This window comes from Zosterops lateralis, assembly GCF_965231275.1.
Source record: "Zosterops lateralis genome assembly, chromosome: 8".
NCBI lineage: Eukaryota > Metazoa > Chordata > Aves > Passeriformes > Zosteropidae > Zosterops > Zosterops lateralis.
Genome location: NC_139768.1, coordinates 20,834,758 through 21,343,121, shown reverse-complemented (window position 1 = coordinate 21,343,121; position 508,364 = coordinate 20,834,758). Strand labels below are relative to the sequence as shown.

General features: G+C 37.0%; 1 protein-coding gene across 3 annotated transcripts; it reads right to left on the bottom strand.

Moving 5' to 3' along the window:
* Positions 1 to 54,232: 54,232 nt before the first annotated feature.
* Positions 54,233 to 496,531, bottom strand: ATRNL1 (attractin like 1). 3 transcript variants are annotated; one of them, XM_083866025.1, is made up of 29 exons: positions 495,893 to 496,531; positions 457,486 to 457,569; positions 455,425 to 455,538; positions 454,795 to 454,923; positions 451,560 to 451,768; positions 442,122 to 442,296; positions 440,915 to 441,002; positions 421,170 to 421,425; positions 415,028 to 415,211; positions 410,946 to 411,100; positions 401,923 to 402,007; positions 400,099 to 400,307; positions 397,773 to 397,891; positions 392,126 to 392,258; positions 390,664 to 390,845; positions 381,696 to 381,909; positions 380,819 to 381,007; positions 376,003 to 376,221; positions 371,362 to 371,499; positions 354,929 to 355,022; positions 328,831 to 328,883; positions 308,549 to 308,643; positions 307,836 to 307,914; positions 306,492 to 306,649; positions 269,998 to 270,059; positions 255,151 to 255,229; positions 169,675 to 169,782; positions 105,996 to 106,110; positions 54,233 to 58,124 (listed from the first exon to the last, which is right to left on the bottom strand). In XM_083866025.1, exons 1-29 carry the CDS (start codon positions 496,174 to 496,176, stop codon positions 58,000 to 58,002), a joined length of 4,134 nt encoding a protein of 1,377 aa, XP_083722151.1. In that variant the 5' UTR covers positions 496,177 to 496,531; the 3' UTR covers positions 54,233 to 57,999. The 3 variants fall into 3 exon arrangements, with proteins under 3 accessions (XP_083722151.1, XP_083722152.1, XP_083722153.1); XM_083866026.1 differs by lacking the exon at positions 371,362 to 371,499; XM_083866027.1 differs by lacking the exons at positions 54,233 to 58,124; positions 105,996 to 106,110 and adding an exon at positions 141,265 to 141,979.
* Positions 496,532 to 508,364: the final 11,833 nt, after the last annotated feature.

Sequence of the window (508,364 nt, the reverse complement as noted above, 5' to 3'; positions counted from 1 at the left end):
CACATGATTTAATCACTTGGTTCTCACTCAGTGACATTGGCAGCCCGTGCTGGCTCATGATGATTTCCTGCAGTATCCAGAAGGAATTCTTTAAAGCTTTAAATGTCATCAGATAGGCAGCATTTCTCCTAAGGGCTGTCTTTATACCTTACTGTGATGGCTTGTTGACTGTTACAAGCAGTTATGTCTAAGTGATCAACAGTAATCAGTTTTTGTTCCAATTGGAAGTAGAAGATAACTTCTGCAAGCAAGGAGTTCATCATGTTGGATGTATGGATTTACTCTGAGACTTACACAATTGTGCCCTGTCCTGCTCTGAAATGTCCAGATCAGTTATTTGCAATACAACTATAAAGTACAAAATACTATTTTATAAACTGCACTGAGGTTTGAGTGTGCAAAATACACATCTTGCTAAGAGACTATTAAACCTATTGACGACTTCATCCTTTGAGATTATTTTCTTGGCTAATAATAAACACTTTCATAAATTTTGAAATTCATTTATGTACTCTTGATTATGGTCACATAATACAGGTTTCAAAGCTGTTTGTATGTGGTAGAATTCTACAGTACTCTGTGCCACTGAACATAACAAATTAGACAATATTACTTTTTAATTCTGTGTTGATAAGAAACTGCAAATTACTTTCAAAGGCAGCAGAGCTGCTTTCAGAGATGAGATATATAGACCATCATTACCAGCAAAGCCCATGTGGTTCCTGTTGCTCTTCTTGTAGAAGATAATCAAATTATTGAAAACTAGTGGCAGCAGAAAAAAGATTATGAGATTCATGATTTTAAAAATGAATCAAATTCTTTTATGTCAAAAGCAGCTGATAGCATAACCTATTGAAATGCTAATGAACATAGCATTGTAATTCAGAAGTCTGACATTATCCAATTAAAAATATTTTCAAAACAAATTCCTAAACATTATGATTATTAAATCCATCTTTGATCCACAAATCTTTCTTTAAAATACCATTTGTATTCAGCACATTAAACATCTTAGCCAGTATCAGGAATTCTAATCTCCCAGTATAGTATATACTTTTTGAAGATTTTTTAATGTTTGCTTTGGTTACCGTATCTCTCTTATATTTAATACCAATCATTAGAGCTTTGACACTGTCTGATCCAGAATAAAAAAGATTTACTTATATTGTAAATAACAACCTAATAAGCTTCCAATTACAAAAGTAACTACTGGTTATCTGAGTCAACGAGAGTTACCTTTGAAAATAAAATCTTTATGTGGTAGAGGAAAAAATGGCATTTTTCACAGGTGTCCAAAAAAGCTCAACAGAGCTTAAGCTTTTTGTCCTGTAAATTAAAGTATACTAAAGTCATAATTTAAAAAAAATAAATTGCTTATTAAACAAGCAGAAAGGAAAAAACACCCTTAGGAGTCTGACAACATTACAGGCATCACCATGCAAATAATGGAGGATTTTTCGAAGTTGGGCATGGTGTGGATGATGTCAGTTTAGCATGGTGACCTTGTCAATGCAGTCATTCATTACAGTATTCCTCGAATTGTTTAATTGTTTTTCCCCTTTCAGTCACTAAAATATCTCGTATAGTGCTTAATGAACAATTTAGGCTGGGCTTTGTATAGTTCTTTAAAAGATTAATTTCATCCATACAACAATAATATAGGGACTGTCCAAATAAAGATGTACATAGAGATGATCCAGTTGTAAATCTCACCAGTTCAGTTGTGTGTAAATTAAATCATGGGCCACCGTAAACATATCCAAATCATCTTGTACTGCAACAGACACTGTCATTAGGATTATTAATAGCATGTTTATGCTTCTTTTTAGAAGTAGTGCACACAAAGGCAAAATTGAGACTGAACTGAAATATATGACTGAGGTTTTGCAGTAGTCAGCGTAACTCTTTATTCCACAAGCTATTCCAGTGAAAGAGGCACTGAAGGTGAACCTTTCAGATATTTGCAAAAACAGCAGCAGCTGGGGGTTTCCCTTGTCCCAGTGTGAGTGGTGACACCACCAGCAGGCAGAAGCCCCAAGGGGTGACCATGCAGGGGCTTGGTCAGTGGTGAAGGGTGCAGCCCTTGCTTCACTGACAGGGCTCCCTGAGATCCAGCTCCTTCAAGAGGATAGGAATGAGGTGCTGAGCCCTGAGCAGGAGCTGTCCATCTGTCTCCACCAGGGTAATGGCCACTTTCCACTGAGCAGCTTCATTCCCACCGTGTCAGTAGGAAGAATTAGGAGGAATTGGAATTCTTAATCATTTCAAAGCATGCACAGATCAGACTCTTGTCTGGAGACTTATTCCCAGGTTTTTTTTGTTGGTTTTTTTTTTTTTTTTTTTTTTTTTTTTTTTTTTTTTTTTTCCTTTTCAATGAAATTACGTCCCGCTAAGACCCAGCCTTTTGAATATGAGTGCTCATAATTTGTTTCAGTTCAAATCAGTAGACTGAAAACATGGAAGTATCTGCTTTTGCTAAGCTTGTACAACTAGGCTGGAGATCAAGAAAACAAAGCAGGAATCACCTTGAAATCTCAGTGTAATTAAAATTTGCAATTGTTGGCTAATCACTGTGGTATTTCCATGGAGTAAAGATGGTGAGAAACCAGTGAAGTGGAAGAGCAAAACACAGAACAGCTCCCTGAAGGGACATAAATCTTACGTATGTCAAGTGACAGGAGTATCTCATATTTAGCTTCTAATAAAAGAGCTGGATTCTGCTGCAACAGCAGCTCCTTCAGAGCAAGCAGTAACAGACGGAAGCACAAGCAGTTATTCATACAATTATAACTTTCTTTCATGAAATGCAATTCTTTGTCTTCAATACCAAGGTGGATCTACCTCACTGAAAATACGTGTTCACTGACATTCTTTCTTTCTGCATTAAACTGTTCTGCATTCTGCATGTTCTGCATTAAAACTGTTCTGGGCTAAAGAGGCTTTCCAGGGTTGTTTTATGCCTATAAGGTTAGTCAGATTGTACCTGATGTCCCTGACATCAAATAGAAATATGTTTAGTTCTGATGAACTTGGCAGAGAAATTAATCCAGTGACTTGTTAAATATTTCTCATCTTTAAATATTTGCTTTTTCTTAGCAGCCAGTTCCTCCTGTGACATTTCAATTATTGGCTATTTCAGCTTCCCTTTAACTTGGGAAGGTCATTTTGTCCAACTCCACAGCATTCAACTTTAAAGATTTGCTTCAGTGCTGGTTTTCTGGTTTTCTTTTTTAATTACAGCCTTCACTTTTGAGAGAAAAAAGATGTGATCAGGAATATGTCTCCACTGAACTAAGAACACCTTTAATGGGGAGGAAATTGAAAGTTCCCATTTTATCTCTTTAGCACTGCTTTGACTTGAATAATCTAAAACATTATGTTGTTATTCCCCAGATGGAATTTAAAATTTAGTTTGGTACTGAATAGGATTGAAAACTTTCAAACTCTTTACAAGCCATTAGAAATATTTAAATACTTTTAATATATATTTTCCAGTTGGAATTTCAGTCAGATAAAATCTCACTAAGTAGTAAATTCTTACAAGAGTAAGAATTCTTTTGGGAAATTTTGATGGCTCTGTTCTTAAGGTAAAATCAGGTAGGATGATGAATTCCCATTTTTAACTCAAAATTATCTTGACTTTTACACGTTTACTTCATGTTCTCTTCTGAGTTATTTTGCCCCCGGGCAATGTTTATATTTAATAGATGCATATTGGATGTGGACAACTCAATAGTCAGAAGCCAACTCCTGCAACTCCTTCAAGATGTTCCATCTCTTTTTTTATCATACACAAAAGCACGAGCAACAAATTCAAGATGTAGCCTAAATGTTACCTGGATTTTAAAGGAGTACCAAGTCAACAAATTTCCCAGTAGCTTTTCTTACCAATATAGACTGTGATATTCTAAATTGATACTAAACTACTACTGTCTAGACTATTCACAAGAGCTCTCTGAGCACATTTAACCAGAGTTAAAGCAGTTTCTGTTGTTTTATCTTACTCAGGTAAGATAAAACTCAGCTGTTTCTGTGCATAGAATTAGAGCTAATTGTCTGGATTAAAAAAACCCCAAACCTTAGCCCCTTTTCACCTGCTTACGGTGATTCCAACATTTATAATTCTTTTTCCCTGGTTTTTAATCTGTCAGAGGAGAATTTCCTAGAATCCAGAAGAAAATGAGTCATAGATTTAAGGGCAATTTTCCTCAAATTCATCCTTCCAAAGTACCAAAATATTTGACGTCTCGCCAACCTCTGTCCTCCAAAGCCTTTGTGTCTGCTGCATCACTCAGGCCTGTCCAGCTGGGGTGAAGCTTATCCCACACTAACAAACCTGTCAGAGCTACAGGCTGACAAATAAGTCATGGCAGTCTCACCAGCTGCAGCTCTTCAGCTGAGTAAGGAGTTGATTTTGGCCACTGCACTTGTCCTTAGGTCAAAGCTTAAATGCTACAAAAGCTAAACCCCACGGATGTAGTGAACCACAGGGAGATGTAAACTGCTACAAGCACAGAAGCCAGCAAATCTACTGAAACTCTGGAGTAATTTTCAAAATAAGATTAAAACAATATGGTCCTCTCATGGTAATGGTTATGGAATAGGATGTATATGACAGAAGGAAGCTGGAGAAACCCTGAAGATGCAAAAATTACAGTTCAGGGAACCACCATTTATTTTAGCAGGAGACGCTGCAGAAAGCACACTGCTGAGAGAGAAATGTGTGTCCCACTGAGGATAAAACAGAGAAATCATGGGGTTTTTCTTTGACTTTGTGGATTAGCCCATGGAAACTGTTACCCCTTCTGAGAAGTGAAGCAATTCTTTTGGGATCATGCTAACCTCAATGCTGGGAGCACAGGATCTCCCTCTCACATCCCCAGACCGGGTTATTAGCAATGACATCCTCTGCCTGCTTTGGGGTGAGACAAAGGCTTTAACCTTTAAGTGAAAGTTAGGACAGAAGGAATGTTTGTGAGGGTTATGAGGGGTGGAACAAAGCCTCACAGGGGATTGCATCTGGCAGTCGGGAGTGCACAACCCAGACTGAGCTGAGTCACACGTTGCTTAAAAAGAAAACCAAGTGGAGGTAAAAATTGAAAGAAAAATACGCTCTTGATTTTTATATTGCTGCTTTTCTGTGAAGTGGTGCATAAAATCAACCTCTTACCTCTTCTCAGTACCCTACATTGTTTCTGGATGAGAACAAAAAATAAATCCCAAATGCAGTCAGTGGGAGAAACTGCTTCAAAGCACTCCAACATGTGGGAGACTTAACTGGTGGCAGTTATTAATGTCCATGTTCTCTCCTCCCCCAGAATTATTGCTACTGAGTTTGCTCTGGCAGGGTTTGTGTGATGTTTTGTGCAGCATTACCTAGTACTGAAATGATTAGCTGTGATTAGTACTACTCAGGCTGGGAAGGTGCATGGGTATGTTGAATTTTGCACTTCTTGTGTGAACTAGAAGTTGGCAAGAGCTGCAGCAAAAAGCAAGTAGCAGGAGAAGGCTCACAGAAAGGTAATTTTTCTTACATCATGATGATAAAGCGATTAATTGATGGTAAGCAGAAGTGGTGAAGATAAAGGTAACAGGTAGCATTTGGACCCAGGAAGACTGGCATTCACTGTGATCTGAGGATATCCAATGTTAGTATTTTCCTGCACTTCTTTTCACCTTTTTTTTTTTCCTCTTTGTCTTTTTCTAAAACTGTCTAGAACATTTTTCTGGAGGAAATTCTTACACAAACAGTTACCTTCTTGTGTAAATTCTGTGTCGTCTTACAGATTTCTGTGCATCTCACTGCAGATTACTACGTGTCAGGTCTTCAGTCATAATGGCTGGTAATTTGTTGTAAAAAAAAAACAACCCAAACCCACTGTTCACTTGTTCCTGTTGACTTACTTGCTCTGAGGACATTGCTCTTTGGACTGTCCACACTTTGGAAGTCAATCCATGATGTTTGGCATTTTCTGTTAGCATAATCCTCCTGCATTAGTATTGTACATATCCAGAAAACAATCCCTCTCAATAAACATTATTCTCTTTTTTTATTAAAAAGCATGTTTTTGTGAGAACAATTTCCTGGTTGTTTTTCTTCTGTTTTGCTTTATTATTTAAAAAAAAAAAAAAAAAAAAAAAAAAAAAAAAAAAAAAAAAAGGAGGCTTGACTGGCAAAAAAGAAAAGGACAGCAAGGTTGATCTCATTTTTCCCTGTTGTTTTGCAGTCTACCATGATCTAAGAAAACAAGAAATAAAGCTTTTCCCCTTTAAATATTTGTTCATTTGCCTGCTCCCTAGTCTTTTTGTGTTAGTGAATGTGGCCTGCAAAATTACAATGAGCAGGCAGCATCAGATGGAAATGATGGGAAGCCGGGCACAGGAGTGGCCAGCTGGCCCCATTCATGCTTGTTCACTCTCTGGCACGCACAGGCGCCTCCACACCCATCCCACCCCCTCCTCCTGCCAGGCCAGAGAGAAAGGGCTCGCTCCTATTTCCACACAATGGCAGCAGAAGAGCTGCAAAGGATTTGAAGACAAAAGCGCTTGCGGGAGGATATTTTAGGAAATGCAGAGTGTGCCGGGAGAGGAGAGGGAAGGTGGATAAACAAGCTTTCAGGATGCCTTCCCTCATGCTGGTGACTGAAAACCAGGAAAATTGCTTCAGCATTTACTCATATCCAAACTGAGATTTAACAAATGAATATATTATGAGCAAAGAGCAATGTATTCACACACTAACCCGTGAAGAAGCTCCTGCTCAGCAGAGGGCCAGAGCCTCCCACCATTTTAAGGCCAGCCAGTTTCAATTGCTGTTGCTCAGAGAGAGAAGCAAGGTTTGGAGGCAGGGTGTGAGAAGGAGAGATGGGAGTGGTAGAGATGCACAAAATCCAAGGTTAAAGGTCTGCTCTACTAGGGCTGAAAACACTTTTCCAGCTAAATCATCATCATGCTTTGGCAGCTCCAGGAGGGTCTAGAGTTGCAGGGGTGATGCAAACAGGAGATGTTTGGCTGTCCTGGCATCGTTTGCTGCCCAGATGATCTGTGTTTCAGGAGGTGGGAGGGGAAGGCAGCACATTCTGTTTGGCAGTATCCAACACTCAGCCTGGGTTCCTGGGCCAACAATTGAGGTTGCTTGGATTTAGGAGTCACTCTGCTGCTATTAAGTCCAGTGCATAAAGTGCTCCAGGTCCTTCAGCTCCTGCTGTGCCATCTTCCAAAGGTTTAACCATTTCAAAGACGTGTTTGGAGAATGTGGTGCACAAAAGCAATCAAAATGTTTGCCAGTATGAGTTAGCATTGAGCTTTCCATCTACCTTTCCCTCATTCTCTGTACTGCCACTGCTCCAGCACTGTGAAATAAGAGGATGAGGATGCAGGAAGAGCAGTGAAGCCTCTACTCAAGGGGTACAGCTCCATGACAGACTTGCTGAGCAGTCTCTCCTGGGACAGAGGACACCAAGCTGTGTTTGACATCACTAGGCAGCCAACTGTGCATGACCAGATAGATTCTTCAGTGTGCCTCATCTGTGGGTTTGATTTTAGCTTGCATTTTGTTGATTTAGGGCTGGCTGGGGTTTTGCTTTTAATGGTTACTGTTCACACGTAGGCTGCCTTTGGCAATTTCCCTGTGGAGTGAGAGATCATGGCAGTTAGGGCAACTTTTCCTGGATGAAGTTAGTAGTACCAAGTGATTGCCTAGATGATGCACAGACATGAGCCATTGTATCACATTGCCCTTGTTCCATGTGTAGAGGTTATGCTGTTAATAAACAATGATTCCTCACAGCATCCATCTCTTGTCATGACGGAGGGCACCAGCATCCTCAGGAAGAAACTGAGTTCTCTCTCCACTCTCCTGGTTTCCATGTGCAAAACAGTGCTCATCATACTTTGGCTGACTTGCTTTAGGAATGTTGGTAATGCTCAGTGATGCCTGGATAGGTGGGGTTTCTACCTTACATAGAATAGTTTCAGTTAAATGGGTTGGGTTGTGCAGAGACATTTTAAATGACACTCTGGTAAGCAGATGGCTGGCTTGGCATCTTCAAAGCAGGCACGGACAAAGATGCACAGGTTAGAGAGGGAAAATATGGCACCTTCCCACTTGGAGTTTTCTTGGAGATGCATTTCCAATGTGCCATTAAATCACAGCAGGAAGCTGCACAGGAAAAGGCTTTTGAAAGGTGATCCTAACCATTTTCCAGGCATGCTCTTAGAGCCCTCCAAAACACTCTGCCCAAGCAATCAGCTTGCCCTGACACTTGCACTGCTTCTGCCTGTTGGCAAAAAACCCTGTCTCTGTTACTGTCTGCTTCATGCTGAGCTCTGGTTTGTGTTCAGAGACAGAAGTATGATTTCCTGAAACAATTTTTTTGGTAACAATAAACTCAGTTGTTTTGGTGAGATGCATGTCTTTTTTGGCTCTGAATACAAGTGACATCCCTTAATTCTGCATCACCAAATTTTTTTATCTGTATTAATTGGAGAAAACTGCAGAGCAACAGTGAGGAAAAAGCCAAAATAGGGTCTGGGAAATGTTGCTCCATGGTAATAGTGCAGAAGGCTTTTTGGATTGGTTGTTGTTGGCTTTTTTTCCCCCCAAACAGGATGCTAGGAGATCTTTTGCTCTGAGGTAGAAAGCATAGTTTACAGAGTCTTTAATAAAAAATACATTTATGTTTTGTAGCATTATAAAATAAAGTCTTGTACTCAATTGCTTTGGAAGGACCTGCAATTCAAGTCTCTGAATTGCTCTTGTATATATGTTTTTAAAAAAGAACAACATTGCACCAATATTCTCAGTGAGGTTAACGAAACAGATGGTATTTATCTCCAGGTTTGTAAGCGTGCCACATCCCTCCTGCTTTCAAAAGAGATGTTAACACAAAAATCTTCAAGAGAAGCAGTTGGAAAGTCTCCCATGAAGTGCACACACAGATACAAATTATAAAAACAAAAATATAAAAATAAATCTGCATTTACCAATCCACTGCTGGCTTCATTCTGGTTTGGAGAGGCTCAAAGGTAGCATTTCTGGCTGTGCAGCTCCATTTGCTTGTTTGTCAGAGGTCAGAATCTGGTGGATATAAATACAGTTTAGCTTTTATTTGTCTCCAAAACAGTGTTTGTCAATACTTCAGTGCTGTTTTGAGCAGATCAATGGCTGCACATAACTCACTGCCTGAGGGCTTTATTATTAATACAAATGTAGGTAGGCTAAATATTGACTGACATTATTAGAAAGGGATTGTCCTTCCCTCTGTGACTTTGACTGATGTCAAATGAACATAAAGTCACTGACACACAGCCAGGTTTCTGCTCATACTTGGAAGAAACTGTTGCTCCCTCTCTGCCCATCATGGGATCTGTTGAATAATCTAGAGAAGGTTATTCAAACTGAGTTTTAGAGTGCTCACAACCTGAGTTAAGAACAGAACATCTAGAAAGAAGTTTGCCGTCTCAGGTGAAGGGCTGAGGCATCTCCATTCAAGCTTTTCAGTGAGACAGGATTAGGACAATATGTGAGAGGCTCCATCCCCTTCATCTTGAAATGTTACATGCATAATTAAGAACAAATATGTCCTGGGGATCCTGCCTTCAAGTAATGTCTCATTAAAAAAAAAAAAAAATGAAAAAAGAGCACACATAGAAAAATATTTATAGCTGAAGTAGAAGTCATTGCCATTTACAACCCAGTACCTGAGATACCTCAGGGATTGGGATCCTTTCACAGATGTTCCACTGCCACATTAATCTGCCCTGAGGTTGGCCACAAGACCTCCTGGTGCAGTCCAGTGCCTGCTGCACCCCAAATGCCACCCCTTGCAGCAGCCCCAGTGGGCATCAGAAGCAGGCAGGTGCAAAGCTGAGGCTGATGCTTTCCAGGCACACAGCTGGCTGCAAGGACAGTCCTCCTGTCAGCTCCAGTGGTGCCCAAGCATCTGATGTGTGATGAGGCAACTGACTGGTCAGCTGGGTTGTTATTCTCTTCAAAAATATTTAACCTGGGCTCATAAAAGGAACCTTGTTGACCGAAAAAAGAGAAATGAATAGCTGCATATAATGCTGCTTGTTTATGGCCAGCATGTTAAGTATTTTTGTAAGATGTCCTCCTGAAGTGACTAAATATATATATATATATATATATATATATATATGCAACTTCCTTTTTTTAACTGACTTTTGAAATAAATGGGTCAATCTTGTTACTTGAAATGTGGCAGTGAGATTTTTAAATGCCATGGAGTATATAGAAATGCAATAGTTTTCTCATGAAGAACAGAAAAATTTTGAAGTTGTGGGGTTTCTCTTTTGATTAGAGGCTATCTACTCTTGACAATAACTTAACTTTCAACACCCAATGACATTAATTTCACTTGACTTCCTGTCTAAAGGTCAAAAACATTAATCAGCACTTCTATCATTAGCTGAGCTTCCTTTTCTATTAAGCGATTATGATCACTTACTATTAATGAGTCGTGAAGTTTTAATAAATTTTTGCTAGTGTGAAATTGCTAAACAGTAATTATGGCATATACTGTATGGATGGTTTGTTCCACAATGTACATTTTACTTAATGTTGGTTAGAAACATCTACAAAAAACAACAGAAAGTAATTAACTAGTTACGGCTGAGGATGCAGAATGGCCTTTTTCACCACAGTTATAGTCAATAAAAAGACAAAGCAGGTCATTTTTTTTGTCATTCCTGGAATTATTGTATTTCTGGACCTTGTGACTTTGCAGTTCTTTATATGAAATGACACTGCCAAGGCTGCTTACTAAACAGGGGATGAAAGAAAGTATCACATCTTTTAAGAGCTATTGTTTTAACTTGGGTTATATTTCTACTGTTCTGGCATTGAAACAACAAGGTTAAAAAACAAAAGCCAGGCCCTCTCTGTTAATACAGAAGATAAATAACACAACAAATCCCATTTCCAAAAACTGATGTCTGAATACTGGCTTGGCTTTCCTGTAGCTTGGCATTACTCACAGACACATCCAAACAACCACAGCCAGATGCTCGTTGGGATCTTGGCTCAGGTTTTTATTGGTTAACTGACTTTTTTTAACACCCAACAACCAGGAGCTGGACTAGTGGTGACTGATAAACGGGAGGGTAGCTCTGAACAGAGAACAGGTCAGGAGGGTGTATTAAAGAAAACAAAGGAGGTTGCAGAGATAACAGTTTCTCAACTAACTTCCCCCTGTTCCCAATTTTTTTGTTTACTGATATCTGAGAAAGCTGTATCTGGTGCAGTCACTGCAGATGTACTCCCTTTTGTACTGAACCATATTTTCTGGACTAACCAAATGGAAGAACAGGGTCAACTCAGGCACACTGGCTTTTCTGAGCACTACTTCTGTGGCATTGCATCCATCTCACAGCAGTCAGGTACTTAAAAATATAAGATTAAATAACTTTAAATGTTCGTTGCTGTATTTATAGTAACACACACGGAAGTGTTGCCATTTCAGAATGCACTGGCTGGGAAGCCATCTGGGTCTGTGCTGTCCTTTTTCAGGAAATCTTATCAAACTGGTGCTGAAAAATTGGAGATGGTTCCAAGAAGAGCCAAAAGGGTGATGCTAAGTGTCTGTGAAAAGCATGGCTAATAGTACATCCCTAACAGTGCAATCTCATCACAAACCCACTGTGTACTGTCATGGACACTGACTGTGGGAACCTAACAAGGAGCAGAAAATTAGGAAATAAATAGAAAGTTTTCCATCCATAGACAAAGCTTTAACAAGGCTGGCTGGCTGTTAAATCTAGACCAGTCCAGCATAGAAAAGTGTCGTATTTTTACCAGAGAATGTAAGTAAACATAGGAACAAGTAAACAAGATTTGTACTGTGTTCTCCACCATTGAACAAAATCTTTAAAACCAGACAAGGTGTTTTTCCCAGAGAAAAGCTGTGTTCAAGGAATGATTCAGGCAAGTCCAACACTTTGCCCAGTGCCAGAAGACAGACTCTTTATCTATTAAACCTTCTTCTCTAGGATATAGTTCAGTAGTGTTTGGGGTATCTGCTTTGAGATGTTAAAATACAGTCTTTGCACTGTTGTTGGAGATTCTTTGTATTCTAAAATGAAAGAACAAGACACTGCCCTGGTTATTCCACCACGAGAGAATCCCAGCAGATCTGGACTGGCAGCACACAGGGATGTGTGGGAAGGCTGGCACTGTGCAGGTCTGCAAAATGTCTCATATTGCTTGGCTCCTCTACTGGAGAAGGAACACCAGCACAGTGCAGGGAGAGATGCTGCTTCCACAGGTTTTCTGTCCTGGCTCTGTAGAACCAAGTGGCATGATTCACAGCTGTATTTCAATTCAAATCTTGTGTTATGTGAAATGGAGCAGGCCTTTGCTTTCCATTATAAAAATGGTGGATGCCCTGGATCAGTACAAAAGGATGTCTTGCATAGCCTAGGATAAAACAGAAGTAAAAATAAATTAATGAGCTTCCTATGCCTCCAGCAAAAGCTGTGGCACTGTAAAGAGCAATTCTGTCCAAAGTACACAGTAGCACCATCATGCTGAGACAAGGTCAAAGCTCTATTGGTGGCTGAGTGACCATCTGTCTCTGCAGACACTGAGCACCATCTCCCTGGAGAATTACACAGCAATATCAGACCACATTGGAGCAGCTGCACTGCTCACCAGCAGCTACTGGGATCCTTGCCTGTATGACTTGTACTGATCTGAGGAAGATTATTAAAACATTAATTCATACCTCTTGTCTTCATCTTCCTGGCCTGACTCTCACAACGTTCATTACTAGGTAATGTGCAGTTATAACATCTTAGTTTTACAACTCTCTGAGGATACTTTGGGTCAAAAATGAGCTTGAGATTCCAGGGCACAAGAGAAATATAATTTTTGTCTGAAGAAACAACATAGTGTAGAGAGAATTATGACCAGCAAAAGTCATCATAGCCAAGTACCTACTGAAAGCAATTTCACTTTAATTGCACCTGAAACTGACAATTCCTGAATATGGAGGAAGGACAGTAATTGCTTCGCAGGGATTTGCAAGAAACCACTGAATGGTGCCTCAGATACTGCATAGGATTACTGGGAAAGCCCAGCCATGCACAAAAGTTAGCTTAAAACACATAGTAACTCCTATAATCAAATTTGCTGGACAATCATTACACAATACTCAAGGATGAGCAGCTGATTGGATCGTTAACACCTGTCCCTCGTTTGTGAAGGGTGCCAGGACTCCTTGGTAGGAGTGACTGGTGCTGTCACAGAGCAGTGGGTTCCTTGCTCCGTGGTTGAGATGCATGACACAACATCCACATTTGTGTGGCCATGCTCTGAAAATGACCCTTGCAGAAGTGGGCAGCCAAAGCAGCCGTGAGGCTCAAATCTACTGCACAGTGACATTTTCAGCACTGTTAAGAGCTGAGCCCTAAGCTTCTCCAAAACCCACCCTCAGTACTCAGGGACTGCTGGAGATGCAGGCTCCATCCCGTTTTCAGAGCTGGCAGTGGCTGAACAAAGTTTCAGAACACTAAAACTGGGTTTGGAAACTTGCAGCACCAAGGATGGGAGTGAGTCTTGGCACACACATCTTCTAAAGAAGGAGCACAAACCTCTTGGGTGCAATGAGGAGGTCACAAGACTCCTTTTTATCCATATGTAAAAGGGGATGATAAACACCATGGGCCTTTAATTGAAAGTTGTCACCGGCCATATGGTGACATCTGGCTGGGGGGTGAGATTATTCGACCAAGCAAGTGGTGCTGAGGCAAAGTCAGAGCTTGTTTCAAAGCTCATTCCTCACATTTGACAAGGGTTTGTGTTGCCAGCTTCATTGTTTCCTCACTGTACCTTCATTTCTTTCTACTATTTTCATGGCTTTGTACTCAATTACTGGATGGCACAGTATCTCTAGCTTTAAAATAACAGTATATAAATGCTGTAAAATCACATTTTATAACAGATTTCAAGTTATAATATTCCCTACACTTACCCAGAGAAAAAGCTCTATATTTTAATCCCCTTCAGTTTTGAAACACTTTCAGTCCATTAGAGCCACATAAATACAAGGCGCAAAACAATAACAGACTACAAATCAATACATTTGCACAGCCAGCTCTAAATAAATATGATCCAATTGCTGACTTAGAAAACTGAGAATAGTCCAAAGTTTTCAGAGTGAAATGCTGGAGGTGAAATAACATTCAACTGCATGCAGGAAACCCTCACCCTCTTGTCAGCTGGTGCACTCAGCCCAAGGTATAGGAAGGTATTTACCAACAAGGAGGACCAGTCTTCTGATAAAGTAATGGAACAGTTAAAATATACCCTATTGGGAAGTGTGTTCAGCATTACTGTGGACAATGTGCTGATAAAGTGGGTTGTTAAGTGGAATGAGACAAGTTCAGCTCAAATATTCAACAGTGATCTCTCCTGAAGCAAGCATTAGACATAGCAGGATCTTTATAAATAATACACAATAAAATCATAGTCTTCAGCTTGGAAATTGGTGCTAAGCATCCAGACATAATCATACTCACGGTAATCACACAGGACTGGTGTCCCTGCAAGGGAACCTCAGGAATCCTACAGGAAGAGACAAACCAGAAAGGATGACAATCTATTCATTTTGCCTTGTACATCTCATGTTTCAGCTCTGCAGCTGGTTTTGTGATAAATAACAGAGGATGCTCCAAAAAATCTTATTTCAAACACCTGAGGAAAAAAACAAGCAAAACCCAAAAACAACAGCCACAAAACCCAAAACAAAACAAAAAGAAACCAAACCAAAAACCAACCCAAGAAAAGAGAGTACTATGTTCATTTTCTAATTTCAAGCAATGAAATCCATTGGATTTAAGCCCAAGTAACAATTTAAAATTCAAGTCATTTTACACCATGATACTACTCTCTTTCAGGGAGTTAGGGCTTTCTGATCCTGCTACAAATGAGAAATTTATTCCTTTAACCAGCACAAGTACCAGGCACAAGGGATACACACAAGTAAAGGGTAAAAACCAAAGCAGGTGTGAGAGGAATGTCTCCTCTGAACCTCTGCTCTTACCTCAAACTGATGCTTGCCCCTTCTTCTGTACAACAAATATATTTGTCCAAAAAGCAGATGTGGCCGTATTTTGTACCAGTCAAAGTCTACAAGCACATATCATAGTGTAATAATTGATAGGTTTGGGTTAAACAATTTGTGTATGAAACACAGATTTTTTTTTTTTTTTCTTCTCTCATTCAACCTTCTCTTTCTGTGGAATTATTCCATGACTTTTGGAACCCAAAGCACAAGTACAGCAATCTGAGGTATCAGGTCTCTCCCTAGTGCAGCTGACTCTACTAGACACTTCTTCTCTGTGAAAAAAATAAAGTTTTTAAAATATATATATATATAATAAAATATTTTATACAGTAGTTCCCCAGGGTGAAAATGTTGGACTGCTCTATGCATATTTATATATGCACCTTTACATTTGAAGGATTCTGGCCTCATTTCTTTCCTACACAAAATATTAAGATTTCCACTGAAAAAAACCTCTCATAAGTGACCTCAGAGATTGAGTTGTTTTCAGCAAAATAAAGAAGAGCCCCTGTATCATTTTAATCTAGATGATTCTCATTTACAGTACTCATAAGAGCTCATTAGTGCTAAGGCACATATCTTTGTGTGCTTACCCAGCTGCCTTGAAAGGCAGGAAAATGCTGTTAAATCCATTTTATGGATGAGAACATAAAGATTCAAGCAGCCTAAATAGGGATTAAATTGAAGTTAGGAGCCAGCCTCTCAGATGGCGATGTACAGTATTTACTCTCAACACTGCGTAGTCCCAAAGATGATTTAATTCAGTGAGCACCTTCATCCTGGGCTCCAGAGCTCGTTAAGCACTTTTGCATGCTGGAAAATCTCCCCGGGTGGAGCAGAATGGCGCCTGTCTCCAACCTAAAGTGTATCACACTCCAGGGTTAGACCGGAAAACATCTCAGCTCTACCTGAGTTCTTGGTGGAAAACAGTGCTGGGCTGGGGTGCTGAGCTGGTGCTGCCTCCATTGACTCATTTCCATTTTTGAAGACATTTGCAAAATGTGAGATCAGGCCCTGCTTGGTCACAAAGGGTTTGAAGTCATACTGTGCCCTTCAGAGGAATACAAACCCCAGGGCTGTAGCCAAAGCCAGCCTGGGCCCGTTGTGTCTCCGTGCTGAAGCAATGCTGCCTGAGCTGGTTCCCTTTTCCTTGTCGTGGGTAACCTTCTACCAATTCTTCATCTGAGGCTTTCAGAATTCCCAGAAGCCCCATGGAATTTCCACTGAAATCAGGCAGAACATGAACAAGTGGTAATCAGTGCTGTAAGTGTTGTACAAGCCACAGCAAGATGAGAGTCACTGCCTTTTTGCCTTCTCCTGGGAGAAAGAATTCGGATACATTTAAAGTCGACCGACGCCTTCAGTCTTACCTTGTTTTATTTCACTTTGCATGACTACACATAAGAGATGGTTTGTCTGCTGTGAATTGTATCTCTAAAAAATTCCCAGAGTGGCTATATTCTACAGAGGATGTAGTTAAAGTGTATTCTAAAATGATAGTCCAGACAAAGCACAACTATCTTTGGTGCGCACTGCAACCACTTTAGGAAAATTATCTGGTGGCACATAACTCATGTTACATGACAGCATTTTGAAAAGGACAGGATAAAAGGTTAACTCATGAAAATCCATTATTAACAGCCCTGTGAGATCGGGTCTCTCCTTTCTCCTAAGCTTTATACACCCCAGGCTCCCCCAGTTTAGTCTTATCTTCTTGATACATTAGAATTAATCTGACCCTATCTAAATAATAATTTGAAAATCTTCACAAGAGTTCATGTCTTTCTTCAAGGAAGTGGCTGATGGCATCACAGGCTGAGGAATCATCAGCCACATCACTGTGTTTATTGATTGTTGTGCAGCTACAATTCCCCAGTGATCTTGAAAGAAACTTTACTGGATGCTCAACAACTAAAATGCATGAAAACATTGCATTTTCTTGTAAAAATCATCTCTTAATGAATCTCTTAGGCTTGAGGTGCACTAAAATTCTGGCTCTATGTCTATGACCTTTGTGGAGAAATTGTCCCATTTGTAGTGAACTGTTGTTACTACACTGGAAAATCACCACTGCAAACAGGGAAGGACACTGTGTTTAGTAGTGGAGCTCGTCTTAATTTCAGCAAAAAAGAGGTGTAGCAGCCTGTCCAAACCATCCACTTAATTCTAAAGAAAACAATGCAAGTTCTGGGAAGTTTTCAATGTTGTTTGAGGCTGTACTTTATTTCACTATCCCTCCCCTTTTCAACAGAGAAAGTTTGTAGAACAATTTCCCTTCTGTTCTTTTAATGAAACCATTCATCAGGAATAATTTGCTACAAATCCATACTTTGAACTCTCAAATTAGCAAAAAAAGAAAGGAATTCCGAGTAGTTTAGCACTCTCAGGAAATGAGGCGAGATGAAAGGACCACAGGCACGACAGGGAAATGCTTTGTTAAAGGACCTGTGGGACCAATGAAGTCACCAGCCCAAAGAGAAGAGAACAGTCAATGACCAACCTTCAGACTGCAGGTAATTTTGGCTCAGGTTTGAGACATTTTAAATGTTTCTAAATCTTCAGAGGTTAGACATTCAAAGCTAGCAGAAAGCCAGATCTTTTTCTAGGCCCCTCTTATCATTAGCCAGTTCAGAGAATCCAGCCTTGTTCTGCTCTTTCCTCCTGGGCTTTGATTCTGCCACTTTAAGTCCCCATGTTCCACCTGTGAGATTGAAGCTGGATGTTACTCACACCATTTGTCAGAAAGCTGAGCAATTTTTCTGCTCAAAAAAAGCAAGGATATGAACATTTTCTAATAGGTTCTGGAAGTTACTCTATTCACAGTAGTCAAATCAAGCCTAGAAGCCCAGGATTAATGACGTAACAGACAAAAAGTTCTTTCTACCCCTGCAAATGAAAGAAACTAGACAAATTGGCATAAAATTCTACATAATTGGTAAGAGATTAAATGTTCTCCTAAATTTTCAACTAAGAAAGAGAAAATTAATATGAAGAAAAGCAGAAATAGAAGGTTGTTAGTGGGCTTATCTCCACAATTTTTGTTGGGAAGAGTAAATTTATCAGTATTCCCCTTGTGAAGTTACTTCCTTCCTCCCTCTGATGGTAATTTTCATAGCATGTATCCCTAGATATGCCTTTCTTTTCCCGATTAAAAAAGTGCTTACTGGCATTGGGCAATCTGTTGATCAATAGGTGTATCCTTAGTAGCTCACAGACTACTTTTCCTGTGTGGACACTGAGGTTCCATTATTCATTACCCATTCATTCTGATTCCAAGCAGCCCCAAATCTCAACTAGTTTGTCTATGGATACAAAACAAATGGATCTAAAATGATGTGACCTTCATACATCAAAACAGCTGCCATCTGGAGACCATAAATGCCCTGCTTCTACCTAGCATAAGCTTCTGCACAAGCATGCAAATTGAAGTCAATTTTGATAACTCGGGCAAAATGAGGGCACAATGTTTTAGTAAGATCACTTTTAAAATTATATCTTACAAGCCAGAAACTGAGCCATCATCCCCATTCATTCACCCCATAAAGAAGAACAAAAGGAAAATAAAAACTCATGAAAAGTCACCTCATATAGTTTCTCTTGTTTGATTCCCCTGACTATGATTTCTCAATGGTCTGTGTTAAATGCCCCCATTATCACAGTGTGTCACAGGTTTTATATTTCTCAGCATTGACTCCAGCTCCTACATACTGTGAGAGGAACATTTGAATTAGCACATTCTCCCAAGGAATGCTGTGCCACGAATAACCTTGGGAATTCACTATGCACCTTTGGAAAGCACTCACAGTCATTCCCAGGCAGTGAACAGGACACCAGGCTGCAGGCAGTGAGACCTGGGTCATTGCACTGCACTCTGGCACAGCAGCAAGCCCATCCCCATGAGTCCCTGCTCCCAGCTGCACGTCCCATCCCAACTCTGCATCCAACATGCCTCACTTGTGCCACCAGGACTGTGAGCCCCAGCCTGGATTCCTGCAGTGAACCGTCTGAAAATAATGCTAATGATAAACTGTTGTATCAACACAGCTGAGGGGTGATGAACTGCAAGAAGGAGGTGGGATTTGGCCAGGGGAAGACCTGTCTTTGGCCAGCTGTGCTGTGGAAATCTGCATCTGTCTGACTGCTCCTCTCAGTTACAGCAGGGGTGTGAGAGAAGTGGCATTGACTGGATAATAAGAAGCTGGTTCGTGGGGACATTTAAATATTTTACTGCTGTTACTGCTGTGAGTTTAAATAGCATACCCTTTTCTGTTACGTTTTCTTACAGTGCCTTTGAGGATGACAGGGAATACAATGCCAGATCAGCCTGTGATCCCTGTAGTTCAGTGCCTTGTTTTAAATACACAGAATTCACACAGAATGACTTGGTTGGAAGAAACCTTCAAGATCATTGAGTCCAACCCAGCCCTAACACCTCAACCAGACTATGGCACTGAGTGCCACATCCAGTCTTTTTTTAAACACATCCAGGGATGGTGGCAAGCACTGGCCAGCAAAACTTTCCTAAAGAAACTCCTTACCCAAAGTTGTAGTTGCGAGTGAATCTGCTCTTGGGAAATGTCTTCCCATCTTCAGCCGTCTGAAAGTGGTTTAAGATCATCACAAATTCCTGCTCTGTACTACTGGGTTTATAGCTATTCTGCTGTTTTAAAATCACAGTTTTTAATGGATGAAAAAGGATACAAATAGGAAAAAAGATCAGTAACAGAGAACAGATATACTGTGCTGATTTTGAAGCTCAGGTACAGTCTTACATATTTGCATTCCTGTCATTATGCTTTGAGAGCCCTAAGTGTGGGTGTGTTTGCATCCACACCTAAAGCCAAGGCTTAAAGAGCTGACAAATAGACTAGGAAAAGGAAAAGAAATACACTTACCCTTATTTTACAGATAGAGATCTAAGACAGAGAGAAATGAGGGGCCTACCTCAGGTCATAGAGGGAGTCAATAGCAGAAATTGAAAAAAGGTTGTCTGAATCTTGCCCAGTGCACTAATACCTTGACCTTTATACCAAGGCATTTCCACTTCCAAAAGAAAGACCTGTACAGCTGGCTGAGGGAAAGCAGTGCATGGACAATTAATTACGTTTTACCTGCCATTTCTTTCCTTCCCCCCACTTGCCTCCTGGCCCTACAGCCTGAATCATGAATTCTTGAAGAATTTTGTTCATTCAGGGAATCTATACATAGATGATAAATAGGAGCTGGAGGAAAAATACCGAGATGATAGAGTAGGTGAAGGAGGTTTTGGGTGTTACTAATGTATTTCAATATACTTCTCCCTGAGCTCTCTGCAGCTACTCTGAAGAAAGAGAGAAAAGGTCTGAATATTTGGCTTTTTACTCTAGTGACAACTGCAGACAGTAGGTGTGAGCGAGTATCTCAGCTCTTTAAAGAATGACTGATAAAGAGTTTTGTTGAAAATAACAGGAGAAGAAAGACCCTCTGCTTTATTTCTTGCCCTGAGAACTTCTAGGCATTCCCTGTAGGTGTAAAATATTCCAGGTGAAATTGGCAGTGGTAACTGCAATGGTTGAGGGGGACAATGAGGATTTTTTTTTAAAGCACTGATGAGATTTAAGAGCATAAGTCCCACTGACAGGTATTACATTCCTTAGCTTTGCCTGAAATGCCACACCACCAAATAACACCTGGAACAGTAGATTTTCTGCATTATCCTTTACAACTGCAAGTGATGTTGGATTAGATTTAACATTTTTATTACACTAAGAGTCTTTTTACTTCTGTTGGGAATGAAGTTCTGCTCGGTCACCTCTTCAGAGTCCTGGCCTCTTGTTTCTGAGGGCTCTTAGGCTCTGAAAAAAGTTGCTGTGACTTGAACTGTTCTGTCACAAGAAAGTCACCCTTCCAGCCTTCTTCTGTATTTTCTCTCCATGATGTCACCATCCCTCTAATGTCTCCTCCAAAGACATTGAAATGAATAACAATGTATGTCACCCTCAGTACTCAGTGTGCTGAATTTTGTTGGATGCCACCTTTTAATTTACAACTTTGTGTAAATAAATTCAGCACAGGTTTCAGCCTGCACAGCCTCTTTGTGTGCTCTCACTTGTGTGGATGGAAAGCAGGAGACACACAAAGGCAATCACCAGTGGCACTGGCTTGAATAGCTCGTTAGAAAGTTTACATCTGGCACAAAGGCACACGTGCAAACTGTTCTCTGTGCTCCTCATACAAAGCACATTTGGGAGCAGAGAATGACTGAAACAGAATGAGTGCTTAGTCAGTGTCTTGCCCTTCCCATAGGGAGCCACTGTCTCTTTCCTACTAGCAGTTGTCTGTACACTGGAGAAAGCTTTGAATAGCTACAACTCAGACACTGATCCTGCTAATCCTGCTAATCCCATGCCCTGTTGTGCTCCATTAGCGTGTGAAAGACAGAATTGGACTTCCAGAACTACTGGCACTCTACACTTCAGAAAGGTGGCTCACACATCTCCTCAGGCCCAGCCAAAAGGGGAGCAGTAAACACAGCAGCCAAAGGACCTGCACAGCCATTGTGCCAAGAGAAAAACAAGCTCCTCCGAGACCCTTGAAAGATGCTCTGGTTTGTATCCACACACCAAAAGTCACTGTTGGTCTCTGCACATCAGGTCTGGCCTACACTTAATCCCACTGGCCTCAGCAACAGCTTTTACACACAGCCAGAGTATCAGGTATAGCAGCCACAGTAATAGAGTGAGAAAAACATTTTCATTTCTCTTTTGACCCTCAATCAGCACTGCCAAGCACAAGTATGTATTACCTTAGCCCACAAATGCTACGAGCTTTCAATTAAAGATGGCAAAATCCATGTGGGAATAGTAACTGAAAGAATTCTCTAATCCTACAGAAACTTGTAGGTAGCTAAAAAAGTGGAAAGATGCTGTGTGTGGATGCACATGTGTATGTCTGAGGAAAGGCACCCTTTGTACCAATAAACTTTAAAATATGATTTACGCTGTGCAGGCAGCAGCCTCAGACATCAAAGCTTCAGACTTAGTGCAGTGTCAAAAAACCATGAAGCTTTAAGGCTCGACCAAGCATCAACCCCAAGCTGAGGCAGAAGCTTTTACTCTTGAGACTGCTGACTGAATGGATTAGGTTTAAAAAAAAAAAAATCACAAACCCCACAGCTCTCCAAAATTGCTGGTAGAAAAATAAATTACTAAATGTATGTTTGGTCAAGTATGTCTTTATTTATCCTGCTGTATTCTACACGTAATGCTCAAACTCCCTGAATTTTAAATGGAGGCTGAAACCAGCTGTATATGCACTAGCCAATGAGCTAGTGACAACAAATGCAACCAGTAGGGACAAAGCTTTGCTTTTAATCAGAAAACAAAAAAACAAAAAAACAAAAAAAAAAAACAAAAAAAAAAAAAAAAAAAAAAAAAAAAAAAAAAAAAAAAAACTGAGGTAATACTGTATTAGGCATTTTGTCTGGTGCTGCAGAGTGGGTTGGCCTAGAGCCACACAGCAAGGTGCAGCTCTGTCCTTCCAGCATGCATTTTTACAGAGCCATGGGAGATCCACCCAGGGCCTTTGGACCAGATGTGTGATCAGGAATGGATCCAGCAGCTGGGCAGACAGAAAGTGTTCTGCTGCCAGTGCTCTGGGAGATCCTGCTGACTCAAGGACTACAGACTGCTTTGGCCTTTCTGTCCAGAGCTGTGCCTAAAACTACTGTGGTGCCAAAAGATGGGATCTCCTTGTGCTGGAAAAGGCTCATTCAGTAAGGAACATATAGATCTAAACAGGGAAAAAACTCTGGAAGTTCTATAATTTCTCTTTTATATATCAAAAATACATAATGACAGAGTTCCTAAATGGTTATTTGAGGCCTCTCTGCTAATTTCAGTGGGAGCTCCATACCTCAGTGGCTCACAGAAACTACCAGATACCCACCCAAGCCTTTCACATGGTCTGTGAGAGAGGAGAAATTACTACAAAGCCCTCTAGTGGGATTAAAGTCATATATTCCCCTTAAAGCCTTGTGGTTTCATCCTTAGATTTTGCCATGCTTTAGTTGCCAACACAACTAAACTGTTCAGGTTTTGAACTTGTGGCAGCCACTGCTCCTGCTGTTTCTGTCAAAAAAAGCTTGAAGTCAGTCATCTGGATTCCGTACTCCTGTATGAGAAGGTGACTGAACTGCTGATGGGGGGACACTGCCTCGCTTTCCACAGTGCACTCAGATTTACAAATAGCCTGCACCAGCTGGTAGGCTGCAGCTGAAATGATAGTTGGCATTAACACTGCTTGCACAGCTTATCTACAGGTCTATTTTGAGAGGATTTCATTATTTGGACTAGCATCAGGCTCCTAGTGTTCTTCACAGAAAAGGATTTCCTTCTTTCCATCAAGATTTCACAGGCTGATTTCATGTTAAGGGATGCTGGTTACTGCTTCCCACAGTTTCATTCCCCTCTCCATGTCCTCACAGACACCCACCTCTTTCTGTGTCTTTCTGTGGCAGATTTGCACACTTCAGAGCTCCTCACCTCCAGCCTGCCTAGGGCAAATTGGCAAAAAAGAATAAAAGGCAAACAACAACAGTTGCTTTGCTAGAATACAAAAGAAAACTGAATCTCTTCCTGTTGGTAGCTAAGCCCTGCTGCTGACAAACAAGATGGAAGGGAAAACAAAGAGAAAGATGAAGGATAGAATGAAGATCCCAGGTGGGAAGCTGAGGGTCTGCAGAACACCCTCTCCTCTGCCACTTATAAACACTAAGGCCATTTAAGAAGCACTGCATTGTAATTTCTGTAACAGGGCAGCAAACCAAGTTTAGCGACATGGAACAAGTTGTCAATAGGCCTACAGATCTGCAGGAGGACTTTAATTGGGTAAGAACATATCTCAGGAGGGGGGGGAGGCTGAATTCTTTTTCTTAGCAAAAGATGTTACCAGGCATGGTAGCTTTTGAGAAGGAAAAAACTTTTATTCTTTTTGTCTCTTTTATCATAAAAATCTACTAAACCACAAACTGTTCAGCTTTGCAATGAGAGTGCCTTTTGTGTCATTTATATTACCCTACTGTGCTCTTATTATTAAGTCCTATGCCTAAGAACAGCACTCGGAAAAACATGTTCTTAAGAGCTTGAAAACACTCCCTGCAATGCTTTCTTCCTTTACTCCCACCCCAGAATCCCAATCAACAAGTGAATTTTGTATTCAGGCTCCCCCCTCCACCCACCCAGTCACTTTTGTGAAATATTAATTCCTTCTCAGGACAAAGAAACCAACCTATTGAAAAACAGCTTGAGACACTTTACTCCCACCAGGAAATGCCATCCAAGACCCTTTGGGCGTCTGAAGAGCAGGAAAGTTACAGGGTGAGAGGTAGGAAAAGCTATTGCCCTTTATAAAGGAATGATGAATCTGAAGGACAGTCAAGAAAAATCTGTCAGGACATGCAAATCTGCCTCAGTACACTGAGGTCTCTGAGACTTGTGGGGACTAAGGCAATCCTGGCTGTCTTTTAGGAGGAGTTTCCTGAGCCTGTGTGCAGTTTGAGTTCACAGACTCCACACAGCTGGGCAGTGTAAGTTGTCACAAGCTCCAGACTAGAGCAGTCATCAAAGCACTGTCCTGCTACATGCAACAATGAGCATCTCTTATCTTCTCTCTTTTTTTATTTTTTTTTTTTTAACCCTTTTTTAAATTATTGTCATCAGTAAAAAGTGCTGGACTCTCTGAGCATCGTGGGACAGACCAAATCTGGGAGATCTCCCCTAGCCCAAGAAAGATGAGGAAGAAGGGCCAGAACTGCCAAGTAATGATCTCTACTCATTTAAGATAGGAGTAATAACAGTAAAAAGTTTTCCAACAGCAGCCTACAAAGTACTCCTTAACAGAACTGCTTCGTTCAGTACAGCAGGGCAGTTCTGTGCTGCTTCAGTCTGTGGAGAAGTTTTGGTGCATGAAAGGTCCAGAGCTTTTGGAGGCAGCTGAACCTGAGGCTCTGATCCAGTCACAGACCAGACGTGGCCACCACTGAGGATGTGACCATGGTCTGCACCAACAACATGGCCTGTGGACATTCTTGGTGGGAATTCCAACCCAGGAGACACAGAAAATATCCAAAGCAAAGCCCTCAAGCAGCTCACTGTGTACAGCTCTTGGGTCACCTAAATCTGATTCTGCCTGATAAATCCTCTGACTGATCTGCCCTAAGGATGCCAAATTCTCATTGTACCCCAGGCCACAGCAGCTCCCCTGTGGCAGAAAGGAAGCCTGAAAAAGAGGCTATATAGAGGACTATGTAGTCTCCATGGGTTTTTCAGACTACGAGAGGGAAGTCAGATGCCTCCTGGGGAACAGTGAGTCTTGCCATGGTCTCCTCAGAGCACTGACAGAATTTCTCATCTGCCAGAAATGAACACAAGCATATGAAAGGATGAGCTAACACAGCTGCAATTAAAAGAGAATGGGCAAAGGATTGATGTCTTGAGGATCTCTCTTTGATTCTGTCCATCTCTCATGGAGAGTTTCATAGCAAATGATTTTTAATTTCCCAGATGTACATTCATTTCCCCTGAGAGTGTCTTTTCAGACACTAAGATAATACAAGCTCCTGTGTATCTCTGGGTAATATTTTGCCCTTTTTAGAAAGGACTTTGGACATGCAGATCTGAAGTCAAAATTGCACGCAACTGATCAATGTTCACAGTCAAATATAATCAAATAAGACATTTCTCCTCTGATTAATTTCAAGTGCATTGTCAAAGGTGGTACAGATAATATCAAACTCACATTGCAAGTCGAAGGAGGCAGCACAATGTCTCTGTACTTTTCAACTGTCTGGTTTGATGAGAGGGTAAGGATTGCTCCACTCTTGGCAGGGAGGAGCACATCTCAAACCCAGGAAAAAAGGAGGTGGTTTTCTTCATGGTTCACCAATAGGGGACAGCCTTTTGCATATTCGTCAGATTAACATATTCTCGGATGGCATTTCCCAGGGGGAATAAAGTGTCTCAAGCTGTTTTTCAAGCTCCTGTGCACTGTCTGAACAGATAGTTATGAAATTGCTTTGCTAATGCTCGCAGTGGAGAGGATGCTTCCTATTCTCTGCTGCAATGAAAACATCCGAGACGTTGCTACATGTACTCGCTGTCTCTAAAGGTAGAGAACAGCTTTCTGTGTCCTAAGTACAATGCCATGCAGTTAAATGATGGGGCAGCAACCAGAGAATATTTCATGTGATGGAGGAGCCAGATTTCATTGTGAAAGCACATGCCAGCTCACCTCAACCAAACTGGTTATGGTGCACTTTACTTACAGCACATCAGCAATATATCTGCTCTGTCTCTTCTAGAAATTTTCAAATCATCATCTCTGTCCCCCTCTCAGCTCATCTTTGCTGTTTCCTTCCTCCCCCTTTCCCTCAAATGCTGCTTCCCAGCCTTTTCCCAAGTACTGTAGTTCTGTACCAAGAAAAGCAGAAACATTTTAGTCTCTCCAAAACCATCTCCTCTCCCCCTGCTGCTTTCCCCTTTCCCTCCATCCTATTGGGATTTATGAATGGGGGGGAAAGACACTAAGATGGTGATATTAAAACATGTATACTTGGGCAGATAGGTTTTACACCTTTAATCTGTCCCAAACTCAGAAGCTAATAGGGTGACAAAGATATCCTTACCAGACCAAGCTACTCAGAGAAAAAATTCTCCTTCCCCGTTCCTCCAGCAGTGTAGATCTGTCCAAATTTCCTGTTTGTCATTCCTTGGTAACATGGCTCTTTCATTACAGCCATCAGTTTCCATGTCTAAGTCAGTTTGTTCTGAGATCTATTTACAGGCTCAACATGAATATAAAAGGACAAGGCTTAGTGCTTTAGTTTAGTATATATTTTTATGAGCCCTATATGTCAGTAGTAGTTGTTGCTTTGACTGATTAGACAATGTCTAAGTAAAATGATTAAATATGAATAACACAGGATATTTATTCAGACTTAATCTCCCTCTCTCAATCCTCAAGACATTATCTGTTCAGAGTTGCTAATGCAGAAAATGTTGCTCCTATCATCCAGATAGCAATATGAGCTATCCCATGTAAAATTTGATGGATATACTTCCTCACAGTGAGGTGGGAGGTGGGCAGAAGGCACGGTTTCCAAAGAGCAGGTTTGAAACCCCATGCATCACAGTTGTCAGCTAACTGCATATCAGATTTACTAACAAGCCTTACCAGGGCAGAGATTTCTAATTTATCACTGTCTCACACTGGAAGGAATGCTTAAAATACATGACTATTTTAGGTAAGACCTGCAAATTAGTCTCCATCTACTTGCATCCCCCAGATCTTTACAGTGAAGACACCTGCAGCGTCTGAGGGTGACAAAAAGCTGCCTGCTTCAGATCTACAAATAGCAAATAGCAACATCCCACTCCATTAGTTCAAACCTACTTTAATTTCATAATAAAAAATGGCCTGTGTTTTGGACAATAAGTATCCACATCCATGACAGGTGTCCATTACACTTTTCAGTGTAGTTCAGTTCAGCATCCACCATTCTGTTTCTCAGACAAAAGTGTTTACTCTTTTTGCCTAAAGGCTTCTTACAGCAGAGTGGAAACTGTTGCCCAGAAATCTCCTGGCCAGAAGTTTTGTCCTGTCTGTAAAAAGCTGATTTCACAGCTCCTCACTGACTCTCTTTCCTCAGAAACCTGGGGCTGGCTGATGTGCATTTAAGGGTTTTGCAGACACTTCTGTCCAGCCCCCAGACACATCCATCAGAATATGCACTGATAGGAACACAGGAGAGATGGCCCCCAAACACCAAAAATGCCTTTGAGTTATGTTCAAATTCTTCCCCCAAGGGTATTAGCTGAGACTTGAGCTCTAAGTGCAGCATGAGTGCCAGGTCTCCTGTTCCTTCTCACTGTGTTTCAGCAGCAGATCTTGATGTTTGATCTCTTGTTGAGTGATTGAAGGCAGAAACAGTGTGGTCACCCTCATGTTATTTAATGCTGTTTTTCCTCAGTTAAGCAATTAGCAGAGTCGCTGAGCTGTTTTACAGCAGGTGTTACTACTCTGAATTGTTCTACAGCTGTGCAGGATCAAAGAGCCACAAAGGGAGCCCAGTGTGAAGATCTGCCACATGTTCCTCTAACTCAGCGTTGTTTGGTATTAATAGTTCTGACTGTGGTCATTAACTCTCTTTCTCTGTATGATTTTTTTTTATTTCTTGCACTGTATCTGAGAGCTTTGTTCCAGACTAGCAAGCCATGACAGTGAGCCAGGGAAGATGAGACTGGTGGAATATAGCCAAGGCTGTGGCACTGTCCTGCAGAAATATTTTAGCCAAGAAAGGAAAGATCTCTTGCTGCTTCAGTTAACATTATCACTAGTGTACTTAAGAGCCCTTGAGGATGTGTTTCTTGTTTTCAAAAGTCTAAATATGACTAATAGCTAGGGAGCCTTAAAAGTTCTAGTTTATCCTAAGGAAGCACTAACAGAATTGGCCCAATAAGGAGAAAACAAATCAAAACTGAAACTGTCAGCAGAGAAAAATAATAAAAGCTTCCTCCTCCCTCCCAAAAACATTATAGCCATAGTTGTTCCCATGTTCCTCAAGTTTAAAATTTCCTCCTGTAATAAAGGTTTTGCATCAATACCTCTATCTCAAATTGCTGTGAACTTTCAAAGCCACCAATGATAGATATGGCATCCCAAAATCTTTGGCAAAGGGCTTTCCAGAGCTTTATGAGCCGGTGTTGCTGCTTGTCTCTCAGAACTAGGACTCCAAAACATAACACACTCCACAGTCTATGGTGAGAGACATGGAGGAGCAGAAGGGAGAGAGAGGGGAAGAAGAGGAAAATGGTGTTTCCAGTTACAAAAGGACCAGAAAAGTGGGAGAGGTGTGGTTTGACAGCACCAACACACAGGGAGGATAAAGAAAACACACTAAAGTTTAGTAAGATAATATGCAGCAGATAGTGTATGAGTACAGCCATGAGCTACTGCTTTAATTGTTTTGTCAACATAAAATTAATACATATTTTACTGACTTAAGTGGCTCTATTAAGACTTCATAGAATTCAGGCCTTCCTCAATTAGCCTCATCAGGCAGTATGCATTCCAACAGCATCTTCAAAGGTATGGATTTCCACTCTATTAAACTCTATTAAGCTTGTACAGATCATAAAACTGTAAACCTGACAACCTGATGATAGTTCATTTTATTTTTCTCCTTCCCTAAGCCACTATTCCTTTGCTCCTGTGTTTTGCCACTTGACATGATAGGCTTGTTCTGTCACTTCAAGGCCTGACTTACCTTATAGAGACAATCTATTGTCCTGAACATTTTGATAAGATTGGGAAGTCCAAGGTCTGTGCCTGGGACTCAAATTCAGAAAGTGTCTCCTTGCAGTCTGTCTTCTCATGCAGCTTGTGAGGCACCTTTCATTGAGAAACAATTTCTTTAAACCTGAACAGTAATGAGCACAAAAAAAGGGTTGAGGGTTTTCTGGAGGTGGTGTAAGATTCTCCCAGCAGTAAGACAGAGTGTAAATTAGAGATTGTAGGGATAAATATTCTTTGGTTTAAGAAGGTTGATTCTTGTTTCTGTTGCACACCACTATTTCTCCCACAGAACATGCTAACAGTGAGACTCATGCCTTCCTTGGGGATAACTTGTCAAAGAGGATATGGATATGGATTCTATCTTTTCCTCACTGTAAGGACAGATGTTTGCTCTGACTGGCAGATCTAAAGAACGAATTATTTTTCTCTCTGCTGAGATAGATATACTCCCTAGATAAATTTGAGCATGATCAACAGATATCTTCTTTAGAAGACTGACACAAAACTTGAAAAATGATGAACATGTCCCCTGGCAGGAACATCCTTTCTGCAAAGCAATGACATAAAACTGGAAAAAAAATGATCTATGTTCCTTTCCCATTCCATCATTTTATTCTGTGCTCTACACCTCTATCAAGGCAATCATAAGATGAAGGCTTGAGACAAAGTAAAAATATGGTATATTGCCAAATAGTTTTTAATCGTATTTTTGGCTTCTCTGATGTCCATTATTCCTTAGGAAGAACTTTGTTCCCTGGCAACTGGATGTTGAATGTTACTGCCATGCTGTACAGGGAATTAAGACTTTTGTTTGTAACCTCTTCTTAACTCCACAGATTCAGGGCAGCTCAGAGAATCAAGTTTTTTACGTAGAAACCCCAGAGGAAGATAAAAAGTGGGTGAAATCCTGCTGAGCTACCTATGAGCCAGGAGATCTTGCCAGAGCTCCACAGCCTGCCCAGGCTCTGCTCCTGAAGAGAAGAAATCAGCTGTGATGGGATCTAACCCAGGGGCTCCTTCATGGTCATCATCCTCCACTCAGGAGGAAATGGCCAAAAATTACATGGGGAATTCAACCTCCAGCTATTCAACCTCCAGCACTTGCTTCCTAAATAGGACAGAACTTCCCCCTCCCATCACTAAAGGGAGGAAGGAGAGGTATTGAATGAAACCCGAAAAACCAAAACCAAGCAAATACTCCGCCAAATCCCCTCAAGGCTATGACAGTGGACAAAATTATAAACCCTAAAAACAAGGAGGGAGGGAGAGAGGAAAACCCAGTCAGATAATGGTCTGATAATTCTCCTACTCTAAAAAATGTGTACATCTTGTTATTCAGTTTCCATTTTTCTCCCAACTTTTAATGACTTGCCAGATGGAGCATCCACTGTGCAAGTGACTACATCAGCAGCTAGAGTTCCTTTGAAATGCCATTTGAATATTTTTCAATATTGACTTAATTTCTTGTCTGTATTGTGCTAGCCTCACTTCTACCCTAAATGGCCTTGGAAAAAGCTGCCTAACATTTAGACACAGAACCCTCTTAAAACTGAGTTTGGTACTGGATGCTGAATATTGTTTAACCACTTCTTGTGTTCCTCTGCTGCTTGAAGCAGGAGTCTTCTTGGGCTTTAAACAGGTTTAAAATGAGCCTGTAATTGTGACAAATCACAGATGAGGCACAGGATGCAGTACTTACACTGTCTGGATGTAGCTGTGATCAAACACTGTTTAGCACCAAAAACTTCCCCAGGATCTCATCTAGCTGTTGAAATCCTCCATCCCAAATGTTAAACCCAATGAATCACTCACTGGGGGAGCCCTCAGTTCAGTTAATCAGGATATCCTCCTCCTCCTCTTGAGCCAGCAGGGAACTCTGCAGAGCCACATCCACCACCGTGGCTCCCAAGAGGAGCTGGAGCACTGTCGTGGCCAGTTCTGGTGCTGCCTGACAGGCATTCCTACTGGGAAGATTTCAGCCATCTGGAGTGCCCTGAAGGACCTGCTTATCTGCAGCCCTCTGAACGTGGTGGGTGATGAGAGGGAAATCAGGCACTCAAGAGACATGAAAAGATGAGGAGGGTGCATTGGACTGGGTGGGTAAGGAGAGTTATTGATGGGAATCAGCCATACAAGACTTTTGAAGGAACTTGTTCTCTGGCAGGGTGTGTATACCCTGAATTCATTGTGGCCTAAGAGATTAAATTAGATCAGCCAGTTTGAAGATTTGAGGTCATGGTGTTATTGTGGTTTATGGGACTTTTCCTGCATTTCATACCCTTGAAATTTTATGAGGAGAAATCTGCCTCTTACAAAACTGCCTTTTGGAGAAGGGATTAAATCACAGAATTACAAAGTCATACAACGATTGAAGTTGGAAAAGACCTCTAAGATCATGGAGTCCAACCTTTGGCTGAACACTACCATGTCAATAAAATTGTAGCACTAAGTCTCATGTCCTAAGTTATTTCTTTTGAAATGTCCATGGATGGTGACTGCACCACCTACCTGGACAGCCCTTTCCAATGCCTAACTCTACTTTCATCAAAGAAATTCTTCCTGATGTCCCAAGTGAACCTCCCCCAGTGCAGCTGGAGACTGTCCTCTCGTCCTGTTGCTGGTTGCCTGAGAGGAGACCAACCTCCACATTTCTACAACCTCCTTTCAGGCAGTTGTAGAGAGTGATCAGCTCAGCCCTGAGCATCATTTTCTCCAGCGTGAACAACTCAGTTCTTTCAGCCACCCTCATGTGACTGACTCATTAGATCCTTACCCAGTTTTGTTGCCTTTCCCTGGACTCTCTCCAGCACCCAAATGAGTTGAGGGGCCCAAACTGGACACAGAATTCTAGGTGTAGCCTCAGCAGTGCCAAGTACAGGGGAAGAATCATTTCCCTGGTCCAGCTGCCACACTATTCCTGATGCAGGCCAGGAGCCATTGGCCTCCTTGGCGACCTGAGCACACACCTGAGCTCATGTTCAGCTGCTGTTGACCAGCATCTCCAAGTCCTTTTCTGCTGGGGCCACTTTTCAGCCACTGAAGAAGTGATGCAGCAATACCACAGCAACCTGCACACTTACAGTAGCCTCACTGAAGCACTGGAGCACCACCAAAACCCTGAATTAACAATGTCTCTTTTGTGTTTTATTTGGCCATCATTCCCACTCTGCTCTATTTCAATTAATATTGTAAATAGTTCTGAACATAAAACGTCTTTATTTGTTTCTAACACTTGCTGGGTGCCCTCCACTAATGATCATCACTGCCATTAATGACTCAGAGGGTTCGGAGTTCTGGCTGTACTTAAAAGAACTTCAAATATCTCAAAGCATGGAAATTGATAGTTGGGGCTTTCAAAATTTTAATTAATATCTATCCCACTGCTAACCCCTGTCTTTGTCCATTCCCCCTTACTTTTTAAGGTGTGTTTGTTCTCCCCAGTCAGTTATTTTGCTCTGGTTGTGTTGGAAGGCTGCAGCAATACACCAAGGCTGTATTCCACACAGAAAAGCCACTGTACTTGTACCAATTATTTGTGCACCACAGAGCTTCCCTTTTATAATTGACTTCATACATTCATGTCTTCAATGCTAAGTGTGTAGCTTCATCACTGCACACTAAGCTTTGTTCTGCTCAGAAAGCCAGGGCGATAATTTCCTGATCTGGGCCTGGGAGGTTTATTTGTGCAGACATGCTGAGTCCTAAAGCTAATGACATTTGTGTGACTGGGGGCCCTTGCAGAGGGAGCCTGAGAGCTGCTGGAGCCCTGCACGGTGGCTGAGGCACCAGCCCCTCTCTGCCTCACTCACATGCATGTTCATTCCAATCCTCCCTCCTCCATGACCAGAAAGCCTCAGGAATCACCCCAATATCTCCCTCTCATCCCTCTCCCCAATATCTCAGACAGGTACAGAGCCTGGCAGGGATCTTGTTGAGCCCACTGCTTCACTGAGAGTGAGTGTGGAGTATACAGCACCTATTTTTCTTCGTTCTACATCTGCCCATAAAGAAAATTAAGGTTGTCAGAACTCAACTACAAGATTTAAAGTAAAGTCGCTGGTAAAACAAACCTGTTTGTAATGGAAATATGAGATTTAAAGTACATTACTGATAGATAAAATAAGTCTGTTTGTAATGGAGATAAAAGCTATTTATATTGCTGTGGTAGAGGGTAAACATATTTTTTTCAGTCAACAATAACCTAACTAAGAAATGCATTTTCTCTTGTCCAGAAGCTATTCCTGAATTCAGGTCAAATTTCCTGATGGTTCCATCTGAGAAAAAAAATAAACTGAGCCAGGACTCTCAGAAGAGCTGTAGATGGTTTTGTTACCTTTGACCCAACAGTTTCATGCAGACTCAAATTTTACTGAGGTCCACTTCCTCTGTGCAGAAAGCACAGAACTAAATAGATTACTGCATTTTGTAAATTTTGATGATTTCTCAAATAGTTTGGTTCAATATTTCAATTTTGATTTCTTCTGCCTGAAACAGCACTAAATTGCACTCATCTTGACTTATTTCTTCAATTTATACAGGGCTAGATGAATTACAGAGATGCTTTTAATAGCAGTTTTCACACTTCCAGTATCTAAATTTTGGAACTATTCCAAATAATTAGCCTTACCTTTGAATTTTCTCATCTTACTGTTAGCTGGAAGCTTCAAAAAAACTCAAACCATATAAAATCTGAAAAAGGTTTTTAAGACAAGCTTTTCAGAAGGAACATCATATTCTAGAGAGAATGCCAGGACAAGCTGCAGGGTTACGGCTTCTCAGTCTCTGTGAGTTATCTGGGATTCCTCTCACCCGCTCTCCAGTTCCATAACCAGCTGTTGCAAATGTAACAGTTCAAGAAGAGGTGGAAATATTACTCATAAGAAAAAAAAAGTCTGCCAACAAAACCCACTCACCTGCGCTGACCAAACTCATACCAAGTTTTGGTCTCCCTTTTCAGTGAATTTTTCCTGAGTCTGTTTACTTGAAACTTTTCTCCCAACTTTTATAAAATGCCTAAAAAAGGGAAAGGCTGAGAACTGAGACAGGCAGGGAGAGCTCAAGAATGCCTTAACTTTGGTTTTGCAGGTTTAAGTAATATTAATATGAAGAATGCATCCAACAAAACACTGAGCTCAGTGAAACGGGAGGGAAAAGTCCCTTTTTCCTCTGGAGGGGAATGGGCAGGTGGCAGGACGTCACTGGGATATTGTATTGCCTCTGGTTTTGAGATGGGAGGCCCCTTTCTTTTTTTAGAGACCAATGTGCAATAGTTGAAATTGAGCTGGCAGAACCTGCCTGGGGAACAAACTCACCTTTTATTAAAACAAAAGAAAACTTGCCAGAGCTGCTAGGCACAACACAGCTTGATTAAAGACATTGGGGAATTTACCAATCAAGGAAAGGGCAGAGCGTGGGAAAAATAAGGAGTTCTAGATCAGTTAAAAGGAGCTAGAGAAAACCCTGAGGCTCTGCAGCTGGTCATTACTGATGCAAGAGATAGGCTGGCTCGTGGAGAAGGGATATAATGAGAGAAGAGGAGCACATTAATCTGCAGAGCTCAGCATTAGGGCTGGCTAATCACAGGCAGCACTGGCAGCTGTGGAGCACAGAGCCCCTTGTCAGAGCAGGGCTTTGCTGCAGATCCCTGTCTGCCACAGGAACACATGTTACCATGTCTGCAAGCCTGGAGCACTGCAGCTCACCCCCAGCCTGCCATGCCAATGGAGATTGGTGTGAAAGGAGCTCCAAAACATGCCCACACCAACTGCAGACTGCAGGTACTTCAGTGAGCTGCCCTAATGGAACCTTCATCCTTCAGGTTATCACCAGCCCTGCTGGGAGTCAGCCCTGCTGGAAACCATTATCACTGCAGAGGCTTCAGCGAAAAACCCGTTCTGAAGGCACTTTAGTGCAACAATGTTAATTGCTGATTATGATTCCCTGCCTCTTAGGAGACAGCAGGAGACTGAAGGTAAAGGGAGGATGTATAAAGTGCTCCCTGAGGCAGGTGAGCATCAGGTGTGTGTATTTACCTAGACATAGATAAAGGCATAAAACATATCCAAGCTCTTTTCACACTCTCATCAGTAGCACTGGGATAAGGAATCTGAGGTTTCAGCACACAGAATCCATTTCTGCCTTGTTGAAGAACTGCCTGACTCACTTTTGGCCTATGAAGAAACAGATTTATAACAGGACTTTAGGGCATGTGGCTGCACACCAGGTCACACCAGAGTTTCACCAGGCTCCTGTACTTGCTGTATGAGAGAGAAAGGATTGAGGTTCACCAGGGTCTCCTATAACTAACTCAGTCACTGTCCAAGTCTCTCAGGAAGACAGCTGTACAATCTGTGTTTTCAGGCCTGATCTCTGCTGCCAGAAAGAACATGCACCTACCTCAGTGTAACCTGCCTCCCACTCACAGCCAAGAAACCCTATGCCTGTGTTAGAAAGCAATTAATTGATATTTTCCAGTGTATAACAATCCAGAAGAAGGGCAACAAATCTTTTGTGCCCTGCTGCATTTCAGAGCTTTGTACAAAAGTTTCTCCCCTTCCACCTCTCCTCCTGTCTGCCATGAGAAGTGGCAGAAAAGTCAGATTCCAATGCCCAAATTAAATGTAGTAATCTGATCAGAATGAAATGCCAAATGAGTCACCTCCTGCAGCAGTCTCTGTGCCACCTGTCCTTTGCTCTGCCTCTTAGCTTTCATAGTCTGCTGCTCAATAAAGTGTCCAAGATAATATAAAATGGCCCTGATAAAGAAGGAGCTAATGGATAAAAATACCATGAGAACTTTCAGGTGGAAGACTGGACTATAGGCAGATATAAGTGGTGACATTTATGGGGAACCTGCCCTATACTCTTCTTTTCCAATGGAAAAAGTGATATTAATAGAATAATCCTCAATTTTTCACCTCTCTTCTAAAAGGCACATCAGTGAGACAGTGACAGTGTTCTCACCATTAAACCTGACAGAGAAATGTGTGTTCCCTGATTCCAGAAGGCTGCAATAATGTAAGAAGTGGTATGAATCTGAACCAGATGACCAGATAGAGATCTGGACACAGAATAATGTGGCACAAATAGTTTTTAGTACACTTGCTGGATTTGATACCAGTTCTTGTTCCTGAAAATCAAAGAAGAAACTAATTTAAAGGAGTTATCTGCTGCTTTTTTTTTTCCTTATACTTTTGGTTTTGCTTCTTAAAAAAAGGTAACATATGCATGAACTCTGAGCTTGTGTCCTAACTGGGAAACAGAAGGAAAACTTCAGTAAAGGCCATCTATAATTCCTTCTCATTCTCATTCCATCAGCAAGCCAAAATAAAGAGTTCTGCCTTAAAATTTAAGAAAACTCAGGAATAGGCTCCACCCCACCCCCCTATACAATTACTTCTTGTTTAAGTTCAGTGTAACTCACTGCTTAGGCTTCCTAAAGTATGACACTTCAGTAAGACACCACCATGTCATCCAAAAAATAAGATCTTTGTTGAGAGGTTCTTCTTCTAAAGCAAGATATATCCAAAATAAAACCAACCAAAACAAGCTCCCAATTCCTCCCCTCTTAAACACTGGGGCTTTTCTGCTTAACATAGCTGTTCCTCCTGACTGAGCGTCAAGTCAACACCTTCCATGCCAGTCAGATTTTATCAGCAGTAACTCTGCTGCTACCAAGGCTAAGGAAAAAGGCAAAACAAGAAGAGGACTAAATGGTGGGAAAGCCTGTTGAAAGAAAAGATGGATCCAGTAGAAAAATGGGCTGTGTTAGGGGAAGATGAGCTGTTCACACTGCATACAGCAGTTTACTTTCTCTGTATTTTTTGTCCTTTTCCTGTATCTGGCCGGCTTCCTAAAGCTTGAAACATCTGATAGCAGGAAGGTAAAACTGTCCTAAATGTCTCCAGAAATCTGCCTGCCTATTAGTGATTCCCTAGAGAAAATGTAAAGAAAATCAAACACCAGACTTCACGTCCTGAGCAAGTCTGGTTATGCATATTTAATAAAAGGAAACGTACATTAAGATAGAAATGGGTGTCCATGGAAACTGCATATCAATCTTAAACAAAACCCAAAAAAGCAACAACAACAACAAAAAAATCCCAAACAAACAGCACCCCACATTAAATTTTACATATGATTTTCTTTCATGTACAGTCTCTCTCTACTACTTTTGGTGCTATGTATTGGCTGTCAGAGCTCCTCACTGCCTGCCTGTTGCTTTGGCATCTCCAGGATGATCTCAGCCCTGTGCAGCTCTGAGATCTGTCATGTACCACACACAGCTGAGGCTGCATGCAGAGGCTTTCCTGCACCAGGCTAACATGGGCTGCAGCAAAACACTGAGCAGGATGCCTTGTCCCCAGGGTTAACAGCTCTTCAGTAACTTCTTTTCTAGGGGGTTAGAGGAAGGGGAAAAACCCAAAATAAAACAAAATGGCAGGGGGAAGCCAGAAGCAGCCTGTGCTCAGCAAAGAGAGAAAGAGGAGCTGTGCTCTGAGCTCTCACTGGTCACTGTCCTCACACCCTGCAGGTACAGGGGATAGACAAAGAATATGGATATATGTCATGGGAACATGAGGATCATTGACAGGTTATTTAGAGCAATACCCTGAACTCATGGTTCTATAGCAGCTCAAAGCTACAACCAGCAGATTTCCTGGTGCTTTATTTGGGGTCTCTGGGCTGCAGCCCTGAGAGCTGGGGTTCATGCTCAGGACAGAGCTTTGAGCACTTGCGTGTGGGGGATCAACAAACACTGAATCATCTCGTAGTTCTCTCAGCTCCAGCTCTCAGAGCAGTGCTTAGCACTAAGCAGTGCTCAATGAGCCTCTTTGTTCCCAGCACCAGCTGCTGGGCAATGTGCTGAGAGCTGCAGCAAGCAGAGGTTTGCAAGAGATGCATGTGTGGAGACAGACAGCAAAAGAACAGTGTTACGATTAGCAGAGGGTGTGCACTCAAACTTCTATCAAAATAAAAGAAAAGTTGGCTTCTTCAACACTTTAACAAACAGGCAAATATGCCAAATCTATCTGCTGGCACTGCTGCAGCTCTAGGAAAACAGTGACTTGTACACACTGGGGCATAAGTGATACTCAAAGGCACCACCTAATTTGTGGTTGTGGACAGCAAAGCTCACCATGGAATACTTGACCTCTTCCTGTCTGTTTCCATATGGATCCCACTGTATAAATTGCCACAGCACTCAGCAGCTTTGAGGATCAAGACCTTACCATAGAAAAGCAGTATCCTGAGCTATCACCTTATTACCATTGTTTCCAATAGAGCTGTGATTTTCTCCTCTTCAGTAACTAGGAAATTAAATCCAGTCCCTACTGCATTTTTAATGGCAGTAAGAATTTCCACAGTGGGATGAGACATTTAAACAAAGAGCAGCATTTTCTCACTTCGCTCCACAGAACACTGGCAAACCCAGTCTCTACCCTCCTCATCCTCCTCTTCAATCTCTGCACACACTCTTTCTGTGGCTGCTGCCTTTCATTTTACCTGCTCTTAAGGAAAGACATCCCAATTACCCAATTACTAGACAAACATAACTACACACAAATAAACAATGCAAACCCACTCTCTTCTTCATCCAGTGCACTTACTTCAGGCTTTACTATGCATTCATGAGCACTTTTAGTTTCCTTCCTCCTTCTCTCCTGTGTTCATCTTGAACAAGAGAGAAATTTTATCCTGTTCCCATTATCATGCCAAGCATCCATAAATTCACTCCATGGCTCGATTCTCCTCACATTCCTGAAACTAGGCACCTGCAAATCTGCATGTTGAAGCTCCACTGCTGCAGGTGGAGCCATTCAGGAGCAGACCTGCAAGCTCAAGCAGCAAGCAGAGGCTACCTGGCATTGCCCATATCACTCTCTGTAGCACTTCCACTTGTGCTGCTCAGAATCTCTGCATTTCCATACTCTTTTTCAACACTACTCTTAAACTTTTCTGGAAAGTACTCTGGCATGTATGTCTCTGGTAGAGAAGATGACCTGGCTGAGATGATTTCATGGGAAATCTGCATGTTCCACACTCCAGCGATTTCATGTCTGGCATGAGGCATCATACATGGACAAGGCTGATTGATAAGGGCTGCACAGGCAAAGCACAAACTTGTAGGTGGTCCCATGCATCAGGTGTGGGATCATTCACAGAGCAGACACACTGGCCTGTTCCAGGAGTTGTTCCAGGGGTCCTGGCAGCCTATGGAAAATAGGATCAAAATGCTTCAGTCCAGCAGTACCAGATATGCTTGAGTGAACGTGGTAGCTGAGGAGGACGGGTGGCAGGAGGAAGGGGACAGTGTGGACGTGGCAGCAGCAAGGATACAATGACACACAGGAAGCTGCTGGGAACCAAGAATATCAAACTATGGGCTGGCAGGCATCTCATCCCACTTATTATTCCATTTGCAATTTTTTTTGTCATCTGTTTTGTTCCCAGCACTGAGTTCTTTCTATGTGACCTGCCAAGGATACATTATAAATATATTTCTTCCTGTCGGGGTAAGAAATGGGTTAAGTGAGCTTAGAAGTAGGTTTATTCTCCAACTAGCATCTGTATGCCATAATAAAGTCAGATAACTGTATTACTGGGGTAGCTTGAGAACAGACAAAATCTGCTTTCTGTTTTTGCTAAATCCACAGCTAAATGATTTTTGAGGGGGATGTTTTCATGGGAGATAAAAGACTAAAATCAATGATAGGACTGTCTGAAGACTGAAGTTTCATTTTATCTCCACAAAAAATCAGGAGTCAGCTATTCCAGTCACTCTCTATTAAGTTTTGGTTCAAAAATGTCACTTGTGCTCACAGCAGTGCTGAAAAGACTATTTATCTGAATCCAACTGTAGCATAAAGATTCTCTTGGAGTCTTTTGTTTATTGAATGAGATAAGCATACGTAAGTAATGCCATTTATTGCAGAAAAAAAAAACTTGTAGGTGATGTGAAACTGAAACTGTGATATGTGACAAAAATTAATAACAGTAATCATAAATGGTTATGAGAATGGCGTGAGGTCTAAAGATAACACAGGCATGCACTTAGATATCAATCTGTGATTTAGGGAATTTAGGAGAAAAGTGCCTGACAGTTCAAAAAAGGAAAATTATCATCTCTTCCAAACACTTTTCAAGAATGGCAACCAGAGTTTAATGCTCTAAATTATGAACTTTGCTGTCATAGCATGATGATGGATCTGTAGCACATCTAAATCTGAGTAAGAACCCTGAGAAGTGAGAGAGCCATACAAGATGAAAGTCAGTTAAAGGTTTCACAACCTAAATGGATGCATATTACATAGTTTCACCTCTCTGATTTCACAATACTGTGACATTTTTTCCCAGAAATATAAGTTCCTATAAAATGCCCCCAAGGGCTTCTTTTCGGCCCATGTAGCCAGTGAGTGGTTCCTCAGTTCTGTATACCTGTGGCCCCTGTACCCCAAGAAGAGCTAACAAGGGTTAGGCAACATTCCTGTCTACAGAAATTGGGTGACTGGAATAAACTGTCCTTGATGTGCTAGTCCTAAAATCCTGATTTTCCAATCACTCTTCCTTTGCAGCTGGCTTTGTCTAGAGACTCCTGAGAGAGGAATTAGGATTAAATTTTTCTTTCTAGACACCCTTCTCTTTAAACACAGATCTAGCTGTAAAGCGCAACTAAGTAGAAATGAACCCTTTCTCATTTTCTCTTTGCAACTAACTTCTTTTATAAAGAGCTTAGTCTCCAGTTCAGCTAAGCCTTTAATTGTGTGCTTAACTTTAAGTATGTGCTTAATGTCAATGGGACATATGGGTAAGTATGAAACTGTGTGTTTCATTGAATAGACTAACTTACCTCAAACACTTTAATGTTTTTGTTGAACTGAGGCCCTGGTAAACAGAACAAGAAAAAGCATTTAATGGGATATTGAAAAGTTTCCTAGTATCAGTTGGTAAGACTGGTATTTAAAGTTTTTTTCTCTTGAGTGGTATAATTACATCAATAACTCATTTCAGTTCAGCCTAGAAGGAAAGATTTCTTTGAACGTTAATTGAAATGTAGGAGCTTAAACTAAGTCACTGAACTCTTTGCTTTTGGATGTCTTTGATCAGAATGTCAAAGATGTTTGGATAGTTATTGCTATTACATCAGTGCTCACAACCTTGCCATTAAAACATAAATACATATCCTCTCTCATTCACTGCCTTTCTAGGATTACTCCATTCCTGTAGGTATTCAGCCAGGAAAGTGATTGAGTGAGTATCACACATGAGAATGCCATAAAGCCAAGGCATGCACTCACCAGGATCCCAGGGATGCTGTGATGGCACCCTGCTGAGATCCTTGCCCCTGATTTATGTACCCTCCTGTTACTGAGCAGCGTTAATCGTGGCTCTAAAGCAAAGGAGAGCTATGAAGTGATGAACACCCTCTCATTCTGTTCTTGAGTTTGGGAAATTTATCTTTCACGAGTTTCTGTGCTTAAGTACTTTCTTTCTTTCATGAGGAGTTCAGTCGTTGCGTTTAGCATCGTTTGTTCTGAAACTGACGCTACCCTGAATTAACTGAGGTGAGCAGTTTTTGAAAAGCTATACCTGGCAGACAAAAGCATTCTGCCTTTTGGCAGCTCTCTTTCCTTTCTTGTCCCTGAGCTCACCCTGAAGCAGAATGAGGTGTTACCCTGTAAAAAAGAATAAATGCCATATGCAGGAAGAGTGTTTCTCTTCCCTCTCACCTTACCCAAATGTGTCCTACTCTTGTCTGTCCTATAGCTATTGCATCATACTCAGCCTCTACTTGTCCTCTAAATCTTGCCAGAATCTACATTTTGCTCTTCAACTAAAATTAATGACCACACCTATTCATCCCTCTGACATGTCTGTTCTCATTACTCCTTCATCCTTTGACCCTTCCTGGTGTCATTACCATACTAATATCTTTTACCTTGTGTGTCTTCAGTGACGGGAGCTGTTCTTTTGCATGACTTAGTACAGAGCAGTACTATAGAGTCAAACATCTTCTAATGGCTCACTAATATTTTTCTTCATTTCTTTCCCATGACAGGCCACAGAAATATAGAGCAGTTATACCAATATTTCAAAAAAGTCTCAGCAAGGCTCTTTTATCTAATGGCTATGGTTTTATTTCACAATCTAGGCTACATTTCAGTGAAAAGAGAAAGTCAGTTGCAAGTTAAAAGGGATAATAAACAAGACTTATTATAAGCAATATGCCAATAATTATGCTATTACTGCATTCAGTTTTTAGTGCCATGCCTTCCCTGTTTGTTTCCTTCAGCATTTTGGGACAGCTTAGACAGTTAGCAGAAACTCATGTCACTGCTCCTCTGTTTTCCCTTTTAAATTCTGATACATAATATTTGTGCTGCAGCTCTCACTAGAGGTTTCTTGGTTCTTTTAAACACTTCTCTTGGAGATTTAAAATTGAATGAAGCACATATTCCTATAGGTCTTTCATTTTGTAAACATTTTCTTCTTCAAACAAAAATCTGCATTCTGGGTCATATTTGGAGATTTGTAATGTCTCTTTAATGGATTGTAAAACCAAAGGGATCATTACGATAATCTATTTTAAATTAACTTCTGTTTAAACAATAGTGCATTTTTCAAAAAGATATTCAGAGGGGAAAAATACATTCTGATACTAGATAAATTGTTCTGGTAATCAATTACCCTGACTTCTAAAACACTGTGGTTTTTTTAAAGTCTGCATTTGTTTAGCTCCAGCTTCCATCCACAAGATACTGTTAATACTTTTAAATGGTGTGTTCATACCTGTGAAACAGGTATTTTATGTAGATATTGAAGACTGGTATCAATTCACCTATTAACCCACTCTTAGATAAATTGGATGGATTAATTTTCTTAAATCACAGGTTATTGGAATTTCTTTTCCACAGGCTTAGAATCATTCCTTTGTTCTTCTCTGAACCTTTTTTTTTTTTTTTTTTTTTTTTTTTTTTTTTTTTTTTTTTTTTTTTTTTTTCTCTCCAGGTTTTTTCTTCATGTGAGCAAACAAGATCTGGACGGAGAATGCTAGCAATTATCTCAGTCATGCCATGAACTCATCTCTCTCCTGCTTGACATTCACTGCTTACCCATTCAAAGCTAATGTTTTTCTCTCAGCCATTATATTGCACAGGGAGCTCACATTCAGACACCACCTATCACAAACTCTAAATCTTCATCACTATCACTGTATTTCAAGGGTACTTTTCTGCTATTCTGTGCATGTGACTGGAATTTTTTGTTCCCAGGCATATGACTTTGAATTTTTCTGAATTAAAATGCATATTGTTCAGATGAGCTCACCTTATGAAATGATGCAAATCCAGAAAACAGAAATTATGTCTTCTGTCATTATTTACCACTCCACTAATTTTTATGTCACCTGCAATATTTACTAGCAGAGATTTTGTATTTTCTTCCAGATTAGTGCTAAAGAATAACTAGCATTAGGCCAAGAACAGATTACTGCAATAGGATGCAAATTTTCAACCAGAGTACTTTTGAAATCCATCTACTAAATACATCTTTCAGCCAAAGCATAAAATGGTTTGGAATGAGCTCTATGTACTCCATAAAATGGTAGGGAAAGGTTAAGCTGTTTTAAACAATAAAAATCCAGCTGACCAGGCAATAGATTGCAAGCTATTGTTGCCATCTAATAACATTTTAGACTATCCAGTCATAAAGTTTGAATATCATCATGGGAATAAAGACAAAACCACATTGTGCAGCTAGAAGAAACCCAGCCCCTTAGAAATAATAAAAGACAGCTTTCTCCTTCAAATGCACTAATCTGAGTAGCTCTGGGATAACTGTGACGTGGTAAGATTCAGTTAAAAAACTTTTAAAATCCTATTTATTGGATAGAGAGAGGCATCTGCCTACTTTGACCCAGAATTACAAACAAAACTTGGAGAGTGTTTTCAGTGTGGAAGGGATGCACAGAGGCAGCACCACACATGCATCTCTCATCTCAGCAATGGCCCAACATATATGGTAGCATCACAATAACCTAATTCTGTCCTTTCTTTTTCTTAGTCAGCACAGCACACAGTAATCTCACATGAGCCTGCATCTTGCAAGTTATGCAGGGTTTTGGCAGAACTGTCACTTCCCTTACAATACAATGCATTTGGGGCTTGCCTTCATTATCAAAGAAATAGCATTTGTCCAGGATTAGTCAGTCCAAATGCAACACTTTAGGTTTAATTTTTAGTGATGTATCTGGGCCATATATCATTATGTGATATACAACAGAACTGTATATTTATCCAATCTTGTAGTAGGAGGGATACAATTATTGTGATATCAGAACAACTCTTAGAAACTGTGTTTCCTCTGGCTTGGACACAACTATTTAGGAAGAATAATCAATTTAAAAAAATAATTGCCAGAGGTTTTGTATGGATTTCAGAACTGCTTGCCAAGAAACTCCTCTGTTTCCACTCCTCCAGCCTTTCAGGCCCAGTCTTATCTTATTATCCAAGAAAGTCAAATACCCTGGATTCTTATTGCCTTCTATTTTCATCACTTTAAATGGACAAATAAATATTATTTCCCTTTTTGGCTTTGCAGCAATTTATTCAAATAGCTGTGGTCTGTCTTGCTTGTTACTGTGATCCACATGCCACAATCCAGACAAATCAATCTGCTCCCATGGTACTGTTACAAGAGAGGTCACAACTTGCTCTTTGTTTTACTCATCTGCATTGACGTAGGACCTGCCATAATGCATTTTAAATGGGGACTGAAAATCTAAGCATCTGTACCTTACCACCATAGTTTTGTTCACAGACTCCTGAAGTCTTAACAGGTTAGATATAGGCAGTATTTCTTCTCTCTTCTATTTTTACTTGGTGTTTCAGGTTTCTGACAGTCATCTATATGCTAAAAGGGGAAATACAGCACTTGTAACAGCTCTTTCCTCCCCATATAATGTACATCTAAAGAAAATTAGTATCATGGATAAAAACATTTGAAATATGACTTGAGAATCTCCAGCTCCTACATATTACAGACCTTCTTATTGCCAATAACACGACATAGGTATTTAAGTATTCTTCAACTTTACAAGCTTTTACTACATTAAATATTTTTGCTTAAGGCATAATATATGTTTTAGAAACTCCAGCATGTGCAAACCATTTTATAGCCCAGAGCTTCACGGAAGCAATAGAGGTTTAAAGGTAATAAGTCTCATCTATTTTATGAAAGGGGAGAACTACCTCGACACAATCACATTTTGCAGGTACTAGGGTTTCCAGGTGCAAACAGAATTAGACAGATGGGGTGGAACTGTTAAGAAAACCGACTGAGTTTAGTCACATGAATTGGATTTTCTAAAAGGGGAACCATAAAATCACTTTTTCATTATCCTTGCATCTGACAAAATGCATTATCATATGCTTTTGCTTGAACAGTGTAAAGACCGTTCAAAACAGATACAATTGCAAATCAGGAAAGATCACACTTATGTGGAGCCCTGACAACGTGATCTCATCAAGCTAGAACTTGAAATTGCAAGTGTCACTTCAGATAACATCAGAGAACATTTCCTGTCCCAATGATGTGACATTATCAGGTTTGAGACTGTAGCAAAGGCACATGCACAATTTTGTGAACTAACAAGGCAGATTGAGAACACACTGGTTGGCAGGATATTTTAGATCCTGAGATTGCCTTGAGCTGGGCATAATTACAGCTCATTTTTTGCACATGGGAGAGCCATCTCGAAGACGAAAAGAGCAGGGTATTCACTGAGGAAAGAAAAATGTTGATCTTTCAATTAGCATAAGTTCAAACATCTGAACTGTGTTTCACAGTGTACAGACAGCTTTTGGTGAAAAAAGCCATCTTCTGTAAAGCAACTCTTTGGTGCCCGTGCTTCCATTTTCATGGGAATCATTTAACATACAGAATTCTGCTTTTAACTGTTACATATTTAAGCTTGCTTGCAAGAAAAAGCCCAAACAAACAAGCAAACAAACCCCTGCTGCTATCAAACAACCTAAAGCTCATCCTTAAGATAGTAATTAGGAATTTCTTAGAAGGATTTTCTGTTCATTTCAACTTCTCAGCTACAAAATAAACACACTGTTCACAGCCATAAAGAAAGGAGGGCAGGGAAGCCAGTTAGATTTCTTGTCTCTCTGCCTATTTTTGGCACTGTTTAGAGCTTAGTAGACAGTACTAAGAAGGTAGGTACCAGTCCAAAACAGGTTTCATGTATTAAAAGCAGTGATAGGGAAGATGCTGGAGGTTGCATAAGAATCAGCAATCTGAAAATGTTTCCCAGCACTAAAAAACCTCAAAGCCATTAAACGCCTCTCCTGATCTGGAAATTTCTTAGCACATACAATTTATTTTTAATTGAACTGTTGCTAAAATACTGCTTGTTCAGGAAGATTCATGTTTTGGATATAAGTGTCCTTCATGGCTTTAACTCCTTCTCACGGCTAAAGATCCCTGGAAGTCAAGGCGTGGGAGCACCTCCACTCTGTTGAAGCCATAGGAGTGGAATATACATATTGGTATTTCCATGATGGAAGACACAAAGTCTATCGTGGTAATGCAGCTGGAGGAGACAGAACTGTGAAGTGCTTTCGCCTCAAAGCTATAAATAAATGTACTTAGGAATAAAACATTATTTTATCGAGCAAATGCATGGTCTCCTCAGAAACCACGTGATTTCATGTAGCATGGGCTACAGCATTTGAAATACTAATTCCGTGGGCAGAAGTCTACAGTAGGTCATTTTACCCAATGTATGCATTTAGTGTGATACCAAAAGAATTTAAAAATTAACATTTAAATGGAGAGCATCCAATCCTCCACACCACCAGTATTTTTTTTCCAAGGACTCCCCAGCATATTAAGACCACAATGATTGACAACTTCCTATATAATGTTTGACAAAACAGGAAACTGTACTTCAGTGCATAACTAAAAAACCATGGTGATGTTTCAGCTCCTCATATTTGCACAAATGTTCACGTCAGATGAAGAAAAAAACACCATGCATTCTTCATATTCACAAACTTTCTTGCATTGATTAACGCAACATTTTATGAGACCTGAAAGAACAAAGTTAAATGAACAAGAAGCGAAAACTTATGATGGATGTGTCCCTCATAGCATTTAGATCTTTTCCACTTGATTAAAAATTCCTAGTTCCTCTTCACTGAATTGTTTAGTTTTTTAGCAGTCTCTGTCCTGATTAAAACAAATTAGCATCAAAAATCCCCAGCTGAATGAGGAATCATTAATTGAGAAACATGCAATGCTCCTTAATTACCTTAGAACAGTCGGAGAACAAATAATCTTGGGTTTCAAAGGGGTTTGCACACACTGTGCACCGTGGGCTTATTCTCTGTGTCTGCTGGAATAAAAGTAGACTTGCCTATACCATTGAGGGATATCAGTACAAGCCTCAGTAAACACATTGTAGATTGTTTATCTAAAGTGGAGAAAAAACATAGTGAGGCAATGGCTGACTGGAAGAGATAGATGTTTCTGTTTATTATGTTGACCATAGCTTTTGATTTGCTTTGCATATTCCAGCATTGACTGGGAAAAAATGAAATCTGCTTGTTATTGATACAAATTGAAGTAATGTGAGAGCTGGAGCAGGAGTTCTTTACTCAGAACCACCTAACAAAATGTCAAGACATGGAAGTGCAGAGGGTAACCATGCACTTTGAAACAGCAGGGGAAAAAAAGGCAAAAAAAAATCATAAAAGATGGCTCAAAAGGAATCTAAAGATTATTTGCTATGCCTTGGTCACTTGTTCCTTGTTACACAGTTCTTGTGATTGTTATTTTTTTAAGCTATGACTCAGGACAGTTAGTGCCAGCCTTCATAGGAGGAGTAGTAACTGACTTTTTTTAAGGACACAATATACTTACTAATATGAATATCTTAACATTTGTTTTGCTTCACCAGCTCATAGAAGAAATCCTGCAGCAAAATGTCATTCAATGGCACTGAGTGTACTCCTGGAGTGGGGCTCTTATTTACACTGCTCTGTCACCACAGCTAATCCAGCAAGTGTTACTAACCTCAAAAATGGACAGGAAAATTAAATGCTGTGCAGAGCTACCTGAGCTTGCTGGGAACAAGCTGGCTTGTCCCAGTGCCAGGCTCCTGTGCTCTCTCATGGAGCTAATTAGCCCTGCAGAGCAGGGGTGCAGGACAGTGCTGATGCAGCTATGCCTTTCTGGTACCCAGACTAACTCACACAGAATTAGCTGGAGATATTTTCACCGTACTACTGATGCCATGTAAGGGTATCCTCATAGTCAAAGGGAAAACAAAAAGCAAAGGGAAACAAAACCCTGATGCAATGGAATATATTTGCACTGACACAACTAGATGATCCCAGTAAATATAAACACCACAGTAATAAATTTTAAAAACGAGTCCCTACACTACAGGAAAGGTTTGGGCTTGCTCCCAGTTTCTATAAATCAGTGCCATTACTCTGGATTTTACAATGGCTTTCTGCTGATGGGGATACCTCAGACAGGCAATTTTAAGATTGAGTGAAGAACTTGATCTAAATATCACATCTTGCCTTTAGTAGTCTAGAACCAGAAGGACAGGGGTGGCACATCCAGCCACTTACGCTAAAACCACTTTGCTGGATCTCTTTTCTGTCCATAGCCATAAAATTTCTGTTTAACTGGAAGCCTGAAGGTCTCAGAGATTTCACTGGGGCTCATTCTTCTCCCTGATAAGGAGAGTATCCACTCATAAAGCACTCATTTATGAGTATAGATACTCATAAATAGATAAAGAGATATATAAATATAAAGATATATATTTATGAGTATCCACTCAGAAAGCACAACCCCCTTTTAACTATGCAATGTAAAACTAGAAAGGAAAGGAAAGTTGGAAAACTCCTGAAGCCTCTAGAAGACACCACAGTCTTTATGAGAGACATTTTACATATTTGCAAGCAAGATCACTGACCTTGAGCCAAACTAATACTTCTATAGGTGAGATACATATATATATTTGTATGTGTTTGTTTGTGTGTAAGCACAAATGTCTAACTCACATTTGGAATAAATATGAGTTAGATAAGCACTTTATTTTGCCTCTTCTGTGAAATAGACCTTCAGCTTTATATCACACTCCTAACAGCCAAGGGAGAAATAAGAAAGCTGAATATCCTGTTGTTCCCTGGTTTAACTTTTACTTATTTAGAATTTAATGATGCTGGTTTTGTTGTTGAAGTTATAAGCTTAATGGGTACATCTACTGATGCCCTTCCTGTTGGCCTTCATTTTTAGAGACTATAAACCGAATAAAACTACTGCTTGCACATTGCACTGTCACAGGAACACAAATAAAGAAACCCTTGCAATCATATGTTGTTTGCCATCAAAGCAAGGCTTTGCAAAGCAGGAGAAAGCCACCCAGGCCTCAAACCACTCCTTTTGGGTTGGTAATTCAAGAGGCAGTTTGTTGTAACAGAAGGTTGAACAATGACAAGGTAAATGGCAAGTTCTAAGTGCTTCAATTTTGAGCTACCACTAAGCCGCACAATTTTAAAGGCCTTTTTTGAAAAATGGATTAGTTTATTAAATAAACTAAATGATAACATAGTTTACCATTAGCAATTTCAGTGTCATAGTCATGAACAGAACATAAAGTTGTATGTTGTCCTTTTTATGGGTCTGGAAGAGGCACAATGAGAGGCAAACCCTATGAAATGGCAATCTAGTTAAGTAATAAAAGAACACCTTTACAGTAATATTAATCATTGGCTCAAAATATTTAGATTTCTCAAACATTCCCCTCTAACCCTCCACATATTGCAGAAAACAACCCCCAGATCTATTGCACCACAGAAATTAGGCAATGACCTAGCACACCAGCTCTAGCTAGAGTTGCTTGGACCTTGGCATAAAACAATACATTGAAAACACATTTGACTCTTAAAGCTCTGCTGAATGTAAAAACCTGGGCAGGCTAAAGGAGTGGGGTCATGTTAAAGCAATATTACCTGGAATTCAAGGTCTGTTCTTCATAGAGAAGAACAAATTCTTAGAAAACGCTTGACTAAATCTTAGGAAGGTAGGTAATAGAGATGTCTAAGGAAAGGGTGGACCCTGAGGTCATGGAACATTTTGAGTTCATATGGTACAAGAAAAGGCCCAAAAATAGGAGCAGCTGGCTGGATATTAAAACTGTAAATGTCTCTACAGGAGACAGCATTGTCCCAGCAGAGACAAACATAGATGTTACAAGTAAAACTCACACATTCTGAGCAATTAGAGAAACTCCGAGTACCACCTAAGGACAGGTTTGAAGCTTTGGAGGATTTCTATTTGAAGTGTGCAGATGATGCTAAGTGCAAGATGATTGGAGATGCTTTAGGAGAACTGCTGAAGAAACCAACAGTCCACTCCCAAGAGAAAAGATCAAAGATTCTGGAAAGGAATCAGGATCAGAATGTGGCAAAGACTGCATGCCTTCAGAACCTGGATCAGGGTCATCATTAGATTGAAACAAAAAATATGCCAAGAGACAAAGCCGCTTCAGAACATTTGAAGGGAATGGTGGAGAGGATGGGGGAGAAAAGGAACATTAATGCCTGAGAAGAAAGCGGAATCTTCACCTGGAAGAAAGAGCATCACTCTTTTGCCAATCTGATGAACATAGAAAATCCTTTATTTTCAAAGAAGAAAGTTACAAAGGGATGGACCTGAGCTGTTTGTGGAGCTCAGCTCTGAAGGGATCCAAGACACAATTACAAGCCTTTGGGAAGAACTTGGCACTGTGTGTTGACAGAGTTGCCATTAAATTATTAAAAGCAGAAGGAGGTAAACAAAGCCAAAGGTTGTATAGAATAATTCTGATTTCAGATAGCTGAAAAAATTTCAGAGCCATGGAAGCCAGAGCCATGGTTTTCAGAAATGCAGTGTAAAAGCCTGCAGTGAGAGAGAGACTGCCTGTGCTTTTTTGAAAGCCTAAAAACCTTTCTCAGAAGGGTTTACATTTTTAGGAGGCTGTTTTTTATGGGGTTTTTGTTTGTTTGTTTTTTAATAAAGCAGGAACATTTCAGTAACACCAATTTGGATTCTGGAAAAAGAATTGTCCCAAATATTAAATAATCATAAATAATAACAAATAATCATAAATATGTTTGAAGATATGCAACACTATAGTCAGAATGAACACACATATCTAGATTTTAAGGAATCTTACAAAGCTGTATTGTGGCCTTTGAGCCACATTGGAGGAATTTATAACTCCATAAGATATTTTTTAACAGGCATAGTCACAATTTGCAATGAAGAAGATGGAGCATGAAGAAGGTGTAAAATCTCTGGCTCATTTAATATAAATGAGGGATTAAGGCATGGAAATGCATTATCCCTGATATTCCTTGACATGGTTAAAATGTTACATTCACTGACATTTTCAGACTACAGTGGACAGAAGAATGGAGCACCTTTGGGATCCTATGGTCTGGGCAACTGAGAATGAAGCAAAAGGTGCTGAATGAAAAATGGCTACTTGAAGAAGAAAAAAAGAGAAGAAAATAATATAATATCAAACTTCTACTAAGCCCCAAAAATAAAAAAAAATACTAGTAAATTGAATATACTAGTAAAATATTTACCAAGAAAAGGAAAATGACATTGGTAAGCAGAGCCAGGAACAAATTTTGTGACCATTGTTATATAAAAAGTCACAGAGTTTGGATACCTGCCAGCAAATAATTTGGTTTGGTTGTTGTTTTTATAAATTGTGTCTCCACTTGTGGTATAAAAAATGAACACCGAGCACTATGAAATGAACCTGATACTAAATAACTTAGTAACTAAAATATGCTCAGCACCCTAACAGTGACTGATATTTTTAGATCAGTAAAGAGCTCTGAGTACTCTCTATACATTAATTAATTAATCTTATATATTCCCATGTTATTAGTAAGGTTAATTTTATCATGCCTAAGTATTCACTTAGGAAACTTTTTTTGGCCATGTTTCCACCATCTATTTGGAAGCAGAAACAAAATTACCTCTATTAATATATTGAAAAGATTTTTATACCTGACAATTTGGCTCTTAGTGTTTAGGGAAGGGAAGGGAAGGGAAGGGAAGGGAAGGGAAGGGAAGGGAAGGGAAGGGAAGGGAAGGGAAGGAGAAGAAGAGATTTGACAAATTTCATGTCTGAGAAGAAGCTTTAGGAAACTGATAATTCGTGTAGAGTTCCTTCATGAAAACATCTGTGCTGGTTATCCTAAACCTTATGTTCTAAAACTATGTTTATTTTTTCTCAATTATATTTTATAACTGAATGTCTTAAGAGATGATCAGGAGTTCACATGAAAAAAGAAATTTTGCTTCATGTTAATCCCTAAAAATCATATTAAAAAATTATTTTTTATAAATACTGACCTCAGAATAATTGTTAAAAAGACACAGACCCTCAGCAGAATAAGATGTTTCTGGTATCTTTTAGGTCCTAAGTGTATTTGAAGAGCTCCATCTTACTTTTTTCTTGCTTCTTTTCTAATGAAAGGTCTTTTAGAAAAAGGCATTTGCATTGGAAAATAGCATAGCTAAGCATTGTTTTGATAATATCATAGAAAGAGAAACACATTGTTAAGTGAGTAGCAATTCTGTCAAAATTCATATTCTTTCCATATTATTAACCCTGATCTTAGCATGCAAGAACACTTACAGGAAAATATACTAGAAAAGGAAGGATACAAAAGGACAGGAGATGCCTCACCTTCTGTCTTGGACACGCTGAAAATACTGATACCCAATTGATAATAATTGATAACAAATGATAGTTGATAACATTTTCTATACAGTGTTTCATTTCAGGCACACTTCTACATCCTCACTCAGAAGCTCAAACACATCTAAGATTTTATTTCTGTAGAAATGGCTGTTACTATGTACATAAATAGTCACTGCGTCTTCATATTATTCAATATAATATGTGAGAATATGTGAGGAAACTGAGGGGATGTTCTGATTTAGATTAGCCGTGAAACCAATTACATAAACCATTTTATATATATATAGATATAGATATAGATATATAGGCATACACATATGCTTTAAAAATAATTGTTTGGTTTGCCCATCAGTTCTACTCTGGCATTCTCATTTTAGAAAAAAGCCATTTTTAACATATCAGCAAGGGCACAGAAATGTTGTTTCAAGACACAAAAAAGTTTCAGCATACATGACCAAGTCTGGGGTAATATTAGTTCCTTTTCAGCCTCACAAACTTCACAGAGCCACTAGAATTCCAACTATATGTACAAGATGATGATTTTCCAAATCAGAAATACCTGCAGCCACAGAAATGGCCACATGTGGCCATAGAGGCAGCCATATAAAAATATAAACAATCTTTATGATAGTAAAGTTGCATTAAGTAAGTAAAAGCTGAAACAACATACGTATGGCCCTGAGTTAAACAAGCTCAGATTCCACAAGGACCTTTTTTTTTTTTTTTTTTTTTTTTTTTTTTTTTTTTTTTTTTTTTGCCATCTTTGTCCTTTGTTGTTAGTATTTAATGAGGAAGTACAACTGGAGACAGCATGGGAAGTTCTGGCCACCTGCAGATACCACTGGGCTTGTTATTATTTGTTACCAGCACCTAAGATAGACTTGGATGTTCCATACTTTATTCTGAAGTAAGTATCAGCAAACTACAGTTTTTCAGGTAATGCTGCACCTTAGAGAGTGGAAAAAATACAGTTAATTTATTTCATTTTCCCCAGTAACGTCAAACATTCTAAACAGGACAACTTTGTTTATAAAAAAGAGGGATTGTAAATTACCTTTAACAGAGAATTTTTCTTTATTGTCAAGAAACCTTTCAGATGCTTTTTAAAAAATTGGTAATGAAATTAGGTACATTATCATTTTATAATTTATATGAATACTAGGAAAGTTATTCTGCATGAAGATTGAACATCTGTTAAAGTGATCCCAAACTAAAATTCTCACCATCAGGATTCCAGCCTCTACATTAAATTATTTAGAAAATAATTAAATTATTTAGAAAATAATTATTGCTGCAGATTTTACACATAACAAATTCCAAGCCCCAATCTGAAATTGTCAAAATGTCTTTGATTTGGGAAGATGAGACAAAACTCTATGTATAAAAAGAGCAGTCAGCTATGAAAATTCTCAAATCAGATGAATTTGAATGTTCCTTAATGGCAATTCATACTTTAACATGCCAAAAAATTGACCTTTTTAATTAAATAATTTTAATAGTGGCAACATACTGATAACCTTTTTTTTTTTTTTTTTTTTTTTGGTATAGGTGAGCGAACATTTCATTACATTTCATAGGAATGTAATGAATAGAAACGAATATTCCAAAGTGTGCAAATTCGATTTAAGTAGTTTCAGGATTTTATATAAATACAGAAATAGAAAGAGGAACTGAAGTACTAAACCCATGTTACCATGGACAGGCTATCTCATATTTGGAACAGTAATTTGTAGCTGCTGGATTTTCCCTCAGCAGAATCCACAGCCTGAGGAGGGGGAGGTTGAATCCTGACAATCAGAACTTCACTGGGGCTTACTTACCAGAACAGCACTTACTCATTTATTTTTCATCCAATATAAATCACATTAAAACAGGCCATTCAACATTTTCTGACTCTAAGAAAAGGTTCCAAAGTTTAATTTGAGAACATAGTTTAAAAAAAATATGGCCTTTACTTGACACAACCATAATGGGACTGTTCATAAAACTTCTCATCTGCTGTACAGTGGTCGTTACCAAAAGGTTTGCACTTGTCAACAACTAACAAATGTAGTTATCAGACATTCATGCCATTTATACCTTCCAAAAAGAAAGCTTTGGTATAAAACGTGTTTTCAAACTTCTTGTTTTCACGTGTGGCCATCATATAAGTATTTTTATTTACTTCATGATTATAAGAATTTACTAATTTGCATGCAATCAGGGATCCTGGGAGAAGAAAGATACTTCAGAAAAAAAATTCTCAGAGTGAAGGGAAATGCTGAATGATCCCATGACAAACATGCTTTCCTTGTACAGCAAAGTAACATTTTTAGCTGAAAACACAGTAAAATGGCTGATCGCTATTTGCCTATCTTCGGTGTCACAATAAAATATTTTAATCCCTTTAAAACTTACACCTGATTTTCAAGTATTTTTCAAACTCTGGTTGAGATACAGAGGAATGTAATCCTGTATGGGTGAGCACAGTCAAAACTCTCCTACAGGACTGGATGGTCTCTCTGTGGATGGGGTTCCCAGTACATTCACAAAGCACACACTGAACATTTCTGATGTGAAATGCTTAGGTTGAGGGTAATAGAGAGTTTGGAATATATTCCAGTCAAGTGGCTCTTTCCTTTTCCTACGTGTATGCATCATGTAAACCAGTCCCATCGGTTTATATTCACCTGAACAGATTAACTTTAAAAACTGGCAGAAAGGGTTGTTTTCAAAGGACAATTTTTTCACCAGGCTAAGTAGCACTGGTTTAAAGTCCCCAACAGAACCTTTAAAAATGAATTTTTAAAGTTTTAGGTTATATGAGGTCAGAATAGGCAATAAAAGTCACAAGATTGTGATGGCATCATTTTAAGATAATAATCTTATTTTAAGATATGAAAATACTGAAACAATCATGCCAGTATAAGAAATAATTATACCATAATTCATAAGTGCATAATTTATCAAAACAATAGAGCAGTCATGGTTAGATGCAACCTAATACTCCTGCATAAGATATAACTACATACTGTACAATTGTTCCTTTTTAATAATTATTTTTACATTTAGTCCTCATCCAAATTAAGCTGAGTACTTCTATGAATGAATGGCTTTAGGAAATAAACACAACTCACAACAGGGCTTTATTACTGCTACTGCACCACCATGGCATGCAAGTAACTATGTAGTCAACTATAAACAGTAAAATGTCATCATCTTTCTGAAATAAAAAGAACATAAAAAATACAGATATAGTAGTAAACATCAATTATCTTTTTTTATATCTTTCATATTTACCAAAAGTCTATCATTACATGAGACATTTATACCTCTGTATCACTGTCCTGTACTAGGATGGTGGCAAATTTGGAGTTGAGAAACTATACTTTCAACAAGCTTGTACAAAACTACTGGTTTCATATTACACTCTGTCAGTGTGTAATGCATAAATGAGAATATGACACATCTGCTGCCTGCCCCTTAGCATTCTCTTGCTCTTTTCTATGCTCATGAATTTTGAGTAAATAAAAATACCGAGGGCCATTAAAGCTGGTCGCCAGGATAACTATTGTGGTTACTGAGCCCCCAAAAGACTTAAATCCTTTACAGAGGAAATTCTTTCATCTGCTTTTTGTCGGTGAGTTCTGATTGCGTGAGGTTCCACACTGGTTGTGGGATTTGACAACTAATGTTGGAAGCAAGTTGGATTTTTAAACAGTTATTTGTTTATTTATATAGAGTAGTTCCTTAACAGGTGCTAAAGTGACAATGAGATGGAATTCTGCAGTTGTGAGGAAAAAAAATATCCATACTTTATTATAAAAACAAGAGCCCAAGTGCTCACTGGGATTAATTTCTTCTGCTTACAGGTCAGGACAATATATAGAAACTAGCAAATTTCAATATTGAAAAGGGAGCAAGTTGAATAACAGCATGTTCAACTCTCCTTAGATTTACAGTTTTGGAGACCTTCTTGGGAAAAAAATACTGTAAAGCAGCTTTTCCATGCTCAATAAATTTTGCTGATCTTTTAGCTGGCATGAAGGACCCTCTTTGTAAAATACCCCTAATTCAGGACAAACTCTGAGGTACAGAAAAGAAGGCCCACCCATTGCTCTTCTTCCAAATTATGTTTGTGAGGTTTTTTTCAATGTAAAGAAAAATAATCATTAAATGCTCAAGTCATAGTATTTAGCAGAATTATCTTTCAGATATTACATGTGGTGTTATTGGGATATATCTTTGCTAAATCAAAAGCTGCCTAACTCTTCTGGGCAATGATAAAAAAACACCTAAATCCAAATGATTCTCTTTAGTTCCTGCTTGCTGGAAAAAAACCTTAATGCCAATTACAAGGAAAGAACTGTACAATTCCCATTGTTACATTAAGCTATACAAAATTTTCCTTTAGTTTCTTGGAATTTGCTCAGTTTTCAATTATACAATTTGCTTCTACATTACAAAAAAAAAAAAAAAAAATAAAAAAAAAAGTAAAATTTTCCTTGTTCTGTCCAAGGATTTACTCTGCTCTGATACGTTCAGGATTAAGAATACTCGGTATTTTATTTTGTATTTTGTTGATACCAGGATCCACGCATTTTATTAAAGCTCATCAAACATATTCATACCTACCACAAGTTTGTTCTGCTTTGGGGGATAGCAGGCTGTGTGACTATAACAGAGCACAGTACCTCATGTGTTCATTCATAGATTTGCCTCCATAAAAACTGAGGCTGTAGTAGAGCTTTCAATGGAAGCCATTTAAAAAGAAAACATTACAGAATATACAATTGCAGTTTTTGACTCTCAGACACAGGTTCCTTGACGTGTTGAAAGGTGATGTTTTCGATTTCTGACTCCTGAACTCTTATCTTTACAGTCCGCAGGCTTCTGTTGTGAAATGTCTATCAGAGCACTTGCAATTGCAAGACCTGCAAGATAAATAAAGAGAAAAACAAAATTTAATGCTCAGCTTTCCTGAGAAGAATTCCAGAGCAGCGTGATGGTTTCTTTCAAGCCAAGTTTATGTACTTTCCCAGAAGTGATCAGTTTTATTTCAAAGTCAGACAACAGGTTCTCATTTTCTTAAATGCTACTTGGTAACAGTGAAAAAACAGTGGAAGGCAAAAAATGCAGGTAAGACACCAGACTGGAAATAAGGAGAACTGACTTCCATGTGTGTCTCTCATTGATTTGCTGTGTGATCTAAGCATGATCTCTCTTTATGACCATTTTCCTGGTTATGTGGACTAGAAGCTTTCTGACATGAATTTTCTCATATTAAATGTACATGCATTGCATTTAGAAATTGATAAAACCATCAAATCAGAAAATAAGAGAGAAACAGAAACTGCAGTTAGGATAACATTGTACCCCTGAACATTTGCCTTTGCTTGATATATATATATATATACCTCTTTAATTGGTGAATATTCAGAGGTTAAAATTTACCACAAAAACATATGAAAATATCTTTCTAGAAAGCACAGATCTGTAAACAAGTAGTGAACCATGGTGGCCTGGGTAAATTCTAAATGTTTTCAACTCACCAAAATTCTTCTGTTTTGGATTCTGGTTAATTTGTTGGTATTTCATGACCTCTTGTAATCTTAACAGGGTATTGCCAAGGGCACAGACTGGCATGCTCAAGAATCACAGAAACAGAGAATATTCTGAGGTGGAAAGGACCATAAGGATCATCAAGTCCTGCTGTTGGCTGTGAACAGGACAATACTAAGAATGTCACCATGTGCATTGTCCACATCCTTCTTGAGCTCTGTCAGTGCTGTGACCACTGCCCTGGGGAGCCTGTACCAGTGCCAACCACCCTCTAGAGGAAGAATTCTTTTTTAATATCCAACTTAACCTCTCCTGACACAACTGCAGGCTGTTCCCTTGGGTCATGTCACTGATCACCACAGAGCAGAGATCAGTGTCTGACCCTGCTCTTCCCCTCATGAGGAACTTGTAACTGCACTGAGGTCTCCCCTCAGTCTCCTCCAGGCTGAACAGACCAAGTGACCTCAGCCACTCCTCATTCAGCTTCCCTTCTAGACCTAAGAAGCAAATATTTTAAGAATTTACTCTTCCATTTGGTTGCTACTGCATCCTTTCTATAAATTAGTGACTTCTAAAATGCTGCAATTAACACACTTAATACATGGTAGTTCTAGGCTTTTAAATTCATACAGGTGATACTGCAATCAAATGGATTAGGAGTATTTGCATCATTTATATGTCTTACTGCAAACAAACCACAAAAAACACATCTACATATACCCAAAATGTAGGTAAGGACGGTGCTGGTTCTCCACGCTGCCCAAAACATTTCATTCTCCAACCAATAACACCACCACTCTCCAAGGAAACCTTTGAAAATACTTTCCACCATCTTTAACAGGCAGTCTCTCTTTCTTATCTCAAGCCAATATCAAACTCAATTTATCTATTACATAGAATCCAATTTTGCAATACTTTTCATGCAATCCTTCATTACAGCACTGATCTACTAAGAAATTGTGCAAAAATTGTTTTTCACTAACAAGTGTTGCAACAGTCTTCTTTCATAATAAAAGGTATATGGTCACATTTCGTTCAGGTTTCCAGTATCCTGAAAAATCTATAGTATTGCACACTGGTAACATTACCTTTCTTAAGTCACAAAAAAATTGCAAGAATTGATTAATGTATATCCAGCTTTTTAAAAATGCACAATACTGTAAAACACTAAGTACAATTATCATTGATACATTTTGGGATATGTAAGAGCCAAGATTAATCAAGTTGTTTTTTTCTCACATACACAAATATTTCCTGGCATGAACCAGTGATGCTTAAAATTGGACTTTGACAAATTAAATTGTTGAAACCTTTCAGGCACCTTTCAAGTTTAAGCAGTATCTGGTATTAGCAAATTCAGGGATAAAACCTAAATAACATTTTGATGATTGCTTAATGTCATCCCATCTTCAACAGCTAGGCTTAGGGACTATGCTAAACAGAGAGAGCATTAGCAAACAGATTTTTTAATAAGCTATTGTAAAATATATTTGGATGTATTAAGCTAACCTCACTTAATAGAACAATGAACAAAAAGGAATCCTCTAGCACTGCATACTGGGATGTACTGGAATGTTGATAGAATACCATTAAAATCAGGTCACTACAAGAAGATCATTTGTCAAAACGCCATACAAATCATCTGATGAAATTCATTTATTATGTTCTTTACACCCGGCATAGTTCCTTGTTATCAAAGCAATACAATTAACTGGGGGAACAATTCATTATTTCAGACTGGCAGTCTAAAGGAATTTCATTTACCAAGTCAAGCTTGTACACAGACACTTTGAGCAAGGAGAATTTACATCAAAATAAAACAGACGGAAGTGCTGTGGCTTAAATATTCATTAAAAAAAAAAAAAAAAACAAACAAAACAAAACAAAACAAAAAACCCCCCCAAAAACCCAAAACATTCCCTTGATTTTACAGGTTTTTGTCTCTAAATAACAAATGTGAATACATTTACAGTCACTGAAGTTGGAACTGTAAATTGTACAGTGCTCTAGATGTATTACCTCAACTCCTAAGTTATTACATTTACCTGGCTTCTGTGAATGCTGCTGTTTAAATATCCTACCTAACATCCAAACTGCTATTTTCCAAATCAGTACATGGTTGCTTCTGACTCTTGAGCAGCATGGCAGAAAAGAACAGTGGAATCGGTAAAGATCCCACATAGAGACTCAACAGGTCACCTCTAAATTCTGGAAATTCAATCTTAGTTGTGAAACTAGCCCTACTTTTAAATTTAGTTGGTTTTTTTGCTAAATGTTCTAGAAATCATCAGACCTAGTTCTATGCAGCTCAAACAACCTCTAGCTTGTTTTAAGGACATGTATGTATGAGGTATTAAGAAATGGACCCAGTCAAATTATAAGTGGAAAGTATTTTTTTGTAAGAGATAATTGCATTCACAACGAGGAAAACACCAGAGGAAGCAATATGAACTTGGTTATCTTTAGCAGAACTATTGTCTTTCCTAATGGAAGTTAAATGGTAACAGTTTATTTTCAGGAAGTCTCTAATCATGAAATTGCTGGGGTGTGAATTTTTTTCCTTTTCTGTTTTTTTTACAATAGTGCAAAGCTATTAATAAGTAGAGGGATAAAATACAGCAAATCAAATGAGATTACCTTGAAAAGTGCATTCACGGTTTACATACATACAGCCCCTTAATCCTGCATTCAAACAAGAGCATCTGAAAAAGTCATTCATTCTGAGATGCTCTCCTCCCAGTCTCTGTAAAAACAGGCAGTACTATATATTTTAATTTTGCAGGAAAACAGCTTCATTAGGCGTGAAAGGTTAATTGCAGGTTTAAGTGCAGTTCAGGGAACAGTGCATGGGTCTGTAGTGAATAGCACAGTCTGCTACAGGAAGGCTGAGTGCTATAAACTGTTTGCCCTGCTGAAATGTTTTACTACCTCATTTACTAACTGTCTTCTTTTACTGCTTGTATTTGTAGTTCTTCTAAACCTTTAATAGCTACAGTTTTATTTCACTGTAATCAGATTTAAATGGAAATACCCATGCTGGGATGTTTAAACATTTTTCCTCTGATTGTATACAACTACATTTGAACTGATGTAAGGCTACACTATCTCTAAAAGTAGAAAAAAAAATCCCTACATTGAAAAAATTGGTCTTACATGATAGCGTGCATATTTAAAACCTTTTTTTTCCTCATCTATTGTTCATTTTAATGAGAAATGCATGGAATTGTTACTATCTCTTTTGTTAAAAGTAAGGGAACAAAGAATGACCTCAGGTTTGTGCTTAGGCAGGTAACTGGAAATGCTGCCTTTCAATTTAAATATGCATTATTCAGACATAACATTTGGATAGATGTCTTCATTTGATTAAATTTCTACACGTCATTGTTATGCAGATTCAGAACATTCAGAAACCTGAAGACAATAAAATAACTACAAGTCAGGTGGATCAATTAGATTTGTTTGACATTTTAACCAAAATTATAGTCATTGTTTAAGGTGACTTTAAGCAATGAAAATAAAATGCCAGCTGCCATACAGAGACTTAAACAGAAAAGACTGGGTAAACACTACATTATTAAAGTCATGGCTTCACCCTCCAGTGCCCACAAGTTTTTGTGTTCCTTCCATTTGTGGATCCTTTAAAGACTGGCATGACTGTACATGTTCACCTCATAGTGGACAGACTCCTTTTATTATAAAGAATCTTACTCAAAATATTGCCATTGTGGAAGACTTACCACCCATGGAAATCTATAGAAATGGATCTGAGCTGTTTGAAGATACACCAAGTGATGAGAATCACAGAGTGTGGTGCCTCATGAAAGTCATCCAACACATGGTAAAGCCAGTGAAGGCAATTTCATGTTCATCAATAAAACTATCAGTTTTAATGTAGGGAATTTGAATGAATTCTGCCATTTATAAATATTTCAAGTCTATAAAATTTTGTTTGATAAGAATATCGTGTGAATTAATGGTATATGCATATGTACACAAAACTTATGAAGTATATATAATAAATATGTCATTATGTAACAATTATATATATAATACACACACACATGAATTATATACAACCCCCTCAGTTAATAATGAAGTTTTGTATCACCTACTTCTTAATTTGAAGAAACAGATCCCCTTCACCATAATGTTTATGGAATGCACACATTTATTCTTCATAGAAAAAGATATGTTCATTATCATGTCTATAATGGTGGGGGAACATAATATTCTAGAAGAACATAACATTCTAGAAGATTGTTACTAGGCACTGTTTCTGAGTACTCATGGAAAAAAATTCTCTCACTTTCCATGAGATACAGTGCTAGAAATAGTCATATCCAATTTAGTTGTTTAGCAATAGTTTAATGATATCCTGGTTGTTCCTGTGTGCTCAACCAAACTCTCTTCAAGCAGACCAACTCAGGCTTAATTTCTATGGCTGAAAAGGCCAGCCTGTTCTTTGTGCTGCATACTCCTCTGCTATGGATCAAGTCTTGTTGGGAGATATCCAAAAGGCATGTAAAACAGAACCAGAACAAAATCTGATATTTAAAAATCTGATACACAGAGCCCTCTCCTAAGCAAGTACAAACCTGATACTCTAGCACTTTCCAGGAGGAAAATTAAGAGTCATCTGAAGTTCAAGACTGTATATGGCTAGAAGAACACAACAGATCTAAGTTCATTTCCAAGTCAGAAAATAGTCAAATCCTTCATGTGTATCCGAGTTTCCTGGTCTGGCAGGTGTGCCTAGACAGTATCCAGAGATCGCAGACTTAGTCACAGAGAAAAATAATCATAAGCGTCTGCCAAGAACAATAAGTGTCTTCAGAGCCTGTCATATTGAATGGGTTGGGGATTTTTTGAATTAGATTATTTTTAAAAGGACAAGCTGACAGCACCTCAAATTCACAGTCTTTTTATGGGCTTCTCTTCCTGTTCGGTGTATGAATGTGTATTTTAAGTTGACACTGCTCTTACTTTTGGAAAGATATATTAAACAAACTAAACGAACTAGGAAATTACTTTGGGCAAGTAACCCCATCATTTTTTTTTCAGTGATAACTTTTGCAAGATGGGAAGTCAGCCAAGAGGCCAGGAGGTATGTTTTCCTTTTCTTTTGCATATAACTTAATTAAATAAGTAAAATACGAGACAGAGCTTAAACCATAACAATAATAAACTAAATAATGATAGTGTGGAATTAAATAGCCACACACTAGTAGAGAGAAGATGTCATGCTCCTTTTTATTACACCTTTGCTATTTAGCAATAAGGGCTATCTATAAGGGACTAAGAAATTCTTATTCCCAGAATAGACTTATAAATTACCTGCTGTCAGTTTGTGGGAAATCCAGACTATACAATAAAGGCTCTTTGAAGAAATGTTCAGCCTTTCTCAAATTTTCTCACTGTGGAAAGGAAATGGCTCTACATATTTGTGTGAAATATTTGTATTCCACAGGACCAGTAGTGATTTTTTTTTTTTTCTTTTTTTTTTTTTTTTCTTTTTAAATGCAGTCAGACCACTCTCCTTCCCCTTCAGAGTGAGATATCTGTAGTTTGGTCTGAAATCCAGGTCTGCGCAACATCTGCTGCCTTTCAACCATCCAGCCTGCCAGTGACTAAGAGACAGCACAGCGCATTTGGCCTCTCTGGATATGGACAAGGAGAAGTTGACAATGCACTCCAGGAGGCCTCAAACAGTGCCTTGGTGAAGTGGACCCATCCCACTCCAGTAATGGAATGGAGCAATCTCGCATTGATTATAGGAAACCTTTTTCTCCCACTCTCTTTTCTCAACTCAAGCCCTACTGGAACACAAGAACAATAGAACCATTAAACTGTTCAGGTTGGAACAGACCCTTAAGATCATGGGGGTTCAACCATTAAGTTAAGACTGCAAAGTCCACCAATAAAACCTGTCCCTGAGTGGCACATACATAGGTCTTTTGAACACCTCCAGCAATGGTGGTTTCATCACTTCCCTGGGCAGCCTCTTCCACGGCTTGACAACCATTTTGGTGAAGAAGATTTTCCTAATAGCCAATCTAAACCTCCCCTGGTGCAATCTGAGGCCAAATCTTCTTGTCATATTGTTTTTAATGGAATGATAATAAAAACGCCTAAAAAGGAATAGTCTACTTAGAATATGTGCAAATCTCATGCAGATTAATTCCTTGCTGCTCTGCCACTGTATATTACACATCATGCATTAAAATGCAAGTAATTACACATTTTTCTACAATGGACAGTAATATTTGAAACATTTGGATTACATTTTCGGTTTGATTACATCTCACTTCCATTGAATCATTTATCCATATGTTATGGAAAACATCTCTATTCTTATGATGTTGTGCAGCCGTTTAATTTGTTTTCAAGAAAATCACTATAAACTAATTTGCTCCTCTGCAAGAATTGGGTGAGATGCATTAATCATGCCAGAATCTAATTTGGTCTTGTAAACCGATTTCTGTAGAAGAGAAAAAAGTCTACTTGGAGTACTGAAGAAGCTCTATTTTCACTTACTTTTAGCAATACCTGGTTTAATACAAACAAAATCATAATTGTTTTTTTTAGAAGTCAGTATCACAGTTGTAGCCCAGGTGGGGTTAGTTTATGAACCCCTCTACAGTAATTAGACATGTCTGGATTGCAAAAGTCTCCTCCAGCCTGGCATACTCGAGGTTGCCTGTACAGCATTATTTCACTCATTGTCTCTATCTTCAGCAAACTCTTTTTACTTGGACCATGGATGCAAATCAGAGCAAAATGAAGATATGAAAGCTGTAAAAAATTGTGAGCTTGAGTTATAACATTTTAAAAGCTTTTTACCCAAACCCATTCATGCAATTGGATGCTTTAACCACTGTGATGAAAGTTAAAGCCTCACTATACATCATGAGAGGGATGAACACCTGTGGGACAGAGATTTATCATCCATATAAACAGAGCGTGATTGGCCATTATTACAAGGCTGAATTATATTTCATGCAATCCAGTAATCAGAATATCTCTCTGTATGTGTGAATATCTGTGTATGAGAATCTGGGAAACAGAGCAGGCTGGAACACAACTGAGCAATCAGGAGAACACTCAGGAGAAAAGGCAGCAGTAGTCTGGGGTTTGCTTCCCTCCAGAGGGGCCTTTCTGGCAGGGGCTGATTTAAAGCAGATCTCTTTCTGTCTGTAGAGGAAATCTGGGGTGATAAACCTCGCCAGGTGAAATTCAGTTTTTTATGAATACCTCCCTAATGTTCCATCTGGGTGATAACACATACTGTCAGATCTGCAGCTTTACTACCCTCCTCCTCAAGACAAAACACACCACCTTAAAGACAATAGTTTTAAGGGCCCAAAAGGGGCCAATTCTGCCCACGCTGGAGATAAAACAATACTACTTACATTACCATTTACTTTTAAGGAAGAAGATTAGAACAATAATCCTCTAAGATCCTTCTTCTGTTTCTTGCATCCTTTATGTTGCAGGTGTCAGGTTTTTTTTTTTTCCCTTGTCAAAAATTTTAGGCTTCTGTTGAGCCTTCTATTTGCTATTTATTAAAAAATTGAGGCTTCCATTTGCTATTTAACTGCTGACCTTTTCCCCCTCTATTTTTTCCCATATGCTTTTTGATCACATGTGAAAAACTTAGCTTTGGTTCTCTTATTTCCTGATTTTCTATATTTCTATATTAAACCAGAAAGTATTGAATAGGTTCATGCAAAGAAATTATTGTAGTTCACCAGAAATTCAATAGGATTACAGTTTAATCAGCAGTAGGCATGATATCTGCACTGCTTTTCCATATAGAATTCTCATTTTAAAGTTTTGCTTTCGAAGGTTTACCAAGTACTGGACTTGTTTTCCATTTCCAACATACTGGTGCAATATATCATCACTCTAACCACTGTTTTGACACTAATTTGGTTCTAGCCAAATAGCAATGCCAGTTTTTCAGTATTCTGCTGATGTCCAATTAGACATTTAGATCATCCCCAGCTACATAGCCAGGAGTCACTGTGACAAAACAATCGATCTTGGAAGGGTAACGCAGAATTAAGTCAATGGGACAGAAAGTGTGCTGAGAATTTTGAACCATATTTTGAATATCCCTAAAGTGACAACTTCAGGCTCCTCATGATCTCTAACTAGGATATTTGTAGTTTCAGTACTATTAATGCTTGAGGACAATGAAAAAGAAAATAAAGAAAAATAAAGTCACAAATGCCCTGCTGTTGGTATTTGAGTGGTTCCATCAGCAAATCTAGCATCAGCTTACATAGAAAATTGATTTTTAGTAATCTCAGTAGAAAAGCTTGGTAACAGGCTGAAAATCTCACACCATAAAAAGCCATTTTAACCTCCAGAGATTTTGTACAAATATCTCTACCACAATTACGGTCTGCACTGAAAGAGAGTAATTCTTTGGGAGTAAGTCTATGGGACTCCAGTATAGACAAGTAAGCTACACAGCTACTCATTAATTCTTCACTGAATCTTCTATTTTACATTGAAAACACCATGTTCTGACTATAACAGGCAAAATTACACACCTAGACTTGTCAAATTGTATGGAAATAGGTTTCCATTTTAAACACTTCATTATGTACAGTTACTTGGTCCTGAGCAGTCAATACAGATAAATATCAGTAAAATGATAGTGGAAGAGCATTGTTTCTACTTGTGTGACACATTCAACAAATGCCTGAGATTGATAGTAAAATAGTGGCTGCATATCACTGTAAATATATTATATTATATGTCCTAGGCATGTGTCCTAGTTTGGAGAGGAAGAACTGGAAAACTGATAGCCCACAGTCACAGCTTGCCACCTACCTCTGTGTGTACTCACAAGCCAACAAGCAGCACTCATTGTCTCTCATTCACCCATCAAATCAATAAAATTTTTTGAAAAAAACCCAACCAGCAACACTAAAACCCCAACAATTCTTGTAAAAAAAGATTACCAAGCTATAACTTTAGCCATTTAAAACGTTTCTCTAAATGCCCGTGGAAAAAAATGAGAAAGATCCTCCTGGCACACCAAATTCAGATTCCATATTTCTCCTTTTAGGATCAACATCCTTCAGAGATACAGGAGCTATGAAATATTCCTCTTGGGATCTGCCATAAATCTCAGCCTGATTTGCACACTTCCTTTAATACAACAAAATAAGATCTCTAACTCATGGCCTCTTGAACAGGACTCATGCTACTAAATGGATGTCGAAAAAAAAAGGCAGAAACCAAGTGAAAGATACAGTCAAGAAAAATTCACAAAGTCCATTTCCCAACAATGTCAGCTCCCTGAAGATGCACTCAGGGAATGTGTCAATGAAAAGACACATTCTGACACCAAAGAGTTACTGCAGCAGCCCATTCTCATCAATATTCATGTGACTAAGAAATGGCTGAAGTGAAACCATGGACAAGAAGATGTGGTAAGAGATACATGGAGCTTGGAGTTTTCCAATGTCAGGATGGTTCTTTCAGAGAGCAAGCAAAATTCAGAGCAATTCTGTGCATTGTTCCTGATATTTTCATCAAAAATGGCTGTGCTGTACAAAGCATCATGCTGTCTTTGTATTTCCAGGATGTGATTAGGAGCTAGTTTTCATTTAAGCATTTTCAAAAGAGCTTTTACTATGTGATGAAGGAGAAACGAACCTTCAGCAGGACATTAGAACTCCCTCATTGCAATTGTGCTAAATCTCCCATCTGTTTTTGAAAAGCAGAAATTGCATTGAGGCTTCTGTTTGCTATTTAACTGCTGACCTTTTCCCCCCCTCTATTTTTTCCCATATGCTTTTTGATCACATGTGAAAAACTTAGCTTTGGCTCTCTTATTTCCTGATTTTCTATATTTCAATTAGACTTTAATGGCTATATATACACAGTGATAATGATCCAAGAGTGCTCTGAATGAAACCTGTTTTGTACTTCTCAGCTTCTGAGAACAGCCACAATTTGAGAAACTTTCTTCTGTAGCCCCTTAAGTGCCATCTATAACATAATAATATAATAAACCATGAATCTGCTCTCCCTTTGCTGTGCAACACACCATTCTGCTTCCTACAGTCTGCTCCAGTATGATTTGCAACTATAAATAATTATCCTAAGTCATAAAGGTGTAATATAAAATTATAAAGCAATACCATTAGACACCATACACTCGAGACTCTGAAGAAGCCATAAGAAAACATTGATTTTCATAAAGAATAAGAAAAAAAGGTGACAATGAAAATCATGGTTCATGCTTAGGATTAGTTCATTAAAAGTTTGCTGCAGTTTTGGGTGGAAAGAATGAAAATAGCAGGCAATCAGTGGCAAACCACCTTTTTTCTAAAAGGTGGGATACCATATTTTATGACATCTATCTTAAAAGGTGAGAGGAAAACAAAAGCTGTGGTGGGAACAGAACTTGACAATGTGTGAAGTTCAGAATTACAAGGTATTACTCCCCAAAAGGGGAAGAGCCAGACTCAAGAGGGATTCATATAAATCTATGTAAGGTTTGTGTCCAGATGTGTGACCCTGTGAGGTGATTTTTGCTTGTTCTGTCTGGCCTGGACAATACAACAAGAGGAATAGATAGGATTTCTGGCTTTTTCCTATACTACTTTCCAATGCCTTCCTTCCAAATAGCTCTTCATTTTCCATTCTTACTTTTGCTGCTTTTTTTTCTGTTGAGTTTCAGTCAGCACACCATTTAACTGCCTTTATGAAGTATTTAGTATATAGACTTCCAATAATCAGAAATTTTCTTTGTGAATCTGATGTTAGCTACTAAGACTACTCTAATTCCTTTCTACTTTCTTTCATCTCTTTGCATTGTACTAGTGCAAGAAGGTGGTATAGTAGTTTAAAAGGTTGCAAACTTACTAAAAATAATTTATATTATTTGTCCTTCCCATGACTTCTCATTTTTGTGGGAAATTCTTTTCTAAGAAAGATACGGACATCTATTATGTGCTAAGAGACATAAAAATAGATGTTCACATTTGAATATGACCTAAACATCTCTTTAAAGGCAATGAAGTAGATTGTGAACAATCTAAATGCAGCCAGCCTTATTTCATTATTTGAGTCACACTTGTGTTTTAATATTTACATTTGAGATTTTAAAAACTGTGTGCTACCAAGTGCACATTTCTCCTGCAACTTTTCATTTTTTTCATGTACTTAATGGTGCTTTCTCTACTCACACTGCAAAAGTGACAAAAGTGTGTTTTCCTCACTGGGGTGGCCTCAAGGATACAGCTATCCTTTGTGCCAGTGTAAGCTGTGCATGGAGCTGCTAAATATCCACAGAGGCTGAGGCAGTGGAGTTTAAATCTTCTCCAGGTCCACTGGGATCGGTTTCAAGGGGAGGAAGTAGGGCCAGGAGCCTCTCGCAGGAACAAACAGCCTCCAGAGTGAGGTATGGAATTTCTGAGATTGTTAAGAGATCTAAAGCTTGGTAGGAAAAATCTGAGCCCCAAAATCCATGGTCTGACTTAAACAAGTTGAATTTTCACACTTTTTTTCCTCCCCCCAAGCATTAGCTCTTTCAAGTCCTATTTTAGAGCTTTCATTTACAAAATCAATGTTTAGTGACCTTTTCATAGTGGTTTAGAAATGAAGACAAGAGATGTGTCCAGGGAAGAGAAACGGTATTAAAATATTGAGCTTGTTATCTCCAAAGTGCTACACACAAATTAACTAATACATGCTAATACAGTAATTAGATAGTTAGCCTAGGTTTAGTGCAATGACTGCGTTTCCTAAAGCCACCACTGAATGAGAGTTAGGGTGACATCACACCATAGCCAACAGCTCTCCTCTAAAACATAATGTGCTTAACCTTTGTGCATTTCTGTCTGAAAACAATGTCAGTCTATTTAGAGCCCTGACATGATTTGCAAAAAACACATTTTGAAACCAAGGTATGCTTTGGGTTATTGAGATACTGCAACACTAGACGAAACCAGAATGAGATGCTGTTGGCTGGCTGGGATGAGGATGAGGCTACAGACATTTCACCTGGAATGACTCCTGTGCTCTGCACAAACGACACAGTTTCTTCTCAAGAGCAAATAGCACAGAAAATACTTGAAAGTGTTCAAAGGAAGGGCCATCCCCTCCACGGGGCTGTCCACAGGCTCCATCCTCCTTTGTGCAAAACCATAAGAGACCAAACGGACTTTGCCTGTGGCTTCCCAGAGGATCACACCCCATGGAGACCTGACTTACATGCCCAGGCAAGATTAGGCGCATATTTGTACACCTCTCAGTGTAGTGCAGTCCCAGACACAGTGAGGACTCTAAAACCTTGAGAACAGGAATGATAAAAAGCCCAGTCATAAACAAAAATCAAACTGGTAGCATCACAGGTACCCGTGGAGCTTTGGAATAACCACAAGAAAGCTGGCACAGTATCACTGGCATGATGTATTCTGAACCAGATTGGAAAAAGCAACCTGGAAAAAACCCAGTATGATTATAATGAATGAGCCTTTATTCCACATATGAAAGTGCTTCTGATGCTGACAAAAGGAGGAACAATATTTATCATTCTAGGATCTAAGGGGACAAAACAACAATATTAAATCATGGATGGTTTTGTTTGTGAATTGGCATTGTTTTCTGTCCCTTGTGTTACCAGAATGATAAATGCTTTCCTTTGTGTAGGAAAGAAAAGATACTGCATGTTTATTATACATATATTTATGCCACAATTTTTGAGATGGTTGGTTAGACTCTGATTAATACAAATATTTATATTAAAGGTGCTAATAAACATTTGGGGGGGGGTGGGGTGGGGTGGTTTCCTCCTCTACAGTTTTATTTGAGATTCTCCTTCATGATATTTTAGTTTCTAGGACAGATGAAACAAGATTCAGTTATCACAGTTCTTAGGATAACTGGTGGGAATATTCCAGAAGCACAATGTGATCAAAGTGGATGGAAAAGCAATACCCAAATGACTAAAGGCAAAACTGTGCCAGTCCCAGAATTATAGAAAGAGCTGATATGTATGAGACATACTAAACACTTGCATTTGAATTTTTAATATAGAAAATAAATGTCACAGCATTTTCATGAAGAATCTATTAGTCTTGAATGCAGCTCATCTGCTACTCATTGCTATGGTTTATACCTTGTACTTTTTATCCATCTTAACTCCTGCTGAACACTCAAGCAATTGCAATGTCTGACAGGAGGTTATGGATTTTTTCATATTATCATATTTTTCTTACATTTTATGTTTTCAAAGGCTAGCACAGAGCATTCCAGTGAGCACACGACAGTTAATGCACTTTGTTGCCAATATTTTCAAATGCAAGCAATATCTCCTGGTTTGCACAGTTCAGGATGAATATGGTGCATCATTGTGCCATCTGAAGTGACTCAGCTCGGAAGCTTCAGGGCTTGGCTCTGCCTTCAATGCCCTGAGAACACAGGGCTGAATTTTTTAGACAGTAAATACAGAACACGGAAATAAATATATAACTAGTAATCTGGTACCCAAAGATATGTACGAGCATGACTCCCAGGAGGATTACATTTAAATGGTATAATTCTGTGCATGCTCTGAGTGCTAGGCAGAAGTTCCTAGAGCACAGCCAACTTTCCTGCACAGATTTCAATTGCTAGGTTAGATGCACTTCAGAATAATATTTAAAATCACAGAGGAATGTGTTTTATGTCTGTTAGATATTACAGCATGCATGGACAGAATGGTTCTTCAGAAAAGCACGATGGTTTTAATTTTCTTTTTGGGTGTAATTGCTATTCCTGTTACTCAGCCACCTCCTTGAAACCTCCACAGGGCCACATCTTCACTGCCGTGTGTGTAACGTGTGAGCACTGCACCAGAGAGCTTGCAGCACAAACACCTCTGCACTGCACTGAAATGTTCATGGGAATAGAAACATACCCTCAGACCTCCTTAACCTACAGACTTCTAAATTCAGGCTGAACATGCAAATTTAGCTGGACTTTTCTTTTATGCAATAATGGGCTAAGCAATGAAAGTTCTGCAAATCACTGCCAACTCTCAGCTACGCTGAGTAGTTCAGAGGCTCCAGGTGATATTTGTGACACCCTCTTCCTATCTATCACCAAGCGGCCCTTTTTGAATAGCTGCATTAATGGTGTGTAAGAAAGAACATCATCTACTTTACTCCTGTCTACATTGGCCTCACAGTTCTAACACAAGTAAAAAAGATACTATTTGTATTAAAAACTGTCAATGTAAACTCTTCATAGACCCATGGAGCAATAAGACTGCATTAATCAATTGGTTTGGATTGTTTAGGGGCTTTTTTTGACAAAGACAACTGGGGTAAATTATTTTGAAAACTAATACATGAGTAAGCTGTAAAATTGAATTACGTGAATTAGTAGAAAATTTTCAGGGAACTTTTAGCATATGGGCAAAGTTTTGTGTAGAAAGTGACATGTACAGACGTTACAATGAAAAGTCAGGGAGTTGCCAGATTTTGATAGATTTCAGGCTGGATGTGTCAAAAGATAAGCCCTGATGCTGGCAGGCAGTATCCTTTGAAAATTTAGATTCCATATACAGAGATCTTCAGGTAAACCAATTTTTACTTTCACCTCTGCCTCCAAGTGCTGGTCTCAAAGGACTTCATTTCAGCCAAGACCTGTCAAACCCCCAAATGCTTTTCATTACTGAATTCCTTCTGTATGTTCTGTCAGCTGTGTTAAAATAATAAATTCACAAGCAATTGATTTTTGAAAAGGGAGAGAACCACTTGAATTCATCTCCTGATTTTGTTATTTCGGCATGTAAATTTTTTCTTTACATATTTAAAATTGTAGTTTGAAGTCTTTCTTTTTTATGCCCTTTATGGGATTTGAAGTAGCAACAGGTTCAGAGAACTTGTAAGAAGAAAACCTTCTTGGTACAACGACTCTGAGACATCAGGGGTGTACTCCAGTCACTGCATACCCTCTCAAATCATTAATATTAATGATAATTCACTCACAACATCCAGCACATACTAGGTGCCCTGGTGATCTTAATTGGTGCTATGAAATAATAAAATGATTTCTTACATTCTAATGTATGTGGGGAGAAATTCAGGACGTTTCTAAAATTCCTTGCAGAGGTGATTTTGTACAGATTTTGTCGTTATCAAGGGAGGATAATACACAAAAGCCATAATGATGGATTAAGAAAGCAACAATGGTTATTTTACCTAAAAAGTTGAAGAGAGTCTTTTCAAATTGTATGTGTGTGGAAAGGGAGCTTAGTTTGGATGAAGCAGTTGCAAGAACACCTTAATGGGGGACAAGAAAGCAATTAACAATGAAAAGTCACTGATGCAAAAGATAGTCCTAGAGATTAAAATCTTATTGAAACAAATGCTCCTCCATTTGATCGTAATGAATTGAGCTGAAAGATCTGCAAAACCAGTTCACTGAACATGAGAAGAAAATAATAATTTGTTACCCAATTATAATACAAAGCTTTCTGCCCAACATACTGCTCTACAGCATTATTTGAATAGAGATAAACTCAACAACACCATAGTAGAACTAGACATAATATAATTTGAAACAGCAATGTGATAATTAAGAAAAAAAAAATGTGCAGATATATCAATTTTTACAGGAATCTAAAAACCCCAAGAATATGCTTTATCCCAATGGAAAAACAAAACATTCAAGGGAACAAGAGATGAAATGGGCATAGCAGGGATAGAGGAAGCAAAAAGTGCAGGGAAGAAAGGGGCAGTGGTGGAGCTAAGCTGTGCATGGGGCAACAGGGGAATAGACTGAGATGAGATAGATTGCAGAGATGGAAGTGGGAAAGGTAGGGAGAGAACATTAAGAAGTGAAGATTGAGAGAAGTACATTACAGATTGCTTAAATTAGAGAAATCCATCAGATCAAGGTAGACTGGGTTTTTGTGATGGGGATGAAGATCTTAAATTCATCCCACCTGACTTTAGGCACTTAGCTGAGACATCCAAATGTGGAAGAGTTCGTGTCAAAATCTGAAAAATCAGTAGAGAGGCCCGTCCAAAGAGGAATCAAAGATCCTGGTGGGCTCAACTGACCTTTGACAGAAGTGTCAAGAAAGGACAGAAGTGATCACATTAGTAACACATTTAAAATAATATGCACAGATTACATGGAATGTTTGGATTTGATGGGACTACTACAAAAGAGATTAATGAAGGACAAAATAAACATAAAGCTGTCACAGGAATTGTTATTGAACAGGTCTTTTAGATGTCCCATATTTCAATCTTGCCATTTATGGGAATATGTGGCAGTGACAGGGGAAGGCACAACAGAACAGTCAGCAGTGGTGACGATGGCACCCATAGGAAAAAAAAGCTCTCAAATCTTCACTTTCTTACCAGCTGCTTTGCCACTGGAACAAAATACAAAGTCACATGTCTGGGACAACAATGTGGTCTATACCAAAATCAAAGGAATGGCTTCAGAAAGGCTCTCCACTTAATACTCAGGGAAGAGGAAAGGATTTGATTACATTTTAGAAGGTCTGAGGAAGGAAAGATCATGAGCTAAAAAGTCTTTTTCACCCTTTCAGCAAGACAGTTTTAACACACATGTCTAAAGCCTGAACTCAGAAAACCTAAAGGACAGGAGCCTAAAGGAACTGTGATAGATCATCAAAGTAGGCAAATTAGCAATTCACATCCTAAACTCTGTGAAAATAAGGAATCAAGCAGACAAAATGGAAAGACAATGAAGCTGGAGTCAGTTTGCCAGAAAAACCAACATGACAGAAAGTAACTGGAAGAAGCACACATAGGTGTGAGCAATTACAAAAACAAATTATCTGAAAATATAGATTTCTTTGCTGTCTAGTAAATAAAGTAATTTTAGCAAATGAAACAAGCTTCCAAATGAGAAAAACATAACTGAAATCAAACTGTCTGTGTATTTTGGGTTTGTCAGTCTGTAAAGAACCAACACAAACCCCATCTGAAATTAAGCTGTAAATATCGTATTTTTTCAGATCATCCTCTACTTGAATTTCAGTAACAAAAACTTTGAAGAAATTCAGCTGAATGTTCCCACTGCAATAATGTTTTGTAATACTCTTTGTGTTGTGATGAAAGCTATGTGTAATTAGGCCTGGTGAACCTCGTCCCTTAATGGGGACAAACCCAATGTTTGAAACTTAAGTATGAACAAAAGACAGAGAATGTATTGCCTACAATAGGTCTTCCTAGATTTAAAATTATGGAGAAAAGCTTAAATACATCAAAAGATGTAAAAAACCACCCCAGTTGTAATTCTTGTTTAAAAGAAAAAACCCACAGGACTGCAGCCCTTCTGAGATCCCTTACCTTACTGAGTGTTCTGCTGTGAAAAAAGCAGTGTTCTGCTGTTCTCATGCCAGGAGTGCACAAACCCTGCACAGGAACCAGACAGTGAACACACAGTCGGACACTGTGGTTCTCACTGCCATAATGAAATTATGCCTTAGATGTTTGCTGCATGACTAATCTCTCTTGATTACATTTTGAAGCTTTGCAGTGAATTGTGAATTATGGACGTACAAGGCCTCCTCTTTGTGGTTCTGCCATCTCTGGTACAGAAGGATCACTGGACTTTGGTGCACAGCTTGTGCTGTCTCCACTCATTCCTGTTAGATCGTTCCTAGTCTTCCCTGTGAGGGATATGACAGATCCAGAGAAGCTCCACATCAGGCTCAGTGCTCTGTGGAGCCCTCCCCAGGTGAGCTCCATTTCCACCCTTGAACAGAGGGCTTTGAGGAGAAGTGGTGCTGTCCCAGGGTAGCACCACCCCCAACCTGCCAGACCAAACATGGAAGAGAATTGGGTTTTCAGCACTGAAGGAAAGGACAGGTCTCTGTAGATTTTCTCTCTCTCAGACTTTTCCCTCTTGATTTCCAAAATATTCCTCATATTGCTAAGCTTTTCCTAAGGTATCCACACACACCTACCTCACATCAATGCACCCACTGCACACTTCAATTTCTACTCAGGTGTCCAGACTAGAACTTTACAGAGACTCATCCTGACAACATGGAGGGTCTATCCCTTAATAGATGCATCTAGTAACACTCTTAGGAGCTTCATGTGATTTTTGTCTTTCCCCATAGTCACCTTCCACAAAAATATTTGCAGAAAGAAAAGATGTGCCCACAGGTTTCAGGACACTCAACACCAGAGAGCAGAAAGGCTCTCCAACAGAGCAGGCATTGCTTCTAACCAATTTTCCATCAGCCTTAATGCAACCGTGCACACGAAACATTCTCTTTGCAAATCTCTTTCACAATCTGAGGCTAATACCTGTAGCATCTAGACCTGGGATGTGCAACAAGGATGTGAAGCTTTTTATAAAATCTGACTGACGGGAAATCAATATTACAAACAAACCCATAACCAGGGATCCATTACTGCTACAATTTATAAACCAGCTCAGTGCTACTCAGCAAACATTTGCAAAGTATGTGTCAGCAGTGGGAAATCCTTTTTTCAACTCTCTGGGAATATACAGTGACACAATATCCTTGAAACTAGCAAATAGTGTAAACAAACCACAGGCTCATAACCTTAAACAGATATATCCACCACAGTATATTCTCCTGTGCTTTGGTCCCATTATGGTAAGGTTTACTTTAGTCTTTTAATCTGATCATGGATACTCCAAATTGTTTAAACTATAATTATAGATGTAAAGCTGTTTTGCTTTCTACAAAAAAATGTGCTTTGGAAAGACCAAAACAGAAATTAAATGCATGGAAAATAATAGAACTATTTCAATAGCACCAATTGCAAAGCAGTTCAAGAAAGCATCTTTTAATTAAATAATTGTTTTAATTATACAGTATACTTAGGTTTACAAACTATAAACACTTCAGTTTTTAGCATTAGGATAATTTCACCTATACAGTTTTTTTGCCACACTTTATTTTAGAGCATGAATAAACTAGAAGCAGAAATCAGTGTAAAAGTACATCCAAACAGAAGGAAAAAGGGTGATTTCTCTACAAATAACAGGCATCTATCATAGTACATTTTTAAAGGATAGAGCTAAATGCAAATAGTCAATTCATGGATTGCCCAGGAGAAAGTTTTGCACTGGGGCAGTAGTAGGGGAGACCAAACCTTCGGTCATTCAGAAATGGTCTCTGCCCAGAGAGGGCTCTGCCCAGAGCTCAGCAATGTCCCTCTCATGGCAGGACTGCACCAAGGCAGCTCCTCTGCCAGGGCATTTTCCAAGTGGAAGTCTTTGCAAAGGACAAAGTTCCCATGGCTGCCTGTCTTAAACTCACAGATTCATAGAGGGTTCCTTTCATGACCAAAATGAGATGCTTCTTGACTGCACACTGTGGCAGACCATAAATTCACCATGGTACGTTATCCACCATCTCAAGAAAAAATAAATTCAGTAATTCTTATCTATATGGCAGCAATTTTCCACTGGGTTGATATTAAAGCTTTCTTTGAGAGCAAGATGCCTAGAAAAGGTGTTAAAAATCAGATACTGTTGTAGGAAAAATTTATTCAAAAAATTACTATTAAAGGTAATTAAATTATATCCTCAGACAAAACCTTCAACTTTGCTATTGTTTTTATTGTCAAGAGGATAGAAACAGAGTAAATGAAATCTGGCATTTGGTAGGAAGGGGAGGAGAGATATTTGTGATATAGAATGGATGAGGAAAGGAGATGTTAGTGAGGCACTGCACATGTAGACATGCTCTGACAGAACTGTAAAGATTTTTACAGCTATAAAACAGCCAAATCTCTCCTCAGTTTAAAAATATGCTTGTAAACAAGTACTTTATATCATTCTGTGAAACAATGACAGTAAAAACTGCTTGTACAAGTGAAGGGGTTCCTGCCTCAGTAAAAATCACAGTATTACCCTTATGAAATTTCAGAATTATTGGTCCTTCGCAAGACAAAGAGAAATCCTTGCGTGTGCTGACTGCGGGATCAGTGTAAATAGAACAAAACCAGCAGAACTGCTTGGCAGGAGTTTAAGTAGTCTCTTATCTCTACACTGCAGTTCTGCTTGTACTGCACCTCAGTACATGCACAAGATTTTTGTGTTGGGCTTGCTCTCACCTTGTAATCCACCAATCAAACTGGTTGAAGGCTGCCAGAAACTTAATATATCTGTTTAAACTTTTCCACCGGGTAAGTGCAAGTCAATTTTTCTCTAGCTTAAAAGTCCATTCACTGATACTATTTTAAATAGCATTACTGATTAATTCGTATTTTCAACTCAGTGAATTTCCACACTGCTCTCCAAATTTTATTTTGATTATGAAGAAACATATTTTATTTTGAAATATAATGTTGAAGTCTTCAGAAGAGCTGTGTGTCATATCTTCAGCTGGTGCTAATGAATAGTCTCTTCCACATGCAATGAGTCAATCCAAAATTTGGCTATCTGGGGTTCTGGTTCTCTCTCTGCCTGGCTAGCAAATTATGCCAGTTCAAGTGGCATTACTTACAGTATGTTGGTATTAGAATTATATATACACATATGTATGGACTAAACTTTGATATGAAAATGTATCATTGTTGTCTTTAAGGATTATAATCCCAGAGAATCTGTGCCCCAAAGCTTTTTGACCTTCCTTCCACTGTTTGCCAAATATTCCTTTTCTGGAATTATGTAACTGGTCAAAAACACAAAACAAAAAATTTTGAAAAAGAAAAATTTCACGAGGCTGATACAATGTCTTTGCATAGACAAAGGCATCTGATCATTATGGGGCACATTTTCCCCACTAACGAAAGTTTATTGGCCCTATCTTTAAAATTGTCAGTGTCTTTCAGGATCTATCAAATGTATCATAACATAAGCTATCAAAATAAATAAAATATAAAGTGCATACTTCTTAGGGACATAATTTCCAAGTACATAAACTTTTATCTTACTTTTGAAAAAATGTCAAATCACTCAGAACAGCACTTTTAAAAATATGATTTATGGAAAAGGCTTCTTTTACAGGCTCTGAGAACTCTATAAAAAGTCTTTCAAACAGCAGGGCGACCAGAACTTTTAACAGAGAAAGTTATAAAGCAGCTTATGGCTGAGAACAGGTGAAACAGAATCATGGTCGCTGCACTCAATCAAATGTATCTGCATCTGGCAAGTAGCTCTAAGAATTAAGTGTGTTACAGCTGAAGAAAGGCTTCTGCAAGTTCTCAGTCTGCCATTCCCAGATCTGATCTTTGCAGCACAATAGATGCTGCCAGGCTGCAGAGTCAGCAGCAACCTCCAGCACAGAAGATTCTTTGGGTACTCAGGTGAGGACCTCATGGATGAAGCAAAGAGGTTCATATGAGAACAGTCATTAAAAAAAAAAAAAAACAAAAAAAAAACAAAAAAAAAAAAAAAAAAAACAAAAAAAAAAAAAAAAAAAAAAAAAAAAACACCAAAAAAAACCACCCCACCACCAACAACTGGATTTTTAAATAAAGCCTCTTCTTTATGTCAGAATCACAGCTTGTAAGACTATTAACTATTTACACAGCACTCAATGCACAACATTGGGGTTATCTCAAACCAAACATTAGAGCTTCTAATGTGATTTCCTGTTACAGCTTGTGGTCACTGCTATCCTGGACAGTCTTGGAGCTGTGAACCTGCCAGGTTAACTGATGCAGCTATTCTGTCCTGGCTCTGCACAGACTCTCATTCTCCCCTGGCTTGCTGAGCAGAGATATGTCTGAACTGCAGCACCCTGCTACATTTGACAGCCTGAAATAAAAGGCAGTTCAGCTCAGTCTCAAAGGTTGTTTTTAATCTCCTCCAACTCCAGCTGCCTAGAGTGAGGTGAGGAGACTAAGCTAATCATCTAGGCTCCCTCTGTAGAAGAGGAACAGATATACCTCAAGAGTGAGATTTAAAAGATAATTTTATTTCAAACTCATGTAATAGAACAGGACAAGATGTCCTGTCCAAGTGCTTCATTCTTTCTGTTGACACACAAGGAAATTTAGATTAATTCGGGTTAGAATCCTAACTTCTGGATGAATGTGAGACAGCTCCTGGTTATTTTGATATAGAATTGCTTAAGAGCAGCTGTGGGAGCAGTCTTATACAGACAGCATTAAGGATAATTCTTGCTTCTGGCAATTCACAAATTAAGCTAAACTAAAATCCCATTTCAGCTTTAAAACTATTTTAAAAGATGCTTTTTGGGTTCATATTATACATCTTAATGGGAGAAGGGTGCCATATGGAGGGATTTCATTCCGTTAAGAGATACTCCGTGCTCTTATCTTCTTTATGTACTGCACGGAAATTGAAAGCAAACAATGCTTATATATTTTTTGCAAGCAATTTTCATTTTAAATACAGAAAACTTTATTAATAAAGCAATGGGATACTGAAATACTAAAATGAGAAAACTGAGAGTAAAGGCTCTTTTAACGCAGTTAACACCATCTAGCTGTACGTATTTGTTTTGCATTTATTCATTTGCATATATGGACCACGGCAATTTAAAATGCCATGTATTATTTTCCAAGGATCATTTTCAAAGGGAAATTGTAATTTGCCAAATACAACTGCCATATAGAATAATAGCTAATGCAACCATAAGATGAAACTGCTGTCAAGTTGTTTACCAACTGTCCAGTATAATCAAACATGGTCTTATGATTATTTTGTTTCTGTTTGAGAAAAAAAATTTATTTGACTTCCAAATCCAGGCTTTTGTTTCAGTGGTCTTTGAAATCTAGGAGTTCGGAAGTGTTTTGCAGCCTTTATGCTCAAAGTATTTTATGTGCTCAAAAGTGAATCTCATCAAACTCTCCATGGCCAAGAAGTGTCTGCTGATACAATGGGGGAGAAATCCTTCAGTGAGGATGAGAGGAAGGAGCATTCTTCCCATTCTTCCTCACTTAAAAAGTGGACCAAAGGCACTCAGCTTTAGCTCACTCCTACCTATACAGAATGCTGCTGCAAAAAATATCCCTGTACTTATCTAATATTTTTGGTGATATCACCACTATCGGAGTGTTTCCTGCTTTATTTCCCACTTTCTATGCCCTAAAGCACAAAAATATTTGTCTTTACTTCCAAAGCCCTTCCCCACCAAACTGCCTCATTCTTAGGAGTTCCCTACAGCCATCTGCAAAGCTGTCTTAATTATCTCATTTCAGATCCTGTCTTTGATATGCTGCTTATAGAAAACTCATAGCTGGCCTGCTGCTCTCCCTTGAACACTGACTTTTTGGCTGCCCAGTGCTGTCACATTGTTTCCTTATGCTCCCCCGTCTGTCTAGATCCATCTGTTGTCTCTTGTTTTCTACTTAGATTATAAACTCTATGGCAGCAGAACTGCCTCTTTGTTCTGAGTTCATTTGGTGCCTAAAACAATGCAGGCTTGACCCATGATTAAGGCTTCCCAGCATTAGAAAAAACCTCCACAAAACAGCAAACATTCTAACAAATAACCCAGCTGGAGTGCCGGAAACAGGCACTGCCTTGCAGACATCACAACACAGAGGAATCAAATTCCACCAAAACTGAATTACTCAGCAATACTGGTCCATTTGATCATCATTGAAAAATAGCCTTCGTGTTCCTCTTGGTTTTCAATCTAGCTCACAGCTGTGGCTTTCAGCTAAATAATGTCTTCTCTGAATAAAACTTGTCAAAATATTGCATTGTGTGCTTTAGGTACTAGGGCTCTGCTTACTCTGTCTTGGCCCCTCTAAAGTAAACAGACTCAGAACCTCTTTTTCTCTCTTTCATCAGAAAAACTTGGAGTTTGAAACCAGTCTCCTTGAAGCCAACTTGGGTGCAAGGAAACGCTCACTCACAGCTTCCCTGGTTTAAGGCATCACAGGCTTCTGGTGTGTTATCTGTGCTGGGATCCATAGCCCATTCAAGAGCCACAGAATAAGCTGAGTTCGAAGGGACTCACAAGGATCATTAAGTCCAGGTCTTGGCCCTGCACACCCCCAGGAGTCACACCATGTGCCCATGAGCATTATCCAAATGCTCTTTGAGCTCTGTCAGGCTTGGTGCTGTGACCCCCCCTCCCTTGGGAGACTGTCCCAGTGCCCAACCACCCTCTGGGGTAAGAACCTCCTTAGGAAGGAACAGCCTCAGCCTTGCCTGGGGTCCTGCTCTCTCTGCTCCAGCTCAGGCACTCATTTCTGTCCACCTCTGGCCAGATTCCAAGCCCAACTTCTCACATTCCTCTGCCAAAATCCCCACACCAGTGCAAAGAATGCTCATGATCAGCCAGCCAGCTCTCTGCTATGTGAGAGGGGACATAAGGACTAAGAAACCAGTGTGGGCAGATCCCAGAGGAAAACAAATCACCACACATGTCTCTGGATACAGCAAATGATGAATCCTACAACAACTCCAAGGCTCCATGGATGCAGAATCTGAGTCCACTGGGACTGACCAACACAACAGGGGAAGGTCACAACGCACACAGCACCCTCACAGGTCCCTGCAGGTTCTAGCAAGGGACACAAGGGTGGTTACGTCCTCATTCCCATTTCAAGGCTGCCTGTATACAGAATTTGGGACAGGATTTCTCTTGTGGTTCTTGAAGTGCTGATTTGTTTAATTAACTTTTTCATGAAAGTAAAATAGGGCATAAATTTTAGATGTATTCCTATGAGATTACTAACAGACTTCTTCAAGCACCTCTTGTTCATATTGTCAGGATTTTTGCTGATTTGATTACATAGAAGAGGTGGCAGCATGATGACTGCTAATTAGAATTCTCAACTCATTATCAGTCCACATTTTTATAGGTTTCATATTAGCAGATCAATACAAAAACATAACGTGCGTGCAGCTGCATTTACCTCTAAACTGAAACCACTGTAGTTCATACGTGTCACCTTTAAAATCTTTTAGCCTGAAGAATTGCTATGAAGAAAGGAAAAAGGAATATAAAAAAATCAAAAACTTCAGCTCAAAAGGGAGGTTTTACTACAAATAAAGTTTTATATCTCTAATGATCAGGAATGTCCTTGAGCTGGGAATTTTTGATGATATCATTAACAAGCAGTGGCATTACTTCTATGCAGGCATCAGCTATAAACTATGTTTTACATACAGTCACTGTATACTTCCCAGGGATTCAGGACCTCATCTAGGAGGTTCTGGAGATACTCTGCACCAGTGGACTCCAGAATGAGCTGAGAATACTCAGCACTCTGCACTACCATGACCACAAACCACAACTGTGCAAGCATGCTGAAATAATCACGAGGTAAGTACCTGGTAATTTCTCTTTTCTAGCCAAAGTGCACATTACACGTTAATTACAGTTAAGCCACCTAAGCATAATTGTCAAGTATTCTACAGAAACATGCAATTTCTATGCAGATTGCATTTGGCTGAAAACTCCAAGAATCTACTGTGTTATTCTATCTTCCCATGTATATGTGGACAATGCAAACCAAGCTATTAACAAACCAAGTAACCCTGACTGAACATTTAATTTTTATTGCTGCCACAGACTCACCTTTTAAGAATGCCAGAGTAGCTTAAAGTATGGAAAAGAGTAGATTATGAAGGATGTAAGAGTACATTTCTTTATCTGACAAGCACAATGCTTAAAGAAGCCAACTCCAATACTCTGGTTTCCCATCAGTTATTTCTGAATTTTACAATAAAATGGTAATGATATATCCAGGTGGCAAAAATTCTGTTTTAACAGCTGCATCAACTGTACAAAACTCAAAAGCAGCATCTTAACAGATTAACAGCTCTCCATAATATTATCTTTGTAGCATGCAATTTGTTCCCAGTGATAATTAGGTATTTAGAGACACAACTAATTAGACAGAAATGACTGGATGATTTTTCATTTGCTCAGAAATGTACTGTCAGAAATGAAGATCCACTATGGGGACTAATGCAATTCTGGTGCTAGAATTGGTGTCACAAAGATAAGAGGAAATGTGGTTTAAACTATGTAGATGGTAAAATAATGTACCTACACGGACCTCCACCTGTTAATATGCATTGATACACCCTTCTCCAAATGGAATGATTCTATTCCTAATATGCATTTCAAAAGTGTGGGTGCTGAGGAGGGAAATACACAAGAGTTAGTAAAAGATGGAGCAGAATAGTTTTTTTTCCATTAAATAGATCTTTCCTAGTCTAATTTGGGATAACAGATAAAAGATTCAAGGGATCATTAGTTCTTGAAGGCATTTGTTCCCTCTTATTTTCACATACTAACTGCAGGACTCTATCTCTGTTTGCCTTTGCTGCTGCATTGCCTGTCACTAAAATACATCTTTAACTGCATATCATTTTTCCCCTGGATTTTATTTACCATGTCACTCAGCAGCTAGATTCATATAAGTATACCTCAAGCTACTGGAAAAGAGCATTCTCCACATTCACTACTAATATCATTCCACAGATTGAATGGAGTGCTTTATGAGAGATGCTGCTATCATCCAAAGACAAATCATGTCTATGACATATTCAGCCAGCTTTTACCCAGGGCTTGAAGTCATACATCTACAGCACTAAAATGTTTAAACTGGCCCTACAGCATTCTTCTTCTGGGAAATAGATAGTTCTTTTTGTGCAGCAACAGAAAGCTCCTCATTTCCTCAATTCCAGGTGTACATGCATGTCTTTGCACACACACATCCCCCACCCCTAAATGTGCATCCAACAGCATCCACATTCAGAAGAAAACCTTATGATATATGTGAGTGGCAAGAGCAAACATTCAAACATTGCAGCTGTTTGTTCAAACGTAATTTTGTCCTTTCTTATGGTCCAGCCTGTGCAAAAAACATTGCAGGGGCTCTGCACAAACACACAACAATATCACACTACTGAAGGCTCTATCACAATGCACTCACCCAGGGAAAGGGATTAAGTCAAATCTGGCAAACCATTACTTGCAAAAACTTGGCTTTCTAGTTTCATTTATATCCTCTCAAAATAACCCTCGAAGCAATTATCCTCCCCTCCACTTTTCTGTTTGTTTGCTTTAATGAATAGACTTCAAAGGTTTGCTAGCTCAACTGCAATGTTCTCCCCAATGCCCTACTGCTTGACATTGGACAAATCAGCTGCATCATACAACACTTCAACTTTACGTTCAGAACCAAATATATGGATTAGCAATAATCCCATGGGTGAAAATTATCTTTTCTACGGCCTCCCAGATGTGGCAAAGAGATAATGCTCTGTAACAGGTCTGAAGGGTGTGGCTGAGGAGCAGAACCTTGACTGTTCCTCCTCTTTCCCCACTGCTCCAGCAGCACCAACCCTTCACAGTGCAGCTGCCCTGGTGAGCAACCTGGATCTGAATCCTTAAAACCATTTGAGTTCAGATATTATTTTGGCCTGCCACCAATTTTCCTAGGAAATGCAACCAAAATAAAGAAAATAGTAATGTTTATGTTTCAGTTTATGAGTTTTCAGTTTATGAGTTCACCAAACTGGACTGAATTCAGGGAACAAAGAAATGGCACTTCTTCAGTTTGTCTGAATATATGCTTCGTATCTAACAAGAGAAACACTTAAAAACAAGCTTATAAATAGGACAAAATGGCCACCCATATGACAGCAGTTATATGTCAACATTTAAATTTGTTAATTGCTTGAAATAGCTGCAAACACAGACAGCCTTATGTATAGGTACTAATGCCTGATACCCAGCCTGACTGATTCATTAACAGTATTAGAAAATAAATGTCTGCTCGGTATCTAAGCAATCAGAATTCAGGTATAATTAAACTAGATCTTTAAATAACAAGGACAATTCCCACAGCAGGTTCAGATCAGCAAAGTTCACAGCCAAAGTGTTTCTGACCCCTTATTCTGAGCATTTCTCTCAAGTCTGCAAATCAAGAGAATATCTTCAATTGCATATCTTCAATTTCTTCATTTCCACCTAACTCCTGTGTAAAAGACCAGCATCACAAAGCATTTCTATCCTTTCTACACACTGTGGGAACTTATTGGCCAAGTTTCACAAGCCTTTATGAACAGTGAACTAAACTAAATCCTGCAGCACTTACATAATCAATGTTCAATATTTAATGATGCATCACAGTGATACATCATTGAATGACATTGGGGTAGGATTTGTACAGAGAGATAGTACTGTCCAGTTGGTAAACTTGAAAAAAGACATATTTTCTTACATAGCACCATTTCTACAGATCTGAGTATTCTAAAGAGGGGGTTCCCAAGCATGTTATATTCAGCTGAAAAAAAATCATGAAATTTTATGCTCACACATGCACATAGAAACATTTAAAATACATTCAAATGTCTCAACATTTCTAAAACATAACAATTTATTTTGGGGGTAGCAAAAAAGGATAGAAGGAATGGCACAATGATGTGGAAATAATTTCTAAAGCATCTGCTTAAGAGCTCTTAAAACTTCCTAACTTATTTTTTAGAGCTGCATTTTCTATTCTGTTCTCAAAAAATGCATATGCAGTTATATGCAAAAGAAGGCTGAATATGTGGGAAGAACAGCTAACTCACTAATACCAAGTAACACTATAAGAATCTTTTCTTTCCATTTAAATAATAAAAATAACTGCTTCCACAAGAAAAATGTAGTAAATTACATTTTCCCATATGTTTACATGCAGCAGCATCTACCTCCTCAGAGGAGCAGTCATTTTCTTGTCATTTTCAAGTAACATGTCACACCGAACTTGCACAATCTCTTGAATGTTACTTTCCATAATCACACCTTGAAGTGTCCTAAAAGTCTGGGAGAAGTCAGAATATTCTGTGCTGTCATATCAGCACACCACTCTATATGCAGACAATGAACAATCAAATCTGCTCATAAAGGAATGGTACATATTGTTAAGCTTGACTTCATTTTCCATTTATGCTTCTGGTTTTGTTGTCAAGAAATAGGAGAGGCATTAGCTTGAAAAATATTTGTGAGTGCAGGACAGTATGAGAAGTTTCTCTCCAATTAAATATTTCTCTATACAACCATCACATTGAATTTGAAAACAAACATAATGACCCACTACTTTTGATTGCATTGTTACACTTATGGGCAATCTCACAGTTAAAAAGCTGTCTGGTCAAACAATTTGATCCCGTTTCAGCATCTCAGCTTTTAAATGGGGTATTTGTCTTTCCAGCCTCATCTAACGACCCCCTCTCACTGAATCAAGGAGAGATCCAGGAAATCAAACTGTAGCATATCTGTCTTTCTTTGTGGAGTCGGTGTATGTGAGACTGGAGGCTTTTTTTTAATCTTGACTAATGGGAAATAAAATTGGCTCCAACTGTATCTAGAACGAAACAAGCTACAGGCAGACCTGCAACTTCAATCAGGTTCGTTTCTTTCCATTTCAACCTCACCAGTCTGGAACAAGAAAACGTTATTACAGCATGCCCAGTCAGAGTTTACAAGAAAGGCATATAAAACTATGGAGACAAAATCAGCCAGCTCTTTCATTCATGGCTGGTCAGGTCATAAAATGAATACAATTCACAATTCACAAAGCCTTGCTTCCGAAACAAACAACATGCTAAAGTAAGATTCCAGATAATGAATAGTCTGCTCTTATTTCTTTAAATAGAGATCTATTCCTCTACACAAATTGTTTGGCTTGAAATGCTGAAAATGTTTTGAACAGGAAAAAATGCTTCCTTTTCAAGCTCTGGCAAAGCAGCTTTCCAGTTTGTAGGAAGATGGTATAAGTGGCATCCAAGAGCCAATATCAGAATGCACTTCATGAAGCACTGCCAATAAAGTAACACCCCTACCTTTTTAAAGTTGTTTCATTTCCTAATAGTTGATTTCTTGAGAAATCAATATTCCCTTCTCTTCCCTATACTTTGGAGAGTGCTTAAAACTACTGATTTGAAGTTGAGGCTTTTATTCAGTACTGATTTTCCAATGAGCCCTTTGTATTGCAATCCAAAAGATATAAACAATACCAAAAGGAAAACAAAGCCAACCAACATAAGAGCTCATGACTTGAAGTCATGCTCATCTCAATCTCACAAGTACAAAGCAGGTTACGTGCTTGGACACAGATCTCCTCCTCATCTACAGATCATTACCATCTGATTATGAGCTTGGTGCTCTCTGATACAAATGTGCCAATTTTTAAAATTTCATTCTAATAGAAGATGCATTGCAAGAACCACATCAGCTTCCATATTTGCTAGTATTTTCTCTAGGAGCACTAAGGAACAAGTGGGAACAAAGTGAGTTCAGAGTGAGGGAGCAGGCACTTGAGTGAGCCCTGCTGGGAAAACTGCACCAGTCCTGCCTGTGCTCAGCTGAGTAAACAAATTTCAGCTCCCAGAGCAAGAAATGCAGCATTAAAATTCAAGCATGCAATTTGATATCAAATAGAAAATAATTTGGGGAAGCAAAATGTCTCAACTTTTGCTTTTCAAAATGCAAAAGAAAATGCATACAGTGGCTACTGAGTAGGTAGGGAAATTTGAGGAGAAGAGGAGAAGGCAAAAAGTACTTTTATTAAAATTACCCAAGCAACATGCCACAAGACAACCGAGCCAGGTACTGGGATAAAAAGGATGTATTGAAAACATGGAACAAACACCAGGAGGAACAGACAAATAATTTGTTTTATGAAGTTTCTTGAGACGTTTCTAAGACCTTCCTGTCTTAATGGCACTGGTATCACTGGTGCAATTCCTCACATGGAATAGGATTTAGAGCTGTATCCATAAATTTAAGTGTGGCCATAGCACAATATTTTACTTCTGAAAAAGAAAGCTAATATTTTTTCTCAGTATATGGTGCATTTGCACACTTGATCTGTTCACATAGGCTGCACTGCATCTGGCAAGCAAAGACCTTTTGATTCAATTAATATTTTCAATCATAATTGCTTTGGTAATTTATTGACAGTATCCATGCTCAGCCTTCACTGATTTTTTTTTTTTTTTTGTACCACTGGTGAGTGTGGAAATGAACAACAATTTTCTTATAACTATGTTCCATCTCTTAGTCAACTACAAGAGTTATAACTGAAAGGACATCAGCTTTCACTAGAACACTTGGAATAGGCGGAACAACCACTCACAAGTACACCCATAATGTGTGTTTGGAAGATGAGCTTGAGAAGTAATTCCATAATTTTCAGGCGTCTAGACATCTTTCATCTACTGAAAGCACTGATTTGATCTGAGACCTACCCTTTTCATTTGGATAAACTCACATTAACTTATTCCAGGACTGAGAACTAGAATTTGTAATGTATTTTTTTTATGGGTAGCTGGGAATTTCTGTCCTTGGTGGATTATAAGTTCACTCTGCTGCACTGAAGTGCTCAAGTTGCACCTTTATGTATCTATACAAATAAATGCACTTGGAACATTTGAAGATATAAAACTATAGAATACATGGAATGAAATGACACAGAGCAGGGCACTTGTTGAAGTGAAATACTTTATGTTGACTGTACTTCCTAGAAATTTACTGTCTTTGTATCAGTGTCCAGCTCAATGGCTAAGTGACTGGCAAAGCCACAGGCTTTGTGCAGCAATCAGACACTCCAGATCAGCATTTCCATCCTTCCCAACTAACATTTCCTCGTTTGGACGTTTTGGGTAGGATCTAACAAGGGAATTGCTGCCCAGCACCCCTCAGAGCTGTTGAGTGGGATTTGACAGTGTAATTGCTCTGGTACAAAGGATGGAGCTGCCTCTTCCTTGAGCTGTGTGTCAGGATGTCCTGTGCTATCAGCTGATACAAACTCTCCCTGGGAGCTGGGCTGCACATTCTGAGTGGGACAGGCTGATCAGGGTCGTGGTTGTTGACTGTTACGATCTTCACACTCTAATCCTGCTGTGGCAATTTGTCTCATTTGGGATATAAAATCCCGCCTGTCTTGAATTTTTCACAGCATATGCCACAGGCCAGAAGCGCAAAGTGACCTCCCGTAAGTGTAGAAAAATTACCTTCACTGAAGATGGTAGAACAAAATTCTGTATCCAGTGAAAAAACCTGAATCTTAAATGCTTGACATGGTTTCTGATTGTTTATTTGACTATCTGGAACATTTTCATGTACCTACCATGAAATAAAAACCCAATAATTTATGATGAGAAGATGCAGGAGAATGATGTTTTCTAAAAATCTTTTTTCATATCACTTTTGATCGATGGAGAAGAATCAGAAAAAGCATTGCTAAAGCATAATATCAGAGAAACAGCATTTGAGTAAAGCTCTAGTTGCCCAATAACAAGTAGTGAAAGTTTATTACAGAATTTCTCAGTATTATCCTGACAGAATAAATTATCAGATTATAAAGTTATACGAGCTTCTTAGGGGACAATATTTATCCCACAGGTAAGGATTACTGGAATAATTTACAGATTCTCTCGTGAATGAATTATGCATCCTTGTAAGCAAAACGTACATCACAGACCCCAAACTGCCATGCACCACTGCTGCTGGGATGCAAGCCACACTTGCTTCCTAAGACTAATTTCTCTTCATTAAAAGGAATTTTCATTGCACCTTGCTACAAAGTGCCACAAGCCTACAGGAAGAAATCACTGATCCCTGCTGGCTGAGCGTACCAGACGTGAATCATTGACTCCACTGTGGATGGAAAGACATGGGCATGTGTGTGGGAAGAAGGAATTAGAGCTCAGGGCCAAGATCTCTGCAGGAAATCCTAAAAATAACCAAACTTAGAAGAAACGTGGAGTAAGCTTTCTGGTTTCAGTGTCAAGTCACTTAGTAAAATTAAGGTTTGGGAAGGAGAAAAATCTGAATTTAGCACAGCTTTGATTTTCCTGTTACTCTACAGATCCTGCACATTGCCCAAGTTCAGAGTTACAGTGTCCCATTTCGCACACCTCTCATTTTAGGCACGGCAGCCTTTGACTGTAGCAGACAGCAGTAATTAACAGTGTAGGAAGGATGGATATTGTGCATATATAAAGGGCAAACTGAAGAACAGGCTGAAAGATAAGGTGGTACCCTAAAAAAAAAAAAAAAGGCAGCTGAATGATTGGTATAATTTCAGTAACATTTTCTTGCAAAATACTCAGTTTCCCCCTCCATCCCTCAGTATTCTGCCCTCCTGCTGTACTTGTCTTTGCACAGGTATAATATAGGGGACTAATACAAAGCAACCAAAACATGTCTAGAAATCATGACCTTAACCAGTTTGGATGAACTAGGATTATTTTGATATAGAGAAAGGTGATAGAGTGCAAACAGAAAAATATAAATGTCTGCAGAGAAAAGGAAGGAAGGAAATAATCTTTTTTCCGTGCTCATTTTGGGCATGATAAAAAGTAATGGACTTAAATCATAGCAGAGGAAATTTAGGTTAACCATTAGGAAAGATTTTCTAACAGGAATGCATGGGGGTAAAAAAATTTCCTAGGTAAGAAGCAGAAAGTCCATTTTTGTATGCTTTTATGAACAGGTCAGACAAACATCTGCCAGAAATAGTTTACATGCAGCTGATACTGCCATGAACAGGGGAGACGGGAGTAAATGATCTCTAAAAGTCCTTTCCAGCCTTATTTTTTTTATGATTCTGTAATCAACTTTGAAAGGAGCTTGGCATCACTCCTGTTGAAAATAATGGGAGCTTGCAGAGTGTCCTGTAATGGCATTCCAGATTTCCTCCAGTACAAACCAAGGTGGAACTGTGTGCACTTCAGTGGAGGCAAGTGGGACCTCGAGCTCCAGTAGCTGCAAGAAAGGTGGTAATTTATACCTAACTGCATTTGTCACACTCAGTATCTTGCATTGCCAAGGTCTTTAAAAAGCAGAATAAATTTGATGCCTCTTTCAGGCCATTCTTCAGATTCTGTTCTGAATTGAAGCTGATGAGTAGCTGATAATGTTTCTTAGGTGGATGAGTAACTGCTTTTAATGCACTGTTTCACATAAATTAGAGCTTTCTCTACTCTAAATATTATTCTGAGCATATATTCTTAAATCATCAGAAAACAGTAAATGAAATGATAGATTTTAATTTTAATGTAAGACACCATTTACAGTTACACATAATTTTTCCCCCATATCAGTCAGAACAATGCTCTGACACAGCTCAGGATGTGCTGCCAGCCATGGTTTGCTGTTTTCTGAAAAACAACCCCTATTATTTTCATCCTCTACCTATACAGATGCAAATAGAATTTATTCAAAGGTTATTTCTTCAGCACTCAAATTTGAAATTTAGTAATTACAATCTCCATAAATTGTGAAGAAAGTTTCATCTCAAGTTCTCATTTATACTTAGATAATTTTTTGCCTTATGACCAGCATTCTTTTGTTGCTTCCCCAGGAAAAGATGAAGCTTATTTTTGAATTTAATGTGTTATGCTGTAATAGTTTGTAGTGTAACTTGTTGTGCCTTTTGCATATGAATACATTTTCAGGTAACCAAAATATCTCTACAAAAACTTCATTGTGAGAAGTGCAACGTGCTCTCAAAGATTCTTTATCTATTCCATCATGATGACTAATCAGTTTTTCTCTATTGTGGACAAAGATTCCTGCATGAGTATATTTGACAGGAATCATTTATCTGCAGAAAGAAAGCAGATTAATCTGCTCTTCCCTGAGAAAAAAAAAAAAAAAAAAAAAAAAAAAAAAAAACCAGAACAACAGAGTATCTTATATATTTAGATACTGATATGAAATTTCATCAACAAATAGTGAAGAAGAGTCCTTATTCTTAACTCAAACATTTCTGCTGAGGCAATGCAGGGATCTGGAAATTAATGAACAATATTATGCACTAAACCATGCTATGAACTTATTGCTTGGATTCTTTTCTATTACACTTACAACAATGAATCTGAGAACAACTCAAACATTGTTCATTTATTCCCACAGCATCCTCACAAAGTAGCATTCCCATTTTACAAAGAGCATAGAGAAAGACCACATATCCACAAACACACAGGTATCTGGTTAGCAGAGCAAGGGCTAAAATCTACTCTGGGTGCAAATTCCAGTAGATGCAAGTTCCCACAAGAATTTTCTCACTTTTTGATATGATTTAACTACAAGCAGCCACCTAAAACTTCCACCTCCAGTCAGTGAAACTGTTTCACTGTGGAGCAAGTTCTGCTGAACCCACTGTTGAACGAGAGGCAGATACAGCTGCAAACACTCAGGAAGGGGAAGGGTTGTGGGGAAATGGACAACACAAGCCTGAAGCACTTTTGTATCTGGAAAAGTGCCCTGAATGATGCTCCCAGGGACAAGTCTGAAAGCCTGGAATTGCAGTTATGGGTTTCATGCTGCTACATCACTGTCAGAGGGCGAGGGCAAGGAAGGTTACCCTTTGATCACTGCAATCCAACTGTTCTGCCTTCCAGGGTTTGCCCTGTGGCAAGGCACCAGATATTTTACATCCCACTTATAGTCAGATACACTCAAAAGAAGCTGAGGACACTGAGTACTTGACAGAAGACACTTCAGACTGTGTATCACAGAATCGTGAATTAAAAGTAATAAATATATGTATAAATAGTACAAATTAAGATAGATAGATACATTGTCATTCTAAACCTTCCTTGATCATTTCATGTTGAGTCACTCTCAAACCCTAAATATAGTTTGCCGTTGTCATTTTCTTTTTAATTTTTCCCTTACACCCTAGCATGTTTTGAGCACTCAAGACAACTTTCTTGAAATGAAAGACTTAAAGTGACAAGAGTCTTTCTCAGCCACCGTTTAGATCCATACTTCCTGCTTAGGAATTTGGAGGATTCACTTAATACTAATGTTTTTCAGACCCAAACATTTTTGAAAGAGTAGGTTTATAAAGAGGGATTCTTTAGAAGTGATACAGATACAAGTACGAGTTTAAAATGTTCCTTTTTTGGATGGATTATTTTGTCTGCCATTTTCCCATATTAACTAGCTATCAGTCATTTTCAAGCTCATTTTCTCCAGTATGAAAAACATATGCAGTTTAGTGTGTGACTCACTTGCCAGATCCAATAACATTCACAGAAGCCTCCTTTCATCGTATGTTTTAATAGATTTGACTGGTACTTGGATTTTTAGCTTGGAATTATTTTTAAATAATTATTTTCAAAAGCCTGGTTTTATTTTATGGACCTGCTAATTTTGTATGCTCAAACTTTTTCCTTTTCATTGTTTCTGCAGCACTTAATATTACTGTGTTTTGTAAGAAAAATCAACTTCCAACCTTTGTTTTGTTTTGTTTTGTTTTGTTGGTTGTTATTATTCTTATTTTTTAACCTAAGGAATTGCAGATGTGATATAAGAGAAACCTACCCATCTAGTGCTAGTACAGAGTAGTGCATCCTGCAGGAATTTTTGAAGTGGCTCTGCAGTCAGGCATGATTCACCAGGCTGCACAAGTTCTGACAGCCTTGCTAGGCTCCAAATCATTCGCAAAACAGCATTTGGTGGTTTCCACACTGTTCCCTATTCCATGTCCCACAAAAACTTAGTCATCTGGAGGCACCATTTAGCTGGTGCTGTGTGTAGGCACAGTGCCATACTCAGATGCCAAAGGATGGTGCAGGGAGATGCAGAACTCAGCCCTGGGCTTGTACAGGCAGCACTGACCTGGATCTGCTGCATCCCTATAGGACAGGAGCTGACATGTGGATCTCTCTGGAATATATTCCCTATACCTCTCAGTTCCAAAATTACGAAGCAGAGCTATGCAAGGCATACAAATAAAAGAAGTGGAGAATTTATTACAGTAAGAGATTTGTCACAAAGGGAACAACCCTTCTCTAACAGTTGTGACCTAATTGACACAAAGCCAGGGCTCTCAGCTACCTGTGGGTGCTCTGAGTTAATCTTTGCTGGGTTCAGACTAGTTCCTTCAAAAGGACATTTCCAGTGATTTCATTGTTACAGAGCAGCTCATCCACAAACAGAAAGGATGTGGGCAATAATTGAGTTCACTGCTGCAAACTTATGCTTGCTACAGGAACTAAAGAATCCCTTTAAGATATATTTCCTCATTTTGCTATTTTATTAATGGAAAGCTTTGAACTTTAAATTTTATTTCTTTTTGTTTGTACTTACAACAGTAATTGAATACATAGAGCACGAGAGGAGTTCATTCTCCATCCCTCATCTTAAAAGTGTTTTATACTTACTAATAATATTAGTTTATTTGTGCCCATAAGCTTTAAAGCCTTCCACAATAGTTGTGCAATATTGATTGAAAGGGGTGAGATCAAATTATTCCAGAAACTGAGCAGCTCCAAACTTTTAAGAGCTACTTTTAAGTAAGAACCATCCCTATCATGCTTTTAAACTGCTAACAACAGAAAGCCCTGACATTCTTCTGTCAACATTTTCCTGAACCACAAATTGCTCATGCATTAGAAATTCACTTGAAATGGCATAAAAAGGCTGTGAAGTAAATGTATTCCTGAAGCCTGGGTCTGCAAGCCAGTGTAATTTCAGAAAACACCATACAGGCTGTAAAGACAGCAGATGCAAGGACTGAATTTAACTACATATGATAACTCAATTTATTTTCTCTGTAGTCTAGTAACTCAATAAGTCTTTAGCAGTTTTGTAAATAAACAGATGGATGCCATCAAACGCCAAAGAATGATAAATCTGATTGGTCTCTGTATAATTTTGGACAGCTTTATCCCATAAATAGGCAGTAGAAGCATCTTGCTCCAAGAGTGTGATAAAATAAACATGGGAAGGTAGATTATGGACAATTGTATTGTCCCAGTAATGAATGAAACTTTCCATGATGCCAGGACTAAGAATCAGGACAGATCTCAATGTAATTCCATTTAGCTGAAGATTGACTTCTGTTGATTAAAGAAAAAAAATCTGCTTTTTGAGAGATTCAATGTTAGAGTAAGGAGAAATAGGTGATGGGACCCCTGCTGAAAGATTTAATTCATATATAACTTTAACTTTGAAAGGTTTATGGTTCTAATTTAGCTGTAAGCCATCTGCTCCACATAGTATGTGTTGACTGAATATAAAACCAGACCACCAATTTCACATAGGAAGGACACTTATCATCCAGAGTGTCACTTGCATGGGGATTTGTTCACTTTACCTAATTTTGCACCTCTAACTAGACATCTGTTGAATCCTCAAAGTTCAAACCCACAAAATTTAAAAAGGCGTTCTCTTAGGTTGAGGTGTACATTCACACGAACACCACGGCTGTCTATTTTCCATGTAAAATACCGTGTCTTTGTGCTAGGAGAAGGAGAACAATATGCTGCTTTCCAGCATTATCTGATCATCAATGTTTACACTTGTGTAAAAAATTTAACACTATTAAAAGACTTTTTTTCCCCTTGAGACTGCCATTAGAAACTACATAAGTGTTGTATAACCCCTCTCAGCAAAATTCTGAAGTGAGAACTTCCCGTGTTTGTTAGTTGCCTTTATCATTTTCTTTTTTCTTTTCTGTTCCTTTGTTGAGGTCTGTATCATTCATGTCAAAAGAAGAAAGGCACACTATGATTTCTTTCAACCAGGGAAAGCTCAGCCTTGCAAAGGGCCTAAGGCTCTGCCTGGGAGACAACCAAATTTGTAGACCTAAGTTTACAGCTTTTTAAATTCAGAAAGCCTATGAAAATGGCTAAAAAGCATCAAGCAACAAAGTAGGCTGTCGTTTGCAGGCAAAGACCTGTAACAGCCAAATAAGAATCGTCAAAAGTCAAGATGAGTTAGGCCTTGCAAAGGGTTAGTAAAACAAACATCCAAGGATTTTCACTGTATATAACTAAGTGACCAAAACAGAACAGAGTCATTACATAGAATGTAATGAAGCAGAGATCAGGTATTTTCTAGATATTGTCCCAGGAGTGAATTTGAAGGTTTTCAAGGAGGGAGATAATGTTTATCAAAGACGGTGCCATCAATATGGATAATGGAATGAGGATATGGAAACAGGAGAAACAGAAGTTTTATGAAATGACATTAGGGTAATCAGAACACTAATTCTGTAAGAATACCAGAAAACAAAGGCTGGTAACAGGGAAATTTAATAATCTGTCATGTCAGATGCATGCAAATTGAGAACAGTAACTGCTGTTTCTTTCAAACTAAATACTGTCTAGATTCAAGGAAAAATATATTCACTTATTTACCAATCTATTAATCAGACTCTGCTATGAGGTATTTTGCTAGAAGGAATAATTAAAGGCAGGTAAATGGAAAACAGGTCAAATGCAACAACATTTCATCAAAGATCGTGCCAGAATCCCCTGATAGTTTTATACAAGAAATTAGATGATTTTCTGGGGAAGACCGTGCAGAATATTTTCTAGATTTCTGGAATTTTATAATGTGAGAATTATCAACAGATAAATTATCAAAAGAGAAGACAGAGAAGTTATAGACAATGAATAATGGCATGAAGGAGAGAAAACAAAGAATGGTTTTCAAGAGAAAGAAGGCTGATGAAGGTATAACATGGAAACAGGAGTCATACTTTTTACTGTTCATTTTTGTTTTCATTAAAGAACTTGGCATTAACGTAATTAAATTCAATCATGGCAAACATCACTATGTATTATCAGTAAGAGAAAGCTTAGAATATAATCCAGAAATAGATGCATGACCCCAAGGACTTGAGGAATATACATGTACTCAGATTGAACAGCAAAATTCAAAGCCATGTGTTTCGGAAATAAACAGAAACTTATACTCCAAAAGTTTACAGTTCAAGGAAGAAAATATATTTGCTGTAGAAATATCAAATTGAAAAGGGGGAAAAAGGTTTTTTAAAAGTAAATTGTAAAATGTTAATGCCATTGGGCAATGCCAGATGGGCCTTCACATGGCACTTTGAGTACAAACCTGGTCATGCAAGGTAAAAAGAGATGAACTGAGGCTAAAACTGGGACAAAGGACTACAGAGGTGTTCAGAACACTGAAAAACAGGTTTAGAGCAGACCTCATTTGCCTTGGCAAAATGAAGGTGAAGACAAGATCTGATTGTTGAAACACTGTGGGTGATGGATGAAAATAGCAGAGCCCCCAGTACTGCAGCTGATGGTGAGCAAGCAGGTATGGCTGAGGGATGGTGTTTCCAGGTTAGAGCCTTTGATCTGAAGGATTGGATTCTAGTGCATCTGTTTGTGGCCAGAAGATTTGAGCATTCATCATTGCTTCTCCATCGCCATGACAACAGGAGAGAGGAAACCACCAAACTGTCACCTGGATGCAACCTGGGAAGAGCTCAGACAACCTCCCCACAGAGGGGAAGAGATGGACATGGCTGCACTTACACTTCACAATGTTCACAATTTTATACCCTCTTCAGACATTCCTTCAGTTCCCTTTATGCAACTAAAGCTGCAAAAACCCCAAAAGAAAAAAGTATTTCTAATACTCTGGAGAAACAGTGACAGTTTTAGATTGAAAAATGAATAACTAGTTGTCAAAGAAATGTTCACAGTACTTAACAGTTTTTATTAATATGTCTTATTTTATTGAGTCCCTCTAGGGCAGCAAACCCAGTGATAAAGTTGTAAAACAACCATCTCCACCTCCTCTATTCTCCCGCTCCCTCTTTTTTTTTTTTTTTCCTTCTCTTTTTACCTTTTTTTTTGGCTGATGGCTCCACAGCATGCAGATTTTACTGTCCAATCAATAAGTTACTTTTGCCAAGATGTGTAGAAGACACATTGCTAACATTATACTGCATGTTCTTCATATTAAAATGTTTATGTCCTTTCCAAGTATATTCCTCAGAATTTAAAGGAATCAAGTTTCTATGGCTAGAATGACGTAGAAGCTAATTCATTATAGAACCACCTAAAATTCTGTAAAAGTGCTGACAAAATCAATACCTCATTCTTCATCACTTACAAAGCTTTCTGTCCTAAGAACTTCTGTACTTTTCAAGTAGACTTTATCCTGCATATTGCAGAAGTAACTGCTCTGGGTTTGGGCTGGAGTAGGGGTGGTGGTGGCTAGCAGGTCTTATTATCTACTTTGTTTTTGCTATTGCCATAAATATTTTTTTAAGTAATCATCGGCACCATCTGCCACTTACCACTGTGTTCTTTTCACAGTGTCAATACTATAAACACAGTCTGCTCCCTCATTTGATGCAGTGCAGAAGGATGGCATTAGGCAGAAAATAGTCACTCCAAAAATAGGCCTTACTGCTCAAAAGGAAGAAACTCCTTCAGTGAAATGATCTTGGGAATAGATGATTTTAGTTTACACCAAGTCTTAGAGCTATTTTGTTAAGCATCTCCAGCTAACTTAAAAGAACCCTGAATTTTACAGTCTCTCAGTGTCAGTAAGTTGAAGTTACTGCTTTATATACTAATTAGGAGTTTAGCTTTAGTCATTAAAACTCTTACAAGGACCATCTTTATTTTCTCCCACAATGCTAATGCTTTTTTGGAGCATTGAACTACCATCATGTTGGTAACTAATATGGAGTATCCCTCAACACAATTACCAAAATTACACTTCCATACAAAATGCTCTAGTCATGCCTTAGGTTAGGGAGAAAGATTAAACTCGGTCTTCACAGAGTCTGAATAGTAAAAGTAAACTCAAATATTTCTGTTGCCCACAGAGTCTTTTATGATATTCCAGCTTATCTGTAGAGCTTCTGGTCAAATGAACATGACTGTGCAACTTTGCATAATAAATAAAATGTCTGACTCACCCCTCTATTTGAACGCAAGTTCTACACATCCACATTGTTTTTGTGCAATACACAGTTTCACTTATTTCCAGTAGCATGTTGGCATTTCAGAGGAAATAACAGGACTGAGATGTTTTTGTTTTGATATTTCATTATTTGAAAAAATCTTGCTAATCATAATGGGAGGTGTTGTCTCTTCTAGGGGTGTTGTATAGTTAGTTTTGCTCAGTTTTTTATAAACTTTTCTCTGATTACATGCCATTTTATCCTACCTAAACAGCACTGTTAGATTACAAATATAAAATATACTTTGGTGAATCAATGTCAATATAGCAGCAAATAATGAAAACAAGCCAATATTCTGTCTCCAAAATTACAAAGGAGAGACAACATTCAATCTAGACAAGGGGATTGCTACAGAACAAAGAACAGGATGATGCACAGAAATACATTTGCTTAAATAAAAAGTAGGACATTACTTTGTAGGGCCTGATAAACCAGCTGAGAAAAACAGAATGCAGAACTATGTTTGTTCCTATCTAGACATCTATCATTTTTCAGAGCTCCTTTTTCCTTTTGCAATATCAATTTTAGGTTTCTTTTTTAGATGTGTGAGCATCTAAATAATCAGTTGGGAATATCTTCCCGTTTCTATGTCTACCTTCACTTTTCCTCTCCCCACTTCCAGTATTCATAGTTTTTCTTCACTAAAGCAGAGATTCAACCCTCCTCTGTGTGTTTTAACAACAGTGTATTTTCTGCTACATCTTTTACTTATATTATTCTAGAGGAAAATCTGTACTCATCCTTGTACCACTACGGGCTTTATTGGGTTGTTTTGCAAGTATGAAAGTACTGTGCAAAGGAATGTGTTCGTAGCAAGTAGAAATTCATGAGATTTACATGTCCCAGTGTATGTCTGCAACCAGTTCTGCATATTGAGATAGGTACATATATGAAGCCACTCTAAAAATGAAAAGCCATAAGCTATGGTTTTGTTTCCAAGGGTCAGAAAAATTGAGCAATATAATTAAATATAATACTCTATAAAATCTATTAGTTAATTCATACTTATGTTAATGTGCCTCTTATGATATGCATTAGGTTTTTTGTGTTTTAATCAGAGAAAATTATAAATACAATCAAGAAAGCCTTGTTACTGTTTTCAACCAGAGCTAATTGTCTTGTAGAACATTTAATGAGTCATTATTCATTATGATGGTGAGGACAGGGAAGGCAGATGGCATGGTAGTTTTATTGATTCTGTGATCCTACTGGAACTTGCTGATTAAGTAGGATTGAACACCACAGTTAGCACAACCAGAATGACACAAAATTCTGTTTTGAGTCAAGGATATCAGGAACTTTCAGACAGCACTGCTCAGAGGCCTGCCATCCTAATTTGTACTCATAACAACGGAATATTGCAGGCAGTCTTCCATTTCAACTCCCATTTAATTCCGAAGTGGTTTTTTATGGGTTAAGTTAGATTCATCTCATCCAGTCATAGCCATGGAGGTGTTAAAGATCTACGAAGGTTTAACAGAGACACTCATTTGTGCACCTCTGCAGAGACAATTCAGCTTACTGCCTCAATCGGGAATTTCCTCTGCTGGGTGCTCTATCACTTTTACCCTCTTGGTAGATAGGCAAGTGCTGCTGTGTGAAAGTAAAAGAACCTGTAAATAATTCAAAAATTACACCCTTTGATTCTGTATTATTTTGGAATGGTTTAATATTCTCATTTCTCTTTGTGCTTTACAGCACAGTGGCCTTATCCCAGAATGATGTAAACATTGTTTTATAAACTTATTGTACAATAACTCAATACCTCAAAGCATGGGATTTAGTTCACTTTAGTAGTAATGATAACATGGTCACAGTTCTTTTAACAGAATTTATCACATTACCAAGCTGTTCTTTCTGTATTGCCCAATATATCACCAGAGCTGTATGAAGACCTTGAAGGAGTTATTCTTGGGCCTTCCACTGCTGATAATTCATAGCCACCTTTTTCTGCGTTAAGTTATATACTATTCTCTTTTTTCTGGTCTAACTTGTTTTGTTCAATCCTCTTTGCAATATTTAGCTCTTTCTAGAGAGCTAGATGCAGTTGCTGTCATTATTAGATCTGCTTTGATATTAAGAAGAGTTTAAGCTATTTAAATCATGGGGTCAGACACTACAGCAATATAAAATCATTTCTAGCTTCCAGTGTATCATAAAACTTGTAAGTCACATACGCACTACACTGATGCATTTGTATTGATAAGACAGAAGATTGCTACTTTTTTGGACCCCTAATTTTGTTCTGATTACACAGGTACAACACAGTGAACAAGATAATTGGAGAATGAAGAAAGCACACAGTCAATCCAACCTGAGAAATTTAACTTTATGTTTTGCATTGATCATTCTAATTTATACTTTGTCTCTAATTTCTTTCACTTGAAAACAGTTACTTTAGTTACTTCAGAGAAGTATAATTAAATATTTAGCTTATAACCAAAGAAAATGCAAGGATTGCTGTGAAACACCTAACCCACCATGATGGCAATATTTTGTGACTTTCCAGATTTTCAGGATATTTAATTCTACAAATAGCTGCTTCATTGAAAAAAAAAAAATCCCTTTAGAAAACACAAATTACAATGACTACTGTTCCTCCTTTTTTGCAATAAATTAATTTTTATCAATGTTTTGACTGAATCTACATGATCAATCTGTATAAAATGTATCTTAAATCACAGATTAATTTTAAGCGGTTTAACTGTTTAACTCACAGAATTAGGACTGAGTGCTAAACAGTTTTGTTGAAAGTCTGTAAAGTTGTGAGCATTTTCTGCAGGAAGCAGAGAACACACAGATCTGCACTGGGACATATGGTCTCTCCTAGAGAAGTTTTTTGCCGTGCATAGCCTTTGGCCAAAGCCCACCATCTGTAGCTTCAGCTTCTCTTCCAGCTGCCAGTAAAGGTGAAGTATAGAACATATGCTGCATAAAGAGTAACCTTTACATTAGGGTTTAGTTTATTCATTGGTTTGTTGGTTCGTTTGGGTTTGGGTTTTTTTTTAATATTCAGAGACATTATTCAACAAAATATTTGTTAATGTAAAACTCAGGAAAGTAAAACTCAAATTCAGAGCTTAAAGAATTAGGTATACAACTAAGAAGTCCAGTGGAGCATAGGTTAGTTATTTATGTAAAGAATTTTCTTCTTTAGTTTTGGAGAAAATGCAGGACAATAAAAATACAGGCATCCCCTTCTTATGTTTGGGACTTATGTATAGAAGGAATAAATCCCACACTCTCCCAATGTGAACTAGGAACGAGTATCATTGATGTATCATTTAAACAAAGATGCTTGACACGCTGTCAGTTTTATCCTAGAACGATCCCAACGAGCTGGAAAATGGCTGTGTGCGAGTAATAGAGGATTCTAATATTACTTGGCAAGACATAATTACTGAACACACGACTTCTACCTCAATATCATTGGTTTTGTCTAACTTAGGTCATAAGGGAAACTAACTGCATAGAGAAAGTGTGTGCTGCTCGAAGTTTCCACATCATTTCCAAAAACTTGGCAGTGTACACAGCATCTGCTCCCAGGCAGCCCAGGGAAAAAGCAGCAGGTAGTGCTGCAGGACAGGAATGGAGTGAATTAGTAAAGCTACAGGTGTGCCAACAAACTTGCATAACAGCTCCTGCCTGGCCTAGGCACGCTTACATCCGTGAGCGCCAAAACTCATCGTGCACAAGAAAAAATTATTATAGACACATAATCTAATACACTCTAATGGTTGAACCAGCATGGCTGAACACCTCAGGCATTTCTATTCATTTTTGACCCTGAACAAAGTGAAAATTATAGGACTAAATCATTTATATATTTTGAATCACTAAGTAGCTGACTGGTACCATAATATCAAATGGAAGAATAGCATTCCAAAGCTGGTGGAAGGTAAAGCAATGAGATGACAGAACATAACAGGAGGACAAAACATGTTTAAAAAAGAGGTGTATTCTTTCACAGGTTGAGAAACATGCAGAATGACACATCTGATGTGTGGCTGAACCCAAGTCCTGTTTCAAAACACGTATACTGTCTGTGCTTTACACACAGCAAAGATCAGCAATTACTTTTCAAAGACTCCTTTATATGGTAAATAGAAGCTGATTATGAAGAAACTAAATGAATACATTTTTACTGTCAAGATGCACATCATAGGTAAATTTGAAAGCAATAAAAAAACTCCCACCAAAAACATTTTAAGCTTCAATTTCAACCATTACTTTTAATTTCCTTTCATAATGTTTTTTCTTGTTGCAAGACTATAAACACCTTCATTTCTTTTTCATTTCCTTAAAACATGAACGGGGAATAAGCTAAACATCCTTCCTTTCTCATTGCTCTCTTCAGAGCACTTACATTTATATATTTCTTCCAGGAAATGTATTTGACAAAGCATCAGTAACACTTTTATTTTCATAGCACTTCCAAAAATGATATTCCAAGCTATAAACAGCATTTTAAGAACTAAGCCCTCATCTCAGAACTCAGAGGGAAAAAAATATAACACCCCTCACCCTCAAAAAATGAACTAAAACTCCCGAATAAATAACAGATAGTGATCAGGCCAAAAGAAGAACACCCAGCTGAGCTTATTTCCAACATAAGTCAACTGAGTTTGCCCTCATCATTACTCAATACTTTTTAATCTCTTAAATGGATTTTTGAAGGTTAAAAGGATATATTTTTTGGCTCTTAATGATAAAAGTTAGCCTGAAAGCATATTTTCTGGTTTATTCCTGCATTTTGGGCACATACCATGCAGTCTGCTACTTCTTACAAAGATGTTCTATTGGCTCCAGCTCCAGTGAATTCTGAATGAGTAAACTGGTCACATATGCAGTGTCACATTACTGTCCACACTTCCTTGTCATGGCTCTTTCATATCACACCACTGTAGGCAGTTATTTAAAGGGTTTAAAAGTTGAAGGTAGGTAGTTCCTGTTTAGGAAGTGTTTTATGAGAATGCTTTTGTACAGTGATCTAGAAGAGGAGGTAGGTCATCACAAGAAGTGCTTCCAGATAATGCAAGTGCTACTTTAAAATGAGCTGGGATCACTTCCAAAGTGAACACCTCCCTACAGAAGCAGTCACTCACACAATTCCAGGTTTTAGCTGACAGGCATTCTGGGAAATACTAGTATTTTAATTGAGTCCCAGCCAGCAAAGTCTTGGGATTTATGGTGCAAACTAGACTGCACTAAATTTTAGCCTGAAGTGAAAATACTCACTGGTATTCCCTGTACAGCCTCATTTACAGCAGCTTGAACTGAAACCATGGAAGTGGCTGCATATGATTTTTTTTTTTCCCCTGAGAGACAGTGTTGGAGCATATTGACATGCAGGCTTCAGGAAGTCCTAATGAAATGCGGCTGGCTTAATCACTGGGCTTTTTATTGGACACGACACCAAATTCCCAAGAAAAATGAAACATTGGGGCTAAACTTAACATCAGCTTGACTGAACAGCTCCTCGTATCCATCTGCTGTGCCATTATTTTGGATCTGAGAGGGTGATTTTGCCCTGGCAGAGGGTGCAGAAGGAGACAGACATGACACCCCCCACAGCAGCCTTACCTGACTGCCCGGGTGGTGGAACCCCTGACGCTCCCCTGGGCAGACACAAAAACACCGTCAGGACGGCAGCTCTGTTTCCTGAGCACGGCTCGATGGCGATGGGCTTAGGAGCACCCTGGAAAAGGAACACACCCACGTTAACCTTTGAGATTTCCATCCCATTTTCACTTGTGCACCTTTAGTTTATTTTAAGGCACAGTGCAAAGATATTTTTTCCTAATTATTTCTTTGCCTTCAGATTGTCCAAACCATGTTAATCAACTTAAAAATGGGCTCTGACAGCCCAGACTGCAGATCTAACCAAGCAAGAAAATAAATTATCATAAAGACAATCGAATTTTACTGAATTTATCTGCTTGCTGTATGTAGTAGTATCAATTTAAAGCCTAGAAAACAGCAAAACCTTTTGATAAACACATTGGTATCTGAGAGCAGCCAACTTCCCCATCTCCATTAAGAAGTATCCATGTGAAAGAATTCTGCTTCAACAGCATCCATTACCCAGCCTGCCTAATGCCAAAATGATAAAATGAGAGCAAGTCTATATTATATACCAATAGGTAAAGACAGTTAATCCCTCCTGAGATCCCCAGACCAGGAATTCTGCCTTGTCTCTGTCTGTCCTGCTAAGGGAATGATTTCTTCAAGGCAGGACATTCCTGATTCTTTTGGCATATGCAAAAAATAGATGCAACGTTACTATATTCATTATAAATATATGCTTAGAAACTCTCTGAAAATGTTGCCTCTGTGTGATAATCACCTTGCTTTATCTTATATAAAACTATGATAGCAGTGGTGTTGATGGCAGGAGGTTTGTGCTGTTACCAAACTCTCACTAACTATACTGATAATTTAATTTTCAATTAGTTTTCAACTCAATGGTTGCTACCATATTGTTCTGGATTTACCAAGTACAATAGGAGCTGGAGAAAAAAAAGCAAAGCAGTCTACAAAGACATAGAATAATAAGCTTTTAAGATGAAAATTTGCAATGCATCCACATTTCCATGTTCCCAAGTTTTGTGTTCACTCAGAGATAGGCATTTCACTTTTCAGAGCTTGAACATTCAGTCAAGCACTAAAGATATTTCTAAAAACATTAGGTCAAAATCAGCATAAGCATTTCTTTCTTTTTCTGTCTGTAAATTTTCTAAATGTCTGTCATGTTCCAAGGCAAAATGGGAGTTCAACATTTTGATTCAAAATTCAAAGCCAGAAAACTTTCTATTTACATAAATATTGCAATGTATACATAAATGTCAACTTATTCCAGTATTCTATGAAAAATTATAGTTTAGCCAAGTTAAATACACTGCAAAATACTTGATACAAGGAAAACAAAGACACTTCCATCATGTAAAGCAAATAATTTTCTATTTTTCTACCTCCAAGTAACCAACATTTATTACTGCTCAGTGAAAAATAGATAAATATACTTTCTTCTTTTTTTTTTTTTTTCCTTTTTTTTTTTTTTTTTAACTTCATGGCCGTATTTAAAAGGCATTTCTGTAGATTCTTTTAAAGTGACAGCATTAAAGAACTTGGGTAAACAATGACATCTAATTTAAAATTACCATGACATAGGAAATGACAACTTACATTCACCAAAACCTTTACCAAATGTTGAAATAGAAAAATAAAACCCCAAAAGCTCCAGCTGGTGCTACTAATGCAAGCAATAGAGCATTTAAGTCAATATTCCTGACTTGTCACAACAGCAAATCAAACAACTGTTTGAAAACACGGAGAAAATAAAATCTTCATTTTAAAAAGTAATTCAGAACACTTTATGCAGACACACAACTGAAAGGAACAAATTTACCACTATGACTTTTAATTTGATTACTTTCTTCTAAATCCAAATGATAATATTTTCTTTTGCTGGGTAATATAAACCCTTTGATCAACAGGCCCCATCCTTCTCTGTTTGAAGTTTATACTAATGCTCTTCAAAACACAATTGGAGGAAATGATTTCTGATAAATACTCTTTCAAAGAACTTTATCCAAAAATAAAATATACTAAGAATTGTGTGCTTATTTATTCTTTATAAAAACTATGACAGCAAAAGCAAGATGTCTTATCTTACCTCACATCATTCAGGTTCCCTAGCAAAATAACACAGTAGCATAGAGCAAATGATAATAATTTAGATAGCCTAAGGTTTGTCAGTTGTTTAAAGATAAATACATAACCATGAATCAAAGTTATTTCACAGGGACATAACATGTTCTCTGAAATGTGCCATTTATCACGCATTTTCCACAGGTTTTTTGGAAGAGATAAGGCACAAGTTTGTTTGCCCAAAGCAGTAAGCTACCATGATTTACTTGCTAGAATTATCTTTTTTTCTTTTCCCCGTGTACAGAAAGTGACTTACATATTTTGCCAAAACCTCAAATGACAATCACAGATTAATAAAACTTTATCAGTGGAAGACATAATAAACAAACACTTCTTTGATAAACTTTTACTCCTATATTCCCTTTTTTACACCCACTATGACAGAAAGAGGTATGTCAGCTGGGAAGGTGAGAAAGAAAGTGGCAGAAAACTATGAAGGAATAAAGGGATCAAAGCACATACATTGTAATTGATGGGGAAAAAAGAAGTGTAACCCAGAGGATGCAGAAAGAAGAAATAAGTGGAGAGGGTAGGGATTAAATCAGCCAAAAAAAAAAAAAAAAAAAAAAAAAAAAAAAAAAAAAAAAAAAAAAAAAGATAAAGTTTTATCCACAATTTAAGTGTATATTCATGCATTTATTCACAGAAAATAAGTATCAGGGGTCATCTTCACAGGTTCCTAGATTTTTATTAGAGAAAAGGTTCTACATTCTCCCAGTCTTTCCTGAAAGTCCTAAAAAGCCAAAGTTCAGCTGCCTGGTGAGTCTATGAGGAAATACCAAGCTATGGGAAGATTCTTTTGGATTTGCTTCTGTAAGAAATAAATTTGGGCTGACTTATTTTTTTTTCCTCCACAGGCCAGATGACAATATTACCATTGCTGGCAGAAAAACACAAGGCAGTGTATGCTATGTTCATGCCTTATAAAAGAAAGCAGCAAAAGAGTATTTTTAAGTATTGAAAACCCCTGCAAATCCTGCATTATTATATTTGTCTGTTTGGGAATAAAAGAGTTGATCAGCTTCAAGAGTGCATAGCAAGGAGAAGCTGGGAAGTGGATTGTGTCCCCCTTGGTGGGTGGGATGGGCAGCAGACAGCAGTGGCCTGAAGAGGTGAGAAGAGCTGGAGAACAATGGCTCAGGGAATGTTCATGAAGCTGCTCTAAGTGTTCAGCATCTCCTTGGGCAAAATGCATTGAAGCTTCAGCATCAATTTGTATCTATGAAAATATTTAATAGTGTGAATATGGGAAGATGGAAAGTTTAAAGTGTTTTGGTTCCATCTGTATTCCAAGAAGTGGTGTCTCTCAGAAGTGCTATAAAACTTTCGATTTTCAGTACTAAGTAATATCCCTCTATATATTTTCTTCCACATTCTACGTTAGGTGCATCCAATTTTTAAAAGTGCATTATTATACCATAAGACAAATACTTCACGTAAGACTAAATGGCTCCAAACTCATGCCAAAAAAGCAATTAGAAAATTGAATCAAGGAATTAAGGATTAATGTGAGCATGTTACACCTGTCAGAAGCAATAAGTATTTTGACAAGAACGGAATAAAGTTTGACAGTGTGCACAAAAACAGATCTGATATATAAATCAAGTATTAAAATGCAAACAGCTATGCATTAATCACTGTAATGTTTCCTAACTAAAATGGTCTTAGTAGTACTTACAAGAATTCATTATAAATAAAACTTCAGCTCTTCTTACAAAACAGCTTGAATTACACTTTTTATTTTATTAAGTAATTATGTCAATTTAAACTTAGTTTTTAATTATATTATTAAAACAGCATTAATCTGGTGAATTTCACATCAACTAAGCTGGGTACCTTGGCAAATAAACAATCAAATCTGTTGTTGCAACAGGATTAGAGCCAGACTCAGAACGTAAACAACCACTTTTCTGGATTTTTAATGTGCAAGAGTTCAGAGGAGGGGAAAAAATGAAAAAAAGAAAAAGACTGTGTCCTCTGAAGAGGTAAGACATGCAGAAAAGGAGGAAACATAAAAATCAGGCTGTTATATTACAAGTACTCACATCTTCACTTTCTCTCAGTCTCTGGTACTTTTCCTAAAGTCTGGTAATTTTCTGAGTTGATTTATTTGGTATACACAAGTCTCAGATTCCAAAATGCACTTCAGTACTCTGGTTGGATTTTGGTCAAATTAAGATGCCTACATGCAAATTCAAAAGCCCCAAAAAAACCTGTTAGTCTGACTGTTAGTATTAAAAATTTCCCAAGATTTGAAAGTCGTCTGTACCTGCCAGGCACATTTTGGTCTCTTCAATGGCTGCTCAGGATTCACTGGCATTCCTGCAGCTGCCCTGGATGTAGAGCTTGACCAAGGCAGCTGTTCCCAAAACATCCTAATCAAATTAGTTTTTTACATTGCAGTTGTGGCCACTTTCTTTTAAAACACAGTTGAAAGCAGAGATTAACTCTGTTTTTCATGGTAAGAGGATGAGCCCTGGTTACCCTGTTCTGCTTTTACTAAATGCATGTTTGAGGTGAAATTCTCTGACCTAAAATTAAAGATAAGTGTCAAATGCTGTGATTGTTCTGACCATTTTCAGTGCAGTAAAGGCAGACTTCTCAGTTAGTTAGCTAGGAAAGAAAATTCACCCTCTCAAAATCACAGAATTCCACTGATGTCATTTGGCTGGGGCTTTTTTTGGCCATTGTCCTGCAAAAACTCCACCTGTTCCTTGTGCAGCTATCCTTCCAGGAGAAGGAGATGGCAGACTCCCACATGTAGACAACCTCCATCCCACCTCCACCTGATTCTTTCCATGGTCATTCACCAAGAGAATCCAACCCAGCAGTAATGCCAGAGGAAAGAAGCAGCACTGTCTGCTCCTCCCAGCAAAATCCCACCACTTTCACAGCACCTGCTGCTGCCCCAAGGAGAACCTGGCACTTCCAGATTGCTGGAGCTAAGGCAGGACCTTAGCCAGAAACAAAGCCTGCCATCAGCACTGCTGGTTCTGCAGACTGTCAGTGCTACACCACTTACTATTCTAAGTGTTGGGTGAACTAATGAACTAATGCTCATTAACATACTTTTGAGTATGAGCTTCCCACCCACCCGCAAGTTCTGACAATTTTCTGCACTGACTTATTCAAAGAGTAATGAGCTTTAATGATAGTGCAACACAAGGAAAAAAAGAAGAAGAAGAAAAAAAAAGCTTTCACAAAACATGATTTGTGTGAGGGAGAAATATACTTCAGGAAACACAGACACAGAATAAATAAACAAGGCTGGGATACTGAACATTGCTTGTGGCTGATAGAGGAAACACCATTTCTTCATATGACTCCAGGGCTTTACAGAAATTCTGAACATCTACAGAAGACTTTCATTTAATACATCACATAAAGTTCCTCTCTTGCAATTAGCAAGTGGAAAGCTTCACCTCATTTAAACCTGCAAGAATGGCCCAGAGCCCAAGTGTCCTCAGCACTTGGAGTTTCTGCACTGCACCTTCTTTTGCCTGAGGATTTCTAAGTGATTTGTAGTTTTGGCTAATGAGGTCCCACTAACTTTTGGGAGGTACATAACCACATTACCAACAGCAGCAAAAGCTGGTGAACTTTTTTGTTGTATCCCATAATTCTTCTATCTATACTGGCAGAGACTCAAGGCAACTGCCTTGCTTCGGTGATCAAGGCATCCAGCTGTACTAATTTACTGGGAGGACTCTACCAACCCTACCAGCCCTTCAAAATGTACAAGTTTTCCCTGAAAACTTCTATCATGTCTAATAAAGCTGAGATCAATGGGTTTATTGATAATTAAATGCAACCCAACCAAAATTACACTAACATTTCTCATTACTTTTTTTAACAGCAAATTATCTTTCCATTGTAATTCCGCCCCACTGTTTTTGCAGAACACAAATCATTAATTTCCTTGTTTCAAAATAGAAATGGAAATCTCAGACTCTACTGGAACATTATTTTCATAAGAAAAAACAGTGGAAATGAACAATAAATAGAATACATTATGATTACCAAGCTGTTATTATGGCCCCAGTGCACAAACTGCATTGTTATCCTTCGATTTATTGTCTTGCTTCTCTATCTCAGCTCTAACAATGATAGACTGCATTCTTTCATGCAGCCTCTTCTGGTAGAATATGGTTGTTAGTTCTGTACTGATCTGAAATTTATATATTAATCTTAAAATGTTTATGCTCAGAAAAGTAATATTTTTATTATAAGAACTATGTTTATTTGCAACAAAGTTGCTCTCAGTTAATCTAGTAAGGGACTTAATTTCAAAACCTAATACTATGTCATGTAGCATTTCATTAGCAAGAGAATTGTGAATTGACATTCTGATTAAAACTGATTTATTAAGACCAAGCTAGGAGAAACACCTGCAGATGCATTTATTTTCAATGGGGATTCCAGAAAGAACTGCTTATCAAGTTTGCTATTCAACTTTTTTCCTAGTGCCTAGAGGTTGCTTTTCCTGAACTGTGACATCATTGTGCACCATCCTGGAATTTTCTTGATTTTCATGAGTGGTTGAACAGAGCACAAGTCATTGAAGCTAACTTAAAACATCAGGTGGCTGCAAGGAACACTGACTGCATTTCTTTATCTGTGTGCCCATGTACGCAGTTCCCTGTGTCTTCACACTGTTAAATAAACTTGGTTTTACTTTACTATTACATCTTGCCCATTAATGAGGGTAATTCCAGGTTAATATGGAAAATATTGAACATAACTTAGAGCGGATGGTGTGTGTAGTAGTTGTACTGGATTACTGCCAGAGATATCCCCTGGAGCTTCCAGAATATTCCCCTATTAAGCTTCGTGAGTCTGATTAAAGGCTGGCAGTGACAGCGTCCAGTTTGTGAGAAGAAATTTCTCTTGGCAGCATCCTGGTAGATCCTGTTGGGAAAAGCACCTGAGACTCTGTGTCTGTGGCATATACCAGGAATCATGCATCCCCAGGTACCTTCCTGTAATTCTTCTGACTGCCATCCTGTAAGGCAAAGTGGTGCTGTGCAGTGAAGTGATGCTAATGGGCATTTGTTTCCCAGATGGGCACACCTGCTGGATCTCCAAGGATTAGAAAATGAGAAGTAGAGAATTCTATTATTCCTTTACAATTCAGCCTTAAAGACTCATCTATGAAATCTCATTTCCCTGGGGATGAATGACTGACAGTCCATCACTGCTTGAGCTTGAGCTGATCACTTAAGAGTAGAAAGTCCCTCCATATGTCACAATGGGTTAATTTTACCCTAGACTGCCTGTAGAAGAGAACATGGTCACCTCAGAGCCACTGCTAACTGTGCAGGGTTGGGAAAGATAAATTACAAGGCATAATTTAAATTCTGCCTTACTTGCAGGCTGACAGCGTGGCTGTGGTAATAGGCAAGGCTAAGTGTGAGCACAGTACAGGTCGCTTTCATGGGGAACAAACAAACTGAACCAGCTGAAGGGTTTTGAAATGTCCATGAGGAGCCCAGAAGGACTGTCCTGTGCCCAGGGAGGGATCATAAAGTTTCAGTCTGTCATTGTGACAATGAAACTCACACAGAAGGCAGAAGTTCTGACTAACAGTTACCTTTTGTGACTGCAGAGACCTTATTCCTGTAGCTCTGCAGTGCCCTAGAGTCATAAAAGACAAGGTTTGATCATCATTTAGGAGATCTATGCCAGACGTGAGGGTTAGGAAAGGCAAGTGTCCTGGAAGGATTAGGCTGTATTTTGCATTTCTTGCAAAATTGGAAAGAAAATATAGTACCCTGTATGTCACCCAAAATATCGTGTTGGTGAACTTTTCCTCAGCAATGCCTTTTCTAGTTCTTTTTTAACCTCCTGGCCACATGCAGAATGCCTAGTGAATGATAAATTAAAACATTTCTACCTGGAATTGTAATAATAAAAAAGAGAACTAAATCAAGACATTGTGAAAACTAGCTGTCAGCAAAAGAGATTAAAGTGCAAACTTGGCAATATTCTTAATGCAGGAAAAAAATGTTAATGGCACCAGAATAACAAATTACTTTCTATCATGACAACTTACACAGATCACAGACTAGGGAATGGAGGGAGGACACAAACGAACGTCTGAAAGCATGACATAGCTTTTATTTTCATTGTCCTTGCCATGGCCCAAGGACAGCTGTAAAGTGTGTACACCACAGCCAAAGCATTCTGAAACAAATGATCCCTGTTTAAGACTTGAAATCCTATAGAAGTTTTCATCCCAGTGACTGCATGTGGACATTGTGGATCCAATCGTAGCTGCTCGGGCAGCAGGAAGAGCAACAATAAATAAAAGATTTCTGGGATCCAGGGAAAAGGTATGAGATGGCAGCAGAAAAGAGCCTGGTTTTGCTGAGTAATATGGTGGCAGCAGCAGCATGTGTTAAACTGCTTTGGCAGTGGTTGCTGCCAGCAAGGGGAAAAGGGAGAGGGCAGGAGTGTGAAAGCACAAACCAGACCTTGTTAAGGTGTTACAAGATGTGCCTCACTTTCCTCTCTTGAGGACCTCCATCACCTGTTCTGACCATTCACCAATGTGAAAACATAATTAAGTAGTTTTTTGGCTCTAATCTTATGAATTAATTCAAATCCTAAGTATCAGCTGCCTAAATCAGCACAGCACTCGAGTAGCAGCAGAACTATTTTGATTTACGCTGGCTGCAAATCTGACACTATGGTATTCATTTATTAATAGTGTCCTTGAAAAATCCTGCAAATAAACTCAAGTATTATCACTTAATGTTGCTTTCTAAGATGCTCCCCATCAAGATTGTTAGTACTTACTGTGCTCATATTCAGAATATCACTAAAAACGCACCAAAAAATGGAAGCTACAGGATCTAATCTGACAAATAATTAGACACATGAGAATTAGTGCTTGGAGAAACTTTGCATTAAAGCAAACATGATTACTTGCATGAATGAAACTATTTAATCTTGTTACTCATGTTAGCTCAACATATCTGATGGAATACTTTTTTTTAAAAGAGACAGATTTTTTTACTATAAAAAAGGAGAAAAAAACCTGCTCCTTTAAAATACTATAACACCTGTATAATTTTTACTAAGCCACTATAGATCTACAGTACAAAACTTTTGCTGAACCCCACTTATATGGAAAGTAAGTGGGTTTTGGAGGGGGGGGGGGTTGTGGGGATTTTTTTTTTTTCTGGTTCTGCTTTGTTGGTTTTTGGGTTTTCTTGTGTGGCTTTTCTTGGTTGTTTTGTTGTTGTTGTTGTTGTTGTTGTTGTTGTGGTTTTTTGTTTGGTTTTTTGTTTGTTTTTTTGGGGGTCTTTTGCTAACATATTCCAAGCTTGCTTACCCTCTGGGGCATTGCTAACTAAAAATGAGTGCTATGGAAATATAGCTCAGCTCAACTCACCCTTCTGTTCCAGTCATATTTCCTATGGCACAGCAGAACTTCTAATTATGTCAATATATTTATTATTCTCTTCATTAAGGTGGTACTCAGTCACCAGCAACAAAAATTATGGTTCACATTAAATTCTATAGTCCCAATCCTTATTGCATGAAAGTATTTATCTTGCTTTAGAAAATGTTCTGACTTTAAATTTCACATTTAGCAGCAGTAATGATTTTAGAATCTTACATTCAAAAGAAATACCATTTTCACAGCAGACTGACCACCTTTGTGAAAGAGTTTCCTTGCAAATTCACAAATTTGTCAACTTTTCATTGGAGTTTCCTTCAGAGCCTTACATTCCATTAAGATTTGTACTCTGTCCATACATTTTTCATATCTAACCAAATGATTTTTCTTCCCCTAAGTTTATGCATAAAGTTTAAATCACTGACAAGACTAAAGCAGAGTAATGTTTGTCCTGCACATCAGTCAACAGAACAGTATAACACATTTACTTTTGGTCTCTATGTAAACTCTGATTTATTTTAGCAGTGACTAAAGGATAAAGCAGCAGATAACACATTTTACCATAATTTTCTGATTCCTCTTCCCTTTTCCCACCCCTTCCCAACACCTTTCCCAGTGCTATGGAAATAAATGCTCTGCATCAAATGCCACTGGCTAACAATAAGCAGAAGGAGCAGGAACTTATTTACTTCAGCAAGGGTTGAGATTTGAGATCAGTCACTAAGCAGATGTTATTTCTGAAGCTGAAAGTATTCGTGATGATTGTTACTATAGAAACCAAGGTTTGTAAAATATTCCAAACAAACCCTTCTTTATTACCCTGGGCTGTAACTACAGTGCTCTGCATTAAGGCTGCACCCCACAGTAAGTTTTCAACTGCACACAGTTTCTTTCTGGTTATTTGCTTTCAACAGTGACCACAGACAGGGTTTCTGTAGGTCAGAAGAGACCGTATCACAGTACCAGCCATCCATAAAATGACACACACTGTACCCATTCAGCACTAAACTCCTGTCTCTTTCATTTCCCCCCTCCTGTGGGCAGCCACTCAAACCAGTGTTTCCCTGTTCAGCGACAGTGAAAAACAGGAACCCACTGCTAATTCCTGTGGTTAGATCAGCAGCACAAAACCAGCAGTGGTTACTAAATGCCAGCCCCAGCCTCTTTAGCAATTAAACCATTCTTCATTCTTAGTAGACTTTGTGAAGCCCGTGCGTCACCCCGAAGGCATCTCTCGGTGGCCTGTCGTGTCACAGCCACGAGTTTCAGACTCGCTGCTCTCTTTGTTAATCATACTGGAAGAGTGAAAGTTTGGATCCCAGCTCCAGTGAGGACAGTGGAGCTCCAGCCCTGCAGGATCCCTGGCTCTGAGGATCCCCAGGGAGAGGGCACAGATGTCCCTGCTGGGTGAGCTGGAAGCACCATGGCCTGTGCCAGTGGGAAGGGGCAGGTGGAATCCCATGCCTGTGCTTGGTATTTTAACCACTTCTCCTCCTTGTTACAATTCAGTTTCCATAGATGGGAACAGGGCAAACTGCAAACAGAGATTAAGTGGCAGCTGGTTTCTTATAACACAGGGAAAGGAAAACTGTACTTAAGCAAGGAAATTAGAAGGAATTTTATTACAGAATGAATGTACCATGTGGACACTGTGAATAATCTTTGTCTGAGGCCTTTCTGTCTTCTTTTATAGATAATTCCTTACAAAGAATAAAATGATACTAATATTTTGAAATATAGGTATGTTCAAGACAGGTATGGTCACAACTTCTGATTAATACTATTAAAATTACAAAGCCATTTTCATCCTCAACTTACTGCCATTTTCTCATAGTCCCCTTTAACTTTTTACAGTGTTTTTAGTTCAAATAGGACAATTTTACCCAAATATTTCAGAAATTTCTCAGTTACCTTTGAGACGTGTGACAATTACATTTTTCCTCTAATACCAGTTCCATCCAGGACTTACAATTTAATTTAAAACTTGGCCTTGACTCAGGTAACATTAAGGATTCCTGCTTTTCATTATTGTTAAACAAATCTGTTTTAAAATACAGCGATGCAATCAGAGCACAATTAGATTTCCATAAGAATATACAGAAGTATGGAACTGTGTGTGCCACTGGCACCTATTATTTCCTGCACACCAGAGCAGGAAAGCACTAAGCAAAAGAGCACAGCTAAAGAGTTTTAGTTGTGGTGATTTCTTCTCTTCCAATGGTGTGCTGAAGATAATAATAAAATTAAAAATATTTATAAAATATTTTAAGTGTGAGAAGTGTGTGATAAAAGACATTCTGGGAAAAGGTCACAGACAAAGCAGGAATGCTTTATGAAGATAGAGCTACAATTTGGATGTGACTGTGTGGGACAGGATACAGAAAATGCAATAAAGTCATGGCACATGTCCTGGTGGAGCAATGCCCAGAGATGGAAGAGCTGCAGTTAAATACTGTGGTTACAGGGAGATTAAGGGTCCAGAGAACACACAAGCTGTCTTTTCACTGGCAGCTATCTATGGATACCCAGAACATCTTGAAAGCTTTTGTCTCTGTGAAGTAGGTTGTGCTTTCTTCATGGAGGAGGAATTATGGATGGCTGGGGCTAATGTGGTCAAATCCTCTGGATAGGGGCACTCAAGGGATCACAGCAGCCATGTGAGAAATCCAACTGCCTCCTATTCCCAGCTTGAGTAAGCTCCATTTAAGGCCACCTTAACTTCAGGTTACTTTCCCCTAACAGATGGAATTGTACATATGTGCAGGTAGGCTACCTACACAAAAAATTTTGTCATTGTTTCTTACTAAGCTATCAGAAATCTCTGGAATATGACGTTGGAGGAAAAATTTAAGCAGAATAAAAGCTACATCAAAGACCTTGAATGAAAAATCTTCATGAAAAAAACCTCCTCAGTCCCAGACAGAGCAATTTCTCACAATTCCCCAAATGTCTATTGAAATGAGTTGCACTAAAAGGTTCTAGAGCCATCAATACATTTAAGAATTTAATAGATGTCTTTTAGTTCTTTTTGATCATAAATTGCCAGAATGGTTTCTACTCTTTCCAGTTCCCTTGTCCCTGATTTTCTGCTGTGACATTTCTGGATGACTTCCAGTTCTGATTGTTGTAAAGTCCTTGTTTTTGCAGAATCACCTAGTGTAGAAATTTGCAATTCCAAACACTATCTTTTTTGGTCTGTTTATCAGCTAACACTCTTTGCTCAAGCAATCTTTGCCCTTCACATTCCAATTGGTTTTGTCCTTATTCAAACTTCTATGAATTTACCATAAGTAATGTAATTTAAAACATAGATTAATATTTTTCTTTATTTAAGAAAAAAATTATCTTTTGGCAATCTTCAATGACAAGAAGTATTTGAACATATTAATAATGACAGACTTAATTTGGATCATTAACATTTCACCCATTCAATTGTTATAATATTGAGGTTTATTTTTATATTTTCTTTATACATTTAAAACTTTTTTTTTATGTTCACATGAAAGGCCTCTTTGTATAGTTATAATTTTCCTCCAGCTTGCCTGCTTTTGTTCATTAGAGTTTCCTAATTTTCTGTGAACTGCTGAGCAAGCTGAAGATTTTAATTGGATATATCACTTTATTTTTTCTTGTAAGAGCCTTCTTATTAAAGGCTACTCATGTAGATGATATAGATGTTAATCAACTTGCATCTGTCCTTCTAAAAGATTCAGTTAGGTCCCTAATTAACCATCTGTAAACAAACCCTTGCTCAATAACAGGGCTCAGGCATTTCTTGTGAGGTAGCAAAGGCTGGTAAGGGCCTCCTGCTACCTCTCAGCTCCGCTGTAAATATTTGACTTCTCTCAGTATACAGAAAGTAATTGGAAAAAGACAAGTGACTCACAGTCTAGATTGCAGATCACTGGATTCTCTCTAATTGAATCATTGTTATTATGAGAAAGCTTTAAAAATTGCAGGTGTCTGTTGCTCCCAGGAGGTGTCAGGTGCTTTAGCGGCACTAAGAGTTGTGTATTCCAGAGCTGTAGGAAGCCAGGATAGAGAAGACCGTACATTTCCTATGATGAAAGTCATGAGAGCCAGTCTTTAAAAATGAAATTACTTCTGCAGATAAAAAATAGGGGATTCTCTCCCCTCTCAGAGAAAAACACATTATTCTGTGCATTTCCCATGATCCTGGTCTTCCAGAACACCAATGGTCACTAGAAAATTCTTTCGCATTTTTGATTTTTTTAATCAAGATTAGTCTTCTTTAAGACTGTTTTCAAAGCTCACATCTCCCTGACTTTATACTGTAGCACTTTGTACACTCTGCAGAGATCACAGGAGTTTCTCACCAGCTTCAAAAAGGGTAACAAAGCTCCCTAATAAATCTGTATCTCTCATGGACACCTCATGTGCCAGGGCAATAAGGGTATCCTTTTTTCTTCTAACATATTTGGCATTATATACTAAAAGCACTCTATATTTATACCTCTCCCATTCCCAGCATGCTGTTATGGACCACATCTGCTCACAGAGACTTGATGCACACCCTGTAGCTGTTTCCTTATGGGCTGCTCAGGGCCGTGACAGAGACAGACACTGTTATTGTCCATGCTTAGGAGCAATTCCTAGCACAAAAGGAAACCATCTCCTCTGTTCTTACAAGCAGATAACTCACCAGCGTGTGGCAGGAGGCATTCTTCATTTTTACCACACAGAAGCCCATCAAGGGTGCCACTCAATCACATGGAAGGGATTACAGCTACTCTGAGGCACTTCCAGTCCCGCCATCATATCTATTTCTCATCCTCCCCTCTTCTGTTCAGTACCTTATTATAAATTACAGGTATTACCAACTTTCTGCTAATCCACAACTAAAAAGATTTTGTTTGATGACCACAAACACTGGACCATTTGCACAAAACACATGGAAGTGACTGCTTTTCCACAGCATGTCCTGTGAGCAGCAAGCATGACAGAATCCACATAACTTGGCATATATGACTTTAGAGACATACTCATTTTGATTTAGTACTAATATTTCAGTGGTACTGTTTTATGCTTTCCACCAACATTTCAGCAAGGGATGATTGTGACTCTCATGTTCAAAGAACTTTATTTTGTCTTTAATTCTCCAATTGATAGAGCTGTTTTCTGAACAGCACTTGTATGTAATTAGGTCCCTATTATATAGTTTCTAAGAGCTGAGAAGGATCATTAGGAATTGAAAAGAAAATAAAGACATAAAATGAACTTGCTAATCACCAAAAGTTGGAAACAAAAATTTATGAAGGGAGGAAGCAGAGGCACAAATCAGAGATCTAACCTTTTTCTGCAGTTCTATGTTTCTCTGACTCAGTGATCTCCCCCAAGATCCAGATTTGTTATAGCACATCCATTTCATATTGATTGCAACAGATTGTGTAACGTGAGACATCTTGTCTTTGCAATTTTCCAGATTCTTCTGAAACTAAACTCATCAAATCATCTAAAAACATATTACCAGAGCTCTTCAATATTGCATCTATCACGTCTTTCCTTCCCATTACCACGTACATGCAGATGATTAAATTAACACTCTCCTGTATCCCACACAGACCATCACCACAGCTGTTGTGTCAGATATAATCCATTGCACCTCTGTTCACCTGTTCCACACTTGTAGGACAAAAAAACCCTCCTCTTTGGGAGACATAGACTGATTTTAGAAATAGCTAAATGTGTTTTGTAACAGTTTTCCCCAGCTCTAAATGTCAAGGCGCTTCTCAGTTTTAAAGATCTGGAACCTATCTAAAAGCTCATTGTATATACACTTGATATTTCACTCAGCACACTGAGCACTTCTGGGCCTTTTTTGGGCCTCCTACCTAATGGCCCTAGGAGCTGGAAATTAAAAGGTTGGATAACCCAAACTGGGAGTTTCACAGCATTCCACTAAGATACACAACACCTGCTTTGATTTTTTTATATTTAGGCTGACACAAATTAAAGAATTAGCTTCATAATCTAAGAATATGAGAAGTCAACCCATATCACAGTCTCTAAATTCCATTTTTTTCTGCAGTGAAATATATACCATATGCATAATCTGCATATGTGATCTACAGAGCTTTTATTGATGATTGTTTGGTGTGATCTATAACTCATATATTGCTCATTTGTGAGTAATCAAGTCCTCCCAAACTCTATCTCACACACATAGAAAAGATGAAAAAATTCAGTGAATATCACTTTAGGAAGGCCACATTATTCCTGAATGTCACAGCTTATGCAAGTCCTGCTGAAGAAAGCACAGAACTAACTGACATCACAAAATTACCCACTCTAAATGCATTATACATTTAAGAAAAATAAGTAATTTAGGAATCTGAAATTTTTCTCTTAGAGAAGTTTTCTTCAAAAAATCTTTGACTATAAAGCCACTTTTGCATAATCACAGAATGGGCCAAGTTGGAAGGGACCACAGTGAGGTCCTGATCAAGCAAGGTCATCGCAGAGCACATGGCACAGGATTAGGCTGAAAAATAGAAAACTGTAAAATTCTCAGATTTAATAATTTCCATTATAATTTTCATCAAAAATTCACCATTTGTCCTGTCTGGGTTGGATTTGATAAATAAAAGGGTGATGTATTTCTAGTTCCTTGGGTTTTGGTACCAAGGTTCTATAACTTCCAGTGTACACAGGCATCCAATGCCTTTACCACCACCATCTCTGCAGCACATAATAATTTGGGAAAGACTTTTACATGCTTAAATTTTAAATTTTTTTTTAAGAATGAAGGCTAAAAGATTATATTATTTTTGTCTATATTTGGTTACAATGATTTCTCTAAAAATTCCAAATAGCCAAAAATTTTAAGAAGCTGCATCACACAGCCCAAAAATCTGGAAGTAAGGGATGCTCTTCCACTAGTCCATAATAAAAGCAGAACACAGAAATACGATGTAAAATAAAATATATATAATTACCTATTACAAGAAGAACAGATATAAAAAAAATGAAGTTAGCTCTTTAGAACTAAGGAAAATTAAATTTAAACCAACACTATTATACTGTATTCTTGACAAAGACCAAAATGATGAAATGTCACTTTTCTTTCAATGTCTATGCTCAGCTTGAAATAAAGACAGCACTTTAATATAATTTACAAATACATGTTAGCTATTACAACATCGTTTGTTTCAGTCACTCATTACTAATACCTAAACAGAAACAAAAGTTCAACAGCTCCGTTGACAGCATGATAAATTACAAGCAACCAAATGAGTAAAACATACTACACTTGCCATCACACAACTAGGGAGACTGTAAAAATAACAGAAATCTTTAATTAACTCAGGAAATTAAAAGGTGAGTTTAATAAAGAAGCTTAATAACAAGACACACTCAGATGAACTCACGAGCACATGTTAATCAAGAACAAGGAATAATTTCAGGTACATGACTAGATACTCATACAGAACTTAAATATAACAAAAGATAAATGTGTTAAAGTGGTATCCACATACTGATGTTATAAATACAGGCACTGACCATAAGGGTCTATTAACAAAAAATGGGGGGCAGGGATGGTTCCTCAAAGAGGACAAGTTAAATGAGAAACTACACTGGGACTCACACTGTGGTTTACACCACAGAAGATTCTTACTGCCCTGTGCTTACATACAGATAATGAAAAAAATATTTTTATTAGGTGGGGGTTTTCAGAACAGAACTGCACTAGCATTCAATTAACTGCTGCAGCAAATGTGAGGTTGGTATAGTCATAAGTCTTCTTTCTGATAGCTGCCTAATTCCTTTGGCTTCAACAATGATATTTACTGAATGTGCACTATAAATACAGACAATAACTAGTACATGTGGAAAACTCACAGTACACATTCAATAGGTGTTTATACAGGAACAGAAGTATGGTTCTTTTCTATTCAAATACTGAAAATTATCAACATTATGAAGAAATGTATGTCCTGAAAAATTTAATTTGAAAAAGACCCAGAAAATTTTAATGTGTTTGGAGTGTTAAAATACATAACATTGCTGCTTCAGTGATATTCTTAATGGATAACAATTGACAACAAAATATTTCAATTAAGAGTCCCTACAATCAATTGAACGACTTAACTACAAAACCTCCCTATAAATAAGTTATAGCCTCCTGAAATTAGAACATTTAAAACACAGAATAAAAACATCATTATCCTGAATTTAATAGGTAAAACTATGACTAAGTTATTTGTTAAATAGCACCAAGTATTAGTATTGTCCTTCTTCAGCCATGTGGAAAATGCTTGGAAAGGTTCAGTCCCCTCCAGATCTAACACAACTTTCAGGAAATAGCCACAGGCTTCAGTAGTTTTACACTTCCCTGGTAGATTTTCCAAACAAAGGTAACTCTTGTCTAGCCCAAGCCTTACAAAATTGTTATCAGCTGGAGCATTCCAGATGCTGCTTTCAGTGACAAAATACAAATTCAATGAAAACAATAGGTTTACATTGAAAAAAAGTGAATTATATCTGAAACGTCTCAGCATTGGATGTACATGTGGCTTTGATAGTGATAAACACTTGGTAAAATGAATTTTAATATGGGAGTACTCTTTCAATGAACATTTACAAATGATCTCTTGGCTTTTCTAATCTCAGTCCTTATTCATCTTGGAAATTCTGCTTTTGTTCTTCCTACAAAACGTGTTCCACGAGCTGCAGAATTGAACTTACTCAATTTATAACCCATGGTTTTTAACTCGTTCAGATGAATTTGGTGATGCACGGTGGTGCCACATTTATTCTCAGCAGCCATGCCTCCCCCCTCCCCCACAGCCCCCAGTTTATTCATTTCCTAGAGGAAATTGCAAGTTAATAGAAAAAGCAGCACTGGAACTGCCTCACATCCTATAGTTATTAATTAAGTAAAGTCTGGTTCAGTAACTCTGGATACTAAAAATACAGAGTTAAACAAACCCTAGTGCTTTTTGAAATGAAGTTTCGACTTTGTCAGTCATTCTGCAAAATTTATGCATTAAGATATACCTTTCCTTTAAGAATTTTTTCACAAAATCTCAGAGTAAAAAAAAAAAAAAAAAAAACCCAACCAGCTCTTGACCATTTCTTTTGAACTCCTTCAAAACAAACCCAAGTAATGTTACTGTTGTGAAAGAGCCACTAGCTGGGTAATTATCCTTTACTCCTATATGCAGATGATTTCCCTGCAATTAATAAAACAAGAAGGTACACTACTGATTTTGTTGACAACGTACAGTAGTTACTAAAGCTTAAAATTCACTAGTGTAAGAAACTTTTAAGTGCTCCTGATATCTGAAGATCTTACAGGATAATTATAGTTGCAGTTGGTATTGAATGTTAAATCAGTAGGTAGCATGCTGGGAAAAATGCACATAAACTTAGGTTATAACAAGCCTATTCCTTTAAAGTGAACCTTTTCTTAAAAGTGAACAGGCTATTATTAAAGTGATTTTTTTGGGAAATGAAGACAATAATGGGTTCAACAGCTATGTCAAATATTTTTAAAATTCTGAATAGAATTAAATATATAAAAAACTTACGGCAAGTTAAAAGGTTGGGAAATGGTGTTATAAATGCAAGAGGAAGTAGGAAATATTGATGAATTTCATCTGTGAATATGTACATTACACAGAATACTTGCAAACATATCAGTTTGTACCCTATGAAGGAATTGAGTCCCCTCTTCCCTCAGGCAAATTAATGCATGGGAACCTCTAACTGAAAAGCAATGCCAAGGAAAGAGAAATGCCATAAAAGATAGGATTTTATGACAGATTAAATTAAATTATTTATTATGGATGGACTAGAATTCACCTTTGATTAAACAGTAAATGTTTAGGTTGCTTTGCTCTCATATCTGCTTCTTCTACTCCAAACAAGATACTTGTGTCACCAGGGGAGTTTGCTGTGTGTTTGTTTGTGATGCTTGCTGTGCTCTGCCTGCAGAGCCTGAGCCGTGCCCTCAGGGTCACACCTTACACCTTGGGAAGGGGAAAGCTGAGGTGCTGCAGGGAAAGCATTCCCCATTTCCTCACAGGAGCATTTTGCTCCTCATTTCCTCACAGGAGCAAAACTACTGGCAAGGGACTGTGGGGCAGGGGCGAGGCAAAGCCCCTGCACTTCCCACCGAAGCTGCACTGCTTTGGAGCATTTCTCCAGCTCAGAAAGAGCTGCTGCTTGTGCTCCTCTTCTGCAGCTACAGGGACTGGGGTTTTTTTGTCCCACGGAAGCAGGAGCCTGTCCCCAACCCTGTCTCTGGCTATTAGGATGTCCATCTGCTGATTCCTGCAACAACAAAGGGTCTGTGGTGAGCTCCTGTGGAAGCACAGCCCAGGTGGCTGCCACCCTTCCAGGCAGCCACACAAACCACACTGCAAAAAATTACACCAGAGCAGAGTTCATAGCAACAAGAGAAAAAAGGGGGGAATTAAAGATCACTTATAACAATATAGAACAAAGGTTAGGGCTAGCCAGCATCCAAGTGTTGTTAACTACTACCTTAAAACGAAAATAACCACAAAACCTACAAATGCCAACAAGCTCTAAATCACTAGAATAGAAACCCAAAGCAACAAATAAAATTATAAAATGAACAATTTTTCTTGTAGAGGTTTAGAATCTACTCCATCAACTTGCCTACACATAATATGAATGATTATGAAAAGGGTTGAGTGTTGAAGGACTGTTTTCCAGATTTGCTGTTGCTTTCCGTGTATTAGGACAGTTACCCCCTTTTTCTTTTCTTCCTCTCAAGTGGATACAAACAATCATGTTGTGCATCAGTAAATCTTCTCATAAGATATAGTGCCTTTTAGCTTATTGTCTTCAATGAAAAAGCTCTTATACTGAGTAGTAGATACACTGAATACTTCAAATAGTATGGAAGAAAGGCCATTAACTCAAATTAATTCAATTTTTTCTAACAGACACTTTTGTTCTATTGCACCTGAGCTCCAGTTCCCTTCTTCCCTGCCAAACATATTCAGGCCCTAAGGGCCTTTGGATACTTTTGAAAATCTATTTTAATGACAGTGTTGATTTCTAGTTTGGAGGTTAAAGGATATATCCCTCTCTGCAGCATGTGCTATGGCACCCCATTTCTGCTGGTGGTACTTTAGTGTAAAATCACTGTAAATTATTTCATATGGAAGAAAAGGTGGTGTTAAGATATCAGCTTTAGAGCACAGCATCTCATTTAAAATTCCCTGTGCACTGATTTGCTCATCTCTTGGGCTGGGGATTGGTGCTTCCTTTGTCATCTCTGCATCACAGCACATTGCCCTGCTAGATTTCCCAGCACAACCATTCACCCTGAAAGCTGCACTGCTGCAATGATCTACCTTAAAAAAAAAAAAAAAAAAAAAAAAAAAAAAAAAAAAAAAGCAAATTGAGGTATTTTTTAGAGTACAATACTTCCTCAATTCATTTCACAGAGTTATTGCTCAAGCAGTTGGGGGGCACCAGTAAAATGCACAGGTAAAAGGTCTAAATGATAGAGCCTGATGCAGAGGACTGAAAATATTGAGAGCCAGTGATCCTGCTAACCAGCCAGGAACATCAAACTGCTCATTCCTTATCTAGTCTGCATTTTGTTCATAGGAGCTAATTTCACCCAAACTAACCATTTATGTTATACTAATCAAACTTGTTTAAGACCTGTATTTAACCGGAAGACTGTAATTTCTTTTCTCAGACTTTGAGAGGTCTTGTTTCCCTGAAAGCTGGCCTGGTTTTTTTATTTCAGAAATACATTAGTTAGTTTAATAAAATATATGGCTTTTCTGGGAAATCTTTCTTTTCCTACAGAGTATGTGATTAACAGGCTGGCAAGTTAAATTTTATGTAAGCAGGATATATATCTCCAACCTCTTAAGCACCTTGTCTCAGTTTTCTCTGGAAGACTGGGTCTGTTGCAGGAAAAATGACCACTACTTCCCTACCAGGGAGAGGCTTTTCAGTATATCAGCTCTTTATCTGCCTTGATCTAAAAAACCCCTCAACTTCAGCAATGAGGAAAACCAGAAGGCCAAAGTAACTCCTCTCACTACTTGCTCACAGCCAGGGAAAAGCACCACATGCCTCCAGAGCTCTGTGGCATTGTCCAGTTTTCTGCAGTTACAACCAGGTCCTCAGGTCCTGCTGTTTTGGCAGAGATTGCATAATGCTGACACATTTAAGAAGGGAAATTAATTAGGCACAGTTGTGAGTGATACTAGAACTGGAAGGTTTCATTGGCCTGGGACTTTCTAGAACAGAAAGTGGATAAATGAAGAGAACTCTTTCTGAAATCATAAAATCTTCCTCACAGTAAGTGTGCTAAAGAGAAAGGAAGTTGTAACAATAAATTAATTCACCTGGATATGATACACAATTACTTGAAACAGCTGCTTATGTACTTGAGTTACTGGCTTGCTGTGCTAAAACACTAATTAAAAGTAGATTGAGAGAAGATAGCACTGACATTTGCATTTCCTGCAAGGTCACTTCTGAAAATTATTACTGTGATCCAGGTAAGATGTGCTTCTTAATGCTTTTTTGGACAGTTTGTTCATGTTTTCTTATTTAATGAAAATGCTCAGCCCAGTACTATTTAACTCTTTCCTTCAGACATAATATAATCTGCCATCGAAAAATATTACCATAAATTTCACTTGCAAGAGGATTAAAACCGAAGTAGTTCTATCCAAATTAATTTAGGTAAGTACACTAGATAAATAAATCAGCACCCTTCAGCTCTGAGAAAGCACTTCAAGCAATTTCAAGTCATTAAAAATACTTTTAGTTCCAACATTTTGGCTCTTAGAACAGTCTTAATGGTTATATGACAGTATGTTCTACTACTGGCAGTATGGCTTTTATTGCATCCCCTGATCTATTTGATGATCATGGCAGCTTTTTAGAGAACTACAAAGAAAAGTTGAAATAATGAATTATTTTTCAGACAAGACTAATAAAAGTGTTAATCAAAAGTACCATAAATGTCAGAAGCTCTCATAAATTCTACATTTTATATATTCCCCCTTCTAAACATTCAACCAGTAGAAGAAAAATCCTAAAAAAGGGATAAAAAAAGAGAGGGTGTAAGCCAAGAAAGAGAACAGTACACTCCATGTGCCCCTACAAAAATCTCAGCACTTTATTTAACTGCTATCATTTACTGATTTATGAAGTAGTATTATTCTCCTATGACTTAATTTCTGACAGTTTATAAACATCTCATATAGATTAATATGATTAAGTTTGATTTCTGGTTAGATAATAAGGTAGTCCCATATGACAAGATACAATCTATTATTCTCCCCTTATGCCACTATTATGAATTATTAGTGGGTTTTCATACACTTCTATCAGTATAAGAATCACTCCCCAACACATTTTCCAGTGACTTGCACACCACTGATCTTGAGACAAGTAAGAATTTCAAAGTACAGCATGAAATGTATCTATCCAATTTATAATAACAATTTTCCTTTTTTTTTGGTGACATTTATCAAGATTAAATGATATTTGACCCTCTTTCTATCTACTTTTAAATTGGCCTTGAAAGGAAATTCTCACTGGCAATTGAGGAGAATGTAACTACATATAGCATTGTGGATTTGTTAGCAAGAACTCATTTTGAATTTTTACGAGGTTCCAAGAACATTATGTTGGAAAGTAAAATTATAGAGCTGTCAGTTATGTCTGTTGGATGGCGCACTTATGTTAGTGCAATGCTAGGAAGTTTCAGTAATTTTGTTGAGGGGTTTCCATAGAGCTGTGCAGATGCTTTGTTCTACCTATATTGCAAATACCTGCTAATTTGCTGCACTTTCTAACTGAAAGAAATGAATTTTTAAAAAAAGAAAGGATAAGTAACATTTAGAGACAATGAACAGGCAAAAAGATGGGGCTTTGTAAGAGAAATCAGAGAGGCTTTCAGATGCCTTGATAACAGTGGTGCAGTAGATGGCCATTTCCAGTCACAATATATATTTTCCTTTACCATCCACACACACACACACATAAACACCTCTGGCAGCAGCTATAAAAATAAGTTGCCATTGATGTGAGCATGCATTAGCTACTGTTTCTCTCACAGCAGTGTCTCATGCAAACACAGAATATATATATATATTAATCTTACAGCAACTCGACAGAATTGTTCCATAACCCCCATGCCCAGAGGAGAGTCCACTTATTTAAAATGCATGATTCTTGGTGTGAGAAGTGAAATCTATATATATAAAAAAAAAAAAGTTTTATGGAGCACTTTTGGGAGTATCAGCGTGACCCTTCTGAGAGTGATGTTCTAATGCAGGATACATCAAAAGATATTCACAGTTCCTCTGTTTGAAAACTGTGGTAACAGATGCTTCTCTGCAGTTCCCTGTTTTATAAAATAACCAGTGGCAGAAATTGTCACCATATGTTGGATGTTTCATCAAACATCCAACTTGACTCATTTTTATCATACCTGTACATTTTTTCAAAATGTATACATTTCTTAATTTTATTCCTCCCCCCATATATTTCATACCATTAATATTATCAACCACATAAATTTTACTGGTAAATCTTGTAAGAACACTGAAAAAATAAAATAGTTCCCCCCCCAAGTCTTTTTCATCAGTATAGGCTTAATCTTTGAACAAGTGAGTCTGATAAGGACAATTTTTAGTCTTTGGAAAGAAACACTACACCTATTGAGCTTTTCCCTTTTTTTTTTTTTTTTTTTTTTTTTTTTTTTTTTTTTAAACATCATTTTGGGAGAATAGGGTGTGAGAATTCAGGGAACAGTGCATTTCAATATTGCACTACTTTCTTAAGTGGGAGAAATCTGTACTCATCACCTGACAACTTGCATCCATACTTTATTAAGGTTTGATGGATTTAGAGCAATCAGATCAATATGTTTGGAGAAATCACTACATGAAGGGGAAATTCTAAACAAAACTTTCTGGATTGAGTCACTGCAATCTTAAGCATGGTTTTCTTCCCAGTGTACGAAGAGCTATGACTAACCAGAAAAGCAGCTTGGTTTTGTAGATGGAAGGCTGGGCTGCTGTCAGCTGGGAGATGAAATGCTGTGCTTTAGGTCGGCACAACCCACGTTGCAGGGACTTTTCAACCCAAGCTTCACCCGCTGTATCTGCCACAACAGCAGCTCCAGTGGAATACGATGCCTTCAAGCTGAGATTTATTTCACCTCATTCTAATTAACCTGATTACTATCTAGCCATCCACATCTGTTAACAGGAGACACCCAAAAACCCACACGTTTCTATCGTCATCTGCAGAAAATGCCATGACACTGTCTAAACATAGCACGCTGCCAGGGATTTGAAATGTCAGAGGAGGAGGGTGAATCAGAGTATCTGATTAAAAGAGAGTGACATGAGTTAGGAAAAGGAGATTACTGAACAGTGCAGGGTTAGAGTTCTGTTTAGATTATCGGAGAGAACCTGGCATTTAAGTTTGAATAATACAGTGCAAATAGATAATGGACAAGTTCACACATATTGATTGCAGCATTAGCCCGAGGAACAAAACACACATTTGAACACAGAGATCATTAGCAAGATGCAATATTGACCAAAGTACTTGCTATCAAAATTCAGGTTCAACTTCCAGTGAAATACAGAAATTAAGTGGGTTTTTGGTTTGGTGTTTTTGTTTTTTTTTTTTTTTTTTTTTTTTGTGATTCAAACTTGGAGGAGGACCACACACAAAAGTGTATTATAATATTATTTGTAATTTGGTATAACCTTTGTTAAAAGCCTGAGAGGAAAGAACAGGGGAGGCTTTCATACCAACTTCAGTGATCTTAGAAGAAAACTAAGGTGGCAGTTGGTATCATCAGGCTATTATTAATTACTTCAAATCTCAAGAGGTGGCAGTCACGAATTTGAAGTAACTGATCATAATCACTTCGGAACTTAAAATATGATTGGAGCAATTTTATATCTGGAAGCAATATGTGACTCTTACAAAGAAAAAGAAAACTGGAGGAACAGAGAAACCAAGAGAGGGATTTCACACTTATTTACCTAATCTGAGTCAGTGTTTTGCCCTGACCAAACTTGTTTTCTTTTATCAGATCTCTACCTAAAGCAAAGGGAGAGATCCCAGACTGCTGAGTTCAGCCTCACATGATTGGATCATCTCAGGAAATCTTGCTGGGAAAATCTCCGCTCTGTCACTTACTTGTTCTGTGACCCTTTTTAAAGTAACATCACCTCTGTGCTTTCCATTTCCTTGCCCACTTCTGATTAAGTACAAAATAAACATGTCAGGGTAAGGACTCTTCTTACCATAAGCTTGCACTTGTGGTTGGGAATTCTGATTTCACTTGGAATTGCAATTGTATAACAATCCAAATTGAGCATAACAGTTCATCAAATTATACAAAGACCAAGATACGAAGACCAAGAAGAGAAAAAATTAATGAATTTATCTGATTTTTTAAAAATCCTATGAGAAGATTTAGATAGTGCCGTTCAGTATTTACATGAATAAATGTACTTAGCTGAAAACCTTATTTATTATTCGATTCTTATAAGCAGACATGCCACTTCTTAATGAATGGCTTCTTCCAAGATGACACAGGAAAAACTAGATTTTTTTTTTTCCTTTTGTTTTTATCCTAGTGACATTAGCCTCACCAGTATCTGTCCCAGACGGAGGTCTGGTAGCAGATGTCTGCCTGTATGCAGAGATCATTGACCTCTGAAATCTGAGCACCATACTAAAGACTTTAAGAATTAATCTTTCTTCTAAAGGAGAAAATAACCTCTTTTTTTTTTTTTTTTTTTCTGAAAAAGGAAAGAAAAAAACACAACAACACAAACTTTATTTTATTATGATCATAAATCCTTACAAGAATTAACTTCCACTGCCTTCCTTTGATAATAAAGTTTCACTGTTATTCTACAGAGAATCCAGACTAATGAGTGCAAATTTGTACTTGAAAATTTAGGGAAGTTTTATTTAAAATTTCTATTTTCACAACTCCAGGTCCCCAGCAAGATCAGAAATCCAGCATTCCGCCTCAGATCTCTTTGATTTAGAAAATCTAAAAGGTCTACTGTTTTAACCAGCAACATTTCTAACTCATCATCCCTTGTTTGGCTCATCCTGTCTTTAAATCTGACAGTGATCAGGCAGCTGTGAAGGGGCTGCCATGAGATCATGCAAAATGTACCAGTGAAGCTTAATGTGTGCAATGACAGAGGTACAGGAAATAACTAATTTCTCATTTTCTGCCTCTTCCTCTCTTTCCTGTCAAAATTCTAATTACATTAAAAAAATGCATTTTGCTGACATTGTGTCAAGTAGTCATAACTATTACCCAATATAAGTGTTTGACTCTGGCTCCCAAATAATAATGTTAATAAGATAACACAGAGCAGAGTGAGTGTGGGCTGCCAAGCTTGTGCAGCAAGCTACAGAACACTTCTGATGCAAACTGTTTCCTCCTGGACACAACTGCATTTGATTTGAAGATTTCTTGGTGTATTCATTTTCAGGCTATATCATCCAACATGCTGCTTATATCATCAGCACTTTTCACAATCTTGCTTTCTCCCAAAAAGAAGTTTCAAAAATAACATGAAATCATGGCGGAAATCAGACTATATTAACAGGCCACCTTAATGTTCTTCCAGCACTGCCTTGCTTCAGATTGCATATTCTCAACCATTATTTTCAACCTACATTATTCACCTCTCTCCAACAGCAGTACTTACATTAATTGTCTTTGGAAGTTATTCTACTGTATTGCACCATCATATCCAATATGCATTTTCCTCCTTAAAAAAAGTCGGATTTGCCCTTTTAATGTCTTTGGATTTAATTGTAGCACCATCCTCTGCTCTTTCACTAAAGAAAGGAATGAAAGTAGATCTTGCTAGACAAAAGTAATCTCTCATCAGAACTCTCTTTCTAAAACCAAAAGAAAATAATTGTGTTGCCTCCCATTCTACTTTAATTATATCCACACCAAATGTCTTCAAGTTAACCAGTTTAAGAAAAAAGGCTTTGTAGTAATTGCACACTCAGCTGGGCTCTTTGTAATTTGGTCTCTAATGGCCCTTGGAGGTCCCTTGACTCCTAGAATTCTGTACAGGCATCAGACACCGGATAAAAGGGATGCAATCCTGCTGGTGAAAATGCAAAACTGAACAGAATCAGTTCCTTGCCATCCTTTTTCAGAGCCTTTATATGTGCAGGGTCAAAAGAACAAACTACAAGTTGCACACTATTTGCATTCCTTAATGAACAGCTGGAGGCAATTGAGACATTGTAATAATGAAAACAACCTGAACAGAACATAATTAAAAAAAAAAAACCAAACCACTTTTTTGTGTGTGTTTTTAATACTGCAGTTAACACCAGAGACACAGAAACCATGCCCTTCTGTTTTGAAAGTGCTTTTACAAAGACCTTTTCATCCTCAAAGATGCATTCTGTATGCCAGGCAACATAGGTAAGGATCTATGTTTTCTCTCCTGATTTACAATTAATTTGTCTTATTTTCATAGGATAATATTTATACCATCATTTTATGATGTTCTGTACTCTCTCTTCCCTCTTGCTACCTGCTCCATTTCAACATTCAGTAACCACAGGGATTTTGAAACCACCCTTCCCAGAGATTCTTCTATCTAACTTTTCATTACAGAGGCAGGAACTGTACACCTGCAGTTAGGGTAAAAGTCAGCACTAACAGCAGAAATTACATTTCTTTCTTCTATATGAATAATAAATGGAAAAAATACAGGATTAATATCACAGTGCTTTCTCTACTACTATGTCTGAATTTCCCTAGAAGTAAAATGAAGTGCTTTTTTTCCTTTAACAAGACAAGCCAAACAACACATCCCCCCTGAAAAAAAATCCAAAACACCAAAACTCCACCAAAAATACCCTAAAAAAACCCCCAAAACCTAACCACAAACACCATGTAAAAAACCACCAAACATCCACCAAAATAAGTTGTTTGTTTCTTTGTTTGTTTGTTTAATTAGTTAAATCCCAGAGCAGTGATCACAGCACCTGACAGAGTTCAAGAAAAAAAAATAATCTCCTCCCACTACCCCCCTATATAATTTACAATCTTCCTGTGTTGTGCTTATTTCTCTTTTGAATAGTGTTCTCTGGAAATAACAGTGGTTTCCCCACACAAATCTTTACAACTATTTTTTTGTTCCCCTTCGGTATTGCCAAATAGAACTGTTCCATTCCAGAATATACAGGAGGAACCACTCTGGATACTCATCTCTCACTGCTCTCCCTGCAACTGAAACCAGGTGCTGGCTGCAAGGGGCCACTTAGAGAAAAGCTTTCATCTCCTCCAGTTCTCCCTGCAGCTGCTCCTGCCCCTGCTCAAAGCACAGGAGACCCCCAGCTCGGGGCAATGCAAGAAAAATCAAAGGTGATGGCCTTGCTAAAGGAGGACAATTCCTCATAAGCTTTTCAGACAGGCAAGATTTTTATATTTTAGCCTTCCTTGACATATTTCTGACTCCTCTGTTTAGGACTGACATGGCTGCTGAGCACAGGAATCATTCCTGATGTGCCTATCAGGAACCTGACAATAGAAGGAATTAAAATACAGGGTTAGGTAGGACATAACTGAACTGATAAAAAAAGGCATATCAAAAATATTCAGCAAGATTCCAAGGAAATAAATCAAAATTTTAAATGTAGATATAACTTTTGTTTTAAAATAAGAATGCAATACAAAAAAAAAATGCAACTATCCTCCCTCTGATTGAAGTTATTAACAATAATTCTTTATCAGCTTTCATTTTTAGCAAAGATGACCTCATAAAATCTTTGTAATTTTTCTGCAGCTCTAGAGTGTAAGCCAAGACAATTGAACCATTTTAGTAGCAAGGCTGGGTGCTCAGAGAGGAACTCTCAAGTACTATTATCCCTGATAGCATCAAACACTATAGTTTGTGCTGTGTGTAGCAGTTTTGAAATGTGTCACAGAGATGGAGTGATTCATACTTTGTATTTTTCCTGACAATAGATGTTAATATTTTCTGGTATTTAGAGTGTCAGCTTTTTGACAACTTATATTGCATTTTGGGCTTGTTTGGGATTTTTCTTGTGTTATCTGAAAACTAAATTGTGTATGACTTGGTACAAAATGAAGCCCATCACTTGACTACCACTTCTAGCCTCTCTTCTTGTGGATACTTTCACAAAGTAAATATTCTTGTGAGTAGGCAATGAAATCTTGGGGGTGAGGTTGGGGGTGAGAGGATGAAGGAGAAAAATGGAAAAAAATAAGGATAACAAAAATGTTTGCATTTCAGTCTGAACAATGAATTTTGAAGACGGATTTCTTGAGGATAGAAAAGAAACATCTGCTAAGTCATGGTCATTAAAGCACTTCACATCCTGTTTTCATACTCACATCTATAAAAATCCTGCTATGTAAGAACTGAGACATAAGTTAAGACATAAAATAACACAAGGTTTTTCTCTGGCATCTCACCTCAGAATATTCAAAAGTAATGCCTTAATTGCTAGAACAATTCCTGAAAATTGTGTTAAAACTTCCATGGAAATCTTGCGATAGAATTTATGTGCACACATGCTTTCCCCAAATTTGCATGTTAACTTCAAAGTGCCCTCCAAGACCCCAGGCAAAGCTTCCAGGTAACACTACCTGTACCTGGGGGGAAAAAAGAAATCACAATATTCAAGTCTGACTTGCACACTTTTAAAAGCTACATTTTACCCTTCTTGCTTGAAAGGAGCAATAGGAAGTAAGTCAGCTATAAGGCTCTGAAGCAGGTATCTATTTTACCATAGCTAAGAATTCACAGAATGTTAAGGGGCTGGAAGGAACCTAAAGATTTCTGAAGCACTGTTGAAGAGAAAGAGAATACAAAACTTCATACAAAGGAGAGATGTCAAAATGTGACATTTCAATAACGAGGAGGGAGCATGGCTCGTTATGAAGCTCAACACACAAAGGAGAATTACAGACCAATTCTAGAACTGCAGCCTGGTCTCAAATACCCCAAAAGGCTTTGCCTTCAAAGCTGGTTGTGACACGCCAGGACCAGGTGGGACAATGGAGGGAAGGGACAATGAGACCAGCAGAGCTGCTGTGTTTGGTCCTGGTGCCAAGAGCCTTTCACAGTTCATGCTTTGCCTGCAGAAACTCTCCAGGAGCAAATTGCCTCTCTCAGGCTCTTAAAACACCACATCTTAAATGTGATGAAGGAAAATCTTCCCCTAACTCCCAAAGGAAAACTATCCCCTGGAGATCCTCTTGCACTTGCCCTCCTCCCCTTCCTCCCCCATCATGTACCAACAGCAGCTCATGAAAGCACAGTGGCTGTTCCTATCATGAGGAGGAGTATTGGGCATTTATCAATGAAAGTTCATAATATGACCACATTTACAGTAACAGACTTCTACAATAAAAATACACACAGTGAAAGCAAGTTCTAACTTCCTCAGGAAGAAGAGATCTAACAGGACAAGACATTCTTAAAACAAAGTTAGAACCTGGTAATTTCTCTGATACCTCTTCTCTAAAAACTAAGGTAGTAAAAGTGAAGCTAAAGAGATCTGGGGTAAGTAGCAGCACTGCTTAAAAGATCAGCCCAATTATATTAATTAAATGAGAGCAAAATCATGGGAGAGGGCTAAGGGAAAGGCCTATAACATACTAACTTCATCTCTGAAGCCTTAAAAGGCTTTCTGTTTCAGAAAGAGAAGAGAGGCTTGATTATTGCAAAACTTTTCCAGCTTCAGTTGTCTCTGCACAGGTCAGATACACAAACACACAGAAGACAAAAAAAAAAAAAAAAAAAAAAAGGCAAGTAAGATCTGGGAGATCAGTGACCATCACATACCTCCAGGAATGAAAAAGAATTACTACCCAGAGCAGAAAAACACCTCTAGATATCTCTGAAATTGTGAAAAACAACTGGAAATTATATGAAGATACTGGTAAAAAAACACAATTTGAAAATAGCCTAATTTATGAGGCAGGCTCTGTACTACAAAAAGATTCTCATTAACTATATCCAGTAACAAGAACTATGAAGAATAAAATGCTACAATGGGAAGACTATGATTGCACATAAAAATTCATAAAACATCTCAGTTTGCAAAATGGATTCTGTAATTTGAGTCATTTAAAACCACAATTTCTAAAGGGAGTTGTTCTGTCCAGCATTAAGGTCATGCAGGGTCCAGGGCTGTAACATGTTTGTAATCCAGATGACGATGCTGTGACTAAATCCTGCAACAGGCACCATGTGATAGCAGAGCTCTACTTAGTGGGAATCCAGTGAACACACCCAGCAGAAATCCAGGCAATTTAGCCTTTTCTTGGCGCATGGGTGCCAAAGGTGCAGGCTTCAGCTGTCACTTCAGAAAAAGCATGGCCCAAGCATGGAGAGCAATTTCCTCCACACCAAATACTGAAACAAAAGAAAAAGAAACAAAACCTCCCAAATAAACCTCCCCTTTAAAAATAGCTCTAGAAGCAAAATCTCTCACTCTCTGCTTGCCAGCAGAGGTTGGTGCCCTAATTTCCAGTCTGCCAGGATTTTTTCTCCTGCTGCACTTCTGGCCACTGGCAAGTACAGTGCCTCAGCACTGAATAAGGGACTGTGTCATACTCACGCCATAGATATTGTCATGACAACTGTGTCCCTCTCCTGACACAGTTCAACCCTTCATCCTGAAAAGGACCTAGAGCCCCCAAGTCTTTCTGGGTAACTGTTTCACCCACCAAAGAAGAAATTCCACAGTAACATCACCCTGTGAACACAGTTCTGACCTGTGAAGACAAAAGCTGTTGCAAATTTTTTCCAAGTCTTCTGCCTACATGAAGGCATCTGTCTGCTTCATCTGACATTACTGGTTACCCTTAAAATTAACACAAGGTTACACAAGGTTACCCTTAAAATTAACTTTACTATTTTTCATACACATCCTCTGATGCCAGTAGCAGGAGGCTTTATTTTAATAAAATAGAGCACTTTAGGCTCTATTTTAATAATTTTTTCCGAGTGCCATCTCTGTAGAAAAAGTTTAATCTTACTTTTATACAATAACTACTACTACTTGTGGTATTATGGTGCCCACATCTGACTCATCCTGCATAAAGAAAAGGGCAAATCTCCTTCATTCAATAATTTCTGCATCAGCTCAGCTGCTTGCTCTTGAGGCAGTTCCTCTTTTAGAAAGATATGCAGTTTTGATCAAAGACTTCCACTAATGGAAAATCTATCATATTCCCTGAATGATGCATTCCAATAATAAAATACTTTGGCTTCTGAAAATGTGCATCATCTTTCCTGATCAAATTCTCTGACTTTCAGGCTCAGCCTCGGGATTTTGTTATGTTTTGTCTTCATGATAAATGAATCCCCAATGCCCAGCATCTACTCTGTGTGGAGTAGATATGTCACCCCTTACGCTTTTCTTTGAGAAACAAAAGCAAACAGAAGAAAATAGGAGCAAAAAGAAAGCCCCCATATAAATTCATTTAAGGTTGACTCAATGTTTTTAGACAAAAGATGAGTAAGTCACATCTTGCATCATCTCCTAACCAAGAGTCAAGAACAGAAGTTCAGATTTAAAGGAAGTCAAAAGAGAGATTCTTTAGGTACCTGATTAAAAAAAATACCAAAAACAACAAAAGACCAAAAAGAGGATCTAACAGAAGACCTTTCTGCCATGCCCTTTTTATGTGAAGACAGACCTCTCAGAGCTGATTAAAGAACTTCTAAGCACTTCCATCAAATGAGAAGTACAAGAGGAAATCCTCACATGCAGGATTTTATAGGAATTCTCTTTCTAATGTTCCTTCAAAATTATATCATGGATTTACAGTACTCTTAATTATGTAGAGTAGTAGTAAATAAACATGGGAATTTCCATCCAAGTGAGATGAAGCTACATGAAGTGACCAAAGAGATGATCACACAACACCATTTTGCTAACACAACAGTAGTACTGATACATAAAACAAGGTGAAAATAGATGGATATGTGGAATATCTGGAAAACATGTGAAAAAGGAAACATCTTGTGGTCTAATTCTGACTGTTATTCACCTCTGGGGAGCAGCAACACATCTTTAACAGAGCATGGTAGCTCCAGCATCTGAGGAACAAAACACTAAACTGGACTGAAAGCCACATACCTGACCAGCTAACTTCTCTGCTTCAGGATCTTCAGCAAAGTGCTCACTACAACCACACAGAAAATAGCTCTATAAAAGGAGCAAATACTCCCCTGCTGGCCCAGAAACAGAGGAAGCTCCAATCTTAGGAAAAGCTGCAGAGCCAGACAAACACATCATCTGACATGGAAGAAATTTTCAAAATCAGAAATACTGCTCAATATTTATGGTGCCAATGGAGAGAAGTTAAGTTCATATAGATATTTCAAATTAGTCCATGACTGACTTGGTTTTGGGCAGGATCACAGTGAAAACACATTGTTTTGGTCAAGCCAAACTAATCTTCTGGTATTTTGTCTTCTGTTTGAGAAATACTCTGGTCCTCTTTGCCACACACACTACTCAGTAGCAAAGCGTTGGTAAGGGTTTCTTTTATTTGATCAGTAACAAAACATCATCAGTACATGAATAACCAATGATAAACAATGGAGTTTAACCCCAGCACCTAGATATCTCACATTCTAGCTTTCTTTATGTACACACACATTCCAGTAGTCTCAATGCATTTTTACAAGTTGGTAGCAGCTTAGGTTAACAATCTGTACACACAAACACACATATATAAACCTCAGCAGGATTTATTTTGTCTTAATCAGCCCAGCAAAGAGAACCTGCAGTAACTGACATTTCCAGTAGCCATGCACAATCTGTATGAACAGTTAAGGCCAAATAAGAGGGGGAGAGGAAGAGACACAGGGAGACACAATGAGAAAAGCAAGCAGAGCCGCCAGTTGAAGCCAGGCACTGTTGTGTTCCAGTTCTTGGGGCAAAAAGCTAAGGGTTGTTAAGGGGCAGTTGTCCATATCATCATATGGAAAAGTCTCCTTGGCTAAAAACAGCTTCTAGAACTGCATTTGTAAAGCTAGACCAGCTGGGAGGGAAAGGAAAAAATAGCTGATGAAGAAAACCTCTGTGTGGCAGAGCATATTTAGGAGAACTAATGTGTCCTTATCTGGGAAATCTAGGCTTACCTAAGCTACCCTGGAGGAGGATGCACTTTTTGATGGAAGAGTTTCTGTTCAGGTCTGTCTTTTGAGAATTGTGGTGACTACATGGGCTTGGGGTCACATTTAGAACAGAGATACTGAAAATTCTTGCAGACTAAGCAAGCCCAGATGGTACAAAGGGTACTGTGATGTGGGGTTTGGTATGACAACAGGAGAATTACGTAACTACCCAGGACAGTGAAAATCACTAAACCTCTCCCCATGTGGATTGATTCAAGGAGAGACAAAGGCAAAATGAGCCCTTCAACTTTGGTAGAATATTTCTCTGTATGCAATAATTGTTTTTTTACAGTTCAGCAGAATTACTAAGGTAACCAATGTGGTTAGGCAATGTATCTTTATACAGACACTGTTTGAAGGTCAACCTTAGCAAACACTGTGGTTCAAGTCATTCTAAGATATTAAACATAACTGGTCTAACAGAGCTGCAATTTATTATAAAGTGAAAATAAGGACACTTCAAGAAGTGAAATAATTAAATGTATAATCAAGTTTCAAGTATTGAATATTTAGTTAGGAAATGTACAAAGATATCCTTCTATTGACTTAACACAGAAGTTCAAGGAAGAAATCTGTTTGAATGCCCAGGCAGCCGTGGCTGACCACATTGTGAATGTCAGCTCATTGACTCAAGTACTGAACTCTTGCCATTTTAAACCTAGGCAAGTCATTAGCCATGAAGAAAAACTAAGATTATCAGCTAACTGCTTGTTTAGTTGCAGGTACAATCATGGTATAATCTAATGAACCAAGCATAAATAAGTATTTTCTGAATTTTAGAGCTACACATGACATACAGAAACCCCAGAGCTGCTAACATCATTGCAGAAATTATGTAATTAAAATTTGCTAATACAAATTCCAAACAGAAAGCAGAAAAATATAAAAAATGTGTGTGAGGCTTTTGGGGAGTCCCAGGAGACTGGTATGGGGTATAAGCACATGACATTCCACAGTACTGAGGCAGGCTGGCTGCAGGCCAGTGTCAGCCACTTAACTGCACCCTGCAATTCAGCTGCGAATCTTTGCTTCCTTTCTGTCTTTCATATCTTTGCAAGGCATAAGGCAAAGACAAAGTCTTTCAGCTGGAGTTCTTTCATCCAAGAACATTCTTCATCCAAGGCCAAAGGTTCACCACATCCTAAAAGGCCTTTGGATCTGCATGTTCAGTCATCTTCATCCAAACGTATTTCTTTGGGAGCATTATTCAGTCCTTGTGGCCGACCCTAAAAGAACACCAATAAAAACTATCTTCATTCCTTCAAATACAATCTTCAATGGCTTTATCTCTAGGACCACTGTATGAGAGCATTGTGTCGAAGGTGAAAAATGGATGCAGAGATATTTCAATTAAAACCATAGCACATTGAAACATTTTTCTCTGGCTTTTGGAGGTTTAGTTCTGGTCAACTCTCTAGCTAGACATTCCCAACGTGAAATAGGCTTTCTGGAAAACCATACATATAAACACAATATTTTTCCCCTGTGCTGACAGCTCTTTAAAAAGCCTACCTGTTAGCTTTCCTGGGACAATATTTCTAAGGGGATAAGAATTGTGAAATAAGATCCTATCAGTATATTACACAAGTACAAAGTACTTTGAATATAAAACTCTAGAATATGAGGAGGTTCTGTATCCACTTAAATTGCTTTACTGGAATAGGGAGAAGCAAAGTTTCCTCTGGGAGGTAACAAGACAGTTATTTAATGGGGCATGATAATGCCACAGAACACAAAGCAAAAACCTTTGCAATTGTAACTTGTGATTGTCTAAAATGAAAAAGGTGTCAGCTAACCTTGGTTTCAAATACCATTCTTTAACCTGTCCATTGTTATTCTGCATCATATAGCTCACTTACATTTCCTCCAAATTCTTTTTTATATATATATATATATACATATATATGTATATATATATCTGTATGAAGTTTTCCAATCCTTTCTGTCCTCTTTTTAATATTTTCCCAGAGTCACCTCTTGTATTCTTCCTTCTGCCCAAATATCTTCTGTTGTTTTTCTCTTCAGGTAGCCTCTCCCTGCTACTCTTCTTTTCAATTCCATGAGCCCCTTTAAGATTTTAGTCTTGGCCTTCCTCTCTGCATCACTCACAACTTTGTTCTGGTCTCCAGAGTCTCTCTGCCCATTTGGGATCTCCTGACCCTTTTCAGCCTAATTCCCCAGTCACCTCCAGTTCTTTGCTTTATTATTTTTTATTCTTCACTTCCCTTCCTATCCCTCTTTCACCTAAAGCCACTGTAACTTCAGTTTTATTTCTTCTTTTTTAGATGTCACCAATTTTCTGCTACTGCACTATCCTGCCAGATTCAGTCACAAACTGTTTCTAGAATAAAGGGTCAATTGTGCCTTGGTCAAACAGTATGAAAAGACCTAACCAGAAAAGAGTCAATCTTCAACATACTAAAAAAAAACAAAAACAAACCAACAAAACAAAACATCACAAAACCTTCTCCTTAAAAGCAGTGCTGCAGTTTTCACAATCTCTTTACAAAACTGGAAATAATTAATTTTATTACTACTGTACCTATAACTTCTGAAGGACTTCCATAAAAAAACCCCCTCATTCCAAAGCAAATTTCAAGTTTTGATGGTTACAAGGAAAGCATGAAACATGCTATTATCTTAGCTAAGTGAATCACAAGTGATAAAAAGTATAATTGAACCCTAATATTTTAAAGTCTTCAGTTTTCAAGGCAGCTGTGTAACTATTGGCATTCTGACTCACAGGGACAGACACAAGCCTGATCTGAATAGTGGAGCAGACTTTGTAAAAGCTTAAATTTATACCTGATTGTGAATTATTCTGAGTTAACACTGTTTGTGAGAATATTAAAGGAAGAGAAGAAAAAAGAGGAAAGCTGATCTCAAGCAGTGACCACTTGAATGCCATTAAAATGCCGCTCATTACACTAAAGATGTAAAAGTAGGCAGGAAGGTTATCTCAGTAACTTCTAGACAATTTTGGATGGGAATGACCAGCAGTGACAAGTGTTTGGTACTTTGCAGATTTCAAGCCAGTAGGAAATTGAGAAAAACCACAAAATTCTACATCAGTTTGTGATGTTTGTTCCTATCAAAAGTCATTTCGTGATCTCAAATGAGACGCCATTTCCCCTGCAACAGGAAATAGGTCAGATAAAGGATATTTATGATGATTACTTTTTCTTTGGATGGAATGTAATCAATACCCCTCATTATGTTAAAGCAAGATGATGGGGAGGGAAAAGATGCTGAGGTGAATTTAAAGACACTGAAGGGTTTAGAAATCAAATATTTTACAATACTAACTTTTTGAAAGATGTTAACAAGTCATATTAGCTCAAACAGAAGCTTCCTATTGACTCTGTATTCTGCCTTCAAGGCTCAACCAAAACAGGTATCAGATTTTGAATCTGATAAAACTCAAATGGGATCTGGTTTGCAAAAACAACTCCCTTCGTTTAAAGATTATTAATTCTTTGGTGTCCTTTGTTCTTTAGCTTTTAATGTGTAAACTAGATTTCTATGCATCAGATTCAATAAAACTTTAAGCTGAAAGGGGATAGTGATATAAGGTACCCTGTATCTTCTTGTAAAACCAAAAATCACAAGCTTGTTTTAACATCAAAATAAAGGTAAAAAGAGGAATTAAAGTAGACTGTGTTAGCAACAGGCTGAAGGAAGACTGAAGGCAAAATGAGAGAGCATGCTCTTAAGTAATTTTTTCACAACAAATTTTAGACATATTACATCTTGGACTTAGTATAACATACAAGTAAGGATCATTTTTTGGATGTTGAGGCCTTCCTAAATTTATTCATAACCAGACCTAAGATGTTGGTTTCTGTCCTGGCACTGACATTAAATCGTCCTTAGTTTTCCCCAGCCAACTCCTGAAAAACAATAAAATCAAAAGGTGCCAACAACAAGCTTGGTGCTGGGTCAGTGTTCTCCCTGCAGTGTACAAACAAACTGTGAAATACCACAAACTACCTGGAAGCACTAACAAACAATTTTCTCAGTGTTCCCCTCTCAGCACTGGAGGTGGCTGTGGGTCAAGCCAGTGCTAAGACAAATCTGAGCTTTACAGCTGTTGAAATGCTCAAACCACCCCAGATTTTAAAGTTATGTCATAGCAGTGCAGTTATTGCTTGCCTGCCTGCCACAGGATCTGCTGATGGCAATTGAAGTTCTTATTCATCAAGGGGCCCAAATAATTGAAGCAATCCATCTGCTCCATGCACTCCCCCTCTGCCCATCCTGTAATTACTTATTGCTGTGTGATATTTGCCAGTGATGTCATACTTGAAGGTGGATCTCCTGAGAACTGTGCTGTGATGGAGCAGAGGTAACTAAAATACTCCACCTGTTCCAAGCCTTCCTTTTGCAAAACCTGATGGGACATGATACTTGGCAGCAACTGTCATAACTGATCAAGCAGTTGCCAGACTCTTGCATGTTTCCTGAAGGCTGTTGCTGTTTTTCATCATGAAGTCCAGATAATTGAAATAATTGACCTGCTCTAAGGCCCTGCTTTGACTCCAGCATTTTCAGCATTGGAACATTTGCCTATTGTCATATTTGGTTAAGAGCAGCAGAGGCTTTGATAACTCTTTCACAAGATGTCACAGCACTACAGAGCAACCTTTTTTGCACAGTTTGTGCTACTGAACTGCCAGACACCCTTCTGTCCTCTGCATTCACCCCATGGCTCAAAAGTGCACATACAACATCCACCCAAGTGTTGAAAGGTGTAGGAAGAGGAAATGAAGGAAAGCATACAAGAAGTTTTGCAAGCAGGCTGATAATGGGAGTCCTCTTACTGCTCCCATGTGATGAGTAATTTAAACACTCCAGTGCTCTGTTGCTTAAATGAATTTCCATTAAGATTTTTTTTCAGTAGTTAAGGAGCCTACAAATGTTTTACAGAGGATCAGATACCCAAACTTACACTTTCCACCACTTATTATGTTGCTAAAGGACAAAACTTGCCTGTTGATTGATACACAGATTTTTAGAATAGTCCAATTAACTGTACTAGCCATAAAAAGCTTTGATGTGTTCTTCTGCTGAGGGGTATAGATCTTCCTTGCAGTCTGATGATATTGCTCACTTTTATTTGAGAGAAACAAAAGTACCACATTCCCTCACTAGATCACATCCCACGCCTGAATTTACTGTATTCATTTCAAGGACAGATGATCAATTGTGATCATTGCTCTGCTTAGAACCTGAGCAGGTCACAGACTGACCGACAGTGACTGTAGAAGTCTTTCCAACACTTTCATTAAGATCTAACATTTCTGCAGCTGTACTTTAAGGCTTTCTATATTTTGCCCTGCACAAAAACCAGATACAGACTTATTTTTAAAAGACCACTTCTAACATATCATCCACTTCTAACAATGCTCAACTTTTCTAAAGTCCAAGTTTTTCCTTATCTGTAGGCTTTTCTTTTCAGCTCTTTATCTTTAAACAGATAACACGGAAATGAATAAAGAGAAATGCTGTTTTTAAAGCGAAAAAGCTGCCAAATCTTACACAGATGTGCAGCTAGTAATGATCTCAACAATATTACAGTTACAATTATCTACCCACTTAAATAAAATTCTGGGGTTTTAAAAAATTTGAATGTAAATGAAACCAATTCAGTAAGTCAAAATAACAGTTTACAAGTAATCTATGTGATAGAAGAAATACTTTTTCCTTATCTTGCATCAAGCTTTTTAGACTAGAAAGTGCTCATTGTTTCTTAAGTAAACAAGCTTGATGTGTATTAGTTTACAGATAAAGCCAAATCCTGACATCCAGATGAAATTTATGTTTTCATCAAAAACAAGAGTTGATATATGCAGAGGGACAAAAAGCCACAGCAGTTCTGTGGCCCAGAGAGAAGCTGGCACTTCATCAGGGGGTCCCTTCTAAACTTCAGGTTCTCGTAGCAACACAACACATTTTTTCCCAGTGAGAAATACCTTAATTCAAAGAAGACACTCACCTAGTGGCAGTTTCAAATTTCGAGAGAACATTTTCGCTAGGAAGACCCAATACCCTACTCCACTGAATCTTTGTCAATCATCACCTACTTGAGGTAAAAAAAAGATGACAGAAAGGACATTGCTGGATTTATGTACACAAGTGTGGGGTGAGAGAAATCCACCTTTTGATGAAATAGCTTTTTTATTTTTTTTTTGCGTACACTGGTGATGATTGATTGTAGAAAATTCAAAAGGGTGACTTTACAGATAATTGGCCCTGACTAACAAAAGCAAACAACATTGAAGCTTTTTGTCAGCAGTGGGATGTAATTATGCACCATTAATTAAACTGGCATGCCAATGAAAGGTCAAATAACACAACATAAAGGAAGAAGAAAGTAGTTCTATACTTTGAGGATGTTATTGTTTGAAAATTTTTGTGCATATATAGCACTCTTGGAGTGGGAGGGAACCATTCTTCATTTAAATCAGGTGAAAATTTGGAGTCAGATTCTCGTCTGGCTTAAATATAAGAACATAAAATAAAACAAGGTGGTGGAACTAAGGAAGGTGTTGTAAACTTTAAGGTACTCACCTGTCCTTTCATCCTGAAGTGGCACACCTGCTCAGGAATGGGGACATCACACAGAAGGCAGAACATTTTCACTCAGTAGGGGGTCAGCAACCTTGCAAGCACTAATTTAATTCAAAGCAGAAGACCTAACTTTCCTTATGACTGCATATGTTTTTATTAAGATAATCTACTGCTCTCAATGTTATTTTTATCCCATGCCTTCTCCCAGTCACCAGTCTGATTGCGCCCAGTGCCAACATTTCAGGAGGTAGATTTGTCATTTGTGATGCTGTGCATTACAAAACTTGAGCCGCAATAAAGAAAAATAACCTAAAAACCTATTTTTGATAGCAGTAAATATTTTCCCCCCAAGAGAAGTCACTTTTAGCTGGATTCTTCCCTGTCCATCAAATTGCTTTCCCCCAGTTGCTTTATTTGCAGACTAATTTTGCAGTGAATGATAAATGGCAGCAAGCTTTGTGTCTTTTTACATGTACTCCAAGTACCCTAGTAAATAAAAGACACAATAACTTATGATATCATCCCTGCATGCAATATATATGGCTTTTCCTGATTCTTTCCATTTTTCTTAATTGATTAGAAATAAATCTGCAACCTTGAAGGCCAAAAGCTTCTGAAGTAAAAGGCACACAGTGTTCTAATGTTCATCACTAATGGAGTCAACTGTGTCTCTTTGCCAGGATGAGAGAGACTTGCAAAGATATTCCAATACTGCTGTTTCCTCTTCCAAAGCAGAATTGAGACTTGGCATCAGGTAAAGATGGGCAAAATTGTGCCAAAGAACATCTCAGGGACGTGCCTGCTCCTTGGCAGGCTGGAGTTGGGTTAGGTGATCTGCTGGAGGAACAGAAGGGCAAGGGGTGGTGTTCTTCAAAAACAACAACAAAAAGCAAAACCAAGCAAAAACCCAACAAAACCCCAGCCAGTTAACCTCTATCTATCCATACTCAGATGCATTCCCCTGCCTTCCAAAAATAACAGCAGATTCAATTCTTGAAGTGATTAGGTTGTTGACAAAGAATAGAAATGGACTGAATTAAAAATATTTTTGTTTTTCTTTCTGGTTTAGTAGAGAAATCTTATTTTCAGCACTTCCATTTCCCTTGATATACTAAAAAGCCTCAATCTGTCTCCTTTCCTCATGTTATTTTAACTTTCTACATAATTACAAAGAAATTGCTAATGGTCACGGTCAGCACTTAAATCTTATTTGTCAATAAGGCAAGTCAAACTTCCAAGTTAAATTATGCAGGATATTTCAATACAGCGCTATACTATCACACTTGGTAACTTAAAGGCAAGCATTTATTTGCATAAAAATTTTGAGAGAGGGTGAGGGAATCAGTGTAATGAGATTGTCTTTGAACAAACTAAGTGGAATAAGCATTGATAAAAATATCAAAGAATTGATGCTGAAACTGAAATTAAGTCAGAATAAGGTAAGTCCCAATTCCTGGAGTTTAACTTGATGCAAAATCTAAGCAGAAGGGAACTTGAAAACTAGGTTAACCTCTCTTTCACTTTGCATTTCTTTCTGCATCGAAGTTGTGGGTTATTTTAAACCTGTGGTTTTGTCTAACTGCACATCTCCTCAAACGGTATATATCTCTTTCTTTTCAAGTCTCTCAAAGTTGCTAGAGAACACCTTTGATGCTATTCACTGTATCCAGCCCTGTGCTTAGGCAGCAAATGCTACTCTTAGGTAATGGTTATCCTGAGCAGCTATAGCACCATTAACTTGTCTCAAATGCCCCATTTTTAGAGATTGTCCTTGTTAGGAGCAATTTGGAAAGAGTATAGCAGAGCTGAAAAGGACTGAGTATTTTAGATTAGGCTATTATAGTAAAATTGAGTATCCCAATCAAGTTCTTTGGTATCTAAACTGATTTATCACATCCTCGCCCTCCTGTGTTAAAAGAGGTCTGAAAAAAGTATGCACCAGAAATTTTGTAGCATTTCATGTTAGGCTTCCTTCATCCCCACAGGTCAGATTCTGATTTAGAGTAAATTACCTACTAGAAAAATAAAAAAATCCTCTACCTTGATATTATATTAGTATATCAAAGACTTGTGTCTGACATCTCTAAGGCTCCATCTAGTAGACAGTAATTAGGAGACAACTGGAGTGATTTTCAGAGAGTCCCTGATTGTTTCTAAGGTAAGGAAGCAACACAGAAAAAGACATTTGGGGTATTCCTTCTGAGGCAGCTCAACTGCCATAGCACCTCTTGCTCAGATACAAAGGCCAGGTTTCCTTCCAGCTTCTCCAGCCAGTTCCACGAGAAGCAAGCAGGCATTTGGATGACTTGTGTGTGCCTTCCACCTCCCTGAAACCATGACTCATAAGATGAAAATGACCTTATTTCACTGTTAAAATTCTTGTACTGTATTCAGTTATTCAGTGACCAAGTAAAGAGGTACCTACCACACACCACACATCATCAGAATATTTGAAAATGCTTTCAAAACCAGGACACTCAGTACAAACTGCTGAAGAAAACCAGAGGTAAATAGAACCATACACAAACGTTCCTAATGGACCTAAATAAAACATATAGCCCTCCTGATTGCCACCTAGACAAGACTAGTATTAGTTTTTAAACCTAGAGCTCTCTCAGAAACAGCATGTTCTACTTCTTTCCATGAAAGAAAGGCTTTTATTCATATAAAGGTGGTTGGGGCGATTCTCCTAATTTGCAAGAGGAATGCTGTGTTTACATGGGCAAAGTAGGGCTCAGCCAGGACTCATGCTTTATAAGACAAGAGCTCATCTAATAAAATTGAAGGGTTTAATATTATGTAATTAACTTCTTGTCAGCACAAATCAAAATAGTTAATGTTGGTTCCGTTGCTGCAGCCAGAGGCAGATGAGCAGATGCTCACTCTCCAGGGAAGCCCCTTTGACTCCAAGGGTGCTCCAAGCTGAAGAATCCTGGCATCCTCTGCACAGTCACTGCAGTCCCATTCTTAGAGCATCTGTCCATAATGATCTGGCAGTGGGATGGATTTGCTCCTTTGCAATACTGAATTCCAAGAAAGCCTTATTTAAATGTGAAGGAAGATGCAAATAGTTATTAGATAGCCTTAGAAGAATATGATTTGATGGTGCTTTTCATCATAATATTACTGATGATTATTCCCTCAAGTCTCGTCAGAAGAGGCTAGGACTTTTCACATGCAGCCAAGCAGCCTCCAAGAGGAAATGCAAGACTAAACATTCTGTTTTAAAATCCTGCATAATGATATGTATTATAGAATCAGTTTTTGTTGTGTGTTTTTCAATTTAGCATGCATAATTTTCAGTTTTGCTAGTAATTCAGAAAGCTTTAATGCTTACTTAATTAGTCTAAGCTTGGTAATTCAGCCAATGAAAACTAAAGTGTTTAAGTTATATTAATTGTAAACAATGTTAACAGTTAATTTCCTGAATGATGGAGCAACATAAAAACAAACTTGAGTAACACTAGGATTAATTAATTGATTAGCTAGTTTCTGTTGAGAATTATATTCAATAAGAGTCTGTCAATACAAATTGCTATCAATTGCAACTTTATGAAGTGCCACGAATAATGGGTTCAGGTGCATACTAGAACTAGCTGTCATGAATGCCAATTTACCACAGAGAAATGGATTGTTTATCACCTAATTTAATTTCAGACAGCTAACTCACTTGTAATAACTCATTTTAGCATTGAATTTTCAAGAACTTGAGTGTTGTTAAAAGCAGCAGCTTGCTGTAATAAGTTTGCAAATTTAAATTCTTCTGTAAATAATTTAAAGCAGACTGTAACTCAATTTTACCATTGACTACTTGGAAAATATTTAGCAATTTTATTTACCATCCAGACACCCCTATTCTTCCCACCAGCAGCATGTTTCATTACAAATGCCTGCCTACTGCTGCAGTATTAGACTTGAGTCTGTGCTTTTAATAACACTGGGCTGGATGCTGCGTTCTCTGTTGCTTCTGGCTGACTCAGCCAAAACACTCTGTGGAAGTGCTTAGTACACTTCAGCACACCTGGACAGTTTGATGTCCAGATGCTGAAGAAGAAAATACAGGGAAGGTTTACAGCAGACTAAAAGGACACAAAAGTCCTCTGGTTTGGGCCACAGGATGGGTTTAGCTCATCCTGTGCTTTCTCCATCCTCTCTCTGAAGTCTCCCAAGGTATTTGATGGCAACTGGGAACAAGGAAAGCAAAAAGGAGCCTATTTGGACCCTTTGAAAAATTACACAAAACATCCATTTCTTAAAGGCTCTGAGCAAGCTGTCAGCCAGAAACAATTTAATACTCGTATGAAAAGACCTTCCCCTTCCAGATTTTCAACAATCACTGAACTTCAGTTACAATGGCTGAATAAAAACACGCACTTACACTAAAATGAAAAAGTGACATGACATAATAACATAAGAGTTTATTAATCTGCATAAAGCTTTACATCCAGGAACCAAGTCAGTCCATGCCTACCACTGTAAATATACATTCCTGCAAATTAATATACAATCAGCCTTTCTTCTTTACTTTGCAAACAAAGCATTGAAGCAAGTCAATGTTCCAGCACACCTGCAATAGGTATCTGACAGAGCCCAGAACCTTGTACTCACAGCTGTCACTACTGAGTGTAAAGGTTCCCCCCGATTTCATGCACTTACTGCAGGTACCTCCCATGAGTGTGCATCATGCTTGTTAGTCAAGGCAGATCACTTTACATTTCAAAATAATTATTGTATTAACACTCTCCTGGAATCTGTGACTTCAAGGAGGATCAAGCACACTTGCAAACAAGCAGCAATAAACTAAAATATTTAGAAAGCCTTTTCAACTTTCCTTTAGCAACATAAATTATTTTAATAAAATAAAAAGTCCAACAGCAAAAGCTTTGAAATGCCATCTCAAAACTAGGTCAGACTCTTCCTTCCTATCTTCTCTCTTACAGCATGAAAAGCTGTCTGTGCTTTGCCGCATGACTTTTCTCCTTATGGGAGCTTCCATAAATCATTTCTGTTAGCAAAAAAGTAATCCATGGACTAAGCCTGTCCTAGAGCTACAGACTGAGCTTCCACTGGGAAGATGCTGCAGGCTGAACACAGATGTTGACCAACCGAGTTAAAAAACTGAACAGCACATAACCAGCACTACAGCAGCACCACTGTTTATTAGATATCACTCAAAACCCCTTCAGAAGTGAGGAAGTATTTTAACTCTAGCTTCAAGTCAGATATTTTACACATTTTACTTCAACTCAGAACTCTTCTTTTCTAGAAGTCTGATATTTCCCTCCCCAAGAACATTAAACGGATTTTCTGGATTCACAGCTACAGTGACTCAAATGAGGAGGCAATCAGAGATTTAATTTAGTATCATTACCCAAGCTAACACCTCACAAATCTGTGCTGACATGAATCAAATGGTTATTCCCACCTGTCAGCAAGAGTTTGATAGCTGAAAGGCAGGGGGAAATATGGTATTTGACATTTTCCTTTGAGCAGGAGGTTCAGTTAAGAGTTTATAAATTTATTATAAACACACAAAAGAGGTTAAAAGAAAATTATCTATATTCAGTAAATCAAGATAATAGTTTATTAGATTTAAAATGTACTCTCCACCCCCTCAGTATGCTGGAAACTTAGTAAAAACTACTCAAAGCTTCAATTTTGAAATTATTTTGAAGAAATTTTCTGTAAAGAAATATGTTCATACTTCATTAGTTAAACTGCTACAGACTTAGAACTACAAAATATGCAATTACAACTGAACAAAAAAGGTTGTATTCAAGGTTGCAAGGCATTATAAGCACATGACTGAAAATCTATGAGTGGATCTTACTTTCGATTCAGCACCAGAACTGTCTGATCCAAGCAGGAGTATACATCAAAATACAGGCAGGTTATAACAAATTGTATTTGTGATGAAGTACCAGCTACTATTTCTATTGCCATCCTATAACAGCTGATACTTGAGCACATGCAACCCATTACTTTAATCATTACATGGGAGTAAAGTCTTTTTTATAAAGCTTTCAGATTATAAATAACATTGATCTGTATGAAATTGTTATTTACCATTGATGGACACTATGTACAAGACAACGTTCAGGAAGATGTATGCATCACAATGCAGCTGCAAGCACACAGAATGCATTCATTCTTAAGGGGGAACTGGGAAACAGTAGCAGACTTGTGCAGGGATGCTTTTACACAGCACTTGTAAAATTATGATCATTTTTGACCAAAACATTACCAAGAATGAAGCATTAACAAAACCACACCAGTTTATGAACAACTCTCAGATTTCATCCTTTGGTACCAGCACTGGTCCACACAAAGGAGACAGAAAATGGAGAACTCCGGAAATGAAGTACATTCAGAGAAGAGCTCCAGAACAAACTGTGTTCTGGAAATGTGCTTTGAAGTGTCAAGAACTCTATTTGCTTTCATGAGCAACTTTTAAAAGACTATTAAATCAAAATCTACAAGTACCAATAAAAGCTGAAGACTCTGAGACTCTTAATGGATCGAGGCAAGACAACTTTAAGTGGCTCTTAAATTTATCACAGTCCAAGTTAAGGCATGATTTTAAACAGACCATAAAAAACAGGTGAAAAGTATTAACCACTAGAAGAATAGATCCACATCCACATCACAAAGGGTCAATTTGACTGAAGATGTGTAGAACTGAGATAACTCTGGTGCCTGCTCCTCTATCCTTCTTCCCCTCCACCCAAAAAAACCCCCCACAAAACACACAAACAAAAAAGCTGCAACAACAACAAAAACTAAAAAGCAAACAACTGTTACTTTACTGATACCTAAGTCCAAAACCAAATAAATTCCTGTTGGTACACAAAGAAACTTTCACACATTCAGAATTTACTGCAGTCTAAACAGAGTTAATGACTTCAGTGTTTATCTCTTACAGAAGCACATGCAGGAAAATAAAAGTAAACATTCTTCTGCTGAAGTTTCCTATGGTACAATGAAAAATTCAGGATTAATTAAATCTGGTCAAAGTACAGTTTTGTAACCTATTTTTGTTATACTTTCGGAGAGAGACAAAGTTTTTGATTCTGAGTTGAAGGGCAATTCATGAACTACACATTACTTCAGTATAACTGGATTAAAGGCTTGGACATCACTCAGTGCAGAGATTATAAAAGCCATCCCCATCTTCTGTCTCCCAGGACAGCAGCTGAGGTCACAGGTCATTCTTCCACCAAATTTGTTGAGTTCAAGAACCCATTTCTCTACAATAGCAGAGTCACAGTCATGGCAGAAAATGACAAGAGCACCCTACAGCCTCACACTCAGGTCACAGAAATGATTCTCTCACTGCTGCCTGATGACGATTTGGAACACCCATCTCTTCTTTTCAGTGACTGTCTGAGGCACTGGACTACTGCACAAAGTAGAAATGCAGCAGCCCTCTCCCTGGTTTTTGAGAGCAGAAGTGCGAGCACAACTCCAGGAGATCATTTTTAGATGTAAATCCTGATTTGACAGAATCATCTTTCTGCTGTGTTTAAGGTACGTTTGAAGAGGCAAAACAGAACTACCTTTTCAGTATTCCCTGTTGGCTCTGCTCCACACATGGCTCTGGATTCAGTTCTGAGTCAGACACCTAAAAATGGATTACTACAGCAATGGGCATTACAATAGCAAAATCTTCTGGGAGAAATTTATCCCAACACTTTTTTTTTGTGTTTTTAAATTGACAACATATTTCTGAATGAGTTCTAGTTAAGCCTTGTATTTTTAGGAAAAGCTGCGGTAATTACTGGGTTATATTTTATTGCCTCTCGTATGCTGAAAGCCTTATCTAGATGGAAAGGACCAATATAAATACTGTCACTTACAAGTAGGTCACTGAATAAGAGCAAAAAAACCCCAAACAACTGGGCTGTCTTCCAATTTTTCTCTGTCAGTTTTTCTGTGTGTAAAGTGGGATGGATATCTACTAATACATAAGAAGCATTTCTAAACCTAAACATGAAATAAACATCATTTACTATGGAACATTTTAAATAGCTACAAGGCTACTGAAATACTGTAATATTTGCTTTCCCTCAAAGTTCTCATCTGCATTGTACAGATTTTACTACTTAAATTATGCAAAGCTATCAATCAGCAAAAGCACATTCACACTTCAGGGAGCCTGACTCCATACCCCAGAAACAGTTCTCACTTTATAAAAATTACTCTTAGATAATACTGGAATAACCTCACTTTGTTAATTATGACACTTTAGACAATCTGGAGTGTTGCAAGCATTTCAAACACTTTTGAAACCACACCCTTAGAACAGGAATAACTCAGCTTCACATTATAAGGAAGGAAACATGAATTGTAACAGTGTTAATTTTCTCTGAACATGCAAACACATCAATGGGATGCTTCAGATAGTGTTCATACAACAGGAATATTTATTCCATTCCACAGATTATCGTTTATTCCTTCCAAATTGCTACTCTGAATCTGAATCTGTCACCTGGAGAAATATCTATGACTCCATTTCAAGTACTGCTGAAGAAAAGTTACATGTCTTTTCAAATACAATGTCTGTTTAAAGAGCATTGCAATTTATGAGGAAACTAAGTTTCATTATTATTTTTATAAGAAACCTTTATTTCTACAGAAGACTCTACAGATCATTTTTATGCAAACAGATTAAAAAAGCTTTTTAAAAAAGTTGAGTTTTCTCCTCAGAGTCAGTTACAAAGTCTTACAAACTTCAAGAGATTTCAGAATGCTAGAAGTATTGATATTCTTCCCTCTTTATTCCACTTAAGTGTGAGATTCCTACCAAACAATTTTTAAAGCACCACATGAAGAAATCATCATTGACTGACTGTTTCCAGTAAGATGCTCTTAAACATAGCTAGGTATGCACCAATTCTGCTTTTTAATCTAGAGCTTGAACACAAAATCATAAACTGAGAGTTACATTTTCACATGAGAAATTAAAGAAGGTTGCAGTATGGTTCTGCCTATGAATAAGCCTTTATTGTGTACTTTAAAATGAGAGAGAGAATGCCTCACTTCTGCACAAAGCAGTACAACCTGGTTTGTGTCCACTTTGTTCAAGCTGACAGCCCTCTGTAGCCACAGATTTCCTCCATATCACACATCACCTGTGTGCAGGCTCCCAGCACTGGAACAAAAGCTGCTCCACAGTCTTCTTGGGATCCATCCCCTCCAACATGCACCACTTTTCTCACCCTCCTATCTTATGCACATTTTGTGGCAACATGGGAACACTTTGCATAAAGGGCAGGTACACTGAGGTTTCCCTTTCTGCTGCTTTCCAATTGTTGCCTCTGTTACTGCAGCTCCTGCAATGAGCAGGATTTGGATTAAGTCACAGCTTTTATGCACTCCATTGATCACCACTTCACAACTTTCCACCCTTTTACTTACAGTGAGTTAATTGAAACACTTCTATTTACCTGATACTGCCAGTTTTAAGATTAGGATGATTTAAATTCTGGTATCAATCAGCTACATCCTATTGAACCTCAGACCACTGTAACATGAAAGAGAAAGATCTAGATCTCCATTCAATGTGGGAAGCCTCATTCCTTTTCCACGGATCATTTCCAAGGCCCCCATATCACAAGGCTTTGTAAGCAGCAAATGACTTTTAGATACTTGAAAACAATTGTTTTATTTTTAGCCTTCTTAAAAAGACAAAGCTGGCACTGTTTGAGTCACTGCAGAAATGACCAGAGGTGAACCAAACTGCCTTTCTTTCAATCCCACGAGTATTCCATTAGTCCTTATAAAAAAAAATACTACTGTTGACTGTTCACCAAAGCCATATATTTTCAAAAGTTTTCTCTATCTTAAAACTTACTTTAGAATGATAATTTTAATTTTATATTCTGTGACAGAAGAGCTTATATAGGAGTGTAACATAAGAGTTCATTTGGCCCTACATCTCTGATAATGGGCACTTTATGAAATATGAACTTTCTTATCTGTGATATATTATCTTTTCCTTGAAATATGGCTAATTACTGTCATTCATTAGAGATGAGACATTTGAGTATCATTTCTTGTGTCACATTGACTTCAAGTTGCTTATGATTGCATTAAATTAGTGACAGGGAATTTCTGAATACAAATTTTAAAAGATTCACCATGTACTTCATAATTATTAATGTGCTGTCTTAAGTGACATTTCCAGCTCTGGAACAGAGTACCAATCCCAACACTTAATAACTCCATTGTCACATTCATTGTGGATTAAAATATCTATAGAAGTAGATCAGTATCTGCATTAGGAACATCAGGTCATAGACAGAGGACACTTTCTCAGTTTGTATGTTCAAGTATTTGTATACAACACCGTGGATTCACTTTCCAAGACAGCCACTCCTCCAATTTCAAAAGGTGTTTTGTATCACATCCTCAAGGGTTTCCTCCCAAAAAACAGATACAACAATCACATGAATAGTTCTGTTTGTAAATTCTGTCATAGTGCAACCAACTATAAAATTGTTTTTTCTGATTTTTACTCCAAAGGACAGGACTGCATGTGAACATGCTTGAAAGATTAGGACATGCATTTCATTATTTACAACTACGAGTTCACATATCGCAAAGATTGTCATTGAATATGGTTTATCTGTTGGAGGAGTTGAAATTAAGAGATGTTGATTAGAAGGATACTGCTAAACTAGAGCTCAGACTTAACTCTGCTCAAGGGTTTGGCTCATCCCCATTCTCTTTGATTGATGTGTGACTACAGAAGGTTCATTCCAACCTAAATTATCTATGATTCTATTATGCATGATGAATGCTATTTTTTAAAGATTAGATTTACTGCCTAATTCAAATTCAGTAAGTGAAAATATTGAATTTCAGCCTAACATGAGCTCTCCTAACAAGGATCAGTTCCATGGTCCTATTAATGTGAAGTCTCTAAAACAGCTGATGGGAAGATGATCTCTAGTGCTGTAAATACTCAGCTAACAAATAGCTACATTTGTCTGTCAGAAGTGCTCACCTCCTAACAAACTTAATGATCATAATGTTAGAACAGAAGGGTGCTTGGAGAAGATCTGCTCACTAGAGAAAAGCTGGTTAGTTAAAGATGGACAAAGACAGGTGAGCAAGGGGAAGCACGTACAATTACACAGATGTACCAACCAATGATCAATTATAACCTATTGTAGAGAAGAGCTTTTGAATTTCTCCTTCAGTCCCAGCTCTCATTAACCACTTCTGAATAATGCCTTCTCTTTAAGCACTTCTGAATAATGCTTTCCAACTTTCCCAGCTGATTTAAAATTGTTGCCCCACATAATGAGTTGATTGCACTACTTTCACCTCTTAATGGCGGCTTCAGTTCTATGATACACTTGGACATTTTAAGTCCTTTGAAAAACTGTCTGAAACAGAATAATAGAGCACACCTCAGCAGCAAGGGCTATTACAGAGATTGCTGCAAAAACATGGGCTCTACCCTTTGCTTTCTGTGCTGGCTTTCTAAAGAATATAAATTCAAGGTTTTAGACCTTATCCTCAAGATACTCAGTGGCTAAGATGGCATATCTAAAACACCACCCTAAAGTCTGTAATCAAACATTTACTTTTTTTTTTTTTTTTTCTTCTCATCTCACACAGTAGAACTTTTTGGAACAAAGCCAATTCCAAGTATTACAAGATATATAAGTTTTTTGGATTAGGTCCACAATGTTACGAAATATTAGCTGGTCGGCTGACTTTCACAAACCCCCCTCTCCTTTATACCAAGTCCTAGACAAGTTGCTCTGACTTTGCCCTCTCATATAAATTCAAGCCCAAATGTATGTGTAAAAAACCCCCAAATCCAAAGCATGACATCACACACTAAATGCACTGGATTTCTGCCATTTCCAGTTGTGGATGTATGTAGTGCATGTGTCTGAGTACTCCTTTCAGTTCTCATACTTCCTTTTCACCTTGAGCTGTTACATCTTCACAGAATTAAAAGTCACTAGTGAGACAGACATTTAGCTATTTATTTTGCAAAGTAGTTGCAAACACGTTATAAAACTGTTGCTAGATCAAAATATGCTGCACATTGCAGTCATTTCAGTGAATATTGTCCATGAAAGTGTCCTACTAGAATAAAAAGAGATGCTCCAACTATTCTGGAGAAAAAGAAAATTAAATATTCAGATTCTTCTACCATTTAATTATAGCAGGAAATGAGAAAACTAAAGCTTTTTTTTCAATTTAAAAAAAGTGTATTTCTGCAATTATTTTGTATTTAACCAGACATACAAATCCACTATTCCTCAAGAAACCATCAGAGTAAGTAGAGTATTTCATTACTTTCCTTTTAATGGCACACTGGCAGATCTATATTGTGCTGCATTAGGATCTGGTGCAACTCTACCTCGAGTTCAACGAGTGAGTGATGGGAGGCTGTAATTCAAATAACATTCATGAGCAATGACTGAAGGTACAGAGAAGTACATGACAGTTGGCTTTGGAGATTTATTTTTTATGTTTGTCTGACTTAATTTATAAGGAAATGGTAATATTTTCTCTCTCTCTCTCTCTCTCTATATATATATATATATGTATATATATATAAAAATATATATAATTTCAAAATTTCCTTCATGAAAAATAAATGACCAAGAAAGACACCTTTTACAGCATTCATACACCCAGAGGGAAATGATCTCACTGGATCTCATTGCCAAAGTCATGTCAGTGACTCTTGGTATATTTAGTGGTGATCTTAAAGATTGTCCTGCACTTGTGTGCTTGCTGCTACAAAACATAAATTATGTTTGTGAGTCATTGGATAATGCACTTTTCTGCACATAAAACGACATTTAAACATGTTCAGAAGGGTATATTTTATTCCTTCTGATTTCTACAACTTGAAATTTTTCTCAATATAAAATAAATTGCTTGCCTACTTTCCAACAGGCCAATGACTTTTCTTTCAATAACAAATAAGTTGTTTGTAGAAAAGAATAACTATTTATTAACTCCAGCTGGTTCAATATTTGTACATCATTTTTAAAGTCCTAAACAGCTGAGACAAGAGGCTGACAGCAAGTACCTCTATCAACTTTCCAGTCTCTTACTGAAAGCCGGATAATAAAGATAAGAAAAAGGTCACTTTGCCAAGGATATAATACAAAGAATGGCACATAGAAAGAAAAAATTCTACTTTAAATAAAATTCTAATAAGATTAATATATACCAAAGATGGAAAAAGGGAAAATTTAATTTCTTACGTATCTGTTAAAAACTTTACTGCTTCACACTAATGAACAATAATGTTTTACAATCTCTGTTATAGGAAGATCTAACAGATTTGTAAAGTACATCACATTTATATCTGGAAGTGGTCACATATCACAAATACTGCTGATTTTTAAAGGAGATAGTCCTGATACAAACTCACTGTTCTTCCCAATTTCACTGCAGTCTAACTACCTTTTTAACTTCTACTTTACTGCAGAATTTAGTTTATTGCAGCACACCATTCATAATATTTTGATTTTCAGAAGAATTTGTCCAAGGAGAGGGTTCCTTCAGTACCATTAAAGAATCATACCATTGGGCTGTAAATACTGATTGAGCTCACTCATTTTTCAAGTTCCAATATTTTGTTGGTTTTCCTGTTATGAAAAGATAATACTTCAGATTATTGCCAAAATTAAGACCTTATACAATGTTTCTACCTCTGCTTTGCTAAAGCCGGTGAACGGAATCCACAATAACTCACACAATCAGTCTCATGGTTTATTTGAAAATTTGAGTCACTCACACTGAAGTGATCCAGTCTGCCTGTAAGCACTCACACCTTCCTGAACAATTAGAGGAAAACCAGAAACTGCCTCTCACAATAAGCAGGGAAAGAAATGAGATGACTTTTCTTCAGCACAGGAAGAACATGACCTGTTAGAGTGGTTCCAAAGGAGGATCATCAAAATTATCAGAGAAAAGGAGCACCCCTCCTGTGAGGAAAGGCTGTGAGAGTTGGGGTTGTTCAGTCTGGAGAAGAGAAGGCTCTGGGGACAAGAGTTGATAAGAAACATGGGGGCAAACTTTTTAATAGGACACATAGTGACAGACAGCAGAACAGTGAGGGCTCAAAGACTACATAAAAGGAAACAAGTTTCATCCTTTTTCTTGAAATTGAGCCACCATGCAACCAGAAATTGCAGAGTTATGATATCCAACACACAGCAGACAGAACCAAGTGGGAAGGTGGCTGCTGGGTTGAATAGTCATGGAAAACACATTGGATGTGTTGAATGGCACATTGGATGGCTCTCTGAAGTTTGGGTGAGGTTTGAGTCATCCAGAGCAGGGGCATCATCTTCTACACAAATAATTCATATTCATTTCAGGCACAAATCCAGTTTGAGGGATGGTATAGAATGATAAAACTTCAGTGAAAACTGGCATAATTTACACGACTGCCTAACATGCAGGTTGCCAAGTTTTGTGAAGAAAAGGCCAGGCAGTGCAGTTGTGTCTGCTGCAGTTTCAATGGAATTGTTGGAAGGTAGAACAGAATCTTGAGCACAGAGCTAGAAACAAGCATGAAGGTAAAGTCTCTGAAGCAGAGCTAAGGACTACAAGTTGCTAAATATCAAACAGAACCTTCCATTACCCAGTTCTACTAGGAAACATGGGAAATGGCTGATGAAAGGCTATAGTTTCTGTATTTATTTCTTCTCCTCTTTCCTTTTAAAGACAAAAATGTCCTACTTTAAAGTTAAAAAATAACTTCTGATCTAAAACCAAAAGAGGTACTAAGAAAATACTCGTAACTACAAAGAGCAGCCAGCAAAGAGCAGCCTGTAAATCAGGTGTACAGAAAGGTCCAGTACACAGAGACATATTCCCATCTATGTGCTTTTTAGTTATTCTGATAGCATAACTATTTCCATGCTTTGGTATGTTCACTTTAAATAATTCTGGACCTATTTCATTGTCATAGGTTTCATATGTAAAAGCAAGATTTCCAGGACCAAGCCCTGCTCAAGGAGAATCCTATGGGTACTTGTAAATATAAGTATATAAATATTGCTTTGTATTTGCTGAATTTTGTACCTGTCTACTTTATGAAATAAGATGTTGCAAAAATTGAATTTATTAAAAGGTACAGTGTCATTATTAATAACATTTACAGACACATATAAACACTTCAGCTTGAAAACAATCAGAATAATTACTTTGATACTCTGGATATGCAATTATGCATAATACATTGATTTAAGAGTTCTATTTCACAGCATGCAAATACCACTGAAACACCTACACTTTGCTGGTAAGCCAAAATTCCCCAAATTGAGCATGAAATTTCTCTGCAATTTTGTTCAACACAAATCATATATCTCTATCCAAACGATTTCTGTTGTCATCTGATTATGCAGTACATGTGCCAAATGCATTTTGTGAAGCAGAAAGATAAATTTTTATCAAAAACCCCACACAAAATCAGGTTCTCAGCACTAATTGTGAATTTACAGATCCTACAGCTCACACAGTAATAAGCAAAGGTTTACTCTCTTGTTAGGGTGAAATATTAGGACATCAACCTCCATCTAGACAAACCTCCTATACATCATGCCATACATCACACATTCACACAACACCTGTTTGCCCATGAGGACAGAAATAAAGAAGCAGAGAAAAGAACATAGGGATTTAAAAATATTTCTTTGCACATTTAGAGACTTGGTACACTTTAGAAGGGATATAGAATTTTTAAAAACTAAGTTAAGGACTCAAGCAAAACATCAACAGGTTTTGAGGTGCTCGTGTATATTTTAAGAACAAACACGCACACACAAATATGGTCTGTATGAAAAAAAAAATGTGGCTTACTCCAGGCAGCATTTCTCAGATTATTTTTAGCTTTCCCATATGCCAAAGAAAAATACTACTCAGAAATCTCAAAATATTGCAAATGTAATTCTGTGCAACAAATTGAACATCTATACATTTTACATTGATTTAGTACACACAAAAATCAGAGCTGTGACCAGTATGCATGAGCAGCTAGGTGAGGTATTTGTTCTGAATTATTGGCTCAGAACACTCACACGTTTCTAGACATACGTTTTAAGTGAAGCAACAAAAACTTTATCCAAGTCTAAAGACATGTAACTGGGCAGAGCAATTGTTGTGTATAACCACTGAATGAGGAGCAAAATAGTGTGAAATCTAAACATCTTATTCCATATAACGAAGGAGGTGGTGCAAACCAAACAACTCTGCTTTGGGGTAAATGCTTTTCTCTAGTGGAAAAACCACCAGATGTGAATTTTGGTGATATAACATCCCTTGTACATACTATCACAAAAACACACACACATAATATGAAGCGATCATTTACAAAGAATAAAAAATACTGGAAAGTAGGGTTTAACATAAAGTGACTCAATAGCTCAGGAGAAAGTTTTCTGGATGAACACTACTGAGGGAGTGGGCAGAGAAGGCAGTGAGCCATCAAAGCCAAAGTGTAGCACAAGATAATGGAGTTCTTGAGGCAGTGGACAGCAAATTTAACACAATCTTTGAGCAATACAGAAATGCAGAAAATGTGATCCAATACAGATTCTCCTCTTGAGATCTAGTATTCTAGGATGCATGGATTTTGAAAGACATAAAAATGGCAATGCACTTGTTAAGACAAAAAAATAATTTCTTCAAAGAGAATACTGAAGCTAATCCAAAAAGGATGGAGATCATGTTTGGCAGACCCACAGTCAGGGAGAGGCTGGGGTCAGAGGTGACTTAACAGTCTCTGATCTTAGGAGAAAACTGAGGATGTAAGTCAATGAATAAAACAGCAAAAGCGAAAAGAAGGGTCATAAATATTCAGTAACAGAAAACTAACATTGCAGTGAAGGTAATTAGGGTGTTCAAACAACAGAAATGGAACATTTTCAGAGAAGTTGAAGAAGGAAGAGCTAGGGAGCAATCAGAATAATAATAAAGACAGAGCTGAAAGGAGGTATCTAATGCAGCTATGGTACATGGTACCTGAGAAATGTTTGTCCATCCTGCTCTAAAAAGCTTCCAATAAAAGAAATTCCATCACCTCCCCAGGCAATTGCTTTCAGTGATTCAGTTTTATTATGAGAAGCTTTTTCTGATACCTTCCTAAACTTCCCCTACTACAATTTGAGTCCATTACACTTTTGCCACCTGCAGCGCATGCAAGGAATTTTGCCCTCCTGACTGCTGTTCATCTTTTGCATATCTACAAGTTATTATTTGGACTCCTTTAAAGAGCTTACTCCAATTTCCTTAACTTTTCATTGTAGTTATATTTTCTAAGTCTCTGATTGCTCACATTGTTCTCATCTAGATTCTCTCTCCTCCGGTCCCCCAGTGAGCAGCTCCAGACTATGACATGACTTTCCAATAAGCACGAAGTGCAAATACAATGGCCTTTGATAGTTCCTGTTGCCAAATACATACTGACTTTATGGTAACTGGAAACAAGGTGACCATTCAAGGGAAAAAATCACCATTATCTAAGATAAATCATTGCTTTTTTTGCAAGGGCAGTGAAACTATCCTCTGATACTGAGACTATTATTAGGAACTGAGCATAGCAAGAGCAAAGCTGATGATCTGTACCAAGGAGTTGGGAAGAACCTGTTCCTTTGTATTAGACATTATGTCATCAACACAACACAGGTGCAATGCTGATGAAACATACAAGTAGGTTATTTTGTTCAAAATAAGGTAGGCTGCATTTTCAAAAACTACTCACTGACTTAGTCAAATTATATAGGAAAATGAACCCACCTTAACAAGATTTATTTGTAAACCAAGCTAAAAAGTCTCTTTATTGGCAAGAGAAGCCAGCAGCACAACATATTAATATATACTACAATTACTTTAACTCCACAAATCTCTACTATGGGATTTTAATGTGTTTTGATAAGTTACTCTCATTTCCAGCAGTCATTCTTTGTATAAATGATAGCTGCTTGTGTCAGTGCACACCTTCCAATTATTTACTCAAATAAATGACAAATAATGGTCAATATTTGTTTAATACTTATCAAAAGTGCCTGAAATTCAAAACTTATTTAATGCATCACAATTACTCACTAGGGAACACTATTTGCTAGAGAAACAAACATAGATTTTATTTGAAATTCAAAATTTTCGACATCATCACACCCTGTCAGAAGCAGAGGATGGTCTAATCTCTACGACAACTCTAGGGGAAATGCAGTAATTTAATGGGAAAATGACTGAAAGATCTACTGTGTGCTTTTCTGCAGAAATAATTATGAAATAACATCGATTTGAAAAAAAAATAAATCCAAGTAGTACCATAAATATATCAAATGGATGATCATCACAGCAGTAAATCTGCATTTGGTTCTTCTGCAGGCAATACACGCCTGTCTTTACTCCAGTAGATGCTGCTGTTCAGAGTCTTAGCATGACTAGACACGAAGCATTTACAGCAGTGTCTACCTTAGTTTACCTAAAGAAATAACCTGTCCCCATTCCCAAAAAAAAAAACTCAAAAACTAAACCCAGAAATTAGGCAAAAAGGAAAAGAAATTGTTTTACTTCTCAATTAATATACAGATGAATGGAAATGACTGTCAGCAGCACAGTAGAAGAAACTCTTCAAGAAAGTGATTCACATTTTAGGGAAAAAAGAATTTGCCTAAAGCAGGTTTAGAATATGAAGAGAGCCTAAATGATTTAGCTTTTGGTATATACTGAGAAGTAAAAAGCAACCAAGTCTGGAAATGGCTCAGATGTCTGGAAAAAAGAAATGAAAGGAATAAAAAACATTTTAACACTGAGGGCACTGAGTGCCAAGAAGCTCAGCAATGAGTATCTATTGATCTATGATGCTACTTTGACTTTTTTTATGATTCTTGTACTGAAAAAAATTATGGTGGTATCACAAAATAGCTAATGTTCTCAAACTCTCTGGACAGGGTTCTTCTGCTGTTTTCTGGCTCTGTCCTTGACAGCCTGTGCTGTGTGCTACTGCTGACAAGGGGAATTCTCTCTCTCCCTTTACCTTCCCCTGGGTCACCAGTGACTTCACCAGAGCTGCACTGGATCCAGGGTCACTGCCCTCCAGACTGCCTTCCTCTCCACCAGAGTAACTTTAGACTGTTCTTGTTCTCCCCACGAGGGAGTGAGGGATGTCCTGCCTCCAGCCTCATCTTCCTTGTAAGGGCTCATCCAGACTTCATCACTTCCCAGTAGTGCAATGGAAATTATTACAGAAGCAGATGAAGATGCAGATTAGGACTAGCATGGGTTGAATATCATGGCACAACAGGAGTGAGTTTTGCTTGGTCCATTTAGAATTGAGACACTAACATCAGTATCATGGGCAAGGCAGTGGTTGGTGTGGTACAGGTGAGGAGCAGGGCAAGGGAAAAATAAAGTCTGCTTTCTTTTGTGTTAAGTTTAAACCAAAAATAGAAGATTTAAAAGTTGTTACAAGGCCAACATGACAGAATGGATAATAAGATGAGACTTGTTCATGTAAAAGGTGGCCTGAGGAGGTAAAAACTGATAAATAATGTTGTTTAAATGGGTAAGAACAAAGGCTATTGCCAATGCCTAAAAACCCACTCAGACAGCAAGGAAGGGGAGGAATATGATGCAGATTAAAGTTTTTTGAAGGAGTTAATATCGAGATACTGTCACTTTGTTGGGAAAACATTAAGAGAGACTGATTGATAGAAATTCCAAAATAACTGAGATTCAACTCTCCTCTGTAGTGTTTTCAGATTTTATTTTAATCTGTTGCAAATTGCTGCTAACTGAAAATAGACTCAAATATTATCAGTTGTATTGTAAGTATCTAAACTAGGCAACCATTTTAAGAACAGTATTTATACTCTTGGGGTTTTCTGAACACTGAGTAATAAGTGCCTTACAACTGCAAACTAAACCTCTACAGTGAAACAGCTGCTATGGGTATTTACAAATAAATGTAAAATATAGCTGTTAAACCAAACAGCATCCTGGCATTACCACATGCAGTCTCATGAATACTGCCACGTACCAGAGCATCAGCATTAATGCAGAACACCAGTTGTACAAAACCGCCACCACATGAGGCAGGTGACATTAATGAACAGCAGCTTTACTGTGCAGCCTGAACAGGAGACTTCCAGCAATGTCTGGAAGAGTTCAGTGACATTACACAGTGCCCAAAGGGCCCAGGGATCAATGTGGTGTCACTGCAAGTGTCGGAGTTATTACAACGTCAATAAAAGTATAACAACAATGTCCAAAGTATCAGCGAGTAACACACGATGTCAATAAAAGTGTGAGGAGAGGGAATGCAATGCACCGTCATCAAAATTGGAACCCCTGGTATATCAGGGCAAGATCTCTGCAATGCCAGCAGAACATTTTGAAGTTACCGTATATCCTCATCTTTTCACACAAAAGATCTCCAGCTTTAAACCTCTCAATGGGAATCAGATATGAAAAAATTATTAAAGTTGTTTCATGAGTTTAAATTAATACAAAAAAAAAGAAGTTTATTTCATACTATTCTGTTCTTAAGCATTGCATCCTGGAAATGTGTGACCTGGATTCCCCTCAGTCCAAAAGAGCAGAATATGAACAGAACAGCAACTAAAACTTTTAGTGTCCATTCACGAAGAAGCTTAATATAGCTCCTTTAATTTTACAGAATATATACCAAAGGACAATCAATACTTGAACCACATTCATTTATTCCTCAGCACAACACTTTTTTTTGATATAGATCAGTATATTATAATTCTGAGGGAATCTTGAATGGACTTCATTCTGTGTATAACTATGTATTAATTAGGAAAAAAACCACCATGGATGCTGAATTCTAAACAATTGCTAGAAAATGCTTGGCTAGGAAAAAAAGAAGGTAATAAAACTTGTAAAATATAATTAAAATATTTTAGGATCTACCTCTTTTAGTGCTAAACAAAAGGCATGATAAAGAAAATGTAGCAATTAACTTGTGATGTTTACTTCTAAAGTTTAATTAAATAATCAGTATGTACAAAATTAGAGTTTGGATGCCTCATCTTCCATTCACCACCACAATTTGAAAAGAAAACAGACAAAGATCTTCTCAGATAGCAGTGCAGACACAACAAAATCATGTTGAAAAAAAAATTAACTTTTAACTGCAGTGTAACATGTCCTCAGCTGGGGGAACTAGAGAGGTGTTCTGCTCCAAGATGAGAGGAGACAGAAGTGGTTTTGTTCAAGAATGCAAGGGGTCTAATATTAGGTCAGAAAAAGCCACAGCTTCTTAAAAGAGATTTTAAGAAGTCATTTTTACTCACTATCTATTCCAAATATTTAAATTGTGACAGTGAGAAAAATTGGGATGACTTCCTGTGCAGCAGCAGGACAGAGACCCTCACTTTGATAAGTACTCAAGAGTTAAATCTTTTTCTTTCTGCTACATTTTTGTTTTTCACATTGCTCATTCTCTATGAACCTTGGAGGTTTGATAGACTGTATTTAATCTTCCATTGAGATTGGTAATTGAGAAAAGTAAGAGAAGCTTTGAATTTAAGAATTGGCAGCAATGAAGAGTACAATCTTGAAAGATTTCAGAGCTAGCACACCTCACTCCCAGGTCCCACCATAAAGAGGGTGAAGTAATAACTGTAAACACAATATTGTAAATAAAGTTAAAGGAGTAGAGGATCATCTCCCAAAAGCTGAATCTAGATTAGATATTCATTATTATCCACATATTGTAATTTTCCCTCTATTTTCAGGTGAAACTTCTAGAATCCATTTCATGCATTATTACACCATTCCAATATCATATTGCTTTGCAAATTACTATTTTTTTCAATGTACTGCACTTGCAATAAAAGAATGCAGTAACGTAGCCATCTCCTGCAAACAAAACCATGCAGTACAGTCTGTATGCTTTAAACCTGTGTATAAAACACCACTGAATTTTTACTCCAAGGTGCTCTAGTTAGTTTGTTTGTTGTAATCTCTGTTAATTAAGAGAGATGTTAACTAGATGGCACTGCGTACTTGAAGGACTGAGCATGACATTTGCTGCCACCTTAATGCCCGAGTCTTGCATTCCTTCAGCTCACATCCATCACAAGAGGACTGCCAGGTGAGCTAACTGTCACCCAGAGCCCAGGCTAATAGATTCTCCAGTGGCTTTTGGTACAGCTTGTGTCATGAGATTAAAAATCTGTGCCTTGGAAATGACAAAACACATGTAGCTGGGACTTGTCAGCTCTGGGTAATCAGATGCTGCTTGGTTTCAGAAGCAGATGCAGGTGAGACTGGCAATATAAATATGCAAATCACAACAGTCCCTTGTCAGCACCACTGTTCCTACCTCTAATGGCCCTCGTAGAAAGTCTGTTTGCTCAGCTCCTACTTCCAGTGCTACATCGACAGAAGCAAAGGGGCGGCTGGCCATCTGCTGTCGCTCCCGCATAAGTTGCTGATGAGGAAAAAATGATGTTTTAACAAAACATTAAAAAATGCACCAGATATCAGTCTGCCCTACCATACTTCCCAATAAAGCATAAGAATGCAAACAGCATGCACACAGTCATATTTGTGATATCGAAGTGAGAAAGTTATACTAAATCATAATCATCACCATCTATATTTACTCGAGGAATGAGCACAGAAGGTTATGATGCCTACAAATGGCCTTTAAGCTTGAACTCTGACAAACTTTCCAAATGAAAGCTTCCCTAACTGACTGTTCTCTCTAAATAACTTTGCTATTTGTGTACGTTGCAAGCAAATATAGGAAATGGTTGGTAAAAATAGTTGAAGTCTAATTCCACTGATAATGACTGCATTAGAACACCTGCCAAAAACAAGTCCACTTGGCCTTCAAATTTTCATATTTCACAACTAAGCCAGATGGAGCTAATAGTGTCAGGACTCACTTTTATGCAGGATCTTTTCTGCAGTTACTTTCATATGAAGAATAATGTGTCAGGATTGGGACCTCTTCACCAGTATATTATAGAATGCACTCAGCTACACTCACAGAGCTTGTATAATCCCCTCCAATCATACCAGTGTGCACAGAATTCCCAAGCAAAACCACAAAGTTAACTCATATTTCTTCCTCAGTCTGTAATTATAATGCTTATTAAACCACGATGAATAAAAATGATGACCAGCAGTAGATATTACAGATCTTACTCCACTGGTTCAGTGCAACTAATGAAAGCATTATTAAATACTTAAGGTGAATGAGTCGTGCAATTCAAGTGGTGTGTTCCTCCAGCTGAACAGGATGTCACAGCATCTCGAAGAGACAAAACGCTTGCAAAAATGATTTATTAGAAAAGATTTGTTTCATTTTCTTAACGTTTTTCTCCCTGTTATCTCTGGAAAGCTTAAAACATTAGAAAGTGTTGTCTGAATGTAAATGACACTAGCACTGTGACATACTGTTCATAAAATCCTTTGAAATAATAAAAGGTATGCAAGCAAATATTTGCTGGCAGTACTAATAAACACTGTTGATTTAAGATCTGTTACAAAGCTCGTTTTGTAGTGCTTCTTATGCATTTTGCCTCAACTTGCATTTTAAGATTGTCTATAGAAATTTAGAGACACACATGTAACATTAAAAGCAGAGCAGAACAGTTGCCTCTCAGTGCACTGCCAGTACATTCCCAAGGCCTGGATTTTATAGCCATGCAGTGTGTTTGTCAGCAGGCACCTGCACAAATGGCCTCCCAGTATATCACACCAAGAGGGCAATCAATATGGCTGTGGGCAAAACTGCGTGTTTTATATGGAGAATAAATAAAAGCCAAGTATGAATATCTAGATGGTTAAGAATTATGGTTTTAACCCTCTACTTCAACTTGAAGCTGGTGGTCTCTGTTGAGGGTTTACATCAGCGTTGATTTGCATCAATACAATTTACTCAAAGATTTTACAGCTGGAAAGAACGACCATGGCCCTCCAGTCCTACCAACAACTTACCAAGGACCACAAAAACTTAAAGTATAAAATACTGAGTCACTACATCCTAAAATTAGTATATGTACCTCTTTTTTCCTCTTAAAATAACAAAAAATTAAAGAAAACTGTGTTATTAGAACAGTCTTGCCACATGGAACTCATTACAGTATTCTAAGTCTGCAGAGCTATTGGCAAGTGCTTACTTTTTAATGGGAAACCAAACACTGTTTTAAACAAACAGAATTGCTTGAGGAAAATACTTAAACAAGCAGAACAACCTATGCTCCAAATGCACATACTACTATTTAAAAGATTTATTTAATGTAGATAAAAACAAATGTATATTCGATATGTTCTGTGGTTTTTAAGGACAGGGTTTAAGGACAGGTTTCTCCCTCTCCTCTCCTGGCTTTCAGCAAAACCTTTTCATTCACAAGACAGTCCCTGTAATTTTGATAGTCTGCCATTTGAAAAGAGTACTACAAAGATTCTTAATTAGCTCTGTAAACAAGAATGAGAACTTTAAAATGTTTGGTTGCCCATAAAGCGCTGCTGATTTTGGCAGCTGAGCACTTGCACATCAAAGTGCTTTACTCAAAACTGCTGCTTTCCCTTCATCATCTTAAAGCTCTCCGTAAGGTGCAGGATAGGAAAAACAAGATGCAGTGAGGAGAAGTACAGGAAGATATTATGATGTTTAAAATCAGTTTTGTGGCTGGAAAAGGTCACTGACTTCCACACTATCTGTAGCTGCCCATGTACCAATATTGGGAGAAAGTTCTAGAGCTTCCAGTTATGGAGAATTCCTGTACCTCACCCACAGGGCAGGAACAGGGAAACTTTCTGAACATGTGTTTCATGAGAAGAGTGAAAAAGCTCTTCCTTACCCTCCCAGCCAAGACAGACCCAACAAAAAACCCCAACAAAATTCCCCCACAGATTTCATCACAACTGAGGCAGAATAAACATGGAATAGTGGAAAGTGAAACTACAATGCTGTTACTTTTATATACTCAAGTCCAAAAACTTTACTGAATTGAAAAAATCACAGAAACACACACCCGCCCCCCCTCAACCCCACACTTCTCCAGTAACACTTGGAGACATCAGGTAAACAGATAGTATTAACATGAAATATTTGAATATTTTATCACAAATTTAATCTACAGCATTTGGAATGCGGGCACATCTCTAAATATTCACTTTTAAGTATGGGAAATTAAAAATATCATTTTATCAGCATAGGGCTGAGAAATTCAATGAGCATTTATTTGACTGAGCAGACAACCAATTTCAAGTTCTACCATAATTTTAAATCTCATTAAGTACAAGATTATTGACAAGATTAATTTTTTAGGCATCTCTATTATTTTGCAGCAATTCTGAGGTATTAATTTATATCCTACTGAGAGTATTTCATATAAAGTACAGAATTACAGCTGTCTTCAGTGAAGAACAGTAAGATGCTAGGACACTACAAATTAGGTCAATTTCTCATTCAACACCCATATAATTTTAAAACATTTCTTCAAAATCCAACCATTTTAGCATCATTATTTCCCTGTCATGGAAATATACATTTCAGATGATTCTGCATGAACATCTTAGCCCATAGATTATGATAATTTTGAGTTTTGGCGTCCTAGTAAAAAATGAATTTCAAAACGGGACCTGGTTTCCCATCTAGAAGTTTATCTCAAGAAAGCAGTTGCCTGGGAATGAAATTCAATTTTACCATTGATCAAAAAAAATCTCATGGGGGATACTACTCCTCTGATCAATGCAGTTCAGAGTAAATGAAAACGTTCCATGGCATCTTGTATGCACTACAATAAAGAAATGTATTCATTGCAAAGTTCTTATTTAAGTAGAAATGTTTTGATATTTTTTCTCTTGGTTGATAACATCACTTTCAAAATATTTTTAATGCCTGTATTGTATTTATGTACAATAAAACACTCAATGCAAAATACATATAACAGTGAGTTAACATTAATAGAATACAATATTTCAGCAAACTCAGGCTGACATGTTTCAAGTCTTTTGTATTTCTGAAAATGTTACCATTTTGCTTGTTTTTCACTTCCCTTTTTTTTTTCTTTTTTTTCTTTATGACTTGCTCTCTCATGTGGAATTGGATACTGTTCTGACTAGCACTGCTTTTCTATACTGTTCACCTTTCAGCATAACTGCCCTGGAAAAGCCTTAATTGGAAAAAAAATCTAATAAAGTACATGAGTTGTTAGGAGCTAGGACAGGTGTGCTTTCTCTTTGTTATACAGTAGCAGACATTCTTGAGAGACTGATAGATTAGGAGAGCTGAAAAGGATGAGGCCATTTTAGTGCCATAATAGGACGAAGAGAGCAATACTATCAAAGATCTTTCTGTTGCTGCTTGGCACCTCTAATGAGTTCCTGTGGCCCATGGGCAACCAAAGGAGCCTGGAGTGTGCTGGAAAGGGTGCACTGACCAGTGTGCACACCCAGGGTCACAATGGGCAGCTGGACACTGGGGTAGGAGTAAGAGGTGGTAAACACCAGAAAAAATGTTCAGGAGACTTCTGAATGCCAATCAGAGCCAGGAAGTCTCACTACACTGTTCCAGAAATAAGGGTATGGCAGGTGGGAAAGTGTCTATTATTTTAACAGCAACAACTGCCTAGGTTTTCTAGTTTTTCTTCCTTCACATCTTAGATGGGTTTGGATTTTTTCCTAGATCACATCACTACCAGTGTGGTACTAGGACATGTATGACTTTGTCAAGGTGAGTATTGAAAACCAGGAAAATGGTAATTCTGCAGCTCTCTGAAAACTGCTGTCTAGTTCGGTGCTGCACAACCCTCCTAGTGACAAGGATTTTCCAAATGTCTAATTTGAAATTCCTGTTCTGCTTATTCATCCTGCAGCTCTGACTTGTCTGCAGTTACAACTTGGTCACCTCCTTTGCTGCTTCTGTACTGTCAACTGCTGATGTGAGTAACATCCAAAGGCTACAACAGAAGCTTTAACAATGCCATGCATTAAAACTGAGTTTTATACGAAAAGTATTTGCAAGGAGAAAAAATGTCAAAACCTCACGGAGAGTTGCACTGACGAATTTCTGATCACACTGCATTTGACAAGCTCCAAGGCTTAGAAAAGTTAAGACTGTGTGTAAATGGACAGCCCTGAAAAACCAGAGCCTCTCTAAACAACGCAATTCACCCATTCATTGAATATTCTTGAAGGTTCTTACTGCCACATCCAATCAACAGAAGTAACGTACATGGGCTTACACACATCTGCGTGGATCACAGATATTTTAGTTAGAAACACAATTTAATTCTCTTCCCAAATCTTAAGTTCTCATTTTCAAACTGAATTATACACAGTGATATTTTAATGAAGCTCTGATTATTCACTTTAATTTGCACAAGACAAAGCTTGCCTTCTCTGTAAATTTTCTCATTGTAACTCTTGGTGTTGAAAATCTCTTCAGATTAAATTGGCAATTTATATGGCTGTAAAGGAGAGCAAATTTCTCATTTACATGTTGAATAAACTATTTGACTTGGTTAATTTCCAAACCAGCTGCTTTTACTGGAAAGGCAGATCACAGTCATTACACAGTTTAGTTGGGTTTTTGGTGAAACAAGCTCACCATTCCATGACTGCATGAGGTACAGTGATTTTAAGAGATGGATAAAAGCTGGCATAGGAAACCAAGCAGCAGGAATAGCCATAGTTCTGACAGCAGTCTGACAAGCTGAATTTGGTCATTCCCTCCATCATGAACTTCCTAAACAATCATTTCCCTCTGCCTCATTTCCCACCATTCTAAGTGGAAAGTGCCCTGACACAAGAGTGCATTCAGGTAGGCAATGGGATATTACAATGATGGACGTGGTATAACGTGCTATTTGCACTGCAAAATAGAGTCTGTGGAAACTTCCTGAGATACCAGGGCCTATTCCATGTCACTTTCTTTTAAAATTGCCTGAAGAAAAGGTGCTGTCAGGCGTGTGCAAAGGTCTGTCATGGGAAAAAAATGAGAGGAGTTATACTTTTTGTCCTAGCTTTATAGTGAATAAAATGAAGGGTTATTTAAACTAGACATAGTCCAGCAAACAACAGCTAAGACATACTTAAAATACAGTGTACACATCCCCAAAAAATAACAGTTCCAAAAGGTCAAGTTTTTATGTATCCCTTTTGGAAACCAAATACCAGTCGTCTGCAATTTCCCTTGAACAAATCAAAATTGAGAAAAAAAGATGAGCCCTGAAAAGGTCATTTTGTTGCTAGATCCAAGGAACAGATATTTAATGTATTGCACATTAGCAAGCAAAGAGCAAAATGTGAATCTGCTGTGACTTCAGTTTTTGGAACTTTTTGATACTGGAATAGAATTCCCATCTCTAGAACACTGGAAGTGGCACCCTGGATAATGCCAGTAATTTATGGGAGATCATGTTACAACAAAGTTGTGTTTGGTCCTTCATATCTTTTCCCTAAAGAGTATTTTGGGATGGGGAGATTTTTTGGGTGCTAAGAATCAATAATAAACTCAAAATTAAATTTTCTGCTTTAAAATGTAAGAAGTGCTAAACAAGACCTAATCCTATTATCTCTTTCACTTGGATCATGACGAATCCATGTCGCGCATTTGCACAGATCTGTAACCACAAACATTTCAAAGGTTCCTAAAGATGTACTCAAGCCTTTCAATAGGCCTTGCTAATCCCAGAATATTGCTCTTATCCCTAATCGAGTGGGTTGAAAAAATCCTTTCGGCAAACTGTTGAATGTTTTGCTGTTAGCTAACACAGCCATTTTCAGCTGACAGAAAATTTCTAAAAATGCTCGTTCTGCAAAGTAATTCTGTGTACAGAGAAAAGAACCAGATCAACTAATTATAGATGTTGAAATGTTTCCACAGAAGACATTTTGTATTTGCCTAAGGACAATTGTTTATAAATGAATATATTAAAATATGTCTTAAAATTAGTTCAGAATATGAAAGAGAGAGTCAAGTATTGTATGGTGCAAACTACCCCTTGGAACTCTCATCTACAATGGTGCCACATAAATAATGCTTTCAAAACGTCTTCTAAAGAACAACTGAAAAACCAACACACTGCCATTTCTATGAGTGAAATAGTCACAGTGTGAAACTTCCTTCAAATAACAAAATCACAGCCCTTCCTATCAACGTTGTTAAGCTATGGCCTTTTGACATGAGACACCGTGAATATTATCCATCATTATCGTAACTATTAAAAAACAGCTTTAGCTATTTATCTTAAACAACAGATGTCACCTTGGTAATTCCCAGCTTCTCCTAAAGTAATTCAAATTGGTTTAAAGATAGTAAACATGTTCTATAAAGGAAACTGGGTTTAAGTGGTACCCCATGAGATCACTTGGTCCACCTCTGTGCCTTGGTCCTACACACAGGCAGTGTGATCGTGGTTCTTCTGGCAGATGTATGTTTTTTAAAAAGGCCACAGTGGTGGAGGTTCCACAGTCCCTCCAAAGAACCTAAATTAAACCTCCATGCTGAAATTTAAGCCAATTGTTTCTTGTACTGTCTGCAGTGGAGACCATTCTCTCTACAAGTGAGGAGAAATCTCCCCCAAAACTGTCATGTGCTTTACAGGAGTTCTTTATAAATCTAAAGTTTCCCTTCAACCTTCTCAACTGTAAACAAAGATGGGAATGTAAATGTTATCTCACCACTCCTGCTCCCATCTTCAGTGCTCCCTTCTGTCTCTCAAATCAACACCAAAATCAGATCCCAGTAGAAATCCACTCGATGCACCTTCCCTTATTACAATGAGCAACTTATATGCAAGAACTTCAAGAATACACTTTGACATTCACTTCCTATTTGTCTAAAAGGTCTGTTAACCTGTTGTATCAAGAAATTGGGTTTGGCTTGACACAACTTGTGCTTGAAAAAAAAACCACATTAAACGTCTTTGGTTTTTTCTACATTCCTATAGATGATGTAAAAATTGTTTATCCCAACACTTTCCTAAGAATTAATGATAAATTGGCTAGTGCCTAATTGCCCAGCCCATCCTTTGCCCTCTTCTTTTCTTAGATAGGAATTATCTCTTGTCATACTTGAAATCTTGGAACCCTGACAGGCCCTGGAATCATGTATGTGCTTAGCCAATCCTCTACATATTCTAAAATAAATTTAACCAGGTTTTAAAATCTCAAAATATATAGCAAGTATTCTCCTACCCATTTTTCTACTTTACTGCTTGATATTGTACCCCACTTTCACTGCAGGTACTTCAGAACTTTTTTAAAGAGGCCCTAACTAAAGCATTTTTTTAAAGAGACTATTTCCTAACACAGAGAAAGTCAGAAAAAAAAAGCAGTGCACATAGTATTACTTTAAAGAGAGGCTAAAGTGTAGGACATGTGTATCTTAATTTGCAAACAATGTCTTTTAACCTACATGACAAAAAAGGGGTAGACACTGGATTTGTTTCTTCTGTGAACCGATGTGAAAAGTTGCAGTCCAAATTATAATGACTGAATTGGAGCTAAGCCAATTTATAAAAAGCTGAAGTGTCTGAAATGTACCTGGATCCCAGTCACTTCAGGTGATAAAAATATTCAAATTTTCTTTCCAGATGACATTGAATTCAAGGCTTATATTTATTTTTCTTCATTCTTTAATGAAATCATAACACGTTAAAAAATTGTAAAAGAAGAGAAATAATAATACTGAGTAGGAAAACTGGGCTATACTCCAACAAAGGTGAAGTTTGCCTTTATTATTACCCCTAATTCTTTAAAACCATCTATTATTTGGGATTACTTGTACACTTATAAAGTGACAATGTAAATTAAACTTTTTAAGTGCAGCACCATTGACAATCATAGAACTATCCTAAAGTGATCCTTTAGAAGCTCCTTAAAGCACAAATGATATTACCATTAGGAAAGTTTAAATGGTGCTATATCATGACTGACTGATGCCTTTAAATGCTTTCAAGATTTAATCTAGAGTATTTAGCCGAATAACCATCATCGTCACTGCCTTGCAAAGGGGACCAAGAAGAGGCACCTTGACCATTGTTCCCTGCTTGTTTCAGGATGGAAATGCCCTGACCCACATGAATCCCCAGTGTAAGGAGCTGAATGGCCATGCTACAGTACCTGGTGCTACTGTCTTGGATGAGTAAAGGCCTTCTACAAAATCCTTACAAATTTTGACCCTTTGTCACAAGGTTATTAACTCCCTTTTCATTAAAAATGAGCCTCATTTTTAGCTCAAACACAGCATCCAGTAGAAGTTTTAATACCCAGTATTTCTCACATCAGCCATTCAATTACAAAAGACATAGTTTTAGGTTATAGCCAAGATCAGAAAAAAGTCTGGTCACTCCAAATGTATAGAAATTTCTTATAGCAAATCCCATCCACTTGGCATTTTCAGCGAGAAGGGGTTTGGCTAATCAACATAAAACTAGGATACCCATCTGAAATCTGGGTGCTAGCCAAAGAAATATTCCAAACTTCACAGATTTGCTCACCATACGTGGTACATTCAGGTCAGCAAAAATTTGGCACACGCTGCGGGGGGAATGGCCTGTGGGCACAGCCAGCTCAAGGGAGCAAGAGGCTCTGAAACTGATGCAGTTCTGCTGTTTGATCAGAGTAATAATGGAAATTAAAGCAGCTCTCTGTTCAAGTTGCTTCTGTTTGAAACTGATTTAGCAGATGCGAGATGCTACACTTTTAATGGGGGTTGCTCAAGAATACTTGAACAGTAAAAGTTGATGGAAAAGCTTTCCACTCCTGTTAGAAAACTAAGAAATCAAGGCCATTGAGCATCCCCTTATCTTTGAAAAGAATCAAGGAACCAAGACAGTTTGCTCTGAGTTCAAATATCGTGAACAGAAAAGTACAAAAACCAAGAAACTGCTGACAGAAGAAAGTAAAAAACTTGTAAGATTTCTATGGAAAAATTATTGGAATTCTTATAGAAGAATTTATATGGAGAATTATTTTAAGAGTTGCTACCTAGCAAGCTAAAGGGACAAGAACCTGTCTAATCTCCTAAAATATTTCAGCTATATCAGATTTTCTGAAATAAAGGCTTTTGAGGTATTAACTATACCAAAACCTTTAAAATTCAGTTCTGAAATAAGAAGCACAACAATAATTCTAAGAGACTACCTTGCAATATCTGTACCAGTAGAAGTCAGGTTGCTATTCTATTAATCTTAATAATTTTGTGCACAAACCAGCTGCAAACAAGGAAACCTGACTTTCCCAGTACTGTTCCTACAAGGGATTGCACCAGTCTGTGTGTGTGCATACTCTATAGATTAGAAAGAAATACTGTGAAGAAGTTAATCCCTCACTGCTGCCACACTGAGACTTTGAATATAAAAGTGACAGAGTGTAAATCAAAGCACCCTGGCATTTTGAGCTCCAGTCAGACTGTTTCAAGAGAGAGAAGTGGGACGATTTAGAGTTCATCAATTATATCACATCAAATTAGCCTCTATCACAGGCTTGGCTCGACAGCTTTCATCTATTTTAATTTACAACAGAGAGGACAGCCAAGTACAGGATTGTGGCAATGACACAGTCAGAGGGAAAGCACGGCACTTTTGTGTCACAGGAATGGAAGGTTTGTCTGAACAGCCACTTCAGCTGGGTCAAACACTACAGCCACATTTAGTTTCTTTCATTTGCTTTGATCCAACAACCCTCATCCTCATTTATGGAAGCAATGTACTCAACATATTTTTCACAGTTCTGCAGTCACTGTCTTTCTACAGACTCTGTTCTGTATACATCCACCTTACACAGTGATTTACCTTTGCAGTTAAATCCTTAAAATAGATGAGTAGACTAGTGGAATGCTATTGTAACTGTATGTGGTTAGGACATAGGCTAGCTACCTTAAAGTAAAATCACTATCAGTAAATTGTTAGAATTTGCCTTCCAACTGACAGACATTAAATTTGAATTTGCCATGGTTATTTGGAGACACTGACAGTGCAATAACTTAAATCACAGTAAAGCACAGGAAAGCACTGAAGGACCTCACACAGATGTAACCTCACAAAACATTTTATATTAAGAATTCATCCCTTTGCTATGGTTGTGATCCCAAGCACTGTGCATCATTTAAATTGCTGTTTAGAGGCTTAGACAGATTCAAACAGAAAATGGGCCTCGTGTTAGCACTGCATAGTGGAGAATTTGCACAAGGATGAAAAGCCAGCTTTACTCTTTCTACCTACAGTAAATCCTAAGAAACAAAAAGACACATTTCCACACAGCATTCGGTTTCCCTCTTCTCCTAAAACCCATCCCTTCCTTTCCTTAACACAGGAAAATGAAAGCAGGAATTTTAAAATGCTACTGTTGCAATGATTACTTCACCAGGATGAGCAGAGACTTCCAAAAGTATATTTCCACACAGTCCCTGTGCACATTGGAATTACATGAGTAGCACTTTTACCTGCTTTCCTCTAATGTGGCCCATTTCCAAATTAAATACTGCAAGCTTTAGGCAAGTCAAGGTCGTCTTTCCCATTCCTTTACTTCCTCCCCAAGCCTGACTTTGCTGGTAGGATTTTAAGTAGTGAACTACTAATAGGATTTTTATGGCAGTCTTACAGGGTTTTATTAAATAATTGTATCAGATTAAAATGCTTAGGGACAAATAAATTATCAGAATTTCTGACTGCTACTTTTTAGATACTCTCACATGATATTAGGAGTGAATAGCTGGAGTGAAAACTTAAGAGACAGTATTATCTTTTACCTGGAATCTTAATTGGCTCCTCTTTATACGCAGTCTTACACAGTTTGTATAAAGAGCAAATGAATACAACACAATATATTCATGACATTCCTTTTACAAAACTGAAAACATCAGACATTCTTGTATTCTGCAACAGTATGTCTCTTTCTGGATAGGAATCTTTTACCTGCATTAGACAGAGCTCTAAATTTTTCAACAATGTGGACTTATTTTCTGTTATTGTTTCCAGCTGGATTGGTTTAAAATGTCAGGGAACCTGCTATGTGTTAACAGTTTTTTTATATGGGCATCTGCTAAATGGTTTCAAATTGACACCACTATAATATGTGAGACAGCTAGAATTTCATTAATTGAAATTTATTTACCAAGAAAAAAAGGCAGTAACATCCTTAATTGGGAGACAAAAGAAAACAAAGATATTATCTATGAGTTAAAGGTGCCACACATCTCAATGATTTTCCTCAGCAGACCTATATTTATCACAGTGCACGCAAAGCAAGGACGTGCCCTCAGGAACTCCTTAAAAAGAGCATGACAACAATGATTTGGCTAATTAATTTTCCCTACTTATTATGAATTGAGGGAAGTATTCTAAAATGTAATGCTCAAACCCTTCAACATGAGTCTTGATTTTCTTACTTGGGGCTGTGGTGGTTGGTTGACCATTAACATGGAAAAAGATATTTCTTGATTATGTGAACTTTGTCATTTAAATAGATGTGTTTTAACAAACTCACATGAATTCAAGATGATATTCACCTTCGCAGGAAAACATTTATATTCTCTCTCCCATCTAACTGAGGACCAGCAAGCCTTCTCTATTTTCATCTGGGTAAGGATCCCATTCAATATTAGCTCTAGCAAAGGTTCAAAATGCCAAATGACAGCAGGGAAGCCTGGGACACTGGAAAGGAGGCAGCTCCTTCCTGTGAAGCAAAGATCAGGCTCCTCTCAGTGAAGGTGAGCTGGAAGACCACAAAGGTGTGAAGTACAAGAGCAGTGGTGGGATGTGATGACCTGAAAGGATTCTGTGATCCTTCCCTGCCACACATAAATGAGGTGCACCACAGAAGCCATTAAAGGTACTACAGGAAAAATTTCTGGATAATGCCTCCACTGCAGTTTCCCTGTACTTGTGGAGAACTTTCTCTACCAGTGTTCAATGCCTAAGGCAAACTACTCAGATTTGGCACTGGGGTTGTTTTACTCTGCTAATAGGTCCCAAACCCTCAGCTAAGGCCATCAGGAGAGGAGAAGGCACCAGGTTAGGAGGGGTTTGGAGCTTCTCATGCAATAGGAAATCTTGTTTTGATTGCTCAATATAACCAGTTCTTATTCACACACTTCATAGCAGTGTGGAAAATCCAGTTTATTTAAAAACAGGCAGCTTGGCAGTGCTGGGACACAGGTCTGAAAGACCAGCATCAGCTGTGATTCTTCTTATGTGCAACTCTAACATTTGTATTAAGAGAAGGCAATGTGAAAATCCAGTGAATTATTAAACTGAGTGTTACCAAATTAAAAATATACACAGACACAGATAGATTACTTTAACCACATCTTGTCCTTCATGTCCTGTATGGCCATTTTTGAAGGTCAGTAGACAGGAGCTACTTTTACCTGGGTAAGTAGCCCCAAACAGATCCCTACAAACAATTTGGATATTTTTGGTGGTTAACTATATTAATTTTTTTCAAATTTCTATCCAGTTCAAAAATGCAAAGAATCATACTATCCCCATAGGTAATTTCTTCAACATTTTATGAATATTCAGAGGATTTAGAAAAAGTTCTAATATTTTTGTTTTCTGAAAATTTATATTTTAGCATGAAGTTACAATTGCCAACATCCATGATTTGAATACAAAAATCCACTCTATATAAGAACACCTTAGTGGCTGTTTGACATTTATTGCTTTGTCCATGCTCAAACAAAAAATGTGGGCAAATAGAAGGAATAAATTTGGTTTCATACAGGGATACCCTTGCACCTATAAATTATTGATTGTAATAATACAGCCTTATTAGAAAATGAGTACTTTTCAAAGAGGATTTGAATATTTGCCTTATTTTCTAATTTATCAGCATTTTGATTCCTGGTGAATGAGTCTTATGATTTCAACAGTAAAAGTTTGCTTGCAGTTATATTTCACTGGCCTTTAAAATAACGTGCTTTCATTCCTGTCCTACAGGCAAAAGTCATTTCTGAGTTTCTCAGTTTTTGATGGAGGGAAATTTTGACCTAATTTTCTGAAACTTTAAAGGCAAAAGATGTCAACAGTTCTTAAACATGGTTTTTTAAACACAAGTGCAATAAAAGGTGCTTCAATAAAAATCAATATAGAAAAATTGTAGGTTTTCAAATTAATTTCTTTCCAATTGGCACCGGTCACATCCAAAAATCCTCCCTTAGGCTGTACCAGCATTTTAGATATATAGTGAATATATCAATTAAAACAATTTGGGACTATTTATGCTTTTTTCTATTATATCAGTTGGTATCAGTGTGCAAATTTCTAAAATATACACTCTAAATTATCATGTCTGTCATAGCTCTTCCAATGCTGAAAATAAAATAGGTGTCTTTTCAAAAACCCACTATTTCTGACAATCTGTTTACACATACTCCACCATGGATTTAAAATTACGGTTTCATTTTAAAAATCCTGGCTTGATTACAAAAGTATAGGTTATACAGTTTAGTACTCAGAAATGAATGGTTTGTACCTGAATTAGTCCAGAGAAAAGAGAAAAAAAGTAATTGGAATTCACAGATGCTGAAACACAGTTTGAGCTACTTATTCCTCTTTTCTTCATTTATATTCAATGAATCAAGGCTTACTGCAGCTGAGTATCTCAATTATTATTATTATTATTAAGTCCCTGCATTCTAAACCACTTACACACACAGCAGAGATCAGGTCCTTCCCTAATCAGGTCCTTCATAGTTTTCAGAAAACAGGAAACACAGTGTGAACCACACTGAGAAGAAGAGCTGACACCACTCAGACTGACAAAGTCCAAGTTAGGCTAAACCAGAGTGGCATTCTACAGCTTGTCAATGAAAATTCCCCCTTGTTTAGTTCTCATTTAATGAGAAATTCTGCTTTGTTTTTCTGAGACACTTAAAGTTCTGTGCCTAAAAAAATATTTTTGCCTTCAGTCATGCATAGACAACATGGAGACAAGTGGATTTTATTCTACAGTTTGATTCTCTCTCTCTCTTGAGCATTAACACAACAGAATATTTAACTCCTTGGAGGGATTTGCATAAAGGAGTGGATAAAACGCAGTTAAGTCTCTTAGAATAAAAATGCTTCCTTTATATTTTCATGCACTACCTATACTGAGTATCTAAATAGCTTGATTTTGAGTAACTAAAACTTTAAAAATTCCCTGTATTCCATCCAATGTAAAATGTATATTTATATATACAGTTATTTAAGCAGCCACAACAGCACATGTAATAATTATACCAGCATTTACTGCAACTAGAAGTAGGAAAGGATGGCAGGATATTGGCATTATTTTTTCCCACGGTGTACAGTGGGTTGTTTCAGATACTGAGCTAATTCAAACATAAGAAACATGACTTTTTTAAGCAAGTCAAAGTAAGGCTTACACAGAATGATTGCAAATAATTTACATACATATAGGTGTCCCAAATTTCATGTATTTTATTTAATTCCAATGCATATTAGGCTTCCACAGCTGAATGAAGAGGACTTTTTAATACAGCTGGAAAGTGAACTGAAGAATCATGTTGGCTACAGACTGCTGGACAATCCAAGGGACTCTAGGCCAGTTTCCTCCTCTGAAGAAAGTGTCAAAATACACAACAGAGAGCTACCTGGAACTGTAGCACCTTCTGAACATCTCAGAGATCAACATTCACCTGGCCCAAACCAAAATGATTCCATTTTTCACCCACTCATTGTAAAGTTTCCCTAAAATACCTTATTTCTCATACAAAGCGGACATTTAGATAAAGTAGTATTTTTGAAAAGAATAATATTGCTATTTAGCTTTAGTAGCAAATAATGAGAAACATTTAGTGTAGGGATCATTGCCATAATTTCAAGGATTTTACTAAATCTATACTTAGCTTCAAGTAATTTAGAAACATTCCTCATCCTACTGTACATCAAAGAGTTACAGGAATTGTTATGCAGACAATAAACAAAACTGAATGGTGTGAAGAAACAGCCATGATGAGAGATGACACAAAGTTTACTGAATTTACTCTGGGATTTTTTTGCTAATCTTGTATTTCCAGGCAATATTTTGGCCCTTTAACATACAAACTGCAGATTGGTAGTTGTGACTCAGCTGCACAAAGCAGCTCTTTTTATTTTCCTCTCCTGGAGCACTCCTTGTCCAGAAGCAAACTCATTTCACATCACCTCAGCTGCCACTGGCAAACTCACCAGCAGTGCAGAAGAATCAGGCTGTGATATGTCATGAAGCAAAAATAGAGGCTGGACTGCAGTGTACTATACGCAAAAAGGACTTCTAACACCACTTCACCCGGACATAAATTATGTTTACTCTTCAAAGAGTAAACCTCTATCTACCACCCTAATGTGGGCCATCCATTTCAGCTGCATTTCTCAAATTTATTTTAGAGAAATGTCACCAGTGATAGTACTATATATATATATATATATATACACATACACACGTGGCTCAATACAGCACACTTTTTTAACAGTTTCATACAATTTCTAATAAAAGGTCCAATTTTTAGCCACATTAACAAACCAACCTGAACATCAAGCTGCCACAAACTCCTCAAACAACTGGGCATTACTTGTGGGCATATTGCTATTTCTGCTAAAAAATCCCAAGGTTATATGATGTGAAAACTTTGCAGACATAAACCAGACTTAGGATATGTGAAAATCTCCTTAAATATCTGGTGGTTTTGGAGGGCTGTGCTTTAGCTTGGTGCTGCAGACAATTGTATCAGTGCACGGAGCTTGGCTGCTGTGTTTCCTAATGCAAAATGACATGGTACATTATTTGCCACATCAGGAAAAGCAGAAACTATGCCCCAAGGCAGAACATCCTGAGTCATAATTATTCAATTACCATGTTTAAGATCATCCACTGTTTGTGAGCGCTGTGAAAACGAGGCATAATGAAGTGGGTTACACCAGGTCTGACATTTCACCCTTCTGTCTGATCATGCTCACTTTGGGGATTTAATTCAGTTCTGTTGTGTGGTTCTGTGAGGCTTATTTTTATCTCCATTTTAATATTAAACTAGGAAACATTCATGCTTACATGTTATGAAGTATCTCACGCTATGTTAAAAAATATTTACAATCTATCCAAAGAGCACACTTAGAATATTTAAAAATATTTCCAATCTAGGGAGCTAGAGAAATAGAAGAATTATTAATTCATTATTATTATCAATGAAAACTGCACATACTGATCTGTACAATATTGCACATTTTTATTACAACCCACTACTGTGAATACAACCATTGGGGAATGCTATGAAGAAGAGAAATTATAGAAAAATTAATAAAAAAACCCCAACACAACAAGAAAGATTATAACCACAAGAATATTTCTGCAAAACAAAAGCAATAACAAATAAAAAACGAATGGAAAATGTTTACAAGGTTATTTCTCAGCTGCCCAGCACTATAACAGACGATTTAAAACATATTTAATATTGTATGTAAGAGGATACGTAGGTAGCAAGACCTCAGCCAACACCCCTGATGGAACAGACTGCAGGAAGGAACCCAAGGAACTCTGCAGCCACAGAGAACTCGAGGGGCAGGAGCCCTTCCCTCTGTCCTGGAGCTGTCCCTCCTGCCCTCCCTTCCATGCAGATAATAGAGGAACTTGGATTTCTATCATGATGGCTCCTCTCCTCCCTCACAAGGGGTAGATGTGAGTGGTCTTGCTCTTTCCTTCAGAAATGGTGTAGGAACACCTCCTCCTGCACTCCTTCACATCTCCACCTCCTGACAGTGCCCTCACAGCCACAATGCAGAGGCAGACTGCAGGGGTAGAATCACAGAATCACAGAATATCCCAACTTGGAAGAGACCAACAAAGATCATTGAGTTTAATTCCTGACCCTGCACAGGACAGCCCCAAGAATCCTTCCATGCCCCTGTTTCCCAAACTGTCTTTGAACTCTGGCAGCCCTGGGGTTGTGACCACTTCTCTGGGGAGGTGTTCCAGTGCACAGCCGCACTTGGGGTGAAGACACTTTTCCTAATATCCAACCTAAAACTTTCCCTGGCACAGCTTCAGGCCATTAGGGATGGTACAAGGAGTCCAAGCTGTGCATTCAGTGGTGGTACACTATTTGGGTTGGTTCAGCAAATATTCCCTCTGTTTAGGGATAGAGACAACAAGAGAGGATCCTCTGTTGGATGCCACTTGGGAGCTACCTGTTGGGCCATGCTGGTGGTGTATTCAGAATGAAAACATAGGAGATTTACTTGCCTTCATAAGAACGGACTAATAGCAAAAACAGAAAAGCTAAAATTTCCCATTCTTTTCCTGCAACAACTGTGATAAAATAAATAAATATTATAAAAAAGCCATAATATTTTCTTCTCCATGGATAATCGGCGAATAGAAAATAAAAACACTGAAAATAGATGATTTCTGGAATGACAAGCGTTTTCCATATGGATGCCATACCACATCAGTAAATACTCCTCAATGCATACAGATACACACACGCAGCACTAAGTCTCCAAAGAAAACAGGATTTTAGGAAATTTAATCTGGTTTCTTCCTAGGTGAAAAACCTATGTGGATTTTAATGGAATGCTAAGATAAATTAAGACTAAACATACGTGTACAGGTAGACGTCTCTACATTAAAGTAGTGTGAAGTGTAAAGCCAAAAAGGGGGCTAAAAAAGCAATTTAGTTGAAGAACAAGGATCTCAGGTATTAATTTACTGCCACAGATATGAACCTACAGCTAGCACAAGCACAGAAGAATTCCTATGCAAATAGGGAAGACAAGCTAGACCTGCTTTCCCTGCATACATTCAATAAAAGGCAAATATAATATCATGGGATGAGTAAAATCCTCCTCACCAATTTTTACAGTGAATGCTTTAAAAAACGACAAGCATTTAAAATCCAGCCCTCACGGTACAGAGGAGCCAACTGGGACATGTTCTTAAACGTGACACGATCCTTGCCTCTGACATTATCCTGTGAAACATTTACTCAGGGTCCGTGGCTTTTGATAACAGCTCAGCATACTGCTGCTCTCCTCCAATTTATTCTGCAAGTTTTTGATCTGCCTGCTGATTATCTCTGAGCCAGTGGTTCAGAATCTGAGTTTTTCCATCCTGTGTATTACCACCAGCGAATTCCTGATGGAGAGAGGTCTCAGTGGATGATCCCACCTTCTAACAGCATCCTACGTGTTTCTAGCAAGACTGAGACTGCTACAGCAGAACAAATAAAGGCTTATGTGTCAGAATTCACTGCTTGCAGGGATGGAAAAATGACAGTTTTTATATGCAACCAAGAAATAAGAATCTTCTGATACCCCACACTGCTTTTAGACACTGAATTAAGCACAGTGCACACGTGCTTGTCAAGGGACAGTACTACATCAAGCATTATGAGGCAAAAGAGATGCAATCAAATTGAAGGCTTCCTTATTTTAGGGCATGTTGCACAAAAGCACGGGACTGGTTCAAAACCTAACTCTAAGAAAAACATTGATTTGCATCTGCCTCAACTTTGGGAATGGGTATGAATTCTACCATGAAGAAATTGCAGATGCCCCCAAGTTGTTGAGGAACAAGTTGAAAAGGGAGGAATACTGGAATTGCATTCACATTATGGTGTTGTGTGAAGAACTTTAGTAACAGTAATATGGATGGTGTGCCCTTGCACCATCTATTTTGTGGTACAATTTTTTTAGACAGGCTCTGGAGTAATTTGTGTGAAATGTAGTAATGCAAAAGAAATCAGACCAGTAAAGGACAATTAACAACCCACAGAGGCATTCCTCACTCACATATTTGCAAATTGAAAAAAAAAAAAAGTGAATATTTGTAAAAGTAGCATAAAAATCAGCATCCTCCTACTTTTCAAAAACTGGAGTACTAATACAAAGGCAGGCATTAGAAACAGAGTAAGGCTCCAATAATGGGTCAGTATTTTCTATTTTGGCAAAGCCTAATTATTACAATTTCTGATGATCTCCACTGCATATTATCGTTTGTTCTTTTTCATTAGCTTGCCTCAACAGCAGTAGCAAAATGGGAAGCAAAGTGTGAAGGCAAGAGAAACACAGTTCTAATAAAATGAAAGTAACTTCCATTTCCCCTAACATATATGTTAACAAAGCCCCTCCTCCTCCCCTGACTGCACATCATCTATTTGCTGTAAAGTTGAATTTAATTGTATTATTATTTTTATACACAGTTTATTGCCTAAAAGCCATGAGCCAGGACTTCTCTGCATTAGCTGCTGTGCAAACAGAGGAAAGAGGGGTTTATGGTCCAGATAGTTTATATTATAATTTTTAATTTTTGATGAAGAGTAAAAGATAATCTGAATGGGGCATTCAGGCATTCATAAGGAGAAAAAAAAAAGAAAAAGAAGAAAAAAAAAAAAAAAAAAAAGAGCATTTAGCTATATAATGCAGCTCCTATTACAATTCTCAGTCTGCCTTCAGAAAACACCATTACCAGATACACTGAACATTGCTATAAAGTAACAGTAAAGAGGATGAAAACCTCTTTAGGTATAAATGCCTGAACTACTATCCTCAATGGAATAATGTCTATTTGAAACAGAATTCCAATTTGCTACCAAAAAAAAGTGGTATCAGGATGAAAAAAATGCGGCCAAACAAAACCCCCACACACAGACAACAGACTGTAAATTACTAATATCCATTAAAAGAAATGTTTTTTTTTCCTATAACTGCAAAACTAATTTTACTCCAAACTAAAACAGAAGTAGTAATTATCATTACTGCTTAACTGCTAATTTTCAGACCCAGCGTCTCCCTGAATGTTCTGTGTTGGTAAAAAAGAAATCTGGTGTTGTCTCTGTGCTTTTCCAAGAGTAGAAATATTGATTCATGTCCTTTTGCCTTCCAAAGATCTTCATTTGTTGCCTTTAAAGGACAACTTTGAATTCAAAAGCCAATGAACTACCCCTGTATCAGCAATTTTTTAAGTTACTAAGAACCTCCTCAGGTAAAATACATCATCACAACTTCCACATACTGACACACTATGTTGATATAATTTCTTGAAAATACTGAAAACATAAGGTAGATGTTATTTTATAATAAAGTATGATGGTAGCCATTACCCAAATGTATTTATTATACTGATAGAGCTAAAAAAAGTATTCATCAATACTGAATTTTAAATATAACACTGAATTTGAGCTGTGTTTTAAGCCAAGAACCAGATTCCCAAATGAATAACTATTGCAGAAAGGAAAATGCAACTACAGAAACCTTGCAACTCATGAGGTTAAATTTTAAAAGTATTTAATCAGAATTTGAAATTTTGACAGATTCGGTTTCAAAAATAACTCTGCTCTTACATGAAAACTTTAATGGTCTGCTTCTGCTCCCTCATGATGGATTTCTTTACATTCCACACATTTCTTTAAACTCATTAAAATATATCCTCAAGATTAATTTTAAGAGGGAGCAAATTGCTTACATGGTCACTATTCCCATTAAGTAATCTTTTGAATGAAAGAGGCAAAACAGAAATTCAGGAATTAAAAAAGCAACAGCAACTTTTAAAACTATGGAAGGTAGAATTTGACCTAGTACAAAAACCCATTATTGAAATAACCAACCATTTCTTCAGCATGAGCATACACTGGTTTTGAGATTCATCTTTAAAATTACTTTAAGATTTAATAATTATATGTAAGTGAAAATGAACATGCAGAGTGCTAACACCACCACTGGGTGATATCATCTGAGCCTATTATTCAGCAGAGCAGAAAAATACCAAGAAATAATTGTCCTGAAAACTCCCATTTTAATTGCTCTGCACAGCCCTGGAAACTGAGTTTGATGCCTCTAACATTAAGAAATGTATTCAATTCTGAAAATGAAGCAAAATGGACCAGGCTGATCATAAAGAAGTTATAAGCACTAAACTAGACTATGCTAAACCAGCTTCAAAAGAAATGGGAACAATTTTACTCTATCCAACAACAATGAAACAAACACATCACGTTTAACAGTAAAAGAATATTTATGCTCAGGAGCAAGGTATGGGGAAGTTGTTCAAGGTTGGAATTCAAGGCTGGAGTAGATCAGGACAGCCATGAGACCTGGGGGAGGCATCAGGCAGTGAGGATACCAGAACACACCAACAGCTTTTAGTTTATATGGAAAAGGATCTGAATTCTGCTGCTTTCCAAACCACAGGCATGATTACAAGTAACACTGGGCTGCCACACAGACATTTTTCTAGTATCCCCTTCTCTGGCACATTTTTCTCCATCTCCCATCAACTTTCCACCTTATAGAACCAGCTACAGTCTAAAGATATAAAGCAAATTTACATACACACAGGCTTTATGTTTTTAAAAACATCAGTTATGTTTTTAAAAACATGAACTTTCCAAGATATCATTTTAAGTGTCCTCTTATTCCAAATTATGGATAAAAAAATATTTTATAGACACCATTCCCCCCCACCTCCCCATGACCAGACTGATTTAAAACCACACCACAATCCCCCTTCAGAATGCTCAGGCTTTAAACTTGTTTGTATTGGTTCTATCAAACTTCTCATGACACGTCTAATCTGTGGTTGAAAAAAATTTTGACCAATTTTCACAAACTTAGCATCTCTGTGGTAATAAAGCATTGTTTAAGTCAATCAGTGCTGTAATGGAGGATGAGCATCAATGAGAACTCCAGGAGTGACTCTTGTCTGCATTATAATTACATGTTTATTTCATTATATGTTGTTTGTCATGTCAGAATACAAGTACTGGCTGCAGACTGGTCAATCTGGGCCTGAGTGATTAACAAATGTGCTTGAAGTTTCACTGTGTGAAAAATATTGTTGCATTTATTTTTTTCACCTGAGTGCCTGTTGTATAAAAGCTGGTTTTGTAAGTCTATAAACCCTTGTACAAAAAGCAGTTTTAACTTTTTAATAGTTTCATAAAGGGGGAGAGGGAGAAATAAAAAGATACATTATGCAAAAAAACTTGAGATGTCTTTTTTTTTTTTTTTTTTAATAGAGAAGACACCACCCTTTTTTAAGCCCACTGGATAAAATGTACAGGGTTTGGTGCCTTGAAAAAATAACAGGAAAAGTGGATCCTGCCAGGATGAACATATTTCACTGGCATGAGAAAAAGACAGAACAATGCAGTTGACACCAGTTTAGCATCTGGGGTTAACTGCCAAAAACAATGCATTGTTTATTAGGATCTGACTGAAAAGCTGATCCTCTGTCCTGGGCCACATTATTCATTTGCTTAAGCCAAACAGGCTCTTCATCAGCTGTCTTGCCTTATGTTCTGATTTCCCTGGAAATGTATGGTAATGAAAGTCCTTCTAACAGATGTTTCTTTAGACTCATTAACTTCTGAATCTTGTTGTACATTTTTTACACCAAAAGTTAGTTTATTAGAACAAACAATTAAGGGAAAATGGAAAAACACAAAGAGCTTTTGTCACAATACTTAACTCCAGATACGGATGCAGAGTGAATAGATGCAGACGCTAATAAAGTATGAGACACAGAAATTGTCTTAAGCAATGAGGGAGTTCCCTATGTCTCAAGAGACAAAGATATCCTGTGTAGCTTCCAGCAAAACATCATAAATCATCCTTTACCAAAGACTCCGGTAGCAACTGTCCTGGTTACTGACAATAACTAAAGGCACAAAGCACTTTGATCAAACTTGCCTGAAGGGAAGTTATTTAGTGAGCTAAAATTACACTACAGGACTATATAAATACTGCTACCACAACCAGCTCCGAGGAAAACATTAAAGTCTTGATGAATTCATGAACAATGACTGAAATAAAACCATCACAAGAATGAAACACACCTATACACAGGATTTACTTCATGATATACAGAACGTCATAAGTGGCAGACATAATATATATACATATATATGTATGGCAAATGGTGATTCTTGGAAATAGTGCTGTGCAGGGCCAGGAGTTGGACTCAATGATCCTTGTGGGTCCCTGCCAACTCAACTTATTTAGACTCATCTGCTGAATTACTTACTACCTGAAATTCTGATACTAAGGGATGGTACAATTTATTAAAAAATAAAAAACAAACAAAAACAGCTTTGCAGAGATGTTTTGGTTATGTCATGACTAGTCATTACCATTGTACATACTCTGAACAGTTCCACATTAATAAAAGTATTTTATATTAATAAAATTTTATATTAATAAAAGTATCTAGTATTTTAATATAACAAGTGAGATTAAATGAAATGTGAAATATCTTCCCTAGTATGAAGATTTTTAAAATCACATTTGTACTCCTATAAACCCCCCGATCAAAAAAAAATTATATGATCTTATTTGAAGACTGATGGTAACATGAAGCCACATTAGCTACACAAACAAAAGGAAAAGGTATCTTTTCCAACTAAGCTATGCAGTAGATTTTAAAAACAAATTATTAAAAAAGAACCCCAGCTTTAAAATGTAAGATACCAACAGGTGAAAGGCAGCTACAAAAGCAACATTTGTCACTTGATCCAGATCTTCTAATGGAAACTAACATGAGACACGGTTTAAAAGTTCTAGTTCTAAAATAATGTACTGTCAACCAGTAATTCATGCCATTCTGCTAAGAAAGAGATATTTATGAGCTGAGAATGACAGTGTAAGGATATATCAGCAGAGGTAACTTATGACCTCTGGGGAAAATATTCCATGGGCTTCTGAATTCATTGTCATTCAGGTCTTACCTGGAAATAAAGTGAAAGAAAAGAGTCTTTTCAACAAATACTAACTTCCTTTTCTATCTTGTGTTTTGGTTTTGTTTGTCATCTGGAATATCATACAATTGTATGTACCTGACAGTTTTCTACTATTTTATTATAATAAGCTACTTTTAAGGAAATCCATCCTCAGGCTCAGAAGCAGCTACAGGACGCATTTCCACCCACCAGCAGGACAGCAGCCTATTACCTTTCTTTACAAAGCCTATTACATTTCTTTACAAAGCCTATTGAAGTATTGTGAGAGCAAGAAACAGTTTTTATATATTTGACAATCATGAGTAAAGGTGACAAAATACCATGTGAGTGAATGCCTGTGATGCATTTTGGAGTCATATAACGATTTCTGCGTGTTTAAGTCTTGCTAAACAATCAGCAGGGTTTGTTCTACACATTTACACGGGGTGTGTGTTCCCGCCCTGGAAAAAGCAGCATTGTGTTGTCCTCAGTTACTAAGAATCACATGCAGTAGCATTTCTCACTTGAATGAGCTAGCAGGAGATGGTGGGCCACATGTTTTCCTTTGAAATGCACACACTGATCACACAAAAATCCCAAACCTTTTGCTGTCTTAGCTGATCATCAGCTCACTGGTCAGATCATTGGGTAAATGTAAGACAAGGAAAACAAATGAGTGCTGTGTCCTGGGGCTTACTCACACACTCAAGACATCGAGTTCATGGAATTACAAAAATGTTATGCCTGCCAATGACACTGCTGCATGTGAGTAGTGCTAAAAAGAAAGGCTGAAAAAGCCCATTCTTTCATCACTCCTGCAGAACAGCTGACTGCTGCACTCTTTACACAAATCTGTATCTGGTTATATACAGCTGTCAAACATCTTTGCAAGGAGAGATGACACATTTCAAGTAGTTTGTCCCACCTTCTTTTCAGCTAAAATAGAAAAAGGCACTCACATTTCATAGTCGAGAACAAAATTTAAATCTTTTTTTTTTATTTTTTTAAATAAAGTAGATCTCATTTTAAGGGCAATTATTAGAAAATTATGTCTGTCTGATTAGCAATGCAAGCTTTTATGAGTGAAAATAATGGAAACACTAGTTGAAGTGCAACTCTGAATATCAAATGTCCACAAACTGAAACATCCCTAGTGAGGCACAGCATTGTAATGGCAGCACCTTTAAGTACCACGTAAAGGCCCAATATCATTCCCTCAGCACCAAGTGTCTTACAGACACACAAGTAAAAAACAAGTCCAGCTGAAAGAGCTCCCAATATCGGTATAAATCATAGAAAACAAGTGAGTAGCACAGGATCAAGCATCACTGTTGGTAAATGGACAATAGGTAGGCAGAGATACCAGAACTGAGCCATGAAATCATCAAAGTACACTGTAGCTAAAAAAAGGTATATTTAACATACATTGTGCCTGAGGACTGTTCAGAAGAAACTTTCTGCTTTTTCTTACAGTAAAATAATTGCAAAGACTATGAAAACATAATAAATGTACATATATGGGAATTCTTACTCCACTCAAAATTTCCTCTCTTTGCCTGTATGTAAGTGCCCCTAATCAGTCCCCAGACTTACACGTCCTCAGAATAACAATACAAACCAGGAAGCCTCACTACCACTAAGCACGTGCATGGCTGTACCCAACAGAGAAGAAAAACATCTGTCTGCATTTTTTCCTCTTTTAATGCCATGTTACATATTAGTGTGTTAAATTCCATTTTCGCAGATAAATGTATAATATTAGGCTCTTAGCTTCACTGCCTTACCAAAAAGTCCCTCACTGAAGGGCAAAACAATAAATGTAGGATTTTGTTTAAAATCACGCTGTGAAAACTGACAGAAAGTTCCCTTTCAGTACACTTTGTATCAGTAGGTACTGTGCTTGCAAATATTCCAGAAACTTATCTTCTCTGGATAATTTCTTTTCCTAGTTACAGAGGGATTAAATGAAAATGTACATTCCAGCTTCCAAAGTAAACAGACAGATATTTTCTCAGCTATTTCTCTAAGCTAGAAACCTTGTGGAGGCATTTCTCAAAGGCATGGTTTAAATGAAAGTCATTTTAATGACAATAGAAACTTTTTAGATCAGATATTTTAAAGAACTAATTTTAAACTATTCCTGATATTTGTATAAAAGCACAAAGACTTGCATAATTAATGATTGCTATGCCAAGAGAGGAATTATTTCAGATTATAGTGATCCTGTTTATTAAACAAATTATTTGTATAGTATTTAAAAAATACTTTTACTGCAGCTTGCACTTTCTAACTCTTATAAAATTATCTGGAAAACAGGTGTGGCAGTAATAGGATTAAACTCTGCACAACACTTCCTCTTGGCTATCTCTAATCACAGTTAAACCTTACTTCTCACTCATCTACTCGTTATGGAGGCACACATTCATCTCTCAGATCAGCTGCATGAGGAGTTTTGGTGCCTGACTTCAGAAAATCAGGATCATGTAGAGGTTGGTATATTATCTGTGATGCCTGATTTAGTCAGAAGCTAAGCTACTACAGGGCTGGCTTTGAGCTAATTGCAATCAAAACTAAAAATTCTAGGAATCAAACAGGAAAGAAAATGATTGTAATTAACATAAATATGATTAAAAAACTTATTTCTAGAGGTCTGTTATCTCACAGAATGCCAGATCCAGTAGTAGCACAAACAGTGATGTGGTGTACTGAAATTGGGTGCTACCAGGTATTTTTATCAAATAGTATTGTTACATGCTTACAAATTAATTACAAAACTAAGCATTAAAACAAACATTCAAATCCTATGTGTTTATTTGAAAATAAAGTTTAGTAATTTTAAAAAGTAAATACTTTGTAAATATTTACTTTGATAAAATTAATTGTTGACTTATTCCAAAGAAAATGTCAATATCTTGCAAACCAGGTGGCAGAACAGCAAGGCCAGCACAGAAATGCAGGTTATTCAAAATTAAATATTTTAATACAAAAGTATACACGAAGAAAACTCCATTCGTTTCAAAGACATAATCTGTGATGTACTTTTCTGCCTCACCTGATAAATCTATGCTGTGTCAGTTTGCATTCAACAGTTAATATTTGACTACACTAAATTAAATTACAGGATGATAGCTCACTGACACATCTTCTTGCCCTTATTTCTGTCTATCTTAAAGCTGTCTCTTTCATTGTAGTAAAAGAAGACAATTATTTGTCTACAGATCAATCTCTATTTTGTATACATTCCTGAGCTTGCCTACCCTTTCCAAAATACATGGACAGGAACAAAACAGATCTCCTCCTTTTCTGATAAATTCCAGCAGCTTACAATAAAAAACAGTACACTTATACTTCCAATATTTCTTCAAATATCTAAATACTATAAAAAGCAGGTAGGAATTGGGTGGTATCTGCCAAAAAAAGTGGGTCATCTATTTTCTTCTTTCTTCCTATTTGCTCCATATCTGCATGATGCAACCACAGGTTTGCAAGAACAGGGAATGCAAACTGTTATCCTCATAGTAACTCCTTTCCATGCTGCAGAGCCCATCCTCAGTGCAGTAAAGAATTTGTATTGATGTCTTTAAGTCCATGCAAGTTTAAATTATATGCACTGTAAAGCCTGAAACTTAATCTTCTCTGCTTGATAATATCTTCATCTTGAGCTGGGATCTGTACTTTAAAAGTAAAATTAAAAAAAATCTAAAGGAAAGTCTATTCTTAATAGAAGCAACAGCCACTTGCAGCACAGGGAGATTACAGAAAAGGAGAGCTTAAGACACTATATGGAAGAAAAAAATTATATAATATGACCCAGTAATTTGTTCTCATGGCTGACTTGGTTAAGACCAAATTACTCATCTCATTTTACAGTAAGAGGAGATTTGGGCCTGGTGCTACTGCAACTGAAGTGTATATTTGGAGATACTCTGCTCATTGAAATAGAGTTGGTTCTAGAGAAAATAAAAGGTTGCGATGTCCAGTTACGAAATGTTGATATCATGTCACTTCAGAACATCACTAAAAATCTGTATAGCTTTGGATGCTTTTTACTTTCTGTGAGGTTAGAACCACAGGATATAAATCTGGATGCCTCCCAGCTATTCTGCTGACAGAGCAAAGCAAGTAAAATGTATCTTAAAACTTTATTAAAAATTGTTGTAGTAAAATATGAGACAAAGACCATTTAGAAAACAAAACAAAAAGCCTACAACATCCAAGACTACAAACTGTTTTCCTGAGGGAAATAACACAAAAAATATTAAAGAAAAAACAGCCTTTTATGTAGGAGTTAACGGGAAAGAGCAGCATTGTCTTAAAAAGGAGACAGATGATGATTTATGTCTTCAAAGATCATCATTCCTTCACTGAGAACACTGCCTTGCCACAACAAAGACATTTAAAGTAGAGCCAGGAGAGGGAACAGGCTGCGAAAAGATCTGTGTAGGTAACAGGACCAAAATCATGTAAGACTTAAGGATCCACTGCAGACCCTGTACTTCTACAACGCAGAAGAAAACCTAAAAAGCTCAGAGGCTGCAGGAAGAGTCAGTGTCAAACACCACCTTAACCTGTGTGACAGCCACATGGTCACACTCTGCCTGTGCAGCAATAACTGAGTGACTTCTCTGGCCTCAGGGAAAACAAGAAGTAAGGTCCCTGTAATCAAGGAGCAGCTACACAAACTTGTATTGGTGTGGCAAAGTACAATTTCCAGTGTAAAAGCTTTAGATAAGTACTCAAAGGATGTCAAAACTCCATTCTTGTCCACCAAGCCTATTAGATCTCTAATCAGAGAACAAACTGAATCCTTCATGAAGATCCTTACAGATAAGGATGGATCTCAAGTTCCCAAACAAGCAATGCCTGCCTTTCCTAGGCAGAGCACTAACCAGCTCATTGCCATCCAAATCCAATTTCACAGACACTCTATGAAGGCAGAGACAAAGGCGACTTTTTACTGATAAAGTTTAATGAAAATAAATCCCAGAGCCCCAGGTCATCAGCACACTGATGACAGCAGAGTCTATACTGTGTGCTCTCTTTCCTGGTGACATCATATTTTGTATATGATAGACCCTTGAGGGTGGAGGAATGAAAATCCTTTCAAAATTACCCCTAAAATCTCAAAGAGCAACTAAGGATGTTTGAAATTAACCTTAAAATTTTAAAGAGACACTAAGCACGTTCATTTAAAGAAAAGAGTGTAACCCAGTCTGGACCATGGCTAGATAATACAAATACAAATATTATGGTTATGTCTCCTGAATAGGTCACTGCTTCAGAACAGCAAGGTCTGGATACATGACCCTATTTTTCCTAAGGACATCTGATACACAGTCGTGGATTACAAAAAAAAAAACAACCACTGTGGAAGAACAGTTAAAAAAAATCTGTAATATTGTTCTCTGGATTCCCTAAAACCAGATTGCATTTGGAATTGCAGAGCTCAGAAGTTAACATAGGAGTCTCATGAAACATGGCTTAATTCAGAGTAGAAGAAGTACTTCAAGCCTTCTACAGGTCTTATTTGTCAATACAGATCTTGCTTTCTGCATCCCCCCATCTTAACTTTTGAATCACAATTTAATATTCAGTGCACTTTGGCATCAATACATATTTCTCCAATTTTCCAAGACTGTGATCCTCTGTTGCAATGTAGCTGCTGCCTCCTCCAGCTTTCCTTGACAGTTTCCTGAAGAGAACACATTCTATATCTACTTGTTCCATATCCACAATATCTCTTGACTTGTTATGGAAGACGAAAATAACCTGATCACTGGTGCGGTGGGAGATACTTCTCTCCTCTAGAAGGAGGTGAGTAGCTGAACAATTTTATGGACCTCAATCTTTCCAGATGTCAGAAAATTCATGATAAAGCTGGCTCACAACACAATGGTATAAACATTAGTGCTTTAGGAAGAGAATGTTTGGGGTATTTAGCACCTAAGGCTACAACTTAAAGAGCTTCAGATAAGGATCATATGACTCAATTATCAACTTCCTTATTCATTAATTACTCTATTCATGTGACATGCAAAAGATTGAGCAAGAACGTGTGTGCCTTTAAATGTTTAATTACAATACTTTAAGGAATTTTATGTGTGTTTATATAAAGTGGTTATTCATTATTATACTCATCATCATAAATATCTTCGTAAGTCTTAAAACAAATACGAGTAACATTGAAATGCACATAATTCATTTTCAAATTGAGAAGCAAAACTCTTATTATTCATTGCAAATATAATTGTATCATTTCTCATTTTGGTTTAAGTGGAGAATTTATACTATTCTCTTACAATGGAAATTATTTTTACAAGCATACTTAATGCATGCTGCCAAACCTTTGAAATAATCATGCAGAAGTATTTTATACATGATATGAAAATACTTTAAGCAAAGGACAGCACTTCCATTGGTATTTAAGAATAATCAGGAACCCCTGATAACTGAAGACTAACAATGATCTGGAAACTGAATTTACACTGCTTTAATACTTCTTATTTTCTCCATCAGATCTCAGGGTAAATATAACAGCTAAATGTAACATTAGATCAGGGTAATGTTCAAAGTTAATTTCAATATTACAGATATTAACATAAACCAGTTTGATTTTCATTATACACTATTTAGAAAAAACACCCCACAGGTCAACTCATCAAGCTTTCCCAAAGAAAACGTGAAGTCCTTATTCAATTTGATTAATCCTTACCCTTATACATCTTGGAACCCATTGCAGTCTCAGGGGTTTGATTTCTTTTTGAACACAAGCAGATACTATAAAAAAATTTTTGGTTTTTTATAAACCACATTATCTCCCCCTAAAGGAGGAGAGAAGATAGAATAACTGTTAGGAAAGGTATTGACTAAGCAACCAAAAACTGAGGGTTTGGGGATTTTTGATATCTCACTTTACTATGTGAATTGAATATTAGTCATTTTTCCCAAATCATCACTATTCAGTCCTGATAGCACTTACATCATCAAATTTCCTGTAGATACTTGGAAATATTTGAACTTCCCGAGTAGCTGAGACAGAAAAACGTGCAGAGTCTGCAGCAGGAGGACAGGGAAAGACTGTGCTGTTCCATACATTCTTCACTTAAAGTAAATAAAGTCAAAGCACCATACTCATATGACAGAAATGATACAGGCCAGAGGGAACAAGGCTGTCTGCAAAAAATCACCTTTATGGGACAACTGGAAACTAGACATTGAGCCAAAATGTCACATGATATACTGCCATGTTCAAAAGTAACCTAAGTTCTTCAATTTATGTTTAACTCAATTTTCCTCATATATGGAAACTAACTGCATCAGGCTTCATGTTCATGAACTTGGCCATAGAACCTTCCATAAAAACCACATGTATTTCCTTTGTATTTTTCACAAAAAGGAAAATTTCTCTACAGGGCAAGTCAAAACACCTGAATCCAGCTCCTGTTCTACATGAACTTCTAGAGGAGCCTCTAAGCCATCACCAACTGTAGGTTTAAAACCACAACAAAGCACAAAGAAACCTGCTCATACCATCACCTCAAAATTTTCCCAGTTACTTTTTGTATTTTTTTTTTCTTTATATTTGGACTAGCTTGAGATTTGACTCTCTCTCTTCTTTAAGCCACTCCAATTCATATCTATAATTAAATTATTCTTTGACACACAAAAAAGGAACTTTGCATGACTGTCTGCTGCTAAGGGCAGTAGTCATAATTTGCTGCTATTTGATCCAGATAATGTTTACCCCCAGTGAGAACCATTAACTAGATAGGCTCAGAGGGTGTGATGTTCCAGAAAGTACTAACTTAGTAATCAGGGCATGCTGCTCCAGATAAGACAGAGGAATAATTCTAATTGCGGTTTTCTATCTATCTTACTCATGCATCAGTCTTAAAAATTAAAAAAGGCACATGACTTAATAAAAGATCCTCTTCTAGACAGTGAATTGCACTGAAGTGTAAGATTCTAATTTTTCATTTTCAAGGTTTTTTTGCTTTTATTAAAAATACATGTTATGTTAAACTTGGCATTTAATTTCCCCTGATAGCTTATAAAAGTGAGAATCGAAGAGGAAAAAAAAAATCACTTGGGCTGACCCAAATAAATTTCTTCTCCATTTCTAGGAGTGTCAATTAACAACAACAAAATTGACAATTTCAGTATTTCACAGAACAGTAATTAAAAAGGACTGGAATGATTAGTCGAGCTGAGTTCTAGTGTTGCAAATACCAACAACACAGATTAAGACACAACCACAAAACTGTGTGAGCATATTTAATAACTCTCACAATTCTGTTTCTCACTAATGTGGTCAGCAGCTTTTAACTTGGCCACTGCAGCTCTCTCACGTGCCTTAACAAATGCAATCCTGGCCCACTTACACCTATTCAAGGCATTTCTAGAGAGATCATTATCTTGTCATCACTTTGATCATATCACCTTTTACTTCACACCTGGTTCCTCAGTTTCCTTACCATTTAAAATACCTTTTACTTGCCTTCAATTTCAAAACCGCTTGAAATTTCTTCTCTCCTATCTAGCACTTTTCATATGTTATCATTATGAGTACTGAATCATTAATGCTGCTTTCTGAACTTAGAAGACCATTTGCACCTTTCCCTACACTAATCCTTAGGCTACCCAAAAAACTTCACCCATTGAAATCTTCCCATCAGTCCTTAAAATACATCTCTGACACTACTTTTCCAGAAAACTGGGCTAACAAGGTCACTGGTGTGCTGAGCTGAATGAGCAGTATTGATTCCCACACCATCATAATCTTATCACAGAATCATCAAGGTTGGAGGAGACCTTCAAGATCATGTCATCCAAATGTGAACCCAGCACTGCCATAATTATCCCTAAGCCACACCCCCAAGTGCCACATCCAGACACCTCCTGAACACTTCAAGACAGTGACTCCACCACTACCCTAGGCAACTTATCTAATGTCTGACTTCTCATTCAGTGAGGAAAAAAAATCATAATATCAAATATGAACCTTCCCTGCTGCGACTTAAGGCCATTTCCTCTCATCCCTTTGCTTGAGACATGGCAGAAGAGACCAATACCCATCTCACTCCACCCTCCTGTCTGGGAGTGCAGAGAGCAATGAGGATGCTCCTCCCTGAGCATCCAGTTCTCTGGGCTAAACACCTCCAGCTCCCTCAGCCACTCCTCAGATTTGAGCTCCAGACCTTCCCCAGCTCCCCTGCCCTTCTCTGGACACGTTCCAGCGCCTCAATGTATTTTTAGAAATGTGGGGCCCAAAACTGAACTCAAGGTGGGGCTTTACCCAACAGAACACCTTCCCTCTCAGCTCTTCAGAAACTATTCCATTTAAATGCTCTGTCAGATGCAAACCCTATTGAAGCTACAGATTAATATTTAAAAACCAAAAATGCTGCTGAATACTGACCACTTGAGAATCCCAGATTTGAGACTTTATTATCTGAAGAAATCCCCAGCCTTTAAACTCCTTTAGCACTTCATATTTGTTGCCACAATTCAAGAATTGGCACAAAATACATGAAAGTACAGCAAATCAAAAAATTCAAAACCACAGCAGGTTGTTCACACATTGCTTTGAATTTTATGTGATGTCTGTACCTTAGCTCTAATGAATTTACTGCATAAAACCATGAAGAATACATTATATTATGCAACAACAGCAGAGGAGAACACAGACAGACTGACACACTTGTCAAATGAAAGCACCTTTTACCCCAGTATCTGCAGTAGTACAGGGCAGGACTTCCAGTCCACTATGAGACATTCATTTAAACACCTTCCAGCCTCAAGTTCCCATGACAGATCCTGCCCTTTAATAAAATCAAGTTATTCCTTTTAAATGTTATTGGCATTTTACAGGCTGTTAAAAGAACAGAGATCAGAATGTTTATATTGCTCTGAGTCTCCCTGATTGTGTCCCATCCTGATAACCACCTGCCTGATGAAGCTTTGATCAGGGATGCATTTTCTGCAAATAATTCAATAGGAAACAAACATGTTACTGCTGTATTAAAAACAGAATGTGTACTGGGACCTAAGATTATTGGTCAGTGCAGGAATTTCCAGGCATCTGGTCTGTAGCTCACATTGCATGCAGTGAATTATACCCCAGTAATTGAGAATGATGAATGATTTGACCCTCTTAAATATATAATGAGGGAAAAAACAGCACAGTGAGAGCCAAGATTTAGGCAATTTTAGCCTCCAGGAAAAAAAAAAAACAGTTGTAACCCAACACCACCTACAAATCTCAGCGGGTACTTTGGTGAGGTAGTATGTCATGTACCTTGAGTAATACATCTTGCATTGTGGGCACAAAGAAACACTAATATTGATCTTCTACACCATGGAAAACCATACATAACATCAAAGAATTTAGAGGTTTACACAATAAGGTTAAAAAACCCACTTAATCTATTGCTTGGAGACTTTTTTTCTGCACAGCATTTTTATAAATCCCTATAAAAGGCAGAGGTATTAAAATAAGTGTTACAAAAGACTGCTGAATTGGTCTGATACAATTTAATGTCACAATGGCAAGATAATACCTCTTCCTGCAAGTATCTCTGTAGTACTACGGTGACTTTATGAAAATACGCAGTCAGCAGCACATCCTGAAGTGAAAAAGCAGGATAATTAGTAATTTCATGCTGGCATTTCACACTGGGATACCCTGCTGTGGTAAGAGACCTTCCGGGACCAACCTCCCATTCACACAGAACCTGGAGCCAGAGGTCAGCTCGCTTCTGTTATGGTTTGTCTCTCTTCCCAGCTGGCCACCCTCCTTCCTGCTGTACTGAGTGGAAACAGCAAAATGCAGAACCTCTTGGGAGACTTTGGAAAAGTCTGTCTGTAAAGCCACTGAGTTCAGTGCATGGATGACAAGGCAGCTTATGGAACTTCGGGGCATCAGCCTCAATTTATTATTTCGCAACACCAGATAAAAAGAGGAAAAGAGAGTGAAAGCTTATATACAGTCCTAAAAGTTTTGTTTAAAAATACTATGCAATATTGTTTAGGTCATTTGGTTTGTATAGTAAGGGAGTGGAGTGGTAAGCAGAGAAATGGTGAACAGATAAGAAGAAGAAAGCTAAAACTGAAAAGAGTTTTAAAATTAGTAAGGTGGAATCGCCCTGACACTCCTCCTTTTACCTATTTTGTTTATTTGGGTAACTGGTGTCTCAAAGCAGTTTCTGGTGAGTTTAACTGGTCTTTACAAAAATTCCCGTGTCTCTTTTGTCGGTGGCTCAGAGACGTGCATGCCCAGCGCTGGAGAAGATGAGCTTGTGAACAGTCTGCCGTTCTGTTCTGGCACAGGGACTGGATTTAAATATGAATGGGCAGATCTCCCGCAGCTGACAGAAGTGCCCACTCACTCCACCACTGCCGCAGAGATACCACCACCAGCTCCAGGGTCCCGTTTTTCAGAGCAGCAATTCAGAAAATGCATATTTATAACATTTAAACAACCGAACCAGTTAAAGCACAAAACGCCTGAATTACAGAGGAAGCAGCAGACACCAGTGGGCAGAGCCTTAATTCGATGCATCTGTATTGTGTTGTGGGCTCCATTGTCGGGCTCCATCCTGCTCTGTTGCAGACTCTGAAAGCCCAACATTTGCGCTCTGAAAGGCAGCAGCTGTTTCCCATCTCCCCCAGCACCCGAGCAGAGTTTTACGTTCAGAGCGCTCAGAAGCCAAGAACACACATCTCTGACACCGGCTGAGGGGGAGAGGATTTCTCTGCTGCTCAGCTAAACTACTTCTCAAATGAGGGAGGATTTGCTAAGGAGATAGGCTGTGCTGCTAAACACATACTCCAGCAAGCATAAAAATTTACCAATATTTCTAAATGCTGCACTAGACTGGTGAAACTTGGTATAGCACATCCACATTTTTAACACTGGGAGCTAATTTTCACAACCAGAACCATAGTTCTTTTCCAGATCATTTTCTAATAAGCTAGTAAATACAAAACAAAAGAATACAATTGAGGAAAGTCATCTCCAACCTATTCTTATTCAACGTACTCTTATCCATTGCTGTGGTAAGCTTTTTCTTGCAATTTCTGAATTGTAGTTGATTTATTTTTTTTTTTAACAGAACATTTACCCAAGTGTCTTGAAGGACACAGCCATGAATGAAACAAAGATACATCTCACTTTTCACTTCCCGCATGAGCCAATTTTTCCTTCTGGTCTTGAACCTTTGTGTCAATACCTTTCTTATTCATCCATTAATCAATTTCCCACACAAATACCTCAGCTCTTTCTTCCCAGCTACCCCAACACACATATCTGTAAAACATATTCGATATCTTCTGTAAACTCATCTCCATTTCCCAAAACTACTCTGTGCAATGATTATAGAAAAATGGTGTAAACAATGGCTTGAAAAGAGAAAGAAGAGATTAAACAAGTATTTGGAACGAAATTGTGCATTTGTGTACCATCATGCACCATTTTTCCTCTCGTTGCCTCTGCTATTTTAGAACATGCATGCTTATTTGTTGCTATACAGAACCTGGCACCATGGGACTTTCAAAGAACAAGTGTAATAGTTATTTACTAACACAATGCAAACAATGTTGATGACTGATTAAAACAAAACAGTTTCCTGTAAATGCGGTATTTACATTGCTGGTCCCAAATCTGGCATCTGTCACTGTTGTACAGTTTCCCTCTTAGAAATGAGCACTCTCAAGATGTTATTTACAAAGATCAATCTAACATCCAAAATTTATTACTATTACTATGCTTTCATCACATTATTTTGTCTTTTGTTATTTACCTTTTTGTTATAAACACAAAACTAATATTGTCGAGATGTGAGAAAAGGAAGTCAGAGGCTTCACAAACACCACCAAACAAAAGCCCAAACAAAACCAACCACCTGGTAATTTACCCATTTGTGCATTTTACCCAGAAGATTTTGTAGTTCATAAATGAATGAGAAGCTACCAGAGTTCTGTTTCTACAGGCTTTTACACTAATTGAGCTTGCTCAAAACATTTTCATATATCACATCAAGTATTCAATGAGGTGCCAAAGCACTTTGTTAACAAACTTATTTCCCAGATGTGGCTAAAGCAGGGACAGAAGGCTTGAATGTTCTAACATACCTAACAATTCAATTACAGTTATCTTATGGTGCCATCACATATTTTTCTTCAACAATCAAACAACCTCAGCTGGAAACTCTAAGCAATAACACAAATAAAGGACCATCTGGCAAGAATAATTAAGGAAGGCTGGAAATAAAACATTAATTAGTTGCGTAGTCCAAATGACCTTCAAAGGCCTTATGATAAAATTATATCCAAAACAGATAATCATTTATTTCATGTTACAGTTATATTTAACTAAGCATGAATAAATAATAATATCATTTTAGGATGCTATTACTCTGTTATTGACTAAAACTGATTTTGTAATGGTCTTATTTTTCTATAACAATGAAATTAGAATGGAAAGCAACCTATATCAGTTTAGGAGGGCAGCCTTGGTTTTCCCCTGTTTCATATCAAAAAAACAGATAAATCACGCTTGCCTCAAACTTTAAAAAGTAAAGGGTTTGCCAGGACAATATTCATGCAGCTAATTGCTTTAAAATAATTTACTTTTTTCCCCCTCAATTTTGGAAGAAAAAGAATGGAAGTCTACTCACTTTCTGATCTGTGAAATTAAATGAAATGTCAAAACGGCTTCTTAAAAATCTCTTCTGGACAGAAAGATACATGGCTATCACAAACTTAGGGAAGATATCTGCCCACACCCTTCAAAATCTTTGCTATTTTTACTGATGACAAGTTAGTTGCAATTAAAAGAATTAGCATTTTCCAGTGCAATCTGCAGATAGGTAAGGGTGGTCTTCAGGATCCTCAAAGCAATACAGTGTGAAAAAGGATCTTTGAAAAAAATATAACCAAGCCATTGAAAAAGAAAAGCAAGTGCTCTGTTTTTGTACCTTATCCAAACTCCACTCAAAATGTGTGCATAAATTATTAACAAAGTTGCATCTGTATATTTTCTGGGTTTGTTCTTTTAGCTGCACATTATTGGAAAAATATGCTAAGGCAATGGATTTTTAAAGAGGACTATAATTAAGATACATTAATTACTTTATTTTATTATTGTATAGAATTGCCATCCAGCCAATAAGAATAGAGAATCTTCATTATTTGGTGGAGTCACTTTCTCCTCATCCCCAGGCTACAGGACATCAAGCAACTGAATGGATTATTTTGGAGCACAGCCAAGAGCACATCCTTTAGTTACAAGCCAGACAATGACAGAGCTCCTGAAAGTTTCAGACATCATCTGGATAAGCAGGCACAGGGGACAAAATCATCCTTTGGGAATCTGAAGAGCAGATCCACTTTTGAAGACCCATTATGGACAAAAGAACCATGAAAGTCCCCAGTGCCATCCAAGGCCAAGGAAAGCCAGATGACTTTTCTGTCAATATGTTGTTTTTAATACAGAGCTGTGCCTGTAGTGCATGTTGATCACTTGCTACGAAGAATAGCAAGATCAGAAGGAGCTATCACATTTTAAAGTAGCCTAGAAGTATATTCATTTACTCTGAAATGTCTTTCTCTGCTGTCATTACTACATAAGGAAGGCAAAAGCAATGTAGTGGTCAAACATGATACTGATAAAATTAAAACATACTTAATTTTTTTCATACAAAAGATGATGGTTCAGGAAAATGCTAAATATTTCACAACAGTCACTCAGTTCTCTCAGAAGAATATGAACTAGCAAGCCAAATCTAAAATGTGACATGGCTAAGGATGCTTTAGTATGGGGCAGTAACTCCACTGAGTTCAAGGGTACTCAATTTTAAGATTTTCTACATACTATTTTCTTACTAACCAGTGGTCAAATTAATTCACTGTTCCAGGATGATTTCTAGGAGCTCTAAATGACTGAGCTTAACTTCTAGGACAGTGGAAGCCAATCTAAATCCAAACACATGTATTGCTAAGCCTTTGAACCATCCAGTTAATAGGTCGCTGCTTAATATGGTGGATTGAACATAAGCACTGCTAGAGGAGCTAAAATCTGCTTTTGTGCTGCATGAAATGGAAAAATCTGTCTAGGTGAAGTCCTCTGAGCACAGCAATGATCATTTGCCAAAAATAATAAAAATTGATGGTAATTACGGCATACCACGCATCAAAAAATTGGAATTGTTAAATATGCTTTAATAGCTGAATTGTTCCAATAAAAAGTACAAAGTGGTTTTATGTATAACTTTTCCCTGACAAAACAGCTATTAAGCATTTTTCACACCTTCACTTCACATCTACATTTCAGGTGTCATTAGCAGTGACCTAGTAACAGGAAAACACTAAGTGGCATTTGTCAGAGCTGACAGTGCAGTGGAAATAAGAGAAGCAGAGTTTTAACCTCCTCTCTCTGCCCAGACTGAGCCTGTGAGCTGCACAGTGGTATTAACACCCCAGACCTTATTTTCCCCAGCTCTAACTGCAATGGTACCACTCATTTTTGTGTAGAAGTTTTGAGATTGAAAAGTGACACATAAAAAATTCTTACTTTTCTTAATCTCTATAGGATCTTGTAACTCTCTTGGGGACAAAAAAAATCCTCTTTTGTACAACAAATATATACAACAGATGTAGATATAGGCACACACTATAGTGATATTACAGTTATACATGGTACAAGATCAAGTATCCTATGTCAATTTTCTGTCAGTTCCTCAACTGACATCACCAATGCTCTATTCTTTAAAGAGTTTTCTCTTTTCCTTCTTGCCCATAAAGAATGAGAGGAAATCTAAAATAAAACAAAAAAGTACTGGAAGTTTTCCCTCTATTTATTAATTAGTATTAAAAGTGTTGATTGTTTTCAACTTCTGGCATTAAAATTCTGTAAATATTTCCATATTACTTTGGTTTTTGAGAGACTGATATCCAGAAAAGTTCCACAGGTGACAGATATCTCAATGTTCCTAAATATTTAAATATTTCTAACTAGAATTTCTGAATCTCTTCCTCAGTATGAACACAAATGGAGGTACCAGTAAAATAATTCACAAAATAATATTAGGCAAATATATCAAACTAGTCACATCACATGCCTTTAAAATACTGTAACTGAACTAGAATGGTTGTACTTTAAAATAACAAAATTAATATATTTCCTACAACCCTAGCATAATACCTATTGCTTATACTGTCACAGAATTTCCAGCTTTTCTAATGCATTTTTTTTACCTTAGAAAGTCACTGAGGTGAAAATGGGACTCTTTCACCCACATCCTGAAGGTTTTAAATTTTTTTAGAAATACAAATTTTGCAAAAATAATTTTAAAAAATTGAAATCTTTTCTCATAATGGAAAATACTATAGTTCTATATTCTATCCACACAGAAAATATCAAGTTTTTTTAGTCTGAAACCATCACGCATCCATAATGGTATCAAAATATCCAAGAGGAATTAGATATGCAGACCACAGCTAGAACATACTGAGAAATTTAAAAAAATTAACTCAAGGGCAGATGCTTAAACAGAACACAGTCCAAAACCAAATAGTTTGGGCCAGGTCCCTGTTAACTGTAAGTATTCTAATTACTGAGACAGATGATGTTTCAAATGAATGTAAGCCACTTTGGCTGAGGTACAATTTCTAAATGTTGCATAATTTTAGTTTGTCTTTCTACATTTACAACAAACAGAAACCACTAAAGAAAATTCTACCAAGATGTGAAGTGTTAAGTAAAGGATTCCTGTTGCAGGAAGAATAGTATATGCTTTGTGGTACTGCACCTGGAGCACTGGTGTCCAGTTTGGGACCAAAAGGCAAGGTTATTCTGTATCCCACCACTTTATCCCTCTCTCACTTTCTCTTTTTTTTTTTTTTTTTTTTTTTTTTTTTTTTTTTTTTTTTTTTTTTTTTTTGGTTTGGTTTTTGTTTTCTGGCCAAGTAATTTACCATAGCAAGGAACCACATGAGCTACATTGCTCTCAACAGACAAATAGCATGGACTAATCCAGAAGATCAGCTGGGATTCCAGCTGGTCCCTGATACAGCCCCAAAGTCCAGAACAACAGGGTTTGATTCCACAGGGAAGAACCTGCTCCTACTCATGGCCTTGTGTTTCCACAAGCACTGCAGAGTTCTTCCTCATCAGAAACGCACTGGTTCTCTATTCCAGTAAAGCAGTAAAATGTTCCTCACCCAGAGACACTAAATTAATTCAGCTGCTTAGACAATCAACCGGAACAGACCTTCAGGGCACCAGGGGAAATGTACCACTCTGCTACAGGTGGGCAGTCAATACAGACTTCACTTAAAAATGAATATGTTATGTGGAAATATTGTCCACAACACTGGCATAACTACACATTCTTACAAATGGTCACTAATTTTGTCTTTTCCCACTGAGACCAAACTGCAGATATCCAGAGGTGTCAACAGGAGTAGGAGAAACAGAGAAATAAACCACTTCCATGGCTATAATGAGAAGATGTCAATCTCCCTCTGGAATGTTATCTATCAGTCCACTAATAATTAAATCCTCCTTGATGAAGTTACAGTTTCCTGAGATCTTGGATATCAGGTTTAGCCCTCTTTAACTTCTGAGTCCTAAAAGAATACTTGTGTTCAAACAAAACTTCTTAAAATGCTCTATAAACCTTTAAGAATAAGCTTTAATAACAGTATTTTATTTGGTGTTGAGAATTATAGAAAGAAAATTACTATTCAGCAAGAAAAATTAATATCTGGCACACTACCAGAAAGCCCACTGCAGGATCTGTGCAAGGTAATTTGGCAAGATTATTCCTTCTGGCTGGAAGAGTTGATGGGCTCTCATTAATGAAGGCACACGGATGGTGTGACACTTTTCAAAGAACTCTGTACTGACAGAAACCTGCAAGCCAAAAAACCACCCCAAAATTTCACTCTTCAGCCTTCACATTGTCCCCTTTGTGGAACTTTACAGAGCAGAGCAGCAGCCAAATTCTTGTCTACCTCATCTCTTTTCCTATTAGGATTTAATAATTTACTCTAGTGCTTTATTTTGATTTTCAAGTGTCAGCCTGAAATGCGTTCAGCCCTCTTAAAAGTGGATGAATCCACAAGCATTAAAATGGATCAATCACATCACAGCTTGCAAATTTGATTCAGCTTTCTTACATTATTGATCTGCATCAGAATTCAATATTGTCTATTCTCATAACACATAAGAAGCAATGACTTCATAAACTGTAAATACAAGATATTTTGCTAATTTTGCAGAAAAAATTACGAAAACTGATAAGTGTACTTGATTAAAGTGACAGAGAGTCACTGTATGCAAAGGTAACTGCAGCTAAAAAAATTAGTTAATTGTGGCATTTTTAGTAAGTTATTTTCACAAATGAAAGTAAAGTTTAAAAAAAATTTAAAAAATAAGCACTCAGCCATCTTTCTGTACAAGGTAAAAAGTCTTGATCTCATATGCTCTGAGTGGTCAGTTACAGTCTCTAACTGCTTTTCCCAATGTAAAATGATGGATTATCACTTGATTTTTCTTATTGTGAGGAAATAAAATTTTTATTCTCCATAATTTCATGAAATTTTAATTAAGGTAGTTTTTTTCCACATTTAATATTTCAGAGTGGATTTTTTTAAGAGTGCATGCACTTGAGATAAAATGTATTCTGTTTTTAAAAAAATATACATTTTACCTGCACATTAGAAACAACCTGACTATTTTTTATAGTCAAAGAGGATCCTGTACTTTAATACCTTAAACTAGAAATTTGGCAAGGGGGAAATTAATATTATGACCTTTTTTTTCCTGAGGAAAAAAGTTAAAACCTGTGATCAGGTTATAAACGACTGTCTTAACAACAATATAAAGGACATGAATTATGTAGGAGCTTGAGCAACCTACATTCAGGAGTTCTTAGCTTTGGAGCAAGGTTCCTTAAGTCTTTTGAGGTCTTAGAACATATGGGTCTGCATTAAACTCTCTCTTTTAGCACCTGTGCTCAGCAGTACACCAGTGGCAGAGTGCCACGAGTCTTTCATGTCATGATGACTCCTCTCTAATCGTAGATTATTTTGCAAAACAAAATGGTCACTTACTTCACTTGTCTGTTACAAATTCCACTTTCTTCTCTCTTTCACACAACTTTCTTTGCAGACAGGTGTGCCAAGAGACTCTCAAATCTCTATCCAGGAGATAATATATAATCTTACAGAAATCTTAATACATATCCCTCTTGACTTTGTTACTATATTGCTGCAATATTCCTTTACTAAGAGATTCTGATTTTCTTTGCTTCTGTTAAAACTACATGTCACTAGGCAGAGCAAAATTTGCACTTTTGGAGTGCACAATACTTGAAGATCAAGACCAAGGTAGCAGACGTTTCCCCCAGATAAGATCGATATCAAGGATCCTCGGGAGCCCTGGCAGCATTTTAAAGTGTGGCTGTTAATGGTTGCCAAGAGAAGTATGAGGGGAGCATTCTCTTGGAAAGTAAATTCAGTGCAGCTTATAACTCACTCTCCTGATATATGAGAATATTTTGCCCTCTCTCAGCCAGAGCCAGAATTAACACCAACAAACAGGTAGAAAAAACTGAAAATGTGTGATAGTGTCTAAGAGTGGAAAGCAGGGAAAAAAATCTGCCCCATAAAATGCCTTCCTGAATACCACATTTTATTATGAATGTAATTACTTATACGCTATAATAATTTTCTGTCAGAAAAATTTTATTAACATTTTTGAATTCACAGTTTTGCCTGATTTATGCAAAATACATATGCCTGATTTTGATAACTTAATGAACTCATTCTAACAGCTGAAGAGCTGCTGTCATTTCATCTGAATTTACTGAATTTTAAATAATTATTTTAATGCGTTGAATTATATTTTATAGCTTTGCAATATAATTCAATTCGAATGTGTCCTGAGGTTTCAGAGTGATTACAGCACAACCCATCACATCCAACAGTCCCAAAGAGGGCACAGAGAACAAACTCCTCATAGAAAATTTTTTCCCCAGCATCTCATATTTTGTCAAAGTAAACTCACATGATTAATCTGACTAGTGCACCACAGATATTTAAATCCAACTCATTCTGACTTTTCATTCCCACAAACATCACTGCCAACACATCCAGTGATCTCTGTTAGCTCTAAGAACCTATTTATCTTTTACAGTGCATTGGAAAAATGCTAATGATAATGAGTCAGATCCTCCTTGGTGTAAACCATAGATGTCTTTCTGTTAACTTAGAAGCCTGCAGAGTTTCTACTTGAAAAGCATTTTCATTGCTTGTAAATGCTGGCAGAATTCAAAATATGGTGATTTGATGAAACAGCTGTTTTCATGATTAACAAATTAAATTACTTATAGTGTATGTTAGCCTACAAAGGAACACTTGTGAAGAAATTTCTGAGTGTTAATTTACATGAAGTAAGTCACTCTTACAGCAGACATCCCACATCAATTATCATAAATCCAAAAACCTGTGTAGCTCCTCAAAGTATCATACCCAGCTCACCACGGAACAGTGAAGTAGAGAACATTTCATCAGATCAGCTATTTAGAAATCTGTTTCTAAAACTTAGTCAACACTGGTCCCAGGGGAACACATTTTTAATGCTCAGGTGATATTCAGCTGAAGTTCATTATCTTTTAAGCTTGTTTCCCATTCAGTGAAGGACCAACCATGACAAAAATGCTTCCTAGCAAACTACTTCTTAGGCATTTTTCTCACAACCATCCAACAGCTTGCCCCTAATATAGCCTAAATTACAAAATACAAAATTCACAAAGTCACATAGACTTCCTAGGAAAAAAGGGCCTTTAAGAAAATGCTGAGTCCAGAAAGCACAAAAGCCACCTTGGAAGGAATATAAATGAAATTTCTTCATTTCCTTCTCCCCAACTCATGTGATTTACATATAAACAGACAGAAGCAAATCAAGAAGGATTTCTTTTTGCCCACTTACTGTCCAATCTTGCAGATGAACAACAACCACCATTCTCCCCACTGCTTTCCCAGACCACACATACACTATTGCACAAACACTTTGTGGAACACCCTCGTAGCTATCCAACTTCTCATGAGGACACATGAGGTTAGTCAGTGTCAACACAGTTCAAACAAGTCTCCCCTCAGCACAACCCAGGGTCATCTTGAGGAGCCACTAAGTTGGGTGGAATAAACAAGAAACAACAAGTTAAAGGTAGCAGCCACTTGCTTTTTCCAGACATGGTGAAAGCCAGCTCTGTCTGCTGACACCTCTTAGCCAAAAATAATTAGCCCCACCTTAGCCTCAGCTTTGCAAGCCTAGGTGATTCTGACTGAAACGGGCTAAGTGAGCCTGGGCAACCCACTCAGTACAGCTGGGAGCAGGGTAACCCCCAGCAGATGGCAATGAGGAGCAGTTGGACCTAGAAACAGGATTACAACCTTTCCACTGGCACAGCTGGACCAGAAAGAACAGATACATTTACATCAGAAAGAAAGACCATCATTCTTAAATGAAGAATCGATGCTGTGTGCATTCCTGATGTGGTCATCTAATTCTCAGTCAGACACTCACTCTGTATTTGTAAAATAAGATCAAAACTTCAACCTAAACTTTTCTCTACTACAAGTGTCAACCAAGTAATATTTTAATTGTTCCATGCCTTAAAATTCAAGCACATATTGTATGTACCTGAGTGAAATTTCAGGTATTGACAAGTAACATTTATTTTGCTTCCTTCAACACAGATGTGAACTGTAAGCTTTCAAGCATACAGCGCTGAGTGTAGAACACTATAATTAAGAACTATATATTAGAAACAAAATTATTTTTGTGATCTCATATTAGTTCTGTTTCTTGTGTTAGTCAGTTTGTATTAGTCTGCTTATTTAACAACTCAATCTCATGGACAATTAAACAATACTCACAGAGGTATACGAATGTCCAACCCAATCAGTTCCACCTTATTAAACTCTTCTTTCATTGTTTTGTTGCATCCTGAATTACACAGTCAATACAGCTTCCTCAACAGGGCTACACTTCTGAACACATTTTTGAAATAAAATCTCAAACTTGATAGATTTCACTGTCAGAATAAACTGCAGCTGCTCTTTTAAGTGTAAAGCAAGAATTTTAGTTGTTTGGGGTTTTTTTTCCCAAGAACTTCCACAGTCCTTCCTTATTCTATTTCTGCTTTAAAATTTAAAAATTGTGATTTTAAGTGCTTTAAAAATTGCAAAAATAGAATTCTTGAAATCATTGCTGTCACCTCAGAGGTATCAGTTTACAGTAAAATAAAAAATAAAAAAACTCACAATCTTCTTCCCAGCAGCAGCTGCTGTAGCAAAGTTATTTACTGTACTATATGGAGGCACTAATCTTGTTTTCCATATTCCTATTGAAAGCTGGTGACATTCACTGTCTTCCCAATCACCATGGCATGACATGCAAGTCAGTTTGAAAACCGTGTCACAACACCTCGACAGCAACATAAACATTGATTCTCTCCAAAGGTAACAGCAGGCAGACACTACAGAAGACAACTTTTACTTTCCTTCAGAAAAGCCATAATTTCTTTTAGTTTCTGTCATTTCCATGGCAGAGACAGACACTCTCTTGTTACAGAATTATTTTGGCATGCAACATTTCTGAATTATGAATCTTAGAATGAACTACACATACAGCTGGGAATGTTATTTCAAATGAAATATCTTCAGCCATCACAAAAGAATAGGTTAAAACCCAAGGAACTTGAAAGCTACTTTCTCTTTTCATTATGGGTATAGGGTTGTTTTTCTAAATTATGGTGAGAACAATACCTAATCTCCTGATGTTCTTTATTTTGGGGAAAATCACCTAAATTTCTAAAATAAGAAACACACAGCACAAAGCCAAATTAAATTCTTAATAACTTATCCCACATTCCTCTCATTTTGTGCAGTAGATGAGTGATCTGAAATTTGTCAAAGAAAGGTATAACTCTCATATTTTGTTATAGCAGCATACATCAGTGACAGGTCATGCCTCTTTGCAATAGAGACCTTTAAGTGATACTAAATGAAACTATTATATACATACCATATTTCAAGTGACTGCCAACATTAATGCATTGTTTCAGTAATAACCATGAATCTGCTGTGACATATTTGGGCTATTTCTCTGTGCGCTTATAATAAACTTTTGTCCAAGAGCATTTAAGTCTGTAGTTCTCATTATCCTTGTTGTGTGACCTAGAGGGGTCCTTGGCAATCAAAATTCTGACACAGAAGTTCACAGTTCAAATCTGCCTTTCAAGTTGTCCCTTGAGACTACTTGTACTGAACCCCAGTCTTTTCTGACAGCTGTGTTGAGGTTCCCTGATTATAAATTCCTATCTTCTAATCTTTTCACTGGAAAGGGCAGCTGCAAGTAATGGCAAGTTAATTGCAGCATATGACACACATTCAAATAAATGCTTTAAAAGATTTGCAATCTATGCTTAAAAAAAACCAATTTGGTGGCAATAATTTCAGTGTAAATCTCCAAGTGCTGAAGGGGTCTAAGTTGTTCCTAAACACTGCAGAAGGAGAAAAAAATTGAAGTACATTTTATGGGATTTAGGTCTCAGTAATTGTCATTGCATGACAGGGTTTATGCTACACCAGTGAAAATGAAATTGTTCCACACACAACCTGGCAGCCAATACATAGCTCACTAATGGAAGGAGACCAACTCAAACTAATGACAACCTACTGTTAATATATTTCAATATTTTCCTTAGCTTTGGGACTGCAAAGGTGTGTGATGTTTGAAGCAAAACAGGTTATAATGTGGTACAATAAGGCAGAAAAACAGAAAAATACCTGCCTGTACTGATTAGGAACATGATGGAAGATATACAAACTGAGTGTAGTTATTTGCACTTGCAATTATTTTCAAGTAAGCTATGACAACTGTAATAGAGACCTGTCAGCTGCTGTCCTACCTCATGATCAGACACATCAGATCTCATAAACTAAGAAAATGTAAGAAGAGATTGGTATGTGCATAAAGGAAGAATGATGCCCACTTTTGGAGCAGGTGACATTTACATGCCTATGGAAGGACCGAACCAATGGCCCACCACGGAGCCATTAGGATGATCCAGTCTGACTTGATCCGTAACATACTTTTAAAAATTGCCCCCAGTACTTTATGCATCAACCATACAACATTTATTTAGTGCTAGAGAACCCCTGAAACCTTTGAGAAATTCCATTTCTCTTTATAGGATCTTGCTATACTGTTTCCTGCTACATTAAAGAATTCAACTTAGAGCTAGCAATTTTCTCTCTAAAGATGAGATAAACTTTAACCAGCTCGCCTTAACCTTCATTCTGTCAGCTGCATTGAGATCTTCAGCCTCTGTATAAGCACTTTCTCAAACCTCAGACAAATTCTTGTCTCTCTTCTGTTGATCTCTTTACAATTATCCAGCCAAAGATATTTCAGATCAATATTTAAGGAAAGCAGCAAACATGATAAATTCATTTACAGTTTTGGAGAGATGTTACCCAGGAGCTTGGTGGAAGAGCTTGTCCAAGGTGTGTGCTCTTCCAAAAATGCACAAAATATTTTCACTCTTATTGTCATTTATAGCTTTTTTTTGTTGTAACAACTTTCAGATTTTCAGAACTCCTTTCTACTTGAAACTGCTCTGTGTGAAGGAGTTTTTCTATTGTGTGATTTGAACAGCATTTTTTAAAAAAATGTTGCTTATGTTTGCTGAGTTGTAGATCTTTAGCAGAAAATTGAGATATTTTTATGTATTTGTTTGGATGAAAGAAATAACTAAAAAGAAGCCTTTTGAAGGATCTAAACATCTCAATATGCCATCAGTAATGCAATTAGTCATGCCTCCTTTATGACCCTATGATTTCAAGGGAACAGTGTAGGAGAAAGAAAGGTTCAGGACAACAGTGCAGCAACAAAACATCTGTAAATTAGCAAGTATTTTTTATTAGATAATTAGCAACTGGAAAAGTAGCACATGCAAATATTCTAATGGAATAACTCCCACTAGCATGCATTTAAATGGCATTCACAAAATAAGCCAAAAACACCTGAGGTGTTAAAGCCTTAAAATTGCATATTTTAGCAAAACAGAAGAATAAAGCTAATGAGTTAGGTGTGTATTATTCTTATATGCTTATAATAATCCCTTAGCTAGCAAGTTTTAATTTTTTTTCAAGGTGTTATAAAAATTACCAGAATAAGTATTAGTCAGAGGTACCTTTTCAGTTATATCTTCAAATACCAGCAGGACTAATCCTCAGGTAAAATAGCAAACGCTTATTGCTATCATATTTCATTTCAAAGGATTTGAGCAAAGAAATCATTTCAGATGATTAAATCAGTTCATTTTGAAAGAATTTGCATGGAAAAAACTGCACTTGTTAGAAAAGTTTGTTGCATTTCTCATAAACATCTGTGAATCTTTCCATCAAATTATGGGCATATTAAAGAAATTGGCCCTGAGTTCTAGAACTCAGCAATTAATGAGTGAGTTGTTGAGCACCACAGATGAGTTTCTTTGTCCTGACCTTGAGCAAGGAGCCATTGTGAAGTATCATCACTGCATTAATACTGTGAGTAGTGTAGGAAGACTGTGTCCCTCACACTTCATCATGCATCACTGAACTGTAACAAACTCTGACAGGTATAGAGTGTATCTCTAAATATTATGACACTCTGCTAGTGACAGCTGGAAAAGAAAAGCTGGACACAATCACAGTTCTCACATTTACTGGAAAAGATGAGCTGCCATCCACAGCAAACATATTTCAGGAAATGCTAACGAATAAATTTCTTTAAAAATTTTAAATGTCTCATTTCCTGATATTTTAAAATGCAGAAAAGCACCAGTTACAATTGCAGATGCTTTTACTGTCAGCAATTAGTCTTCATGACTTATGTGTAACATTGTCATAGAAACCACTAAAAAAACCAACAAACCCCTAAAACTCTAGAAAATTCAATAACCTTGCTCAATTAAAAAACAAACCATGGTAAAGGTCACTTGCCAAAGCAATAATGTTTGCATGATACTTGCATATGAGGATTCAAGCTTGGAATGTCACAAAACTATTCCAAGAGTACACTTTTGGCAAATTGAGTTTCCTCATTAACCATGAGTATTTCTAAAGTAATTTAATTAAATATTCATTTCAAAATGAGAAAATTACATTCAAGTACTGCATCTCATATAGATGACAAGTACACAAAGGAGAACTGCATCTTCCTACCAGTGCTCACTTCAGCTTACAATTCCTTTAATTATTTTGATGAGTGTGCATTTAATTTAAAGTATACAGTGCTGTAAGTTCAATCATTCTGTTCAAATATAAATGCTCTGAGATGTACAGACATCTATTCTTTCGTAGTTCAACAGAAGGACATTTCATCCAAAGAAATATTCTGATATTTTCCAAAATAACTTTAAAATCTTAGACATTACAACTTCTCTCATAGCCAACCAGGTACATGCTACACACATCTGTTGAACTCAATGCCCTCTTAAAAGCTGCTAGTTTACTTGCATAATGAAATAGAGAGATTTTCCTGCATAAAAAAGAATATTTATTTCCAAAAAGGATTACTAAACCATAGTTTAATTCCAGAAACATAAGTTTTTAATGCAGCTATGCAATAAACCAGCATGCTGGAACAACCCAAATTTTTAATCATTACCAAGTGAGAAATGAGCATTCAAAAGGCTTCTATTTATGCTTTTTAATTATTTCTTTCTAAATACATTTTTGTTTGTATGGAGATACAGTTACAAACAAATTATTCAGAAGTTATAGCAATTTTTGCAGAATCAGAAACAGCTTGGTTTAATAGTATCAGCTAATTCTATTATATTATAAGATTTATTGCTTTTTTTAGATTTTGATTTTTAAAAAGTTTAATCTCTGGGAGTACGTATATGACCACAAATACTTCTTTTCTGTCTTATCTCAAATGTTTTCCTGTAATTTATATTATACTAAACATTCTGCCAAATCATTACATTTGATGCTTCATTGAGTTGATTTTCCTCAGAACTTTCTCAAAAAAGTTCTCCTGGGATGTCTTTTTTTGTATTTTATGAACATGGGGGCAGGGGGGAGGAAGAAAAATAATTTACTGCTTAGGTTGTTCCTTTGACTATTCGATACTTAAAAGGAGATTAATTTCCTGAAAGCTCCAATTCTGCTTTTTGGCTCTCTACTCCAAGAAGCTGAAGTTAAACACTTGAAGATCCAATCTGACTTACTGACCTTGCCAAGAATGTCAAAACATCTCACCTTTGAAGAAAATCAGTTCAATTTTATTAACTTCCAGCCAGCAGACCAGAATACATTGACAGCGCATTTCATACTATTTGGGGCATGAGGTATTTTTACTTACAGCTATTTATAATTCTGATCTGGATGCAGGGAAAACAAATGGGATGGTTCATTTAATGTCTTGAGGAAAAGCAATGTCTAAAGGGATATTTATTAGGAATGCTTCATCTTAAGTTCCCTGCACATCCATAGAATTTCATCGGTTTTCCTTCCTTTTCCCATTTTTCACAAAACTTTCCTTACTCCTTAGCAAATTGAGTCAGGAGAGAATTAATAATAAAGTAACAGAGAGACAAATAAATCAAGTGTACATTAGAGGTAGCTGACAAAGTCAGTCCTGAATCTTTCCTAAGATCTTTCCTTTTCTTTAAGTTCTTAATGCTAAACTTAAAATTCCTAACACAGGCTTTTCAGAAGTGTTCAGGATCCAACAAGTTGAACAAACAGGGGTAGATTAAAGTGGAAAGAAGTGAAGAGCAGAAGAGTAAAAGAATGGAGGATGATAAGAGGTAAAAATGTGTGTACAGAGATATGGAACCAGTGAGTAGATAACACTCAGATCTTTACTGCAACTTACTGTATATGGTGACATATTACTGTCACATCTCTGCCTTCATCTGGTAAAAAATATGATGCCTACTAAAGCTTAAAGGGCTTTGAGTCTTATGGTTTAAAAGTTCCTAAAGAAAAGTTCATCCCTGAGCCAACAAGAGCCAAAGAACTACATACCAGAGTGTTAAACTCTCTGATTTTCCATTGCTTATTAATTTTTTCCATATGAATTAAACCCTAAATGAGGAACATACAATTCACTTGTTGAGTGAATTCACACAAATTCAACAAACAGCAGCAGAACATCAAGAGACCTGGTTTTTTCAGACTCTGTATGATAAATCTACATGTTTGACTGCTTTGTGTGTAACAACATTCTTAGCAATTAGATGGCCACATTCTCCTTAAGTAGATGGAACAGAGGTTAATGACGCTTGAAACTGCCATATTAAAGGCATTTTTATGATGACCACTTGTTTCACTCACTTCAGTGCAGTGGAAAATGGAGTTTGACAGAGATGACAGGTGACCCAAGAAATCTTTCACTGGAAAGCTGCAGGTATTATTGTATGTTCTTGGTTCTCATTTCTGAGTGCTTCTTCCACTCAAGAGGTCTTCAGAGATGATTATGGATCCAAAATGAATTTAGCTCTCTTTTATGGCAGAAATAAGGTGGTTTTTTTCTTCTGAGATTTCTCAAAAATTCAACATGTTAATTTCAATACTTAACAGCAGCTTTCTGATAATTTCATTTCAGTTTTTAGCCTTTACATTGAATAAAGATGTAATGCTGATTTTCAAGGTCATTTCTTGCATTTTTGGGTTGTATTTCACTCAAAGCAGGGGTGAAAAAAAAACCGTAAGATTTTCTTTCATTTAAGTCTGACCATATATGTGTTATAAACACTTGACTACCACACTTAAAACTCATATCACTGTGCACTGAAACTTTCTAAAAGGCAGGATGTCTGTGACATTAAAGCCATGCTTGATAGTACCCCTGTACTTAATGATCTGTTAGATATCCTTTTATTTCCCTCTTTCAGAGGGTTCATAACTTCAGGACACATTCCTTGCAATCTGAAGCTGAGCATATAGGATAGCAATCCAGGAAGAATTTTATTAGGCATATGCTGAAACCTCCTATAAAACAGATTTTAAATAAAGACCTCTTTTTATGCTTTTATCTAAAAGAGAAGATTAACAAGAATTTTGTTGGCACCTATCTATAACAATTTTTTCACAGTAAAATGATTCTGAATATCAAAAATTACGCTGTAGAATACAAAAACCCAATATTTTGCTACAAAGAACTTGATACGTATTGATCTTTCTTATTACTATTTAATTAAATGTTACAGCAGTGGTGAAAACCACAAAACCAAAATGAAGTTTATCTCATAAATAATTTCTGGGTCAAAAGAGGCACAGATATCAAACCCAGGACTTTTCACTGCAGGTACAATCGTGAATAAATACTTGGAATTGTTGCACAGATTTCTATAGGAGCTGAGCAGAAGGGAATTGGCACAGCAGAAAGAGGACACATAAAATCCCATTTGCATTAGTAGCCTGGTTTTGAAGTTCATCCCCTATAGTCCCCTCCTGTCTTTGGCTACAGAAAAGTTTTGGGGCACTAAATTATCTTTGGAGGAAACCACAGTAGAAACTCTGATTCCTCTGTGCACCTACAATCCCAGTGGGTGTGCAAGTGTCCTGAGCTGTCTGAGACTGGTCTTTTGGAAAAATTGTCCAGCAAAAGTCCACAGTAGGACTGCACAGCAAAGAAAAGTGAAATAATATATCTGCCTTTCTAGTCCTAGCTAAAAAAAAAAAAAAAAAAAAAAAAAAAAAAAAAAAAAAAAAGTTAATCTTCCCAAAGAAATATTTTAAAATCCCTTCATTTTATCACCACCATTGAAATAATAGATAAACTATTACTGGGAATGCCAATTTTACACCATAGATGTAAATTTCTCAAAAGCATTCTAACTTCCTGCAAAATGCATTGTTATATTATAGGTAATTTGACTGAAGTTACTGTAAACCTATCATTATGGAAAGAGTAATATTTTTAATGTGTCTGAATAAGAAATACTTGTGAAACATCCTGATTTTTTGAGTCACATGATTCAAGTGTGCACATTAATGAAATTTATGGAATTCAACTTATATAATCAGCTAACTAGTGTATCCATAATTATCACTGTTATTGCAAAGAATGTTTGTTTTAATCAGATAGAATTCATTTCTCCCTAAGGTGGTAGAGTGGCTGCTCTTCTGAACACGTGTTCCAATGCAACAGGGGGACTGCTTTGTTGTGCTTTGTTGCAGAATGATGAGTCTAAAATATATTTGTCAATATTTTGTTGAATTGAAGCCTGAAAACGCTCCAAGCCCCTGCTAAATAGTTTTCACCAGAGACACAACAACATCATCTCTGGAAACAGTAACAGCAGCTATTACTGTCATCCCTGTGGCTGGGAAGACAGGAGTCCTCCGGTGGGAGGACAGGAGCTCTCCTCTCAGCATTGCCACTGACTGCTATTGATTGCCCTGTCCATATCCAGCCCTTCACGTTGAAGAGATCTCATTTCTCTTGCCCTACAAAGCACAAAGTTTGGATTGGACATTGTTCACTTCTGGCAACACTCGCATTACAAACTCGATTTCCAGCACAGCGGTTCCAAGTTTTATTCACTTAGCCACTCAGAACAAACTTTCCTCATTTATGAAATTGTACTTAAGGCACTTAGATAGCAGTACAGAGAGTTCTCTTTTGTACCAGTCAAAGTCTTCCCACAAGATGCAAGGAAAAACATATTAATGTATATGGAAAAGGAAAAAAAAAAAATCAGGTTCTTCACTTGAATGTGAATTCAGGAAGCCCCAGAGATGCTGAGTTAGCAACTGCTTTTGTGAGTGTTGCTAATTTTCAGCTGACAAGCAGCATTGAAAACTGGAGTGGCAAACATTTGCAAAGCAGTATTTCTTTATGTAGGTTTAATGGGTATCAAAGCTCTGCTTTGACATCTTTTGAAGACCTGAGGCCCACTTCAGGAAAATGAAATTAATCATGGATCCATTTAGAACTGAGCAGAATCTGTTAATGGTTTAATTTTGTTACTATATAAGGCTTTGCTTCATTCCCTGTCACTTCAGGGCATCCTTCTAGCTTGTCCTTTTTCACACAACCGCCCCCCCCCCCCCCAAACAACTAACCTATGGTTCTTTTTAAATACTTCCTTCTTAATAAACACATTGTTATGCTCAAGTGAACATTGCTTTCAAGTGTTTTCAAGGAAATGGAAAGCATATTTGGAAACTATGAATCTATCCATTTCTGTAGGTACAATATAAATCTGAATGCTTTTGGGAACAAGACAAATGTTAAGGGTTTAAATCTCTTTATTCCTGTATCATAAAGTCCCACCATTCTTAGTCACAGGTACAGAAACATCTCTCACTTGCTGCTCACAGAGAAAAAAAAGTGGAAGCAGAAGAGGAAAAATAAGCTAGTAGATTTCTTTCTCAATTCTTCCCTAACCCTACAGCTTCATCACTCATAAGCCTTCCTCAAATCCACAGGTCTTCCAAAATCTCTACATGCTCACCCTTTAAGGCCCCTCACATAACCCTCAGCTTCACTCTATATCCCTAATAAGTCCCTGGATAATCCCTTCTCCTCCCTCCTGTGTTCCCTGCCCCTTCAGCTGGACAAAGAGCACGCACTGCAGCCAGGTTTGGGTGACATATCCCTTGACTAGGGACCTGCTTAGGGGCCAGAACAGCTAAATATTCAGCTCTGCTGGCTTTTCTCTCACAAATCTGAGCTTCCTTCCCCTATGACAAGAAAGTTACAACCTCTCGGTAGAAATAGTGAACTTCTGGACATTGTACTTAAGTAATTCAGTTGCAGTAGGCAGCCGGGCCCAGAAACAATTATTGACACTCAGTAGACAGAGTATTTGCATAAATGTATTTTTCAGGACACTAAGCAAAACTGTGATATTGGAAGCTGTGGAACTGTTTTAAAGGAAGGGAAATGAGCACAGTTATGAATTGTGGTGATTTTCAATATTGTGACAATAGAACTAAGTGCCAGCTTTCTCTCTTTGTATTGCATTCAAAACTGCTCAGCTGAGAAGTGAACTTTGCAGTGGATGGCAAGCTGCTGCAATAGAAGCTTCTCACTGTGCAAAAACTGTTGTTTCTGTTTTGATGTTTCAGTTGTCTATCCAAATAAAATCACCCGGTGCAAATGTGCATTAGGAAGCATATGGTATGTAAATAAATAGCAGGAGGCTTATGCTAAGCAAACTTCCATTTTCTCTCTCCCAGCCTTTCTTCCTTTCCAAGTTGACCTTAGCCATACTTGGAATGAAGAACTGTTTGTCAATTATGTGTTTATATATGATAAGGGACACTCAGGCCTAGTCCAGTGAGGTCAAGTTAGACATTTTTTTAATGCATGACAGTTAACAGAAATAATACTTCAGCCTCCTTAGCTCTATATATCTTTCCCTAGGATGCAGGTGACAGGAATGTGCATAATTACTTGAGGTGAGACAAAAGAAGTCATGCAGCACTGTGGGATTAGATCTCTCAGAAGGTCCCTTTTCCAATGTCTCCTCCTGACTGCAGGCAGTCACAGAGAAGTTTAGTCTCAGTGAATCCTTTCTCCTTTACCCGCCTGAGTGGCAGCCAGGAAACTGTACAGGATTGCAAGGCTCTCTTTACTCATTTCAATCAGCTGAAGGAGGGCACAGAGTGAGCTAAAACAGCTTCTCCTCCTCTTCTGTGTTCCCAGTTCAGCAAGGCATATCCATATCTTCATTTGCATGCCTAAATTTCAATAAAGGCTGTGTGTAGTCCAGAGTAATTGAGAAAAATTCTCCCTGTCCTTCACATGCCACAAAGCATTAGTGCTGAAGCAAGTTCAGCAGTGATATCCCTGAGAGCCCAATGATTGTGAGAGAGCCAAGATGTGTGTTCGACTGCCTAATATACTGTACCTTTGAGGGAATTTACCCCATCACCATTTGCATTATGCAGTATGACTGTTGGAATACATGTCAGCTGGAGGTACCTTAAAAATGATGCCTTGCATTTCATATAAAGTATTGCTGCATGTTCTGAAGTTTTACAAGCTTCAGTTTAAGTAAAACATCATCATCTGCATTATCTCAATGCCATACATTTTGTCACTCTAAGGATGTGGTCAACATCAAATTAGTCTATTGCTGTCCTGTGTTTAAAAAAAGAGGAAATAGCCTCTGTGCTGGGATGGAGAGCTGGAAGTGTCCTCAGAGTATCAAGATGTCATAAGACATAGATTAGAAATAAAGATGTGTACAACCACTACAAAAGAGCTTGAAATAATCAAGTAATCATCCAAGTAATACAGACATGCCTCTGTTAGCTTTGAAATCAATAGCCAAGATTTTTACAAAACTATAGGTCAGCAGTATGGAAATCAGGTGAGCTGGAACAGCTGGCTGGTATTTAGGTAAATATTTTGGTAGCTCTCCTTAATGAACATCACAAAGCAGCAACTCTGTGGTTTGAAGACATGGATTAACTCATCTAATACAGCATACCAAAAACACCCTGCACAGGATTTGAGGAGGAAAAAGACAGAAAAGGGTATAACAACATCCTGCACAAAGGAGGATTTCACTCCCATTTTCTAACTTACTACTAACTTGGAGTGTCAGGACTAAAAATAATGGTAGGTCATATCTAATGACATAACCTCAGGACAGAAGAGTAATAATATAAAGTCCAACGGTTTAATGAACTACTGACTAACTCATGGTAACAGACTCTTTTTTACATGTAACAATAGGAAAATGTGGCCTTAGCTGGCCACAGAGGACAGTGCTTAATCACATCATTGCTTTTCCTCATCTGAGCCTCCTGTGAGTGCACACACTCCAGCTTCCAGCTTCCAAAACTGAGACACTTCTTCATCCACTCAAGCATGTCTCAATACAAGCAGGACACTTCAAGGAACTGTGTTCTACATTAATTATAAGAATTAGAAACCCATCACTAAATTGTTGATATAATTGAATGTATGAGAAACAACATGAATCAGCTCACAAAAATTGTGAATCAGAAATGTCACCCCTGGAAAAAACACTGGGTAATCTAAGGTTTCTAGTCCAGCCAGAAAAGATCCTGCTTAGGTTTACATCCCGGTGATTCATTTTGTGGACGAAGAAATAATTGTTTCTGCTCTTTCACAAAAAATGCAGTTTGTGCAGTGTCATCAGTACGTCAACAATTTATATTTGTTCTACTGCACAAAGGAGTTTCAAATCAATTTCAAAGGCTGTACTCTTGAAAAGCAGCCAGCTGGCTATTCAGAATTTTCAATGTGGTTGCCTTTATGTTACCAAGCAAATAAATAGACAGCCAAACATAAAGGGAATTTACAGCAGTTAATTAGCAAATGCCATTGTCCTACTAAACAAAAATTATTTCCACACAGTTGGATACCACTCTTCTTAACAGACCCTCTTCATGATACTTCTTTCATAAAATGCCTGCATATTTCTGTACCCTTTTAGCATATTTGTTTGTTGAAAATCTGGCTTTCAGATGGCTATCTAAATGTGTCACAATGGGCAACATAAGGGAACAAAATGCTTAATTTCTTTCAAATGCTGTAATAAGGCGTTTGCTAAAGTCTGGAAAAAAGATTCAGAGACGTGTTTTATTCTGCAAGATGTGTTAATAGCAGAGTGCAGCTCCATGAAAAGAAAATAAATCAGTCTTAAATCTGTAGACCCATGTCTATAGCTGTAGCAAAACTAATAAGATACGTCACTTATTATTGCCCCATCCAGGCTGCCTTCCAAGCCTTGGAGGTTCTATCTTCATTCACTTATGTGCCCATACATTTTTACACAAGACAAACAATATAAAGGAACTTAATCACTGTAATATAGAGAAATTTGAAGAAAGTAGGGTTTTCAACCTCCCCTTGCACTTATTTTCCTTTATATGCTCAGCATTTGGCTTGCACTGCCTCCTATTCTACAATTTCCAATCTTCCTCCCACAGCTGAAGGACAAACAGCACTTTCATTCTAGTCAAGATAAGAACAGATTTTTTGTCCCTGAAGCCGTATCTGAAACCCCATTCTCCTGTGCAGAAAATGCCTTCCCTTTCTGAAGGCAAGAGTACAACAGGATTCTTCCCCAGACTAAAATTGGAATACCTGAGTTCAAAGCAAACATCAGCAGCCCTGGCATGCGGCTGTGAGATCCTGAGACCGGAGTGCTGCTATGGCTAACAGGGATTTGGAACTGCTCATAGTCTGTTTTACCAGCTGTCTCTTCTTAAGAGACAAGTTTTGCTGCTTGGATATGCTGATCCTTGTACATAAAAACCTCAGTGTTAAAGTCAATAAAAATTTTGCTTCACTGATTTCATGGATTTAAAAAAACAAACAGAAAACAATCCACCAAGATGTGAACTTCATCTCACCTGTTGTTACCTACTGTGGAGACAGCACCTCATCTCAAAATCAAGGGGTTTTGCTGAGGTGGATCTACACTGACTGTTGGGTGATGTTCAGTGGTGGATTTGGAAGTGCCAGGTTAACAAGAGGTTTTTTCCAACCTAAATGATTCCATGGGTCAATCTTCTTGTGCTCCTTTTTCATGACTATTTTTAATGCTGTTTCCAATACCCTTGTATATTTTTTTACCTTACTTATTTCCCCCCATATGTTTTCCTGCACTACACCCTGCCAGCTTGTGTCTTCCTTTACGTTTCTTTAAAGGTACAAGATCTAGTTTTCAATTTTTTTGAAGTCTGGCCAAGTAACAAAGGAGGAACTGTGTCAACAATAATAATAAAAATAGGGCAAAAGATCAGGAAGTTTCCAATGTGTTCAAGATTTCAACTTGTATTCAGAGGAATGCAATTAAATGCAAACAAATGAGCCTAATGCAAAAATAATATCATATTATGCATTATAAATATTATTTGTAACTGTTATCAACATGTAACATAGAAATCTTCTCTCCTATGAACTTTTTTATTAAAATTGGGGTAAGCTTTATTATTGTTTCCTTTGTATCTGAAGTCTATGAAGTTTCAAATAATATAAGCAAATTATTTGTAATTTTTCCAAAAGAATGTGGAAAGGAAATGAGAAATCATTTAGCACTCAGACAATTTCATAACAATAGGAAAAAAGCTCATGTGGGCACACATTTATCCATTTACATAGATTTACACAAGTAAAGGTTTACATGCCCTCTGTAAAGCAACTGTTAAAGAAAAGCCTTTTTGAGTTTCTGGAAATGAAAATCCACATTCATGACTGATATTGCTACTGCTAAAAGTAAGTGCAAATTGGTAAGACTACAAAGTGACAAGGAAAGAGTGTTAAAAACACTAGTTACCCATATACTTACTGACCTAGGGGTGTTGTTTTTTTTTGTTTGTTTGTTTGTTTTTTTTTGTTTTTTTTTTTTTTTTTGTGGGGGGTTTTTTTGTTTGTTTTGGTTTTTTTTTTTTTTTTTTAAATTGATTTATTAAATGAACGGGTGTTTTCCAAATACATAAAAAACCCATGAACTTTGAGATGTGAGATGATGTATAATATATACTAGTCCTGAATTCAAAGGTGTGTTACAAATGGAAAAAGTTAAAATTAAGGAAGAAGAAAAATCAGATTTGTTCAAAACAACGTTCTTTTTGGCCCCTTAAAAAATTGATCCATAATATTACAGAATTTTTAATCCACCTAAAATTACAAAGGTACGACTGCTTTTAATGTGCTTTTTTTCAGTCAGACTGCTTCATAAAACATAAATAAGCACACTGTGTTTGCTCTTAGAAGCTAAAGAAATTTCAGAAGGATTGATTTTTTAAATATATACTCACAGTATTCTAGTCATTTTTAATGTTTCACCATCAATAGATCAGCCAATGTGTAAAATCAATCTTTAATTCCATGACAGGAAAAGAATTCTTGGTTGCTTGCATAATTGCTGCAGAAACAGTGGCTACCCTAATGGCACCACTGAAGTTGTAGGACTGTAGCACGTGCTGCAACACAGAAAATGCTGTTAAAAATGGATCATTTCCATTCCTCCATCAGCACAGTGTTTCTAAACTATGACATCATTCTGCATTACACACAGAGTTGTTAGGAGAATAATGTGTTAAAAATAAAGAAAAATAAGCATAGAAAATGAGGAATTCAAGCTGAGGACTAAGAGCAAAGGTCAGTATGAAAACAGGGAAAACCTCAGGGATCTAAGGTTGGAATAGTGAAACAGAAGGAAAACATGAAGTGAAAGTAAAGGCCTGCTTGAGACCTTGATAAAGCTCCAAGTGGCTCTGATGATACAAGCTTGTTTAACATGAGGAACAGAAGTGCAATTCATACTCCTGAATAAGCCAGCTAATCTTGTTAGGCTATGCATTCATGTAAAATTAGTCTCTGCATCTCTGTCTGAAAGAAACACTTAGATCTTTTTAATTTTGATGGCCTACGGCGGTAAATGATTGTAACCATTTAACAATCGGTCTCTTTGCAATTCAGAGCTGTTCTTGAGGGTGCTGCAGCCCACACTTCCAACCCAACAGTGGTCAAGCTGAACTCATCTGGTCTGACTCCCTGTGTGCTGTGTTTCACATTCTTGGAGCTCATTTCTCTGCTAAGGCTTCCTGACAGGAATCTAACACACAGGCTGTGCCAGCTGCAATTCCGCCCATCGCAGGAAAAACCCTGATAAACTGTGGCAAGAGAGAAAGCCTGCTGCCCCAAGTCCCAGCATGATCACATAATTATTGACCACGTTCTCCTGACCTTTCGATTGCTAGTTCAGGCCCTTGTCTTCTGATTATTCAGTGATTCAGTTATAAAACACTTCAGTACAAATTACACATTTTAAATAAAAACATTTATTCAAGAGCAGAGTGTGTCACAGTAACTTAAAATAAAGTCTGACTAGGGAATCTATGTGTTTATTATCGCAGTAGCTATGCTGCTGGGCTTTTGTAGATTATCTGGCCCATGAGATTTCAGCAATGGGATGTCAAAAAACCCTAAGTAGCAGAGTAAGCAAAATCTACCCAAAACTTTCAGAAAATTTAAAATTAAACATAGTGAAACAAACTAAAACCTTGCAATTTTTTATTAAATGAGACTACTTTGTATGCTTGCAAGATATGAAGTAAATTATACCCGCCATTAGAAGAGGGAATATTTCTAACAGAAATAAACCAAACTATAAATAGAAAACTGTATTATTCCAAGTGTTATAAGCATTCTTTTGTATACTCACTGTGGATACTAAGATACAGATAATTAGGATATGGAGGCTAATGCTGCTACTAATTTAAAGGAGCGAGTGAATACAATGTAAATTTTCACTGATGTACCAAAGGGCTAAAATTTTCTAATCTGCTATACAATCTCCTTAGTAAAAAATTAACAGTGCCAGATGGGTGTCTCTCATAACATCATCTTCAAAGGAAACCCAAGACAATCTAAATCCACAGAAGTCAATGAAAGGATTCCTCAGTGAAAGAGGTCAATATTCCAACAACACAGAAAGACAGGAATTGTTCTTTGAATAGTAACACTTCCTTTTTCTACCCCCACTGGACTGAAATACGTTTGTTTATCCTCTACACCACTTGTCTAGGCAGATATGAGGCATCTCTGTCAACCTGTGCCAATATTGCTCAACTGTTATCTTGAAGATCTGGTAAGAGAGAAGCAGCACAGACTTAATCTCCCTTAAATCCATAGTAACCATGACAGAGACACTTCCCACGTGCAACAGTTCCATTTGGTACTTGTTGTCTTTGGTGTGTTCTTGAACTTTTGACTCTTCCACTGTTTGTTGAGGAAAATTTTAACAAATGTAAAATAGCTTCAGTGAGAGAGGAAGAGAATAAAACTGAGGCTCCAAACATTTAGGAAAATCTGACTGCATGGCAAATGGATGCATGATCAATAACAGAGAGACAAACACATTACAGAAACACATTGAGAAATATTCCAGATGTCAGCAACACTAAGCCTCAGACGTCAGATAACTGTAGGAATATGCTCACACTTGATGTTCAGCTCTACTTTGGGCTGAAGGTTGTTACTGTTCTCTTTTTAGCAAATATTATTTGCTAACACAAATTTGGATACTGTGGCTTTTTCCTATGGTTCTTTGCTAGTGATATGGAAAGTTAGCTAAGTTAAAATTGGATGTTTTCTCACAAGTTCTTATTCCTGAAGGTAAAATTGAGTTGAAGGTGGGATAATTTTCTGTTTGCATACTTCCTATTACAAAATTATATATTATTTACAAGGCTTATATATAATTTTAGATATCTTGTTCAAATATTTTCTTGTGTAGGTTATGTGTTTCAGCTAGAAAAGAAAATTAATCTATTGAATTATTGTTAAAAGGTTATATGGAAGCAAAATTCAACGGAATATTTAGTCCAAAAGTTTTATAGAGACAAATCTGTCAAATCACACGAGTATTAACAAAGAACAGGTGAAATTATTGACAAGTTCTATACAATATTTTAATAATAAATCCTGAGGAATTTACATGGAAATTTAAAAGTCTCCAAAATATATTATGCCAGTTTACTCAGTAGTTTGATTTAATTCCAGATTCCTTCTGATCTTTCAGAGAAATAAGGGATGTCCCAGATGAATAAGCAAGAGGATGTCCTAAAACCTTGATGTATGCAAGGAAATCACAGCAGCAAGACAAACTCTCTGCGATGGCTTTGATGCTGACAATGCCTTTCAGCAAAGGACTACCCAGACCACCAAGGAGATGCAGGCTAGGATCAACCCACAGCATCTGAAGCCCCAGAGGAAACTAGATTATGATGTCTCTATTGTGAAAAAAATTAAATTATTAGCATGCATTTCCATTAAAAACAGATTAAGAATTTCTATTCATACAAATGGAAAGTACCTCTGGTAAAAAACCCTGAAAGAATCTGTCTCATTCCAAGTCCTACTTCTTGGAAGTGAAAAACCTATGAACACTTTAGTCTTTGCCATGCATGCTGTAAGACACACTTCAAAAACATGAAAAAAGAAGGCCTGTTTTGCCACTTTCAGGAATATCTATTCTATCAAAAGTCACGATACCCACATGATTAAGATCCTGCTACTCAGACAGAATAAAATGTGTAACACATAAATTACATTCGAGCAGATTTAATGAAGTTTTGATCTGTGGGTTTGGTCCCCTGACACTTCATTTTCCTTCACTCATAAGGATATCAGATTCCCCTGGGTTCTCTTTGTGAATCCTGATGTGTCAGGGATGGGTTATTGCATCTCTGCACAGAGTGGTTTGTTGGTTTCTGGCAAACACAACACACGTTGCTGTGTTCTGGTCCCTCCTTCAATGAGAGAAACAGGATGGGCCCCAGTTCTCTAAATAGGCACTTATTTTCTTCACATGTGTTGAAGCCCATTCTCTTTGTTACTTCTCCTTTCCCCCCCCTCCCCCCCCGCCCCAGTAATTGTGACATTTATCAACAGCTTTAAAATTTTAGAAGGATACAGAGGACAGAGAAAGATCACTCTGCTTCCCTAGTCAAATATTTGTGAGAAAGTTCTCTGCAGACACACATCAGCTGATATTCCTTGAAGCGCTCATAGCTCCTCTCTCAGCTCAGCAGTGATACTCCAGAGCTGGTCACTCAGAGTGACAGGAAGCCCCCTGAAGTTGGAGAGTGGCACTGACAGGCTGTGCAGTGACACCAGCTCACATCTGCACAGCAGCCAAGGTCCGAGCTGGCAGAGCCTGACCCCTGTCACCGCTGTGCTGCAGGAGGCTACAGGACAGCTGCAACAGTCTGCTGCCATAGGAAAAGCCTTCCAATGCAAATCAGATGTTTCCTAATAAAATACCACTTTTTGACCCTAATTATGAATGGAAATCTCTCTGCTTCTCTCTCTGCTACATCTGTATACTACGGAAAAATCCATGGAAATCACAGAACAGAAACCTTTAATTTATTGCCAAGTATATTTGGCATTAATATTTGATATTTAGCACATTCATCCAATAATTTGTGTTCTAATCTTGCTAACAGTGGTTCCTCAAAAGGGCTAGAATCTGCAGATTTTGTTTTAACCATAAGAAACACCCTTATACTACACTTTCTGCCACCAGCATTCTTCTGCCTGTCTGGATTTATCAAAGAATGCAAGCTGGTAGCAGTAGTCCACATATGTTCATTTTGTATAATCCTCAAAAAACAAAGGAGCTCAGAACTGCAAACAAAGTGAATTTAATTCCTGCATAGACCATTTTCAGTATTTCCTCTTTGTGGGTAGTAGGAGGAAACAGTGGCTTTGCTTACAGAATTTTGATAATCTTTGGTAAAATTTTCATCATAATCTTGTACTTTTAGCATGTTTAAAGCGTGGTTTTGATTACCACAACTATAGAAAACAGTAAAAGCAATATATACACAAGCACAAGATATACAGGTTTACAGTGAAAAATCCTTGTTTTTTCCTGCTCTGAAACAGTATTAAAGAATAAATTGACATACTGTGTCTCTATCCTGTATATGTCTCTAAAAACAAGGTGTACTGCAAGCTGTTCAGTCTCAAAACATGTGAAATGTGCTATGCATAAATGAAAGGCAATTATTCATGTTTATGACAATACTAATTAAAAATTAAACGAATTGCAGAGTCATTCTGATGCAAGTAAGGTTACCTGAGTATCTGCTATGGCCACTGAAAGAACAACAGCAGCACAGGCACAGCCACATTAGCATATGGCAGGTGGAGAGGGACAGAGGAAAGGTGAGAGAGCACCTGAGAGAATTGGCTGCCTGTGAACACAATCTGATCCATGAAAAAAACAACTGTGTGGGTTTGCTTGACATAAAACTGAGCAAAAAAATGGTAGCTGCCTCTATGAGGATTCAACAATATATGAAATAGATCTGCCACCCTCTGTGAGCAAACAGGTTAAGTGGGTATTTAGCCAAAAGCACACAAATTTCAGCAAGTTTTCACCTGTAGTACACTGGAAAAAATGCCCCCTTGTACAATGCCTGAAGAGCAAATCACAAGTTGTGGTGAGGAAAGTATCAATGTAGCATCATTGAAAATAACCACCATTTTATCCCAACAGATGGCCAGGTGGCAATATAATGCTTTGTTAACTTTGTACCAAGGGCACCAAGCATTTGTGCCTTTCTACCCACCTGAAAGGAAAAAAAAAAATCTACCACCACACCCCAAACCCCTAAATCTCTGAGATATTTTTACATCAGGAAGAACTGTTGCTATTCCCACCCCTCTTACTAAGGTATGTTTTATGAAACCCAGATAATGACATTTCATTCCACTTCAATGAAGGCATGCAGAGCTCTGCAGCAGGTTTCATCCTGCCTAACAATGAATAACACAATCATTTGCAATTATGTCAGTGTGCTGCTCTTACAGTGGTGCCATCTAAAGTATGTGTGGTATGGATGTGAAAGGTGATGAGGACATCACTCCAGATAAAAGGGCGGATTCAAGTCTCCCTGAAATTACCAGGACTTCATAAATTAAATGTAATTAGTTTGGGACCAAATTACTATACATAAATCCTCAAAGAAACTTGCTACAATTGTAGACAGTTTAAAAAAAAAACCTGAATAAAGGGACATGAACACTGTGTGCAAAGCAAATTCACTGGGAACTGTGGCTAAATATCTTAGCTGCCTTTGATATATCCCATTTTAAGGGTAAACAACTGTTCAGTTACCAGTGATGTCCATTTCTGAAGGTTTTAAGATTGTGTATCCAAAACTATTAATTTTTAAGAGACACGATCCAAATTATTATGTGACGCTGGCTAAGTCTATTTCTCTGTTCTGAAAGAAAAATACCAATTAATATTGAACATAAAGTCTTAAGAACTTCAAAACATCTAAAAGTTTCAAAATATCTGATAAATATGCATAATTTCATTTTAATGTTTTAAAATCAGAACAAATGCCTGCCAAAAGCAATTCAGAACAGCACAAAATATTGCTTCAGGTATTAAAATGCCTGCTGCACTAGAAATTTTCATTTGCACTTTTTTAAAAAAGCTATGCTATGAAAAAACAAAAATAGATTTTCAAGGTGCAGTGTAGAAATGTTCTGAACCTCTGAATCACCAGATAAAAGTTCTCAAAGATATGAAATAAAATCCTCACTTAAAACAGCATCAGTGCTCATTTCTTCATGGAATCTACAATGAAATTTAACATATAAATTATACTAATTACATAAAACATGGAGAGTGTGTATGATTACAGATGTAAAATGAAACTATATACCTATGCAGACTATTCAGATATTTTTAGTTCTACTGTTAAATAAAATTATTCTGCAGTGGCAGAATTTGCCACAGAGCTTACTCCCCTGACATAAAGTTGAGTTTCAGACTTGCACTCCCAAAATTCATTTTAAAAGGATAAGAAAACATACAAAAGATGAAAAAATATTAATAGAGTTAAAGTAGCAAATGGCAAGTTTAAAATCTAATTTGAAAGGGGACCTGACTCTCTCCTAAGCTATTGAACATTTATTGGATACAATATGCAGTGAAATGGAATCAAACTCAATATTAAATTCAGGATGCAGCCTAGGTTGGGATATTAATAATCTCTACCAAGAAAAGCAAATGAACCTATGGAACAGGGAAAGTTCTGTGGGTGAGGATGTAAAAGAGTGAACATTGCAGTTCATCTACCATGTCAACTAACAGAGCCAAGGAATCTCCCCAGGAACCAAATTTCAGGGGCTTCTCCCACAAGGACACAAGCTGAAGGTCACGAGTGTTTATTGGTATTTTTTTCAGTCCTTCAAAGGTATCTTTTAGCTTATGGTACAGCCATAAATGCATATACAGAGATACAAGGGTAAGCAGTTACAGTGAGAAATTTGCATCACATATTGCTCTCATTTTATGCTACTTTCCATATTACAGGGGAATCCCTATGGGAATTTAGATATCTAAATCAAATTTCAGACCTCAGCGCAAAGACCTGCTACTCCAGAGGGCAATGCAAGCCTCCTGCCAGCCCCAGCTGCCCTTTCCTTTGCTCACAGACACTTTCTGTGTGTAGGACAGACACTGAGACACAGCAATGGCAGATACATTTATACATTCAAGTGGCTTAAGCTGCAGAAGCACGTAATAGTGTGTAGGGAACAAACTGCAAATTCACCCCAAACATCAAACAAAATGATGGGATGAGAGTTTCCAGCATTTTCCCATTCACCTGTATTCCTCCAGAAAATGCACTGACTTGAAAGAAACAATCTTGCTAGCTATTACTGAAATTCATTTTAATAAGCTGCAACTTGGTGTTTTGTTATTTAAGCCATCTATTACAGTTTTCTTCTTCAATTTCTGCTTTGCTTCACATTCCACTGTATGTGTACCTCTAATGAGGAGACAACTTTTAAAATTAAAATCATTAATAAAATGCAGCTTGTAGATATTTTTAAATTAAAAAAAAATAAAAAAATAAAAAAGTCAGATGTGAATAAGCATCTGGGGATCTGAATAGTTATTTCTTTTATTCCAAAAGCTTCCAGCAAAAGAGCTGTTTCTGGAGAATTACAGGTATAATCCTCTACCAATGCACTGACAGGTACTTTATGGCTGGTGCCTTTTTTGATAGTATATGCTTTTAAGCCATTCATACCAGTAATAAAATAAGTTTCAAACCCACATGATGTAAATCTCTTTCTATTGGAACTTCCCTCCCTTTGAGTGGATAATAAACAATGGCTTGCCCAACTGCGTAGCATGAAGGAAACATGGAAATACCATTCAACCCTTATTTTGATCCCTGTCAATAAGGAGAGCCCAAAGTACCCAAGTCCAAATTTAAGGAGGTCAAGAGTCCTCAGTTTCCCACTGCCCTTCCTGCACTGATCCTGGGTAGTAAAGCAAGTGCTCTCCTGGCAGAAACCAACAATATTGTGCTGCTGCATCCTCCCTTCTTCATTACACCAAGTTGCACTGTCCCTTTTGTCCTCTTAAACCTTTTGTATGGTGATTTTGACAGTCAAGAAGCAGTTTAATCCTTCATGATTATTGTGTACCAGCAATGCACTCAGGCAAACGCAGTGCTTTCTCTAAAGAGTCATCAATCTGGAGAAATCATTTTGACAATTGAGTTCAAGCATAACAGCCAAAAGGCAGAGGCCTTTTAGAAGTGCCAATTTTAACAAAAACACAACACAGTTGAGATGTGTTTCATAAGAGCATATTCAAGTAGTAGCAAAATAGAAAAGATAACTAATGATGAATAACAGAAAGGAGAAACAGATGTATCTGATGGGAGAGGGAATGAGAACAGGGGAAAAATCAAAGATAACAGCTATACAATCAAAATCAGGAGGACAAGGAAAGACAGATATAAGATTAATGAAATATGCTTATTAGAACTTCTTCCCATATTTCTGAGACCAACAGTATAAGAAAATGAATACAGCTGTACAAGTTTGTCATTTACTTGGAGAGGCTCCTTGTGGAAAAGCTTTGTCATAGCTAATCTTTTTTTCTAGAAGCTTTCTGGAGAAGTGGTAGATACACAATGCATTTGAATACTTGTGTAACAAAACAGTAAGAAGAACTGAATTACAGCTAAACATGAAAGTAGCATTCTTACAGTATGATGATACAAATAAAGCAGTATTTTATAGAGAAATATTTCTTCTGGGACAATGACATTTCATACCAATTTGATGGAAAGACATATGCCATTCTTTAAAAAACCTGGGGTTTTAGCATTATGTTCTTTCTGTTAAAAGATAAAAACCAATTCCATAAAGGATGAGTTTCCATTTTGAATAGAATTATGATTACAAACTCCCTAAGACATCAGGAAGATGTATTTTCTCCCTTATCTAACCATTGGGTCCCAGTGTAAAAAGCCACAGAATCTCCTCAGAGACCAGCACTAAGTATGCTGGCCTCACACACACAGAACAATGACCTGCTGCAAGACACGATTGGACTCCAATTTGCACGAGTTACTCCCTTGTTATCACACCCAAGCAGCCATTCAACATCAAAGGCACCTTCACTTAGGATTCAACAAACATTTATCTTGAAGACGAAACTGTAAAGTACGTTAATGAGAGGTATTAAATATGCTCGGCAGCTCAAATGGGAATGAAACTCTCCAGAAGTTCAGAACTTGGTTCGTTATTATCAAAAGCACATAAGCACCACTTGACAAACTTTAATGTGAGCATGGAGGGGAGGAGGGGAGGTGTCACTGTAATTTTGTTGAGCTAAAACATTACTCTAATTTAATCAGACAAAAAAGCCCTACTTCAAATTTGATTCACTATCTTTCATAAACAATTTTACTTTCCTACCTTTTCCCTTTGTTCACTTAATTGCTAGATTGTTTTAAGAATGTATGAAGATCAAAAGCTGATTTTATGGCACTTTGAGGTGTGAAAATCAAAGACAATCATAAACAAAAGATGATTTAAAAAATAGCTTTTTGCCCTCCAAAAATAAAAATTTTATTTTTAGATTGTGGTGGTTTGGGTTTTTTTTCCTGCTCAAATATTTGTGAATGGTGTGAACTACAAATTGTGTTGGATTCTTCAAAGCAATCACACCCACCTGATGCAAAGCACAGCAGAGGCACATACAGAACAGCTGCAATATGAAGTCACAGTGCACACTGAACTGTATTGCAACACTTGTATATCTCAATGTTTTTCAAATGCTGGAAGTCTTTTATACAATTTACTGATGGGGCATAACACTATCTAGATCAGAGCATCTCAAATAATTGTAAAGGGCAAAGTTTTAACCCCACTAAATCAATGAGAAATCCAGAAACAGCTGCCTTAGGATTCTCCTTCTTGCAATTTTATCTATTTAAAATTTTAGTCTGCCTCCTAGAACATGTATAAAAAGCATTAAATGTAGGCAGTTATGCCTGCATGTTCCTCATTTCCTTGTTATCCATTTGGGCCATGGTATTACAGTGACCTAGAGAAAGGCAACATGCTTTCTGTTTGTGATGATACAGACTCATCTCACAAGGCAGAACTCACTGACAATAACTGTTTGTTCACTGACTGTTTACCTATATTCTGAAAATATTTACTGCATCTTATTTTTTTTTTAACAGTAATGTGAGGGCACTGATGAGTAGCCAAAACTAACTTTTAACATCAGCTCTTGGGAAAATACTGCCCTGAGTAAATTGGGCAAAAGTTTTATAGAGAAACAAATGTGTGAACAAATCAATGTTTTTCACACAAAATGGAAAAAAAACCCAATTGATTTCCTAGAAACACCAATAACGTGTCTTTGACAGACTTCATTGTCAAGTACCCATTTCAACTGGGGCAGAGCTGTACAGTGAATGCTGCTTTTGAAATTCAGTGCTTCCAAAACTGGTAACAGAGGGCCAAGTCCCACTGGGGGAGTAAGCCTACAAGAAGCTGAATCTCTGATCAGAGAAACATTTTGTAAACACTTACACTACTTTCCCACCTGGAGGACACTGAGCAAGCAGTATGTAAGTGCTGGATGACAGCTGCTTGCCTGAGGCCTCCCTCCATTATGGGGAGAAAAAACAAAGCCAGGAGTTTTAGACATATATATATCCTGCAGCTTATATTGGTAAGAATCAAACAGGAAAAGAAAGGAATTTAAAAATCCCCCACAAACAAACAATATTTCCCTTCTCTTGTAGTAAGGAGATCCATAAACTATGAATCTGTGTACTGGGATGCTGTAGGATTGAGCAGTAAATGGGCACTTACAGAGTGTAAGAATTGGGATGCAATGAAAAAGTGAATACAATGCTCAGCTCAGTAGCAGAAATAGCATCTGCAAAATATATGGATTAGAGGAAGATCTCTCAAAGATAGCAGAAACTTTTCAAAGTAATGTCAGTCTGACCTGAGCAGGATGCTAGCAAAATAGAGGTATATAAACTCTCCTAAGCAAGTCCTAGCTATGAATGTGAATTTTATGTGGGTTGACAGGGACTTTTTAACTGTATCAACTACTAGAAAAACCTATTTACTACTGAGATGATAGACTATATTTCTTCATATCCTGTTTTGCTTGCAATCCAGCTAAATCACCTTATTTCTTTATGTTAGAAATAGATATTTACTTGCTTCTTCCATTAAAAAAAAAAAATCTAAATGAAGCTCCTTACCTTCCACTAAAAGTGAGATTTCTTCAGCCTGAAGAGAAATACCTTTGTCAAAAAAATGTTTGGTAATAGCTTCTACACCATAGTATTGTTTCCAGTTAATGGCAGCCTTGTAAGTATATATGCAAATAAAAAGGGAGGGAAAAAAGCCAGTTGTAGGTGTTTTACTCTTTTGCATGTATTCCAATTGATAAAAAAATTTAAAGCACTTAAATAAAGTTAGGATTTAGCTTTTGCATCACACTGTGCTCGATTCAAATATTTTACCCTAAACCATTTTTTAGGAACAAATAGAAAAACTAATAGCATATTCAAATACTGGTGATATCCCAAGCATTGTATTTCAGGAACCCAAATGTCCTAAGTTAACACAGTATTAATTTTAATTAGAATTTGCATTTGAGAGGTTTTCTGCTCAAATTGTTTGATTTTACGCATTTTTCTATCAATGATTCAAGACAAAAGGAAAGCCAAAGGTTATATATAAATTGGTCATTATATAAGGGAAAAAAGCATGTTTAAAGTATGGCAGCTTCATGTCAGAACAAGCCATTCTGAAACAAGTGAAAATATAATGTATTTTCATCTGTAGGACAGATATCATCTGTCATAGCATACAGGCAAGCAAGAAGAATGACTCACAAACATGCAGCAGCTACCTTTTATAAGAATTCTGTGCTAAATATGTGCTAAACAGTACCGTGGCAAAAATGCATATCTTAAAATCCTGGTGAGACTGGTTCAGTTAAAGGAAAATCGGAATAATTGGAAAATTATGTATGACAAGAAAACAAACAAACAATAACCCAAGCAAAGCAACACAAAACTTGCTCAATTTCTCATCTATGTGTAGTTTTCAATTTTAAACTCAAATAAGCTGTCTTGCCTTGCCTGCCACTCATACAAGGAAAATCACAATGAAAGAGATGTCAGCTGCAGAACAAATAGTCGAGCCCAAATCATGAAATGAAAAGTCAAAAATGAAAAAAAATCAATCCACAGGGTGACTCAGTCACTTGGATGGACATCATGATATGAACTTAAATGGCATGAAAGGTAATGGGACTATTTTTAACCCTAATCTCCTAGTATCTGAAATTTTGTAAATTTTAACCACAGTACGACATCAATAACTTCAAAGGCTGCATTTATGCATATGAGACTTGTAAAGAAGAAAGCTGCTCCTTAAAAGCCTTTTTAATGCAAAAAAACCTATGGAATATCTGGATAATTACTTGCCTTTATCGCCATTTGGGACACAGTTTTGCAATGAAAGTATAAATATCAAATTAATGTCGATTTTAAAATAGCCTTTAATGAGGAAGCACAGGTGCCATTAGTACACGACTACGTTTTTGGTGCTGCAGTATCATATCAAGTAGCCTTAGTCTAAGAGAAGTTCTGGATGCCTCATCCCTGGAAGTGCTCAAGTGGACAGGGCTTGGAGCACCCTGCTCTAGTGGAAGTTGTCCCTGCCCGTGGCAGCAGGAGCTGAACTAGATGACTTTAGACATCCCTCCCAAACCCATTCTGTGATTCTATAGCAAATAAAATGCTCATGGTATGTACAAAATCTCTGACTTCAAGTGGGTTTTTTAAAACATAAGATCAAAAGGTTAAAAGAGATCTACAGACGCTGCCAAGGGACTCCCCATCACCCTACAAAGGCATATCCAGGTCTTCTAATTTCTGTCCTGTATTTGCCCACCCCACTCCCAAATGCTTCCACTGACAAAGTATCTGGAATGCCAGATATTATCTATTGCAGAACTGCACTACTAATATCATTATAATTTAAAATTTTTCATTGTATCACCTGAATGTTCCTTGCTGAAACATGGGCACTTCGCTTCTCATCCTTTCTACAACAGATTCAGAGAAATGCCTTGTTCCATTCCTCATCTTCAAGGCTGTTCTCACATATCTCCATGATCTTTTATGCTGTGCAACTCTAAACAGACACTTCCCTCCTCTGAACATTTCCAAATGTTCCACAGCCTTCTTGAACTGTTGTGTCTGAACTGTCCATGATGTTCAGCTAAAACCTTACTCAGTAAAGGTCAAGAATTAGATGTTTTAGAGTTACACATGCAAGCCAGAAATATACAGAAATATATTCCTTTTTTTTTTTTTTTTTTTTTTTTTTTTTTTTTTTTTTTGGTAACTAGATTGCTGTTGACTTCTATTCAGCATGTGAATCTTTCTAAGCCATTGATCAGCTCTGAGGAATTGTAGCACAGTCAGCTTTTCCTTCCTGCTGCTTCTAATTGTTTCTACCAGGCAAAAACTTGCTGTTATCAGTATGGATATTGCCTCCAATTTCTAAAGGTTGTTTTGAAGCCTGATCCTGCTTGCAACACACTCCTGACCCAGCTCCTCGCATGCAAATGTAATAGATGTAATCTCCAATTGCATGACTTAGGTCATTAAAAAACACTGATGAGTTCTGGAGCTAGGACAAAGCTTTGAGGGGGCTAATGCAGATAACTACAGTCCACACGTAGTTAATCCCTCAGTTCACTGATAATGAACATCTGATTATGGGGTTTTGACCAGTTTTGCACTTACTCCACAGCTACGTAATCATGACAATGCTGCCTTGCCTTCCCTATTAAAGTATCCTGTGATAGACTTTTTATAGTCTCTATAATGGCCAACTGTACAAGCACCATGTGTTTTCTCTTCCATTCAAAAGGACTTTTATCCTACCTTGGAAGAAAAGCACATTCTTCTTGTGTGATTTGGTTAATAAAGAAAACAACTAGGCTTTTAATCTTTTTTTTTTTTTATAGACGCTTACAAACATGCTTAGATTTTGTTGACGGATGTTTCTGGGAACCCACTGACTAATTCTCTGGCTCCTCTTTTCCTCCCCTTCCACTGAGATGATTTATGTTCATTGTTTTCTGCAAGCTGACAGCACACTGGAAGCTCTAATCAGAGGTGGACATTTTGTGCATGGGTGATTTGGCCATTAACATCAACAACATAGTCTTGCTTGCCATGTGAATGTGGAAAGGGACAAATTCATTGTATTATACTGGAATAATTAATATATATAATTTATATAATCTATTATATAATACTGAAGATTATTACTGGACACTGTTAAGGTATTAAGTTGCCTGATACTTGCACGTGGGTCACACATGCAGGATACAGTATTTTTGTAACATGCATGTTCCCACTGTTTTGGAAATATTATTCTTTAACTTTGTGAAGCCAAAAAATTATTATGGTAGACAAAAAGCAGTTTAGAATCAGTATTGTGCGTCATTAACATATTCAGAAAGCATAAAACCCTAAGAAATGGGTGATTGATTTTAATTAAGATGAAAATTAAATACATACTTTCATTATGTATTTTAGCAAATAATATGGAAATATATATGAAAATATAACACATTAAAGTAACAGACTACTTCACATGTTTGTATCTCTTCACCCTGGAAATATTAGGAGAAAGGTTTAGTGTCCATTTCCCTCCTTTTCCTGCCTAAATGAACAGAAACCTAAATAAATTGCCTAGGGACAAAGGGTTATTGCAGAATAAAGCAAAACAGTCATCAAAGTAGACTCTCCCAATTAATACCAACAGAATCTTTAATGAACACTGTTGCACCACAACCTGTACAAATGTTTGTGTGCTACAGGTGGGGAACTGATGGCCCAGGCAGTGAAGCAATTTGCAAAAAGGCACCTACAACACCAGAGAGGAAAGGACTGACTTCCAACCCCAACCTTTTTCCCAACTGGGATATTGTATTTCCCTGCCTCCCTTAGTACTCCTGACCATGGCTGCACAAATATAAAAGGCTAAGAAGCTACAGCTATTTAAGTCTTTGATAAGTCTAATTAACTAGGATTTTCAAAATGTATGTGAAGCAAAAAAAAAGAAACAACAACATAACAAGCTCAAGCTACAGGATTCATTGTGGTTTAGTTTTGCTAATTGTATGTGGGTCAATTGACTGCCAAAGCAGTCTGGGCTAATTTACTGATATCACAATTTAACTGCCACAATGCACTCAACCCAATGAATCCCAAACAAAATATCAAATGATATTCCGTTTTCCAAAATTTAGTTGTGTAAAAATTGAATGGCATGGATAAAAATAATCATCTGTTCAAACATTCATATTCCCTATAGTACTTTTGGTACTATACAACTCTACTAAAATAACATTACATTAATTTTAATTAAGTTTTGCATTTCAAAGCATTTTTTCCACACATAGTATGTTTTTATGCAACTTCTGTCAATACTTGAAGATAAAAGGAAAGCCAAAGGTTATATGTTAATTATTAATTATCTGTTGAAAATAATGTAATGAGCTTGGTTTATATTAGGTCACACTAACTCTCACACTACTGTTTGTGAACTGCTGGAGCAATAAAAGATATAGCTCCAGGAAGGATAAACATTGCATTGTTAGATGCTTGAAAAAGAATAACTACTCTACTTTTTTTGTAGGCTGTGTTATATACCTGTGGGGGTTTTTTTAAGTTCTATTTGATTGTGTGTTTTTTGAGTTTAGTTTTTTGAGGGTTTTTTTGGGGGAGGCAAGGGCAGTGGTTGCTGGCTTTTTTTTTTTCCAACCATCCTTTCACAGGTGTTGGCAGGTCCCTCCAGAAAGAAGTACACTATGGAAATTCTGTCACCATGATCCTGCTGTTATTTCCTTCTATCCAGAGAAGGGGAAGAAGCCTTGAAGGTGCCCAGATGAACTGCACAGTCAGTGCTTGCTCAAGAGGGATGACCCCTAGAAATGTTTCTGTGTACAAGTATCTATAGAGAGCAGAGAAGTCCCCCCACGGAATTTGTTGATAGCAACAACACTGACACTCACAGCAGTGAACACATTCTGCTGACAGAGTAAACCAATTAATAGTGTAGGCACTGAAAAAATAGGTTGGTGAAGTTATTTAATTTCCAGCTGCATTGATCTTTGCATCTGCTTTGCATTGATTATTAAAGCTCTAACTTCAGCAGGGGGTCATCCACATAGGAGAAACTTCAGTGCCTTCAAAACTTTTTCAAAGAAAGAAACAATTATTCTGTATATTATCAACACTAAGAGATAAAAAAGGTCGATGTGCATATTTTAGAAGGCAGGTATTATCCTCCATACTGGGTAAAGTGAAATGCAAATACTTTGGAAGAGATTCAGGAATTATATGAATCCCACCTTACTGCTACTCAATTGCACACATACATAAATCTACCTGAAAATCAGCTCTGGAAAAAAAAATCTCATATTTCCTAGGAAATGGATGTTTTTTGGAAGCAGCAGCAAATGTTCCATAAACTACAAGCAATAAAAATTATTGTTTGCATGATTTAATGTAATTTTGAGAATACATGATTAGCATTCAACTGTAAATAAACAAAACTTTAGGTAGAAAGGAAGAGCAGAGTAATAGAGAGGAACTCTGTCTTCCAGGCTTGGACTTGGAGTTATTTCCCTGCTCTTTGGAGGAAGGACAGTTCAGACTTAGAGTCTTTTATGCTTCTCCCATTGAGGGTGACTTATCCAGGCCAAAGGGACCCACCCAGTGAAACTAAAATTTCTGGAATCTCTGAGAAAAGCTATGGAGTACCTACAGAGGAGTATTTGCATTTCTCTCTTGAAGACCTCTTACTGTAAATTGTCAAACCTTTTCATTCTTTCTTCATATCAGAGTTCTTGCAACACTTCTGTTGTTTGCACCTAAATCCACTCTTTTGTTACAGGGCTTTGAGAAACAGAAGGTTTGTTTGTGTTTGAATAGGGGACGAAAATGACACTGCTGCAAAGACAGAGGAAATACAAACATAAAGAAGAGTTTCACCATTTTGGGCCAATATTCAACACCTGCTCTTTTGTTTCTGTGTTAGGAGACAGAAATTAATCATCCATTTTGTTGCAATCCTCTTTATTTACAAAGAACACATCCACCATCCTCATTCCTTTAGCACTGTGGAAACCAATTCAAATTACTTTTCTTGTCATAAATTCTAAAGAAGTTATCTGGCTTCTTCCAAAGGTGCCACTAAGGACTGCCCTTCTCACTATCTGCTGCTTTTTGCTGACAGGTAGTTTGCTAAAAATTCTGCTAATGCTCTTATATTTACAACCAGTCCCATGGAAAACTTTCCGACCATGTAGCTCAAAGCACCCTCAGGCTCTGCCAAGTGGCCACTTGCCTCAGGCAGTCTTTTTCATTTGGGCCAGTTCCCACTTTCTCTAAAATAACCTTAATTTTACCTTCCTGTTAGCTTGGAAGAGTTAACCAGAGAGTAGGACTTAATATCACCATTAAAAATTAGCATTATCTCGAGAAGCGTTTTATATTCATATTTAGAAAGCCCAACTTGGATAATAATTCTACTGAACAAAATATCACAACTATTAATTTAAAAGTACTGTTATCAGCAGTAAAAACTACATCCATGCTTCCTTTCTATGCATATCCCAGGAATCACATATAATGAAACTAATTTATTTTGATTATTGCCTTATGGGAATCTTCAGGCTAACGCCACTATGCAAATGTAAGATGGAACTTTGGTTATTAAGTTAAGAAAAGCGAACAATTCTCTTCTGCTGGTCATAAGTACATATAATTAAAACACCTACTTAGTTTCTTTTCTTTAATTTATTTTTTTAATAAAGAGCTCAAAATTTTAATTTTATATCTATTGTTGTCTGTTATCTTCTTTAACTTCTGAATTTTTGTGGAATGAAAAAAACCAGATCTGTCAGTAAGCTTTCACAAATACTTTGTATCAGCTTTGCTTAATTCACCCCCCAAGAAAAATTCTTCAATATAATATTGAATGTGTCACTGGCACCATTTAATACTTCTCTGTACAGAGAACAAACATGTTGGGAGCATTACTAATGTAAGAATTAATCAGATGCTTACTTTTATGAAATGACAGTATTATAAATACAACATCAATTTTACAAAACTAAAGCAAAGAAAGTGAAGAATTACTCTCACTATGGGAGATTCGACTCCATGGGTTATTTGTATTGTTAACAGGAAGTCAGGTCCCCACAAGTATCAGAGTATAAAAAGTGAACACTCTGAAAATTGGGCAGGATAAATTGTCATTTGGAAGTGCCTTTTATACTGACTGCAGAGGGAGTCCTGAGACAAGATCTAGTGTCAGCTAACCAGGCATATTGCTTGAAAGGTTCATTCAGAGAGGAACCTAAATTTTAAGTTGGAGAGAATGCAGAAAACGTCAGCCTAAAATAAATGCCCCAGTTATCCTCAGTAAAACTAGATCCACAGTTGAAATAAGCAGTCATAGTTCTATTGATTTCAGAAGAGCCTGAGCAATATAACAAGTTGAGATTCTGGTCCTATGAATAGCTCCTTTGACTTCAGTAGGATTACTCACACAGCCTATGAGTAACTACATACAGATGTGTAAGATGTTTGCTAAGCAACAGACAAGAAGATAGCAAAAAAGAAAAATTATCCATGAGCTTAACAACTTTTAAACATAAACTATAAAATCCTGTAGACACCTACAGACATGAATACCATTACACATTGGGGTATTTTAATTATGAATGTTAATATTTCTTGTTTTCCTTACATCTGCTATTGTTGGTTCTTTGCTCACCCTGAAACACACAGCATTGCTTTTGTTCCTTCAAAAGCTGCTGCTCCAGAATACACCATATTCTCTGTGTTTTAGTACTGCTAAAGTAAATGTGTTGCATTCCATAAGCAATACCATATACACCAAAAGCCATTACTGTCTTTTCTAAGAGGAATACTTTAAAGTATTGTCATTTGAATAGAAAGCAAAAAAGCTCAAGCTGAAATGCTCATATTCTCTACATTCATTAGTGCTATCAACATAACTGAACTTTCTTGCTCTTATTAGAGTTACCATAGAAATGAGCCTAAAGCTATTACATGAATTGTTACTGCTATTAAGAAGTAGTCTACTTCAGTTTCATTTGTCTATTTGTAAGAATTTTTGAATATTTGAGAATAAAACTACCTTGATAATAAAATCAAGGCTAGGAAGGTGGAAGGTTTTTTGAACAAACGTAAGTTTATTTAATAAAAAGGAGCAATAAGTTGAGTGGCACCCACACACTGTGTAAAGCAAGCATTTTCTATAATTCCATGTTTTTATGTTTGTATGTGCTATTCATTCAGACAGGCAAATGGTGCACAGCTTAGTGTATAATGAGATGCTCTATATAAATGATATTAACCTTTAAAGTTAGGCAACTTTACACACACAATCCATGCTTTCAAGCATTTTTACCTAAAAATGCAATCATGCATTACTTCCTCATTGCTCAAGAGCTTTATAGTGTATTACATGAGGAAATAAGAATCTAAGTAATCTTTAAAGATATGCATTTTCTACTGTGTAATTAAAATAATGTATAAAAAAGCAATTTACATAAAAAAAAAATAAGTACACACATATTTTACTAATTGACTGATCCAATATATGCAAATGTATATTTCAGAGTATATACAGGGAAAAATATTTTTACAATCAGGATGGTGAAACGTCCATGCCTGGGAACATCCAGGTTCAAGCTGGATGAGGCTCTGAGCAGCCTGTTCTGGTTGAAGTTGCTCATTGCAGGAGGGTGGGACTGAATGACCTTCAAAGGTCCTTCCCAACTCAAACAATTCTGTTTCTGTGATTCTAGACAACAACATATGACACATTGGCACATGTATTTTGTGTGTCTGAGTGGAAGGAAGAAGATAATTCATGTACATCAGCGATTACAGACTTTTGGATTAAAGGTAACAATTTTTAAAAACATCAGGTGGGACCACCTGAGTACAAAACAGTACAAAAGGTATCTGAGCAGCAACTGGTTTACCTTAGGAAGGGCAAATACTTGGCTAAAATAACTCAGCCAGAAGCTCTGTAGTTTATAATCCCATCTATGTGAATTTGTTAGTGACCTCAGTGTAATCTTGTCAGCAAAAATAAAAGTTCAATGCACTATTAAAAAGAAATCATTTGGATGCAGATTCTATCTGCAGTGTGATGCCTTTCAATCAGAAGTTCCTGAGACAAAACCTTTGAGCCACTACAAATCTGGCAGGTAGCCTATCAAGTTTTCAGTAAAATGATCTATGAACAGATTATCTTGTACCTATTCTGAGCAGAAGACTGATTGAATACTTTAGATATGAAACATGCAGAGAAAACAAATAATACTCTCTTCATATTTCTTATTTGGCAAATCTGGGTGATATATCTTTTCTTGTATAAAGGAGGAAAACAGTCAGATTGGAGCTCCATGGATGGGCTCTTGTGTGAATTCAGGGTATAAAATGCGAGGGGCCTAACAAATCACTTGGGAGAAAATGACAATTTTTCAGCCAGTGAACTAAAAAGTCAGATTTTACTGAGAAGGGTGCTAGTAAAAAGATTTGTGAGTTTTTTGGAGTAAAAAAGAGGGATGAGAGATTAAAACCTGTAATATATATCTGATCTTTTAACATAGGGTAAGACTCTTCTAAAAATTGCTTTGCTTTTCCTAAATCTTGCAATATTTGCAAACTCCTTCATTTGATAATTAAATATATATTTCCCTTTTTTTATTCCTGCATAAATTTCTATGCTTACCTGTAAATGTTATTTTGCTCTGTCATGAATGCTCCAAATTCCTTCTGTTTTGTTTTTGTTTTCTTGGGACTCTGGGTTTTTTTTTTGTTAATCAAGACTTTGGGTTTTTTTAATCAAGACACTGCTATAAGAATTATGCTTTGGAAATCATCTCATCTTATTCTGTATTATTCTTCTCAAGGAACAAGCTGCCTGAGATGAGCAATATTCCACTATCTTACTTCAGCCTTTCCTAAAAACCATTTTTAAAATGTCACAAATCCATGGGAGGGATGGGTGGGGGAATGTGTCAAGGGATGCCAGGCAGGAGGCTGTTCATGTTCCCTGTTCAAAGTTTCATTGATCTTTTTGGAACTATAAAATAAAAGAATGATACTTTCCATTTTCCCTCAATGTAGAAGGTGAATAATTTTGATGGTATAAGGTAAGACAGTCTGTCTGCTGTCCCTTGCCCTTTCAGAAGGCAGGAGAGAAGAAGAGAAGCTCTTCCAGGAGTTAAAGTATAAATATACAGTTCAAAAACCTGAGATAAAATATATCTTAAGAGACAGAAATGTAGGTAAGAAAAAAAAAAAAAAGAACCAAAATTTTGTTATGAGCAAAATAAAATTACCAAAGCTCAAGGTCTTAACTTAGGGAAAAATTATTTCAACTAAATAAATTGAAATACCAATACATACGGGCAAAAGAAGTTAAATTCAGTGTAGACAAACATAATTTAAGGTATTTTGGAAGACACTTCCTTATCCATTTTCATATATACACAAGTGTAACAGTCTTACATGTACATATGATAGAGCCTAAATTCAAACTGCTCAGCAAGATTTGGGCAGTGCTCTGAGCAGTGGAAAGTAAGGATTTGCTGAATGGGCAATGAATCAGGAAAGAAACTGGAGGGAAAATTTCTAAATTAGTGGGAAAACTGAGACATTCCCTCTTCACAATGCAAACAACTTGCTCCTGCTTTGTACTGGATTGAGGCCATGCTATGTTCAATTTGGAATCAATAACATTCCAATTTAGCCAAGCACTGAAGTCAGAAGGCAAAACAGGACAAGGTTCTGAATTTTCAGGTACACATAGGGCTCTACAAAGCTTAAAATAATTATTATCAGGCTTACCTCAAGAGCCTGATAAAATTCATTACTAAAAGATGACAAGAAGTGAATGATAATGTTCCTCCTCCTTCAGGGGAAAAAATAACAGGAGGAACAATAAAAGGATGCCCAGCTTTTAACAGCATGTTTTTCTGTATTTGTTTGTGCTCTTGTTTTATTGCTATTACTATACTTTGGGTCCATATTGAAGGTAACATCTAAAGAGTCAAACATTCTTGTCTTTAAAGAATGATCAAAGAGATGAAAAGCTCATCTGCCAAATGGGCTCTAAAGTAGATACTTCAGAAATCTTTTCAACAATAGATTGTCTCTGTGCGTTATTCGTACAATTTATTTGCAACACTTAATTGTGAGATCTTATAAAATATGTTACATATAAAAAGAAGATTTCCAGGTAGATTAAAGGAAAATATTGCATGGAATGTTATCAAAAACTTGCAGTTAATATGAACTGCAGCTTGTGGTCAAGAGCAGATTGCAAATAAAGGAGATTTCTGTCTGAATTTATAATTTATAATTCATAATTCTACCAAACTCCGGTTATGAGAGAAAACCAAGTTTCTCTAATTACACTCAAGGAAAGCCAAGATTCAGAACCAACCATGAAGCTCTGACTTCCAATCCAGTTGCCAAGAATGCCTTTCTCTTTTGTTCTTCTGAAGTAGCTGATTGATGTATGTTGCATTTGAGCTTTCATACGGTCTTAGAAGTACTTTTGATGACAACAGGAAAAAAAATCTTAGAAAACTCCAGAAATTTTTTGTATGAGAATGTTTTCTTTATCAAATGATGTCTAAAGACCACATAAAATATTACATTTCAAAAATCTAGGAGAACAATTACAGAAAACAGAGCAGACTCTCTAGGTCTGGAAATGGATACATTCATATTTGTTCTTAAAAACATCAATAAACCAACCTCATTAACATGAGGAATTAAATCAATGAACTGACATTCCATCACAACACAGTTTCGCACAGAACCATCAAAGTATTAAGATGAATTTAAATGAATTATTATTAGGTGGAATATTGCGGCTTAAAGTAACTTTTCTCTGTATTTTGCAAGTAATAAAAAATAGATGAGAACTTGGTCTTAGAAGATTCCTAACAATGTTCATATGAATTAAAAAAAAAATACCAAAAGGAAACAAGTACCAATCATATACATTTTCTTTTGTAGCACCAGCTGAAGCTAAACCTTGGCACTAGTACATTACAATTTCAGAGAGGGAAAATTATAAGTGCTAGTTACCTGGCACTTTTAAAGCATATATAAATTCACTGTAGATCTACAGCAAAAAGAAAAAGTTACTTAAACATCAGTAGTGCCAGTATACTAAGGAAAAAAGGATTAAATATACCAAAGCTTGTTTAAAAAAAACAATCAAGATTACAATACATTAAGCAAGTGTTTTCTCCCAAAAATCATCATGATTAGAAGCTTCAAGGAAGGAAAACATCACTGTCTACAAATTTTAGATCTCATTTATGGAAGCAAAATGAAATATCACAATTAACAGTATACAATCATACACATGTATGTATATACACATGTATATACATCATACATATGTAGTAGCATAACCTCATTTAAGTGTAATGAATTGTTAGGCAGGTAAGAACAAAGATTTGTGCCAGATTTTTCACGATAGCTGTAAGAATTTAAACCACAGAAGAATAAGGCAATTTTATGTATGAGTATTTACTCAAGATTTTAATTGTGCCACAGATTTAATGATGAAGCTACAGATTCTAAGAGAAAGAGAATTTTTCTCCCTTGAGGGGATGTTCAGGTTGGATATTAAGAAATATTTGTTTACAGAGAAGGTTGTCAAACACTGGAACAGATTTCTGAGCAAGGGATCAGCACCCTAAGCTTGTCAGTGTATAAAAAAAGTTATTATTTATTTGGACAATACTCTCAATAATATGACTTAACCTTTGGTCAGCCCTGAAGGAGACAGGCTGAATAATTCTTTGTAGGACCCTTTCAACTGAAATATTCTATTCTATTCTAAATATTCTAAATATGCTACCATAAGGAAAACTTATGTTTCTTCATTACAACATTCTAGTGTTGTAATTCCTTTAATTTTTGACAGGAGAAAGAAATAAAGCTTTATTCTTCTTGACTTCTAAAAAAGTCAAGGGTATAAAGCAGGTATTTAAATTGCATATACAGGAGAAAATGGAGGAGTGATTGTTCATCAAAGTTCTCAACTTATTCTGAAAGATAAGGTTACTACAATAATCTTAAAGTTATTGATACCTCTCTCCGTCGAGAAGCCCAACAGGTTTGTTTGATTTTCCAAACGACAGCAGCTACCAGCAGTAGGGATAAGAAACAACTGCAATTACAAAAGAAAAGAAAATAACTGTAACTTGTGAAAAGCTTATGTTTTTAGTGTATCAAAGGTAACAAAAGGGCATTTTAGTATGGAAAAATAAATCCCAAAAATTGGGGAAAACTAAACTCTACCAGAATTACAAAGAGTCAACCATCCACATTCAAAGTCAAAAAAAATTGCACATCATATGCTCTGGTTTTCTCCTGGCATGGGATAAGCTCCAGTGCAACCATCCACCTACCCACAACAGTCTCAACAAATACGCACCGCATGTTCCACATTTAGAGATGGAAAAAGAGGGTCAAGTATTGCCAAAAAAAAAATTATACCAATTTATATTTCATTTATTTGTAAATTTTGAATAATTTCATGGGATGCAGGAAGGGTAACTACACAGAGAGAATAATTAGTTTGAGGAACTGGGTTTGCATATGACAATAGGCCTGTGTTATCCTATTGAGTATTTCTGTGGTCAATTGCCCAGGGCAAACATCTCCAAAGACATCAGCACATTTCTGTTCCAAAGACACAACAGAAAAAGACAAAAAAAAAAAAAAAAAAAAAAAAAAAAAAGGAAATTAAACACCTGCAGTGCACAATCAGAGCATATACCTCCTCTCTTTCTTTAATATCTTTGTATTGTAACATTTAATCCATAAAGTATTTTGGTCCAAAGATCATTGAACTCAACCTTTTTTTAGTGAGTTTCTGGATAGTAAAAAAAGGCTTCTAAAGCTGGCACCTAGTGTAATCACTCAGAAGATCTTTCAAATTTTTAGACAGTATTTTTAATATAAGTATCTGGATTTACTAACTGTATAAAGAACTTTCACACGTTAGCTCTTCTGCTGTAAAAAGCGGTTTCAATTAATATAACACAAACTACTCAATTATACTGGGCATCCACAATTTTTTCTGCCAAAAAGCTTCAAAATATATTCTTTAATACAGGGAATACCAAGATTTCTGGAAGCAGTATAGTTCAGAGGAGTAACTGTGCATAAGAGCAAAGCAACACCAATGTCTCCCTTTAAAAGCAAGCACAAGTGACTGTAAATTTCTATTTGGTTGTCTAGGGAAGAGCAGAACTAAAAAAGCCCCACTGACCATCAGAATAAATTCAGTTTTGCAGCAACATCTTTTAAGGTTTTTAAGCCAAGAAGTACTTATAAACAGTATTTTGCAGTAATGTTTCCCCTCCTCTACACTGCAGTGTCCAGCTGGTACCTGCAACAGAGGCTTTAGTGCAAATTCAGTGTACTGACGTGCTGCTATAGATTGGGATGCTGTGCATGAAATAAAGGAAAGCCATCTCACTCTTCTCCTCCTCTACAGTCCTTCCAAAACCCACCAAATTAGGGAAACAACAGCAACTCTGTCTGCAATTATTAACTCAGTGCTCCTGGAATTTAGAAAAGGTTAATACATGCAAGGGAGCTGGACACAAGAAACTGTGAGAGCCTTGCACTGTGTGACTGCTTTATTATGACCAGGAACAGAATCTCTACCCTTAGAAAATTCTGTCCTTCACATTTATTAATTTCTTGAACAGTTCTCTTAAGTTAGCAGAATAGAAAATATTCAGAGTTCTGGCTGAAAGACTTCAGATAAATGGATTCTGTGCTCTGTACATCAGTGTGGTGGGTCACACACTGATTTTTTTTTTTGTCATCAGTCAAAATATCAATTAGTTGTAAAGCTAAAATCAGAAATTAGTGTCTCAAAGACACACCCACAAAATACTATTAAACCATTGGAAGTTACAGCATTGATAATGTGACTTTTGTGTAATCTTTTCTTGACAAGTGAATATTATATTTTCTTCTTTTTTTTCTTTTGTAGGGAGGTTAAATATAAATAGAAGAGGAAAAAAATCAAAATTCATGCTAAAGAAAAGAGAGACATGGAAAATAGATTTTCTGAAATTAACCTAGTTCCAGGCTGTGGTGAGATAACATCCTTGGTTTATGTAGGGCAATTAAAATTAAAGCTGACTGCAAAGGATCGCACAATACAGAGGGACTTGGCAATAAAATAAGAGAATGAAATTCAGCGACAATGAACTGAAGGCAATGTGCACAAGGAAAAAACCCCACCACAACTAGCTACAAATACACAATGATAGGTTCTAAATTAGCAATTACCACTCAAGAAAATGATCTTGAAGTCATTGCAGATAGTTCTTCGAACATATCAACTGAATGTTTAGTAGCAGTCAAAACAGAAAATAGGATGTTAAAAGAGATTAGAAAAGGAATGAAGAACCAACCAGAAAGCATTGGGATGTCAGTGCATAAATCTTTAGTGTGGCTTGAAGTGCAGGCACACTACAGTACCACAACCATCACCTTATCTCATAAAGGAAAGCACTCAGCTTGGCCAGGGGAATGAAATGGTCAGAGAAATAAGTTTGCTTTGGCTTTGAAACAATAGGGAATTGAAGGGAGCCATGATAAAAACATTAATATCACAGGCAAAAATGTAAAAAAACTCATCAAGACGGGTATAGGTGGATGCTCTCCAGTCCCCCATTATACTTCTTATCTCCTCCTTGTGACAGATATAAAAAAAAAGAAAGTGCAGTGTAAATTAAATGATTGAAAAATTGGCCATCAGGCAGATAAAAAATAAACCATCAGAAGGGTACCAAAGTCAGAAAACGGAACTTTTAGATTGGCTGCAAAGCTCTCAAAGTATTAGATACTCTCATTTTCAATAGGAAAAATATATTATAGCTATTTTACATATATATATATATATATATATGTATGTATGAGGTCTATGCATGACACAAAGACAAAAGTGGTCAATAATGGCTAATGGCACAGAGGTTAAAGAGATGTAAGAGATTGTACAACGGTCAATTTTTAGTTTGGTTGGGATTTTTTGGTTGAGTTTTTTTTGTGCTTTTTTTTTTTAAATACCCAATCACTGCTAAGTTGTATTCATGAAAACAAGGAAGTCAGGCCACATTTACATTGCAAAGGATTTATTTTCCCATTGGAATGAAGTAATTCCCAAACCAGTTTAGACACCAGTGTGAATGACAATTCAGTATGAAATAGTGCTGGGATGCTGAAACAAAAAGGGTTAAAACAACCTTAAACACTCAGGTGCACAGTAGTATACGGGATTTGAGAGATTAATTTATCACTCTACAAGGTACTGCCAAAACAGATAATATCAGACTTGTTCTTAAAGCTCTGCCATTGGCATTTTCTGAAAGGACATTGGAAAACCTGGAGAGAATACCAAGAAAAATCACAAAAAGTATTCAAAATTTGGACAAAATCCTTTGCTGACAGTGGCTTTACAAATTAATCATTTCACTTTTGGAAAAGATCAAGTGGCAACTTGCCTACAGTTAATCCACATGATCATAGATCATGTCCACCATCTCTGACCCTCCAGTTGAGATCCTGAGTGACATCCAAATAAACAGATACATGAATAAATGCCTTTGCAAACCACATGGGTTATGAAATGCTAACCCAGAGTACAGACTGAATTACTTTCTTCACTTATCAATGCAAATCTTCCTAATAAGACAACTGCCCCACCAAGTCACTCTTAAGACCACAGCAGCCCAAGCATTTATCAAGATTTTGTGCTCTCCAGAACAAACAAATAAAGTACCAGAAGATAAGGATATAGCTTTGCACAGTTTCCCCTTCAAACCACATGGAACAAAACAGGAGGAAATACTAAAAAAGCATGCTTGAAAATGAGCAATCCATCACCAGTTGCCTGGATTACATGTTGATTGGAAGTTATTTTCCTAGCATGATTTTGAGGACAATAAACAATTGATGAACTGCAGAGGAAGAAGTCTTGAGCACAGTTTGTGTCCAACACAGCAGAGGAAAGTGGCCAAGGAAAGGCTGCAAGGAACAGCAGGGCCTAGCAGGGAGCTCTGGGCTTTGCAGAAGTTCTTCCCAGAAGGGCTCTGGGTATTAGGAAACAGAAATAGTGATTTAAAAGAACAAAGAGAAGGGAAATTGCAAGGAATAATTGTTGCTTGCATAACTATTTTTGCTAGGTACAGGGCAAGTTTTTGACTTCCAGAGGTCACTATTAGGCATATTTAGCGTAGACCTGGCTGAGGAAATGAAAGTGTTTTCCATAACTCAGAAATTAGTTCCTCTGTGTTTCTTTAGGCAGCAAATTAAAAAGTGTTAGAAGAATTAGTCTACGTGTTGCTGCTTGGTATGGGCAAACTGAAATAAAATCTATAGATATCCTTAAAGAAACTTAAATTGCACAGATAAATAGAGGGGAAAAATCTGTGAAATTTAATGATCAGCATGTTTGGACTAGATGAATTAATGACATGTTTGTGCCTTAAGCCCTATGAATGCATTATAAGTACACTACAGAATTCCTTTTTTTCATTATATATTAATGCCTATAAATTACATATTGTATCAAAGTAATACTTTTGTAGAAGTGAAATAATTTACTTATTTTCACAGGGATGTAAAAGGAAGTGTTTCTTCAACTAAGCATAAATATTTTAAGAATCAATACTGTAAATGGAAGGTAAACAAAAGAAAACAAAATGTGCAATCCTTTGTTATTTCTTTTCTCATTCTCTGATTATTTAACATACAAAGAGAATAATTGTTGTTTCTATGGTTTTACTTAAGACAGTAATTTGCACAATACTTCAAAATAGATTTCCACAAGCAGATGAAAGCAAATGCTTTTTCAAAACTTTAAATTGCATCTAGTATACTCTTAAATCAACTAAAATGAAAAATGATGCAAGATTCTACTTTGAGCACCTATCCCATTTACTCTACTCACAGGACAAGGTACAGCATTAACCCACAGCTGAGCATGGGGCAGCCTCCCTGCTTTGGGCCCACCCTGGGAGCAGCACAGGGTGTCAAGACTGTTCTACTAAACTGGCATCACCTTGTCCCCATGCTCCAATACGTGACAGACTCATCCTGGTGTTCCAAGGGGAATTCCTGCATTGCTGGTTTTTGTGGCTCTGGAATGGGCTTTTGAACCAACCCTCGAGTGACCCTGTGGACCATCCCTGGAGCTCAGTTAGAAGACATTCAATGTTCACTCCAGACCCAAAGAAGGGGATGTCAGTCCATGGAGCTAAACTACAGCTAGTTCAAAGGCAAAAAATGCATTCAGTGAGGATGTCAGGTCCTCAGCATCACCTTGGCCAAGTGATGATCTGTTCGTTCCCACTGCTCACCAACACAGACAGAAGCCCCCAAAATTCCTTTCACCAATTTTGTTAGGGGCATAGCAGACTCATTTGGTGCCCACATATATATACTCGCACATATTTTAAAGGCTCCTCTCAAGTCTTTTTTTGAACATAGGAGTTGGGATATCAAGGAAATTACTGCTCAACCACTTGAGCCTTGCTGTGCTGAGACAGTAATTAAATATCCTTCTGCACCCACAAACCTCCTGCCTGTTGATCTTTCTTTGACAAGGGCACAAAAATGTACAGTTCTCTGATTAGCAATCTAGTAAGTGACCCCACAGTCTATTGTTTCTCTTCTAGTACTAACATGAACAATTTAACATATTTAGTAAAACAAACTGATGACAAAAAACTTTTTAATGCAGATATATGCAAAGAACACAAGTTAATACCTAAGTTAATATTTTCAAGGTAGTATTGCAAAAGTTTCCTAACAGATCACATTAACTGTTTCTCTAAGAACTGCTTTCCCAACACATTATTTACTATCTTTTTATTGGCAAATAGAGCCCATTTTAATTGATATTTTATAAAGCAAGCACCATTCTAAAATAAAAATAATTGAACAATTATTTTTCTAACACCATGACTTCAAATAGCAATTATTGTCACAGCAATTGATTTCTCTCATTGTACTTGACAAGAACATTGTGTTTATGATTATGATGTGCTGGGTTCAGCCATCCTTGTGTTAACTGGTATAACCATGACAAGCAGCTCCACAGATTTCAACAGGATTATCTGAAGCACAAAGCATTGTAAACATAATATTAGAAGTCTGATATGTATGACAGCAGTATAATTTTTTTAGATTTTTTTAATGATTAATTAAATTGCTATGAATCACAAAGTTTTATAAACATCATTATAAGTAGGACTATTTCAGTGATTAGCAATTCAGAACAATTTTGGGAATGAAGTGTTTCAATTCCAAATTAAAATGTGTAAAGACTTAGGGAAAAGTAGTCTTGGCTAGCAAGGAAGTAGGATATGCAAATTCCAGTCCATGGTTACACAGTGTGTGGGGTCAGGGAAATAAATCCTGGCTATGGAGACAACACATTTCAGCCAGGAGTGCTGAATTCCTGCTCAGGGAGAGCTCTGGCTGGCACAGCCAGTGAAAGGCATTGCCAACAAATCCAGCATCACCATCCAGGTGATCCAGGAATGTCTTTTCCTACTCCCGCCCGTCAGGACAACAGCACCAGCAACTCCATGCACTGGCTCCCACACTCCATTTTCTGGAACTGGTTAGCCAAGAGCTGCAATCTTTCCCTTTCCAGCCAGAAAATGTCATTGTTGCACAACCTTAAATATGACAGGGCTTTTTCCATCCACCTAGATCTGTATTCCATTCTTTTCCCCTACAGTTTCTTTCTGAATTTAAGGAATCCAAGGAAAATGTGAACCCTGTAATCCAAAAGTCACATAGAGGGTTCAGGCACTCCATTCTTGCTTTCCAAACTGCAAAGTTAAAGAAATGCCTGAATATGAGGTAAAGTATCTACAATGGTATTTAAAACTCAAAGTATTATCAAAAATCATTTAAATGCAAATTTGTATTTATTTGTGTCTCAAATGGAATTCACACAAGTTAAGCAACAAGTTTCAAGTTCATTTGAAACTAATTACACGGATAATTCTTCTTATCCAGATGACTGATTAAAATGTTATTTTTTGATGCAGTCCTGAAAATCCATATATCCCCATAAATAACTCTTGCATAAAGTGTCTCATGAAAGTCACATAACTGCTCTTAAAATTCTGTTCTCACATGTCCTTCTAATCTGCTCCTTCCAGGCTCAACACTGTATTTGGTAAGAATGCATGGAAAAGAATATCCACATTAGATTTGTTTTACTTTGTCATGGTTAAAACCATGATGCTACCAAAAGAATGCTGGAAGTCTCCAGAGCAGCACATTAAAAATTATTATTAGAAACATGATGAAAATAATTTTGTTGAGTCAGAAGTGCAAAATTAAGAAACATGATAAACTAAGACTTCAATAATGGTATTAATAAAGCTTCACAATATAAGTTCTGAATGCATAATGGGAAGCAGGGAGTTGAAGTATCAATGGTGTCAACTGCATTTTATATTAACAATATTCTAAAGTAAGCAGTAGCAATGAAATGTAAGTATAATATGTATTAATTTATTAGTCTGAATAGCTACTATTTTTGTGCTAAATAATTTATTAATATATATTAAATACAAAAAACCAACTTAATCCTTCCTCTCCCAAGGCATAAACTCCTATAACAGTTTAAAATAATCTCTGACAGCTGCTTCTGCAAAGCCTGGGTTTATTGGTCTTTCCTATGCAATGAAACATCAAAAATCTTCTTGAAAGTAAAGAAGAAAGAAATGTTTGAACAGAAAAAGTGTAATTAGCAGAAACATTATTATGAAAAAAGTATTGACATTTTTTTCATTATGTAAATGTGCCACAATGTTATAAAGGATGGAGGGGAGCATTAAATGGCTTTATTCAATAAAATAATTATTAAAAAGTAACTATTAAAAAAGTCACACATACATTATTTAGATTTCTATTTTCCTACATATGCAATTCATGCATACAATCCACAAAGCTGTGGTTTTATGTTCAATACACCACAAGCTGCTATAGCAAGGTCTGAATGAATGATCAGTTATACAAACAGCTTTATATTCAACTAGAAAGGGAAAATGGATGCAGTGTACACCAAGATGGTATTGAGAGACCAACATCTCCATTTCATCTGCCAATGATGTATCAGGCTAAAGCGAACCATGCAAAAGGATTCTGAAATTTATTACACAATAAAACTCTAGATGTGAACTTTAACCCACCATAGTTCTTCCTTTCACCTCTTTGAGGCAACAAATAAAAAAGATTTACAATCAAAGCAATTTAATCTCATGTAAAATGAAATTAATCTCCACAGAATAAATAGAACATCACATCCATGAAGTTCGATTATATTTCTTTTAGTCATGGAAAAAACTTTCATTTTTCATATAATTTTATGGGTTTGCCCTTCATGGGTGAGATTTTCTATATATCTCTCAATAAGTGATGTTACCTGTAAAAAAAATATACATATAAAATTTATATATATTTGTCCACTGAAATTTTGGACAAATTACGAGATACAGAATTTAATTTTTTTTACAGTAACTTTCCAGAATAATTAGAAGTTGAACATATTCTTTCTATGAAAAAATAGTTGTGCTTTAACTTTTACTTTTTTGCAATTGTATTCTTGATTTATGCTAATTTAGGATCTAAAATTAAGGGGGGCAGGGGGGAGAGAGGAAGACTCATTTATTGTAATTACTGTCAGCAAGTGAATTTAGCGGAGAAGAATTGTCACCAACGCCAAATTTCAGCAGACTGCCAAACCAAGAGACTCAGGTTATTTCAAGGAATTTTTTTTCAATATTTTTTCAATATTTTCACCCATTCTTACATTTTACTGCTCTCTCTAGTGTAGGTATTATTTTTTAATAATACATCACAGAAATATAAAGTATGTTTAGAAAGCCACCGTACCATTGTCAGCGTTGTTTAGGATGATAGACTGAAATATAATGAAGAAATTTAACATATTCCAAAAAACTTCTCCCTTCAACCTGTAACATTTCCAGTTTTTCCAAAGAGGCAAATTCTCTCAAAGAATTAGGTGTAAAAAGGTCATAACTTTCCTTATTGAGTCCTGTTAAAATTAAATTTTCCTGAGGACAGAGCAAAGATTTTTAGATTTCCAGGCTGAAGAAGTGTCATTCAAGAACGCTAAAAGTTCTGTAATTGTACTGGATAAAGAATACAAAGCCCCTGGTTCCCCTCAACCTGATATTAGAATTTCAACTGAAAAAGATTAAAAACATATTAGAAAAGAAATATAACTTCTCAAGTGGTGTTTTTCCTAAAATATCACCAAAAAAATTATTGAAAACATATAAAACCAACTATGATATAGAACATGATTGGGCCACATATGAAGATTAAATTCAGATTAAAAAAAATTAAATAGATTATATAACTACTTTTGTACTGTGTAATCCTTAGTGTGGCTAAGGAATTCCACAGTAGAATTTCCATAATTTTGCTTTTTATTGGCAAAACACACCCATCCCTACCTTGGATTCCAACAGAAAAATTAGAAAGATCACAGAACCTCCCACACAAAATGCTTCCTTTGATACCAGGAAATTTTACAGGAATATTTGCATTAATATTCCAATACAGAGGATGAATTCCTTTGAATTAAATGTCTCTTCCAAAAAAGAATAATCAGATTTAATATTTTCAGACGTATGAAATTCACAGCATAGCAGGCCGTCTAGCACTGTCTTTTCTCTCTTTCTGTGATTCATTGCAGCTGAGCACAGGGACCTGGAATATTTCTGCCCTGCCATGAGGAGATTGCTCATTTCTGGGCTGTCACTCAGAGCCCAGCCCGTCACACCGACCGCGCCTGCAGAGACAAGCGGGCAGGGGCTTGACAAAGCTGCTTGTCACCCGCTGTAATGGACAATGACACTACTGCCTGAAGGAAAACACTAACATTTTTTACTTCCTTTATTTTCTGTTATTGTTTTCCTTCATCAGCTTTCACCCCACTTCCCTCTATTCCTTACATCTGGGAGCAAACTCCTGAAGTTAACTTCGCAACTGGTACATGTCATAAGAAGACTGAATGCCTTCTATTTGGAATTAAAATGACAAAGGCAAAATTTCAAGTCCATTTATCACAGATGAAAACCTGTTCTAGTACTTTTGTTTAAAGTACAGCAGACTGGAGTTTCATAAGAAAGAAGATTAAGCAGAAAGAAGAAAAATTGCCGTGAGCACTGATGCTGGTAAAGTCTAAGAAAACAACTGACTAACTGGATTTAGGAATATACAATACAAAATGTAGGGAATCAAAACAAACATTGTATGAATTATCTGTGATGCTTCTTAGGATACAAAATCCAATGCAGCTGTAGAAGGACACACCCCTGAAAGAAGAAAATGCCAGAGCTTCAGGAGGCACAATGAACACCTCTCACTGTGACACATAAAGGAAGTGGGACTTCCAAACTTTAAATGCACTGACTTTAAGGAAGGAAAAAGCCCACACCTGTTTTATACCAAGCAAGCACATAGGCTATCTTCAAATATCTGAGTGACTATTTTGTGTTTTGAGGAACAGTGTCTGTTGAAATCAAAATATGGTGAGCACTAGTGAGCTCACACACACTTCTAAATAACTCAAAGGACAAACAGAAAGATGAAAAACAAGAAGAAAATAATGGCAAACAGTTCTGTTCACTGATGGATTAAGTGACTCATCCCTTGTTTTGAAGAGCAACTGATCCAGCAGTACTGGGGAATCTTTTGCCTGCAGGCCAGTAACAAGTGGCTGCCTTCTCTGGAAATACGAACACACCAATTAACTCCACAGTGATGACAAAGTTTCTGTGTGATTCAGAGAGCAGAAGACACAAAACTACATTCAACAATTCAAAACAAATATTTAGAGAAAGAAACCCAACTCAAATTGCCCACCACAGTACAGACAAATTACGTGCACATAAAGAGGTGAATTTCCCAGTGGAAGTCAAACAGCTCTGTGCTTCTAAGTGAGGTGAGAACTTTTTCACTACGTAAAAATCCATTTTATTCTAGCCCCTAAAATAAATTCCATTTTGCTACGATAACTTGATTTTCATATTACTATTAAATATTGTAATTTAGACTACTCTAATTATAAGAGTTCTGGATTTTCTGAGATCCCAGCCATAGTAGACGTGATCTGATCCCAACATGCTGGGTTTTGTTGTTCTCATGGAGATCAATATTCAATCTCATAAAGATAAGCACACGAAAATCCAGCCCTGATTTACCATCCTTCCATTTTAACAGAAACAAAACATGAAGGCAGGGATACAGACCAAAGGATGCTGGTAAAGACCAGTTCTCCCATTGCAAATTCACCCCCAGGGCAGTGGGTTCAAGCACTGCAGCCTTCAGGAGCTCTGACACTGCTGAAACGCAGCCACCCTCTCCCACTGCAGGGAACACAACTGAAGGGACTGCTCAGAGATTCTAGCACACAGTCCTACATATGGAAATAATAAATCTGTTCTTCAGCATCTGCTGCAATTCCTGTTGTAGCTCATGCTCATCTTTACCAAAATACCCACCCCTTCGTTCTGCTAAAAGCACTGGCTATATTTGAAATATTGTTTTCTCTCACTTATAGTGCTCACAGAAGCATTTAACAGAAAGAATGTACCCCTGATCCTAAATGACCACAATTTTTCATGGAATTTCTTAAAGCACACACAAAAGGAAGATTTTCAAAACTTTCAAAGTTCATATTGTTTAACAGTGCTCTACTCACTAAAACCTGGAGATTCCATAATTGATGACAGTGTGGAGATATGTTACAAAAGTGACTAAAATATTCAATTAAGTCAGTGAGCTTCACCAAAAGTACCAGAGGCAAGGGAAGTAATAGTTCTGTGATCTTAGAGAACATTCCTGATAAGTTAGTAGTGGGTACCATGCATTTGAAAAAGGCTTTAAAAACATATTTCTGTCAGTAGAACTTGCCTATCATTTCCTATCACGATTATATTAACAGCTAACCTTTGTCATCTGCACTAATTTCATGCTTGCCTGGTTTTTGATTATGAGATTTAACCACATTTCTTACTAGAACTTATGCTTCATATTCTTAATACGAATAATTATCTGGGAATTGCTTGAGTACTGTTATAAATTCTGTTATACTGTCATAATTTTATTTAAAAGCAGATATAGAAATCAAGTGTTTTGTAGCTCTCCATTTAGGATATATTTAAATCATAGATAATAAAAACTAACAATTATTGAACAATCAATTTTCATGGATGTTAGATATGATCTAAAGATGTAAATAATGTTTTCAGAAAATAAAGCTACTTCATATACCCTTATGAAATGTCTAAAATGTCCTGTCATCTATTTAGCTAAATCCATATATTCATATAAGACTTGAAAACACTGAAAATTTCTTTATCTCTTAGAGTCTGAAACAAACAAAAAAAAAAAAAAAAAAAAGTGCCAAACTGCGGGATTTTTTGGGTTTTAGTGGTCAAGGTAATACAAAAATATACTTTCGTTAACTGTGCATACTGCATTTCTTTAGTGTAAGAAAGATCATTCACATTTGCTGCCTGTGAAATCTTCCAATGAGATCAGTACTTCTTAAAAGAAGGTGGAAAGAAAAAAAGTCAGACTCTTCAATTTGTGTGATGGCTAAAAGTCTTCAAGGCACTGAGCACAGCAACACAGATGCCACACTCTCTATAAGACAGTTTGGACTCTGTTACTACTCTTACATTGCAGTTTTACTCTTAGAGAAAAAGTCACTGAACCAGTAGCTGCAACAAAACCTTCCAGTAGAAAAATGAAATTAAATAGGGTGGAGGTTTTTAACAATGCATATAATGGTCAGAAGCACTACAGTTTCAGTAATATTCTGCTTATATTTCTCAGTATAACTTCTATTTATCTTTATCCTATCTTAGAACATTTTTGTTCTAGGATATACAATATCAGTATCTTGGTAGATCAAGCATTAATTGCAGAGCTAATCACAGATTTTGCGCTCTATTATGTATAGTTTTAAATAAAGTCCTTACAGAACAATACTTTTAAACCAGTTCATCTTGATACATCAGGACAGTTCTAAAAATGCCTGTTTTGATGTTTCTGATTCAAGCAGTAAAATGTCCATTTCATCTTTCAGTCTGGAACACAAAACCTATAAAGGAACAGTTTTAAACTGTACTTCTGTCTGGTTGTTGAATAACTGTTATTGTCAAACGGGTCTATTTGCTGCTTTGGCCAGGCAGGGTGAACAGCAGTTAGCCACATCCTCAGAAATAGAAATATAATACTGGATGGGAGAAATGCAAATGCATGTTTATCAAAGCATGTTAAAATATGTTTTATTATCAAGTACATTCAAATTGTCCTTAAACACAATTATTTTCTCAATCAATAATCTTAGTAAATATGGCCTGAGTTATTACAGTTACCACCGTGATTTGCCACAGTCACAATATACTTCATTCCCTGAGGTATAAACAAAACCCCACAAATAAACAAACCTAAACCCACACAAAACAAGAAAAAAACAAACCCTTATTAAAATTATTCTTTTAGGCTACAAGCTGTTGACATCCCAGTTGTGCATTTACCCAGAACAAACTGCATGAGATAGACCATCACACTGGGAGAGACAATGCCACAGAGATGGCTGCACCACCAAAGAGCTTATAGTTCAACCTTTTCTGAGGCTGCACCAGGGCACAGAGCACCGATGCTCTTGGTTTATCTCTTCTATTTGTCACAGGATCCCGCTGGTCTATTGTACTTCATTTTCTTCTATATGGGTTTGTAATCTAAACCTTTGCGTAATCATCATAAGTTTTAGAGTGCGGAGTCTCCCCATGAAAAAAAGAGAAAAAAACCCAAAACACACACACAAAAAAACAAAACCCAAAAACCAAACACCCAACACACCACTAGACTGACCTTTAGGCAATCACCATTTTGGTGCTCTGTTTGTGGTGAATGAGGAGAAATGGGATGTTTTATATCACCTACTAAACTCCTCTCCATTAGCCAATGCCTTGAGTACAGAAAACTTCAGGCTCTGTTCATTTCTGTGCCCATTTTGGCAACAGCAATAAACAGAATTTGGACCATTTACAGTATTTAAGAGTCTGATTCTTTGGGTACAGTTCCCCTGAGCACAGTGATTAAAGTCAACAAAGAAGCCATACTGTGAACTTGAGAAATAAAGTCATGGTCATTCTAGAAATACAGAAATGGACATACCTGCCTGTCACTATTCACATTTTGTGTACACATCATGCTTATTGGGAAGTATCTTCACAGCAAGATTTCAAAGCACTGTAACTAATCCATGTATATTCAAATTTGTGACATTTTATAAGATAGCTGAACTTTTAAGAAGTCTTTCAGTGGAGTTTTGTTCACATTCTAGAATAGTTGTTCACTTGCAGTTGAAGCCCATCCCTGCATTGCTGCCAGAACCAAATCTCAGGCACCAGCTACTGCCTTTCACGATTAATCTCTAACACATAAAAGCATTAGAGGTGCTGTGCTTTATTAAAAAAAACCAAGCTGTTGAACAGAGCAATCATTTTTAATAATTCCATAGAAGTGTTTATAGAAAAATCACACACAATAATTAGTTGAGTTTAGCTGGCTTTTCTTAATCACTGCAATAGATGGCACAAATCCAGCTAAACTTTAGGAGGTGTGAAGAGTGTACCACTGAATATGATACACACAATTATACAATGCAAAATTCCAGCAGCTGCCTTTAACTGGCCTGGACCCTCCACTGGTGCAAATTAGGGAACACAGTTTGAAGGCCTCCTTTCATGAATTTCTCAAGACTCAACAGCTGGTTAAGATACGGTTTGATGGTAAAGAATCATCAGGATTTCAGACAGAAGACAAAGAAAAGGAATTTACCTGAAGAAGGTGACAAAGAACTGCACCAGATCCATGATAGTATTGTGCTGTGAGAAGGCAATCTGCAAATAAAATAGAAGTAAATTATAACATTTTCAGACTCAATAGCTCTTTTTAGGCAAGGGCTTTATGGCTCCATGGATGATTACTTTCAGTAATTTCAGTCTATATTGCACACACCTGCATTTATGATAAAGTGAGATGAGCAACTAATTCCCACATTCTTGCTGATCTCAAAATTCAAACAATGGAAGATAATACTTTTAGTGAAGTAAAGTTAATAGAAATACCCACTTAATATGAACAATAAAAACAATATGAAAAATATTAAGAAATCATATTGTTACAAATTGTCTTGTTTATAGTCAACAGTTTTGACCAACAGCATCTTCCATTTTAATAACACTGAAACAAGTTTTAGAGAAGACAAACAACATACAGCACTTAAAATTAATGCATTTAAAATATTTTAATTGTATAATATTAAAATTAATGCATATGTTAATTTAATTTTTAAAAAATATAAATCTGGTGCATAATAAAACAGTTTCAAAGCAAATTACTTTAAAGACAAAGTAATAAATTTTCTTTTGGGCTACATTTTTACAGCCTCACCAGAACATGCATTAGTTCAGCTCCTCACTGTAATTTTTGTGAATATTTAAGAATTATCTCTAAGACAGCATATACATAGAGACATTCACACTTGCATGCAATATAGCCTATAATTATTTTTGTAAGTACTTTTTGCTAATGTTAAGAACCGCATTTAATATTTATGTTATATCTACAAATATCCATAAGTCCCTGTCTTGCTCTGGTTTTCAGTCTATAATTATCAAACTAAAGATATAGAGAATCTTCTACTTTGAATTGTATCAAGTGTTTAGTTAACTGTATTTGCACTCTTTTCAAATAATTGTTGGGTTTAAAAATCTTCATGCATTTAAGATCTGATCTGGACTAGTAATTACCCCAAAAAACTCTGAATCCCTTTCATAGCTCACTTGTGACTTTTTGAAATGATAACTCATGATACTCAAAAGTTTACTTTTTTTTTTTCTTTTTTTTCTTCTTCTTATTTTCCCCCTCCCAAGCTATGCTGCGTCTTGTGCCAGCTAAACACAGTTAAACATAGATCAATTACCTAAAAGATAACATCTGAGAAAAGACCAGAAGACTTCTTTGGCCCAGTATAAAGTGCATCCCAAGCACAAACGATTGATCAAGTATATCTTGAACAAAAATGAAAGCTTCCAAATTCATTTTTTTATGTATTTTAAATGCTGTCTGGATTTACTTCAAATACTATTTAGTGCTCAAATTCACTCCTGGTGTTTCCAGAATGTTTTTTACAATTACCATACTTTAGGTGATGAACTAGCACAAGGAGAAAAAAACACGCCAGTTTTGATAGAGTTCACCTTTTGTGACCTGTTCAAATGCTTTTTGTTGAAGGAGCATTTAGATTTTGCATTACTACAATTATTTTCATTCAAGGTCTCAGAATTCCTTAACAGCCTCTGCGAGTCCAGAAACAATTCCAGTCTGCAATCAAACCCTGCAATCTAATCACAATCATATCAGGAAAGTTTCACCTCAATTTTTTTTAAGAAACTACAGAAACTACTCTATTTCTCTTTTCCAATACACAACAAAAATGAAGCAGATTTACAGCAGTTCAATGATTTTATATAATTATCAATAATTAAATTATTTGCATAGTCCAAAGCTCAGGGATATAAAGTTTTTGCACAAAAATGGACACAAAAGGAATGATTCCACATTTTCTAACTTCTATTAACCTAATCATCTACTCAAGATAAGTGCAATGTTCTCCTGCTGGAGTCCATGTTTGTAAATTTGTAGAAGAACATTTGTCTATGAGACTTGCTAGATTGGTTGTATGGGATTTTCCTGATAGTCCTCATACTTTAAATCAGAAACATAGTTAGATAGAAAGTTTCATCCCAAAGGTAATTTCCAATTTTAATCAAACATCTTCTAATAATTACATGAGAGTTCATGTTTAAAAGATGAACTACAGTATTTTCTGAACAGTATCATGTATCTTTAACTAATTTCAACACAGAATATTAACAAAAAGAATACATATTTTAATTATAAGTAGATGACAAAGAAGCAAGTAAATGTCATGAACCTAGGAATGATACAAAGAACCATAATACAATTAATAAGGTTTATTTCCATTGGGGTTTCATAAAGATATGAATGTAATTGTCTTTTTGCTTGTGCCTATATAGATAAGGAACAGGAAAAGAAAAGTTTTTCAACCCAAGGTTTTCACTTTGGACTTAAAAATATTGGAGACAAATATCTGCTTCGTTAATTTGTATCATACGTTTGTTGCTTTCAGTTTCCCTAAAATATCAAAAAAGTTTTGTGGATCCCACAAACATTACCCCTGTCTTCTCTTACAAAGAAGGAAGAAGATAAATATCCTTTCCATCATTTCCTACGGAACAGAACCAAGTGCTGTATGGAACATAATATTTTATAGTAAAGGATAATCTCTATGAGTTATTATTATCATTACTGTTATTGTTGTGGGCTGCAATTGTATTCCATCAGCTCAAAGTAGCACCAATATACTACAGATTAAATGCAGAAAACCTAGACAGAATGAAAAGATTCCAAAGCCAAGCCAAATGTGGGGTTTACATATATATATACACAAACACATATATAGATGTGTTCCAGCTCAACGTCTTAAGAAATAGAAAAGCCTATGAAGAAAAGGCTGATGGATGAGTGATAAATGAACTGTGGGGATTCTTCCAACAAGCAAAAGATGTCTATCTTTTTTCTCTGCCACATTAAAGTTTTTGAACAATATGGTTTTAAAAAAGCAAGCAAACAAACTGTTGTAACAATATGTGGCCAAATTGGAAGACAAGGCATTGTGACTGCTGGCGAACCCTTTACACAAATTAAGGATTCAAAAGTCAGATAAGCAGCAGAATATGCCAGAGAGCACCAACACAAGGATGCACTGCAATCAACATTTCAATGCATGGAACTTCTTAACTTTCATGTTTTGTTTATGATGTAGGAAATACACTTTACACTGAATAATGATGGGTCGAATAGGTCTGTTGAAAGAGGAACAACTTCTCAACACAGATTTTTCCAGCCTTCAGAAGTTAATGTCTGCAGGAATGGATTCATTTTTTCCCATTGCTCCAGTTCATCATTACCTTGACTATCCCATGCAGCAGTAATAGAGTCCTACAGAACAATAGGTCAAGATCTGTTCCCCAACAAAAATGAGACAATCTTGAAAGTCTAACTCAGAGACAACTTTCATATGGGAATAGCAAGCCTGCCCTTAGAACTTCCTGCTTTATTTTAGAAATACAGGTGTCAAGAAGTCATCTCCACAATTCTAATGACACCAATAGTGCAAAAGGAAAAGGAACACTAGGCACTAAATCAAAATTGCACGTTTGCAGAAAACAGGAATCTAATCCATGAAAATATTTCATATATTCAAATAATGTACACGAAAAGCAATTATAATCTGTGCTCCATTTCATGACATTACCCGCTAAAGCAAACTCCTATCTGCTCAGGCTCTCAAATCATGAACAAATATTTCCATTAATACAATTTTTCCATCTTCCACTGTTAACAAATTAAAAATGAACAAATAAGAGAAACTAAAATAAATACATGGCAAAACTCTGATAGAAGGTCTAATTATTAAACCTGGAAACATAATGCAATAAGGTCAGACATAACCCAAACTAAACTGCCTGGACTGTGTTGATTATACAGACTTAAACCTGCAGAATTATTACTTCCTTCAGTATCATCAAAACCATAATTTAATTTCTTCTTGGATAAAACTATTATACACTCCCACATTGGTGCTAGGTATGTATTGAATCAGAAGAAATGGATACTGACTGAACATAAAGGGTGACATATTTTGGTGTCCATCATCTTTCATATTTTCTTCAGGGACACTTTCTGACTGAGGCAACTTTAGATAAAAAATATGAAAGTCAGCTGAGGAAAATAGTTGTGTAGATGGCTACATTTTTGTGTATAATTTTTTTTTTATAAGAAAAATGTAAAAGATCAAACACTGCGATAATACGGAATAAGGATACTAGAAAATTTAAACGCAAATTTTTGAATTTACGTTTCGTTGTACAAAGTGAAGTTTAGATATCTACTCTGCAGAAATATGACTGCAGAGACCCAGGTATAAACTGTTTTTAAGCCATCACTATGTATTACAAATAATTTTGTGGTGGGGAATAGTATCTGTGGATATCTTCAAACTCAGTGAATACATGACTACTGAATAATCAGTAGTTACAAAGGAAAAGATACTCTGATTTTTTTTGTGCAAATATAAATACAAATATAAGTACAATTATATATTGGGATATCTTTAGAGAGAGTAAAAATGGTTCTGACTCTTCTTTCACAATGAACTTCAACTATGAAGAGCGGCATGCAAAAGTGAGAGATGGATAGTAAGAAACTGTCAGTTTCCCAATAGAAATATTTAACAGGCAAAGCACAAAATATATTTTCCTTTCCATAGGAAAAGAGAAATTCCAAGAGAACATGGTAAGGAAAGGATAAGATTACCAATAAATTACATCTGTCTAAATAAGAGAAATATTAAACTCTTGGAGGCTAAAAGTGCCTCACATTTATTTCATATATTGTGTTTTCTAGAAGTTGAAAATTTGAATTTTGCCATGGGGAATATATCTAATCTTGTCCCATGTGTGAATCTAGTCCAAATTAGTCGGCTAGCTTATAATAATCAGCAGAGATAGGAAGGTGCTTCAGAGGTGAGTGACTCTAAAATAGATGTGGAACTCTCATAGATTGGAAGGAATTACCCTATGGAGCTGCCATTTCTATCCACTAACAACACTGGGATTCTGTGATTAGTTTAGACTATAGACCTAATGTCAAACTTAGAATATAAATAATGTTAGGTGAGATAAATTTCTCCCATGGTTTGTAAGTACTCACTGGGTATTTCTGTAAAACAGTGTAATGATAAAATAGGCAAAAGAAATATTTGTTGTTGGGATTAAAAGATTTGAGAAGCAAAAGCTAAGTGGCTACTAGCAGAATCCTACTTCCTTCTGCTGTGTTAATGCCTGTAAAGAATTCAGTCTGATGTTGACAAACAGTCCTCCCAGATGATAAGATTCAGTGATAACAAAACTTTCATACTGATAACATAAATAGAAATGAAAGATAACAAAAAAATTCAGACTTCACATCAAGATTTGATAAACAGCTTCCACAGATTATCTCTGCATGCTGCAACCCTGTCTCTCATGCTGGCACACATTACATTATCCAAATACTCACCCCTTCATTTCTCAAAAAATGTAATAATTACAGTTCATTATTTCCACTATTCAGAGTCATAAAAGGCTGAAAGACAATCTGGTTTTGTATTCACGTAAGATGAAAGACATCCCTAAACAAGGTTATCACAGTTGAACTTTTTCCCTACCTAGTAGGCACTTTATCTATTAAATTCAATATACATATTCTACTTTATTCAATTTTGTGCTTGTGAACACATATGAACAAACATATAACACACAGAAAAGTACAACATTAATAAGCTCCAGGAAGTGAGGAGAGAATCTGGGGGAGGGAACAATTATTTAACTTACAGTTTTCTTTCGGGTGCAAAGCATTTTCACAATGATTCATATGGACATTATTAAGAAATTGAAATATTGAATATTAAAATCAATGAAAGAATGGAAGAAAATTAAAAGACATAGACAAGAGACAAATGACATGCTTCAAAATTAAATTTAAAAATAAGATTAAATGTAATTGGCACAAAGACCTATAGTGCTGAAAAGTTATTTTAGACATAAATCTTTGTAGGATTGAGTTCTCCTACAAACTGTGTGAAACAGCAGATTTCTAGACAACATCTTTCAGAACTCTGGTTTTTAAAAGCCTGCCTAGATTAAATGGACAGGATGAAAAATTAGAAACAGAAGTGAAGGGAATGAAGTGAGAAAATTTGTCAGGCAGAGCTGAATGATTAAATTCTACTACAAAGAGAAGCATTGCATGACGATATGGTTTTGTTTGTCAAGCTACATTAAGGAAAAGCCATTTTTGTCACTTGCTAGAATTGAATTTTCCTTTCAACCCCAGGTTTCAGCTTTCTTGGTATGACTTCTTCTGACATCTTATTATGACTTGATAAATTAAAGAGTTTCCCATTAGGAAAGCTGCACCTGTTACGGAATGTGCTCTTATCATCAGAGAGTCACAAAAACAGGGATGGGGATGAACATGACGAACAGGTTCAGCTTCCCTCTCAAAGCCAGGCTACTGCCAGCATCAGGTCAGGCCAACGTGCCTCTTCCCAGTAAGTTCTGTAAATCTCCAAGAGTGGACCCAGAAAATTTGTTTCAATACACCAATGCTAACACAATGAATTTTTTCTAACGTTCAATTGGAATCTCCCAAGGTACAGATTCCACTTCTCCTTGTATTCTGAAGTTTATAAACAGAAAAATGTCCTGCATGTAAGATATTTTTCACCTTCTCTAAATAAATTAATAACTTTATACTGAGCTGTTTGAATGACTGCAGAACTTAATATGATGGTCACGGCATCTAACATCCATGCCTATGTGTATGTGTAGAAACATCTATAACAGAGATGGAAAACATGCTGCTAAAATGATAAGGTTTTTTTCAAATTTCTCTAAGTGTTTTATTTTTTACATCTACAGTAGAGCTGGTTCTGCTAGACAATCTACCAGTTAACAAACTGGCTGGTCTCCAGCCTAATAAAAATGATAATAAAACTTTTATAAGGCTACAAAAGCTGAATTTTTAAAATTTATGCAATGTTTTGTTCATTTTAGAAATCAAATACATGGTTAGAGAAGGCAAAACATGCCCTGAATTTTGCATAAAGATCATGCCATTCAAAATAATGTATGTAAAACCCATTGTGAGATGACAAGAAAAGGGCAAAGCATTTTCTTAAACATGAAGAGAGTAATTTCCCAAAGTTTATTGTTATAAATGTAGAGCATGCTATAAAGCTGTTGGAGCTGTGGAATAAAAATTTTGTATTTGCAATGGCACTTTTCTTGATTACTGTGGATTAGCATATTTATGAGGTTACTCAGCCTCAGGTTTAAACCCACAAATCAAAGGTTTATATCGGCATGGGTAATGGATTACACAGGAGTCTATGGTCTACGATATCCCAGAGGTATCTGTCTTTCAGAAGATTTATGTATATAACACCACTTTGTAGAAATTACACTTCTGATCTTTTGCGTGGTACTTGGTGATTCCCCTCTCTAATGTCTAAAACAACCAAAAAGCAGCGTTCTCAGTCAGCAGAGAAATTCATTGATGTATTTTCTTGTTCTCCTCCTCACCTTTTGATAACACCATGAAAGACAGAGGCTCTAATTCCTTGATGTACATAGCACTGCTACAATGAGAGTAGAAGTCATTGGGAGCATATTTGATGCAATTACTTCTGAAAACTGCATTCCAGCAGCTATCCTCAACACAAATACTCAAATTTTGTTCATCCTATGAACAGCATTGTGATAGAACACACATAAAATTTTTTAAAGTTTCACTTTTTCTCCACAGGTGAGTGCTGATTACATTACTATCAGTGGTAAATACCTACTGACTTCCTTTTGACTTCAGAGAAACCAGGATTTCAGAGCAGAATGCTAAGACAAGAAATTGAAATTCTTAATCCAGCCTCTCATGAAAGACTAACCAAAAGAGAACTCAGGTAGGCATTTTCAAGATGTGTGTACCCAAGTGAATCTTTTCGATCATCATTGTAAATGACAATGGAAAACACCAAAATCTCATTAAACTCTACAGAGGAAATGTTCTTCAGCTTTATTATTATTTCAATCTTCTACTGAAGATCCACATCTTGTAGAAAAGAAAACCGAATTATGCAAAGAAGAGTAAGGGAGTGGTTTGTATGTGGATGAGAATGAAGAGAACCCACAATAACCAATATAATTTAGAAGAGCCAACGTAAAATGTATGAGGAAAAATCTCAGATTAAGCTCTCTGTATGAAATATTTATTCCACTGAAGGAGAAGTGTGAGGGTTTGGATGTCAGGGATGATGTTCACTTATCTATACAAGGGGCAAGAATATTGTAACAGATTTTCTGCTGAAAGAACAGGAGGCCACACTAATGAGAAAATATTAATTCCTTCAAATAAAGCGGAAGTGGTTGACTAACCTAAAAAACACCCAGCATATGAAGTAAGACACTATATAACATATAAGCAAGAAAATTACTACTATGTTTATCCATGAAGAGGTGATCAAAATGCAGGAAGTGAGAACTGAGACTTTTACAAAATAAATTAAAATTAAATTGTGAGGATTAACAGAATAAATTGTGATTCAATTTTGTTATGTTAATTTTACTCTTTCATTTAACTTTTATCATTCACTTGAAACTGCTATTATAGTGCAAGCTATAATAATTTTGAAAAAAAAAGTAGATTCAACTGTCAGCTTGAGACTTCACTCACCCTCATAGTACATTCTATAGAGCCAGGCTGATGGATCACTGACATATCACTGAGGATACGCTGTCACAGTCAGAAGAGTATTTGTACAGAAGTGCAGAGAAACGTGTAATGAGAATGGCAGAAACCTTTTAACAACTTGCAGGAATTATGTTGGGAAAGGTGCATGAGTACCTGGGTTTCAGGAAGACTCAGAATGATGTAAAACTGAAGAGCAGGGCCATCTCAGCTGAAACCGTTTTCCAATAAACAAGACCACACTGCCTTTTTGGCAATGACATGCTGCTCTACACTGATAGGAACTGGCAACAGTCAGCCCCATGAAACTGCAGCGTTTGTACCCGAAGTTTTATAACTGAAATGTAGAAATGAGAGCGTAATGTATGAATGTATCACCTAGAACTGGGACCTGGAGGATACCTGCAAAGCTCAAAACGATCTCATGGACAAGCAGCAAGGAACTTCAGCCAGATTTATTTTAATTCATAAAGGCCCTACTGTTGAAAAGAAAACAAATATTTCAAGTTGTCAGCACTGAGTGTACTTTTTATTCTCACTTTTTAAAAACTGGATTTCCCGGTATATTTTCCAGAAGCTGTAATTGTTTAATCAGGCTTGTGCAAATACACAATAACCATTTGTCTGTTGAACAGCTTTAACAAAATCAAAATCCAAAGAAAAGAAACATGTTTGCAGCTAGAGCACGTCATGCCTTCAGAGAGAAAAATGAAAACAGTTTTCAAGAGCCCTACATAATTATGATGCTGGCCTGTACTCTGTCGAGACATGGGTTGTGCCTTTTCCTTCCTCATGTTGAATACTCCATACCAACTTAGGGCAGAAATGTTAAGGTCTGCTTTTGGGGGTGATCGTTCTGCTATTGAGATTTTTTTCACTTGAGTAGGAAGAGAGAGGGTGCCTGCATAGATGAATTTGATCTCAAAAGAGTGAATATCATCCTCTGACAGAACAAGTATATATGAGTCAGGGCAAAGATCCTACATGCAAAAAACCCACATCAGAAAGATAAATTCAGCTTCTGTTACATAGACGTTTACTTTGGAATTCTGAAATGCCTCATTTGCTGTTCTCAATCTAAATGGCAGGGGAGCAGGCAATAAGTAAGAAACTTATTTAGAAGAGTAAGTCTAATAAAAATCAGGTATCTTCCAGCCTTCCTCTATACCTCAGAAAAATAGGAAAGGAAACATTTTCCAAGTGCAATCTGGTAAATTTGAGGAAATCCTCTAACAAAACTTCACTAAAAAATCAAAGCTACAGAACATAGCTCTGTATGTCCTATGAGCTGTGAGCTCAAAGATTTATTTTAAAAACAACATCCACAAAATTTTTAATAAGAGAACAAGAGAGATGATCCCAAAATATGCCAGCTGAGGGAAAAACACATTAAAAAGTGTCCCTGTTATCAGACATCACCAAAGGAAACAGAAGAAATTAGTGGATCAATTATTCACAGAAATTACAAAAATTTTTAGACAAAATTTTAGAACAAATTATGGGGGGTTCTACAGAGAGCTAAGAAATTTGAGGTCACTATTTTCTCCCATAACTACCAGTTTTAAAAAATTGGCTGAGCTGGCCCAAAAAAACATTAAAGAGTTTGGATGAGCCTTTAAAGGAAAAATTACTTTCCTAAAATTTGAAAAATGGGAAAAGGTCCTGGTTAAAAAAACAAAACAAAAATGTGAAAACTTGGTTTAACCCTGAATTATTTTTTTTTCTGCAAAGGTTTAGAAACTAAAACAATGCATCTTTCTCCAAAAATTTTCCCACAAAATTATCTAATTTGACAAACTCCAATTATCCTACTCCATAAGTCTTACCAGGCTTTTTTAAGAGAGGTATGAGCAGGGCACAAAGGAACAAATACTTTAAAAGACAATTCAGTCTCTCTGGCTCTAAGTGCAGGCAGGTATTGAAAAAGTGAAGTTAAGAAATTAAAATCATACTCTTTACTCCCTGTAGGGTGAACTTCTCACATAAAGATGTTAAAGGTATCTATCTTGCCAACAGTCATTTGTAAGAAATATCCTCAGAGTATTCCAGGAAAGATTTTCACTATGTTTTCTGGGACAAAAATACAGCAGAAAGATGTCTTCAACTAAATGCAGTGACTACTCTCAAAAAGAAGGGGGTTTTTTCTCCTTAATGATTACAGAAATTCCCCAGATATTTACAAAACCCCTTTTTCCAAATGAGAACACACTCATGGTTTTCACTGAGACAAGAACATACATATAAAAAAATAGAGATTTGTATATTTATTATTTCTGAGAATGAACGTTTAATTTGTTTCTAGCTGCAAGTAAGGGTTTTTGCAATTATTTTATGCATCTGTAGAGGGCTTAATGCTGATTTATGTTGTTTACTGAAATCTTGACTTAGTCTGGTGGAAAACCACGTGATCATATTCAAGGGTTACAAGTGATTTCCACAAATGAGATGTTCTATACTGCAAAACTCTTTCAATACAAATCATTCCCAATAATAATTTAAAAAACTCCACTAAGTTAAAAGTGCTTTATATACCAATTGTCTTTTTAAGCTTCAACCTAAATCCATTCAAATTGAAAGGCAGTAAATTCCATTTAAACATAAGAATGTTTTTTACTGCAAGGAGGATCGAAGACTGGAGCAGGCTGCTCAGACAGGTTGGGTATTGATCCTCAATCCTTGGAGATATTCAAAAACTGACTCAACAAAGCCCTGGACAACTTGCTCTAGCTGACCCTGCTTTGAGGGGTCAGACAATCTCCAGATGGTCCTTTCCAACTCCAGAGGTTCTGTGATTCCATGAATAAGCATGATTATTTCCCTTCCACGGTTGTTAGTACAGGTTATTAGGTCTCTGTGTCAGTAACAGAAGAAAAGACAGAAAATGGATTTCTGAAAGATTTAATTTCCTCTCCATTTTTCCAAGGCTGGCAAGTGCAGAGACATCCACGCTGAAAGTGCTCACTTGAAACAACAAATGCTATCTACTTCAAGTGAAACTTAACCTTCTCCATGTCTTGTACCAGAAAGTATAAAGCTTTTTCTTCATTTTAAAGCATAAAATACATCTTGCATATGTCTGTTTATATCACAAGAAAAGAAAAAAAGGCACCCACTGATATTTTGGCAGAAACTGACAGACACTTAGGAGCTTGCTACACTGAAAGTTCCTGAGAGATATGCCCTGATTCTGGTAATGATGACAAATACTTTGATCTAATATAATCTATACATTTACTGCAACACACTATTACAGGAGCACCACTTCAATGTTTATAGTTTGTGAAGAACGCTTCTCTGCCTTTTATTATTGGCCTGAAGAATTGCACTGGGAAGTGTTATCTGCTCAGTGACTCCAGCTTTGGACAATGCCATTCATTTCATCTTCCAGAGGTTCCTCCAAGCCTCAGCCACCGTGTGATATGATACCATAATAAGCCACAGTTATTACAGTTTTAAAATGATCTTTCAAAAAAAAAGTTTATTCATTCTTAATTGCTGTATTTCCAATCTTGGTCTTAAAAACCAAAACCAATTGTTCAAATCTGCTTAATATCCTTCCAAAATTAGCCAACTGAGAGATTTTAAGTGTTCTGAAATTGAAGCTTAATTAATGTACAACCAAAATATCATTGCATACCTTTTCATAAGAACTATATAAAATACAAACTGCTGTCTGCTATGGTATTTATGTTATTAACTTGTTTAATTTTGACTGTTTATTAACTTTTTATTTATTGTGATGAAAAATCTTAATGCCAAGGATGAAAACATCTCAATATTCAATCATAAACATTCCTGATGCCTTTTTCCTATGAAATGAAGACACTCTCCTTATTTTCCTTTACATCTTATCTACTAAAATTCTATCTATAGATTTTAGTGACTTTTCAAGGTCACCAAATATTTGTTGTGCTATGATTTGAAAGCCTGATAGGAATCAAAGGTACCAGAACTCAACTGGAATTTCAGGTCAACTTCTTTATTGAAGGTTGATAGGTTTTGGTCTGTTTCCTGGGCGAAGTCATTATACCAATATTTCATCTGAACACCTCTTAAAGATGCTGGATATAAAATGTAACAATTCTAATTGAAGTCATAGGCAATCGAAGCTCTCAAATCAAGGGAAAAAATCTTAATAATTTTCCATAATTCTTTCAACATAATTTAGCACAAATGTATTTCCTACTTAAAATTCAAACTGCCTGACAAATTTCAAGATCAAGTATTTAAACAACAATTCATCTATTGTTTGGGATCCAAACTTTGAGCAGATAAGAAGAATATTTGAAGAATTGTAATAAAATTGCACAACACACTTCTAAAAAAACCTCAAAACCTAACGTTTTCCATAGTGATATCTGATATTCCTAGTTTCAGATTCTTATCCCACACCAAAGTACTTGTAGTTCATCCATAGGCAAAAGTGATCTACTAAAGAACAGAAAATCTCTTAGAAATCATTACTGCTGTCGATTGGACTGTCATAAAAAGCTGATTGAGAGAGTAAGTCTTGCACATTTTAATTGTCGTTAGAGATGTGCTTTGAGGAACAAAGCCTGAGTTCAAAGATGAGGCTGCAGTCTGTAAGTAGATAACAATTAAAACTAGAGTAGAGAGACTAGAGTTAAAAATCTGAGTTCTGGAACACTCAAAATTAACTTTTTGAACCTGCACTTTGTATAATGTCCAAAGCACCAGCAGCTCCATCAGACTGGAAGAATGAGAACCTGCATCAATTTGGCCAAGAGCTCTCATCCATCTGTTTGGGAGTAAGTCTCACTTGATGGGTCAAGAAACACCTTACACCTGAGTACCTATTTCAGATGCAAAATTGCTGGGATTATATGTATTTTTCTATTAGACATCCAAAGGAGAAGCTCTCTGCTTTATAAAGAATAAAGATAATAGCTACATAAATGCTACAATATTTAACTTGTTGAAAGAAAAATTGCACCTTTATTTTTTGAAGTCTGTTCCAATGCTGCACTTATGTCATATAACAGAGCTTGGTTTAAAGTATAAGTATCCATAAAAAGGTGATATGATAATATCTTGTGCTAATGGTGCCATTATCAAGCTATAAAATGATGCCATTATTTTGCCCAACCGTGTGGCTTCATGCCCAAGGCCGTTGTTCCAGCTGGGAAGAACAACTCACAGTAATATGGCATATTATGAAATTTCCCTAAATATGTAAAAGGTTTCAGAAATGGAGTGCATTTATGCAAGCCACACTATTATGTAATAAAACAGTCTCCTGATTTATATCTGAGAGTAGGAAATCATGTCAAACCATCCCTTTCTAGGACTCAAAAAATGAAATATGCATTTGAAAGCTAACTAAAACGGAAAAGAAGTTGATATGGACCTCATCCTCAACCACCTTCTATAAAAATTATTTCCCACACATTCTGGAAGTAAGCCAGTTGTCAGAATTTAGGGTGATAAATGATAAACAGGTCAGTGGTCAAAAACTAAAATTTCCTTCAAGTTCTCAAAGCAGCATTTAACGCATAAAACCCAGTGACTATAAATACAGCCAAGTATGACATCTGCAGCATTTCTCCTTCATCCTGAATCCTGTCTAGTTTATGTACACAAACCGTAAGACACCTCTTACTCTGAGCATCCTTGAGAGTCAGAGAGTCCCAGCTTTGTCTCTCAAATTCAAGAAAAGACGAGCTGACAGACCTGCAATGGCATCTTTACAAATTCATTATTAACATCTGGCCAGTTACTAGTTTTGTACTTCAAGCATGATCATTATTCTTCACGCTCACAAATTGAAACTGCAAAGGGAAGAATAATTCTTGGCATCATTCTCACATAAGAGGCAAATCTAAATTATGACATCAGTTGCAGATTGACTCAGTAGTAAATTACCAAATCCAATTTACTCAGGACCTTGTAATTTAGTTTCAATCTAATTTAATTTAATTTTAGCTGTGATATATAAATGTTGATTAGTAGACTATTGCATAAGAATATGAAGTATTTAAGTTTCTTAAGTTACTAATATTTAAGCTACAGTAGTTTGGGGGGGGGTTGGTTTCCTTTTTTTTTCCCCAAAGGCAGAACTGAACAATATTAGGAACCATACAAGCAAATGTTAATAAAATTAAATCCGCTATCCATGCCAATTAACTCTACATCATAATTTCTGGAATTCAAAATAATTCTGCCTTTGCAAACAAACTAAGTTAGAAATGCACTACATAATTTATACACCAGGCCATACTGATAAGGGCTTATTCTTGTGAAAGGTATGACTACAACTCCTGCTCTTCAGAAGTCAAAGATACTTAAGTTTGAAAATTAGATTTTTTTTTTATCATCTGATTATCTCTCAGAGAGCTTACAGAGTTCTCTGATCTTTTTGATTTTGAGATGTTCCAGTAGTGAATGAAAGTACAATGAAAGGACACTGTAAAGAACGATGCAAACACACACCAAAATGTCACCTGGTTTTTCCCTGCTTTTGCCATGTTGTACTTACTGGTCTTTACTTCAAGGCAGGTGAACAGTAAAAAATAAGCTATGAGAAGCTGAACTTAACACATTTTCACAAATACAAGCATGACAAAAATCAGGATAAACCTAACAGTGACGGTCATTGGCTAATTACATGGCTGTTCTTAAACTTAAGCTATAAAGGTCGATTAAAATAATTAATTTGGCAATTTATTTAGAATTTTATGCTGCAATATTCACTAAAAAATTAAAAACTACCATGAAAATAGCCAAGCTACATTGTGAGTTCTGCCCCGGTGCCACCTCCCTTGACATGCTGGCAACACCCTGCTTAAGTCAGCCCAGGTTACCTTTCTCCTTCCCAGGACACAGTGCTGCCTCATGGCTTTTTCTCCCCAGGTGCAGGACAGTGCACTTCCCTTTGCTGAACTCCATGAGGTTCCTGTTCCATTTCTTCAGCCCCTCCAGGTCCTCCTGGATGGCAGCACAGCCCCTTGGCACAGCTCAGCCTCCTCCTGGTTTTTTGTCAACAGAATACTTGCTGTCCCATCATCCAGATGAGACCATTAAACTCCATACTGCTTTTCCACAAATGATGAATTCACTAACAGAGTGCTCCATAGGAACAACTCAAATGGACAGATTTAATTTAACCTTTGGATAAATAGAACCGTTACAATCTACTGCCCTGATACTGAAGTAATTCTGACTTGTATAGGGAAATTAATATGGAAATGTATAGAAATAATTATGTAAAGGAATATACATTATATATATACTCTTTATATATTTATATATACATCTATATATTCTTACATATATAAATGAAAAGTAAATGGCATCAGGAAAATGTACCCACCAGGCCATATCAGGTTGAGGTATCTGTATATGCCACTCAGTTTATCTCTTCTCAATTTATTATCTTCCTGTGCCTACCACCAATTTCCTGACATATTTTATTTCTAGTACAATAGAATAGGAATGGGGAAGGTATTAAATAAAATAGATTTAATATTGTTGAACAAGTTTATTTGAATACTGATGCAGTCCTTGTGAAAAACTAGCTCAGGCTTCCAGTTAAATCTGCTTTGTAACTACATGAAATCTGGTTATGGTGACAGAAGGATTAGTAAATTCCTATTGCGGAAAACTGATGCTGCTTTGCAGCCAATTTTTATGGTCATGTGATAAGGAAAAATAGTTTCAAATCTATAACTTCTAGTGTCATATGAATCTAATTTTTCTGGCAGACATGTCTCATACAAGGTCAGTAGATAAGCATTTTCTGAAAATACCTCAAATTGTCCTATCAGCTTCATAAATTCATATAGTTTAGTTTTTCCTAACTGAACAAACATCACCTATCTTTTTTTTGAGAGAGAATAAAAAGAACAATAATTCCATATACCATTTTTCTCTATTAACTGCACTCAACCCTTTAGAAAAGATAATATACCTTCTGTAGCATCACAAAGCAAAAGTAAGGATTTCACATATAAAGTGATTTGTGAGCAACCAATACGCGATATTCAGGCTACTCATCAGAGACCCCAACCACAGCAAGAATTCGTTTTCATTGAGACATGAATACTAAGTCAATGATATGCGTTTGAAAACAAAATACATATGAGACAGGAAGAAACTACCCTAAATTAACAGAAGATCTCCAATGCTAAAGCTAGATTTTCTACAAAAACCCATACAATAATTCTTTTAAAAGCTGAGCTAAAAAGTTTGCATTACGCATTTCCTAAACGAAAGAATTTCTACTCAAATTTAAAGAATACGATTTTAAAAGCCCTTTAAAAGTGAAGGGGGAGAAAGAGGAAGAAACCAGCATTCCAATGGTGCTCCAGCAGAAGCCAAAGCAGCAGATGCTGTGGATGCTGCACCTGGCACCACCCTGCAGAGCAGCACTCTGACGTGATGGGCACCACCCAGGACAGCAGCTGCTGAAAGGCAGCTTGGATTCCTGACAGAGAAAAGAGCTGAGAAACAGGAAATCATTTCCTTTTATTGACTGTTTACAGTTTTGATTCAGGACAGGGAGGACATCACGATTATTCTTATCAATGGAATAACATTTTTTAAATGTTCATGTTTAATGCCTTTTGCTTGTTTGAAAGGCAAACTCTAAACATAATGGCTGGAAGTGAAATTATTGATGGGATGGGAAGAGAAAAAGGCTTATTTGACAGCAGGAAAATAATAGGAAGTCTACTTTTTTCCTTGAAAAGATTTTAGCATGTAACTTCAGATTAGAAAAAGTAGATATGTAACTACACACAGTATAATGATGCTTAAACCAGAGCTATTACAAATACTCTGTTTGTACAGACAAGGGATTATTCAAAGGGAAACAAAATAATCAAAAAAGATTTTTTTTTACACTAAACTTCTACAACTGCTGCCCAGAAGATTAAAGACACTTTTGTTTTGAAAGGCAAGATGACTGATGGGACAGAAAATTCCTTTGTTCTTCCTGTTTCTGAATATTGGACTGTTTCACTGAGGGAATAAATGTGTACATAAATATGGAACCACATTATTACAGAAATCTGGAATTAGAACACAGAATTTTAAGTGGTTAAGCTTTGCTTTGAAAATTTCCTTGATGACTATGAGGTGCCAACAGATCACTCTGACTGCTTTGCAAGTTGGAGCCTAATGATACAAATGTCTTACATTTGGAACCTCTGAAACTGAAACAAAAATATAAATTACAGCACAAATTAGGATTTAAAATCCTAAATAAAATTTTTAATATACTACACTCAATTACATAAAAATAATACTATCTCTGATTTTGATCTCAATAAATTTTGCATCATTTCACAGCTTTTTGTAAGATATTTTATATGCATTTCATATCAGCTATCTTTGCAAGAAAAGGATGAAACAGAGCAACAGTCTACACTGTAAGGCAGCAAAACTGTCAGCATACATGAAAACCAAAATAGACAAGGACATAAGAAAAAATGTTCTGTTTGATAGTCACGTTTGGTAGAAACACAGCACTTTTTTGCTTATCACATTTTCCTCACAGCTGCATTTTTACTAATCCCAAAACTGAATTTCACCAATATATAAGTTGAATAGTTGAAATTAATTTGACTTCTAAGATATTTCAGCTATAAAAACTGCAATCAATGAAATGATAATACTTCTTATCAAGTCTCATAATATTTTTTCTACATATTTCCATGTCTTCCCTTTTCTTCTGTTAGTTTTTCCAGGACAAGAGCAACCTCAGGGTATGACCTGAAGGAGTCTCCACTCTCCTTGTCCTCTTGAAACCTCTTAGCTTCAACCTCAGAGAGCTTTTGTTTCTCTTTTGAGTTCTAGTGTGCAATTCTGAATCTCCTTCAACAACATCCTTATCTTCTCAGAGCACAGTAAAAGCCCAATGAAGCAAAGATTTTCAAGGCATGATAAAACAGTTCAAGAGTGCTTTTGTATATCCTGATGGACAGTTATTTCTGGTCAGAGGTTAATCAAATATTACCCCTTGCAGCAGCTGGATATTTGCCAGTTCACACCCCAAAATGTCTGGTGCCTTAGAAAAGCACAAGGGCAATTTTCTCAAATTAAATACCCATTTTTAAATTTGCTGAAAAACATGCTTATTTCATGCAAAAACAGATGAAAGCTTACTTACACAGTCATCATAGTAGGGGGGGAAAAAACCATAAGAAACTGAGAAAAATAATTGAAGCTATTCCTTCATTTTTCAGCAGCATACCTTAGTTTCTCTACTTTAAGAATAGGTTTCTCTCCATCACATACTAAATCATGTTTTTATGCCGACTTGTATAAGCTTTTGACTAATAACTAAAAACTTATTTACATATTGAGATTAAAATAGAGAAAAAAATCATAAAGGTAGGTTTGTATGTAAATTTTCATACATTTAGTGTAGTGTGGCACTAAATCCCCCAGTACAACCTGCCATGAATTCAGTGCCAGAGGACACACAAACCCGTGAGCTCCCCAAAATTCATGTGATGACTCTATGAAGCAAATGAAGGTGTCAAATGAAGCAAATTCTATGAAGCAAATGAGTCCCTTTGCACTTCCCCAGTGTGTGTCTTCAGGCAAGGCAACCCCTTGAATTTTCCCTACAGTTTATAACAGCTGTAAAGGATCCATTCATAACCGGATATTAAATACAATCAAAGATAAATAGTGGCTGATACCACAAAAGTCATTCAGAGTGCCCAGATGCTCCAACATCTTCCAAAAAACAGGACCCAAACATGCAGACGACTTAAAAATTCTACACAGTTATGATCTGTGACTTACAGAACCTGTAAGTGGGAAACATATTAGTGAAGAAGAAGGGGACAGAGCATTAGCAATTATCAACAAAAATATTGATTTGGTTGGACAAGAATATGACTCTTGTCATAATTTCTTGATTAAATAACAACTTTGGGAATTTCCTTTAATCTGTTTGATAACAAAATGTCATTTCATTTTGTGTCTGCAGGTCAACCACCTATTACAGAAACATTAGTTCCCATTAGTAGAAACATAATGTTCCCATTAAGCAGTCAAGAAAAAGATTCTCCTAAGCAATATTTTCAGATCAAAGAAATAACTTTGCTACTGAAAGTTCTAAACACTCAGTTATATTCTACCGCAAGTGGCACATTGAATATGAAAGTTTATTTTATCTGCATGATTAAACAAAAAAAAGAAATTACAGTAACCACTGATTAATTTCTAAAATAGTTCACAGAACTAAGACTGCAATAATATAATTAGTCAAAACAAATTCAGTGATATCTCTAACCACTTCTGAATGCTATTCTTTCGTACTTTCTTTCTATTTCTAAAACAAAAGACAAAAACCCCCCACTAACTTTCAGAACAGAAGGTTGTAGCAATTTATCAATTCCCTGAGCAGCAGGGCAAAATAGTCAATTCAATTAAAGACCATGTACTAGACCAATTGTATTCTCGTTCCTTGTGGAGCAAAGGGCTCTAAGTGTCAACAAACTGGCAGTGAAAGAAGAGTCAATCGGTAAAAGACCAATTTCATTTGTTTTTAAACTGTTCACAGGAAACTTACAAAGCTGAAAATGGACCGGTTTATTCCTCCTTTTCTGAAGCCCATTAACTGCTTTGTAGTAATCACTGCTTCTATGAAACTTTTTATTTTAAATTGGCAATTATTGCTCCTTCATAACAATGTCAGAAATAATTGTAAACACTCTTCACCCCCACTATTGTTTTCCCTCCATAATTCTTCATGATAGCTTGTAGCATACCTATGTGTCATATCATAAAAAGGATGATTTCAATTATTTAGTAAGATGTCACCAGTGGATTCACTTCACTTTTGTTGTTAGAAATTGTTCACATCTAAAAATGTTCACATCAAAAAGGAAAGGAAAAAATCATAGAGTATTGAAAAAAGAAAATTCTATCACAGAAAACATAACAAAAGCACATCAAGTACAGCAGGTGGGACATATCTGCTTCCCCAAAGGAGAATCAATCCTGTCCAAAGAGGTGGTTATATAATTCCTTTCTTAAAACGTCTGGTTTCAGAGACTTTAGAAATTGCCTGTGCCACCTTTCCTTTTAGCTTATCTAAACTAAGTCTATCCCTCTGATATTTAGTTCCATTTGTTCTTCTTGCTCCCTTTCTCCATCTCCTTCTCCCATCATCATTCAAACAACGTGAGCTGCAGTATCAGTCTTTTAAGTCTTCTTAACAAGTGAAGTCACTTCAGTGCTGTCTCAAGTCATTTTTTCTAAACCTCTTTGCAAAAGTAAACCTTTTTACTATCCTCTGAACTCTCAAGTTGAAACCAGCAAGAGCTGAGTAAAGCAAAAGGACTGCTTTAAAAATTTCATTTAAAACACTGCTCTTCATGACAACTAATCCTGGTTTATGCCTTTGAATGTCTTATCATTTCATTCTCTTTGTATCCTGAGTTCCTGTTTGAATGCTATTAATACAAGAGGTGTCAGCTTAGCAGTAGACTTTTTAAAGTATAATATTACTTGGTACGATCATTTAAATGACTTGCAATCGCTATGTTGTAGGCTTAAAAAGCCTTTAAAAACCATAGCATTAGCATTGTATATAATTAATAACAACTGAATCCTTCCCTTTAGAAACTCTGGCAATGTTATTGCAATGATGCAGCATTTCCCATTAAGTCTTTTCTGATAAAAACACAATTAACCTTAGCACACCTAATATCATATTGTTAGTAAATTGTCACTACTGTATCTTCCATAATTATTAGTTTAAACTAAAACTACAAAAATGAAATATCCCTTCTACCACAATTTGCTTCATTACACCACACTGACTGGGGTTAAACAAAGGTAATGTTTAAATATTTAAAAAAACCCCCAACAATACAGTTTAAAAAATATGAGCAAGAATTTAAGCAAAGTTTATTTCAGAAAAATGAAAACTCACACACAAAGTATTTTGCACATAGTGAATGCAACTGCAGTAACTCAGTATTTGTGCTAATGGAGACAACATGTGAGTGGACCTGAGCAGAAATCGTTGGTTTAGCACCAGGATATCATGCAATTTATCACTGTGAATGATAAACCATGCAAAAACATCCCACAAATGAAATGCCACTTAATGATCTTATAGAGTATTTGCAAACTCAGAAGTATAAATTGACATTGGTACTCCTATGATGAACCATCTACACATTGCAATTAGGCACTCAGATTTTACTCATTTCCTTAATAGATTAAATTCTATGATACTAGAATATAATTCGAATTTTTCACCTCAAACAAAATCAGTTTATTATTTCAAGTGAAATTGTTATGAGAATGTAGTATTACTATTGTTATTGTTATTATTAGTATTATTATTACTAAAACAGTAATTATTTTAAAATTATGACTACTGCTCCTTTTCCATCTGGCTACAACAGGTGTAGAATAAACAGTGACTTCCTCAAACCGCACCAGCCAAGCATAAAGAAAAATAAAAATGGAATGTGAGGCCTCTTAGTGGAGTAACCAAAATTGTAACAATAACAATGGCACTGTGCAATTTAATCTAACTGCAAAAGGATGTTTTGACAGACTAACAACTGTACCCTGCACTGTCATTCTACTGAAAGACACAAGCGGAAGGTGAAGAGCCATTAGGGTGGCCAGGAGGGGAAAAATGAATCTTAGACACAAAGAACAGAGCTTGCTCAGTCCGCTAAAAGGCTGACAAGGAGTAGGATTGCCATAAATATAATTTTGTATAAAGAAAAAAGGGGATTTTACACCAAGAAGAATGAAGAGCTACTGATGTCATAGACAACGGTTGCACAATAAGAAACGTGTCTAAACAGAATGATTACATATGGAAATAAAGGAACTGTGAAACTATTTTAAATTCAAATCATGAGGAAATCTGGTTTGTTTTGTTTGGTTTTTTTTTTTTTTTAACAGATAGATGAGTTTATGAAAACACTTGTTTAAACATTTTCAGGTTTAACATATCCTGGTAATGGAAAAGATAACTGTCAGCTCTAAGCCTATATAGATACTATGTCAGAAAAACACTTAATTGTTCTATGTGTATTTGCAAGACTTGAAGCTCAGCACATAAAGCTTATAGCCATTCACTTTCTGTAAATTAGTAATTACATCAGCAGTTAGTAAAAAGAAGTAAAAATTATTTTAATGAAAATACTAATAATGGAATCAAGTCTTGGATAGAATAATATTTAATATGCATGAAAACCAAGGACTGAGAAGTTACTGTTTCCTCCCCTTTCATAAATTATTTTAAACACATAATTGCAGACATTGTTCAGGTCCAAATAATGACTACAGAAAATAAATCAAAAAGAAGCCAAAACAACCAAAAAAGACGAAGTACTGTCAAAGGAACAGGGTGATTATATCCACATTCAAGATGTGTTTAAGTGTCCCTTATCTATGTGAACTCTAAATAAAATTCAAAGGAAGTGGATGTAAGAGATGAGTATCAGTCTTTACAATGAAACGAAGATCCAAACATATCAGATTAGTGTAATTTTCCCAGCTCCTCAGGATGCCTCTTCTAGTTAGAATGGAGAAGCGAATTGATTACTTTGCAAATAATACAGCTGCAATTGATTTTTCTTTCCCACCACTTGCCTTACCACAGATGAATACAGCTAAAAAAGATTTTCAAAACAAATCAAGTTTTGTGGTTAATACCCACAGAATATAAATGAAGTGTGATTAGTTTAAAAAAAACCCAACAAACCAACTACGTAATCACTTTACCAAAAAAAGCATTATCAGCTTACAGTGGTTAATACAAGTATGATGTGAATTAAATAGCTTTTTGCCTTTTCTAAAGCCTAAAGAGAGGGCAAGAGAAAAGGAAAAATCTATTCTTGCTGGTGCACGTGGGTCTTACCCACAAGAATGCTGATACATCTGTGACTTAGGCACGTCTGATGTTGAATCCTCATCCAAGAGCTGACAAAAGCACTTCGGAATGTCACTGAATGCCTTCATTCTGGCATGGAGGCAGTGACACATTTACACCAGACTCATGCTCAGGAGTGGAAGAATAATGCATCCCCAGTGAGAAAGCAGAGTCAAAAAGTTTCTTTTAAACCTCTGAATAAACATTTTATGAATCCTTTCTCCACTGACATATCACCTCCTATGCTGCAAAATCTAACAGTAACAATAAAAAATTGTACATTTTTACCCTTATATTTCAGTTTAAATGCAGTTTTACACTCTTCCCCCCTTTTTATCCTTGCTTCTATTGAATAATATTCATAGAGTCTTTTAAGTTGGAAAACACCTCCAAGATAATTGAGTTGAACCCTTAAGAGATGTAGTCCATCCCTGCTCTTTCCAATCTCTGGTCTGGACACAAAGGCATGGTCAAATTTTCAATGCAGGAATGTACATTTAAGAAATCATGCCAAAAAGCAGGAATAAAAGGAGACTATCCAGCTGTCACTTAAGTAATTTTTTTTTAATGAAGGCAGATATAAGTATTTGGCTCAAAATGCCCAACTGCTGAATAAATACCAAAAGAAACTGTCTTGCATTTATATTACACAACTTATTTAAAACAATTACCTCAAATTTATAACTATTTTCATTATTTTTAAAGCCGGTGGGTTGGAGGGAGTCTCAGGAAGAATGTAGTGAATTGTACTGAATTCCTGGTATTAATCTTAACATCTTCTGCAAATTCATTGAACTCACATTTTACTATACAGAGAAGTCATTAACTTTAAATGTTTTAAAGAAAGGGCAAACAAAGGATGGTAAGTTGCAGAGAAAATAGACTCAGAGTCTTGTCAGAGGTGCACAGAAAGAGGATTAGATACAATGGACAGAACTTCCAACAGATGCAGGAAAGAAAATTACTAGACAAGGCTGTGGGCAATCACACCTTACTTTGAAGTTTCCCCTGATCTGAGCAGAGAGCTGGACCTGAGACCCTGAGAGGTTCATCTATAAACTGTTCTGTTTCCCAGAGTCAGAAATGCTGACATTTCGACTAGAGAGAACTTAAACAAAACTTTTATCCCTGAAAATCAGTCATTTCTGCAAACCTCTCTTCTGTACGCAGCAGAGAATTTCTCAGACCTTACCACTGAGAACAGAACAAAACCAAAATTACCTTAAATGAAAACAATTCAAAGCCTGCACTAAGATGGTATTAGGAGACAAAGGAGTAATGATGATTCTACACACATACAAACAGCTTTTATTTCACTCATTTGAGAATATCTGACAGCTTGAATGGGTTTTCACTACCTGGCCTCATAGTTAATATGGCAATTTTAACAAGACTGCAATCTGTAATAATGTCAGTCTTGTGTATTTTTCTTGTCACTGTAAGGGATTATAATAAAAAAAAAAAGACAAGAAAGTAAAATGAGGACATCATGAAGCAAAAACAAAAAAGGAAGGAAAGAAAGACACAAGATTCATCTTCCCCCGTTTTTATGAAGGATGTTAATGAAAAGCTAGCAGTGAAAGATGAGAGCAATGAATAAAAATCATGTAAAAATCCTTCTGATAAAACCCCCACTTTGAGGAACTAGAATAAAAATTTAGCATGGCACTTACTAAACTTTTAACTAATGTAAAATGTAACTGCAAATAAAGATTCACATTTCTACAAATGTGTTGCTAATGCAAGGCACAGGAAGATTTTTAGATCTTAGTTTTCTAGTGCTATTTAAAGCTTCTGTCAATAACTTGCAATAAAACAAATAAAATATCATCATTAATATGTTTTTATTTGGCATCTGAGGAAAGTAAAAATAATAGGTCACTTCCAAAACCACGTGTATAGGAGGGTAACAGAAAGGTAAGAGTAGTAAAATTGGATTTAATAGTATAAATGTAGAATCAAAGAATGAAGGTAATTTTCAAGGATGCTATTCTGGACTTAGTGACATTAAAAAATATTTGGGGTTGTGGAAGACATTCATTAAATTCCCAATGCTGTGATGAAGGAGCTGTGGTACTCCCGGGTGTATAGAGGAAAATATTGAACGCAGCAAAAAGGATGGACTGGAGTCACAAGAAGAAAGAGTAGGAACAACGGAGCTAAGGCTGCTCTGCTTCCCTCAGCAGCACAGCATCCATAGGGGAGCTGCTGAAAACTCCCTTTTTCTGTCCCCCCAAGTACATCATTAACTCTGCATCCAAACAAATCCAATCACAGCTGGAAAAGCACACCCAGTTCTGGCTCCCACAGCCCCCAAGGGATACCGAAACATTGGAAAGTTCAGAGAAAAGCCAAAAAAAGGTGATAGAGTATATGGTATTTGTAACAACATCACTTCCTTTATAGAAGGAAGCTCTCCTTTCTAGCACAAAATTATATTTCAAGAGCAGCTCTTGGAAAGCTACACTTACCATGAATCAAATATTTTTGGACAGTGTCAATAATTGACAACCAGAACTATGTAGTAGAAGTCAAGTGCACAGCCCCTTTCTAGAAATATTTAGGCCAAGAGTAATTTTTTGTCTTTTAGTATATGGTCTAGTTTAAATTGCAATTAATTTATGAAGGCCTATGCTTTAGTTTATGTCTCATTTCAAATTATATGACCAAAGCAGCCTCTTCTGGATTTATCATCTATGAGATGTAACACCTAGGTAGCAATGAAATCAAGTACTTACATGAAAAAGTAATGACAAGTAACTAATGTACTTAAAGTCAGATTTTAAAAGAAGCAGATGACCTGCAAGCTCTCTACCCTCTTGCTCAATGTGCTTATCTGGCTATCTATGTCTGATAATTGTTTGTCCTGTCTCCCCGAAGGCACAAAAGGAAGATTGTCTAACGTAGAACAAGCAGTTTATGGGTTTTCTTTTGGTTTTCTTCAAAATACATTAAATTAGCTTCTTTATTATCAAATAAAGAATTCAAGAGATTTTTTTAAATCGCATCATTATCACAATTTAAAGGTCCTTAAAGCATTTTAAAATAAAACAATCAGCATTTCATAATAAAACCAAACAGAATCACGACCCTATCATCCTTTTCCACTGTTGAAGAAGTGAGCATTCACACTAAAATCTAACAGAGAGCACAGCACCTCCCTAGAATTTGCCCAATTAAGTTTGGAGGTCTGAGCTTGTCTTCTTGATAAACAAAGGGCTTGTGAGTCTACTTAAATTTGTGCTGCTCCTTCTGCATTTCTCAGGAAAAGCATTTGTCAACTGTGACTTCTGTATATGTTCACAATGGTTATCTCAGCTCAACCCATCTCTGCATTAGTTAGTCCACAAGGAACCACAGAATGGCTTTGGTTTTTTAAATTCTGGAGTCTCACTGAGTAATATTTTCATTTTGTTATTTCATCACAGAAATTATTACACTGGCCAAATGGTTCAGAGATTAATATCAAGCTTTAAAAAAAAAAATCACCACAAGAAAAATATTTTAAAGAACTCCTAAAGATCAATATATGGCAACTATTTTCTGTTCTCAAGGATTGTTTCTAGCAGCAGATATGAAGTTCAACTCTTTGCATCTGTGACTGCAATAACTCTTACACATTAGAGTACTACCAAAAATACTGGTTCACTAAAATAACCATTCTTAAGTGTGAATGTTTGCTTAATCTTAGGTAACAGTCCTTGCACTAAGGATGCTGATGACTCCTGAGAAATGCTTCTGCATGTAAAACAGTCTCAACTGTTGAAGTTTCAGTGCGTTCTGAAAGCTGGGATTTAGAGAGCCCTGCAAACTCAGCTGTAAGCATTCCTACAGTTTTTAGCTATTTTGCCACAGCCTGAGGAATTAAGCTTTGAAGCTTTAAGCAAAATCCCAGAACTGTATTTGCAGCCAGTGTTGTCAAGGCTACCTGGCACTGGAAAGTTCTTTCTCCAGGTTCACTGGCTCAGAGTGAGTTCACCATTACCTTGTTGGTTCAGTGCTCAGAGGTCAGATTCAGCCCCCAGTTCATGGCAAAAGTGCCCACATGCTGCTGTTGCAGGAGAATCCCATGATGTACATGAACACCTGGAGCCAGAGGAGCTTGGGAGACACAAGAGCTGCTCCTCCTAACCCCAAAACTCTTGTCTGTCACAATAAGACACAAAATAAAGATGCCTGACTCCAGTCAGAAGGCAGTGGAAATCAGAAGGCTTTATTTACAATTCACTCAGCCCTTTTATAACATCCTGCACTAAAAAGGCACGTTATTGGTCCATAGGACTGACACCTCTCCCATTAGCTAACAGAAATAGCAAACAACACCTGTTGTTATGGGAAAGGAATATTGTTAACACAAGATTGTTTTAGGAAAAAGAAAACGGTCAAAAAGTTTCCCTTGAGAAGAGCTAGCTCTTCTCAAGCTCAGAAAACATCGAGCCCACACCTGTCCACATCAGGACCACCATGATGTTGGTGAGGCTCATCATCACTGCTCAGCAGATGTGGGACTCTCAAGAAGTCTTCCTCGCAAATCTCCTACATTAAAGTTTTTAAACTGATTTCAGGCCACTGACATTTTGTTTACTAAGAAATGTTGAAAAACATGGATTTGGTAGAAATCCAAATTTAAACAAAGATACAAGAAACAGAAATCCTGTACATCACCCACATTTTTCTATAAAATGTGATGACAGAGGGCAACTAAGTTTGTATTAATCCTTCTGACAGTCATGATAAATAGCTTGAAAATATCTATTCTCTCCCACCAGCTTCCTATTTCCATTCTGATCCCCTATGAGCAAAACATTTACTTTCAAATAATTCTGAAGCCACTGCGTATGACCTTTATAGGCTTCTGCAGTTCAACAAGGCATAGATGTTTTCTTCAGGGAGAATCTTAATATTTCAAAGTTTTTTCCTTGTTATTGAACAAAAGGTTTCTATACTCCACCATATGTTCCCACCTCAAATCCCAAGATGAATAATTGATTTATTTTTCTATAGCTAATCAAAAGTCCTGAAAAAATATAAGGTATCTGGAAGCAAAATTTTTTTATTGAGTTCAGAATTTTCTAACTAAAATTTACTTCAGAAAGTATATAAGAGAAATTGAGATTACAGAGAGAAACATCAATATCTACTTGCTAATCATCATAGGGAGATAATTTTTATTAGCAAATACCATATCTATGCATCTCTATTGTGTTATACAACCACCAGTAGATGATGCCTTGGTCTGCCTGGAAAAGCAAGCCCCGCAAAAGCGGCACATCAGTTACACAAGTTCTTATCTCAGACATTCAAATTATACACCAATTAAAACTATGCATCACTGAGGACTAATTATCTCTTAATTACGTATTTTGGTTCCTTTAAATCATCAGCTGAACTATTAACAGGGCTTCTGCTTTCTCAGAAATATATCAACAATGTTAAATATTTACAGATATTCTGGTGGCTCACATTAGGCCTTTTCTAAGGTGATTGGAAAAAGAAAGGTACCTGGAAGAATAATGAATAGAATATTTACATTTATTGCAGTGATATGGAGTTTGGCATGATATGGTTGGCCACCTTGTTCTAGTATATTTTAAGACAAATGTTAACGTTTTCAGCATTATTAAAACTAAAAAAGCATAACCTAATAATCAGGAAATACCTCCTCAGTTTAGCAATACTTTAAGATTCATGGCAAGGATTTTGGAAAAGGCTGTATTGGATTTAGGCATCAAGCCTTTGGGGAATATTATAGAGCCTTGGGATTTATTCTCCATACAATTGACTTTACAATTCCAAGAAAATAATTTATAGATATTATAGATAGCCCATTTTCCAAAGCAAGAACCTGTAGGTTTCTGGTATTTGATTGCCTAAGAAAGAAAAAATTAACCATAATTACTGTGGCAGTCCCCATTTGGGTAGTAATTTTCCAGTACTTTCTAAAATGTACTAATTGTACATGTAACAGATATACCTGTAATAATGTAACTATGACCGAGAATTTTAACAATGGTATTCAGTGTGTTGAAAAACAGTTGAGTTCAGCTTCAGATACCAGCAATGAAGCAAATTAAACTTTACCTTCTTGCTGCTGTCCTGAATTCAATTTTAAAATAATTTTTAATTTCTCCACTTAGAGGAGTTGGGTTTTTTCCTAAAAATAACTATAGAGCAAAAAGTCTATTTAATACATTTTATTAAAAATAAAAAACAATACTATGGAAAGTACAAACTTTTTGCTGTCTAACAACCTAAATGCCATGAGCAGAAAGGTGATTAGATGAGCCATTTTGACAGAATATTGAAGGACAAATGCATCATGAGCAGCCTTGTGATCTGTTATGGAGATCCCTGCTTCTTTAAATATACATTCTTTCTGTCTTATTCCTTGTATAACTTAATGCTTATATTCAATGCATAAAAGCTGACAAAATACTAAACGCTATAACATAACCTGCCTTCAAAATCTCTTCCAAAGCACTGTAGTTTACTAAATATCTTGTTATTTGGATTGCTTTCTTCTTACATTCAGATGGGAACTTGCATTTGTACTTCCTCAGTCTCATATTCCCACCCCTCCTGCCTTTGGCACTGCAATTTCTCTTCCTTCAGAGTCCAGGATTGATATGACCTGATGCATAATGTGAGCACATTCAACACAACTTTTACATCTGACTTTGCTGAGGATAATTTTCACAGCAAAGTGGAGGATGAGAGAAAATGGCCTCAAGCTGAAAATGGGAATGTTCAGATTGGATATTAGAAGAAATGTCTTCACAGAAAGGGTTGTCAAGCATTGGCACAGGCTGTCCAGGGCAATGGTGGAGTCATCATCCCTGGAGGCATTTAAAAGATGTGTAGATGTGGCAGTTGGGGACATGGTTCAGTGTTGAACTTTGCAGTGTAAGGTTAAAGGCTGGACCAAATGATCTTAGAGGTCTATTCCAAACAGAATGATTCTATGTTTCTCTGTTAATTATTATTATTATTATTATTATTATTATTATTATTATTATTACTATCATTCATGACTTTTCAGAATGATCAAAGTCGTCATCCCTAGTGAAAACTGAAACTACACATGCATGTTCATTTTAGGCTACACCTCAGTCATCTACAAACAAATCCACCCTGTACTGCAGGTTGTCTTCTATTCCTGTTATTTTTTCTGTTCTGACAGAATTTCCTGCTCCTTGCAGAATTGTCACTAAATGATAGTTCAATTAATTTCCCAGGTTTTTGTTCTTGGTGTACTTTCAAGCCTATTTTAAACAGGGATTTTACATTTACTGTAAGAAAACATTGAAGTTGTTTTGGAAGTTAATGCATCCACTTCATCATCAATACCAGTTTAGTGTTTCAGGAATTATAGTGTCTCCATACATTGCTATATGCAGTTACTCAGCAGCCTCTATGAAAACCATTAAGGCACTTAGAAATTGAATTGTTCACCATAAATCACAGGGATTAAATTTAGCCATGCAATCACTGGTGGCACAGCTACAAACAAGGTACATGTGGATAAATACACATTTTCCAAGCAAAGGGTCCACAATCACGATCTTAGCAAAATTCAGAAAGGCTTTAAAACCCAAAAAGATGTGATCTTTATTTGTTAATTTAGTTATTAGGGTTGTGATACTGTGTTAACTTCTAATGGCAGTGACTGACAAGTTTTACTTGGAGCTTTTACAACATGTAAGTCACTCATGAATGTTAAAAATTCAAATGAAGTCCAAAACAAAAGCAGAAAAGCTGAAATAAATTATACTACACAGTAAATTTTATTGCAAGGGTAGATATGCTTCTTGATTTACATTACACTCCTCCTTCAGTTGCTACATGCAGGCTATTAACAGAGGAAAAAATCAATTCTGAAACAGGAGCCAGTAAACTGAAAGAACACTAGTTTCAGCTTTTAAAAAAATCACTTTAAGATTTATATATGAAATATTTTGATTATTTGTTGTGCTACATACAAACAAAATGTAAATCTTCACCATAATTCATTATTCTGTCCTGGTATACAAACCAATACAGGGTGTCAAAGACAGTTTTAGTCAGAAACCACGGTGCAGAAAAAAACAGAGCTCCAAGTAGGCTTCCTTAAAAATATTAAACTTTTTCAATCACATCAGGGTATTCTAGATGTACACCAACACCCTGTCTAACTTCACTGCAATAGTAATTATTTTATACTGTGGAAACATGTTAGTTTAACTATGCTATGTTCAAAAATGTATAACAAGATTTTTTTTTTTTTTCATTAAACACAAACTTCATTTTGCCAGACAGTGCTTTGTTGCTGAGGCTGAACCTTACAATTTAAACTGACCCTCCCAATTAAAACTCAGACACTTGTGAATTTTTCATTTACACTTCAGGGAAGAAAGGAAATAACTAGTAGAACAGTTACTATTATCTCCAGATTCAGCTTTAAAATTGGTAGAAAATTTTGCTGCTCGGGCACAAGCTGAGATCAGATTTACAAGCTGGACTGTTATAAAGAGATCCAAGTGCAGGAATGCAGCTGATCCTGAAGCAGGAATGTTACTGCTGTCCTTAGGAACAGAGATCAGATAAATAGCCAGGACAGCATTTTAAGGGTATTTGCTTTTTCATATGCTGCCACTGCTTTCCAGAATACAGGAGCAAATGATGGAAAAAAAGAAAATACATCTGTTACCAGATTATATGACAAAAATCCCTTGCCATAAAATTAGTTTCCTGAGACTGAAGAACATGTTGTGACTGCTGTTATTAATATTTGCATAGCTGTCAGAAGCCCAAGCTTTATGACTGCTTACTGCTTCAGGGACCATTGACCACTATTTGAGGTGCTGGCTACAGTCTGAGTTACTGCTTTTCAATAAATGTTACAGCCTTCGAATTCCATTACCAGTGGAGTCTGAATTACACTGACTCTCAAAATAATGAAATAAAAATGATCAGAAACAAGTTATGAGGCTTTGCCACATATTCTTTTCAGAAATCTAGCCTATTTTAAGGCAAGAGTATTTTTTCATGGAGTCCTGTTTAACTGATATATAAGACACAATACACCTAAAGGTTTGGGTCTGTCAAAGACAGTCAAATATAAGTGTGGATGATAAATCACATCCTCTTACTTGAGACACTTAACACCTGTAACAAAGATAATTTATACAGATTCCCTCTGAAAAGATGCATAAACTACTGTTTGCTTATGAAAGTTTGGCAAGTTAAGCTAAAGGGCCGTAATCCACCCTTACTCATCAGCAACTCTGAATTACAAGAAATGAAGAAAAAATGTGCTCTAAGCTGTTAGAGTAATTCAGCAGGGAAATACCCAACATTTGTGTGCCAGGGTATAACCAGTACATACTTCTGAGGGAAAATTGGCACCTGCTCGTTTTACAGCCAGGCCAATAGACAATAGATTTATTTGTGGAAACAGCTCTAAACTGAATATGTCCCACAACAGCACCTTTCTAATGACCCCTTATGCAACTTTGTCACATTTCTGCTTCTTTCCTCAAGGAAAGAGATTTTACAGCTAAATAAGATGCCTTTAGCATCAGGAAATTTAAAGTGCTTTCCCCTGAGGGCTGCAGAGATCACCTGGCTCTGGGCCCATGGACAGAAGGGTGCTGCTGATGGGAACCTGCAGTACATTTCAATAAAGAGAGCAGCAGTACAGCTGAAAGAAACTGAACATTTCCTACATGGTTTCTATGTTTGGCAAGTAATTCACTGCTATCCAGTGTTGAAGAATTTGTATTCTGAGGTGATTAGGATCCCCAGTGACAACAATGAAATGGGTCACTGCCTATCACAGACCAGTACACCTTAAAGAACTGGTTTTATTGACACCAATCATCACATATTCCTTTTTTCAAGCCAAGCAATCATAGTTCTTAAGAAGATATTTTGTTTTAGAGCCAGCAGGGATTTATTAACATTTTGGGGAAAAAATGCAAGCTTGCTGAATAGGTAACATGAATAATAAAACTATCTGAGGAAGCAGCTGTGAGCCATTGATCCCAATAAACAATCACCTGCTGGGATGGACAGTTTTTCCTTATAGTCATGAAAATCTTGGAGATAAATGAATGCAAAACCAGAGATAATAGAGGTGACTTTAACAGAAAGCGAACCTAAATGTCTTTTAAAATGAGAGGGCTGTTTCTTTTCCTATAGAAATAGAAAAAGACAGTAACTCTAACACCCAAATCCTCCCAATGATACCTTAGCTTCAGTGCCAGCATAACAGGAGGCACAAGAGCAGAGTGCTGAAATGCATACCAATAACCATTGGTAATAACATCAATAACACAACTTCAAATACCAGTTTAAAAGGAAGTAAGGTCACTAGTTCTGCCTCCTTAGGAACTCATGTTTTATATAATGTATTCTTGACAAGTTGTGATGAATAATGGAAATACAGGAGAACTGGTACTCAGACTGTACTTGAAAAGGGCTCAGCGTGCTGGAGTACTTAGCCCTCTGCAAACGCATTGTGTAAAAGGCATGTGCCAAATTTCATGTTGCTACCTTACTTATTAAATGAACAGAATATCTCTAAAGGAAGCCACAATAATTTCCTTAGGTCTAACAGGATTAAATACAGCCTTCAGTACTGAGTTAACACAAAATACCAGGTTTTTCCCAGCAGGGCATGACCAGCGCAGTGTGGCCATTTCAGTGAAAAGGCCTGCAATGCCTTTACAGACACACATCAACCACTTTTGCCTGTTATGAAGGTGAAATCTGGTATGATAAGTGATGAAGATGTAGAAAATCATAACTATTAGACCTGATTTAGTACTGGCCTTGGACACTTCAGCCTCTGGATTGGAGTGAGCCACGATTTCCTTCTCTTAACCCTAAGTAATAGGAGGTTCCATATACTTTTAAAAGTACATGCAGAATACCACATGCAGAATTATAAAGTTAGCATATAAAACAAAACTTGTTTTCTCTGAAAAGCTCCCTGCTCCATTTATCATTTGAAGATGTTATCTAATGCTAGAGGACCAAAACCAAGAAACATACAGGGGTAACATTAACTTCAGGTATTTTCTTGGAAAATAAGAAATTACAGCATTAAATGGCTGAGAGCTAAATAATAATCTTGTTCATTTAGGAAGGCAAAAAAAGAGGAGAAAATTAAAATCTTAAAGCAATTTACCCAATTGGACCTTAACTTTCCTTTTTTGGTGCATAAAATTGAGTAACTTAATTTCTAGATGGAATAAGACTTTTATGAAAAGTTAGCAGGACAGGAAAGGAATGCAATAGTCAAGCACCATCATTTCTGAGGCAGAACTGTCTAGACTGATAAATTTCAATGTGCCTCAAAAAGAAATATTAAAAAAATCGCATAATCATGACAGACAATGAAAATCCTGATTTAAAAAAAATAGAAAGGATGTAACCAATAATCAGGGATTCCCTTCATCAGGGTGCTAAGCTGCAGTGGAAACAGCACAAGAAGGAGCAGAGATCTGCCAACATCTGCCACAGAGCTGCACGTCTCAGGAATGCATCACCTTAATAATGTTTGTCTTACAACGGTGATACAGCCACCTTGCAGTCACATAGGTGAGAGTGTAATGCATTTACAGCTGAAATTGCTCCACGGATTTGTTTAAGAAGCCTGTTAGGCAGCTGAAGCTGTTCTATCCTTAGGAAGTGGGAGAGAATTTAAAAACACCCCTAATATGAAGAGTAAAAGCAAGCAGTTAGTTTTCAGGGTTTGTTTGGATTTTTAAATAAACTAGTGCATTCATTAATATTAGCAAGCTGCATAAATTCATCCTTTGACACCATTCACACATATTTACAGTCACTGGTCAGGTATGATGAAGACAACTCTAGCTTTACTTAACACAACAAAACCATTACTCTGACAGTTTAATCAGAAGGTGACTGCTTTAAACCAGGACACTTTATCATATATATATATATATAGTGTAATATACTTTTGTAGATATGTTTCATATTTTATTTATATTTATATATATATATGTATATTTTATATATTGATATATAAGGTTAGGTTCTGTATTTTAGAAAAATATGGAAGGTTTTTTCCCATTAAAATGGAAATTTTGTATGATATTTGTAACTATGGGTAACTGCAAAGTATTTTGAGCTTGTACTTGTTTCTGGAGTAAATCACCTGGAATTATGAAATTTGATTATCATTTTAACAATTTAAGACAATTTAATACTTAATTGTATTTGATTAATACAATAATTGAGTAATTAATAATTAATTGAGTTATACTCAAAAGCTGTTTATCCACATAAGAATCTCCTTCATTGATGCAGGGGACGCTGTGTTCACAAGTGCAGCCATAGTAATTATGAGTAAAAATATTGCTGGAACTTCACAGGCCAGAGAGGAATCATGATTGCATTGATTTTTTTGAGTGTGCTACTGCACAGTATCTCAGTACTCCAGAAAATACTGAATGAAATTGATTCTAATGAAGTCAAAGAAGAACATAAATTCCAATAAACTCTACTTAGTCTTAACTGAAGTCTGAGATACAGTCAACTCAACATTTAAAAAAACCAGAGGCTCCGAAAGCCAATCATTAACAAAGGATTACATTCAAATATCCAGGTACATACAGATTTGTATACCATTTTCTGTGTTCAGATCTAAATGCTAAAATTATATTATAGATAAATAAGTATGTTCAACAATTTAAATTCAGATTTTAAAATCAACGGCCTGAAGTCTGACTCACAACTAAAAGATAAAACACAGAATCATGGGATGACTTGGGCTGGCAGGGACCTTGAGGACCACCTCAGTTTAACTCCCCTGCCATGGGCAGCATCACCTCCCACCCTTCCAGCCCAGCCTTAAAATCATACTATGATTGCCATCATAATATAATTATTATACACAGAAATCACAGCATGCAAGTAACTCTATTTGTATACTTCCTGTATGAGTTGAATCATAAAATTCAATGCAAAGGTGAAATAAAAACTTCTCCTTAATCACAAAGCAGTCACTAACCTGTATTTTGATTGGCCAGGAGAAATTGCTGACATAGACATAGAAAGTGATGTTTGGGTTGCTTCGAAAGTTAAATTTTTCACAGGAAAAGCTGTCTCTGTATTCCTTAATATTAACCTTGGAAACAACAGGAATCTCTTCTCCAGATATCGTTCCAGCTAAAAAAATTTAAAGGCTCAGGTGTAAATATACATATTTGAGAAAAATATTAATCATTATTAGAGATGCCAAGTAAATTTGCATACAAAACATAAATCCTTAATTGCTTTTGGTGTCTTCCCTCTAAAACAGCCCTTTATTATAGTGTACATGGAATATCAGGTTATTTAATATACATACAGAGAATTCACAGAAATTTTTACTTTGGTTTCAAAAAATTATATACAAAGTGGAAACATGACAGAAGTAACATGAATTTTACAAGATATTTATTATGGTCAGCTTAACAGGTAATATGCTTTCTTCCATAATTTATATTTCATTTCAATAAACATCTCAATAAAACCAGAAAGGGAATTTGTCTACATCTTACGTTTTTGCTGTCAAGTTTTAATTGTTCATGAAAGCGTTAATAACATAACTAGTAATAAACATTTATTAGTCTTTGCAAATAAATGAATGACTGAGCTAAGTTAAAATAAAGGAATAAATAGAGTTTACTAACTATGGTATGGGAAAGTACTTCATAAATGCATTTATGAAGAAATTCATAAGTTTAAGAGAAATTCTGAACCTTCTTTAAAATTATCTCTTTTTTTAATAATTTCATTTTAAGCATCATGCCTCTCCTTGGATGTGTTTTCAGAAAGTCAATAGAACCAATTCAGAAAAACTCTCTAAATTAAAACAAAGAATAGTAATGGGGTTCAAAGTTAGAGAAAAAATAGATAAGCAGCTCCTTTTATCAGCATACACAGAAGAACTTTATTGTTTGATATCAATGTAAAGGTTAATAATTAAATTTTTAGCTTGAACACTGAAACAAAGAAATAAAATCTCAGTCTCTGCAGTAGTTAAGGAAGCAATTTATCTTAATTAAAATCACAGCATTTCATAACACTGTCATTTCAAAAACTTAAATACGCTACAAGCTTTTCCTACCAAAGTAATTTTAATTGAATAGGAGAGAAAGTCAACATATTAATGAAGCTTTATTCAGATTGCAAATTATCATCTGAGGTTTAAATAATATAATTAATAATGGCATAATGATAATGGCAAAAGAACACATTTGGCAAAGTTTTATTATCAAAATTAGCAACAGAGAGACAATCAGGTTAAAATAGCTCAAAGGATCATGAAATCGTTTGGGGAAAAACTCATCATAACAAAATTCACTCTCACCTGTAGAACCAATAGACCACGTAATATTGAGGTTGAAGTTGTTTGATGCATTAATTGATATATCCAAATTTTTATTTGACTAGGGAAAAAAAAAAAGGTAAGTTAACAAAATGTATCAGAATGTTTTGCATGTAACTATTGCACGTAACTGAATGCAGCCTTTTAATCATCTTCCAGTTTACATTTTAAATACAAGTAGAAATGGAAATTATTCACTGCCAAAGGCAATTCTCCCTTTTGTTTCGGTAAGAACAGGGTGCAATTTAACATGTAACTACACCAGTAACACTTGTAGATTGTCCTAAGTATAACAAACTAATTTTCTTTATAAAATTAAAGGAAAAAACATATGGTAAATGCCTACATTCCAAGCACAAGCTAAAAATTACTTTCCTCACCTAAAAATGTTTTCTCAGCAGTGGGGTACACCCCTTCAATTCATCTCAGGAAGATACTAAAACTTGTTCTTCATGGGAGCAGCAATAAAATAAACCAACTGATAATTATTCAGGGCATTGATTAAGCTGAAGTACATCTACCATTTAGAAAGGGTTCTCAAAGAAGGCACTGGACTAGTTTTGCAGCTCTCAAAAAAATGTGAACTATCTCTAAAACCTTATAGACACTTTGAAAACCTTTAATCAATGTCAAATATATGGAAATCTTAATTCTGAGTCTCTAAAACTTAACTAAAATTATTAACATTTTCTTACCTGTTCTGGATTTGCTATGAAGTTTATGGCAGTGTGATGACGATCATCCTCTTGTAATAAGCTGAAGGTAAACTGATAATCAATCAAAAGGCTGTCTGTGGGCAAAAAAGAAATAAAGTGTATACATATTAGTTCTACATTATGTAAATACTTAAAAGTTTACCATCTACATTGATTTTAGAAGTCATGGAGAAACCTACAAGTCAGAATTGCTCACATGCATTTCACTGTTTAAGTGTTTGCATTATAAAATCTTGAAACAATTAAAAACTAAAAATAATAAAAAATAAAATTAAGAAAAACTAAGTTAAGAAATAAATTATATCATGCAGTAAGAGCAGTGATTAGATATAATCTAAAATAGTCATGCTTTGTGAAATAATTATTCCAAAATATAGTATTAAGAATTGTTAGACCATTATCAGTTTCCTAATTTCACTCTGAAATAATTATTCAATTACTAGGTTTAAAAAATCTGGGAAAAATTGCATCTACACTAAAATTATATAGTTTGAAGGCTTATTTATTGTAGTAAATAAGATTGCTAATAACTACAGGGCACAATGGAACTTGGAAGAGAAGTTATGTGACCATCAAGTGTTTCCTTTCTAAACAGAGAGAATTTTAAGGCATTTTGTAAAGTGGCAAGTGATATAAATTTTTCATACAAGGGAAACAAGGGGTTGTTTAGTACTGCTCAAAAAATAAAATTACATTTTACTCCCCATTGGCTTTTGTTCTACACATTTTTCTTTCACTCTCTGAATGGAACAGAGCCTGCCAGGTAGCTCCCATCACTGCTCACTAACAATCTGTTGGGCTGGCAGAGGTGCAGAAGAGAGAAACAGCCACCTCCAGATGATCCAACCCATGCCCAGCCCTTCCTGGAAGGAGCAGAAAATGATTGGGACAAGTCAAAGGACACAAGTCCTGAGCTATCCTGGTGTATCTCCAAAGCCAGAGGAATGAGATTAACCCTTACTTGGGTCATAGCTCGAGGAATGACTGAAAAGGAACTTTTCTGCAGGGGAAGAACCAGACTCATCAGGATGAAGGAGGTTTCCAGCACCTCCAAAATGCAACAAAAAAAGGTGACCAGGAATCACTGTTGTTGCAATTTACAGAAGGAGCCATCCAGAATCCTAGCAGAAAATGTTTAGCGCAGAAAGTTAAGAATTAGCAGAGCCCTTAGAGGTGTAAATTGCGATAGCAGATAAATAATCCCTGTGCAACACAGTCGTGATCCAGAGCTGGCTGTATCTTGAGTGCTCTGTTACATGGGCAGATACCCTCAGGTCCAACAGAATAAATCTTCTAAATCTTTTACCATTACAGTCCTACAAGTCTCAAAAGCTTCTATTTTTACCCCTCTCACATGAAATAAGGAGGTGACTTATAAGAGTACATGATTCTGATTATTATTTTATGTATGTTAAAATATGGCAAGTCATCTCTGGTGCTACAACCTGGTGAATAATTGTAAGGCATTATTTTGATCCCCAGCCTGCTGACATTCTGCTAGTCACCAACACCACACAAACCGTGTTACAAATAAAAAATATGTGATCATAAAAAACACAATCAGTAAATACAAAGAGAGTGAAAGATTAAGTCAAAGCAGAAGAAAAGCTGTGTCAGCCTTTTGTTGGATTCAATAGTTTGCTTACTGCTGACAATCACCTTTTCTGCAGCAACATATCATCTGAAAAAATACACTCTGTTGTATCCTATGGGAAGGCTGACATAGAAAGATAAAAAAGCCTACTATATTGTGTGTGTGTATATATATATATAATATATATATATATACACACATATATATAACAGTTAAAGAAAATTGTTTTGGTTTGGTTTTGTTCAGGGTTTTTTGGTTTGGTTTTTTTTTAATAGTGAGTGTGAAAGGAAAAGTAGAAAATAAAGTTCATAAAACCATAGAATATCCTGAGTATGAAGGAACCCATATAAAAGGAATTACCATGACATTCAAAGGTGAGAAGTTCACTTTCTCTATTATTAGCCACCACAGTTCCGTTATTCAAATAAGAATAAGCTGATCTACATGTCCTGGTTAACAAGTTTTGACCAGGTTTCTGCAGGTTTATGAAGGCAAAAGATGAATAAATATGAACTTTAAATGTCCCATTTGTTTATTAATACTACTCTACATTTCTGTAGTTATGCAAATTTAATTAATAAATCTCATTGACTCTATTGTGCTCTATCTCTGTGTTTATCAATCAGATGACCATAGTACCAGAACATATTTAAAGATAACAGGACAGGAAAAAATGGCAAATAAAGATTGACCCCTATTAAATGGATTAATGAACCCTTTAATAATCGAGTACAAAGGTGAAATGGTAAGGAATAAAGTTTAGATATGCTCAACCTCCTGATCTGGTCAACTTCGAGCTCCTCAAAATACAGATGACTGCTTCAGTATGAATCTGCAAACAGATTTATTGTAAAGGTGTGGTAGACCAGCATCACAGAAAGCACTCCTACAGAAATTCTGGCTACAGCAAGGGATACAAGATGCAATAAGCAGCATTGACAAGCCTGGACAAGATATAATTGATTTGTTCATAAGATATGGAAAATTACCACCTAAATATGTCCCAGTCTTCTTCTAAGGCCAGACTGTGTCGTCTCAGAGATGCAGAGTATCAGCCAAAAAACCAGCCATGGTATATAGATAATATTCCATCATAAAATAACACTGGGAATACACACAGGACTCTTGTCTCCCAGTCATGAATGAACAGCTCTTTTGCACACAAGTTAAAAAAAAAAAATCAAAGTAATTTACTTTTAAAACAATATGACTTTTTTTTCCCCTGGGGTTTGGTGGTGGTGGTGGTACTGTTGTTCAATTGCTTGTTCTCAGGTTTTTAAATTTATGTTTTACTTGATAAAAGGCAACAAAGTATGAACTGATTTTTTAAGGAATGCATGAAAAGTCCTTACACTTATAAAAGAAGTTAAACTACACAATTCCTCATAAATTTACCATCTGTAACAAATCAGAAAATTAATTCCACTTTTTTCTTATTGTATTCTTACACACAATACAGTTGACAGTAAATTGTGAAAAACAAAAAGAGTGACTTATGTGTAGAGCCTTTTGTACTCAAGATATCCTGAAGGTTTAGTTGTATTATTAATTACTCTATTATTTAATGTTGATCAATTTGATGCTTCATTAATAGCACCAAAGTTGAGTAGGAAATCCCACACATTATCTCCGCTGTAGCACTCAAAAGCCTGGAACAACACAGTTTCAAGAGCAGCTCTGAGAGCCAACACAAGAACTCGCCTTGGGATTCTTCAGAGCTGCCAAAGGATTTCTAAATTACACCAAGACAGTCCTACAAACTGAGGAGTAAGGATCTACCCTAACTGTTCAGAAGCAGCACATTTCTTAGCACTAACACAAATTACAGTCTTTAATTCCACAGAGACCTGCCACGGGACAAATCATTAGATTTCTACCATGGACACAGCCTGGGTGCTGTAACGCACAAACACTTATCTCTTCAGAGACAATTCTAATTCAGGGAATGCACCCAAGATGTGCATGACCTGAATGAAGCAGACAGCAGTGCCTAAGTGCAGTTAGGTGATTCAACAGCACAAATTAACTCAGGTGCAAATGAAAGAACTGAGGAAATATTCCTTCCCATCTTTCTGAGGGCTGCAGAAGTTTGCTGAAAAAATTCCATAGGTTGGAGGAAGATTCACAGAACTTCGAAGAAGATTCGTCTGGTGAAATCTCTGAAAGTCTCTAAAGTAAGATTTTATTAGAATATAAATTAGTAGAACTAATTTAAGAAGAAATTCAGAGTAGAAATTAAAAGGGATCATAAAGAAGACTCTGCCCATTGCACCCTGCTGCTGTTACACTATCCTTCCTTACTTTCTCCATCTGCCTCATTCTGTAACTTAGGTGACTCTTCCCCCACATATATTCAGCAGCTCTCAGGGAAAATATCAGCTCCATCTCCTCCAGAAAGCTCCACCTTCCAAATCTGAAGCAGGCAAAACAGCTTTCCTTCCTACTGCCAAACCTCTTCCTGAACATAATATATGCCAATGCATCATAAGTGCACATAAACTAAGCAGTTACACAGTACTTCACACCATATTTCCCAATTCATACTGACATTCAAACTAGAGAGCTTAGCCTCAAAAGCAGTACAAAATTGAAATTAAAAGTCAGTTCGAAGACTACAAAATGTTCTGAATAGCTAAATGGATAAGTAGCCAAATATATAACTAAATGTAGAAACAGCTATTTAAAGTACACTCAGTATATCCTGTTGATATATACTGTTGTGTATATTTACAATCAGGAATTTGGAGAAGCCTATGATTCTACTCCAAGTAGGTTTGTTTCTACTTTAAACCTTTATGAAGCCACCATAAGTAATTTTACCCTTTACATAAACAAATGAGACTTCCTGTTTCTGTTTACCAAGACAGAGACAACAAATCTACTCAAGCAGGTGCCTCAAGCAGCAGCCAGACAGAATTTCTAGAGCCACATTCTAGTCTTTAATCTATAAACTCCTTGAGCTTTTATGTCTAAATTTCCATGGGAAAAGAGAATATAGCAACCTCCCCACAAACTCAGAGCCAACAGCTCACATCTGAATTCCCCAACACACAACACAGTATTTGGAATACACAAGCTGGGTATTTTTGAGCCAGGAGTCAGCCCAGAAAAGTCTAATATCTGTTTCCAGGAATTTTGTTTCACTTTATCTTAGAAATCATCGATTAAAGTAGAAAAAAGTGTTGGAAGATAGGACCACAATACCATCCTGACATTGTCAATGGTCAAGTATTACAAAGACTTACAGTTACTGAGTTTTTTCACATCTCTATTTTGATTTTTTCAAAACCCTTGATGGCTTTCACAGTCAAAAGGAGTCATTAAAATCAATTCAAAATGCCAGTAATGAGCACGTGTGAGACATAACAATAATTAGGTGAAGAAAGATGTTTAATGAAATGAGGAAAATAAATTTCAAAGCAATTCTTTAACCCTAGTATTGCTGTTAATTTTCAAGAAACCCCTCTGTTTCATTAATAAAGGTCAGTGACTTCTGCTAAGCAGAATATGGTTTAATATGAAAGTTTGTACTCATATGCAAAAAGGAACAGACCAATTCCCACACTCAAACTTTTGTATTGGAAGAAAACTCTGATTTTTAAAATGACAGAATATTCCCAAAAGAATAAAGGCCAGACAGAAGTTCTTCAGTATTTCTAGAGCACCACTAAAACTCTGTGAGAATATATAATTACAATGGTAATTACTTTTAAAAAAGGAAATTAAATTGAATATGTTTAGTATAAATTAGTGATAAATTTATATTTAAAAAGGGATGTTACAGGGGAGTATTAAGACTGTAAAATGAACCACTACAAATCAAGGGTGCTTGTAAATGATTTTTGGGTGAGCGCTCCCCTAATGGGCAGCTATTCAACACTTTGTTCCATGTTCAGTACTCAGTGTTGGGCCCATGCCTCATTTACTATGTGCTACACAAGTCCTTTTCTAAAGATGGAATTAATTTCTAATGTGGCTTCCTATAGTATTCATCACTATAATTTTCTAAGTTCTTCACAAAAGTTAATGAATTTGTTACATTACTGAAGGTGAGAAGGCACTATGAGTGCCATTTTATAGGACAGGAAATAAAACAAAGAGACCAAGGACAAAACCATCTATTAAAAATGAGCAGCTAATTTGAAATACCTGGACTTTGATTTTTCATAATACTTTTAATTATATAACACTATATATGAACATTGCTATTTGGCAGCTCCTTCCTTCATTCATTGCAATTCTTTCCACTTTTACAAAAAAACAGGAAAGGAACACACATTCAACTCTCCATTACATTATCACTGATTTGTTCCCTACAAATTCATTCAGTGCATTGTGGAGTGAAAGTTCCTTGGGAACTGGTATATAGCAATAGTATTAAAAACTGTGCAATCGTGCTTCAATAAAGCAGCAAATAAAAAATTATTGTGACAGCAACCTTCATTCTTCCACCTTCCTGCACCCACTGCCTATGCAGCATATTTCAATAAAGGGGGTTTATTATGTAATTTAAGAATCAGGCTGGAGTAAATTCTAGAGAACCACTTTACTTCTGAGCTATCTTTTACCTTTGAACAAATCATTCCAAGAGAGCATCCCAGCTCACTGCATCTCTCAGCAAAACAATGAACCTGGGTTCCCAAGAAGGAAGCAAGAACATTCATAACATTCATAGCTTTTCCAACTTTGGTCACTGGCCATTCTCCCATGGTTCCTCTCACGCAGTTTCTTAACACACATTTTTAAAACTGAAAAAAATGGCAAAACAGTTTCTTGTATATACAGAATTTCTGAGAAATGTCTATTCAGTTTAGCTCCAGAAGTTCAAGTTTAGTAAAAGATCTAAGCCAAAAATACTGCAATGTATATCAGCCAGATTTACAAAGAGAGTATGGAACTAGACCCACCGATGCAACATCGTCTCATTCTCAGCTATAACCTAATTATTCCATTTTATAAATATTAGGAGAGGGTTGCATGAGCTTTACTCAATCAATGACTAAAGTGGGACTTCTTTACTTTTTTTTTCTGATAACTAATAACTTCTATTTTGTGAATAAATCCCTTAAAAATCTGGTTCTGTTCTATTTTTACTTCTTGAAATTAAAGTTGTAAGAACCTCCATCATGATTGCAACTTCAGACTCGTCACAGTCTTCCCACACTTTTCTATGTAAGGATCTGTCTATTCATGCTGATTCTAAAATTCATACTCTCACCTCTTCATTGCACAGTCAGTTTGTCTATCTCCTCCTCTTTCTAGTGATTGGTCTCTATTTCCAGCAAGATTTTGCTGAGGACAGAACTATTCATATTCCCCTGGATCAGTACAAATGCTGCTTTTGAACCCAAATATCACTATCAAATGCTATAAATCATATTCATTTGTGACCACATGAAATTCTCCTTGTATTACATCAAAGTTGGGGGTTACCACCAGACCTATTTTCAGTCAGGATAATTATTTTGAACTTTCAGAGCAGCTGCCTGATTCATTCCTCTGTCATCTGTATCTAGCAGTCATCCACTGCCTCATTGTCATTGTTATATTGAATATGTTGGTGTCTGACATTACTTGTCCATTGTGATAAAACAAAAAGTCATTTACTGTGAAGTCTTTACTAAAAACTTGCATTTTATTATATGTAATCAGAGCACAATGAGCTTCAAAATACCCCAGCACTTACTATTTATATGTTCAAAGTCTTTAGAAACCTACAGCAATAGCAAGTCATTGCTTCTTTTACTGCATTTTAGAAAAATGTACTGGGCTAAAAAGCCCACAAAAAGACAAGAGGGATTAGTGTACTAATCAGCAAATTGGGTAACTAAGTTTTATTTTAAATAGAAATCTTTTCTCTTATGAAATTCTTAGCTGCTATTTGGAAAGGTCTAATAAGTTGTCAGTTTTGATCCTAAGGGAGGGCCAGAAAAATCTGACCTGTATTAGAATTTTATCCAGCTAAATTTTTCTGATTGTCTCAGCCCACTCTGTATTGACTAAAACTTTCAGTAGATGACAGAAATGCATGGTTTTCAGAAGGGTACTTTGATCTTCTTTACTGAAAATAGACCTAGAAAGTTAATTAAGTCTAGACAAATAAGTTTTACAAGGCAAGTTAGGTGAGATGTATCTCACCATAACTGTCACAGAAGTAAAAGTGTAGGTATGAAAATACCATGGCAAACAAGGCTGGACTTGTGGCTGAGATCGAAAAACTGAGGTACAGATTGAGTTACCTGGGACCTTTTAGGCATGAAATCTCAAGATGATGCTCTTAAAGCTTTTAAACCCCAGACCACAGCCAAATATCATTATTTTTCCTAGATATTTCATTAAACTCTTTACTGAAAATGCTGTAACAACTGATGCGTTTACTGTCAACAGCTGCAGACCCTTTTCCAGCTCTGCTCAAGAACATAAAGTGTGGAAAGCAGTGGTTAGAGGCGGCAACAAAGAAAAGTGAGTGCACCAATCACTGGGTATCTAAACATCAGTTGTAGGAAAAGGTCTAGATGTCTCCAATGATGGAACATTTCAGAACTCACAGCACAGTCTTGTCAAAAGTGTGTTATTACTTGATAGCAAGGAGTATTCAATAAATGTACTTTTGTTTTGTCACACTGGACAGTCTCTGTAATCCCTTAACTCTTGTAGTATTCATAAAGTGTTAGAAGGGTAGGAAAAAACACAAATAAAAAGCCAAGAAAAAAAAAATCATCAAAATTATTATGGAAGAAATTCAAATTTCCCTCTCCATGATTTTTTTTTTCATAGTGATGTAAATGCATCACCATGTTTGTAACACTCATATTAATATTATAAGTCTAACAGTATTGCAGTATTTTTCAATATACCAGCATCAATACTCACTAACCTGATTCTAATTTATTGCTTTTGTTATATAATCTCTACAGACTGAAGAGATCTCTGATCTGCTTGTTCTGACACCAGAAGTGGCACATCTAAGAAGCAACAATGTTAAATTATTGTTTGACTTCATGCATTATTGCCAAAGAGGGATGTTTCTTGTCTAGGAAAGTAGTAAATGAAAGCAGTCAGATTTTCATGTTATTTTAAATCTTGCTTTCATAACTTTCAGTTTATTGTATAGTCCCTAAAAATCTACATTTCCTTTTAGAAATAGTTTTTCGAAAAGCTTTGATTTATACATGGATCAATGCCAAAAATACGGACATGCAGAAGTACAAATACGATTTTTAAATTGTTTATGCTTTTATACATGTACATGCTGAAGCTTTGCTATAAACTGGGAACAGTCAGAAGTTAAACAGGCAATAACCTCTACATCTTTATTAGCAGAACTTTTATCCTGCTTCTCAAATAAGAAGAAACATATCTTAACAATTAAAGAAGCAACCTCTTGTTACTCAGGCCTTCCAAGGAGACAGAACACGCACTTTATAGATAGTCTATAAGTATACACAGATAAATAGGTGCTCCTGCAATATCCCAACATTTTCAAAATTCTCTTCCTTCCTTTTTCGCATTATTTAGTTGAACTTTTCTTAAGAAACCCTAAACCCACAACCCAAATGTCAGAACACACCCCATGTTGCTTGACTCAACATGACTTGTAAAAACTGCACAATGTAACTTGAAGTTGAGATGTTTCCACTTCCCTGTATTCTATCTTGTTTCTCAAACCATGTTAAATTGTTAGTTCTGAGAAGTAAAATCTCTCATAGCAAATAAATCCAGAGCAGGAAAATTGCACTTCATACTGGACACGAATTACGTCATATACCTCACTGAGCAATGTCCTCTGTTTTAAAGTCACAATTTGCAACAGGTACTTGCACTGTAATAAATACAATATGGTACAGCTCCCTGCAGTAGATACACTGTTGCTTTACAACTTTGAAAATAAGAACAACAAAAGCACTTTTTCCTTTAAAATACCATTAGGTATTTATGGAGTAAAATCTGTTGATTTCAATAATAACATTCTCACTCAATAATAACATTGCCCACGCTAAGAACTGAGTGCAAATTCAGCAAAAAATATTGATGGAATATTAAAATTCCAAACACTCACAAATGAAATTACATATCTTTAATATTACCTAATCCATTTTACACAGCCTTTAAAACAAATAGGAGCAAATATCTCAACCCTAGCACAGAATAAAAAACAGAGTGAAAAACTCCAGAAAAAATAAACATTCCCCCACTTGCTACAAATTTGATTTGTAGGCCTTGCACTCAGGTACATAAAATAATAAACAGTTTGGTTAAAATAAGCAAATTGAAATAATAGAAGAAGGAAAAATGGAACCCCATAGGCTGTTTTCTTCAACCCCAGGGCAGTCACTCATCCTTCAGAGGAAATTTATTCTTTGCCTCAGAGAGGAAACTTTGGCCACCATGGCAGGGCTCACTGACTCTGACTTGGAAAACTCAATTTCCACCTGAAACAGCTGCCAGACATTAAAAGAAATATTATAATTTTCCTAGTGTAATTTTTTTCTATAAACCAGGAACTAAATACAGCTGTGCTTTCATTATTCATGACTTTTTTTTTTTCCCTAATTTGGCCTTGGAAAGAAATTACTGGAAACCAAAATGTGCAAATAGAATAAATCTCTTCTTTTACTGTTTTGGTTGTTTTATTTTTTCAAATTATTAGCTTAATACAGACCAATGGAGACATACCATTACTCAATGATAGATATCAAGCACAAACTTTTTGACACAGATACTCTCATAACTGAATTAGCATGTAAAAAGGAACAGCAAACTGTAGCAAATACTGACAGTCTGTTAGTTCTTGGTATTTGAAAAGCAGTGATTGTTCATATCATCTACAACTGACCTTCACAGACCAGAGACTGTGGTAGGCTATCCTTGCCAACAGACATGAAGTGACACATTTGCATGATGGAGTCATACACTGCCTTCCTTAGAATGTTTCCATTTTTCTCTTTCTACAATTTATTCTGTTGTTCATTCTAGCAATGACCTCTCCATGTTCTCTTTCATTAGCCATTCCCAGCATCAGGAAAGGCTCTAACACTTTAAAATCTGTCTGGCCACATTTTCAAAAACACATACAGAAGCAGTATGTATGAAAAAAAAGTGATATTGTTGCCCTTTTAAGACTTTTCTTCCCACATTTTGCATAGCTTGTCATTTTCATAGAATTATTCTGATGGCCCTGGCATTTCCTTAAGGGGCTAACACAGTAAAACACATTTATTTCCCCATAATGTAAAAAGACAAATCAAATACATATATATTACTTCTTTACTAGTGTATCTTCATACTCTTTGACAGATACATTTTTCAACTCTCCCTTAATGTCTAGTTTGCTATTTTATCTATTTTGTAGTGTACACTGCTGCTTTTTGACCTCACACAGTTTGCTCTTCCATTTCATGTCAGCATTGCCCTTTATATCAAGTGACTTCCAAATTACACTTCGCTGTCAATGAGTTATATTTCTGGAACATATTTTAAAACAATATTCACAATTCAAGCTAAGAAAAAGTGACAATAAATTAATATCAAGGATTCACAGGCTACTTTGAAATATGCTGAAATGGAGCTGAGTTATTGAGTCAGAAAGTTGAATTTGACAATGTCCACATTTAACCTAGTTTACATTTTCCTTAGATTTATATAACCCAAGGTTTTATCATTGTCTTGAGATAAAAATGAACCCAAATTTACTTAAATGATTCTCAAAGAGTCCCTCAAATACTCTGTAAGGGCTTCACAGCACTAATCCTAAAGCTGAAAACATCCCTGGCTACTGTCTGGACTTCAGAGGCACGTGTGCCAGGATTAGGTGGTTCAGGACCCACACCTGAACAGTGGAACTCACACTACAGGACATTTGCACTAATGGAGGAGGCCTAGCTATCCTCCAGTGCTTCATGTTTGCCAGCAGGAAAAAACACCCCAGCTGACATGGAATGATGCATTGGTTTGGCCAAGAACTCCCAAAGGAAGCAACACAAATTCTCCCACGTACCACAAGCCACTCATTGAAGTCAGGGTGTGTTTTTTTCCTTTTTCAACTGGTTCAAGATTTCACTAGAGATCTTCCCTTGAAGTCCTACTGATCAAGAATTCTCTTTTCCCTGGGAAGTCAGCATGGGAAGCAATGCAACTGCAAAAGCACCACAGGTGTTTTCCCTTGACTGTCAGCAGGTAAAGCCAAGGGACTCTGAGGAATCCTTTTCTGTGGCATTTATTTCTTACAGCTCCAGTCTCAGGGAGCTCCAAGGCCTCCCAGGTGTCTGAGGAGTGACAGCTCCTGTCCCCTGAGAAATGTTCAGGAATCACATACACACAGCAATTGAATACGCAGAACAAGGATTCAGAAAGTATCCATCCCTATGAACCCAAGCTCAATATATCAACAAAATCAAATATTGTGTATTTGTAGATACTTGTATTGGTTTCCTCGTCATTTAAAATACTGCTTCATACATGGGCTAAAGTCCCCAACGAAGCAAAGGATGTCTTCTGAATGAGGTCTCACCCACTCTTGCTTCCTCGAGGTCTATAAATACTCATATTTTATACTAATAGCTCTTTTACTGTAATGCTGTATGTTACATTGCAAGAAAAATATTATAAACATAATACAAAAAATAATTATGGCACCTGTGGAATAGTCCTCTAGTTCAGACTTTTATCTGCATGCACTATAAGGTATGTTTTTTCTTCTTCTTAGCAGATAGAAAGTTCATTCTGCCAGTGTAAGTTTGTCCTATTTCTTTGAGATAGGGTAGCATACCTAAATGAAAAATTACTAAATTGACTTTGTCTGCTTTGACAAAAGGTATTAATTAGTAACTGTAAGAGGATGCCAGTTGGTAAATTCACGAATATATAAGCAGAAGCTACCAGAGACAGCAAATAATCTTCATTTCAAAAATAATGTATGGCATTTTTAGCAAAGAAAATCCACAATATATATAAAAAAAATCAACAATGAAAAATAAATACATACATGGAAGAATTCTCTAACTCAAAGTAAAAACTGAAACTGATTGGCAGCAAATCCATTTCTTTAGCCTGCCCAACAAAGCTGCAAGCCAACCTAGCATTTGGCAAATGAGTACACAGAGCCTGGGGTGAGATCATAATACTTTATTAGGAGCTTCAGATTCTTGGTGTGGTTATTGTTTTAATTCTCTGGAAGGCGACAGTTGGTTTGTGCAGTTATTTTAGCTCAGGGCAAAGACTGTGTTTGTCTGTTGCTCTTTATAGATTCTGAGTTGGTAGGTTTGCTGAGGCTAATCTTTTCTCAAACCATCCTAGAATTGTCTGATTTAAACTATAATCTGTTCCACTAGACTCTTTAAACACTAAGAAGATTCCATTTTAAATATAATTTTTTTGTATTAGCCCATATATTCAAAAGACAATGTCAGTTGTTACTGTATTTATAAATAATACAGATTTTTTTCAATCTCTATCAAAGTCAATCAGTGTTAGATATAATTGGCGGAACTCATTATTTTAAGTCAAGCATGACAGTTTTACAATTACAATATGTATTTAGTTTAAATTAATGTTGTCCCAAAAGGAAACATGAATTGTTCACATCAGTAGCAAAGCTGGTAGCTGCTGGTATACATCTCCCAACACGGCTAAAGCAAACACATTTTCAAGAACTAAAATTTATTGTTTATGCCCTTTAAGTTTCAACATAATTTTTAAATATCTGGAAAATCCCTGCTAACAGTTTTACTTATAGTGCTACTTGCTATTTATCTTCTGAAACACTCTCCTTGGAATGTTCTTGAGTTTAATTTTTCTCTAAGTATAGCAAGTCTGCCACCTAGTGTTTTATGGTACCTCCAGTACACGTTTTACTTGACAATTATTTTTTTTCAATTTTATTGATAAAGGAAGTCATGTTCTGAGTCCCTGAATGCATCAATGTGCATGTTTGTAGTATTTAAAGAGATGTATTTTTAACAATTTTAGTTCTCCTTTTTATTAAATTATAACACTGATAACATAATAAAAGTTCCTAAAAAATTGGCTTATGTTAGAACTTTGACTATGAATAAGCCCAGAAAAGAAAGAAAAAAACACATTCCAATCATAAGGAAAAGAGGCAGGATGAACTATCAGACCATGTCAATAGGTCTAATAAGCCTAAGCTGCATTTTGACAATAAAATAAGAGTGCATAGACTTATCCTTTTGCTCTGAGACAATAGTGAGCTGATATTTCTAAAAATTCATTGGAAGTTGTCATAAATTATCTACATTTGATAATTAAACCATCTTTCTAGTTACTACTACTGAAAAAAAGAAAAAAAAAGACAGGACTAAAAAAGAGTCTTTAGTCCAAAGACCAGATATGAAAAAGTAATTAGAATTTTTAATTTTTAGCAAGTAAGACAAATTTTAAATAAAGTAGATAAAAGAAGTGCTTGAGGATTTTTTTCAGGCACCACACACACTGCATAAAAATATGGTTAAGAAGTGTTAAATTAAAATACAAATTTACTATAAGAAAATGCATGGAGAATAGGTAAGGACTAGCACTTTTCTTTACTTTTCCCTTTTTGAAATCCTGGTGTGTCAGCAGTAGTGGGGCTAATACAGCTTCACAACTGGAGTAGAATTCTTACAAGGCTCCTCAGCCAGAAGCAAAATCTGCTTTTTTGTCCCCCAGCTCCCTTCACAGACACCAGATACGATATTAAGGGTTTTTACTGAATGTACATTTCATAGTTTCTCACCAATTTTGCACATGAAAGTATCATTCTTCATCTTTGTGAGCTGCTGACATACTGAGGGAATTGCTTATTGCTATCCTGTCTTCATTTATACCAAGGAAAGAAGCAATAGTCTTATAAGCTGTAATGATTTTATGGCTCAGAGTTTAGAATGGTAGAGCAAAGCCATAAACCAATTATTCAGGTCAATCCCAAAAAAGTCGTTGCAAAATGTTTAGTAGATCACATATTTTTTCCCGTGGTTTACTTTAAGTAGAAAAAGAGTAGCTAATAAAACTTAGCCATTAAGAATTTAAAAATAAATAAACGAACAAATCAGCAAAAAAAAAACTACTACTGTTTTCCTGCTAGTAATAAAGTTGGGATTTTTATATATATAAACTAAACTTTGCAATGTGCTCTCTGGCTTTGTATTTGCTCCCTCTATGTCCAGGAGACTGAGTAGAAAACCCAGAGGTGCCAGTGGAATGTGTAGACCTGACCCCTAAGGCATCTGCAGATGGGCCCACCACCTTCCTTCCTTGCATGTTTCATCCCAGAACAGCTGAGAGTGGCTGGTCACTCACTGTATGAGAAGCCATTCACAAACAATGTTTCATACAACACTAAGATAAGAGAAATATTAGGAAGAGCACTAGAAGGAAACATCTAGAAAATGGTTAAAATAAAATCTGTACATTCTTTCAACCTTTTTATATACTGATATTAAGGTCTTGTCTTTTTTAAAGGCTATAAATCCAACAAATATCTGGATCAGGGGCATATGATCAATAAATAGGTTTTAATTCCACAGAAAGCTGCAAGTCATTCAGTCCCTACCCAATTTAATGGTCTTTGCAAATGACCCATCCCTTGTGACCTCATAAGTTTTGGGTTCTCTAATCCTTCTCAAAGGTCAGGTTCTAATCTCTAAAAGCAGGCCCGCCCTACGACATGGGAAGCTCTACAGTGTTACACTGGATCTATAATGCATATACATATCTATATATAATGCCAAAGGCAAGCTTTACCTGGTTTTTATTTGTGTTCACAGATAGTCACAGGCCCAAAAAACTGTCTGTCCAGCCAAAAGATGAGCAGTAGATTAATTAAAATTGTTCATTTATTGCAGTTTTATTATATTGTGACTACATTCTGACTGTGCATTGCTGAGGAAATCTTCAGGAATGCCTGAGAGTTTCCTACTCCAAAGTGTGCTGCCCTGTAACTCACTATTGCTGCCTGTTTTAAAACAGCAACCAGTCTGCAGGAGCAAATGGAAAAGGTATTTGTTCCCTCTCTTCACTGTCAATGGTGGTACCCAGAAATCATCCAAAAATGCTTCTAAGCAATTTTTTAAAAGATATAACAGAATAAAAAACTAAGGTATGTAAATCCATGTGCATTTTTTCAGCTTCACTGTCTTAGCTAGGGATTTTCTTAGTGGACGAATGGGCAAATCTTGAGTGTTCAGCTCATGAAAATTCTAACTATATGCAGGCAAACAATGTGATTTACATTTGCAGGACTGATTTGTTGTAAGCTTTTATGCTTCTGCATGTAGCAGTATTAGAATCAGTTGTACTTCTTGTTTGATATGTTGCATTGGAACTCAAAATAATGTACATAAGCCAGACATTTTGGAAAGTTTTTGACCTTAGAAATATGGCTATCTAAGAGAGGTTTATTGTGGAAAGTATCACATCCTCTCAAAACAAGTGATTGTTAGCAAGCCTATAATTCAAACCTTGTATTGTAACACATCATGAATTGTAAATTTAAACTTTCATTTTCTCTGGAACACTGGATTAACCACTTCTCCGTTTATGATTTAAAGCTCTCTGTCTGTATACAACCCAAGTGAAGATCACAGACGTGGCATGTGTCCCAGTGATTCCTCCCAATCTGTCTAAAACCATCTGGTTTTCCTGCGTGTTCCCTTGCACCCAGGAGCTCTGACTCCGACAGCAATGTATTCCTAATGCTGATGTGTGAAGAACTAATGCAGCCATTTGGATGCACACTTTGCTATCGAGGTGTCACTGCCATCCATCACGCTGGCCCAGACACCACGGAGCAAAAACAACAGCCAATACAAATGCATCATGACAAAATGTTATATTTATGGTTTGTGTACATGCATAAGTCAGCTGCACAACCATCTCTGGCCTCCACTCACAATTCATTTATATGGATTGAATCAGCTTCCGATCATCCATGGCAAGATTGGCTCCCAACAGAAAGGCCTAGGGATACAGAGCCTCCCTACCAGAAATATGGACAATCCAAAAGCAGACCTGTCCAGCTAACAAGGATATTTACATGGGCAAACAAAACTGTGGCTTCTAAAATCACAAAGCTTTCTTTTGCATTAATATTGGTTTTACTTTGTTTAAGAAATCTTTCACGAAGTCTTCTCTGATATTCCTAAGCAATGGCAGATTGTACACTTTTAGTTCGAGAAATCCTTCCTCTCATGAAGTTCTAAGCTGAAAATTGTTGATGTACAGAGAGAATTACCACTGTATGTTTGTGCATTTGCTATACTCTTCCCCTGGCATTCATGTTCAGCCACTCCTGACAACAGGGTGCTAGAATAGATAGATCATCATGCAGCTGCTCACATATTCTTACACATTCAGTGTGTTTCTAATTTTCTGTATCTTGTTCTCATTCTCTTGCTCTCAAAGAAGTTGTGCTTTTTCAATAACACAATTCAGTCACACAGAATGATATTAAAATTATTTTTAAAAAGCCATGTACAATGATTTTCACACAATCTGGATAATACACCACTGCATGCCCCATTACACATTTCTTAATCTATTTCTATTAGGTTTTCACAATTTAAAGCAGAAAAACTATTCTTGTCCAGTGCTGCCATGTTTGGAAATGCCATATGAGAATGAAATCTGATGTTTAACACACTGTTCCTCTGATCTCTGGGATTTGATGGCTCTGCTGCTCTCTCTTGTTTATCCTTTTGGCATAGTATCTGTATTTAGATTAAGTCCCTGCAATGTTTCAGCCTGTTACCTCCCATACAAATCTCATTCTTTTCAATCATGCCAGATTCATCCATAATCTTCCTGTGTTTTTATCTGTTCAGATCACTTCTTCAATCACACCACCATCCATGTACAGCATTAAAATTCTGTTTACTCTCCTACATCACCATGAAAGGAAACAAATAATGAAGAGACTAAAACAACCCACGCTCTCCCAGTGGCAAACTGTTTTTCATTTACCCTCTTTAAAAGCCCATTGATGTCAATACCAGTGCCTGCACCAACACCAGACTGTTCCCCTTCCTAGGCTTGAGAATGGCAGTGACAGGCAAGAGAGAGCAGAGGACCAGGCAAGAACTACGTAAGATGGGCTGGAGGAGATGAAACCAGCTGAGCTTTTACAGGGCAGTGAATATTCACAGTATCCCAAGCTGCAGAAAGTTCCTGGAAGGCAACAAGCATTCCTCAATCCACATCCTGCTGCTGAAGAGAAATCAAGGTCATCCAGTCGAGGTCAGCCAGCTGGGGTGGAACCCTAAAGCTTTGCTTAGAAGAGCATTCCAATTTCAGGCATTATTTACACAAGTGAAAAAAAGGGCAAAATTTAAATACTTAAAACTGGTCATTTTGAAGACGGCTAAACTCAAGCATGTGACAAAGTTTTCCTGAGGAAGATCCTAACCATACAGCAAATTATTATCTGCATTCATTGATTTTGTTTCTTAGTAATAGAAACAGATGAGCCTAGAATTTTTATTTCTCACAATCTTGTGCTGCTCATAAATAAATACAAATTTATTTTCCTCCCTCTTGAGAAATAATATTCATGTGTTGTAAAAGAAACATTTCAAGGAAAAGTAAAGTGACATTTTAAGTGTCTAAAGAGAAAGTTTCTTAATGAGGAGTAAAATGAAGCACAGAAAAAATACCATTCAAACGCCTGTCTTGTATAAAACTGAAACATGATAATGCCATATTATATTCTATATTTAGAATATAGATAACAGATTGTAGCATCTCTTCATGATATGTGTATATATATATTTAATACATGATTTAGCAGGGGATGGACTGTGCTGATAAGAAACTGTCACTGAAGTCTTAGGTCAGTCAGTTATCCACAAATTAACTGATTATTTCCTATTATGATGCATCATCCACCAAATACAAGAAATAGAGAATTCCATAATCATTTATAATAATGAAGTCTCCCTATTACTACAATAAAATAACTCTGAGAATTGTTTATACGGGATGCTTTAAATGGCTGGAAGTATTAAAAGAAAATTTATCATTTCAAAACAACAAGATCTTTAAAATATTTTGAAATCTGACAGAAGACAAATAACAGTAGTGAGTTAAAGGTGAAAGGGCATCTTGAATATAGTACAATTTGTCTCCAACATGATTTATAGACCCAGCCTGGAACACGATCGCAAAAAAATAAGGTTTTTCATGGAGGTGCCTGAGGTCTACAAATCTCATTACTGTCATTTCTTTTCAATCTCTTAAATTTAATAACATTTATTTTTAAAGGACAAAACAAACGTCAACACACATATCCAAAATAGCCAATATTATTGTCTTCAAAGTATGAACTTCTCATGTACTCACTCTAAACATAAAAAATTATTAATTTAATTATTATATAGATACAAAAGTGATTCTTCTAAATACTGATATTTATGCTTTAAAGTAAAACGCTTTTCTTATGCAAAAAAAAAACAACAAATGAAATTGAATTTATTCATCAAGAGTATCTTTAAGACACAGTCTTAGGGAATATTTTCAACTTGGTCTACAAGATTTAAAATTTATGTTCCAGCTTAAAGCATTACATCTGAACTTATGTTGTATGAGAGGGAAAAAAAAATCAACAAAACCCACAGCAATGTTCTTTAATGGCTGGCAAGATGAATAAATGTTTTAGGCCTAAAGATATATCAACATCTGTAATACAGTATGTAATTTACTATTTTGTTCTGTAAAACATACCTTGCAGAGGCAAACCATTTAAGGTAAGAAAGACAGATTAGCAAAGAAAAGAAACATTCCTTTATTAGGTAAATGATGCCTTAAAGAGACTCTAAAATAAACCTTTTGTATATGTTGTAAAATGAAATGCTAAGAAACAAGACCAAAAATCAGAAGAGAGGTTATAAGTATGTTCAGACATCTGTCTTTATGTATAAATTCAAGTTTGAAGTAGGGATGATGTTAGAAACAACAGACAAATGGATCCAATTGTCTGGCACGGAGCAGGTACGTGCAGAAGTCACAAAAGTTAAAACAGTGTTCTCCAACATCCCATCTGTTTTTATGATGATTAAAATTACTATTGAACTTGATATTGGAATAGCAAAATTGGCACAGCTCACTCAGGGATTTATGCACATGGGTAATAAGCATGCTCATCCCTTCAGGTCATTCACTAAGACTATCAAAACTGCAATGTTTCAGAGTAAATTTGCCAGAGGCACCCTTTCTACAACATTAAGAACATGGAGACAACACACAGCCTCTTTTTACGATACTGTGGAGAGCAGCTGTGTTTTATGTCCCTGGGAGGCAGACTGGCTGAACCACTCAGAATGTCCCAGGGAATAGTGATGTTTATACTATTTGCATTTCTCCACCACAAATTCTCTCTTTAAAGCATTGACACAATTACTATTCCTTTCATTCACATATGATGAAATTCAGAGCATCACCCCGTGGCTTGGTGAGTCCCTCTAAGCCAGATGTAAGGAATCAACTCTTAGTAGACTTTGTGTTCTTGTGGACAAAGTAAGAGAAGACCAGTGGGGCATTTTATTTTTCAGTCAAAATATCAATGTGCTCAATTTTGGAAAATCCCCAGGAACTTACTTTGTTTTTTCAAGGAAATGAAATTATCATATAATATGTAATCAACATTTCAGTAGGTAGCATTAAAAATACAAGTACTCACAATAGCATGTTCCCCTAAGTGGATTTCCAAGATACCTATTTTCAGAGTCACAGCTGCAGGGGGAAAAAAAAGACAAAACCAAACATTCCCATTAAACACAGTACAGCTTCAATAAAAACACAGCTAGAATAATTATTCAAATAGAATGAATTTAAGTACTAGCAACACAAATACATGCAAATAAGAAGTATTTAATATAGTTCTTATTGAGGGTGTGCTGCTTTCTGGAGGCACCTCTCTGTCATGTAAGAAACCCAGAGTGACCAGGCTCTTGAATAAAGAACTTCAGTGGTGTGCCTGAAGTCGGTGCCTGCTGTAGGATCAGGGCAGGAATTCTGGTCTCTCTGCACTCTAAGGAGCAAAGGAGAGCCAGGCAGGCACCCCAAGCACTGGATCTCCTTATCCCTTATCAGTCACAGCTGATTCCCTCCCTGGTTTTGATCTGGCACAGCAGCATCTCAGCTACTTAACTCCCATGAACTTCAGAGGCAATTGCTGCTCTTCACTGACCACCCAGGGCACCAGGTGAAATTCAAACTGAATATGATGTACTGATGCTGCTGACAAGATGCGTACATGATAAGGGCTGGAGAAACAGCTTTCTTGTTGATAAGATATATAGCTATTTTCAGAGACTTGAAATAGCCTACAGAAACTCGGTTCAAATTCAGTTATATAACATTACTCTAAAAATGCCAAATATCTTAATAGAAAATGATTAATCTGCTTTAGGTTTCCTTGGCTATTTCATGGAAATCTCCAGCAATATTACAATTTTCTCTTAAATATACAGAAAGATTCACAAAACAAAGAGAAAGCTAATCACTGCCTATTAAATTTCATATAAATATTTTCCCAGAGGTAATCTGAATCATTTAATATCTTGGACTATCTTTTCATTACTTTATTCTAACAAATTTAATTTGGAAGGAGAATTTTTTGCTGTTATTTTATTTGTGATTGGTATTAAAAATACATTCTAATTTGGATGTCATATCATTTAACAAGTTTCAGACTTTAAAATATTTTGATGTTTGTATTTCTGCTGGTTTCCTCAGTAGTTTCTAATTGGTGATTCCTAAAATACTAATTTTTATTAAAAAATAAGCAGAGAATTTCCTTGACCTTTTGTTACAATACCATAAAGAAAATAATCAGCAGTAGCAATAAAATGAAAAAGTAGTAAAAAGATGTTCCAGACTCTACCCTTGTGCACTGCTGATCCCACATTAGCATGAGAACTCTTTGCAGGGTCAACTATACAGAAATTCAACACTTCTTTAATATACTAATTTTAATAATTGATCTCCAAGAAAACAAACCCCTCTATGCTTTAAGTCTAACTGCAGAATAATATTTGTGATCTTGTTTACAAAGACACTCTGGCCCTATAGTCCTTTCCTGTAGAAAGAAAAGTGCAGTCCTGAAGTAACTCTCTTGCATGTACTTGGACAAGAGGAAATCTCTCAGGTAATAACATTGGTGTGCCTGACATGGGTTTTTCTAAACATCACAAAACACTAACAACATTCTATAAAGATCAGCTTGCTACTGAAACCATAAAAAATATATCCATGTCTGAAAGGGCCTTTAGGTTTGGAATTCTGAAAGAAAGCTAAGGGAAAAGGACCATTTTTAAATCAAGACCTTAAAAGAATTCCCTTTCTTGTATGTAAGATTTCCACATAAATGAGACAGTGTATCATGTAGCAAATGATAATACACAATTGAGGTTATTGTAAGAGGACTATTTTTCTCTATTGAATTGTTTCAAATGCAAGGCAGATTAAATGCTGGGGTTTTACACTAAAAAGAAAAAAATATAAAATGTAACTCTGTATTTAGAGTCTAAGGATGAAGGCAAGAAACTTCCCCTGCTGCTCACTGCTAATGGCACTGATCTGCGTATGACATGGAAGGGCAATATCCAACTCCCAACAACAGTAATCTTTCCATGGGGAGAAAAATAAACAAATTCCTCTCTGAACTCTTGCCCAGTCACTGCACTCACCTGTGGTGCCTTGACCCTGAGAATAAAGTTTTGTGGGGTTTGTTTTTCTTTTTTTAATCTTGAAAATCTTAATGAAAAAAGACAGCTGTTTCCATACAGCTTCCCTTCTCCATTCAGCTGCCCTTCTAATCAGATGCAACCATCTCCTGTGGATCAATAAGTACCAGAACCCAGGGATTTCCAGCATCACATCTACCTTCCTTGCATTTTTATTTCTATTTGTATCACAGAAAAACCCCAAACACAAATACATGAAATAAAAATATCTATAAACTCCATCAAATATAACACAGGCTTCACAACTTACAAGAATACACAAAAGAATGGTTAATGCAAAAATTACTAGGTTCTACATATTTTGCAACATACAATATTCATAAGTATTCATTCAAATCCAAATAATTACCAATTCCCTGACAATTACAGAAGTGACCTTCAAATATCTTGAAAAGAAAACAGCAATGCAATTTTACAGCCATTTCAGTAGTTTCAGCATCATGTGTGATGGAATGATAAAATATGCACAATAAAGAGAAAACAGTGAATTACACCACAGTGAAGTATTTTGATGTATTAACATAGATATTATACTCTCTGTGTTGGGAGCCTCGTGGAAGCACTGAAGGAGGGAGTGATTTTGGGCAGGACAGAGCCCCATGCCAGCCCTGGTGGGTGTTATCCCACAGAAGCTCCCAGCCTGTCAGGAGCAGACACACAGCTTTGCCTGGGCACAGGAGAAAAGGATGTGAGAGAGGAGAAACCTCTCCATGAACAGCACCTGTACAGCACAGAGGGGAAAATCCAGGGTAACCCAGTGCTGCAGGACACAGGAATCCCAGTAACTGAAGGGGCACAAGATCTACCTGTTATCTGTGTTCTTTTTATGCCCTCTCATTAAAACAGCTGGTTTATCACACCATGTGCTGCCAGGCCTTTCATGCAGAACACTTACTTCCATAATGTATATCAGGAATAACATGAGGTGGAGTTTTTACTAGTTAGGGAAGCCTGTTTTAATTTAAACAGAAGATTATACTTAAACACTTGGTTTTCAGTGGAGGGAAAAAATGAAACTAATAGGATTAAGAATATATCTGAAATTATTCACACAAGCATGTATGCTGGGTTTCGATTAAATTTAGTTTTGTCTTTTAATCCTCTCCTATTTTATTAGCATACATATTGCTCTGCATTAGTCACTGATTATGGTTCCAATTACGAAATTTCCTATTCGCTGAATTGTTTCCTTATGAGCTTTACTCATTGTAGTAATTTTTGTACCTTTTCCAAAAGCCAGCACACATTGGACCATATGTGAAGCATAATATATGTCTCATATCTGAGAAATGGGAGCTACACTCATTATTTTATGTGCCATAGGGCCATGATCATTTGCTTTAAGTGGTCATAATGAATGAGCAGTTCCACTCTGGCAGGACTCCAAAGACACAGCTCCCATTTACAAGGACAAATGGAGGAAGGCTCCTATTAGGTTACATACAAGTTCTATGGTTTGTTCCAATACAAAAGTATTCAATTCATCAAGCTAACTGACCTCTGGATGGCCTGCTATTAGCACTTATTTCCCAACTTCTCCCTCAATTATCCTTTCAAAACTGAACCATTTTCTTTCACTTTCTTTTTATCTCCCTGGATTTTCTGGAAGTTTAAAATAGAAGGTATTGACAAATGCATTTAAAAAATAATTGTTCTCATGTTTCTGACAAAGATAATTTCTTGCTCTCTCTTTAAATACAATAAATGTATGTAAATGACTACATGGTTACAGTAAGACTGCCAGATTTAGGGGTTTTTTTAACAAATGAAAGGCTTCTTTGTAAGACAGTTTACAAATAACCTTTTGTTGAAGCTTAGCAATGTGTATGTTCTTGCTCTCTGTACCTTGCAGGCTTAAGAAAGCAAAGGAACTGACAGCAGGGGGAATATATATATTTACATGCCTAATTTTATTGTTCTTACTGGTATGTCCCTTAAGGAAGGGCACACCTTCAAGCTTCTCACCTGAAGAAAACTGTCAATAGAACACCAACCTATATCAACAGCTTCCTAGATAAGTGATTTGATCACTTGGAAACCTTCCTATAACAGGTTCATTTAACTTTTCATGGTGAAGGTGGAAGTTTCTGCAGTTCAGCTGCTGCCACTAATCGTTAAATCTTTCCTTTCAATTAAAAGCAAAGCAAAAAAGAGGAACAGGGGAAAACAAACCTAAGTACAGCTGGACTTTCCCTTAGCTGAGTTTGTTTTTAATACCAAATTGTCAGGGAAGGCCACTTTAACAAACAACATTATTTTATTCTACTGGTGCCTTATTGACACGATTTTATCCAGTTCTGGCCCAGACCAAGGCTTTTCAACTATACAGTTGTAGCATATTATATAATATAGATGTTTATGACCCTTACCTCATATTTTGTCCTTGCAACTTAACAGGCCACTTCCACAGTGTCTGGGGTAGAGCTGTCACCTGGCTGATCTATAGCTGGTCATAAACAAGTTTGGGATTTTGCCCAGGTTCCCAGCATTGTGCCTACAAGAGGCTCAGGATAAATTAAGACTAATGGTCTGCTTTAGGATCCCAGACTGATTACTTGAGCCAGCTTCTGGATGAGTCAGAATAGCTTCCAGGACTACGGCTCACCTCTGTTCCAGCCTACTCCTCATGCTGTTCCCCATCTACCCAGTGGTCTTGCTGCTGCTGCTGCTCTCCATCACAGATTGCTGCTTCTGATCCCTTTGCTCACAGTTCCTGATCTTGCACAACCGGCTCTTGGTTTTATTCTGCTTTCCTGGTTGCACAGTGGTATGATGCTGGGGGTTTTGAACAGTGAAATACTACTTACATAACAAAAATCTGATTATTTGGGACACCTTGCAACTGAAATTCAAAGTGTTTGTAAGGCTAAACCTAAGACTTCTCCAGTCCCATGATAAGCCTTGGGGCATCGTAAGTGGATATGAAGGATTACTCCATACTACTTCATACTACTAGAGCCTCAGCATTGAAAATATATCTATGCTGTTGACTGCAGCTTTTGCAGATAATTATGAGCTTATGAACATTTAGTTCCGATTCACACACAGTTTTTTACGCTGTCTGTTTGGTTTTCTCTTCTTGAAAGTCATCTTATTCTTACAGTACATTTCTAGCAATGAGAAAATAAGATGAGGTATGTGTTTAACTACAGTCAATAGATGTAACCGGCTGTAATTCATAACCTTTTGGAAGTGATGCCACAGAAACTGTTGATATTCAGCTCGGGAGTGGTGACTTGTGGGTGAAAGCAATAACCCAAGAACAGCTGAGGTGATAACTGGTCCAGAGCAGAGAGTGACTGATACCTGAAAGCCCAATTCTCACTTAGATGTGGTCAAGACTTAGATCTTGATTTAGGCCTGCCTGGCATCCACACCTTTGACACAGAAATGCCCAAGAACAACCACATCTTCTGACCATCCACAACAGACATGGTCAGGAGCAAGGAAAGTGAGTGACCTCACAACCAGCACCTACAATGCACCAGTCAGTGTCATGTTTTGGGAGTTCAAGCATGTTTAAAAGATTCAGAAACAGACCATCCTTCCACGGAAGTGCTAAGATTTAGATGCAGTAGTTGAGCTCAGACAACATATTTAATGAAAAAGAGGTATTGTAAGCAATGTTAATGACTGCTTTGTGATTTTCAGAGAATAGGCTCAATTGTTAATTATTATTGCATTTTTTATCCCGCGATATAATCTTTATTTTGCTGAAGTGAAATATGTGAAATACACAAACTTCTAATCCATAAATGCAAATTTATCCCTCTTAGAGATAAAGGTCTGCTTCTTGACTGCATTGACATTGTACTCTGTACTACATTGTCCCAAAGCTATCCATTAATACTATATATATTTAGACAGACAGACCTCTCAGATCTTTGGTTCTAATGCAAAAATTGGACACTTTCACTTCTCACACTGCCAAGATCCTTCCACTCATGAATAACTTCAGATATGAAGAATTATCAGCCTACCTCTCAAGATAATGATAACCTAAAAGGGTAAAAGGTACTGGGATTTATGTTTCCAGTTAGAAGTTTTTAATAATGTGGGGAAATGATTTATTTGGTGGTTTTTTTCTTGTAAGTGCATATAACGATGTCTTGAGACAATGTTTTTTCTGTAGATCAATTTGTCTCCTCCTCACATAATTCATGAAAAAGGACTAGGCCAGCAATACTTTTTTTTTTTTTTTTTTTTTTTTTTAAATCTAGGCTGATCTCACCAAAAGAAGAAAGTAAAACATCCTAACATTATAAGCAAGTTTTTCATTTCCAGATCCCTCATGCTATTCAAGTCCTTCTTCCCTGCAAGAGCAAGAATATTTAATATTATAGAGTTCTTATATACTCTTTGAAGTAATATTTCAAATCACAAAAACCTTTGCACTCCAGGACAAAATAAGCTTTCAATGAGGTGTCACTTACCATATAATTATATAATTAAGAGGGGAAAAAAAAGGTTAACATATAAAATAAGAGTTTTCTAATAAAGTCTGGATTCTATTTAGTTGCTCTATACAAGAATAAAGTGACCTACAAGCCATCATTTGGAATAGCTGGATAAGCCTCTGTTAATCTTAATGAATAAGGCACCAAATGGATTTTATATGCAAATGATTTGATACTGCTTAGTCCGAACAAGAAAAAATCTCATGCCCATGGCCTTACCCTTTACCTCTGGCACTCCTTTCTCTACAAATGGCCATGGTTTTGGCAGTGGTTCACAAACTTGAATATATGCAAAAAGGTGAACTTGGAAAAGCAGACTTCCCTCTTATCAGTCACTGTTCTTTCAAAGTCAGGGAAGAGAAATACCCACATTTCAACCTATATCAGCCACTTCAGACATTACTCCAGCCCTTAGAAAGTAAATGTTAGAATATCCCATAACTCAAAAGAGGCTATGTTTATACTGAACTGAACCACAACTCTGAGAAATATTAGTATGGATATCTCTAGAATTAGATAAGAAGCAAAGGTAAAATAACCATTAAAATTTATTACTGCTTAAACTGAAATGCAGCTCCTCCTAAATGTTTACTTTTCAAAAACCAGTGAACAAGATTCACATAGGTTTAATCCTTTTAGAAGGCAAATATTGATGAAGTGTGTTAAATGTTAACTTAATATCAACAATAGACTATTCATAGAATCATAGAATGGTTTGGAAGGGATCTTAAAGACCATATGAAATAAATATATGCAAGTCACTGTGCACTGGAACAGGTTGTATAGAGAGGTTGTGGAGTTTCCCTCACTGGAGATATTCCAGAACCATCTGGACACAATCCTGTCCACGTGCTCTGGGATGGCGCTGACCCATTCTGTGATTCTGTGATCAGCTATTCACTCCAGTTCTGGCACTTTCTAGGAGTGTTTGTATATTGCTGTTGTTTAGAAACCATTTTTCAAAAAGAGCAGGAGAGGCTGCACATCAAAACATTAAATATTTTAGCAGGCCCTGACAGTCAGAGCAAATGCATCGTAATAGGCTTCATCAAGTAGACCACATGAAAAAGAAATATATATACACACATTAATATATATACACACACTAAATCCCAAGTGGTTTACTGCACTTTCATTAGTCATTATTGAATTGTAAAATTTTACTATTACTAAGTGTGTATGTAGTAAGTATATTTAACTATTAAACATTTTATGGCTTGTTTTTAAAAAATGTGCATTATAACACGACTCCAAATTCATTGTTGAATTTAATCTATGGTTTATAATACAACTACTTTATTACTGTTGAATTTAATCTATGGTCAGTCTCTGAGGGAAATTATTGCAAAGAACTACACAGTTACAATCTCAGTGCAGAAAGTTCAATGCTGTGGTATTACAGAGTGCTATCAAGTTCTCATCTGTTTGCATTTGATCTTTCTTGCATTCATTTTGCTTTGTTTTCAAGATTCTGGGATGGGTTCTGTCTGTTTATTTTTGTTGTGTTGGGGATTTTTAACAAAATCACTATTTATATAAGACTATAATTTCGAGGCAATTTAAGGAAAAGGCAATTTCAGAAATATGCATTTCAGGATGCCATACAGACACTATAATTTCCAGAAAATGGTACAAATACAGGCAAGTTACTTTTTGTCTTTCTACTTCAAATTACGTATGGTAACTTCGGTCATTTTCTTGTCATTTACGACTACAATTTAGCACAATATGGCAATTAATATTTCCAAAACTATGGGAAATTCTGCCTAAGCCAAGACAAAAATGACAATTCAGAAGCAAAGCACATCACACCTTTTGGAGTGGACATTGCATCTCACTGATGGCCAAATGATGCTTATATGTGGAGGTTCAAGAATACTAAATGCAAAATGAAGACAAAGTTATGAATAAATCAGTGCGTCATGGCCTTCTCTAGGCTGTCAGCTATACAGTCTTAGAGAATTTTAGAAAACAGTCACATTATCTGAATTACTGCTGTACTTGCAACAACTTCTACAGTGCTAATGACAAGTTATAATATAAACATGAAGTACAAATACCACAGATGTTTAAGTATAATGCAGACTGCAATTGGCAAGTTATCATTCTTACCCTTAGGAAGCTAAACTCTAGCCATTACATGACATTCTCAGGTAACTTTCATTATTCCTGGATGACTTAGGTACCTGTTTCTGATGAGATATTCAGAACTTTTACTTCCCATACTTTTTTCCTATGGCATCGACAGAAATTCCCAGAGAATCATTAAAAAGCAAACATGGAAGCATCACAGTTTCCAGACTTGTAGCTTCCTTCTTTGACTTGCAGGTTTTTAATACCATATTTTTGTCAAACAGATCATTCCAATACCTATACATCTACCAGTATATTCTTCTGATAAATTCTCCTCCTGCCTAAAAGAACTTTCTTTATCCCGCCCCTGCATACCAGTCTATCAAATTCATGTGTTATTGCCTATCATCATTCCATTATGGGCATATCTGGCCTTTTTTAAAGTCCTTTTTAATATCTAGGATATCAATCCCATCTAACCTGCACCATCTTTTATTAGACTTTAATAAAGAAAGATATCAATCCAAGAGATGGAGAAATATCTATTAAGAATAGAACATAGAAAAATGTCTGGGTGGCTGGAGAAAGGATCTAGTCAGATACACACATCTGGCTTTCCCTGGCCTCTTGCCTATGAAGAGCCCAAATCCCCATTAGCCCAATATAGCACATAACCTCATGAATTTCCTGGAGCAGAGATAATACTGATACTTCTTTATGAAGTGCCAAAGTGTAAATATAAGTGTTTCTGTCTGTGTTGCAGCAACAACACTGTAACTGTCAACACTTCCAGTCTTGGCCAGCTCTCCTTGAAAAGTTATTGGACCCTTAAGAAGAAAATTTAAAAGGAATAGCTGTAAAAGGAAAAAAAGTTGACCAAAATGAGACTATAGCCTCATGGCAGGGGACTGTGAAGTATTTCACAGCAGGAGTTTTGCTGCCAGCCCTAATCCATGATGTTCATATGGGGTTTGATGGGCAGGCTGCAGAGGACTGCTGTGGAAAGCAGAGCTTGCTCCTGTGTGAGGACAGCACTGAACAGGAACTTTAAGTAATCCCAAAGTCTTCCCAAAGGGCAATTCACAGAATACAGCATTTTTCAAACGCACAAAATCTTATCCTAAACAATGTCAGAAGGAGAAAAGAAAACAAGTTTTTTTAGCTACTGTAAGACCTCTGGTGATACAACTCGCAATGGATGAGAGAAATCCTGCATTCCAGCTGGGAGTGACTGGGAAATCAAACTCCTACACTCCTCCAAGAGCTATTTTATCATTCTATCCCATGTACCTCAAAGACTCAATCCCTCAGCAAAGAGGCCATAAGACAGCAGCTTTAGTGGGACTTCTGATCAGTAATTGATCTCTGGTATTTTGTAAGCATCACACTTGATGCTTGAACTAGTTATTGCTAGAATTACCTCAGACAAGTGACTTACAAAGGTTTGATCAGTTACTTTAGAGGGAAAAATGTACTTTCTTTGCTTCCTGGGCTATGCCAAGGGTGACAAACCTATTGAAATACTTTTGTAATTAACATGCTTTGAAGTACAACTCAGCACCTTTCTGTATGTATTCTCAGGAAACCAAAATATGTCTTTTTGATTTTTAAAAGATTGCAGCTCAAAATATGCAGGTATTAAAAAAATTTCTGTTACTGAAAAATTAAATGGACTAATAAAAACTAGGTAATCTGCCAGAACGCAGTCCTAAAAAACCCCATCTGATCACCTAAGAGATGAAAATCTATATCCAAAGGGCGATGCAAAAAAACCAGACTCGTACAATCGAAAAAACTGAGAGTCGACTATTTACTACTTTTTAACTAAATACAGTAATTTTAAAAAAACAGTTTTTGCTAGTCCCTTAGATGGGCATAGGATCAAAGACTAACCAGTTATGTGGCCAATCCCTTTCCTATCACTTTGTGTGATAACAAGGAAAGAAGTGCTTAGAAAGAAAAGAAAACTGAATGCTTTACAGCACGCCCAGGACTGATGAAGATGGTAGATAAAGGGGGAAAAAAATCCTGATTGTAAAGTCATGAAATTTACTAAACTAGGACCTTTTTTGACATCAGAGAGAAAAAGAGAATGCAGGAGGCATACAAAAATCCTGTTTATTAATCCAAACATACAGTAGAGGTGGGATATTACTGATGCAGAGATTGTGTGGGAACAGTTATGGCATAATCCCTTCACAAGTCTCTATTTCACCAGCCTTGAGCGTTTCTATTTTCTATCCATCATTTTCTGACTGTCTGTTGGTTTGCTTCTTAACTCAAGCCTGCATAGGATAATAGGCTACAATTACATTAACCGCCTTTCATCTCAGTTTGAATTAAATTTGTTCTGCATGCCAGCATGAAAATCTGTCCCCAGTCATTTTGCTTAAGTCAAAGAATAATAAACTCCCTCGGTCCAATAATTTAGCCAATGGTTTCATATTATGAAGTATTTTTTAGCTGAGAGATAATATCAAAATTAGTATTTATGAGGAAAGATTGTTAGAATATTTGTCAGTTATATGTACATATATATTCTGCATTGTAGAGAGTGATCTTTAAAATATTTAAAATACAATCCTACCCTTGGTTGCTTTCACATTCCTAAGGTTTTGGGGTTTTTTCCTCACTTGCTTTCTGACTGGGGTTATGCAGAAGTTATGCTATAATCTGCAACATTAACCATAACTTAGAAATGCAAAATATTTTACTGTCAATTGAAAAATAATTCTGGCGACTGAAATGGTCCATTACATCAGAAAAACAAAGTACCTGTTAGATTTTCCATAAATAAAAGAAAGAAATCAACTGAGAGCACAGTGGAGAGATGAACCATGAGGTGAATTCTCTTTTGAAACTATAAGAGTAGAAAAGAAATCCAACTGATTCACCCTCTCTGATCATTCTAAGTTTCTCTTCTGGATTTTTATTTTTAATGAAAAATAACTGGAATGGCTCTCTGATTTCAAAGTTCTACTTCAGGAGTGACTTTAGAGAATTGTCCTGAGCCCCACATCAATTTTGAAATGGCAGAATGTTTTATGAGCAATCTTGAATTCGTTGATTCATAATATTCACATTATTTGTAAGAATGAGCACACACTCAAAAGGCAAAATACTACATTGAGAAACACCTTGTAAGAAACAGGCAAGAACTACAGTGAAATGCTCTGTTTTAAGAACAACGTGCACCTATGACTTAATGCCATACAGAAGAAAGTTTTGATAATCAGATTTGGATTCTGGAATCAGGAAGCAGAAATTTTTGTAAGGAATATTTACAAATTTTAGCTATGATTGCTAAATTTTTAGAAAACAATGTTCATACAAAATGTTACCTGGTCGTTTTTATTACAGTGTGCTAATAGAATGCATGACAATTTACTGTATTATGAGCATGCAGAGTATCAGATATGATACACTATTTAGAAATATGGAAAGCTGGATAGATCTGGAATAAAGGTCAATACACCCACTCTGAAGGAAGAGATATATTAGAATAATCTTTGGGTTGTACTATTGAATGGTTCTTTTCCATTTTGAGGCCTGTATATAACTGGAATAATTCAATTAGAACTTCTACCACATCCATAAAGAAGCTTTCATTCTTTCTATTCCCTATGAAAGAAGTACTGTTTGCTGAATATTCATTGGAGTTTATCTTAAGGCCAGTACTTAAATGACACCTGTTGCAGAAAATTTCATTTGATACAAACATAATAAAAATAAGACACAAGAGATTCTTAGGTTGAGGAAATTGTCAAAGGCTGAGGACACATGCAGAGTATGCATGGGTTCAAATATTTCAATTAAAGGAATCAACCTCCTCTGGCATAACAACTAAGTTGAAAAACAGCCTGTAATGACATCAGAACTTTAACCACATAGAAATATTCTAAGAACATTGAGAAGGCAACGAAAAACAGGCCAATGCAAATCTAAAAAAATGAGCACAGAGAAAGCTCTAATCAAAGCTTCTGAAGGGCAAGTGTCAAACCACTTACTAAATCACGTATATAGCTATTTTCCAAAAATGTAAGAGCAAAAGCAACAAAGTAATAGTACAGGAAAGGTTGCATGAAAGTCAATGACAAAAAGACAAGAGAATTAAGAAAACAAAAACCTCCCAGAGTTTTTTTTTTCTTTTTCTACTCTAAAAACAGGGTGGAAAATGCATTTAATTTTATACATATCAGGGTGGTATAAATAAAACAGAAAATAACATGGGAAAAAAGCTCTACAGTACAATTCAACAAAAAATGCATTTTCTTAGGAAAAACAAAACAAAAAACATCTTTCACAAAAAATGGATTTAGATTATTTCCACTTTTGAATCTCAGAGTTATTTAACTTACATGTGGTCGGCACTGAACAGCAGTGGAGCTGTTCATCTGTTTAGAAGTGCTACTACCTCTTCTTTTATTCATAAATACAGAGGAGACAATCCTTCTGTTCAACATGAAGGATTGATTTATACATTTTTCATTTCTTACAATCACCATTTGTCACCTTCAACTTTACCTTTCCTCACCAAAAAAACCCTTTTTTACCAAGTACAGAAAACATAAAAAACCGTAATAAAGATGAGGAAAATATATGAACAAAGAGAAGCATCAGGAGTGAAAAAAAAAAACTTTGTGGATTTGTTTTGTGAAAATCTTGCTGCTATCCCATATGTGACATTTTACAATCAGCCTCCCAAGAGCAGGGTAAACAAAAGTAAACCATATGTTCCAGATTCTCACCAAACCAAGGGAATATCCCCTCTTCAACCTAAGGAACGAGGTGTTATCATGTATTAAAATATTTATCTGAATCACGGCCCAAATCTGTGATTAAATCAAGATTCTACGTAAGAGAGGATAAAATGACCTAAAGGAGAACACGATTAGATTTTGTAGCAGCTGTTAGAAAGTAATTGCTGCCCTTATCTCCTTGCAGATCCTGTAAGAACTCATTTCCAGGACAATTTTTTTTTTCTAAGTCTTCTTTATGAAATCTGATTTATTAAATCTCTTTCAGCCTGACTGTTCCTTTACCCTTTAATTCTTATCACTTCTCTGTGAGCAGCCCAAAATGTTTTCCAGGACAATGAGCCCTTTTTGACACATTCCATATGTTGGTTTGCCAGTCTTGCTGCTCTCACTTTGGCCTCCTGCTGTAATCCAGTATTCCTAAATTTATCTTTGCTCTATGCAACACTGAGAAAAGAAGTGTTGTGGCAGATCAAGTTTTCAAATGTGATTATAAGTTTGCTTTGATTCTAAATCAGACTCCTGACACTATTTAAAACAGCTTTCCTAGGCCTTCTAGTACTTTGTTCTTTTCTTGAATTGCTGAAAACCTCCTTTTTTGTAATATAAAAATAATAGATAGAGATGGAGAAGTAAATCTTTAAGTCAATCCTTCTGAAGTGATAATCTAAGCTACTTAGGCTCCACTGCTGAAATTTAGCACATCATCAGGTTCTTGGATTGATTTATGGCCTTGTAATCAAGCTCCCCAGCCCTGCTATCTAGTCACCTGATAAATACCACTTATTTTTCAATACCTCCACAAGAAAAAGAAATAGAAAGCTCAAAGCATGCAAAGGTTGTGCAGTTTAATTTATATTTTATATTTTCTAGTGGTGATTATTCAGTACAAAAGAAGAAAAGAATAAGAAAGCATTTCTAATATCTTAATAATATCTTAATATTATTATCTTTCAGTTGGTGAGTACAGATAGAATTGGTCCTATGTTATTTCTTCTTGCCTTATCAGTTATCATTCCCTGAAAATACCTTACATGTCATGGAGAAATTACTTTTTGTATCAAACGCTGTGAGTTTACCTTTAAGAGGTAAAATACTACATATACATTTCAGTTATGTTTATTGTAAGTTACTGTCTTTTCAAGTTTTCATTATTTCATGTCATTCACATGATAATGCAGGCCAAGAATGAAGGCAAAGAAAAAAGGATGCTTATGTAGACACATGTGCTTATATATGTTCTGCCTGCAGAATTCATTATCCCAGGTAGTCCATCTCCTGATTTTTAAACAGGAGTGAAAGTATTCCTCTTAAATAGACAAAGCTGCAGCAATGAAGATTATCAGTCCATGGAATCACAATAGATTTCAGTGACCAAAAAAAAGATAAGACTTCAACCACATTTCTGAGGCAGCATAATTTTCCAGCCTCCTATTTTTCCTTATGTTAATTGTTAAAGTACAACTCAGATACCTACAGTTTTCTAAGCAATTCTAAAATATTGCATGGAGTCCTCTCATCTACCCAACCACTCCAAGAATGGAATTATTATTCCATTTCAGTTATCCATCATTAGTGCAGGAGTGGCACAGAAAACTTCTCTAGCACTGCCTGTCCTTGGGGAAGCACGAGAACTTGGGCTCTCCTGCAAGAAGTGCACAGGTAGAGTTGGGATGGAAAGAAGATCCAATATATAAGAAAACCTGCTTGACTGCCAAGCAGCATTCAGCTGCAGCAGAATGCAAGTTTGTTGGCAGACTCCTCAGGACTATGACTCCTTAAGCACAATTTAGCACTGTGTAATTGACACGTACAGCCTACGTAATTATCAGAAACTTCATGGAAAAAGAAATGAGGAGTAATGCATTCCTCACTCCAATGTCTTAATACCAAAACACATTTCTTAGCTCTGTCTGTGCATAGCTTTAAGCTCTTGTGTGCATTCTTCTAATACTTTTGGCCACTACTGAAGCAATTTAGAACTAATAAGTGGCAACAATGTGAAACAAAATGTCTTAACTTTGAAATATAACTATTCCAGCTGAACTTTCATCTATATGTAAAGGTATGCAATTGACTGAAAGAGGAAACAGAAAATGAAAATGGCAGTAGGAAGATGCATATTTCATCTATTAGAGACCATAAGAGGAAAAGAAAAGCAATCTTTCCATCATCAGGAGATTTCTATCAAAGAGTATCTTTAGTACTCACCTCACCTAGCCTTTCCTTATTGCTCTATAAAAAATTCTTTTCTCCCCTTTCTCAGTAAATAAAACATATGAATATCACAAACTGAAGTTGATGGATATATCTATCAGTGGGTTTTCATTCACAATGTAGCTTCATTTCTTTTAGTTATTTGTAAGGTTTTGAAAATAGATTTTTAAATAAGACAGGGTGTGGTATCTTGAGCAAGTTGTGCACTGAGCAATTCATATCAAGCAAGATAAAGAGGCACTATTCCAATTTCAAACTTAGCTTTGTGTCGATAGCTCAGAGAGAGCTCTGAGCTTTCACACTGGTATTTTCTTTTCTCATTGCTACCTCTACACTTGCACTTCCTTAATGACAAATTGATTAAACCAGATGTCTATTTCAACTTTAACAACTCTTGTACCAGTTACTAATTACCATACTAATGGCCTATCAGATGTGAATTATAAGCCCAGATCTATGCTGCACAATGGGTATTATTTTATTTAAGGGTTAAGAACTGAGAATAATGAAGGGATTTTCAGGACCTTTGAAAAAAATTACAAGAATTGTAGATCTACTGAGAAGAATTTGAGATTCAAAAAACCTGCTTTTTTAAATTCACTATTTGAAAAGAATCAAATGTTTGGATTACTACATACATTGAACTCATGCACTGCTAATAAGGAAAACATGGGTATTTTGGATGGATCTACCTTAGAAAACTGCTTTCCCTTCAAATAAAAAACTATGTCCTCCCCAATTTATTGACTTGGATAGCACAAGCCCTGACAGCAGACACAGAGAGTCCCCTTCAACCTTTACTCAGTTCTCACCAAAATTATGTCATCAACTGGCTGCAATAGGCAGCAGCAGAAACACAACCATTTTAAAGCCCCTCAACACTCACTGTAGTATTGCAAACCTGGTTTTCAACAGAAAACAATTCTATAATAGCAAATACTTTCAGTTAACTGTTAATAACGTCAGTATCACCTTCAAATCACTCAACCTGATTTTTTTAAATGCCAAACTTAATACAGATTATACTGAAAAACTATTTTCATTGTAAGTTCTCCTTGAACACTTTCTCTGCTCAACTAAAAATGGAAAGCCTGGAGTGCAAGAGGACTGTGTTATATCTGTTCAATTCAGGAAAGAAATACAGTGTTGGTTAAATTCCAAATTACTTCCCATTTCATATATATTTTGAATTTTCCACAAAGTGAAATAGTAAGGGAAATAGTTATTTTGACAGGCAATATCCTAATGCTTTATTTTATTTGTATAGTGTCCTGATAATTCAGGACAAAACTATTCTGAAGTAATTCCTATATATACTTCCCACTGGATTTAATTACCAAGATATTTTGTAGCTCTCCAAAAAATCCATTTTAATAAACTTCAGACTACATTCCATCAAGTATCTCAAAAAATGATGGATATTAATAATATTCAAACATATAAAGTATAGATCAGGTCAAATAATCACTCATTTCTATCTAAAAGGATTTTTCCTTAAATTAAAACAGAAAAAAATATTTTCAGTCATTTAAAAGGCATAAGTTCTAATAAATCATCATTTACTAAGAATCGATGCTTTCTGCCTCACTAGTTGGTGTCATTTCAGGAAGATAGAGCTTTATTTTAAAAAATAATTTTTAAAAAATGGAAAAGGTGAGTCTTGAGGGACAACCAATACTATTTAATAAGCTCACCATAGAATCTTCCCCATCACAAATCTTAAAAAAGGTCAGAATTTACATGAACATGCAAAATATGCTATTTTCAGAAACAGCTGTGGTTCCTTTGAAATCATCTCAATTTTACAAATCACTTTCAAATGAGAAGAAACCACATTATCTGTCTCAAAACTCAATATATCTGTGACCCACAACAATTTTTACTTGTTTTTCTCACAAGCGGAGTTTCCATTACTGAGCATTTAAAGACTAGCAGCACATAATGAAATACCAATTTTGTGTATTGAAATCAATGTTTGTAACTAAATCATAATTCTCTTTACAATATAACTCCATTTTCTCTAAGCTTCAGCCAGCCAAACCTCATTTGTTCTGATAATCAGTTAAGGAAAATGAACCAATTCTCCTTTCTCTCTAATAAAATACTGTAGAAAAATCTTACTCAATACAGTGGTACCATGAATGACTCAGGGAAAGAATTTCATGAAGTTTTTTTTTACTAGAATATATTTAAGTGCTTCTACCAGAGAAGGCTGAGCATCTATTTTATCCTTGGTGGAAACCACAGGAGAAAAGGGAAGCTGTACAAAGAAGTTCAGAAACAATTAATACATCTCCAGATGTGGCAATTCAATGGCCTATCAGTACAGATTGATTGATCTTACCCTAAATTGAAAACTAATAAAAAGTTGTTTCATATTTGTTTATGAAACAACTGAAAACTGATGGCTTTACGTAGCAAAACCTTTTTTTTTGAAGTGAAAGGTTTTGATGAATGATTTACAGCAATGCTGCTGTACTTTTGATGACTTACAGCAATGCTGCTGTAAGTCCTTCTTTTCATTTATTTCCCTTCTTCCTTTCCAGAGAATTGACAAACTGCCTCTAGGATGCTAAAATGACCAGCATGGATGGGGGGCATTGTCAGAAACCCTCTGGCTTTCCTCCTGAGCTCTTTCCAGCACAAAGGATCAATAATGATACATAACATTTTGATAAGCCATTTTTAAAGATGATCTTTAATCTCCTATACAGACGTATATCCTATATAATAGCCAGGATCCCCTAAGAAACACCAAAAAATTAAAACTACTCTGAGACCATTGTTTTCTCAAATGTTTATATATACTAAAACTGACCAGTGTTTGTGTGTCATGAAGGCAAAAATAATAAAAGATGTCAAATTCTTTTTTCTAGATACCAAGTCCATAAAAAACAGTACTAGCAACATTTGTTTTCTGGAAGATGATCACCTTGAAAAGGCTTTGTCCTCCATAAAGTTTTGTAGGACTGTTTACTCTCATATATTTTTTTAATCTCCTTAAATATTTGCCATCCACAAAGGAAAATCACTTCCCTCTCTTCTACTCCATAGTTAATTGTCCAAAGCTGACTGCAGTAGCAGTAGCCAGCAACAATAATAATAATGATAATAATTTAGAGGTAGTGGGTTGTTACTGTAACACAGCATACATTGAATTTAATCAGTTACAACAGAGCACTGTATAGTAGAATTTTTAAAAAGAACTCCCTGAAATATCTGGTTTTGTCAGTGACAACTCAGCTGAAAGGCTTTTTTCTGATGACAGCAGGATGAGTAGACAGAAAAGTCATCAGTCATTTTCTTTTTCTTCTATAAAGTGAACGACTTATCTTTAACCAAAGCGGTAGGAAGGGTCAACCAACTCCATACTCTACTGGAAATCTGTGCTATTTCTTCCCCCTGCCTGCAGAGTAATTCACAGATCCTATCCTACACATGGCAATTTCTGATTTTTGAGATTAATTACGGCTCCCATGAGCAATGACAGTTTATAATCCAACCCCAGCAACATGAAAGAACAGATTATATTATGATTAACAAAGGTAATGACAACGATTGCAAGCTGCATGTGTCTATGTTTTGTGGAGACCTCAGCATTGTATCTGAACAGAAAGAACACACTGTAGTGTTGGGGGTATTTGGTTCATGCAGGTGAGGAAAGACAGATGGCTGGTAGAACCATATGCTGAAAAGAAGTTTGTCTCCACACTCCTGCAAGTGTCTTCTGGAATCTGAACATTCTATTGCCTGTCTTACAATAAATTCTCCAGTCTCCTTTTTCATTTTCTCAAAGTAGCAATGCCAGGAGATGGTGTAACTGCAAACACCTCTCCCACTGGGCTGGTACTTTACAAGAAGAGTTGTTCACACTGAGTTCTGGCTCATGTGACTTATGTCACTCAGCATCCCCAACTCTTAACTGCGTTCCAGTCCTGGCCACAAAGAAGCATTCCCAGGTGCCTCCACTGCACACCCTGACAGGTGCAATGCAGCAGAGCCCTGTCATTTTCAACAGCTTGAACGGGGGTTAAAAAAGACAACATCAAATTGTAAGTCATTGCAACCTATTCTGACCCTGTCTAAAACTAAGACAAAGTATTGGCTATGCAGATATGTGCAATTCTGCTTTAAAGCTAGCCCTAGGCAAGATGTAAAGCCAGCCTAATCCACCAAAGCCCTTTGAGCTCCTTTCTAAAAACAAACACAGAAACTAAAGCTACAACTTTGCTGGGTAAGAAAAAACCAGACTCAATAATAAAGCAATTTTATGGCAGTCATAACCTCCCTTGCTCTCTTCCTCCCAGTAACTTTTCCATGGGGCACAGTCTATGCTTGTTTCTCTTTTTCCTGTATGAGTAAACAGCACTCCCACTCCTAATTTCATCTCAGTCCAAAGTCAGTACCTAAGTAATTAAAGGCAGAATAAGTGTCTTCATCCTATATTAAGTTTTAAATCTTTATGAGTCTATTTCAGACATAAAGAACATGCAAACTTATCTATTCTTTTCATCTGTGCTATTCTAGTTTAATAAAAATCGCACATAGAAACATTACCTTAACTGTACATCCCTGGACAATTGACACTTTGCACCAGAAATTTCTAGCATTTTATATAAAGAGGTTTGCCTTACAACAAATGCATCCTAAACACTGGAATTCAAAACGGGTCAGACTAACACAGGATCTGTGCAAGGCTTGGGCAACCTGCCCTCTTCCACTGCTTCACTGATATAACCTGCACTGAGCAAAACAGAGTATTCAAATGCCAGTTACTGAATGACATGGCCATGGTACTGGAGGAACAATTTTTAAGAACAAGAGATTCACTTTTTTTGAAAGAAAACCCAGTACCACATATTTTTCAAATAGGAAACCAAAAAGATATTCATTAAATCTCTATCCAGCATGCATGCAAACGTAAACCAACTGGGCACAAGAGACAAGGACATTGCTTGCATCTCTTCTTTAGCCAGGAGAGTTTGAACAGTTGTTAAAAAATACCTGTTTTGCTCTGCACTTGGCATTTTTGGAGGTAGTCTGAAGAGGAAGTAATGACTATAAAAAACCTTAGAAAACAACTGAAGCCCAATGAAGAGAGGATTCTCCTCTGTTGAAACTGCCAAACCGAAAGACATTTTTATGTATGTGCATACAGTCAGTTATGGCATGTCCTAACTTAGAGGCCAAAGCAAAATTACTTTATTCTTAAGAAAGATAAACTCTCATGCCCAAACTGCTCCCCATTTTCCAGACAATTAGTACTAAACTCAGAAAGATAAAAGGCATATTTTATAGGGACAGAACACAATAAATTCCCACAGTACAATGCTCTCTGCAAGGTGCTTGCAGCTTCTCCCTCAGCCACTACCTCATCCGCACTTCTGCTCTGAGAGCACTGTCTTCTAGGAATGACACATGACATTCCAACTCTGGTCCTTTATCTCTGCAAAACTGGACAACTTCCTGAATAAAATGTCACGTTTGGAAGTAACAATGCTTACAAAAAGTGTAGTTTCACTTCCAGAGAGCCTGCAACTCTAAAAGATCCCAGAGTGCCTCATGAACTTTACATATAATATACTGAATATACTGAAGCAGACAAAGGAGCCCACTGCAGAACAAAAATATCAACAGAAAGGGCAAGAGTGACATACAATACTGCCAAAACCCCATATTTTCCTTTTCTTCAAATTTTAGATCTCAAATGTTTCAAGTGCCTTCTGAGGGTTTGAGCCATTAGAGTGCATTTGGGTCATGTTCTGAAGCTTTGATATTAGACATATTGCTTAAATGAAAGCTGCAATTTAAGAAAAAATGATTGATGCTAGCAACATGGATTAAAAGAAAAAATATCTGAAGTCCTTGAAACATCTGACAATAATTACTACATGTAGAGCAGTAAATGAGTACATTTAAAACATAAATGTATTCATAAATGTTGAAGTAGGAGTTTTATTTTATTGTTCTCCTTAGAAACCTAATGATCCAGCTCTTTGAGAGCCAGCTGAGGCCATGAACCTGTCCTTACAGAGGCAAGCTGAAATTTTCAGGCAGTTAAATAGGGAGAGAGGCAGTTGCTAAACCCACCAACATTGCTAAACCCACCAACAGCTACCTGACAGATTTTGCTGTAATTCTCCTCCAGACATCACAGGTAATGGGGTAACATGCATTAGCATGTCAAAGTTTTCTCTTAAACTGAAAACTTAAGGACTGGACTCAGCATGAACAGGTAGAAAACACCTTCTATCAAATACAACCAAATATGTAAAACTAATAGTGGAATATGATCAAATGACAGAAATAGGGGGGAAAAGTGTTGAAATAAAGGAAAAAAAAAAAACAAAATGCTGGTCCTGTAGTAATTTATACCACTAAATATTATACTTTTTATCTTTAGAAAACTACTAACCACCATGGTAACCAGTATTAAATAGATCATACCCTCAATCAGGAAAAGGCAGTTTCTCAATAGAATAAGAGGGGTTTTATTTAATTCCCAGCAACAAGAATTCCTTTTTGTATATTTGGTTTAGGATTTGTGTGCGTCTCTGATAAAGGAAGTTCAAATCAAGTGAATGTATTATATGATTGCTGCCAATTCTTCCCCTACTGGAAAGGGGCAAGAGAAGCTCTGTGTGGAAATAATTGGGAAAAGATTTACTCTGCTATCTGCAAATAAAGCTGCAGTAATATCAATAGGATGGTGAATTTGACTCAAAACCCAGCGTATTGTTACCTGCCTTTCCATCTGGTAAGAGGAATTGTTCCATTCTGTGGAGGGAAATTATACAGAAGAGTACAGATGGCTACTTTAAAATCTTATTCTTATGTACAGCAGACTATCAATAAGGGCTTATTTTTTATGCACAGATCCTTACATTATTAAATAACTATTTAAAGCTTACACACAGGAAAGATTTTTACCAAATAAATACTGTATATTTTTATAAATAAAATAGCATTTCTTCCACTTTTACAGAAGAAGTATGTCTTAGAAATTAATGGTGTGGACATTTATTAGAACTAAAATGAGCAATACATTTTATAATCTTGAATTTATTTTCTTACAACTATATAAAATATAGTTTGACTATAAATGACTTAAAATCATACTTTTCCCCCAGTGTTTTCCTTCCAACTTCCTAGTAATTCTTCATTACAGAGGTTTGGAATCCCAATTTTAGCCCAGTTCTCACATGGTGAAGACAAAAGCTACAGACACATCACCAAGTGAAGGCTTCCACTTGCAAGAGCCCAGATGTAATGAAACTTCTCCAAGAATTATTTAATTACTCAACTTGATCCCATCATTTTCATATTTTTCATTCCTGCATCCAGCAAAATTTCTCTCATTTACTATCAAAATTTGAACTTTGAAACATTCCTTTAGCACATTCTGCACATTCCAACTTGCCTATTCCCTGAGAAGTTCCCTGTGTATAATCCTGCATACAGACACACCAAAACATATGGAACTTTGAAAACCTCTGTTGACAGATTTCAATGAGAAAATAAAATCAGCAGCTAGTAAATCAAATGTTAGAGAAAATTAAATTTAAAAACTGCCTTGAAGCAACAGTTTTCCCATAAAAATATGTTTTTTAGTCACCATGATTTTCCTGTTATTACCAATAGCATGTTTCATTAAAAAAAAATTAAGGGGAAAAACAAGAATATAAGTATTTTTATTTGAATCTGTTTTTAATGTTTACAGTCTAGCTACTTAGACTAATCAAACCATTCCAATAATTTAGTGAGTTAGTAAAAACTAAAGGTTTTTACCAACTGAAACTACCAACTCAACAGAAACAAAAATATTAACATTTGAAAAATATATGACCATTAAAGAAACATTGTAAAACAGAATGCAAATGTGTGCTTCACGCTGCTTTACAACACTAATTTTGATTTCAAATGGCATTGTGCTTCATGCCATCCCACAGCACAATTAAGAAATGAATACAACTGAGAGATGGCTATATTAAAAAATACTTAAATAAATAAAAAATAAAATAAGTAAGATCTTCCATAAAACCACAGAGCTGATAAGGCAGGGAGGGGAAAAAAAATTAAGTGTTGTAAACTTTCCCTGATTTCATAAAACTTCTGCCCACAAGGCATGGTGTGTACATAACATAGAGCCCTGCAGCTAAGACTTCTTAATCAATAACATTCTTGACAGAAATATAAATCTAAATTTCTCACTGAACAGCCAGAGTTTGGAATTTTCATTGAAATCCTTAGTTTAGCAAACCACAAGGTTGTAGGTTTTCTGATGAGACTGCTCAACAGCCTAACTAGTCAGTAGCAAAAAAACCCCAAAACATTCATCCACAGCACTGGGGAACAGTACTCCCACTTGGAATCAAGTGTCATATGACTTATAAAGAATATAATAAAGTAATAAATAGAAGGAAAGCATTGAGCTGATTTAAATTTCTCCTTATCTTCTAGATAATGACTGCATATATCTTATGATACGTGCATGAGAGGCTGTGAGTGTATAAATGATTTTTAAAGAGGAAATAGTTTTCTATTTTTTAAAGCATAATGCAAAATAAATCAAGTTCATATTCTTCATATGAAATTTAGAATGAGTATGGGACTGCATTCAGTGACTCATTAGTGATTGTTTTTTAATTTTTTTTATGTTCTTCATCTCCTGATGTTCTAAGGGAAATAGTTAAAAAACATTTGATTGGAACTTCTATACATGAATGGATCACTTTCTCAAACCAACCATCAGAGTAAAATGGCAAATTCTAAACGTATCACTTGATGACGTCCTCCAAATCAAAATCTATGATTATTTGTTGAGTGCCTAAAAACCGAACAGATGTGAATCTCACAATCTGAAATGTCATCACAGCCAAAAAAAAAAAAAAGGCTGCAGATTTTATTTCGTCCAAAAAACCTCACCAACACTAAAAATATCAAATGTTTTAACACCACAGCTTGCCCTGGACATGGTTTGTGCATGAATCTAGAAGGAGAATGTATTACATGTGACTAAAAAAGGGATTTTTCAGTCTGAAATTGCAAATTTCAGTTTACTCTTGAAAAGTCAAAATTCAAATTTCTGTTTCATCTATGTTGTGGAATTACTGTAACTTCTGACCAGGGAAGTCCACAAGTAGGAAAACCTTTTCTCTTCTAGTTCAGTAAGAAAGTTAATTAAAGGCAGAATAAGTCTGCTTCTGTGGTTCAAGTGTTACAAAGGACAGAGGAGAAATTGTTGGGGTTTTTTCTTCCTGTATTTTGTATAGTTAGAAAGATATCAATACAAGCTAGTAATCAGATCACTCATTAACTCCTAGAAATGATTAATTGTACGGGCACAAAGGAGGGAAAAAGCTTTCTCATTGAAGACTTAATTCAGAGCTTAAAGATATTATCATTCCAGGTTTTGTCATGATAAAATTTCATCACTTAGTCCTAATCTTGATTTCCCATCTCATCCTGAGAGTCTTCAATTAGCTGGACACAAAGTCCTAGAGGTAGCAGGGGAACAGCAGAGCTGCCAGCACAGCTCTTTCTCACGGATATACACAGATCCTCTGCATCAGAAATTTTTGTTTCTTTACAATTTATCAAGTGAAGTGTTAAGGGTAGGATCCAAGCCAGTTCCCTGAGTGTATCAAAGACAAATTCACAAATCCAGTGTATGTCCTGTGCCAGAAGTACCTGGCACCTCTCCCTGCTGGGGAGGAGTCAGCTGGATTCACCTGCTTTTTCCCCAGTTCCAAACAAAGCTGCTAAGTTAAGTTTGTTGCCAGATACTATTGAAATAATTATAACTGCAAAAGGAAGAAGGTTCCTGTTAATTAATGCAGTGTACCTGATAGAGCAGACTGAAAGACACATCTTTAAATATAAGGCTATTCACAATTAACTTCAATGTGTTATTTCTCCTACTTGTTAAGTTACTTCACATCAGTATTTGATTGCTCTTAGTACTTCATTTGTTATGAAGGTGCAAACTCTTCCTCTAAACAGAAGAAGCTATTCCAGTGCAAAAAAAAAAGTATTTTCCATGGCAGGCCTACACATTCCTATGGTCTCGATTTTATGATGTTGGAAAATGTCTAAAACACCTCAGTAAGGTTCCAAAACCCTAAAAATTGAATTACTGTAATTACCATCAAGACAACTGACAAATGCAATGAATGTAATTACCAACTCATACGTATTTTTTCCTTACATTAATATTTTAAAAACCTAAGAGAATGGAAGACAAATAGAGGTAATTCTCCAGTTTGTTCTTGGAAACAAAATGGATTTTTTTAAAAGTCCTTAGTGTCTTCAAAACATTACTAATATTTGTGATGTAATTCTTTAACAAAAGTCTAGCTAATAGTGAAATTTCCTGAGAAATGTAGGGAACACTGTATCCACCACGAAAACATTATCAGGTCAAACACAAAACCCTGTACCGAAGCAAGGATGTGAAATGGGAAAAAAAGTGCTTATTTACTAATCAAGGATTGCAATAACTTCAGGCTACATTTAATTGTACTTACAGCTGACACTGGTCTCCTTTGATTCCCTTGGTTGTACAGAAACATTTTCCTGTTTGCATGTGACAGATATTTGCATGTCCACTGCATGTGCAAGCTGTAAAATTAAAAAGGAAAAATGAGATTTCCTCACTCATACTTTACTTGATAATTAAATGAATATTCACATATTTTAATACTTCACTCCAAACACATTTCCTACAAGCTGTATTGACATATATATATTACTACTTAGATTATAATCTTTTTCAGAAAAATTCACTAGTATACCACTTACTTTATTTTCTGCAGAGTTAAAAACTATTTGTTTGCCATTAGAGGCTCTCCTCCACAGGTCAAGTAACAGCAGTTTGAGAAAAGCCATTGAAATCTACCATCTCAATGTGCAATATAGAAAAATATTCATAATTCATCTTTTCTATACAGGGTGAAATGACAAAAGCAATAACAAAATCCATTTAGTTTGAAATTTCTAATTAAAGTATTATTGGAGATCTGTGGTAAAAGATTTAATAAAATTGGAATTTTTGCTTTTGACAAAAGCCAACAGAAAGAAATCTCTGAAACCATTTGAACAAAGGCAGAGTAAACACTACAGGTATAGTCCACAAGAAGAATTTTCTAAAAGCAGGAAACAGGCAACTTTAAAAGCTCCTGAAATCACAGCTGAAAGAGAATCGCAGGAACATCATCACTCCACTTCAAGGCCAAAGTAACTCTCTCCACAGTGGTCTGCTCACTGCCACTCTTGCTGTCTGATAGATTCTCACCTCAAAAACATCTTTCTATTCCCAGTTCTTGAGCTCTCTTCTGCCTTTTCCTGTCCATGTTTATTTGAATTACTATCTTGTTTAGGCAGCCATTTTTTATTCCTAACCAAGTGTACAAAACTTACCATTCTCTCCCTGGTAAATGTGTCAATACATCCCCACATCAATGGAATGACTCCCTGCTAATATTCACACCACTCTCAAAGTCTTTCTTTAATCCAAAGTAACTTCCAACCTACCATGATGTTCATATTATGCTTTCACTGAAGTTTTAATTATGACTAAGATAAAGGATTTAATATATGAGGTCCTGCTTGGGAACAGATATGGTACCAAGTGGTGACCTGAATAAGATAAAAGTTTATTCTCCACTTTATAATCTCATATTGAATTCCTATCACAGACTGAGTTTTAAACTTCCCTTATACTGATAAGGAATAACACACAATAAATCCTTCTTTGACAGTGTCCCATCCCATACACACTCTCACCTCTCTGCCACAGCCTAAGACAAATAGAGAAAAAGGTACTAGAGAATGTAAAAACCTAATTAAATGTAAGATACTGTTGAAATAATATGTCCATTTCAGGACTTCAATGGTTTGTTCAGCCTTCAGAGCTCATTAAATAGCCAGCTGAACTCAAGGAAGAATTCTTACTATGGAGGTGCCAGGCATTCAATCTGTCAGCAAGAAATACCAGAAATTTCTATGCAGCACATAGTGATGCGTGATGTTTTCTCTTTTTCACAACACAACACTTCTGAAAAATACCTACAGTTACCACAAAATCCTACATTTTGTAATTCTGCTATCCTCTTGACGCTCTACAATAAATGTCCATTGAAGTGCTGCCACTACACTATCAGTTATGTTTTCCCAAATCCATTCATGTTTTCCACTCTACATTTATGGAATCATTATTTAGGCACTTTAAAAGCCTCTTTGCAAAAGTTAATTTCAATTGTGTAAATCTTTGCAGTGTTTTTAGTGAAAAATACAGCAATATATTCCTAGCAGCTTATTCTGCTTATAGTTAAGTGCTCTTAACAGTGATGCTCCATTACAAGACAGCACAAAAGTTATAAAGCAGCTAAAAGGGTGAATTCTGAAGCACATTCCAAAAACTGTCAGTGTTTTGACAAATATAAAAGCTATTGCCAACTAACCTTAATTGATTGCTCCCACAATTACTCCTCACTTAATAGGAAGTAGATCACAAATGTGAAAGTGGAAAACATAAATGATTATATAGTAGCAGCACTTCAATGAACATTTATTACTCTGATTCAGTAAGTTCCTATTAATCTCACTGTTCCTGGACAATGCCATGGGAAAAGACAACACTTTTGCATTTACACTTTTTAAATCTCATCTAGAAAAAATCTGTTTCACAGCAATGAAAGCATATTGTAATGTGCTTTTTCTATGCAGTTAAATATCTCAGGCTTGCAAGTGTGTGATGAAAAATTGATTCCTACCAATCTGTGGATCTCTATGTGGGGTGTAACCCCAAAAAATTCATTTAAGCCATCACTGCTGATACTGAAGCAAATGTGAGTGTATGTGATCAAAGAAATGCAATAGCAGAAGCAGGACAATATTGTAGGACATTTAGAAGAAGACTGACATTCTTCCATTACCCCAATATTTCCATACTCTTCTATACATATTTTCTTTAATGTTTTCTATTTGTTTTTCTCTGCTTAATCACTCTCAGTGAATGGTTTCTCTTGGGATAATAATGTAGTCAACAGTTAAAACAGTAGCTAAAGTAGGATTTTTCCCAGCCTAATGCTACTAGAAGTAGACTAAGTCCTGGAATCAGTTTTAAAATCGTATTTTGTACCAATCATTGTCAGCTGGAGAAATCAGGAAAAGAAATTCAATTTATATTTTCCATATATTTTTGAGGCCAACTCTTCAGTTCATTCACTGAAAGGGTTGTTAAGAACTGGAAGAGGCTGCCCAGGGAAGTGGTGAATTCACTGTTTCTGGAGGGATTGAAAACATGTGTGGATGTGACACGTGGGGATTGGGAGTCAATGATGGGCTTGGCAGTGTTGGGGTAATGGTTGGACAGGGTGAGCTTAGAGGTTTTTCCCAAACTAAATGTCCATGATTCTGTGTATTCTGTGCTGCACCCTTGGAAAGAAACAGTGAGTTTAGCCCAACATCAAGTCTCCCCATACTACTTTGTTCATTCATCTTCAGCTTGGGTTTATCTCACGGACACCTGCTTTTGTTTAAACAGTAATTTTAAATACTTAATTACCATGCTTCTTACCAATATTGAAATGAAATAATCTATGGCTCGCAATAAAAACCTGCTTAAGAGATAGAATTTAAACATTTGTTTTGTTATCTTTTATATATGAAGTGAAATGATGACATTAGAGCTTTAAAAACAAGTAAAAAACTCACCCTTGCAATATCTACTCTATTTTTAGGGAAATAGCAGCTCAAAATACTCTTTTGTACAACATGCAGATTCTAAGTGGAACAGAAAGATTATATGAAAACAATACAATCCAGTAGAGCAAATCCATGCTGCAAAATCACAACCCTATAGAATTTATTAAATAACAAATCCACAGTATGATTGATTCCAAGTTGCCAGCTCAGCATATAAATGTTCTTGCTGATGCTGACAACAAAAGACTACCCATCACTATTTCCACGCAGTGTGCATTTTAAACAACTGAATTTAAAAACACTTATTGGTTAGTCCCCATCTCCAACATACAGCTGCACGAGCATTTTTCTCTCAAATGGAGCTCACTACAGATGGTGATTTAAGTGAATATGTTTGATTACATGAAAGGTTGCTAAACCACAGCTGCACATGGATAATTACTATAAGACACCTTGCTGATGTTTTTTAAAAAGGAAGCTATGACAATGCCATTAAATATTGAGGTGTGCTACTTTGTTAATTTTGCTAACATTCAAGGCATAAGTTAAGTCAAAAGAAAAGGAGATAGAGCATTTCTCTTAGACTAGGCTAAATAAGAAATAGCAAATATAAACTTCTATTAGACCCAACATTTTAATTCTCAGTTTCCCCGTAAATGTTCACCTATGTAATCCATTAGTCTACTCATGACAACTGCCCTACAGAGACTATTTCCTACATTAGTAATATTGCAAAACTGTCTAGTCACTTAATTCTCTAGATGTGTGTATTTAGTTAGAATCCCCAACACCCTTTTCACATTCGACAATTGCTTCTATAGGAAATACATCCACTCAGCCTTTGAGACAGGCAATGTAAAAGCAAAAAGATGTGCCCAGTAACACATTTGCATTAAAATTAAGCTAAAGAACTTCTGTGAAGCAATAACCAATAAAAACAGGAGTACAAATAAAAAAAAAGGAAAAAGATTATATTAGAACATACTGCTGTACATGCAGAAATGGAACTGTCATTTTACAGTCACATGATTATCCTCCAAAATAAATCAGTCTTAACAGAATGATTAACACATGTATAGCTAATTTTATTTTCCTCTTTCTTGTTTTACCACGTGATATATCTTTCTTTGGTGTCAAATTAATTTATTTTTGATAGTAGCCTACTAGTACAGAAAAAAAACATAGGTGTACTAACACAGTGCTAAGGACTGTGAGACACAGAGAAAAGGTAAACAGAATAGACAAATATTTTGGATTTCTGTTACTCAGATATGGAACTTAAAGTCACAGTAAAACACAGACAATTTTACTCAACCTTGAACTAACACTACTGAAACCATGTGACCACTGGCAAGGCAATTACTTTTTCCTGAAAAACAACAGTCAAGGAATCTGGAAATCACAGGTGTCATCTCCTCAGTTTTTGGGACTAAACATACATTCCAGAAGTGGGATATTTATCTTAATAAACCCAGAAACAACAAGTGACAAAAATCATAATTTAGTTTGGTTGAACTTAAAGACAACCTTCATCAGTTAAAGGCTTGTATTTGTTCTTTCGCCATTTTTGCTCTGGCAAAATAGATCCACTGTGTTTGTATTTCATTATTCCTTCTGTTCAAAGCATTCAATCCTGAAAAGTGAACAGATTTCCTTTGTTTATTTGTAATAAATACCTCTCAAGCAATCACAGTAACGCTGTCTTTAATCATCAGCAACTAACAGTATAAAGACAGTCTGGAAAACCATAATTTTGTTTTATACAAGTAGATCATGAAAATGCAACACACAAGATTAACACTGAAAGACAGGATCTTTCTCCTTGATAGGACCTGAGCAGAATCCAAAACAATTAACAAGAGTAATGCCGTATCTGAATCTCTCATGCCAATACTGAGCCACTGTACAGAATTTTTATTGCTCACTGATGGAATAATATACATTTTCTACCAAAAAACATGCTGAACCAAAACACTGCCACATGAACTCATGAAATACAGTAGCAGCAATTTCATGTTTTCCATGTTAATGTTTGAAAAACTGAAACTTTTACACTCCCTTTGAACACATAAAACTGAAAAATTCCAAGAGAAATTATTACAAATACTTTATTTGGAGATAAGTTTAACATGTCATACTTATCAGTTTCCTTTTCATTTCTTCAATTTCATTTCATTTGTAAACATAATATTAATATTAGTTACCAAAACCTAAATAGCCTACAAATTTTAAACTGGGCTAACCTTCAGATTTTAGGAGTTCAACTCAAAACTGAACTCTGTATCTGATGTATGGGACAGTTTTTACCTATCCAAGCATTTTAAGAGACCCTTTCACAAGATTCAAAATATTATTCCTTAAATTACTTTTAGTTTTCCCAGCTGTGAGGAGATTTCACACATGAAAACACAAGAGAAAACTAGAATTACTTTAAAAAGAAGTAGTTTCAGATCTGACTGACAAACTTATCAGCTTTAGTAAAAACTAAAACAGTGAGTCTTGGTAGTTATTTTCCAAACAAAAAACAAAAGTGAAGATACTGGATGCCTTCATGGTCTAATATCCATACTGAGATGTGTTTAAGACTTTTTCAGGTAATAAAAGGCCTATTACCTGTTGTCATTATTATTGGTTTTGTTATTGTTATGTCTTTTGAAATTTTCTTAAGACAGTAGCTTCTCTATTTTGGAAATTTTGGTCAAAAACTTCCTTTCATCAAAAGGCTGTTATTTTCCCCTCATTCTCTCTAAAGAGAATACATCATAAATTATAACAAAAAATACAGAAAAAAGATTATTACAAGGCAGTATGAAATGCAAAACTATTCAAAAGCATTCAAAAGTTATTCATAGCAGCCTTAAAGGGTAAGAAAAAAATTCCAATCTAAGGTGAAAAGCATCTGAAGTCAACAACTGGTGATTGCAACTATTTGTGTGTATTTGGTCATTCAGAATAAAAGCCCAAAGAAAAGAAATTACTTACATAATTTATCAGGCAAAAAATGCCACGAAATTTCAAGAAGTCAGCAAATCATTTCCCTCCATTAGCCATTAGGAGGTACAAAATACGACTGATTTTTAATGTATTCCACTGCAAAGGAGGTGCTTTTTTCCCTTAAATAACTAATGTGGTCTAGCATTATAATGTATTTCATTTAGCACTCAGAAAATGAAGACAGAATCAACTGCAATCAAACTGAAATGCCATAACATGTTTTTTGAGGATCTTGATCAGTTGATCAGTTGAGGAATGAGCTGCACGATGCCTCAAAATCTATTTTCTCACCAGCTGGAGGGGTGTCTCCATGTCCCCTTAGGGAAAGGGGTGACCATTTCAATCCAAAACACACATAGAAGGGGAGATGCAGAAATTAGAAACAAGCCAAATTCCTACTCTTTCCATTGCATTTGGGATAAGAAGATTGGCTTTAAGAAAGGCTTATTTGAGGATCAAGTAACAGTGATTTTAGAAAATGTCATCTTCAGCTTGCAGCTGCCTGCCCTCAGCGCCTCCTGAGGCAGACACGACATCCACGTGAGCTCTTGACATCTCCTTCAATACAGGGTAAAATATGTTTGTTTATCAGAGGCTGACAACATCAGTACATTTCTAGACAGCTGAGAGTTTCTAAATCATGCCCGGCCTACCTCCTCTAGGAACATCATTTGGAAACCAATGGATTTACACATTTCATTCGAAAGGTGAACATGCTGATATAAAGCTCAGACACTAGAAATACATTTTATAAGTATTCCTTACCACATAAAATAAATTTATAGCATGTAAACCTGAAAAAAAAAACAAAAAAACCCCACAAAAATAAGAATGCAGAGCGACTCGTTCATTGTTGTTGGAAGCTATGTTCCACAAGAGCATGCAGGAGGACTTGATCACCAACATCAGTGACAGCAAGAGAATTGTCCTTAATCATTGTGAGTAGATTAAATAAGCACAGAGATAAAGGAATATAATATAAATCAAACTGCTGTATCACTTCAATATCTGTAAAAGCTATAAGTGGTGATTAATTAAAGGATGCCTGAATTCTAAGTTCTCAGGATAAGATGCTGAACAAGCACAAAATGCCTGCTACTTACACAGATTAAGATAGCACATGTTGTTCCTATTCTTTTTACTATTTCAGATATTTTTGTTGCATAGTAAACCTCAGAAACAGTTTACACTAACTTTTTTTCCTTTTTCTTTTTAAAAAATTGGAAGAAATTGGAAAAAAAGTGGTGTTCCCATTTGAGTACTCCATTTGAATAAATTAGAATTATCTTCACTGGATGGAGAAGTTACACTTATGAAAACCAGCCCACTGTAGCCATCAGGCTTACAGAACAAAACTGTACTTGATAAAATCAGTTACTAGTGATTTAAATACACAATTACATTGTCATAATTCTGCCTCTTTCTTAGGCAAGAAAAAAAGTCAGTGGCTCTCCACAATCAACCATTCCAACAGCAATCCTAAGGTGATGCTTGAACCAGTGGTCTGCCATGCTGACTGTTCCTAAAATCAGACCACACATCCTGGTTAAGGAAGCAAAGAGAGAATCAAGAGGTAACTTATTATCAGTTGTACTTGACAGGAAGTTTATAAAAATCTGTGTGCAGTCAAGGAAAAAAATCAAAAATGTTAAACATGTTGAACAGGAATCCTGTCAAAATCTTATGAAAGCCCACAGCCAAGCAAATAATCTCTCTCTGGGGGTTAATCGTGTTACATTCAACAGTTTCTTTTTTTTCTCTCATAAAATTATGAACATCTAAATGTCTATTGATACTTTCCATGCAGTGTAACTCCAGGTCCTTCACTTAAGATTATTCTAAGTATGTATCTATAAAACGTTTCCTAATTCTAGTTTGAGTTTTTTGTTTAAACTTAAAATTAATTGTGCTAGAAATCATACTTTATAATAAAGTTCTAATCTACAAAAAAAATCGAAAAGAAAACTATATGTGTACACAAGAATTAACAGCAAATTGAGATATTTGCTTAGCACATTTTTCTTGGCAGTCAAAAAAACCTGGAACAGTAATTTTTAAAGATGACTTTTTTCAAGTTCCTCGACTAAGTTTTTCTGTGGCAATCCACTTCTGGTTTAATAGCACAGGACTAATTTTGAATACATTCTGATTGAAGTGAACCTAATTTAAATTCTTAACTAAGCCCAAGCACAGGCTTCACTCAGTGGTCAGACTATTTTGGACACTGTTCAATAAACAACATTCATTATAGGAAGGAAAATAAATTTTCAAATCACCTTTGGGGAAAAAAGTCTTCTTAAAAGAGTGTTTATTCTGACTACTCTAAGAAGCTCTGTAAAAAAGAAATATGATGCTCTTCTTGAATAGCTTATTGTGCTAGAATCCCTTTTCTTTGTGTTTCCTATGAACCAAGAAGCCCTTTTCGTTCTACTAAAACCAAATTCCAGCATTTTAGTTAATAGTAAGTGCTTTTATTCTATGATAAGGTATTTTATTTAAAAAACCCAAGGAATTGGTTTCATCTCTATTCAATACTGAAAGGGAAAAAATAAATTAAGGAAAACAAAACACCTTTACCAGTGCAAAACAGAATTTCTTGACAGTCCCCTCATTTGTCAAAACCCTCAGACATTTTGTTTGTACAGCATAAACAAAACCATGTTATTTGCTGGAATTTAGTAAGATTTTCTTCTTCTTAAATTACAGCTTCTTATCACAAAGTTTTGCTGTGAACTTGTGACACACTGTTTCTTCTAAACCAAGGTACAAGCAAACAGGGTTTTTAAATTTATTTCCATATTGTAGTAACTGAAGACAGAGGTACAGAGCACGCCATACTTTCTTCCAATGATTTCCAGCATTTACCTATTTTTATATAAAATGTCTTTATTCACATAGGCTCCTGTGGTCTTTTGTCATAAGCATCCAATCCATTGAAAATCCTTTTTTTTTTCTGTGACTAACCTCAAAGTGCCTGGACTTAAAGATACTTTCGATTTTTTAAATTCATACGTAGTCACTGTGAAAAGAGGGCTTCTAAAATACAAAATTTCCTGTAAATTTTAGGCAGCTAATGATGGAATGTCAAATGTGTGATCTTGCACCAGTGAAATCCACAAATACAATTCCCTACATGCTAGACATTAAAACAGCTAAGCAGAAAAACAATATAAGACCTTTGTATCCCAAGCTGCCCTTTCATACTCTAAGAGAGTCAAAACTCCCCTCTGAACATTCATTCTACTTTAGGAAGATGCAGAAGTAAATGTTTTTGCTGATGCTCATGCTGCTAATTGAGGATATTTATGCTTCCTACATTTCTGTTTTTTCCAGCAGCTGTCAGTTAAAAGCTCTTTGCCCTCACCCTTAAAAAGAATTCATGGCCCTAGAATATAAGATTTTGGACCCAAAAACTTTCTGAAACAGAACTGTGTGTTTTAGAAGAAAAACAGTCAAAGTTTACAGCTGTCTCTTGATGTAGTTTTAAATGCAAGATTCTCTCTCTTGTTTTTGGACTTCAAAAATCTATTTCTCAGGCCAACAGCACCCGCCTAACTTTACCTGTTGAAATAGCATCATACATCAGTTCCTAAAGCTGCTAGTCTCTAGGTGTTTTGAGACCAATTCTCACAGTATAATGGCAGAATATTTGATATTTACTAAATAAAATTATTCTTAAGGAAACAATTCCATTTTGAAGTTTAATATCTTAAATAAAGTAAAAAAAAATTACATTCAGATGCTTAATATTTGATGCTTCCCTACCTGCCCTATGCAGTCACAAACTACTAGTAATTTTAAAGCTACATAGTGATAGTGTTAAAGTCAAAAATAAAGACTGCTGCTTTCTGTTCACTCTGCTTACATAACTTCTGAAAACCTTGAAAAATAAGTCTAAATGTAAGTTAGCAGGTACCTTTCTATCAACTACATACACAACAGTTTTAGTCAAAAAAAAAAAGTGAACAAAAAATTGTTTTCCTTGTCACGTTATCAATTTTTTCCTTTCAGAAAGACAGGTCGCTTTCTGTAATGCATGAAATGATGTAATCTGCTAGCCATAAAATTTCATATATAAATGCTGTGTACATATTCATATATACACGTGTAACTATATTCTAAGAATATGGCTGGGGAGCAAACAAAGGCATCCTGTTTACATTCCCCTGCGTTCTATGGGCCAATTCTCCTGGGATCTATTTCCAGTTGGCTTTCTTTACTACATTTCTCCTATTTTTGCATAGATAACCTAATTCAAATTGATGTTTTTGTTGCTAAAAAATCAGAATGCATATTACTTAAAGTATGTGCATTAGAGTGGGTTTTGGTGTAGGCAGCTCTACATCTAAGGAACCCCACAATTACTTTTAGGTAATCAAACTGGATTTTTTTTTAAATATCTAACACACTAATTGCCCTTTGTGCTCTACAGGAGCAGAGCTCTTGAGGGTGCCTATGGCAGCTTTTAACAGTATATTGTTTGGAGAAGAAAGGAATGAAATCAGAATCAGTTCCTCTGCAGAGGGTCATGGTGAAAACACACGATGAAGGTTGCCACTGCCGAATAGGTAAAAATGACAGAAATAGTTCCAGAGAAAACAATCTGTAAAATCACCCATCAGGCACCTTTGAAAGTTAGATAGAACCTAGAATCCAAGGAGACCACTGTCAATCTGCTGCCAGGATGAGTTTAACATCTTTCTCATGTCTCTCTTTCACAGACACTTGAAGTAATGGCTTGTGGCACCCTTGGCCTCTTCTCTCAAAACCCCGCATCTCAGCTGTCAGTAACTCAGCAGAATAATCACGTTTTCTGAACAGCAAGTCTTGAACACCATGGAAGATCATCCTTCAGATATAACTTTGGTGTCAACACATCACTAATAAATTTTAGGTTTTATTCTTTTAACCAGCACAAATAATCACAAATATGTATCTATACAACTAATCTACTGTTGGGTTAAATTTCACCAAAGTTCACCACCTCAGGTAGTTTAAAGTAACTCTGACAACTTAGTCTTTTATTGATACCTGTCTGATTTACTTTTTTAATGTCTTTTTAATGGCCTATAGTTACACACCAGTTGCGTGGCTCACGTCTATGTGAAATGCATTCAGGCAGCAGCATGTGTAGATGTATGCACATATGTGTACAAATACAGGTGCTGCACACACAGTGTATTTGCTAAAAACACACTGAGTTTTGATAATGGTTTGAAGATGCAGTTGAAAAATTAGATGTTTCCAGTAAAAGATTAACTACACCTTCCCAAACAGAATGATTACAAACCAAACATGGGGGAAAGCTGCTGCCTTTGGTATTGCAAATGTCCAATGTGTGATAACAGAGAAAGGAAAATATGAAGGCAACAGAAATGCTGCAGACTTGCTTAAGAAATGTCACCCCAACAGCCTGTGTGGTTGGAAGCTTTTACAGGATGGTCATCAGTGTCTTGGGTGCCTTTTAGGGCTGCTTAGAGAACAATCAGTGCACTTTGAGTCGCAATGTTCCTGCTGTGCTGGGACTCAGTCTCCTCCTACTGCAAAAGCAACAATGGCAGCACAATTCTGGGAAAACTGAATGCTGCTTGGATTGTTATCCTGTTATTAAAGAAAATGACAATACAGCAAAATGCTTACATTATCTTATTATTATTAAATGTATTATACATTCATTGCGTGTGTCATTAGTTACTGTAAAGAATTTTTTTCCTGGCATCTCATAAATTGTAAGGATATTTTTTTAAAATACCATGCATAAAGAAAATGACAAGATGATAAGCAGCTAGAGCAATTTTTTTTAACACTGACACACTGACAACTAAGTAGATGATTAATAAGTTTGAAAATAATACTAAAAACCATCACTAAGATGAAACAAAATTGTTCCAAGCAATCTCCCATAGTGTTTTCCTTTGGTACTTTATGTGCAGTCTGTGGTACACATACAACTCTAACTTTTTCTAGAATTTCTATTTAAAAATTGTGTATTTCCCAGACATGAAGCACATAACAGAGAAAGACCCAGAAGAAAACAAAACACCAAGAGAAACCACCAAGACAGCAAGCCAGGACCTGTTCACACCTACAGTCAAAGCTACTTTATTTCCAAAATCCAGTAATATACAATTATGAATTTTCTAGTACTGAATTTCAATTATCATGACTTCAAAATCATCCCTCAAATGGGACTTGAGCAAAACTTAGGAAAAAATTAATCAAAGTGATTTGGAATATCTGCTTTCGAGCTCTTCAGCATCTCAGACTGAAAGGCTTCCCTGTTTTCCCAGGAACAGACAAGGCTGAGCTGTGATTCTCTCATCTCATCTTTACAGAATGTGCCTTATTCTGTTCAAGACAATGTTTGATTACTTAAATATTTCTGGCACAGGCTGACAGAACTGAATTAGCACTCCAACGACTGCCCATAGATTTGCTTGGCCTGGAAACCCAATCCTGTCTCTTCCCAGAGCACCCTATTCCCTCATGCTCAGAATCCCTCTGTCTTCCCTCTTATTTTCTTGCACATTGAGATAATGCTTAAAAAAGACGCTGTAACTTTACCTGCTGTGTTGGGTGGTACTCTCTCTTCATGCTTTCTTCGTTAGACAGGGGGTTTACGTGACTAATCTTAAGCATGTGCACAAGGTCTGGACTTACTAATTTGTGCACTACCATTTATTTCCAAGAAGGAATGCAAATCTTTTTGTACAACTTAAAATGTTTCATAATTTAAGGGAAGAAATTTGTTTCATTTTCTATTATGGCTACCTATTTGACAGCACAGACTACCTGAAACTATTTTAACTAGTGTAAGAACAGATAAGTAATAGATTACAGTCACAGATCTTCCCTTATCATAAAAGACCTCTGCAATTTATTACTGATTTTTCTACAGAATGCAGCAATGAATCAAATACAAAATAATTCAAACTATATATTTGTACAATGAAATGTCAGAAAGAACTGAAGGAGCACATATATCTTTAATGCAAGCCACATCTTAGAACAACTGAATATAAAGCTCATTTTTACACCAAGAATACAAACTCTAACTCTCATTCTCTGTATTGAAAAGAGACTTCAAGTGACAGAATTTAAATGAGCAATTGGTATTAGGTATGGTTCTTTCAAGAAAAAGGACAGTAATTATTTCTTTAAAATATGATCATTGCCAAACTATTGCCCATCAGCAAGCAAAATACCACACTTCTGACACCAATAAACCAGTGTCTCAGCTACAGGGGAAACCTGCATAGGATGGAAAGCTTTTTAACTCCACACTAACTAAAATGCTACAGATTGAAAAAGAAGTGGTATACAACTTAGTAACATCTTAGTAACATAAAGGACAAAAATATGGTAAATATCCACAGCCATATGGCCGTACACTGCTCATTTTCCTGTATAATCAGAATACTTTATCTTTATTTAATACCTCCCTGCTTTCTAGATCTCAGACTCCAAGACTCTACAAAATATTAGAACTGGAAAAAAAAAAGTGTGGAATCAGCCAGTTCCCTAACCATTTCCAAAGCCTGAGATGTTTGAAAATTTAAAAAGGATAGTGTAAGCGATAATGCCGATTTCATAGCATATTTAGGTAATCTTTCACAGTTTAACCAGTAGAAATTTTTCCTTGTATTCCACCTTAATCTTTCTTGTTGCAAGCTAATCCCATTACTTCCTCCTCAACCAAAATGGGGGCGTGGGGGAAGGTACTTTATCATCTCCCTCTCTTTTCAGCTTCCCTTCATGCATTTGAAGCCTGTTATTATGCTTCCATCTTTTCTTTGTCCTTCTGCAAGGTTTGTCACATTTACTAAGCCTGCATCATATCATGATGCAAAGCAAGTCCTTAGATCTGTTTTAAAGCTATTGAAATGTCAGCAATTATAGTGAGTCAAAATCCAGGAAAGTCAATTTTTTTTACCCATTCTTTAATCACAACTATTCAAAACCTTTTGAAGTCTGAATTATATCTTTTTTCTATAACAACTGTTACTCATTCCATAGTAATTTGATAGCATAACACTATGCAATACCACTACAAATGTATCAGTTATCTGATGACAGTTGTAAAGCCACCATTAGTACCAGTGTGGAAAAAAAATATATATTTTAACAGAATTTGCCATCCCTGGACGAAGGTGAAAACAGAATTTATCACTCAGGTGGACAGGCATTTCTTTCAGAGCTTTCTGAATTACCTCCTTGGAGTATAAACAGAAAGGATTTAGGAAATAATTGGCATAGTTAAGGAAAACATATAAAAGTTTTCCAAGGACTGCAAGACTTGCTATGCACATCTTCCTCCTTCCTTTCAAGATCAGGGATCTAAGGAACAACATGGGCTAATGCAACTTATATAAAAAAGGAAAGTTTTCTTGCAAATCATTTTCGTCCATATCAACAACAGTCAAACTAAGAGCTCAAATTTCACCTATAAGTACACATATCATGACAGCAGAAAATGCAATACGTGTACTGAATGCATAAGTACTTTCATCAGGACACTGGGAAGTTCTTTTATGTCATGAGTGTGCCAGGGAAATGACCGGCAGCTTCTGTCCCAGAGCACACGACATCATCTCTCCACTGCAGAGATCAAGTACAGCCTCTGTCCCCAGCTTGGACTGCTTTCCAATTCAAAACCAAGCTATGCCCTTGTAACTATAGCAATTTGATCCATGAATAATATCACAGCATTACAGAGGTACTTTCAGAGTTACAGTCATCATCTTGTCATGCCTTTAAAGAGTTTTTCACCTGCATCCTCAGAGTAATTACACAGGAGCTGCAAGGGACAAATGCACCATATGCTCAGGCAGACTTGGTGGAAAAGGAAAGTTGGTGGGGTCCAGCCACAAACTCAGCTGGCAGCAGCAAAATGACACAAGATGCAACTATAAAGATTACTTTGGTCATTTTGGTTTGGTTATTTTTTAGTTCCTTGTGATTCTTTTGTCCATTGATTGACTTTTTTGTATAATTTCCTGTCTTATTTTCTCTTTATTTCAGTCACACTTAAGCTCAGCTTCTAACTGGGTTACCCTTTCTTCAACTCATATTTTTCTCTGTATGTTTCTATTTTAACTATGGTTTTAATTTCCAGCCATTTTTAATTTTTTTTCTGCACTATCAATTAACATTAACAGAATGAAGGAGAAAGGAAAGAGAACCATTACTTTCTTTATGTTTGCACAGTGCCTGATCCCAGCTATGGTTCCAAAATCCTCTTAAATCCCAGTAACATTGATTTGACTTATCTATGAATCTATCTATTTTTTCTTGCAGAAATCCCTGGCCCACAATTTGGGCACCTCTATCACAGTACTGTAGAAAATCTAACAGTCTATGATACAGTAGAAAATCTAACAGTTCACAATGACTACATCCTACAAAATATCCTAAGGATATAAACATATTTATTATGGCCTCTATACTAAAAATACAACATACCATAGCAGATAAAGCATTGAAATAACTATAATTTTTATTTTTTAAAGCATTCTCTAGTCAAAATAGCTCCTGTTAAAATCATGTCTACCAATAAAAATTTGCATTCTTACCGACTAGGTCTGAAAAAACAAGTTGTAAAATTTATAATTTTACTAGTCTTATAAATTGATTTCAGCCATTATTGCAGCATGCATATTTCACTAAAGGTGATGGAATGCTTATTTGGTTGATAGCTAATGTATCCCTGAAGAATAAAAGCTGTATGAATACATCATTTTGCCATAAAGGTGATACAGACAGCAAAAGAACATTTTGTCAACTTCAGGAGAAAAACTGAACTATTAAGAATTATTTAAAGCATCATAAAGCCTCAGCAAAATGTTCAATTGTCAATAAGGGTAGACATTAATCTTTCTATCCCCTTGAACACGATTTTTACATATTGTGCTTGAGTTTACCAGATGTGAATCTTTATGCATTGCCTACTGCACATTGGAATGCTGAGGAACCACCAAACCCTTTAAATGAATTCCTTGAGAAGCAAAGGTCTGGTTAAAGAAACATCAGTAATGGAGAAGAAAAGGTCATGGGACAAAAATTTCCAGCACCCTTCTAAGATTCAAAGCCAACTTTGAGTTTTCATATTGAATACGTTCCTCCTTTTCATTTAGTTTTAAGGGAAGGAGTTTTTGTTGACTTTAAAACCACCCGCACAAGTCAAAAAGCAGCCCTGCAGCAATCAACAAAAATCATCTGGAGTATTGGACTTCTTTTTCCTTCCAGTAGAAGAACTTACCTGTACACTGTCCTCCATTTGTGGGATCCCCATAATATCCTGGCATGCAGGTCTCACACTGCTTTCCTGTTGTTAGGTTTTTACACTGATCACAGACATTGCTGTTAATGCAGGTGCTGTGGCCATTACACTGGCAAGCTGGAATATAACATTTTTAAAGTTTCATTACTAAATTGCTTTTTGGAATAAAATCATCTCTATGTGATTACAAACTTGTAGTAAAATGTGATTCTGAGGAGTTTAGTCGTGACTAATAACCAGCATAAACATATTTGCACTTTGACACAGAACCTTTTCAAAACAGCATTGCAATACAACATGAATTCGCATAAAAACTGATTGTGTTGTGACATGTGAGTTTTAAGGCAGGTTTTATGAGAATGGTAGTATTTTTGCCATTGGAGTGATTGAATTAGTCCTTACAGCTTTAAAATGCTGTCTAGGCACTTCAGAAGTATTTGGAGGTAGTAAGTCACTAACTGAGACTCCATGAAAACTCCAGTATCTACATGCAAATGTGAAGCATTTGAAAGCCTACTGGGATGGAGAACAGGAACTCACAGCTAAAAAAAAATCAACTGGGGAGAGATAATTTCCAAAATAAATTAAATAAATATTATCTTATTTTTAATTGTCCTGATAATTGGCATACAAAGCAATTTTAAAGACATCAGGACCACATCAAACAGCTCCAGTCCCTCCTCACTACCATCGATTTTGGTGAAAGTAAAAGAAACTGGATTCCTATCGACATAATTTTTTCACACCTGACCCTGAAAGCATAAAATTGCTTTTTGTCAAAAAACATCACTATAAACCAACAGAGCTCCACTCCAGAGCCTCACATTTTGGGGAAACTCAAAAGCACTGATCACTCTTGCAGCAAAATCACAATGTGAATCCTGCCAGAATCATTGATCCTGCTGCCAGGTTTTGAAGGATGACCTCTCTATAGAGTGGAGCTTCAGAGTCCATGGTGCCCAGCAGATTAGTAATCTGTCAATTATAGCAGCTTGTCAAATGTCAAACCATGTCAGCCATGTCGATTCCTCAGTGCAAAAGTGGGTGGAAGACTTGGAAGAGGACAGCTATCACAATAAGACTTTTTTAAAAAAAATTGGATGTTTAATTTAAATGTCAGAGTGATTGGGGTCTTGGCTAGGCAAAAAAAAAAAAAAAAAAACCAACAAGGGATTCTCACTGCATGATTTAAAAGTTTTTAAAGCTATTTCATAATTTAGTAACTTAATATATTTACAGCCATTGAAAGACTTGGCTCATAAACCATTAAAACCTCCCAAGGTGACAATCTCTTCTTTCTTCTGTAACTATGCCTAGAGAATCTTCCAAACACGTATTAAACATTTCTGTACCATTAGGTTTTCTCACTATCTTGACTAAATTTCTAGAAATCACAAGCCTTATTCTTCCCAAGAATACTTGATTTTTAGCCACCTTTGTGGTGTCTCCCTCTTCTGCAGTTTGTTGCCATTCCCAGGAAAAGTTACACAAAAGTACCTTGAGTTGCAGCTCCATTCTGTGTGTATGTTTTACACAATAAATTACTTAAAGCAAATGTAAAAAAAAAAAAAAAAAAATACAGCCCAATTAGCCAAAAGTAAAAACAGAGACTACATTAAAGAGATGATCTATTAAGGTAAGATTGCCTAATTATGATTACCATAGTGTAGTACAAATCCTTAATATTAATTTTCTCTAACTAGTGGGCCATTGATTTATAAATTTTCTATTTTTGCTAATACTTAGTTTTGTGTCTCTTAATTTTTGTGCTATATAGGGTGATGAAAGCAACCTTAATTGTAAATTTAGTTTTCTGCAAGTCATAATATTATCTGGTCATATATGACAGCTCTGAATCCTTGTAAATTTTTTGATTCAAAGTAGACAAAAGAGATTTAAAAATATATATATAATATATAAAAATATTATTTTAAAAATATTTTTAAAAATCTAAAAAATTTAAAAAATCCAAAAAATATATACACAGTAAGAAGTAAAGCAATCCACAACTGACATGACACACCATAGAAAAATTACATTATCTAATTGCTGATTTCCTTAAAACTATGCATCTCATCAAAAAACATTAGAAGTGCAAGTTCAGTAAATTTCAAAGCTGGTTCAGTGCAATCAAACTGGAGACATCAGTACTAAATAATTAAAATAGTCATTAAAATAATGAGACACACTAATGACCATTAAATAAGAATTAGGAGGTAAATTTGTAAAAGTTCTTTTTCCCTTAAGTCCTTTTAATGTACATCACTGGCAACAAAGTCATTTTCCTCACACACAAAAACGTTCTTCAGCTGAATCCTCGGTGAGGTTGCCCTGGAGAGAAGCAATTTTATGTCTAATTTGCTTTTGACCTCTGTGTTGAAATAGCTGATAAAGCTGACAATTGTTGGTAATTATAGTTTTAAGAAAATAGTTAAAACTAGGAAAATTTATGAAAAGGGTGCCTTCATTACAGTCTGGATCTACTGCAAAAATACTTCATCTAGTTTTAAACAAACTAGTTAGAATCTCATACTACTTTTCAGAGGAGAAATTTAGACTTCAAAGAAAAACTTGGGCTTGCATTCTACCTAACCTTTCTTCTCACGAAATGAATGTCAAAGCTATTTTTCTTTATATATATATATATGTTATTTGCAATTTTATTTATAACAATAGTTCAGCTAAACTAAGAACCTGATGAAAATAAAATTGTATTCCTATCAAAAGAAATACTACAACAGCTTATTTCAAGCCTATTGATTTCAAAGTGACCATTCACAAAAATAAACATTTTCTATACGGCCTGATAAATACTAATCTTACAGTTTTGAACAGACAGAAAATGAGAAGAAATTTAAAATTTTTATCAGCAGCACAATTCCTCAGAGGCACTATAAGGAGGATGAATATGGACTACAAGGAAAAATTCATGCATGCCTGAATGAACATGAATGGTTCAGGCAACTATTCATCAAGGTGTCAGAATAATCCCCAAACTGCATGGTATAAACTATCTATTTATATTTTCATCCTAACTGCAAACTGTTCAGTAGGCTTACATAGACTTGTGCTAATTCTATCTTGTTTCAAGTACATCAAATGATGGTTGTGTTAAAAAGAAACTGTGTTAATATGATCTATTTCAGAAAATATTCTATAAAAATGAAAACAAAATCTTAGGAGCAAAACTTCTAGCCTAAACAGATGAAAAACAAATTCACATAAATTAAAATTTTAATTCTATGACTTCTCTAGTATTTGTTCTTTAAACTCATAGAGCTGGGGAATGTTAAATTGAAGTGGAAATTCTTGGTGAGAACATACAATGAATATGGAATTTTATCCATCAAGAATAAATATTAAACACAGCAGTTTAGACAAGCAATATATTTATCTATTACAATTTCACTAGTGGCAGAAATTATGCATTGCACTGAAGGGTTAACAATCCACTTATCAATCTATAGATTAAGTAATGAAGCTTCTATACAACAACAACAGAATGTCATTCTATTGTTTCCTGAATTGTCCTAGAAGCTTCTTTGTTCAGGAGGTAGCATTAGATGATGTGGAAAGCTTCTTCAGTTTTAACTGAAAATATGCAACAGCGCTCACTGGAGTTTATATTTCATTTCATTATTTCAAAACTTTTAAAAAAACTCACTCATTTATATATGCATACACAACAGAGAGAATAAACTGAATAAAAAAGCAGATGAGAAAGCAAACACAGCTGCATGTACCCATAAAAGTATTGATCCTACAGAAGCTCCAGCTTCCAAAATTATCAGTAGTAGAACATTTCCTGGAAAAGTAACTCTAGCACAGTTACACTATTTAAAAAAAGAAAAATAAAACCACCAAAGTTTTCAAGCTGTGTTTTAAACTGTATTATTTATTGTAAATGACTTCTGGAGGGTTGTCAAAGTCCCCAGTGTGCTTTTCATTTGCCTGCAGTCCTCCACTGCTGCTCCCACATGCTGCTGTCAGGGTTGGAGGATTTCCACACGGGAGGCTGCACCAGCACAGCTTTCACTGTCTTATAGCACCTGGTATCTTCCTTGCTTTTCCAATGAACTCAAAAAATTAAAATTCAATAATCAGACTGGTGTGAGACTTCAGAGATTCTGTTTAAGGCTACACAAGCACATATTCTATTCACTCTGAGTGTCTAAAAGGTCATCTGGAAGCACAGCTCAGGTTTTGGCAGCCCCACATTCTGACAGTCAGCTGGACTTGGTAAGAACAGGAGGGAATTTTGTGTCCATCAGTCTTCTCTGGATAATCTCTCCCCAGTTCCACTCCTTGATGGATACAGAAGCCAGAAGAAAGCAAGAGCTGAAGAAAATTCATTTACTTTGATTTCTAAATGTGGAGGGATATGGTGGATGAAAACTTACCTACAAATAACTGGTAACTTTGACTAAACTACTTGCATTGCATTTCATGTGTCAACCTACACTTGTGTTCAGTAGACAAACAAACTCTATATTTAGGAAATATTTTGTAAAGAACAAGTCTTTCATGAAAATGCTATTTGCATTAATTAGAACAATTACGCTATTTTGGTGTGCTTAAACTCTTATTTCATATACAAGAAAGAACAGAAGCAAACCTTACCTGGACACTGGATGAAAGACCACTCATAACTTTTTTCTTTTGGGCAAAGAGTAGCATCAAGCACCATTTCATTGGAGTGGACACTGACAGGCTTCATTGGGCCTCTTGAGGAGCCTTCCAAGCACTGTCCTTTGCCAGTGTTACTGGGATCGTTGCACCATCCACACCCCGGCTGTTCCAAACACTGTCCACAGGTCCTCAGTCCAGAGCAGTTTTGAGCTTTAGTACATTAAATAAAATATTAGTGCATTGTTTTTTAAATGAGATGCTTGGATTTTACAACAGGACATGGAGAATTTCTTTTTCCATGTGCAATTTTTTTTAAAAAATCTATCAGTAATACTAGTAAGAATATCTCAGTTTCCATTAAAACTTTTACTTCCCCAGATCACAAAACACGCAGCAGGTGTTTGTTACTTCACAATGCAACAATAAAAACTTCAAATCAACAAAGATAATGAAGCAGAACAAGAATATTGCACATCTTCATTAGACATACAAGAAAATATATATTCTTTACTTATAATTAGTATATAATGCATTTATTACTAATTTTACTGAGATAAACAGCCCTTCCAAAAGGAAAACTCTGAAGTTCAGTACAAGATCAATAAACCAAGTAAGAGCAATATTTATAAATATAAAAATCCACAGGACCATTAAAATTCAAACTAAAAAGTATTTTGGGCAAAAAGTACCCCTGGATGTCATCTGAGTATTTGCCTACAAATATGTCATACAGCTTTTGAAACAAGCTAGCAAATCACAAATAATAATTCAGACCCATTTAAATTAGCTGTATCTTAAGGTTCTCATCAATTAATCAGGTTTCATTTTTTAAATTGAGTTCTAACATCCAAATCTCCCTTGAGATCTTCTATACTCTATTCTTTAAAATAATTAAACTGTCTTCCTCATATTTCAAATCTCCTTAGAACCAAATAAAACTCCTGTTCTAAAGTTACTGTCATTTTTTATTAGTAAGAAATCAACATTTTAGTAACTTCAAGAACACTATTAAAGTTCTCAAGCTTCTTTAAGCTTTTTCTGATACAACTTAGTTTTTTAATTACTGTTGTAACACTGGACCAAATTAACACCAGGTTCATTCAAACATTGATCACTATGGGTCTCTGTCTCTCCTCACTTTAACTGTATAGGCTTTCAAAATTAAATCTTAAAAGTACACATGAATCTGAGCTCCTGCTGTGAAGCTAGTATTATCTAAATTTATTTTTGAGAAGAAGAAAGTAATTTAAAGATTCCCAGAGTTATTCTGAAGGACACTCAAATGGCTTCTACGTGAGGGCAAGCTCTCAATTTGGCTCATCTGCAGCCAGGACACTGCATCCAAATAATGTTCACAGTTACCTGGGCTCCTCTGGTCCACAAAAGGAATACTAAGCAGAATGAGTTTATTGCTAACTAAACTAGCTGAGAGCAGAATAAAGCTAACTCCTCTGACTTCAGCACCTATTAAAATTGTTTAAAAGTAATGAAAGCTGTAAAAAGGAAAAAATACTGCACAGTCTAAAGATACCTGCAGATATCAGGAAAACAGGCAGTGAAGAGAAAATCTCAAAAGAATCTTAACAGCACATAAAGCTGAAGCAAGAGCTCTTCAATGGACTTGGAAGAATCCAAGCAGGAGAATATGTTTCAAGTTTCCCAAACGTGGAAAATAGCAGGGACAGGAAAAGGCCAACTGTTGTTGCAAATAGTCAAATGTGAAAAATAAGTTTTAAACCATCAGAGCTGAAGCTGAATGATACAAATTCAGGCTTTTGAATACATTGGAAAATCAGCAGAAAAATAAAGATCATCATTCTGCACAGGCTGGCTTGCCCTTTCAGAAAACGCACTCTAAACAATCCAAACAAATCTCATGCTGCTATTTATACTCATGCTGCTATTTATAAAGCCCTGAAGTATCAGCTGCACTATCTCTACAGAGGCTAAAACAGAACCAAAAGTGAAAATCCTCAGCTGTTATCTGTAGTGGCATTCAGCTGAAAAACTGAAGAGAGCTGAGAAGCAATTGTTGATGGAAGAAGGGGATATTCAAGCAGCAATTTTGTTTTCTTTGAGATTCTAGAGGTGGTCCAAGATTGTTCAACTGTCAGCTATTCAATCAAAAGTCATAATGGATGGAAGATGTAGGAAAGAGTGGAAATGCAAGTTTCTGGCAAGTAGGTATTAAAATGACAATATGTCACCAATAAAACAGCATTCCTCATTTTTAATTCCAAGTTCTGAAAATAAATGTGAAGTTCTCAGTTGGGGCTTTTTTTGTGTTTTAAATCATACATGCTTGTCTGAATTTTTTTTCCATTCAGAGAAAAACATCGAAAAGCTCAGAAATTTATCATTCAAAATAAAAAAATATTTTTTTAAAAACAAGGATTTTTAAAGGTACAGTTCCAGTCTGTTCTTCAAGTAGAAACACTATCCCATGATAAGGGAATTCACTTAATAATTCATTATTTCAGCAGTAATAATGATATATCTACCTAATAAAATTTTCAAGTCATTTAGACTAAAATAATATCTGAACCATGCTTCATTTGGACATGCATTTTCTTGTTTAAATGGAAAATATTTGATGCTATAAAACTCTGGAAAAACCGCTTACAGCCACAGAATCTTGTTTTTTTTCTAATTTGTTGAATAAAAAGTACATTTTCATACAAAATTGCCTTTACATAATGTTGAACTGCTATATAGCAAATCCCTTTTGCCTTATTTAATAGAAACTTTTACAGATCTGACAAAAATGACAATCAAATTAAAAACAATTTCTTATGTTCCCCAAACAAATTGAATCAGCGTGATGTGCAAACATTACACGAAGAGAAAACTGAATTGAAAGTTCAGGCTGACATAATATCTGCTAGTTCAAAAACATAAGCATCATTTATGTGGTATTCTGTCAATTTTATCTCCAGATTTTCAATCTATTTATGTTCTGCCACAACTCACTATCAATATTTTATAAGTTACAAAATTGATTCCTATACAGGAGAGGAAAGAAAAAGTTCTGTGAATGGTTATGAGAGAAAAACCTTTATATAGCTACAGAATTATTATTCCAAACATACTGACAAGAGATTAAGTGTTCCTATTACTTATTACACTGAACCTCGGCACTAGAACTTGGATTAATACCTGAAATTTACTAACTTAGCTGAAAAGTTTACCAGAACAGCTCGACATAGTCCTGGTTCATCACATTCTACGATTATTAAGGATGAAGAAGGAACCTCACTTAGAGGAATACGGGCTCTTGGCCAGTTTAGCCTGAAGGAAAAGCTTTCCTATGTATGGTCTGGTACATACAGGTCTTTTTCTCTCCTAGATTAGAATATATCAATAGCTCCTTTTACAGACACATCCAGAACTTGTTTTATTTAGTATTTTCCTGAGGCTTAGGTGAAAGCAAAGTGTTTCACCTAACTGCCTTTTGTGTTCTTCGGGTTTTTTTTAAATTTGTATCCATAACATATCAAATGAAATCATGATTGAATTATGATCCTGAAAGCAAGTTGCTTGTTGTTGTCAAGATCATTAATCCTGTCACAAGATATCCATAAATAAAAGATTCCAGGTGCTTTGATATCAAAAAACCCTCATGGAGAGAGAAGGGAAGTAACAAGAACTAACAAGAAAAGCTCTCTCAGAACACAGCAATAAGGAGAGTCCAAAGCAACACTTCAGAAATCCTGAAAAATTTAAAGAACCAGCCTTCTAAGAAATGGTGATTGAGAAATTGTTCTAAATAAACCTCAACTGAGACAAGAATCTAAGGCACCATGCAGCTCACGCCAGCATCTACATCACTTATGGCACCAATAAACCCAGAACTGCATGGGGCTGACTCTGGTCGCTCCCAGCTTGGGAAGGAGGACTGTGCCTGACACATTGAGAGGTACTTGGAAGAGATTGCTCATTCTCCTCAAGACACACTGCATCAAGCTTTGATGAAATGTGCTTCCAAAGGGGGCATCCAGGGAGCAACTTTGTTCCTTGACAAAGTAAGAAATCATTTGCCTCTTGTCCCCAAAGGATGAAATGGGCAACCTTGAACATTAATGCAGCCTGACTCAGTCTGATCACACAGGACAGAAGTTTTCTGTACCACCTTTACCTGCCTGATGGCCTAGTAGAATTCCTTCTACTTCCATAGAGAGGATGAAGAATCTGCAAGAGTTAATTATCAGGGATCAAGGGTTAATAATCCCCATCTGCAAGGGAGAAGAATCTAAGGAAGATCAAGATTGTTTGTTTTGCATTTGTGTTACAATATTCTCAAGACTACTACTATCATTATTAAAACTTTGTTTTTATCTTTGCAGGAAAATGCCATAGCCTGAATCTGAAAAAAAAATTAATCAGAACATTTAAACCTTTAAAAATTCAGCACACTTCCTTTTCTTAATAACTTGATATTGTGTAAGTCTAAGTTCTATAGATTGGTTATATAATTTTAACAGTATCTTGTTCCAGCTCACAGCAATTGTTTGTCACACTAACATTGGTCATATAAACAATCATGGTAATTTTTCTTCATCTGAAAGGAATAAATACTTTTCAGTTTCAAAAGACTAAATATATTTCATCATCAAAGAATTGCCAGCATTTTATCTGTATCTAAGAAATGCATACTCAGCACAGACTTCTCACATCAGTAGCTACATAGGTCATTCGCTTGAAAATCTTTTTATCTCTAGCGAATGTGCTGAATCCTTCCAGCTCTTTTAAACAAAAAAATAAATCTAACAAGACATTTAGTAAGATGAACGTTCACTAAGATACTCACGGGAGCAGGTGGCAGTTTGCCACTCCAGACACTGTCCATATGGGAAGGAGATGATGTAGGCATTGGAGTCCACACACCGTTTGGTGCTGCTGCACCACATACATTCCATACCGTTGCTCGTGCAGTTGGAACAGGTTGTCCTCAGGGAACAAGGCTTTTTGCAGGGCCTGGCATTCTGGTTGGGACTGACTGGAAAAGGATCACAAATATTTTATCATTTTGAACACATGTTCAATCTCATTTTTCTTTCACCGTTTCTTCCATCAGAAAAACCCTTGCTGAAGAGGTTGCTTCCTTAACTAGCTATTAATATTTTGATCCAAATTTATGTTTCTGTATATAAATATAATAATATTTTTAAAAATTTAATATGCAAAACTGAGCATGACTCATACGACAGCTCAGAGTCCATTTTAGTGTATGTTAACTTGAACAGTCAAGTGACTGTTTGCCACGGTAAACTTTATAAACAAACAAACCTAAAAGACAGAAACCATAATTTTGGATTTGTCAGTCTTTTATGACATTAAGATATTCACTAATGTTCAGCAAGATTCAGGAAGAACACATCAGCATTGCTGAACATCCCCATACGTGGTTACAGCTAATGGTACCATTGACTAACATTGGATTTAGGCAAACTGTGAAATTTCTGGTGCAATGCAAAATAAGCCCTGTGAACTAATTCTCAAACAAATATGTGCTTCTTTAGGAATATTAATAGATTACAGCTATTTCAAAAAAATGAAAAAAAAATATTTTTTCATTATTTAATCCAAATTATTCCCAAATCCCTCTTAGGTAAATGAAACCCCAAAGAGCTTGTCAGCTTGTCATTCATCACAGCACCAGTTCCTGGGAGTAAGGGGCTCCTTACCAACGGGTTTTTCACACACAAGGCCATCTGCCATGGCAGTGCAGGGATTTGCCTTCAGCCCTGCCACCTCTGCTCTCTCCAGGTAGGCACAGAAGCCAGAGTCATTGGGCTCTCCTGGGAGCCACTGCAGGGTGGTGTTGGTGAAAGGGGACATGTCATCCCAGCCCCAGTAGGAGATGTTGATCTTGCGCAAACCCACCCAGGGTGAAATCTTCTGTGGATGAAAACAAAACAAATGGGAATAATTTAAAATGCTTTTTGTCTTGATGAAACGTGTCAAAAAATAGCTCGACAGCAACAACTCCACATTTTCAGAATTCACCATGTTCTTATCTCACTTTATCATTTCATCAGTCATTGTCCACAGAGTTTTTATCTTAATTGTTCTATCTTGCTGACTATCTCCAAAAACCCCAACAAAACTACACTCCCTATATGCTTCCCTTCTACCAGAAATCTGTCCTGGTCAAAGACAGTTCTGATTTCTATTACTGGATACAGGACATAATGAAATTGTTTGGTTTTTTCCCAGTGGCTACTGTACAACTACTAACTGCTAGGCCACTGTGGATAATGAAATACACATAAGTTAACAGCCATTCAGAGAAATCAAAGATTAGTAAAAAGTAGGATAAATATTCCATCCTCTAAAGTCCATAGTGCTAATACTGATCAACTTTAGGCAATTAAGAGACAAAGATAAAAGTGGCAATTTACATTTAAATGCTGTTAAATACACATTGAATATACTTTCATTATTGATAAGTTATAAAACATAATCTAGAAAAAACAAAACACAACTTTTTAAAATATATGTAGGATGTATCAGTAAAACAGCACAAATTCTACTGATTTTTATCATTTCATCTTTACACATTTACCAAGTGAAAAAAAAGATTTTAAGGGAAAAAGGCATTTGCTTGTTCCAGGATAAATGTACATGCATTACTTGCCACCACTGGTGTGAAAATCAAGACGCCCAAACCAAACATTTCCTCATGTAATCTCTGTGCAGGTAGTTTTCATTAAGCCCAGTTTAAACACGCAGAAGAGAGATACAGAGAGACAACAGGGCTGTGACAGGTACACGATGGCAGGTGGATGCCAGAACACCAAACCCAGCTGCCTGCCCAGGCAGAGGATACACGTTGTCAGCTCCAAAGCAGAGATATTGATCTGATTGTGAGTTAGGTTCACAACAGATTTAACTTACAAGGTAAGTTAAAGGCAATTTACAAGGTTAGTAAAACACTATAACACACCTAAAGGGAGCCTGCCACAGTTAAATATCTATGTATTCCACAAGTGACCCAAGAGTTACTGCCATTCTCTATCACAATCTTTTACCTTTGATCTCACATTTTCTCTGGCCACTCAGGCTTAACCCATGGCTGAAAAGAAAATCAGTGCTTTTAATTCTACACACAGTCAGAGCATTCCTTCTTTTTTTTTCCTCTGCATTGTTAGAGCAAATAGAAATACAAAGGATTGCTAATTTTGTTTCAAAAATACCAGTGGTAAATACCTTTTAAAAGAATCCATAGGTAGATAATCAGTATCCCTGACCTCCATAATATGTACTCCCTACGCTCTCTTCTTCTCTTCTCTCTAAGAGTTTCTGTACTCTTAGTTAAGATCACGATTAAACAAAAATTGCTTTACCTACTAACACTTAGGGACACAAGAACAATCTTAAACAAAGCAGAAAATTACTAAGAAATGTTCCATTCCATAAGCAGTGATGTGTTCTGGGAGACTCAAGAACATTCAGCAGAATTACCACTGCCCACTTTGTGTCTTACTTCTGTATTTACTTCCTAACTTCATTGCTACCCCAGGTGACCAACTTTCCAGGTGTCTGTGAGGACTCACATGCTCTGGATAGCATAAAGAACATGATGCAAGCAGTAGAAGTGGAAGTTGGGCATCTGGAAAATGGCAGATAATACATCTGTTGTCTTATTTGTTGTTTAGTTGCCTGGATTCCTGTTTTTGTACATGGTCCACATGGACCAGAAAACCTTAGATACCTAAACATATCTACACAGTTCCCTGTAGAAGCTGAGTGCACACACCAAGCACATATAAAACAATGTCAGGGGCTTAGGCAGGATAAATTGCTGACAAACACACACATAAACCAACCCTACATGCCTACTTTGGGATTGAGAGATTCCAGCCAAGAGAATCTTTAACATATTACTGACTGTTTCAATTGCAATGCCAAATAATTTGGCCTCAGCATCAGCATATAAAAAACAACTGTCCTATTCCAGCTATGGTGAAAAAGTATGGGAGCCAATAATGAAAACTGACAGTGCAGCACTGATATTTGCAAATAAATGCTTCCATTTGAGTAGGAGACTGTCTTGGAACCCCTTTAATGATGACAAAGTCCCAGGGAGAATCATGAAAGCCAAAGCAGCCACAGGAGATAAAAGTAGCATCCCTGAAATAAAAGACTTCCAGCAAAAGCAACACATATCCCAGCCATAATCATTCGTAGTAGCTGTACTATTTGGACAGCTTATAGTCATCCTGTCAAGCATCTCAAATTCCATATGTGCAATCTCTGGCTCTTTGCTAGGGTAAAACATCAAAATACAGACCCAAATGCTGATGAGCACATTATCAAATACACGCCATCGAAGCTGTGACCTTGCAGGCCCATTCAGGCTTCTCTGGCCATGCTGTTAGGAGGCCAAGCACAGATTATCCAAGTAAGGCCTCCCCAATGCTCCAATGATATGCTTAACATGCATATTCAATTATGTGGCATCAATTCCATCCTGTGGTGAGCCACAGGTGAACATTGCTGGCAACAGCAGAGAGTGTGCTGGATATCATCAAAGTTTATCACCAAAAATGATTACTCCTGCACTGCACAGATGCCCACAGGAAAAATCAAATCACAAGTGCATTCAGGAAGTTCCACATGAGACAGCTGCAGCCACCAGGGCTCTGTGGCTATCAAACTAATTCCTAAAGGTGTAAATCTAGTATAAATTATCTCTCAAACTGATGAAAGGTTTAATCAGCATAGCTGGGAATCTCAAAGTACTTGAATAACCGAGCGACTTCAAATATGTCAACTGAAAATGGCAATTCAGTTTCTTCTTCAGGCTTAAGAAATAATGAGAGTTGAACATCCTTCACTTGAACTGTATGGCTGTTTCATTTAATGCAAAATGAACGTAGAAAACTGATCTCTTTACTTTGAATATCTTGTCAAAGATGCTTCTGAAGAGGATCAGACAGGAAGGAAATGAGACTGCCAGTTCTCTGGAACCAGAACTTGCTGATTCAAGATTCCAGCTCCCAGGCCTCTCTAAAAATGTTTTTAAACAAACCAGATAAGGGAAAAATACAATGCCAATCAACTCATTTATTGGAAGTTAGGTATCTTTCCTTAACATATAAGTGGGTAGAACATTACTCCTCAGAGAGTTCTAAAGCCTGGTTCTTTCTTTCATTCTATATATGCATATCTATAAAAACTCCCTTGATACATCATATACAATTCATTTTAAAACTACATCAACAACAACTCAACAAACTCACACAAGAGCATTCTAGGCAAGTTTAAAAATCAGTTTAAAAACAAAACAAAACGAAAAAAAAAAAAAAAAAAAACCAAAAAAAAAAAAAAAAAAAACCACCAAAGCAATGCAATACACAACAGGCGCTCAAATCCATCTTGGGAAAATTTGTAATAAGCCTTACTAATGTTGCAATAGATAACATAATAAAATATATATTGAGAAATATTGCGTAGCTTTATCCCACTGCACTATCTAAAATTTGGAATAATTTTTAGAATATGTTTGTCTCCCATCCATACTATTCTAGGCTATTTTTTAAAATCCACAGCCCATCTTAGAAACTTTGTATTTGTGCTTGAAATACAGCTACTCACAGTTTACCTGTTTGCATAGAATCTTTTGTAACATTGAAAACAAGTTGCGAAAAAACTTTTTTAAATGCAAGATAAACCTTTAAGTTAGGAAGTACTTCAGAATTACTAAATTCTGAGAAAAATTGCTGGGCAAGGTTTTATTTTCATCTGACAGAGAAACAAAATTGCAATCATAGAACACATATTAACAGAACATCATTCTGTAATCTCATCTACAGTCCTATTAAGCTGAACGTAAGACCAACTTTCAGCCATAACAGGAATCTATAAAACACTGATCACTAATAACTTAAAAAATATGCTCTTCTCTTAATCTAAATCAGGCAATTTTAATTTTTTTTTTTTAATAGTAATTATAGAACTGTGTTTAGAAAGTAAAATTGTGTAACCTTAACTGGAAAATTTTAAAATTAATGCAGTTCATGTTAAATCCATTGTTTACTCAGGGAATTTAAATCAGATTAAGCTGCTTTGAGATCTAAAGTGAAAGGGATCATTTCTACTCATGACACATTTTTTTCAGGTATTACTGCTGAATCAGCACTAAACTAATGAGGGCCGAATAATTTGCAGATGAGTGAAGTGAGCAGGACTACCTTTACTGAATAGCCAATTACCACTGAGGCTCAAAAATCCCCCTGTTTCTTAATTATGCAAATTGCTGAGGAAGTATATATGTCTTTCAAAAATTTATCCCCACTTTTATTTAAATTCCTTTTATTTTGGATCTCAAATTGTCCTGAAAGTGTATAATACACCAATGTCTTATTTTCTATTGCGTGCATCACAACACCTTATAAACAAAATTCAACGAACTTCTCAGGAATTGTTTGAACTCCTTGATTTGTTGCTCTGGGATGAAACATTCAATTAAACTTTGAAAATACTGTGGCCTCTCAGTGCTCATATGTCCACAACATTCACAGTTTGGAGAAAGGCTTGCAGTTAATTTGACTCTTTTCTGCAGCATTCTGAACAAAAATCCAACTTCCTGAAAAAAGCAGTTCTGTGAAGAGAAACAATGTGTTCTATGCAGACACACTGCTGGGTTTTCCATTCCTTAACTGCATCAATTTTGACTATGCCACATACCAGCACATTCCATATTTTGTAAATATTTACCCAGTGACTGACACGTTTTAAGCAGTGGAAGCAAGATTTATGAGTTTTAAGTGTCTCTGGATCTATTAGACTCATATGATGCAGTCTGGATGCAATTAATGGTAGGAGTCATGCATTAGGTCATGAGAACACCTTCTCCTAACACTTTTTAAACTTTTCTGTGGTCCAATTGGTAAAAAAAAAAAATGTACAATCTGGCAAACTGAAAAAACTAGAACTTCTCTAATTTCCACCTACAGGGATAATAACTAGTATTCCAGTGAGACTTTGGTTTCTTCTTGGAAAACTTCTTTATAGGGGACAATTTTAGGGGGAAATTTGCATTCTCAGGCATCCAAAGTGAGCTGAGCTCCCCTAATCCCGAATGTAGGAAGACAGTTAAAGTAGAGGTGAGCCAATGGACAGTCAAGGCAACAACTGTAAAATGAAGACAAAGTGCTGAAATAATTTATTAGACTTCTAAAACCACAATAGGAAAGTGGGACTGGTAGGAACTGTTCTATAGGGAATAATTCAGAAACCAGGAGTAGATGTCAACTTCACCACAATCACACACATTATAAAACCACAGAAACACAGAGCCCTCAGAGAATACTTTGAGCTAACAAGGAATAACATTGCTATGCAAAGCTCACTAATTAACTGCAACCTACACTCAAGTGTAATTTATAAAAAGATGCTTAGCCTTGTGAGCAGTGAGTCAAAGGAAAAGTTGCAAACAGTTTATATAATGAAAAGCATTGTGTAAAACTGTTCTCTTCTTTGTGCTTACTACACCAAAACTAAATCTTCTCAGAATTTATTGCATGCTAATAAGAAAATTATTATTTTTAGTTAAATCCCACAGTTGCAAGCAACTCCCAAGAGAGCTAATTGCACTTTTAAATGAATATACAACATTTGAATATTAGCAGGAACAGTAAATTAACCTCATTTTGCTGTTTAATCTATTTTTCAGAGAAATTCAAATCTTCCCTTTCATAATATTTTGCTTACTAGGTCAAGAAAAGCATGTAAGAAAAAAATATGAAGTGTCATTTTACTTTAGTGTGGGGATCTGCAGCCTATCCATTGTGTTGACTTTGGCATTCTCTGACAGAATTTAATTTATTTTTCGTGAACAATACAAACTAGACTTGAAACTGCTGGGGATAATTTCAAAATAGGTCTGCAAATTCAACAGTGTTTGGAGTTCATACCGCACAGATCTTTGTTTCGCCCCTTTCTTTAATACCAAATCAACCTTCCTCTTATCCTTTAAAAGGAGGCAACCTATCGATTTAGTTTAGTATTGGGATTAGGAGAAATTATTTATACACAATGAGATCTGGATAGGATATGGAGACAATGGCAGCCCCACCCTCTGAATCTTTCCAACACATCAATATATTATTATAAACATGATAAAGAAATTGTCCTAAATTTGTCCCAGAAGTAGGACTTTGTGTATTAGGAAACAATTTACAAAATCACATGATGTCTCTATTAACAATAAAGAATGCTGAAGTTCCTCCAGGTTGTAGATTTACTGATACTATTTGACAGTTTGTAAAATACACAACAGCTACCTAAGTTGCTTTTCTTCTCTCAGCATAAGAATACCAAATAACAGGGAGATAAAGTCAGAATCATATTCTTATTTCCAAATGCTGATCTGACACATTCCTTAATCCTGAAAAGTTTTTTATTTTCAGGTGAAACTGAAATATTTTTTTCTTTCCCAGGCTAAAGATTTTAAAGCCTTCAACATTAACCACCCAAATCAAGCTCTACTGCAGATGATAGAGATTAAAACCCCAGTGTTCACCTCACAGCAGCTCTGACTCCATTTGTGAACTCCCCACCAGCACCTGTTACAGAAAGCCATCTAAAATGAAATCTCACTCTTTAAATCATTATGATTGCAGTCTGAGAGGGAAAGGCAGGCAAAAGAAGATCAAGAAGTTTCAGAGAGCTTCTGTCACACCTGATAACACATTTAGGATGTATCGCACTGAGTAAATGTAGCTGGACAGATAGATATGTATGAAAAAAATCTCTTCTTTTTAGTAAGTGCCACTGGAAACACCAGGATAATTCATGGCAGAATTCCATTAGAGATTCTGACAGCTAAATGATTGTTTAATCCAAGATAGATTTTTTTAAAGTGTATACATTTGTCTACAATTGCTTAAACTGTATTTGAGGTATCTCAAATTTGCATCACCACACTGGCTCAGGATGTACTTCATTTAAATAAATATATGCTCAGCAGGATGTCACCTTGCAGAAGTTCTAAGCTCTGAAATGTAAGAAAAATCTTGTTTCCAAACACTAAAAAAAGCTATTTCTCATCTACACCTCAAACCAGTCACGCAAAATCTGCCATATCAATAGTCTATCACACATTATTAAATTTGAAGGCATCCTGTGCAGTATTTTAATAGGAATCAGGGGCAAGGAAAGCAAAAGGAAAACAGGTGATAAAATAAATAACCATAGCAATCTTGTTGCCAACATCATTTTGTTGTTGTTTTTGTTTCAATTACATTTTCGATATTAACTCAAAGACTGGACAGACAATGGCTTTCAAGGCTGCAATAAATAAAATATCAAGGAAGAACTTCTGACATGGAATGATTTCACTCCTTCATTAGCAAAAACAGAAAAAAAAGTGTCTTTTTAGTAAAAAAATATTTTCTCTGTCCAGTTCCTATATTTACTTGGGAAAAAAACACAAAATCCTCAAGTACATAACCTATGTTTGAATCTGCATTTTGCAGTGGAATGCAGAAAAGGATAATAGAATATTTTTGTCCACAATACATGTCCCTAACCTATTGCTCTCAGATTCAGTAATAACATAAGGCAATCCTTAACTACTTTTTCCTTTGAATGATCTCAATTCATCTGCAGCATAACAACTTTTTAAATCACATTTGAGTTTGATATAAGCTTTAATTATTATCCACAATTATTTTCTTGTAACTGTAAAATCCTAAACTACTTTAAAAATCGAGGATTTTATACAGACAAAGTGCTGAATGTTCTACAAAACTAAATACACATTCCCGAAAATGTCCCTTGCTAAGAACAACTGATTTGCTCATAAAAATCAGAATCATTTTCTGTTAAGACATCCCATCTGAGTGTATGTTGCTGCGTTTCATATTTCTGAGCATTCTTTCATTTCATATACTTTAACCAGTGATGTTTAAACACAGCAGTAAGCATTTGAATATTTAACTGCTGAAAAATTGAACCTGACCATGCAGGGACAGGTAATTTCTCTTCCCTTCTCTTGTCCCACAGTCAACAAAAGTAATTTGGATCACTTTCCTAAGGAATATTCTGGTGGTAGTTTTGCTGCATTTGCCAGAGGCATGGAAGAGTTTTCTGCTCCCTCTCTCTTTCTCTCTCCCCGCCATTATTAGAGAAAGCTAATTAGCTCCAGCTAATTCCAGTGCTGCTGTGCAGGGAATTGCTACATGTTTGACATACTAGTGCAGCTTCTCTGTGACTCTTTGATCCCACAAACCAGCTACAGAGGAAACTGGCTTTTCTGGAGAAGTTACACTTGTACTGGTGCATGGGGTTATGCATCCCTATTGCTGGACCCTACCTTTGCCTTTGTTGTATTTCACAGCTGAAACCAGGACACAAAATCAGTTTTCCAGACATTCTCTTGAGCAAATGCTCCTTTCCAAGTAAATAGTAACTTTTAGCATTTAAATCTGGTAAGGGGAAACTTGGGAGCTGCTGTGTGATTTGTTTTAAATATGAGATTTTCTTAATATCCTACACGTGATTTATGTCTTAAGTCACTCTTAAGCAACATTTAGAATATCACTTTGAAGGCATAAACTCTCCTCTCTTTGGACAAAACCCTAGAATAGATTTCTCAAAGCAAATTTGTTTCACACAAGCATCTGTTACAGTTCCTCAAGTTACCTGAAGTGTATACTTCTGTATTTCATCCAGAACAAATTCCACTTCTTTTGAGGTTGTTAATGAGGCGAGATTTCCACTCAAATTGTAGCAATACAGTTTGGCATTGTCGTAGCTTTCCCGACTGGAATTTATGTGGAGGCAGGCATCTCCAATGTGATTCCATCTCTCTCCACACAGATGAGCTGGTGCAAAAAGCATACGAGTAAAGCTGATTCGAAAAAAACTTTTAAAAGAACCCAAGGGAGTCTGAATTTTATCTTCCTGAGATCATAAATCAAAATGCATCCCACACTCAATTTCCCTTTTCACATCACATAAATTCTGAAATACCAAGTATCGTTGTACAGAATAGTGTATTGTTATGGAAAGAAACTTCTAAGAATTTAGAAAATAATTATAAGATATATGCTAAGTTTCAGCATAGTATTTCTATGCCACTATTTCTTCCTTGTATTGAGAATTGAGCACGAGTAAATATTAAGATTACATTATGTATTTAAATAATAGTTTTACCAACTCCTTTTACTTAAATGTTATGTAAATTTCAAAATCTAATAACAATTGTCCTAGAATTAAGAAATCACAACTTTACACTATCCTTGTTTTATCATATATTTGCATGTATATTTGCCTAAATACTAATGCAATCCAAATGATTGAAAATTCAGGTAACATCTCAAAAAACATTTCTCTTCAACATTTTACACAATTACACAGACTCAGATAACTATTAAAAGATAGGTAAGAACAACTGTTATAGTCAATCTACAAAGATTACATAAATACAGTTTGAACTGCAGAGAATAAATTAAGCTATTTAATGAGTTATCTCAAAAAAAAAGTGTTCGTTAACTTCATCTGGACATAAAGATCAAATGGAAAAGGTTCTGACATTTAACTGCATATATGTAGTTATGAATATAAATTACAAAATATATACTATTTCAGAATGTTAACAGTCACCTTCTGAGAATATTTCATATTAGCATTTTAATATTCACTGCTTTCACGGTAGTACCAGCATTAGACAATCAAGAAACTAGATCTTGGGCCCTATCTGCACAGGAAAATTGAAGTATAATTGAATTATAACTTTTAAGGTAAAAGCCCAGCTAGCAAAAGTAACAATGTCAGTGTAGATGTAACAGTAAAACCTCCAATAGGGCCATTCAGCCCTGCACTCAGTGTTCCCCACAGGCCAGAGCTCATCACTGGCTTGTGCAGAGGCACACGTCACTGTGCCTTCACTAATGTCATTATCTCACTAACACAATTAAAGGTAGCACTGATACCCCAATTAGGGCTGGAATCACATCTGGGTTCACCTGGACAGGCACAGCCAGGCAAGAGGAGCGAGCACGAACAAAACAAATCCATGTCTGCTCATGAACACACATTTTCTGGCAAGAACAGAGGAGATTTACTCAGTTTTGAACAGCTGTGGGCAGCAGTGTCCCCTTACCAGGTAGGGCCTGGCACTCCTGCTGCCTCTGGTCCCACTGGCAGTTCAGGTGCAGGGAGCAGCTCTTGCAGCTTGTCAGTTTATTGCAGATCTGCTCATTCCTCACATGACATTTCGTGTAGTTTTTAACTGACTGTAAAAACAAACAGACAGAGCAGCATCTTAAACATACATCTATTAAAAAAAACAGAAGTCAAAACTGAAATACAGAGTAGGTGGATGGCTCCCAGAAAGTCATGGCCACCTAAAAGCTAGGCTGAATTTAAGCTGCTTATCTAGAATCCTCTACCAGATGCAGAATGCATCCCTGGAGCACAAATCACCCCACTTGTTCTACACAACCATTAGTGTCAATTCCCTGTAGAGAAAGCAGGAAGAGCTTAAAATACTAAACGAAATATTTATTTCTTAGATAGTTTAGGGTTATATTTTCACTAAATTATTTCATCCTATGCAGGTAAAAGCAAGAAAAATAGTCAAACAACATTAAAAATGGCACAAGGTGCAAAATAATTACTTATAACTGACCGAAGGTACAAGAATATGCTCCACACATGGCATAAAACTGGGGATAACTTTATTCCTTTGGTACCTTAATATACAAGAAAAGCAGTAAACACTGAAAGAATTAGTATCTGGGGTCTTCTATTTGGTTTGGTTTCTTTCCTGAAAGCTAAAGTCTTCCAAGTTAGGCATTATGAATACAAATCTTTCTTCCCTCTGCATAGTACTTTTAATTAAGACATTGTATTGATACCTTATTTAACGAACAGCCCTAAATCCTCAGCCAATTCATCAGCTCACCTATAAGGCTTTCTCTACCAACTTAATTTCAAGGCAATAATTAAAAGTCAGACCTAATGCAAGACAGCTTTACACTCACAGAACAGCTGAGATTGGAAGGGACCCCTGAGAGTCTCTCTTGTCAAATCCTAACAAGTCTTGTCTCTCTTAAACAACAGAAGATTAAATTAATACATGGCAGCAAAAATGGACTGCACTTAGATAGCAAGTGTATCATTTATTGACAAAGTTGGTTGCTTTCCTTTCTAATAGTCTCCTGGAGTATGATTAAACAACTTATAAAGGGATTGCATGACAGTAAGTCACACAGTGGTTGGTACTGGAATATGGCAGTGATAGAGCAGGTGGAAGAAAAGCTGTCTCCTTCCATTTCTGTTTTTTTAAAGTTCTGAAATAATGCATTTGTGAAAATGAATTCTCAATCTTATACAGAACCAGCTTCATTTCTGCTGCACAACACTGCTGTTGAGGCATTTTATTTTATTTTATTTTATTTTATTGCCTTTATTGGATCAGATGCCCACCAGTAAGTTTATTTTAAGAGGTCCTGACTTCTTTCTGTTCTGTAGGAAAGGCTACTGTGAAGCAAAAATGACCAGAGAATCAGGTCTAGGTGCAGGCATCTACACCACAACATGAAACAGCCAAAGGCAATGCCAGCAAGTAACAGACTGTCTATCTAGGCCAAAAATGCATACAACAGTAAAGCACAAAAAAAATATCTTTGATGCAAACCCATGTTTATTTTCACTCAGTCATGAAACATATTCACAAAACTGCCTGAGAGATACTTTAAAGTGAATTTTAGAGCACAAGTAACCACCATCTGCTCATTTACAAGACCTCAACTAATACTCACTTTTAACACTTCATTTTGACATACCCTTAAGCATTCAGATTTCTTTTTTAAAGTATCTGCTCTTCAGTGGTATTATACAGATTACAATTTTCCACCTAAGCTGAGATATTTGCTCTATTACTTTCTAATCATGAAGCTTGTTGTGTGGTGGTTATTTAATGTTTAAAATAAAATTCAAAGTACTAGTGACTGTTCTATAATAATGTTCTTTGTTGTATTCCCTTATTCCCAGCATTTATTTCCCTTAAATCCAATTTAAACACTGCTTGCCTGAAAATCTCATTAGTTCAATGTAGATGTGAATCCAATAGGTAATTCATATTAACACAATATTAAGGTTATAACTTAAACTACCAAACCCAATGAAATTCAGAAAGATGACAGTCCATCTGTTACAGAACTTCTATATTGCTGTAGGATATTTATAATGTTTACACACCAAAGCATGAGTAAATCATGTTACGTATAAAGCCTCCCTCATGTCTGATTTACTTAGATTTTTTTTAAGCACTGATCCTGATATAGTAGTATATAGACAGACTTATGAACTACACTGATTTTCTGAATATTTACTGGAGAATGAAAATACTACAGTAGTTTATCTTAGAATTTCAGAAATTGCTATTAAATTATGTACCTTTCTCCTCCTCCTGGATTTTTCAGGTTAACAGTATAACCTTGTCTAGTTTGCTGAGTGTAAATGTAAATTATTAATTTATAGATTTGCTATTATTTTCCTGAAGCTACTCCCAAAACTTGCTAGTGGTTACTTCTTACTCATAAATTTTCTTTATTTCCTCCAAGATAAATTTGATTCTATTGATTCTATTCATATTTCCTTCTACTACTTTATAGGTTTCCTCTTGACTATTCTTTGCATTCCTTAAATGTAGGCAGATTGCCATGAGTACTATTATTGGTATTAGTGTATCATCCAAGGACTACCATTGTGAAAGGAGATTTCTGGAAGCAACGCAAACATTACAAAAAAAAAAAAAAAAAAAAAAGGATTCTTGTCTTTAAGCCACTGCGTAAAAATATTTACTAATGTAGGACTATAGGTCTCTTTGAAGCCTCCTCTAGTATCCCATTTCCTCAGATGTTCTTTATCATCCCCTTCATTGATTTGACAATGTTTGTTTTATGTTGCCACACTCAGATAAAGAACACTTTTAAATCACACTGCAATCTGTATTTAGGTAACTGTCATCGACTGGGGCTTTATTGTATTGCACGTGTGGAGACCAACACACAAGAAATTCAGAGCCTGCTCCTGGCAGTAAGGGCATGTTCCTCTCAGTCAGAGAGGAAACATTTTCCTGTTGTAGGAATGTGCCCCCCTTGGAGCTTTTGAAGGCAACAGCTTTTTCAAAAACGCAATACAAGGTGGAGGCAGAAATAAAACAATTTGTCTGTGCCTCAACATACATAAGGCTCTCTTTAAGGCTACTTCATCAATTCTTTTTTGCTCTTCAGAAATTGAATAAAATTGACAAAGTAAATTTTTTCCTCTGAAATTCAATCTCTCTCTGGTCTTCCTCAGTAAAGAAAACTGTATTCTGTTGCAATCAGTCAGCCCCCTCCAGCTATTTACCATTTTATTTGGTATTTTATTTGGTAAAGTACAAGAAGATTTTGCCTTCATGAAGGAGCTTACTCTTCCATTGTACTATATGAAAAATGACACCTTGTAAAGGTGGATCAATCCAAAATTAAATTAATCTCTCCCACAAAGCCTTTTCTTTTTTCTTTTTCTTTTCCTTTTTTTGGTAAAGACTTGTTTCTGTTACAAAATACAGTCAGTTTTCTGCACAATGTGATCAGCAGCAAGAGAGTATCATTTTCATAGGATGTTAGATAAAGCATTTTATGTGCAGACATAGAGAGTGAATACAGTTTCATAAACATATTAAGCAGATACAGATCAACCAGGCAATGACATGAGATATGAGTATGATATAAATTATCTATATGGCCTATACCTTGATGATGCACAAGTCTGCAGAGTAGGGGAATACAGTGTCCTGTAATGGGCTGGCTCATATCAGAGGGTGAGCACAGGCAGATCTAGGTGCATCATCAATGTATTAGCACTACTCATGAAGTCCATCTGTCCAGCTAGAGTTATTTCAGGGAAATGTTCATAGTTTATAGGCCTTCCAATCAGCAGAGTAGCCACTGCTTTGCAGATATCTGTGACCATGAGGGCAATGCCAAACTGGCTGACAGCATATCTTTAGTAAACTGGCCAGTTTCCATGAGGCAACAGCAGCAGATTCTAAAATATTACTTGTGTTTCACCTGCAGTTCTACAATCTAAGTTATAAATCAAAGCATTTGTACAGCTCCCTCTGATGTTCCTAAGTCTACAGCTTGTTATCCCATATTACCATCACAGTGCTGTCACAACATTTTCATTTGTGGGCCTAGTCAAGAAGTAGCAGTCTATGAAAATGGATAATCAGCCTGATCCATTCTGGTTTTCCACATGGTGCCATTCTGCTGATGCTATTTTGGTGGGTTTATATCGAAGCTGCAAAAGTCTGCCTGCATCATCTCACAGCCAACAGACTAATTTTGCAACAGCCACCTTCCATTTCTGATAGCATCTCTTTCCAGAAATCATTTTGATAATTTTTGCTACCCCATTCTTCAGTAACTACACTAACAGCCTTTGCCATCCACTTCAAACCCTGAATAAAAGACAGGAAATGATACAGAGCAGACCAGTGCGTCATTTACTAATTAAGCTGACAATCTTAGTCATGAAAGGTTGTCAAAGAAGGACACTGAACCAAGAAGCTTGTGCTAAAATACCTAGTGCTCCACATTTATTAGGGATCATTTATTAGAAATGAAGATGGTCTGCTCCTTAGCAACTATTCCTTGTTCAAGGGCTGAAAATCAGGGTTAGAAAATTAGCACCTAATAGAGAACAAAGTGTCAGGAAAAGAAGGGCCCTTGAAGATCACAAAGGAAACCAACCATTAGTGCCTGGAATGTGAAATCCTCTGACAGACTTATAACACGGCTACTGATGAATTTGTGTCTGCATTGCTTTTATTAGTAGTGACTTGCTACAAATGCCAGTGATTAGAGCTGGCTGTGCTCACTCTGAACGGGCGAGATTTGAGTCACAGTCAATCCAATTCACACCTTAATTTGTCTGGAGAATAAGATTGATTTGCATCAGGTTCAAGCCAGAAAGCCAGATACTTTTACTAATGAAAGTGTATAAAGAAAGGATTTTGAACTCGAGTACAGCCAGGTGTCTGTGGATGGCTGAAAAGCATTAGGAGGCAAAATTTATAAAGCTGAAATACTATTATAAGCTTGACAAAAATCAAATGAACAAGCAAGAGATGCAGCAGCTGGTGAACAACAACATAAAGTATAAAACATGGCACTAGGCAATATTAGAAAGGAAAAACTATAAACCTGCATGAATCTATGTGATCTGATTGCTTGTACTTTAAAAGATCAGAAACAAATCATCACAAGGCGGTGGACCTCATGGTTACAGAAGCTGATATTCCTTTAATGAGATGACAAGTGACTCCATTACAAAGAAAACCATTTCTCTGGTGATCAATGATCAGAAGACCATGACTAATGAGACTGGCCTGGTCCTGTTTGAAAGGGAAAAAACCAAACGGCAACCTTGATGGGATTCCATGGTTTCTGCCTGCCTACTGTATACCACATATGCACAAAATCTCAGTTAATAATGACTGTGACTTTTTGAATGTCATTAATTAGAGGATAGTAGTATTTGTCTTAAGAAATATATAGTAGGCAACACAATCCTCAAGAATACTTGTTTTACCTTTATTTATTTTTTTTTCTGCAGTCCAACTCTGCCTTCTGCAACATTTTTAGTTCAAAAGCCTGGCAAACAAGTTTGCTTGTGTTGAAAACCAGCAACTACTAGTCTACTAAACCTGGAAAAGTACTGGTAACATGCTCAGATCTATGAGGACTCACCATGCTGCAGTTACTGTTGGCTGAGATGCACTTCTTGTCGTCGCACCACTGGCAGCCGTTGGTGTTGGCGGTGCAGCTGGCGCAATCGGCGTAGCGGTAACATCTGTCGTCTGCAGCAGCTGCCACACACACCCAGCAGAAACGGCCCCCACGAGGAGAAAAACGCCACATTTTAAACACTTCCTCGGAGCCCTTTCTGTTACATCCTTCATTTGAACTCTAGCCATTCATAAGGGTTTAAGCTACTGTAGGAAATTAATTCTATTCGGTTAATAGGATTTGCTGCTTTAAAAATTCCTTTAGTAGCGACTGTATTTGAAGGTTCGTAAGTCTCGTATCAACTAAAGGAATATTCACTGATTTACAGTATGCAAGCTCTTCTAGCACAATGCAAAAGTTAGGAGTATGAAAAACTTCTTTCAATTATTTCTCCTTCACTCTTTTAACATGGAAGAAAGATCTCTTCAAATGTCGGATTCTATAAAAATATTAGATGGCTATGCATGAAGACACTATAACAGTAGTAAATAAAACTATCTAAGACAGATATGAGCAACACATGGACCTTTTAAATCTTTTTAAATTAATTTATAAACCTAATAATAACTGGTAAGTTAAAGCTCTGTTCTTTATCTATGAAAAGTATTTGAAAAAGAGTCAATGTTATATTCTTAATAATGCGACTTGGACTAAAATTTATGTTATGTAAAATCATTTAGGATGCAAATTATTACTTCTGTTTAAAGGAAGCAAAGGTTTTAAAAATCACCATGATGCAAAATAGGAGAATTTGTACCATCTCCTACAGTGATTACCATGTTTAATTCCTGTTTGGTTTGGCTCCTTTAGTTTCAGGTTCATGCAAGCTTAAAAGATTCTCTTGCCAGGGAAGTCCTGTCATCCCAGAATCGGTCTTTTGAAAACCACTAAAATTTCTGCTTGTCCTTTAATATTGACCATGAGCAGTGTCTCAGATGATAGTCTCAAGCAGGTAACAACTGAGCCAAAAATATAAAAGAATTTATGAAAAATTGGCTTTTGGCAAAAAATTACCACCTGGAACAGGAAGAATTTGACAGCATGAAAAAGTGCTGTTCACACAACTTCTTCAGAACTGGAATTATACAGACCTCATCTCTTCCAAGTTGAGCTGTACTTTATTTCCGCTGCACCACTTGTACTTTAGAAACTGCTCCAATTTTTTTATTTTCCTTCAAAGCTTGTCTATGCTTTGTTTTGTTTGGCTTTTATAAACACCTGTTGCTATGATCAGCTTTTTATAAGATCCACTTTTATCTGTATTACTTTTGAATTTAATGCCACAAGATTTTTTCTTTTTCTATATAGATGAAACGTTCTAGACTGTAGATCTCAAAGTTCTGAAATGGTACAAAAGCCATTTTCCAGAAAACTGTACCTGGATAATGTCTTTGTTATATTATGTACCTTCTTTTTTTCCTGAGTTTGTGATGTTATAGCCAGTCTAGAAACAAGTAAAAGCTATCAGAAAAATAAAATGTCTGGAAGTGCTGATTAATAGCAGTGCTAGTAACTTTTCAACAAACATTAAACACAGACTGGCAGTTTAATTGTATGGCACTTTGTACACACAGCACACAGCCAAAGTTTGGGAAGCAATTTTACACACTGTGCTGAAAGGAAAGATGCACAGAAAAAAATAGCAGGTGTAGCATGGATAAATATTCTGTTCATGTGACATAAAAGAACAACACTTTCACAAGCAATTTATTTGTGACAAGCCAAAATGCTTAGGAATAGGTTGGAACAGTTATTCATAACAGTAAATTGCTGTTTCATACAATACAGCCATCACAATGCCACAGAGAAATTCATATGACAAACTTGAACCCATCTGACACACTGCAAAGGGCTTGTTTTCCTCAGGTTCTTTTCCAGCTGTGCCTGTACTATATTCTTCTGTAAAAATGCTCCTGTTTCATAGGTAATGAAACTGCTTGAAGCAGTGATGCTTTCCTCTCTTACTGGTACATACAGGTATGGGAGTGCCGTATGCCCACAACACCAGGCATCACTTGCAGTGCCCGTTTGTACTCTCACTGCTGTTCTGCTCTCCCTTAGCACCTTAAACCTGTTCTCTTTTGCATCTACTTCCCTGCATGTAAAATACAAAAGATTCCACAACTGAATGATTCTTTTAAAAAATACTCCATCTGTCTCTTGTTCTGGGTATTCTCACAGGGGAACACTTAACATTCCAGTCACCACTTCCACATGGTTACTTCTTTGTGGGTTGCCCATCCCCATCTCCTACACTGCATTACAAACCTGGCTAGAATTCACTTACCTGTTTTCTTGGGACATTTTGCTCTAAGGATATTGTTAGCATGTCCAGATTCCCAAGATTCACAATGTTTCTTGTTCCACAGACACCTGATTCCTGGACGGGCATTTTTGCACAGCTCTTCATCTCTGAATGCTTCACAGTTGGGAGGCTTGTACACGAGGATGTCATTCAGCAGAACACTTGAAAAACCCCCAAATATATACATGGACCTATTGGGAAAAAGCAAGGAAATTTAACTGTTACTGGAGACACATTTTCTTGATTTCTATCTGTCTTGATATACAATTTAAAACTCACATAGTATTATTATTTTTAAAAAAATCTTATTCTTTCTCTAATAAAGACTCTATCAGTGGCACCTTTATTGATTACTTTTTCAATTTATTTCTCCATAGAAGTTGAGACTAGCAAAAAAATTGTTGAAAGCTCCCTGTGCTGTATGTATTATGGAGTGGCATATTCTAAATGTCTGGGGGAAAAAAATGAAGAGCTTTGCACTCATTTTTGCAGTTAGATATTGAGAACAGAGCATGAAATATGGGCCTGCAGAAAACAAGAACATTCTTTTCAAGACAGGCAGCAACAATTGGCAAGATGGATATTCCTTTTTGGTAACATTTCTGGTGCTGTAGCTGCTGACATGGAAACAAAAGACTAAACCTGAGTCCTCACCCTTCTCATTAAAACTAAGAACAGTCTCAGGTAAAATACAGTAACAGAAAACCTCTGTATCTGTTGTATTATATACTCCTTAAACAGAATTAATCACAGAGTTACCAATACGAGAAATCTGGAGAGTGTCTTGTATTGCACTGTTTTGGTACCAAAAACCGTAGCAAAAATACCAAGTTCTTTTAAAAAAAAAAAAAAAAAAAAAAAAAAAAGGCATTTTGAATGTAATTCATACTAAGTGACAGTTCTCAAAGTATCAGACATGGCTTGGACGGCATAAAACACACAAATCATAATGAAAAACTCTCAGTTGCTGAATTCATTAATTCCAAGCAATTTTGTCTTAATAAATAAACCTGTTCATTGATTAATGTCAAGTGCTCTGTGTACATACTTACAATTTAGTGCTATTTTTGTTAAAAGGTATCACACTTATTTGCAGCGTTACTCATTACCTCATTTCTGACTTATACAGGATCCTTATACAGAGAATCCGTAAGTTGCCCACAAATACTTAAGTAGTGATTTTATTAGTGTAATGAATAATGTAGAAGAAGTAGAATGATCTATAGCACTGCAACTTCAGATACTAGGCCTGTTGGCAACCAGCAAAACAAAAGCTGAGACAAGTAAACAAGACATGTTTCTTTAAACCTGACAAGTTGTTTCCTACAACTTTTTCAACTTAATACCATCTAGCTGCTGGCAGGCTTTTTATCCTTCAGGTGGTAAAGATGATAACTGTATCAGTATCATCAAAATCTTCCCTTTTCCCCAGCAAATTTGAGTTACATGGTTATTTTACGATTGTAGAAGAATGAAGAATTATAGCATACTGCAAAGAGAAAAAGATTTCTCCCATCACACCTAAGTGAGGGTTATAGCTGGTACCAAGTACCAAATTCAGTGTAGCCCTCAATACTGAGAAAACACCTCAGTACGCTGCAACATTCACCTAAAATATCACTGAACACATCCCACAGCCTGGCAGATTGGGGATTAGCTGTACTGATTACCTGATGAGCACTACTTTTCCTTTTAATAAGTTACATCAGTTCTGTTATTGAACCATATTTCATTTAAGTGTGATTTCTGCTATGTTTTATTCCTACAGAAAAATGGCAAGGAAAATTTAAGAGACACTTCATTTACCCATTACTGACAACAGCAGTGTGACCAAATCTGTTGACATCTCGATGCAGATTAGGTTTTGGTAAAATCTTCCATTCATCACAAGCTGAAAGGCAAAACACCAAGCATATATCAAATAATTTGAAAAGTTTTCAGCAAAATACATGTGAAGTATATTTTAACTACTCAAGGATAAATCAACAGGTTACTCCTTTTAGATGCATTTTGGAGTGGATGCTCCAAGAACCTTTCAGCAACACTGATCTATGTTAACATTTATCAAGACCACAGGACATTCATAGAAGAGTCACTTTATTACATGTACAGTTGTCTGCATTCACAGCCAGTTTCAACACGCACAGCAACAAGCCCTGCCATCATTGTTATCAAGGGATCAGTAACATTGCCTTCATGTTTACACACTCTCAAATTAGCTAAAGAGTTTCAATTTATAATTACTTCATGGACTATCTGTGGCAGTGAACTTGGTTCTTTTCTTAAGTGTTTTAAGATAAAATATCACTCCTCCAGCTGTGCAACCCATCTCATTGCCTTTTGTTATCTTGATTTAAGTATGCTACTAATTACTTTCCACATACTTGAGAGGAATGTTGTATCAGGATCACCACAACAAATTAATTATTCAAGCACATTCCTTTTAGAACTGCTGTACACAAATGTAGTTTTGGTGTGGTTTAATTTTTATTTCCTAACTAGGGTTTTAGTTCTTTAGAACAATTACTCCTTTCTTCATTATTTCCTACTTAAACTTTACTGACTTCATATATTCAAATCCCACAGTAATAGAAATAGAGAGCACCTACAGGTTGAAACTTCAAGGAAAACCCTATAAAGTAGAGTACGGAAAGTACTTTTCTACAGAGCAAGCAGAACTTTCGTAGAATTTATCATCATTACACATTTTGGAGACAGATAGGGCAAGGTTTCAGGAAAACTATAACCCTAATATGAAAGTTTTCTCATTAAAAAAAAAATCTGCCATACACACAAAGATAAGGATTACATCCCAGTCAAAAAGGAGTTGAAGGGAAAGAGGCCTCTCCAATTTATTCCAAATAAAAGCATGGCTTTATTTATACATACAAACACTTCATTTTAAGTCAGAGGTAAAGCTCTCAACTTGGACACTAAGAAAAAAAAAGAAGTATCTGTTTGCTCACCACACTCTCCATATTACAGACAAGTGGATAGAGTACTGCCTGAAGAAGCTGCAGAGTCAGAGTTAGTTAGTAACACAAGGAAGCATAAGTGTCCTAAAAAGATCAACAATTAGAAAAGGTTGCTGGCAGACAGCAGGACTGTTGGGAAAACACCTGAAAGCTGTTTCCGAAGTCCTAATGCAAGAGAGGTTTTACATAATAGTACTGAGTTCATTCACCTGTAAGATTCCAATGATAGGCACATCTAAAGAAGGTATATGTACTTAATATCAGACCACATATTTCAAAATTTAAAATAAAAAAAAATAAAAAAAAAAAAAAGAAGAAAACAAAAAAACAAAACCACCACCAAATCCCAAAAAAGTGATCTTCCCTCCTGTAAGAGACTTAGAAATCAGAATTGCCTCAAACACTACTAAGATCACAGAAAGACTTGGCCCTGAAGATAAGCAAAGAATGGGACTGACTATGGTCTTGGCAAAGTCTGGATAGCACATCCTGGGAAATGCATCCAGACAAAAATTCCCACTGTGGCAAATAAGATCTGTCTCTCTTGCTCAGTCTTGTTAATCTCCTTGTCCCTCCCCTGCTTCTTTCCATCTCTCACTCTCTCTCACATTTGCTGTTAAATAAAATCTGTGCTATTGGCTTGGGCATATGGTCTTTCTGCACCTTAATTTGAGTATCTCTCAATATTCAGATCATAACCCCTCAATCCTCAGCTTAAAAAAATCAGAAATGGATGTTAGGAAATCCAGGAGGAACAAACTGTCTTCCAGGCTGATCTTGTTCCCACTGTCAGAACAGTTCAACTATGCCAGTGCTGCTGTTCTGGCACTTCTAACGCAGAAAATTATTCACAGCAGAAAATTATTGACAGCAGCACCTTGTGCAGTCAGCATCCTGTTAGCAAAGCACGCTGGAGCATCTCGGTGCAAGCTCACACAAGGAAGGACTGGGCACACAGGAGGGGCTGGGACGGCACAGCTATGGCAGCAACACTGCTAAATCAGCTCAGGATTCCACCAAATCATAGCCCATCAAGAGAGCCAGTGTGAGATTGGCTGTGATAAATAAATCAATTACACTGCTTCATAAATTGGAAACAGAAACTAAAAGCACATTATTACTGGAGTAACGCAGATGGTTCAAAGAGCAATCATTTTGAAATCAGGTGGCGGTCTCAGAATGGAATTAGCAGTGTGAAAAAAGTATAGCAAGTTTAATTTACTGTCTTACAGGAGCAACACAGCCCAAAATTCTTACTTCTTTCTCAATTCTACCTTCTGCCACTATCACTGTTAAGATTATATTATCATAACACTATGGAATTATTAATACACTTCATCTTTCACAATTGTTCTTTTCTTACCTTCTCTATTTATGTAAGTATGTCCAAGCCAGAGAGAGGTTGCTGAAATACTTTCAACCAAAAAGACTGCAGCACTAGAACACCAACTATCTGCTTATGATTGTAGTTTCTGATGAAGTTGGGAGTAGCATTAAATATAAAAGTTGTGTATGACCCATATCCATCCATAACACTGGCATTTGATGCCTCCAGGGTGTTTGACTTATGAAAGAAGCTCAGACCAAGAGCAATATTATTTATTAGCATAAAGGGATCAACAGTCTGACCATTAATTAAAAATCTAATTCAAGAAAATACTTCCATTTTAAAAGCTACCAAAAGCAAGTATTTTAACAAAATCTTATTGTTATACTTGAAAATCAACTTCTTGCTGCTGTTAAGTCACTGCACATTAACAGACACAGCACACACAAGCTCGTGTGCCTTTGATGGTAAAGGAAACAATTTAGGAAATCCACACTAAATTTCCATCTGATCTTGGGAATTGTTGACATTAATTTTCTTATTTTTTCAAACATATACATTATGAACATAAATATATAGTCTTTCTTGTACTTAGAAATTTATTTTAGAAAAAGTGGGATTTAACACCAAGGGTAGACCATAAAACCATAATAAAGGCTGGTTTTCAGATGAGGAACCCCTGAGGGCTGCAGATATAATAATTCCTTTCTTACTGACGGTATTTTTCAAACTGGCAGATCTTTTCAATAGAGTACAAGAAAAAAGAGGGAGGGAAGCTTATTACAAATAGCCTCCCCTCTTATCTCCTCCTAGTCTTCTCAGTGACTACTGAACACTGCACAGAGCACTGTGCAAGAATAATACTTTTGCTCAGCTTTCAATTCCTGATGAGAGTTTCTCTGCACAGTTGATTAATGCAAAATACAGATAGCTAGACAACTGATTACTGGTGTTTTCCAATAAAGAATCAAATAGAATTCATCCCTGCCCATCATCTTCAACCTTCTTTTGAACACCTCTGTGCACCCAAATTTCCAGACTTCACTGTACCGTTCCAAGAAAAAAATGACAAATGGCAAATGTAATACGATTTACAACATGATTTATCAATATTACAGCATTCTGTGTGTTGTGTGTATTATATTAAGTCTAATAATGGTGGCAAACTCTGTGAAGAATAAAATATTTTCTCCATAAAATGTTACGCCTTCAAGGCATTGTACTGATAGTAAGTGGAAGATACAGTATTAGTTTTATCTGTTCTATCTGTAACCAGGTACAGCACATAGCACATGGAAGCACGTTCTGCTTTTGATAGAACCAGTTACTACAGCAGATGAAGAAACAATACTATTAATTCCAAACTGATTAGCAGAATTTTTAGCCACTGAAAAGTACAAGGAGAAATAAAAGGTTTTTTCTTTCTGTTACTAAGGCTTCTGCTGTAAGAACAAGCTGTACCACATTATAACATTAAAAGAAAAAGTTTCATCCTTCTCCCTGGTGTAGATTAAATAGTTACCAGATGATACAGAAGTGGCTGTGACAGTGACTTGCCAGTCACACACACTTCTGTGATGAAACACCACAGAAATGCACTGGATTTGAAGCCATCCAGCTGATGCAGGCAGAGAAAATCCCCACTTGAACTTTGCACAGGGTATTGCCCTCCAGAGCTCTCACTCCAACAGGTCAGGCCTCAGCACATCTCATCTACAACCTACTGGCAACACTGCATTAGTGATATTAGAGAGGATGACCCGGACATTTCATAGGAAAGTTCTCAATGCTGCAACAGTATTCATACACTACTGGAAGGTTTCCCTGTAAGATTTTACAGGAAAAAAAAAAAAAAAAAAAAAAAAAAAAAACAAACAAACAAACAAAAAAAACACTAACAGAAAACAACCAAATAATTTCTAATCAACATTGCTGTGACACTAAAATACTTGAATGTAGAATTTGATTTTAAAAAATTAAATAAGATTTGGCTTACCAAAATGTGATTGAACAGAGGGAAAGAAAATAATAGAAGAAAATAGTATTGTTAAAAATAGGAAGCAAAAGTTGTTAGGACATTCTTTAAAAAAGAGACAACCAATGTTCCATACTTCACCTCTAGGATCACATTCGTATTTTGGCACTGGCAGCCTGATTTAGTGACAACCTCTTACGGCATTCAGAGCTTTGTTTTAGGAAAACATATATGACATCACCTACTTTATGCTTACATTTATCAAATAATTTCTGAATTTCAAACTATTTAAATAGATTTGAAATGCCAATGTATTTATTCTGCTCAATCACACTCTGTAACACCGCAGTGTAACCTTATGTGCTACACAGAATCCAATGCCAGTTTATGCTTCTATTTTCTCTTTACATATTTCTAATAATCACTACATTCATTTTCCTTTGGTAAAAGCAGTAATGCTGGTTCACAACATACCAACACCATTATACTTCTGTCCAGTTCTCATTTATGACTCTGGACAATTAAACACACACAACTGAAATATCATGAAAGTTATCTAATAGCAGAAAACTTATTTTCTGAGTCTTTCCACACTGCATAAATATTTTTCTTTAATCAGATAATAAAAATCTCCTTACTCTCAGGAAAACACAACAGCAAGTATGTTCAAAACAGCATGAATCGAATTTAAACTGTAGAACTATCATCTACAACAGAGTCTATACACATAACAGTGACTCCCCAAGCAATATAAAAGAAATCAACAACCTTACGCTTTGCTATTAGAGGGAGCAATTAGTGCATTATATTATTATGGCTTTGCTCTTCTAATAGCACAGCAATATGGAGGTAATTGCTGTTACAGACTGCACCAAAACTGCATTTATAACTTAAGTGCTCAGAAACACATAAAACTTAATCTTTCACAGGCACTGCTTTATATTCTTTTTGTGATGGCACACTGATAATCCATTTGTAACTCCAGAAACAGGGAGAACTGCAAAAATAGATGTGTTCATGTTGGGGGAAAAATTTACAGATATTTAAACTACTTCAGTTTGTTAACGGCAAAGACTAGAGGTGAAACAATTTACTCTACAAGCAAACAATTTATGAATAAACAATTCATTTTATTACAAAATACAAGCAATATGTTTGATTACAAGTGGAACTAAAGTCAATCTCATACGATAATTTTGAATTTTTTTTCCAAAAAGGAGAATGTTTTTAAAGCTTTGTTTGAATACCCTAGAAGAAACTTAATACTTCACATGCAATATTGTTTTTCATAACCAATTGAATTTGCATACTATTTAATCCACAATAATAAACTGAAATCCATATAGTAACAAAAGAAATACTGTGGAGTATATTATTAGTGTAAACATATGGGTTATTGCACTTCTCCCACAAACAATGCAGAACTCCAACCACCACTAGGAGAAAGCACAGGAACAAATGCCATGTTCCCAGGATTTCAGGTTTGGGCTTTTACAGAGATTCTCTGTCAATAATTCTCTGTATATACCAAGGGTATCCAGACACTTTAACAACTGTCAAATGTGGAACAAAAGGACAGAGATTGAACACTTCATAAACTCAAACTTAAGGAATTTAGGCATGCAGAGATATATTTACTAACTACACCATTTGGCCAGAAACTAAAATAAATATCCTTACTCTTTAAAAAAAGCTTTTATTTAATTGTATTTTAATACTGGTCTTAGTAGTTAGAATCTATTTTAAACTCTGATTCTGTCTGCCTAATTAATCTGTTTTTATCTGCAAATTTTACATGCGAATACTCATAAAATATTATCTAAATTACTTTTCTAAGATCTGATTGGAACAGAAATGTAAGTTTTAAGCGTATGGGAGCCTTTGTAAAGAAAAGCCCTAACCAATGCCATTTAGGGAACTGCAGGTCAACCACAGCATTCAAGACTGTTACTGCTGCCAAGGTTCCTCTTTCAGATTATTGAGGCAATAACAGCACAGTTGGAAAATACCTGACCTCTACAAGAATGACCCTCTGTGGATCTTTAAGGGGCTTCCAGAGCAACCCAGGGGCAAATATCAAAGCAAAACAGATGTATACCAAGCTAAGATTTCTAAAGCTTTTTTTAATGCAGCAGTCTTTTCATAATGTATTTACTGCTATATAAGTAAATACATCAAGCAATATCAGATTATGAAAATTGAGGCATCACAGCAGTTTTTATAATGTCTCCCCATCTCTGTGTCTACACCTTTAACAAATACGTAAAAGGTGTTTCAAATTACTGAACTGGCCTCTTGGCTCATGACACATCTAAATGTCTAAAATCTGTTACAGACTAAGCTCAGAACTTAGAGAGCAATGACAGATTCAAAAAAGCAGGGAGGAAGAGGTAACTCTGTCCTAAGCTTGGTAAAATGAATTGCTCCCTGGAGACACTTATCCCTATGCCTGGACTAGAGGAGTGTGGATTACCAAACTGCATTAGGAACCAACCTTTCAGAAAGCTAAGCTTAACTGAGATGAAGCCACACGAACAGTTATTCCGCATTAATATGAAAAACAGTGTTTTCATGGGTAATAAAAAGCTGAAGCAATCTATCCAGAGCACTCTGTCACATATAATGAGAGAGATAATCAAAAGTACTCTCCTGCCCAACTTGAACATAAATAGCACAGGCTCTATCTCCAGGATTCAGCTGGTTTCTAGACAGCACCCATTTTTTGCAAGACAAGGCATAACACTCCATCACTTGCAAGGTATCTAGGAAATGTGATGCTGATAGCATCGTATATTTTTCCTTCCAAGCATTGTTCAAAAACTCATGATACAAAGTAAATAAGATTCTGAAATATACCTATTGTGTAATTATTTAATTATTAATAAAACATTTCAAGTTTTCTGGAAAATATGTCTTTATCTAATGTGTGCTGTGAGATTTGTTTCTAAGTTGGTGAAATAAATATTACAGAAGAATACGTCTGAATCAAATCAATCTTCATATATTCCATTTTTTAAGATTAATTACTACATCCAAAGAGTAATTACTACATCTACTTCTTTTGTACTTCATCAGTTTCGTAATACATGGAGAATGTGGCTTGCAAAAGAATACAAACAGCAGATTAAATATTATAACCTACTAGACAAACCAAAATATTGTTCTACTTAAGAAGAAAGAACTATAAAACATTTTCATTAAAGATGATAAAAAACTACTGGTGTGTGAAAGTCAGAAAGTTACATTAATTCAGATCTTAGGACTCACACTGTTGATCTGTAAGTGTACATTCTACATAATAAAATATTCTACAAATAAATGTAGACCAATAAATAATATTATAGTCCAAAATGAGTAAGAAGTTCTGTTTCATTAAAAATTAAATCCACATGTAAACCGAAGTGAGAACAAAATCAATAGCTCACACCGTCAGATGCCTATAAGTAGTTATGGAATACATAAAACAAGGATATAATAAAAAACTTCAACTGTTTGTTTGAATAATGTAATATGGTATATTTGCACACCCATTAAAACTGGCAGGAAATAACCCATATATGTTCCATGTACTGAAATCAGTCATTATTTTTTGTATTAAAGCAAAGACATTGCATTGACATCTACAGTGAATGCCATAAAGAGCCATTAACTAGCCCCAAAAAAAGGATCATGTCTCAGCCTCTTCTACCACTGTAGGCAGCTGATAAACACTTGCCAAAAGTAGATCCAGGCAATATCCACAGGCTATTCTCACCAGGAGCATGCATGAGCCCATTTCCCAGTCTGCTCAGACACATTTCCCATTTTTTGTCTCCCAGGACAAGTGACTGTGCTTTTTGGCCCTGCTGTGAGCTGTATGATTATATTTAAAGCCCAAATATGAGCTATATATTTATATTTAAAGCCTATGCATAAAATATGGACATGAACATCAGAGAAGGGAAAAAACTATTCATGGTAAGAACAGCAGTAGCACAAGATAGGAAAAAGAATATGGACTCATTAAATTCTCTTCTATTTATAGTCTCCACAATCCCATAGGGAGGCTTTTCCCTAAGCGTACAGCTCAAAGGGTTGGAACCACTCATCAGAATGAAAGCTGACACCCACCTAGTCCTGTCTTATCAGTTTTCCTCCAAACTGCATTCTTATCATTTATTTACAAACAACAATCTTTTCTGCTCTTGGCCACACTCTTGTGAAATTAAATATACCACATCCTTTTATCATCTCCTAAAGGCTCCTCATGCTTCCACTCAGCCTTAATACCACTTGCCATGTAGAGCCTTTTTTGTCTTCCTTAAAAGTGTGTTGCCAAAATACTACAAAACTACCCAGGGCCTTGAGAATGGCCTGGATGCTGCTATGCCTTGCCCCACACACAAAGATCTTCAAACAAAATGGGACAAAAATCTGTACAATTTATAAATAATTGGAAGGTGTTTAAAACTTTAAAGGGATTAAAACTTTAAAGAATCACATTAGCTGGACTTGAGAAAGCAAAATTGTGGTATACCAAACTAAAATGACAAAAAAACAGTACAATACATACCTATGTCATATGCAAGAAAGTCAGCAGAAAAACACTTTGCACCATTGCTCAGGGAAGTATCATTATGAGTGTTTCCACCAAAAATGAGCATAGCTCCATTGATTAAGACAGCTGAATGAAGGTATCTTGCAAAGCCACTCTCTTTCAAAATAGTCCTACAAAACATAAGAACAAATACATACTAACACATGAAGAACAGTTTATGGGCATCAAGAAAATATGTACATGAAAGCAACACTAAACAAGAAAAATAGTAAACTGCAGCTATTATTCAATAAATACAATGACATTTAATCAGATTGTTTCTAGGATTATCCATTTTCTCATGGTACAAAAAAATGTATTTATTTCAAATATCACACTTTTAGTTAAAATAAAACAGCTTGCCAAATAATATGGCTGAAATTAATTTTAACATGTTTACATTCTTCAGAAATGATTACTGATATAGTAAATTTTACTGAAAATTGAATGAAAACTCATTCATAGTATTAATTCCTATTCCTATATCCTTAGCCATGTTAAGTTTTTTGCTCAAGAAATGCAATAAAAAATTCTCTAGAAGGCTCAAATAATCTTTAGACAATCCTAAATATTGCAAAAAGAAAAAGATGTTTTTTCCTAATTAGTTGAACACTCAGACCTGGAAAAGAAATGGTAGAAGGCATTCTAGGTATGATAAAAACACTTGCACTACTTCATCAACTTATTCAGACTAGTAAACTCAAACATAGCAAACTTCAGTGCTAAAAAAACCAACTGTCCAGGCACATTGAGGCTTTGATATGTCTCTATTCACTTCAGCCTCTGTGTGTGTGGCCTGCTTTGTACCAGAGCAATGGCACAGCCCCAACAGCAGCCAAGAGCTATCAATGCCACAGTTTCAAAGTGGCAGATGTGGGGCCAGGAGAAAGAACAGAATACAAACTTGATTCAATCCCAGCAAATAAATCTTACCAAGGAAGAGAGTAACCATTTGTGGATTTTGCCAGATGAATTAGTTAAGCAGACCAGCTGTGGACATGTTTGTGAAGAGCTGATTAGATCACCAGTACAAAATACCTTTTTACATTCTCCTAATAACCTTCCATTGTCTCAGTAATCTAAGTTTACAAGTTTAGACTCCCATTTTCATTTATGTTACTACACACTGCTCAAATCTACAATTAACTGTTTGTCATTCGTTTCCTGTAACACACTGACTCAACAATCTTTCTTTATGATTGAATAATTTCACCTCTCTTAAATCACTCTCATAACATTTGTTCAGTACTTTTACATCATCATCATCATCACCACATTCGAGGAAGAGGGTTTAAAGTACATCTCATTTTTCTACATTACAGCATAAAGCAATCAACAAACTTGAAATATTTTAAGTGATAAAAGATTACATGTTTAAACAAGTTGAAAGGAAAGCATCAAACCTGAATTCTCATATTATTATTGAAATAAATTCCCCCCTAGCCCTGGAAAGTAACATCAAAAGAAATATCAAAGACTTAATGAAAATAAATGAGCTTTTTATTGCTCAAAAATGTGACAATTCCTTCAATCCACTTACATACCCACGCAGGTGCTTCTGCTTTCGACCCTCTTTTTTTCTTTTTTTCTCCTATTAAGCAACTTGCTTTCCTCTTGTGTATTTCTGATTAACATACTTTGAAACAGAGCACCACATTAGTGTGTTTTTCTAACCACAAATTGGCTTGATACAGGATACTTATGGTACCCCCAGATAAATGAGGTATTTGGGTTCAACTCATCAGTTAGCAACACGGAAAATCAGAGTTACATGGAAGTAGAACAAGATATTATTTTAAAGTTATTTTCAACTGGCAATGGAGGAACTCTGCTGCTATGAATTGAAAGAATACCCTAAACACAGGTTATTTTTGTCCATTAGGACTACAGATACCTTTCTGTATTTGTCCAGTTTTCTACAGCCCTATTGCCTAATTTACACTAACTGCTATACACTAGGCTCTGCCTTGATGATCCTGCCTCACAGCTGTCTACAAACAGTTGTGTTGATCACTAAAAGCATGAAGAGACATACACTGCTCTGGGGAAAACTAAGGACTTTCCTCTATACAGTGGATATAAAAACCCCCACAGGTTTTCTTTTCTGGGCTACTCACTTTTCTGCTTCTGACCCAACTGTGTAGCCCCACTCCTGGTCCCTACCATAGTGTGGGGTTTCTTTCCTACAATCATTGCATATTGTGTGCCGAGTTTCATCCCTCCGAGTAACAGCAACTTTTCCTCAAGATTCAGCAGAACTGGAAGTTTGTTAATTTGGCCACGATTTTCACTGTTCATTAGCATCACTAATGAGGGCAGTCTAGAGAACTCTCCAACACATATCAGCCCCATGCAAATTCTGTGAGAGTCTCAGCACACACTCCCCTGAATCCATTATTTATGCACATATTCGTGTATCTGCAAACATTAGTCCGTGCTAACTACGCTGGAGCCAAGTGCTGCACGGCTCTGTAATGGTAACACAAATACCCAGGAGCCAGCAGGTGCTTCCACTGCCTCAGGCCATTATCCAAGCCCTGCTCTACATTGTGCCCCAGCTGCAGCAGCAGGGCAGTAATGCAAAGCAATGTAGGTATTACCAACACTGTAATTCCCCATGGTGTATTAGGAATACAGTTCACACTAGGAATTAAAATACTGCCCCCTCACATTCCAAGAAACATAAAGCTTGTTTAATTGATATTAAGAAATGAAAACCTACATGCAACTGAGTTGAACAGGTAATCAGATTTGTATACCTCAGCTTACTGAAGCCTATGAACCTCTGCCAGATCAGCCACAGAAACGAAATGAGTGCCAGAGATAGAGTGAGGATCAGCAAATGGCAGGAACATGGGCATTAGAGACATCAAAATTCCAGCTCTTCCTCCTACCACACCTATCCAGTGGCACGTTCAGTCTTTTACCTCACCAAGTGCTTTGAATGCTAATCATAAGGTGTCATAGATACAGTAAACAAAGATTCAGATTTTATTACGACGTGTCATTACTCCATCCTCTGAGCCCACAGTAAATCAGTCCCATAGTAAAATTCATTCCCAGTGTAAATCTCACAAAACAAAGACTTGACTTCTCTACAAGCTGCAGAGAATGCTATACTAGTATAGAGTCTACCAAAATATTCTTTATTAGTTTTTATATGAATAATACATTAAAATATTCCAGCAATTATTATTATTTTATTGTTGAACAGACCATCAAAGGAAAAAATATCACTTTGTTCCAAAAATAGAATAAGAAAGCATTAAAATTCCAGGAACTTATAAATACATTTAAAGAGAAAAAAAAAATCTTGTATTAATGTTTCCAAATGCCATGAGTTAATGGTATTAAGAACCTCTGTGAAATCAAACCCATGCTTCCAACATCTGAGAGCAAGTTTAGAATGCTTAAAGTGAAGCCATTAGTGCTCTAAACAAATATTAAATCACAAGAATAAAATGTTCAAAGAAATAGTTCTTGATCTCAAATCATCTCTAAGATGACGAAAAAACATTCAAGGTCACTTTCTGTCCTTCATAAAATGCAATAAACTTGAGGAACAATGAACTGATAGAAAGAGAAACACCAAGAGCATAACTAAGGATTCCTATATAATACCTATAAGAGAGAGGTTTTCTCTCTTATTTCTGATAGTTTTGTGAAAGAATAACCTTCCGCAATTTTTAGAGTTTTCTGCTTCTTTAAATAACAGCCACTGTAACGTACACCAGCAGTATATTCACACTATAAGGAAACAGTTCACGTGTGATTTCTGCACAGTGGTTGTGTCTGCAAAGGAGAACTTTCTCCTAATTTGTAAAACATGCACAAAGCTTCCTCCCTGCCATCCTTTCAATGAATAGCTCCACTAATTCATTAACTCAGGTCTAGTCCCTCACCACAATTCTTCCATTTTGTCACAGAGAACGTGATGCTCTGAAATGTGCAAAGGATATAGAAGTACTTGCATGACTTTGTACCTTTGACCTTACTCTACACTTCTGGTTATTTCAGCAACCTACAACTTGGTTTCCTACATCATAAATCCAACTTACCATGTCCGAGTATTAACTTCATATCTGTAAAGATCATCCACCAATCCATATTTATTGCCAGGCAATGCTTTGTATCCACCATGGACATAAACAGATTTTGTCAGTTCATCATAGACACTGGTATGGCCATATCCACCTTGAACAATTGCTCCTTTTGTTTCTGGTACAAGCCAAGAGTTAGACCCTTGAAGAGACATTAAAAAAAAAAAAACAATTTAAAGGTTTAGTACTGCTTAATCACAGTACTAGGAGTTTTAAGTATATAAAATAATTTCCAATATAATTCTAAATACAACAATAACTATCAGGATTTGTCTTAAGAAGTAGTTTTATACCAATGTATCAAAATATCTGCAATTAGATAATGTCGTCAGACTATCATCTGCTGCTCTTAATCAAATCACAAATACATCATTGTTACAGCTACCAGGCAGCATCTCATCCTCTCCCACCTGCGACTTCAGCACTCACACTAAACAAACAAACAAAAAAAAAAGCCCAAAGCTTTTTAAAATTTGAAATTAGGAGTTATGATTAATTCTCGCCAGAGATGGCTGATGAGAATTTAGTGTTCCAGCTCCTTCAGATTCATTAGGAACACCTGTGCTCAGTCATGGGGAGTCTGGAGGAGCCTGGCAGAGACTGAACTGCAGTGAGTCGTGAGAAGCACACAACATAAGGTGCACGGATATGGGCAGACACTTTGGGAGTAACCGTGAAATTATTGAGCTAAAATCCACTTCCAACCACTGTTTCTTAGTTGTTTAACTGCAAATATACCCATTCAGTTGCAGAACACTCACAAAAGAATAATTTGATAGCAGCTCATTAAATTGGCATTTAAATCCACATTTTACATCACATGATTAATAACTGCAAAGAGACACCAAACAAAACCAGCCACAAGAGCTGTTATGACTGAAGAAGAGAATACAACCGGAAAATATTTTACCATAGCAAATATAAAGACAGCTGTTAAGTGAGTTCTTGCTGCCTGTAGCCCCAAAATATCTTTTTTTCCCCCTCCATCTTCCCAGATGATGATGTAAGTCACAAAAAGAGCAAGCCAGGAGGTATTTCCTGCACAAGGCAGCCTATACAGAAGGCTGTGATGACTGGGAATCAGTGCTACAGACATGAAACAGAAGTAATCCACTTCCAGTCTCTTGGAAATTGTCAGAAGAGCACAGTCTGGACAAGGACATTCAAAATGGAGCAGTCTCCAAGTTCTTAACCTCAACTGGCTACCATTATAAAGTTACTTATCCAAGGTTAGCACACAGCACCATACACTTGGCTTCCTCTGAAAGTTAGGTTAAATCCCATTCCAATTTTTATCTGATATTATGTAGGTACCTTAGAGTAACTCTTTTTCCTCCAGATTCTCATGAAGAGGCTCATGATTTCCAGTTATTACTTTTGCTATTATACTTTCCAGGCACTGCTATAAGTTACATTTTTTTTGGTAACACATGCTTATGGCTCGTTATAAAGAATAGATTCTGAGGAAGAATTGTGATTATTTCTGTGTGTATGAATGCTGGTATTTGTGTAGTACACTATTTATAGCTGACACAGAATATTTACATTACTTATCTGTAGTGTAAAGTAAGCAGTATTTTATTTCAATCCCCATGTTAGATATTATCAAGCTATGAAGAAGTGAAATTCTGAACACAAATATCAAATTTGTACTGATAATACTGTATATTACATACATATTACTTTGATAACAAATAAATTTACTTGATAGAATTTCTATAAGAGGGTTGGTGAGGAGTCAGCCTGCAGATACACCTTTCTATTACCAGCATAGTAACTTCATTTATTTATTTAATGATCAGTCCTAGAGATTGGCATATACACTTTTCAGAGAAGAACAACTATTTCTCCACAAAAATTGGCACAATGCTGTTGATAATATGCAAGATACTTTGCATTTCTATCTGACTGGTTCATGTAGCACTTATGGAGCATTATGGTTCATGTAGCAAGGGTCATATTTGATGATACTGAGGTCTTTTCCAACCTAAATGGGTCTATGATCCTGTGTAGCATTTAGAATACTGTCACAGTAACATTGCATATCGCATCACTTTACATGACTCTGGCAGACATAGGAAAACCTGTTCCTTCTTGAATAAAAGAAATATGTGCAATGAATAACTACCTAAATTCAAGAAAATGTCCAGCACCATCTTTCTGAAATAAAAGCCAAAAGCAGTGTTACAGTTGCTCCTTCTACTTTCCATTCTATAATTTAGCTGAGTTGCCTGAATTTCTAATATTGAAATGTGTACGTACAGTTTTGATTTCATTCACACTTCGGTATCTTGAATAGTGCATCATTCAGACAAAAATACTATCCTGTCTGTATTTAAAGACATTACATGATCTGACTTTTTGAAGCCGTTTACTGATATGAATCTTCACATACTTTTTAACAAAACTTCAATTTTTATTGAAGATGTTTACATAACTCTTCTCATACTCAGAGAGCCCCATCCTTCTATCATTATATCATAAGAATATAGAAATATACATATAAGAATAAGAAGTACTTGATTGACCAAATTAGTCATGTGAAACTGCATTCTCAACAGCTTAAAAAGTCAAATGCAGAAAGAGCTTCATGAACAAACAAGCCAGAAATAAGGAAATAGGAGGCTTTAATTTTTTTTCCAGATATAAATTTCAAGTCTAGTACATAGTGTAAAAATAAGGAAGCTACATTGGCCTGATCTGTCCTTAACATAATACAACCTTTATACAGATCAGGTAAAAAGAACAAAATGTCCAAGAAGCACCTTGCTGTGTGTGCCACTTTCACTTTACCACAGTGACAAACTTGAAAGTCTTACAAGCGACTAGGAAGTTTAAGCTAACTTTAACAAAAAAAGAGAAGCCATGTTACATCATGGGGCCATTTCTTTTTACATTATTTCAAAGAAATACAATTAATCAAAAGCAATCTATAACCTACTTCTTAAATCCATAAAAAAATCCAGTCTAAAATAGTGATATTATGTTAATCCAAAGAAATCTCTGTCTTGTGAAAGAAATAAAATTAAATCACAGAAGACTTATTCAGAAGTTTCTTAATATATAAGGAGCCTTTATAAACCTCAGCTAAAACAAAACACAATTATTATATTCACCTTGAGACTCACATTGAGATTCTTGGAAGGTTTATGAGGTATTGCTAACCTAAAGGGAAATAAATTTCCCTGGGGAGTAACTCAGAAAAGCTTTATGGTTCAAGTTAGTAAAATCATTCACATAATTCCCATATCAGGATTTACTGGTTCCTCAGAAGTCGTAAGTCTAGGCACAGCAAGAAAGGACAACAGGAAGCTCTTTTCTTCCTGCAGTAGCCACCACACCTTTGGAGAAGAAATAAATTCACATGCATGGCAAAAATCTGCCTGCAAACCCTGCCCAATTATTCCAGAATTTATTTTACTCTAAAAGAAATTACTTTCTCCCCTAATCTGACAATGCTAGAGACATTTTGAGATCAGATACACCTTTGACTGGCATGTTCTATTAACAAGAACTACATACATTCATGAAAAGCTAGCTATTTCCACAATTATTTAAAACCTCTTCAGGTGTTTCTTAACCCAGATCCCATGGAAATCATGGTCACAGCAACTAAAGAAGGCTTTAGCAGCAGAATTCCATGTGCCAAGTTTGAGTTCATCAAAGAACTGGATCCTAGAGGTTTCAGTTCATATGAACCAAAGGATAAACTGGCTCTATGTTTCCTTCTTTCAGTAGACATGCAGTAAATGTTTGAGAAACACCCTTCATTAGGATAAAAGCCATTACTGTTAACATGTAGAAAAACAACAATTTGAAATGTTAAAATAATATGCTTTTAAAGCAAGCAGAGAAATTAAAACTAGGGTTGTTTTCTTTCTATCATGTCAGAAATCCTTATTTTTATGAAACTTCATTTCCTGTTCAGGTGAGTTCACAGGAATACTTCTCATTTCCTATGTCTTTTAAGTTTGGATCCTGAGCTGCTGAAGTCCTCCCAAAAAACTGTCATTCTTAATTCAAACCACTAGCTGGAATTTTATGGTTAAAAATGTGTTCCTACAGCTGCAAAACTAGATAAATGCCACGGCCAACACAGAATTCAGGAAAATTTACCACAAAATTCAGTTAACTTAGAGGGGAGGGAAAGGAGGGAGATGCAGTGAGGTGAAATGAACCATAAGCATTTTCTGTGGTAGCAATGGTCCAGGTACACCATGTTCTGCAAAGCACTGTGAGCCCCAGTAATCAATCCTTCATCAGATCACAAGACTTGCTGAAGTCTATGGGTTTCCACAGTAATACCCTATACTGTTATAAGTTTCCTTTGTATTTGATGCAAGAAAAGCACATTTTCTCTAATAAATTAAATTTCTCACCAGAATATGACAAAAATACACTCCCAAAAAGGAGACATTAAATCTTGAGAATAATTGACACATAACTGACAGAGAACTGCTTTCTCTTACTCCAAGCTTATCACTGTGGTAGGGAAGGTTGGGAATTTTTTTTTGTTTCTGTGTGTTATATATGCTTAACTACGGTTTTATTAATCCTCCAGAAACGTAGCTGTAACATTAAAAAAAAAATTAAAACAGGAACAAGCTGTCCATTTCAACCATACGGCCATCAATAAAATCAGCCAGGCAGAAAATTTTACTCTACAAATTATGTTCCCTTCTTCCTAATTAAACTAACAACAATAATAGGTGAGAATAAAATTGGTACTTCTACTCCATATTAAATTAGTAGCATGTGAAGAAGCAAATAATTTAAAGTTCTAACAGAAGAAGCAAACTATTTAAAGTTTTCCAACAGACATTACAGTGAACAAGCATGCAGAAAGCTAGAACATATTGTTTCCTTCACAAAAAAAAAAAAAAAAAAAAAAAAAAAAAAAAAAAAAAAAAAAAAAAAAAAAAAAATTCTGAAATTAAGTTTTTCCAAAAAATGGCCCTTAATGCTTAACAAATCTTAGACTACTGTTGTGAAACATCATTCTAGACCAGAGTTTTATAGTAGCTTTTATGCAGTTAAATTGGAATTTTTCAGTGTGAATAAAGCACATTATGGTGCTCTTCCTCTTACTGCCATTCACTTTTATCCTTTTTCAACACCGTTATATAATTTTGACACTGTTATCAGAGATAATGCCAGAGAACATAAGAATCATCTGAGTTTTGAAGTGATTTTCCCAATCTAAAAATCTGTTAAAAGAGCATTTATATAAATATGCATACATGAAAAAAGAGGTTAAATGGAACAATTAAAAACAATTATTATCCTTTAGCATGTAGGTATTACTATGAAATTTTGTACTATGCCTTCTGCAATTGCATAAATAACAGAGACTCAGATAAACTCAAGAGAAAAAAGGGAATTAAACAAAAGACTATAATTTTAATGAGTAAGCATATAAATATTCCTATGGATTTATCAGACAGATTTTCAATATTATTCCATTTAAGGAGTACCTTAGCTGTATCACATATATGATAAAAAGATTTCTCTTGGTTTATTTAATTTTAACATTTAAAAACACCCCTAGGAACAGCTTGCAGTTCACAAGGGGAAACCCACACGGACATGGTAGGTTATTTAGAGAAAACTAGAGTTCATTTTTAATTATTACCTCTGACAGCAACATGTATATCTTTATGAGAGAGCCCTATATACAATGATGAACTAAGTTATTTTATTTAAAAACAATACAACAGAATGAAAATAATGCACCAACATTAAAAAAACTTTAAAATAACTAAATTATTGTTGATTTTGCTCTTCTAGTGCATGGTAAAAACAGGAAATCTGTGTTTAAAAACTACGTTTTGTCACAATTACCACAGTGAAGAATTTCTTTATTCAATTTTTATCCCCTTTAGGGCACCACAACCATGTACAAAAATGGAAAAAGTCATGGTGCTCCAATGAAACACACATGAAATGCTATTACTTGAAGAAAAAAAGGTGAGGCTTTCTTTATTTTGGAAAATACATATTTTTCTTTCTGAAAAAATAAGAAAGATCACTTTTTTTCACTTTAAAAAACCCAGCACTTTTTTTATCACTACATGATCAAAATGATTTGAAAGTGACTTACTGATGTAATATTCCTGCACAATGCTAGTGTAACCATATATGGAAGAATATCCAAAAATTACAATCATAACCACATCTCTGCTGTCCAGCTCTACTATGTGTGCTGAATGACCTTCCACAGCATATTGCTGTCCATGGACAAGGACTGCAGGAATTCTGGTACTCCATGTTTGACTGGGTATGTTGAAAACCCACAGTTCATCAGTGACATTGCCATAACTTGTTTCAATTTTGCCTCCATACATGTAGATGTCTTCCTGTAAAAATGGGAAAGGAGAGAGGAGAAAGCAAATAATGGATTACAGAAAGGTAATATCTGAACTGCACACTTCTCTGCTGAGCAATATTTCATAACTGAGCAATCTGACTTAAATCTTCACATTTAATCTTACATTAACCAGCTCAATATCAGACACTAATCCCAGACAATGATACTTAAACTAAACCAACAATGATAAGGAGTCTATTTCTCTGAAAAATAAATCTAGCCATGAAAATGACACCAAAATGAATCTCAAAGAGATTATTTCAACCAGAAAACCTTTAATTACATGGCTCTTCTAATCCATACCGCAGCATTCTACTTTAAAAAAAGCTAAAGAAAGGATATTATATTGTTTTCTTAAGGAACAGTTCACAAAATTAAAATGTGATTTTCCACACACTCAGTCTATGGGGATTTCATTCAGCACTTGCACAAGAGAGCACATTCTCTCCTACCAGCAAAGTAATTTAAGTTCCGAGAAAATCCAGTCACCAGAACCCAAAGAAAAGGGAGAACACGTATATGGAATCATAAAATGATCTGTGTTGGAAGGTGCCTTAAAGTTCATCTTTTTTCACCCCCAGCACCACGGGCAGGGACACCTTCCACTACCCCAGTTTGTTCAACCTCACCTTGGACACTTCCAGGGATGGGGCAGCCACAGCTTCTCTGGGCAACCTGTGCCAGGGCCTCACCACCCTCACACTGAGGAGCTTCTCACCAGTATCTTAACCAAACCTGCCTTCACATAGTTTAGAGACATCTCCCCTTGTCCTGCCACTTCAACCTCTTGTAAAACACCACCCACCAGCTCTCTTGTAGCCTCATTAGGTACAGGAAAGTGCTATAAGGTGTCACCAGACCTTCTCCTGGCTGAACAACCCCAACACTTCAGCCTGTCCTCTTGGAGAGGTGCTTCAGACACCTGATCACCTCAGTGGCCCCTTCTCAGGACTTGCTCCAACAGTGCTTCTTACGCTGGGTGTGCCAGGGCTGGACACAAGGCTCCATGAGAGCAGAGCAGAGGCAGAATCACCTCCCTCAACCTGTTGGTCATGCTGCTTTTGATGCAGCCCAGGACGTGGCTGGCTCCTCTTGAGAACATTTACTAAAATCAAGTCCCACAGAGGAGCACTTTGAGTTCTTTTTAAGGAATGCAAAACATATTCCAGCCATCATGAACCACACATCTCAAATAGCAAAGCCATCTGTTCTGGTAAGTAATGAGTGATTTACTTAAATATTGACTGAAAGCAAATCCTACCAAATTTCACTTCCTCTGGATTTGCAAGCTGAGGTATGCAAAGTCACAGAACAGATTCCAGATTGTTGGCTTCACAGACTTGCTCAAGGACACTTTATACTGGGTGGAAAATTTTCCTTTGGTTCTGAGATTGATACTCAGTCTTTGATAGGACATAACCAACCCATACATTCTGCATCCCATTTGCATGCTGTACAGTTGTCTTCTGCATTCTACAATGCCATATTCTGGGGCTTACCCTAAACACAGCCTTACCAAGCTTAAATTAATTTTTAAAAAACTTTTAAAAAAGGAAACTGCAGGTTTAGCACATTTGTCAAAGTTTGACTTGGCATGAAATACTCAGAAAAAGAGGCTGGAAGATAAGGAAACTACCAAAGAAGTTTCTGCATCAATCATGCAGAAAATTCAGATGTTGTAAAAAGTTGATGGATTTCTAAATATATAAATGTAAATTTCAGGTTATTATCATCATACACATCAAGAGAGATGAACTCTTGACTCTCCATGAATGGGCAGGCATTGCAAATACAGGTGATCAGTAGAATGACAAATCTTTTCAGTCCAGCAAAACAAAGGTTTTAGAGGGTGATAACGCTGTCCCATACCCTTGTGGTTATTGGTAAGGAACAGAGTCCAGAACAGTAAGAAAAGACTCCTCATTACCCAGCAATATTAGTCAGCAAATGCCTGACCAAACTCTCCAATAGATCTTCAACAGTACACTTGAAATTTCTGTAAAATTTTCAATGATTTTTTCATTTGAGGCAGGTGAACATTTCTCAATTTGGAACTTAAATCATTCCTATGGAGGGATACTCTGTGCTACTGGTGGTATTTGAACAAAAGATGTTCACAGAAGGAATTTGTAGTAGGATTAGAGAGATATGTATCTGAAACCATTCTTTTCCTAGGAGATAAAACATTTCTAAAGAGCTTGGTAAAGACCCACAAAAACTGAAGAAGGATGTGCACTGATCCAAAGGAATGGCCTGAACAAATACTCTTCTTGAAAGGATCATATATGGCTCATTCCTTACAGTATCACATAGATCTCCAAAGTCAAATAGGCATCACTAAAATTGTGAACTACTTATTTTGAAATGCTGATAACTGACTATGGCATAAAGAGAGAGCTAATTAGGGAGCTGCAGGGGCTGTATAACAGTATTTAAAAGAAATACTTCTGACACCAAGGAAAGACACTCTTAAAAAAAAAAAAAAAAAAAAAAAAAAAAAAAAAAAAAAGTGACCTAAAGAGCTGCATGAACTTTGAAATGATTTCTCAGACAGCTGACAATAGCATAGTCCTCCTCACAGTTCTGCTTAAATGATTCAAAGTTCAGATAAAAGAACACTTCTGTGAGGAGCAATCTTTCAGGTGACACAGCAGATCCTGTATACAAGAATATTCACAGAGAAGAAGACAAGAAGGTCATGACAACTGCTTTATCAGCCACAAAACCAGATTTAACTAAGCTTTGCTAAGGGGTATTTCTGAGATTAAGAAGCTCCTAGCACTGGTGAAAAACACTTTTAAAGTAAGTGATGATCAGCTGAACACACACACACACACACAAAAAAAAAAAAAAAAAAAAAAAAAAAAAAAAAAAAAAAAAAAAAGCTGAGAGACCAAAGTCAGTGGAAGAAATACAGAACTGAAATGAAAAAATATTACATGCATACCTATAACAGGGCAAACCCCAACCTCCTAAGCACATGAAGATAAACATTTATTTGGAAAACCTTGACAGGAATGGATTCTAAGAATGATACAAGTGCAAATGGTCCTATGCAGCATAAAAATCGTGACAGAAAAGAAAGAATCCCTTTATAAGCTTTATACTACTTTTATAAATTACTTCTGTACGAAATATAAATCAAGGTATATGCTAAAGGTGAGGCTTTCTGGAAGACACAACACATCAGACACAGAGTTTAAAGTATGCTAGTACACAAACACTGCTGACATTTACTTGAATTAAGTAAAGTAGATATTTGTTTATAAGATAGCAAACCAGGCAGGAATGCAAAGTAAAATAATATATATTTTTTAAAAGGCCAGAAAAAAATATAAAATTGAGATTCTTTGTGAAATTAGTGCAAAAAAAGTATGAAGAATCTAGCCCAAATTAAAGATCTTAAAAATTGTCCTCAGTCTAGAGGAGAGAGAAAGACAAGAAGCAGATTTTTCCATGGAAGAGATAACAAAACAGGTAGATAAGCACCAAGAAGATACAAGGCCTCCAACACATTCATATTTTAAAGTTCTGATACCAGGTATCAAAACCAAAACATTCAATTAGAGTGTGAGATAGAAAAGTTGAGCATTTACTCAATAAACTAACCTTGCCCATATTTGATATACTACATCATATGAGTAATGTTCTCTAAGAAGTTATGGGAACCTTGAAAGACCTTGTGGTTTTTAAACCAAAATATCATATGACTATTACTTTATGCAAATTGAAGTATAGAAAAGTACATTGTTTATTGAACTTCAGAGTTCCTGCTCAGTAGGAAATTCCAGAAATATGAGAAATTTCTTCCTGTAAACAGAGCAGGTTGACAGCTCACTCAATCATGACATTCCCACCTACAGATCACATCAGTTGGTTTCTTGGCAGGTCCAAGCCAACACAACAGCCAGTGCAGCTCCTGTTTGCTTCAATGAAACCAAAACTTTCCAGTAATTGTTTCCATTTTCTCAAATTGCACTTTTCCCCCTGAAAAAAACTACTTCAGTGGAAAATTTTGATGAACCGTAATGATAAAAAAAAAGATGACAAAAGGTATATGATCTGTAAATATCTGAGTGTGCATTTTGGACAGAGAGGATGACAGCAGAAGGCAGGAATGATAAGAACAAAGATAGGATTTGAACAAAATAGTTAAATCACATTTCTCAAAAGAAGAAAACATTCTTTTGATCTAGGATTTCTCTTATAGAGTAACGAATGACATGCACGTTTTTGACTGGACCAAAAGAATAACTCAAGTATAGGAGAAAAAGTAAACTGTCACAATTTGAATGCTGGAAGAATCAAAACAACCATAAAATTCATCTTAATTTCTTCATCTTATTGATACCATCATCATCTTTGGAGACAATATTTGTTAAACAACAAAATAATTCCAATAAAATTAAACCTATCTGGTGGGATAGGTTAAAAAAGAGGAAGCCAGACTCTTCCCAAGGTAATCCAGCAAATTAACCAGATGTGATGTGCACAATTTGGATTACAAGAAATTCAATTTAGAATAAACATTTCTCATTGAGAATGGTCAAGACTGGAAGAGGTTGGTCAAAGATCCTTGACAAGGGAACATCTTACATTGAGGAAAAATTAAATAGATCAAGGAGGCTGTTTTAATACCAAAAGACCAGGAGCACCCACTTGTCCCTTAAGTCCCAAACAATAGACTGTACTGCAGAGCAGGGTAACACTTGTACACACTTCACATTAAATCCTGAACAGCCAAAATAATTTGTTCTATTGACCTATGTGTGGTGGTGCTTAAATTCAATTCCAATTGGGTTTTTACTGCTCCAGTTTGGTTTTATAATTTGTGTTTTATAATTTTGTATTTATTACTATTGTTTAAGATGACCTCTCCTTCCCTCTCCTTCTCCCCTTCTCTCCTTCTCCCCTTCCCCCAAACCTTCCCGCCAAAATCCTGGTTGTCCTGGTAACCCCATCCCATAATAGTTATTTACCACCTTTCGGTTAAGTGTCAATCTTTGAGTTATATAACTTCCCCACCCCCTCATCGTGTATTCCTCCTCCCCAAGTTACTTGTTATTGGTTCAAAAGTTCTGCATCCCTCATTATACGTTGGCAAAGAGTTTCGATTGGTCCCACGCAATCCCACCCCTGAACCCACCTAATAAAAAGCCGTGCCATCTTGAGGCCAGCGTCTCTCTCCGGAGCGCGGCCTTGGGACCACGCATCCCTTGGTTGCACACCCTGGGAGTCCCGCCTTTCTATTCTGCGCACCATCCGCACCTTGGTCGAGTTTGCCCACGCCTCTGGCAAAGTGGCCCCTGGATGTAGTGGCGGCAGGGCTGGCCGGAGCTGCACCCATTGGAAAAAGCCGAACCACTGCAAGCTGGCGCCCAACGTGGGGCTGTCACGCGTGGGCGAACATCTGACAGCTCGACGGCGACGGCTCTGACGCTGTGCCCTCAATCTGAGGGCCACGTGCTCGAATCCGGTCCGTCGGGACCTTTTACGGATTTTTCATTGTCGTCGCGCCTCCTAGTGGAAGCAGCCTTCAGGTGCGCTCCCGGGAGGGAGAAGAGGGTAGCTTCGCAGCACCCAGCGAAGTCCTCCTCAGTGCGGATTTACCCCAGACCAAACCGCTGTACCCACGCAGGAACCAGGGACGGGTAAGCGAGTGAGCCCCTTGCCCTCACCCTACCCAAAAAGGGGGTCCAGCCCAGGAGAGACTGTCCTGGGGGGATCAGCCGCGCGGCGCCCGGGGGGGGGTTGTTTTCCTCTCTCGGGTTTTACTTTCGGTTCCTGTTTTTATTTCTTTTTGTTGTTTTATGTTTTGAGTTTCCGCGGTTCCGAGCTGGTCCCAGCTCGCTCCGGGATCGGGGGAAGCGACACGGGCGCGCCGCGGGAAGAAACCGGGGCCGCGAGATCGGGAGCAGCACGGCAGAGCCCGTGGTGTAGTGGTTAGGGCTCAGTGCTCTGACCGCCGCGACCCGAGTTCGAATCCCGGTCGGGGGACCGGGATACTGGGATCGCGGGAGCGGCGCCGTGCTTGTCTTTTTGCCGGCCCGGGCGCGGGCGGCGCAGGTTCGATTCCCGGGCGGGGACAGGTCCGGAACGGGGACCGCGGAAGCGGCGGAACCCGGCGGGTCCCGGCGCGGAGCCCCCGCTTTTTGTCTGCGCACGGGCACAGACGGGGTTTAAAGCGGGTTTTTTTGTTTTACGAGGCACCTTCGGGGCGGAGGCAGTGGGGGGGGCTGCCTGACCGGAGTTTTTTTGTGCTGGAATTCGGTTTTTAGTTTATTTTGTGTTGCGGAACGGTTTGGAAGTGAAAAATGGGTGCCAGGCTCTCGGCAGAACAGAAAGACGTTTTTCGTTGTTTTGTTGGAGTTCTGAGTTTTAATAATCTTAAGTTTTCTAAAGGAGAACTGAAGCAGTTTGTGCGCACGCTCTATTTGCATTTCCCCGTAACGAACCCGGAAGTTGTGACGGACCTCCGATATTGGAGCCCTGTCATCTTAAAACTTACCAAATTAGCTGCCGCTGGAGACAAAAATGCGGCGAAATACCTGTTCTGGTCGCGGCAAATTCAAACTGCCGTGAAAAACATGAAAGGAGTGCAGAAAGAGCAGTCTCCCGGAGGAAGCTCTGTTTCCCCCCGTTCTTCCCGCTCTGTGTCCCCCTCCCCTTCTCCCCGCCGCGGCATTTTCAAGGACGCAGCGGGCGCGCAGCCCGCCAGCCCTGGCTCCTTCAAAATGCAGCCCCCCCGCCCGGGACAGACAGGGCAGTCTGCCCGGGACGCCCGGCGGAGCACTGGCCACGCTCCCGAGGAATTTTCCCTTCCCCAAACCTCCCTAAACAAACCCCGAGTTCAGTTCAGTGTTAATGGAGAAGAGTGCACGCAAAATGCCCGCGCGGAGCCAAACGGCGCCCGCGCGGGGGCCGCGGAAGGCGCCGGCGCGGAGCCGCTCGGCGCCCGCGCGGGAGGCGCGGGGGAAAAGCCGCTCGGCGCCTGCGCGGCAGGCGCGGAGCCGCGCGGCGACCGCGTGGCAGGCGTCCATGCGGAAGAACCGCATGGCGACCGCGTGGCACGGGCATGCGGCGTCCATGCGGCAAACGCACGCGGTGTCCATGCGGCAGACGCACGCCCCGCCCATGCGACAGGCGCATGCGGCTTCCATGCCGCAGGCGCATGCGGCGTCCACGCGGAAGGCGCGCGCTGCGCGCGCGTGGAATGCGCACGCGGTGCCCACGCGGGAGAACCGTGTGGCAGCCATGCGGCAGAGGCGCTGGCACGCGGCGCTCGCGCGGCAGAGGCTCGGAATGGCGGCGGCCGCATGGCGCGGTCGTTCTCTTTGTCCGCCCTGCCCGCTAGCCCGCTGCCGGGGGCGCCGCTCGCCGCCGCCATGGCCCCGCTCCCGTTCCCTTCCCCTTCCCAGTCTCCCGAGTTTTCCCCCCCCAACCCTTTTCCGTCCCCTTCCACCCTTCCCCGAGGCTGTCACTGTTCTGAAACCCCTTCCTATGACCCCCCCACCTGCCGCTCCTCCCGAGTCTCCTCCCAAAACCACTCCTCCGAAGGCGTGCCTTTCCCAGACCCTGGCACGCCCCCCTCCCGTCGCAAGCCACTCCCCTCGGTGACGCCCAAGTCCCGCCCACTGCCTCCCGGTTCCCACGCCCCTTCTTTCGGTTCCCACGCTTGGGGCAAGGAGGGGGAGGGGTGGGATCCAGGAAGTGATGGTCCCCATGTCCTTTCTATCGCTCCAGTTACCTACAGGAGGGGTAGGGGAGGGCATGAGGAGGCAAAGTGGCAGCAGTTGTCCCAGAATGTTGTCAGGGAACTCATGAAGGCCCTCAAGGAGTACGGCCGCATGAGTCCGTACTTCCTTGGTTTGTTAGATGGCCAAGTTACCGGGAGTGAGGTTGTCCCACATGACATCAAGTACCTTTTCAGGTGCTTGCATTCCAGAACTGAGTATCAGCTCTGGTTTGCAACCTGGAAAAGGCACTTGCAGGACGCCCTCCCAGGGTGGTCAAATGACCCTGACACAGCTGTGGACAATGATGGAAACATGATCACGCTGGCACATGTGATGGGTGAGGGAGAATGGGAGATGCCCCAGAAACAAGCTGAAAGCCTCCCAAAGCCGTTGTTAAGGCAAATTGCTCGTGTTGCTGTGAAAGCGTTTTCCACCATGCGGCCTTCCGGCCCCATGGAATCGTATTCAGATGTTTTTCAGGGACCTCAGGAAAACTTCCTGCTGTTTGTGGAAAGGCTAACGGTAGCCATAGAGCAGCAGGAAGAGGACGAAGTGGCAAGGGAGAGGCTGGTCACGTCGCTGGCGTTCAGGCACGCCAACGAAGTCTGCAAACAGGCCATGCTGACCCTTCCACGGATTCCCAAGCCGACATTACAGGACTATGTCGAGGTGGTAACTGAGGTGGTCCCGCTGATGACATCAGCAAAGCCAGAGAGGCCGGAACAGCGACGGAAAACCGTGAATGCAGCAACCACAGAGACCCCAACCATCTATCAGGACAACGCGGCCGTGGTATCAAAAGGGAGGCGTCCATCGGGAAATTCAGCTGACAAGGCTTGCGCCTTATGTGGCAAGCAAGGACACTGGTGGCAGGCTTGTCCCCTGAGACGGGAGTTTCAGGAATTTAAACAAGCCAAAGAGGGAGGAGGAGGAAATGGGAGGGGAGGACGCTCCCAACAAAAAAACGAATAAGGGAGCGCGGAGCCACCCAGTGCGATGACCCCAATCGGGTGGCCCAAGCCGGGGGAGGAGGAATGGGGAATGATGATTTGAGTTGTACCGGACATGACATTTTAACGGACTTGACTTTTTCTTCCCAGAGGCAGCAGAGGAGCCCTCTGAGAGGGAATTCACCGGACAAGACAAGAGACTCCCCTTTGAGGAGTCCTTCACCTGATGATCCTGACCCGAATGTGCCTGTTCCTTTCACAGGAAAGTCCTTGACAACAACAAGCGAAGGAGTGCCCTTTCATCTTCAGTTGTCTGATGCCCTGTGGATCCGTGATGATGAATGGCACCGCGTGGCGGTATCTAAAAATCGAGGTACCTGGCACAAAATTGGCACAACATATGTAGTCGTGGGGGATTGTAAACATACCCCGCCAGAGATTGAGATTGTTCCCCAAACCACTCCTGCGGATCCCGAGTGGTTTGAACTCTGGCTCCGCTGCACGACTCCACCCATTTATCTGTCAAAGGGACAGATAGTCGCCCAGGCAATACCATCACTCCCCGAAAGAGTGTGTCCCGAGGGCGACTGCAGGACCTGCCACCCCCAGATAAGCACAGTCGTGTACATTACACATGACAGACCTGAGGAGGTGTGCAAATTAAGGGTGGGCGGGGAGACCACCATCATTAAAGGTCTCCTTGACTCGGGGGCGGACGTAACGGTGATCCCAGAACACCTATGGCCGTCACGTTGGCCGTTGCAGACAGTGGTGGAGCAAGTTGAGGGTGTTGGAGGCCTTCAATTGGCGAAAAAATCAAAGCACATGGTGCAAATTAAGGGGTCCAATGGGCAATTGGCGAACATACAGCCCTTTGTTTTGAATTACAAAGCACCCCTGTGGGGGAGAGATGTCCTGGCCCAGTGGGGGGCAACAATTGAATTCCCTGACCCTCCAAAAAATTTTCAGGCTGCGGTCACTGAACTGCGCCCCACCCAAAAACTGAATTGGAAAACGGATTCTCCAGTTTGGGTGGAGCAGTGGCCGCTTTCTAAGGAAAAGTTAAAGGCGCTGAATGAGCTCGTGGAAGAGCAACTCCGGAAGGGTCACATAGAGGAGACCACCTCTCCTTGGAACACCCCGGTGTTCGTAATACAAAAATCGGATAAGACCCGATGGAGGCTTCTCCAGGACCTCAGACAAATTAACGAGGTCATCGAAGACATGGGCTCTCTCCAACCAGGGATGCCTTCCCCAGCCATGTTGCCCCAAAATTACAATTTGGCCGTGATTGACATCAAAGATTGTTTTTTCCAAATTCCTCTGCACCCCAACGATGCTCCGCGGTTTGCGTTCTCGGTTCCTAACATCAACCGAGAGGCCCCGAGGAAGAGGTATCACTGGAGGGTTCTTCCCCAAGGAGTCAAAAATTCTCCTGCCATTTGCCAGTGGTATGTGTCTTCCTTGCTGACCCCCGTGCGTGCAGCTGCACACCAGGCCATCATCTTTTGTTACATGGATGATGTGCTCGTGTGCGCCCCCAACGACGACCTGTTGACGCATGCGCTTGACCTGACAGTGGCTGCACTGGTTGCTGCAGGGTTTGAGTTGCAGGAAGCGAAAATTCAAAAGATGCCACCATGGAAATATCTTGGCCTCGAAATTAATAAGCGGACCATTGTTCCGCAAAAATTGGCAATCAGAACCAAAATTGAGACCTTAGCGGATGTGCACCAGCTGTGTGGGGCTTTGAACTGGGTGAGGCCTTGGCTGGGTCTCACTACCGAGGACCTAGCACCTCTTTTCAGTTTATTGAAAGGGGGAGAGGGGCTGAGTTCCCCTAGGTCACTCACCCCGGAGGCACAGAAAGCACTGGAAAGGGTTCAAGAGTTGATGTCCACCAGACAGGCAAATCGATGCCATGCTGATTTGCCTTTCCGATTTGTCATTCTAGGAAATCTGCCGCACCTCCATGGAATGATATTCCAATGGGACAACGGGGTGACCAGCATACCCCGGAAGGACCGAGGCGGGAGAGATCCTCTTCTTATTATAGAATGGGTCTTTCTCAGCCATCACAGGTCCAAGAGGATGACACGCCCACAGGAGTTGATGGCTGAATTGATCCGGAAAGCCAGAATCCGCGTTAGGGAACTGGCTGGTTGCGACTTTGAGGTGATCCACGTACCAATTCGGTTGAGTACGGGCCAAATTTCAAAGGCAATGTTAGAGCACTTGCTTCAAGAGAACGAAGCACTTCAGTTTGCCCTGGACAGTTACACTGGACAAATTTCAATCCATCGGCCTGCCCACAAAATTTTTAATTCGGATGCTCAATTTAAATTAAATTTAAGGAGTGTTCAGAGCAAAAGACCGCTCGAAGCCTTGACCGTTTTCACAGACGCGTCCGGAGGGTCCCACAAGTCAGTGGTGACTTGGAAAGATCCTCAGACTCAGCAGTGGGAGTCTGACGTTGCTGAGGTGGAAGGATCCCCTCAGATTGCTGAGTTGGCCGCAGTCGTCAGGGCCTTCGAAAGGTTCTCTGAACCATTTAATTTGGTAACCGATTCGAGTTACGTTGCAGGTGTAGTGTCCAGAGCGGAGAACTCAGTTCTCCAAGAAGTGACTAACATTGCTCTGTTTAAGTTGCTCTCGAAGCTAATAAGGCTGATCTCCCACCGAGAGCAACCGTTTTACGTGATGCACACCAGGTCGCACACGGATTTGCCAGGGTTCATAGCGGAGGGAAACAGGAGGGCTGATGCTCTTGCTGCCCCTGTCGCGAAGGCCCCGCTGCCTGACGTTTTCCAGCAGGCAAAGCTCAGCCACCAACTGTTCCATCAGAATGTGCCAGGTTTGGTCCGAGGGTTCAAACTAACCCGAGATCAGGCCAAGGCCATTGTGGCGACGTGTCCCAGCTGCCAGCGACATGCAGTCCCAACTCTGCATGCTGGGGTAAACCCCCGAGGGCTGAGCAGCAACGAGGTTTGGCAGATGGACGTTACTCACGTCCCTCAGTTTGGGAGGCTGAAGTACGTCCATGTGTCTGTGGACACCTTTTCTGGAGCAGTCTATGCATCCGCCCACACAGGGGAGAAAGCAGGGGATGTTGTTAAACACCTTCTCCAAGCCTTCTCTTTCCTAGGCATCCCTAAAGTCATCAAATCGGACAACGGGCCAAGCTATGTTTCCAAGGAGTTCCGCAACTTCCTCCAGCAATGGGGAGTAGAACACAAGACTGGCATCCCCTATTCCCCGACAGGCCAAGCAATTGTGGAGAGGACACACCAAAACATCAAAAGAGTCCTCAATCAACAGGGACAAATTCTAAAATTGGAGTCACCCCAAATTCGATTAGCCAGGGCCTTATACACAATTAATTTTCTAAATTGTTCATTCGAACTTATGAATCCCCCAATAATTAGGCACTTTGGAGGGAACCCAAATTTAAAATTAGAGTCTAAACCGCCAGTTCTCGTCAAGGACCCGGAGACCATGAGAATGGAAGGTCCTCACGATTTAATCACTTGGGGTCGCGGGTATGCCTGCGTATCGACACCCACCGGACTTAAATGGGTGCCGGCCAAGTGGGTGAAACCTTACATTCCCAGGGCCTCCAAAGGATCAGATCATCAAGTGAAAAATGTCACTTGGCGAAGAAAAAGGAAGCCCGTTGGTCCGGAGGAAGAGAGGTCCGCTCCTTCCTTCCCCATTCCTCACTGGCTTTTTGTTAACTAATTTATTTTGTTATATTTTAAGTTACTCCTAAGTTTTTGTTACTCATCATTGAAATTGCATTTGGCATCATCCGACGAGTCACCCAAAAGACCATCACTGCAGCCACCTCGTCACTCAGCGTGAACAACGTCTGGGCCAGTGTTCCTCCCGTTGAGAAGATCGAGATGCAGCAGCTCCCGTCATGGGAAGACGAGGAATACCCTGACCCAGAGGACTTCTTCACCGGAGACTGATGACGAGAGGTGGCTCACGGAACAGAACATCTATCCCCCAAGCAGACACTACCAAAAGCCATCACAAAAAAATAAAAAAGGGGGAGATGTGGTGGTGCTTAAATTCAATTCCAATTGGGTTTTTACTGCTCCAGTTTGGTTTTATAATTTGTGTTTTATAATTTTGTATTTATTACTATTGTTTAAGATGACCTCTCCTTCCCTCTCCTTCTCCCCTTCTCTCCTTCTCCCCTTCCCCCAAACCTTCCCGCCAAAATCCTGGTTGTCCTGGTAACCCCATCCCATAATAGTTATTTACCACCTTTCGGTTAAGTGTCAATCTTTGAGTTATATAACTTCCCCACCCCCTCATCGTGTATTCCTCCTCCCCAAGTTACTTGTTATTGGTTCAAAAGTTCTGCATCCCTCATTATACGTTGGCAAAGAGTTTCGATTGGTCCCACGCAATCCCACCCCTGAACCCACCTAATAAAAAGCCGTGCCATCTTGAGGCCAGCGTCTCTCTCCGGAGCGCGGCCTTGGGACCACGCATCCCTTGGTTGCACACCCTGGGAGTCCCGCCTTTCTATTCTGCGCACCATCCGCACCTTGGTCGAGTTTGCCCACGCCTCTGGCAAAGTGGCCCCTGGATGTAGTGGCGGCAGGGCTGGCCGGAGCTGCACCCATTGGAAAAAGCCGAACCACTGCACCTATGACATATTCTCTTCCCTACACCTTATCTCAGTCTTAATACTGATTTTATATTTCATATAAATGCAGTAATTCAAGACTTCTAAAACTTATCATATTTTTATTCCTAAGACTTGACAATTTTTCTTTTTCATAAAGGAACAATATGTAGCTGCTCAGGCTGTACCTTGGAATGACACACTCTTATGCAAATCCTGCCTGCATTCCAAAAGAATCTTATCTGGTAGATACCACTAAAAAAGTGTTAAAAAACCTGCAACAAAAGGGTAATTTATAATCCATTTCTAATGAACTGTAAGAAAGTTAATCACATTAAAATAACCACATAATTTTAATTTTGTATTTCTTAACTATATCATGGCTACACAGAAAAGTTCCTGAAGAACTGGCCAAAGAAATGCTACTCACAAACCACATGAACTCTCTATTTTCTTGAAACAAAAATCTTCAATCTTTTTTCTCTCCTAGACTGTATCCACACCTTGGTATTGAAATTAACTTTATGTAAACTACCAAAATGCTAATATTTATTAGGATTTTTGTTCTCTATACTTCTACCTAAAATTTCTAGAAATTTAGTCAAATCGGTACATCATTAAAGACATTCTAGATTTTTTTTTCCCAGCAATACACAAGTCTCACAAAATGTCATCTGGCAATAACTCGTCCACCACATGTTTTTTTTTGTTTTGTTTTTTTTTTTTGCATTCAACATGTATCACCTGGTTTAGAACTGTCTAATACTTCATCTTCCTTTCCACAAATTGTTATCTCCTTTAGTACTGTTAACAGTATCAAGAATATTTTGTGTTATATCAAAATTAAAAATTGGTTACATTTCTACTTGATCCAGTAGATCAAGTAGAAGGAGTAATGGGAGGATTCCCATTAGGTCTGACAGACTGGAAAGCAGTCTTCACTTAACTCCTCCCCCTGAAGCCTGATTTATTAATTGTTAGTTTGTTGTGGGACTATAGCCCCCCTGAATAAGAACCTGAATAAGTTACAAAAGAGGAACATTTTAATTTATGTTCCAAACAGGACCAAATTCAAGGTCAAGACAATACTGCACCACATTGTACATCAGGTGGTCAACGTAATCAAGAGTGTTGTCACTTTTTCTTCATTATTTGCAGTTTTCCAATGGCTGCTTCATTTATTTAAAGGTGACTTCACTTGCAAACCAACTGGAATATAACACTGAAACCAGGAATGAAAAATATGACACTTCTACGTAAGAAACCAGTCTCTTGATGAATAGAAGGGAACTCTGAATAGGCTTTTCTCAAGACTACATGCAAAAAGTGTAGGGCAGCTCATCTCACCTACTACTCACACTTCTGAGATCTGCAAATCAGAATAAGAGAGCAAGTTGTGCAGAAAGATGTAATTCAAAGTCACAGAACAGTAAAACTACAGAAAAAAACCACTACACCTTACCAATAGCTACTTAATAGAATAGATAGAAAATACTTTTGTATTTCCAGTGCTATTCAAATTATACTACAATAAGCAACAAAAATAGGCATTAAAAGAATAACAATAAACCAACTGGTGAAAGATTTTATCTTGTTCATAATAACGTAGGAAAAGTTTTTACTCCTTTTTACTTTGTTAACACTAGCTTTTGATGAGACTAATAAAAATACCAGAAGATATATATAGACTCAACATCAATACCAATTAATTTGTAAAAGAATCAAAACAATTACTCTCTTTTAATAAAGTTTTAAAAGTGGAAGTAACATTCATAAAACTCAAATGAGTTAAATTAAATTTGACTCTATATAAAATGGTCTGTGTATTTTATGGTTACTACTACATCAGTGTGCCTGCTTCATCTCTATTGCCAGTCTCAAAAGAAACAAACCTCAAAGCCAGCCATCCTTCCACTGTCTTGGGACCAGCACCAACACTTCAATTATGCAGCCAAATTCAACCAATTTTGGTGACACTACCAAAAATGAACTGAGTAAAGTCCCAGCAGTAGCTACATATACATCTTGCAGGCAACTCTTTCTCCTTAACTCCAGGAATCTAGTATTTTGGAATTTCCTCTAACTCCCTACCTAGTCATATTTATCAAATCTGTATATACCTACTCTAAAAACCTCACAAGTCATTTCCTCCAGTCTCTTTATAAGCCTATTTCTTATATAAATCATTTCCAAGTACATTGATATTTTCAGTAGGAAGGTGTCAGAAACCACATACAATTTCTGAGATGCAGTAGAACCATATGCTAATAGCATCTTTCCAATAACCAGCCTGAACACTTTTTAAAAGGTTAGTTGGTCTAAAAGCAAGAGCTCTTTTATGGTCTCTCCTCTATAAACGCATAAAAAGTCTTGAGGATTTGTTATAACTACACATCCGTGGGAGTCCTCAGATCTCCTTTTCTTCAGAATAAAGAAGAACGCTACTTCAGTTTTTACCAAAGAAGCTTTCTGAGGGAAATGAAGTAACTTACTTCATTCTCTACAGAGTCAATCACACAGCTGCAATTTACCTTGCACCACAGTCGGACAACGCTGGCCCTGTGTTCTCACTCCAGCCTAGCTCTAGGCTTTGAAATCTCAGGAGCTCAAGTCAAAAACTTAATCTAATTTCTTCTCTGTGGATATTTTTTCCTATCAACCATAAAGGAAACATTACACAATTACTGGTACAGTGCTGAAAACACAGCTCAAAGCTGCCATCTCTAGGTATTATGTTCTACTGCTCTTCACTCTAAATTATTTTTTCTGGTTTTTTTCAAGAGACTGAAGGTCTAAATAGAAAAATATCAGAACTTTATTCTAACAAGTTAACATAAGAACTTACTCCAGAAGGGCATACTTGTTCCCCTTGAAATTTCTTTGACTTGCATGATCAGCTCCTTTTGGCCCATGTAGCTTCTTACATTTGACATAATCACTAGTACAAGCAGCATAGTAGTTAATTATTTCACATAGGTTCATTTCTAGTGATTCCTAAATGCTAATTAAAGTGCCTTCAACAACAGCCACAGCTTCTTCACTGTACCTTTCCTTGCAGCTTTCATTTTTACTAACACAAGTTGGATTTCTTCACTGAGATCCAAAGAGATGTCTGAATTAACACAGATCTCTCATATTTAGTATTTGCTGGTCACAGGATTTCTAAAATGGTTACCCTTTAGTTTGTCTCAAGAAAATATTAGCACTGCCAAATGAAAAGGTTAAATTACATTTTAAGCCTTTATTCTGAACTGCTAAATGATACATTACTCAAATGATTCTTGACTAAAAAGTCCACATTCTACAAGAACTGTAATAATCAAAGACACTGGTCAAAAAGATCTGACCTTTCAGAGAACAGATAATATATTAGTAATGAATCAGGGAACTGACAGGAAGAAAAGCAAGCTTTGAGTTGATGTTAGGGCATGCACAAAATCTAGTTTATATTACTACTGAAAACACCTCTACAACATTCACCACACCACACATAGATTCAGTATCTCTGTAAGAACAACAAACTCCAGGAAAACGAGACAAAATATCAGCCCATTCCTTCAGTTCCTCTTAGAGGAAGCACTCACTATATAAAAGAAGGCCAAACATAAAAAGAAAATAAAATGCACCACTAAAAGGGTAAAATTGTCAAAAGAAAAATATGAAAAATGTGAAAAAATTAATTTTAAGACATTGTTAGACGTTTTTGCTCAGATTACAACAACGCTTCCTATTTGAAAAAGAAAACAAAACTTTCCATTACAAGTAACAAAATAAATAAAGTTTAACTTAACAGAAGGATCATGGAAACTCAGAAGAAAATGTAGAGTTCAAAACAAAGTTCAGAAACTCAACCAGATTAAAACAATAACAGACTTACACCAAGGCCAGATATGAAACACCTTAATGAGATGCCTCCAAAATTTATATATGAGGTACTAAGACATCACTTTTCAGATGCATTAGCAATACACCTAACTAGATACTTTGTGGTGACAACAGACTGTCTTAAGGAGTATTCTGAGAAGTGAAAGCCACAGCAATAAAATGAGGGTAACTTTCCCACATGAGTTCTTCATGGTAGACTTTACAGGTATTTCCATAGCAAAAACTAAAAACAGAAAGTTACAGCAGGAAAGAAAACCTCCAAACCTGGCAAAGAAAGTCCCTGGAACCAGTTCTGAAGAAATTAAAGAGCTAACCTCTGTCTGCAGTATGAAAATTCCTGCTTAAAAATGTGTCCACACCAAAAGACTGGTAAGGGTGGGGCAGAAAGGACAGAATTCAGTGAGTGAAACAAATAGATGAAGAAAAATTCTATGAATTTTCGAAAAGGGAAGTTATATCTTGCAAATAAAGCACTGGCTTTTTCTGAAGAAATCAAAGGTCCAGATGATACATGTACCTGAAATTTCCAAAAGATGCTTGATAATATTCCTTATGCCCTAAAGGAACCAAGATGTTCTGGAACAACAAAGACAGACAACACAAGGCTAATTAAGTCTATAAAGTAAAGTCGGGGGGGGGGGGGGGGGGGGGGGGGGAATAGTTATTTCTTCAATGAATAAAGGTCATTAGTGATGTGCCACAGACATGTGCAACTGGGATTAGCTTGTTCAATATGTTAAAAAACAAGCTGGTATGGGGATGAGTGGAAAAACAGCAATACCTTTTGACTATATTATGTTATTTAAAATAGCTAAGACAATGGTCAAACACAAATAATTGCAGAAGAATCTCCTAATACTACACATGCAATACAAGAAAAAGTTAAAGAGTAAATAAATGCTCACATGCATAAGGGTAAAAAGATGCCTACGTGAAAAAATGATTTAAAGTCTAAACATAAGGGGATGGGTTTTGAATTGCCTAGAACGAGATCCTGAGGATGTAACTGCCACTTCTGTAGAACTATCAATTCAAAGCCAACAGCAGATTTTCAAAATGCTAAAGTACCCTAAGGAATTAATAGGAAAAAAATTATACCCTGCATTCCCTATGACATCAGTCAATGAGGTAAGAACACACTAAAGACTGTGATTCCTCCTTTTTCAAAAGGGATATAACAGAATTAGAAGAGGTAAAGGCAATGGTACAACATTATCTAAGGTACGAATTATCTCCCTTATAGAGGATTATTAAAAACACAAGGAATTTTCAGTATGAAAAAGAAATGGTAGAAGGGTGTGATGGCCTTACAGAAAATCATGAGTACTATGAGGAAATAAATTGAGAATAAGAAGTAGGGATTATCAAAATTAAACCAGCCAGTACCAGTTTCTGAAAAGGTTTTATTTCTTAAAAAAAACTCTAGAATTCTTAGGCACTGGATGATATCAATGTTAAAATACATGGTCCAAAAATTGGGAAAATAAATAAATAAATAAACAACAGGGATTCGTGATTTTCCACAAAAGCACTATCCTATTTTAGGAAATCCCAGCTGCAAAGTAGGACAGTATTCTGAGGAAGCTTCTGTAAGTCCCTGTCATTTTTTATTATATTCTTCCCTAGGCATTCACTGTTACCCATTATTCAAGAGGTGTCACCAGGCAAGATGAGCACTTTGGCCTGACTTGATACAATCCTGTTTGTCCTGCCCTGCTGGGGGTGCCTTATGCAAACAAATGAAAAATTGCAATACCAATTCTGCATTTCTCCGTCACATTTAACACGCCTGTTACCCTTTGTTGCTTGTCTCCCTGACAGCCCCCTCAGGTATATATTGGAGCCTTCTCTCCAGTGCTGTCTCCCTGTGCTCCTGGATTCTCTGACCAGTCTCCACACCTGGGCCATTGCTTGCCAAAGGACTTTGCCACCACCAATTGGTTCTGCCTGTGAGGTTCAGCCCCTGGGGATGGTGCCTGGTGAGCAAGAGCACTCCCCACAACCCCAGTTATATCTCACACACATACCTCCATCTTCTAATGGCAGGTTTAGTTCAGAAGGTTTATGGTCAGCAAAGTGATTAAGAAGTATTGCACAATCTCTGTTCCAAAAACCGTGCAATACACCTAAGTACTGAAGAAAACATTAATACAAAATATTTAGAAATTAAATTAACCTCAAAAGTCTCTGATCATGGTGACTCAATTTAAGATTGCTAACAGCACACATATATAAATTTATTATACAGAAAATTGATTGAGTCCAAACCTGATACAAAGCAAGAGTGTGTCCATATCTCTGGAGTGGCCCTTTGGATACAGGCACTACATTCCATATACTGCTTTCCAAATTGTAGCTAGGAAAGAAATAGAAAAAAAAATCATTTTCAACCTGTAGAGGAAATAGAAGGGCTTGTATGTTCAAACTAACTCTAACATGGCAATTTTTTAGTGGGGCAACATGATCCTTTGAACTCTTACAACAGTGCACTAACTTATGACAGTGCACTAAATATTCCTCAAGCAGAATAGGAGTAGTTCTTTAAGGGACCCACCAACAATCTCAGAAAATAGAAGTAACTAACAAAAATCACAAGACTTTCTCTGTTATCAGTCACGTAAAAAACCCACCCCACCAAACTGCTCATGCCCCATATGTTTGCACTACTCTGAAGATTTACTGTTGAGCACTCCCTTAATGATATGATTGATTTTAATTTCCATTATACTTTCATTAATTAATCAATGCACAAAATTAGATAAGAGAGGTTAAAAAAAGAAATTACAAAGGTAGAAAAGAAAAATCCAAAAGATGATGAGATTTGTTCTGGATGATGGCAAACATGTGGAAGAAAGCAACAGGTAGACAACAACAGGATAAGTAAACATGCTAATAATATGCTAATAAATATATTTTAATACTTGCATTTGCCACATTTAGGGCCTCTACATACGAAGTTACCATCCAAATCACCTGGGTCCTATTTTACAGCTGCTTCAACTTTGTTTTCAATAGGTGGTCAAACACACACACATACAAACTGCCATAGGCAAGAAAAGTGGAACACAGGTGACCTGCCTGACACAACAGGCAAGGCACCAGCAGGCAAAGTGCAAGCACTAAATACAAGAGTCCTGTAACCATAAATTGACATCAATAATGCACATGGCTTTCAAAACATACTGTGTGAAAATATCAGCAGTGAATTTCTTTCACTGTTTTATCACCACAAAGCTCTTTATGTTTTGCAGTTTTTCACCAAACTGAAGTACATATAAATATCACCTACAGTTTGATGTTGCCCATATTTTCCCTTTCTATAATCATAAGAAAATTACAAGCATAAAATCAGACCATTATTAAACAATCTAAAAGAGACATAAACCTTTCAGCTAAATTAGAAGCTGCCTCCCTGGTAGGATCTGTTTTCCCTTCTTCCCATCAGAAAGGACATGACAAAGGAGAAATCACTCACTTCAAGACCATTTGGAATGAGCTGTAGTTGAAGGTGTATCCACCAATAACCCACATGAACTTCCCATGGAGGACAGCCTTGTGGGAAGCACGGCCCACGGAGGGGCTGAAGGGCTTCACGTTGGGCAGAATCCAGTAAGACTCCGTGGAGGGCACGTTCAGAGAACAATCTGGACCTGTTTTGTAAACAAATGTGCAATTTGTACAATCTGTTAGACGGGGATGTTGAAGCCAATAAAGCAGAAACAGGGGAGGCTTAATTACAGATGTCAGGATTGCTCATTCTGATAAAATATGGTGTACACTTTTATGTTTAACAGATGCTCAATGAAAAAATTGACAACATGGGATGTCAATCTAATTGAAAGCATTAGATTAGCTCAAATAATAACAATTCATTTCTGCATTCTTCTCAGAAAACAGACTGTGAGTCACAAATTGAAAGAAAGGCCCAAAGCATTACATTTTAAATGACCTGTCATTTAGGTCTAAAACTTTTAGCACTGTATGTTACCTTTGGAGAAAAACTATATTGTATTTGAACCAGAATAAATTTATATCAAAGCAAATACTATTACAGTAAATAAGTTACAATATGCATTATACTATACTAAATCTTAGAAGTAAAAATTTGCCTTTTGCGAATGCCATTCTGCATTATTTTTCAGGAAGAAAATACACTATCAAGTGCTGATCAGAAGAATGATTTGAATATTTAAACTTTATAACATTTTATAGACCAAAGGCTTCTACAAAGCCATGAAACCCACAACTACTACATATTATTTTGAAATGTATTTCAGCCAACCATTTTTGTCAAAGTAAGAAAAGTCAGCAAAATGCCTAATTTTTAAGCTATAGGACTATTATATTACAATTATTATAATTTTTTAGTATAGGACTATTACAATCATGAATAGCAAAATCAATTTTTTATTTGTTCTGTAATAACAAAAATGTGATGTCTTCATCATCAATTTATGCTCTAGATCTTATTTAAGACCTGAATATAGATATGTGTGTATACATATATAAATATTGCTGACAAAGGCTATAATTGAAAGGCTTTTGAAGAACCACAGAACAAGTTACTGTTTACCATGTGACTGAACAATAAAACAATACACAAAATTCAACATAGTAAACTGAAAACTAAGTAAGGTACATTTCAGGATCATCTCAGGATAGCTCATGAAAATATTACATCACCACTCAGCAATGGTCAAAATAATGAATTGTGTCAGAATCAACAATACTGTTATCCCACTGCATAATCTGCAGCTTGTGTAACCTTAGAAGACTGAGTCCTTCTGAAAAAGAAGAGATTAGTGCTGGAGACAGTTTACAGGAGAGTATTAAGGATGCTCCAATTACAGAAACCACTGTATTCCTTTGAACTGCTGACTTTTTCACTTGGAAAAAACAAAATTTGGAAGGGAATTATAGATGTCTATAAAATAAGTGACAAAGAGAGGGTGAATATGAAGAATTCACAGTCTGTCTGAATATAAAGAGCTGAGTTTTGTGAAATGCAGTTTGAAGAAGCCACGTTCAAAGCAAACAAGAGACAGTTCTTCAAGTAAAAAGTATCAGATCCCTTTGGCAAGGATACTCCCCTGGCAAAGGGTGCTCCAGATGCAAAGATTTACATATGTCAAGGAGAGACCAGACATAATTTTAGAAGAGATAGCTGCTGAAGTTTACTAAGGAAGCTAAATAAGTTATGTACATCAAGTTTACAATAATTTTAAAACATTATCTTGGGGGAATGGGACTGCAGGGAGATTATGTTTTTCCAATGTTTATTGTCATTTTGGGAGCAACTTGTTACAGTTACTTCCTATACACAACAACCAGGTATCCAAAGTTTACATAACCAGCTGTCAACTTTTCCTAGTACACTACAGAAGAATGATGTCCACTTGTATTCAAATTGCCTTCCATTCACTTAATGATGGAGACACTCAATTCCCATAGTTCATTATACCTTCTACTCAGAAAAGATTAATGGTATCTGAATGAGGTCTAATGAGAATATGAACAATTCACTATATTATTTCCTAAGCATTAATAATTGATACTGCAATAGAGTTGTAACCTCAGCAAAATCATGATTTTGGTAAATCACTGGAGGAAACAATTTGAATATAAAAGGGCTTTAAAATAAACAATTCATTAAGTATTCTTTGATCAGAGAAGAGCTTAAAATGATGGAAAGGGTGCCCGCAGGTCAGAAGGAGAAGCCGCATCTCTCGATTGTCACCAGCAGCCTCCGGATGTCGCGGCCAGCAGGGACCCCTGGTGGCGAGTGGGGAGCAAAGCCAGAATTCCTGCGGCGCGTCTAGACACAAGACACCTGGCACCGGCTGCAGTAAATGAACGCAAGAAAACTGCCTCATACTAAGTTAAGAATGCAAAACTCTTAGGCAGATCAGTGATGGAATTATTGTCACAGACAGCCCTCTTCCAGCCTCAGTGCTTCATCAGAACTGAACGACAGGAAAGGTGAGAGGGAAAGCAGGAACCCCCCTGTGCCATAGAGAAACCTTGGGCTGGAAGGAGCCTGAAAGATCATCCAGCTCCAACGCCACTGCCATGGGCAAGGACCGACCACGTTATGTATCAATCGGGACAAAAATAGAATATATAGCTACAAAAGTGCAAAACAATAGAATAGTACTGGCCTCTACCAAAACATCATTTAAAAAGCACATTCTTTTGTATGGCTATTGCTTTAGAAAACCAAGGTAAATGTAGGGCTTATAAATATCATTTATAGATTTTCCTACTTGAATACATACACCATTATTTCAGCAAAAATACATATTCTCTTCAGAAAACATCACATTCACTAAATGCGTGCCTTCTGTGCAACAAAGAGCACTACAGCTGCAGAACAAAGATAATGAAAAATACATTTTTGTTATGCTTTATGTAAATATGATTTTTCTCCATTCATTTAAAATTGAGTTTCTTTCTTATCTTCCTAATGTGTCAGTCAATCCACTGGGGGGGTGCAGAGGTGGTAGAGGGGAAATACTTTAAAAACAGCCAAACAACTTTATAAACCTGAACTGGAAGTCAATTACATTATCCTCTAAGGTAGGAAAAAATTCTATAGGTTTAAAGAAGTGATTTATCCCCGCAACACAAAACAAAGAATCTAATTTCAATTTATTGAGGAGTTTCATGAAAAGCCAAAGCAACAATCTGTTCCAGTAGTTTAAGTCATAAGATCAATTTCCACCTAAATGACTAAACATCATCTATTGTCTTCAAACCCAATCTTTTCTTTTGGGAGCACAGGATAAAAAAAATCAGAAGTATTGATGTGTTGAATATAAATTTCACAGTGCTCTTTATACAATCTAATCAAAGCTATTTTAAAAGTATTTGTTGTTTTGAGGTGTCCGGCTAAAGCAGCAGGACAGCAAGCTGTGCCAGGACTCAGGCTCCTCCAGGAATAACACAGAAATCCTATTGTACATGAGGTGATGCAACTCTTGAAATGCCCCTGGGTGCTGTTACTCAGCCCTGTTTGTCTCCTCAGGCAGAAGAGTGGATCATCCAAGGGCAATATGGCCATGGGAGATGTGCAGGGTCAGTCTGAGCAGGGGAGCCAGGGGGCTGCAGGGCCTGCCATGGGTGGGCACTGCTCCACAGCACCCTTTAACTGCTCAGCTCCAGGCCCCACACTCAAGATCAACAAGGCTGGCACAGAAGATAAGGCCAGATGTCACAGCATTGTCTGCCAGAAGCAGGGAAAGCTTTCCTAGTCTTCCATGACTGAGAACAAGTACAGTCTCTGGTAGACATCACACAAGATTTGTCATCTTGAACAAAAAGAGGTTTTGCTTCTCACTCTCTAAAAGAAGCAGGGACTTTCAGACCAGCTGTAGCTGACAATGCCCATTGGACTGGAGATTCTGAGACTCCATCCTAATGGCAGCAAGGCACCAAGCTCCAGTGTCTCTGCTAACAGCTTCTAGAAAACTTCACAGCTCTAAGACAAAAGCCTCCTTCCAATTCCTAAACTGATGATCAGTTTATTCCAATTTTTCTTCCACCAATAATACTATGACTGTACTTAAAGATCCGATCTGTCTATACATCCCACAAATGTTTATAAACAGCAACACTCTTCCCTCCCAGTCTTGATTTTATTTGTTTAAACAAGCCATGCTCTGTTAGTGCCTTCCATAGCCCTGTCCATCCTAATGGTTCTCCCTCTGTTTCTATTTGTATTCATAAAACTGTAGTAACAAAACATGAAGTATACTAATAATGCTTTCATATATTTAACTGGAATTTCTATGACTGATCATCCTACCACTGCACTTGGCACTTTGGAGTTTCCAGAGCATATAAAATTAATAATGTTAATTATTTCATGTTCTAATTGAGATAGACAAGCAAGTCTTCTCCCATGTTACTTTCCACATTTCAATCCAAGACTATAAAACAAATTCTTAATACTCTTAGTCTCTAAATGTATTAATTTACAATTTATACTGAAGTAATTAAATCATACACATTACTTGTAGACTTTTTTGTAGAATATTCTGGTTCTCCTTCATATTTAAAGTACCTTCCACCTTTGTATTACCAGATTTCATTAGCAGCCTTATGGGTAGATTACAAAAATTATGTAACAATATCAGTCCCAAGATCAGCCTTTAAGGAGCACTGATACCTTTCCATATTTGTTCAGCACACCCACTCACATTCCATGATGAAGCACCTGAGTTCCCCTTACTGTTTCCTTATGTATGCACTACACTCTTCAGTTTCAATGATCTCCTGTCATGAAATGCTGAGGTTCAGATAAAATATATTGCATTTTTATGTCAATTTTCTTACAGACGATCTTTGTATGAGCTAATTGATAAATTTAGATTTTAATTGTTTTGTTAATAATAATCACAATATATGTTTCATTATTTCTTTCCTCAAGTTATGGTCTAGAACTCTACATGGTGCTGAAATGAAGCTAACAGGTTTTGAGCTGCCTGAATCGCTTCCTTCCTAATCTCAAATGAAGGTGTTACAGATGATAAAGTAAATTTAGAATCTTACCTTATCAAGGAGTTCAGCACAATCTATTTCTTGTATTCAGGATCGAGTATTGCTTGGGATCACTATTTAAATCAAGTTCTATTTTACTGCATTTAAGTGTATGCTTTTTAAATAAATATTTAGGTCATAGATTTATTCTAAATGGATTACATTTTTCATTAAAACTCACAAATAGCAGGGGACTCTCTTCCTATATCTCATCCTAATTAGACATAGAGAGCATTATCAACCTCTTTAATGCAGCCAGTTAGTGAAACAAATCAAATAAATTCTGCTAAACTCACTTTCACTAATTGTCAAATGACACCATAAAGGTATTTAAAACTGGAGCTGGCTCCTCATTTACCTGTGATGTTCTTTCTCTTGCAGTAAGGACACTTGATTTTTCTCACACAATTTTCAGATACTAAATTTACAATTACAATAGCTATTTTTTGTTTACAAAGTGCACAGTCCTCCAAGGATGCTTGTAAAATGGTTAAATTCCAGCTGAAGATAAATCTGAAGAACATTTCCAGTACATATGAAATAACCATTTATTACAAGACAATTCCTTCCTACCAATTCTACAGATTTAAGCTTTTCTTAGACAACTCTCATTGCCATGATCAACATAAAAAAATCTACAAATATGGAGCACAGAAATTAGATTTTTAACTTAAAACTGGAGGACAAAAAGATTCCTTGTATACGTGTCTTCATATGCACATACAGGATAAATGCACATATATTTAAGAGGACATTTCCCAGACTGTAAAACTGCAGTTTCTCCTTTCTGAATTGATACTTGGAGACAACCTGAAAAACAAACTTGAGACAAAGAGGGCATTATCACAGGGCAGAACAGTTATAAGAAACCTGCTTCTATTTTCTTTTTCCTTCCAAAAACAGGCCTGTCCAAAGCAATTATCCATCACAGGTCCTCATCTCTAAAGACACAGACTCGTGTGCTTTCTGTTCAAGAGCATCCAGGCACAACGGGCCAAAATCTGATTTCAGACCTCCAGGCATCTGGCACAAGCTCTTCCCACGGCTGCATTTCACCTGCTGCTGCCTGAGCCCCCACCTCAAACCTTCCCCACCAGTTTCAATAAACCAACACCACAGAAGCACAGCTCTGCTAAATCTCAGTGTTGGGGAAAAAGGCAGGCCAATCAAGAAAGTCTGGCATCAAAGCCTTCCACTGAAAAGTGGGAACAAATCCAGTGACTCCTTTCAGGATAAGCTGAGTTAGACAGAAATTGACAGAGTTGTTCTGGTCACACTCAAGATGCTGTTAAAATAAATGCCACAGTACCAAGCAAGCAAAACACTGATTTTTAGACTGCAGCAGTCATAGCTCCTTTTATACTTTCATTGTTTACTCTTCTCCTTACAGATAGGCTCATGTTTCCCTAGAGAGATGTTATAAAATTCAAGCTGCCTGAATTGCTAATGGACTTATTTCGAAGTTAATTAGTTTAATTTCAGAATCTGGTCTTCCACTACGTCTCTATCTGCTAGGGGCAGCTCTGTAGGGAGAACCAACTAACTATACATGTTCCAGAAATTTTATTGGTGTTTTAACTTTGAATTAGGGCTGAATGTCTGTTTGGGGCTGGTGTGCATTATGTGCAATCCTAGAGCCTATTTTTGGTGTAGTTCCTTATAAAAGGAATGCGCTTCTTCCGTTTCCAAACCATCTCAATGCAATCCAAAACCCAATAAAGGATCAGATTTGCTTTGAAAGAATTCTACTGATCCTCTTAAAGATTAAAACACAATCTGTAATTCCTAATAGATTCCCCTTTTGCTTGCAGTGCTGATGTTCAATGATCAAAGTATCAATGAAGTTTCTCTTAACTCCAAGAGAGCCTTCAAATCTTTTTTTTTTTTGCCTGTCACCCAGGAGTCGGCAATGTTTTCAGCATTTTCAAATATAGTCCACTTGACCCTCTTAAAAATGTGAAACTGTTTGCTATCCTTGCAGTCATCTTGAATTTTGTCACCTGTCACAGAAGTTTTTAACTGTTTGGAAATATCTCCTATCCTTTATAGCCTGAAACAATCCAAGACATGGTGTTCCTGGTATCAAAGAGAATCTTCTGGTTGTGAAAACATATTCAGCAAAAGCATCTTTCTATAAAATTCTTAAATAGGTCAGATTGTGCAAGGGCCACCACTTTGGTCTCAGCCACGTCCCCATTTCTCTTTTACATGTGTCTAGCAAAGAAAGAGAGAGAAAGTCAGTAGTTTTAAGGCATTTTTTTTCCTCCCTGAATTACATCCACAGACTTTTATCAGCAGGCATTGACACATTCTGTTAGATAATAGCAAGACAAATTAGTGAGGAATGGGGCAGTGCAATGTGGTACAGAACTCAAAGAAAATACTTATTTGGTAGAAGTTCAGCCTTCCTTATGTTGGGTGAATATTTTAAATTAACCGTATTTTCTGTAAATACTAAATTTTGTTCTTACACCAACCACCTCAGAAATATTTACAATTAATAGCAATATTAAAATTACTTTGATTTTAAAAATACACTTTACTAATGCATGTTTTGTTAAATGCAAGGTCTATTAAAAATAAAAATTATGCCAATTATTTGTCTTCAAAGTCTAAAAGTTTTTATCAAAGCTTTATTCTATATTTGTACAACCAGCAGCCAGCTGCAATTATCTACATGATCCTTGTATTAAATTCCACAAGACATACCTAATAATCAGAGGACCCTACTCTTTACTCAAAGAAGTTATTCCATTCCAAAAGCACGCTCTCTTCTCAGAATGCTTGTTTTAGATGTGTAACGTTCTTCAGAGCTGCTCCTTCAACAATAACCACAAGATGTCACCATTGTAAAAGAAAAACTCCATGCAGTAAAATAGGAAATCCTGGGATTTATATTCGAATCAGGGGTCCTAATTATTATGCATCCAAATCAATGCACTTCAATGATTTTTTTTTAAATACAGGCACTAAAGTTACTCAAAAGAAGATAAAAAGAAAATAGTGATAAAAAATGAAACATAAAATTCTGTCCAAAAGCATACAAATCAAGACCTTTCAGCCACTTGGTTTGAATTGCCAAACACAAGAAAAACTTGTCAGACAGCAAGAGAAAAATTTATGATTCCAGCATTGCAAATAATCTGCACAGAAGGTAGTATCTGTATAGAAACTACGGAGAATACAGGTATAAATAAATCAAGAAAGAGAGAAGTAAGTAGCCTCCCAGAGAGCTTAAGGAAAGTTTGGGATTTATGAAGGAAAAACAAATCTATCTTAGCCAGCTCATCTGTGATGGAATTAAAAAAAAAATTGAAATCTATGTAGATTCAGTGAAAATCCAAGGAATAATTAAGCAAATTATCTTTATATGATTTGTAGGAAAGAGTGTACAGAAATGTTAGGTGAAAGGAAGGCACTAGCAGCAATAGTCAGATTCTTAATTTTATTTAGTGCTTAAAACTTTTAATTAAGTTCATAACACTGTATCTGAAGTTATAGCCTAAAAAGCATTTCCAAACATTTGTGGCATTTCCTCATTTTGCACTCAGCAATTTGGCATTGCAAGGAATCCATGCACAACTAAAAGGGCAATAATCTTGCTGCAAATTCTACTGACAACCTGTGGACAGAGATTAAGCCTTCAGGGCCTTTCTGTGCACTACAGCTCTGAAAGGTTTTAAAGGACTCAGAAAAAAGTCTACGCTATTTCCATTCAATGACCCTATTGCTAAACCACTTCCCTTCTGTGGGTGCAACTGACTGCCTTTGAATGAATAACTTATTAATTATTAAGAAGGGAGATGTATTAGATCTCATCGTGACCATGGAGTAATAGGTGTGACAGTTAATAGGAGTTAAAAAGTCATTTCCTTTGACAAGCCAAAGAAACAGTAATAAAACAGAACAGAGGCAGGAAGTCATGGGAAGAAGGCATGTCAGCTAAGTAATCTGGAGGGATTTTAATATTTCTGTTAAGAGAATGGCCATTTCTAAGCATAGCAAGCTAAGCCAATTGATATTTGTAACAGAAGTGGTAAGTGATAAAAACAAAAATCCACAAGCATCTAACATAATTATAGTAAGTGAATTAAACATTTAGGATCTTAAATAATTTACCTGTAATGAGAAACAATAATTTATGGTACTGAGAGTAAAGTACATCCATTAGCCCACACAGACACTCTTGTACCATTAGAACAAAGCAGTTCACCTTCCTTTTTCATTGAGAGGCTGCTACAAATAATCCCAAAAAAAACCGGACAGTGGATACTTTACTGCAGGAAACACTAAAAATATGATGCCACGATGTAACAATAAAAGGAGGGCATGGAGAAAATTAAATTACCTAGACACTAAACTAAGCAAAGGTTACCTTGCCAGCTGTCATTGCAGACACAGAGCTTCTCTCCTGTCAGGTCACAGTAGCCGTGATCCGGACTGCCACAGTTGGCTTTGCAATAGGGAATGTCACAGGCCTCTCCTTTCCAGTACTTGTCACACTCACAGTACACCCGGCTCGGTGCAGACAGACTGGTTGTGCACTTGCCATGTTCTGAGCAATTATTAGGGCAAGAATTAATTCTGAAAGAAAATAAGTATGTAAGATAAGGGAAATCATCCCCCATGAGCTGATGACAGTGGCTTCATCTGACAGTACTCCAGCAGCTTTTGTTAGATAAAGTATGTTTTACCATGAGAAATTTCTATGTACTGATAAAACACAAGTTTAATGATGATTCTACAGGCAAATGAGCTCAAACAGTGTTGCACTCAGGATCACAAATGCCTTGCACTGCAACAAATATTGACATTAGGCAGGACAGGCCCTGCCTGGACAGATCACTACCTATTTTTCTCCTACATTCCAATATAAGCACTCAGTCCCTTCAAATGCTTGCTATCTCTAGAAATACGCAGAAAGTAATTGAGCTTAAACTCTCTACCCCAGGCATACAGTTAAAGGGTTTTCCTGAGTAGCTTTGGTCCATACTATAAACAGTAGGCCTAACATCTGAGGAGAACAAAAGAGGGAAAAACAAGTATTCACGAGATGGTGAATATCTTGAAACTACTTACACTGCATGCTTTGAATCCTTAATAGAAGAGCCACCTTAACTCTGCAGTCCAAGATGCAAAAGCAGGAGAGGCTAGGCTGAAAGAAGTCTGTGACTGTTCTGGGAGTTAACATTTCTGTGATACACCCTACTAAACACTGAGATCACAGGCAACTGGAGTGCAAAATTAAGCTAAGTGGTTCCAGAAATGCAGGCAACTCCTTGAAATGAGGGAAGATGGAAGACATGGAACTATCTGGGTTCAAGAGTTTCCATGAACTCAGGCAGTATGTTGAAAGTCCAAGTAGGATTTGAAAGTTTTTTTGATGACTCATAGCAAACTCAGAATAAAGTGTTACTACAAACTTCTGATGATAATACAGACCACTCCCTGCAGATGTGAGAGATGGATACTGTTCATAGTCTTCCTTACTCAATGAAGCTCTAACTGAATGAAGAAAGAGCTGTTGAAGGTTATCAAAGAATCATTCAAGGCTGGCCTTTGACAAGATGTAGTTGTGGTAGGACAGTGAGGAGACATGTCTTTGTCTTCTCAAAGGACTGGTTCTGTTACAGTGCTGAAATAGAAAATTCCATATCTGACCATCATTCCAAATCTCCTGAGGGTTTTACCTGGTAACACACATGGCACTAAAACCACTCATGGCATTAACAGCTGTATGTTACAGCTGTGGAAGCACCTCTTCCTCAACCTCACAGGGAGTGAGTGTTCTGCAGGAAGGTGAACAGTGAAGTTTTTCCATCAGGAAATATTAGGTGGAAAGTCGACCATTTCCCACTTCAACTGGATCATTAAGGACTCAAACAAAACAAGAAAAACTGGATCAGGAGAATTGGAAGAAAGTTGTCTGACTCCAAGGAACAGAAAATTCACTCAGGCTATTCTGGAGTAATTACAATTGTTTGCTACTGAAATGGCACTTTAGATTCTGTGTTTCTGTCTTCCCCAAAATAAAGAAATACAGTGGTCCATCAAGATGAAGTCAAAAAATAAGGAAGATGGTAATATAAGCAGAGTGCAACAGACCAGTGACAGAAGCAAAGTTAATGCAGCCATAAAAACTAATTGTAGGTACTTCTTTATCATAAAAAGTGTTACTGTTGCTTCATTAAAAATGTTTTTAAAGTGTTCATTGCAATAAAAGACACAGAAGAAGAGAGTACATAGAATTTAACGAGTTATATATGTAATGGAATTTAAAACCGGCAAGTTTTATTTTAAAACTACAAAAAAAATTAGGTAATGAAATGCAGCATGCACCACATTACCAAATAATGAAAGTATGAACATACACTCATTTCTTAAGAATGCCAAGTCTTATTGACATTTGCTCCCAGGACAAATAAAAAAAGTGCAAAAAAAGCTTCAGGGATAACTGAAAAATGTAACTAATTACAATAGAAAGTCTGGCAGGTGATTGCACTTTACTGATGTCAACTGAAAAATTAAAAAAACCCAGTCTTCTAAGCTGCCATTTCCAAGACAATGTATACAGTGAGGTTTCCCAAACTTTGAATAGCTATTTATTATCTGGTCAAAGGCAATCTGCTGCAAATTACAGCAATAATCTTCCCACAGACAACGTACCAAGTACTGTGCCAAGAACAAAGCTATGGTCAGAAACACAAATAGGAACTTTAATAAAGAATATGACAAAAACATTACATGTACTTCAACATAAGAAATGCAGTACTAACATCCCAATAACTGGTATTTCAGAATCTGAAGGGACTGAGAGAAAGGAACAGGCATCTCTTCAATCATGGAGAAACTGTCACATGAAGAAATAGGTCCAACAGGACCAGGCAATTCCCTCTTGTACCAAGGCATGCAATATGATGAGATGCTGCATTGGGTCACATGCACATCCCAAATTAGACAGAAGGTGAAAACAACTGATGCATATAAAAAAGAAAAGGTTCAGGTCTGCTGGACACATCTTTGGAGCTGCTGACACAGAAAAGGAGGCTGGACAAAAGCAATCATGGTCATATCAGATTAGGCTTTGCCATCAGAGAAACTAAAAGACACATAATGCAGATAAGATCTATGAAGGTAGAGTGTGGATTGAGATGGAAAATAGGAGGGGAAATTCCCAAAAAGAGGAAAAGAAATGGAATAAAATCTCTGTGGCTGGCACAAAAATCCAAGTGAAATTGCTTGGAAGGTTTCAAAAGCCATAGTATATTCAGCAAGAAAAACCAAGCAACAGATGATCCCAGTTCAAGAGAAGGGAATTTATATGACAGCAGATATAATCTCCCTTCTAGTCCATATGACAACTATATGTGTTGGATAAACACTGGAGGGGATACATTCTAGTTCCATATGGCACAGGAAAAACATACTCTGGGAATGGCCATGTGACTTCACTTAAAAAAACCATCTTCTGTATCTAGGAGTTTTTTCCCCTCTAACTCATACCTTAATAATTTATTACAAGCCCAGTCCCCTGGTTCTAGACAAACACCACTGAGTATGACTCTTATGCTATTGAAAAAATTACTAATTACTTATAGGAAAATACTTACGAATAAAAAATGTTAAATCCCGTTAGGTTATAAGCAGCATCACTAAAAAAGTGTAGCAATGCATAGCCAGATGTGGTAACCACTTCAGGAACAGTTTCATTTCCACGCACTTCAGGGACTATTAGACCACTGGAAAAGAGAAGCAGAAAAATGTTTTTAAGCAACCTTTGGCATATTTTTTTTTGGGGGGGGGGGGGGGGGGGGGAGAGAAGGAAAGGGAGTTTGGTATTCTGCTGATTAACTATATAAACAAGATGACTCATAAATATAATTTTAGAACTTTTTTTAAAACAGGTATACAAGGTATATAAATACCCATACACGTATCTGCAAGGTAAGTCAGGGGTTTCCAGGAAAGTGCCTGTGCATAAGCATTAACATTCCATGCAATGTCAGTAGTAAGTACCCAAATAATGGATTTCTGCTGTGATTATCTAACCAAAATTGTAACATTTTGGGATGCATTCTAATACAACTTTACATACATGTTCCCATAATATTAAGATAAGAAAGCAAGCTAGAGTTAACATATTAAGGCCTCTGATACTTTTACTCTCTTACTTTGTTCCCCAATAACTGAAAATGTCCATACATGACTACATGGACAGAAAGATTAGTAAACACACTCACCTAAATACAGCTATTAAAGGTGCATATATTGAATCTCCATCATATACATACATATGGTCCCAGCTACATTCTGTGGCAAAGTGATTAAATCTTAATCTGAGTATCGCATTTGGGCTGAAAAAAAAGAATATTGATGTAACATATTATTTACAGAATTACTGAGATCATAAGATCAAGAACTCACAGTAGAATTGATCATGCAACATAAGTCTGTTAAAACATTTTGAGTAGCAATAAATATTTCAAAGTGTTAAATAACAAAAGCCAGAGCAAGAAATATTTCCCATTATCTTAGAAAATTTAAAAATAACATATTCAGTCACAGCTAATAATCCCTAAAGTTAATAAGAGGCTTAAGTTTACCAGATTTTATCAGTGTTCAGAACCACAAATTTAGAGCAATTAAAATATCTCATTTTGATACACTAAATTTACTTTACAATGTCAGGACTATGAACTTTAAAGAGTCTTTCAAGATAAAATCACCTACACATCCTCTTTCCAGTATCAGACTAATTATTGAAAATAAAAATCTTAAAACACAAATCTAAACTTGCAACCATTATTAATGCAAGTGCCTGCATCCTCTCCCCTCTGCCAACATGTGGGAAATGTCACTAGATTTTGGCTGAGGTCCAAATGGATCTGTAAACTTTCTGAAAGGGGAATTTTCACATATCAAGAATTACCATACATACATATATATATATTCCATTAAACATAATGATTATTTTCTTGTAGTTGTCCTTGCTACTGACAGGCTTGAGTGTAATTTGTCAGTTTGGAAAACGCGGGGTTTGTCACAGATCCTTTGGAGAGATCGCTTTGTTAATTTTTTAAGAGAGTATTACACACATATGTGACTTCCTTTTGTGCTGACATTTGGCACAGTGTTACTGGTTGCTTTACTCCTCCCCAGACTGTGCAGCACATTGATTCCTCCATCTACCCACTCTGCCATCTCCTGAGGAGGAATGGAGTGGGGAACAGCTTCAAAGCAGAGTTTGTCTACAGCACTGAGGCATGTTTCCACTTTAGTGCAGTGCAGGGCAAATATTCCTGAGCTAGCCTGCCTGAGTAAAAAGAGAAGTCTAGCTGGTCAGACACATATTCAGCTATAGTCTGGTCTTCTAGATAATAAAGATTCAATTTAAATGATTTTGCAAACATCCATAACTTCATTGTTGCTTTGTTTAAATTACTGTCTGCATATAAGCAGACCAAAGTTAGATCAGACACATCATTTCTGAACTACAGCAGCAGAGCAGATAACCCAGGTAACTGAGATTATGACAACACGGAAAACCAGGAGTTAATTTTCTTCTGGAATGTCAGTAGAACTGTGAAGTAGAGTCAGCAAAATCCTGACCCATATCCTGGGGGTTGGGGGGAATTCTGAAATGTAACCAATTTGTGCCATTAACACTTAGCAACACTAATTTATGTGTCTAATTATTTCTTCAGGCATGTCTGTGTGTTTGTGTGCTGCATAAACTGAAAAATTAGCAACAGGCATGAGGTATCTAAACTGTAGGCACAAAACTATTTAGAACTAAGTACATGAGGAACTGTAGAATGCAAAAGAAAATACTTTATAGAAGCACTAACTTTAGAGAAACACGTAACTGAATAAGCATTCTGTACTTGAGGCCATTCATGATTTATCACTGATATGAATTACATAAGATAAGTCAGGTAATGAGTTAAATAAACAGATTCTGCAACAACTTTTGGAACTTATGTAAAGCTACTCAAATATACAACAAATTTGTCACTGGGTTTTAAGGGCCTGCAGCAACAGCCAAATACTGACGTCAGCCTAATTTTTGCCAGCAATTTGAATGGGAATGGAATATGGCCAACTCTAAGCAATCCTGAAAATCTTAATACCATTTTTTAAAAATCTATATAATATTTAAACAAAACCGAAATAAACTAACAAAACACTAAAATGTTTATATTGTATCCTCATGCAGCATCTACGTGAGGAGTTCTTTTGATCTCTAGAACCCATAGTACCAAACTGTTCAGAAAATTTAAGTTATGAAAATAGATACTTACTATCCTTCAATTAACCATGTGCATTTAGTTTTATATTTATAATTTATAGGTCCATCTGTTAAATATCCAGAAGGTTCTGTTAACCTACAAGAGGAAAAACAGGGCTGTAATAAAACAGAGACAACAGAACATGAATCATCAACATGCCAAAAGAATCTTTCTTGATGGAAAGAAAACTGGGGGTAGGGAAAACAGTGAAGTCTCTCTTCCATATTCCTCATCACACTATTTGTGCTCATAAAAACTTGAATTCTGATTGTTTTATATCATTGATCTGCTTTCTTCTCCCAGGCATTCACTTGTATTTTTTCTAGTTCAGTAGCAAATAATTTGAATTATCCTTCACACAAAATGGATCCAAGCCAATGCAAGGGGGGTCTGTTTAAGAGCATTTTGGTTTGCTTTGCTTATTTGCTTTGCCATTGCCTTACACCTTACTTCTGAAATTAGACAACACCAGCCACACAAAAACTCTCCTAGATCAAGACAAATTAAGATATAAATTAGAATAAGCACATCTGTCAGCCTGCTGCTCTATTCCTAGGCAGTACTCTGTCTCTGCACAGGGGTCTCCAGTGATTAGCCAGGAAGGAGTAAATCCCTGCAGATTCTCCACACAGCATTACACCACCTTCAATGACTTGCAGCTCGGGGACACTTTCAGTCCACAGCTGTGCCTTTGGGTTCATGCTTTGTACCACTCAAAATGTAATGATCTGTGTTTTATTTCCTTTGTTTCCCTCCTCTGCCCCCTTTCCAACCTGAGAAATCCTTGCTCACTGCTTTTAATAAATCTTCTGTATTCTCCTAGAGCCTGCTGAGATGCAACAGAGACCAGCATATTGTATTCAAGATGCAAGTGAACCATGAATCTGTACAGTAGCAATATTATTTCCACTTTATTCTCTATTCCCATTTAAGATTTTATTTGCTCTTTCAACAACTACTATTCTGACATTTGAAACAGAAATATCTGCTGTAACTTTTTTTTGAGTTATAATAGTTCAATATTCATCACATATAGAAATTCCTTTTATGTGGAAAGAGAACCTTTTTCATCCATTCATATATATTACTTTGTATTAATCTATGCAGTGATAAAACAGTAGATGAAATTCAATAATCTATTAACATAAAAGCTCTCTGAAAGAGTCTGGTATCTTCAGCACATTGTATCTTCACTAATCCATTCTATTTTGTGCATCCTTTATGATTACGTTCAGGCCTTAACACACATCTCCAGTGGCCTGACTTCACTGGGGAAACAGACCTTCCCACTCTTTAATAACAAATAACGAATATAAATACATCTTCAGAAACGCTCATTTCTTTCACTATACTGTTAAAAGAACATCATTACAAATAGGTATCAGTAAATAAGAAAAGCATTGTTCGTCTGCTTTGTGTGGGTTTTTTTGTAATAAAAGGCAGTAATACATAATATTCCAATCAAAATCATTTCAGTGCTGCCATATGATTTATACACAGAATTAGAGTCTTATTTAGCAATCCACAGAACACATTTTCCTGGAAGAAGTGTGAAATATTACAAGTACTCATCTGCAATCATGACCATTGCCTTCTTAGCAGTATAGTGCAATGGAGGTGACTTACAAGAGTTGTTTTTATTAGATCAGCCCTTGGGTACTAGTAAAGTACAAACAATTTCCCTTGTCTCCTAGGATGATCATTTTTTGATAAGTAGTTTCTTTTGGAAGAGTAGTCTTTGAAACAGCCATTTTACTTTGTTGAAAAAAAAGTAAATAAATAAGAACACAACATTGCTTTGCAATAATGTTTGTAGAAAATGGTAAGATAAGGGCTTGTTTTATTTTAAATACCTTGCAAGACAGATGGAAATTACTTTAAGTTTCTTGAGTCATACCAAGAACTTTTCTGTATTATTTTTCTTTCCAAGTATTATCGAATACCAAATCCCATAACTCACAAAGATAAGTAGTACCACTTTCAGGTAACCCTTTGCACAACCAAGGGCAATATTCTATTTCATATAAAGCCAGGTATTCATCAGCAGCTTTCCCCTGTGACTAACAGTGATTCTGTCAAATAACCACAATCCTGATGAGTCACCCTGACTATGCATTCATCAGTCACAGAGGTGCCTGCATTGCACCCCACTCCTTGCTCACCACTGAGAAAGCCTCAGTGATTAGAGAAAGCCAGAACAATTTGTGTGGTCTGCCCAGGCACCACAGGTTTATCACATCCAGATCCAACCTTATAAACAGAACACACAGGGGAGTAGCTGATGCTGTGTATTGTCATTTAAAATTGCACATCAGCTTTCACAATATTTTCAACAATATCTTTTCCTAGTTGGCAGGGTTATAATCAAAGCCTGTAATTAGAGGGTGCATGCCAAGAGAACATTTCCCATCTCAGCACACTGTAAAACAGACCTACCAAATAACAGAAAGACGTCAGGATGCTGCACATTTAAAGGCATTCAGAAGCACCAGTGACAGATCAGTCACTCACCAAGGCAATCAGTCAGCAATAGATTCCACGAAAGAAGTGTGACACTACAGGGTTTCACTGTGCATACAGATTTACCAGAAATGCAAAGGCTAAAACCATCACAGGACAACCAAAATGTGCAATAAAGAGATCTCTACATTCACCTGCAATATTACCACTGCTATGAAATAATGGCAAATATAGCTGAGTTTGAATATACTATGGCAGTATTTACCACTGCAGAGACTTTAAACCAAGACTGATGCACTTCAAGAAAAAAGTACATTCTAGTTCAGCCAGAAATTATTGGTCCAAAGCGAAGGCGTAGTCAGATGAAATCTATGCCCTGCAATACATAAGACGTCAGAGCAGGTTATTAAAATGGCCTTTCCTGCTGTAATATTTATAGATCTGTGAAAAATGCAGTCTTGTCATCTCCTGTATCTTCCTGCAAAAAATAACATCACCAAATCTTTCAGAGAGGGACACTAATTTAAACCAGAAAAGTCATTGGCTATTTTCTGTCATCAGCAGAACATGAAGATTCACAAAACTGCTGGTAGATGGACAGAGGTCTGATTCATAATATTGGTGCTTTAGGCAAAACAAAGCATAAGCTACATTCACAATATTATTAATATTCACTATTAAAAAAAGAGTTATAAAGAAATTAATTTATGCCTAAATTACTTAGTGTTACACTTATAATGACAATTTTAAGAAATCTTGGATTACTTTGCAATTCCTACCTCAGATGTATCTGAATATACAATACAGAGCATGTTTTGCTTCACTGATCCATTTCAATATCAGTACTGGTGTGTCAGTCAAGAGCTATTCTCTCCATTGCCGAAAATTTTTGCTCCATCTCCTTTTCATCTTTTATGAAAATATGTTTTATTAAAAAGAAATAAAAATCAATAACTGTGCTTCAAAGTTACAAGATCAAGTTCTTCATAAATAGAAGTACTGGCAACCTTTCTCGTTGAGACCTTGTGCCTAATATTTAAAGCAGGGAAAGACTGCACAGATCTGAGATCAGCTGAATGCATTAATAAAGAAGGGGAAAAAAATTCAGACCACATGACAGCACAAGCCTGAATCAGTGAGAAAGAAATGCAGAAGCGATCAAGAGGCCATTTCTCATACCACAAAACTGAGTGACAGAGTAAGAAGCTTTTCCAATATTTTTTTCAAAGGAATATCTGAAAAACAATATGTTGTGGAAAACCCAAAAAGGCAGATTTTTCTTTTCCAGGCATAACACATTGACTAGCACTTGAAGAAAAATCAAGGAACTTGCATTTGATTTTCCTGTGTTTTATCATTTATTGTATAACTTGCTGTTGGTTATTTTTTTCATTTATGAAAGGAGGATATACTGAACATACTATAGGCTCTAATTTTTCTTCAATAACTTATCAAGAGGAATTAATATTTAATACATTAAGGAAATATTTGCATATGCCAATCACACTCCTCTACTTGTTACATACTGTCTTCCAGTAGTAGAAGAATTTATTATAATTAGAAACATAAAGGACATTCACAACTTCTCACATGCCAAGTAATCACAGGCCTGCTCTTAAATAGGTTTCAGTTTATTCATTGACAATGTAGCAGTTTCTGTTGCAAAGCACAAACCCTAGTGATTAATTCAGTTCATCCTGAGTTCATCTTTCTAAATTATTTTAAACAAAACCATGCTCCAAAACAATCCAAAAGCCCCAGAAAAGTAAAATCAAGATCAGAACGCATGAACAATTTTTCCCCATGGGAATAAATCCTATATTTCAAGAAGCTTAACACTTATGTTAAAAAAAAAAACCAAAACTAAATTAGCTGGGATATAAACTCTGCAAAACCTTAATTTAAGGTTTACTCTGGCAGGTGTTCTGTTTCTGAAAAATGTTCTTGTCCTATAGCACATTTTTGCAATAGTCCCCAAAACAACTGAAAGAATTCTGCATAGGAGTAGATGTTGCTTCCAAAGTCCAAACTTATATGGCATCTTACTTATGCAATGTATTTTCACTTACATAAATGAAATCTGTTCCCTTGCTTAGGCAGCACAACATTATATAAACTCACAAAACACAGACCAGGACAGGCTGTTTAGAATAGGATATCTGAATGTGTGGCTCTTGAGGGAATCTACAAAGTGACTTGAAATGTGGGTACAATTTTACAAAGAGCTGGTAAATAAACCAGATGCAGAAGATAAAAGTAGTATTATAATATTAAATGTAATATTTATTCTATTTTAAAATAAAATGTGAAAATGCTGCATTAACTACTCAAGAATTTTCTTCTACCTCCTCACAAAGTGGTAATTGATTTTTTTTATGAAAAAGCCCTTAAATTACCATATCAGTTGCAACATGCCCTAACACCTATCTCAACTATACTGAAATCTTTCTTCAGTTATTTGCCTAATCTGATCTTAATAATTCCAATGACAATAGTCTACAATCTTCTTAGGCAATCTATTTGAGTAATGACTTATTATTAGAAAAAATGTCTAATTCACCTTTTTTTCTTACTTATACATATTTCCTGAACACAGACCTGGAAATCAGGTAACATTCTTCCTCGTTCTGCTCATCTTTTCAACCATCTACCTTCAGCCTTTTCTTCTCTGAATTAAGCAATTTAATCTAACAATCCTCAGGAGTCATTTTCTAGACTTTCTTCTTCTAGAACTTTCCCAAGTCATCTGCACCTCAAAATAGTATCTACTTCTCCAGCCGTAGTCTGACCAGCATAGCAACCAGAAAATTATTTAATATACATAATGTGGCCAGTTCTCCTGAATGCAAGCAATAGAAAAACTGGTTTTATGCTGATCTGTGTACAACCAGTAATTCCACAAGATTGCTAACTTCCTTCATAGGAGGAACTAAATGGTATTACTCTAGTTCATCCTACTGAGGTTAATCACACCCGCTCAAGTGTAGAAATTCAGATCCAATTCTGCCAGTATCAAGCAGTATTATATGGGATCAATGCAGCCTGCATCAGCTGGAAATTGCTGCATGGAAAATTTCATTTATAGTCACTTGCTCAGTGGGAAAATCCTTCTTTCTCTGATATAAGCATTTACTTAAAAGATAATAACTTCTCGTCACACTGCATAGTGAGGAAGCCTACTTAAACAGCAATGAACTCCACAAGAAAATAAAAAAATCTATTTGTGATAAAGGTCTTCAACAAAACCTGCATTTTTCATAACAGCCCTTTTTCTATTACTCAACTACAGTTTCTGAATATTCATATTCATTATTCATTGACCTTACAAAGCACTAACACAATGCTAGCATAAAGGCAGTACTAGCAAAAAAAATAAAATTCCCATGCACCCATGGTCTCCATCATGACAGTTGGATTTTGTATATTATAATGAAAGTCATTCAAGCCATTACAACATGGCACCATTTTTTGTGTTAGTTAAAACTAAGCAGTTGCCAGACACCAGACTGCGAATTAGAGGCACTAAAATAAAGTTTTCTTCCTTCTCATGGTTCTAAATATTAAGTCCAAAGAAAAGTACTGATGCAAAAAAGCCTTCTACTTTTTCTTCATGTAAAGAAATTTTCCCCTTTGGTTTCCAGTAATAGCACTCATCAGAATGATCCATTTAAGGTTTTTTGACAAAAATGATTCACAGAATTATAGATGAATAGAGTCCAAGAGATAAGATGAATAACAGGCACAGTAATCTCTTCCACTACACAAATGGCCGGAGTATTTTCATTTAAAAGCTTGATATAGAAAGGGAGAAAATAATAGTACTGAAAGTATAACTGCATAGAATGGATCTTGAAAAAAGCCATCCTAACTTTTGTCTTCAGATTTTTCTTCAGAGTACATGCATAGATATTCCTTAAAATATGGCAGTATAAGCCATATCTAAAAAAACAACCTAAATTCTGACTGCCTTGAATCTAAGCAAAGAAATGCACCCCTACTAAGAACTGTATTACCCCCAAACATTCACAAGTTAACAACAAAGAAAGTTTTTATGCTACTTAGTTTTAGACAGATGGATTCTCACATAATGTTTATAAAAACTCCCTACAAAATTGAGTGGAGCTGAGTCAAGCTACAGAGTTCAATAGCAAACTCCATGTTTTCTACAAAACTGCTAAAACCAATTAACAGTTCAAATCTTGCCAATATTTTCCAGGTGGCAGTGGTACTCCATCTCAACTTAGAGATCAGTGCCTTTTGAAAGATACTGCAAACAGCACAATATCCTCCACTGACCTGGAAAAAACTGAGTGAAAAGAAATGAAGTGAAAGAAATGTAACTTCACCTCTCTTACCTGGAATACTACAGATATTTCATATTTCTTATTTTAATATCATGGTTGGACAAAATCATATGAAAAAAGCATATATTCTATTAGAAAGGCTCAACCTAGTTCATAGATGGCATCCAAAATTCTGCCTATAAATAAGTCTGGCACCATGCTTAAAATTATGAATTGCTAGAAAATCAAGTTGGCATTTGATACAAATACAATACATGATATAATGCCCAATATCACCATCTCATCTAAGTATGGCTGTAAATGCTATTCCAGATACAAAATCCCAAAGGTCAAAAAGCTGTATAAAAATAATTCCTGGGTTTTTTTAAGAGGCAGACCATCTAAACAATCCACTGACTGAACTTCTTGCACTCAGTTTCCTGTCACAGTTACTCATTTTGTCAAAAAAAGAGCAAGGTTTGAAATATTCAAAGTTCTGACAATTCAGTCTTGATTCAGAAGAATATTAACAGTAATCCCAAAGTTTTCTCATGTATGCAGATAGTTACTATTAGAAACAAATAGGAATTAGAAAAAAATTCTGCCAGGAAGCAAGGAGACACCCCATTGCTCTAACATTTTACGATGTCTGCTTCAGCCAAGAGTTATTTTTACGGCCAAATGTTGCCAGGATAATGAAGAAATTCATTTAAAAAAAAAAAAAAAAAAAAAAAAAAAAAAAAAAAAAAAAACACCACAAACACATTCCACCAGAGTGAAGTGGTCCTATTACTTACTTTTTCCTACCAAATTAACACTGTTATTATTTCATGTAGAAAAGTTCTGTACCTTCATAGATTGTGTTACTTTAAGATCACCGTTAGGTTACTTTAAGATCACTCGGAGTAACATATTATCCTTATGTTATTCCTCTTGTTGAAAACAAACAAAAAAAGGTTATACTTTAGGTTTCTTTAACAGCAAGAGGGTTTTTTCCCTAGGCTTCCCCAAAAGTAACATGGTTAAGTGTATGTTCTGGCATTATTCTGTTAACATCTCTAAACTCTGTCAGGGTACACTTCATCCCATTTCCAGATCCCATCTGTTGAGCCAGTATTGATCCCAAGGGGATCGCACTCCTGACAGGAGCTGTTTACACATGACCAGGCAGACAGTTCCCCATCCACTCCATAGATCCCTTTTCTAGACCCCAACAAATCCGTTTCTCTACCAGGAGGGTGTAGGAACCCATATCCAAAGCCTTGGAGAAATTCAGGCAGACAATGTCTTGCTCCACATCAACAAGCAGGTTACTTTGTTGTAGAAAGCAATTGGGTGTGTCAAGCACATTTTGACCTTGGTGAATCTCTACTGACTTTTCCCACTCATGTTCATCTGACTTCTGACAGCTTCGGAGAATTCATTCCGTAACCTTCCCAAAAACAAAAGTAAGGTTGATGGGTCTGTAACTTCCTGGACCCTCCTTTCAGCCCTCTTTGTCGATAAGAGTTGTCATGAGCTTTCTTCCAAGTCTTCTGGAACATCTCCCAGTCTCCACTACTTCTCAGAAATTACACAGAGCAGCCTCACAACATGAACCAGCTTTCTGATCAGCCTCAGGTGGATTTTGACAGGGCCCATTGATTTGTCAAGCTCCTGTAACAGTTCTCAAAACAGCCTCCCTTTGGTGGGTCTGTGTTTGCATCAACCTGGATTTTTGTTCCCAGGGCCTGGGGCTCGACAGCACCAGCAGGGAGATGCGAACCAAGTGCTGAGAACCTCTGTTGGCAACTAATTCACCTCTCCTGTTTAACAACAGGCAATGTTGTGTTCTGTTTCTGACCATTTATATATCTGAAGAACATTTTTCTTTTCATTTTTGATACCTCTGGTCAATTTAATTTTAAACTAAGCTTCTGCTTTCCTGACTTGCATCTCTGCACACCCTGGGAATGTCACTGTAGTCCTCACCAGCTACTTCTCTGCTTTTCCATCTCTGGTACAGTTCTCATTTCAGCAGACTCAGAAGTTCACAGTTTAGCCAAGGGGGTCTCTTTATTCCACCTGCTTCCCTTAGCTGTAAATAAATTTCCATCTCAGTAGTTTCTACATTAAAGTAAGAATGGCTACAGGCTTTGATCTAATCACAGGATTAACATAGTGAAGGATAAAGTTATCTATGAATTTTTATGCATTTGTGTATATACTTTAAACATACACATATATATATACTGAGCCATATATATATATGTACTTTATAAGACTTCTGTAATTAATCAAACATGCTACATATTTTAAAATGTAGAGCAAAAAAGTATATATAGGCAAGGCAGGCTGAGGTACTTGGCAACAAGGTAATGCAGTGTGCCAATTTTTCACTGTACATCACCATAAAGCTCATTTTCACTTGTGACCTAGTTCAGGGTTTTAACTTAAGCTTCCTGAGGTAACGGGCAAATGCTCTAAATCCAGTGTGTCATCAACTCCTAAATTTCTCCTTGACTATTTAAATCAAGTTTTTATGCTCACCAAGAGGCACCTATTTCTGCCTTTCAATCATTTAGAGTGATTAATATCGAACCATCAGATTTCATGTCTGTTAAAGGACAGAATGCTCATGGCAGGGAACTACCTCATACCAGAAGGCTGCAAGCACCAGCTCCCAAAAGCAATATATTAGTTTTGAAAATATAAAAATGCAGTAAAATTTGATACACAGACACTTTCCAAAGGGAAAAAAACCAAAAGTATCATTTTCTCTTAGCATCCCATTCTAAGACTTTTCAAAATCCATGTATAAATATATATATTTAAAAAAAAATTCAAACCAGCAACTCCTTCTTCCTCTCTTCCCTTTCCCACCAGCACACATAGCTTCGTAAGAGGTTCCCAGTCTCTGAACACAACCTCAGTACAACTGTTGATATAAGAGATAACAGTTCTTTTTAAAACTTAATTGATTAATAAATTCAAAAAGCTGGTTACTGAGTAGATTTCAAGTGCTCTCTTTCAGATAATTATACAGATAATCACTTACTTCCAACTTCTCTGGCTGTAGCAATTATCGGGGCATTACACATTTGCCTTAAATACAAAGCACATCTCTCCATTTGCTGTAAAGAAATGGAATAATGGCATTCATGTCTCTAGGGTATCACATAGCATTTTTGTTTGGGGATATGAAAGATTCTTACTAGTCATAAAATATCATCATTTCAGAATAAATTTTACTCATATGGCAGGTGTCATTTCACTCATACTTTATGCTTGACTTTATAATTTATGGGTATGTCACAGCACTGTTAGCAACTTCCAACATTCCCTCTAAAAGTGGATGAAGAGGTATAAGAAAGACACTATGATATTTTTAGTTTTAACTATGACAGCTCCAAGTTTCCCAGCATCAATTATTTCATATATTGGTAGAGGGCTTTGGAGGTGTTTCTGTTTGCATGGGTGGCTTTTTCAATTTGGGGTTTCTGGGGGGCAGTAGGAAGATATCTCCAGCCTGTAATTTGTTCTGTATTTAAATACAAAACCAGAATGAAAGAAATGTTGACATCATGTTTACCATGACAAACTAAAGTTTTTAGCAATTTTAGCAAAATTTAAGAACAGGAAAACAGAACATTTGAAAATTTATCACGGGACTGTTGCCCCTCAGGAGACTACAGCTCAGGGGAACATTGCTTGGAATGCCCCACTTGAACAAAGTAAAACACACACCTAAAAGCACAGAACCCTCCTGGGCCTCTTCATGCCACCCTTACAGCGATAGAGCAAAGCATGGGGAGCACAGAGCCAGCCTGCCTTGTCAGTGAGAGGCTACAGGAAGTGGAGGACCATCACTGACAGGCAGGAATTCTTATGATTGCTCCCAGGGGCTGATGACCTCACTTCTGTTAGGGGAAGTTCTCAAAGTCACTGCTGATCTATTCCCACTCAGGTCAAACACAAAGCAGAATGGACTGGAAAAAAGGACCCACTCTTCACCAAGACAGTATAAACAGAAATTACACCAGTACACAGCTTAGTGCTGGAAAGCCAGCAGGATCCAGCAAAGCCATACACTGCATTCTAAAGTCAGTAAATTAGGCTGTTGGAAACAAGTAGAGGAAAAGAAACGAGAAGGCGGCCAATCACTCTGGAACAGGGTCAGGAAAAAGCAGTGACCCTGAGGCTTAGAGAAGTGATGATTCAGGTAGCCAAATGCACTAAAGCAGGGAATTGTTTCAACACAGCTGCATAATCAAGGAGAATGAGAAGGATTGGTTGGTGCTGCCCCTTCTCAGATCCCATGCATCATGCGCCAAAGGAGCATGAGCAGCACACCCTCCATGGGCCATGCTGTGGGACAAGCCTTCCCAGCTCTTGGCAACTATAGACAGATACAGAATCATTCAAACAGGTAATTCTGCTATTTAATATGCCAGTTTACAAACATGCCATCGAGTATTCCTGTCAGCATTTCATTGCTTCAACTATAAGTTAGTTGTTTCTTTAGAATGTGTCAAACCAGAAATTTAAATGGCTCTGGTCACCTCACTCAACAAGCCACCTAACAGTTAATGCAAAGTAAATTTCCTGGCAATGCTGGAATTCCTACAAAAAGGCCTTTGAAAGATACAGCAAATATAGAGTAATTATTGCTTTATTTGATCACCTTAAACAAAACTGGAAACCAGCAAATTCAGGAAGAAGTGCACTGGTTCACATACAGAAGAGACAGACATCTGAAAGGATATCACTCAGTTGAAGGAAGACTATTATTGCAAGAATGCCAATTAAAATTAATCCTGTTTAAATAAAATTTACTTTCCTTGCCTACATGACCTTACCTGCTCTACTGGATGGTGCCTTGAGTACCTTTCCAGTCCGCTATTCCAAATAACAGGCATGCACTGACATAAGCAGAACTTCATATCTCATCAATAATTCAATCATAAACATTTTTGCTTGTTTGTTTTTAATTGTGAACAAAGTTAATTTATTTTTAAATGTTTTGGATGTTTGGTTTTGCTTTTCAGAAAGTTCTACTACAAGTAAAAATAAACGAGTAGACATGAAAACTAACAAAACCAATTCTCCTTCTAAATCCTAGAAAACTACACACACTGCAATAAATTCTTAATTTTTATTGGAGAAAACTCATCACATATTCCTTGAAAGACTCTGTTATTGACATGGTTTGAAAGCAGTATTCATCAAGAATTCCAAAACTGGTTTAGAATCCAAATCAAAACCCTCATAATAACAAAAGTCACAATACTACTTTTATTCAGTTCTGGATTTGTGGACTAGAATTTGGCATTTGTACTACAATCTCAGATACTAGGATCTCATATGGCTCTAAAGTTTCCATTATATCAATGTTAGATGATCAAAACTGATTCTATGCTGATCAATGCAAAAATAATTTCTTCTGTAAAAAAAATATTTTCCAAGATGAATTCCTGCAACATTAAGAGCTTAATACCAGCAACAAGTTAAAGAAAAGGAAACAAATTTCCTTAAACTTTCCACTGAGCTTAAAGGTTGTCAGCACTTTTGCAATAAATAAACATTCTTCTTTCAACATGCAACCATCTTTATACCAAGGGCTTGCCAGAATCAAAGATGGTAGAAATCAAAACAAGAGCAAGTGAAGTTATGGACAAAAGAACATTCCCTGTTCCAGGAATAATCTGCATTCCCTAAGACCAGAGCTGAACCTCAGTTTCTAACAGAGTTTCTGGTTGTTGTCACTCTTGTTAGATCTTATCCTGCATAAGCATCTGTTCAGCAATGCTTAAAAACAGAAGAGATTAAGAGCTGAGGGAGGAGGGGGGTAAGCTTCGAGAGCAGAAAGGCTAATATATTGTGGTATATTCAGCTGTAAAATGAATCAAAGCTGTTTTCAGGACATATTTCTAGATACATCTCTAAACTTTCACCCCACAGTCAAAACAAACCTTTTCTGGGGCTTTGATTAGTCACCAGAAGGTGCTCTTAAATCATTAATCTGAGCTTCAATCACTCCTGACCTCAGCCCTCTGAGGACAGCATTGTGCCCAGGACTCTTAGTAGGTGATTAAACTGGAACCTAGTCCAGTAAAAGCAAAATTCAAACTAATTCTAGCAGGGCTTGCTTTTCACTAAGGAAGTTGAGGGTCTGTTGAATCATCCCCAAAACAAGCTTTTATTTAAAATTGCAGAAAAACTAAAAAACACCGCTATGGATGTATGCTCTCAAAAAAAAAAAAAAAAAAAAAAAAATTACAGAAACTCCAAAGAGAAGAGAATTACATATTTTACACCATCTCAAAATAGACAATTGTCAGTCATTGTTTTAAGATAAAGTTAATGTTTAGGAAGATTAAGATTTAGGATTTATAAATATAGCTATTTTGATAAATCATTTAGGGGAAGAATTGAAAGGGAAAAAACATGTTCATCAAAACATGTGGTAGTTTCAGTGATTATATAAATTAAGCTAAATAAAATACATAAACTATATGCTTATGGAAAGAGTTTTACTTTGATCTGTGAATAGGCTCATTTTTGTCAGCTCTTCATAAAATCCACACCTGCATTTATACTTTACCGTATGTATTCCCTCCCAAAATAGGTGCCAGATACTGATCGGGCTGTATGAAACATCAACAGCCACAGAGGCAAAACAAGGCACAATCTCTTACAGAGGTTATTTTGCAACATCTCTACCTCCCAAACTAACAAAAATGAACCAGAGCCAGCCCCTTTCCCGAGTTTTCTGTCCAAAAGGGAAGCCAGACATGAACTGTGATGTGAACACACTGACCTGGCCAGCACAGCAGAGGCTGCACCCTCCCAGCAAGGAGGGCTCACCAGCTTGGGGAGCTTGGAGTCACATCTGGAGTGACGATCACCAGGATCCATCTGACCAACAGACACTCTAGTGCAGGGTGATTTTTGTCTCATTTTCTCACCTTCAAATATATATCTTAATAAAATAGCTACTTTTTAAACACCAGCTCAAAGTTATCAGAAGACACAAGACTGAGATGGCCTCTTCAGCCTAAGACTGGGAATCTTCAGCCTGAAACTGGAAATCAAAAGCCTAATATCGCCTTTTGCATTTAGTTAGAAAATAAGCTAAATCTTTGCTTACAAAATCACTAGGAATACAATTTTTTAATCCCTTTACATTTTAAAATGCTTTTTCTTGAATAAGCCTAAGGATCTTGGAGTGTTTCAATTCATAGGAGTTCTTAGGCTGCAAATCCATTTACTAAAGACAGGATTATAGAGCACATGTATATCATTTTACATATGATACTTTTAGGGAATTTAAACTGACAGGGCTGCCTTAAAAAGCTTTCAGTTGATAACTGAGCTTTAAGGAAGTATTTACGCATATTTCTTGAATTTCAATACATACCCTATACTATCACAAAACCTTCAAGGGATCTAAAAATTTTACTAAGCCTAAAAATGGACACAGTCTTTGTCTAAGTTGCTTTGGTGTAAATCTGCAAGAGTTGCCTGATGTATATAACAGGGATACAGGACTGGGGATTACAAGCAGGACAGGGCAAAGCCCAGCTTCAGAAACCCTTTGGAAGGCTTTCAACACTTTTGAGCTGTAGTTGCACATATTCATCTCATTAGTGTTTTTACCACACATTAGAGAAGAGTGGTGTTAACACAAAACTAACTTTGCACATGCCAGTAGAGGATGCCTAAAGAAGGATCCTTTAGGTAACAACTGGGAAAACTGGAGAAAATTAAGCTGAATGCCTTGTCCTTTAAATAGGCAGCTAAATTGCAAATGAAGATCTTTAAGAGAGAAAGCATCAATCTCCAGAAGTGAATTTAAGCTACCAAGCAGACAATATATGCCTGGGGAGGGGAGGAAACATGCCTTTGGTAAGCCTTCCAGGTCTTTTTTTTTTTTTTTTTTTTTAAGTTTTTCACAGCCATTCCAATCTGTGCCACTCATCTGTTTCTGGATTTCCTCACACCACATAAAAGATTGATACATTTCCTACATACACTAGATAAGGCAACATCCCAAATGAGGTCAGTCACATCCACCTGCTCCGAAACAGGAAAAAACCCTCTTTAATGTTTTGACACAAGCAAATACTGGGACATATGAATAAGTCATATGGAAGCTCTAAGGAGCCACCTGCTATTTTATCAGAACATAGGATGGCTACATATTGTTAGGTCTAAGGTTACCTTGCATAAGTATGTGCATTAAAAAAAAAATTAACAGTTTTAAGCAGTCCCTGGTGATAGACCAGACCAGAAGGCACAGATAAGTCTCTCATGAATAAGGTTGAATAGAGTTGTATTGCAGCCATTGATTTTAAAATAAAACTTATACATGAACTGAGTCAGTTGGTGAGGTATGGTAATCATCAGGGAGCCATCTCCTCAGCATTCATCACAAAGGATGCCTTTTTTTAAAAAAAAGAAAATATGAATGAGTAGTTTTTCTTATGTCTACACACAGCTTTTTGCCTCTTGAACTGTGTACTCATACAACAATTAAAAAAATATTTTTTTGGCTTTAAAGGTGCAAGAGTTGGATTAATGAACAGGGAAAACAGTATACTAAGACTCCATCTTGATGACATCTAAGAGAGTTGCAAGAAATGCTAAATACCCTAGTGAATTGTTGGACATTTAGGGTTCCAGAGCTTTTAAAAAATGTTTGATTAGCTCAGGAAGTGAATGAACAAGATTATTTAAAGAAATAGAACAGGCTGCGTTAGAAGAATATATTTTAAAAATCAGCAGCAAGAGACAGTTTGCAGACAAGCAATCAAGTTGAGAATGACAGCTAAAAAGGATAAAGAGTAGTTCTTTCAAAGGTTTTTCTACTCCTCAGTAAGGAAAATAAATCAACTAGACACCAGAGGAGCAGGTACAGTAGTTGAGAGTCCCAAGTTAGGAAAGATCGGTACTATCAAAGTCAAGACAAAAACATTCAAGGAAACCACACAATAGTCAAGGCAGAATAACTAAAAGAGAAAAAAAAAAAAAAAAAAAAAAAAAACAACCACCCAGAACACCACCAGAAAAACATCCACCCTAAAGTCTTCTTTTCAAAGACCAACATCAAACACAGATTAGATAAAATGTCCATCTTAATTGAAGATGAATGCTATAATTTAGGTCAACATTGATTGTCCCAGGTACTCCCTTGTTGCACAGACAAGAGACCAACAAGTTCCCATCTTCAAGATCTGCAGGAATCAGCACGAAAAGAGGTGCCAAACACAGCATCTAATACCTGTTGACTCACACAACCATATGTCTGCATTTGCTTTTCTCATTTCAAAACCAAAGCCCTCCTAAAAATGTTAAAGCAAAAATAATTATAAAATGAGCTCAACTATATAATGAGGCTACAGAAATCTTCAAGTATTGCCTGTTTGGGGCTGTGACAAGTGATAATGTCACTGATCACTGCAAAGCTCTGCAGGTGCTGTTGATCCCAAGTTAATATGGTATTATTTAACCAGGATACTGTGCATTCTCTACACAACACTGGTATTTCCAACAGGGAATTCTGCATGAGAAGTATGCTGCAAGCAAAACAAACAAACAAAAAAAAATATATAATCAGACAAATGGGCCCCAAAAGGATACAGAAAAGGAAGTCATTCTGCTTAATTGAAGCAATATGGTATAGTCAGCCCAGCCTTCTCATCTCAGGAAAAAGATGAACATTCCTGCAAATACTTCAATAAACTGATCATAGAGGAATAGTTTATCTACAGAGATTTGATGAGAATTAATCCAGCTGTTTTCATATCACGGTCTATTCAAAAAGTTGTCAAGGCTCAAAATTTTAAGTTCCCAGTGGATGCCCAGCTGTATTTATTTCACACTTACGAGGAACTGCTCTTCCCCAGCTCAAGCATCCAGCAGAACCAGTCAGTTTTCACAAGGGGACAAACAATATAACAACATAATATCCTAGTCTTCTCTGTATTATTTGGGGGTTTCCCTTTTAAACTGAGATAAAGCTATCAGAATGGCAGACATCTTAGGACTCACAGTGACATTGCTGATGGACCAAACACACAAGTCATCATCATCATCCAGAATGCTGCCTGTTAGAGCTCTAAGTGACACACCTTAGTCTCACAAAAAAAAAAAAAAAAAAAAAAGCCACAAAATACTACTAACCCACTCATTTAACATCACAGTTCATAAGCATGCAAAATACATCAACAGCAAATTTTAAAACTCTCCAAAGCCGATTTATTTTCTCCTTACAGGCATGGATGAAGAGTTCTTTCTGCACTAATGTTGTATCTCTTTGCTTTTGACAAGAAATAAAGATTGAAACCAACAGAACATCACAAAAAGTGATGTTGGTTTGTATTTCAGCTGTACACTGATATAAAAACTTCAATTTTCTTTGGATTACAAAGCATATTGGTTTGTTTGTTATTTTAAATTAGTTGTGAGTAAACACAAAACAACCTCTCTTGAAAAACCTTTAAATTTATCATTAAAAAAGCGTGGCATATGGAAGGATTATGCAAGTTTATTTTTTTTTTCCCCTCATATATTTTCAAGAGAGGAATGTTCATAAACATCAGGTACCTGTGAGCAATACTGTTGGATCCATCCAGGATTTAATACCTTCTCCTGTATTAACAGTACTGCTGCTCAGGGAGGGATTTGTTGAAAGCCCTGTAATTCATTATAAATCTTTTCTCCACCACATAATTACAGGAAAAAAAAACTTATTTTGACACCGTATCAACCAGAGATGCTAAATCAGATGTACCAGGTGTGTTAAATATTTAACAATAAGACCATTACTGGAGCACAGAAGAGCACCAAAGCTTTTCATACTGGGGAAATTGAATAATTACTCTGGGTACCGAGAGTAACTAATTAGCACATCTTAAGCCAGGATGTATGATCCTAAAGTCTTAGATGTTTTCATTTAAATTTTTCATCAGTGACTACTTTTTTACTGCAGGGAAAAGAGAACAGAGGGATGGAAGACTATTCCATACATGCATTATGTGCTGGTATCAATTTGAGTATCCATATAGACATAACTGAAAAGTCAAAGCAGCTGTACATACTCATTATCACTCCAGACGAAATTTGAGATGGAAATCAGTCACTGATTAAATTGTTACCTCTAATAACTAGACAAGCACAGAAATAATTCCTCTTTATAAACTACTTTGTAAAATACAAACCATGGGATCATAAACTTGCTAGAAGTAGGTATTATTTCTTTGTTATTGCCAGTTAGAACGTTCTCTGAGTGACAGTCAGTATTCACACAAATGGAAGGATTTCATAGTTTCATTTATGCAATTAATAATTAAGATAATTGATAGAAGGTAAATAGGGCATATGGAACATGCATCCTAGTAGTATTCAGCAGAATAAAGTTTATTTTCTACATAGTGGAAATTTATGAAGAAATGGGGATGAATCTTCTGCTATTTACCTTAAAGCATGAAAGTTACTTTGAGGTGGAAATTCAAGTCAGAATTAAAATACTGCCCAACCTCTCCAAGTGAGGTTAAATTGACCAAGAATTCTAAACAAGTCTTAAATTACTTAATATCTACTTACATCTTATAAAACAAACTGAGTTAATGTGACTATAATCTGTAGGTTGGTCAGCATTACCTCCTGTCAAATTCCACTTTGGGGTTGTAAGAAATGTAAACACGACAAGGCAATCAACCATAAAACCAAAACATCTGAGCTGTAATGTATAACATAAATTGCACTAGAGCAACAAGTTCAAGTTCAAACTCTTCTTAAAAAAATAGAGTTCTCATCTAAGGAAATTTGTTAGATCATGTGCTTGTATGAGTACGTATTTATATGGCTACAAACTTGGCAAAAACATCAGAAGCATGAGGCAACAGAAATAGCAGATAGCACAAAAAAAAAAAAAAAGAAAATGCTCAGTGATTTTGACTCAAGATGATGACATAAAGCATTACCTTGCAAAAGCAAGGCAGCTCATGGAAGAAAGTGTATTGAGTTGGATAATATCACATTTTTAGTAGTAAAAAATTCAAAGAACTTATTGTCCTACCAGAACAGAGACAAGAATCTCTACACAGGAGCCCTAGGAAACAAAAGAGCCAATACATTAACTTGCAAGTTAAGCAGCAGGCACTTTATTAAATCTATTCAATTATAGCATTTGTCATATTCTAGCAAATATTGTACCTAAATTTAATGCAAAAAAGGAGGGAATTAATAGAACCTATTAGTCTAGCTTTTCATTATTCTATATTCATAGTTTAATCTAAAAATATGGATGTGAGGGGAGAGAAGAATAAAATGCATCATAAATTTATTAATATCGCACACGATCTTTGAAAAAGCAACTATAAAGAAAATTACCATTATAAGAGGGCTCGATAATAAGCTGTGCAATTAGAGTTGGAAACCAAGTTACTAGGAGAACCACAATGGAAGTAACAAGTTGGATAGAAATGGGACCAACAGGTTGTGCATAAGAAAAATTTAACCCTATATGTGAATTAACATTAATGAAGGCAGTTAAAAACTGGCCTTAAAAATACACCTAACAAGGATGGCACTGATGTGCTACTGCAATTTATTGATGGCATGAAATTGTTCATATTATTAGAAATATGAATTAGAAATACAGATAACTAGGTGGTAATGCTGCACTAAGAACAGAGCAGATTTAGTAATTTAGTCTGAAAAGCCATGCAATTAGAAGTGAGAGGAATAATTTTAACTAGTCCACTGGAGAAGGGAGATAATTAAAACAGCAACAGAATGAGTCCATGCCACCAATGAACACTTCCAGAAGAAGAAAACTGATCCTACAGTGTGGGATTTCCAGAGATCAGGCAGTGATCCAGATGTGGGATTTCCAGAAGCAGGCAGGCAGAAACAGTATCACGGCACAGGAGCCAGGCAAAGCCATATCCAGGAAACAGAAGAGGAAAGATTAAACTGGAACAGAAAATGCTATTTGAATGACTAGAAGAAATAAGAGCCTGGTAAGAAGACACTTGCTTCTCCCAGCATAATGAAATCTGAGGTAAAAATATGACTCTGTACATAAAAAGAGGACAAAAAGAAAAGTAAATGGGGAGAAAACAGCTCTTCTGGCTAAGTGGTTGTGCACACAAAAATGTATAAAGGACACTACATGAACAAATTCAGAGTGACAGTCTAAATTCAGGCAGTCAGAAATCACAGAATCACAGTATCAATGAGGCTGGAAAACACCTCTGAAATCACTGAGTCCAACCTGTGACAAACACCACCATGTCACCCAGACGGTGGCACTGAGGCCACATCCTTAAACACCTCCAGGGACCATGACTCCTCCACCTCCCGGAGCAGCCCATTTCAATGCCCAAATGTGAGATTCAAGAAGCTTGAAAACATTTATTGCATTTTTCATTACATAATATTGCCATTTCTCTCCACAGAGTTTGGGAGTATGGCATAAAGACTTTAATAAACATCCTTTAAGTCATGTATACAAAGGCATGCTTCTAAGAGATACCTGCTCAAGTTTCAAGTTGAGGTGATTGTAGGGGTTTGTGCTGGTGTTTTATCCTTTTTTTTTTTTTCAAACATAAAATATCCCCCACAAACAAAAATGTCCCAGAGTATAATGATGGGGACCATATGTTTGCCACATACATGGAGCCAAGAACTTCTTTGAACACGATAATTAAAAAAACAGAAGCATTATATGAATTTTTCACACAGTTCTTAGATCAACAACTGATGCCTTTGCCTCTCAAATAGTGTACATGGACTAGGGCAGTAATCCTTCAGGGTTGGGGAACAGAAAAGAGAAAAATAGGAAAGACATGAACCCTCTGCAGAGATGTCACCAGCAAGCAATTTCAATCCCTTGATCTGGTAACATAAGACAAAAAACTGGGGGGAAGTGAAGATGATGGTAACTTGTAGACTGAAGTAAGGTAAAAGCAGTAGTCAAGCCCTAAATTGCAAACCAAAATGCTCAGTTTTGCTGTCCAGTCCTGAGGCAGCTATTCTTCACATGAACCTGAATTTTTTCCACATTGCAGCTTGGGAACTCCTCAGCAGCCTCTGCTCCAGGCATTCATAAAAGGCTGTGATTGCTGGGGTGAAGCTGGATGTCACATCTCCACAGACATATGAATCTACCCAGCTAACTCCTCTGAGATGCTGATAGGCAATCTGGGAGCCGAGCTCACAGCAATGCTCTGGCAGTGATTTTATATTAAAATATGAGCCCATAAGGAGAAGATGAAACTCTTCCTCCTCCTCATTCCCACTGTCATTCAGCTGCACAGTGATTAGAGGCACTAACCCCAGATATGGGAAGGTTTGCAGTAATCCTGTAGCTGCTTCAGGTCAAAGAACCATCAGCACAGAGCCTCTACTTTCATGCAGACTCTGGATAATTCTATTTTCAAGTATATTTTTATATACATAGATATAAAAGTAGATCCATACACTCACACATATATACAGGCCTATCTGGTTTACAAAGATTTTGGTTTTATATGCAAGATTTCACCTTTAACTCATACAAATCCCTGCTGCTTTACAAGCATGCCTTTTTAATTAATCCCAACTTGCCCGCCTTCTTAATTAATCCCAATTTGCCAGAATGTTGAGGATGCAGGCAAATCCTTAGAAAAAAATCAAGGCACTTGAAAAGGAAAAAAAAAAAAGAAAAAAAGAAATACAAAAAAGATTACAAGGTTACAACACTTCAGGAACATCATCAGTAAGTTTCATGTTAAAATAAAAATTGAAAAGTTGAGGCAAAAGCTCATATCAGTTTTAAAAACTCTTAGTAACAGGAAATTACAATACTCTAGAAATTACAACTATAAATTAAAAGACCACAGGACTCAGTTTTCATTTATCTAACAAGAAATGCAGCAATAATTGCTATTTGCAATTATTTCTAATGCAAGGCCAAATAAAGTCCTAGGAAGGCTGAGCCGTAATAGAAATAATAAAAGAAACTTAAATATTTATGCTCATTCAAATTTCACAGCTCTAGTATTTAATGTTGACCCTGGGTGTTGGTAATTTTCTTTTTTGGGTTGTTTTTGTTTGGGTTTGTTTTTGTTTCTTTTCTGTTAATTAGAACTCTGTGGTCCCTCCTCCATAAGGCCCAGACCTCTTTACCTCATTGTTCAGGGCTGTAACATTTTAGCAGTTTCAGACAACTGCAGTGTTCATCTAGAGACCAAAAAAAATATAATATTAGAACGAAATTACCAGAACTTTGACAATAACTGGAGCATTATAAGTTAGAAACATATTTTACAAATCTTACTTATTTTTTCCTATTAATAATTTAAGTAATTAATTTCATGTTAAACTTACTAGTAATAATAGTTCAGCCATTAAATATATCATTTTGCTCAAATAACTATGTACTGGTGGTGAAAGACCATTACCAGTGATGTGGTGGGTCATACCTCCAAGCTCATATCCAGAGAGCACGTTCCACTATCATAGAACTCCATTTAAAAATATATATATATATATATACAGCATCCACACACAACTCATAGCTCCAGGATTAGAGGTTAGAAATAATCTAAAGAATACTCTCAGTCTCCTAAATTGTGAGGAACTGAAATTAAAATAAAGCTCAAGTGTAACTGCAGAGTTTCTTTACTTCCCATTTGAGACAACTGAGGTGAGCAGGAGTCCTTTTATGAGATTCACAAGTGATTCACAGAAATCAAAATCATAAACAAAGAAATGCATTTTATTTCTACACATACAAACACTGGGGAGGACACAGCTCAAAATACAAAACTGCAGTAGTTGAGACAGAAAATGAACCTTAAAGACCAATAAAGTTTTAGCTATGCTATAAAGGGTGCTACCAAGTCTTCTGTCATTTATACATTTTTTCCTGATATATAAATTGTCATTTACAATTATTATTTAGGTTAAAATGAAAACAAGGTAACTATTTGATTCTGCATTTCATAAGCACTCAATTGCTTTTATAGCTTAGTAACAAAACTTTGTCTTCTCCTATCTGTTAATTTCTAGTGCTATGTTTCCTCCCCTTCTTCAATCCACCTCCCCTCTCCCACTAGATTATGCAATTACATCTATTTATGATCTAATAAGCTGTTTCATCAACAAATGTGCAACACAGCAATATGAAACAAATTCATAACCTCTCTGCTGATTTATAGAGCAGTAAAAAGATATAGGAAAAGAGAGCACATAATTTATTGTAAAGGCAGTAAGAAAACCTCTAGAGCATTTTTCATAGAAATTAAATTCTCAAACTCCCTATCACAGGGCAGCTTTTAAATAGGGACAATCACTAAATACTCACTCCAAAGCTTTCAAAAAAAAAAGAATCAATATGATGATCATTATTTTGCAACAGAATTTAATGCAGACTCACAAGTGCGTGTTAGCCATTGCAGCTTGGTCTGTGCAGTGCTTAAAGGATAACACAGTTGTGGATGGGAACAAAACACAACCAGCACATGAAAACCCTGCCTGAGGCTTTTGGTCCAGAATAAAGTAAACTACAGCTTCTTCTGAGGCACAGATGGGGAAAGTCCATCGCTCTGAAAGGCTGGCTGGTGTGAAGTCACAGGACTCTTGCTAAGACCTTCCCTCAACCTTTGAGCTGGACAGAGCCGCCCCCCATCAATGGAGTTCTTCCAAAGGGAATGAAACCCTTGGGTGGCTCCTTCTGCTAAAGATGGCAGTTCAACAATACAGACAGCAGAATTCAAAGTGTAAAATTATAGATGAGAAAGGAAAGCTGATCAAATCCATTGGTCTTCATAAACATCATTTCTTTACCCTTTTGGGTTTTGTTTAATTTGTCGTTGCTATTGTTTGTCACCACAACACAGACAAATCTGAAATCCTTGGAAGACATTCAGTGACCACACATTCCAATCAGAGATGCCCCTCTACTTGTAATTAAAAGCTTCCTGATTTCATGCTTCAACTGCTGATACTTGTTGGTCAGATGCATTTGCTAAATTACTGAATACAAAAGGCCTTTCTACTCATACAATCATGCAAATTCAGTCCACACAACACAAGCAACAGAAATCTGCTTCAGACACGGTCCTAAATCACTTTGATAATATTTTTGAACACTTATAAAAGACTGTCGCTCCATTTCTACAACATCAAGTATGTCTAGTACCAATAACAGAAAATATTAGCTGAGAAATCAGTATCTGCCGTGACACAAATAACTTCAGACATTCCTGACAAATACAGCACAACTGAGCAATGCAAACACTGGGGCTTTTTATTGAAAACAGAAAGAGAATAAATAAGATGCTGCATTAGTTTGACAAAGAAATGGAAACAGACCTAACCAGTTACAGAATCAAATATCCAGATTTTTTACTATTTGTACCAAAAAACCCCACACTTACTCCATTTTTTTCCTCCTATCTCTCAGCATATTAGTCTACATCAAAAAAAAAAACCTCATCCTGAACAATTTCTCTGTGCTCTTTAGCATAAATTCAAAACCCAACTACTTCAAAATAATAGTCACCTACTGTAGTCCAGTTAATGTTTTCCTTTTAAAGTGTTCATTCCACAGTAATATTCTGATTTCTCTTCTGCATCCAAACACAGTAAGGCTCCCAGAGATTTCAAAATAGCATCTCTTATTTTTCTCAAGAATCCTCTGACAAGGATAAGCTGAAAATATTTTAAGAGAGGATAGGGAATTCTACTTGAACGAAAGCTAGCATTTCCCTTTCTTCACATGGATAAAACATGCTTAAGGAGAACATTCCCTTGGACATCTATAACTCAAGCAAAGTATTTGAAACCACAACCCTAACTAAAAGCAAATAGAAGAGAAAACAATTACTGAATGCCATACTAACATAATTAAATGCATTCAGAGGAGAACTGTTTGTAATATAAAGACATTCTTAGCATGAGGCCACACCTTAACAGCTTGATTCTACAAGTACCAGAACAAAAAGTACTGTCCCCAACAGTTCATTAGGTGAAAAGATTATTTCATCAACTTATTCTTATTTAAAGCATTTGAAAACCTCTAAAAAGGACTGGTTGTATCCAGCCACACAAACGCCAAAAGCATATGAGAGGAAGTATCAGTAACACTGATTATTAACGTCACTCTTCCCTGTATCCTGACATTCTTTCACTGGAATTCTTTTTAACTCAGTTTGCTGTAATTTTAAAAGAAACTGAAATCAAACATAATAGGTAAAATAACTCAATATTCTAAAACATAAGGCAATACATACATACACCCAACACACATTATACATTAAAAAACTGCAGGATAACAAACATTTCACCACCTTTACATGAGAGATGCAGTATGGTCATATACAGACAATTTTAAGAGTCTGATTATCCATTTTTTCAGTTTATCTTCATATTAAATAACAAATTCTAAACAGATTAAATACAACAATTTAAGATTATAGCAATTGAAATTCAGGCCTGCAGTCTACTTTCAAGTGCAAAATTATGAACAGCCTTATTATTTCTTCTTGAACCATAAATATTAATTTAATTGAGAAAATATAAATTTAATGTAATTTTACTTCTTTATAGAACATTATTAACTATTTTATTAATAATTAAGTAATGAATAGAATATTTATATTAATTTTTTATCCTACAACTACTGCTAAGTCCATGCCTTCATAAAAGTTAACCTCTCTCCAAAACCAAGAGATATTTCCCACCCCGAATCAATTACAAATCCCAAATCTTATTTTGTGGACATCCTCAAATTTCACCTGCTTCCACAACACTCCTCACTTTGCATAGAGTGACCTCTTTAGAGAGTGTTTCTTTCAAATCCTGCCTCAAGCAAATATTTCAGCAAGTACCTGGAACCTCTGAACCGAGCTCATTATCCACACAGCTCCTGAAAATTACTTTCTGAAGAAGTCTATTCTCCCCCTCCAAAACCTCAACGTGATTAATTAGAGGAGCAAATACTGTATTTCTGGTTTGCAGACATCATGCACATACACACAGCTATGCCATTTTCTCTTTGATGCTTGAGTGAATAATTTAAGAGTCAAAAATCACACGTGCACACAAAATCCTGAAGAACTACACAGGCAAATTAAGATTAAGTACAATTCAACATTAGGGAAAACAAAAATCCTTCTGATTGAGCACAGGCAAAGAGAAGTTGTGGATTCCCCATCCCTGTGTTAAAGACCAGGCTGGATGGAGCTCTGAGTTACCTGGTCTAGTGGGAAGTATCCCTGCCCATGGCAGGGGGGTTGGAATGAGATGATCTTTAAGGTCCATAGCAAGAAGCAGGTCAGATTTATGCAGCCTGCAACCCAATCACCACTGAAATCAAGTACAGAGATGCCCTGAGCCGTATCACCATCTTATGCTGTTGAGCACGTGCACAAAAAGAACCATGTCATGCCTGTGTGTGTTGACCAGAAAATGCAGCTTTTCCTGCACAGCAGCAGCCCCACACACAAGCCTGCTAAACCTCAGGTCACAATTCCCTGCAGAGCCATGGTTTGCAGGCTCCCAGGCACTTCCATACAAATTTTTCACAGCGTTTTCCACTTTCCTGTGGAAGCAATGACGAGATCTTTTAGACCAGAAGTTTAACTATAAAGTACATCCTAACAAGAAGAATGTAATGTGCAAAGAACAGAGAATTCAACAAGAGTGATCAAAGTAATTCTTAAAAGCAGAAACACACAAAATAAAGGCATCGTATCATTTAAACTACATGACCAGAATACATATACTTCCTGAGTTTGTATAATATCCTATCTTATAGTGGGACATCAACTCAGCCAGCCTTCTCAGTACTACTGGTCTGTTAAAAACCAACAAAATAAAACAAAAAGAAAAAAAAGGTCTTATAGAGATGAAAACCCCAAAAGCTGCTGCTACTTAAACTGTAGACTTCTAAACACACAATGCCTGAAAATTTCCTTCAGCAAATAATGTAGTTTTATTTTAAGAAGTATGCCTTCAATTAGCCCCAGAATAAGAGATATGATACACTAAATTCTAGGCCTGAAATGGCATAATTATGAGAACAAAAAAGAATATTTCTTCCACTAAAGATCATGTGTGACTATGCTCATGCTCACCAAAATTAGCATATTTATTTTTGTCATTCTCCCAGCCTTGAAACACAATAATTTATACCCACACCCAGTCAATTACATAAAGACAAAAAGGAAAGTTGTGGATTGTGAAGTTAAAACACAAACTAGAATATCACACATTGCACAGTGCTTTCCTGGATCATCACAGAAAACCAGAGTAAAGCTCAATTGCTGTACTTAAAAGTGAGGAGTAAGAATAAGTGTGTCCTTCATCTGCTTTGGTTTTCATTAGCAGATGGAAATAAAAGGATTTATCAGGTTGATTAAAAATCATTTATCAGGATGATTAAAAAATAGTGACTGAAGAGCTAGAGGTGATGTGTGAAAAAGAACTGATCAACTACAGGGGGTTTTATTAATAACAGGTAGGGCTTTTTAAGATCTTTATAGAGCATGACCTCAAAACTCTCATGGCAACTCAAAGGAAAAATTCAGAGGAAGGTGTTCTCAAATTCCATTTCAGTGTAGTATTGCAAGCTTTCATCACTCTAACATGCACTGGCTCTGCTTTTCAGTGCAATTGCTACTTAGAAATGCAGCCAATCTAAATTGGAATATCCAAATCTAACTTTAAAGGAATATTCTGCGTACATTCAGCTGTCTGTCACTTCAGAGTCTTACGTTAGAGAACAGATTTCTGGATGCCTACAAAGCCCAAATACACTAAGTACACTTCAAGGATGTATATAAAATAGAAAATTAAATAATCCAGCAACATTGCTGTTTATGAACAACTTTTGTCAAGTTAATATATTAAGTGATGTCTTGCTCTGGAGTGTTCTGGAGATGGAGTGCTCTGCCTCTTTAAAAACAATACAAACCAATGATCAGCTACAAACTCATTCCATCTTTAATGTCCTGAGTCCACCTTCGCAAGATCAATTCTGTAAGTATCCATCAACCTTTAACCTACATTGGCATTTATACCTGCATTAACACAGGCCCCCCTATATACTAACTGAATGACATACAGTATGTGTTTGAAACAGTGTAAAACACCATCACAAAACTCCTCAGTTATGAATAATATATAGATTATAATTATATATATATATGAATAATAAACGTCATATTCTCTCCTGTATCAAACTATGCTACACAGTAGAAGTCTCCGAGAAAACAAAGAACTTCAAACTATATTGTATATTGGCAGGGAAAAAAACTCCATACAGATTGAAGACAGTTCAGTCTTCCCAAAATGAGGACTGATACAGACTTACAGTAAATTTAATTTATTCCCAAGCTTCCATTTCAATTCAGACACTTATTTGTTATTTTACATTAGACAAGAGCACAACTTCAGGTTTCCTACACGTAAAACGGCTCAAAAAATAAGTGTCTGTTTCCCAAGGCCATTGTGACAAGCAGCTACCCAGTGCTTAAATAAGATATCCAGGTAGAGTATGATACAGATGGGTGGAGGTAAGTCCTTCCTTGAATACAGATTGAGATTTTTAGCCCCGTGAAAGCTAAAATAGTACAAGCACTTTAGAAGCTAAAAACTCTAGAAAAATGGTGCCATTTTTAGTTTAAAATAGATGCTTGCTCCTACAAAGTGCTAAGTATTAAAACCACAGGGGTGGTGAGGGGGAACAGAGGGTGGATTTTAAATACACATATTCTGATTTTAATACTTATATCAGCATTAGGTTTTAGAAAACATCTGCCAAATATTCCCTAATAAAATTGTCTTAGTACAGCTGTGCAGACAAGTGCAAAACCATATGTTTTCAAAAGCAACCATTTGTTTGTTCAGTATTTTTCATTTTTCAGGATTACCTTCCAGCTCCTGTCCAAGGTTTTGGTTTCAGTTACCTTCTGGAGAAGACTCATTACACAAACAAAGCAGATCTGCTGATAATGAGAGAAGCACAAATGCACCCAGCTTCATTACGGCAGTTCTGGGATGCTTCCCATGAAACATTCACAGTTCATTTCCCTCTCCCCACGCCTGCTTTGGGACACCCTGAACGTAGCACAACAACATTTGATTAACAAGAGTCCTCCAAAGCATCTTCATCAACTGGGCTTGCACACAACAACATGACTGTGAGCTGTGTGTTTGGGATTTCCCTGTGAGAAATATATACCTTTACATACACACACTCTTACTCTGCAGATTAAAAAAAAAATAAATTAAGGGTGCAAATTATCCTACAGGTGGATTAATCAGCATTTCAGTTTTACTAATAAAGCTGAAATTATCAAAATATTCCTTTATAGAAATCAGAATGTATCCAAGTCTACTCTAGTTTTTAAAGCTGAGATTAATTAACAAGAAAATTAAGCTCACCATATTTTAGTCACTTCTATCCATTACAAGAAGGAAAGTATTTTAAACTGCAGCATGACTAGAAAGATGTTTTTCTGACTAATTTATCTTTGTCCTACAACTGTGGGTGGCAATCAGTGAAGCCCATTTGTCTTCTTGTTCCACGGTGCCTCGTGGTTTGCTTACACCTAGAACAAAGTTTCTGCAAAGCTCACCAGAATATTTAAAGGCATTTCTAACTCCAGCTCTCCTCCCAGGCTTTTGACCAAAATCACTGCTGCTCATACTATACTGCCACAACTGGTAACAGACATTGCTAAAATCTGGTCATCTTGTGACACTGCTGTTTGTCCTACAGTCCCAGCTCCTGCATCCCAGTAGTTACATGACACATTCAACATGAAGCATTTTTTCATAGAAGGCAAGTTATCAACCTTCAAGATAACTGAGTAAGTGGCTGAAAACTCAAACACATGGGAACAAAAATAAATCTATGCATAAAAGTGCATGTCCATAATAAAAGTCTACATTTAAAGACTGAATTCACATCTACAATTCTGTAATTACATCGATGCCATCAACCTACAAATTAGGAATATGTGATTCTTTGATACTGGCATAGCAATGGAATGACTAATATAGAACACTATTCCTTCAAGTAAAGCAGTAACTCTTCAAAATACCCACTAAGTACTGCAGCATTTTGCAATATTTTGTTTGTAATATTTAATCCAGGGTTGGGGGTTAAGTCTTTGTGGGTCTTACTTCTGAAACCAAATCTTATCAGTGACAGCCAACATACAATTTCTTCCAGTAAGTTTATAATATGAGAATTTTATTCTGCAGTTACACGGACTACAAGGTTTTGCTTCACATCTGACCTAATGAGGAAGTGATTTTACTCCTCTCTTTGAGATACACAGCATAGTTTGGACAACAGTATTCCATGCTCTAATATTTATCACATTCTAGGAACAAACACAATCTCTAAATTTTTATCTGGTTTATTAGCTGTGCCTCATGGATCACCTCAAGTCCTTAAACTTAGGAAGTATTATTTCCTTTTTACAAAAAAAGGAAGTATTATTTCCTTTTTACAGATGAAACACTGAAGCACATAAATTATGGAAGAAATCCATAAGAAAATGTAGACATTGAGTGTGATCATTTTATGTATCTCTATCCAATCTTTAAGTAATTCAGTACTTGTTCTGTTGCCAGGTAATCCTAGAATACCCTGGATTCAAAACTCCCTGCCCAATTCAAGGTTATCAGATATGTGCTGCTTAAAACTTGGAAAGATTCTATAGCTAGTTTTTAAATACCACTAGCATGAACAGAGGAGATATTTTGCCATCAGAGATGGTAGCAGCCCATTTTCATCCTTAGCTAAGAAATATAAAAATACCGATTCAAACAGATCCTAGAATCCAATTCTTACATATGAATGACGAGCTTTAAATTTTAGAAGAGACTGTGTCATGGAATTAATTTTTTTAAATGCTGTTGCATTAACAGAGTTTGAGATGTTTACCCTGGAATATTCTATAGCTGGTGACTAAATTATTTCTTAGAGGTCTAAAAAATTGAGGTTTTTCTCTCTGGAGGAAACTTCAAAGTCAAATGCAGGTCTTGCACCTTGGGAATGAACACTAAGTAACAAACTGTGTTGAGCTTAGTTCCATCATTTCTCAATAAGGCCTTGGTCCTCATGGAGCTCTGAAATCAATGCAACACTTCATCCACTCATTAGATTTTTAAGATTTAGAGGACAACCTATAAAACTGGTTTGAAAATTCCCACTGCTTACTTACCTCATATTAAAACATCTACTTTGCTTATAGTTTACTGGTTTTCTTTTATTACTGTTAGCAGCTGCAATTCACTGGAGTGCTCATGTTTTCAGGTATCATCATCATCATTTATTTCTCCTTACATGAACTTTGTAGCATGTTTTCCAAGCCTAGACTATACAGCTAATAACAAATTTCATAGACACTGACAGATAATTATTCTTCAGTACTGCAGGATTTCTCCAATGCATTTTTGTTGTCTAGGTAGTAATGCTTCAAAATAAGGTCTTTTTTCACCAGCATTTGTTAGGATGTGTAGGAATATCCCAAGGGTATTCCTGTAGTATCTCATATTTACCTCCTACCTTTTCTGCCTACATTTTGATACAATTAAATCAATGTGTGATAGACTGAGTTCTCAAAAACTACTCATACTCATTTTAAAAAGATGACATGAACTATGGTAATGTCTTCCAAAATGCGATCATCATGCCTTCCCCTTGATTAAAGGAACTAAGAGGAACACAGTGCGAGATTTTATTTGCCAAATTAAATTTAAAACATACTAAGTATTAAATGCTATAACCTGTGCAGCTATTGATGTATCATGGATAGACTTAAGTATGTATTGATATAACTGAGCTTTTTACACACCCATAGCAATGGCAACCAGCCTTTGATGCTGTCTGAAGGGCTGGCAGGGTCATCAACCATCTGTTCCCACACTTCTTTGCCTAAGTAACAAACTGCTTAGCCTGCAAACAGACCAGGCCCCAGAATCCACCATTCCTGCAAACAAACCAGGCTCCAGAATCCCACCATTCCTGCAAACAAACCAGGCTCCAAGTTCCCACAATTCCTGCAAACAAACCAGGCTCCAGGTTCCCACCAGCCCTGCAAAACAAACCAGGCTCCAGGATCCACCAGCCCCTTGCCAAACCTGCATCCAGATTCGCTCCTATGGACAGCCTCAGATTTACACAGAGGAAGGGACACTGTACATTGTTAATTATCTACTGCTTTGGGGGAAGAGGGGTGATTTAAAAGGGAGTAGCTCCATCCCAATCCCAAACCCAAACATGTGTTTGCAGCCCCACAATTTCCTATCACTCCAACCAGGGGAGAATGTGTTCAGTTCACAGACTGGTTTGAGAACAGCAGGGCCTCAGTACGAAGGATGCAGCAACTCCAAGAGGATCTGGAGGTAGGAAATCATGGTCTGAGCTGCCAGCAGAGTGCTAAGCTGAGAAGCACAGGCTGCAACTGCACAGCAGAACCCCAGGCAGCAGGGGAGAGGCTACTCTGCATCTACATTCCACCAGCAGGACCATCACCAAAAGCATCCAGTTCTGGCACTCATAGCTCACAGACACTGAGAAAATAGGGGAGGCTGTAAACCAAAAGAACAGTCAAGGAGGGAAAAGTTTGTTTTATGTTGAGACAACTCAAGGAAATCTCCATTCTCAATGAAGAAAAAGTGACCATATGTTAGCTACGCAGGGAACAGAGATGTCTCCTACTAAAGGTTCTACAATGAAGACCTGACTCAGAACATGAGAAAACAGGGTAACTAAAAGCGAAAAAACATAAGGTAGATTAGATCTGTGTATTAGCAGTTGCTGCATTTGTTTTCCTGGTTATAGAACACCGTGAGGATAACTAACCAATGAAAGGAGTTTGAAAGTCTGTAAGGGCCTTTGAGTCAGTGGAAGTGTTTTCAGACATGTACAGATGCTTTCTCAAGCATGTGCTCAACTCACACAGGAATTAATTCAGAGTTACCCTACAGCCTGCAAAAGGCAAGAGGTAATAAGTAATTAGAGTTCATTTCTGGTCTCCTCCATAAAACCCTTTAAAACCACTGCAATGGTTACTGATGAAATTGGTAGTGTTAGGACAGTGGTTGGACTCCGATTTTTAAGGGTTTTTTCCAATCTAAAAGATTTCATGCAGCAAGTACTAAGCAGTCAAAAAACCACATTACAATAAAATTAATTCTTTCAGTTTGCAAAAAGTCTTCTTTCCTTCCAAAAAGCACTTTTCACTGCAGATTGCTTAGCTTAGGAGGTGTTTAATATGATTTTATGGCTCATGTTTCTACATTCAAAACAAGATTTACAAAAAAATTGTTCTTTAGAAATTCAAAATATCTTTATAATATAAGCTATAATTGTATTTTAAAATTTTAATGCAGGCAGAGAGAATAAATCACATTAAAATAGTTCTTCAGAGCACCATAACTAAAATAACTTAAAGACCATATTTGATAAGACTGAAATCATAATCACTGATGCTTTTCCAGAAGTTTAATTTTATTACTATTCACATGTTGAGTTGTAAAAAGGCAATTTGCAGGTGCAAAATCTCACACTCCATTGCACTGATGTCAATAAGATTAATTATTTCTTGGATCAGATACAGGGCACTCAGATGACAAAGACAGTTTTGCTATTTATAGCATGACTCAGGGATTTCACCCTGTAGAACAGAAGTTGCACTTTAATGGTGATGTTGTTTTACATTAAAGTTCAGGAAAACCAAGTCTGGACCAATTTTAAAAGTAATTTTTTTTTCCCTATCTACACCTGCTGATGCTGCCAACTCCTTTGGATCAGCAGGAGCCTTATGCAAGTGAAGTAACTTGAGGAAACTGAGCTAGCTTTAAAAAAAACTGGCTGGAAGGTGGGGAGATCTGTTCCTGTTGATACTTTTCAACTCTCAGCAGGAATATTAATGCTTACATAAGAGCCAGCAAGATGTAATCAAAGAGAGGCGTGAAGGATAAAGTCAGCCCCTTTCACAGCACCTTGAACTTAACTGGCTGCAGCTAAAGCAAACTTCTTTTCTTAAGATCTCTTCTTACACAACATTATTATTCATTTACAATCTGCAATTTAAGGACACTTTCCTTGCATGAGTCATTCTGCAGACAACAGAATTCAGAGTTTTAGACAGAAATAAGGATTTTGCCTGGAATAACAAAATTTGATACCCTTCATACTTCTCAGTTGTGATGTACTTGTACTTGGAAATTGTTTTGTCCTTGAAGAATAGAGAATCTTTAATAGTAGCTCTAGAAATTAAGGAGAGCATGCAGGAGGTAATTTAGAGTACAATAAGAACATCTGGAGGCAAGCTTCAATAATCAAATAGATGCATTTGCTCTTAGTCTCTCCATAACAACTGCAGATCTAGGAGTAGGTAAAGCAGATTAACTGAAGTGTAGGTCCTCAAAGGTGCTCACTCGTCCTGTTCTGCCTCATTACACATCACACTCATGGCTATCAAATAAGTTACCATAAACATCTGGAGACACAACCTAATTTTTTAAAGGCAGCTTACTAACAGAGGGTATTTCTAGTCATTCAGGTACTCAAAAACTTTAGAGGAAGATAAATTCCATGCACAGAGTTTTCTTGAATGCCCTTCCACAAACCAGTGCAAAGCAGAGCACTTTTTGGGAAAAGGGAAACTTTTTGCTCCAACCTGGAGGAATATGTTTCTTTCTTCTAAGAAATCATTCTGGGAGTAGCAAAACTAATGAGACCTGTTTTCCTGCACTGCTGCATCTCAAGACTATTGACTTTGACATCTAACTACATAGAAGCTGTGACAGCAGTTTTCACTGCAGTTGGGCCATTCATAATGTTTGTGTCCCTGAATTCCCCAGAGTCTCATAACATAACTGATGTAGGCAGCCCTTCCCTCTCCCTTCTGCCCAAACTCCTATCATCATGGAAAGTGCAACTGACCAACAAATTCAAAGGCACAGGAGAGGGGAAGAAAGAATGGCAAATGTAGCATTAAAAGCATCACTTCTTTAATAAACCTAGCAAAACAAAACCATACACTGTCCTTTAATGTTTATGGTTTAGTTTGTCTCTTAGGAACTGTACTGCTTGAAGCTCCCTGCTATAAAAACAGAACCAGCTCACCCACTGGCTTTCTTATCTTTCGCCTGGCAAAATTCCCATTCCCCTCTGCATTTTTAACTAGACCTCCTTTTTATTTTGGTTAAGAAAAGGTTTTGCATTATTTCAGAGTAGAGGTGAAAGCACGGAAGGGAGAAAAAGAGGTTGAAAGATGAAACTAAGTCAGAGCTGCATTCAGAGATCCAATCTGGACAGAGAATGAAATAATTTACCACCAGGCAGACATGAGGCCTAAATCTTTCCGAGAAGTGACTGACATGCACTGCAGTAAGAATAGCAACATCTGCATTTTTATATGATTTACCACCGGCTTCACAATAACAAGAGTAAATTCAGAACTCGGTAACTAAGAGAAACAAAATGGCAAAATAGTGCTAGACAGTCTCCTTGCCTATTTCCCCACCCACCTTTCTTTCATCCAGTGCAGAGCAACACTTGCAAAGCAGTTTACTTACTCAGTGGTTCTCCTACAGGGAAAAGGCAAGGTTACCATAGTATTGTCAATTAATTTTGACACCTGCTTACGAAGATTGATCAATTATTTTTGATGCCTCTCTGCTATGTTACTGTTTCTCAGTTTAGAAGAGAAATAAAACAAAGCCAAAAATACTACACGTCTCTCACCAAAGAATCAATGGTCCCAAGACACCCTCAGGCAGAGTATTTCTCCTCTTACCACAATGTTCCTGGTACTTGCTAATGCAAGTCACTGATTCCCAGAGAGAGAAAACAACCATACCTCACCGCAAAAAAAAAAAAAAGAAAGAATCTTTTATTTTCAAGTGGTTTAAGCCTACCCTTGAAAATCTGTTTTCTTCAAATACCGTAGTGACAGGTTTTATACATGTCCAATTTAGGTCATTAAAAGTTCAATTTAAATCTTGGGTAACAGGCACACACGCAGGCACTTCAAACAGCTGCAACTTGGAAACCCTGTAAATGTTTAGAGTAATACCCAAGGTTCTATTAACATTTCTACAGATCGTATCTACAACCTCCGAACTGGCGGTTAATGCAGCTCTAATAGCAGGACACACTTTTCAGTCTTTGCCATTCTGAAACGATCCGCGCGATAATCCTTAATGACAGAGGCAACTGCTGCAGAAGTGATGTACAACAGAACTTGTCAAACCACTGCTGCAAAAGTCCAGCCGTGGCCACTTAAGGGTAAAGCACAAAGGACACTTTGCAGCCAAATAGAAATAAAATGCAAATGTTCCGCGACAATAAGGCAAATCATCAGTTGCCACAGAGATGGGGAAGGTCTTCAATCACCCAGCCATCAGGCAGAGTAACATTCTTTTTCCAACTCTTGGAAATACAAGATACACGGAGTTCCATCACCCACTCCACACCCATCCGAATTTTCAGGATTCAAAATCAACCGCTCCGATGCTGCTTGCAGCAGTGTTAGACACGTTTGAAGTATTTCACTCCACCCCCAACTCACAGGGCCTGAAAAGCTTTAAATCTTAGAATGCTTATTTTCAGTGCAGAGTATACTTTGCTTCCAAGAATAAAGATTAAAGACGAGCTGTCAAAGACACTGCTATGAAAAGTGTCCTCAGTAAAAAATAGGTCTCCAACAGCTTACTCCCGTGAGAAAAATCATAATGCAAGTGTCACCGTCATTTCTAAAGCTAAGCATGAACAAACATAGAGGAGTTAATGAGAAATCTATTCCGATTTCACCAAAACAGCTCAGAGTGCTTCGATTAAGCACTGTTAGCTCAGCTCAGAAGAGGAACCTTTCCAACATTCAGACAGAACTTCCTCTAGGTGGAGATGGATTATTAACTTTCTACCAGAAGCGAAAATGTAACCACTGTGCTTCCTCACTCGACAAACATAACCAAGGCAAAGAAACCTAGATGTTTTAAAAGATAAGCAAGATAATACCTGTAAGGATGGGATTATGGCCCAGTAACAACTCAGAAAATATGCTCATTGACAACAAGCTTTGAAATTGAAGAAATTACCATTTGCTTTGGTCCTGGCACTATTAGGGTCTGTTATGAGTGGCACCAAGACAAAGGATACAAGTAATCTCTTTATGGCCAGGAAATAATAGCTCTGCAGAGCCACACACAAAAAGACTCACCTGGGCCTCCCCTCATCACTCTCCGAAATTAGCCCATTGCTCCACAGCAGGACAAACCTCAAACATCCACAACACACAGGCAACAAATGGTCAACTTTAAAACCTTATTATCAAGTTCACAGGCAAAAAAGATGTACTATCTTTTCCTTGTATTAGGCTTTATAACTAGGTTATAATCTCACTGCTGCAATATCCACCAAATATCAGTGAATTGGCTCTCTGCACTGTGTACATCACTTCAGTCAACATGTCTGACTTCAACTACTCCTTAACTTCCCAGGCTAACAAGTTCCTGGATTTTTTTGTTTGTTTGTTTGTTTGTTTATTTTGGAAGGAATGACCTTGTATTAAACGTTTAAAAGAGATGTAAACTATGCAGCTTAATTTCAGTACTCCAGAGAGAAAGACTGAATTTAAACATAATTTTACAACGGATAGGTTAAATATTGATATTTAACCTATAAAAAGTAGTTTCCCAAAGACAGAAAGAACTTGACTTCTCTAAGACACAGTCTCACCAGTATTGCTATTAGTTAGATATTAGAACACTTTCCAGCTATACATGTCAATATAATAAATGGAGCTCCTGCTTTTAAGGGGTGTTTTACAGGGAATGAAATGAGATGTCCTGTCCAAGATTATATAGCGAAATAACAGCAAACAGTATTCTTCACAGCCAGCCTTTCCACTGATACCAAAGGGGGCGGGAGGAAAGTGACAGCCCTATAAATTAAGTCTTCTTTCCCACTCCATACAGAAAAGCAAGTGTCAGGGTGTGCTTCCTTCTCACTGATCAATGACTCGGTATCACACTGACTTTTAAGAATGGGAGTTAAACCTTGACTGATTACTCGTTCCTTCGCAAAAATATGCTACTGTTTTACATTTCCCACTGTTTTACATTTCCCACTCTCTCCGGCAAACCTTGTCACCAGGGATGTACATTTCACTCAACTGCACTTGTGTTGTCCTGAATGAAACTGACTAATGCCTACTTAGCTCAAACAACCGAAAGGAAGGAAGACTGGAAGGAGCTAAACCTTTCACTCTCCAGAAGGAAAAAAAGTCATTAAAATCCATTACTAATCTCTGCTCCCCGGGCAGCCCCATGCAGTGCACATGTCATTTTCATGGCACTTCCAGAAGGGACAGCAGTGACACAGCTTCAGGCCGATTTCTCCCCGTCTCTCGGTTCCCATGAAGTGGAGCAGCCTATTTTCAGCGGTAAGTCAGCCGGAGCTGTGTCCTGTGATCTGAGGAGCTGGAGGAGCCTATTTCACCCCTAACTTCTGCAACATACTTCCACCACACATGAACAACATCATAGCAGACACAAGAAAAACAAACAAACAAACAAACAAAAACCAACCAAACAAAAAAGGCAAGTGAAAGTGACAGGAAAGGGATGTAGGGATGAGAAGAAGAAAATCGCCAAAAGCAGAGACTTACTTGAACCTGCCCTGGCAGTGTTGGCACTGGTCTCCCACCCAGCCCTGGTCGCAGACACAGGTGGAGTTGACACAATGACCCGAGAAGCAGGAGATTTTATCGCAGGACTTGGACTGGGACACCTGGGCGTAGAGGGCCAGGTAGAGGAAGCCGTAGAAGAGCAGCCAGCTGTTGACACCCAGGAGCGAGGCGAGGCAGCAGCAGCAGGCGGAGGGGAAGGGTCTGCAGGCGGGCGGGCCCGCGGGGGCCGGTCCCGCTCTCCGGCCGGCGCTGCCCGGCTCCATCTCGGCCGCGATGGAGCTTCCCCTGAGGGGAGATAATCCAGCCGGGGAGATTCAAACCCCCCGCTTCCTCCTCGCCTTCCTCTCCTCCCTCCCGACCCCAGCGCTGCCTCCTCCGGCCCCGTCAGCCCTCGGCGCCCCGTCACTCCCGAGGGGAAGCCCGGCAGCGGCAGCCCGCAGCCATCCGCCCCTTCTCCTCGTCGTCCTCCTCAGGGCTCATCGCTCCCGTCTTCTTCCATGGAGGAGGAGCAGAGCTGCCTCTTGACCTTGTGTTTTCTCCTCGGCAGAGATGCCCCCGCGGCCGCGCACACGCCGCCCTGGACCATGTATCCCCCTCTCCTTTGTATCCCGGAGCCCGCGGCACAGGCAGCGGCGGCAGGAGGAGCCGGGAAGTGAGGGCCCGGAGCCGCTACGGCACCGCGCTCCGGCGGGGCGGGGAAAGGGCCGGAGAGCTCTTATCCCCGCTCCGTTATTAGCCCTGCGGGGAAGGGAGGCGGGCGGCAGCGGGAGGAGGGTTAGCAGCCCCTCCGCGTCCCAGCTGACAGCTCCCAAGCAGCCATTTTTAAAGGCTAATTGTCACCGCCGCTCGGAGCCGCCTCCCGCCCCTCGGCCCGCGCTGGGAGGGGGGTCCGCCGGGGTGACCGCCCCCCCGAGCCGCCCGCCGCCGCCTCTCCTCTCCTCTCCCGCCCACGCCGCCAGGAGAGGAGCCGGGGGAGCTGCAGCGGGGACGGGAATGCAGCCCCCTGAGCCCGGAGCCCCAGCCCGCCCCATGCCGTGTCCCCGGGCCCTGCAGCCCGGGCTGAGGCCCCACACCCCGGCAGGGCGGCCTGGGGCTCGGGTGTTCCCGCTCTGCCGCCTTGCTGCCTCTGCTCGCCTCAGGTCCTGCAAAGTTCACAGGCGATTTTGCCTTGAACTCCCTCCGGCTGTAGCAGAAGAGATGTTACAGCTTGTTGTGGGAACCTCACCTTCCTAAGGTTTACTCTCTACAGAAAAGCACGCCGTGAAAAGCCAGTGTCCATGAAGGAGACAGAGGAGTCCTGCAACTTTATTGGAATAAAGGAAGAGAGGCCACTGGGGCACACACCCGCGGGGTTTTCTCTCTCCAGGTTTCGGAGGGCGCAGCCTCCTTCACCCTGAGCTCCCGGCCGCAAGCTGCCCTTTCCTTTCCCCACTGGCTGAGGTGCTCGGAAGGTGCAGCCTTCCTAACCCATATAGCCCCTTGAACCTGTTATTTTACCCCAAAGTTCAGAAACTCAGGCTTGTGCAGACCCTTGTCTGCTTCAGGAACCAAAATATCTGGGTTCTGCAACAAACCTGCTGCCCAAAGTTCATAGACGCATTAGAGCCCAAAGATATTGACGCCCATACCTTGGCCCATGGAATTGTTAGTAGAGACATCAGCACACTTCTTCCCTCTCAACTCCATCCTCCAGATTTAAGGTTCAAATCAAGACGTCACCTCCTGCTTACAGCATGATGAGCAGTCACAAACGGAGAAGTACAAAAGTAATCCTTTTGTTAAGGTTGCCTAAAATTTTGTATTTTTTTTCTGTAAGTGCTCCTTCCACAGCCTTTTCAACTCTACTGTAACCTGCTTTCATTTTATGATCAGTCAAACCGTCAGAAACTTTTTCCTAACACTGAAATTGGGAGTTTATGACGTGATGTCTCTGTTCCAAGCAGATGAAGAAATGGTATTTAACTTCATTTCCTGGTACCCTCTCTAAATAGGTCCAAAGTGACCCCGTTAGTCTGGAATCAGATCCAAATCGAACCCTCTCCAGATTCTTAAGGTTTTTACCCTTGAAGCTCCTAAGAGTTTGTTTCAGTTTTGGTTTAACCTGTTTTCCCAAGCACACCATTAAACCTTCACCTGAATTTCCAAAATCCATCAGTACTCCTGTAAGGGACACAGTAACATGCAGCAGCATCCATTTGAGCTTTGTGTGGGAAAAAAAAAAAGAAGTCCAACCAAGATCAGGATGTCAAAGTCAAACACAAAGTACAAACATCACAGAGAAAGAATCTGTGCCTTAAGGAGTTTACAGTCCTGATGGAGGGAATACCTCCAAGTATGTGGGGAAAAGAGAGATGAAAAAATATTTTCCCAGTTTAATTCCAGAGGGTTTAAGGAGGTCCACAAGTTGTTCTCAGTCCGGGAGTACATTGTCTTCTTACCAGAGCTGAGATAGATCATCTCATTGTCCTGCATCAGACACGTTTCTTAGCTATTAGACATCTCTTTGTATGTGTTTGGTAATGAATTGGTGAGATCATGCAAGGAGAGGAAAGGGAAATTGTGTTACTGCTTTATATTTTATGATAAAAAGCCGAGGCTGAAGCCTTTGTGGACAGTCTGCTAATTGTACAATGTCACATGTGATTAAGGCTGCTGAACAACTGGCCTCTGTTAAATACTATTATGGGACTAGAAATGCAGTTAAAAGGAGATCACAGTCCAAGACACAAAGTCAGTTCAAGAATACTCTTTAATACAGAAACACTTTAAGAAATAGTTTTGCTTACCATGACAGGGAGATACATTCCTTCTCCACTTTCTCAATTCCTTTAAAGCAACCAAAAATTTCTAGAGCCATCTAAACCATCTTTTTCTCAGACTGAAGATTGTGTTTCACATCTACAGAAAACAGCCAAGTTTTTGAAAATGTTTGAAATTAACATTCAAAACTTTTTAAATTACCATTCACAGCACAGCTAAGATGTCAACAATCCTTCACCAGGCAAGAGATCTATTCAAAAGCATAAAACCAAACAAAACAACCCAAATAGGCTAAGAGAAAAGGACTACGGTGGTTGTAAGAGGTGTAGAGAATGGCATGATAGTATTTTCACTGCATAAACAATCATAAATAAAAATCTAAACGCAACTTAAAAGGTTTCCAGATTTACACCATCTTGTGTAAATCATTGCACCATTGATTCCTGGCTAGGAACTAACACCACTGATTCCTGGCTAGGAACTAACACACTATGAAAATGAAGGAAAGCAAACCTTTTGGCTGCCACAGCAATGCAGTAGAAATTTCATAACTCTAGGAAAGAAATGATGTACAAATGCCAATGTTGGTTCTCTTCTGTGCTGATTTGATGGGATTTTTTTTTGGTGTCAGATGAAGTTAACAAATCTGGCTGAGAGAAGTCAAATCTGTCAATCCTTTCATCTTTAAATGCATATCTGTAAGTTCCACTTTTCTTGCAAGTGTAACATTTTACACCTTTCATCTTTTCAGTTCTTGACACAGAAATAATTTACACTTTTAAAGAACTAATGTACTAAACCATCTTGGGTAGACTTAGAACTTAAAAGCAATTGAATAAGTTATCAAAAGTTTTAAGTTACTGAATAAAAACATAATGAGATTACAAACTAGTGGTGTAGAAGGTTATGTGAACAAAGCCTTCAAAGAATACATTCATTGTAGTAGGAAAGCAAAATAAATAGAGTAAGCATGAAGTATAAATGCTTCTAGGCTATTACTATCACAACTTAAGCCTCTGTATATAATGAGGAAAATGCTGATACTTTTATATTCATTCAGTAGAACAGTATATTTAAAGTTCTCCGTGGTTGCTGTTGTGAGAGAGTGGAATAGATAAAGCAAAGCAGCCCCCAAACGCAGACTTCTCCAGCTGCTCAGAATCTCTGCAAAGCTCTGAGTACAAGAATACAGCCCTGAGAACAAGAAAATAAAAATAAAGGACAAGAATAAAGAGGAGACCATCCTCTCCTCCCTCCCTGCCCTGCCGGCCCTCTCCTGCAGGCTGCGATCGATGCAGCCTTGCTGCAGACATCCCCCTCGCTTAAGGATGCTCGGTACTATTTACAGGACCCAGTGCAGTGGTTTTGCAGTTCTGTTGAGAATATAAGTGGCTGAAAAGCAGGGGGAGAAAAAAGAATGCCATTGGGCTTGACCTCTTTGCAAGGATATTAAGAGAAACAAATGCTTCCTCTGCCCTTTCCTTTCTCCTTGGGGCAGATATTCCTGGGCTCATTAAGTAGAAGGGGCCAGGCTCGGCATTGCTTCTGGACAGGGATATATGGACCTGCCTTGGCCTTATGACACATTGGTGAAACTGATGTGTAGACAGCTGTAGAGGAGGTAATGGCTGCAGAGAGATTTGATAGCTTCAAGAGCTGCTCTAGCTTAACGCATCAGAGCAGTGCACAGGATTCCTACTGAGCCTGCCAGGGAACCTGAGTGCAGCCTTCCCCTGTGCTTTCCAAATATGCACCCAACACTTTGTATAGAGGACAGCAAGACCGCAAAAGGCTTCTTTTTTTTCCCCCCTCATAAATCCCACGCTAATTTTTCATGGAGCGAGACTGAGCCACCTGAGCCACTTAAAAAAAAAAAATATCTGATATCGTGGAAACCATCAGTCTCTTCCCTGAGGTAAAAGAAACTTGTCCCTACTTATCGGATTCCAGTGCTAACAGAGTAATGCATGTTACAATTTTCTGTTTTCTGTTCCTATTGTCTTACTGGTAAGTCAACTCTTGGGAAGTATCAATTTTATAAGATTAAAAGTATCAGCCTCCCCTTGCCTACACATTTTTTCAATATTTAGAAAGAAATATAAGCCTTCCCTTGCCTAGTTACTTTTTCTAAACTTAGAAAGAAATAAAATTCACAGAAAATTCACAGGCACACTTCTAAAGTGAAACCTTGATAGAGAAATCTTACCTTTCTTAACACCCATGAGTGTATTTTGCTACAGTAATCACATTTGTTACCATCATCTCCAAGAAGTAAACTGCCATACAATAAAGACTCTAACTGCTGTAGGAAGTTTACCAAACTCAAAAACATCTACAAAACAACAGAGCGGGAAATTAATGCTTGTGTTATTTTTCCATTTTTTTTATGTGGAGAAAAATTGAGATCTGTATTTTTAATGCATATGCATGAGCTGAGGTGTAAAATCTATCCTACAAAGAAAGAGCCAGACTTCTACTGAAATGTTTATTCCCCTGCAGTATTTATTCATGAAGAAATAAGTAATGATATTTTTTGCACTATTATTTTTAAATTGTGGACTATGAATGAAGAATAACAGGATTAATTACAATTCAGCTTCAAATCCATTTAAAGGTGAAAGATGCTTCAGAAAGACAGAGATCAGACACCAAGTTCTATCAGCACTGATAATGACATCCTCATTATTTGAAACTACTCTCTAATTTCAAATAAAAATCTACCAAGCCAGGGAATAAAATCATGTTATATTTTTCTATATTCTTTCTGCACACAAGCTAAAAATTAAATAGACAATCTTACGGCAGTTCCATCCATGACAGAACCAATCTGCTGACATTGGTCTTGACTCTTAGTATGACCCTCTTATATTTTAAAATACGAAGTTTTTAGAAGTCTTCCTACTGAACAGATGTGTAATTGTATGCCATGCTGAAACCTTGATGCATCTTGCACTGACATTTCCCTCTGCAAATGTCGTTTCTGCTGAGTTTTTTTTCTGCATTCATTCTACTGCCTTTTATTTTCCCTGCTATTCCTTCTGGAGTTTTTCACAATCTTGGTTAATCTTGACTAAGCTAGGGCATTTTTTCCTTGTCAGCAAAGCTCCATCTCACAATTCAACCTTTCTTACGCATCATTAGTAGGTGTACTGAATTTATCCAATACCCTTTAATGATCCCGAAGGGACACCGCTATTAGACTTTTTCTAGCTGAGAAAGCATTTACTTTGAGTTATTTTCTCTCATTCTTCTCTAAATTAGGACATGATCTTTGGGATTCATACCACCATTGCCTTTATTTCTGTATTTGTTCTTTTTATTCATAGATTCAACAAAATACTGAAAAAAATATTAGAAGATAATGAAATTCCCTTGACCTTACTGGGATTTACACCCTTCCTTCAGAATTTAGCAGAGGTTTCCACATTATTCTGGCTAGTTTGCTGAATGATATTAAAAAAAAAAGGCCTTACTAAAAGATTTTGAAAATAAAAATAAACCATCTGTTCCAATTTTCTCCTATCCACTATTTTTTCCTTGCAAGTCTTAGAAATAATGCATTTATTATTTATTGGTGGCTTACTGGTTCTTACTCATCACATTATACTTCACCCAGGAGCTTTGTAAGTCCTACACCAATTTCTCCCAAGGCTATTTAAGAGTGACTTCTCTGCCCATGTTGCCAGGCTGACAAATTTCATCTCTTTTGAAAAGAAAGAAAAAAAAAAAAAAAAGAAAGACAAAAAGTAAAATGTTGGGTAACTTAAATGAGCAGTGTAATCAGTATTTTGACTAATCCAATTTTCATCTTAATGTCACAGTTCATCTCCTTTAGAGTGATGCTGCCTAGTCCTACTGCTTCTACTTCAAAATAATCTCATGTAGATTTCTTGCTCTTCTTTTTTAAAAAAAACCCAACCTTTTAATAATGGCTACTTTGGTAACCTTTTAATACTTAATTTTACAATATGATTTTTAATACTGCAGTGAAATTATTTGCTTTTCCTGAAATTACCTTTTCCTTTCACATTGCTACTTTTGGAGCCTACTTTATTTTCCTAGTTTTTTCCTTTTGTGTACTTAAAAAATTACTTCTTTCTTTTTGCAGTCAATACTTGAATAGTTGTACTATTAGACTTTGGAAAGTGATACTTGCAAAAACTGGAGAAACAAGTACATCAAATATTCTGCAACAAGAATAGTGAAACAATAATTGTACTAGGCATAATGGAATAATGGAACAAAATTATCCTCATTTTTTGCCATTTGATTTGCATAAAATTGGCAAAAATGAGAGGCTACGCATGCATTGATCCCTGTCTTGTCTTCTAGATGTCATAAAAGAATTGAGTAGATTAAATTTTCCCTCAGTATTAATGTTGAAACAGACATTATATGCCAAGAATCTAACAGGCATATTGTATTCATTGAATGCAACTATTTTCGGTAATTTGAAGAAATAACTCTCTTGCATAAATATAACACTTTGTCAAGCACACAAGCAGTTATTTAATTAGCTGAAGACATTAATTTCCATAGCTTCAGATAATGGCAGAAATAATAATTTTTAAGAATTACATTTATTTTCTGACATAACAAGGTTCATTGCCACAGACAAGCACAAAGATGAGTGTGGGATCTCCTGTTTGTGTACCTGGGTGGTGCTGCAGGGGTGATACTGATTAGCATGTGGCCAGAGTCTTATAAACCATGTGTTTATGTATCAATCTCTGTGGGTCCAGCCCTTACAGACTGGCTTAAAATAATCTTAGTGAGACTGCTCTTCAGAGGTGTTTTGTAAAGTAAAAGGTTTAATAAATGAAAAATATCAAAATAACAAACATTACAGAAAACAAAAGAAAAGCCGCACACAGGTGTCTGAGAAAACCTCTGACACCCTGCTAGAAACACTCCAAAAAGTCCCTTATTTCCTTTGGGGTCCTTCCTAAATACTGAATGTTTTAGGATGGACAACCTGGCCTCCTGCCAACAGGGAGAGATACAGGATTTGAAGAACAACGAAAAGGTTCAATAGAAGCTTCTCTCTTGGAACTGAGCCGATCACTGTTAGAAAGGTATTGAAGTTTCTGGGTTCTTTAAGGGGTGAGTCTTAAACTTTTCCCTCTATGGAAAACACTTGCTGGGTGTGGGAAATGCATTCCAATACAGGGGGGAGGCTGAAGAAGCTGTGAGTTGAGATGCTGACCTTATCCATGCCCTCAGCCTCAGGATGTGCCATGGGCAGGTCTGGCAGCACAGGAAAAAACACAGATCCACAAGCAGAAACAGAAACAGAATCCGTTCAGGTGGAAAAACCTCTGAGATCCTCATGTCCAATCTATGACCCAACAGCACCTATGACCAACCAGACCATGGCCATGTCCAGTCTTTCCTAAAACACCTCCAGGGATGGTGACTCCACCACCTCTCTGGGCAGCCCATTCCAAAGTCTAATCACCTTTCATGTAATGAAATTCCTCCTAATGTCCAACCTGGTGCAGCTTAAGACTTTGTTCTCTTGTCCTGTCACTGGTTACTTGGAAGAAGAGGCTGAAACCCCACCTGGCTCCAGCCTCGTGCCAGGGAGTTGTGGAGAGTGACAAGGTCATCCCTGAGCCTCCTTTTCTCCAGGCTGAACAGCCCCTGCTCCCTCACTGCTCCTCAAAAAACATGCACTCCACACCCTGACAGAAATATCTGTCCAACACCGGCTGAAAAATGGGAGAGACAAAGTGCACATAATGACAGGTTTAAACCAAAGATTTTTCTGATCAGAAGGCTCTTTCAATGTAGAAGCTACTGGAGGTATCCAAGGGGCAGAACCTGGGAAGATCTAAAGCTCAGGACCTCATGGGAATGGGAATACATTCCCTAGTAGGATGAGTATACAACTATCTGAGGCTCTCTTTGAAAAATCTTTAAGGCAGGACATAGTTGTCTATTCAACTCTTCAGATGTGCTAAGGACTGCTTTTTTATTTCATGAAGTGGAGGAAATTACACAGAAAGTAGCTATTTTAGATTTAATTCTAACTCTTTAGGAGGATATGGTTGAGAATCTTAAAGTGGAAGTTAATTCAAGAGAAAAAGATAATAAAAATGATAAGTCTTCCATTCTTCCTTTAAATTGCAACTAACAAAATAAGGGTAATGGACTTCAAATAGCTCAGGGAAATACAACTATCTAGCAATGATAAGGAAAAAACTAATGTAAGAGATAAAGACAGGACAGCAAATTATCCTCCAAACATGGAGGGAAGATTAGAAGTACATCAACAATTAAGATGATTGCATCAAAAATTCTTTAACAATCTGAAAATCTAAAAGAAAAGCATAAATTATAGAAAAAACACACATATATAATGGCAATATATAAAGAAATAACACATACAAGCCAGAATAAAATGAACAAATGCTGAAGCACAGAATAAGCCACAAGTGGAACAACGATGTTCATATTCAGTTCAAATGGGACAGATCTGTGCTGGAAATAACAGAAGCTTCTACATTGCTTTGTATCAGAAGGCTGCCATTTTCCACAAGGATTATACCACATTACAATGCCTTGTCAATCGTTTTTCACCCATTTGCCTCTCCAAATTCTCCATCTCATACTGGCCTGTAGCTCTTGAAATCCTCTAAAAGCAATTTCACAACTTGAAACAAAGACAGATGGTGGAGTTTCATTTTCTCAGGTCCCTTTCCCAGTCACGTTGGCTTTGACTGTCCACTGTCATTACAGGATGAGACATGAATCTGGCCCACTGAAATTAATCCCATGTATCACAGTTTACATCTGTCAGAGTCACACGTGGTCATATTAAATATTAAAATGATGTTCAAAACAAGATTATGAAATACGATTTTCAACTGTGTCTCACAGAGAATATCTGTGGCTTCATCACTGCTAAAAAAAGTTATTACTTGTGCATCAGGATCAAGGGAGCCACACACTGAAAAGTAATATTGCAGATGGGTTATACCTCTAACTACAAATAGTGTTGTTATGCCATGAAGACAAATAGCTTCAGGCTATAAAAAAGCCTAAGAAAAGGAAGGTTTAATAAAATCTTGTGGAAAAAAAATTTGATGCAAAATATTCTTACTTCACAATGCTCTTTTACACTGCAATATAAATATCTGTATTTTTGTGCTTCCATATTTTCCTCCTTTCCCTCAGTTTTCTAGCCTACGGGAAGATTGCTTTGTCATTTACTAAAAAAATAGAGTGAGAAATATCCTAATTTGGTCTGAGTTGCTTGCCATCCATTTAATTAATTCAAATGTTTAATTACACTGACATATATTTCTTGTAATAAACTTTGTCTATCTAATTTACTGGCTGAAAAGCCACTGTAATTTAAGACATATTATGAAGTCTTATCCAAATGTTTAAAGGTTAACATACATGTGCACACACATGAACATGAATGTGCACACAACACACACATTGTAGCAGACTTTTAACACTTTTTAATTGTTCTAGAATTTTATTTTTTTTTTATCTCACATTACCTCACCTACACACACAGCATATTCCAGACTCTGTTTTTATGAAGTAGAAATACCCAGGTGTTACTTCCTTGCTGAAAGGGACTGTCTTCAGCAAGGCACCAATAATGCCTTGAATAAAAAGGCTGTTTTGTTTGATGTCCAAGGTTGGGCATGAACACTTGCCAAATAAAAATCTAATGCCAGTTTTATAAATAACTGATAGTATTCCTGTGAGTATTTTGGGCAAAAATTTATGCTCATATCTCCCTGAAGAATGTCAGAAAATTGTACATGCAGAACAACAGCACATCATGTAAAGGGTAGGTTTAGACCCTGAGATTGCACAAGCTTGTATGGTCTAGAATTAAAGAGAATAAACTCAGGAATTTCAGCCAGGGCCTCAAGGGAAAACTATTTTATGTGCCTTCTATGGCTCCTTGCCTCTTAACTAGAAGAAAATGCTGGCAGTGCAGTCAGCTTCCTAAAGGAAAGAATGCAGAAACCCCTCTGTGGAGTGGTGGCAGCAATTCACACCTGAGGAATTCTAAATCCAGCAAAGCCCCATGTAACTGCTGAGCAGCTGGTGCGGTCTCCAGCTCCAGAGGTAGCACAAAAACAGAGGTGATGAAATCCATGTGGGACATAAACTTCTTCATGTTTAGTGACTTCAAAAAGAAGATGAGCATTGAAAAGACAGACCTGATCCGAGCATGGAAATGTGACATTGTCTTTGGCAAGCATTCAGCCAAACCTGTGAAAAGCTTGAGCTTTTCTCTTGGTACCTCTAAGAGAAGACATTTCGCATACAAAATTTATTTTTAAAGTCTAACAGTAAAAACATTCATTGAAGAAATTACTACTTCACCTTTTTTTCTTTCTTGATCACCTATTTGGGATCAAGAATCAGAGAATCCTCCTCCATGTATTTGCATCAGAAGTTAAGATGTGATTATGTGGTGGAGAGCAAAGGGGTAGCTCTGGAAAAAAAGTTAGGAGAATTTTTGAAAAATAATTATAGAAGGGGAAAAGTATGTAAACAGATGAATACATTACTTTAACTCTGGGCAAAAATAGAGCCTATGCTCTCCAAACCTCAAGAACGTCCTTGTTTTGCAAATTTGATGCTTTTCTTTGCCTAATGACTGCTCTCTGGCCTTACTTCCAAAACCTTTGACTATGTGTCTGTGCAAAAAACACCACATTGCATTTTCTGCAAGGGCTGTCTCTCACATGCCTGTGTCAGAGGACATCTGCATTATGAAGCAAGACAAGAACAGTCCCTAAATTAAGGGAGAAAGAGGGAGGGAAGGCAAAAGTCTGTCACACTCTCTATTATGGCAACTGATTTTCACATCTGCATGGAAATATAAGCGTAATTCATATGGCTTGTCAAGGGAAATATGATTGAATTATCTCTATAGCCCAGCTGAAAGGTGAAATGATGAGCAACCTGGAATTAAATTAAAAACCTAAACCCATTAAAGTATTCCGATTTCCCAGACTAAGATAAAAGTGAAAACCTTTGAAATTAAGCAGTCTTCCTACCCTTATCTCTGAAGCTGAAGACACTGCTGCTTTGGATAACACAAAGGAAGCCAGACTGGATTATTGCTCATTTGAACACCGGTTCTCAAATGCACCATATTTTCCTCAAGAAATGAACATTATTCATTTCAGCTTATACTGGATATCAAAGAAGCTGTAGAAAAGGACACAAAATAAATTACCAACCATCCTTTGATCCCAACACACTCCCACTGCTCCACTTCCCCACTCCAGAGAACAATGTGAAGGAACCAAATCTCTTCCTTGTTCTCAGCACAGAGCTGCACATCCTGAATCTTTCAAAGCTCATTCCTTTTCTGAAGAATGTCTTTCTTCTTAATAAATTTGAAACTATGCACAAGATTTGCCCAAATGACAGTTTTCTGACATGATTTCTCCCTTGCCTTCAAAGTGATTCCTCCTAAAATATAATTCATAAGTCTCACCTTGTCTGGCTCGAAGAGACAAACAAATAGTTCTCTTTGAGGAATCAAAGTCTGTTCATCCATGCCATCAGAAGGAAGTACATTTCTGTATAGACATATTCCATTCTTATGTGCAGTATAAGAAAGAAAACAAATGTGTTTTTCTGTTTAAACTGATTTTCATGTTGGGGCAGTTACACTTTTGCCGCATGCAAAATAAATTCTTGT

Excerpts from the sequence above, each read along its gene's own strand:
- ATRNL1 (XM_083866025.1), bottom strand. The coding sequence starts at position 496,176 with ATGGAGCCGGGCAGCGCCGGCCGGAGAGCGGGACCGGCCCCCGCGGGC. Across the intron at positions 451,769-454,794 it reads GGATTTAACATTTTTTATTC|AATTAATTCTTGCCCTAATA; the intron begins GTAAGTATTTTC and ends ATTTTCTTTCAG. Across the intron at positions 255,230-269,997 it reads TTCTTTGTCACCTTCTTCAG|TTGTTTCTTATCCCTACTGC; the intron begins GTAAATTCCTTT and ends TTGTAATTGCAG.